At 40.4% G+C, this 576,716-nt stretch overlaps 2 protein-coding genes and 1 non-coding gene across 4 annotated transcripts; 2 read left to right on the top strand and 1 right to left on the bottom strand.

Annotated features, from left to right (window-relative positions):
- The first annotated feature begins 94,849 nt into the window (after nucleotides 1-94,849).
- On the top strand, nucleotides 94,850-235,212 carry LOC126183718 (vacuolar protein sorting-associated protein 41 homolog). The gene is made up of 19 exons (XM_049925905.1): nucleotides 94,850-94,990; nucleotides 106,175-106,318; nucleotides 108,510-108,668; nucleotides 117,134-117,257; nucleotides 130,187-130,385; nucleotides 139,964-140,118; nucleotides 153,864-154,082; nucleotides 168,676-168,781; nucleotides 175,070-175,221; nucleotides 175,312-175,466; nucleotides 178,862-179,040; nucleotides 179,123-179,309; nucleotides 207,518-207,713; nucleotides 207,980-208,120; nucleotides 213,879-214,015; nucleotides 233,258-233,357; nucleotides 233,435-233,479; nucleotides 233,633-233,715; nucleotides 235,082-235,212. The coding sequence occupies exons 1-19, from the start codon at nucleotides 94,979-94,981 to the stop codon at nucleotides 235,157-235,159; spliced, it is 2,571 nt and encodes an 856-aa protein (XP_049781862.1). The 5' UTR covers nucleotides 94,850-94,978; the 3' UTR covers nucleotides 235,160-235,212.
- Nucleotides 235,213-242,189: 6,977 nt separating this feature from the next.
- On the bottom strand, nucleotides 242,190-475,788 carry LOC126183467 (rho GTPase-activating protein 12-like). Of its 2 annotated transcripts, none has more exons than XM_049925476.1 (14): nucleotides 475,293-475,788; nucleotides 472,102-473,768; nucleotides 441,153-441,260; nucleotides 327,206-327,307; nucleotides 310,206-310,372; nucleotides 308,869-308,938; nucleotides 308,632-308,778; nucleotides 299,666-299,878; nucleotides 286,466-286,589; nucleotides 282,089-282,226; nucleotides 277,634-277,806; nucleotides 270,263-270,401; nucleotides 249,589-249,694; nucleotides 242,190-242,700 (listed from the first exon to the last, which is right to left on the bottom strand). In XM_049925476.1, exons 2-14 carry the CDS (start codon nucleotides 473,707-473,709, stop codon nucleotides 242,508-242,510), a joined length of 3,288 nt encoding a protein of 1,095 aa, XP_049781433.1. In that variant the 5' UTR covers nucleotides 473,710-473,768; nucleotides 475,293-475,788; the 3' UTR covers nucleotides 242,190-242,507. The 2 variants fall into 2 exon arrangements, with proteins under 2 accessions (XP_049781433.1, XP_049781435.1); XM_049925478.1 differs by lacking the exon at nucleotides 475,293-475,788 and adding an exon at nucleotides 473,946-474,047.
- Trnat-agu (transfer RNA threonine (anticodon AGU)) lies at nucleotides 263,837-263,909 on the top strand. Its single transcript has one exon. It is a non-coding gene; the product is annotated as a tRNA-Thr (tRNA).
- Nucleotides 475,789-576,716: the final 100,928 nt, after the last annotated feature.

The following is a 576,716-nucleotide window of genomic DNA, read 5'->3' as shown; positions in this document are numbered from 1 at the left end:
GTTATTCCATCTCTCCCAAATGTTGCCTCATCCACAAACAAAGCTGAAGAGACAGATAACAGATTGGCAGTTTGTGCAACAAACCATCGGCAGTTCTCCTGTGGTGGGTATCAGCAGGTGTAAGGCCCTGCACACGTTGAAGATGATATGGATACATGAAATGCTCGTGAGGTATCCTCCAAGCTAAACTTGGCGATGTCCCACATGCCACGCCAGGGTCATTTGTCTTGCACTGGCTCCTGGCTCTTCTTTGACAGCTTGTAGAACATGCTCTTCCTGGTCAGGTGTAGGAGCAACACACGGTGTTCCTCGGTCAGTAGTCTGTCTTGGCAATGCAGTGATACACAGACCATAGCTGTCTTTGTTCTGCTGTCTAATACAGCCATGCAGCTTTGTGTCCATTACCCCTTGTACAGCCGCACATAAAAATCATGTCTACCTGCTCCCGAAATAAATATCCTACCATGTTTGAATGGAGTGCTTTTAGTTAAATGACTGCCTATAGTACATGTACACAGTGGTCACTTTAAAGACAGACGAATGACCAATGCAAACAAGTCCCACTCACAACCTATGTCACCTAGGATACAATGTGTCAAACTGGTGGACAGATAAGTGAAGTTATTAGGTTGCATCTGGCAAGTCAATGTTCATTAATAACTCGAAAACGGAGGATTTTCTGTCATATGTTTACGTAAACTTCTGGAAACGAGTAGTGCATCACATACCTTTTCTATCATATAAATTGAAGCTGGACAGTATGTGAGTAAGATGTGTGTAACAAGAAGAATAATTCCATATCATAAAACTGATGAATAAAGAAAATGCTCTTTCGTTTCATGTACATCTTTTTGTCCTACAGAATTATATTGTGGGCTGGGAGGTGCCAGACTAATATGATATTGGCCTTTGAATTACAAAAGAAATTAATACGAATCACTGCAAAAATAAAGCAAAGAATGTAAAACAAGAAAACTGTTTATTGGTTTTAGCATCCAAACTACTTTTGGTAACTATATGTTACAAACTACAATGTTAGAGGAAAATGACATTAATGTAAAAGATATAAGTGTACCTACTTGAGCCATGAACTAGCCCAGAGGGACCATCCAGTACTGACCAGTCACTAAGTCATTCTCTACAAACTGCATAATGCGATGTGGAGAGGTATCAGGTCAGCACACCAGTCTCTCAGCCATAGTTAGCTCTCCAGAACTTGGAGCTCGAAGGGATGTTAAATCATTATCTTCCTTCCTGTTGTGTTCATAGTTATTAGAGGTGGCATAGATACTGCAGACATTCAATAAATGAGTAAAACATGAACATATTTATTTACACTATATACAAGGTAATTTAAATTACACTCAACTTGAACTCTCTTGCTTCTCTGTTCCACTCTAATACTCATACAGTAAGTGAATTCTCTTTACAATAATGTCGCTCACAAAATAAGAGTTTATATCAATGAATATCAATAGCGTTTGCTAGTTTATAGATGCCAATGTCTCACTGCAAGTCTTCAGAGATCTGGAGCAGAGATCAGTGAGCAGCATCTTAAAAAAGTGAGTCGGAGCAAAGGTGGCATCATATGGTGGCGTCAGTAGCACCACCCATAGGTAGATGGTAAATCCTGGAGAGGGCGAGACATGCAGTGGCATGTTGGCGGTCTGCTTAAACGAATCTTCTTCAATGGAGATATGAGTCGCAAGCTATCTGGAGGCGACAAAGAGACCATCAATACAGCATCCTCCTCCCCAAAATTATTCCCCACCATCGCATAGTGTGGATATAGGTGATGATGTAGGGAAGGCCTGTGCCATGGTGCAACTCATGGAGTTGGATGTAGCATGATGGCAGATGGCACCAACCAACCTGTGTCCTTATATTTACTTTGTGAACCTCTGGGAGGATTTGCCAAAAAACTGAAGGTAGGATGACCATCCATTGGCACACATGGGTGCAGCAGTGGCACTGCTGAGGACGCCAGAAGTTGTAAGGCTGGTGCAAGTTTGATGTCAGTGACTGCTGTCACTGTGAAAGGGATGTGATGGCCTCCATGGCATAGTCGTCTGTTGGTCCATGCATCGAAACGTTGGGCACTGGTAAAGGCTGCTCACTGGAAGTAGTTTGGATTGCAGCCAGTTTTTCTCAAAAATAAAAATCTACAGTAGGATCACAGTGATCACAAAAGTGAAGCTGGGTTTGGTGCTGTCAGTGGGTGCCTGCTACGCCATGAACAATATAATCGTCTGTGCCATGATGCTGGATTCCCAGTTGTGAGGCTGATGATAGACGCCATACTAAACTTTGTCCTTCGTGCGGATAGATGCAGCGAAGGGTTGTGGAAAAGCAGAGTCCGATAGATGCTTAGAAGTAGCACATCATTTTCCCTTGACTGCAAAGCACGAAATTTGTACATTTGTGCCTGGAAAGCGCAATCAAAATAATCAGCTTCACCGTTCAATTAAGCACTGAACGGTGCCATTCCGATACGTAGAAACCTATTTTGTCTGCAAAACTGTTGACATTTCAATGAAGAAAACTGCGGGCAAATGTCCAAAACGGTAGTCTGTGGTGGGCCTTATAAATAAAAGACAGAAGCAACCATTTTGATAGTGCTAGTTACAGTTGTCGAATTCATCCTAATGACAAATGGATACCTACTGTATGCATCGACGCTAATTAGACACTGTGTGTGCCAGAAATGACCAGCAAAATCAATGTGGGTACATTACCAATGACCGTTGGCTCGAGGTCAATTGATATACTCTCGGCAGGGCACTGCCTGGTTGTGTACGCATGCGTTGCTGTAGGCTGTCATCTGTCAATTTACCAATCAAGACCGAGCCGCTTACGGTGTTGAAGCATTATCTGCTTCGTTTAAACAATTCCCCAGTGTTTAGTACGTAAAAGTGTCAAACCATATTGCTGCAAAGATGCGGGAATAATGATTCGTGTTTGTTCGTTAGGAGAGTGCACTAAGTTTCACCATTCTGAAGAGGAAGGCTGTTGCGATGATTGTAGTATTGTCATATTAATTCATCTAAAATTGATTTCGGATTTAGAGGTCAACCCTTTCAAATATAATATTTGAGCTATCATAGTGATTGAGCGTGATCAGTAGCTATCCAATGACAATCAATGTGAAAACTTACAGTGCTTCAAAATCAGGCTGATCGGTTTGAAGACAAGAAGCTATTCATGCATCGAACTTTAGATCATTTCCCATAGCGAATACATATTCCAACTCCTTTCCTCCTAAATTAGCGAACGTTTATGTTAACTGCATATTTGCTTAAGATGTCTGAATTATTTTTTCTCAGACATCTTATTAATGGTGCATCTAGAAAACTGCACTTCGAAAGACCTGATACATGTTATTATGGCTACTGTGGAAAAAAACTTATAAAGTTTAAAAATGCTCACCATCAGGTGTGATGCCCGTTTGTGGTGTACGCCAACTTTGAATACCTCCTTGCTCCGTGACCTTCTATGAAGGGGACCCTACAGCATCATATACTACCTTCACAGAAAAACATGTACCAGATACCGCAGCCTACCAAATTGTTTGTTAATCATTAGAATTCTTATGTCACGGATAATCCTGCGGGTTGGCCTCTGACTGAGCTCGAAAACCTTTCATGGGTTCATGGGAAGTTGATAAGCTTTACAGGGACAACGTTCCCATGACCAAATCGAAGGAAAATGTCGGGCTTCCGTTAGATTGGAAGGCTGAAACTCCTTGTAGGGATCATTGTCATCTTATGGGCAAGTTCCGTGGCACAGTTCACAATACATGCAATCTGAAGTATCAGTGACCAAGGTATATATCCGTTTTCTTCCATAATTCAAGTGGGTACGACGCTCACTTTTCGGCTTGGAGGAAACTCAGGTCAGTGTCCTACCTGAGAGCATCGGGAAATATATTTCACTCTCCAAACGAATGACGCTGGGAACTACTCTGCGCTTCCTTGTCAAGCTATGTTTTATGGAGATACTACTCTAGAGACTCGTTGAAACTATACCTCAGGAGGATATGCATATCACTCGAGCTGCATTTCCCGACGAGGAAAAGTTTCAACTTGTAATTAGGAAGGGGGTTTCCCCATGTGATTATCTGGATAGTTTGGCAAAACTCAACGAAACCATGCTTCCCGACGGAACTGCCTTCTCCAGTAACCTTACAGACAATGCTATAAAGGATGCCGAGTATGAGTATGTTGTGAATTTCTAGCGGGAATTCAACAAAAAAATTGTTCAAATGGCTCAGAGCACTATGGGACTTAACATCTGATGTCATCGGTCCCCTAGAACTTAGAACTACTTAAACCTAACTAACCTAAGGACATCACACACATCCATGTCCGATCAGGATTCGAACCTGCGACCGTAGCGGTCGCGCGATTCCAAACTGAAGCGCCTAGAACCACTCGACCACACCGGCCGGCGGAATTCAACATCTGCACTTTAGGAGAGTACACATGACTTTACATGGTCACATACGTGCACTTGCTTGCGGATGTCTCCGAGAAATTCCGGAGTCTAAGCTTGATCTAAGCTGGATCTAAGCTTGATCTAAGCTGGATCTAAGCTGGATCCCGCCTTTTATTACACGGCACTTGAGTTGTCTTGGGCCGTAATGCTCAAGAAACACAAGAGCTCTAAATATTGACTAATCGCCGGCCAGGTTGGCCGAGCCGTTCTAGGCGCTACAGTCTGGAACCGAGCGACCGCTACGGTCGCAGGTTCGAATCCTGCCTCGGGCATGGATGTTTGTGATGTCCTTAGGTTAGTTAGGTTTAAGTAGTTCTAAGTTCTAGGAGACTGATGACCTCAGAAGTTAAGTCCCATAGTGCTCAGAACCATTTGAACCATTGACCAATCCCGACATGATTCTTTTCATCGAGAGATGGTTCTGTGAGGGACTTTGCCTATTGTCCATAGGTACACCAAGGCAAATAACACATGAATGGGTGACAGGTTCAGCACATCCCCTGATTCGAGTTACATCATGTACCTGGATGTAAATAACTTATACTAGCACGCTGTGCAACAATCGGCACCTATTGTACAGTTTAGTTGGATGCCCAAAGACAAATGCAGGAGAATAGATGGAAAATTAAGGGGGGGGGGGGCGGTATGTTGGCTGATTCTGATGTGGGGTATGTTGTGGAGGCAGAACTCACATGCCTAATTAGTTTCCTTGATGTGCATGCTGATTTACTGCTGAGTCCAGAGCAGCTAGTTCCATGAGGAGGGTGCACCCCAAAACTGATGATGACGCTGGAGAACAAGTGAATATATATTATTGATTATCATAATTTCTAGCAGTGCCTCAGCTTGGGGATGGAGCTGCTTATAACCATATAGGCTATCTCCTTCAAGCAGTCACCCTGGTTGAAGGAGTATATTGATCAGAATACGAGACAGAGAGCTTCCATGACACACGACTCTGAAAATATTTTTATAAATTAATGGATAATTTAATTTCCTGCAAAACAATGGAGAATTTGAGGGAATTGTGGGAAAAAATGAAATGATCGTGTGGTATTGTTGGCTGGGAGGCCCCATCTAGGGAAGTTCGGCCGCTAGGTTGCAAGTCTTACCTCAGGTGACGTCACATTGGGCGACTTGGATGTCAGTGATGACAATGAAATGGTGATGAGGACAACACAACGCCCAGTCAATGAGTGGAGAAAAACTCCAACATGACCGGGAATCGAACTGAGACCCACTGCATGGGAAGCAAGCACATAACTACTAAGCTAAGTAGGCGGCCAACGGTGTAAAAACTTTGAGTAGAATCGAAAAGATGGGCGTTATGGAGTAATAAAATGCATCGCCAGACCAAATTATAAGCAGATCCCATATTCAATGAGACCTTCGTTGCTGTGCAGATGGCAAAGACTACAGCAGAGTTTGCGAAGCCTATTTATGTAGGGCTGTGCATACTGGACCTATCCAAACTCCACATGTACCGCTTTCATTATCAGTTTGCAAAGACTAATTTCGGAAACCCTAAATTACTTTACATGGATACAGATAGCTTCAACTATTGGGTTAAGAACTGTGATCCATATGAAGTAAAAGGTACCATGGTAATGAATTCTACACATCCTCATATACGGCCGATACTCCTTATGGTATTCTTCCACAGAACAAGAAGCTAATCGGCCTTATGAAAGACAAGGCGAATGGCTTGCTGATTGTGGAGCTTGTAGGTCTGCGATCAGAAACGTATACATATTGCATTCACCGCCGAATGCCGGACATTTGCTACACCGGACATTTGCCACACTTGCCCCTTCGCCAGGTAGCTTGAGTAGCGATCCCTCAGGTAAGGGACGCCCTTCTTCGTAATACTACTGTCCGCTTTCAAACCGCCGTCTCCACATCTTACTCGATACAACCAGTACGTAAGGGACCTTCTTCTTCATCTTGGCGAAATACAGAGCTTCTTTTCCAAAATCGAAATATTTATAACTTTTGGGAAACGAAAGCAATACCGACGATAATGTCAGTATGTAATTTGTTCTGCCAAGTATAAAAATATAGATCCCTCTGTCTTTTGCTAGCTTCCTTTCACGCTTACTGATTGCGATAGAAACAGTCCATCGCCACGGGAGCAACAAGAAAGGAACGATGTAACGAGAATGCGAATGTACGCTAATCATTTCTTACTCATCACTGCATTTGTGCCTACTTTAATTACTACAACTGCATACCCAAAAGACAATAAGGAAAGAATAAATGGGTATGTGAATGTTTGAAAATAAGAACGATATACTCCATATTAATTTACTCTCTAAAAACATTATTTAATAAAGTATAGCGGTACAATATTCTAAACATAATTGAAAACACGTTCACTAAATTGAGATAAGAATATCTATGATTGACATGTCATCTAAAGTCGGAGTACAGTTTTAAAATGTTAGAAATAAGGAAATGAAGTAATACAGGATGCTACGCTTGTAACGTACGTTGTTGTTCTACATTGTTTAGCTCTGGTATTTACAGGGTCACAGAGAAAGCATCCTAGGTTCTGGAGGGAAAAGCCGTAATTGTAATTATCTGCACTACAACAGAAGCAAGAAGGACCACTTAAGGAAAAATAATGTAATGTATGTTCAAGCTCACAATCGACACTGAAGCAGATAGTTCCTGCTACTTAGTATGGGCAGAGGTTATATTCGACAACCGGAATAAATTAATAACTGGCTCATTTTACCGACCCCCTGTCTCAGATGAAACACTAAGCTGAACAGTTCAAAGAAAACTTGAGTCTCATCACAAGTAGTTACCCTACTCATACAACTATAGTTGGCAGTGACTTCAATCTACCTTCCGTATGTTGACAAAAATACATTTTCATACCCTATTGTAAATAGGAAACAACTTCCGTTGAGAGGCACCCACATGCCTTGCTCATTCTGTGGCATCAAGCAGTCAGGCCTGCAAGATGAGTGGTCTGCCATGCGAGTGGGCTCATTCTTATTTATCGAGTAGCATGAACTCTAGTACTCACAATTAAGTTACAAGTTATTCTCCTGTTTGAATATTACGCAACGGAAACGCACATCTGACTATTAGTAATTTACACAACACTGACTGTTTACTACGCATTGGCAATACCACATTATCTTTCTTATTCAACGGCTTTTATCAACACGTGGCCATCGCACTGCATATGAATGGCGCACACATTATAAATTCTGGATATCATGACAACATACAATTCGAAGGAAAAGGCCACCAATCTTTTTCTTTTCACTATCTTATTTATTCCGATAAATTTTATAACCTAAACACACAAATTCTATAACCTAAAACAATAACACAAGAGAAATTCCGCCCAGTGGGCATGGCTTTACATTGGTGATTCTCTATCTTATGGTCTCGTAATTATTTAATGCTACACTGCACTTTCTGGATAGGATGGTGGATCTTTTGCTATATCTCACACTTCGACTCTCACAACCATCATCACGAAACTTTCCTCCAGACCGAGCGGTACAAAAGGAACATGCATAACCCACTAACTCTGAAACTACCTTGCTATTCTCCCATGCAAACCACACATACTTAAATTACATGACATACACCACACTGCAACATGGAATACAACACAAGGAATAGTCACAACATTATAATCACATCACTTTCAGCTTTCCCACTTCAATTAGTATTTATCCCAGTTTCACACGACACTGCCCCACTTCGTAATTTTTCTTTCCTACTATGAACTCTGGAGGAGATATGCACGTCTTCCTGTGCAATGCAAGCCAAGTGGCGTTGCTGGATGGACGGCTGACTCACCTTGCTTCTCTCTCAGAGTATTGTAGTTTGAATCAAGCGTCACACGGAAACATAACGCGCAAAGTAATATTAAGAACATATTCATCACACACGTGAGTCCTCAACTGATACCATGGACGAGTACTTCTCTTTATCCTTTGTCTCATACACAGATTGAGACTCACACAGTACTCACCACGTGGAAGTACTCGTCTCTAATTTCAAGTCCTGCACACGCCATTTCTTAAATATTTCCAACTAATAGTACACTTGCTAGTAATTCAGCTTAACTTAAGCACTCGGAAGTATTTCAACTTATTGCAACACGTGGTTTCATTGTGACCGTTGGTCACTTCCGAAGATTGCTACGATCCCTTTAATATTACCTGCCTGACATTTAATTCTCCCCACAAAAGTTCCTGAAATAGAGAAATTATTATTCCAAACTACTCTTAAGTATTTCACATGCATACCATGTCTCCACTCTTTTGTCTTTACGTAGCACACCTAAGACAGGTCTTACCAACACTAGATCCAGCAGCAGAGTGCTGAAACATGGCCGTTCTTCAGGTCCTCTCGCACCTCTGCCGAAATGGGGAAGCACCTTGCTACCATATTGGTCAGCCACATTTCAGACGCTCAAAGCTGCGGTAATTTTCATCTCTTTGGTTTCACCAAAGGTGGCCAAAGGATCGTCTCAAAGATGATCATATATTCACATTCACTATCTGCAGTTAGCAGACGACCATACATTCATTTATTTCACAGATCTCACCAAACTGGATGTAGGGATTTATTTTGTAGGAGTGCACATGTGATTAATTAAATAAATAAATTGTCACTCTTTCCCACACTGGTATCCGGCTTCGCTGTATTAATTGAAATTGAGTTATTATTAGAAAAATATGTTGTTATGACAAGAATAACAAAGAATATTGTACCTATTTTCAATGTCGGGCGGTACTGTACCCTTTCACCACCGGCTGCCCATGCAGAAAAAAATAGCACGGTACTATCCTTGCAATGCGAGGGTGGTTCTGAACATTTTTTTAAGAAAACTGTATTCGAACAAACATAGCAAGTCATCATAATAACGAGGAGGAAACCTAATCCCTGGTGACCTCAAATAGACGACCAAATGCTGTTACTTTACCAAATTATTGACTCAGTTATTGCATTATTGTACTCTCCACAATCCGGAGTAACGTACACATACAAATGTACAACAATCCACATGACAAATAAAACATTACATCATACAAATAAAAAATAATGTTGAGATAAAAATTTGCTTAGTTACTGGGATCTTCATTATTTTATGAGTAACCCAAACTTCACTAATTCTATAACAAATAAAAAAAATACTAATTGTACTCATGAAATTTTAAATAGCTCACCGTCCATACACAGAGCAAGTAATCTGACATTCATAAATTGCGGGGTAAAAACCTTTACACAGCAAAGTCTAAATACAAAACAAAATCAACAAAAGAAAAACATTGCGTACACTAGTTACACGTAGAATGTCAGGCTCCATACCATTACTCTTAAATATACATCAAACCTACAGAGAAATAAAACTGAGGAGAAAAACAATGAAATATACCACAAGTTACATACTGGTTACGTAATATAGTTCATCTAAGACATCTAAGACTCATTAACTATCATCACTTAAGCAATTGCCATCACTACTCGACTGTGAGTTTAACCTCAACCTTGTCCACCAGTACAAATACCTGTTGCTGAGCTAGTCACTCCATCAACTTTGATCAATACACGCAGTAAATAGTTAGCAATAAGTGCTTGAACCCACCAGTAGCTCTCGTATCTTACTCTACTGCTCATTTCTCTGTTGTTACACATTTCGATACCGAGCGAGGTGGCGCAGTGGTTAGCACACTGGACTCGCATTCGGGAGGACGACGGTTCAATCCCGTCTCCAGCCATCCTGATTTAGGTTTTCCGTGATTTCCCTAAATCGTTTCAGGCAAATGCCGGGATGGTTCCTTTGAAAGGGCACGGCCGATTTCCTTCCCAATCCTTCCCTAACCCGAGATTGCGCTCCGTCTCTAATGACCTCGTTGTCGACGGGACGTTAAACACTAACCACCACCACCACCACCACATTTAGACGACAAGAGCTTGCATTTCGACTAGCCTTTGTTACACTTTAATGTGAAATATCACCACTGTGATAATGCAAATAAGTGGCTTCAGTCAACACACCAACAAGATCATTACTGTCCACGACATCAAAATGCATCAGTTAATTCCGATATTTGTTGTGCAATGCAAACTCTTGTCCCCTGTGACAACCTTACTGACCAATGCAACAAAAGCCGCTACGTTAGTATTACGCCACTGGCTAGTAATTAAAGCATCATTGTACCAAATATTCTAATAAACATGCTACGTGAACTTGATAACCCAGAACAAACAAAAAAAAAAAAAAAACCACTAACTATTCTAAACACAAATGTTAATGAAATACAATTACACTTGCTGTCCCTTCAGGAATGAAACATATAAAAAAATTTACACAATTACAGGTACAAATACATTATTCCCTATCTTGCAAGTCACACGGAATCATTTCATTCTGTTATTTTCTTGGGGTCAAAAAGTTGCTGATAGTTTTCCTAGTCTCAGTGTCAAAGCTCTCCCATGGTTACCTGGACGAAAGTCTTTAAGTCACTCAAATCGGCATTTTGAACACATTAAACACAAATGTCATAGTCACTCTCAGAGTACCATCCACACGAATCTGGTCGTCCAGAAATGGCCCTACAACCACTATTACCCACGGTTCTGTCCTTTCAGTTCATGGTGTAATAAAAAGTCGTAAGTTCCAACAAACAGCACTTATTCCCGCACCAATTAAAGAAATGTCTCCTACTACAAATGCAAATGTCAATGTCCCACTTTAGTTTCTTGCACTCAGACAATAATTAGTCACCATACGACAACTGTCCTCTTTAAGTATAACAAGCGTCCCACATGCAATTTACAAAGCACACTTAACAAGTCACTGCCAAACGTTTATGGATCCCACCGTTCAGTGGTCAAGACAAAACATAACAATCGTCCTGTCTGCTAAAGACAAAATATTTTCCACCACTCACAACGTGGAAACACCAGTCCTTCACTTTCCACCTCATGGAGACATACGAGCAGTCATCTTGTTTCACGGCTCCACAGTCCAGTACTAGTTAATAGTTGCTGTTAAAGAATGCCCGCTGGACTCGTCGTTCATTCTGCCATCGCTCCGCCTCCGCGCGAGCCGTTGAGCAGAAAAAACCACCCCCTTTGCCTCCGCGGGATACTGTCTCCAGTCGTAAGGGTGGTGCAACTTATGAATGGCAGCCAGTGGTAGTTTCGTGTCGCCCCAGGCCGTTGACCTGTTGTAGCGGGTGCGTGGAGTGTACCCCGACCGACAGTGGAGTGGGGAGCACAGCGGCTTTGTCACCTGTCCCATGGCGACGTCAGCTTGGCCTCCCACTAGCGGTATGAGCGTGTTCTGCGTAGCACCTCAGCACTATGACACCCAATCAGTCAGAACCTTCCGTATATCTCGCAACATTACAGACAAAAGGATATTTTTACAGTATTTAAATACTCATTGATTACATGTATGATCTATTAGATACATTGGTAATAAAAGAATCTTTGTTCTAAAAAACATAAAATCATACGCCCTAGTTTTCTAGACATACAACATCAACATTTATCCCTTTTCTATATACAGCCCACACTTGTGCTATTGATTGTACCTGTTGTCCCTCATACAAAACATGAAAGTGTCAAAAAAAAAAAAAAAAAAAGGAATGAGAAACAATCTATACAGCTCATAATTACAATATCAAATAGTAGACTACTCTAACATCCTATCACAGTGAAAATAAAAATATTAGAAACTGTTGATTCTAAAACTACAATATACAATGAACCTTTGTGCTTGTGACAGACTGAAATTAGTATCTCTTTACATATTTTACCTTTTATTATATATAACAACATTTCTAGGGCATGTATGTACCATCCACATGGTGTCAGATCCTGACCTGCCATCGAGGTTCATCCAAATCAAACAATAAAGCACAATAATGTTTTAGTTATGGATCGGTAGCATCCCCTTTACAGGAGTGTGCGCATTGATCACACTACTCTACGACTCTCACTCAACTGACACCACATTTTCCTTCTCATTCAATCCATTAATACACCAACAGAATAGGTCTAGAAGTCAGCTAACCTTAACACCACCACATTGACGTCAACATACCATACCTTTGCTCCCTTATACTCAACCTCATAACACGTGGAGTTGTTTCGGAGATAGCATTCCAGTCTCCGATTACGTCCTTTCACTCTGGCACCTCTCTCCATTGGCTTACCTCTGCATTCACTTTACCTATTATTCATCCTGCTAAATATCACTTTAGAATTGCGACATTTCATCTAAGAACAAAAAATACACAAATTATTCATCCTGCAAAATAACTGTACACATTCTTGGTACTGTTTTGATTAGTTATACTGGTACCAGGCTTCAACAACAACAAAAAATATTATTTTTGCCATATTGCAAATGTTATGGTAAGAATTAGATTTACACTTATATTACATCTTACGTCAGTATTCCACAACGTTCACCATCTGGATCCCATACTCCCTTTATGTCCTTTCACGTTGTACAGTTGCCCTCCTCTCTTCATTCGTATTTCGGCTCTCCGTCATTCCATTACTCCATCGTTTCCTGGTCTTCCTTCGTCATTGGCATCAATCTCGATTGCAGCATACACAGACCTCTCTGTAACATACATCTAAGATATCTCCACATTATTAATTCTACTCACCTTTATTTACCACTGTTTCATCACGTCGAATCTCTCTTTATTAATCACACTGCTTCACGTCGCTTCTCTCCTTAAATATCACCTTTATCAACTACTATTTATCACGTCGCTTCTCTCACAATCTACCATCTTTATCCACTCATTACTCATCACGTCGTTTCTGCTTAACCCTAATTCATATGACAAAAAATACGTACATACACCACTCTGTCGACTCCTGTTCATGACTCATTCGACCAGTCTATTCCGTCATACTTCCTGACATCCCGCCTGAAAATTCTTATGTTCGATTTGACCCTGCACAACGTTACACACCACAAATAAATACACTGACTATCTACCATAAGTTGCCTACTTTCGATCTATCCTTAACTTTTCCATAATTTGATGTTAGAAATGTGATGAAGCCCACGAGATTGTTTTCCCTTGATCGTCTCAATCAGTACAGCATTTTCATGGACAATCCGCCTCACTCTGAATGGTACACTATACACCGTAAAGAATTTGCTAGTTGGGAATCTGTGCTTCTTTGATAATCGATGAGTTTTAATTAGAACCTTGTCTCCTACTGCCAATTCGATCTTACGGATCTTTCCTTTCTGTTTCTCCAGCCTATCCTTAGCTGCTTTCTTAATACGCTCTATCGCAACCTTGACCATTTCTGTGTGCCTCTGCTTTCCTGATCGCGGAAAATCTACCAGCTCCCTGACTCGATCTGGTGATGGTTCATTCTTTAGTACCGTAATTGGTGATAAACCAGTTGCTCCATGTGGTAGCTCATTGAGGATGTCCTGAAAATCTTTGAGAAAAATACTCCAACTTCTATGTTGCCTATGGCAATAGATCTTACACAACTTTCCCAGTTCTTTTACCACTCTTTCACTGGGGTTACTTGCAGCATGGTATCGGGATATGAACACCGGTTTTATCCTTCTTCTCTTCAGTGTGGCTACCCATTGTCTGGATCTATATTGTGGTCCATTGTCATCTATGAACTTTTCTACAGTTCCTACTTCTCGCAAAAAGTTTATAACGATCGCTGCTGCTACCGTCCTTCCCGTCGCATGTTTCAATGCGATAAAAGTCACATACTTTGACACCAATTCCACTGCTACTAAAACATTTCTATATCCCTGCACTGACTTAGGTAGCGGGCCAAACAAATCTGTTGCTCCGAATTCCCTCACTCTACCAGGCACTATCGGAAAAAGCGGTGCTTTGCATGAGATAGTTAACGATTTTGCCTTCTGGCACAATTTGCAACTACCAAGCACGTTCTTGATCCTTCTCTCCATACTAATGAAAGAAACTGATTCCCTTAACTTCTTACAGCATTTCCTTGCCCCGTAATGCCCGTAACTTAGGTGCGTGTACCAGATCAGATTGTTGACTATTTCATTTGGTATACACAACACCCAGTCCTGTGTGTTCGGACTTCTACTGTAGAAAAGGACCCCCTTCTGAGTTGTATAATAGCGCGCTATATTGGCACCTAAGTTCGCTCTAACTCTGTCCTTCACCATTCTCCATGACGCGTCTTTATCCTGCTCTTTCGCGATATTTGAGAGTACCATCCCCATGTATTTCTCGAACGGCACGCCCTGCATATACAATATGTCATATCTGTTCTCGTTTACCTCCTCATCAAAGCATTGACCATGACCTACTGGGTTCCTTGACAACGCATCTGCCACTATATTCTGTGGCCCAGGAATATACATGACCGTAAACTGAAACTCCTGTAAATAGAGTGCCCACCTAGCGAGTCGTCTATGGTTAAGTTTGGCCGACATCAGAAACTGTAGTGACTTGTGGTCAGTATAGATTTTAGTGTGCCTCCCATACAAATAGTGCCAGCCGCGGTGGTCTCGCGGTTCTAGGCGCGCAGTCCGGAATCGCGCGACTGCTACGGTCGCAGGTTCGAATCCTGCCTCGGGCATGGATGTGTGTGATGTCCTTAGGTTAGTTAGGTTTAAGTAGTTCTAAGTTCTAGGGGACTGATGACCACAGATGTTAAGTCCCATAGTGCTCAGAGCCATTTGAGCCATACAAATAGTATCTAAACTTACTAAAATCCCATACTACTGCCAAAGCTTCAAGCTTAGTTACCGTGTAATTTCTCTCAGCTTTGCTAAGCACTCGGCTCGCAAATGCAATTGGTTGTTGTATTGAAACTTCCTGGCAGATTAAAACTGTGTGCCCGACCGAGACTCGAATTCGGGACCTTTGCCTTTCGCGGGCAAGTGCTCTACCATCTGAGCTACCGAAGCACGACTCACGCCCGGTCCTCACAGCTTTACTTCTGCCAGTATCGCAGGAGAGCTTCTGTAAAGTTTGGAAGGTAGGAGACGAGATACTGGCAGGAGTAAAGCTGTGAGGACCGGGCGTGAGTCGTGCTTCGGTAGCTCAGATGGTAGAGCACTTGCCCGCGAAAGGCAAAGGTCCCGAGTTCGAGTCTCGGTCGGGCACACAGTTTTAATCTGCCAGGAAGTTTCATATCAGCGCACACTCCACTGCAGAGTGAAAATCTCATTCTGGAAACATCCCCCAGGCTGTGGCTAAGCCATGTCTCCGCAGTATCCTTTCTTTCAGGAGTGCTAGTTCTGCAAGGTTCGCAGGAGAGCTTCTGTAAAGTTTGGAAGGTAGGAGACGAGATACTGGCAGGAGTAAAGCTGTGAGGACCGGGCGTGAGTCGTGCTTCGGTAGCTCAGATGGTAGATCACTTCCCCGCGAAAGGCAAAGGTCCCGAGTTCGAGTCTCGGTCGGGCACACAGTTTTAATCTGCCAGGAAGTTTCATATCAGCGCACACTTCGCTGCAGAGTGAAAATCTCATTCAGATTGTTGTATTACTTCTCCTCCTTGCTCTAGCTCTTGGAACAATGTTACCGCAAGTCCACTACGGGAACTGTCCGTGGCCATACAAAACTCTCCCTAGGTCTGGATGCCCGAGAAGAGGTGCCGATAGCAGTGCCTTCTTTAATGCCTCATACTCTTCCTGCGTGACAGGGTCCCAATTCCATACCGTTTTCTTTCCAGTCAGCTGACATAGTCTGGGTGTCGCTGTGTAACCTCCCCCTCACTTATTGACGTTAATGACAGTGAAAAATTAAACCGCGTGTACCTATTGGAAATTTGGGAAAAGCAATCGTCACCGAGGTTAATTTGTCGGTAAAGATGGAGGAAAGGGTTACATCTAAATGAAAGGAAAAATGCTAATGAAACTGGTGGAAATTAATTTTGAAAAAGGGGTAAAGTTAATAAAGAAAGTAAATGTGCGGCCGTTACGTTAACAATCAACTAGCGGTAATTAGATATTTGAGATTTGGGGGAAATTACGGTCGCCAGTCCTAAGGACAATTACTATAGTAACTGAAAAAGAAAGATTATTACACATATAATTAGCACTAGAAGCGTGGCAACTGAAGGTTGACAAGTGTAGTGTGAAAACTGAAAGTTTGTCAGAAGTAATAAATTTCGCTACACTCTGACTTAATTTAGCAAAAGAATTAATAAAACCGGAAAATCGAAAGTTAATTTAGTGACTGAAGTTAATAGTGAGCTTTCTTTCTGAAGCACATCGAAATTCAGTAAAATGCGGTTAGTCTTGGACTACCTCAACAATCATTTCAAAAGCTACTTGAATCTACGCAATTTAGAAATAAGAGATTTAACTTTGAACTTGAATTAAATGATTCTGAACAATTAACAATAGTAAAATTTAGTACGTACCAAGCTGAGCTGCAGTCACATGTAAGCTAAAATACGGTAACAAAACTCGCACTCTTAATTCGTGCTTGTGTAATCTAAATATTGTAGCCAGCTATGAATACTTTAACTGAACTTTGAAATTAATGCAGTGAAATGCTATAATATTACTTTAATGCTGGCGTTTGAATTTCAACGACACTCGGGTTTATTCTGGAAAAGGAAGGGACCCTGCTTGGTAATGCAATTGGGACAATGAGCAACAAAGGTTCATGCTAAGTAGTTGTAATTTTGTGATGCAACAATTTTAAAAGTTGGAAAAGCTGAGGTCTGCCATACAGTTCTAAAACTTTACGTGCTTCTAGTCTTCCTTGTTGGTTGATTGAAGGTTTGAAGCCGTCGATCGAGGAGGTGGCGACAGTCACTCATTGTCGGCCGTCGTTGTTGCAGAAGCTGGATGTTGGCGCGCCTTCTTCTCGACACGGTCACCAGACGAAACGGGCTCTTGATGTGCGCCAGCTAATGCTTCCCGTCCGCGACACCATGTCAGAAACTATCATCGCAAGTCGAGCGCAATTACATGCTGCCAAACCCCGAAAGCGCGGCAACTCGCGGGAGCTTCACACAACACACCTGCTCCACTCGCTACTCCAGCCAGACTCCCTCTGCCCGCGCTCCACGCGGCAGAGTTAACACTACCAAAGATCCTACACACTTTGATTCTTCACACGACCTATCGATGTAATCGTTCGATGGCAGTTTTCCCTAGGCAAGACCCAGCGTAAAAATACAAATAATATTTACGAAACAAACCAATTATACATCGACATAAATGCATATATATATATATATATATATATATATATATATATATATATATATACAAATAGTAAAACAATTACAATATGTAAAGACACAGAAATGTCATATATTCAGGTAACAAAAATAAGGAAAACAAATTTATAGTACAATTGATGGAAATAGGAGGATATGCATTTCCGGCGTTACATCTGCACCCCCAATCTTAATAAACCTCCTGTAAAAATTGATTAATCCTAAATAACCCCGTAGCTGACGTTTTGTTCTTGGCACCGGAAAATCTCTGTTTGCTTCGAGTTTGTCTGGATTTGGTCTTATTGCCTCTGGTGTTACAATGTGATCTAGAAACTCTATTTCTTTTCGTCCATATTCTGACTTTCCCAAATTCACGGTTACCCCATGTCTCTCCAATGCACCGCGCAATATGCTTAACGTTCTATTGTGGTCGTCCCAGTTTCTTTCTGCTATCAGGACATCATCCACGTACTGTGTTACCTTATCTTTTATTTCATTAGGAATGACAGTATTTAGCGCTCTGATAAATGCTGCAGATGATACATTTAACCCAAATGGTAGTTTCCGGAATTGATACGATTTCCCGTAGCACAAGAAAGCAGTGTATTTTCTACACCCCCTATCTAACTCCACCTGCCAAAAACTCATTCTCAAATCAACTGAGCTGAGAACTCTGATCCCGCGAAACTTTTGTAGCAATTCGTCAAGTGTCAGTGGCCGATCTGTCTCTGGCTCTATTATCTTATTAATCCTTCTTGCGTCCAAAACAAATCTAATCGACCCATCCTTTTTCTCAACACAAACTAAAGGGCTGTTGTACGGACTGGATGCTGGTTCGATAATCCCTTGTTGTAGCATGCTTTCGATCTCAGCTTTTACTCTTTCTTTGTACACAACAGGTATTGGGTACACTTTGGCCCTAAACTGTTTATGAGGCTTGACCTTAAATCTATACACAAAATTTCTTATTGAACCCACAGCATGTTTAAATACCTTTCTATTCTCGTATAAAATTTTCTGCAATTCCCCGTAGACCGTGGTCCCTCGTAAATGCCAGATTTTCTCTCTGATCTCCTCCTCCAAACATTTATGAATTGCCTTCTTCTTTTGTTCGAACCCCGTATTCTGTGCCTGTCTACCGGACTTTACCACCAGACATAATGCTAAGTGTGCGTTATCTTTAGCACATAAGCAATCATCGAATCTTAATGTAATTTCCTCCGAATCTCGTTTCAACTCCATTGAACCATTTCTCATGTTAACGACTGCTTTATGTTGGTTCAAAAAATTAACGCCTAATATCCCTTCAACAGTTAGAGACGACACAATCATGAACACTGTACTAAACCTCTTCGCCTGGCACACAAAGTCTACCTGCGCTTGTAACTTCACCTCAATTCCCTTTCCTGTAACTGCCCCTCTCACTGTTGTCCTTTACCGAGCGAGGTGGCGCAGTGGTTAGACACTGGACTCGCATTCGGGAGGACGACGGTTCAATCCCGCGTCCGGCCATCCTGATTTGGGTTTTCCGTGATTTCCCTATATCGCTCCAGGCAAATGCCGGGATGGTTCCTTTCCAAGGGCACGGCCGACTTCCTTCCCCGTCCTTCCCTAATCCGATGAGACCGATGACCTCGCTGTCTGGTCTCCTTTCCCGAAACAACCAACCAACCAACTGTTGTCCTTTGCAACGGCAACGTTGGCCATGGTTTTGTAAGACTACAACACTTAAACACATCTTCCCTCAAAACACTCATCACACAAGGTACGATTATATTATTTATTTCTACGCTAATTATTGGGTGGACTTCACTCCCCACATCTCCTACCTCCTCTAACAGATTCTCCCTTAGTTTTCCGAAATCGATATACCTAATATTTACATCATTAATAGTCCTGACTTGCACCCATCTATCATGTAGTCACCTTCTTGTCCCTCCGTCATTGTGGCAGTGATTGTCCTGCCGTGAACCCAATGACTGCCTATCCTCTCTTCGCCCATCATTTTCATTTTCCCTTCTTCTTCCATCTCTGTCCCATCTTCTATTTTCCCGGTTTGCCGGTCGATATCCACATGAATTCTGCCCCCTATTTCCTCGCCATCTTCCATTTCCGTCATTCCTCTGATACCATGCTCTCCTGTCAGTCTGATAGTTTCTGCCGTTCCTATCCTCGACTCTGTCTGACCTATGAGTCGTATCTCCGTTCACGATGTTGCTCTCATTACTCAGTTCCTGTAACAAGTGCTGAAATGACGCGGAATCGTCTAAGCCTCTGCCTGCTATCACTATATCTCTGCGCAATCTCACTGGCAACTTCGTTATACAGATCCTAATGAGCTCCCCAGTTTCGAATGGCACATCCAAATACCTATTTCGTCTCAACATTTCCTGATAGCACGCCACTGGATCTCTTATCCCACCTTCGTTACAATTTGGCATCATCAATATGCTTTGCTTAACCTGGTCCTGCCTACTTTTCGACCAGAATTCATTTAAAAACTTGTCACAAAATATCTTGTAGCTACTACAGTCTTTAATAACTTCCTGCATTTTCGCTCTAGCCTCGGCCCTCAAATGGTTACACACAAACTTCATTTTGAGGAGCGGTCCCCACGATGAAGGTAATGAATCTTGAAATTGAGACAGCCACAGGCATGGATGTTGGTAGTTATCTGGATCCGGAAAACAAGTGTACCTTTGTACCGACACGAAGTGCCTCCTACATTCTTCTTCCGCATTTATGTTTTCCGAACTTGGATTATACCCAGTTGGGTTTGCCACCTGTTTTATCCGACACAACCGTTCTGCTAACTCTCTGAGTTCGTCTTCCTCTTTCTGCCTATTTTCGTTTTTTGAATTTATCTCACTCTGCCTCTGCAATCTACCTGGTGGTGTTTCACCTTCGTTACTGCACGCTAATTGCAACTGTGCTAGTTCTTCCCTATGTTTCCTATTTATTTCTAATTGTGCCTCTTTAAACTGTAATAGTGATTGTACCTCCTCCTGGTCAGCATAAACCTCTCGCTGCATACTGTCTGAGCCTGTTTCGCCTCTTATATTGATCTTTTCTACATCTGCGCTAATCGTATTCATTCTGACCACTACCTCCGCAACTTCATCCCTGTGTTTATTTAGCGCCACTTCCTGCCGGGTGACTTGAGCTTCCACACTGTCTAATGCCCCTTGTTTATCTGCAAGTAAGTCCTCCACTATCTCTTTGATTCACTCATCCGGCAACACGTCCCTACGTTCTGTAATATCACTCTCTATTGCACTTATTCGTACCGACAAATTATTGGCTTTTTCTTTCACGGCATCACATACTTGCTTCAACGCATCCAGATTCTTCTCCCCCTCATCTAACCGATTATTAACTGCGGACAGACGCTCATTGATAATTGTGTGTAGCTTCCTCATTGCCTCTTTATTTCCCTTATCCATTGCCTCCAATCTTTCCTTATTTGCTTCAAATCTTTCCTTAGTCTCCCTATCTCTCTCCTTATTATCTCTATCCATCGCTTCCAATCTTTCCTTATTATCTCTATCCATCCTCTGTAAAAACTGCAGTATCAGATTGTCATTTGCTACTTTCGGTGCGCTCACCTCGTTCGCCTGAGAAACCGTAGCTTCGCTAAGGGTTGCTACACTTTCACTGCATACCTGACCTAGTCCCGGCTCGCCCACGTCGTCGGGAAAAGCCCCCTATTGTGGACAAAGCCCGCCGCTTAAAGGATCACCTAGCCGCGGTCCGCTGACCAATTCAGCCCCTTCCGAGTGTTTGCCGTTCTCGCTCATTAACCCAAGGTCGATACCTACTTCCTGCTGCACTGCTACATTCACCGCAGAATCGCTATTCTCCATGGTGACTACACTTTTCAACTGCAACCTAGTTACTATGGACATTACGCAAAAAAAAAAAAAAAAAAAAAATGCAACGATCTTCCAGCCTTGGACGATATAGCAATTAATTACATAAAAAAATAAAAGATCCTCACCAATCCAGAAAGAAATTGGAAAAAAAAATTTTTGCTTCTTAGCGCTATCACAATATATTCCATCAAAAAAAATCTTAACAGCAAACCCTAACAGCAAAATCCTGGCAGGGTCGAAATTATGAGATTCACCCACATGCCTTGCTCATTCTGTGGCATCAAGCAGTCAGGCCTGCAAGATGAGTGGTCTGCCATGCGAGTGGGCTCATTCTTATTTATCGAGTAACATGAACTCTAGTACTCACAATTAAGTTACAAGTTATTCTCCTGTTTGAATATTACGCAACGGAAACGCACATCTGACTATTAGTAATTTACACAACACTGACTGTTTACTACGCATTGGCAATACCACATTATCTTTCTTATTCAACGGCTTTTATCAACACGTGGCCATCGCACTGAATATGAATGGTGCACACATTATAAATTCTGGATATCATGACAACATACAATTCGAAGGAAAAGGCCACCAATCTTTTTCTTTTCACTATCTTATTTATTCCGATAAATTTTATAACCTAAACACACAAATTCTATAACCTACAACAATAACACAAGAGAAATTCCGCCCAGTGGGCATGGCTTTACATTGGTGATTCTCTATCTTATGGTCTCGTAATTATTTAATGCTACACTGCACTTTCTGGATAGGATGGTGGATCTTTTGCTATATCTCACACTTTGACTCTCACAACCATCATCACGAAACTTTCCTCCAGACCGAGCGGTACAAAAGGAACATGCATAACCCACTAACTCTGAAACTACCTTGCTATTCTCCCATGCAAACCACACATACTTAAATTACATGACATACACCACACTGCAACATGGAATACAACACAAGGAATAGTCACAACATTATAATCACATCACTTTCAGCTTTCCCACTTCAATTAGTATTTATCCCAGTTTCACACGACACTGCCCCACTTCGTAATTTTTCTTTCCTACTATGAACTCTGGAGGAGATATGCACGTCTTCCTGTGCAATGCAAGCCAAGTGGCGTTGCTGGATAGACGGCTGACTCACCTTGCTTCTTTCTCAGAGTATTGTAGTTTGAATCAAGCGTCACACAGAAACATAACGCGCAAAGTAATATTAAGAACATATTCATCACACACGCGAGTCCTCAACTGATACCATGGATGAGTACTTCTCTTTATCCTTTGTCTCATACACAGATTGAGACTCACACAGTACTCACCACGTGGAAGTACTCGTCTCTAATTTCAAGTCCTGCACACGCCATTTCTTAAATATTTCCAGACGACCATACATTCATTCATTTCACAGATCTCACCAAACTGGATGTAGGGATTTATTTTGTGGGAGTGCACATGTGATCAAATAAATAAATAGTCATTCTTTCCCACACTGATATCCGGCTTCGCTGTATTAATTGAAATTGAGTTATTATTAGAAAAAATATGTTGTTATGACAAGAATAAAGAAGAATGTTGTACCTATTTTCAATGTCGGGCGGTGCTGAACCCTTTCACCGTAATTTTTCTAATCGCTTTTTTTAAAATTATTTTTAACAATTAGTTGACGAGCCCATTCAGATTGTAAATGGTGACGAAAACACACTTGACCTCTTAGCCACAAATAATCCTGAGCATCACAACGGACACAGGGACTAGTGAACACGCAGTCGTAGCGAGACTCACTTCCGTAACAAAGAAATTCACCAAAACTAAACGCGAAATATTTCTGTTTACAAAAACAGCTAAAAATTCGGTTGATGTCTTTCTAAGAGATAGTCTCCAATCCTTCCAAACTATGTAAATAAAGACCATATGTGGCTTAAGTTGCCGGCTGGTGTGACCGAGCGGTTCTAGGCGCTTCCGTCTATAACCGCACGACCGCTACGGTCACAGGTTCGAATCTTGCCTCGGGCATGGATGTGTGTGATGTCCTTAGGTTAGTTAGGTTTAAGTAGTTCTAAGTTCTAGGGGACTGATGACCTCAGATGTTGAGATAGTGCTCAGAGACATTTTTTTTTTTGCTTAACTTCAAAGAAATAGTATCAACAGCACTCGAAATATTCATACCAAATAAATTAATAAGAGACAGAACTGATACCCCATGATACACAAAACACGATAGCTGCTGCAGGAGCACCGCAAAAGGCACGTATAATTTAGAGAAACGCGAAATCTTCAAGATTGGTGAAGTTTTACTGAGGCTCGAAATTTGGTGCGGATTTCAATGCGAGATGCATTTAATAGTTTCCAAAATGAAACTCGCTCTAGAAATGTGGCGGAAAATCCAAAGAGATTCTGGTCCCATGTTAAGTAAGCCAGCAGAAAGGCTCAGTAAGTACCTTTACTGCGCGACAGCGACGGTAATGTTACTGATGACAGTGCCACTAAAATGGAGTTACTAAACGCAGTTTCCGAAATTCCTTCAGCAAAGAAGACGAAGTAAATATTCCAGAATTCGAAATGAGAACAGCAGATATCCCTGGTGTTGCAAAGCAACTCAAATTACACTGTCAGTGACAGAGGAAATGGTCAAATATCTTTTTAAAAAAGTCTCTAATGTATATGAAAAGTAGGTCTAATACATTTGTTGCTGATGTTCTTTAGTAACAATTAATTTTCAGTAGTAAGCTCCTTGCTTTTACTGGCCTGTTTAAAGATAATCAACAATTTAGTAAGAAATTTTAATTTTAAAAGACTACATCTACAAGTACTTAAGTAGATTTACATTTACTATAAATGTTTGCTGCTAAACTAAAATAAAAAATATCTGAGGTGCCAAAATTGTCAACCTTAGGATCAGATCAGTTTTGGGATGTCAATTTTAGGTGCAATCCAAAGGTTCAGTTCCCATTTTCTTTTACAAAAGCGTATACTATCAGTGTAACAAATCATGATATTTTAGGTGATAGTTGCGACTCTGAAGCTTCAGAAAATAATCTTATAACTCACAATTACTTAATAGTATGGCCATAATATTGGAAGGTAGAAAAAAGTTATCTTAACGTGACAACAATAGGGATACTTCTGTGAGGCTTGAAACACTTTTTAATTTTTACATTAAAGGCTGATTCCCATCACACTTTGCACAGGTTTTGGACCGTCAAAATGATAAATGACCATTTATCATTCTGGAGTGTGTAAAATCAGCTTAAACACGCTGTACTAATGTAGACTCTATTTACAATTACAACTTAATATTAGCTCCGATAATGCTGCTTCATTGTTTTTATGATTTTAACTCAGTAATCTGCGAGGACTCAGTGGCCTTCATAGTTTTTAATACATTATTTTTAACGTAATTTAGTCCAGTTTCTGAATATGCACAATGGCTTTCAAGCAAGGCCTAATGTTGCCAGTCTCTTCATAATTCTTTACGATTCTCTCTGTCCTGTCGTCCAGCTTCAAGTACTTCTTCTTCCTCTTCTTACCTTCAAGATTCATTTCCAATTTCATGTACATGCAGTTTGTGAGCTCTGCTTCCTTTTTCGAGCACTCCACCAAATAGTTGATTCTAGGGTGAGGGTTTCCAACGATACTATTTATTTTGTTGTGCCACCCTTCAACAGCGTTCGTCTTTCGGTGCCTCTTTCCGTAATAGTCCCACATTTCTATTGCTATATCCTCATTCACTAGCCAGTTATCCACAAAGTAGTCAAAAAATTGAGAGAATCTTCCGTTATCAGGAGCTTCTGCATGAATCTCAATGCATCCATTGCTTACGTCCTCCGGTTTTACGAATGCCAGCGCTGCACACAAGCTGACGTGAAGTCTTAAATCCTCGTTCTGGCGGTACTCCTCAGTTAGACCGAGATCTCGAATTCTTCTCCACAAACTCTTCTTCATGCGGAAATAGAATCCATTTATTTCAATTGTGGGAAAAACTTGACGAATGGCTGACATCGCAGTTGCCTCAAAGTCGACCTTTACTTGCTTAGGACACCACTCAGGGCCTACCTGTTTTATCAGACGAAATAGACGAACATATGTGTCTTTCTTCTTATTAGGGAGTAGTGCAAATACAGTAGGAAGAATGTTTGTTCCTTTAATCGGGCCTCCTAAGTCTACGTTTATGGTGTAGATTTGTGCAAACTGCTTGCTGCAGCTCTTAAATGTTCCATCCATAAAAAAATGGGAACATATTTTTAAACTTTCTTTTCCTTTGCTTCCACTAAAAAATCATTATTCTCACCTCTAATCTATCGTCTTCCAGAATAAAACTACTACCATCTCCCATTTTAATAGATCTTCATGAAGATCAATTTCATAAGAGTTCTTAGGCTCTTTTTGGTTCCCCCGCGCTTGACTCCATCGACGACGCATGGTTCTCTTCATAGATTCTGAATAGGCATCGCTGTAACAAAGTCATAAACTTTCATGTGTAGATTTCCCATTTTATCCGCGTATATCTCCGATAACTGTGTAGTTTCTTCTCGAGACCTTCTCTTCGCCCTTTCCACTTGCTTTGTCATTTTCAGAGCCGCATCGTCAGGTGGTCCACAGAGATGTTCTAACAAGTTCAACACTTCTCCGTTCTTCGAAAGCAGCTTTCCCTTGTAATGATCCGCTTTTCGGCGTAAGTACATGCATATAACAACACCTTCTTTAGATTCCCTTTGTAATGAGCAGGAGGCCTGCCCTTGTTCTTTGTAATAACTTCCATACTGATGGTCACGTTAGAAACTTCGAAAGGAAACTGGGCGGGCGGGTGAGGAGGAGGAGGAGACAAGGGACCCAACCCTTCGGAGCAGGTAAAATCGTGGCAAATGTCCGGCGTGGCAAATGTCCGGACACCCGTGCCGCCTATATACCTGATCAGTATCGTGGAAGTAAGGCAGTGTCTCACCTGGCGGGCGGCTCTGGGTCAGTTGAGGGCGGACACAACCCTCGGAATCCCACCAGGACAGAAAAACCCGTTAGCTGCTGGCCAGGAAGACAGCACAGTATCTCTCAGCAGTGACGCAGAAATGGAGATTCCACTGCAGAAGAGGTGCCAGACGACTAAGGCGTACTCTAATAATGGCCACACGAAGCGTTGGAGAGAAGGTCTCTTCAGCCGCACTTATGAAGGACGCAGTTTTCCGTTCCTGCACGAGTTCACATAACTCATTATAGCAGGCCGGACTGCATGCTAAAAGCAGTTCCTTGCTGGGTATTGCTGGACCGCAGTTTGTTGTGATTATCTCCTCTCCTACAGAGAGCAGTTCTCAGCATTCGGTAACATTGATCGATCTGCTATCCTTGTTTCAACCTCCTTCGGATGATTCCATAAGTGCTGGAGTCACTCTAAGAGTAGTATCCTGTATTGCAATTTTTCCGTCTAGATAAGGCCAAGTGTTACTGTCTCCGGACAGTCAACTACCTGTCCTATGGATATGTTCTGAATCTTGCGGTCCCCAGTGACAATCAGAGACTGTACACGTGCTTGCCATCGTATGGCACAGTACCATAAATTAACAATAGGCCGCCCTACCACAATATGAGCTTCTTGTCGACTGACAAGGCAACTACAGAGAGGGAAAGATGACTGAAGATACTTCTGTATGCCATTTCCGCGCTTGATTTCGAGAAATATTAGATTGGTGGCTCACACCACTAGTAGCACTCCTCCCAGCAGGCGCCCTTTTCTCCACGCCAAGAACCACAACCTCGCTCCACAGATGAGTGCGGAAATGTCCGTGTGCTGAGTGAATTATTGTGTGATGTTGAGTGTGAAGGATGTTATGGTCAACTGTTTTTTTTTTTCAGACAACTGCATGAACCCAGTATAATTCGTGCCCCTAGTGAAAACATTCTTTTTTTGCGCCCAAACTTTATTTCAGAAGCTATAAACTGAAATAAAATGTCAACTACATGTATATTGTTTTGTTTTATAGCTTCCAGTTTTTTTATACATGTTCATGTTCAAGATATCATGATTGCCTATCACCATATCAGTTTGGAACAAGTGTTTTTTTGTAATGCACACTATGTTACATGATCTTCGATCACATAGGTACACTTACAAAATTTCTGTCTTTCTTGTGTACATTATATCTCTCTATCTCACTTATGTTGATCCCAGTCAATTGTCACTACATGTACAAATTTCTTGTGCATGTGCCAATATTTACAAAACGCTATACACAATAATATGCCACAGTTACATGAGAGTATTTTTGTTTGTTTTGTCTATGTGAACTGTATATCAGTGGTTACAATTCTGGTTAATGGTGACTGGGTCGTCAGTCAATCAATCACTCTGAAAAATTTTCATTCTTTCTGTTTAGGGAGACAGCGTGAGTGTGGTTAAATGTTTCAGTCATGAAGCATAGAAATATTGTTTGTCTTTTGGCTTCTCGCAGAAGTATGTGTGTGTCTGAGTTGGGCACCAGTCGCTAATTCTTAAATGTTACCTTAATGAGAAGCTTTAAGACCCGTTGATCAACATTTTACTTCAGCTTCAAACTTGGCCTTCTGGCATGTGTTCAACATTTGTACGAATGTGCGATTATGTCCATGAATGACAGTGGGTTTCCTGAGAGTGAGTCTGTGTTGGGTGTGACTTATTCGTCAATGTGAGTAAATGTTGGGAAAGTCATAAGAAAAATTCCCCCATTCTCAAAATCATCAATTTCCATATCAATCTGGCAATTTGTTGTGACATTTTGGAAACTGTTTAGACAGATTCTTTTTGAGTGATTGACACACTACCATTGTCAAGTGAGTCAACCACTACCAAAAATCTAAAGTGACTGGGGGATAATGAGAGTTTCCATGCCCCTTTTTTTGCACGTCACGTCTCATTTTTATCACTTTTATTAATGTTTTATATCATTTCACAGTGGGAGTATTTCTACTGAGAGTATTTCTACTGAGAGCTCATATTATTTTTCACTTGATTGCTATGCATGTTGGGACCTGTACGTGATCATTGAAGTGGCAGGTTTTGTTCACTGTGATAATGTTCATCACCGCCGGCCGGAGTGGCCGAACCGTTCTAGGCGCTACAGTCTGGAGCCGCGCGACCGCTACGGTCGCAGGTTCGAATCCTGCCTCGGGCATGGATGTGTATGATGTTCTTAGGTCAGTTAGGTTTAAGTAGTTCTAAGTTCTAGGGGACTGATGACCCCAGAAGTTAAGTCCCATAGTGCTCAGAGCCATTTTGAACCATGTTCATCACTGCGTGGAAGCCCCTTAACTTGAATAAATATTCTCAAAAGACGGGCGCAAAATAAGTGAATGTGAACGCTCAAGACGATGGGATGCCACTTAAATAAGCTGATAATAAGCATCAGCTGACTAAGTTGCCACGTGGTTTCGTTACTGACAGAAGATCAACACGAAAGCACAATTTACCATATTCAAATTACATGAATTCCGAAAGTAAAGGTCTTTGGAAATTTGATGAATGAACACTTATTTAGTTTACGAACGAGTCAATGCACGAAATACTAAACTCATTGAACTATAGTCGCACGTTGGTACATCTTCTCATGGACAAAGGTTATCTCTCAAAAACTGCATTCTACGCGCAAAATCGAATGTAGACAACCAAAACTATAACTATAATCGTAATATTAATTATTGAACTGCATCTCTAAAAAAACGCTAAATGATGAAAAATCAACTCAATGTCTAACATCAAACCATATCAATTAGATGAGGATGCTATGTTATACTCATTAAGCCCAATCAAAGAGACAGCGAATCTGTCCTCGCCGAGTGACGGGGGTGCCCAGAACCACTACTCGCTGCCAACTGGAGGTCAGGAAGGTTGAAAAGGCTGCCCACTTGTACCATTAACCCCCAGCTACTAGAATACTGCAAGGCTGGTATAGCTCACGTATACAGGTGTTACCCCTCTGATTCCTTGCGGTACTTTCAAAACAGATTGATTTATTCATCCATTCATCCAGAAGGGTTAACAGGAAGGAATGTGGATAAACAAGGTATCATTGCATTAAAAATAAACACATTTTCAGCTTTCTCTTCCTCCAGAGGCTCCTCAAGCGCTAAAAGAGTGAGACTCAGTTTGATTCCGTATTAATGATCTGCTTGGAAGTATATTTATTTATCGTATGGCATACATTATGAGTTTTTAAGTCACTGTAATAGCTACTCATACACAAAAATTACTAAATGTCAACATTTCAGCACAGCTCTCTAGTACGATATAACACAGATGAGAACAGCTACAGACGAATATCAAAGTATTTTATGTAGTTTGTCGCACCACTCGCCACTGTCAGAAAATCTTCTAAAGGACCTTTGTAGGCGGGACATGTTGATACAACATGAGCAATTGTTTGTCGTTCTGCACTACAGTCACAAGATGATGAAGATTTGCCCCACTTGTGGAGAATATCTGTGCATCTGACATGGCCTGTTCGGTTCGGGGTAGTCAGAATTCTATGAGGTTGGTCAAATTTAGGGGGTTTCTCCTCGATACAGGGCACTTTCTGCCAATGTGGAGGACAGTTGTTTTGCCAGCAGAGTTTCCATTCATCATTCGCATTGTATTTACACTACTGGCCATTAAAATTGCTAAACCACGAAGATGACGTGCTACAGACGCGAAATTTAACCGACAGGAAGAAGATGCAAATGATTAGCTTTTCAGAGCATTCACACAAGGCTGGCGCCGGTGACGACACCTACAAAGTGCTGACATGAGGAAAGTTTCCAACCGATTTCTCTTACACAAATAGCAGTTGACCGGCGTTTCCTGGTGAAACGTTGTTGTGATGCCTCGTGTAAGGAGGAGAAATGCGTACCATCACGTTTCCGACTTTGATAAAGGTCGGATTGTAGCCTAACGCGATTGCGGTTTATCGTATCGCGACATTGCTGCTCGCGTTGGTCGAGATCCAATGACTGTTAGCAGAATATGGAATCGGTGGATTCAGGAGGGTAATACGGAACGCCGTGTTGGATCCCAACGGCCTCGTATCACTAGCAGTCGAGATGACAGGCATCTTATCCGCATGGCTGTAACGGATCGTGCAGCCACGTCTCGATCCCTGAGTCAACAGATGGGGACGTTTGCAAGACAACAACCATCTGCACGAAAAGTTCGACGACGTTTGCAGTAGCATGGAGCATCAGCTCGGAGACCATGGCTGCGGTTACCCTTGACGCTGCATCACAGACAGGAGCGCCTGTGATGGTGTACTCAACAACGAACCTGGGTGCACGAATGGCAAAACGTCATTTTTTCGGATGAATCTAGGTTCTGTTTACAGCATCATGATGGTCGCATCCGTGTTTGGCGACATCGCGGTGAATACACATTGGAAGCGTGTATTCGTCATCGCCATACTGGCGTATCACCCGGCGTGATGGTATGGGGTGCCATTGGTTACACGTCTCGGTCACCTCTTGTTCGCACTGACGGCACTTTGAACAGTGGACGTCACATTTCAGATGTGTTACGACCCGTGGCTCTAGCCTTAATTCGATCCCTGCGAAAGCCTACATTTCAGCAGGATAATGCACGACCGCATGTTGCAGGTCCTGTACGGGCCTTTCTGGATACAGAAAATGTTCGACTGCTGCCCTGGCCAGCACATTCTCCAGATCTCTCACCAATTGAAAACGTCTGGTCAATGGTGGCCGAGCAACTGGCTCGTCACAATACGCACGTCACTACTCTTGATGAACTGTGGTATCGTGTTGAAGCTGCATGGGCAGCTGTACCTGTACACGCCACCCAAGCTCTGTTTGACTCAATGCCCAGGTGTATCAGGGCCGTTATTACGGCCAGAAGTGGTTGTTCTGGGTACTGATTTCTCAGGATCTATGCACCCAAATTGCGTGAAAATGTAATCACATGTCAGTTCTAGTATAACATATTTGTCCAATGAATACCCGTTTATCATCTGCAGTTCTTCTTTGTGTGGCAATTTTAATGGCCAGTAGTGTAGTTTCCGTAAGAATCCTGGCTGTGGTAAGAATGGGATGTCTTTCTTTTAATCTATTTTGCCCCACAGGGAATACATCATTCAATGTTGTAACGAAGCATTTTTTTTTTTTTTTGCTTACTTTAGAGTTATTCTTCGTATCGGCTTGGCATTTTCGTGAAAAAATAAGGTGTCTCAAACATGTTTGTCTTTAAATTGTTATCTATAGTTCCTAATACTTTTATATGTTAATACCTGCATAGAACTAAGCTTTTTTTAGCAAAAATTTTTTCATACAGCCTATCACCAAACTAGGTGGTACTACCAACTTAGGTATGACTGATTTGTGTTATCGTTTACTTTAAGGTGGAAACGATGAAAAGTAAGCGTATAAATGCGGTTTTACAGGGCTGTAAAAGAGAATGGGTAGCCTTGGAGCTCTTGAAAAGGTTCCGGACAGAAAATCAAGATGCTGGTGGGGCTGCCCGAAGAAATTAGGTTGCCCATTCACCTTAGCGTCAGAATTAGAACAGAAATTATTGAAGGACATAATTACAATGCAAGAGATGGAATTTGGACTTAACGCCAAAAAAGTGAGAGTGGTCGCATATGAACTGGCAGATGCAACTCATTGTGAGAGCTTCCTTAACAGTGAAAGCAAAATTGCAAGCAAGAAATAGTGGCTATTATAAACATCGATATGGTCTGTCTTTGAGAGTGTCGGAAAATGTGTCTGCATGCCGGACTTCCATGTCTAATCTTATTATGATAGACGATTATTTTGGAAAACTTTCAGATGCCATTAAGAAACTAGGCTTGTGTTATCTAAGTAAGGTGGGAGATCATTTGTGGAATGTTGATGAAACCGGGCTGATGTTTCTCGTCAAGCTCAATAAGGTTGTAACTGAGATTAGAAATAAGTTCTTATATAGAAGAACCTACGCAGAACGGGAGAAACTATGTCTTTGGTGGGCTGTGTTTATGTTAATGTCGGTTAGATACCCCCATTTACAATTTTCAAAGGTTCTCGGTGGAATGAAGATTACGTGAGGGACTGTTCACCGAACACACAGGTTCATCTGTCTGAAAAGGCGTGGATTCATGTTTTTTGAATGGTTTCCATTTTTTCTTTAATCTAACAGAACAAGATACGTGCTATTGCTGATGGATTCACATGCAGTACATATTTTTCTACAAGTCCTTGAGCTTGCTATTCAAAATGATATCTATTTACTTACATTCACTTCTCACACTACACACGTGCTCCAAGCTCTGGAAGTCGGCATTTACAAGGCACTCAAGATTGCTAGGAGAGATGAACTCCATGATTATATGGCAAAAAACCCAACAGAGAAACCAAAGGAAAGAAACTTCCACAGTATCTTCAAGATGCCTTTTGTCTGACAAAAAAATATTTTCAATTCATGTGGAGTAATATCTTTGGATCGGAACGCCATTCTCCGAGAAAAGCTGGCTTCATCCGAGCTCACTGAGCGTCCTGGTCCGCAAGTAGGCCGAGCAGCTCCTGGTGCAAGCAGAACATCAAATGGGGGTTCGCAGGCAGATGCTATCGAAATACCACAAATTCCAGCCACCTTATTGTCTACAGTTGATAGTATCCAAGAACGCCAGCAAGAAATGTACGCAGGAAGATCACAAGAGCAAGGGCTGTTGTCCCAAAGGCCAGGCACGTAACCGGATATGAGCCAAGAACTCTGGCATTGAGCAGTCCACGAACTAGAAAGGGAAAAGGAAGCGTTTGATCCCTTACAAATTCACACTCATTTGAACGTTTTTGAAAAGGAAGCACTGTTTCGGATTCAGCTGTACCTTCTGGGACGAGGAAAACAAAAGGTATAAATGTTAAAAAAAAAAAAAAAAAAAAAAAAACATTTCCGACGATGATGACTGGACTTGTGGCACATGTGGAGGCCCGTATTCAACAGACGAAAGAGAAGAAAATGGGAAGAAATGGATGCAATGCTCATTCTGCCTCACTCCTTACGCGAATCTGTAGTGGGACATACTTACATGCATGGTCTCTGCAGTTTCACCAATGAGGAGATATTGTTTGGAAAGAATTAAGTACTCTTTCAATATGTGCTGTTGAATTAATGGCACTCAGTTCTTTTCTTTAGTTAATGTTCGCTTCCAACTTGAACAATTTACTTGGTATTTGAACTGAAGTTATTTTTAAAAAGATTATTTTTATTATGAAAATCTAATTCTTTATAATATTTTTCTTTTGATTGTGAAATAAAAAATGTTTAAAGATATATAAATAATTTAATCGTATTTTTAATTTTTGTCAATGTATCACCAAATTGAGAATCCATATCACAAAAGTAACTACAGTTAACACCCAGTTGGATACAATTGTAGTGTTATGATTTAAGTATCCTCAACTCAACCAAAATGAAATCTAATGCTATGAAATTGGTATTATTATATCGTACACATGTAAACCTAAGTCGCATAATCATTTTCTGCAGAAATATGTGACTAATCAGCTAATTATTTATAGAATTACTAGCTTTATAACCAAATTAGGTAACTTTATCCTTTGTCACCTCTATATTTCCTGCCACTGAGCTCTGTACTGGAGTCAGTCTAAACCTAACTTACAGTACTTTTCGCCAGTTGCGCTCTAAATTTTTCCGTGTAGTAATGAATCACATGAATCAAAATACGTCGCCGTATTTGTCAGAAATCTCTCACAGCAAATTCACTGCTTCCTATCCATTCAAAAGTTTCTCTTCTCCTGTTAGTGAAGTCACAACACTGATATAACCCTCTCTCACTCTCATCGGATAACAGAAATAGACACATTTAAATCTCCAGCAACGGCATGATATGTTTGAAACCACTACTTCTTATCGCCACAGCATTCACACAACCAAACATATTTTAGATAAAAGGAGCCACAGCAATACAGCACTCACTCCTTAGCGAGACTTCATTTGCTACCTTCTGACATATTAACATCTCATACTCAGTGATGTGCTCCTCAGGTTTTATGGCTGGCTCATCCTGTTCCTCTACATACACGTTAACACATAAACCACGTTTACTTGCCGAAAATTGTTCAAATTTACGTTCTACTCTCAGCTCTGACGTAACAGATACTGTGACGTCGTGAGATACACCTACAGCTTTCTCCGGAACAGCCCTTACCACCTCCGTATTACAAACACTCTTGGTCAAAGTGCCATCTGAGCTATGCTCTTACTTACCAGTCAGCTATTATTCAGCAATACTGAATTCAGCGCTTACCTTATTCGTTTCTGGCATCGTTGTCGTGCTGACGGCTTGATTATGCTCAACCACACATTCCTTTTCATTGTGTAGTGCCTACCCAGACAGTGAATTTCGTACCACGCTATAGCTCTCTAATTCTATACGATTTTTTCTCCTTCTTCCCTTATTTTCTTCAATATTGGCATTCAATTTGCCGTTATGTACTTCAACCTTGCTGCCTAATTCAGTTATCTTGGTGCCCCGTGCCTCGATCATTCCTCTTCACTTAGTTAATATCTGCGATAGATTTTTATATTCACGGAGGCCTAAAACGGATGGAGCCTGTGTTTTTGTTGCAGATACGTTTTGAGTGCATACGGACCCAACGGACTCCGGCATCATATGGTTCACATTCTAGTGGTAACGAATGTCTTTCCGCTTACTGTTTCTCTTAAAACTTTCGCCGTGTCGAGATCAATTTCCTCGCGATAATATTGGAACGCGGACGGCCCACGCTATACCCGTGTGCTCCCTCACACTGTGTTCGCTCTGCTAAAACCGATCGTATCGGTTTCCCCCTTTCCAGCTCGCGGGACTGCGGCCCCTGCCAGCTGCTGCCCGTTCATTGTAGCCTTGTAATCAAAAATTTTCAAACTAAAACTGACACAACCCTCAGATCTTATTCGGCTCTTTTCCACTGACTATAACACAAACATGAAAAGTAAACGTCTATTGATATTGGCAATGAACCTGATTACACTTACTAACTTCAACACAACTAACTCTCAATAGATTATTCAAACAACGCCGCATTCCATTCTTCCATGCATAAATTCAGCGCGTTATAGAGATCACGACCTGCAGAGGTTCACCTCCAACATAAGTACGCCTTTCTTATAATGGTAATCTATTTATTAAATTTAGCCCAGTCTCTCATCTATAAAGAGAAATGGTTGAGGGTTTCCAGGAATGAAGAAAAGGAAGAAAATTTTAATTAGCTCACTAATTATATGTACGTCTTTCTTATAATGGTAATCTATTTATTAAATTTAGCCCAGTATCTCATCTACAAAGAGAAATGGTTGAGGGTTTTGAAAGGTGGCTACACTGAGCCACAGCGCCAGAAATCGCGCCAGAGAGTATTGTTCCGCCGCCTCCACTGGCAGTGATTATTGAGACGTAGCGGCAAGCAGTTCTTACCGAGAAGTTGTGGTGGACACTGCATGTCGTGAAGTCAGAGTGAGATGTGGTAGTGGAGAGTGTTGTTCCATGTTTTATGCAGTGGTTTGATGGGAGAGATAGCAGATGTTGTTCTAATGGAGATATTGTAATGGTCAGAGTGCATTTCGTCAATATATGGAGGTATTTTCTTTTATTCTTTTATTATTTCAGTGACCTGAATAATGTGTCATTACAGGTTCAGTCAACAAGCATCTGGCGTGTGTTCTTGTATTAGAGTGTAATTTTGGTTTTCTTGCACAATTATAGTATTTGTAATTTTCTTTTATCACGTCAGTATAATTGGTATTTAAAAATTCTTGTCTTGTTGAAGAAGAACCGTGCCAGATGTGCGTTGAGTCATACTACCACATACAGAACAGCTACACTTGTGCTTTGTTGGTTTCGTAGGTTTTATGGTTGCTGGGGACTTAATTAATTAATTGTATTAACTGAAATTTTCATTTCATTCTTTGTTGTTGTTCTATGCAGTCAGATTGCGTACTAATACTAGTCAGGGCCAGCCGTTTACGAGACTTGCGTAATCGGACTAACAGCAACTAAAAATATTTGCATTTTAAATAATTAAGCCCCCATGCACGTGGCGACCGCTGCCTCGGATCGTCCCTTGGAATTCTTCTGATTGTAAAAATAGTAGACAGTAGTATTGTTGTAGTAATCTGTAGTTTAGTAATTGTAGTCTATGTTGCATGTGTATATTTGGTAATTGTCATTCTTCTAATGGTATTTTTTTTTCTCAGAATTTGATTTGTTGTCTTGTATACGCGTTTGACAATTTAGTGCAATTATTTCAATTGTTCGATTAATCGTGTTTGAGGGAAACATTTCATGTAAATGGTATTGTTGGAGATAAAGTCATTGTGTGTAATTTTCGTACAGTGACGAATTTTTTATGTTGTGTAAATGATTACGCGGTCGATGAAAAAGGCAAAAATGATGGATAGTGAGAATGACGAAATTGTTAACATGGCGAACTCGCCAACACAGGAGAACAGTGTGATGAATAATGAAGTGGAAAACGATGTAATAAGTCGGGAAAATAGTCCGGAACCATTTCAAAATTTTTCTCAATCAGAAAATTCACAGAATCCGAGATTAACGACAGAAGATTCTGGAATAGTATCGAACACGGATGGCCTTTTGGCTATGCAGAAGGAAGCTGGTTTTGTGGGAAATGTGAGGGGTGAAAAGAATTTTGAAACAGTTACCATGGAGCAGTTGATGAGTGCTATATTAAATGTGGGATCACAGTTACGATCTGAATTAAAAACAGATATAGGAACAATTAAAACTGAGATAGGAACAATTAAAACTGATATGGGAACAATGGAAACACGGTTAGACTCACTGGGATTGCAGTTTAGATCTGAATTAAAAACGCAGATGGGGACAATGGAAACACGGTTAGATTCACGAATAGGGACATGTTTCAAAAATATGAAAGATGAATTAAAGAAAGAAATCAGAGAAGAAGTACAACCGATTTTGAATGCTCACAATAATAGATTAGTTGCAGTAGAGATTAGACAAAGGGAACAGGATAGAGAACAGGAAGAAAGAGATCGCGTGATAGTACAGAAATTTTCAGAGTTAAATTTACAACGTGCAAAAGATAAGGAAGAAATATTTGAGAGACTCGAGGAATCTGTACCAAATGACAGATTAAATAACCTAACACAACAGTATGAACAGTTAACTACTAAATGTGTTAATACTGAAACCCGAGTCGCGACACTTACGGAAGACGTAAATAAACAGAAAGAACAAATAGGTGATTTATCGGAAAGAGTTGAGGAGATTTCAGATAAATTGACAAGTCTTAGTTTAAATGGGGACAGAGATTCAGATGATACAGCACCATTGCCATTTGCAGAAACCGAAGAGTACCAGAACATAAATAAGCATGTTGAAAATCAGGGAAAATTTAATGAACACGTTAAAAGGGAAGTTGAGGCATTACGAAAGCAAGTCAAACAAATCGAAGGCGAAATTGTAGGAAAAGACAGCAAAAGAAATTTGGAATCACAGATAGCAGAGGGGTTTGAAGAAGATAATTTGTTTCATTTACGGGATGCAACAAGAGAGCGCCAGGCGCGCGAACTTGACAATAATCGACATTGGGACTGGGGCAGAAGCGGTAGGTCTTTGTCGCCACGAGGCGAAAACTTTGACTATAAACACTTTTTGACTGTTCGGAAATTTAAGATCTTCCGCAATTCTAAGAATGACATACATCCATGTTCATGGTTAGATCAATTTATGTACGCACTTCCACCAAATTGGCCACTAAGTCACAAACTGGAATTTATGTGTGGGTATTTAGAAAACGAACCGGCGACGCGGATGCGCGCACTCATTAGAGATTGTAATAATCTGAATGATTTTTATCATGCATTTCTATCGGCATATTGGTCCGAGAACACGCAAGACAGAGTCAAACACAGCCTTATTATGCAGCGTAATTTCAAACAGTCTGAGTTCCGCACGCCAGCGGAATATTTTGAAGACATGATTCGAAAGAATCAGTTCCTTTCCAACCCTTATAGCCCGACTGAATTAATTCGCATTTGTTTAACTAAGCTGCCACAATTCATAAGACAAATTGCTTTAGCCGGAAGATGTAAAGGCGACATTGAAACTTTTAAGACTTTGTTGCAAGAACTTGAATATGACAATGACGACGGGACTTCCTGTAATTTTTTCAGTAACAGTGATTACAATAGATTTTCAGAGAAAAGGGATAGTGATCGGAACGGACGTTATAGCGGTAACTTTGAGAATGACAGACGTAACAGACAGGACAATAGATACCAGCCCTATGACAATAACAGACGTTCTAACAGAAATTACACAGACAATTATAACAACGGTAATTCGTACCGGAATGATCAATTATATGGAAACAGTAATCGGTATCACCAAGCCAGAAATTATTCACACAGTAATAAAAATTCTTACTACAGAAATAACCAGGGTAGTAGATACAACAATAATTTCAGAAGTGACAGTCGAAATTACACAAGAAGTAGTTATGCAGACAGACAGGAAAACAGAAATTTTAATAACAGACACAACCAAGAATTTGTATCTAACAGACAGGAGGGACCTAATTGGCATCCTCCACGTGACAGAACTTCAGAGAGACAAGTGCAAATAATAGAAATGGATCCGCGAAATGACGCGAATAATCAAAGACGTGACGCAAACAATCGACAATGACTTGCAGCTTCGGCTTCTGGCAGCAATATAGACGGTTCAGAAAGTAATGACACTACGACTTTACACTATGTACGCCTGGAAGACATGAGAGACATTTTGTTAGACGAAAAGGAAAATAATGTAGACGCATTTTTACATCCTGTTATTGAAGTATGTGTGGGTAAGAATAAGTTCACTGCAGTTTTAGATTCTGGGAGCCCATTGAATGTCATTAGTGAATCAGTTTTTCGTATATGTGAAAGAACTATTGCCTGTCCTGTGTTACCTATTTCTAAAACTACAATTCGAGGAGCGATTTCTGGAAAGGGTGTAGAAGTTAAACAACAGACCAACCTAAATTTCAATTGTCAAGGATACGAATTTTCTGCTAATTTTATTATTGTTCCATTACTCAGTACACAAATTATATTAGGTATGGAGTTTCTTAACGCACATAAGGCAATTTTGAACTTTAAAGAAGGAAGTGTGAATTTGACTGTTGCCGGAATGCCGAAATGTTTGAAATTTTTCGAGTGTTTAACAAGATCTGAGTCAGATACAAAATGTTTAAGGTTTCTTACTTCTGATGTTTTCGTTGAGCATTATGACGACAATGTGTTTATTCATGACAATGACAATAGATACAGAGACGCGATGGATGATATAATTAATAGCGAAGAACTAATTAATGAAAAGGTTAAGAAAGCTGAAGTGCCAGATGACGTTGCAAGAGAAGAGCTGCACCAAATTTTGACTTCACATGCTACAGTGTTTAGTCATCACACGGGAACTATACAAGGCTTACAATATTTATTTAAAGTAAAAGAACACACACCATTTCGCGGGAAAACGTACGCTATTCCTTTGGCTTACAGAGACAAGGTTAAGAATGAACTTCAGTACATGTTAGATCAGGGCATTATTGAGCCTGCAGTCAGTCCTTATACTAACCCATTACACGTTGTTCTTAAAAAGGATGGGTCAATTCGTTTGGTTCTGGATTCCAGACAGATAAATAATATCATCATTCCTGAAACTGACCGTCCACAAAATTTAGATGAACTTCTTCAACATTTTCATGGAATTAAAGTTTTATCCACGATTGATATGCGCGCAAGTTTTTGGCAAATAGAACTCCACCCTGATTGTAGAAAATATACTGCCTTTTTAGCCTTTGGTAACTGTTACCAGTTTCGGAAATTACCGTTTGGACTTACTGTATCTTCAGCAGCATTCATTCGCAGCTTAAATGAAATTTTACCTGTTTATCTTCGTGACAATATTACTTCATATGTTGACGACATTCTTATTGCTAAACATTCTTGGAGTGAGCACAACAAAATTTTGGATTCATTATTACGTGTTTTTGCAAGAGTTGGCATTACAGTGAACTTAGAAAAATCTGAATTTGGTCGTTCTCAGGTGAAATTTCTCGGTCACAGTATTTCTACAGAAGGTATTCTTCCTGATCCAGAAAAATTAGACGGTATTCGTAATTATGCTGTTCCTACCACAAAACGTGATGTTCGTAGTTTCCTTGGTGTCTGTAATTTTCTTAGACGCTTTGTTAGATTGGACAATTTGGCCACACCTCGTTTATGTGAACTATCCGGAAAGAAATCTAATTGGTGTTGGGATGAGGAAGCTCAGTCAGAATTTGAACAACTTCGTGATGCTTTAGTTGCTGCTCCACTTCTTTCACACCCGGATTTATCTAAAGATTTTTGTTTGGCGACGGACTCATCATACAAAGGCCTAGGTGCACATTTATTTCAAGAGATAGAAGAAAATGGCGCTGTAGTACAAAAGACTATTGCATTTGGAAGTCGTGTTCTCTCGAAATCAGAAAAGAATTATTCGATTACGGAACTTGAAGCTTTGGCTGTTGTTTGGGCTTTTACAAAATTTCGCACATTTTTGTTTGGCAGACATACTAAGGTTTACACCGATCATCGAGCTCTGGAGTTTCTTATGTCGACAAAATTAACTCATGGCAGATTGTCACGATGGGCGTTGTACCTACAGGAGTTTGATTTTAGTATTGTTTACATACAGGGTTCTTCAAATATTGTTGCCGATGCTTTATCACGTGCACCTATGGGTTTGAAACAAAGTGCTGAAGAGGACTGCAAGGAAAACAATTATTGTTTGATGTATATTCAAGGTGTTGCGTTTGAGAACTTTATTTCGTCTTCGCTCCAGGACATCGCTAAGGAGCAAAATAAGGATCCAATCTGGAAGGACATTAAGGAGAAGTGGAGGAGAAAGGAAAGCGTAGCGATTAGACAGCATTATTTAGTTCGCAATGACATTCTTTTCAAACGAAAATCGGTCGACAACTCTGTTTGGTTAGTTTGTATTCCTGATGAGTGGGTTAATAAGCTGATTTGGTATACGCATTTCAGTTATGCACACTTTGGTCCCAGAAAATGCTTTCATAAATTACGAGAAAATTGCTACTTCAATAATATGGAAAAACGTATTCGATCTGTTCTTGCCAAATGCAAATTATGTCAAAAGGCTAAGCCGCCGACAGTTTCTCACAGAGCACCGTTGTTTCCTATCATTCCAGCAAAATTAAAGGACATGGCTGCAGTTGATTTGTTCGGTCCAGTGGTTCGATCTACTAATGGTTTTGCGTACATTTTCGTAGCAGTGGAGTTGACATCAAAATATGTGTGTTTTACACCGTTACACAAAGCAACAGCTCGTTCAGTATCTAATGCTTTCATTAACCATTTTCTTAAAGAAGTGGGTCATGTTGATAAGGTTATATCAGATAATGGATCACAGTTTCGTTCTAAAATTTGGCTTCGTATTCTACGGCGTCGTAAAATTAAACCAATTTTCATTTCACTTTTTCACCCTCAATCTAACGCTTCAGAGAGATGGATGAAGGAAATCAATAAATTGTGTCGTCTTTATTGTCATCAGAATCACAGAACTTGGGATCAGTATCTTCATATTTTTCAAAACATTCTGAATGAACTTCGTAACGACTCAACTTCTTTACCACCTATACTGATATTAAAAAACAAAGCACCGACAAATCGCATTTCTGAAATCGTTCCTTTTCCGCCTACACGGAAACTGCGGCATTCTGAAGTTGTCAACCTGGCTCTACAAAATATTGCATCTGCGGCTGCTAGAAGAGAGAAATCAGCTAAGCGTCCTGGTCGTTTAAAAATCTTGTCAGTTGGTCAGAAGGTGTTAATTAAGGCTCATCGTTTGTCTCACAAAGGAAAAGGCTTGTGTCGGAAATTTTTTCTGCTTTACAACGGTCCATATAGAATTCGCAAATTTATTCATGATAACACTGTAGAAGTAGAAACTCTTAAATCACGACGCTCTAAGGGAATACATCATATATCTAACGTTAAAATTTTTGTGGAATGATACACTTTTGAAAAATTTTTGTAGAATGACATACTTTTGAGAAACTAACAGTTGTATGTAAACACACGGAGAGTACAAGGATACCGCGCTGTGTTTTGGCGGCGGCATATACTCAAAGCAACAGTCAAGTCTGCGCGCCGCACAAGGCAGTCGTTGACCGCAAACAATCACTTCCTACGTCACGCGCCTACAGCTGATCGAGCGCTCAGTGCGAATGCACTGACAGCCGTAAATAAATACACAGTCTAATTTCTCCGACTAAATTCAGTATAAAGCTATAGTGACTTGATGAATTCTGTTATTAACATTCAGTATTTTTCAGGATACGGTTCTATAAAATATTTAAGAACTTCAGGTAAATTCTGTGCGTGTCCGACGTTAAGACGACTTGCTATCGAGAAAATTTCAGGAAAAATGTCATTTCGAAGAAGAAAGTAATAAACTAAAAAGGTAATTATTAATTGAGTTTATTTTTCAGGTAACATATTTCCACCTAGGTACGTACTTTAGACGTAATTTGCTGCTCGCGATTACGTGATTCATACTTTGTGCTAATTACATGTTCAATGAAATTACTTGTGAAGCGACGTGCTTGCGTACGTTAACTGATTTTGACAATGATTATTAATGAACTGGATTGTTACTTGTGTATATTATGCATTGCTTGGCTGCGCTGCTTTTTCACTGATGTCATATTTTTAATTATGTGCCTGCTGTGCCTATTTATTTAAATTATAATTGTCACCTGATTAATTGTGCTGATGTGGTTAGGTATGTAAGTTATACTTTGTGATTTATCTGCTTGCGCCTTCATGTTTACTTATTAAGATACGATGCTAATGACCTGTTTAGTATGTAAGATATATGTTTACTGCTATGCGTATGGATTGCACATTTACACATTTCTGCTTGTTGTCATAACTATACTTTAATTTGGTATATAGCAATGCTGATGTACAGTGTACAAACATAGAGTTTAGGTTACACTATGGTACTAGTTACGGATTGTTCGCTTGGCGAAGCCTCGTTATAGAAATTGTGCTGCATCCACTTGTTGACATTCTGTTCACTACTGGTATATTTACTCGCTGTTGCTTGTTTTGCTTACGCTCAGTGCTTTATATTTTTAAGATAAGAAAATGAACTGCTATAATTCGACGAATGACATTAGTACAAGAAACTTCATAGAAGTCACATGAGCTGGAGGTTTTATGAAAGCTGTATAAATGTATGCCAATAGGAAGGAAGCTAACGACATGACATACCAACACAGTTATTACACTGCATTTTTTTGTGAGCAATTGAAATAGGAAGTGACACTTGACACAAGAAATACTCCACATGTTTGCTTCTGTTTGCCATAATTCTTGAAGTGGTGTACACACTGTGAAATATTAGGATCATTCACACTCCGTAATCGTACTTAATTACTGAGAGTTATTCGAACTAAGTCTGTTAGAGGTCATGTATGCATTCTTTGTTTATAATTCATAATGAGTAGAAGATTTTGGTCAGATGGATTACACAGAGGTTGTGTGTTGACAGTGTGTCTTCGGATTGTATGGGATGATGAGGTTTTTGCATTAGGATTTTGTCTGTACTTATTCGAGGAGACTGACGAGAGGAAAGAGTTGTTATGGAAGTGAAATGATACTGGCAATAAGGTTTATATGTATCGACGTATTGAAGAGGTATTATGGAGGTATTGAGATTATATGAAGTTGATTGGACTTATGGTGTATAAGAGGTAAAATAAGTGAGGTGCAAATTTTTTTTTTTTTTGTTGGTCTATATGGAACAAGGAGGATGAAGATAGCAGACTAGAACACTAAAGTGGAAGGAAGATTGTCTACACATACTTTGTTAAATCACTAAGCAGTATGTACTTTTTTTGGAGAGAGGAAGTTGCATATCTTGGCACACTGACAGTTGTTCAGCAACCGTACATTTTGATCTGGCTTGGTAAACATTGGTCTTGACATGATGACTATGACGTTGACTTAACTATTATTGACTGTTATACATTGCTGTCACTACTACTTGATACACATGATGAACATGAAATTTTGACAGAAGTGGATTCACACAGTTAACACTATTCAATTACACAGTAGTACTTAATGTGGATGAAAGATGAGTGAGTGTGTTTTGTGTGTTTTCCTTTCCTAATCCTACCCACCTATCTCCTAAATATTATTTTACTTGTTTGTAGTGGCTTGCACTGACACCCATAAATATTATAGGTTTACTGATGTCTGTGTATTTGTAATAGTAATATGACAATTATCTGATATCATTTGTGTGTTTGTTATGGTTTGTATGTTTAGTGTAAGAGCATTGTAAAAGCATTTGTATGTGCATTCAAACTATTGTTCATGCTTGAACTGTCTGATTAGTGATGGTGATATTATGGACTGTTACTTGTACTTTTTCTACATGATTGGTGCCACTAGGACATGTTTAATTTCTGCTAATGAACTGTGTGATCAGTGATAGTGAATATTATGGACTGCTGTCTGCACCTACTCAACATTGCTGGGTGCCACTGATGGACTGCTTCTACTGAAATGATGTGACCTGTTGGAGTCTGCACCTGTTCCACAATGCTGGGTGCCACTGATGGACTGCTTCTACTGAAATGATGTCACCTGTTGGAGTCTGCACCTACTCCACAATGCTGGGTGCCACAGATGGAGCTACTTCTATGGAAAGGATGTCATCTGTCGGTGTCTGCACCTACTCAACAATGCTGGGTGCCATTGATGAACTGCTTCTACTGAGAAATGTGACTTGTTGCTGTGTGTACCTCTTCAACATTGCTGGGTACCACAAATGGAACTGCTTCTACTGAAATGATGTTACTTCTTGCTGTCTGCACCTACTCAACATTGCTGGGTGCCACTGATGGACTGATTCTACTGAGATGATGTCACCTGTCGGTGTCTGCACCTACTCAACAATGCTGGGTGCCATTGATGAACTGCTTCTACTGAGAAATGTGACTTGTTGCTGTGTGTACCTCTTCAACATTGCTGGGTACCACAAATGGAACTGCTTCTACTGAAATGATGTTACTTCTTGCTGTCTGCACCTACTCAACATTGCTGGGTGCCACTGATGGACTGATTCTACTGAGATGATGTCACCTGTTGCTGTTTGCACCTACTCAACATTGCTGGGTGCCATTGATGAACTGCTTCTACTGAGAAATGTGACTTGTTGCTGTGTGTACCTCTTCAACATTGCTGGGTACCACAAATGGAACTGCTTCTACTGAAATGATGTTACTTCTTGCTGTCTGTACCTCTTCAACATTGCTGGGTACCACAGATGGAACTGCTTCTACTGAAATGATGTTACTTCTTGCTGTCTGCACCTACTCAACATTGCTGGGTGCCACTGATGAACTGCTTCTACTGAAATGATGTCATCTGTTGGAGTCTGCACCTATTCAACATTGCTGGCTGCCATTGATGGACTGCTTCTACTAAAATGATGTCACCTGTTGGAGTCTGCACCTGTTCCACAATGCTGGGTGCCACTGATGGACTGCTTCTACTGAAATGATGTCACCTGATGGTGTCTGCACCTACTCAACATTGCTGGGTGCTACTGCTGGAACTGTCAGCCACTTGTTATGAAAACATTTTATGTGAATATTTGTATAAACTGATTTTTGTGTATTACTGTTTGTGGAAAGTTATAAGACTCTTACCTGCTCATATTCGTCATTGCTGACGCTATCGATTGAATTGTTTAACCACATGATATTTGTGTAAACTATTATGTAAAGTCATATGTATGAAAGAATTTGTATTCCTTACTGTATTTTATATATTAGGCTATTGTAAGGTCAGTGCAAAGCCAAAATTTTATCTAGTTATATGATATTTACGTATTAATATTATCTTTTATTTTTGTCTGTATTTTTTTTTTTACGAATTTGGTGTTATTTTCACCACCAATGCTGGCAAAAATACCATCAAATTCTAGCCCGTGGAGGAGGGGCATATGAAAGGTGGCTACACTGAGCCACAGCGCCAGAAATCGCGCCAGAGTGTATTGTTCCGCCGCCTCCACTGGCAGTGATTATTGAGACGTAGCGGCAAGCAGTTCTTACCGAGAAGTTGTGGTGGACACTGCATGTCGTGAAGTCAGAGTGAGATGTGGTAGTGGAGAGTGTTGTTCCATGTTTTATGCAGTGGTTTGATGGGAGAGATAGCAGATGTTGTTCTAATGGAGACATTGTAATGGTCAGAGTGCATTTCGTCAATATATGGAGGTATTTTCTTTTATTCTTTTATTATTTCAGTGACCTGAATAATGTGTCATTACAGGTTCAGTCAACAAGCATCTGGCGTGTGTTCTTGTATTAGAGTGTAATTTTGGTTTTCTTACACAATTATAGTATTTGTAATTTTCTTTTATCACGTCAGTATAATTGGTATTTAAAAATTCTTGTCTTGTTGAAGAAGAACCGTGCCAGATGTGCGTTGAGTCATACTACCACATACAGAACAGCTACACTTGTGCTTTGTTGGTTTCGTAGGTTTTATAGTTGCTGGGGACTTAATTGATTAATTGTATTAACTGAAATTTTCATTTCATTCTTTGTTGTTGTTCTATGCAGTCAGATTGCGTACTAATACTAGTCAGGGCCAGCCGTTTACGAGACTTGCGTAATCGGACTAACAGCAACTAAAAATATTTGCATTTTAAATAATTAAACCCCCATGCAGTTTCCAGGAATGAAAAAAAGGAAGAAAATTGTAAATAGCTCACTAATTATATTCCGGTCAGCCAGAACTTTATGACCAATACCTAATACCCAGTATCTCCACCTTTGGCAAGGATAACAGGGGTGACACGTCGTGGCAAGGAACAATGAGGCCTTGGTAGGTTTCTGGAGAGAGGTTGCACCACATCTGCGTACGTAAGTCACCTAATTCCCGTGAATTCCGGGCAGAGGACCGATGAGCTCTGACGCCACGTTCCATCACATCCCAGATGTGTTCGATCTGGTTCAGATTTGCTAGTTGGGGGGCCAACACATTGACTGGAACTCGTCACTATGTTCCTCGAACCACTCCATGACACTCCTGGCCTTGAGACATAGCACATTATCTTGCTGGAAAATGCCACTGCCGTTGGGAAACATTATCGTCATGAAGGAGTGTATGTTGTCTGAAAGCTCTATACGATACTCTTTGGCCGTCATGGTGCCTTGAACCAGCTCTAATGGACCCATGCATACCAATGTGAATGCCCCACCTGGGCATAATGGAGCCAACGCCAGCTTTTCTCCATCCCACAGTACAGGTGTCAAGGAGCTGTTCCCCTGAAAGACGGCAGATTCGCGCCCTTCCGTTGGCATGATGAAGAAATTATCGGGTTCATCAGACCATGCAACGCTCTGTCACTGTGACAACGTCCAGTGCCGATAGACACGTGCCCATTTCAGTCGTAGTTGCCAATGTCGTGGTGTTAACATTGGCACATGCGTGGGTCGTCGGCTGCGGAGGCCCATTGTAAGGAGTGTTCGGCGCACTGTGTGTTCAGACACACTTGTACTCTGCCCAGCATTAAAGTTTGATCTTAGTTCCGCCACAGTTCTCCCCCTGTCCTGTTTTACCAGTCGGCCCAGCCTACGACGTCCGACATCTGTAACGAGTGGTGGCCACCCAACCCTACGACTTATGGACGTGGTTTCGCCTTAGTTGCGCCACGTGCTGAAGACACGATAGCGCACCTCGAACACTCAACTCGTACAGGTTCCGAAATGCTCGTGCCGAGCCACGGGGCCATCACAATCTGCCCTCGGTCACACTCGAATAGATTACGCGCCTTGCCCATTCTACAGACGGACAGTACGCCCACTGATGCAACATGCACCGTGCGTGTGTCTGACTAGTAGTGATTCCTTGCTAGGTGACGCTGCTATCGCCTGGATGGGTTTATATCGTTAGTAGGTGATCATAATGTTGTGGCTGATCAGTGTATAGACCTAACCTAGAAAAGCTCAGAGTACCAATTTCAAATAGCACTACATTTCACCTCCGAGATACTCTCGCAATCACTCCAAAAGCGCATTGGATTACTTCTTACACTTCTCTGTTATCCACTTCTTTATTCTTAATATCACATGATTCACACCTCGTGGGGACCATTCAGCCTTTCGAGCTCCACCACCGCAGGGAGATCACCCAGATCAGTTACTAGGATGGCGATATTTACGCCTCACTGAAGGATAGGAGGCTCACTCATTCGTTTCAGCGCTAGACGAAGCTTCTAGTATTTCCGAGTAAGCATTGGAAAGACCTAATACTTTGGTCAGTTATCTTAGCAACGATGACGTCAGATCGTATGTCATCGGGCAACTTTGTAAGAAAAACTGTGGTACGATCTTGTTCACGTTAGGGCTGATCTAAAAATTTATTTCGGTTAACAGTCTCTCGGAAGTACTACATCAAGCTCTGTCTTCTTTGGTAACTAAATCTTCTCATATTTAATATTCCCCACTTCACCTTCTCTTGCGTCAGCTGCGCCCAATACTCGTTCAAAAAGACATCCATAAATTGCTCAAATACTGTACACTCTCTTGTACAATCATACATTTCTGCCATTGCCTCGATACGCATATATCCCAAATCAAATCAGACAAGGAGGGTGGTGACGTCTCTTGGAACTGAATTATCCAGATCTCTGGATGCAAATTTCCTGTGGGATCTCGATACACCGGAAATTTCATCGAGGACACAGATTCTTTGTGGCATTCATCTTCCTTCTTTACCATCACACTCTCTTTAGCGGCAAGTGAAAGAACTGGCCGCATCCCGTTCAGTAAGACTGCACAGACTCTTCCCCTCACGAGGTCAGTATCCTAATTTGATCCACTAATTTATTATTTTTTACCTGCTCTTCTGATAACTGTTCCTCCAATGCTGCTATTCCCTGAGCGAGTTGCTCATTTGGTACGGCTTGCAATTCATTGTAAACTTTTCTCCTTTCTCTGAATTCGGTTTGCATCGTCTCAATGTTTTCCAACCTCATCTGAAGTTCAGCAATCACCGATTTTACTTATTTTATCGTCCTGTTCTGACTTGCTACTACTTCTAGTTACTGATTGGCGAATGGTCCGTACTTTCCCATCTGCCGCGTCAACAACTCATATTTTTTAGCTACTATCTAACTACGTGTTCCTGGAGTCTTTCACGGTGGCATTCTTTAGTAAAATCTTCTCTAAATAGTTTCGCATTCTGCGACTATACACTGACGTCAGATGTTGGCCACACGTAAAAATTTGTGCCGGACCGGGACTTGAACCAGGATTTCTCGCTTATCGCTAGTGATCGCCTTAACCACATTTCTTCGTTCATAATGAAAAGTTTTATGAAATGTAATGAGCTCAGAATCTTAATTCGTGTAGATGGAAACTGTTTCACATTTGCTTTGTTATACAGTATAAAAAGAATGACAGAAAACTCCTTTAATAAATGTAGGAAATAGGTAAACAATAATTCCAAGATGCTCCTTATGTGTGGAAACAAATTAGCGACTACTCATTTTGAAGACACCAGACGCTATGGGCAACATGCCACCGAGCTGCAACACAGAGCCTTCGATGGTCATGAAAACAGAGCTGCGCCTTACAACCTCGCTCACCAGGGAGGTTCCAGTTTCGGGGCGGGTTGAAAACAATGCTCCATAAGCAAGCAAAAGTGGACTAGTATTTGACCTGTCGTCTCATTATATGGTGCCGTGTTAGTAAAATGTCCAAAAACCGGTCACGTTCTTGGTTCCATCACGGAAAAGAGAAAGGGCGAGCATACCCTCTATCCAGGCGATCGCATGCGTCTTTGATGGTGCAAAATATGTCACATTCTGATAGAGAAGCATATTGGGGCCAATCATGTGCGTTGGCATCCGGAGGTAAAAGGCCAGTATCTGCTGGAAAAGGAACCATGCCTCCACCGCCACACCGCAGATGAAACGGTGTTCAACCGTGTAGTCCACATTGCATCTCAGGCAGAGAGGGGTGTCTGCCAAAGCGATGGCGTGGAGTTCGTCGTGTCGGTTATTTCATAAATGGCTCTGAGCACTATGGGACTTAACTGCTGTGATCATCAGTCCCCTAGAACTTAGAACTACTTAAACCTAACCAACCTAAGGACATCACACATATCCATGCCCAAGGCAGGATTCGAACCTGCGACAGTAGCGGTCGCGCGGTTCCAGACTGTAGAACCGCTTGGCCACTCCGGCCGGCGTCGGTTATTTACCAGTAACGATGAAATACCACGTTGTCGTGTACGCTGATATCAGTAATAACGAATGCCATCAAATCGTAAATCTTGTCTGTTTGCTGTTTATACCCAGTTCACCATGGTGGTCTGTGGCATTTCTTCATCTTGTGATGGTTCAGTAACTACGTCGTCTGCCCACGAAACAGGGCAGTCAGATCCGATCATGGCTAATGTAGGGAGAACAGTTGTCATCAGGGTGTTCCTGCTGGAAACTTCGCCATCGGGATCTGCAGGGCATTCCTATGTTCCAGAGTCACTCAGTGGGCACCGTCAACTGCTCGTGAGACCTCTTCCTGGAAATCATCAGGTGGGCGTGCGACGGATTCGTCCTGGAAGCATGATCCCAACTCTGTTGTCGATGTTATCCCCCTTTTCTTGAAACGTTTTGCTGACCTCTGTTGATGAGGATGTAGTTCTGAGCTAGACAATGGGATGCAGTCGCGACATTCAGGAAAGAAGGCGGCTGTAGACTCAATTATGGCATCGAGATCCATGTCACTTTCATATCTGTCAACATCTTCACCCAGCGCTGGGATATACGGGCGAAGGGCTGGTCGCTGTTGTTGACAGTTATCTTTGTCTGGTTTGGTCCCTGCAGATTGTGAAAGATCTTGTGGATGTTGTTGTGCAGACATCTGGAGGGCATTGGCTCCCACTGCCACCACACAGGTGTGGAGAAACGATGTCGGAGCTGGAAGCAGGGAAATGTCGTCAATCTGAGGCTGGCAGTTCTACATTGAAGGCATTCGTTTCACACATCTCTTTCCTTATCACATCCCGGACAGGTCTTTGGCTGCCCATCGTATATGGTTATAGCCTGGAAACTGCCAATGAAGAGGCAGGATAAGACGTGCATCGTCAGCTCAATGTAGACTTGCTGCACGCCAGTTCTTGTCACCCCACTCTGTATTGTTGCCAAATTTATTCAAGATAGCGGATCCTAGACAGGGGCCATAGATATGGCAATGCTGCAATAACGTCATGGCAGGAAGTTCAAATTTTGGAAGGAAAATAGGTCTGTTGGGCCACCTCCACTAACCTAACCTTCTCCCCTTTCCTCCCCCCTCCTATCCCCCATGGGAAGTTCAAATACTGGTGCAAAAAAGGACATTTGAGCCGCCACCACTAACCTAAGAAAATGGCGGGAAAATAGGTCACTTGGGCTACCTCCTCTAATTTAGTCGTCCGACCGCCACCTCTACCTTGGAATTGGTGGGAAAAAGACTCAGCCTGTGCTGGACTGCTGGACAGGAAGGACATAAGTCTTTATTTTGCAGGCAGTCTTTATATAAACAATTTGAGGCAGTAGCTCCATCCAGTGTGTTCACCATTAGGTCAAGAGTCCAACTGACATAGTACACAGTACTGACACCAGAGGGCGCTGTTGTCCCACGGCGGACTGAGGGGAAAATGGCGGGAAAAGAACTCAGCCTGTTCTGGGCTGCTGGGGAGAGGAAGGAGTGTACTTTATTTATTTTGGCACAATTCATTTATGGACGGATTTCACGTAATTTATCTATTACACTGATACAAAACACTCGCCCTGATGCACTTGAGGTTACAGTAAATAGTCTACAGACCTGCAAAATACTCGTAAATCACCGAAATACTGCAGTACACTGATGTATAGAAACGAAAACAACTCGTAAATTGTCAAAATAATGGATGTAAAAGGCTCTACAAACATGCTTATTAACCGTCAACTGTCGAAATTATGCACTGCACAGCCTGCACACCTGTTCACAAAATAATGCAACAGACACGAAAACAACTCGTAAATTGTCTAAAGATAATGCATGTGTAATGCTACGCAAATATGCTCACAACGCTTAAACAGCTGAAAATAATGCAGTGCACAAACACTCATTGCACTTAAAAAACGCTTTCGAACTATCATCAACCATGATTTTAATAACGTATGAAGGGAATTCAATAAGTAATACAACACGTTTTTTCTCGACAGATTTCGGTTGAAAAAATGCGGAATTTGTTGTGGGACTTAGTGATATATTCCTGCTTCATGCCTTACAGTTCCATGAAGTTCCGATATGTAGCGGCGCTGTACATAGACTTCAAAATGGCGTCAGTAGCAGAAGTGTATTGCAAGCAGTGAACTGTCATTGAGTTTCTTTTGGCGGAAAACCAGAGATTCGCAGATATTCTCAGGCGCTTGCTGAATGTCTGTGGAGACCAGGCAGCGAACAAAAGCACAATGAGCCGTTGGGCGAGGCGTTTGTCATCATCACAACAAGGTCGTACAAACTTGTCCGATCTCCCACATGCCGACTGGCCACACACAGCTGTGACTCCTGCAATGTTGGAACGTGCGGACACTCTCACTCAAGGTGATCGACTGGTGTCAATCAAACACGACACAGGGTAACTGGGCGTCTCTGATGGTAGTGCTGACACATTCGCCCACCAGTTGGGATAGTCAAAGATGTGTGTCCGCTGGAGCCGGCCGAAGTGGCCGAGCGGTTCTAGGCGCTTCAGTCTGGAACGGCGAGACCGCTACGGTCGCAGGTTCGAATCCTGTCTCGGGCAGGGATGTGTGTGATGTCTTTAGGTTAGTTAGGTTTAAGTAGTTCTGAGTTCTAGGGGACTGATGATCTCAGAAGTTAAGTCCCATAGTGCTCAGAGCCTTTTTTGTGTCCGCTGGGTTCCTTGCCATCTAACACTACAGAGAACAACAAAGGACCATCTGTGAGGAGTTGCTTGCACATTACGAGGATGATCGTGACAATTTTTTGTGGAACATCGTCACCGACGAGGAAACATGAGTTGATCACTTCGAACCAGAGACAATACGGCAAAGTATGGAGTGGCGCAACACTGCCTCTCCCCTGGAGAAAAAGTCCAAACGGTCGTCCTCAGCCGATAAAGTCATGGCAACGGTCTTCTGGGACTCTGAACAGGTTATTGTGTTTGATGTCTTCCTCATGGTGCAACGATCAACTCGGAAGTGAACTGTACTCCCGGCGGGAAACTGAAGAAACGACTTCAGCGTTTTCAAAATAGCTCTGAGCACTACGGGAAGTAACAACTGAGGTCATCAGTCCCCTAGATTCAGAACTACTTAAACCGAACTAACCTAAGGACATCACACATTCCATGCCCGAGGCCGGATTCGAACCTGCGACCGCAGCAGTAGCGCGGTTCTGGACTGTTGCGTCTACATCCGCTCGGCCACAACGGTCGGCTCAGCGTTTTCATCGCACAAAAATGTAAACGAACTTCTCGTTCTCCATGACAACGCAAGGCCTCACAGGAACTTGTGCGTCCGAGAGGATCTCAGAAAACTTCATTGGACTGCTCTTCCTCATCCACCCTACAGCTAGGATCTCGCACATTCCAAATTTCATATGTTTGGCCCAACAAAGGATGCATTCTGCGGGAAGCTGTGCGTGGATAGTGGGGAGATTACTCATATAGCATATATGTCGACCAGTATAATGGTATCATGCAGGCATATAGATCGCCCCAGTAAGGTGGCGTTAGGCCGTAGCACTGAATGGAGGTTATGTTGAAAAATACGGTTTTATAGCCAAAACAGTGGCGGATGAAGTGGTGCATTGGAATCCTGAATAGAACCAACCTGCCTTCAGAAAAAATTTATACATTATCTAATTGTCAGTTTTATATGTCGTATGCTGCGTTGTTGAGAATCAAGAGACAGCTCATAAAATTAATCAGGAACAATGTTTTGAGGCAAATGAGGCCTACCCCAGCAGAGTGGTGGGCGAAAAAGGCCCTGAGACCGTGCTATTACATTTGAAGATGATCACAAAAAAGGAGCTGACTCACACAACATTAGAGTGGATGCAACAGATACAAATGGTGAAAGGTGGTAATAAGTAAAAAAAAAAAAATAATTCCACTTCATGTACATCTTTATTCACTATTTAAGAATTCTTACTCGTTCACTGCACTGTGCCAAGGTAATAGTGGTGCTCCATAGACCATAGATTGCAGGGGTGACAACAGCTGTCGATATATGCCCAGGCTAATAGACATGCAACTGTTGAGCAACTGATCACCCAGATGAAGCAAGTGGATACCAACAATATCTCCACAACGACTGTTCAGGGAGCTTTGTTGTGTATATGTATCAACAACAAGCTACTGGTTCATGCATCCATACTAACTGCTGTTCTTCATCGACAAAGGCTGAAATTTGTACACCAGTACTTCATCTGGACATCTTCTAAGTGGCGACAGGTGGTCTTTTAATATGAATCACGTTTCATGCTCCCTCGGCGTGAAAGGTCTGAAAGCAAACATGATGCAACAATCTTTGGAAGGGTCCAGGCCGGAAGAGGGAACGTTATCGTCTGTTACTTACCATAACCTGTCTAAAGCACAATACACAGCGTCATACACATTTCGTACATTCGAAACACTTTTGCACTGTTGCACATTTTACAGTTCAATGACAACAGTAAACTCTTTGTTTGATGTTATTCCCACAACAACACATTTTGACCCATGAGCAGTCAAATAAAATATACTCATCAACAAAATCATTGTTTTGAAGACTAACTAGATTTATGGCCTATGGGGCTTATATGCACGTGTAAAAACCGTTACTCTGGTTCTGTCTGCCAACTATGGTAGGGCACATCAGTCTGGAGTGGTGGCTGCCAATTGCCATAGTCTGCATCTGTCTGTTTCCCACCAATTTGTGAAAAAGTAGGACATGAGCTGAAAATAGAGTGTCCCAAGAAATAAGTAACTCATAGACTAAAAATTTAAAGCCAGATGTTTTCTGGGAAATAAGTAGGTCCTGTTTTTTAATAGGGAGGCCATGGCGCCCACCGGTTCTGATGCAGCCAAACACTGACGTAAAAATGGAATTGAAGTAGGTCAGGGGGTGGCTACATCAGAACTGGTGGGCACATACCACTTGTAGTGATGTTGGACTCTGGCATCTGTAATGAAATCGACTTTGTAGCTCATCCCAAAGGTGTGCTACTGGGAGTAGTAAGTGGATACGTTGAACACAGTTGGTATGTTTTTATTGCACATACTTTTTATGAATTAATTAAATTAATTATATCATATGTACACAATATAATTATTATAATTAATTGGTAAAAAGTGTAAGCAATAAAAATATATCAGGTGCACTGAATGTACCCACTTACTACTTATATATCTCTATTCACATCAATTCTGAGCATACTAGACCTAAGTCATGAAATTCATTATCATTTTTAAAGTATTTTCATTCTTAAGAATATCGTCTTCAAAATAATTAAGATCGTTCGAAAGAATATTAACATAAGGAATAAAAAAAATTGAAAATTTGCTAGTCAAAGCACTGTTTTTTTACCAAAAGCCCCTGTTTTATATGGAGAAATCATGGCCAATATTACCCAAGATTTCTTAAAAATTGTCCAGTATATGAGCAGGATTTAAACCATGAAGCGTCACTAGTAAACATTTCATGATTTGAATCCCCTCGCCTTCATGTTTGGTATTCACTCAAGGATAAAAACGTTACTTTAATTTCATTTGTATCTCAAGCAGCACACATTGAAAACGATAATAACTAATTTAAATAGTATAAGTTGAAATTTCAACTGTTAAAGTTGTGCCATTGGAAATATGTGGTACATGTTAACTTTTTAAAATGAATTTTAGCCATATCACTTAAGTAATAGCCATAATTTCTTAGTCAATATTAGCGGTTTAAACTTTGAGTTATAATATAATAGGCAAAATACGCTTAAAAACTTCATATTAAACTTCCCTATGCTGGTGACATCTAGTAATCAGAATCTGAGACTTCCTTGTGTGCCAACACAGTGAATATAACTGCGTGTCAAGCAAGAGCTACTGTGTGAGTGAGATGGTGATAAGGAGGTGGAGCAAAATGGAAGGTGTGGCCAAATCACCCATGCCTAGCTCACACAGCTGAGACGTGAGACATATATGCAGCAGCTGCCACCTGGTCAGTTATATAGATCGATTGTTGTTTATTTCACAGCTAAGTACCAACCGATTTTAAAAATTCAAAATGCTACCATAATTTACATGAAAAGGGCTATCCAGAAAAAAATATAATGAATAAAATGAAATATCATCTACTAATTAATAATGTTCAGTAAGCATTCTGTGTTGAGAATCCCACATCAATCTTTTTTTTGCCAAATATGACTATATAGAGAAGTGTGTCTTTTGGTGTCTTTGCCTTTTACCCTGTAACAATATTTTTTCTGTGTGTCATGTTAATCACATGTATAGGGTAATTTGTCATGAAATTATACGAATCTATAATAACATCTCTTTTCAGTCGAATAACTCATTTAAAATCGAGAAAAGCATCATAAGCTTTCAGATAATTATCTGGTGATGCTAAATTGCATGCTTTTTAAGGAAATATTTCGTTTCTTCTGTATATCAACTATAGATTTTGCAACTTTATGTGATCATATTTCGATGAATCAGACAATTGGTTACTTTTTCGATTAGTTTGAAACACAACAAAAATAAAATAAAGCATAACATACTGTGTTTAGTTGTAGCAATTTGTAAGACATTGCCCAAAATTTTCCTTCTTACTTTAACCAGCAACTTGTACAGTTTGTAGTTCATAGAAAGATATCAGAATTTTAGAATTTTTCAGTATATTTTCTAGTTGCTCAAACTCGAAATTCGGTTCTTATTTAACATTAGGCCTACGAATTTCCATAGATTCTAGCACAATTTTACTTTCTTTTGGAAGTTTATCTTTTATCTTAACTCCAGCATCATTGTAGTAAGCCCAATCAAGAAGAGCATCTCCACCACTGGAACTCAAGTAAAAATTACAGTAAGATCTACTTCGCATTAAATTTCTTTATAGTCCCCAAAGAAACTAAAAAGCATATTCAGTGGATAAAGCACTTCATTTTTTTTACTTTTTAATTTACCATTACTAAGGATATTTCCTTCCACATTTATTTTATCATTAAGAAATGAAGTCAAATACAGCAAAACTGATGATGACATAAAAGGATGCTCTGTTCTAGACATAATATTAATTCCTTCCTTTATGTTTATAAAATGAAATAGCTCCTCTACTTATTTAACAATTAATTTTTTATTAGATTTTCGATCATAAATTGGATGATTTGTGCCATCAGCTCCAATAACACTGAAGCTTATCTACAACTGAGCATGATTTGGATGAAGCCATACATTTCCAGTATCCAATTTAATTCCTGTATCCTTGTCAGTAATATTTAGAGTATTTTTTGATTTCTCATTCACAGGGAATAAGTGGAACTAATAGCTCTCAATCTTGTTGATTTAATTTGGATAAAATTTTTAATGATATTTCTAAAAGAACTGTTTTACAAGCTCCACTGAATTCAATTAAATGATCATTTTCATAACTTATAGTTATTTCTAATTCCTGTATCCTATCAAAAATTGGAATATATACAGGATAATGTGGTTCATGAATTATTTGGCCACAATAATCAGCATTAGCCTTGACTGAAGCAATAATAATAATTTCTCAATGAAAATGACCAATATGTTTTACAAACATTCCATCAGCTAGATTAAAATTTATATTGATTAATTCGAATGGAATAATTTTAGAAAGATCGTTACCAACAGTTTTTTACCAGCTTCAATAGTATGGTTACTAAATCCAAGCACACTACTAATACTATCTTTTATAGCCATATATAATTTAATGTCACTCTCAATAATCATTCTATTTAAAAGTCCATCTGCTTTAATGTGTATATTAGGCTTTTTGAATGAATACATTTTTCCAAGCTTTCCAAACTGTATTGGTCAACAGGAATTTCTATCGTTTCTCCACTAAAATATAATTTTTTTGTATGTTTTTGTATAATGTTTGGAGCTGGTGCAATGTTATTAAAACTTTCTCATACAGGTACAATCTTGTTTGAGAACAGATAACTCAGTTGTACGAGGCTCATGGTCTTGCGGTAGTGTTCTTGCTTCCTGCACATGGGGTCCTGGGTTCGATTCCCGACTGTGTCAGGGATTTTCTCTGCCTCGAGATGACTGGGTGTTGTGTGTCTTTCATCATCATTTCATCCCCATTCACTCGCAAGTCGCCGTAGTGACGTTAAAGAACTTTTGGTGCTGCGGCCAAACCGCCCCACGAGGGGTCTCCCGGCCGCCAATGCCATATGCTCATTATTATTACTATCACTCAGTGGAACTAGGTGAGTCGTTTAATATTAACAAAATTTTATTTAATTAAATGAAAACAGAATATGGACCAAAAGTAGAATTCCAGAGAGAAATCAAAAAATAAACATGGAAAACTTTTACCTGATTCTATTCGATATGATGTAATAAGTTAAAGCGTTTGTGGAAAAACATTAATGATTGACAATTGTATTCTAGCTTCAGGTTGGTTGAATTGGAATCAAATTAATCACTTGTTTGTTTATTCAAAAAGTTTAGATGAACTGGAATACCAAGAATTTATAATAATGTGTAAAAAATTTGAAGATAAAACTAATGAGAAGATTACTGCATGTATTGAAAACGATGATGAAATTATACCACTAGATCAGTGTCAAGATAATTCACATATAGTATCCGATGACTTCTTTCTTGAAAATCAAGGTGTAGTTAAAGAATATTTTACTGGAGGAAGATATAAAGGAATAGATAGTTTTTATTTAGCTCAGACATATTCAAAAATACGAAAACAGTTAGTTAGAGAAAATTAAATTTTTTAAATATCTCCAGACAAGATGATACAAATTTAAATCATATTTACGATGACGTTTTTGGTGGTAATTTATAATTTGATGATTTTAAATAAATGTGTAGTAAATTTTGGAATGATGAGTCTGGATTTTTTGTAATAGGTGTGAGTAGGAAACCTAACGAAGGGAAATACAGATATCGTATAAAAGATTTCCAAACATGTTTCTTTTTCCTTATTAAAAGAGCACTTTAAAAGATCACATTGCATATTGCATGATTTTGGCATTTTACTTGAACATATAAATGAATTCAAAGATACTCTTGACTATACAACAGAATATGAAAAATTAGGGAAGATTAGTCATCTAGTGCTTGTTCATGGTCTGGTAAGGAAGGTTGAGAGATTGTAGGGCACTCTCACTTCTGATATGGTGTTATGCTGCTTAATGTTCCTAGGGAAGACGATCTTTCCTACTTGGTTGCTATACTGGATACTATCTGACTTCATTCATATGATGAAATGGTTGGCAGTAACTAATGCTCTTGCGTGTGTGCTCTAGTGAAGGAATAGTGGTAAGCTTTACCTGCATTCAAAGGAAGAGGGTGCTGAGTTAATTGACTGCAGTAAAAGCATACGGCGGCTGAGGAACGAGGAGAGCGTTTTTTCTGTGGAACCTGGGTGAAAACGTTTGTGGACTGCCAGTCTCTCGGTCTCATTGTGAAGACACACTGGATGACGCCAGTTGGTCGTCGGCTGCGTCCAGGCAGGTTGACTAGAGCCAAGGAGTCGCTGGAGCTATGGGCAGAGCATTGATGACTGGCAATAAACCAGAGGATTGGCCCTTGTTATGTAGGAAGCCAATGAGAGGGCTGTGAGTTTCTGCGAATTTCTGTGGGACAGGTCTGTGACGACCAGGCGTTCAGACTCTGCTCCAAAACATATTTGTGAAGGCACGAGGCCTTTAGCAAGTTTATCACCACTCTTTGGAAACTTCGACATGGACGCAACATGGGAGATAACGATCTCTTTATGGAGGGCTTGGTTCCATCCAGGCCATGCTTTTAGCAAAGACATGGCGTAAACGCATGGGAAAGAGGTCGCGAAGCGGAATCTTTTTTCCTTTTCACCCAATTAACTTTGAAAGTCGCTGGTTGGTCAAATCTGTGTATGCAGAGCAGGGGGCGCTCTCTCAGCTTCCAATTCCGCGCTCCAGCTCGTGATTGGTTTGTGCTAAAGTAGGAGTAGTGAAAGACGTAAATGTGCTATGCTACCGAGCTGGAAAGCAAACCTGAGAGAATGAGGATACACTCGTACTGGCACTTTGATAGTAAATAACAGCAGGTCTTTACCTGAACAATGAGACTTGTGTCCTTTGCTAGTGTGCCACTTAGAGCCTGTGCCAGTCATAATCTGAACTGTCAGAGGTAGTGCTTATTGCATCATGCACACAACAAGTGACGTGTGGTTGTACTTATTTGTTTTGAGTCGGTCGTCTAAGCATTTGACACATTCTGTCACACATAATCATGTCATGGAGTCAAATTGGTTTGGCAGACCAGCAAACGGGTCAATCTGCACACTGGAATTCACCAGGGTTTCAGAGGTTCATAGGTAAGTACCTGCATTCCGAATTGGACAAACATGAGACCGGGCATTTGCATTGTTTCAGGCGAGCACTTTTAATAGTAGATTGTTGCTGTCCATGAGTGCAGTCGCCGAGCGCATCCTGGTGTGCCGCCCTGACCAGCAGAAGGGTAAAGTAATCGCTGCTACGGCGTAGGGCTCCAATATATCCTTCTCAGCACCCTGTTCTTTGGAACCATATTTTTCTTTATGAAATAGCAGAGTACAGATGCTTGATAGTAATATAGTTTTTGGGCCATACCACGGATTCACATCTATGAAGTCAGATAAAGTGATTAGTTCTGGTTAATGTTGTGTGTTGAGCTGGGCTCCAGCTGATCACTTTGTTCACCGTAGACCCCATATTATTGAACACATTTGTCAAATAAAAAAATGTTTGTGTGGCATTTCTTTAGCCATCTTTTCTCATGTGATGTTAAGAATGGATAAATCAATTGTTATTTAGAACACAAGTCCTCCCAGCATTCTGGTTAACATTACCTTTGCCACTTTATTAAAGTCTTGATTGCAATTGAAAGACATAAGCTTGCAACATAATTGTTGGCCATATGTGTTTGGTTGCCTTTTTTTTGGTAAGTCTAGAAGCAGAAGCCACTATCTCATTAGTTTCTATAACCCCACATATAAAAAATTAACAAATGTTTTTTATCCTTAGCAAAAGTTTTCAAAATATGTCTCGGATGTTGTTAAAATGCTAAACCAAGTAGAAAAGACCGGAAAGAATGATTGAAGTTTTGGGAAAAACAACCAAGAACTGAATATGAAAAATACAAAAAAGAACATCAGCCTGTCATTGATGCAGTAGAAAATGTTAGAGGTGGAATCAAAGTTTTTGATGATAACGTACTGAAAGCTATTGAAGGAAAGAGAGAAGTTGAAAAACAAGTGGGTTCATATTGGCAAAGATATTTAGAAGATTTTAGAGACATACCAGGATTTGTAAGTAAAAAGTATGAATGGTCTCATGATCATCCTGCTATGTATGACTAGACATTAAGTGAATTACAAATGCAAGAGGCATTGAAGAAGTATGAAGAAGATATTAAAGACAGAAAAAAAGAAGTCCCAAACTAAAGGTGGAAGTAGAAAAATAATTACAAACTAAAGAATGTTAAAGTGTATTAATTACAGTAAAGAAAAAGTTTTTGAATTGAAACATGTTGGTATATTTAAATACTTCGGTAATTTACCACTAAAATTTGAGAGAGATAAATTAATTATCGGTGGAGAAAAATATGAAGGTTTAGATGTATCAATGAATCTGGTAATTAACAAACAGATTATTTTGGATAATATGGTTGAAAAATATGATGCTGATGATTTATCAAATTATACAGGTATATTATCGAATTTTAGAGCAATTTATTCCGATATTAATTCAAATAAAATAAGTTCAAGAAAGGTAAAAAGTATAAACTTTGATAAAAGAAATTGCTGAAGATTATTTTCCAAAATTAAGACTACCACTTTCAAGTTTAGATTTTTCAGTAGGGAAGAAAGGTAACAGCATAATAAAAACTATACAGAAAAACCAATGGAATATATTTGGATGATTGATGATAGAGCTTTAATCGACAGAGTATCAGTTATTCATAGAGAAGATTTAGCTGGAAATAACAACTGTTATAATGGAAAAGTGAGAATAATACAAATTTTAACAAATAAATTTAACAAGTTTATTATAAATGATTTAAAAGGAATTCTGCCCAAGGGGAGTGGCGGGTTCAGCAGTGTTCACGTCGCACAAGGCACAGGATCAATGTGGAGGCTGGCTGTGTGACATCGCCCACTCTGCCTGTGAGTGGACATGTGGCCTCTCCTTCAGCAAGGTCCGAGCAGGCACATGGGGGGAGGGGTTTATTAGTGATTCGGAGCTCTAATGTTAGGTGGATGGTGGAGCCACTTAGGGAAATAGCGGAAAGGTCGGGGAAGAAGGCCAGTGTTCACTCTGCTTGCCAGGGGGTCTCATCCAAGATGTGGAGGCCGGTGGCGATAGAGAGCACTGGGTGCACCCGACTGTAAATTGATGCTCATGTCGGCACCAATGACTCCTGCTGTATGGATTCAGAGGTCATCCTCAGTTCATACAAACGGTTGGCGGAATTGGTGAACGCGGAAAGCCTCGCTCGTGGGGTGGAATCTGAGCTAACTCTTTGTAGTATCGTTCCCAGAACCGATTGCGGTCCTGTGGCTTGGAGCCGAGTGGAAGGCTTAAACCTGAGGCTCAGACGATTCTGCGGAGATCTGGGGTGCAAATTTCTCGACCTCCGCTATCGGGTGGAGAAATTTAGGGAGCCACTGAATAGGTCAGGCATGCACTACACGCAGGAAGCGGCTACAAGGGTAGCGGAGTACGTGTGGAGTGCACATGGGGTTTTTTTTTAGATTAGAGAACTCCATCTCTAGGCCCGACAAGACGCCTCCTGAGACGTGACAAGGTAGTAGTAGGCAAAACACAACAGGAAATAGCAATATTAATGTGGTAACAGCAAAACTGCAGGAGCGTCTACAGAAAGGTCACAGAACTGCTCTCATTAATAAACGGTCACAATGCCCACATAGTACTAGGGACAGAAAGTTAGCTGAAACCAGATGTAAACAGTAATGAAATTCTAAACTCAGATTGAGACAGGCTGGACAGTTAAGGGGGAGGCGTGTTTGTAGCGATAAAAAGTGCAATAGTATCGAAGGAAATTGACGGAGATCGGAAATGTGAAATAATTTGGGTGAAGGTCACGGTTAAAGCAGGCTCAAACATGGTAACTGGATGTCTCTATAGGCCCCCTGGCTCAGCAGCTGTTGTGGAAGAGCAAGTGAAGGAAAATTTGGAAAATATTTCCAGTAGATTTCCCGACCATGTTCCGAAGTAAGAGTGATTTCAGGTGTGCTGCAGGGGAGTGTCGTAGGACCGTTGCTATTCATAATATACATAAATGACCTTGTGGATAACATCAGAAGTTCACAGAGGCTTTTTGCGGATACTGCTGTAGTATATCAAGAGGTTGTAACAATGGAAAATTGTACTGAAATGCAGGAGGACCTGCAACGAATTGTGCATGGTGGAGGGAATGGCAATTGAATCTCAATGTAGAAAAGTGTAATGTGCTGCGAATACGAAGAAAGAAAGATCCTTTATCATTTAGGTACAATATATCACGTCAGCAACTGCAAGCAGTTAATTCCATAAATTATCTGGGAGTAGGCATTAGGAGTGATTTAAAATGGAATGATCATATAAAGTTGGTCGTCGGTAAAGCAGATGCCAGACTGAGATTCGTTGGAAGAATCCTAAGGAAATGCAATCCAAAAGCAAAGGAAGTAGGTTACAGTACACTCGTTCGCCCACTGCTTGAATACTGCTCACCGGTGTGGGATCCGTATCAGATAGGGTTGATAGAAGAGATAGAGAAGATCCAACGGAAAGCATCACCCTTCGTTACAGGATCATTTAGTAATCGCGAAAGCGTTACGGAGATGACAGATAAACTCCAGTGGAAGACCCTGCAAGAGAGACGCTCAGTAGCTGGGAATGGACTTTTGTTGAAGTTTCGAGAACATGCCTTCACTGAGGAGTCAAGCTGTGTATTGCTCCCTCCTATGTAGATCTCTAGAAGAGACCATGAGGATAAAATCAGAGATATTATAGCACACACAGAGGCATACCGACTATCTTTCTTTCCACGAACAATAAGAGACTGGAATAGAAGGGAGAACTGATAGAGGTACTCAAAGTACCCTCCGCCACATACCGTGAGGTAGCTTGCGGAGTATGGATGTAGATGTAGATTTTTGAATAACTTGCCACATGCATTCTGCCAAAGTGGAAATTATAAAAATATATTAGTTAAGACATTAATTAATAGATTACCTTTTGCAATCAAGATTCAAGGAATTTATTCACCATAGATCATTTTACAATGATATAGACTTAGTCACAGAGGATGTAGTAGTACATACATGATAATAAAAAAAACTAATGTCAGTACATTGAGGTGTATATTGTAAGCATGGCAGTATACCAGTTTACATCAGGATAGTTTCTAGTAGTTAATGTAACAAGCTATACTTTACTATAATACAATATAGTATAGTATAGTATCCCCTGTACATAATGTATTGTGTATTGTATACACTATGTAATTACACATGACTTAACCACAGCACATAATAATATGTTTAACTACAGAAAACTTTTAAATGCTAGTATATTCCTCAGGCATCTAAAAGAATTCCTTAATGTTATAAAATGAACGATCTCACAGCCAGCTGTATCATTTAATTTCAAAAAATTTAATATCCATAGACTGAACATGAACTCTCAGCTTATTGAACGTTTTAAGAGGGTTTACTTCGTGGAAATTTCCTGTTCTTGCTACTCTGTGGCAGCCAAGATGGCGGCAAGTGATGTTGTTCAATCATGTGAAGCGTGCAAAAAAATTAGTAAAACGACAGATATAGTGCTAGTTTGTGGATTATGGTGTAATAAATGCTTTCACAACGAGTGTGTAGGCGTTTAGTAACAGTGCAGCTCGTACATTAGCATGTTCTAAAGATCGAATTAAGTTTCACTGTGTGTCCTGCGAAAAGAGGTTAAGTAGCGAAAATTTACATGAACCTAAAGTGCAGAAACACAAAAGTGATATTGAAGTGAACGGTGACGTAAAATCATTACAATACTTACAAAATATACTCAAGTTGACAAATAAAATATCGGAAGATAACCTATCAAAGAATAAAAAGTTGGATACAATTATCAGTGCTCATTCTAAGATTGAAGAATTGCAGTCTCCAAAATATAACGTAAACATATGTGAAAACCCACTTGTAAATGTTGCTGACTCCTTGGAAAGTGGTTATAGCAAAGTAAGTGAATTTGTGCAGGAAAACATTGGTACTGCAAATGGTAAACAAACGGATTTGGCGGCAGATAAACATAAACAACATGTTGCGGTTAATGTGCTGTGAAACCCGACTCACACATCCAAAACAACTGTCGGTGATCGAGAAAACGGCGTTGATGAATGCTGTAATAATGTAAGTAGTGACAGAAACTGTGCAAATCCCTTTCTTCAACAAGGAAAACAGATCATTCCAGACGAAAAAACTCCAACCGTAAATGGTAATCAAACTATCATTGAATCTAACGAGTGTTTTGATGTAAACAATATATCGGTCAACAAAACAGGATCTGGCGTTAATAAAGATGAAAATAGTCTCTACAACTCTGCAGATTCCTCAGAAAATAAACTCTCACCCAATACAGAGTGGCCTGTAGTAAGTTCTAGGAAAAAAAGTGTTTGCCATAGAGACAAGAAAACCCCAACAACTTCTGCAGAACAACAAATCAATAACACAGTGCTAAATACAGCTATACCATGCAAACTGCCACAGACAGTGACTATCAGATCAACTCCTCCACTCAATGCCATCTCAGTAGTTGGAAATTCAAGTGTTAGTGACAGGAAAAATAAAATAATAGGCACTGGTGGTGACCAAGGAATGCTGTATGGGGAAAAGAGAGCATGGTTTCATTTAGGAAAGGTGAAAAGTGGAACAATAGCAGAAAACGTAATAAACTTTTTGAAGAAAATCCTACCAGGTCATAGCAACTTTCAGGAAGAAAAATTGGAATCTAAGTGTGTAAATAGTAGTTTTCAGATTGGTGTAGACTTTCATCTAAAAGACAAGCTAATGGACACTGCTGTATGGCCCAAAAATGTTGTAATTAAGCATTTTTTATTCTGGAGACCAACCATTATGCCAATAAAATAGATTATGAAGTTAAAAACAAGGATCAAGGATCACTGTACAAGAATGTTGCTAGTACTGAAAACAATACACCTATAATCATTGCAAGTGTAAATGTGCAGTGCATAAGAACCAAAATGGATCTCCTATCATTTATTATACAAGAAATTAAACCAGATGTTTTATGTATTTGTGAACACTGGCTAGCTGAAGCAGAAGGTGATTTCTATAAATCTGTTGAATACTTAGACATGGCCAGTGCTTGGTTTCGAAGAACTGCAACCCATGGTGGGGTCTCTGTGTATGCCAACAGAGATCATAGCATCAACGAAATCGATTTAAGCAGTTTTTGTGTGGATTTTGATCTTGAATTAGCTGCACTGTTATTAACAAATATTGATTTAGTTGTTGTTGCTGTGTACCATTCTCCAGATGGTAACTTTGAGAATTTTATTGGACATATGGAGAACTGTTTGTGTTACCTAACACACCTAAAGTCAAAAATCGCACTGTGTGGAGATTTTAACATACACATAGGTGATGCAGATGCCAGAGAGAGTGTCTTTATGAGATTAATTACCAGTTATGGGTTGTTTATTGCAAATAAGCTCCCAACAAGGGGTGGTGCATGCCTGGACACCATAATCACCAACCTCAACATCTGGGACTATAAACTCATTGTAGATGAACCTATGATAGCAGATCACTGTGCACTAGTAATGGAAACCAGTATGAGGAGCAAACTGCAGATAAGCACATGGCATTCAAACTACACATTCAAAAGAAGATTTGTTAAAGAAGAGAGACTAAATGATCTCAAAGCAGCTCTGTCTTGTGTAAACTGGCAGCAGAAAATTGCAGAGTTAGTAGGCAGTGATTCTTTCTTATGTCTGTTCCAAACCTTAAAAACAATATTTGATGACATGTTTCTGGTAAGACCAGTGAAGAATCCTGTGGACAGATCACAAGGCAGGCAGAAAGTTATCAATGCGAAACAATGGTACACCCCCAAGCTCAATACTTTGAAGTGTATTGTAACAATGTGCAAGGACCGAACGAAATCAGCTTTAGACATTCCAGTTAAAGAATTACATCACCGCAACTACCTGAAAGCCAAAAAAGCTTATAGGAAGGCAGTAGAGGAAGTAAAAAAGAAATATAATGATACATACATTAAAGAGGCCCAAAATCCTTGTACAGCTGCCTGGAATCTTGTAAATGAGAACAGAAAGAAGGCTACCTCCTGCTTAAATTCATGTAGCCCTGATGACTTCAATGAATATTTTGTCAGAATAGTGGAAAAGACAGTGAGTGAAATTCCACACTCTGACCTAGATCCGACTGCAAACATAAGAAATGCAGACAGTTGCAGTATTCAAAAGTGGAAGGAAGTACGCCCTGAAGACATGATAAAAATTGTGAACTCCTACAAACACTCAGAAAGTGTAGGCATCTATGGCATGTCCTGCACACTACTAAAGAAAATTATTGCAGAATTAGCTCAGCCACTAGCCATAGCAATAAACAAATGCCTATCTTCTGGTGTCGTCCCAGACTTCCTTAAACTGGCGTGCACAGTACCAATATACAGGGTGAGTCACCTAACATTACCGCTGGATATATTTCGTAAACCACATCAAATACTGACGAATCGATTTCAGAGAGCGAATGTGAGGAGAGGGGCTAGTGTAATTGGTTAATACAAACCATACAAAAATGCACGGAAGTATGTTTTTTGACACAAACCTACGTTTTTTTAAATGGACCTCCGTTAGTTTTGTTAGCACATCTGAACGTATAAACAAATACGTAATCAGTGCCGTTTGTTGCATTGTAAAATGTTAATTACATCCGGAGATATTGTAACCTAAAGTTGATGCTTGAGTACCAGTCCTCCGCTGTTCGATCGTGTGTATCGGAGAGCACCGAATTACGTAGGGATCCAAAGGGAACGGTGTTGGACCTTAGGTACAGGAGAGACTGGAACAACAAATAACGTCCACATGCTAACACCTTTTTATTGGCCTTTTTCACTGACGCACATGTACATTACCATTAGGGGTGAGGTACACGTACACACGTGGTTTCCGTTTTCAATTACGGAGTGGAATAGAGTGTGTCCCGACATGTCAGGCCAATAGATGTTCAATGTGGTGGCCACCATTTGGTGCACACAGTTGCTATCTCTAGCGTAATGAATGTCATACACGCCGCAGTACATCTGGTGTAATGTCGTCGCAGGTTGCCACAATACGTTGTTTCATATCCTCTGGGGTTGTAGGCACATCACGGTACACATTCTCCTTTAACGTACCCCACAGAAAGAAGTCCAGAGGTGTAAGATCAGGAGAACGGGCTGGCCAATTTATGCGTCCTCCACGTCCTATGAAACGCCCGTCGAACATCCTGTCAAGGGTCAGCCTAGTGTTAATTGCGGAATGTGCAGGTGCACCATCATGCTGATACCACATACGTCGACGCGTTTCCAGTGGGACATTTTCGAGCAACGTTGGCAGATCATTCTGTAGAAACGCGATGTATGTTGCAGCTGTTTTGGCCCCTGCTATGAAGTGAGGACCAATGAGGTGGTCGCCAATGATTCCGCACCATACATTTACAGTCCACAGTCGCTGTCGCTCTACCTGTCTGAGCCAGCGAGGATTGTCCACGGACCAGTAATGCATGTTTCGTAGATTCACTGCCCTGTGGTTTGTGGAACCCGCTTCATCGGTAAACAGGTAGAACTGCAACGCATTCTCTGTTAATGCCCATTGACAGAATTGCACTCGGTGATTAAAGTCATCACCATGTAATTGCTGATGTAGCGACACATGAAACGGGTGAAAGCGGTGACAATGCAGTATGCGCATGACACTACTTTGACTCAGTCCACTGGCTCTCGCAATGTCCCGTGTACTCATGTGTGGGTTCATGGCAACAGCAGCTAACACACCAACTGCACCCGCTTCTCCTGTGACGGGCCTGTTGCGGACCCGTTTGCGTGCTACAACCATACCTGTTGCATACAGTTGGCGGTAGATGTTTTGCAATGAGCGGCACGTTGGATGCTCTCTGTCCGGGTACCGTTCTGCATACACCCTGCAGGTTTCAGCTGCATTTCGTCGACACTCGCCATAGATGAGTATCATCTCCGCCTTTTCAGAGTTCGAATACACCATGGTAACAGTTCCTACAACACTACACTATCACAGACGTCTGGTAACGCGGTGTACTACAGTTGGTCTGCGTGCGGAGACGAATGCAGAATAACAATAGCAGCAAGCGCTACATGTGGACACTGCGACAGCTAAACCAAACCACAACAGTGCACTACAGCCACACTCGTAAACACGGTCGTCATCGTAAACATGTCCCTGCAGATGCTGCTCGTCGACCGTGGCCCATGTTTGTTACAACACGCAACTGAACGTCGGAGGTTTCAAGCGTCAAATTTAGGTTACAATCTCTCCGGATGTAATTAACATTTTACAATGCAACAAACGGCACTGATTACGTATTTGTTTATATGTTCAGATGTGCTAACAATACTAACATGGTTCCATTAAAAGAAACGTAGGTTTGTGTTAAAAAACATACTTCCGTGCATTTTTTTGTGGTTTGTATTAAACAATTACACTAGCCCCTCTCCTCACGTTCGGTCTGTGGAATCGGTTCGTCAGTATTTGACGTGGTTTACGAAATATATCCAGCGGTGACGTTAGGTGACTTACCCTGTATAAGAAGGGGGATCCATGCGAGGTGTCTAGCTTCAGACCAATCTCAGTGATACCAGTACTAGCCAAAGTTACTGAGTCTGTGATGCACTGCCAGGTGCTGAATTACTTTGAGGAAAACAACTTATTCGAAAACACACAGCACGGATTCCGCAAGGGGAGATCAACAATGACAGCCACACTGAACTTATTAAAAACGATTCGACAGAGTTTTGAAGAGAGAGAGAGTGTGGCACCGACACTCTGTGACCTCAGCAAAGCCTTTGACTGCATCTCACACACAACACTAATAGCCAAGTTAAGTTGCTATGGTGTTGGTGGTGTTGTTCTATCAACACTCCAATCTTATTTGGAAAACCGAAAGCAGGTAGTATCAGTGAACGGAGCAAGTTCTCTTGAACAAAAACTGGAACATGGAGTGCCCCAGGGATCAGTCTTAGGACCTCTCCTATTCCTCATATATGTCAATGATATGAGCTATAATAGTCAAATGGTGCAGTTTGCAGATGACACTACCCTTATTGCCAAAGGACATACAGCCGCAGAAGGTCTTGGTGCATCAAATTAGATGTTTGGAGAAATAAAAGAATGGTTTGTAATAAATAAAATGAAGATCAATGAAGGAAAAAACCAACATTTGATATGCAGTCTAACCAACATTGAAGATCAAGAAAACATGGAGACTGTCAGACTACTGGGCTTCAAGGTTGACAACATACTCTCCATGAATGATTATACTGCATATGTATGCACCAAACTTTCTCGTGTGATATACCTCTTGAGGAAGCTGAAAAGGCTAATAACTGACCAGTTTCTCATAATAGTCTACCATGCACTCTTCCACAGCCACATTAGCTATGGACTGTTGTTGTGGGGACACTGCTCAGGCAGCAAAGATGTGTTGCTATTACAAGAAAAAGCCATCAAGATCATATCCTCTAGCAAAAGACTGGACCACTGTAAGCCTATTTTCACCAGGCTAGGCATAATGACTGTTTTTAGCCAGTATGTGTTTTTCTGCCACATTTATATAAAAGAAAATCAAAGGAATTATAGCATAAGACAAGAAATACATAATCATGACACTCGCTGTAAGAGGAACATTGAAGTGCCAAGGTGTCGCCTATCAAGTACACAAGACAGCTTTCCAACAGTTGCCCTAAAAATGTACAATCAACTGCCTCCAGAAGTGAAATCCCTGCAACTTGAATTATTTCGGAAAAAAATTGCTCAGGACCTGAAACAACAACCACTATATTCCTTGGAAGAGTTTTTCAACAGTGGTTCTAGTGAATGGACAAAATAATAAATATTGTTATGTTTTATATATAATTTTGGCTAAATTTAATCTTCTTTTTACGTTCTCATTTTAATTTTGTGTTTTACTTAAAGTACATACTTCGCCAAAATGAAATTTTATATGTGTGATCTACATGGTCTTGTGAACATTTTGCTTTATGGTATTTTCATTTGCTGCTATGAAGTTTTACTTGTCTGTTTAGTTATATTTCTTTTTATCTATGTTCAGTGTGTTTTTGTGCACTGCATAAATATTTTCTTTTATTTGTAATATAAATTTTGTATATGGTGTTGTATAAATGTTAGTTGATAAACATTGTATTTGTGACGCAGTCTGTCCAGCCATGGCTGATAAACGACGAAGATATAGTAATAAAGTAATAAAGGTATGTCTAAATTACCCTTAGCTCTGGTGTTCTGCTCATGTATTTCCCCTCTGGCAACAGAGTCTGAAATATTATTTTTAATATAGAGTACAGACACATAAATGTATAAATTTGTAGTTGTGAGTATTCTGAGTCTGGAAAATAAAGGATGACAGTGCTCTCTGCGACCTCTTTTATATATTATGTGTAAGACTTTTTTTGTATTTTCAAAATGTTCTCGATGTGTGGGGAGTGCATTCATATAATCAGACCATATGAAATACGTGACTGGAATAGCCCAAAGTATGTAACCCTAAGGTACTCCTAGCTCACTACCTCCCTTAGTTTCAAGATAAGGTATGCCACCTGGGATATTTTTTCACATGTGTGATTAAAAAGTTCCTCCCAACGGACTTTTGAGTCAATGTAAATACGTAAGTGTTTTACTGCCATATTGCCTACTTCATATGACATTCCTGTAAAAAGTTGTTGGGTTTTATCAGAATTTCACAGGAACTTATTGACTGCAAAACAGTCTAGGGTCATATCAAGTGTTCCTTTTGTTATGCTATTCAGATCTGGAATGTTCTGATGTGTGGTAAGCAGTGTGTCAGTGTATCTACCTAGCTATAGATTTAGTGATCTAGGAATCAAATTAAATGAAAGATTTGCTAGAGGGGATCATGGAATAAATCCACTAGATGGAGCTTGCATATAGCAAAAAACAGAATTACCAGAAAGACACAAAGCAGATCAAAAAATTCAACCAGTTACAAAAGAAAGAATGCACACTTCAAATTCTTCAATTGGAGAAAAACTAGCAACAACTCCACTTAGAGAAAAAATATATGCATGGACTAAATTAGGCATTGGTTTCGATGTTGATGATAATGAATAGGGCTTATAAAAATATTGAATCTCATAAAAAACTTTATCGATATAAATGAATAACATTACCATGGATTATGCTTTGCTACCTAATGGCAAAATTAACCGAAATTAATTAAAAATTAAACTCAATAATGATTGGTTATATAGTGTGGATAATTTTTTAACTGATGCCCAACAAAGCAAGAGAGAAAAGAAACTGCAGGTTTGCTGTGCAAAAAGTTACCAAATACCTAACAAAAAAGAAAGATGGTTCAGGACTAACCAAACATGACAGAAGATTTATTCCTTTATTATTGGCAACTATTGGTTCATTAGCTGGTGGAAAAGCTGGTACTGCAAAAGCAGTAATGGACAATAAAAAAGATGATACAGAATTAGAAGAATAAAAATGACATAATTCTGCAGTGGAGAAGAAAATTAGTGCTGAACAAAAAATAATCCATATGTATCCTAACGATTTAACTAGTTTTGTTATAGAAAAACTTGCTAAACTATTAAAAATCAAATACTTTGGTGGCGTTTTTATGATTGATGAATCACCTGGATGCAGTCCTAAGACTGCTTCAGCTATCGTTAATCATCCTAGAGAATATGAATCTGGAATAGTTAATTTAGATACATCTCATCATGCTGACTCACACTGGATATGATATTATAGGAATAAAGATAAAAAAATTGTGTTTGATTGATGTGGAGGAAATATTCCTAAGGAAGAGGACCACAAATTCAGCATTTTAAAACAGTAATATGTGGCCATTTGTGTCTATTTGTTTTAAAATTGTTGTCAGATAATTATAAGTTTCATGATATTTTGAATCAAATAAATGGATATTTTTGAACTAAGGTGCAGCCTAAAGGCAACAACAAGATCAATAAGGAAACAAGCATTAAAAATCAAATAATAATTGGAATCAAAAACTGAATATTTTCAGTCAAATATTAATAGTAGAAATAAATTCAAAAGTAAAAAAATTAATTAAACACTTCAGCTACAATCTATGTGATGTTTATAACTGGTTTGAAAAATTAAAATCATTGCTAGATGCAAAAATAGAGATTGTAATTAAGCAATTTCAAAATGAATTAGGTAACGTTTTGAAAGCATCTAAAAGTTACATTGATTTTAAAGGTAGAAGACTGGTAAATATAAAATATCCTATGAATAGTTATAATGGACTTACCAAACAATATTTAGGAAAAGAGTTTGCATTAGCTAAAACAGACTTTGCGTCAGCTATCGCTGACTCCAGTCAGCGACATATTCTATGACTAAACAATCTTGGAACAAAACATGAAGCTGTAAGTATTCTCACACAGCTCAATAACTATGTCAACAGAGAAGTACTAAAAGCTGGATATGTAAATATTCTAACACATCTCAATATAAGAAATAAATATATAATAGTGCTTCAGAAGATTGTCATGAAAGACAAATAACATCAACTCAGCTCTTAATTTTGCTTTAGACAGGTGTGGTTTACTGGAAAGAAAGGTACTTAACAAGTATTAATTTAGATTTAACTGTGGACATTAAGTACACAAGTGTGTATTTCATTATACTATCACACTGAAAAAGCTTTTCATTATGGACAGTGTATAGATTTTGTACTCTTTTTATGACAACAAGCGATTCTGATGATAAAACATACAAAATAAATAATAAAAATCAGTCAGTAATAGTCCTTAAATCGGATTTACTAACTAGAAGATTGTGAATACATCCAGCAATTATATATTTCCATTTACCTCAACCTATACATATAAAATAATTTTACTTGGTGAAATTTAATCTACATAAATGGATAATTATATAAGGTGCTAGAAGTGTAAGAAATTTACAGAAACACATCACCATCAAAGAGTAACAACTAAAAAGGAAGACAAAGAATTGCAGGGATTCACATAGTATTTACAACCAAAAAGAGTAAATTCGTTAAAAACATTGTAGGTGAAGGGGTGAGCTAATCTCTCATGGCCAATATTTCTGAAGAAATTATTAATTACTTACATATACCAATAAAAAAATTGTAAAAGAAGACATGGTATCTCTCTTGGTATAGGTGATTTATGGAAAGCTGAAGTAAAAATAGATTCTGGTAAACTGAAAGGAAATTCAAAAATTAATGAAGGTTATATACATGTAATAAATGTAATCGACTTTTTCAAAATTTACTTGGGTTATTCCAGTTAAAGATGAAACAGGTAAAAATTTAGTTGACGTTTTGAAATAATATTTAAAACAACAACACCAAGGATTTTACATACAGGTAATGGTGAAGATTCTATAATAAAGATTTTGAAGAACTTATGAAAAATTATATTAATCATTATCAACTTATACTGAATTAAAAGCATCTTTTATTGAAAGGTTTAACAGAATGCGTCGTGGAAAAAAAGTGCAAAAATTTAGACTTTGAAGGATATTATAAATGGATTGAACGGGTTGAAAAATTGCTTGATGAATAATGTAATGCAAAACATTTGACAATAAAAGTGAGAGAAACAGAAGTTAAGAAAAAAATTATAAACCAACGATCACTGTACCTAATGATAAACCTAAATATAAAGTTAGCAATAAAGTTAGAATCATTAAAGTTAGAGGAAGTTTTGAAAGATGATACTCAGCCAATTGGTCGACAGATTTTTTTAAAAGATATTCGTTCTAATCCAATCACATATAAATTAAAGGCATTGGATGGAGAAAAAATTACAGGAAATTTTTATGAGTATGAACAATGGATAATAAGACATCCTGAAGTATATCTTGTTGAGAAAGTTTTGAGAAAGAAAAGCAATGAACTATATGTTAAGTGGTTGAGAACTTTTTATTCACATAACAGTTGTGTTAGTAAGGACAATGTTATTTTTAAAGGTTTCTTCACATCTTGTAAATGGTGTTGCTCTGTGTATCCATTATCTAATGATAATAATTTCTATAAAAATTAATATTATAATTCAATTCCACTTTTATTGTATTGTGCAAGTTTATTGAATTAAGATTATATTCTATTCTTCTTACTTCTACACAATTTGGATGTGTATCCACATGTATATATAACTGCATTTGCAGCTTTCTTCTTTGACATCTAATCACAATATAATCATACTAAATTTCATTATCAAATAATATAAGAATAACAAACATGTCTTATCAAATCAGTATTTTCAGTTGGTATTATGACATGTGGTTGCATTTTGATAATTATTTCTACAACCAAGCCGGCCGAAGTGACCGAGCGGTTCTAGGCACTGCAGTCCGGAACCGAGTGACTGCTACGGTCGCAGGTTCGAATCCTGCCTTGGGCATGGATGTGTGTGATGTCCTTAGGTTAGTTAGGCTTATTTAGTTCTAAGTTATAGGCGACTAATGACCACAGAAGTTAAGTCGCATAGTGCTCAGAAGCTTTTGAAAATTTTTTTTCTACAACCAATTTTTTTTTGCCTTTTTAAGTTTTGAATTTCTTCTCTTCTTTTCTTCAGCATACACATAGCCATTTCTTTACAATTCTGTAAAACCTCAATTTGTTCTTGTACATTATCTCTTGTTCATTGTAGTTTGCATACACCACGTTTTCTAATGGATGACAAAAATTGATGTATAATTCACTTACTGAATTTTATGGCCTATTGCCTTTGTGATTAGAAAATTAAAAAATACAATACACCGTAATGGATAAAAATTAATGATTTTTCATTACCTCTTATCCCTGAGGAATCGTTGGGGTTTAAACTTTCCAATGTTTTTTATCGTCTGCATCATCATGTTTCTTACTTGCACAGCCAGTATCTTTATAGTCCAATATATCTGCAATACCATTAGCATTAAATCATGTATTAATTTCTTTATCAGTTATCGCAAACACTTGTTTATTATTGTAAAAAATTCTGCTGTTATTCTGAAATATATTGCTTTTAGATGCTGCAGCATCAGATGTACTTGGAATTGGCTCCATTTAATAGAAAACAGTCTTTATTAGATTTCATTTTTATTAATAAAAGTGTTTGTATATATATATATATATATATATATATATATATATATATATATATATATATATATCATTCAATATAAATGAGAAAATTAAAATTTTAAAACTTTCTGATGGAATGTTATTCCAATGATAATGATGATGTATTTATATTCATAGATCACTTAACTGATGAGGATCTGAATTATTTATACAAACTAAATGGACAGAAATATGTATTGTTCATGAATACTTTAAAACAACACACCAAAAATTTCTACTTCTAACATTCCCATAGTAAAAGTAACATGAGTGTCTTTTGTGGTTACTAAACTTAGATTTTTACAGATTGTCAAACTCTTGACACCTTGGAAACCTTCATAAATATAACATAATCTCTTTTGTATTGTGTTAACTTTTCAGGTAGGAAAGATTTCCTTCCTGGAATGTTATACAGAAAAGCTAAAGTATAGTTATTTAAAGAACATAGCAAAAGATTTTTTTAGTTTTGCAAGGTAGACGAATATAGATCTGGAAAATATAAAGCAAATTAAGGAAATTTCATAAAATCATTAATAATAACGATTTTTAACAATTAATCAGATCCAAGACCTCTTGTAAGTCTTAATAATTACAGCTCATATGAGTACAACACCTCGAAATAATCGGTTTTATATTTTTCTTATAAAAATAAATCTTATAAATGATGAACTAAAAAATAAGTAATATTAACAATCACAACCACAACATTAATAATATTAACAATAATAACGACTGAAGGAACTAAAAGCTATAGAACAATCACTTATTCAAATGACTCAAATGAATATGAATCGTAATTAAGAAATGAAACATATGGAGATACAGTTGTTAATTATATTAACAAGGAAAATGTATTTGCTGATTTCGATTGGACATATGTGTCAAAGAGAGAAGAATTGTCTGAGGATTTTATGAGAGAATTTAAAACTAAAATATATTGGAATAATATATCAAGAAAGGAAAATTAGCAGAAGACTTTGTGAGAGAATTTCAGTATGAAGTAAACTGGTTTATGTACCAGTGTATCAGAGGTTGTCAGAAGATTTTCTAAGAGTATTTCAGAATAAAGACTGAGAAAAATTATACCTGATGAAGACTAATTACACCAGTAGTCAATTTCTCTTGTGTGTAATTATTTAAAATATTGAAATAATTTTACCAACAATTCTTAAAGTTTCTTTCGTTCTTTGGTAGAAATTTACTGAATTAGTAATAATTAATTGAAATCCTCTGTTGCTGACAGTTGTTGTTGATAAACCTCGATGGGGACAGCTGAGTGGGAGAGCTGAAAATGTGTGACCCGACCTGGACTCGAACCCAGGGTCTCCTGCTTACATGGCAGACACTCTATCCATCTGAGCCACTCAGGATGCAGATGAACAGCATGATTGCAGGGACTTATCCCTTGCACGCTTCCCGTGAGATCCACATTCCCAACAGATACCTTTGATGATACCATTTGTTTTTTTGAGAACAGTTGCTATCTTCATATATATAGTTAAAGGCTACCTGTTGCTGTTCATTCTGTATAAGTGTCCAAAACATAGCAGTCGCCTCTTTTGTAGTGTTTCATTTATGTTTTCTATGTTGCAATAAACTTCTTCATTGCTTCTTAATTTCCATAAATCTGTATTTTTTGGTGGCCCAAGTATTTTTCGTATGATCTTTCTTTCTAGGACTTCACGTTTGTGTAATTTGTGGTTCAGTACTAAATATTCACTTACATAAAGACATTCTGGATTTACTACTGTGTTGTAGTGCTGTATCTTCAAATTTTTAGACAGACACCTTTTGTTGTAGACATTCCTAGCTATTCCATAAGCTCTCTCCATTTTATGTACTCTTTCTTCTATAGCGAATTTTTGTAAGCCATTTTCTTGGATAAATTCTAACAAATACACTCCTGGAAATGGAAAAAAGAACACATTGACACCGGTGTGTCAGACCCACCATACTTGCTCCGGACACTGCGAGAGGGCTGTACAAGCAATGATCACACGCACGGCACAGCGGACACACCAGGAACCGCGGTGTTGGCCGTCGAATGGCGCTAGCTGCGCAGCATTTGTGCACCGCCGCCGTCAGTGTCAGCCAGTTTGCCGTGGCATACGGAGCTCCATCGCAGTCTTTAACACTGGTAGCATGCCGCGACAGCGTGGACGTGAACCGTATGTGCAGTTGACGGACTTTGAGCGAGGGCGTATAGTGGGCATGCGGGAGGCCGGGTGGACGTACCGCCGAATTGCTCAACACGTGGGGCGTGAGGTCTCCACAGTACATCGATGTTGTCGCCAGTGGTTGGCGGAAGGAGCACGTGCCCGTCGACCTGGGACCGGACCGCAGAGACGCACGGATGCACGCCAAGACCGTAGGATCCTACGCAGTGCCGTAGGGGACCGCACCGCCACTTCCCAGCAAATTAGGGACACTGTTGCTCCTGGGGTATCGGCGAGGACCATTCGCAACCGTCTCCATGAAGCTGGGCTACGGTCCCGCACACCGTTAGGCCGTCTTCCGCTCACGCCCCAACATCGTGCAGCCCGCCTCCAGTGGTGTCGCGACAGGCGTGAATGGAGGGACGAATGGAGACGTGTCGTCTTCAGCGATGAGAGTGGCTTCTGCCTTGGTGCCAATGATGGTCGTATGCGTGTTTGGCGCCGTGCAGGTGAGCGCCACAATCAGGACTGCATACGACCGAGGCACACAGGGCCAACACCCGGCATCATGGTGTGGGGAGCGATCTCCTACACTGGCCGTACACCACTGGTGATCGTCGAGGGGACACTGAATAGTGCACGGTACATCCAAACCGTCATCGAACCCATCGTTCTACCATTCCTAGACCGGCAAGGGAACTTGCTGTTCCAACAGGACAATGCACGTCCGCATGTATCCCGTGCCACCCAACGTGCTCTAGAAGGTGTAAGTCAACTACCCTGGCCAGCAAGATCTCCGGATCTGTCCCCCATTGAGCATGTTTGGGACTGGATGAAGCGTCGTCTCACGCGGTCTGCACGTCCAGCACGAACGCTGGTCCAACTGAGGCGCCAGGTGGAAATGGCATGGCAAGCCGTTCCACAGGACTACATCCAGCATCTCTACGATCGTCTCCATGGGAGAATAGCAGCCTGCATTGCTGCGAAAGGTGGATATACACTGTACTAGTGCCGACATTGTGCATGCTCTGTTGCCTGTGTCTATGTGCCTGTGGTTCTGTCAGTGTGATCATGTGATGTATCTGACCCCAGGAATGTGTCAATAAAGTTTCCCCTTCCTGGGACAATGAATTCACGGTGTTCTTATTTCAATTTCCAGGAGTGTATTTAAATTTATTTACCCTCTTAATCTGGCCAATATCTGTTGCTAGGGATTCTGGAGCATTTTTTATATTTGTCATAAATTTTGTTTTTTCTACAGATATCCTTAAACCTGTTTTGTTGGCTATTTCTGGTAAGAGGTCAATTTGTATTCCAGCATTTGTTAGGTTTTGAAAAAGAATGGCAAAATCATTCGCAAATGCTAAATGCTTAATCTCAATACCTTTCTTTTTACTTCCCAGTCTGATTGGTGACATCATCTCTTCTTTTAGCTTTTGTTTCCATTCTCTTACTCTTTTCTCTAGTACACAGTTAAAGCGAAGTGGAGACAGGCCATCACCTTGCCTTACACCTGTTTTATGTTCAATGCCTTCGATATTTCACCCTGAAACTATACTTTTGATTTGGTGTCTGTGAGCATTTCACGAATAATTTAGATTTGATGCCAAATTCTCTGATCACTTTATCTAGTGTTTCCCTATCAACTGAGTCAAAAGCCTTTTTAAAATCTATAAATGTTACAACTATATCATTGGAGTTTGTAAGACTGTGATGAATTTTGGACTTTATGTTGAAAATCTGTTCTGAGCAAGTTTTTCCCTTTCTAAATCCAATTTGATACTCTCCCAATTGGCTATCAAGTGTTGCTTCTACCTTGTTTAGTAGTATTGTTGAAAATATTTTATAAGCCACTGACAACAAAGATATGCCTCTGTAGTTATTTCATTTTGCTTATCACCTTTCTTGTGCAAGGGATGGATGAGAGCCACTTTCCAGTCTTCTGATATCTTCTCAGTTTCCTATATTTCTTCAAACATGAGCTGAAGGTTAGTTACAATTTCTGGTTGAGACCATCCAATAAATTCAGCAATAATTGAGTCTTCTCCACTGGCTTTGTTGTTTTTCAGGGTACTTATTGCTTTTTTAATTTCTTCAGCTGTAGGTGGTGGATCTACTTCTGTATTTTCATGGAGATCTGAGAATTCTAGTTCTTCACAGTTCAATAATTTTTCAAAGTACATTCTTAGTATTTCACAATTCTGGCTTTTGCTTATGCCTACTTTACCATTTTCGTTCGTGAAGCAAATACTTGGAGCTTGGTAGCTCTTTAGATGACTTTTATACATCTGGTAGACATTCTGGGAGTTATTTTTTACAAAGTTGTTTTTATGTCAAGAAGTTGTGATTTCTCAAAAGATCTCTTAGCACTCTTTATTATTCTTGTTGTTTCTTTCCTTTGCATTCTTCCCAGAACATTTCCATTTCTCCCACTGCTTTGTTCTTTCTGTAACTGCTTCTTCACGAATTTCATTCCACCAGACTTTCTTCTTCATTTTTGTTGTTTTCCGCTGCCCTGTGTATTTTTTTCTATATTTCTTCCCATTTCAGTGATTTAGTTCCTTTAATTTCTTCCTGAAATTTTTTTGTTACGTCTTTGGTGATGTTGAGCCTGTTTTTATTATATTTAATTAATTTTGGCTGTGTCTTTTGGTTTTTATTGGGGGAAGTTTCAGTTTAATCTTAGCCAGGTAATGATCAGAATGAAATTCCCTGTTTCTTGCTACTTTTATAGTCACGATTTCTTTAAAATTGTATTTACAAATAGCCACGTGATCTAACTGTAACTCCCCCCCCTAGCAGTGTATTAGGGGAGTTCCATGTTTTTGCCTTTTTTGGTGATTTTTTGAAGAATGTTGACATTACCTTCAACTGAAATATTCTACAAAGACTGATTAGTATTACGCCATTCTTGTTTGTTCTTTTAAGAGCTGGATAATATTCAACTATTTTTCGAAACGATTTTTTCCCTCTCTATTTGTGCATTAAAATCCCCCATTGGACAACAACATTTGATTTTGGAATTTTTGATATTTCTTCTTCTAGATGCTCCCAGAATGCTTCTGCTTTACTTGGATTTTTCTTATTGTCATCATTGATTGGAGCATGACAATTAACAAAGTTATATTGTTTATTTTTGCATTTAACTGAACTGGATTTGAGTTCTGTAAATTTATCTACAAATTTTTATGAACATAGAAAGTATTGGCATGCCTTTCATGATTTTTATTGCTGGTTTCCCCTTAAAAATTCTATGGTTTTTTGTTTCTGTAACATTTTTATCCAAAAATCTTGTTTCTTGAACTGCTAAAATTTGTATTTCATTCTTGTCTAAGAGAATTACAAGTTCTTTTTGCTTACCAATTTTTAGTAATGAATTTACATTCAAGGTTGCTGCAAACAATTTCCTTTTGAATTTTAGTTTGGAAGGATACCAAAGGATGCTCCGACTCATCCTTAATGCAGATGTTGGGACTCACCAGAACCCTAGGTCGCGATACATTGCATAAAGCAATGGTGGATTCCTCTTTCAAGTTACCACCTGGGGTAGTGCTTTCTATTCTTCTATTGAAATTATACATTGTACATGGTAGGAAATAAATTCCAAGGTGAGATCGGATTGTTAGTCCGAAATGATTACTTTTTATGGTTTTCTCCATTAGGTTCTTCCATTCTCTCTGCCATTGGGAGTTAGGATTCCTCTTCTACCTTTGAGACCATTGACCAGGCTTCACCTGTAACCCTAGGCAGAGCCCTCACAGGGTGCAACCATCCGGTGCCAGATGCACCCAGGTTCTTTTATGAGGTGTTACCCCTCCGCCTCCTCTTACCTCTTTGCTTGTGAGATGAGGCCCTGGGCTTGGGACTGGCAGTGGTGGAGTTATTTTTGGTTTCATGTTTAGTGAACATCTACAAAGCTCATTAACAAAATTTTAGTATAGAGGCAAAGTAACTAATCATTACCCTTCAAATCTTTATACTGTTTCCTGCATTTTTCTCTGACATGATTTGATATTGTGCTTCTCATATTTGTAAATTCTAAAAGTTCACCCATAGCTTTACACTATGGTTTATTTTTTCATCAATATTCATAAACACTTGCTTATAATTATTTGTAAAACTGTTGTTGACAAGGTCGATAACTAATTCCATTTCGTAAAAATAATATTTATTCGAATTTTACATAATTAAAATATTGGGTTCTCTGATGAATTTTGTTAATTTCTGTACATATTTAGGTAGTGGCTTTTGTTACTCTTGAGCTATTTTAATCAAATCTTATAATATTATAAGTGTATACAAAATTAGGTACTTTAACTATTGTTGCGAAAATAGCAGTTGCAGATTACAGGTGTAAAGCAATAAAGTATCTGACTTATTATGGTTAGATAAGCAGTATGACGCAAAAACTAACTCAAGGAAGTGATGATGTAATTGAGAATGATTAATGTTACTTTATTTAATACAAATTCTTGAGATAAATGGTGCACTGACTGAAGAAACTTTAGGTTTTATGAATAAACTTAAATGTGGTGTAAAAGATACAAACATTGATTATAGAATTAGTATGTATAAATGGAATAAGAAAAATATAAGACGGTAATATAATGATATTACAAGTAACAAAGGCAGAATTTCATTTATGGCAAATGTACCATGACATTTGGGTTTTTTGGGATAACAATAATCCTGAAATTTTAATTATAAATGAAAGACTAATACATAGTTATGAAATATATGGTGACTGTTGTCCAAAAGATCTAGATGGAAATGGTAATATGTTAGATCATGCACTTTTTACAAATGTGAATAACGATCCAGTGGAAATAAACATTGGTGAGGAAGAGTTGTGGTACTTGGAGCGTGATGGGAATACACCAAAACATAAAACAAATCTATTGCTCATGCATCTGGTCTAGATCAGACTGATGTCCTTAATATAATGGTTCCAATTTAGAATTATCTCAAGATGATATCAATGCTATTCAAAGCTCGTATGGTAAAAAAATACTAACAGTGTAGCCATCTACACCAAAAAGAACTTCAGTTGTTTCAACTGAACCACCTGAATCACTATGTAGATTAAGAAGTTTGGTCCCTTCTTATCTATCATTGGGATTTTATATATTTTTATCAGAAAAGTGTGTGGATAGGGAGTGATACAAAATCACAGACACTGAACAGTGTAGTCAACACTTTCTCAGGTAGAACGTTTTTATTCCCTAGTGAATTTTTCTGAGCAGAATTGGATGAATGTAATTTAAAATATAAAATTCATGGAGCTATAAGCAGATGGTTTCCAAGATTGCCTGGAGGAATAAATTTGTCATTCTGGTATATTAATCAATTATAAATTTTTTCAAGGAAGATACTTTTTAGGAACGTAATAAATTCACAAAAAAGATAGAGCAGGTAAAACTGATCTATCATCATTTGGTATTGATTGTAATAAATCATCAGCATTAGTTTCTCAGGTAATAAATAAGTTGAAAGGTACATTGCAAACATTAGGAAATTTTACTTTTCCCTAATAAAATTTTTTCTTTGTAAATAGAGACCACCCAATCTAAACTGTGAAAGTATTTTAAAACTAGGAAGTCCACTGATAAATTTACTTCATAGAAATAAACAAAATATGGTTATAGCACAATGTGTAGGCAATGTATATAAATGAATATCATGTAAGAGTATAGAACAGTAAATGAATTCCTTGTATGTATGGAAAAAATGTTTCCATATTATTATAAAAATCGTTTGCAACAAATTCTAGGAAAAGACCATTCGAAAATATTGTTGTTGATGAAAAACAATGAGCAATAGACTGAGACCAATAAAACACACAAAATGTGTTGATTGTCAAGAGATCAAAAAATAATATGTTTTTATTTAAATCCTATGTATACAGACAAAACATACAAATAGGTGTAAGAAATATATCAAAAACAGGAAATCTGGTTGAGAATTTTTTTTAATCCTTAATAAAAAATTTTATATTATATAAGAGACTAAAATCAAAGAAATAGAGAAACAAGAAAGGAAAATTCTAAGGAAAATTTTTGGCCCGATACAAGAGCAAGGAATCTGGAAGAAGAGACCAACATCAGAATTATATAAATATACAGACAAGATTACGGATACAATAAGGAAAAGAAGAATGCAGTGCTACAGACATATCCACAGGATGAATGAAAACAGAATTTCAAAGCGAATTCTTAAAGTCATCAAAGCAGGCAGGGGAAAAACAAAATTGATGAAAGAAGTTGAAGAGGAACTCAGACAAGCACACATAACAGTAAACGATGCAGTAAATAGTCCTGAATTCAGGAACATCATCAAAAAACATAAATTTGACACCACAACACAGAAGAGACCAGGATGCAAATGGACAGCGGAGCGAAAGAAACAACACAGTGAACACATGAAGAAAATTTGGGCTCAGAAAAAACATAAACAATCATCATAAAGGAATTCAAGTTCAAACGCTCTCTTAAATGGGAATAATCGAAAATAATAATAATAATAATAATAATAGTAATAATAATAATAAGAGACTAAAACTGAACAATTCATGATTGCCTAACTTCATGGTTATTGTTGAAGAAATAATTAAACTAATTACAACACATTAAGTAAAGATGAATTAACTGATTTAATGACATCAAATAATTTAACTATTCCTACAAGGACTCTCAATAATATGCGAGTAGTTGATATGAGAGCGAGAGCTAAAACTCTTGGTAATAGGGGCTACAACAAGTTACAGAAATCAGAAGTAATTAATTCAGTTCTTTTACAAGATTTTCCATTTGATCAAGTATTATTCCTAAAGAATAAAACAAGACCAAAATGTGTGCCTAATATAAATTATGTTTACAGATTTGTCGATGATGGCTTTGAAAAAACTTGGCCACTTAGACAACAACGATTGTAAGACTAGATCAAATTTATTCATTCATTAGGAAACTATTTGAGTAACAAAACGAGAACAAACTGTCTAAAACGATTTGTTTGAGATTAAAGAAATAAAATCTAAGCTGAATGAAAAATTTAAACCTGGTCTGTTGGCTATAATATTCTCTTTAACGATTAGTAAACCCGGTCTGTTAGTGAGAAAACAGATTATATAAAGAAAGCACAATTTTAGAAAAGGAGATAAGTTGAGTATAACAACAGTAAATTCAAAAATGTTATTTTCAATTTCTACAAGATATAAAGCATCAAATAAAACTAAATAATGTTCTAGTTTTGCGCAATATAATAAGAGATATATTTACATTTGATGAGTTTATTGATACAGCAAATACTACAGTTAATATTCAAATGTTAGTAATTAAAGGAGGAAACTAAGGTAATAATATAAAAAATTTAGCCAATGACAAGAGGACTAAAATATGTATAACTATAATTAATGATAATGATAACCTGTATTGTCTTAGAGTAACAATGCTTGCCTTAACATATCACACAGACTGCATCTTAGACAGAGAATTAACTATTGGTAAAATTAAGCAAATCAGAGAAAGAGATAAATACAAATTACAAAAGCTGTTAACCAGGATATAATGTAGTCACTTTCGGTAATACAAAGAAGAAGGATTTCTTCTTGACGATATTAAAAATGTTGAACCACTAATGGCTATTCGAATAAATAGTATATGCACCTATCGTGATCCTGAGAAAGCAATAAAAATATATCTGTATAAAAATTGCAACCATTTAGATGTAATTAATTCCATGTAAGCATTCTGAGGATATTCATATTTCTGTTATAAATGTAGCAAAACGTATGACAACAAAAACAAGCAAAAATGTAAAGTAGAAAGTAAATTATGTATATTATCCAGTGACACAGAACACAATACTGTGGAAAATAAGACATATGGTGAAAACCATACAAGATTCTGTTATAATGAAACATGCCTAAACGATCACCAAGAGGTCTGGGATATAGCTTATAAATGTGAAGAATGTATAAGGAGTTGTTTGAGATCTCAAGTACATAAACGTGGCTTCAAAAAATATAGAAACTGTGATCTAGAAGTAGTAATTAAAAATGAAAAGTGTTCCATGAAATAGAAAATACTAATAGGTAGTGTACATGAAAGAAAAGTCAGTGAAGAATACAAAGTCAAAGGTTGTCTAATATGGAGTAAAATGGTTATGTTGATGGATAATTTAAAAATTATTATATTTTTGAGTGGTCGAAATTGCCATAATATAGTTACAGGAAAACAGTTTAAGTGTTGTAGGAAAAGATTCGCAAAAAGAAATCCTTGTATCTGTACTGAAAAATACACATGGATTCATTATGAAGCTCAAGAAGAAATGGGAATACATATCCCAAATCTCATAATATTTCACAATTTTAAAGGTGATATTGTTTCTAAATTATAAACAAATGACGAATTCTTTAGCTGGATGATACCTAATAAATACAATTATTATACATTTATAACTCATTATACTAAGATTGTTTCACAATTCATTCTGAAGTACTGTAGTACTGTAGTAAGGCCATATACTATCTACACTAGATCTACATTAATGTTACTGGAGATAAAACAATTATGTATGAAAATTATAGATAGCAGCCATTTTATACAATTAAACTAAGTACATTTCCAGAAATATTTCAAAGAATTAAAGAAAAAATAGACAAAGAAATCCACAGACAAAGAACTGAAAATTACATAGGACTGATCCCTGATATCAAATATTATTGTGCTGATAATATGAAACCCAAAGGTAGGGAAATGTTTCCAAAGTGGCACTGTCAAAACGTTAAAGAAAATTATGAGTTCGATATGAACAAAGATTTTAACGAATAATGTAACTCTGATGTATATATACCAGGAAGAGTCTGTTTAGAACTAACAAAGCACTTCCTAGAAATAGCTAACAATGAACCATTCTGTTATTTAACGATTATTGGAGTTTGTATGGCTATATGCAGATCAAAATATTTACTTAATAGAATAGTTACTATAATGGATACAGAACAAAAGGAACATCATAGTAAAAAATCTATAGCTTGGTTATATAGTTTAAACAACAATAATATTCAATATGCTGTTAATAGAGGTAAGGGGCTAAAGTAGATGGCTTTGATAAGGAAACCAATACTGTTTAGCAGTACCATGGTTGATTTTTGCAAAAAATGTTTTAAAACTGAAACGATTAAAAGTAAAAATCGAGAATCAGTGGTTGATTTATATCAAAATACATTAACAAGATGTACAGAAATACGAAATTCAGGATATAATTTAACATAGATGTGGGAATGTAACTGGATTAACTCAGCAGTGTATAAAAAACTTATGACATTAACACAGTTACCTGAAGTTGTCGAACCACTAAATGCAAGAAATACTTTTTATGGTGGTTGTACAAATACAACAAAATTACAAGCTAAAGCAGATGGTGTTAACATAAAAATATAACATATCATATATACTGTATATATATCTATATAGTGTTTAATGTTATTACCAAAAATCTAGACAAGTTCTTGTCCGATTTACGTTAAATTTTTACATGATACTCTAACAAACATTTGAACAAACTTATGCAGTAGGTAGTCTGAGGTGTTCTTGTGCAAAGTGCATTGTTGCCATATGCCTCCTCCCCTATTATTACATCGATGATTTAATGCATTGTTGCCAGATTTCTGACAATGGCCCATTGCCCTGAGTATAAAATGAGGGGAAAGTCAGATTTCGGTGGGAAACTCAAAAATGGGCGTGAAATTAAAAAAATTAGCCTAGTTGTGCTAGAGGGTTTCCACCCACTCCTGAGATGTCACTGTGGAAGTAAGGCTATTGGCCTAAGTACAAATTTGATGGAAATTCAAAAATCCGAGATCGATCATTGTCGTGCTGTTGGAAGTAGGTAGCTTGTGCTATGTATAGAAATCAAGATGGCTGACCTGGAATACTGATGTAGTTCTATAATGTTAGAATCGACGTTTGCTGACCTGGAATACAGGCACAGCTTAAACTGTTGAGAAAATTCCTGTGTTTTCCACCTGAAACAAAGGATATTTGTTTCTGAAACAAAGGATTTGTTCGTCGTCCCTCTCCTGTGTAGTAGTTCTGTGACCTATTTATGTCAAATTTTTACATTATATATATATATATATATATATATATATATAAAACACACAAACTTAAATTTAAATGTGTCTATAGTGGACACAAGTACAACTTTGTGTTATTTTAATCTTGTCTTATATACTTAAGTGACAAGTAATGTATATATGACTGTCGTGTATTTCTTATACATATCCAGTTTTTTCCATTATTGTCACATTATGTATCTCTGCTATAAATAAAGCATATCACATGAATACAAGTTCTTTCTCTTACTTTAATCTTTCCCTTTATACTTTAGTGACAAATAGCATATCATGAATTTCTTATGAAACACCAATGTGTGATTTACTTGAACTGCCTGTCACAGAGCAAATGCCAACTGGGTGAATGGGCTGCTTTTACCAGCTTTGATCTTAGAATATCAATTATCATTTTGTCTCTAGCATTGTGCTGGTAAACATCTCCTCTTACATGAAATTCTCTTACATTCAGTTATCATATAGTGTTGAGACATATATGGACATTGACAAGTAAACACTTACAAGTCATTTCAAGGAAATTCGCTATGCCCTTTCAAAGGAACCATCCAGACATATGCCTTAAGTAATTTAGGGAAGTCACAAAAAACCTAAATCTGAATGGCTGGGCCAGGATTTGAACTGTCATCTGCTCAAATGTGAGTCCAGTGTGCGAACCACTGCTCTGCGTCTACCTGGACAGTGAGCCCTAGCACCAACCTTATAAATTTCTCATATGACTTTCTTTTTGTATTTTCAATGCATCATTTATACAACAAAGAATAACTGGAAATGAGTTAGCAAACATTTATACTGACAAACATAAATATTTACCACCTGCAGACCTTGTTAAATTCATAACTGACAACGATATTAAAAATGTTTAAAACAAAATAACAAAGCTTATCAAATTGATTCTTACATTCCCTATCTTTACGGCTTCTTCTGAAGGAAGTATGAGCACCCTTAGAAGAATTTAAAATGCCTTCACAATTCAATGAAAAATGATAGGTTACGTTCTCTTTGCACAATTTCCATACCAAAAAATCTGCTTAGACAACTTACAACTGATCATCAGTTTAAAGATAATGTGTTTCACAAATTTGTTACCAATAAGAATTGATGCTTGGATCTCTTGTATAGAAACATATAAGGTAATCCTGCCCACAATTAGTACATTAGCTTTTCCATTGAAAACATCATCTACTACAAACCAACACGGATGAAACTGTGTGTTGAGTAATTGTGACAAGTGGCTACTGAAAAGGAATGTGACGAAAAAAGGAGGACATCAGTTGCTGAATTGAATGTCGCACTCAGGAGTCCTGTCAGCACCAAAACCACACTGAGGGAGCTCCACAGCAAGGAATTGTACAAACAATGAGACCAAATTTACTCTTTTTGCTGATGACACTACATTCTGCTTAAAAGTCGAATAATCAGCGAACTAGAAAATAAATGTAATGCTGTGCTTGTAGAGATTAACACTACATACTGAAAAATTTCAATATATGCAATTTAATGCATCTTGACAAAAAATGAATCAATTCACTTGAACTCTGATAACCAAGATATACTGCATTGTGAATCCTCTAATTCCCTCAGCATTCTAATTGATGAGTCTCAAAAAAGACTCAGTGTGCAATTTATGTCCTATGTTTAATTACCTCTGTCGGTCATATGAATACTATCACAGCTGCTAATGCTGGTTATTTTCACTCTATCATGTCACATGGCATAATTTTTTGGGTAATCAACCTTTAGCTTCCTTACCAATTTTCTACATCGTCATTATTGTGCATTTGTTTATGGTATCTCTATAATGATATAAACCTAATTCATTCCACATTCTTGTGATTTATCACAATATGGATCTACAGAATTTCAGATAAATAAATAAATAAAAGTAAAATAAATATGTGAAACCAGAATTTTAAAAAGATTCAGCTAAATCTGCTACACACCTCTGAGACCATATTTTATCTACTTCAGTCCTTATTTCATCAAAGACCAGAACATCATGAACTGAACTGTTCACAATGAGGAAAACATGGGGAAAATATTGTCTCATATCATCAAGCACAAAGACCAATTGAAAACCGTAACCATTAGTTCCAAATACAGCCCATGAGCTACTTTTTCAGCATTTCACCTTGAGCACCATTCATCATAATGAGCACAAAGTCTTCTTTTCTCAGGACTGAATATCATAGGCTGCTTATGTCTCGTGGCTTGTAGAATAACACAGGGAAATCGCCAATGTCGATCTTGTTAACTCACGTATACACAGTGATAGGTATCTCTTCATGTCTTGTGTATTTTTAAGATAAATTATTGTATTCCGTAATGTCACATAAATCTTTTTTATTTGAGGATGAATTAGTCCAAATTTCGAAACAGACAGATGTTATCTTGAATGAGATTTCCCCTCTGCAGTGGAGTGTGTGCTGATACGAAACTTCCTGGCAGATTAAAACTGTGTGCCAGACCGAGACTCGAACGCGTGACCTCTGCCTTTCGGAGGCAAGTGCTCTACCATCTGGGCTACCCAAGCACGACTCACGCCCCATCCTCACAACCTTACTTCTGCCAGTACCTCGTCTCCTACCTTCCAAACTTTACAGAAGCTCTCCTGCGAAGGTAGTAGAAGAGGTACTGGCAGAAGTAAGGTTGTGAGGACGGGGCGTGAGTCATGCTTGGGTAGCTCAGATGGTAGAGCACTTGCCCACGAAAGTTAGAGGTCCCGAGTTCGAGTCTCGGTCTGGCACACAGTTTTAATCTGCCGGGAAGTTTCAGATGTTATCTTATTTTGTCATATATTGTATGGAACTGAATTACATAACCAATGTCAGTTTTATTATTTTTGGCCAGGTGAAATGACTTATAACATTCTGATGACCCATATGAGAAGCCACATATTTGACCTTGTAGCTGCCATTTCCAGTCTTACAAGCGGATGGTCAAAATACGCCATGCCGAAACCTGCCCTCAAATTTTTATACTGGAAGAATAAACAATGTTGAACATTGCCAATTTTGTAGCTGGACAGGCAGATGGATAAATGTAAACACCCTATGGTAGCTGTAGCAGACAACACATAAGACCATGGCAACCACATATCCTTGGTTGATGGCGCATCAGTAAACAGGTAACACAGCATGATCGTCATTTGTAAACCAAATTTCAGTTTCCGTTGACAGCTTCTCTGACACAGTTGTTCACAATTACTCTTCATTTAATGTACATAACAAGTCAATAGTTACCTTTGGTGTATCGCTAAGTGTTAACAATGGATATGAAACTGAATTAATTTTCTGTTGTCTCTTTATAAATTCTTGCTAATAGCATCTGTCTTTGTGTGAGAGTTTGCTCTAATGTGCAATCTAATTTATGTTTTCAACATTGCAAAGATGAAATATGAAGACCTTGGTATGCAGTCGAAATCACCTACTTCCCAGAAGTTCTGCATATGTGTTATTTATTTGTTAATTTCTTGGATGTTCATTTTAATGATGTCGTAATTTCGTTAGAAATTGTGGAAACATTAGAAGAAACAGTAATAACTCTGACGATTCCATGAATTGTGGTTAGAACGACGACTGTTGTAGTAATTAAAGTCCGGAAGAAAAATACAGTATTTTCCTCGACAAAAGAAAACATATACAGCAAAAGAAATGTGCAAAGACGGTTGTGTTTCATAAAATGCGAACGTGAATTGAAAAATCGAAGAAACATCAGCATAAAGTATCAAATATGCACCAAAACAGTACTAGTAAAAGCGTGAAATAAAAACGTTTCGAAAGATTTAGAGCTGCTTATGAGCATCAGTGCAAAGGGAAATCTTCGAGACTGTGCCACCTGAAATTCAAGTGAGATGAAAATTACTGATTTTCAGATTTCTTTGAGCTGGTTAAAGAGATTCAGGAAATTATATGGGAAATTAAGTCACAAAATTATGAAGTTAACATCAAGTATATGTGTAGAGGATATGTCATTAATAGAAAACACCACAGAGAAATTCGTAGCTGACGTGAATACAATGTTTCTTGTTATCCACTAAAATGTTATGCAAAGTCAATCATTCAGGTTTCACACAAGAACTGCGTGGAAATTGCACTTTATCTTTTTGAGCAAAAAGAAAGACAGAGTTTGGAAAACTAATATTAACAAGAGAACTCCGTCAAACCATCAGCTGAATTTTAGATCTGCCAAACGAAGAGGAAGCCCAAGGGGTTCCAGAATCCACAAAACAGCGATGTCTTTTCTGACCCAGGCTTGAGACCTCATATCCAGAGTTAAATGCGCAATTTGTAAAAATTTATTTGTTTGGACCATCAAAGAAAAATGTGGGCTTCATGTCTTCAGTAGTGTATTTTTTCCCTCTGTGCATTTTTTCTTAATTATAATTTATGTGTTTATTGTATTATTGTGAAATAAAAAATTGAATATTTTAAAAGTCCCTTTTTAATTGCGGTACACCAGTACCCCAGTGTAGCAGACCCATCGATACAAATAAGTGCAGCATTCCAGGGTTAATAAAAAATACATTATTCAAAAATTCTCATAGGAAACATGCTACAGGAAGTGTTATAAAATATCTCATGTCAACAAATTAAAGTCCAGATTGATGGAAGTCGTCTGTAGCGTAACATCATGCACTGACTTGATTTTCTTTTCTCTGCTAGTCACTTTTGTCACAATTACATTTGCAATAGTCGATATGTACTGCAAGGTATTCAAAAAATTAACGATTTGAGACATTTTCGGTATGGTTTGAGAGCTTAAAATTCGCGAGTGTATACATTGGACTTCGCGCTACACGGCACTACGTACTCTCGCCACGGCTGCACCTGCTTATTTGTTGACTCGTACGCTAGGCAGGAAGGGCTGTACAAACCGCTATTATAGGGGGTCTTTCGTGAAGTAAAAATTAGCAAATTTAACATAAAAAATTGCGGTCGGTCTTAGTAGCTAAAATTTTTACAGTGAACATAACCTGAACAAAAACGGTATATGTAAAATATTTCCACCCTCATGTGCGGAGTGATGCACTAAGGTTTGTTCGGTGTGCTTGTAACAAAGTTTTTCTTAAATTATTGTTGTAATCAGAGCTTCTTCCGCACTCTTAAACATCAATCATCCACCTACTGAACAAGCGCGTTTTATGTCTGATGTCACATAGAGCTTCGGATCTTCGCTTGAGATATCGGGTCCCGTAGAGCCGTAGTTGCACGTCAGGGGCTAAACGCAAGTGATTCGAAGCTCCTTGGAACAAATAGATACAAATGTCAACATTGTATGAAGAACTTTGGTCAAGTGTAAAGCCCTTCTGCTGTCACTTCATGAAGTGGTGGGGGTTTGTGTTTACTTTGTAGTGGACAGGAGATCTACGACAAAAACAATGGAAGCAGATGTATGTGTTCGTATGAAGAATCAACTTTCACTTTGTAGTACAAAAGATAACACTCACCCTAATTTTGGGTCTTATGTGAACACTGTCATGCTGATCTTTATGCCGTGACGCTCATATGTCAACAGTGTTTGTTTATTGTCATAACCGTCTGTATAAATATTATATTAAGACGTTAATGTATTTTATGGGAGTTGTACCCTATTAGTACCACCATGACTCAGTTTCAGCGTGGAATGTCAACCTTCAGTCTGTAATTAGATACAATGGAAGTGCATATTTCACCAGAATTTCTGTGATTGCAACTAACTCAACTATAAGTAGCATTTTATAACCTTTACCCTATCGTAGCAAAAAGTTCCGTGGTATTGCAGTTGTTAACAGTATTATTTGCTCTGTTACACAGCAGTCGCAAAAACTGAATAGAAGAAGTAATGCAATCGATTAATAATGAATGTTACTCGTGTGCAGTACTGTCATTCGTTATTAAGATTTCGTGTAAATGACATGAAGAAATAGTCAGCAGATAACAGCTTTAAAAGATTTTCGAGTTGCTAGTTATGATAGAATGCTTAGACAAAGAGTTGAAGTAGATACACAGGCAGAAAGAAACAAAATAATCGAGCATAAAAATGTAGATTATACGTATTCCAGATTAAATACCTGAAACAGGAGATTGAGTATTAAAAAATACTTGAGAAACTGTTCACAGAACGCGTACGAATGAAGACAGTTCCTCAAATCTATCTGCAATTATTGTATTTCACAGGAAAACGGGCACACAAGACAAAAAATAAACAACCGTGAACATATCAGACCCATTTCCATAATGTGTGTGAGATTCACAAAAGAGTCAGAAACCACATACAAGAAATTACACTAGATTTCAGTCAGACAAAGAAACGCGCCTATTTTAGAGGTGCATGTAGAACATTGGAACATTTACAAGCTGTGAACGAAATAGTGAAATGGCGAATTGATTTGCAATTGCCACTTTTCACGACAAATCTTTTGACGAATTTGAGTAAAATCCAGAACATCGTGTGAGAAACATCTGGTAGTGTAAATAACAACATATATTCCAGTGCTATAACTGTAATTAAACTTTGTCAGGATAGTGAGCAGTTCCAATGTAAAAGAGAAGTTGATCAGGGATTTCTTATCACCAAAACTAATAACAGCAATATTGGAACTTTTTTCCACCTCCTAAACCTGACTAAATGAAGCAGCTCCTTTATTTTTCAAATGACATGTTTGCTATCAGTTTTGTCTGAATAACAATGAGAGATGGATTTTTAATTTGAGAAGCATTAAGAATGGAGAGGTATGTGTTGAAATTTGCTATGAGATGCAGAAAAACACACAGATAGATCAGTGAATGGACTGGAATGGAAGATGTAATTATGACTGCAACTCAAATTAAAAAGGGTGGACAGCCCATGAAAAAGGTGAGTGGATGATAGGCAGAGTGAGGAATTTATTTCTGGGTTCTGAAGGTATGGAAAGACTAGCAGAGTGACCAAATAGGTGGTGGTTAGGCGACATTAGAAAGCATATGTGAGAAATATGCACAGAGTTTAGACAAAACTATGGGAACACTACGATAAATCCATGCTTGAACAGTAGGTTACACTGTTGCATCTGACCCCGAGGGACAACTGCAATGTCCTTAGTACATGTAACTTCAGTGGTGGTCAGAACAGCAATCGGTGTGGATGTGAGTGTGTTATGTCAGAGCTAAGTGAATTTGAACATGGGAAAATCGTTGGTGCATGTCTTTTAGTAACAAATGTAGCTGAATTGTTTGGTGTTTCAAGAGGCACTGTATTGAAGATTTATACTGCATACAGGGAAAGTGGACAAATATCATCCAGTAAGTAACAATGCAAACCCTGTCAGCACCAAAACAATATGAAGTGAGCTCCTTAAGCAGGGAACTGCAGATCGAGTGGGAATTGCGAAATTACTCATATGTGGTGCAGAAGACCTTAACAGGAAAATGTGGTGGCAAAGCCATAAAACTTGGACTATAGCGGAATGGAAGAAAGTCATTTGATTTTGTGTGTCTTGTTTCATACTATTTCCAACTTCTGGCCCAGTTTATGTCCCAAAAGTGAAACTTTGGAGGGGGGAGGGTAGGTGATTTGAGCAGCAAATTCTTAGGAATCCATATTGATGAGAAGGCTTTACAGAGTGTCGATTCCACCTGTCTGCTTTGCCTCATGACATCATCAATATGGCAGAAATGGCTACTTTCAGTGTACACGAACAAAAATAAAAATGACACAATGATGTCTCACTCCAAAAATAAAATTAAACTAACGGGACAACCGTGGAATTGGGGGCTCAGGGCAGGGGCAAGCTAAATATACAACAATAAAAGAATAAAACACCATCCCAAAACAAAAAATATAAAAAAAATTAATTTACAGTATTCTACAACACCAACAAAACCACAGGAATTGGACATTTCCCTTGATCCATTAGCTCAATCGCAGCCACAGACACCAAAGAAACAACAACTACAACCCCAAAAAGTGGAATTGGGGATTTCCATTGATCTATGTAACTCCACCACAGCTATCGATACCAAAAAACCAACCACCAACAGCTCCAAAAAGTGAAACCACCCACACACACACAGACAGAGAGAGAGAGACAACACTACATATACATACGCTTGGCCCGAGCCACCGAAACTCTAGTCAACCGTCAACCTCATGTTGTTGCCACAAATGTGACACCTAACATGTTTATCAATAAGACCAGATATCCGCAGAAATTGTATGACAGACATCATATAATCACCCATCTCAAAACATAATGATACACTCATGAACTTCACTGTCATATCCATAACTAACAAAAAAGCAGTTAAAAAAATTAGACTTCTTTCTGCACAACAAACACCAAAATAATCGGACCTAACGAGAACACCAAACCACATTTAAAAAAGGATAATGACTCACTGAAAACCCTTCTACAACCCAGATTACCACACCAACTGCCTAAACTCGAAACCGTGTTAGCACGATGACAACCAAAACTCAAATTGAAACCAATAGCACATCCACCACCACCACCACCAAATACAACAACACAACATCTACGAACACAGCCAACTGAAAAACTTCATGCTGTAGTGACACACAGCACACCACCATTACATAACAGGTCAAAGCCAACAGGTGGAATCAGACACTTCCATTGACCCACAATTAAAATTGGAAAAAAACACATTTTGAGACTCCTAAAATGACTTAATACTTCCCCATTTGGACTTCAAATTACTGCAGGCCTTGGGGAGAGAGATACTTTGCACATTTTCATTCAAGAATATATTATGGAATCATGTTCTAGGGCAGCTCATCTTTAAGAAAGAATGTCTTCATTGCTCAAAAACCTGCTGCAAGAATAATATGTCATACTCACACATGACCATATTGTAGACATCTGTTTAAGGTATTGGCCTTTTGACTACTGCTTCGCAGAAATGTGTTCTCTCATGAAGTTTGTTGCAAATAATCCACTGCCATTCACAAGGAGCAATGATGTACATAAATACAACTCTAGAAGAAAAAATAGGTTCATTACTTCACAAGCAGGGTGTCTTTGGCACAAAGAGGTGCACAATGCTGCAACTAACATTTGTGATCACTTAGCCAGTGATATAAAATATCTGATAGACAGAAAAGACAAATTTGAAAAAAACTGAAAAAGTTTCACCTTGACACTCGTATTCCGTTGAAGAATTTTTGTTATTGTAATATATAATAGGTGGTGGGCAGGAATTACAAAGTCACATTCTTTTAACTTATAAATGTTCAGCGTGTGGCCATATTTACAAATTAATTTGTTATGTGGATGTAAAATAACTTGTTCCATATCATGACAATTCATTGTGCAAACGATCCATGGAACATGAAATTAACTTACGCCATGGGCCCCATGGTTATTCTTTAAGGCCAAATTACTGCCAAGGATTATGTCACCATTTAGGCTGATCAGATCTATACAGTACGGTATTTGTTCCCCAATGGTGGTGTGTTCCAAGACGACATGGCCCCTGTTCACAAAGCTTGCTCATCGAGGACTGGCTTTGTGAGCATGAGGATGAACTGTCGCATCTCCCCTAGGCACCTCCATCAACACATGTCAATATTATTGAGCCTTTGTGGTTTACTTTGGACAGAAGGGTGCATGATTGCTATTAACCCCCATCATCTTTACCTGAACTTGCCACTATGGTATAAGATTCCTCTGAAAACCATGCAGGACTTGTATTTATCAATTTCAAGACTACTGGACACTGTTTTGAATGCTATCAGATTTCCTACACTGTATTAGATGTGGTAATGTGTTGCGTTTTTGGATTTTCCATATTTTTTCCCAACCCCTGTACATGTATAGTTGAAGACTATAATGCCTTAAAGTCTAGAGGAGACCTTTATCCAAGCAGTGGATGTCATGGAGATGATGATGATGCAATAGTGTTAAATTCTTGTGAAACTTGGTGTGCCCAAACAAATTAGACTTTTTTTTTTTGGGGGGGGGGGGGAGAGGGGGAGGGGTTGTTGTACTCTAGTTTCTGTTAAGTGTTTACTTTTTGCACAATAGGCTTTATAAAAAGACAGTAGGTCCTACTAACAAATGTTCCCTTCAGTTGAACAGGTGTGGGAAAGAATATGAACCTGCACCTAATGTGGTGTAAGACCATCTTTGGGATGCATAAAAGCTTGAAACTTCCTGGAAATTAATTCATAGCTATCCTTATTGGTGATTAGTTTGGTTTTACACCAATCATTTCAAAGAAATTCCTCCAATTTCTTGTAATGTATAATAGGCCCATAATTATTTTTCTAATAAATACCTCATTATGTTGACAATACATAAAAAAACACACCATTAAGGAATTATTTGAATTTGGCAGAAACCAGTACATATGATGTACGTGTACAGACAAATAAGTGGTTACAATTTCAGAAAAATGGATGATTTATTTAAGAGGAAGAGCTTCACAAACTGAGCAAGTTAATCGTGCCCTTCGTGGCAGGACATTCTGGGGTTAAATTTCAGCGAGATCATGCCTGTCCACACACGACAAGGGTCTCTGTACTTGTCTTCATGCTTGCTGAACCTTACCGTGGCCAGCAATGTTGCCAGATCTCTCCCCAATTTAGAATGTTTAGAGTGTTTTGGGCAGGGCCATACAGCCAGCTAAGGATTTTTGTGATCTCATGCACCAGGTGGACAGAATTTGGCATGATATCCCTCGGGAGACATCCAAGAATTCTGTCAATCAGTGCTAGGCCGAATAACAGCTGCATAAGGGACAGATGTGGAGCAACGCATTATGACTTACTCAGTTTGTGAAGCTCTTTCTGTTTCATAAATCATCCAATTTTTGTGATATTGTAATCATTGGTTTGTCTGTACATGTACATGTACATCACATCTACCAATTTATGGCCCGTTCAAATAATTCCTTTTTGATGCATTTTTCTTTTCCCATTAGAGTGTGTATCCTGCAGTTGTTAAGGCTAGGTTTTCATCCTCAAGCAGATCAAACCCTCTTCCACTCTACCATATCACTAGTCTTCATTTTTCACACTACCATTAGAAACTAAGTTTCATTTGCTATGTATGCCATGGTTGAATTACAATTGCAAAAATGCATACCTTCCCATTAGAGGGACCCATTAGTAAGACAGAGACAGTATGAATGAAGCTAAGCCAACATGTCATTGGGATATCATAATGTCCAAGAAAATTGAAATGTCCACCATGTGCAAACTATGGTCAGTCATGTGATTGCTAAATGCATAGAATCTGCCAGCTCTTGAGATTCACTGTATGTTCTGTAGGGTGTAAGTGATACACATGGAATACAGGTGCATTTGTGGTGAGGAATACAGTAAGTCACAATCTCTTGAGAAACTGCCATGGAAACGTAGGTGGGAGAGAATAGATGGTTCACATGATAACCCTTTTTGTGTATTTTCCATTAATTTCCTGGTCACTGTCGCATGAACTTTTTTGAAGTTATGTAAATCACATTCCTGTTGGATCCCGCCTTTACTGACGGATAGTCTCCTATGATTGTGAATTATGAGAGACTTACTATTTTTATATAATATTGTGATGAGAGTACACCTTGTTTTAAACCACACCATGACTGAAGGCAATAAATAGTTGTTACACAAGATGCTGGCAACGGATTGGCAGTTGACAGAATAAAGGCATAAGTCTTTATATGAAATACTAAAGCTATTCCAGTTCATGGAGTTTGGTACAGACAAGGTGTATTGCCAGTTTAGACCATGGTGCAACTACTCAACAGCTGGCTGGTGTGGCCAAGCGGTTCTAGGCGCTTCAGTCTGGAACTGTGCGACTGCTACGGTCGCAGGTTCGAATCCTGCCTCGGGCATGGATGTGTGTGATGTCCTTAGGTTAATTAGATTTAAGTAGTTCTAAGTTCTAGGGGACTGATGACCTCAGATGTTAAGTCCCATAGTGCTCAGAACCATTGGAACCATTTTTGAACTACTCAACATCAACACATTTTGGAAAACATTATTTAAACTGAGTTGTGTGATCCAAAGCATGCAGTTTCAAAAAGCAATGTTTTGGTTCACAACAATATCAGCCTCATACAGTTGCTGTAATATGAAGATTCATTACACTCTTTGAATGAAAGAACTTTCCTAATTCTTACATTGCCTCAACTAGGCCATGTTCTACAGCATGTGATCAAAAGTATACGGACACATGCATGAAAATGGCTCACAAGTTCCTGGCGACCTCCATTGGTAATGCTGGAATTCAATATGGTATTGGCCCACCCTTAGCCTTGATGACAGCTTCCACTCTCTTAAGCATACGTTCAATCAGGTGTTGGAAGGTTTCTTGGGGAATGGCAGCCCATTTTTCATGGAGTGCTGCACTGAGGAGAGGTATCGATGGCGTTCAGTGAGACCTGACACGAAGTCGGCATTCCAAAACATCCCAAAGGATTCAGGTCAGGACTCCGTGCAGGCTAGTCCATTACAGGGATGTTATTGTCGTGTAACCTCTCCTCCACAGGCTATGCATTATGAACAGGTGCTCGATCATGTTGAAAGATGCAATCGCCATCCCTGAATTGCTCTTCAACAGTGGGAAGCAAGAAGGTGCTTAAAACATCAATGTAGACCTGTTCTGTGATTCTGCCATGCAAAACAACAAGGGGTGCAACCCCCCTCCATGAAAAACACGTCCACACCATAACACCACTGCCTCCGAATTTTACTGTTGGCACTACACACGCTGGCAGATGATGTTCAACAGGCATTCACCATACCCACATCCAGCCATCGAATCGACACATTGTGTATGGTGATTTGTCACTCCACACAACGTTTTCCCACTGTTCAGTCGTCCAATGTTTACGCTCCTTACACCAAGCGAGACGTCGTTTTGCATTTACTGGCATGATGTGTGGCTTATGGTCAGCCACTTGACCATGAAATCCAAGTTTTCTCACCTCTTGCCTAAATTTCATAGTACTTGCAGTGGATCCTGATGCACTTTGGAATTTCTGTGTGATGGTCTGGATAGATGTGTGCCTATTACACATTACACCCTTTTCAACTGTCGGCGGTCTCTGTCAGTCAACAGACAAGGTTGGCCTGTATGCTTTCGTGCTGTTCATGCCCCTTCACGTTTCCACTTCACTATCACATCAGAAACAGTGGACCTAGGGATGTTTAGGAATGTGGAAATCACGCATACAGATGTATGACACAAGTGACACCCAATCACCTGACCATGTTTGAAGCCCGTGAGTTCTGCGGAGTGCCCCATTCTGCTCTCTCATGATGTCTAATGACTACTGAGGTCGCTGATATGGAGTACCTGGCAGTAGGTGGCAGCACAATGCACCTAATATGAAAAATGTATGTTTTTGGGGGGTGTCTGGATACTTTTGATCACATAGTGTATCTTCATCCCCTGTTAACGCTGGAAAAAAATCCTTTCTGGTAATAGATTTCAATTAAACAATGCAATGTTGTGCCTACGGATGAATGGCATTGACACACTGAACGTTCATATGTCAAGAAATGGGCAGTACATGTCACTAACAACACAAAAGCTATAGCAAAACAAAACAAAAAAGCCTTTTTGTGCAAGACTTTTTTTTTACTTTGACATCTTAAAACAAAACTGTCATCTTACAACCTAATGTAGACCTTGGGCAGATCAGTCAGTCAACAATACCCACATTTTAAAGACACATTTAAAAGAATTTCTTTTTAAAAAATTTTTGAAACATTTTAGCTTGTTTCTATTGGAAAATTGATAGTTATAACAGTTGTTAAAACAGTCCCAGCTGCTGAGCATTGGTTATATTCCTCTTAGAGTGGTGCCTGCTCCTCACCAGCTTCAGCAGACTTCCATGGAGTAAGCGACCTGACCAGGATAGTGGCCGAAACCGGTCACCAGTAAATAAACAAACATCTACATGTGGTTAGGTCTGTTTTATTGTAAAAAAAGTAAAAATAAAAAATTACAACAATTTCTTTCTGTCATGGCACATTACAACCACCAAACCACCACCTTCCAATCTAACCTACGTTTTGAGCTACACTACAGTTCAGTCTGTAAAGAAAAGGATAAAGGGGGGGGGGGGGGTAACATCTCTAGAAAAACCGGAATGTAGTCCAGGTCTAGTAAACAAAACAATATAAGTGACCAGCCACAAGAACTAAGTGACATATCGTCAGAAAGGCACACAAACGACATCTACTACTGGAACAAACAAATAGAAACTCTGAAGACACTAGGAGAAATGGTTGGATGGAAGATTAACATTTAGCATTCAGTCAATGCCTAGGAAGTGAGGATGGGTAAAGATATTGTCAATTTTCTTTTTTCAACAAAGCGGGTCGACAGAAGCGTCTGATACCATGCGTCTGCTTTGACCTGTGACGTAAGGGTGTTGTCGTGTCTGACGTCATGACGGTGCAGAGTTTGGTTTGTGAGTGTGGCGTGTTTGTAGAGGTCGTCGTGTTGTGGTTTATTGTGCTCTCTGGTGGTATGTTCAAGGTTTTCGTTTGTGTGGTGTAATGGGCTCAGTTTGCTTTTGCTCATTATCCAGAATTGTTCGAGTGTCGGCTGTGTTTGTAGTGGAATTCTTTTCAGTGAGTTACCGATTTTGTGTGAAGGTTAATTTAGTGTTGTTCGCTGTACATCGTGTGGTAATTTTAGTAAAATTAATCAGTTGTTGTTTTTGTTCAAGAATGGATATGACGGATAAAATTAACAGTGAGCAGGTCAAGGGAAGTGTTCAATCCCAGTGTGTGGCTGTGTATGTTGATATTGGTATCGGGAGATGTTTTTGAGCTATATAGGCCAAGGGAAGTGTTTGATCCTAATTTATGGGATCGGGAGCTGCTGTTGAGCTATATAGGTCAAGGGAAGTGTCCAATTCCAGATGATATTGTGTTTAGTGGTATTTGGGGAGTTTTGTGATCTCGGTTTTTTGCGTCGTTTTGTGTGGTTTTGTATGGGGGTGGGTGTCTAAATTTGTTTATATTTAGTTTGCCCCCACCCAGGAACACCCCATTAAATCTGACTTTGGCACAGAAAGGGGTAAATTATGCTACCACAAAAGTCCTTGGTCACCTACCAAACAGCATCAAAAGCCTGACAGATAGCCAACCCACATTTAAAAATAAATTAAAAGAATTTCTAGATGACAACTCCTTCTACTCATTGGCTGAATTTTTAGATATAAATTGAGGGAGGAGGAAAAAAAACTTAAACATTAGTGTCATGCAATATTTTGTGTAATGTAATATCTTGTACAGACATCTTTTATTAACCTGACACGTTCCACATCATTACGAAGTGTCGTATTCATGAACTATGGAACAAGTATTAATCTAATCTAATCTAATCCAGCGCTTGTCCTGTTAGTGTCATTAGGCTTTTTGTGGAAAGTGTGTGTGTGTTTGTTTTTCAATGTATTTTCGTCCTCATAATGTGTACGTACCAAATTTATATGCGCCATATTGGAATTGTGGTTTATGGTCGTTTCCGCCATATTTGTGACGTCATGGGTCAAAGCAGACAGGCTGGATCGGACACTTCCGTATTTCCCAAAGCAGGTTTGTGTTGCATTAAGTCTGTTTAATGACATAATCAGGTTAATAGAATGCATGAATTGAACTGTCCCCAACAATTAGGCCTCACTGGAAGTCTATATTGGTTGATCACAGTAATATGTACATCTACATGCACAAGCCACCTTACGGTACGTGATGGAGGGTATCCTGTACCATTACTAGTCAGTTCCTCTTCTGTTCCACTCACAGGTAGACAGAGGGAAAAACGATTGTCTATATGACTCTGTATGAGCTCTAATATCTCATATCTTATCTTCATGGTCCTTACGCAAAATTTATGTTGGTGGTGGTAGGATCGTTCTGGGGTCTGCAAGAATGGACAGTATGTTCGAGGGATATTTCTCATTTGGGCCAAAGGGAAATGCTTGTATTCAGGGAAGTATTCACATGGCATGGGTTTGAAACAACTGTTAAAGTTGAATAAATTATTCTCAGCAGCATGCTTCACAAGTGAGTGGTATATTATGTGCTAGATGATTCTTCTTCACGTACTTATATGTTCCGTACCGTTACAGTCTTTCCTAATCTCCTCAACTTCTGTCCCTCCACTCCTCAACCTTCAACTCTTCATTGATCCCAACACCCACCTCAACCAAGATAATTGTTCTTCATAGAGAGAGGGGAAGTAGAGATAGTCTTATGGCTATTTAACAAAGGACTTTCTCTGAAAGATCAGCTACTAATCAGACTATATTCAAATGCCTGTTTTCTGCTCAAGGTCTCCCCTTTTTGGTGAGTATTGATCTGTCCTCATACAGATATTTATTTATATTTCAGCTTGAATTTACCATAAATGAATTTATATATTTGTAGGAATCCAGTAATTACACTGACTTAAATCTTTGTCTGTGCTCACAGATAGAGTGCCAGTCATAAAATCCAGGTATTTGTAATGGCCCAGCAAATGTTTGGTGCGATGACTCAGAAATTTTAATTTTGTATTCCTATTAAATCTTTTGTTTTCATTAGAGTACTTGAAATATAATTCACTTTTTTTAATAGTATACTTGCTTCTTTACAGAATGGCGACATGCCTAGTGATGATGACATGAATAGTTCATCATCAGATGAAATTGAACCAAGACTGAAGTATGTGAGGATGACTAATGATGTACTGAAAATATTAAATAAGGATGCTGCAAGTTGCATGGCTGTTCATCCAAAAGTAAGTCTCTTGCCACATGTGAAGACATTTTTATATTTTGCAAAACTGTAGATCATATCACAAGAGGCTGCCATAGCCTTCTAGTTGTAAAATCGGGGGTGATCAGAGTGGTTGAAAGGAGGAAGGGTAATGTGGGCAATATTAGATTAGGTGATAAAGAGTTGATGGATTAATTAACTCATAGCACTCATTTGTTATAACTACATGTGAGATGTGCTATAATCTTGAATTTATAAAAAAAATGAATTATGAGTACAGATGCATCACTCATATGATATAAGAATCCATATGTAACAAACTTGAAAGAGCATCTGTTGCAGCACACACTTAACTTCAGTTTGTGACAAACATATTCAGCCAACCTAAAAAGCAGCTGTGCCTATATTGTCATTAGCGCAACTTTAACAACTGAGAAAGAGGGAAGTCAGTTGTATACTTTAATGACCAACTTGGTCCTTGATAGATTCACTCATCACTTTCTTATTTATTGTAAATATCCATGTGCTTCTATTACAATAGCGATTTCTTTGTGGTATTAATGTCTCTCCTTTATTGATAGCATTGAAGACTTCTTTATCAGTGCATACAGGAGGTCTGGAAGAAGATAACCTGTTACAGTTAAAAAATCTGTTCCAATGAGCATTAGTGATCATTCTTGTAGTAGACATAGTTTTGTGTTTTAGATTATATTTTACAGTCAGGAAGTCCTTACACTGATGCATCTTTTTTCATTTCTCTTCTTAAAAAAAGAAAATTTTTTCCTGTTGCTGGTATGTGGTTAATGGCAATGTATATAATATTCCACATGGGTGACCCACATAATATCCAAGTCATACTCATTTCAGTACTAATTTTATTAATTATCTCACATCTGACATGAGTGACACTGTCATTTATCATTATTTTCAGTGTGAAAATGTGATTATGTACTGTGTCCATGTTGTGCTCCCCTCTAAGTAAAATAGTACAGTGGTTAGACACTGGCCTCATATTCAAAATGACCAAATTTTCTAATCATTGCCTGAGCATTCCAATTCAGGTTTTCCATAATTTCCCTAAAACACTTCTCATGACTATTGGGATGGTTCCTTCAGAAGACCCATTTTCAATTTTCTTTACTGTCAGTGTGCAACTGAGATTGTGCTCTATCTATAAATATGATGCAGTCAGTAAGAAATTGAAGCTGTTAACCAACCTTTCTTCCTTTTACCCCTAATGGGGAAAAGAGGACAAGGGATCCTGTGAATGTAATGGTCAATCCACTTCATTATTATATCCAATTCACTTAGAAAACGTCACGTTTAGGTTGGTTGGTTGGTTTGTAGATTAAAAGGGACTAAACTGCAAGGTTATCAGTCCCTCACATTTAGGAAGCTGCAAACTATAAAATGTAGATTTGATGCTGGATTAGTGTTGCTGGAAAATCACTGTAGCTGCAAGTCTAGTGCTAATCCAGAACACATTTTGAACTGAGTCAACAATGTTACCCTCACCCTTTATTGTTGTGGAATTGATTACTAAGACCTCTTCGGTGTCATTCATTTCTTGGCTCAATTTAGGCCATTCATTCCTGTTCATAATAGAGGCATTTCAGGCTGATGGATGATTTAATATTGATTTGATGGGTCTCATAAAGCATAAAGTGACTGAAACTAGAAGAAATCCTTGTGTCACTCACAAAATGATCCATTATGCTGAAACTTCCTGACAGGTTAAAACTGTGTGCTGGACTGGGATTCATATCTATACCCTTGCCTTTTGCGGGCAGTACTCTTTGTATCCATACTATTTGATTTGATTTGATTTGATTTGATTTGATTTGAATGTTAGATGTGTCAGTGCTTTTCTCTTGTTTTCAAATTTTCACTGAGACTTGTGTGGTGGACTAGCACCTGGACATGAGATCCTTGAAGATTAAAGCTTTGAATTTAGCAACGAGGTATGCCCAAATAGCTCATTTGGTAAGAGAATTCCTCACAAAAAATTATGCTGTTTTTAACTTCTTTTAACACCATCTCATCTGAGAATCTACTGTAAGGAAGGTCTTTCACTGTCAGTTTAGGTGTATTGATTTACTATTTCAGATTCTGTAAATTTTATTTTATTTTACTCCTTCTGAAAATACTGGGTATTTTAAATCTTTGATTTCAGTTTCAATATTAATTTTTTCAATATTGATTTTTGTTTTCAGTTTGTATGCCTTGGCACCCATTGGGGAACTGTTCATCTTCTGGATCATCAAGGCAACAATATTAAAAGTAAAGCCTTGCGTTCACATACAGTATCAGTGAACCAGATAAGCATTGATCAAAATGGGGATTTTGTTGCAAGCTGTTCAGATGATGGCAGGGTAAGGAAATTTACTTTTCATACTTAAGATATTACTTTGCTGTGTGCAGCTGATTATAACTTCTGCAGGTGTTTGGTTTCATTGTGTTGAATGTGACTACTCCTCTTTACAGTGCACCACATTTCACTATTTTGGACCATGTGTGTGCATGTTTCCTTTCTTAGGTTACATTCTCCAGATTCAAGAACCATACCAAGTTACTAAATTTCTCTCACAGTGTAAAGGACCACAGTGTTGTATGGACTGCTATGATAAAACCACAGATCCAGACTTCCAGTGAGTGAAATCCCTTACTATAGTATCACACTCACTATGATGCAACACACTATTTATTACACAGAACATATGGATACACTTTAATCGCTTGATAGTTCAAAATTAGAGTTCACACTGGGTCATAACATATAGAACACACAAAGCAAATTTGACAAAATTGCAAAATCAGTGTAGTTGAAATTCAGCGAGCATGGTGTAAGAGAGCACAGTATGATTTGAAGTGTGTAGCAGCAGCCTGGCAGCCAAGTTTGATCTCCAGTTTGATGTCAGCAGTGAGGCCCCCGTGACTTGTACCTCTTACTGGTCACCTGAGGAATCATTGAAAGCAGACATCTCAGAGTATCAGCATTGCTGTGGGATGATAGATATAGCTGCTGGAAGCATCTTACTTGACACACAGGGCCGGAAGTATTCTTGTTCGTATCTTGATTGCTTAACCTGAAGGGGGAGGGGGTGTGATGCTGGTGCTGGAGTCAGCCAGAGCTGGTGTTCCTATCTCTAGGTCCATGCTGGAAGTCACTGGTGCTGGAGATTGGAGGTGGGAGAAGGTCCCATTCCATAGGGGACCAACTACAACAGCACTGGACTTTGGAATGTGGGTCTGCCAGGCATCTGAAGTTGTATTGAGCTAGCTTCAGGAGTGGTGGAGGTTGCCTCAAGATTGAAGCTGTTAACCGTGGGTGCAGTTGGTTGGCTTATCATATCTGCATGGCGCCATTGGTGTCCACTGTGGACTGTTGTTGTGCCCAGGCATCTCTGACAACACCAAGTATCCATTCTGGGACTGTCCCGAAGGTGCGATCCCAAACCTCTGTGGCCAGCGTGTAGTGGGAGTAATGGTTGGACTGGTGTGGGGTGTTTTAGGCCTCGGGATATCCGATAGGGTCCAGTGTCAGCACCTATGAAGCATTTATGGCATCCCAGTATCAGTGTGGTCTTTTAGGGGCCAGAAACTGAGTTAGGACTTCGGCCTTAAATGCAGCTGATAGTATGTTTTAATGAATGGTTTGGCTTCACCACTAGAGGCTGGGTGGAACATCACCATTGTCAAATACACTATGCTGTTCCGAGAGCAGAAATCCTGAAACATACTGGGTGAAAATCCATTATCTGAAACAATTGTTTCTGAGGCCCCTTCAATTGTCTACGTTACTGTGGTATTTGACATTTGGACTACAAAAGGAAACTTTGAAAATGAATCTATGATGATGACCACATCTCTCTGAGGATGGACACACTCTCTTGGACACTGTGGCATTGACCATGCATTGAACCATTGTGGGCTACTGGCGGTTGACACGCAAGTCTTGCTATAGTGGGCTGTCCTCGTGATGTCCTGCATGATGCCGACCCAGTAGGCGTGCCACCTCTTGAGCGCCTTCATGTGTGCCACGCCCTAGTGATAAATGTGCAGGAGACTTATGGCACACTGGCACAATTGCAGTAAGATGACCACTTGGCAGTCATCGTCATTATCATCTGATATTAGCCTCAGTACCCTCTGTACTGTCTGGATCCTGTTTCTTAGGACAAAATATGTGTGGCGTTCTATAAGGGAGTGGGGTGGGAGTTGTTGTGGCCAATGTTGGTGAATGTATTTCATGTTAGGTGGGTCTTAGGACTGAATAAGGAAATTAATGGCTGATGGTCTGTTATGAGGAGAAATTGTGTGTAATTTCTTACTGCAATATGATACCCAGTGCTTCTTTCCCATTTTAGAAGCATGTATTATCAGTTTTCTGATGCCCATCATCAATTTTGTGAGAAAGAACAGCTCTGATGTCTTGTTGAAACCTAAGGCATTTTGATGGGTCATGGGTCTCCACTAAAGGAATAGACTTTACATAATGTTTTAACTTAAGAAATACCTCCTGACACTGCTCTGACCATTCATATTTTGCACCTTTATTGTGTAGATTGTTTAGGTCCTGGCAGTCTGTACAGAATTTGGTATAACTCTATCCTCATTCCATTACTGCCTCAACACCTTCTCTCATATCCGCTTCACCTAATCCTAAAGTTCAGCATGCTTCTTTTCCCATCCTAGAAGTCCAGCATAACCTCCAGTTGCTACTCAAATCCCTAGACCCACTGCAGAATCCCCCCTCCCCAATCCATCTCCCTCCTCATCTCAACTACTGCTCACACACCTTGCTTCTACAATCTGGACCGCCACACAGCTGATTATTGTTCTCTCATGGAAAAGTCAACACGTCCAACCCATTGCCTGCAGCCTATTTTCCTGTATCAAGGGCACAAACCAGTTTCAGTGCCTCTCAACCATCCCCTTCATATTACTCCTGGATCCGTGGTTGTGGTTGTTGATAGCACTTCCCTATACACCAATGTCCCCCATGCCCATGGCATTGCCACCATCAAGCATGACCTCTCCCAATGTCCTGCTGACTCCTAACTCATCACTTCTTTCCTTATTCACTAGACCAGCTATATCCCTACTGGTAACAATTTCTTCTTTATTTGTTCGTACAAATCCACAGCACAATATAAGCACCTGCACGGTATTCTCATATGCCAACTAGTTTATGGGCCATTTGGAGTTAACCTTCCTTGCCAACCAAAACTCTAAACCCTTTGCCTGTTGAGTTTCATTGATGATATCTTCTTCCTCTAGGCCCAGGATCAAGACACTGTATCCTTATTCCTCGACTGCCTCAACACCTTGTCCCATATCTGCTTCATTTAATCACCCTGAAGCCTAGCTTGCTGCCTAGTCAAGCCCTCCAGCAGTCAGTAGCTGCCATCTCTTTTTCACTAAAAAAAACCTCCAATACAGTCTCACCTCCCATGGCTAAAGTATGTGCAGTGATGAAGAGTCCCATGCCCAGTATTACCTTCACGGACAGGCATTACTCTCCAAACCTAGTCAACAAACAGATGCCATATCCACATGTGCCTCTAATTGTCCAACCACCCCTCATGAATCAGCTGGAAAGGAACGCACCTATCATTACCCAGTGTCACACTGAATTGGAACAACTTAAAAAACATCCCTTGCTAGTGCTTAAACTAACTTCCATCATGTCCTGAAATTAGGAACATCCCCTCCATCTATCGCAAACTGGTATTTTGCCAGCCACCAAATCTCCAAAATATCTCTCCTGTTTACATTGGCAGTTCAATTTTTGAATCTCGGCATGTTATTCTAATTTACTAGACACAGTTCTTGCATTTTCGTCATTGTCTACAACAGAGTTTCACAGTTTGTGTTGATATTGGTTTTTTAGTTTGTTTGGAAAGCTAGTGGTTGCTCATAGGCAATCGTCTGGTCAGTCAGGGAGCAGCCACTGGCCAAGCAGCAGCAACAAAGAAGTAACTGATTTTGTGACATTTTACGAGTTCCTGACCAGGAGCGAATTATGTAGTTTCATTTGTGTGCTTTAGCAGTGTAGTTTTCGAATTTCTGTGTGTTTATTTAATATTTACTAGACACAGTTCTTGCGTTTTGATTTTTGTCAGAAAGTAACCAATTTTATGACATTTCAATAGTTCCTAACCAGGAGCAAATTATTTAGTCTCAACTGTATGTGTTGGTGGTTTAGTTTTTGAATCTCTAAATGTTAATCTAATTTACTAGACACAGTTCTTGCAGTTTCTTTAGTGCCTACACTAGAGTTGCACAGTGTGTGTCGATATTTGTTTGTTTGTCTGTATAGTGTAGTTTACCACCATCTTTAGTCTGGTTAGGGACAGTGATTGCTGTGTGCAGATGCGAGCGGAGTTGATGATACTTTGCTCTCAGCTCCAGGCTGTGTTGGCTTCAGTTACACAGCTTGAGGCTGCAGTGGATGGGCATCACTGTTACAGATTGGCCACTGGGATACAAACAATGTTAGTATAGATCAGAAATGGCCTGAATTCAAGAAATAGTATCAACAACAGTTGAGAGATTTATACCAAATAAATTAACAAAAGATGGAGCTGATACCCCACGGTAACACCAAACAGGTCAGACACTGTTGCAGAAACAACAAAAAAATCATGCCAAATTCAAATGAATGCAAAATTCTCAAGATTGACAATCTTTTACAGAAGCTCAAAATTTAGTGCAAACTTCAATCTGAGATGCTTGTAATAGTTTTCACAATGAAACTATGTCTTGAAACCTGGCAGAAAATCCAAAGAGATTTTGGTCACATGTACAGTATACTAGCAGCAAGACACAGTCAGTGCCTTTTCTTTGTGATAGCAATGGCAATACTATTGATAACAGTGTTGCTAAAGCAGACTTACTAAAAGCAGCTTTCCAAAATTCCTTCGCCAAAGAAGACAAAGTAAATATTTCAGAATTCATATCAAGAACAGCTGTCAACATGAGTAACTTAAAAGTATACACATCAAAAAAAAAGTTTTACATCACCCCGGTTCCCAGAACTCCTGAAGATAGACATTGGCTGTGGATGTTGTGTCACAGATACAGTCCCTTTGACTGTTCAAAGATGTCATTAAACCCACCCAAAGATGTAAACAACCATGCATGAGCAGCACCTATTAGATGGAGGGGGTTCCAGTGAGGAAGGAGGTGCATGGCTCATGTCGTCTGTACTTCAACCATGCGTAGACAGTCAATACCATGGTTCAATTGTGTCTGATTTGTTACTTTGTGCCAGGAAGTGCTCTCAACAAGGGAAGTGCCCAGGCATCTCGGAGTGAACCAAAGCGATGTTGTTCAGATATGGAGGAGATACAGAGATACAGGAAATGTCAATGACATGCCTTGCTGAGGCTGTCCAAGGGCTACTACTGCAGTGGATGACCGCTACCCACAGATTATGGCTCCGCAGAAGGCTGCATGATGTGCAGGTTCAGCCCCGACATCCATGGTGAGGTCCATCTTTGCAACCACGACACTATGCAGTGTGGTACAGATGGGCCCAACAACATGCCAAATGGACTGGTCAGGATTGACACCACATTCTCTTCATAGATGAGCGTCGCATATGCCTTCAACCAGACAATTGTCGGAGACGTGTTTGGTGGCAACCCAGTCAGTCTGAATACCTTAGACACACTGTCCAGCAAGTGCAGCGAGGTGGAGGTTCTCTGCTGTTTTGGGGTGGCATTATGTGGCACCGACATATACCTCTGGAGGTCATGGAAGGCGCAGTAATGGCTGTGCGATATGTGAATGCCACCCTCCAACTGATAGTGCAACCATATGACAGCATATTGGCGAGGCATTCATCTGCATGGATGACAATTCGTGCCCCCATCATGCACTTCTTGTGAATGACTTCCTTCAGGATAATAGCATGGCTCGACTAGGGTGGGCAGCATGTTCTCCGGACATGAACCCTGTTGAACAAGCCTGGGATGGATTGAAAAGGGCTGTTTATGGATGACGTGACCCACCAACCATTCTGAGGGATCTACATCAAATTGCCATTGAGGAGTGGGACAATCTGGACCAACTGTGCCTTGATGAACTTGTGAATAGTATGCCATGATGCATACAGGCATTCATCAGTGCAAGAGGATATGCTACTGGGTATTAGAGGTACTGGTGTGTACAGCAATCTGAACCACCACCTCTGAAGGTCTCATTGTATGGTGGTACAACATGCAATCTGTGGTTTTCATGAGCAATAAAAATGGCGGAAATGATGGTTATGTTGATCTCTATTCCAATTTTCTGTACAGGTTCTGGAACTCTCGCAACCGAAGTGATGCAAAACTTTTTTTTTTTATGTGTGTAGATATCCTTGGAGTAGTGAAACACCTTAAATGTAGCTCCATACTTAACAATCACATACAACAGCTTGCTTGACAAAAGATCCATACCCAAAGACAAGAAAGTTGCACAGGTCACACCATTATTCAAGAAAAGCAATTGGAGTAATCCACTAAATTACAAGTCCATATAATTAATGTTGATATGCAGCAGGGTTTTGGAGCATATATTGTATTCAAACATTATGAATTATCTGGAAGTGAACCGTCTTTTGACACATAGTCAACACAGATTTAGAAAACATTGTTCTTGTTAAACACCGCTAGCTCTTTACTCACACGAAGTGTTGAGTGCTATTGATATGGAATTTCAAATTGATTCCATATTTTTAGATTCCCAGAAGGCTTTTGACAGCATACCTCACAAGCAGCTTGTAGTCAAATTGCGTGCTTATGGAATATCGTGTCAGTTATGTAACTGCATTCATGACTTCCTGTCAGAGAAGTCACAGTTCATAGTAATTGATAGAAAGTCATAAAATAAAACAGAAATGATTTGTGGAATACCCCAAGGTAGTGTTATATAAGTCCTCTGCTGTTCATTATCTATATAAATGACTTAGGAGACAATCTGAGCTGCCATATTAGGTTGTTAGCAGATGATGCTGTCATTTCTTGTCTAGTAAAGTCATCAGAAGATCAAAACCAATTGCAAAATAATGTAGATAAGATATCTCTATGGTGTGAAAATTGGCAATTGACCCTAAATAATAAAAAGTGTGAGGTTATCCACATGAGTGCTAAAAGTAGTCCGCTAAACTTCATACAATAAGTCAGTCAAATCTGAAGGCTATTAATTCAACTAAATTCCTAGGAATTACAGTTCAGACAACTTGGACAGAACACGTAGAAAATGTTGTGGGGAAAGCAAACCAAAGAATTCATTTTATAGGCGGAACACTTAGAAGATACAACAGATCTACTTAAGAGGCTGTCTACACTATGCTTGCCCATCCTCTTTTGGAGTACTGCTGCATGGTGTGGGATCCTTAGCAGATAGGGTTGACAGAATGCATTGAGAAAGTTCCAAGAAGGGCAGCACGTTTTGGATTATCAAGAAGTAGGGGAGAGAGTGTCACAGACATGATACAGGGTTTGGGGTGGCACTCATTGAAACAAAAACATTTTTCATTGTGACAGGATATTCTCATGAAAGTTCCGTCACCAGCTTTCTCCTGCGAATGCAAAATGTTGACCTACATAGGGAGAAATGATCGTCATAATGAAATAAGAGAAATCAGAGCTCCCATGGGAAGACATAGCTGCCATTTTTTCCACATGCTGTTCGAAAGTGGAATAATAGAGAATTGGTGTGAAGTTGATTTGCTGAACCCTCTTCCAGGCTCTTAAGTGTGATTTTCAGAGTAGTGATGTAGATGTAGATGTAGAGCTTGGTCCATCCCTATGCCACACCTGCACCTAGCCCATTGCCATGTGGTTTATAGGCCTGTGGAAGACATAATATCAAGACCTGTCCTGTGTACCCACACAACACATCATATTCGAGCCCCATAATTGGTGTATACTACTCTATCATAGCCAGGGCCACCTGTAAAGGTAGTTTTGTCACATAAAAACCCTGCTGTAGCTTCTGTACATCCAATATGCGGGCATGACCACCAACTAGCTGTCCACCTGAATGAGTGGCCTCCTCTAAACTTCAAACAGGAGCAAAGTTGAACACCCAGTGGCAGAACATGTTGCTGAGTGCTACATGCTTGATCTCAATAGCCAGTTCACAACTTGTGCTGCCTGAACCTTCTCTCATGGCTGCACAGGCTGCAGCACTAGGACGATATAGTTGGCCAGGACACAGTAACTGTGCCTGTATGGTTTTTTTTCCAGTTAGTATGAAGATGGACACTGTCTGAAAATTCAGCAATGTTTTCAGTCTTCCTTGCATTCCTGCTAACTTGCATGATCCATCAGCTATACAATGAGTCTTTGTTTTCATATATTGTGTTATTTGCATCACATCTAGGCCATTATAGCACCATATTAGTCTGTTGTGTTTATTTACTTTTGTTGTTTTGTTTTGGAATTTGTAAGTACGTATAGACTAGGAGCTGATTTCATAACAATTGAATTGAACAAAAGTAAGGCCTACAAAACTGTTGAATTGTAAGAATTATCATCTAAGAGTATTGAACTCAGCAGAGAAGCATATTTTAACAAAATTTAACTGCAAATAATCTTAAATCCAAAGACAGGTCAAGCAGTTAGTGACTTTGAATTCCAATAGAATGAAAAACACAGGGAGAAATCGTAGAGAGGTAGATCAAGCAAGGTGTTATGTGTGTAACCAATGTGTTCTTTTTAAGTATTTGGCAGGAGTCATTGTGTTAGTATTTATGGGTATTTAAAACTTTCTATTATTTTCTATTTGTGTGTATATTTTGTATGTATCTGTATAATAATTCAGAATTTTGTTATTGGACCAGATTTTTATTAGTGGGCTCTGCTCAAGCGAGCATAATCAAGAGGTAGTGATTGGAAGACTGGTCAGATGTGTAGCAATTGATCCATATTATTCTAAACCAGGCTCAGGACGAAGGTTTATTACTGGTGAGTTGAGCTTTTGCTCTCTTTTTTCCAATTTTGTAAATTTCCTGTTTAGATAGTATTTATGAGATTGCCTTGTATTTGCCTGTGATATAAATTACTAAGCATTTTTACTACTGTACAGTTCAATGTCTTGTTTAGAAATTTTCACTGTAGCCAGCTGGCAAGTGTAGGCTATTACTGTACACATCTAGCAGTTATATTAAAAAATCAGTAAATTAAAAGTGGTGACACAATTGCTCATACAAATATACTGTACCATACAGTTGTTTCTATCTGGACATCACAATACACAATAAAGAGAGGAAGGGAACTTATTTCTCTTTTTAAGAAGTTTAAAAAGTTTCACAGGAAACATAGGCATTCTCCTCAGTGCACCACCTCCCCCAACCCTGCCCCAAGTATGATATTTTGTAATGCACCTGGTGAAAATAAATACTGATTGTGATGCATAAAATTGAAAACTCTGAAAATGACAGTATTGTTGCACTCTTACAAAAGTAAAGCTGAGAATAATGCCAGAAAGGCAGCGAAGTTGCATTACAAACAAAATTGTTTCCAGATGAATTTTCACTCTGCTGGGGAATGTGTGCTGATTTGAAACTTCCTGGCATATGAGGTTCTGGTGGAAGTAAATCTGTTAGTGTGACTTGTGCTTGGATAGCCTAGTCAGTAGAGCACTTGCCCCCAAAAGGCAAAGGACCAAGCCAAGGTTCAAGTTCCAGCCTGGCACACAGTTTTAATCTGCCAGGGAGTTTCAAACAAAACGGTATCTGCCTCCTTTCTGTCTGCATTTATCTACGCATTTACTGTGGTAGCCACTGTCCAGATAATTCATGTTAAGGGGCCTCATTTAGAACCAAGCTGGAAAGGATTCTCAAATTCATTGATAATCCATTGGGTTTCCTGTACAAAAAAAAAAAAAAAAAAAAAAAAAAAAAAAAAAAAAAAAAAAAAAAAAAAAAAAGCAGTTCTTAAAATATACTACTGGTTACAAAACAAGTAACAGGTTCAGAGAACTGTAACAAGCTCAGTGTTTTTATGACTAATAAGAAGTTGCATAAAGTAAGATCAGTTTTAAACAGTAGTAGAGAAAGAGTATGAGAAGCAGATGAATAATATGTAGTGATAGATGAAGAAATGTATAGTTTTCCAAGCACACATGTGCTGCCCCCTATGTTACCTCCCTGATAAGTCTGAGATTCCTGAGTCAGTAGCAGGAAGAGTGAATGATAGTGATTGAATAATAAACTGTAGCCAGTGAAACCAAGTGTCTTCCCTCGACATTTTTCCACCTGATAACAAATATAGGGTAAAGTGCTATTACTTGTCTTCATCTCCAAATGGAACATTATCCTGTGAACCATGAGTGTGTACTCTGGCAGGAAAATCCTTTGTTTTTTTATTTTTATGGTATACACACTTCAGCACATCACTGTGTAGCATGTGCTTTTCTTATTTTGATAAGAATTCAGCAATAAATTTAAGTGTGGACTTGCTCTCTGTTTTTGCTGTTGCTGAAATAAGTGCAAGACTTGTCTGTAAATATTATACTGGTTGAAAAACAGTGCCATACTTGGAGGTCAGCATGTGATTCTTCATCGAGATTTATCTAGCAAAATCACATTGGGTGCATTTTGAAAACGAAAGTGTGAAAACGAAGAGATGTTGAGACCGTCATATCATGCAGTGCTTCGAACCGTACAAAAAAACATGTATCACCCCACACTACTGTACCAGCCATCATAGCTCACTAAGTAGACTGCTGGCACATCAAATGCATGCCCACCATGGAGCTATGGTTTGAATCCTTGTCAGGTTCCTTTCTTATCTTTTAGATGTCCATTCCCTAGTTCTTATCAGTTATAAGCTGGAAATCGTCTTGTCACATGACAATAGTGTATCACATGACAGTGTGATCCATTAAACTGCATGCATGTATCTACTAACCATGCAGTGCACAACCATAACTGGTCCTGTCAAGTACATGTAGAACAGCTTCACAGAGGAGTTCACAAATGATGAATACTTTGATATGCTTTTGGTGCTGGGTGCATCTGATAACCAAGCTGCAGCTGCTGCTCTTGCATATGCTGTACAATATCCTCAAAGGAACCATCCCGATAATAATGTTTTTCTTCACCAGGAGCGACACCTTAGGGAAACCGGTAATAGTTGTCCACAAGTTATGGACAGATGTCATCCAAGGACTAGACATACTCCACAAACAGAGGACATGATTCTTAAAACTATTCACCAGTCATCTCAGCAAAGTACCTGTGATACTGCAAGGCACTTCCAGATACGTCAAAGACTGGTTGTTGAAGTTTCGTATGATGAAGAACTGCATCTGTATCATTATACATTAACTCAACACCAGCAGCCAGAAGACCACATTTGACAACTACAGTTTTGTGAATGGCTTTCGTACCAAGTGGAGGATAATGAACATTTTATAAATAATGTGATAGGGACTGACAAATCTAGCTTCACTCATGAAGGTATTATCAATCACCACAGCATCATTATTGGTTGGAAAACAACCTACATATCATCTGTAAATGCGACTTTCACGCATAGTTTGATGTCAACCTGTGGGCTGGAAACATGGGAGGAGTACTTTTGGGCCCTTACCTATTGCTGGACAAGTTGAATGCACCCCTGTATTGTATGTTTCTTTGTAATACTTTGCCTGATGCATTAGAAAATGTTCCACATGATGTTCAGCAACAGCTATTGTTTCAGCATGATGGTGCACTGCCACACTTTGGAATGAATGTGCATAACTATTTAAATGAAGTGTTTCCAGAGTAATGGATTGGTTGTAAGGGTCCAATGTTCTGGCCGCCACATACTGTGGACCTTAATTCACTGGATTTTTATTTGTGGGGACACTTAAAGGAACAAGTTTATAGTACTCAACCCATGGATGTACATGACCTAATAGCTCATGTGCATGCTGCTTTGGCAATGGTGGTTGCAGGTGTGTTGCATGGTCCAATGAGTGATGAAGTGTTTTCAAATGCGAGGTGGTCACTTTGAACATTTTTTCTAAAGCCAAAATTGCTTGTATGTATACGTACCAGCTCTGTGAAGATAATCCTGGATATCAAACTTATAGAATGGAATTATTGTGTGTAGCATAATATACGAGCTAGTGTAGTGTACCTATTGTGCTTTTCATACCTCATTGAATACATGCAATGTTACTGTATTCACTATTATTTTCTATTGTCTTTATTTGTGTCATGGATGAAATGAAGTGGTAGTTTACAGCTGTAAGATGTTCATGTTATTTCTTTATGTTTAAGTAAATCTAACAGTAAAAGAAAGAAGTCTATAAGATGCCGCATTTTGGAGGTGTAAATTGGATACAATTTGATACTTTAACTGAAAAAAAGAAAAAAAAACTGTTTTGCTTGAACACAACTCAAACATCAGAGAATCTGCATATCGTTCCCCGCAGCATTCCTTCATCTCACTGAGCTAATGGGACAGCTCTGGCACAGCACAGACCTGTTGCTACCTGTTCATGGCCACACTGAATGCAGTTACAGCATTGCCAGAGCCTTGTTTTTTAAGTTGCATTTCTATTAAACCTGTTGGTGGGACTAGGTTTTGCTAAGATACACTTTTGTCTTGAATTTGGATGAGGAATCACTTGCCGAATGCAAAGTGGAGTGTTTCTTTTTTTCCTTCATCCTGTGTATAGTTTGGATTATAGCCTAAACTTAGAGACTGTCATACCATTAAATTAAAACTGACTGGGTCAGTCTCATTTATTTGCTTTCTTTGGAAGTATAGTCTGCTCTTTGTCAACTATTCTCTTTATTTAAGGTGTTAAGAAAAGGCCAACTACATGATTTTGCATCTCTCTAGTTGTGCACTTTCACAGGTGTTATGAGGCTGTGTCACAAGGTGGTGTATATCTTAGATCCCACAGTTCTCTTTTTGTTTAGTTGGCACTAGTGTGATTTATTAGGAAATGCCTGCTGCCCATCTCATCGCCAGTTAATCTTAAAATGGTTAAGAAGTGTCTGGCTTTGTTTTGTAGAAATCATAATAAAAATCCTTATATTTCTTTTGCCATAGAATTATTATTTTTACTCTTAAGAGACACAAAATGCAATGTCATCTAAATGGAATTAAGGACACATGTAAAGTTTTGTATTAATGTAGTATTTAATTACTTATGGATTGTCAACTCCATTCTTCACAGCCATAGAAATAAAAATATTGAAGCAATAATGGCTATGTGGTAAAACAATTTTTTATGTGGTATGGTAGAAGGCATCAATTTTTTATGAAGTTTTACTACATGAGACTGATTTTCATTGCAGACACTAAATAATCTGAGTGACAATATAATCCTTAAAACAGTTTGTTCTGCTGTATGAGAATAAAATAGATTTCTTTAATAGGAGACTGTTGTGACAATCATATTCTAGTTAAAAATTTTAAATATTGCAAAACCTGCAGTATGTATGGAAGTACTATTCCATTCAAACACCGAGTGAGTTGGTCCAGTGCTAAGACACAGAACGCATATTCAGGAGGATGGTGATTCAAATCCCCATCTGGCCATCTGGATTAAGGTTTTCCATAATTTTCTTAAATTGCTTAAGGCAGATGGTGGCATGGTTCCTTTGAAAGAGCATGGGCAGCTTCCTTCCCCATCCTTCTCCAGTCTGAGCTTGTGCTCCATATCTGAAGAGTACCCTCATTTTCCTTCATTCCTTTCTTCCAATACCAATTATCGCACCCACAAATTCTTTTCCACTTCTTAAAACTGTGGAACTGGTTCAAGTGCTGTCTTTATAGACTTTTAACTTTTTATTTACCTATTAATTAAATTTTAGTCAAGACAGTTATGAGAGGTCACGCTGCCAGTCCTGTAAAATTAGACCCATTTGTTGTGTAAATGGCTACTGCATGCATTTAATATATGTCTCATTCTAGTCACAAAACTCGATTAAGAGTGCCAGAAAAATATTGAGTGAGAATTTACCTAAGAACTGTGTTCTACCAAGGAACACAAATTTTTAGTGAATTCTGGCAAGGGAATGCTGTTTATTTCCTTTTATTCTACTATTCTTTGCTGAAAAGCATATGCAATCACTCGATCTTTTATCGTTCATTAATTGGTCCATGCTTTCCAAACCTAATGGAGGCCATTCAGCAAAAGGCAAAGCATTTAGTCAAAAGAAGGAAAACTTGGTAGCTTTCAGAGTTATCCTTTGATGAGCCAGAAACACACACACACACACACACACACACACACACACACACACACACACACACACACACACAGCTTTATTTCCATTGTGCATTGCGGCAACAAAATGGCTCTTTCTGCTCAAACTGAAACTCCCAGTGGAAAGGGTGGACTGTTCCAGGGGTACTAACAAACAGATGACATTGAAAGATCAGGTGCACAGTCCTCCTTAGCAAAAAATCATAGGAATTATTGTAAAGAGAGTAACAAAGCACAAGTGTGTCAAAATTCATTTGTAGTTGTTGAGAGAGACGAGGAGCCCATTGGAAAAAATATCTGCTTTCTACCTTCATAAAGATTTTTGCGAACTTTAATGCACATCATGGCCTTGGGGCTCAAGCAACAGAAAGAGGTCAAACAATACACTTCAACTTAGCCACAAGGTTGTTCTCAAATACTTACGTGGCATTCTGTTCATCTGCACACACAAGTATTGCAGACTGGGAAGTGGAAATTGATCTTTCTTCAAGCTACCACTTCCCTACGTGGATGCATATTCTATGCAGAAGAGACTTTGAAAGGAAGCTGTCAAAAGGATACTCAGCAGAGCAAATTAAATGTTGTATAGCAAATTAGTGATATTTGAACGTAGACATAGCATTCAGGACTGAGTTGATCATATTGCAACTGTGAGCAATCATGTCACAGAGATATCCTTACTATAGACCTCAGACCACAGCTTTATAGCTGAAGCTTTACAGCTCTAATATTACTGGAAGTGGAAAAATTGGCTTTTACGCAGTTTTGTTCTGCTTGTGGGATGATTCTTTTAAACATAGGCCTATACTTGGTTTGCCAAATATTTGGGGAAAAGTTAAACGCCTTGTATTTTGTTAATTTTTTTCTGTGCTATATGAGTGGGCTAATTTAGAATTGATTCTGTAAGGTGAATTTGCTCTGTACGCTGTATCTGTATTTTAAATCAAAGTCTGTATTAACATCTGGGTGTTAAGTGTGAATTTACACTACTGGCCATTAAAATTGCTACACCATGAAGATGACGTGCTACAGACGTGAGATTTAACCAACAGGAGGAAGATGCTGTGATATGCAAATGATTAGCTTTTCAGAGCATTCACACAAGGTTAGCGCTGGTGTCGACACCTACAACGTGCTGACATGAGGAAAGTTTCCAACCGATTTCTCATACACTAACTGCAATTGACCGGTGTTGCCTGGTGAAATGCTGTTGTGATGCCTCGTGTAAGGAGGAGAAATGCGTACCATCACGTTTCTGACTTTGATAAAGGTCGGATTGTAGCCTATCGTGATTGCGATTTATCCAATGACTGTTACCAGAATATGGAATTGGTGGGTTCAGGAGGGTAATACGGAATGCTGTGCTGGATCCCAACGGCCTCGTCTCACTAGCAGTCGAGATGACAGGCATCTTACCCGCATGGCTGTAACAGGTTGTGCAGCCACGTCTCAATCCCTGAGTCAACAGATGGGGATGCAGCAGCATGGACTATCAGCTCGGAGACCATGGCTGCGGTTACCATTGATGCTGCATCACAGACAGGAGCACCTGCAATGGTGTACTCAACGACAAACCTGGGTGCACGAATGGCAAAACGTCATTTTTTCAGATGAATCCAGGTTCTGTTTACAGCATCATGATGGTCGCATCCGTGTTTGGCGACATAGCGGTGAATGCACATTGGAAGCGTGTATTCGTCATCGCCATACTGACGTATCACCCAGCATGATGGTATGGGGTGCCATTGGTTACACGCCTTGGTCACCTCTTGTTCACATTGACGGCACTTTGAACAGTGGACGTTACATTTCAAATGTGTTACGACCCGTGGCTGTACGCTTAATTCGATCCCTGCGAAACCCTACATTTCAGCAGGATAATGCATGACTGCATGTTGCATGTCCTGTACGGGCCTTTCTGGATACAGAAAATGTTTGACTGCTGCCCTGGCCAGCACATTCTACAGACCTCTCACCAATTGAAAACGTCTGGTCAATGGTGGCCGAGCAACTGGCTCGTCACAATACGCCAGTCACTACTCTTGATGAACTGTGGTATCGTGTTGAAGCTGCATGGGCAGCTGTACCTGTACACACCATCCAAGCTGTGTTTGACTCAATGCGCAGGCGTATCTAGGCAGTTATTATGGCCAGAGGGGGTTGTTCTGGGTGGTGATTTCTCAGGATCTATGCACCCAAATTGCATGAAAATGTAATCACATGTCAGTTCTAGTATAATATATTTGTCCAATGAATACCCCTTTATCATCTGCATTTCTTCTTGGTGTAGCAATTTTACTGGCCAGTAGTGTAATTGAAACTGGGGTAGTGAATTTTAATATTATGCACCGCTGAATGTTTTGGTAGGGGTTCTGATAACAGTGATGCGAAATGCCCCACAAACTTCATCACAAATCACCTTCTTCTTCTTTGTCTTAGTCTTCTCTTTCTCCTTTGTCATTGTTGTCCTTAATGAATGTCATACCACTAGAGTTGGTGAGTAGACGGAACATACCCATTCCAGTTTCATGGAGCCTTTATGCAATCTTGGATTTAAATGGTTTGACAGACAATCCCATATAAAAATCATGAAGGAATTTGGCTGGCTACTGGGGTGTTTATGGATCTAGAGATAAATGACAATCCAGTGAATTAATGCCAGGAAAGCATTTGATGAGGCTTCCCTCTAAAACCCAGGGAGTACTCAGCTCCAGATTTGACCCTTTAGACAATCTCATGCCCTTGGGAAAAAAGGGCGGGGGGAGGGGGGCGGGGGGGCTAGTCAAAGCATATGAGAGTCAAAACCCAGAAATGAACTGCCAAAAAAAATCAAATTTTGAGATGAGAAATCCTATAAAAGTACAGTCACTGCTCGTGGCGTATGACTTGGAGGAGGAGGAGGAGGAGGAGGAGGACGACAAGGACAAGGACAAGGACAGTGCTGAACCCATCAACGTGATAGATGACACTGCTTCACTTTATCTTGGTTGACAACACTGGCAAGGTGTTGCAATTCCTGTTAAAAGGCGAGTTGTATAGTAAAAGCCTATGAAATAACATTTTGAAACCAAATTAAACTTTCAGTAACTTGACTAATAATTTTTTCATTGTTTGAAACAGATCACGAGATACAGAGATTTGAATAGTATCATTTTTCAAGACTAACAATTTTTAGATTTTAGAAGCTACTATGGAAAAGCTGGCAGAGAGTTTAAAATATGCCGTTCCAAGCACCAAAGAATGTAAATTAGTTACCTTGAAATTCTGAATTTTTTGTACAGATTTTTATAAAAATTATTGTGATTCTTAATCTAAATAAAAAGTTTTATTGGATGTAACTAATTTTTACAGTTTTTATTGCCGCATCTATGTGAAAGGGCTTGTTTTGGTTCTCAAAATGGGAAGGGATGAGGCTACTGGTCAGCGTTTGGGACAGCAACAAAGTGGAACATACACAGATCCTAGTTGCGGTCACCACAAGAAGAGTTTTCCAATACAGATACCAGTAGTTGCTACTTTCCAACAGTCTCCACCATCTATGATCCTGAAGATGTTAGGTAATTGCCTCAAGGAAATAGTGAGAGATTTTCACTACGTGATTTGATAGCAGATGCAGGAACTACAGGTTTGAGGGCGGGGAGGGGGGGGGGGGAGGCCTGTAATGTTACAGTTCATATGTGATTTCTATTAAGTGCACTATGTTAGCAATTGCTACCTTGTCTTCCACAATTCCAAACAGCTCAAAACATTACCTTTATTCCTTTCCACTCAAAATAAATGCCCTGTGTCACAATTTAAAAGATTTCTTTGGCAGCGATCACTCAGTAAAGCAGACTAGTTCTGCCAGAATTAATAAACAGTAATTTGACAACCAAATGATTTCATTATGTCAAACACATTGTACTTCACTAGAGAGTTCTGTGCCCATTAGCAGTTACAATTCACAGAAATTTTTAAGACATTTAGAACATAGGGAGGTTTCCTTACAGTGGGTATCTGACATCGCAGAGAACCATGTGGCACATCTTCTCCCTTCATTGAAGAAAATGCTCAAAAACGTTTTAAATATGTATGCAAATTACATTATTACAGAAAATAAAACTTTGGATTTATTACTGCACTATTTGAACTGAGTCACAAAACAAGAAGTGATTGTCTGCGGATGGGTCTGCACTTGTTACAGCTTGAAAATTTTAATCTGTCAAAAAGAAAATGTTAGCTTTTTCCTGACTTCAGGAACTACTAATAAACGTGTATGGTTAACAATGCAGAGTTGATCATGGAATCAATTATAATCATTCACCTTTGCTCTAGACATGGTAGTGCCTTCTTTCATCAGTGAAGTGTTCCAATGCTTTAGAGGCTCCAGTCTTCCGACTAGTCTGATGTGGCCTGCCATGAAATCTCTCCTGTGCCAACCTTTTTATCTCAGAGTAGCAATTGCAACGTATGTCCTCAATTATTTGCTGGATGTATTCCAGTCCCTATCTTCCTCTACAGTTTTTGCCTTCAGCAGCTCCCTCTAGTCCCATGGCAGTTTTTCCATTATATCTCAACAGATATCATATCATCCTGTCCCTTCTTATCACCAAGTGAGCTACTGCTCTGGTTCGCACACTGGACTTGCATTTGGGAAGTTGCCGATTCAAACCTGTGTCCAGTCATCCTGATTTAGGTATTCTGTAAGTTCCCTAAATCACTTAAGGCAAATGCCAGGAAGGTTCCTTTGAAATGGTACACCTGAGTTCCTTCTCCATGTTCCCTAATCTGAGCTTGGCTCCCTCTCTAATGACCTCAGTGTCAACAGGATATTAAAAACGAATCTCCTTCTGCTTCTTGTCAGTGTTTTCCATATATTCTTTTCCTTGCCGATTCTGCAAATAATCTCCTCACTCCTTACCATATCAGACACCTAATTTTCAGCATTCTTCTGTAGCACTATATCTCAAATGCTTCAATTCTCTTCTATTCCGGTTTTTCCACAGTCCATGTTTCACTACTGTAGAATGCTGTGCTCCAAACTTTCATTCTCAGAAATTTCTTCAACAAATTAAGGCCCATGTTTGATATTAGTAGACTTCTCTTGGCCAGGAACACCCTTTTTGTCAGTACTAGTCTGCATATTATGCCCTCCTTGCTCCATCCATCATGAGTTATTTTGCTGCTAGGTAACAGAATTCCTTAACTTTGTCTACTTCATGAGCCCCAGTTCTGACGTTAAGTTTCTCACTATTCTCATTTCTGCTACTTCTTATTATTTTTGTCTTCCTTTGATTTACTCTCAATCCATATTCTGTACTTATTAGTCTGTTTGTTCCATTTAACAAATCCGGTAATTTTTATTCACTTGGACTGAGGATAGCAATGCCATCAGCAAATCTTATCAATGATGTCCTTTCACTTTGAATTTTAATCCCAGTCTTGAACCTTTCTCTCCATCACTGCTTCTTTGATGTGTATATTGAACAGTAGCGGCAAAAGACTACATCCGTATCTTACAGCCTTTGCTCTATGTCTTCCAGCCTTATTGTTCCCTCTTGGTTCGTCTACATATTGTGTATTACCCACCTTCCGTACAGCTTATCCCTACTTTTCTCAGAATGTCGAACATCTTACACCATTTTCCATTGTCGAATGCTTTTCCTTGGTTAACAAATCTTATGAACTTATCTTGATTTTTTGTCAGTCTTGCTTCCATTATCTGCAATGTCGGAACTGCCTCTGTGGTGTTTTTAGCTTTGCTAAAGCCAAATTTATCATCATCTAACCAATCCTCAGTTTTCTTTTCCATTCTTCTGTATACTCTTATCAGCAGCTTGTGTGCATGAGCCGTTAAGCTGATTGTGCAATAGTTCTCACAGTTATCTGCCCTTCCTATCTTTGGAATTGTGTGGATGATATTTTTCTGAAAATCTGATGGTATGTTGCCAATCTCATACATTCTACACCAGCCAAAATAGTCATTTCATTAACACTTCCACACTGAACTCGCATTCGGGAGGTCGACGATTCAGTCCCGCGTCCGGCCATCCTGATTTAGGTTTTCCGCAATTTCCCTAAATCACTCCAGGCAAATGCCGGTATGGTTCCTTTGAAAGGGCATGGCCGACTTCCTTCCCCTTTCTTCCCTAATCTGATGAGACTGATGACCTTGCTGTCTGGCCTCCTCACCCAAAAACAACAACATTAACACTTCTCCTAATGATATTAAAAATTTCAGTGGAATGTTATCTATCTGTTCTCCCTTATTTGATCTTAAGTCATCCAAAGCTCATTTAAATTCTGATTCAAATACTGGATCCCCTCTTTCTTCCCTGTCAGCTCCTGTTTGTTCTTCTATCATTTTGACAGACAAGTCCTCCCCTTCATAGATGCCTTCAGTGTATTGTTTAAAACTTCCGCGCTCTCCTCTGTGTTTAACAGTGGAATTCAAATGGGAACTAAAATGAGAATCCCTGGAGGGAAGATAACATTCTATTCGAGAAACACTATTAAAAAATTTAGAGAACCAGCATTTGAAGCTGACTGCCAAACGATTCTACTGCTGCCAACATACATTGCACATAAGGACCATGAAAATAAGATATGAGAAATTAGGGCTCATACAGAGGCATATAGACGGTCATTCTTCCCCCACCCTTTTTGCGAATGCAACAGGAAGAAAATGACTAGTAGTGGCACACGATACCCTCTGCCACACACCGTGCAGTGGCTTGCGGAATATCTTTGTAGATGTGCATGTAGAATTCCCATTGCACTCTTAATGTTACAACTCTTGCTTTTAATTTCACCAAAGGTTGTTTTGACTTTTCTATATGCTGAATCAGTCCTTCCAACAATCATTTATTTTTCAGTTTCTTGATGTTTTTCATGCAGAAATTTCAGCTTGGTTTCCCAGCACTTATTATTTATTTCATTCCTAAGCGACTTATATTTCTGTATTTCCCTGATGATTTCTGTACTTCCTTCTTTTGTCAACCAACTGCATTATTTCTTCTTTCACCAATGGTTACTTTGCAGTTACCTTCTGTGTCCCTATGTTTTTCTTTCTACCTTCTGTTATTGCCCTTTTTAGAGGTGTCCATTCCTTTTAAAGTGAGCTGCCTACTGAGCTATTCATCATCGCAGTATCTGTAGCCACAGAGAACTATAAGTGTATCTCTTCATTCTGTAGTACTTACGTATCCCATTTCTTTGTGCATTGATTCTAACTGACTGCTCTCTTAAACTTCAACCTACACTCCATCATTCCTACCTAAATTGTGATCTGAATCTGTATCTGCTTGTGGGTAGGCCTTACAGTCCAATATTTGGTTTTGGAATCTCTGCCCAAGCACGATGTACTCTAACTGGAATCTTCCTGTACCTCATGGCCTTTTCCAAATATACCCCCTCCTCTTGTAATTCTTGACCGGAGTATTCACTGTTGTTAGCTAAAATTCATTTCGTACTCAACTAGTCTTTGGTAGAGTATTAGTATTTAAGAAGTGTAGGAAGTGCTTGACAAACAACCTCATTTTGTTGTTATGATAGAATTACGACCATTTCAAGTTATGTTATGTGTAATTGAAATTAATTTGAAAAAAAAATAAAAAATATTGGACTATGCTGACAAGCTTTTCTAGTTTCGTATGTAATCTTCACATCTGTCATGTATTAATTATTATTTGCTTTCCAGGTGATGAACGATTAGTATTTCATGAAAAAACATTTCTGTCTCGTATCAGGACAACAGTCTTGTATGAAGCTGAAGGAACAGTGCAAAATATAAAGTGGAATGGCCAGTTTGTTGCCTGGGCTAGTAATATAGGGGTCAGAGTGTATGACATGTATGGACAATGTTCACTTGGCTTGATTAAGTGGACAAGGAACCCAGAGTAAGAATTTTTTTCTGTCTATAATTTTTGTTGTTTCTGTGAGTGTTGTCTTCATAAAGGAGAAATTGTGTGCTAGAAAAAAAAAAACAGATTAACTATTACTATGCTGCATTTTCATTTGCAGCTGAATTCCCCCCCCCCCCCCCTCCCCCCCCTTTTTTAAAAAAAAATCAGGAGTGATTTTTGATACCTGTTGTTATAGTCAACTGTCATACTCTTTCCATAATGATAACAAGTTCCCTTCAGTTACACAAAACCAGAATCAGATTAAGGACTTTTCAAAATAAAGGGCAGAAATTCAGGAAAAATAAGTAAAGATGAGGACATGATAGAATTACCATCAATATAGGCTTAATAATAATAATGTATTTTCACATTATCTGCCATACTAGGGATGTGAAGTTAACAGTGGTATTGCATTTACAATTTGAGTGTAAATATAAACACAAATTTTACATATTTTTGAATTGAAGATGATGGTACAGACTTAGAATCACTGGTACTTGAGTAGTATTCTTAGTAGTGTGTATTTGTTGCAGAAGTTTATTGTACAAGACCATAGAAGCATGTCTAACAGATGTGATTTCTGTCACTTTAATTACTGAAAACATCTTACAGTAGTTTCATTAGAACCTGGAACAGCTAGTGAAAATTCAATCAAGCTTCTAATATGGTTTAGATAAACTCACTCATTGTGAAAAAGACTACAAATTTTCTGCCTTTTTCACTGACACTAACGTTTGATTTCATATTCTAGTCCAACAATTTACCTTCGCAGGTATGTACTTACACAGCAGTACTCATGATAAAGTTCAGCATCATCAACAGTGAAGTTCAAGGCACTAGGATTTACAAAACTGTAGAATTCTTGCACATTAATCCAGCAGATGATTTTATTTAGGATGATTCATTCCATTGGCTGAAGAGGTTCCAGAAATGGTTCCACCATTCATGAATAAATTCAGTTCAGGTATCATAGAAAGCTAGGGTGGTGTCTGTAAACTTAGCAAGTATCTCTAGTCCCTCTGTTTCCAACTCACGTAACTGCTGTTTTACCACAGGTGACAAAAGTCTTTAGGATTTTCTTGCTTTTAATTTGTTGAGTACATTTATTTTGTCTGAAACTTCAATTATAGTTCCATTGCTTAAGTACTGTTGGAGAAAATACTTAACTACCTTGAAAGGAACCAAAAACCAGTGAATGAGAGCGAATGTTTGAAAAAAATCATCAGGACGATAAGACACTTGTCTAGGGACAGCAATCGGTATTTTAACACTTGTAAAATGTCGATGACTCATTCAACAGCTGCTAGAAGAGATAATCATCTAATTTTACTACAATCTAAAAGTTTCTTGTATTCTTCTTCAAGGAACTTGTAGAAAGATTTTTTTGTTCAACACAGACTGCATAAATGTGGAAGGAAATCAGCTTGAAGTCCATGTGGTGGGAAGAATCTCTCATCACTGAAATAAACTGTGCTTCTGTTACCATTTATTCCACAGCAAATGGTGCAATCACATTCATGATAACTGATTTGATTTTCATCTGCAATCGCAAGAACTTGTTGCTGCACAGTGAGTTAATTATGTCAGTGGTACAGTCTGTGGACTTGAAATTGTGGTTGTAGATCACTGTGTTGTGTGCAAATGTGGCTTCTTGCACCAAAAGTTCCTTACCCATGTCTGAAGATGTCTACACCAATACATAGTTATCAGTTCTTGATTTTAAAGAGTTAACCTGAAGTGCAGCTTTATGTTTGTTTGACTTCGTACGAGTTGCTATGTCAGTGCATCCTCCTTGTCCAATGCTGATTTTCACACCGCTGTATACTCAGCATTCTCACCTTGTCTTTTAATGAATGAGAATTCTTGTAGCATCTTACTGTTTGGTTTGCACTTGCATTTTTCTGTCATGAAAAGAGTTTATGAAAGTCACTGCTACAGACACTGGAAATGTTAAACTACTATACGACAGTAAGGCATATTAAAGCTAAAAAATGCGCAGTTGTACACTAGATGATGGTACAGCAAAGTTTGTAAAAGAGCCGATATATTATTATTCACTTGACAAATAATACAGTTTACTTTTTTGTGTGCAAATGAAGTATAACGCCAGTGTCCCAAAACTTCAGGCAAACAAATCATTTTATCAGGTCAGGTCATTTTATCAGTTCTAATGAACTTACGTCTGGAAATGTGTGGTTTCCATGCTAGAGACCATTTATTCAATCATACATTGTTACAGAGACTGCAGTCTAATACATGCTATACCATGCAGCCACAGTTACAGTATGTATTGAAAATGGTTTCCACTTGTCGCAACACAGACATGTAAGTGCCATAGCACCTTTTGTCTCGCATGTTCACATCGACCAGGCTTCATCTGAACAGTGTCAAAGACGGCATGAATGCACAGCTCCAGTGTCTCCACATCTGGAATGGGCTCTGCATATACGGTACTTTTGAGATGGCCCCATAACCAGAAATCACATGGGTTGAGATCTGGTGAACGAGCAGGCCATGCAACAGGACCCCCTCGTCCGATCTATCTACCCAGGAAGACACAGTTGAGATGTTTCCAGACATTAATTGCAAAGTGGGCTGAAGCACCATCATGTAGCAGCCACGTAACCCTTTGAATCATAAATGGTGCTTCTTCCAGCATGGGAGGCAAAGTCACCCACAAGAAATGCTGATAGTTCTGGCATGTTAGGTGACTTGAATGAAAGGTTGGTTCCTTAGGTATGTCTGCCAGTTATCCCAACCCAAACATTCCAGCTGCACCAATGCTGATGACTTGCTGTCACCAACCATGGGGGTTCTGCATACTGTCCCACAGATGACTGTTATAAAGGTTGAAGATACCACTCCATGTAAAAGTGGCCTCATCTGTGAATAGGGTGGCTGACACAAATCCTGGAATCATGGTTGCCTGATGAAAAAAACCGTGACAAAACTGCTCACAATGTTGAGAGTCCATTGCTAGTAACCCCTGCATGTGCTGTAAGTGTTAAGGTAGTAACAATTGTCATGGAGAATGTTCCACACTGTCATCTAGCTTACCCTGTACTGGCAGGCGAAATGCCTGATACTGACACAGCGGTCGCCTTGCACAGTGTTAATCACATTTTCCTCTGAATCTAGTGTCTGGACCTTTCGGGTACACCCTTCATGATTTCCTGTTTCCCAAAATAAAATTGTCTCAGATGAATAGTGAAGCACTCTTGCAAACATTGTATGCTGTGGTTGTTGTTGGCAGGGATAAGTCTCCTGATACAACCTTGCTGCCCGGTGCCCATTGCCATTTGCCTTTCCATAAGTAGACACTGTGTCTGCAAGCTCCCAATTTGAATAGGGAACCAGTATGACAACGGTGTATCACATCCACTACAAGGCGAAACAGCAAGAGAAGTGACTCGGACACTATATTACCAATTACTATGGCAAGAGTGGGTGCTAGGGCATGATGTATGAGGAGCAGTACCATCCTCTATGAGGAAACCAGACATACTGTAACTGTGGCTGGATGGTACAGCTCATTTTAGACCGCAGTCTCTGTAACAAAGTATGATTGAATAAGTGGTGTCTAACATGAAAACCATGCATTTCAGGACATAAGTCAATTAGACCTTTTTTGTTCCATTTTCTCTCACTGATCAATCCCTAGAGTTTGTACATGGTGGAAAACATCACCCTGTACATTACACTACCATACTAAGCTTAACATAAGTTCCATTATGTTAGTGAGGTGGCAGTCTATGGTTCCTGCAGAATGTAATGTCACTAATGTGTTGGAATTAAGGTTACGTTTAGTGTATAATATATTCCACATTATCGCCAAACATCCATCTAAGGCTAAGATAATAAAATGCATATATTATAATGTAATGCTTATTTTATGACTGATATCGACATCGTAAACGCTTAATAACTAAATTTGAGAGCTGCTGATGCAAGTGTGTGCAACATATTCAGCCAACATGAGAATCATTTCCACACTTATGAAAAAGTTCAATCCTTTGTAAACAAGATGGTAGGAGAAATGACAATATTTACACAGCTGTTTTTTTGTTAGCATTATTTTGTAAAATTTATGAGAAATTGATGTAACCTAGAATGGTATCATGTCAAAGCAATGGTAATGTACTTAATAAATTCCAGTAGGAGTAAATTTTGTTTCAAAAACATGTTTTGTGCAGTTAATTCACAGATTTGTCACCTTGTTATTAATGAAAAGAATGCAGAAAGTTGTAGCATATCATTGTACAAATGTAGATTGTGTAAATTTTTCTGCCTGAGGAGAAGTTATTAATGGAATTACAAAAGATTCCTTCTTCAGTCCACTACAGTTTCTCGTATATGTATGTAAATAACTTGCTACTTAATGTGCAACTAACTGAATTGCAATAGATATTCACTGATAGAACAAAATTTAAATAAATTATTGATGTATTTTCTGCAAATACTCTCTCTTAATTTACAAAAACAAGGGAGCAAGGGTGGGGGGGGGGGGGGGGGGAAAATGTGTATAATAGTGTAGATTATCAGTTCTACACTTTGCACTTACACCAGCAATGATAAATTGCGAGTGCATGCTGTAAAATGGGAAAAATATTATATTCTAGAGATTGTTAAACAGTTTAGTTCACCCACTTGCATTTTATGTCATTGCAAGCTACAGAGAGAAACAAGTCATCCAATTATAAATTTCAATATTTGTACATTCAGTAATGTCCTGTGGAAATATATTTTGAATAATCAGTATTTAAGAAATAATGTCATAATACTTGAAACCATATAATAAGAATAATATGCAATGTTAACCTGGCCCCGGGGGCCTAACAACTCTTTTGCGAGGGCACAATTGACAAACATTGGGCTCTGAGCCTTTGCAGCACTATTTCCCATTCCTTAATTGAAACAAAAACAAATGTCTCAACAGTATGCGGGAGGACGACGGTTCAATCCCGCGTCCAGACATCCTGATTTAGGTGTTCCGTGATTTCCCTAAATCGCTCCAGGCAAATGCCGGGATGGTTCCTTTCAAAGGGCACAACCGACTTCCTTCCCCGTCCTACCCTAATCCGATAAGACCGATGACCTCACTGCCTGGTCTCCTTCCCCAAAAACAACCCAACCCAACAGTATGTGTTTACTGTTAGAGATCAGAGACATTTACACAACTAAGAAGGCTTGTCAGAGTAGTCCCACTGGAACCACATTTCTAAAATCAAACCTTGATTATTGTAACAGGATGCCAGAGACAAGTGTCACGCCTTGTCAGTGACAATTTCCGCCCAACAGAAACTGCTACTGTCAGTGAAGAGATGGTCCATCTGAACAAGTTTCTGAGTGAATATTGTGTGAATATTGTGAAGGGAATTGCATGCAGTGACATTTGTAGTCACAAACCTCACTAAAGAATGTTGTTTACAGTGGCACATGATCTGCATTTCTTCAGTGGGCCAAACAACACGGAAACTGGGTGGTAGCTGGCTGGAGGCATTTACTGTGATCCAGTGAGTCATGATTTTGCCTCTTTTCAAACACTGAAAGGCGCTTAGTGCACCAATGATCCAGTGAGTTGTTTAAGCCACAGTGTATGGGGAGTGTAGTTCAGGTTGGAAGTGGTTCTGTGATGTTTGGGGGAGGTTTTTCATACTGTAACTTGGACCCACTCATCAAGGTTACCATGAACATCGCCCAAAATGTTTATTTAAGTACTCTCAGTGACCAAGTGTTGCCCTTTCCTCTATATTTTCATGATTTGTATGTTGTCAATGCTCACATCTTCAAAGTTAAAAACAGCCATGTTCATAGTGCTGCTCACATACATTCCCTCTTCAATGAACATTCAGCAGCATATCACCTCAACTGATACAGTAAGTAACCCAATATTAATGCCATAGAAAATGTCCTGCACTATTTGGAACAGTGGAGAAAACAAAGCAGTCAAGATCCCCACAGTTTGGTAGTTCCAGAAGGTCTAATCATCAATGAATGACTTCAACTAAATGTATCATCCATGAGGAAACTTATGGACACTCTTCCTCACTGAAGTGAGATCATTATCAAGATTAGAATAGGTGTCCTTAGTGAGGACAGGAAATTTTTCTTTCCATATTTTCCAGCAAAAAAAAAAAAAAAAATACATAACACAAATGCACAGAAAATAGGATTCTTAATGCTAATATTTTTTAAATATATGATTTCCAATATAGGTTTTTGCTGATGCTACCAAACAATTTCATAAATGAAAGAAAATAATAATCACACACATTTATGACAAGTAATAATTTGCTACTGCCAGTAAATAAATCTTTGCTGTACATTTTATTATAAGCTTCAAAAGAATTTTTTCGCAACACACAAATACAGTCCACATTTGATGCACATGTCTCTTACCTTGGAATTGCAGCCAGGTTTCCTGCATTTTGAGGCATTCCTGGCCTCAACAAATTATGGTAGTTGGCCAACATTGTAAAACCTAACTTCTGAAATTGGTTGTAACACAGCTTTCCTTGGCTTTTTATTCACATTTTCTACATAATCTGCAGCTTCAGTGTCAGAGGAATTCACTATACAAGGGCGTCCTCCTTTACTAGCTTCTGGCACATCTTAACATAATTGTTGTTTTTACCAGTCAGTCTCATCAAGCTCAGCAGGACAATCTTGTCTAAAACAAGAATTCATCATTTTCCCAATAAGATAAGTTTGCATTGCTGTCATTAAGATGAGCTTCTAATTGCACATCAGGTAATATTTCTTGCATTGCTATAGAGTGTAGAAATAACAGTTATTTCAGTATTCCATTATTGAACACCAAATAGAAATTAGCAGGTATGCATTATGACTTAAGGTCCACATATGAGGACATTCAGAAAATGGGTTATTTCACAGTAACAAACAAAATTCAAATCTGAACTAATTCTCATGCTCTAGAATAGGTTTGTGTTGTCCTCATCATTTCATCATCGTTCATGGAAGTGGCGAGAGTGGACTGAGAAAAGGTTGGGAATTTGTACGGGCACTGATAACTGTGCAGTTGAGTGCCCCACAAACCAAACATCATTATTGTTGTCATCATCATTATTATCATCATCATCATCATCATCATCATCTAGAATAGGTAGCAAATGTTAGGTAAGAAACACAGACTCTCATTTGTCTAATATTTAGGCTTAATAATTATTTTCATACCTTTTCAAATTGTAGAAGTAACCATTTTGTGCATACAACCATCTGTAAACTAACAGATGAATCATTGCTTGGAAGGTGCTCCGTGGTTATAAAACTAAGATCTAGAAGGTCCACACTCGTGGATAATTGGTCTATAAGCAAAAGAATATGTCTACTTATGGTGGGAAAAAATAATGAATGAAGGTCCACATGTGTGGAGCGAGGGAAGAAGGAAGTTCAACATAAATGTTAAGATGGGTTGTGTAAGGACAAGGCTGTACTAGATTGGTAATAGATGTACTAGTGCAGCCATGAAAATGGAAATGTGTAAGTTAAATTTAAAAATACAGGTTGCAGGAGTCTAATAGTACAAAGAGGTAGTGGGTAATTGGTAAAGGAAACAATTAAGTTGGAAATTTTAGGAAGAAAAAGAGCAGGGAGGGCCGTCATGCTGGAAAGCAGCGCAAGTGACACCAATATTCAAGAAAGGAAATAGGAGTAACCCATTGAATTACAGACCCATATCACTGTTTTCAATTTGCAGTAGGATTTTGGAGCATATACTGTACTTGAACATTATGAATCATCTTGAAGAAAATGAATTATTGATACATCACCAACATGGATTCAGAAAATATCACTCTTGTGCAACACAGCTAGCTCTTTATTCCCATGAAGTAATGAGTGCTGTCACCAAGGGATCTCAGATTGATTCCATATTGCTAGATTTCCAGAAGGCTTTTGATACCATTCCTCATAAGCGACTATTAATCAAATTGGGTGCATATGGAATATCGTCTCAGTTGTGTGACTGGATTCATGATTTCTTCTCAGAAAGGTCACAGTTCGTAGTGATAGATGGTAAATCATCGAGTAGAACAGAAGTGATATCTGGCGTCCTGCAAGGTAGTGTCATAGGCCCTCTGCTGTTCCTGATTTACATAAATGATCTAGGTGATAATCTGAGCAGCCCCCTTATATTGTTTGCAGATGATGCTCTAATTTACCGACTAATAAAATCATCAGACAATCAATTCCAGTTAAAAAATGATCTAGAGAGAATTTCTGTATGGTGCAAAAAGTGGCAATTGGCACTAAACAAAGAAAAGTGCGAGGTCATCCACTTGGGTACTAAAAGGAATCCGATAAATTTTGGGTATATGATAAATCGCACAAATTTGACTAAATACGTAGGAATTACAATTACGGGCAACTTAAATTGGAAAGACCACATAGATAATATTGTGGGGAAGGTGAAACAAAGACTGCGCTTTGTTGGCAGAACACTTAGAAGATGCGACAAACCCACTAAAGAGACAGCCTATATTACACTTGTCCATCCTCTGCTGGAATATTCCTGTGCGGTGTTTACCAGATGAGATTGACGGAGGACATCGAAAAAGTGTAAAGAAGGGCAGCTCATTTCGTGTTATCATGCAGTAGGGGTGATAGTGTCACTGGTATGATATGCGGGTTCAGGTGGCAGTCACTGAAACAAAGGCGGTTTTCTTTGCGGCGAGATCTATTTACGAAATTTCAATCACCAACTTTCTCTTCCGAATGCAAAAATGTTTTGTTGACACCCACCTATGTAGGGAGAAATGATCATCACAATAAAATAAGAAAAATCAGAGCTCGAACAGAAAGATGTAGGTGTTCCTTTTTCCCCACATGCCATTGGAGAGTGGAATGGTAGAGAAGTAGTATGAAAATGGTTCAGTGAACCCTCTGCCAGGCCCTTAAGTGTGAATTGCAGAGTAACCATGTAGATGTAGATTTTTTATTATTGTTATTATTATTTTGAAAATTGTTGTTATCATCAATGTTATCACCACCACCACCACCAATTCATCTTCTTCATGACTCTTACATACCCTCTTTCTTCCCAGTTTATATTTATTCCATCCTCCCCAGCATACAATTTTCCTACATGCCATCATCATTTCTAGCTTGCTTTTCATCACATCATTGGGTCATGTGAGGGGCTGCAACTGATATGCAACAGCTATTGAAATGTGTCTGCTTTTCCATTAGTTAGTCTCTCAAGTTTTTCATAAGTAGTGACTTTCATAATATGTGAATGTTAAATGTGTGTTTCCAGTTTTTCTTACCTGTTAGTGCCGGCCGCAGTGGCCGAGCAGTTCTAGGCGCTTCAGTCCGGAACCGCGTGACTGCTACGGTCGCAGGTTCGAATCCTGCCTAAGGCATGGATGTGTGTGATGTCCTTGGGTTAGTTAGGTTTAAGTAGTTCTAAGTTCTAGGGGACTGATGACCTCAGATGTTAAGTCCCATAGTGCTTAGAGCCATTTGAACCATTACCTCTTAGTGGGTTATAGTTAACTGAAAACTTTTATTTGTAATTAAAAACAAAATATTAAAATATTAATTTGTTTCTGTAGAGCACTGCCAGAATGTTATCGCTGTAATCTGTGTTGGAAGACTGCAACTACACTTCTGGTTGGATGGGTTGACACAGTGCGTGTATGTATCATCAGGAAAAGAACTCCTATAGAAATGGTTGCAGGAGACTTTCCAGAGTTTGTTGTTGAACCAGGTGATATGTTCTTTAATATTGTAAATATATAATAATTTCTTGTGGTTTTTACTTACTATTTACAAATTTTGTAAGTCGTATTTCACATTTCCCTCATTGACGTATATCATGCCATAAGCAGTATACCATTGTGTCAGCCACCAGATCATATATTTTCTGTATCCCACAATATTTCCTGAAGGCAACTGTTCCACATCATCAGGTGGTGGCTGTTGAATTTGTAAGCTAGCTCTTTCATAGAGAAATTGTTGTTTCCCACTATCTTATTGATAAGTGAAGTCATCTGTAACTGAATTTATGTCAACATTCCAGACATTTTTACTTTAAGGTGTTTTTATTACATAATTGACTCAGTTGTAAACCATTAATCAAGTTCCCAACAACCACCATGTGTTTACATTTTTGAACTACACCACTTTTGGTTTCTGTACTGTAAGTTGTAGTTTCTAACCTTTGCAACAGGTTGATATATAAACATATTTTCTTAGTGGGCATCTGAGCAATACTGAAAGTTTCTTGAAAGTGTGGAAACACTTAATCATTTTAGTTACAACTTTTTATGATTCTCAGATTGTGATCCTTGAACAATACAAGATGGGTTTTGAATATTAAGTATTATGAGAAAGTACCTATGTTACCATGAAGAGGTAAGTTTCAACCAGATGGGGCACATGTATTTGATCTTTACTGTGATCTAAGAGTTTCCTAAAGGTAGAGTGGTGAAGAATAATAGTTCTGCCTTTTCTTGTAGGTAACTGTAACATGTGCTCTCTTATAATCACTGGAAACGTTCTCTGCTCAAGGGATTGACACTGAATTATTATTAACAATGATGTAAATACACTTAAAAAGTTCTGGATATAGTACCTTTTTGGTACTACAGTTAAAATGCTTCATCAGTGTTCCATCAAATGTAATCATAAGCTGTGAGATCAGTAAATAACATATTTTAAGTAGTGTGTGTAATTTAAGATGTATTCACAATTAATATGCAGCTGATGTCTCAATCCTCCCTCATGCTCTTTGTCTAGCTCCTAAAAAAATGTAGCAATAGAAATCTGTAAATGTGAATGATCTGGAAAGTATACTATCATGTTTCTTGAAGAAGTTGCAAATTTCCAAGCTATTTTATTGTATTATAAGAATAGAGCATGCATCTAAAATTATATATTATTCTTAGAAGGCTCGTGTTTTGAATGGATGAAGGGCAATTCTGTGTCATAAGGAAAGCTACAGAAGCATGTTAAACACAAGCACCAAGTGGTATTTTCAAGGTACTGAAGAACTAAATGTTAGTTGCTGTCCATTATAGTCAGAGACTCAGTGTGGTCCAGACACAACTGACATAAAATTCCGTAATTCTAGAAAGTTGAAAAATACATCATCAAGATGACTGAGAAACATCTAAAAGAATGCCACAAAAACAACACAATGCTCCTTTCTGTGAACTGATGAACTGTGCCTCCTACCAAATTTCATTCGTTTTATGTAAAACTTCTTTTATCTCGCCACAATTTTTTTAGCAATAAGTTGCAGAGTACATTCATATTGCAGACCCTATTCTGTCATATTAGACAAATGAGTTGTTACTTGCTTTTGACATTCTCCTTGGTGAATAGCAATACAGTGAATACAAATTAGAGAGGGAATATTCCTTCTGGTTAGCATTGACTAATGTGTTCCATTCACATTCAGGTAGTTACTATCTTCTTTACACAGCCAGTTTGAACTACCTTCCCTAAATCTAAAGCACATGATCAGGAAATCTAAAGCACATGATCAGGATGGGTATTTGTGTTCACAATACACGTTAATGTTTTATGCTTGTGGGTTTTTTTCCTGTCAATGTGTAATAGGTATATAGAACTCTGTTGGCAAACATCTGGATCCTCATAAAGTAGTTTTGCTGAGAGATCTGGTATAAAAAACCCATGACTTCCAGTGACCTGTCACTGAGAAGTTGCATTTCATTCATTATTTAACTGCATCTTCCTTTGCATCTGTTTATATGAAGTGTGAATTAATGTTTGCAACAAAACGTATCCACCGATTCATGAAACTTGTGTATGCAGATTGAGTTCTATTTTCCTTTCTCCCCTCCCCCCTTTTCTCTGTAAGCAGTCATACAGATTGTTTATTTGCAGTTCATGAATGGTTCTCCAGAATGAAGTGGAAGACAAGCATAGTAAACTTATAAGAAGTCATTCATGTAAGGATGGCAATCTCCTGCTAGTACATTTGCAGCTTTACTTGTGCATATACTCCAAAACGATGAAGTTTCAAATGTATTTGATGACTGTTCTGCCTCCTGTAGATCTGTTTGCAAACTATATCTTATGTGATCAGTGACTGAGCCTTTATAATTCACGGAATCTTTACACATTGGTGCCAGTGGACTGTTAAGGCACAGCTTACAAGGAATGAAGGTACTGAGACAAATAAAAACCCACGTGAATTAGTGTGTCAGAAAGTAGGAAAGAAGAGATAAACCTGGGAACACCAGTTCATAAGATAAACTGTCCTCATTAACACTCTGTTTATGTAACTATCCACAGGTCAATACTGCAATTTGTTTATACTGTGAGTAGTTATCATTTTTCATATTGTTTTTTGTATTCCATTGATTGATCACTATTCATCAGTATTCTGTGGGCAGTCATATGTGATCCTCTGTGACCAAAAAAAATTAGCTTCAACAGTCAATTTTTGCAATGCCCCATTGCTTTTTGCACCTTTCTACACAGCACTTAATAATTTGCACTGTATCCCTAAATGTGCCCCCCCCCCCCCCCCCACCTCCGGGGGCTCGCATCTCTTTTTGGGGGTATCTGCTTGGCCACCATGAGAGGCCATGGTCCTTGCAGCACTGCTTTCCTTCTTATACTGCATGTCTATGCTACTACTATTCTTTTTTCCCCTGTCTTTCCATTAGATGATCTTCTTGTGCCGACCGTTCTTGGATTTAGTTTTTGTAGAATTTTACAACTTTTCATTCTTCATTATATGGTCCCCATTGCTAGGATTGACCTGCTGTTTCATTTACAAATTTTACAGTAGCGCAGATCTTTGCATCCTTCCTTTCTTGCAAAGATATTATGCCGAAAATCCAGTATGGTAGCTATTCTATTGTGGGGGGGATCATGCATGGCGGTAGCCGCTTGAGTGTGCAAGGATTGCACTGTTGGTGCCTGAGCTGGAAACTCCCCCTACATGCCAAGGCGTATGTACCTATCCTGGCTGGGGCACAGGGACTCTGGGCAATGATTTATTGACTACGGCTGGTTGGCACTCATGGAGAGAGCCCTCATTGAGAGTGAGTGGCACCCTGGCAGAAGACAGTCACATGAAGCGAATTCAGCTGTCTTCTGCTGGTGTTCACATAGCCTGAGCAGTCTCTTCTAATCGTACAACACAGAGAGAGATACCCCCAAAATGTATGCTTCCATGGCTACATTGTGGGAGGAACATAAGGCTCAGGGACAAGGGAAAAAATGCTCCCCCCAAAACTTAGTTTGTTCTAGGACCAATAGGAATCATTTTTGACTACAAAGTCACTGTTCTTTGTTGAACACCTTGAGGGCAGGTTTGTGGAATTAACAGTGATTTCAAAAAATGGAAAGTGACTCCATTCTGATTAAAACACCCCTTCTTGCTCAGTCATGGGTGCTGCTCACCTGTGGCAAGCTGGGTGACATTCCAGTAACAATAATTCACCATAACAGTCTCAGTGTGGCACAAGGTATCATCTTACACCATGATCTCCTTTTACAGACCTGTGATAGTTGCATGCCAATTTGGAGTGATGGAGTGTGCATTTTGTCTGTCTTGTCCAGTGGGGACCAAAGAACAATGGAGCCTTCATCTTTGCCTTTGAAAGTGGCTTCTTGCTGAAAAAGCCAAGGTGATGGTGTATTGATGCAATGTGAAGCCATGTGTTCCTCCTCCCATGTTCTATGTGGTGATAAAAATGCACGAGATTCGTGCACATGAACATTCCTTGTGCCCCCCCCCCCTCTCCCCCCCAATCCCGTCTTTGTAAACTGCAGGAAGAACCGTTGTCCCTGTTCACCAGACTGCACAGGCTTCCAAAGAAAATAAAATCAAAGAATAAAAGACTCATGACTGACTACATATTAAGTGGCCAAGAAGGAGTATGATCATTTGCATCCTTTATGTACGTGATGACAGTTGATATGGCTACGCTGACATTGTCCTCTCCAGCAACAGTACCCTCGTTCTTCATGCCTTCTGTGTCAGTTTGTTGGGGCTGCTTGACTACACGTGTTTCCCCAGGGGTTGGGCAGCCGCCTCCAACTGCTTCCCCCATACCCACTTTGGGTGCACTGACTCTCCACTGACCAGGGATATTGATTCCCAACTCCCACTGGAAAAGCATCACCCTCTTCTAGCGTTTCCCACCAGTAAATGGTCCACCAGAATAATCCTCTCCCAGGATTCTGCTAATCTGCAACCTGATTCCAGCTGTTGGCTGAAGGAGTCACAAGTTGCAGATCATAGAGCTTTGCATTTCTGCTCTCTTCCTGAAACTAGGGCAGAAAACCCTTGTGGACATTGAAATTATCCAAGGAGAAGAGGGACAAAAAGAAGACCTCCAATACAAAGGAGGTTCCAGTGGTCCCCATGCTACCAGACCCCATGTGTTTCGATGACTCTGTACGTGAGGCGGAGTTCCTGGTGGTCCCTGTGGCACCTGATTCTCCACAGAAATGTCTCAGGAAACGATGTGTATTGATGCCATATACTCACAACCAATGGAAGCAGGTTACCCTGAGGCATGACCTGTCCCTATAGTCTCTTCATGCCTCCATGGTATACTGGCAGCGAGGTCCTCTAGTGGAACTGTAGTGGTTTATTCCATCATCTGGCTTAGCTACGATATCTCTTATGCATTTCCTCTACTTTCTGTGTTGTTCTATGGGAAACTGGGTTCACAGCATTGCAAACCCCTACCTCCTGTGATTGTAGGGGCTATTTTAAGAATATAACTGACTACGACAGAGTGTTGGGTGGAGTTCACCACCTGTAATGTGTATCTCCCTCCTGATGGTGAAATATCTGAGGCCACATTGTCCACATTCATTTCTAACTTATCCCACATTTCCTTATTCTGGATGACTTCAATGCCCACACCTTACTGTGGGGTGGAACTACGATCACTGCCCACAGTAAAGCTGTCGAAAACTTGCTCACAGAGCTCAATCTTTGCCTCTTGAATACTGGTGTTCCCACACAGTTCGGTGTGGCATATAGGTCTTATTCAGCCATTGATCTTTCCATTTGCAGCCCAGGTCTTCTCCCCTCCTTCCACTGGGGAGTCCATGAGTGTCAGTGATCATTTTATGATCATCTGGACTCTCCCGCAACATCTCTTTGGGCATCCACCCAGACGGGCTCTCAACACAGCCTTCACCTGTGTCATCTCCCTTAGCACCCTGCCATATGGAGGTATTAATGCAGCTCTCAGGACCTTAAATGCAACCATCCTATTGGCAACTGTCTTAATAATCCCCTATCCCTCAGGACCTCCCCATTGGAAGGCAGTACCTTGATGGACCCCCAAAATCACTGTGGCCGAGGATGGCAGATGTGCTTTCCAATGCCATAAGTGACATCCATTGATGGAGCACCTTACTGCCTCTAAACACGTACGTACCTGGACCCACCACCTCATAAACTGACAGAAACTAGAATGCTGGGAATGGTTTGTTGCTATCATTGGACTGTGTATCTCTCCCTCAAATGTTTGGACAAAGCTTCAATGTGTTTATGGATGCCAGTCCCCTACAGGTGTACCTAATGTCTCTGTGAATGGTATTGGCTAAATTGATCCAGACACTGTTGCTAAACATTTTACTTTGTATTATGCTGAAGCCTCTGTGTCTGAGAATTATCAGTCTGCATTTCATATCCTCAAACAGTGGGTGGAGTGAATTCACTTACCTTTCACTACACAGCACCTGGAGACACACAATGCTCCACACAGTGAGTGGGAATTCCTCAGTGTCCTAGTCCTTCACCGTGACACAACCCCAGGCACAGGCGCCAACTCCATGGGGCCTGAGGGGGCCCTAGCCCCCTCAAAAATTCATTTGGGGGGGCTTAGCCCCGCCCCCCCCCCCCCCAATAATTTAAGAAATCACAAAATTATGGTGGAATATTTTATTTCCCTTGTTTGATGATAGTATGATAGTTACCTTTTAAAAGACATTAAGTAATGAGTTAAAACAAATAATTATTATGGTAGTAAGCAGGTTAGCTGAAAACGAGTGGTGTGAATTGTAATAGTGTTACAGTGCTGTGGGCACAGTTAGAATTTGTCCTGGTGCACAAACCTTCGGGTAAAGTCTGGCACCGGCAGGCCAGTGCTGCGGCTGGAGTGACATCAAAAGGACTGGAGCAGAAGCACCTGGAACCCTCAGTTTAGAAATATTAGTACTAGTTCAGTACTGTATTACTATATTACTATAGTACTGTATTAGTTATTTTCAAATACTTAAATATTTTTAGGGTGTAAGACCCAATTGAAACCCGCTATTTACGTACTTTTTGACTGTAAGTATTAGGCATACTGTATTAACTTTATTAACTCTATTAAAGCATTAACTTTGAGATATTGTTTTTATTTAATGAACCCTGAGCCTTATTCAATGTAAGCTTAAATTAGCTGTTTCACTTATTAGTCAAAGTGCTATTACTGTGCGACAACAATATTTCATGTTTTATTCTTTTAATGATAGTTTAGGATTTATTTAAATATAATTTCAGTCTTTTCAGAGCTGTATATTCACTCCTCTGTAACAGTCTACAAGCATGATTATTACTGTAAATTAAATTACCTTTTTACGAAAATCCCATGCGTTTTTATGTTTCGTTTCTTTTTTCAAAGCCAAAAAAAGCTTGTCAAGTTTCCCAGAATGCCGAGTTATCGAGAGTCCAGTTTTCGGGGTTCTAATGTTGAACACATGACTCTAAAATGCTAAAAAAACTTTAAAACTCGCCATTTTTTGTCTAAAATTTAGAAAATTTCCCAGGGCAAGACCCCCAGTGTAGGCCCCCCCCCCCCCAATATTTTTTATAAGTTGGTGCCCCTGGCTCCAAGTACAGACTGCATCCACAGACAAAGGCTCAAACACCTATCGGTAGATAGCTAGTGGCATGTCCTTGCCATTTTCAAGTGGATCTGGAGCAAGGGTGAGTTCCTGTCTCATTGGTGAGGAAGTGTCATTGTCTCAGTACTGAAACCGGGTAATCACCACCTTGAGATGGACAGCTGTCACCCAGTTAGTCTCGCTAATGTTCTCTGCAAGCTGCTCAAACATATGATGAGCTGGCGGCAGTGTTAGTACCTTGAGTCTTGGAGTCTTCTGGCCCTGTCCCGGGGTGGTTTTTGCCAAGGCCATTCTACTGCTTACAGTTTGGTCCACCTGGAGTCTGGGTGTTTTTGCCCAGTACCAACACGTAATTCTTCTTTGACTTACAAAAGGCTTATGACACCACATGACATCACTACATCCTTGTTACCCTATGTGAGTTTGGTCTCCGGTGCCTGCTCCCAACTTCGTCACACCATATATTCTGGGTTCAAGTCGGTGCTTCCCACATATACAATAGAATGGGGTTGCGCAGGGCTCCTTATTGAGTGTGCCCCTTTTTCTAGTTGCTATCAGTGGTCTAGCTGTGGCTGTAGGTTCTACAGTGTCACCCTTCCTGTATGTTGACAATTTTTGCATTTACTATTGCTCCTCAACTGTGGATGTTGATGAACACCATGTTTGTTCTTGCACTAGCAAGACATTATTAATCGACAGTGACCCCGTGAGTAGACTTTGAGCTATCAAGCAGTGCTACCGTTGACATCCATCGATTTTGACTATCGAGGATCTCCTTTGTAATCTGTACCAAGCTGAATGGTCAACCATCTTTGTATGGACTCAGGTCATGTTGGGATCCCAGGGAATGAACGCACTGAACAGTTGGCCAAGTTGGGATCTGAAGATGGGGGTACTGGAACCGGACCTTCAGTCGACAGTACGCCGTCAATTTTTGGAGGCTTGGAACGTGTATTGGCGTGCCCTAGTTTCTCAGAATAAACTGCAAACCATCAAGCGGACCATTGCCAAGTTTCAGTCTTGCCTTTGTGCTCATGGTAGGTTATCTACTGTTCTCTGTTGGCTTCACACTGGTGTTTCGTGGCTGACCCCTCACCACATTCTCCAACATGAAGATCCACAACACTATCAGTGTGGTGCCCATCTGATGGTGGCCCACATCCTACTGAACTGCCCTAATTTGACCACCTTACACCAAAATATTAGCTGACGCATTGCCTCTGGTGCTAGCGAATGATGCCAAAACAGCTGATCTGGTTTCCCATTTTACAAATGAAATTGATTTCTACTCCTCAGTGTGACGTAGGTCACACTAGCCTCGTCAGCTGCTTGAGGGATTGGAAGGGTGTCCCATCACCTGCTCCAACCCAGGGGCCCCATGGCTGCCCTTGCACCTCTGCTGTTCCTGATCTATATAAATGACCTGGGTGACAATCTGAGCAGTTCTCTTAGGTTGTTCACAGATGATGCTGTAATTTACCGTCTAATAAGGTCATCCGAAGACCAGTATCAGTTGCAAAACGATTCAGAAAATATTGCTGTATGGTGTGGCAGGTGGCAGTTGATGCTAAATAACGAAAAGTGTGAGGTGATCCACATGAGTTCCAAAAGAAATCCGTTGGAATTTGATTACTCGATAAATAGTACAATTCTCAAGGCTGTCAATTCAACTAAGTACCTGGGTGTTAAAATTACGAACAACTTCAGTTGGAAAGACCACATAGATAATATTGTGGGGAAGACGAGCCAAAGGTTGCGTTTCATTGCAGGACACTTAGAAGATGCAACAAGTTCACTAAAGAGACAGCTTACACTACACTCGTTCATCCTCTGTTAGAATATTGCTGCGCGGTGTGGGATCCTTACCAGGTGGGATTGACGGAGGACATTGAAAGGGTGCAAAAAAGGGCAGCTCATTTTGTATTATCACGTAATAGAGGAGAGAGTGTGGCAGATATGATACGCGAGTTGGGATGGAAGTCATTAAAGCAAAGACGTTTTTCGTCGCTGTGAGATCTATTTACGAAATTTCAGTCACCAACTTTCTCTTCCGAATGCGAAAATATTTTGTTGAGCCCACCTACATAGGTAGGAATGATCATCAAAATAAAATAAGAGAAATCAGAGCTCGAACGGAAAGGTTTAGGTGTTTGTTTTCCCGCACACTGTTCGAGAGTGGAATGGAAGAGAGATAGTATGATTGTGGTTCGATGAACCCTCTGCCAAGCACTTAAATGTGAATCGCAGAGTAATCATGTAGACGTAGACGTAGATGTAAATGTAGATGTAGATGGTGTGGCTTGGCTCCTGCACTTCCCACCTTTTTAATTCTTCTGATTCATTTACATCTTTTGTTGGTTTAGTGTCTCATCATTGTTGTTCTCTTTCTTGAAATTTATGAACTTGTCCTTGTTGCTAGTTTTCTGTGGTAATGGAGGGTGTGGAAGCACTGGTTGGGTGCAGAAGGTGTGTCTCCTGTTGCATTTCGTGTCCTGTGGACATCCAGCTGCTTTCTGGGCTGGGCAACTCACTCACCTTCATCCTTTTATCCCTCTCTCACTTCTACTTGCTTCTGTCTCTTTGTTTTCTTGATTCTCGGATACAGTCGGTTTCATTGGAATTTGTATTCCATATCCATCCTCTCTGTGGACTATTTCCACCTTGACACACAAAGGATTGAGGGACTGATAACCTCTTAGTTTGGTTCCTGTAACCCCATCAATCCATCTATCTTAATCATGTAAGTCAAATGCACAAGTGGTTCCTCTGACAGGGACATGGCCAGTTTTCTTCCCCAATCCAAGCTTGTGCTCCGTCTCTAATGATCTTGTTGTTAAACTATTATCTTTCGTCTTTCCTTCCAATGATTTGTATCTTTGTATAAGGGAAACTGCGTCAGAAATCCAAGCACCATTGTTTCTGTCCTCTGTGTCAGTTCTTTCATTTGTTTTCCTATTCAGTATAGTCTCTCATTTTTGTCCCTTCATCACTTTTTACGTGTGATTTTGATTTTTCCTCCTCCTCCTCCTCCTCCTCCTCCTCCTCCTCCTCCTCTATGACTCTCTTTCTGAGGACTTGACAGTATTTTCAAAATACATGCAATGTGTCCTGTTTCCATTAAGTATAAAAGGGCATGCCTCTCAGCCAACTGTTTTGCAATATTTTACTGTTTTCATATCTTCTTGCTCTAAATTTGTGGTATACACTTATGTCTTATGATCTTCTCCATTATTTAAGGAGAAGAATTTTTGTGTGTCGGCTTCTTAGCTCTACAACTGCATTTTAATTTTTGTTTTTTCTGTTTTTATTTATTTATTTACTTATTTATGTATTTGTTGCTACTAGTTTTGTGGTCACAGCACTTTTTTCAAGAAAATCTGTTATTGGATCATACAGAATGAAAGAAGAGAACACTTTACATTTGCATTAAAATAAATGAGATCAAGATGCATTTTCACTGAGTTTAGTAAATGGTGGACAGCCATCTGGCATAACCAAGTGCCTGACATTGTACTAACAGATTTTTTCATTTATTTCAGTGCTATGCAATGTTGTTCTGCATAAACATCTCACTCTCTGTGCTGTGTAGACCAGGATGTTACACTTTCTAATGTTTTAACCATACCACTTTCCATACTATCCTGTCTTACATTTGGTATAAAGCTTGAGCAGATGATGTACTTTGTAATTTTTTACATGTGCATCAAATAGATGCCTATGGGGTAAATTCTGCTCTGAAAAATGTAGGTTAATAGTCTATTTCATTTCAGTTGTATTATATTGTAATCATTATTCCTTCTTGGCAGTTTTACTGCCTTCAAGTACAGGGTTATTACAAATGATTGAAGCGATTTCACAGCTCTACAATAACTTTATTATTTGAGATATTTTCGCAATGCTCTGCACACACATACAAAAACTCAAAAAGTTTTTTTAGGCATTCACAAATGTTCGATATGTGCCCCTTTAGTGATTCGGCAGACATCTAGCCGATAATCAAGTTCCTCCCACACTCGGCGCAGCATGTCCCCACCAATCAGTTCGAAAGCATCGTTGATGCGAGCTCGCAGTTCTGGCACGTTTCTTGGTAGAGGAGGTTTAAACACTGAATCTTTCACATAACCCCACAGAAAGAAATCACATGGGGTTAAGTCGGGAGAGCGTGGAGGCCATGACATGAATTGCTGATCATGATCTCCACCACGACCGATCCATCGGTTTTACAATCTCCTGTTTAAGAAATGCCGAACATCATGATGGAAGTGCGGTGGAGCACCATCCTGTTGGAAGATGAAGTCGGCGCTGTCGGTCTCCAGTTGTGGCATGAGCCAATTTTCCAGCATGTCCAGATACACGTGTCGTGTAACGTTTTTTTTGCAGAAGAAAGAGGGGCCGGTGAATTGCAAATTTGCTGCACGAATGCGTGAGGATTCTCTACTGCCCAGATTCGCACATTGTGTCTGTTCACTTCACCATTAAGAAAAAATGTTGCTTCATCACTGAAAACAAGTTTCGCACTGAACGCATCCTCTTCCATGAGCTGTTGCAACCGCGCCGAAAATTCAAAGCGTTTGACTTTGCCATCGGTTGTCAGGGCTTGTAGCAATTGTAAACAGTAAGGCTTCTGCTTTAGCCTTTTCCGTAAGATTTTCCAAACCGTCGACTGTGGTACGTTTAGCTCCCTGCTTGCTTTATTCGTCGACTTCCGCGGGCTACGCGTGAAACTTGCCCGCACGCGTTCAACCGTTTCTTCGCTCACTGCAGGCCGACCTGTTGATTTCCTCTTACAGAGGCATCCAGAAGCTTTAAACTGCACATACCATCGCCGAATGGAGTTAGCAGTTGGTGGATCTTTGTTGAACTTCGTCCTGAAGTGTCGTTGCACTGTTATGACTGACTGATGTGAGTGCATTTCAAGCACGACATACGCTTTCTCGGCTCCTGTCGTCATTTTGTCTCACTGCGCTCTCAAGCGCTTTGGCGGCAGAAACCTGAAGTGCGGCTTCAGCTGAACAAAACTTTATGAGTTTTTCTACGTATCTGTAGTGTGTCGTGACCATATGTCAATGAATGGAGCTACAGTGAATTTATGAAATTGCTTCAATCATTTGTAATAGCCCTGTATGTCATATCTGTTTCATTCCAATGATGAAGTGTATTGCTATTTGCTTAGCAGATAATGTAGCCACCAGTAAGCTACAGCTTCAATGTCTATTCTTTAGAAATGAGTTAATGTGCTAAATATTTGATGTTAAGCATGTGAGTGAGAAAAACTGTAGAAAAGGTTTGAAATTATGCTTAAATTTTGTTGGAAGTCACTAATACTGGATGAATATAGTCTCGGTAACTTTCTCTCCATTTTAAGCAAAAGGAAGTTTTCAGGCATATCAATGTTAATGATGTCGAATCTTCTGAACTATGTGCTGTACAGTGTTATAATTTTGCAGGTGCTTTCAGTGATAGATGTATATATTGTCTGCAAAGTGTGGTGTGAACATTATGTCTGATGCTGAAGTTTTACTGCATAAACAGTGAAAATGTAATAAATGATAAACGTTTTTTCCTTTCATCATTTTGTGAGGGGTGTTGCTGAGAAAAAGTTTCGTAAAGATTTGAAATTGTGTGTAAAGTTTCTTGGAAATCTCCAAGTGCCCTCCTCATTAAATATGCAATGAATAAAAGTCCCATTATTTGTGCCCCATCAGTTATACTGCCTCAAGACAAACACACAGTCTCTAACTGCAATACTTGTCCTATTGTGTAAAACATTTAACATAAGATTATGCCCCTTAATGACTAGGTTATGACAATTGTTTAAAATTTTAAATTCAATCAATAAATAGGCAAAATATTGAAAATCAAATTTTGTTTGCCCCGTGGAAGCTTTTAGATCAGCAGTTTGCAACTGATTTTGTGTTCTGGATTCTGGGATTATCACTTAGTAATTATCTATTACAAAAAGTAAGGATTACTGTCCTATCGAGCATTACATAAATTAGATTATAACAGCAGTATACTGCTAGTAATTCACAAATAATTTGCTAACTCAACTTACCGTATATTTTATCTAAGCTAAGTAGTTTTTACTTCCCCTTTTTTTTTAAATGAGTCTGTTGACTTTAGTCTTATGTTGTATGTTAATAATTTTCGTCTTTTACAGCCAATTGAGAGACTCATTGGATGCATTTGGTTTCAGCTCACACAATTCTCTGCTACATATATTTATTTTTGTACCTGATAATGGATTAACAGCCATAAATCATCTAGTTAAACAATAAATATTTTAGAATATTATGCAAGTGTCACATTTTTGATTCATAATGTAATTTGCCAACATTTGTATCTTTATGCTGAGACTCAATTTTTATTTGTCATTTGTATGCAGGTGTGCTTGATCAAGGAGTTTTGATCCAAAAATTAGTAGCATAGAAACAAAAATAAATAAAAAATAATGTCTAGCTGTGGAAATTCTATTTCCAGACAAACACTCATACATAACTCAAAATTTCCACTCAAGATTGTCAAAATATATTGTACAGTGATACTATTGAGATGGTTTCCTTCTATTCAGTATATACCATCAGTAGTGCTGAATACAACAATTTCTTGTTACAGTGTCAACTTTCACTACAGAATTTTACATATGTGGAATTGGACCATTAAACAGTAATTTGGTGTTACTGGGATATTCAAAAGAGCCAGATTCTAAAGGCAAAGCACAACGGCCACAATTATACGTAGTGGAACCAGGAACTGATGATTATACTGAAATATGTACGGATAGCCTTTCAATGAGGGGTTACCAGGAGTACAAATGTAATGAGTATCATCTGGGTTAGTATTCATATATATTTTCATTAAATGTATGAATAGTTTATAGAATATTGGATTGAACTGTAACAAAAACAAAAATTGCATCTTCATCATTGATTGCAAATGCACAATCTGGTGCCATAATTTAAAGTAAAATATATGACCATGTGCATCGTTAGTGTATGGATAAGAGGAAAAAATGTGACAATGCTACAGGTCTGCTGTAACCTGGTACAAAGTTCATATTTCAAAATTATGCTTTGTACTGAAATAGTGCAACTATGCCCAACTCATTTGTCCCCCCCCGCGGGTCCAGGGGTTAGAATAGGCCCGAAGTGTTCCTGCCTGTCGTAAGAGGTGACTAAAAGGAGTCTCCCTCTTTTTGGCCCTATAAGTTCAGGTCCCATTTTATGGTTTGCCCTGCCACTTTCCAAATTCTACAGAAGTGCGAGCCATATGGGGAAGGACGCCTTACATGGTGCATGAGTTATCCATAGCACTCTTAGATTCGATCTCCTGAACCTCTTGTCATAATGACTTCACATCTCCACCTGCAATTCAACTATTCGGGTGAGGACACTTTCCGGGGTATGTCATCTTCTTCCTGTCCTCTTTCACCCCCATGACAAAACTGGATTTCTCTGCGCCCAATATCCAGCATGGTAAGCAGTCCGTTGTGGTGGGGCCATCATGTACCCATTTGGTGGAAGCCCCCTGACAACACAGGGGTGGCACTGCTGATGCCTGAGCAGTAAACTCCCCACGTATGCCAAGGAGTAGATGCCTGTCTTCCTGGGGCATCACGACTCCCGGCAATGGCCATCATGTCAGGTGGCCTTTGCTGTGGCTGGGTGGTGCCCGTGGGGAGAGCCCCTGATCGAAGTGGGTGGCATCAGGGTGGATAACCCGTGACGAAGTGGAGTAAGTCATCTCTCTCTGGGGACCAAATCGCCCCAGAAGTCTCTAAGAAAAGAAAGGTTGATTTCATTGCTGACAGATATGCCCCTAAATCGTTCCCCTCCCTTGCAACACCTTGGGAGGAACATAAGGCTTCAGAGTGACAGAATTCATATTCGCCCCGTTACTTGGTGTACAGCAGAACTGGTGGGTACTCCTTTCTGGAAACAAAGCCTCTGTATTTTGCTGAGCACATGGAGGATAAGTTCAGGGAACTGACAGCACTGTCCAAAATGCACAATGGGATTGTTTTGATTCGGACGGCATCCCCAACCCGGTCCCAGGCATTACTCGGCTGTGACAGGCTGGGTGATATTCCTGTTTCAGTCACTACCCACAAAAGCCTCAATATGGTCCAGGGAACTATTTTTCATCGCGACCTGCTATTACAGTCTGATGACGAGCTACGTGCGAATTTGGGATAGCAGAGTGTTCATTTCATCCAGTGCATTTATAGGGGACCCAAAGACAATAGGGTTGCTACTGGTGGGCTTCATCTTGGCTTTTGAGGGTGATTCATTACTTGAAAAGGTCAAGGTGATGGTGTACTGATGTGACGTCAAAACCTATGTCCCTCCCCCTATGCGGGGGAAATTTGGACACATGTCCTCCCAGTGCCCTTCCAGCGCCACATGTAGAGACTGCGGACATTTGCTGCATCTGAATACTCCATGTGCACCTGTGTGAACTGTGGACAGCATCACTCCCTCTTCTTGCCAGACTGCCTGGTACTCCAAAAGGAGTGCAAAATTATGAAGTACAAGACCCTGGACAGGCTGTCTTACCACGACGCTAAACTCAAATATGAAAGACTGAACCCTGTTCCCATGCTATCTTCTTATGCTGCCTCCATGACGGCATCGCCATTGATGACGCTGTTACACCCATCATCTAAGGTTACTCCAGTGGGCCCTCAGGGCCGCCCATCTTCCTCCCCCCTCCAGTTGGCTAGGGGCATGTCTTCTTTCGTTGCCCCCAAAGTATCTACTTTGGGAGCAAGGCGTCCCAAACCCAGGGGACATCGGTCCCCTCCCCCAGCCGGAGAAGTAACAGCCCTTGGGACCCTCTCTCCCAAGGTCTCCACTAATGCCACAGCGGACACTCACCAGTGGCTAAAGGAGCCAAAAGCTGTTGGACGAAGAGCTTCGGGTCTTCCTCCATGCCTGAAGCTGCTTCGGAGAAGTCCTCCCAGCAACCCCGTAAAGAGAAGCGAGAGGGTAAGCAAATGAAGAAGAAAAAGAAGAAGAAGAAGAAGAAGAAGACTAAGAAACAGGACCCTCAGGTGGCCCCAACATCACCACTCCCTACCAATCCTGCATCTGTAGATGAGGTGGAAATCTTAGCATCCACTGAGGACCTGGATCTCACTGATGCCTCATCTGCAGTGGGAATCGATATAAATACTCAATTGGTGGCAGCAGGTGACCCTGAGGTGTAACCTACCTCCTGCATGCCTTCCTCTGAGCCTCGTGATAATGTCACCCTCCAGTGGAATTGCTTTTTTTTTTTTTTTTTTTTTTTTTTTTTTTTTTTTTTTTTTTTTTTTTTTTACCACCTGGCTGAGCTACAGCAACTGTTAAGCTTTACACCTGCTTTCTGCATTCCCTCCAGGAAGCCTGATTTCCAGCAATGGAGACCCCTGCCCTCCATGGCTATAGAGGTTATTACAAGAGTCAGGTGCAGTTTGTGTCTACGTCCTGAATGTGTTATGTAGTGAACCCTCACACTCCTCTTGAAGCTGTGGCTGTCAGGATAAGGACGATGCCGGAAATAACTGTCTGCAACATATATCTTCCTCCAGATGGTGCGGTACCCATGAACCTCTTGGCTGCATTGATTCAACAACTCCCTAAACTTTTCCTACTTTTGGGAGATTTTAACACCCATAACCTCTTGTTGGGTAGCACCATGCTTACTGGCCGAGGTAGAGATTTCGAAAATTTACTGTCTCAGCTCAATCTCTGCCTCCTAAATACTGGGGCCCCCACACATTTCAGTGTGGCTCATGGTACTTACTCAATCATTGATGTATCACTTTGCGGCCCAGGACTTCTCCCATTTGTCCACTGGAGAGCCCATGATGACTTGTATGGTAGTGACCACTTCCCCATCTTTCTGTCGCTCCCCCGGCATCATGTCAATGGAAGCCTACCCAGATGGGCTTTAAACAAGGCAGACTGGAAGCTTTCACCTCTGCTGTCACCATTGGATCTCCCCCATATGGTACCATCAGTATGGTGGTTGAGTGGGTCACTAGAATGATTGTTTCTGTTGCAGAAAACATGATCCATTGTTCCTTAGGGTGCCCCCGGCAAAAGACAGTACCTTGGTGGTCGCCGGAAATTGCTGAGGCTATTAAAAAGCATAGGTGGGCTCTACAGCGACATAAGTGGCGCCCTACTCTGGAACACCTAATACCTTTGAAAGGGCTCTGTGCCCATGTTCGCCAGCTTATAAAAAGATGGAAACAGGAGTGTTGGGAGAGGTACGTCCCGACCACTGGGTGCCATACATCACCTTCCCAAGTCTGGACGAAGATCAGATGCATTTTTGGGTACCAGACCCCAATAGGTGTCCCTGGCATTAACTTAAATGGCATAATATCTACCTACACAAATGTGACTGCTGAGCACTATGCTCGAGCCTCCGCGATGGAGAATTATCCCCCAGTCTTTCTCACTATCAAACGATGGATGGAAGGGAAAGCCTTCTCGTTCACTACATGCCACAGTGAACCCTATAATGCCCCATTTACAGATTGGGAGCTCCTCAGCGCACTTGCACATTGCCCTGACACAGCTCCTGGGCCGGACCAAATCCACAGACGAATGATTAAAGATCTCTTGTCCAACTACAAGTGACATCTCATCATCTTCAACTTGATCTCATGCAATGGTGGGAGAGCACCATCATACCAGTGCTCAAGCCCGGTAAAAACCCATATGATGTGGATAGCTATTAGACCCATCAGCCTCACCAACGTTGTTTGTAAGCTGCTAAAACTTATGGTGGGTCGGCAGTTGGGTTAGGTCCTGGAGTCCCATGGCCTACTAGCTGTATGTCAGGGCGGTTTCTGGCAGGATCACTTTGCCACTGATAATCTTGTGTCCCTTGAGTCTGCCATATGAACAACCTTTTCCAGATGCCAACACTTTGTTGCCCTCTGTTTCGATTTACGAAAAGCTTACGACATGACCTGGCGACATTGTATCCTTGCCACATTGTATGAGTGTGGTCTCTGGGGCCCGCTCGCGAATTTTATCAAAATTTCCTGGTGCTCCATACTTTCCGTGTCCAAGTTGGTGCCTCGCATAGCTCCCCCCATATCCAGGAGAATGGGGTCCCACAGGGCTCCGTATTGAGTGTATCTCTATTTTTAGTGGCCATTAACAGTCTAGCAGCAGCTATAGGGTCATCCGTCTCACCTTCTCTGTATACGAACGACTTCTGCATTTCATACTGCTGCTCCAGTACTGGTGTTGCTGAGCGGCACCTACAGGGAGCCATCCACAAGGCGCAGTCATGGGCTCTAGCCCACGACTTCCAGTTTTCAGCCGCGAAATTGTGTGTCATGCACTTCTGTCAGCGTCATACCATTCATCTGGAACCAGAACTTTACCTTAATGACGATCCACTCACTGTAGTGGAGACATATTGATTCTTAGGACTGGTTTTCAATGCCCAATTGACTTGGATTCCTCACCTTTGTCAGCTTAAGGGGAAGTGTTGGCAGCACCTCAATGCCTTCTGCTGCCTGAGCGACACAAACTGGTGTGCAGATCACTCTACACTGCTGCAGCTCTACAGAGCCCCTGTTCAATCCCACCTTGACTATGGGAGTCTGGTTTATGGTTCGGCAGCTACCTCAGCGTTGTGTTTACTCAAACCTGTGCACCACTGTGGCGTTCAACTAGCGACGGGAGCATATAGGACAAGTCTGGTGACCAGCGTACTAATGGAGGCCGGTGTCCCTCCGTTGAAGGTTAGGTGGGTACAACTGCTCACCAGTTACATTGCACACATTCATAGTTCTCCTGAGCATCCAAATTACCGGCTCATTTTCCCAACCATTGCGGTTCATCTCCTGCATCAGTGGCCCAGGTCAGGGCTTATGATTCATTTGTGTCCCATCCCTTCTGTCCAAACTAGAGTCTGTCCCTTTACCCTCTCTGCTCAAGGTCCATTCACATACACCTCCATGGTGTAAACCTAGGCTGAAGCTTCACCTGGACATTTTGCGTGGCCCTAAGGATTCAGTTAACACCGCCACTCTGCGCTGTCACTTCCTCTCGATTCTTGACATTTTACGGATCTCTGAAGTGGTTTACACTGACGGCTCAATGGCTGGTGGTCATGTTGACTTTGCCTACGTCCACAGAGGCCATATTGAACAGCATTCCTTGACCAAAGGCTGCAGTGTATTCACTGCAAAACTGGTGGCCATATCTCGTGTACTTGATTACATCCATTCATGCTCTGGTGAGCCATTTCTTCTCTGTACTGACTCCCTGAGCAGCTTCAAAGCTATCGACCAGTGCTGTCCTCGTCATATTTTGATAGTGTCCACCCAGGAGTCCATATATGCCCTTGGAACAGTCCAGTCATTCAGTGGTGTTTGTCTGGGCCCCAGGTCTCGGAATCCCAGGAAATGAACTTGCCTACAGGCTGGCCAAACAGACTACACGGAAACCGCTTCTGGAGATCGGAATCCCCATCACTGACATGTGTTGATTATAACGCCACCAGGTTTTTCAGCTTTGGGAGATGGAATGGCATAGTCTCAGTACCCACAACAAACTGTGTGTCATTAAGGAGACTACAGATGTGTGGAAGTCTTCCATGCGAGCCTCTCACAGGGACTCTATGGTTCTCTGCTGGCTCTGCATTGGTCATACGTGGCTAACAGATGGTTACCTCCTCCGTCGCGAGGACCCACCTTGGTGTCACTGTGGCTCCCCTACGAAAGTCATACACATCTTGCTGGACTGCCCAATTTTAGCCGATCTGAGGTGGTCTTTTAACCTTCAGGCACCCTACCTTCAGTGTTGGGTGACAGTGGCTCAACAGCAGATTTAGTTTTACGTTTTATTTGTAAGGTTTTTTTTTTTATCATAGCATGTAAGGCTGTGTGTGTGACCTTCTCTCCGGGGCCTCCACCCCCTCCATTTTAACTCTGTCACCCTTTCTTTGCATTTGTTTTTCCTGGTGTTCATCCTTTACCTTCATGTGTTCAGCTTGCCTCGTCTTTTGAGGTGGACATTTTAGTGTGTTGCAGAGTGGCTGGGTCATCCTCTTTTTATTCTTATGATCAGCCAGCCCAGATCTTCTGCTCTATAGTTTTAAACCTTCTTCTACTTTTGCTTGTGGTGTACGTTTTCCCCATTTTTTGTTCATTCCAATTATTTTATTTTTATGTGTTTTTCCGCATTCCTTTTCCACCCTTTTGGCCGGCCGCGGTGGTCTAGCGGTTCTGGCGCTGCAGTCCGGAACCGCGGGACTGCTACGGTCGCAGGTTCGAATCCTGCCTCGGGCATGGGTGTGTGTGATGTCCTTAGGTTAGTTAGGTTTAAGTAGTTCTAAGTTCTAGGGGACTTATGACCTAAGCTGTTGAGTCCCATAGTGCTCAGAGCCATTTGAACCATTTTTCTCCACCCTTTTACTTTCCCAAATGTACTTTGGGTGTTGTTTTAGCCTGTGCCTTGTCTGTGTCAGGAAAAAGGGATTGATGATCTTGTAGTTTGGTCCCTTTATACCTCAAACCAACCAACCAACTCATTTGTAAATAACATAACTTCATTCATATACCTGTATGTTGCAAAGTTCATTTTATTGTAAAGTTGGTAAAGTTTGAAAGGCCCACAAATTTCCAGGACACTAACTGACTTTTGAACTATAATGATAGGGCTGCTCAGGTGCTGGAGAGAATGTACTTCAGAACTCCTACTTTTGCCAAGTGATTACCGTCATCATAACTTACCTCACAGTAGGCATCTGGAGTGCTGTGCATGCTGGATAAACACAAGATAAAGTCAGCACAATAGATATATGCACTCTGAAATTCTTTGTCTCATTTGGCTGCCAAGAACATCTGAACTTTCCGAGAATCCCAGTTTTCTTTTTAATGTTGTTGCACAGTTTTGCCTCCCAAAGTACTAATGTGAGATTTTCTAGCTCATACTCAAAATAATCAGCAGAGAATTCAGTGAATTTATGAAAAGTAAGATGGATAGAAACTGTAAATATTTATTAAATTACTTGTGCAGTATTTTACTATGCAATGGTTCAGTGGTGGGGTCTAAGGAAATTCAAAGGCAATTAATGAAAACTAAATTTTGGTAGCAACTTGAAGGAAAATATTCTGAAATTTTTGAGAGTGAGTCCCCTTGAGCAGTGACTGTGAGAAATTAATGCACAGGGTTTCTTCTTAAATCACTAAGTGTTGTAAAAATTTTTAAAAAATGCATTTTGTTTATTATTTTGTGTGTCATGTACTTGTAGGGCATGCTAAGTTGAGCACTGTAGATTTTTTAAATTTGATTTCACCAAAATCTTTGAAATATTAAAATTTTTATTTATAATTTTGCATAACGTGTAACATTATGGAACTGCAGATATGAGGGCGAAGTTGTATTCCAGTGTACACAAATGGGGGAACAAATTTGAATCTGTAGTGCTGCAGAATAGGGACTGCTACAGTGTTCATGACAGATGATTTTCTTTCTTTCTTTCTTTCTTTCTTTTTTTTTAAGTTACAGAAATGTCATTGTGAAAGGCATGGAATGATACAGCTAATGTGATTGTGAGTTACATCAACATGTAGATTACACAAAACAGCTTGTCACTTCCAGAGTGTCCTTTCACTCTGCAGCAGTATGTATGCCATTTTGGAACTTGCTACCTAATTGACTGATGACCTCAGATGTTAAGTCCCATAGTGATTAGAGTGCCTAATTAAAACTGTGTACTGGACTGCGACTCGAAACCTGAATCTTGACCTTCCCAGGCAGTGTTCTTAGTGACTGAGCTACCCAGGCAAGGCTTGTGACTCACCCTCACGTATTAACTTCCCTCAGTACCTCTTTTAATTTTCAAAGTACCTCTTCTAATTTTCAAACTTTAGAGAAGACCTCTTTCATATAATGATGGACTAGCACTCCTGGAATGAAGGATCTCTTTTTCTCCTCCTCCTCCTCCTCCTCCTTCTCACTTCTCATCCTCCTACTTCTTCCTCCTCCTCCTCCTCTTCTTCTTCTTCTTCTTCTTCTTCTTCCTTCTTTCCTGTTTCTCTACAGGGTAGACATTGTTATATGAGATGTGGTAAAGTTAGTGGTAGTTGGTGGCCTGATGCCCTTCCTGACACTGCCACCCCCCCCCCCCCCCCCCCTCTCCCCACCCATGTGATGGAATTCATTACACCACCTGTCTGCACCTAGAATAAGTTTCATGTTGGAATATGAGTACATTTTTAAAATATTTGTGTATCGTGTATCTGAGGTGGGACATCGGTACGAACCTGGTACTTACCTAGTTGGATGTGGGAAATGGCCTGAAAACCACATGCAGCCTGGCTGGCACACTGGCCCCTGTCGTTAATCAGCCAGGCGAATTTGATCCAGATCTGGCATGTCTCCCTGTGTCCCAGAAGTGGGCATTTTAATGGGCTTGGCTGTCTGAACAGGTAGAATAAACATATTGTGAATAAATGATTTCATTCTGGAAACAGTGCCCTAGACTGTGGCTAAGCCACTTCTCTGTAATATTTCTTCCAGGTGTGCTAGTACAGCAAGGTATGCAGAAGAGCTTCTGTGAAGTTTGGAAGATAAGAGAAAGGTACTGGTGGAGGTAGAGCTGTGAGGGTGGGTCATGAGTCATGTCCAGATGCTCTGTCAGTAAGAAAGGCAAGATTTCAGGTTCTGTCCTGGCTTGACAAATGGTTTTAATCTGCCAGGAATTTTCAGTTTAATGAGAGTGGTCAAACACTTCAAGCTCTTAAGGCTAAAAGTAGATGAAATGTTTTCTTGGAGGAATCACAGTTAGGATTTGAGGAAGTAGAAGTTTTTGTCTTCAGTGTAAGAGTAGTCTTTTTGCACTATTCTAAATGGGTCCATTTCCCACAGACTGGCAGTTCAACTGTGAAAGGGTGAGTGATAAAGCCCAGATATTTAAAATCTGAGCTTAAGGGCTTCCCTGTGTCAATCTCATTTTATTATGCACAGGAATTCCTTCCACTTCAGAATCTTCATTTTATGGTGCTAAATCATTCATGTGTATATTTTCTACATATTTCTTATGAACTTTCTGTAAATTATTTTTAGTACTTGGTCTGTGACTGAATAGATTTGGTTCAAATAATCTCATGGAATGTAATGGGAGAAGGGAAGCTGGAGGAGGGGCAGAAGAGAGATAGAAAAGTGGCAGTCTTTGCAAATGTGAAAAAAGAATGAACATCAATCATGGTGGAAATTAAAGTCAACATTAGCAGATACTAGAAGAGAGTATCGTGAACCAAGTTCCAGACCTGTTTTGGCATTGGCACTGGTAGTGGAAATAAAGACAATGATATTTCTGTTCAGAACAAGATGGCTAAACCTATACTCACAGCAAGTTTGCTTTAAAGAGGCAAACTCAGCCTTATCTTCACACTGAAAAAGAGGAAGAGTAATAAGAACAACCACCTCCTGCCAGAAAGTTAAAGTGTGTTTCCTAGTTTAGCACACTGCAGTCATCAATGAGTTTTCAATGTTTTGCACTACATTTTGAACATGAAAAAAGTTACTGCCCACTGGGCTTCATGACAGCTCACACTCTTCAGAAAGGACATTAGACCAAAATGTTTCACCTGTGTCGGGTCAATACATTTGATTTCTTTAGCCACGTGTTCAATGGACAAGTGCTGAGTGAACTTCTATGATCTCAAGACAAAAGAGCAAACCAAGTAGTAGAAACATGTGGCTTTATTACCACTGAAAAAGGTGAGGATGATGATGGGTGTTTTTAGGACTGTCATGGTGTGATGCTAAAAAATTATGCTTGTAAAGGGCACACTTTCGCAGGAGCATGCTATCAAAATCGAAAAGTGTTACTGGGCACTGTCCAAGAGGGAGATTCTGTTCCATGACAACACCTCAACTCATTATGCACAGGACATATTTACAGTTCCTGCTTTTTGGATTATAAAATTTTGCCTCATCCTCTATATTCTCCTTACATGGTGCCCAGTGAATTCATACCCCTCTTTTTTTAAACCTGAAGAAAACATTCCATGGTTGGCATTTTCAGAATGACAACAAGGTGACTTTTGAGGTGGAATATTTCCTGAAGAGCCAAAATGGAGACATCTACAACCAAGGTCTCCGGCAAATGTGTCACATTAAAAGGTGAATATGTCCAGACTTTGACATAAAACCTGACAAGCTGCAGCAGAAACTTGAGTCTGAGACATTCACTTAAGGTACCAATAAAATTGGCTGCTCCTATGAATTCAAGCCATCTGCACAATCTGGTAATATTTTAGGATGTGGACACTTCTGGAGGAAGTGTTGTTTTCTGCTCAGATCATTATAGGGCTGCATCAGTATAAGTACAGTTTATACTCAAGAGTTTCCTCACCAAACAGTGGCCACCTGCCACCCACTTCTTGACACCAACTGGTGTTTACCAAGGTGATTGCAACAGAGTGCATCTTGGACACATTTCTGCTCTTGTATTGACAAGCATGGAATTGGTTATTATTGTAGTTTGATTTTCTGCATGAAATAACTTCAAAAAAGCAGGTGAACACCCTGCAGTAACACAGCACACATAGATTGCTATGAATGTGTTAACCAAATGTCTTTTTTAACTTGAGGTTGTAGTATTTGCCTTGCAGTTACATATTGGATTTTGCATCTTATGTATGTTGTTTAAGCTTTATCAGATAGTCACAAGTGGGGAAAGGTCTAAAATGCATGTTTACTCTGGGTGTAGTAGAGGGGTGAAAGCTGTGGAGGCAGCTCAAAGCAGAAGAATGCCTTATCAAGTGTTCAGTGCATAAGTTTTTTGCAATTAGGGTATGAGGTACTGAGAGTAGTGAGAAGACTTATGATGGAGAAGTTTTCTTAAGATTTCCTTGTTGACTATCAGTTTGGCTACTTGTAGGTTTGTCACAAAAGAAATAAAAAGATGCCTTCCATTGAGATTGGAACTGAGCACTAATGCAGCCATCATTTTACAGCATGACCTTGTTATCTCAGAGCAGGAAAACAGCTGTGGCAGTTGTCTCTCCCTTATTTTTGCCAGTGTGAGTGATTTACTGACTCATTGTAAAAGACAAGGTTAGTTGCAGCTCTCGTGTGGAATGACATTCCTGTACTCAAAACCAAAAACTGATTGCCCAATGTCACACTTTAAGTGAAAATCACTCAGGTTATTCTATGGAAATGACAAAGAAATATCAAGTGAATTTAACAGGATAATACTGTGCTATGCAGGAAGTAATGCTGCAATCACAGAGTTCCCAAACATATTCCACATTATTGCCAAGTTTCAGGAATACTAACAGCAGGAAGACTATGTTTTCACAGCCATTGTTTGTATTACCGGTAAGTGAGCTGAGAAATGATTACAGTTTGCATCTCAAAGATGCAGAGGTTGGCATGGGCCAGAATACCAAAAGTAGAAGCCAGTGAGTTTTATTCACATTTCTGTAACTAGGTTTAGGGATCAGAATGTAGTTACTAATAGTACTCGGATGTACCAACTGCAAACTAAACATCATAAGTCAATAACTGTCACAGCTATTTTTGTTTTCATGTCTGAAGCATACTGAAACCTGAAAAGCTCATTCATCAGATGTAATTCACTTTTTAGAGCACCTCTACTGATTGTACTATTAACATTATGAGCTGACAACCAGATCATCTCTATCTCATTAATTAAACCTAATTGTAAGGGCCTCAGACTGATGGGCAGTACTCAAGAATCACTTGAACAAAAATTTTGTAGGTTACTCCTTTTGTCTACGAATTACATTTCCTTAGGATTCTTCCAATGAATCCTGCCATCCAATTTTTTAATTTAATTATGCCCTTCTACTTTAGGTCACTCAGGGCACATATCCCTAGATATTTTACGGCTGTTACTGTTCGTAGTAATTGATCTTCTGTCATGTAATTCAACAGTAATGGTTCTTACTGCCAATTTTTGCACATTTTGTTTGTACCCAGTCAACTACTAAGCCTTACATCAACAGTTTATTCTTTTTAGATCTTCCTTCCTTTTTCTAGAAGTTTCCAGCATTGCAACTTTATATCATCACCATGTACAAACACCATCAGAGAGCTTTCGACATTGTCCATCCGATCATTTACATACAGCTGTCCCTACTGATGGGTTTTATACAACCAGCAGTGCCTTCAAAAAACATGCGTTAGACTTTCATGTTCTCTAGCATGCCACATGCAAACTATTAGTCATACAGAAAGATTTAACAGGACCTTTTTGTAGGGAATTTAATGTAGCTAATTTTGTACTGGGATAAATTTTCACTGGAGGCCATGATTTTTGAGTTATCCAATGTACAAAAGTTACCTTCAAAAAGCAGCTCCATCTCCCCACACTCATCCCTTACTAGTCAGGGTTTCTGTTATGTTGTTCATGGTGCTCTGTCCTAACACTGTACAAAAATTTCCTACAGTGCAAACTATTACCAATATTCAACTTTTTTTGGTCTCTATTAATTGGGCTATTACACCACCAGCACAGTCATCTATTTTGTTAACATTATTGATTTAAATGTCCCTATGAGGGTAATAAAAGAAAACTGACTTTGTAAACATCATGCTAAAAATAATTACATTGACAATCCGATCCTAACTTAGCTCTTACAAGCACAGTAGTTTCATAGTCAGAAAACGTGGCAAATACAGCAATGTAATTGTTTATTTTATGCTGCTAAAATCCATAAAATTGTTAGGTAAAATTTACACAAATATCAGTTTTACAATTTGTAACTGCTTGACTAAGCTGGTGGTGTAATAAGGCCAGTCAATGAAGACCAACAAAGGTGGAATGTGCTAAATAATTCTTGCTATCATAAATTTTTGTTCAGTGGTAGGAGGGAGTCCCATGAACAACATACTAGAAATCCTGACCAGTGGGGGCTGAGTGTGGGAGCAAGAGTTGTGTTTTCTACATTTTTCTTGAGTAACATGAAAACTATGGCCTCTAGCAAAAACATATTGAGTACCAACTTTTATTCCATAAGGAACTGTTGTCTGCAGCAAATGTAAACTATAAGAAAGGAGAGGCACACAGCAATCAGTTGCAATACCATTAGTTTTTGTTATTCTTGCAATCTAAAGTTCAGCTGTAAATAGCCATATTCATTGCATTTTGAGTTACAATCCAACAAACGTGTGGCAGTACGTTTAACCACATTCAATTTCCTAGAAAATGGTCCTATTCATTTTTTTCTGTAGGACTAATAGTTTGCGCGTAATGAGCAGGAGAATATGAAAATCTAACTCATGGTATTTGAAGGCACTGCCAGTTGCATAAAACCTATCGATAGGGGCAGCTGAATCACCCTGTTTATTGTGAATGGGAATGGCCTACAATACTTCCTGGTGGTGTGTCCAAATTTGCTTTTGCATCTGATGATTTCACCCTGTTAGTGACAGAGCTGGTCTGGTGTTATGCAAGCTCATATTTTGTTCACTAGATGGCTGTGCAAAATTGTGTAATATGCTTTCTGGAAGTCAAGGAACACGGCATTGCATGGGCACCATTATCCACTGCAAATCCCCATCTTCTCATCATAAATTTGTTTTCCACAATGTACTTGTATTGCTGTGTGTGAAATGCAGAAAATATTGCTTGCATCTTTTACATGAAAGTGTAGTAGTCCTGCCGTGCAGAGTTCATCTGTGTTGACTACACTCTAATGTTGGCATTAAATTGCCAGCCATTGTTCAACAACTGTGATTCAACTAGATATATGATGACCGCAGAGAGAAAAAAAAAGACACATTATTTAATGAGAATTGTGTTCAAAATATTGTCTTGACTCAAGCTTATAATAAAAAAGTTTCAGAAGAAATGAAAATGTGATGAATCCTCCCATCCACTATGCTGAAGGTGGGCATGGTAGTGTTCAATGTCCATTCAGTATCAAGATGATTTGAGATTGACCACAGACTTAGCTCAAAGAAAGGGGGGGAGGGGGGCAGAATCAAGTGTGACCTTTCACATGGAACTATTCTGACATTTGCCTGCAGTAATTAAAAATAAAGTGTGGAAAACCTAAATTAAGTTTAATGGATGGTGATTTGAATCTGCTGATTAACAATATAGTTTATTACGCATGTGGTACCATCATGTGTTGCTGTCATACCTTTGGATTTTTTTCAACTTGTAGGTCTATATCTATTCCCTTTTCATGTAACGTTTTCCTATGCAAAAAATTGGAAGATTCATTTCTGCTCTCTGAGCAGTGTTTCCATGTATTAAAGTTTGATACTGTCATCTGCTCTTTCATGGTATCTGTTTCCCCTCCATTGTTGTTCGCATTTGAAATAGTCTTCTTATTCTTATTTTGCTGTCTTAATTATATAATTAGTATTATTTAATCTTTCTAAGAATACTGATTAACGACAGATAAATATTATTTTCCTTTCAGAATGTCTTATTGAAGAGAATCGCTTCTTTATTGTCAGCCCCAAAGATATTGTTGTGGCAAGCCCTTATGATGCAGATGATCGCATTCAGTGGCTCATTGAACATGGGTATGTTGCTTAGTTTTCCTGTTTGATAATAAAAATGCAATGTATATAACTGAGCGGGTATTTGTTTCATTCATTTTATGTGGCATGGTGCTACTTTGGGTCCTTTAATTATATTATGGATAGAGTGCCATATGAAAAAATGCTTGAGACATTCATGACAGCACTGTAGTGGCTTCTAGCCAGCCTACATTTACTTCTGGAAGAGGTCAAATGCATACAAAAATACACACAAAATATTAGATCACTTTATCAAAACTTGAACAATCTGAAATTCTTAACATGGAGCAATTAATGTACACAGGAGTGACCATATGTTTGTTATTTTCAGTGAATTCAATCACTTGTACAACACAGAATGATAGTCTCTTCTCCATGTACAATTGTCTATAAACTTTGATACTGTTCTGACTTCTAATACAGCATACATTGGTGGATCTGAAGTAAGACATTGCTGTTGTCATAAGCAATGATTGCAGAGTGGCCTGAGTGGCACTGCACTGCAACATAAGTACTCTTCCAACAACAGTGGCGTATGGAACCTCTTGAGACGTTTTCATTCATTGCTTCATCAGGAAGCGACTACCCTTATTTGTGGTTTTGTCATGAGGTACCATCTTTGACATAGGACCTGTAGGACACAGGATCTTGTTATTTGGACAGCACCACATCCATGCCCCACCCCCATCTCCCACCCATAAAACCTCTGGACCGTCGTCATGCAGTGTTGTGTCGTGATTATGGTGGAGGGAGGCCTGAATGCAGATGAAGATGAGAAGACAGGAAGTGTAATTACAGCTGATGGCAGCTGTATTTCCGCACCCCAGTATCCACTTTGTTAGTGTCTGGGATGGTGCCTCTATAGACATTGACTCAGGTTGCAGGACTGTCAGCGAGTCCACGATTTTCAATCTCTGGTCACACTTATGCAGTCCAGAGGAACCTTGAACATTGTAAAACAAACAACCCAAGACTCTTGATGACATGCTCCAACAACTATTTCTTGTGGCTGAAACTTTGTATGACTTGGCAGAATGAGCTCTTTCTGTGACAGTCGCAAATGATGGACTTCCCAAAGAATGGTACAAGGAAAGAAAAATCTTTTATGGCCTCCTCCCATGTGTGAGAGGAGTGGAGTTTCTCCATGTGACTTTTGAACATTCAAATGAACCATTTGCTTCACTGTTAGACTTGACAGTGAAAAGGAGCAGTAGTTGCATGGTGTATGCCATTGGCAGTACAAAGCTGTAGAAAATTGGCTGACATGAATTGTGGTCCATTGTTCAAGACAAGGACCCTCTCATTTCATTGTGGCTTACTACAACTGTGATTTGGCATTTTAAAGCAATAGGCCATTTACTGTAAGTTACCACACTTTGTTTCTTACAGCCAGAGATGGGTAGCTGATGTGCCAATAAGTTTAGTTACTACAACTGTGATTTGGCATTTTAAAGCAATAGGCCATTTACTGTAAGTTACCACACTTTGTTTCTTACAGCCAGAGATGGATAGCTGATGTGCCAATAAGTTTAGTTAAGGTTATGGAGACACCAGTGTCCCTTAGTTACAGACAGCAGGTACATATCCAAGCTTGTTTGAAGCATAGAGTACGTGGTATTGTGGTGTGGGCATTAATGGCAGCTGTGACTACAAAAACACATTGTGAACTACTGCCACCACCACCACCACCACCACCACCGCAACTTACACTTGAATATAATGTTGTGGAAGCATGTCTTTTTTATGCCACATTCTTGGGCAAATGTGATCTTACACTTTAGTTTTGGTGTTATTAACTATGTTCCTAAATGAGTTAGATGCATCTTTTGTGAGGGTGACGCAGGATCTCATGATGGTGATGATGATGATGATGATGATGATGATGTGCTGTATCAATTTTCTGGTATCAGGCTGCAGGGGAGTTCAATGCCCATCGAAGGACATGGACCTAGATGGCCTATAGTGGGCATAGCATTGCCAGTGAATAGTCAGTCAGTTCTGTACTCACATCTGATATTGTCAGTTACTATCATCATCATTGTACTATGGACTATTTGATAATAGCCTTGCTTAGCACTCGGTTCTTCTCTTTGGTCACATTTTGGATTCTCTCTCTCTTTGTTCTTGGCCTGTTGACATCATTGAGGCAAATGTTTTCACTTTGCACTTCATTGTTGTGTAGGCTGCTTTGGGATTGTCCTAGTCTGTGTCTTGTCCACTGTCTGTCAGCTGTGTTTAACTTGGCTATCACTTGGTATCATGTTCTCTTCTGTAGGCAATCCTTCTGCCTTGCAGCTTCACCAATTTCTCTCCTGGGTTCTGACGTGCACTGATACCCAGCCACTTGTGGATATAGCATTGGTGAGGAGGCAGTTGTTCAGTAGCATGGACACTAAATTGATTTGCTTGCTGGAGCAACAACTAATGCAGCAGAAAAAGCTACAGATAGGCTTGATACAAAAGTAGCTTCAGCTTCAGATGGACAAACTCTGAGCATGTGAGACCATTTGCTCCAGTCTTCAGCATCCTGAGCTAATGACACCCCCTTCCATACTCTATCATTTCTGTCTTTCAGTGACACTACAGAGGACTGAGACACATATTTGCATCACCTGAAGCAACATTTCAAGGCATTTCATGTCACAGATGATTCATTGCAGCAGTCGTAATTTCTGTCACGGGATTATCAGATGTGTTTTTTCTGCTTTGAAAATTAGACCTCTGTCTGATCCCGTCATGCTCTCCTTTCAGTAGATATTCATTCTGTTGACTAGTTATTATTTCCATGTGGTTATCATCATGTGGTTGCCTTCAGGTTTTATTTTCATCAGTGCCATAAATGATTTCACTTACACCGGTCAAGGCTGCAAGGCTTCATACACAGACTCCTCGATTCATAATATCACAGTTCAGCTGGCACCCAATCCGGAGAGTAGCACAGTGCAATTGAAACTGGATAACCAGTTGTAGGAGGACATCTTGTGCATCGCACTCCTTGTCAAAATTTTGCAGGCTGCTGACAAACAACTTTTGGTGAGGCCACAAATTGTGGCAGTTAAGGCGCAACCATGAGTTCCACCTCCATGTCACAGGCATTGGATGACACCCAGGTTGCAGCAACATTGTGATTTGTCATTGTCCGACGTTTCTGTGGTATCTGAGCCTCCAGTTGCCCCTTCATTGATGGTTTCAGAGACCACACCCTTCTTGCCTGTAGTGTTTTTCCACCTACTTCCAAGCACACTGTCCAGATCACTGTGGGTCTTGCACACACTGTGGCAAACAGGTGCATCTCCGCTCAGTGTGTCAAAACAGAGCAACTTGCTCTCATACCACCTCATTAGTGACCTGACACCTTACATGCCCTGCATTCAGTAATCACTCCTGGTGACCCCTCCACGTGGAAATTGCTTTTCATGCTTCGCATTTCTCACCAGGAAGTCTGTATCCAGATGGACCCAGGAGCCACCGTATCTTTTATGAATCAAGTGACGTGCAGATCCGGACTTACCTGTGTTGTTCCCATCCTCATGGCATTTGGTAGTCTATGGGGATAGTTCTATTCCTCTCTGTTGGCAGTTCTCAATCACTGCGGCCTACAGGCATGTTACGTGGCTCACAACATTATTTGTCAATGACTACCCATCTGATGTCAACAAATTGCCCTTGATGCCTTTATGTGGCGTGGGTTTTCTACCTCTGATGAAGTCAAGGTCTTATCAACTGCAGTCCCTTTCCAGGGACTGGAAAATCTTTGCACTGTGCTTGCACCTCTATTTCAGCCAGATACCACATTTTGTTTTTTCTGTGCCAGACCAATTCTAGTTACCTTATGTGCTGCTGTAAAGCAGAAACAAGATTGTCTACAGGCTGATCAGGTTATCAACCCAGTGAAATCTAGCACATGGGCCACTCCACTAGTAATCATCAGAAAGTCCAATGGTTCTCACCAATCGTGTGGAGGTACAATCAGTGCCCAGTCACAGGTGGAAACCTATCCTATTTCCTGGCTAGAAGACTTCCTCACCAAACTTCTGGAGGGGAATTCTACTCCAAAATTGACCTCGCTGATACTTACTTTCAATTACCCATAGATGAGGAATCGCAGAACATCATTGTCATTACTAAGCCTTTTGGATTTACAAGTGACTCACATTTGGCATTTCCTCAGTCCCTGCAATTTTCCAAAGGTTTGTGGAACAACTGACACAGCGTATTCTGGCTTGCTTGAATTACTTGGATGACCTCATTGTTATGGGACTCTGCCCCCAGCATAATTTGCAAAACCTTTGTGTGCTTTTCACAATCCTGCAGGATACATGCCTTCATTGTCATTTGGAGGAGTGTAGGCTTTTTTCAGCTGGGCACTGTATTTGGGGCACTGGCTTGTCAAAGAAGGAATCAGGCCCACTGATGGGAATGTTGCCGCAATAGATTCCCTACCTTGCCCATGTTTGTGTTGTCTACATGATTTCATCACCATCCATGCAAGTGGTGAGGCTGGACTGAGCAATGGTTGGGAATTTGTACGGCTGCTGATAACCGCGCAGTTGAGCGCCCCCCCCCCCAATCCAAACATCATCATCACCTACCCTGCCCGATGAACATAACTAAATTATAGGTGTTTCTGGACAGAGTCAAATATTATTCCAAGTTCTTATCCCCCACAGCTCACATTGCACAACCCCTTAATTAGTTGCATAAAGTGGTGTGCCTTACAACTGGACCCCTGCCAGTGACTGGACTTTTACTGGATTGAAAGCCATGCTGAAATCAGTCCCTTGCCTCATACCATTCACTCCTAGTCACCCGGTGGATTTGGCAGCCAATGCATCTGCCTATGGCACCAGGATGGTCTTGTTTCACAGGAATGGGAATGGCTCAGAACAGCCTGTAATGTAAGAGTCAAAGACATTTACCCCAGCACAGCAAAACTATTGCCAGACCAAAAAGAGACATTGGCAATAGTGTTTGCTATTAAAACAAATTCATGTCTACTTTTTTTGGGATGAAGTTCTCTCTAATTATGGATCACGTGCTGTTGGTGGCATTATTCGGGCTGCACTCCAGCCTCCCAGAATGGACACCCCAAACGCCTCCAGTGCTGAAGTTTGTTTCTGAGTAAATACAATTATATCTTCTAGTAAAAGCCCATGGCACAGCATTCCAGTGTTGACACATTGTCGTGTCTATCCACTGGGCCGGACCCTGACTTCGACCAACAGGGAATCCTTTACTTTCACATTGACACCAAGCAGCAACATATGTTGGATGGTTTCCCAGTTATGGTTGCTTGTACTGTTGCCATCACATGCTGGGACCTTGCCTTGTGACTTCTCCCATTTCTCTCCTGGGTTTTGACACGTGCTGATATCCAGCTACTCATGGATAGAGCAGATTTAACTTTGAGATCAATATTGTAAAGGATACTGTCCTACTACACCTAAGTCACTGTCAAGTATACATTGTTTAGATGAAAAAATTTTGAACACTGGTGTCTTGAGAACGTAGACAGTGATCCGACTTTCCCATTGTGCTATCTTAACCATCAAGATTGGGAACTAGATGCACAATTGCATAAAAAATTAAAGACTGCACACTGAATGGTTGCCAGTAATGGAAATATTTCTGGCCTGAAAAACATGATAAAACATTGCAGAAAAGTATTTGAAACTTCCTTCATTTTATCAGAAGCTGGAAACACATGTGTTGTCAACATCACTGTAGTAACCAGTAATGTTAATGCTAATGTAACCATATCTCACTCCAATGTGTACCTCAGTAAATTATTCTGCAGTTTCAGTAGGTTCACAAACTGGCATTACTGTTTATCATATGCAGTTTTTGCAGTTGCAACTGCTGCTGCCATATTTCCATAAATGTTGTATCCATGATGCACTGCTAAATATGGAAGAGTTTGAATCTTTCTTGACATTTTTCTGTCTTTCTGTACGTAATAAAACATGGATTACTGTTAAAATCAATTGTCTCTCTCTTGAGAGAGGAAGAGAGAATTTTATTGGTGAAACAATAGCTCATATTATGATTTAAACCTATGTTTTTTTTCCTTTTTCGTGTAAAATATCTTTCATTCAAAGGCAGCTGCATGTCACATTTATATTTCATGCTATATAAGTTTTCAATTTAGTTAATTCCCAAAGGAATATACAGTAGGCCCTAGGTAATGCTAGTCACTGAATGTGGCAATCCACATGAATTTGTATGTTGTCTCATTTTGAAGTTACACTGTGTTAATTTTTCTCCTGTACCCATGTTGTGGAAAATTTTCAGAAAGTATGAGGCTGCAATGGAGGCGGTTATCCAGTTTGAAGGACGTGATCTCAAAAAGCATGATTTGTTGAATGTTGGGAGAGCATATCTTGATCACCTGCTGTCAGTTCAAAGATATCAAGAAGCAGCAGAGCTTTGTGTTAAAATACTCGGTAAGTCCAGTGTCTGTACTTTGGTAGTGGATGATTTCTGTTCTTAATTAGAATGCAGTTATGTTTTTTTTTTCCATTCCTTTTATTCAGGGAGAGACAAGAGGCTCTGGGAAGAAGAAGTGTTTAAATTTGCTCGGCTGCATCAACTAAGAGCTGTGAGCCCATACTTGCCGAGAGGAGAACCTTCTCTGGACCCTCACATATATGAAATGGTTTTGTACGAGTACTTGAAAATGGACCCAAAGGTAATAGAGCTGTTTTCATTGAGAGAGAGAGAGAGAGAGAGAGAGAGAGAGAGAGAGAGAGAGAGAGTGTGTGTGTGTGTGTGTGTGTGTGTGTGTGGTGGCAATGATGATGATGTTTGGTTTGTGGGGCACTCAACTACGCGGTCATCAGCACCCGTACAAAGGCCCAATTTTTACACAGTCCAACTTTGTACACAATCCAATCTAGTCACTGTCACGAATGATGATGGTGATGATGAAATGATGATTACAGTCCCCGGGCAGAGAAAATCCCCAACCCGGCCGGGAATCAAACCCGGGACCCCGTGATCCAGAGGCAGCAACGCTGGCCACAAGTGTGTGTGTGTGTGTGTGTGTGTGTGTGTGTGTGTGCGCGCACACATGTGAAACTAAGTAGTATCTCAAAAGCAACAGTCAATAAGATGTTACTTTGCACAGTTTTGTGAACACTGCAACACAAAAAAGAACAGCTTAAGTGAATTCACACTAGGAGAATGTGTAGAACAGTGCACCACCAACAAAGGATTAAGATTTCCAAGGAATGAGTTTACTTGCCCAATAGTGCGCTGTTATGTGTGACTGGAAAGATCAATGGTAACAGCAGTTAGTCTGTAGAGGGTCTGCTACTACAGTGTATGTTGGGGGGGGGGGGGGGGGGGGACAATGGCTAGAAAATGGTCATATATAGTGTCAACCAAACTGGATAGAGCACCGAATTACAACTGTCTCATCCAAATGGCAGCAACAGATCATGTAACTTCATAGTTGCTAAAGTAGAGATAGAGGAGGTAACTGTGAATCTTGTAGACTGCCTTGTCTGCTGGGTACGTATGAGGGCACACTGAAAAGTAACACCTTTGAATTTCTTAAGTGAAAGCTCTTAAAACCTTTTTAAATAAAACAAAAATTACTACTATTCTGCTTCTTCATTCTTCATGTCTACTTATTTCTAGCCCTTTATCATTAGAGGGCTCATCATTGTAGCATGTAACATGGCAGTGTGTAATGAAACAACATCAGTGCCTGAGAAACAGTGTGCTGTAATCAAGTTTTGAATTTGAAGGGTTTGTCCACACATGGAACACCCTATCCTTCAGCATGACAGTGTCAGAGCACACATGAGCAGTGCAACATCAGCAACAATCCAGTGCCACGGGTTAACTGTCATCGATCAGCCTCCATAAGGTCACAACGTGGCCCCATCCAATTTTCATTTGTTTCCCAAACTTACAGAACACCTTCGAGGACTGCACTTTGATAGTAATGAAGTGGTGCAAGCAGAGATGAGGTTGTGGCTCTGTCAATTAAGTCAAACATTCTACAGTGACAGTATCAACAAACCAGTCTCTCATTGCAAGAAATGTGTTTGTCACCAGGGTGACTATGTTGAGAAATAAGTATGTAGACATGAAGAATAAAGATGCAGTATGCTAATAACACGTTTTATTTAAAAAGCTTTAAGAGTTTTCACATAAAAAAATTGGAAGCATTACTTTTCAGCATGTCCTCGTGTAATGACTAGCATGATGTGACCGAGGGAGTCAGAGTAGATTAGGATTTTTTGGCTCATCTACATCTAATCTGCAGCAGTGCCTTAAGGATCTTGCATACATATATCTGTGTTTCATAGATGACAAATTTATCCAGTAAGCTGATTCTGAGGTCATGTTTTGGGTAAATTACACAGCAACCAAAGTTGTTGACAGGTACACCACTGTAGTGCCAATATAAAACAATGTAAAATTTTAATTAACAATCTTAATCTGTTGAACTGTCCCATAGGAAGTGAAGGAAATCTAAAATAAATCTTAACCTTTTTGATCTTCAGGATGTCAGTAGCCTACACTCTTACCAAGCAAGATGGCGCAGTGGTTAGCACGATTGCATTTGGGAGGACGATGGTTCAAATATGCGTCTGGTCATCCTGATTTAGGTTTTCTATGATTTCGCTAAATTGCTTCAGGCAAATGCTGGTATGGTTCCTTTGAAAGGGCATAGCTGACTTCCTTCCCTAATCCGATGGGACTGATGATCTCACTGTTTGATCCGCTTCCACAAATCAACCACCCAACCAACCTAAACTCTTAGGATAAAGACTGCAGTCTGGTTTGATGCCAAGGGTCACTAGGTCTACTTTTGCAGAAATCCTGTATTCGTGAGAGCTTAGAGAACTACATGGGATACCAGTGAGTGCTGATTAAACAAGAATCTGTATGTGTGGCTTACCTTGAGGAAATGTCAGTAGATGTGTACTGGGAGCTCACCAGCCTGAGCAAAGAAACTGTCTGATAAGCATGTGCAGACAGCTGAAGCCCTTCATGATGGAAGGCATAGATAATCTTCAAACACTGAAGTATTCTTGCCCCATATTATTGACACCCATTGGCCACCTGTGATAGCATGGAAACTTTCTAGAACTGAAGCAGCCATTCTTTCCTTTGTGAATATTATTTTGTAGCCAAGAGGACATATATGAAACAGTAAAATTTTGGTTGTCTGGAATGTATGTAGTTCAGTGGATTTTTCTCATTGAAGTAAATATCTTAAAAACTTTGGATGTCACCAAAGTTTCAGTATCCCAAAAGTAACATTTGTACTATTGACCAGTTTCACTTCAAAAGTCTCAAGTAATGAAGGAAAACAATAAACTGATCCACCAAGTGTTAAGTGCAAAATTTACACTGCTTAAAAAGCATTCAGTTGGAAGTTTTGTATTGGGAGACACAAAAAGTACTGTAACTTTTGACATGTGTCATGGCAGTCACGGAGCATGGGTGCACTGTATAACCTGGATTTTAAGGTAATGTTCATGGAGCACTGGAATGGATCAGACTGCTCTTTGCTTACAAATATTTTACCAAAACTAATTATACTTTGAAAGTTGTGACTTTCAATATTTCTTTTTTTCCCGCCATAATGTGTGTTGCATAAATTTGTAGAGATGGAATGGCTCTGCAAGAAAAGGTCTATTTACCATACTCCCCATGTTGATTTAAATTGTCATCTGCTCAGGCTGCAGATCTTGCAAAAACAGGAGTTACTGGGCATCAGTGCCTTACATGCAGTGCTCTCTCTTTCTCTCTCTCTCTCTCTCTCTCTCTCTCTCTCTCTCTCTCACACACACACACACACACACACACACACACACACAAAGAGAGATGTCACCTGTCATAATCTCTTCATAGTATTACAGGGCTGTAGGGAATAAAATTTAACTATTTACATAATGATTATATATAAAAAAAGCAGAGTTAATTCTTTTGTCAATGCATGTCATTAATGTGTGTGTCTTAATTGTGATCAATTAATTTTTGCATTTTACTTGACATTTTATGAAGTTATTATGAAATACAGCATATTTCTTTGTAATTAATTAACTGTATTTTATTTTTCAGGGCTTTCTGAAAACAGTGAAGGAATGGTCACCAACACTTTACAATGTTCCTGCTGTTGTGAATGCTGTACTGGAACATCTGCTGGTAAATGATACAGACAAGACACTACTGTTGGAAGCGTTGGCCATCTTATATTCCCATGAGCACAAACACGATAAGGCTCTCGCTATGTACCTTAAGTAAGTTCCTAAACCAAGAAATAATTGTTTCTTTTGGATTCTTTTTCTTTTTCTGTTTAAAAAAAATACCTTTCCATTGTAGGCTGCATCATAAGGATGCCTTCCAGTTGATCCAGGAACACAATCTGTACAGTTCAATCTATGACACAATAGAAGAATTGATGGATCTAGACTCTGAACAGGCTATTAATATGTTTTTGGAGAAAGATAGAGTTCCTGTTGATGTTGTTGTAAAGGCCTTGGAAAACAACCACCATTATCTGTATTTGGTATGTTTATTTCACTGATATACTTTGTTAAGTACTTAAGCTATTTAAGTTGCAATGGAAATTAAAATTCTACTTGTTCTTACCTTTTTTCAATAGTCATTACACTGATCTTGGAGATGTTCCAAAAATCCTATCTGGTGTAGATGTTGCTTTTGTGCTTTACAGCTGTAGTCTTGTCTGATGAATTGATGATGAAATTTTTGTATTGGGCAAGAGTTTCTTGGTGAATATTTTGAGAAATAATGCAACTCACTCTGCAGGGACAGAGATTGTGAGTTGTTTCAAGTGTCTGAGTTTTGGGCATATATCTTCTCACTATACAGCCCTCCCCCCTCTTCCTCCCGCACTCTACACATGCCTACAAATGTGTGAAGGCTGCAGAAGACAATGAACGAGAGAGCACATTCTGAATGAGCTCCGGTATGTGTAAATTTGCCTGGACAGCACTCTCCCCAATAAGGATATGTCCCACGTTTAAGAAGAAAGAAATCTAGAGGTATAGGATACATCACCATGTTAGTCTGCTGTTGACCTCTGTCATTTCTGTGAGGAAATTTGCATGCGGCACAACTGCACTAAGATTGTCAAAACTTTTAACTCCAGACTCTAGTCTTCTATTGATACAGACACTGACCTTCAAGAGAATACATTTTCCTTCATTGCTACTTCAGTGACAGAGCCAGATAAACCCCAGTCTCCTCTAGAATTACAGGGGAAGAAGATGAAATGAGTGTGCTCATCTTCTGTTCCTGAGGCAACTCTACTAGTTTGAGCCCTTCACTGGGTACCAAAACAACAGTAAGAAAGAAAGTAAAAATTTGAGGAAAAAACTTTCATCGGGAGGCTTGAAATATACTGACTCAGCACTATCCAAGTATAAGGAAATAAATACAGACATACCTCTTGTGTGGGCAGTGTATGAATAGCAGCAGAATCTCTCTCTCTCTCTCTCTCTCTCTCTCTCTCTCTCTCTCTCTCTCTGTGCAAGTCCAATTCATGATCAGATGTGTGACAGTGACCATTATCTAGTTATCGTCTCTTCTCCAAACCAGAAACCAGTAGATTCACTTTGCTTTCCTAAGAGCTGATTTTTCAGCTTTTAGCTGCAGGATGATGATGGAAACTTGTACATGCTGCTGAAAAGACGAGTTCTTGTATCTTGTCTCTTTTCCATCAGAAAATTGTACTTTGGTGGTCTGAGGAGAATGCAGCAGCCACCAGAGAGTGCTAACAGCTACTTCAGTTGTATAAAAACCATCCTCCATGACCAGCTTGATCACATTAAAAATATTGTACATGAAGGCATGCTATTTAATAAGAAAGGAGAAAAGGAACCTGGATGTTATCCATGAGAGGACATATCCCATCTTCATAGGTGTGGTGTAACTGTTGTCATTTCTGTGGCCATTATATTTTTGTATCAGTGGTCAGAACTGAATTTAATGGTGGTACTATTGTGAACCCTTTTGGTATTGTCAACACTTTGTGCTGTACTACTTGAGCAAAAACTATCACACTGTATTTGTTTTCCCCATAAACAAGTAGCAGTATGTCAGCCTGTCATTCTGTACACAATGACCAGTGTTCAATAGTAACCCATTTTGTGAATGAGAGCTTCACAGTTAACAAGCATTGTTTCAAGACACACCTCCAGATCCTTACAGAATTCATATTGAGATGATCAAACACCTTAGCATCAAGAGTAAAATATTTTTAACAGTTTCGGGCATGCAGACAAGTGGTCGTTTACTACACACCATGATATTTTGACTGGACACTAGCCAGTCACCTCCAAGTGATCTGTGGAACATTGAAGATGACCTTCCCCATCCCACAGTTTATTAGTGAGCTGTGTTTGTTCTGCAAATGTGTGAGATTGTGGTTACTGGCTGACCACTCTACCTGGCAGGCAGTGCTCTCACTGGTGAAATTACGGAACTCAGCTGTCCTTGTGGCTGTCACTTGCTGTTGTCATTGGCATGCTCTGTCATCTTCATTTGGAGCAAATCACAGAAATGATGGTGTGACACACTTTATGGAGCACTAATCGTGATGATAGGTGAGTTGCCCAATTCCACCAGCAAGGACATAGCCTGCCGAGTAGTGTTATCGGCCTGTCACCACAATCTTATAGCATGCACAGAATACACACAACATGCTAAAAAATTGAGGGGTGAGGATAGTCTTCTTCTGTTTTTGACGATTTTCTTGAAGATGACTGGAAGATGCCCAGTCAAAATATTGTGGAGTGTAGTAAATGACAACTGGCTGCAAGCACAAACCTTTGAATATCCATGTTGCTGGGAACATTTTGAAATTCAAGAGTAAGATTTATATTCTTAGGATTTTCAGTCATGTAGGGCAGAGAGGTGAATTTCCTTTCCACTGGAGAGAAAGTATTGTCATTACACTATTGAAACCTGAGAAGGACCCATGTTTTCATAACTATTATAGATCAATCTGCCTGATGAACTGTGCGACACAGTTGAAAGGATGTTGAACCAATGTCTGCTATGGTGCCTCGAATTCTGTGAATTTCTGTCCCAGTAAAAATGGCCATTTGTGGCTTGTAATCCACTACCTATCATCTGCTGTGCTTGTAATCCACTTCCAGAAAAGCTTTTGTGCACCTTCATCACTTAATTTCTGTTTTCTTTGACTTTCAGAAAGTTTACAACACTGCTTGGCACTACCATTGTTGTGGTAAATGGGGAATTCGGCTTTTATCCAGAACTTCTTGTCTCCTTGACTTGTGTTCAGCAATTAACACATACAAAAGAATAGAATACTCCAGAGATTTGTCCTAAGTGTCACCCTTTTTGCTATTGTGGTCAGGTCCTTTGTTTCACAGTCACTATATGTGAGTGATTTCTATCTACACTGCAGCACTACATCAATGGGTGCTGCTAAACACCAGTTGTAGGAAGCCAATTGCATAGCTAATGCTTGATTTTCAGCCACCCCCTTTCCCCTTCTCTTTATGCCCCTTATTTAGAAACATGTCATGTAATTTCACCATTTCAGGGCAGTACATCCTCACCTTGATGTCTCCATAAATAATGATTTCTTAAATTTGGCTGAGCTATTCCAATTCCTGAGTTGTTTCTTTGGTAACAAACTTATGTGGCTGCTACACATATCCCAGCTGAAAACCAACTATATAACAAAAATATGGACGGTGTCAGACAAGCTCCATGAGTGGGCTTCTAGAAGAGGTTGGCATGCCACTGCCAAGAGTCTGACACTAGTTGTACTTGTGAACTGTGTGGTAATCATCTGTCAAATACCCAGCCACTACCCACTAATCTTGTATAACCTACACTATAGGCTTTTTATGCACTGCTTCAGAGTTGACAGGATAACTGGTGAGTGAGTGGAGGTTTTAAGAAATGCCTTCCAGCTCCTTTTAGTAAACTACATCCAAAGACCTCCTCATTAGGTATAACGGTAAAGTATACTTAGTTTTGAGTTACATCTTAACTTGTTCCATAGACCACAGGAGCATGCAGGTTTTACCATCTTCCTGCAGCTACAACTTTTTGTCCTCCACAAATACCTCGGTGCAGAAATTATACAGGATGATTTCTCCACTGTGTACAACTCTACGGATTGATCGATGAGAGGACACGGAACAAAAAAGGTCCAATTGACTTATGTCCTGAAATGCACGGTTTCCATGTTAGAGACCACTTGTTCAATCATACTTTGTTACAGAGACTGTGGTCTAATATGCACTGTACCATCCAGCCACAGTTACAGTATGTCTGGTTTCCTCCTAGAGGATATTACTGCTCCTCATACGTCATGCCCTAGCACCCGCTCTTGCCATAGTAATTGGTAATGTAGTGTCCGAGTCACTTCTCTTGCTGTTTCGCCTTGTAGTGGATGTGATACACCGTTGTCAGACTGGTTCCCTATTTGAATCGAGAGCTTTTCGACATGGTGTGTACTTACAAAAAGGCAAATGGCAACGGGTGGCGGGCACCTCAGCATTCAGTGTTTGCAACAGTGTTTCACCATTTGTCTGAGACAGGGTCGTTCCAGGAAGCAGAAAATCATGAGTGATGTACCTGAAATGCTCGGACATCAGACGTGGAGGAAAATGTGATTAACACTGTGGAAGGTGACCACCATGTCGGTATCAGGCAGTTGGCCTGACGTTCAGGGTAAGCCAGGCAACTGTGGGGAACATTCTCCATGACAATTGTTACTACCTTTATTACTTGAAGTGTGTGCAGGGATTACTAGCAACAGACTTTCCAAATTGGGAACAGTTTTTTCACTGGTTGCTTCACCAGGCACCCACAATTCTGGGTTTTATGTCATGCATCCTATTTACAGAAGAGCCACCTCACAGATGAGCCACCTCACAGATGAGCCACCTTTACGTGGATTGGTACCTTCAACTTTCATAATGGTTATCTGTGGGATAGTATGCAGAACCCCCATGGTATGGTGACAGCGAATCATCAGCGTCAGTACAGCCGGAATGTGTGGGTCGGCATAACTGGCAACCATATTTAAGGGACCAGTTTTCCTTCCAAGCCATCTAACAGGTCAGAACTATCGGTGTTTCTAGCGGGTGACTTTGCCTCACCTACTGGAAGAAGTCTCATTGATGGCTTGAAGGATGATGTGGCTGCTACATGATGGTGCTCCAGCCCACTATACCATTAACGTCCAGATGCATCTCAGATGTGTCTTCCCTGTTCATTGGATTGGACGAGGGGGTCCAGTTGCGTGGCCTGCTCATTCACTGGATCTCAACCTGTGCAATTTGTGGTTATGGGGCCATCTCAAAAGTATCATTTGTGTGGAGCCTATTCCAGATAAGGGGACACTGAAGCATCATATTCGTGCTGCATTTGACACAGTTTGCATGCTGCCTGGCCAATGTGAACATGTGAGACAGAACGTGCTACAGCGTGTACATGTATGCGTTGAGGCACATGGAAACCATTTTCAACACTTATTGTGACTGTGGCTGCATGGTACAATGCGCATAAGACCACAGTCTCTGTTACAATGTATGATTTAATAAATGGTCTCTAGCATCGAAACCATGCATTTCCTGACATAAGTTCATTAGAACTTTTTTGTTCCATATCCTCTGATAGATCAATCCCAAGAGTTTGTCCACAGTGGAAAAAAAATCACCCTGTATATAGGATGAGCCAGCTAAGAGAAATCACCCAAAATTTATCCAGAATGAGTAAAAATAACAAGGTGTGATTTTCACTAAGTTATAGTGGACAATATATCAAATTTTCAGACATTCACAGGTAATTTTTATTGTTTATAGTTGCCTTATGACACCAACTTTTTTTTTTTAAATAGAACTACATACTTTTTTGTGACCTTGCAAAGAGTTTGAAGAGGAAGTCAATGACATAACATGTGTGGAACTTGTACAGATATAACGAGGTAACAGTACTTAACACCCCTCTCCTACCATCTGAAGAAGAGGCCCCACAAATATCTCCCTTACAGTACCAAGTAAAAGCAAACATGTAACTCAGTTAAGTTTGTATGTTTAGTGTTGTGATTATCATTTCAAGTGCCCAAAATGTTGACCTTGAACACTGATGCATGCTCTACAATGATGTAGGACAGACATTACTGCCTAATGAATTTCACAGTACAGTACAGTACTTGACATCTTTGGCAGTTGTAAGTGTGTCCTTGCAGAACTCTTGTTTCAATTCTCCCCACAGATAAAAGTACAAAGATGTTAGTCCAGTGGTTGTGCAGCCATTTTGTGTTTCCCAAATGACAAATCCAGTAAACACAAAATATTCTGTTAGATCTGTAATAATTTGGGTGGAGTGGGTGGTACATCCATCACACTGGTACCACATGGGGAGGTGTAAAGTGAGAAGTCTTCCAGTAATTTCAGCAGCATATCTGTTAGGAACAGAAGCTACTGGTGGTTGTCAGAGTCTCATTAATAAAATGGTCCAATGAAGCAATTCTTGAAAAGCCGGCACTGCATGTTGACAAACCAAGGTGGTTGTTTATCCACTTCTCTTAGCCAGTGTGGTTTTTGGACTGACCAGTAGTGCATATTGCGAAGATTGATTTGTATATGGTTTGCAGGTGACACTTATCTGTGTACAAAATCTCAAATAGAAATGCTGTTTCACTCTGCAGTTTGTGTAAACATCTTGCAGCACTGTAATTGATATTCAAAGTCATTGCCATGAATATGTTGATGGAGTGAAATGTAAAAATGATGAAATGTGTTGATCATAGTATTCAGAGCATTTTTCAAGCTGCCTCATAGTGATGTGTAGGTTGTATGTTACAGATGCTAAAATGTTATTTGTATTTCTCTCAGCAATTGCTGATCTTTTTCATTGGCATATTTCATTCTCCACACTTCCAGTTTGTTGAAATTTTGTAATATGCATGCAAAGACAGATTGCATTGGCTTAGCACAATAAGGATAGGTTTCAGCATACAACTGCACTGCTGTTGTAATAGTTTGGTGACATTCACCACAAGCAAAAACCATAACTGTTGTAGACATTATGAATCTCTGAATAGCTTCATGAGGAAGTTGGCTGTTTGCTACATCAGCAGAACCCAGACTGAGGAAATTCAAGAGTGCAGTTAAACTGTATCTGCAGTATGTGTTTGCTTGCATTTGGTGCTGTAAGGCAGATGTTTGTGTAACCTATTCACCTGACTGCAGGAATGTTGCTTGTGGTGCTGCATACCTTGTCACTATTTGATCAAGTGCCACAAATCCACTATATTTCTGAAGGCCTCTTTGAAGGCTCATTTCAATGCCACGGAAAAAATATAGTTCTCCTAAAAAGAAGAAAGGTCATAAAATTTGCCATACTGTTGCTGGTCTATAACAACCTCCCCCTTTGCCAGAGTAGCTTATGTTAGTAAATTTCCCCATTGACAGCCTGTATTGGCTCTAGAATGATTCCCTGTTTGTCTCTGCTCTGCTTACATACTTTCCTTACCATGTTATGTTCCCACAGTATCACCAGACTATTTAATATTGTGGTGGAAACTTGTCATAATATTTGGGCTCATCAGTGTATTACAGTATGCAAACTGAAAGCTTGAGACACCAGGCTTACTCACAGTTTTACATTGTGATATGTGGACTTGTTCTACATGTGCTCCTTCAACAACACAAGTTTTATTGAACACAAGTTAAGTACAAATAAATCATAGAAACCAAACACAAACAAAACTTCTAGATGTGAATATCTCTTGACAATTAAAGTGCTGCAGAGATTTACTGAGTAACTCAAACATTTGTGCTGGAGGACACTGAAGCTTGATCAGGCTGGGAAACACTCTAATACAAACCACTGTCTCGGTGCACGCATATGCTGTCAGTGGAGTCACAGTAGGTATGACATGAGGTCGAATGGAGACACCACCACATGAGGAGAATAGACATGACTGTGTGCAAGCCAACAGCTGGAAGTAATTCAGTCCAAATCAATCTCCAGAAAATAGCATCGTATCAGAATGTCATCATAAATAAGTCCACTGTGACAGTCCTTAAATTTGCCACTTTTGTGTACCCAAGTGGTTCCGACAGATGTATCATTCCACTCCTAGCAACCTCATCAGTTGATCTATCAATATATCTGGCTGGATTACAAGATTGTGTGCCCCCCCCCCCCCTGAAGAAGTCAATAGGGCTGGAGCCTTCCTGGCTGGTGCAGGGCAGGAAAAGGTGGGTGCAGTGTAGCCTGCCCCAAAGGTAGGTGCTATGGCTTGTGATGCTGTTGGTGGTAGAAGTGTCACTATCAGCTCAAAAGCTAGAAATGCAGGAGGTGACGGTGGGTTGGACTGGTGGGTAGCTGATGGTTTCTGAGTGGTCTGTGGGTCTGACATCAGACTCAGCACAAATTGGAAGTCGTCCTGTGTGTTTTTCCAGGTACATAGGGGTGATGGATGGTGTATGGAGAACCAGGAATGCCATATGTCTGTGTTCTCGGGTATTGTCTTGGAACTCAACCTTATGTCCACTTTTGTTGTTTCTTGAAGTTGGTGTTGTAGGCTTCTCCCTTTGGTGTGGCAGATCCGGAGGCAGAGCTTGCCTCAGATAGTGCAAATGGAGCTGGTTGCAGTGCCAGCAAATGATGTTCCAAGGTGTGGTGACCACGACCATCTGGCAGCCAATCTGGATCGAAATGGATCTTCTTATCCAGCTAGAAGTATGTCTAAATGTGCACACCCAGACAGGGACACCCACCTTAAAAAGTGTAGCTTCTCCTTCTACTTCTTGTATTGATGGAGGCTGTAACAAATCTACACACATCAAAAAACATTTTACATCACCTCGGTCCCAAGAGTTCCAGAACTTGTACAGAAAATTGGAATAGAGGTCAACATAAACATCATTTCCACCATTTTTATTGCTCATGAAAACCACACAGTGCATGTTGCATGTTGTACCAACATACAGTGAGACCTTCAGAGGTGGTGGTCCAGACTGTTGTGCACACCAGTATGTCTAATACCCAATAGTATGTCCTCTTGCCTTGATTTATGCCTGTATTTGTCATGGCATACTATCCACAAGTTCATCAAGGCACTGTTGGTCCAGATTGTCCCACTCCTCAACGGCGATTTGGTGTAGATCCCTCAGAGTGGTTGGTGGGTCACGTCATCCATAAACAGACCTTTTCAATCTATCCCAGGCGTGTTCAATAGGGCTCATGTCTGGAGAACATGCTGGTCTGGAGAACATGCTGGCCACTCTAGTCGAGCGATGTCATTATCCTGAAGGAAGTCATTCACAAGATGTGCATGATGGGGGCACGAATTGTCGTCCATGAAGACAAATGCCTCATCAACATGCTGCCAATATGGTTGCACTGTTGGTCAGAGGATGGCATTCATGTATCGTACAGCCGTTACAGCACCTTCCATGACCACCAGTGGTGTACGTCGGCCCCACATAATGCCACCCCAAAAAATCAGGGAATCTCCACCTTGCTGCACTTGCTGGACATTGTGTCTAAGATGTTCAGCCTGATCGGGCTTCCTCCAAACACGTCTCTGATGATTGTCTGGTTGAAGGCATATGCGACACTCATCAGTGAAGAGAATGAATCATGAGTGGTCCATTCGGCATGTTGTTGGGCCCATCTGTACTGTGCTGCATGGTGTCATGGTTGCAAAGATGGACCTCACCGTGGATGTTGGGAGTAAAGTTGCGCATCATGCAGCCTATTGTGCACAGTTTTAGTCGTAACACAACGTCCTGTGGCTGCACAAAAAGCATTATTCAGCATGGTGGCACTGCTGTCAGGGTTCCTCTGAGCAATAATCCATAGGTACCAGTCAGCCACTGCAGTAGTAGCCCTTGGGCGGCCTGAGCGAGGCATGTCATCGACAGTTCCTGTCTCTCTGTATCTCCTCCATGTCTGAACAACATCAATTTGGTTCATTCGGAGATGCCTGGACACTTCCCTTGTTGAGAGCTCTTCCTGGCACAAAGTAACAATGCGGACGCGATCGAACTGCGGTATTGACCATCTAGACATGGTTGAACTACAGACGACATGAGCTGTGTACCTCCTTCCTGATGGAATAACTAAATCTGGTCAGCTGTTGGACCCCCTCCTTCTAATAGGTGCTACTCATGCATGGTTGTTTACATCTTTTGGCAGATTTAGTGACATCTCTGAACAGTCAATGTCTAACTCCAAGAGTTTGGGAACCAGGGTGATGCAAAACTTTTTTTTTATGTGTGTAGCAAGTAACAATGAGGATGTAGAAGCAAAAGTTCTGCGGGGTTTAGATGTCGGAACAGTGTTGTCTAGTATGGGGATAAAACTGAGATCAGTGTAGAAACAGTAGGGGTGGATGTCAAGATTTTTCCCATCACTGTCTTAAATGTTCTTACAAGACCATCTTTCATGGCATTAGACACAGGGTGAAACAGACGTGTGGTAACATATGTAATTCCTTTCTGGGTACAAAACTACGGCAAACCCGCAGAAGTAAACAGCAAAACTTTATTTTGATAATGGTACATGGGATTCTTTAAATAGAAAAAAAATTGTTGCAAAGTCCTTAGTGATATTTTCCATCAAGGTCTATTGCATTTTTAGTGCATATGGGTAGTGAAAATATGCATCTATCAAAATCAAACACATGGCCCCATGGAATGGGCCTGTAAAATCTGCATGCACCCTATCTCCCGGATAGTAGACAGCTGATAGATATGGGGCAGTGCTGTTTGCTGTGACTGACATATCTGACATATTTGAACCACTTGTGTGACGTTCTCGCCTACATATGGTCAATACATGTATTGCTGGGTAAGATTCTTCATTCTGGATATGCCCCAGTGGGACTAACATAAGAGCTGAATTATATGGGAGTGCAAAATCTCCAGAATCAATACTCAACACTGGCAGCCATTCTGATTCAACAATAGAAGACCTTTGAAAAAGTGAAGGACATACCATTGTGATAGAAAAGCAATGAAGTTCTGTGTATGCTGCTGAAGGAAGTACATGCGCCCAGCCAGTTTGTATGAACTGGCAAACCTGTCTCAAGAGTAGACTCTTATGTGTGACTGCTGAGACATCTCTCTAAGTGATTGGAAACTCTTCCACTGACTTTTCTGTGACAGTGTGAGAACATTTTTTTTTTCCAGTTTCCTCATCTGGACCTGTAGGGAATCTTTTCAGCACATCGGCATTTGCGTGTTAAGCTGACGTACGATAATAAATGGAATATTGGAAATTTGACGAGAAAAGAGGTCACTGTTCTAACTTCCGAGATATCCATTCAGGCAACTTTGTATTACAGCCAAGATGTATCATATGGACAACAATGGGTTACGATCTATGACTAGATGAAATGTGATGCCATACAGGAAAATGCAGAACTTCTAGATACCAAATATAAGTGCCAGTGCCTCCATCCCCATTAGCAAATAGTTTTCTTATGTTGTGGTAAGCATCTTAGAAGTGAATGCGATAGGCTGTTCCTAACCGCCTGGGTACTTATGCAATATAACGGTCCTGATGCTGTACGGTGACGCATCCATGGCTAACATGAGAGGTAAATGAGGCTGATACAAGGTTAGGTATTGAGTGATTAGAAGCTGTTGCTTCAGCTTAAGAAATGCTTGGTGACAATCCACAGAGCATGGGAAAAGGAAAAGGATTCCTTTTCTTGCTGTTCATTCAACAGATGGGCTATTGTCACAATTTTGGGAATAAATCTGGTATAATACATAACTTTACCCATAAACACCTGCAGATCCTTTATGTGATTTGGTATTCAAATACGGGAAATGGCTGCCACATTTTCTGATACTGATTTAAGTCCTTTCTGGCTAGTATATACTTAATAGAAGTCTAAAAGGAGGAGCATTTTAAAAAGTTACAGTTTAACCCAGCTCTGACGTAAATACTTGCCAGAGATTTGACATATGCTCTTCCAGAGTTTTTCCTGTCACTACCATATCAACATATTGTAGAATAGTTCTAGAAATTTCTGTGAGATCCCTGGTGCTCTGGCAACACTGGAAGGTAACCTGGATACAGGCCATAATGAGTATTTAATACCAGAATGGCTTTAGACACCTCATCCATAAGAAGTTGAAAATGATCTTTCTAAAGATCGATCTTAGAGAAATTCTGATCCCTGCTAGTTTTGAAAATAATTCATCAGGATGTGAAAGGCATTATGGGCCCACAATAAACTGAGCATTTACCATGTTTAAGTCACTACAAAGGCGTAATACACTGTCTGGTTTGTGAACAGTGACTAGAGGTGATGCTATGTGCTGTAAGGGATCCGAGGCAGCACTTATAACTTCTCTTGTTGATTCATTCTACTTTAACTTCATCCCACAAGACTTTTATTTTAATCCTGCTGATTCTTATAATGCAGTGCAGAGAAAAAATTAGAATAATTTCCCAGGCCTAAAGAAAACAGTGGAGCATATTGGAGACACAAATAATCCATGTCTGTGCATGGGATGGCATTATGAACTGATTGGACCAAGCATTCAATAGAAAACCCCAATGCTGTGTATGCAGCAAGCCCGAATGTATTTTCCACTAAGCGTTCTGCCACTAAAGAGAAAGGAAGGGTTCTGGTTACTTGATTATACATTAATTCCAGAACTGTCTGAACTAGTATTGGAATTTTGTGATGAGTACAAGCCTGCAGCTTCGCTGCTGCTGATTTTAAGAGTGGAGACCCCAATCTGAAATACATAGAGTTTTTAATAATGAGATGTTCTCTGGAACAATGACTTAACTGCAGTATATGGAAATAGAGATGTTTTTGTTGTGGTCTTCAGTCCAGAGACTGGTTTGATGCATAGTGTATTCATCTCTTGGTCTCCCTCTATGATTTTTACCCTCCACGCTGCCCTCCAGTACTAAATTGGTGATCCCTTGATGCCTCAGAACATGTTGTACCAACAGATCCCTTTTTCTAGTCAAGTTGTGTCACAAATTCATCTTCTCCCCAATTCTATTCAGTACCTCCTCATTAATTACACAATCTATCCATCTAATCGTCAGCATTCTTCTGTAGCACCACATTTCGAAAGCTTCTATTCTCTTCTTGTCCAAACTATTTATCGTCCATGTTTCACTTCCATACGTGGCCATACTCCATACAAATACTTTCAGAAAACATTTCCAGATACTTACGCAATGTTAATAAATTTGTCTTCTTCAAAAAGGCTTTCCTTGTCATTGCCAGTCTACATTTTATATCCTCCTTACTATGACCATCATCAGTTATTTTGCTTCCCAAATAGCAAAACTCATCTACTGCTTTAAGTGTGTCGTATCCTAATCTAATTCCCTCAGCATCACCTGATTTAATTAGACTAAATTCCATTATACTCATTTTGCTTTTGTTGATGTTCATCTTATATCCTCCTTTCAAGACACTACCCATTCCATTCAACTGCTCTTCCATGTCCTTTGCTGTCTCTGACATAATTTCAATGTAATTGGCAAATCTCAAGGTTTTTATTTCTTCTCCATGGATTTTAATTCCTACTCCAAATTTTTCTTTTTTTTCCTTTACTTCTTGCTTGATATACAGACTAAATAACATTGGGGATAGGCTAAAACCCTGTCTCACTCCCTTCCCAACCACTGCTTCCATTTCATACCCTTCAACTCTTATAACTGCCATCTGGTTTCTGTACAAATTGTAAATAGCCTTTTGCTCCCTGTATTTGATCCCTGCCACCTTCAGAATTTGAAAGAGATTATTCCAATCAACATTGTCAAAAACCTTCTCTAAGTCTACAAATGCTAGAAATGTAGGTTTGCCTTTCCTTAATCTATCTCCGAAGATAAGTCATTGGGTCAGTATTGCCTCACATGTTCCAATATTTATACGGAATCCAAACTGATCTTCCCCGAGGTTGGTTTCTACCAGTTTTTCCATTCGTCTGTAAAGAATTTGTATTAGTATTTTGCAGCCGTGACTTATTAAACTGATAGTCTGTAATTCTCACACCTGTCAACACCTGCTTTCTTTGGGATTGGAATTATTATATTCTTCTTGAAATCTGAGGATATTTCGCCTGTCTCATACATCTTGCTCACCAGATAGTGGAGTTTTGTCAGGGCTGGCTCTCCCAAGGCAATCAGTAGCTCTAATGGAATGTTGTCTACTCCCAGGCCATGTTTCAACTTAGGTCTTTCAGTGCTCTGTCAAATTCTTCACGCAATATCATATCTCCCATTTCATCTTCATCTGCGTCCTCCTCCATTTTCGTAATATCGCCCTCAAGTACATTGCCCTTGTAGAGACCCTCTATATACTCTTTTCACCTTTCTGCTTTCCCTTCTTCGCTTAGAACTGGTTCTCCATCTGAGCTCTTGATATTCACTCAGGTGGTTCTCTTTTCTCCAAAGGTCTCTTCAAATTTTCCTGTAGGCAGTATTTATCTTACCCCTAGTGATATGCCTCTGCATCCTTACATTTGTCCTCTAGCCATCCATCCCTGCCTAGCCATTTTGCACTTCTTGTTGATCTCATTTTTGAGACGTTTGTATTCCTTTTTGCCTGCTTCATTTACTGCATTTTGGTATTTTCTCCTTTCCTCAATTAAATTCAGTATCCCTTCTGTTACCCAAGGATTTATACTAGCCTTCGTCTTTTTACGTACTTGATTCTTTGCTGCCATCACTATTTCATCTCTCAAAGCTACTCATTCTTCTTCTACTGTATTTCTTTCCCCTCTTCCTGTCAGTCATTCCCCAATACTCTCTCTTAAACTCTCTACAACCTCTGGTTCTTTCAGTTTATTCAGATCCCACCTCCTTAAATTCCCATCTTTTCACAGATTCTTCAGTTTTAATCTACAATTCATAACCAATAGATTGTGGTCAGAGTCCACATCTGCCCCTGGAAATGTCTTTCAGTTTAAAACCTGGTTTCTAAATCTCTCTCTTACCATTATACAATCGATCCGAAACCTTCCTGTGTCTCCAGGCCTCTTCCATGTTTACAACTTCTTTCAAGATTTTTAAACCAAGTGTTTGCTATGATTAAATTATGCTCTATGCAAATTTCTACCAGGCGGCTTCCTCTTTCATTCCTTATCCACATTCCATATTCACCTACAACTTTTCCTTCTTTCATTTTCCTACTATCGAATTCCAGTCCCCATGACTATTAAATTTTTGTCTTCCTTCACTATCTGAATACTTTCTTTTATCTCATCATACATTTCTTCAATCTCTTTATCTCTTTGTCATATGCGGAGCTAGATGGCATATAAACTTGTACTACTGTGGTATGCGTGGACTTCATGTCTATCTTGGCTACAATAATGTGTTCACTATGCTGCTCGTAGTAGCTTACTTGTGCTCCTGTTTTTATTCATTACTGAACCTACTCCTGCATTACCCCTATTTGATTTTGTATTTATAACCCTGTATTCACCTGACCAGGAGTCTCTTTCCTCCTGCCACCGAACTTCACTCATTCCAACTATATCTAACTTTAAATTATTCATTTCTCTTTTTAAAATTTCTAACCTACCTACCCAATTAAGGGATCTGACATTCCATGCTCCGATCCGTAGAATGTCGGTTTCCTTTCTCCTGATAACTACATCCTCCTGAGTAGTCCCCGCCTGAAGATCCGAATGGGGGACTATTTTACTTCCAGAATATTTTACCCAAGAGGACACCATCATCAGTTAACCACACAGTAAAGCTGCATACCCTCGGGAAAAAATTACTGCTGTAGTTTCCCCTTGCTTTCAGCTGTTCGCAGTACCAGCACAGCAAGTCCGTTTTAGTTCATGTTACAAGGCCAGATCAGTCAATCATCCAGACTGCTGCCCCTGCAGCTACTGAAAAGGCTGCTGCCCCTCTTCAGGAACCACACGTTTGTCTGGCCTCTCAACAGATACCCCCCCGTTGTGGTTGCACCTACGGTACGGCTATCTGTATCGCTGAGGCGCGCAAGCCTCAGATATTTGATGTCGTTTTGTTATTTCAGAATAAGTGATGCGATATTGTACTTTGTACAACTTATGAGGGTGGTTTGAAAAGTTCTCAGAATGGAATAGAAAAAAAAAATATTACATCAGTGAAACTTTTTTTATTTTTCAGTGTAGTCTCCTAGTAGATAAATGCACTTGGTCCAACAATGTTCCAGTGCCTTGATCCCATCTTGAAAATGAGTTTCCTCCAGGTTGCAAAATAGTTGTCAACTCTGGCTATCAATTCTTTATTTGAAGGGAATCTTTGTCCACCAAGAAAAATTTTCAGTTTTGGGAAGAGATGGAAATCTCATGGAGCCATATCAGGTGAATAAGATGGGTGTGGCAACAATTCACACCTTAGTTCGTTCCCCCTGGGGGTCCATGGGTTACAATAGGCCTGAGGTATTCCTGTCTGTTGTAAGAGGTGAGTAAAAGGAGTCTCACACATTTTGGCTTTTATGTGATGGTCCCCTGTGGGGTTTGACCTCCATTCTTCCAAATTTTTCCAAAGAGTGAGCCGATTCGGGAAGGGTGCCTTACATGGTGCATCATGTCCATCGTGCACTGAGATCTTTAGCCCACTTTATCATCGTGGATTTGCAGTTCCACTCATTCTCCATCTGTCAGGCGAGGACACCTTTCTGGGAGCGTTTTCCTCCATCCGCTGTGCAGTGTTGTGTTCTGCACCAATGATGATCATGGACTTCTTTGCACCTCATATCCATTGTGGTGGGGCCGCCATGTATCCTATTGGTTGTAGCCCCCTGACTACACAGGGATCGCTCTGCTGATGCCTGCACTGTTAACTACCCACTTATGCCAAGGAGTAGATGCTCATCTCCCTGTTGCATCAGGACTCCTGGCAATGGCCATTGTGCCAGGTGGCCTTTGCTGTGGCTGGGTGGCGCCCGTGGGGAGGGCGCCAGGTTCGAGTGAGTGGCATCAGGGTGGATGACACGCCATGAAGTGTACTACGTCATCTCTTGCTGGTGGTCCAACACCAGCAGTTTGTAAGCGGTCGAGGTCTAACTTTAATGCGAAGAAGTATGACCCCAAATCATTCCCCTTCCTGGCCATACAATGGGAGGAACACCAGGCTAAGGGTGGCAGCAAACCTTATTCGCCCCAGTACCTCGTATGTTCAAGAGCTGATGGGGAATCTTTCATGTCAATGAAGGCTCAGTGTATTGTGGAGCATTTAGAGGACAAGTTTGGGGAGGTGGAGGGATTGTCCAAAATGTGATCTGGGTTAGTCTTAATACAAACAGCATCCTCAGCCCAGTCACGGGCATTACTCACCTGTGACAAGCTGGGGAAGTTTCTGTTTCCATCACGCCCCATAAGAGCTTAAATATGGTCCAGGGTATTATATTCCATAGGGACCTTCTTTTGCAGCCTGATGATGAGCTGCACACCAACTTAGAGTGACGAGGTGTTCATTTTGTCCGGTTGGTGCAGCCATCGAGGTCCGAGGGTCAATCAGGTTGTTACCGGTGCCTTCATCTTGGCCTTCGAGGGTGGCACATTACCTGAAAAGGTCAAGGTGATGGTATACTCCTTGAGCAGCTTAGAAGCTATCGACTAGTGCTACCCTTGCCATCCTTTGGTAGCGACCATCCAGGAGTCCATCTATGCCTTGGAATGGTCTAGTTGTTCACTGGTGTTTGTGTGGACGCCAGGCTACATCAGAATCCCAGGCAATGAACTTGCCGACAGACTACACGGAAACTGCTTCTGCAGATCAGCATCCCCATAACTGACCTGCATTCATTTTTACGCCGAAGGTTTTTCGGCTTTGGGAGATGGAATGGCATAATCTCAGTATGCACAACAAACTGTGTGCCATTAAGGAGACTACGAATGTGTGGAAGTCTTCCATGCAGGCCTCTCACAGGAACTCTGTGGTTATCTGCTGGCTGCACATTGGCCATGCTTGGGTGACCCACGGCTATCTCGTATGCCGTGAAAAACCACCTCAGTGTCGGTGTGGTGCCCGGTTGCACTGTCCTACCTTGGCTGCCCTGAGCCATAATCTTCAGGTACCGGACTCGCTACCATTAATTTTAGCAGACAACACCTCATTGGCTGATTTAGTTTTACATTTTATGTGTGAGAGGGGGATTTACCCTTCTATATAATATTTAGCACTTGTCGTTTGTCCCTATGTGTCCTCCACCCTATTGCTATTAGGCTGGAGGTTTTAATGTGTTCCAGAGTGGCTGGCTTATCCTTTTTATTGTTGTAGTCAGCCAGCCATGGTCATCTGCTCTGTTGATTTAGTCCCTTCTACCTGTTTCTTGTGTATTTCTCTAGTTTTCTTGTAATCTTTTGTTCATTGTAGTGTTTGTTGCCCTTCTGTTGTTCTTGTGATGTTTTCCTTTATCCCAGTTTTTTCCTGTGAGTGTTTGTTTGTTTTATTCTTATTATTGTGAAATTGTTTAATAGGAACAAGGGACTGATGACCTAGCTGTTTGGTCCCTTCTCCCCCTCTTGTAAACCAGCCAACCAACCACCTAACCTTAGTTCATGTAATTTTGCCATGGCAATGGCACATGTGGGCAGGTGTGCATCGTGAGTTGCAGCACCCATCTTGCAGATAGTTTTTTCATTTCTAATTCTTCAGTTACCCTCTCAGATGACATCTGGCAAGTGTGAGCAATTTCATGCACTTTCAATCGGTGATCCTCCATGTCCATTTTGTGCACTTTTGCAATGATTTCTGGAGTAGGGACACATTTTGCACAACCACTGCACGGATCATCATCTAAGCTCTCCCAACCAAATTTAAATTCATTTGTCCACTTGGCAACAATTGAATATGAAGGAGCAGAGTCCTCTCTTCCAAGAGCACTGACGTGGCACGTGTTTACAGGCAACAGCCCAATAAATATCATGTGAACAACTCGTTGTGCTAGCGCTGACCTTTCATGCTGATTCCATGGACTTTTCAAACCACCCTCGTACATAGTGATTTTAACTGATAATAGAGTACCACACTTAAGTTGTTCTTCCATAGATCACTGTATAACACAAACAAGACGATGACATTTTCCATATTTGACTATTAACCAGTCATTAAATTTAAAAGTAGCATACTCAGATTGCGAAGCAACAAAATATATTTTTATTCGACAAACATAATTAGTTTTCAAAGTAAAACTACACTGTAAAGTTGTTCCCGAAGGCATTATATATCCCAACGAACATAACACATGATAATAATCTTTAAAAAACTAGTATTAACATAACCATTCACAAAGTAAATGAAATGCATTGATTCAATTACATACATGTATGGGACACAACACTGCCCTCAACAATGATCTGCAACAGTGTTTGCATGGTTACTACCAATTGTGTCTGTTTCGCATCCTGAGCATTGTCTGTTGCAGATGCGTAACTGTTGACAATATTCTTCAGAATTCCTGCATTGTCATCTTGAAGGAACTTGAGTAGTGCGAAATATCTTTCTTCCTTGCATCCGTAATTCCAGGAGAAGACATCTTTGCCATCACTATGTGTGTCTTGCACATTGGCAATGTACATTCTCGTTTCTTTATTTGGTAAGGACTGAATATTCCTGCATAAGTAGACGAGACAGAAAATGTATTTCTGTTGTAATACAAAATGATGTATCTCTGTATTCCAAAGAGTATCTTTCCTTTGGGTTTTGTGACATAGTATGGTGATAAAGCTGATGCCCGGTCCTCAATAATGTCCACTCCTTTCACCACCCCAAAGGGTAATGGATTTTTTCTGCAGCTCTGAAGCACTGAAACATATTGGCACATATTATCAATGTTTTCAATATTCCTTAGTATTTTTCCATATAGGCGTTAGTTACGGTCGCATTGTCTGTATGAGTGCCCCCGAACTGGAAATATGTGTTGTATGGTTACATTGTTTATTCTGAAAGCCAAGTACAAAATCATACCACAATCATAGTTTTATTTTGGCTTCTGCGTGAATCTGATAGAAGTATAATAGTCTTAATATTGTTGGGCCTCTGGAGTTTCCTACTTATGAAGTCAAATAAAAAGGAACAAACAGAATTTGAATCTTGTTTTGCTGAACCTTCAAGAAACCAATAAAATGTACTTGATTGGTCATTGTGACAGTGAACTTTAAATACATAGAGCCACAATAGTCTCTTATAGAATTGCGCAGTAATACTCAGTTTAGGCAGAGGCAGGTTCTGTATGTAATCAAACTCGATTACTTAGCTATCTGTGTTATCGAGTTTGGCTGACCTCAAATACTTGTCCCTGAGTTTATTGCACTCCACAACCTTCAGTTTGTGTTCTTCATGTTTGTCTTTATGAATATTATTTGGACTGACACTCAATATAACTTCACACAACAGGTATTACTCCTTGGTTTTCGAGATGAATATGAACTATTTCCCCTAAAGAACACATGATACGTTTTATACTTCATCTGGAGTACCATATTCATTTTATGGAGAAAAGATCTCTGAATGATGTGAATAATTTTGCAACACTAAGGTCAGGGTTGACAAAATATTTCGTTTCTGACTTGCTTTAACAATAATGTAATGGTTCAGAAGGAAACTGGTCTCAGTGAGAGCAGACCATGTCCTAAATTTCTGTTGCAATTTTATACAGTCTGTTGTTGTTTCCCTATTTTGTCTTCTACTGTAAGAGCAGTAGCATTCAGTGCCTTTAAAATTGTTTTCAAATTACTCTTGGTAACTCCAAGGTACTTTGGAACAGGGATTTATAGACTACTATCTTATTATTGTGCATTTAAGATGGTATATATGGTTGGAGCTACGATTCCGACCAGACCTAGGTGCATTAGATGTTCTAGATTGTGTTTTCTTTTGAGTCAAACTTAACATCATTGTATCTTGTGTGCTCTTGTCACCGAAAGCCCAAAATCATTCATGCATTTGTTACTGATCTGTTGGGCATCTTTTTAGATAGCATCCTTTGTGCAACATTTCTTAGTGACTGCAAATTTCTTGGAACAGACATTCTTACCAGTTTTCATTGAAATATAACACCGTCCTGAATGTCTTTTTCTTCGCAACCTGTTTCTCCACTTTCCTTTCTGAATTGTATGTTTTCTTCCAATTAGGTGGTCACATAATCATACTATGTACTGGATATACTATCACTATCACTTCCCATATTTTGTTTGCAGTCACTATTTACTTCCTATGTGATGTTGGCAAACGTAAGTTTCACAGTACAGATATCCCATCTCTGATAAATACATCTCAGCACAGTGCACACACAGTGATGTTAGGAGCAGCGTGGAAGTTGTCTATTGACTGCAGCAGTTGGTGGAATGACGACTTGGAGCAACACAGCCATCAGATGTTTCTAGAGGGTGTTGCATCTGTTGGAGTGTAATAATAAGTTGTGAACACAAAGACTGGTTCGTACAGATGCAGTTATTGCTGGAAATGAAAAAAATGACTTAATGGATGTTAAGTCACATTTCCAGGGAACCCTTAATTGGAATTGAGGTCATTGTATCAAAATGTGCCACAATTGTCCAGTGATAGCACGGTCAGTTCTGACAAACATCTACTATATGACCTTAGAGAAACACTGTTGGCAGACATCCCTTTAATGCCAGCAACTTTGTCTAGCATATAAAGAACAACAATAATGACAACTGGGCAGTTTATGAAAATTTTGGCAAGACCAAGGTGAAAAACAGTGATGGCACAGAATCTGATGCCCTTGTGGTCAATGGTGGCCACTCCACTTCCACCCGGACTGTATAACATTTTTGCAATTCCATCATCTGTCTGACTAGGTCATGCCACATTTGATGATCGAGATGATGATGCTGATAAATCTTATTTTGTGGAAAGCACAGCCTGAGGTGATTCTGTACTCCCAAAAGCTGTGGCAATATGCAAAAACTTCAGTTAAGAAGGATCTGATAGTCTTAAGGGTTGACCATGAACTTCACTGTCTGGTGCTTATTCTGATCACCGTGTAACAATTTAGTGATTATGCATATTATTTTCCATGTGTACATGTCAACTTGCATTTTCTACTCAGGCCCTACAGATTCACGGTCCAAGATACATCTCTGTCCGAGTTTGCTGTACAGTACAGGGACTTTAAACAAGCAGCCATCACATGCAATTTTGTTGGAAAATGTTCACTTACAAGTGAGTTAACAGTGGTTAGATGCAGACAGTTTTTTTGCACAAGATAACTGAGCTGTGGGTTTGGAAATAATTTAAAAAAAAGTCAGTCTCTCAGGGCTCTTAATGTCACTTGCCTACAAATGAAGTGCTAAATGTTTTTAGTACACTTAAAAGTCATATTGAGCTGGAGAGCAGAGTTTTCTGGAAGCAACTGTAGACATGCTGGGTCTGTAAGCTTCTGTAAGAGCTCATGCTGCTGATTGAAATGTTGTTTCCAGAGCTCAAAAAACAGCTTGTCCATCTTGGTTCTAACACTCAGCAAAGCGGTGTGATAAGTTTATTCTGGAATGGGATGGGTTATAGTTCCAAATAACCTCCACTGTTGAATATCTGCTTCTTCAACACAGCTTTTATTGAACAACAATTAATTACCACTAAATCACAGAAAATAATAGATCTCAACTCTTGTTGAACGAAACAGGAAGAAGACTTATTGACAGTTAAAGTGCTCTGGAGATTTACTGAATTGTGCTCAAACATTATTACTGGAGAATTCTGTAACTTTGTCAGGCTGTGAAGCACTCTAGGACAAACCACTCTCTTGGTGCGCGCATGCGTGCGCGCGCGCACACACACACACACACACACACACACACACACACACACACACACACACACCATTAGTGCACTCACGGTAGGCACAGCAGGTTGTCAAATGGAGAACAACAGAGACCACACCACATTAGGAAAATAGATCTGGAAGCCAAACTTTGATGCCCAAGTATAACAAAGTCCAAATTAATATCTAGAAACTAGGCAAGTATCACAAGGTTGTCATAAATAAGTTCACTGGAGAGCATGTAGTACATATCAGTGAGTTGAGGCTAGTGAGGCTGAGGTGACCCATAGCTGTCCTTAAACCTCCCAGCATTGTTTACCCACATGACCTACCACTGGCAGATATATCACTCCACACCATGCCACATACGTGTAATCATACCAGTTGATCCATCAATATGTCTATCAGTATTACAAGAGCACCCACCTTGGTATGATTGTTGTCCCCTCTGTCTTTGACTCATGTTCTCATCATGCGTGCCATCTTGGCCAACTGTGATGTTTAAGCTGATATCCATCCCTCATAGTTGAATACAACAAAACAGCTGTTGTATGAACCCAGAGATTTCTGAAGGAATTAGGATTTTGTGGTAAGCTATTAACCATGTACTTTGATGACTGGGTGTGGTGGGCATGGAGTGAAAGACTCTCCCTGCAGTATCAGCCAATGAGGTCTCTAGCTGCGAGCTCCCATGTTACCAATATTCCTAATTTTTTTTAATCTGTTTGCCACTTAACCTCTTTTTAGTTCCATTGGATAGTGTTTCTTGGTTTTAGTAGAATAATGTATCACTGATGGACATCTGATTTTTATCTCCACTTTGATATGACAGCATTTTGTTCAGTTCTCCAATTTTGTAGTGTCCACAAACTGATATTTCTTGTACTAAAATGTTGTTGCTGTTGTGGTGTTCAGTCTGAGGTCTGGTTTGATTCAGTTCTTCATAGCAGTTGTCCAGTTCTCATCTTCTCTGCATGACTATTGCAACCTCCATCCACTTGAACCCACCATCCTCGGTCTTCTTCTACAGGCCTGTCTCATATAACTTGCGTACAAAGTGGAATAGTTTTGTCATAGTTGGTCCTCTCAAAGATCATAATAATTCTAAGGAAAAATTATTTACTCCAATTACACTTTCCACACAGGTCAAATTCCTCCCCACTGTATCACATTTTCCATCTCATCATCATCTACTTCCTCTTCCTTCTCATAATACTCTCTTGGAGTTCAATTACTTTGTATGGCATTTCTGTATGTTCCTTCCAACTTACAATCTTCCTTTCTTTGCCTGGTACTGACTTTTCGTCTGAGCTCTTGATATTCATACAGACGCTTCTCTTTCCTGCAAATGTGTGTTTAATCTTCCTATAAAAGATGAGCTCCTTGTCCAGGTCATTAAGGCCAAGGGATGTCTGCCAGCCACCATGTCGTCCTCTGCCTTGCGTCTCATATGGATGCAGTATGGAGGGACATGTGGTTAGCACACTGCTCTCCTGGCTGTTTTGCAGACTTTCCAGACTGTGGAGCCACTAATATTCAGTCAGGTAGCTCCTCAGTTGGCATCATGAGGCTCAGTGCAGCCCGTACCAGTCCTCCCACCAAGGGAAAATCCATAGCAGTACAACGAGTCGAAACCAGACCCTCCACATGGCAGCCATCTACACTGACCATGAGCTATGGAAGTGGACTTAGTTTTCCTGTAGGTGCCATCTTTTTTTTTTTGTAGGCATTTCTATTCCTTTTTGTCTACTTCATTTGTATATTTTCCCAGTCCAGGGATCTGAATGATGGATTATTTTACCTCCGTCAATGAAACATAAAATCTCTTGTGTTATCTAAGGTTTTCTGTTAGGAATTGTCTTTTTGCCTAGTTGTTCCACTGCTGTGTTTACTATTTCATCTCTCAGAGTTATCCATTTGTCCTACCTTGTATTTCTTTCGTATGCTTCTGTCAGTTATTGCCTAATTCTTCCTTTGAAACTCTCTACAATCTCTGTCTGTTTCAATTCACCTAAACTCAGGTTCATTAATTTTCCACTTTTCTTCAGTGTTAATCTGCAATTCATACACAATAGACTATGGTCAGCATGTCCAACACTTGTGGAAATGTTTTGCAGTTTAAGGTCTTGTTTTGAAATCTCTGTCTTGCCATTGTTTAAACTAAAGCAGTGTATCCATAAAACATTTATTCTGCAGGAGAGCTTCTGTAAAGTTTTGAAGTTAGGAGACAGTTACTGGTTGAAGAGAAGCAGTTAGGGGCAGGTCATGAGTTGTACCTGGATTGCTCAGTGAATTAGTACATTCCCCAATGAAAGGCAAGGCATTATGTTTGAGCCCCAGTCCAGCACACAATTTTAGTCTGCCAGACAGTTTCGAAGAGCACGCATTCCAATGCAGAATAAGTCTCCAAGGCTGTGGCTAAGCCATTTCTTTACAGTATCTTTTCTTCTAGGAGTGTTAGTCCCACAAGCTATGCAGGAGAACTTTTTTAAGTTTGGATGTAGGTCAGATGTACTAGTGGAAGTGATCCTGTGAGGGTAGGTCACAATTACTGCTTGGATAACTGTCTGTAAAAGCGCTGTCTTGTGAAAGGCAAGGTTTTGTGTTTGTGCCCCCGTGGGGCACATGGTTTTAATCCCTCTAAGTTTTAACAAATCTAGTGACTTTCTTGTTCTTTATTAGATAAGCAGAGGAACAGTTCTCTTTTACAACTATTTTAATGGTAGGTTATCAGAAATGCAGTGCATCTCACGTGACTGAAATAACGTACAAGTCACTTCCATTTTTAAGATGATCAATATGCAGGATATCTAACTTGAATAACAGACACTAGTTTGGTGTAGGATTTTGATTCACAGCTGGACTAAAGATTTGATTACTTTTCCTGGTCCTAAGTGGTTGAAACAGTTGTCATAGGAAACCTTTCTCTGTGACTTCATTAACAAAATTTAAAAGACAGTGGTGTTGAAATGGATTTTGAAAGCCTTTAGTTTCATAAACAAAATATATGTTTATATGATGCCTGACCAGACTTGTATAGACTGAGAATTGTTGACATGTATAGTTCAATGTGTCATTATAGATGAAGAGTCATTATCAGAAATGAATGTAACTGCAGAAATACCTCAGGGTGTGGATTATTGCTGTTGACTGTAATTATAAGTAAATGATGTAGCTGGTTATGTTAGTCATGGACTATTTTGTTCTCCGAGCTTCAGAGCCATTGCAAGAAATCTTGCAACTGCAACTGGAAACCACATGCTCCTGGCATGTGAAACAATGTACATACAGTATTTCATCTGACATGTTCTACATCCTGGAGGACCACCTCACTATGGATCAATTGGAATGAAAGTAAATCTGATCTAATCTAAAGATTAATTAGGAAACATGTATTGAGACCTGGATCTATACTCTGCAGTACCACACTTACAGAATTCTTGCTTTGACATATGAGGTGGGGGTAAACTGGTCAGTGCTCCGAAGCCTATTATTTACATGCTGCCCTGCGTTCAGCAAGAGACCTGACCATTGGACTGGAAAGTGTGCACAGCTAACAGTCAGTGCACTACATCCAGCTGGTTCCTAACAACTTTTGATGATAAACTTCACACAGACAAAACCATATAACAGCTCAAATCCAATAAATCAAAAGTCCCAAGTAAACACCACGCTTATAAGTTTCCACTATAAGAAATTTAATGTACTGGCCTTTAGTTAAGCATGGCCAAGTCTGTCTCTTTCAATAACCACCACTTCCAGATAGCTAAATGGTCGAATTTTTTGTACAAAACATTTTTCCAACCAATTATGTGCAAATGCACTAAACTAGAATACTGGTCTATAAAACTGGGAATGCACATGTGAACTCATTTAAGCTTTTTATACTGTCATTATAGCTTTATCAATCAACAAAGATCACTCAGTTCTGACTCTCTCAAAAAATTACTGTACTTTCAGCCCACAGGTCTCACAATGTGTCGTATACTGTCAGGAGGGGTGTTGACCAATTCCATGTCACCGGCTCCAAGCCGCTCCATGAAACTGTTTTGACATTCAGGTGTTTCAGCTAGTTAACCTCAGGAGCAGAACGCAGGCATTCCATTGCTAATTTCCTGCTGCCTTAGAAGCACTCCTGTGGAAAGTGATTTTTCCTGAGAGGACTTTTCGCAAGTTTATTTCTGACCAATGCTGGAAAACATGTCTTCTTTGGAAAGCCAGTCTAATATATTCTGACCACAAACCACTTTAAACAGATTACAGAAAGACCAACCTGTTAACTCCAGGTTGAACAAAGCCCGTCTATCAATCTGTCATCCCCAAAAACCAAGAGGACAACCCTGTGATGTGGCTAGGGATGATATGTCACAACACATCTGTATAAAGTCAGCATATAGCAAATTTACGCAGATCAGCTAGAACATTATGACCACTTACATATTATTGATATAAATCTGTCCAGGCAGTAGCAGTGTTACCTGACAAAGAATGAGTGGTAGCCAGACACAGGCATGATTCCTGTCTTATCTGTGAGCATGCTGCCCATGTGAAGAATGGTGAAGGCACACAATCTCTCTGACTTTGACCCAGGGCGGATTTTGCTGGCCCTGAGGCTAGGCATGAGCATTTGGGAAATGGCCCAACTTGTCAGGTGTTTGAGGAGTACTGTGGTGAGTGTCTTCGACATGTGGCAAAACCAAGGTGAAACTATGTCCAGACTGAGTGATATTGGCGGCTACCCTTCATTACAGATGTCAGACGTCTTAGGCTGGGCAGACTGGTAAAACAGGACAGGCAGCAAACTGTAGCAGAACTAACATCAGACTTTAATGCTGGACAGAGTACAAGTGTGTCTGAACTCACAGTGCACTGAACACTCCCAACGATGGGCCTCCACAGCTGACAACCCATGCATGTGCCAATGTTAACACCATGACATCAACAGCTATGACTGAAATGGGCACATGACTATTAGTGCTGGGTGTTGGTGCAGTGACAGAGCATTGCATGGTTTGATGAATCCCAATACCTTCTTCATCATGCCGATGGGAGAGTGCAAATCCATCGTCCTCTAGGGGAACAGCTCCTTGACTCATTTCCTGCAGGATGGAGATCAACTGGCGGTGGCTCCATTTTGCTCTGGGGAACATTCACGTGGTCATCCATAGGTCCAGTGGAGCTTGTGCAAGGCACTTTGGTGACCAAGGGGTATTGTACACTGGTTGAAGACCACATACACCCCTTCAGCATGATCATGTTTCCTGACGGCAGAGTGGTCTGAGGAACACAGTGGCAAGTTCCATGTGATGTGCTGGCTCCCCTACTCACCAGATCTGAACGCAGTTGAACACATCTGGGATGTGACTGAATGTGACATCAGAGCTCGTCACCCCCTCCCTGGAATTTGCGGGAATTAGGTGACTTGTTTGTGCAAATGTGTGCCAACCCCCACTAGCAACCTGCTAAGCCAAGCAAGGTAGTGGATTCCACGCAATGTTGCGTAGCCATTGTTTTCCATGCCAAAGGTGGGTGTCCTGGCTGTTAGGTAGGCAGTGGTAATGTCCTGGCTGATCAGTGTACGAAGGGTTGTGTAATTTGTACACATCTGTTTCATCAAGAAGTGTGTGTTATGTAGATGTTTTGAAGGGGAAAAATTGTTCCTATGTGTGAGAGTACAAGGAGGACAGTATTTATAATGTGAACAACCTTTCAGAATTTTGAGAAACTAATTCACAAAGGAATAAAAGAATTGCCCTTCCATTACCCCTGCAACAGTGCTTCTAAATTGCTGTCTGATTTTAATTTTGGGCATGTGGAAATTGGACTTCATTATTATAAATTGTACCAGATATGGTGATTTTCCATATTTCAAAGAACAATAAAACTATCATTGTAGCAACATTGATTTGGAGATGAGCATAGTTTTATCTTGTGTAAAGAGTTGTTCAAATATCAATAATAAATTATTGTATTTTCAGTATTTAGATGCTCTTGATAAAAGAGATACAAAAGAAGTAAGTCGGAAGTACCATGGCTTGCTTGTCAGATTATATGCAGATTTTGCTAGAGAGAAACTTCTTCCTTTCCTTCGACGTAGTGACCAGTACCCTATCGTGGAATCTCTTCAGGTCTGTGAAGAAAGGTCCTTCTATCCAGAGCTCGTTTTCATCCTGGGTAAATATTTAATTATACCTGTATAATAAACTATTAAATTAGATTGTGCTTTGTGAAGCAAAATGTGATGTAAAAGGGAGGATGGAAGTACACTGTCAGATGACAATCTGTGCATATACTTGATGGTGTCAGTATAAGACATTTTTGACTTCACTCTTTTGTGTAAATAAATCATTTATTTTGAACTTATTATTCTGCAAATAATTTATTTTTTGTTATTCTCATGTTAAAGGTTTAAACACTGTCAATTCTTATTTGTTTTCAAGGACGAATTGGAAGACCTAAACAGGCTCTTAACATAATTATGCAACAGCTGAATGATATAGATCGTGCAATTAATTTCTGTAAAGAACACAATGACAATGAACTATGGGAAGATTTGATCCAGTATTCTCTCGAAAAACCAGGTAATAGCCGCTGGAATCACTGTAAATTTGCATCACCATCATTATTACAACTTACTTATGAGCTCTTTAAAATAAATTAAATGTGTATCTTCTGAAATATCCAAACTTTCCTCTGTTGTCCACCAATAATTTGCAGCATCTAGTCAACTTGTGCTGAATTACAAAATCACCAGCCTTGTATCAAGGAACCTATCATTGTGATATGTCCTACTGCAAAATCTTTCCCATACATCCACTTTCAAGCATTCACCCTAACCTATTAACAAAACCTACTTTTATTAATTTGAAGAGGCCAAGGTTCACAATGAACTGTGGAGCCATAGAAGAAGGAGAAGGAGAAGAAGAAGAAGAAGGAAGTTAATGGCAGACCCTCATACCGTGTTCCTCACAACATATACCGACTGACGTGTTCGCAGCATTGTCTTCTTTGTGGGGACATCTACCATAAAGCAGATAGTGTTTATAAATATACACTTGATAAAATGTTCAATGGAGATTCCAATCTTACTGCAAGTGTGCAATGTGATTCTACAGCTTCTCCTGGCATAATTCATGATGATACAGTTCACAAGTGAATGTTCTTCCCTCCCACCCTCCAACCTGCTACTCTGTCTGCAGTCTGCAGCCAGTGGTGGCGACACTCTCAGCATTTACCCTCCTCCTCTACCCACCGACATGTTGCTCTTTCCTCTTCTTCATGCCCAGGGACACACGCTAACAGCCTCTCTGCTGTAGCCCTGACTGTCCCCGAAGTCAGTTCATTGTGGGATATCTCCTTCCTTTTCTTAATGTGATTAACTACACATTCACAGGCCTTACTAAGGATATAGTCCCTATCATGATTAGGTGTTCCCTTACACAAATTTGGATAGATTCTTTAACGACACAGTCCCAGAAGTTAGACATCTGTGTCAGAACCTTAATGTGCTCATAATCCATTCTGTGTAATTCCTACAGGCAATATTCTGTGACTATTGACATGTTAGGCTGTTGCAGTCTGGTGTGCCATTGGTGTTCTTGACAACAATCTTTGACAGTACGCTCTGTATGACCTATGTGTCATGCCATATTGGCGGGGTATCTGATAGGCCCAAGAAATCCAGTGCCCAAGGTAGTCCATGACATTACCAAGCAGTGCCCATGTTTTAGCTGGTGGGTGGAAGACCATCTGATCTTGGTGTTGTGGAGAATTTTTCCCATCTTTTGAAACAATCCACCACAAAATGAGGTTCGTCTTCTATTTCTGTTGGTTTAATGGCTGGTGTAGGACATAGGGCCCTTCCAATTTGCCACTCTGTGTAGCTACATTACCTGAGGGAGTGTGAGCCCTATGTTCTATTGTTTTGAGGGCTGCATGTGTGTATAGGTCAGTGTGTGTCTCCTTATGGTGTATACTGTGTCCACTCTTATTTTTACTAGGACATTGAGAAAGGGGAGCACTGCATCCACCTCAACTTTCATGGTAAAATTGATGTTCCGGTGTATAGAAATGAGATGTATGAGGAAGCCATTATTCAGCTGGTCTCTTCCATGTGGCTATATGATGAAGGCATTGCCAGCTCAAAAGGTAAATTTCCATTGGGTTAGTTCGACGACTTCCACCTCAAAATGTTTCATGTTCAAATTGTTGACAACTGGTGAAAGGGGACTCACCATGGCCACTCCTTCTGTCTTCTTGTAGTAACCACCTTCAGTCCCATAAGCCATTTTGATGCTGGGCAATCCATTACTGGTTTGAATCCTTAACACACTCCCTAAGATGTGGATGCTACCATGGCATGACAGTGTAAACTACTACCACTAATCCAGAAATCAGAGAAAGGATGAGTGGTCATCTTTCAGTCCCACAAAAGTTTCTTTGGTACCCATTGTGCAATGGAGCATACTCCTTCTCTAAGGGTTGTGCGAGATGTCTTGCTATTTCTGTAAATTTCAGCACAAGTTAAAACGGAGCGCAGCTCATTTACTGTATTAGTATTAGGAAATTCCTGCACAGCTAGTAAGAGCCAAGATCTGTTTGTACACTATCTTGACTGATAATATGGTCTAATTACAAACTTTCTATAGATCAGAATTACATTTCCCCAAATTCAGTGTTATCTGTGGTGCTCATAGCTGACTAAACACTTTCTGTAACCACACTACTTTTTCATTGCTGTCCTTGAAAAACACGATACTATGATCAAAGTACACCATGCACTGCCTGGGTTTCATGCACCCCCTGTAACATGTACTGGAAAGTTACTGGCACATTTATTAAATTCGAGTGAAATTTGATGGTATTGGTAATGGCTGAATTGAATCATAAATGTGGTCTTGGTCGATCCTTTGATCCTACTTTCAACAAATGGTACCTGCTTCGCAGATAGTAGTTGTGAAATATTGGTATTGCCTTAGGTTATACAAAATTTCCTTAATACTTTGCACTAGACCCGTGACTGTGCACTGACATGCCTTATTCCCATGTGTGCTTTTACTTGGGCACAGTTACCATAGACGCCTCACAAGGGCTGGTAATTTATTTTATAATCCCATCACAGAGCTGCTGAGTTGTAAACTCTCCCATTCCTGATTGAAGGTGATGTGGAACTCGATGTTGTTTCTTATACAACAAAAGTTCATTTTCAGTGGAAGTCCTATCCTGTGTTATCAGAGCTGCTGGCAATAGTCCGGGAGGGATAAGCAATTCTGCTTATTCTTCTAAATAATATTCCATTTTCTCCATATCACTTCCCTGTAAATGCAATGCTTTCTCCTTCAATGTGGCTAAATTATATTATGAAAAGAACTGTTGCTACTCATGACATAGCAGATATGCTGAGACACATATAGGCACAACAAAAAGTCTGACACACACACACACACACACACACACACACACACACACACACACACACACACACACACACAAATTCAGACTGGCTTCAGCTGGCTGAGACTGTGGTCATGTGTTGAGAGAGTTGCATTTGTGTGTGTGTGTGTGTGTGTGTGTGTGTGTGTGTGTGTGTGTTTATTTTTGACAAAGGCCTTGTTGGCCAATAGTTTATTGTGTGATAATGTTTTTGTGGTGCCTATCTGTGACTCATCATCTGTGATATATGGTGAGTAGCACATATACTTTTGATAATTTTGTTACATTCCATCATGGATTTTTCATTGTTTGAATGTGGCTAAATTGACGGACTGCCCCAGCTTAGAGTCCTCTATGAGTAACTCTTATCGAAATCATCCCCTTCCAGTGCATCTAAGTGTGCTATCAGTGCACCTTGTGATAGCTCTTCCTCTACTGAATCAATTTACTCATGCCAACAGGCTCCCCTCAACCTCTTGCCCTGAACTCAGTATGCAGTGAACCTGTGCCCCTTCAAACCCCTCTTGATGCTGTGGCTGTCAGGATATGGATGACACAGGAAATAACTGTTTGCAATGTATATCTTCCTCCAGATGGTGCAGTACCGCTGAATGCATTGGCTGCACTGATTCATCAACTCCCTAAACCTTTCCTACTTTTGGGAGATTTTAATGCCCATAACCCCTTGTGGGGTAGCATCGTGCTTACTGGCCAAGGTAGAGTTGTCAAAAATTTACTGTCTCAACTCCACCTGTGCCTCTTAAATACTGGGGCCCCCACACATTTCAGTGTGGCTCATGGTACTTTCTCGGCAATTGATTTATCCCTCTGCAGTCCAGGACTTCTCCCATCTGTCCACTGGAGAGCCCACAATGACTTGTGTGGTAGTGACCACTTTCCCATCTTCCTGTCACTCCCCCAGTGCCTTTCCCCCAGACGTTTACCAAGATGGGCCTTTAACAAGGCAGACTGGGAAGATTTCACCTCTACTGTCACCGTTGAATCTCCCCCACATGGTACCATAGATGTGGTAGTTGAGCAGGTCACTAGAACAATTGTGTCTGCGGCAGAAAACATGATCCCTTGTTCTTTAGGGTGGCCCCGGCAAAAGTCAGTACCTTGTTGGTCACCGGAAATTGCTGAGGCCATTAAAGAGCATCAGCAAGCTCTACAGCGACATAAGTGGCACACTTCCCGAGAGCAGCTAATAGCTTTTAAATGGCTCGGTGCTTGCGTTCGCCAGATTATAAAAAGTTGGAAACAGGAATGTTGGGAGAGGTATGTCTTGAGCATTGGGTGCCATACATCACCTTTCCAAGTCTGGACAAAGATCAGATGTGTTTTTGGGTACTAGACTCGTGCTCTTGAGCACATCCGCTCATGCCATAGCAAGTTGTTTCTTCTCTGTATTGACTCCTTGAGCAGCCTACAAGCTATCAACCAGTACTACCCCTGCCATCCTTTGGTAGTGACCATCCAGGGGTCAATCTATGCCGTGGAATGGTCCAGACGTTCCGTGATGTTTGTGTGGACCCCAGGCCATGTCTTAATCCCAGGAAATGAACTTGCTGACACGCTGGCCAAACAGGCTACACAGAAATTGCTTCTGGAGATCGGCATCCCCATAACTGACCTGCGATCATTCGTACGCCGCAAGGTTTTTCGGCTTAGGGAGATGGCATGGCATAATCTCAGTACGTACAACAAACTACATGCCATTAAGGAGACTATGAATATGTGGAAGTCCTCCATGCGGGCCTCTTGCAGGGACTCTGTGGTTCTCTGCTGGCTCTGCATTGGCCATACATGGCTAACACATGGCTACCTCCTTCGTCGCGAGGACCCACCTCAGTGTCACTGTGGCTCACGTTTGACTGTTGTCCACATCTTGCTGTACTGCCCACTTTTAGCCCCCCCTCTGCAGCAGACTTTTAACCTTCACTGCACCCTACCTTTGGTGTTGGGCGACAATGCCTCAACAGCAGATTTAGTTTTACGTTTTATTCATGAGGTTTTTTTTATCATACCATCTAAGGGTGGACATTTAGCCTTCTCTCTGGGGCCACCACCTTCACTCCGTTTTAACTCTGTCGCACTTTCTTTGCATTTGTTTTTCTTGGTGGTCGTCCTTTCCCTACATGTTTTCACCTCGTCTTGTCTTTTGGGGGTGGACATTTTAATGTGTTGCAGTAGCTGGCTCATCCTCTTTTATTCTTGTGATCAGCCAGCCCAGAACATCTGCTCTATGGTTTTAATACCTTCTTCTACTTTTCCATGAGGTTTATGTTATTCCTGTTTTTTGTTTGTTCCATTCATTTTCTTTTTGGGTGAGGTTCCCCTTTCCTTTCCACCCTTTTGCTTTCTCAAGTGTACTTTGGGTGTTTCTGTACCTTGAGCCTTGCTTGTGTCAGGAAAAAGGGACTGATGACCCTATAGTTTGGTCCCTTTATGCCCCAAACCAACCAACCAACCAAGCTACCTACCTTTTGCACACACAATACAATATGGTGTATGCAACACTGTGCCTTGTCCAGTTCCTCATTCTCCACTTCCATTAGGAATCAAGAACCATATCACTATCTGCCAGTATTCATCACTTAGTCAACACAACAACCAGAAATTGAGAAATCTGTGCTGATACGGAGCTGTACAAGCAGTTATTCTTAAAAGATTATTCACAAACAGAATGAGGGGGACGAATGATAGTCATATTCCACATTATTACTTCATTGACTGCTGCTAAGAATTTTATTTAAGCTTTTGAATATGGTTCACAGGCTCGTCCCTATTTGTATACATTCTGTATAAATTTGTTAAAAGTGGTGTAATTATGGTATAGTATGATATTGTAAAGCACATGGTTAATCTAATTTACATGCTAGTAGTAACAAAGAGGTTTTATTTCAGAATTCATTACATTCCTCCTACAGAAAATTGGAACTTACATTGATCCAAGAAAACTGGTACAGAGAATTAAAACTGGGATGGAAATACCTGGTCTGAAAAACTCTCTTGTTAAAATGATGAAAGACTATAACTTACAGGTACTGTACTATTTATTCACTTGTAATTAGTATGTTGCATTATTTATGCACACCTCAAGCACTGTATGTAACAGTTTGAAATGAAAATGTGCACTGAAATGTTTCTAAAATTATGTGAATGCACGCATTGTATGCCAGCTTCTGTATAGTTTCTACTGCTCAGAAACCGACTGTTAAAATCAGAGTACACCCAATCTCTGTGCAATTTAGACTCCCCGTCAGATTTATTTTCCATTAAAATACTGTTGAGTACAGAAACTACAGTAAAGGTGTAATTATCATAAGGTCATCAAAAAGGAATACGATTTTGATGTCCTCTGCATTTACATGATTTTAGTGTATTTTTGTTTTGTTCTTTACATGTTGACTGCTTCAGGAAATGCGTTAAGCATTTTAATCTTGTCAAACCTGAGTTTCTCTGGGAGTGTACAGTGTTCAGATAACTTACGGGAAATACACCCAGGTGTTGTCTTTGACAACCACCGATGTTTTGACAGGTGCACACCCTGTCATTTAATTTGAAGACACAAATGCAGCAAGGAATCTCTCTCTCTCTCTCTCTCTCTCTCTCTCTCTCTCTCTCTCTCACACACACACACACACACACACACACACACACACACTCTCTCTCTGTAAACACTAGCACCATCACACAACCAAAGAAGACCGAGGTCAAAAGTTATCAATAGTGAAAATTGATAATCAACTGGTGAGGTAGCATTAACTCTGTGCCTCTGTTTTTTGACACGGAATATCATGCAGAGTTTAAGTACAAACCTCCATCTCTAGTTCTAAGGTAACTTCATTATTTAATTTCATCTGCTTGCTTAATAACACTATCCCAATAGCCAGAAGTATATGCCAGAATCTCTTTGTTATATTACACAGGATGACCAGTGCCAAGGTAATGTTCTGCAATAGCAGAACTTCTTGACTGTTGTAATCATGTATGACACGTGCGCCCAGCATACCAGTCATCCAAGTTCTGATGGTCTGATCAATGTATGACAGCCCCCAACTGCAAAAAATACTATAGACACCTGCCTTAAGCAAACTAAGTTAATCTTTTATGGATCCTAAAAGCACCGTAATCTTGGTTGGTGGTCGAAAAATAAATTTCATATCATATTTCCACAAAATGTCACTAATCCTGTTGGAAATGCTTCCTGTGTAAGGCAAACAGGCTGTGGATTTCAGTGCCACCTCCGTATTATCCTCCTCATCTGGCACGTTATTGGTTGATAGTACAATGCATGTCTGATCTCTCTTTTGCTAAAACCATTCTTGCTAAAGGTGACTAACTCTCAGTGTCTGAAATGAATGACCCCCGTGAACCAAGGTTCAAAGTATGCATTCAATGTGAGCCAGATGGTGAGAACTATCAGGCAGATGGTGAGAACTATCAGGCTGTAAATACAAGTTAGTGTGAGTTGGCTTCCTACAAATAACATGTCCTGATGTACCATTACCCTTCCCCCTGATGAACACATCAATGAAGGGAAGGCAGTTATCCTTTTCCACATCCATTGTGAAACGAATGTTCGGGTAGATTGAATTCAGATGTCCTAAACAGTCGTGTAAATTCTCACAACTCTGAGGCCACACAGCAAAAGTATTGTCTACATATTTGAAAAAAACATACAGATTTGAATACCACTGACTCCAAGGCACTTTCCTTGAGGTCTTCCACAAACAAATTGGCAATAATAGGCGTCAACAGGCTTCCCTTTGTAACCTCGTCTGTCAGTTCATAGTACTGTTCATTTAATAAAAAGTAAATGGAAATCAACACACATCAAAATAAATTCATTAATGAACATCAAACCTAACCTCAGTTAACTGTAATGAATCAGACAGAGGAACACGAGTGGAGAGAGAGAGAGAGAGAGAGAGAGAGAGAGAGAGAGAGAATGTGCACAAAAACTTAGTAAGAGAGTCATTCAAACACATTCCCTCTAATTGACATAAGAAATCTGCCAAGTTCTTAATATGATGCTCACACCACCCAGCTAGTGGGTGCTACAGAGTAGCAAGGTGTTTTGCTATATGCTATGTCAGAGCATCAATGTTACTCACAATGAACCTAAGAGGAATCCTTTCCTTGTGGATCTTCAGGATGTAATATAATCTGTGGGGAGGGGGGGGGGGGGGGGCACAACAGTTCATGATACTCTCCTGAGGCAAGGAACTTTTCTTCTGGAGGTTGTTAGTCTTTCTCTCAGCACCGATCCTGCAGTATGTTGAATCAGATCAGATAGTAAACATTGCCTCTTTTGAAAATAACCTCGCTCATACAATTCAACTGCAGCATTGCTCTTGTCCCCAAGTAAAATAACAATGTCCAGGTCTGCTCTAAGTGAATGTAAAGCAGCCATCTAAGCTGCTGTTATACTACTATTGAGTTGACATGTCTCAATCAACACATGACATGCTTCCCTCCTAAACTCATCTGCAGCATCAGGAGGTAGCTTGAAAACAGCCTGTTCAGCAGAATTTATAAATTCAGTTAGTAAACACTTGGGCAGTGATGCAAAATTTAAACCTTTCCCTATCACAGATGAAGCTGCAGCATCAAAAGCTTTCTTTGTGAGATTGGCCCCAGAATGTTGAGGTATAGTACTAGACTCTTAGCCATGGAAACATTCAGACTTTGCCATATGCCACGCAGTTACAGAAAAAATTTCCCTATCAGACTGTGATGAGGAAGTAACATCCAGCCAGTTCTAATAAAAACACAAAATTCTGTAAGTTATCATAAATCAAGCTGAAACATTCCTTGGAGACAAAATCCATCTGTCAACAAGTGTAATGAATCCTTACATAAACAACAGCTAAACCAGCATGTTGCTCGATGTGATTGGAATTAATACGATGCACAACTTTGGCAAACACTGGAACAATATTATGATTTTGAAACCTCACCAAAAATGACAATGCAGATTGCAGTCTCTCTCCACTGCTGTGGAGTTCATCCGACCTCTGCAAGAAATGATACATTTCCTCTCCATAGAGGTTAACATTTTTTATGGTTGTATGACATAACTGAATTGACAACCACAGGTCAGGGGAGAATTATTGGATGGGATGAGAAGGAAAGACTGATCGTTGGGGACTGCACCGCATGAGATTTGAAAACTTGAGAGATTAAAGGTGGGAGACAGGGTGATATGCAAGAAGAGATTACTGCTAAAACATCGTGCACGAGTTAATAAGAGTGAAAAGCTGAGTGTATTGTATGTATCAGTGATGGGACGGGGACAGCAAAAAAATAGATGGGTCAGAAAATGATAGATGTAGAAAACTAAAACAGAATAAAGAAAGGAGTACTTACTGTGAAGACATGCTGAGACCCTGAAATTAATATAAATTTTGGCCAGGTGTGGGTGGCAAGAACCAAGGACATGTTGCAGCGCATTCATCAGAAGTCCACAGGTGGTAACTAATGCTACATGTCCTTGGTTCTCGCCAGGTTTTCAAATCTCATGCAGTACGGTCACCAACAATCAGTCTTTCCTTCTCATCCCATCCAATAATTCTCCCCTGACCTGGAGTTCTGGGTGACTTTTCCAAAATCTAACCCTTTTCCTTCACCCCTCTTCTTTCCCGTTCTGCTGGAAAAATAAGCCACTGGCTCCAAAAGCTTGCATAAGTGTGACCTCCTTTTATGTGCATGTTCAGCCGATACTTGGTGAGTAGATTTTTTATCTATCCAATTACATTATATTGTCAAAAACTGATCATTTTTGTTGTTTATGGTTATGATATTTTAGTAAGTTTTGATGTTGTCTCTCTCTTCACTCATGTTCCTTTGTCTCATTTGTTACAGTTAATTGGGTTTAGGTTTGGTGTTAAATTAATGAATGTATTTTGACATGTGGTGACTTCCACTTACTTTTTATTCAATGACCAGTGCTACAGGCAGACATAGGGGGTTGCGATGGAAAGTCCATTGTCACCTGTTATTGCCAATTTGTTTAGGGAAGACTCTGAGGAATGTGCTTGGAGTCAGCGACACTGAAACGTACATGTTTTTCAAATGTGTAGACAATACTTTCATTGTGTGGTTTCGCTGAATTCAGTACACCTAAATATTCGTTTGATGAAAAAGGTGGAGAATGATGGCTGCCTTCCCTTCCCTTCCCTTCCCTTCCCTTCCCTTCCCTTCCCTTCCCTTCCCTTGGTCTTGATCAGGAGGAAGGTTTATGGTACATTGGGACATGCCATTTATAGGAAGTCAACTCACACTGACTTCTATCTACAGGCCGATAATTGCTACCACCTGGCTCACCATGAAGGGGTACTGTGTATCTTAGTTCACATGGCTGAACCAACTGCGCGCCAGGTGAGTGATGATAATATCGAGGTGGCACTTTCACAGTCTTTTTGCTTTACGCAGGAAGCATTTCCAACAGGACTGGTGACATTTTGTCGAAATATGATATGAAATGTGTTTTTGGACCACCGTCCAAGATTAGGGTCCTTTTAGGATCCATAAAGGATGACCTTGGTTTTAATAAGGCAGGCTTCTATCGTATTCCTAGCAATTGTGGTGTGTTGTATATTGGTCAGACTATCAGGATCGTGGAGAACTGGTGTACTGAGCATAAACTTCACACAGACACACACACACACACACACACACACACACACACACACACACACACAGTTATAATAGTTGAGCAACTCTGCTTTTGCAGAACATTGCTTTTGCACCAGTCATCCTGTGGAATATGGAGTTTCTGGCATGCACTTCCAGCTATTGGGACAATGTTATTAACCATGCAATTGAAATTAAGTTAGGAAGTTAGCTTATAGGTAGAGATGAGGATTTTGCTTAAATTATGCAGGGGATATCTTGTTAAAAAATAGAAAGATAGAATTTAATTTTATTTTTACTAGTAGTTTTCATGAACAGAGTGAGGAATTTCATGAAATGTTTTCACATGGTCTTGTCCTTCTGGCTATTTGTCTTGCTGGTGTAGAGAAGCATTTGTAGATGATGATGACTACAAGAAGAAGATGATGACAACTTATTATTATTGAATGTAAATTATTGATTCCTGGTGTTCATTATCCATTTAGAAAATTCCTGGAAATCTTTTTTTTTTCCCCTGCTTGGTTCTGTTATTGAAGAAGTTGACTGGCTGTAGCAAACCGTTTCTTTAACTGCCTCTCAATGAAGAGCAAAACACAATTTTTTATTTTCATTTTTATTTCCCTGACATGTTTCACTGAAGTTTCAGCATCATCAGTAGGTTTTAAATTATCTGTCTATGAAACAGGAAAAATACTGTAACTCTTCAGGCTTTCCCGGCGATCTAATGACATCTTGGGTTGTCGGGTGTTCTGCCGGATATCAGTGTCGTACTTGCACGATATTTCGGTCACGTAGCTTGAGACCTTCATCAGGTGCGACCTGAGACTGCTCCTCGAGTGGACCTGGTCCAGTATTTATGCCTATGGCCTTCCCCCTCCACCAACGGCTGCAGGCACTTCCTCTGTGGTCCGCGCCCATTCCCTGCGACACGGCCTTCCCCCTCCACTAACGGCTGCAGGCGCTTCCTCTGTGGTCCGCGCCCATTCCCTGCGCAGGGAATGGGCGCGGACCACAGAGGAAGCGCCTGCAGCCGTTGGTGGAGGGGGAAGGCCATAGGCATAAATACTGGACCAGGTCCACTCGAGGAGCAGTCTCAGGTCACACCTGATGAGGTCTCGAGCTACGTGACCAAAATATCGTGCAAGTACGACGCTGATATCCGGCAGAACACCCGACAACCCAAGATGTCAGGAAAAATACTATTTACTGCTTGTACACACATATTTGGAGCAAAAAAAAAACAGACAAAGTTTTGTATATATATCTTGTTTTTGTGGATTTTCTGGGTTTTACAGTTTGTCTTCTACAACCATATAGAACAGTTATTTACTTTGAAAATTTCCAACTGGGCATATTATGGTTATGCTTACCAATAACTAATACTACGTAGCTGTGTGTGTGTGTGTGTGTGTGTGTGTGTGTGTTTTTCTTGTACACACACACACACACACACACACACACACACACACACACACAATCTTCCATATAGTATTATTTAATGGTAACAGGTCCAGTCATAAAATTTCAAAGTAAATAACTGTTCTATATTAAGTTTTATGTGGTTGCAGATGACAAACTGTGAAACAAAATAACTGCATTAAATGATGCAAAACCCTGGGAATCCACAGCATGTGATAATAAGGTATACATGCAAAACTTTGTCCGTCAGATATGTATATACTATTGTAAAAAGTCAAACTTACATGTGTACAAGTAGTAAAGTACATTTTTCTGGTTTTATAGAAAGATGATAAAAAAAAAAAACCACTGATGGTGCTGAAACTTCAACAAAACATGTCTGGGAAATGAAAAGAAACAGGAAAAATTGTGTTTTGTTCATGGTGGACCCTCTCCAAAAACAGCCCTATTTGAAAACGAACATGGACAGAAGAGCTTCAGCCTCAAGATGATTATTTAACAGCTTGATTCATTGCTGCTTGTATAAAGGGTGGTGTTAGGATTATTATTATTTTATATTAATATGCAAAGAATTGTTGATTCATGTAACTACAGAATGACCATGACAGTGTCTTACAATTGACAACAAAGCATTAATAGTAAAGTAATCTGCAGACAAATGATGATGAATCTGAGTTTTAACTTATTGAATGAATAAATTATTTTGAATATATGGCTTTGGCTTGATCGACCTAGATATGTATCCTAAATTCAAGTAAAAAATTTTGCAAAATGTTACATTATCTGATGATGAAGTCTTCTTGGGTTATCAGCCGAGTCAAGGCATCATTCCATGGGAAAGTTTCAACAAGGTTCCTACTTGTCATCTTCAGGTCAAGTGTCAGGTTCATGTCCTGTCTGGTTCTTTATAGCCGCTGAACCACAGGTTCCTCTGCCTCATCTGCATTGGCAGTGCCAGTTGCATGCCTCCGGAAGGGGTGTCGCAAACCATGGTGTTGGTGGGGGGGAATTTACAGCCGGTGTTGAGGGGGAGGGGGGGGGGGGGGCTCCTTGCGTGCTGGCAGGTGTGAGCATCGCATCCTGCCAGGACCTGTCCATTCTGTCTGCTGCCTGCACTGTTTTCACACTGGAGCATTGTTGTGTTTTTGTTATCACAGCATCCTATGTGGTGCTAAGTTGAAAACCACTATCTCCACAGCCTCTTTAAAGATGGAATTCCAGAACCTGTTCACCCTGCACAGCAGCTTTGTTCGAAATCAAACATATGGTTTCCTTGAGACTGCAGATTTTTCCATTTCACCTAGACAAATGCTCCATACATGTTCTGAGCAGCGCTGTAACATACATCACTGTGTCTGACCGATGTACTGTTTTCCACACTCACAGTTGATGCTATAGACTCCAGGTATCTGTATTCCTTGTTTATCCTTCAGTGAGCCCAGCATATTTTTGATTTTGGCTGATGAGCGAAAGATGGTTTTAATGTTGCTCTTTTCTAATATCCTGACTATCTTTGCCATGGGTGGCTCAGCATATGGGAGGAACACCAAGAGCTTAGTATCTTCTTCACGTACGTCTTCTCTCTTCTTCTTGCTCAATTGGAAAGTGTGTCTTATCTGCATCTCAGAAGAGCTGTTTTTGTGAAAGCTTTTTCTCAAGCACTGCAGTTCGGCAGGTAGACTTGCCTTGTCGCATATGTCTCGTGCCCTGGGTACCAAGGTGGTGACATGGATTTGCGTTGTGCTGGATGGTGGGAGCTACTGGTGTTAAGGTATAGTTGGTGTGTGTCTTCTACCTGTAAACATGTAAACAGAATGTCGTATGGTATTATTTTTTGGGGTAATTCTTCTGATTCAAAAAGGGTATTTTTGGCTCAAAAACGGGCTGTTCGAGCTATATGTGGTGTAAGTTCGAGAACCTCTTGTCGCCCCCTATTCAATAGTCTGGGAATTTTGACATTGCCCTCACAGTATATATTTTCTTTAATGTCGTTTGTTGTTAGCAATATTAGCCTATTCCCAAGAGTTAGCAGCTTTCACTCAGTTAATACTAGGCAGAAATCCAATCTGCATGTGGAATGCACTTCCTTGACTCTTGTGCAGAAAGGAGTGCAGTATTCTGCTGCATCCATTTTCAATAAGCTACCACAAGAACTCAAAAATCTTAGCAGTAGCCCAAACACTTTTAAGTCTAAACTGAAGAGTTTCCTCATGGCTCACTCCTTCTATTCTGTCGAGGAGCTCCTGGAAGAGCTAACAAATTAAGCAAATTCCAGTGTTACATTGTTGATTTTCTTTATTTAAATTTACGACTTGTCACCTGAATATGTTTTTTTTATATTTCATTTTATCTGTTTCTAATATCGTGTTATAATTTCATGTATTGACTCGTTCCATGACCATGGAGACTTCTCCTTAATTTGGTCCCACAGAACAATAAATAAATAAAAAACCTAATGTGCCACCAGTCTCCTTATTTATCATGATATTGAGGAAAGGCAAACATTAATTTTCTTCCATCTCCTTAGGTAATTTAATATTGTCATGTATGCCATTGAGGTGGTTAAGAAGTTCTTGTAGATTTTTTTGCCATTCAGCCCAGTCACAAACATGTCATCCACATAGCAGTAGAACACCTTTAGTTTCAGGTGCGCCATTTCAACAGCCATTTCTTTGAAGTGTTCCATGTATAGATTTGTGATACATGGTACCAAGGGGGAACCCAAGGTCACTCCGTCTATCTGTTGGTAGAATTTACCACCACATTGGAAGTATGTGGTAGTGAGTGCATGGGTAACAGTTCCAATGTGTCTTCATTGAGGTGGCCCCTTAGTAATGCCAAGTCCTCGAGAGGTACCCATGTGAAGAGGGTCGTGACATCAAAGCTGGCCAGGATGTCATCTTTGTCCAGACCATCCATCATAGTATCTTCACAAACTCCATTGAGTTTTTGACAGGATGAGGACAATGACCCACGAGACACTTCAGTAGCTGCATGGTGTTTGGCTATTTCCTAAGTTGGTATCCACTATTCAACATAGTGGAACTCTCTTTTTGTGTATCTCCAGAAGTCTGTACAAGTGTGGTGGTATTGGTGCTGTGGGGTACATCCTTCTAACCATACCCTTGTCCATTCCCGATTTCTTTTGCAATGAGATTGTCTTCCTTGTCACCCCTGATGTAGGTTCCTTGTTCACTTGTTTGTAAGCTGGATCTTGTTAGCAGTACCGTCGCATTTCCTTTATCTGCCGTAGGACGACCATATCTTCGTCTTCTCGTAGGTCACATATCGCCCTGCGTTCAGCTGTGGAAATGTTGGTTTTTGGCATTTTTACATTTTCTAAGACCCTGCAAGTCTCCCTTCTGACCTCTTTGGTCGTGTCAGAGAGAAGCCATCCGATGGCCTGCTTGACACTACTGATGACCTCCCGTTTAGGTAGTGTGGCTGGAACTGGTGCAAAATTTAATCCTTTTGACAGCACTGATGTTGTTGCCTCATCCAGTTCCTTTCCACTTAAATTGATAATGGTCCTTGAAATCTTTGTTTCGACATTCTGCACTTGTGCCCCCAGCAGTTGGTGGAACTTGTCTTGTTGTTTCACAGTGGCTTTGTCCGCCCCCGGTACCTGAGTGGTCAGCGTGACAGAATATCATTCCTAAGGGCCCAGGTTCAATTTCCGGCTGGTTTGGAGATTTTCTCTGCTCAGGGACTGGGTGTTGTGTTGTCCTAATCATTATCATTTCATCCCCATCGACGTGCAAGTTGCCGAAGTGGCGTCAAATCGAAAGACTTGCACCTGGCAAAAGATCTACCCGATGGGAGGCCCTAGTCACTCGACATTTACAGTGGCTTTGCGTTTGCAGAGTTCACTGGTTGCGAATGTGTTACCATTGACCCACTCCCATGAGCAAGGTGAGAGTTTGGATGCCAGTTCCAAGTGGCATACAGGTGGAGTGTGACCTGTTTTGTCTAGTTCAAGCCTTGTGATGCATATGCATTCATGCACCAAGGCCGAGCTAGCATGCTGTAAAATGTGTTATGTCTTTGTTGTGGTGGTGGGATGTCACAGATGAGTGAACTGTAGCAGTACTTCCTTGTCCCAACATTGTTGCAGGAAGGCTAGTCTGCTGAGCAGGTTTGCCTTCTTGTTACGAAGCTTCTGCAGCATCTTCAAGCTGTGCTGTATCTCCTCCCCATAGAGGTGTGCTATATGTAAATTGATACTTTCTCAGTGAATCTCAATGATGAAGTCTTCTGGAGATGTCAGTGGACTCAAGGCAGTCCAGCAGCTATAAAGAACCAGACCGGACACGAGCCTGACATTTCACCTGAAGGTGACAAGAAGAAACTTGTTGAAACATTGCCACAAAACAACACCTTGGCTCGGATGATAACCCCAGAAGATTTCATCATTGAGATTCACTGAAAAAGTCTAAATTTGCATTTGCTTCATTATTTGTCTATTACGGTACTCTTGTTTCCATTAAAACATGTAATGGATACATGAATATACATGAATAAAAGTTTTCTTGTTGTAGAATATAAGCAGTTTTTTTTTTTTTTAATGTACAAAGCATGCTTGGTAAAAGGAGTTCATTTATATTGAAATTTCTCTCATGTGATTGTATTCTGTCTTTGGTATTGTTTCCTCCTTTGTCAGATACAATGATTTTTTGTGGGTATTGTGGTTAAATTAATTTCAGTACTACTTCTGGGCACACTTTACTCCAACGTTTTTATTTTCTACATGTTAATGCTGCTTCTCCTTATGTTGTGTCTTTCTTCTTTGTTATCATTTCACTCTTATATATCTGTGTTGTCAAACTGAATTACAAATTAGCAAAACATTTTACAAACTACATTAAATGAGTAGACAAAGTTCACCTCTAATTTCTATGAAATTACTCTCCGAAAAAGGGAGGGGGAAGTCTGCTACCATATGCTTAGTTGATGCTTTGCCTATTTTATAGTTCTTGCAAGTATTTTATAATGCCTCTGTGGTTAGTAGGAGGAGGTTGTGATATGTTTAAAAAACACAGTGATAAAGATGAAACCTTTATTAATGAAGATGGTTTGTAGGAAACAGATGGTGTACCATGAAAACTTATTTGCGTGTGTACTTGTAATACACTTAAACAGCAGCATTCTGAAAGAGAATAGTTTCAGTGGTTATATGAAACATTGCATGTTTCATAGCCATTTCCTCTATCTATGGCATTACCTCTTCCTGACACATTGCCTCTTGCATGTCTTAATGATACATTTTTGTATGTGGTGTTGCGTACGTCTGTTTATTTCCTCTTGACTCATTCCATGCCCACTGATGTTTCTCTAGTACAATGGACTTCAATGAATAAGATTAACTTCCCCTCCTCCCCCTACACAGTGCACTTTTATAACCTGGCATTTTATGAGATTGATTAAAATTGTCCAGTTTTGGAGGTAAATCAGCAGTGTTACTGGAGATTTGTGACTCTTGGGAAATAATTTCATAAACGAGATCACGGGAGAATGCCTTTGCAACAAAGAAGAGACACAGGCTTGTGGTGGCATTATTATACTGTGAAGGACAGTCACCTGGACCTCCCTGCAACCCAGATTTTCGTAGAAACCACCACGAAAGTTGTGGTCTGTGTCAGTATCATTGATTGATAACCACTTACATCCCTTTATGCCTGATGTTATCCACACTGAACATGGGGTCATGCCAGCAGCAGACGTGCTTTACAATCCGATTCCTTCCCTACAGCATACGTATCCATGGTAAATGGTATCCATATCCCTCAAAGCCTGTGCTGATAATCTTTTTCCATGATTTTTCTCTCTTACAACAAAGTCAATGACTTTGTCCAGAAACAGATTTCCCTGACAGTCTTCTCTGACTGGCATTGTTCCTACTTCCAAAAGAGTCAGGAGCACCCTCCTTGTTTTGCAGTAGCACTCAGGCCTTAAATACCTCTATAGATTACTTCACAAGATCTACAACTTTCCCAAGACAGTCCCTGAAATGAGAACACCTCTCCCCAGTACTCTGTTCATGTCACCTACTGTCATCTTCTGTCACCTTCCTAACCTTTGCAACTTCCTTGTCAAACTTATGTGACACTCCCAGACCACAATCTCTACTCCAGCTGTTTCATGCCCCCACCCACTATTCCATACTACAGTCCACCTGCAGGCAGGGCAACATGTGAAACTCCCCAAGTTATTTACCAACTGACTTGTTAACTGCTTGGCACTTGATATTGGGATGGCCACCTCCAGACTGTATGAATAAGCATAGAAGATTTGTGCACATTGGTGATGTCCAGCACCCAGTTGCTCTGCATCTGACCCTTCACCCCGCATTGCTCTCCTTCCCTTTTTTACCATTTTTTGTTTATTATTTTTAATTGAATTAATACTTCCACATTTCATTAGCTGTTACCCTCTTTGTACATCCTTATGTTCTCTGTGCTACTTCTATCATCTCTGCACTGATACTGGCACACTGCTTACTAATGTGGTACCTGTAACCTGTCACTTTCTCTGATGCCTTTGCCTTCATTTTGTTTTCCTTCCTCCTCACCTGCCCCTCCTTTGCTGCCGCCTCCCCCCCCCCCCCCCCCCCGCGTGCACACACACACACACACACACACACACACACACACACACACACACACACAAAATCCTACATGTCCAGACCAATTCCTGTTTCCTCCCTATTTCCAGAGTGATTCTGTCACTCTACAGCAGAATATGTGATGTTATGAGATGTTTTTCTTTAAATAATTCATCCAAGTATCATCTTACAATGATATAGGATTTGTCATCAAAACACAATGAAAATAAATGCCTCAAAAAATACACATACACATAGAAAATATAAGTATGCTTTATGAGGATAGGAGAGATGGTCGGCTGTGCCCTACATAAAGGAACCACTCCCACATTTGTGTGAAATGATTTAGGAAAACCATGGGAAACCTAAAGCAAAATGGAGCTGGATGGAGAAAAAACTCCATCCTCCCAAATGTTGGGTCAGTGTCTTAACAACACCACTACCTCATTCAATTGGTCCCTGTTGTATAATATTCTTTTGTTCATACAGAATTTGGACAAGATAAATTGTAATACACAAATGGTTTTGCAGTGTTTCTTCGCATCTCTGTACACTGTCACTACACACACTATGGACACTCACTGGTGTCTCCAGGTCTACAAACATGCTGCTTGAGCCCCTTGTGCTCCTGTCAGTCTGTCCAGACAACTGACTATAGGACGACAGACATGCTACCAGACCCCATGAACATCCCTGTGGACTCCCTTCAGTCTACCTGGGAAACTAAGCCAGCACCCCATTGTGATGATGAGTGAGGTGTTAAACTCAGGACAATGCCAAGACATTATTGTCATGCACTATAGATTGTGGCACATGATCGTCTAATAAAAGCATTACAGTAGTGTAATGTGACAAGATGTGTACTTATTTCATTACTAACTGCTGCTGTGAGTCTACATAATCTTTGATTGTGTAGTGCATATTACTAATGAAGAACATTTTAGCAGATGTATTTTAGTAATCTTTTTCATCTGCTTGGGTAATTTATTATACAATTTTATTCCCTTACAGAAAGTGCTGTTTTGAGGTTTTTTTTCCATGGTAAATGTAAGTCCAAACTGACTATTGTTCCATGATTATGTATAGAACTGTTAGTGAAATAAGTCATGTTTTCCCTGATGTTTGCAACAGATTGGTAGATGTTCTCACTTGATGCAGTAAGGATACCAAGTTCTTTAAACAGTTCTTTACAATGATCCTGAAAACTACTAGTAGTTGTTGTTCATGTCTCTTTTCTGCCATTTAAAAACTGTGTTCAAGTTTTGTGCCTTCAGTCCTCAGAAAAGAATCCCATAACTAAGAATTGATTGTTCATAAGAATAATGTCACTACAAGACATTAGCCGTTATAAACTGATGCTAAAACCCTAAGAGCAAAAAATGATGATGACATTCTTCTTGCCAACGTATTTGTGTGTTCATTCCATGTTAATTTACAGTTAATATTCATACCTAAAATCTTGCTGTTTGATAAACAATCCATGAAGTTATCACCTATGTCTGATGTACAGAATTGTGTTCACTCTTTATGCTGAAGTGAATGCTGTTTGTTTTCTCTATGTTTAATGTTCATTTATTCCATACTGCCCATTTGTAGACATCCTTGAGAGTTTCATTAGCTTTCTCAAATAGGAGTTCTGGTGGTTTATCAATGACTATGATGTTGCTATAATCAGCATATTTTGTATTGTCTGGAAAGTCAGTATATATAGACACACACACACACACACACACACACACACACACACACACACACACACAGTTGGACCCAATACTCTACCCCGAGGAACACTTGTGTTTATATGGTTCTATCTCACAATTGTTTTACTAAAAAATTATCATCCATAGTTGTGTGAACTAACTCTACCTTCTGCGTCTTGTTTTTTCCAAGTAAAACAGGAACCACTCATTTTTCTTATAAAGTTCCTCAACATGTACTTATGTATGGAAGTCATTCCAACTTCTAATTTTATAATTACGAATTTGGTCGTTTGATACTGAACACTTACTGTACAATGTCAGGTTACACACACACATTCATATATGTAAAAGCCTGGAAGAGTCAGAATTTTTAATTATTCAAAAACTGTTTCCACATGATTCCCTACTGGTAACCCCTTTCATTAATCTTATTGCTTATCTCTGAAATTAAAATAATTATTTTGTGAAACTTGCATTTTCACAGGCTGTGCATATTTATGTAGTTTTGTTTGCTATGCAACAGCATATCCTAAGCATTCTGAAGATGTAACAGTGTGTACCCAACCTTTTGTTCAGTAGTTAAACACATTTTTCTCATTTTAAATGATCACAAACTCCTAAAAATTTCGATTATAATGTTTGTTCAATGCTACAGTCCCCTAATTGTGGGTGTATATTGCTCCTTCCTTTTGCTCTCATCTCACTAAAGCTCACACATCCCATTTTCTTCTCATTTACCACAATGCAATTGTTTCTAAACCATCTTCCTGCTTCTTGTCTTCTCACTGAGACCTTCTCTGTAAATTAGCTTCATTATGTCCTCTTATAAAAATGCTAGTATAATCTGCAAAGAACATCAGCTCTGCTGCTGACAAGTGGTTGGCCAATCATTAATAAAAATCAACAGAAACAGACGACCTGACACAGAGTCTTGAGGTACACCATAACTAATTCTTCTGAATCCTGAAAATTAACTTTCATTTTCATGGCATATTTCTGCCATCTCTTGCCTACTGGGAAGGTACAACTTAAACCAGTTGTAGGCAACTCCATGAATACTGTATTTGTATAATTTGCTAAGCAGAAGATCATGATTGATCACATCCAAGGGCTTAGATACGTATAGAAACAGCCCACAGTTTATTTTATCATGGTCTATAGCATTCACGATGTCCTAATGCTAGACACAACCAATAGTGTGGCCACTAAGAATAAGAGTTTATTGATCCACATTCAGGTAAACGACAAACATAGAAACTGAACAATAAGCATTAGAACAAAGCAGTAGAACATGATCAGCAAACAGGCCCCTGCCTCACTGTCCTTATATAGATCGAGATGACTGGGTGTTTGTGTTGTCCTCATCATTTCATCATCATCCAGGAAAGTGGCGAAATTGGACTGAGCAAAAGATTGGGTAATTGTACGGGCGCTGATAACCACGCAGTTGAGCGCCCCACAAACCAATCATCATCATCATCATCCTTATATAGAGGAGAGCTCCGATAAACGGCATGGCCGGCACTGTGCTGTGCCTTGTGCACAAGTTGCAGATGGTCTCCGGTGGCCAGCCCATGCAGATGCTTGGTGGAGTATTTGAGTGTAGCTCGCCGGTGGCCAGGAATGATGTACAGGGTTATAGCGCCCCTTCCCATTTGGGGAAAGGGTGCCTCCTCTGATGCAGGCATCGGGGTGACTGATGACACATCCATGGGCGGGAGATGGAGATTCCATGGTAGGACTGGTGAGTAGGGGAGGAAGCGGCGTAGCCACAGACGTGCATGGTGGCTGCTCCCACTCCCCCCCTCTCCCTACACACACACACACACACACACACACACACACACACACACACACAGAGTACCATAAGGGAGGACCGATGGTAAGGGTACTGGCAGCATCTCAAAGTCTGTGCCCGTGATGTGGTGGAATTGCACCAATGATGAAAGTACTAGCCACCCAGGAGGGGCACTGGTAACATCTGGGGTGAAGGACCCAACAGCATCGGTCCAGATGGCAGCAGAAGTGCAGGTGGCAGCAAAGCATTATCAGACAGGCTGGCATCATGCATTGTGGCACTGGACTCCGGAAGGGAGGCAGGAGACAATGATATTCGCAATGAGGGCAGGTCTGCCTCTGCAGCAGGGACACCCCACGAGGCCACGACAAGTACTAAGAGAGGAGGTGAAGGTGACGGTGGTGGCAGACGTGCGACCCTTGCCATGGTACAAGGACACAGCTAATCACAGTCATGGAATCCACTTCAGCTGGCGGCCAAACCACCAAGCCCAGGCCGCAGAGCCAGAATTGAGCTATGACAAGGGCCATGCCAACAGGCCGGGGTGGCACGAGCAGTTGCAGGAGGATATATGGCTGGTAACCATGAACCATCTCAGTTGGACTCCAATCCCCCAGTGGCATAAACTTGTAGGAACTTAAGAACTGCATCAAGATGTCACCCGTGGAAGAGTCAGTAACATACTTCTTCATTTGAACCTTGAATGTATGGATGAGTCATTCTCCCATGCCATTAGATTGGGGATGGAAAGGAACAGTCATTATGTGGCAAATGCCTTTATAGGTGCAGAAATTGTGCAAAGGCTGAGACACAAACTGTGGACCATTATCCATCCCAAGTGTATAAGTAATCCTTCAATAGCAAAAATTTTTGAGAGGGCCTGAACTGAAGCCACAGCTGATGTGGAAGGACAGTGGATAACATATGGAAATTTAGAGAAAGCATGAGCAACCAATAGCTAGTAAGAAATGAGGAGAGGTACTGTGAATTCAACATTGACATATTCCCATGGATGCTGCGGTGCAGGCCGTGGAGAGTGTGTCACCCATGGCACCAAATGTAGCACAGCCCTCAGAGAGCAAGCTGCGACAAGATTCACAATGTCACTGTTGCAAGGTTAAATCTTAATTTGCAAACTAGTCATTTACCAGAGCACCTGCCTTTCTCAGTGCTTACATGCATATTTCTTTGCACAATAAATTGCATGGAATTATAGAGTAGCAGAAATTACAATGTACCATAATTTTACTATGCAATAACTGTATCTAATAACTGTATCTACCACCTTAAGAAATCATTCGCGTCGAAGGATAATACCAACACAGCATTATTTAAATGTCGCATAGACTCCCATATGGAGGTCATACTAATAGGAATCCCTGAGGTAGAGAAACAATGGAAAGATTTGAAAACAAATGTTGCCAGGTCTGGATGGAATCCCAATTCAGTTTAAGAGTACTCTACAGCACTGTAGCCTCACTTATTGCATTTATCTCGAATCTCTCATCCAGCAAAATACCAAGCAACAGTAAAAAAGCACAGGTGACTCCTGTGTATAAGAAGAGTAGAAGAACTGACACCCAAAATTACAGACCAATACCCTAAACATTGGTTTGCTGCAGAATTCTTGAACATATTATGAGGGGTTGAATATAATAAATTTCCTTGAGACAGAAGATCTTCTGACCACAAATCTGTGCGGATTTAGAAAGAATCGTTCTTGTCCTTTTCTCACATGATATCCTGTGGACATGAACGAAAGGCAACAGGCAGATTGCATATTCCTATATTTCCAAAAAGCATGTGACATGGTGCTGCTGCACTGCTAACCGTTAATGAAGATATGAGAATACATACTAGGTTCCCACATAGGTAAGTGACTCGAAGACTTTCTTAAGTAATAAAGGCCAGTATGTTGTCCTCAATGGCGAGTATTCGTCAGAGGCAAGGATATTGTCAGGAGTGCCCAGGGAAATGTGATAGACTGCTCTTATGTTACCGGTATGTCTGACCAACATGTATTTTGGAGATGCTTTGTGAACTCAAATAAGAATCTTTGGAATAAAGAAGATTTTCTTTTCACAAAACATGTTGAGAAAATTTAAAGAAATGGCATATGATGCTAGCTGTAGGATGATTCTACTGCCACCAGTGTATGCTCATATGGAGGCTTAAAGACAGTAATTTTTCATTTGTTTCGTTTGCAAGAGGAACACGAAAGCAACTGACTAGCAATGGTACAAGGACACTCCACCATGCACTGTCTATATGCTTCAATAGAGGCCCTGATTTCACTTATCTCTATATACATAAATGATTTGACAGATCAGTTGCGCAAGAATCTGGGCTGTTTGCTGCTGATGCTGTGGTGTGCAGGAAGGAGTCATCATTGAGTGACTGCAGGAAAATGCATGATGACTTAGAGAAAGTTTCTAGGTGTTCACATTTCCACTTACATGAAATTTCGATTCATCACTGAAGGCGACATGATACAGAAAATCTTCATCATCATCCAGCGGTATTTTTTTGTTGTAAAGATGGCTTGTAAACCATGGTCTGTAGAATTTAGAACTTGTAACAGCTTTACAAACAAAACTGTTTGAGTTGCTCTTTCATTTGATGTATTATTTATAATTGTAACATGAATATAATAAATTCTACAAAGCATTAAAACCGATGTACTCGTTTTGAAACACCCTGTATATTGTAAGACAGGATGAAAAAATCTTTCAGCAGAGCAGAGGGCCAGTAGAAATGAAGTAGTCTGTGAGAAAAATAGCACTGTGTGCTGTAAAAAAGGTCAAAAGATTATGTAGACAACTCAGATAATATTGCAAGAAGCAGGAATGTCTTATTTATCAGGGTAGGGGAGATTCTATGATGATTTTGAAATAACCATAAAAAGAAAATATTTGCAAAGAATTTTGTTGATGGTTTTATAATTTTGAATTGAATGTTATAATGATTTTAGTAATTTGTTATGTAATTTTATTGTTCACACCTACAAAAGGTGCCAGATACAAGATCGTTTATTTTATTTTTATATGTTTGGGGAAAAACAGAAATCTGTATTTCAGTAGTATGCTGCGCTAACTTCTAACATTTCCAAAAAATTATCTGTCCATAGGTATCTGTACAGGAGGGATGTAAGAAAATAATAGTTTCAGATTACTTCAGTCTCCACAAGAAACTAGTCAGGAGTCAGGACAAAGGCATCAGTGTAGATGGTAAAGTATTTGCATAATTCTCCTTGAAAGCATGTTAAATTGATCAAGAGTTTCACTGTTTCTTATTTCCTTTACAGATGAACAGGTGTGTGGTGCTTGTCATGGAAAAATTATTGTCAGAGGTAATAGATGCTGTTTTACAACTGACAGTCAGTGTTATCCTTTTTCACTTTGTTGTACATTAATGGTCATTTTTTCAATAGCAGAAATATAAATGAAAACATTCTTTAGCTAAAATTTATTTTCAACATCATTACGCTTTATATTATTTTCAGATATAAGTCATGCAACTAACATCATTGTGTTCTTCTGCAAACATCTTTTCCATGAAGAGTGCTTGCCCACATTAGATTCTGTGGTAAGATTTCAAAATAATCTCAAAATATCATTATCATATAGCAGAAAATATTTTGTTAATTTAGTTCAATATAATTAATTACTCATAATCACATACATACAACCACATGGTCATAGTGTAGTTGCTGAATGCTTATGACATGAATATCTGATGGTATATTGTGCATTACAATTCATATCTGTACAATAGAAATTTTAAAATATTATTTTATAAGCAGAGAGAAAATTATTTATGGCTGGATTCATTGGTCTCTACTTGCAAATAAGAAGACAAGAATCTTTATTAATCAAATATATATGCAGCAAGAACTGGATGCAGTCGTAGTGTCCATGGTTATGATTCTACATAAATCCTTATCCGGCATTCTAAAACTGAAAAGCTACTGCTGTGAACTGTACCAAGGTGGACCACATCACTTACCATGAAAAACAACACCTCTGGAAGTGTGTACTCCATGCCTGGGAAATACTGGTTTTGAATAGCGTCTCTCTTACTAATATGATGACATCATTGCTGAATCAGTTGATCCTACTTTGTCATTAGTTTCAGTGAGTTATAACTACAACAACACAATGAAATGGACATAATATGTTTTGAAGTAACTGCTTATATAATGGTTTATGGATAATAATTTTGGCCTTCCAGATCATCATATAATTATCAACACCACCATTAGTTATAAAATAGATATATACACTTCTTCATGTGCCCTTTGCAATTCTGTCTCTTAAGGAGACAGAGGACTCGGATGCCAGAGTTTTCATTTATGCTCATTACAATGGACTGGATACTCAATCAGAATTCTGTGCATTCAATGATTTATAGGTAAGAAGTCCATCTGTAGAGGAGTTTTTATCAACATACGTGTTGGTGAAAAATTTTCTGTCCATGACTACAAAGCTTGTAAGAAGTAATACAAAGCTTGCAAGAAGTAATTCCTAAATGATTACCTGATAACAGGTTTTATTTTCTCTTAGGGCACATGCAAAATATGAATGGTAATGGCTCAGTTATTCAATGCCATACTACAGATCCAAAACTCTACGTTCAATCCACAGTCATTCCTAGGATTTTTATCTGTCACGTATCACTTATTTCACTTCTGGTGACATTTGTTAACGTGAAAAATGCAGAGTTGCACTGTGATCTACAAGCCACATTACACTGTGGACCAAACCCCCCCCCCCCCCCTCCCCCAAACTGGCTACATAAGGTAAGGTTGAAGGAAGGTAAGGGTATACCACATCCAACAGGACAATGCCTTGTAAAGCACTGCGGGGTTCAAACCAACCTTCTTTCTTGTTTAACGTTAATTGGTTTAGACTAGCTTATTATTGTATGTTATTCATACTGTTTTAATTTTCAGGGAAACTGTGTGATATGCAAATCAATAAAACGACCCGGTAATGCTCACACACCCGTTATGAAACAGCACTTCAAGTGAATGTAATTATAATAAATTAACTAGAAAATAAAATAAGCTTTCATATATGACAAGTTGTGTGTTTTTCTGTTACACCTGTTTGTCAAAAAAGGAATAAAACACCTTGGAGTGTACCATTTGCATTTGAAATGGCACTTTGAAGAAGATCCTAAATCTTGTAATGATACCACAGAATGCAGTGTTTCCTGGACATTGTCATGAATAATGTACACATTTATTTATAAAATAATTCATTGCAAATAATAGTGTATTACTTGATTGACTACTGTCATTGCTGCCCCTACACTAACAATTTGTTACACACCAGAATGTGATCCATAATAAAGTGGATGTCCAGTGCACTGTGAACAAAAGGTAACCAATCAAGTTTTCTTGTAAACCTTTAGTCATGACATACAGGGTAGTCCATTGATAGTGACTGGGCCAAATATCTCGGATATTTGCTACCGTGATCCACCGACAACACCTGACAACATGCATCAGCGCATTGTCAGTGCATGTGCGAACATTACAGTAGATGAACTACTCGCTGTTGAGAGGAATGTCGTTACACGTATTGTGCCAAATGCATTGAGGTTGACGGACATCGTTTTGAGCATTTATTGCATTAATGTGGTATTTACAGGTAATCACACTGTAACAGCATGCATTCTCAGAAATAATAAGTTCACAAAGGTACATGTATCACATTGGAACAACTGAAATAAAATGTTCAAACATACCTACATTCTGTATTTTAATTTAAAAAACCTACCTTTTACCAACTGTTCATCTAAAATTGTGAGCCATATGTTTGTGACTATTACAGCGCCATCTATCACAAAGCAAAAAAAGTGGTCCAACTAAAACATTCATATTTCTTTATGTACTACACGTATATGTAATAAAAAGTGGGGTTCCTATTTTTAAAAAAGCAGTTGATATCTGTTTGACCTATGGCAGCACCATCTAGTGGGCCAACCATAGTGCCATCTCGTTCCCCCCTTCAAGCTAGACAAGTTTCGTTCTTTGTAGTTTTTTCGTTTGATGCTTATTTCGTGAGATATTTGGCCCAGTCACAATCAATGGACCACCCTGTATATTCCTCTGTACTTTATTGACACAGATAATTCTTATTAGAAATGAAATTATACTGTGTAATCTATTATCTAAACAACTCATCCATAATATTTGGATTTATAGTACTCTGCCATTGAAAACTACACATTAATATGCCAATTATCACAATCATATGAATATTATCAGCAAATGTGTTTAGCATGTATTAAGAAACCATGATATACAATATAAGGCAAGTGAAATTATTATATATGAAACAAAATAGCAAACACACAAAGTAATACACACTAGAGACAAGCCTGTGTGTCTTCTGTAATGCAGATTCCACTGATGTTGAGCATGTAAACCCAATACTAATCCACCAATAAATTTAGAAAAAGCACACACTATTGGGCAGCTAATGTCAGCTTCAGTATACATGTACAGTGAAACAATTTTGTAAAGGTGAACTATACGAGTACATTTGATCAGAGAATCAACATGAGTGTTTATTTTATCGTAATTGATTATAGCCACAAGTTTGGTTACCATTAAGCCCTTCATCCTCACCTGCACCATTTAATCTCCTAACTTGATGGAGAGTAAAAGCATATCACCACTGTCCTTCAACTTCAGGAAAACTATTTCTGCCTGGTTCTCTTCTGCAGTCATGGTCCCTTTCTGGAACTTTTCATGTACTTCATCTCACCATAAATCCTGCCAGTCTCATACCAAAAGAGTGTGACCCCAAATGTTTGCGTGGTAGAGTAATTGTGGTGTATGCGTACGTGGAGAAAGTGTTTGCACAGCAATCGCTGACATAGTTTAACCGTGGCAGAATAAAGGGAACCAGCCTGCATTCACTGAGGTAGATCAAAAACTGCCTTAAAAACCATCCACAGGCTGGCCGGCACACCAGACCTCTACACTAATCCGCCAGACAGGTTCCTGCCGGGGACCAGCATGCCTTCCCGCTCGGGAAGCAGCGCATTAGATGGTGTGGCTAGCCGGGCAGGCTCTATGTGTGGTTTGTGGGATTAAAGGGACCAGACTGCTACCGACATCGGTCCAGGCTCTATGTACCTTAGTCATTGTCTTACTGTAGGTCTCTTTCCATTAACATACTCCAGTATTATTTTGGTCAGGAGTCCTTTGTGTCACAGTAGATGGCCAATAACTTGCATTTTTCTTTTAACAACTGATTTCCACAGGCTTTTCTTCTCACTCACTATTTTAAGGACCTCTTACTTTGTAACCGTGCCAGTCCACTTTACTTTGAGCAAGTAACTATAACACCATCTCTTGAAAGAATTTAGTTTCTTCTCTTCCTCAGTTCCACAGGTTTCACAGACACAACTTGCCACACTCCAAACATAGGCTTTGAGAAACTATTTCCTCATTTCAAAGCTGATGATTTTTAAAGTTAAGGTCTTCTTGCTGCAGGCAGTTTTTGCTTGAGCAGTTCAACTTCTGACTTCTGCTTAGCAAACAACTTGTCACTTTTCCTCAATATATATATATATTAGTCAACTGTTACATACCCCGTGTTTATGTGCCACCTGGCAGAGTCATGTATTGCAATAACTATTTAGACTCTGAATGCAAGTTGTCTTCAGTTATAAAATGCCGACTTCTAGCTAACATAAACTTTATTTGTATATACATGTAGTCATACAGTTGCTAATTCAGGTTTCTAATGTTGGCAATAAAGACTTCCTTTCTCTTTTTCCTGGATTTCACCCCACTCTGCACACAGTTTAGATGCTTTGGCACACTATTCTGGTTTTTAGAATTTCGACCTAATATATATATATATGATTATGATAACATATGAGGGTGTGTCAAATGAAAACCTTAAATTTGTAATAACAAATCGAAATTTTGCGCCGTTATCCTGTAAGTTGGTAAGTGTGTTACAAACAGCATGCAGAATGGCCTGTAGGTGGCAGCATAGTGCAGATGCAGTATCGCAGTATCAGTATAAAGATGGCCGCCCCATTTGCGACTTGCACCGGGGAAGAACAGCATTCTTGTTATTCGGTTTTTGTGTAGTGAAGGTGTGAAACCTATTGAAATTCATTGAAGAATGAAGGTTCAGTACGGTGATGCATGTTTGTCACAGCAGCAAGTCTACAACTGGAGTAGGAAGTTCGCAAATGGTGTGACTTCAGTGGAAGGTGCTCCTCGTCCAGGTCAGGCAGAATGAGTTGTGACTCCACAGAACATTGCAGCATGTTTACAAGTTAGTCATGGGTCAGCACACCACATTGTGCATGATGTGCTCCAGTTTTACAAAGTGTCTGCAAGATGGATGCCTCGGCACTTTGAACGAGAAGGGGATGGCTTCCTTGCACGAATAGTTACTGGGGACGAAACCTGGGTTCACTTCCACCAACCGGAAACGAAGAGAGCAAGCAAGGAATGGCGCCATTCCTCATCACCAAAACCACAGAAGTTTCGAAGAGAACCATCAGCAGGGAAGGTTATGCTGACTCCCTTTTGGGACGAAAAAGGCGTCATTTTGGAGCATTACATGCCTGCAATCAAATCAAAGTGATGTGGATTGCTGTCAGCAGGTGTCCTTTTGCAGCATGACAATGCAACGCACCACACTGCCCGTACAACAGTTGCAACAATCACAGACCTGCATTTTGAGTGTCTTCCTCATTTACCATACTCACCAGACCTTGCCCCAAATGATTTCCATATGTTTGGACCACTCAAAGACGCAATGGGAGGAAAGAAGTTCCATTTTGATGAAGAAGTATGCCACGCGGAGCACAAGTGGTTGTGCGGACTACCAAAAGAATTTTTTTCTAAAGGGATTTATGCACTTTGTAAGTGCTGGAGGACTTGCATTGAGTGTGGGGGAGATTATGTTGAAAAGTGATACAGCTTTGTAAAACTTCTGCACAATAAATAGTATTTTAAAAAAATATTTAAGGTTTTCATTTGACTCAACCCTCGTAGTATATTATGTCTCTGACACATTTATTGATCTATTTACACTCTGATTTAAAATGCTGTACTGGTTTCCTGCATGGAGAGAAGTGAGCACAAACCGTGATCTATAACATGGCATTAGATTAATAATTAAATAATTTTAGAATATACTGACACCTGGAAGTACAATTTTAGGCTGTCTGTTGTAAAATATTTGTTTATGTACGCCAAACACCCCCACCACATTCTGAAACTGGTCGTTCATGCACGCTTTAATAAAGTGAATGCTTGTCAGTGACCACTGTGGTGAAAATCTTTAAAATGTCTTTCAACAAATATATGGCTGTGATAGCTCATGCAAAGAAAATGTTCGGCTGTTCCTGTCGTAGTGGATCAATGGTAATATGCCATATCACACATCCAAAGGTCACTGGTTTGATCCTTGGTCACTTCCAGGATTTCCATCTGTCAGTTATCACATCTGGCAATATTTAACACCAGAAGTACTGTACCGGTCAATCTGACCGGTGACCAACATTTAATAAATAGTGTATGTTTTAATTTATGGGACTTATTCTTCATGACTTTTACTGTACCTTGGTGGTTTATAATTTCTGTAAAAGACAAATTCCAATTACAAAACCTGGACAAATTATAAACATTTTTACTTTAATGGACTGCAGCCGGCCATTCTGACCTGAGAGAGAATTTTTATGATTCATGTCTGTAAAGGCACAATGGATTTTTTTCATCCAATTAGCTTGTTTTGTTTCATTGTTGTGATCTTGTTTTCTTATGGCATGTCAGCATTTTTGTAAGAAGATTCTGAAGGAGAAGATATTTTTGAATGTAATGAGTTGGATGACAAAGATTATAAAGATGACATGGAAAATCAGCCCCATGAAAAAGAACAAGGCGAATCATCAAAGTCTGAAGATGAATATTAAGAACCTGTACAACATATGAATAAACCAGTGTTTAAATGTTAGATTCCATTATCACTACAAATCAAATTTCTACTCACACAGCCGGGGCAGGGGGGGGGGGGGGGGGGGGGGGAATCGCATCCATATCAGCATCCGGAAGCTGAAAGTGCAGAGACAGCAGCTGACAGAACAATGTGGACTTTAATTGCACCAGGGCATGCACCTGGAGAGATTAGGGCATCACAACATGTTGGTAAAAACTCCTGGGTCAACGTGTAACGCTAAGACACTTATAGTCGCAGGCAGTTACTTGAGCGCACAGCGGGTGTTGATAAGACAATAATATTCTACAGAACATAAAAAACTTTACAGAATTTAGAGCCCAAGGACTCCTTCAAGATTACACTTGGGTACTTTATATTTATTGCCCAATTAGAAGCTACCATAGCTATAATGTATGCACGGGGACTGTATGGAGGAAAGAATTTGCCCCAAAACTTCTGTGGTCTCAAGTGTGTGGGCCGGCACTTTTTTCCTCGCACTATGGAATACAAGTCATACAGTTTTTAAGATCTGATGACAAGCACTCTCATGCCAAAAAGACTCAAGACAGACAGCTTCACAGCATCTACCCCAGTCTGGAATTCATTTGTAGCTAACTGTATCCAGAACTACAAACCAGGTGCATTTATAACCGTAGATGAGCAGCTCTATACATGCAAAGCTCGGTGCCACTATATGCAATACATGAGTAATAAACCAGAAAAATTTGGTTTGAAGTTCTGGCTTCCAGCAAATGCCGGTAGTAAATAAAGGGTGAATGGATCTCCTTACTTGGATAAACAAAGTGAAAGACCCATTAACATACCTGTTGCTGAGCATGTTATTACATGTCCCATGCAGACTTATACTTCGAAAGAAAGTCATGTAATATGTGACAATTTCTTCACAGCCAAACATCTTGCAGAGCTACTGAAGCAGGAGAACACAGCCATGGTGGATAAACTGAAGAAAACCAGAAGAGAAGTTCCTCCATCAGCGAAATCTACTGCCAGATATTTGTACAGTACTACTCGTATTTTATACAAATCTGGTGTCACAACAATTACTTCCTCTTAAGGGAAGACTGAGAAGACTGTTGTTCTATTGATCACAGTGCACCAGTCAGTTGCAGTAGACGAAAAACACAGAATAAACACCCTGAAACTGTCAACTTCTACAATTCTCTTACTTTGGAGTTGATATTCTGGACCAGATGTCTCGCCTGTACACTGTCAAGTTGGCTGCCGCCGGTGGCCTATGCGTGTGTTTTTCAACATCATAGACCTTGCTGGAATCAATGTTTGGATCCTTTACATAGAGACAATAGGAGAAAAAGTTAGCTGGTGAATGTTCCTTTTCAAATTAGCAGAAGAACTCTCCTCTGTGTATAAATTTGTGTCCATATATCTTTATTTTTGTATCAAATATATGTTTATGACCTGTTTAGGACTTTGACTGAGTACAAGTCATACAGATAAAAAATTTTATTGTATAATTATATGTTTATTTGCATTTGTAAGTTTAAATTGGTTTTATATTTCAATGTGTTCTTTACTTTGATATTTTTTATTTAATTAAATATACTTTCAATAGAAATTTTTAAGCATAATGCACTGTGGATCTATAAGGACATCATACTGAAGTAACTTAAGAATCAAAACTAGAAACAAAGAAGAAAAACTTCAACGGTCGAAATGACCGGTAGCGATCCTCCTAGTATTAACAAGGAAAATGCCGAGTTGCACTGTGGATTGGAGTTCATATTGAACTGTATGTTCCCCTACTCTGGGTAAATCAGTTAAAAGGAGCAGCAGCAGTGACACACCATCTCTAATAGGATCATGCCTAGTAAAGCACCTTCGGGTTATTGACAGTTTTACTTTACCAGTGTCATTCAGGTCTGTCTTACTGGTTTATCATCAGGAAAATAGAAAATGGTGACAATTTCTAATTTCTCCTGGTATCCTTAAATATTTATTTCAGTAACAGTGATTGCACGACATAGGCAAGGAGAAATTAAGGATGGGTCTCTCTTTAATTGATGCTGGGATGGATTTGATCGTTGAAAAAATAAATATAAGTAACAATTTCATATTGTTTTCATTAACAATCATAAATTTACACAATATTCACAAGGTATATACAATAACATCTAATACTGAAGATATAATACTATTTCCAAAATTGCTCTGCATCTGTTTAAGTCTTTGAATCTTATACACTTGGTTCTGTATTTATTTACATTTTTCTACCCACAGATTCAACAAGGTAAAATGGTATCACAATGATAAGGCACAAAATTATATTACAGGGATTTTACAGTCAATGCAAGTGGATAATAATCTCAAAATAGATGTGTAGGGTATTTTTTCCAACTTTATAAATACATTTAACAACATTCAGGCACTTACATTACAACTATCACCAAATATGTTGTGGAATGCTTTCAACAGGAATTCAATCACAACATTTTGCATCATAAAGTCAAATGCAATGTTCTGAGATTCTTCTTCTGGCCACATTAATGATGGTCCAAACACTATAGCTAAGGTGTGAATAGACATCTGATTATCAGCCTTATATTCAGTCACTCTGCAAAAGAACAAATTGAGTTACTTCTGATATAGAGGTTTATTTTCTTCATGTTCTGTACTTACAGTAAGAAACTGGGTCACCACACTAAAATAACTAATTACGTACATTTGGCAACTCAAGAGTATAATATAAACAAAATTAAGTGAGTTGTAGAACTAACTGTAACACTTCCATGTAAAACAAATAATATCAGTAATGAAGTTCCTTCACAGGTGTTCTATACAAGTTAAAACACACACACAGGATGAAGAATTAGTCCTGCACATATTTCCAACAATACATGAATGTTAAAGATAGGCAATCTGGCAACACTGTAGTCACATGTGTGGTAATGACTACTGTCAGCATGTGTGAAGTGTGTGCAATTGGTGCAGTGGATAATGTTCTGGGTTAGCATGCAGGAGGTCAAGGGTTTGATTCTAGGTCAAGATGTATTTGTTTTCATTTGCTAAGTGTAGTCTGCATGATGTGGTATCTAATGTCTTAACTGTCATACAATCATTATAGTGGGTCTTCTGCAAAAGTACTTACATACTACGAACACAAATGGCAGTATAATCGTTTTCACTGGTCTGCTTTTAAAGAAGCCTTCTGCACATTGTGGATGCAAACTGTTTCACACCTGTGCATCATCTTGATTCCAGACCTGTTTTCTGTTTACCCTTCCCCATTGGTCCCATCGATTAATACCAACCACTATTCTTGCCACATTCAGGTCCATCACATTTTGTTACGGCATTATGTCACCAGTAAGGCTAGCAACATGCTTTTCAAACAATTTCCAAATATGTACTATGTAAATGTCAGATACATGTGGCTTAAGAAACTGTGTATGGGCGAAGGCCATATTTGTTATAAATCTAATCGTCGTATTAAGCCTCTGCAGATGGGCATACTGATTGTTGTTCCTCATTTCAAAGTAAGATAAAAACTTATCTGTCAGGATGAATTTTAGTCATAATTCTTCTAATTGTGTTAAGTTTTTCAGCTTTAACTGAATTAATCTTAATGACATGAATTGATACCACTGAAGTTCACTCAGAAATTAATTCCAAATGTAATGAATATGTTGTGACTAACAAAAATCTGTGCCAGACAGACTAGGACCAAGATTGTCACTTATTGCAAGCAACCACCATAATCATTATGATATTTTAGCATGCCTCCGGGCCTGACTCAAGCTTTGGCATTGCTGTTTCTTTTATTACTTCAAACAAAGCATGGAATAGCAACACCAGATATCAGGTGGCATCTTACAATTTTAACTTTTTTTAGATCTTTCCCTCAAACACTAGGTGAAGCCATCTGGAATTTGTTTTCTGTACACCATTCTTCGTATGTATGTAGCATGCAACTGGAGTTGTCTTCTGGTTTGGTTTTTGAATCTCCAGCTACTGCCAGCAGTAAGGTCAGTCCTCTGCACAGGCAACACAGTCTCTGGCTTTTCTCATATATCCTACCTTTACCAGCAGTAGGAGTTATGTCAACAAGCAAAAACATTGGGTCACAAACTGAATCTTGTGGGCATCCTTTACTATCTCAAAGTATTGACTATACCTGTTTTTTCAGTGGAAAAGTTAATACTTCCGACTTCATTCATAACCTATTTCTAATAAAAGGCCTCACATAATTATAGCCACCTTTAATGAACCTATCAAAACAAGCATACAACCAATATTCTGCATATGTGCCAATTTTATAAACACAAATTTCTTTGATCTATCCAGAACACACCTTTGATGATTGATCCTATGGCATCATGTGGCATTCAGTACAGCTCCAACAGCAAACCATATGATTATTGGCAAAAGACTGACAGAAGTTAATGAGTGCTCTATCAATCTCCCCACAACTCTTCATTGTTCTCATAGTGACAGATATATTGCATAAACAATTAAAGCTACATTTGTTTTTTGCTTCCTGAATAATAAAGTTAGAGCTACATCTACACTGGAACTTTACTTAAGGCTAGTTACGAGATGTACACTTCAATGTGGTCATGCTTTGTGCAGAACACTAAATGTAATAACTAAATACAAAAAACCATACCAGTTAACCCAGTGATAATACACTGGACTTGTATTTGGGAGGATGGCAGTTCAAATCCCAGTCCAGTTATCCACATGTAGGTTTAGTTAGTTACATATTTCATATGAGATTATGTTAAAATTATTAAACACATTTTTTTGTCGCAGTCATGAAACTAGACTTAAAAACTAGTTTTTCAGTTTTCAAATAAAAATTCATCAAAGGAATAGGAGGACTGTCCAGAAGAAATGATTTAAGGTTAGATTTGAAACTTGTCAAGTTTCCCTAAATCACTTGAGGTATAGGCCAGGATTATTCCTTCGAGAGGGTGCAGTCCATTTTCTTCTCGAATTTGAACTTGTGCTTTGTCCCCAACAGTCTTGGTCTCAATGGAATATTAAACCTTACATTCCTTTTTTTCTCTGCCTCTCTTGTTTTCTTAATAGACAACAACAACAACAACAAGCAGGAAAATGGATAAAATAAACAAACCACAGATACTAAGTAACACATATCCAAAGTAACAGCGTACAGCGAAGATATAACACCAAGAAAACATTGCAAATCATAGACTATAAGAAAATTATTGTTGTTGTGGTCTTCAGTCCTGAGACTGGTTTGATGCAGCTCTCCATGCTACTCTATCCTGTGCAAGCTGCTTCATCTCCCAGTACGTAATGCAGCCTACATCCTTATGAATCTGCTTAGTGTATTCATCTCTTGGTCTCCCTCTATGTTTTTTACCCTCCACGCTGCACTCCAATACTAAATTGGTGATCCACTGATGCCTCAGGACATGTCCTACCAACCGATCGCTTCTTCTAGTCAAGTTGTGCCACAAACTCCTCTTCTCCCCAATTCTATCCAATACCTCCTCATTAGTTATGTGATCTACCCATCTAATCTTCAACATTCTTCTGTAGCACCACATTTCGAAAGCTTCTATTCTCTTCTTGTCCAAACTATTTATCGTCCATGTTTCACTCCATACAAATACTTTCAGAAACGACTTCCTGACACTTAAATCTATACTCGATGTTAACAATTTTCTCTTCTTCAGAAACGCTTTCCTTGCCACTGCCAGTGTACATTTTATAACGTCTCTACTTCGACCGTCATAAGTTATTTTGCTCCCCAAATAGCAAAACTCCTTTACTACTTTAAGTGTCTCGTTTCCTAATATAATTCCCTCAGCATCACCCGACTTAATTCAACTACATTCCATTATCCTTGTTTTGCTTTTGTTGATGTTCATCTTATATCCTCGATTCAAGACACTGTCCATTCCATTCAACTGCTCTTCCAAGTCCTTTGCTGTCTCTGACAGAATTACAATGTCATCAGTGAACCTTAAAGTTTTTATTTCTTCTCCATGGATTATAATACTTACTTCAAATTTTTCTTTCGTTTCCTTTATTGCTTGCTCTATACACAGATTGAATAACATTGGGGAGAGACTACAACCATGTCTCACTCCCTTCCCAACCACTGCTTCCCTTTCATGCCCCTCGACTCTTAACTGCCATCTGGTTTCTGTACAAATTGTAAATAGCCTTTCGCTCCCTGTATTTTACCCCTGCCACCTTCAGAATTTGAAAGAGTATTCCAGTCAACATTGTCAAAAGCTTTCTCTAATCTACAAATGCTAGAAACTAAGGTTTGCCTTTTCTTAATCTAGCTTCTAAGATAAGCCGTAGGGTCAGTATTGCCTCACGTGTTCCAACATTTCTACGGAATCCAAACTGATCTTCCCCGAGGTTGGCTTCTAGCAGTTTTTCCATTCGTCTGTAAAGAATTGGCGTTACTATTTTGCAGCCGTGACTTATTAAACTGATAGTTCGGTAATTTTCACATCTCTCAACACCTGCTTTCTTTGAATTGGAATTATTAAATTCTTCTTGAAGTGTGAGGGTATTTTGCCTGTCTCATATATTTTGCTCACCAGATGGTAGAGTTTTGTCATGACTGGCTCTCCCAAGGCTGTCCGTAGTTCTAATGGAATGTTGTCTACTCCTGGGGCCTTTTTTCGACTTAGGTCTTCAGTGCTCTGTCAAACTCTTCACACAATATCATATCTCCCATTTCATCTTCATCTACATCCTCTTCCATTTCCATAATATTGCCCTCAAGTACATCACCTTTGTATAGGCCCTCAATATACTCCTTCCACCTTTCTGCTTTCTCTTCTTTGCTTAGAACTGCTTTTCCATCTGAACTCTTGATATTCATACAAGTGGTTCTCTGTTCTCCAAAGGTCTCTCTAATTTTCCTGTAGGCAGTATCTATCTTACCCCTAGTGAGGTAAGCCTTTACATCCTTACATTTGTCCTCTAGCCATCCCTGCTTAGCCATTTTGCACTTCCTGTCGATCTCATTGAGACTTTTGTATTCCTTTTTGCCTGCTTCATTTACTACATTTTTATATTTTCTCCTTTCATCAATTAAATTCAATATTTCTTCTGTTACCCAAGGATTTCTACTAGCCCTCATCTTTTTACCTACTTGATTCTCTGCTGCATTCACCACTTCATCCCTCAAAGCTACCCATTCTTCTTCTACTGTATTTCTTTCCCCCATTCTTGTCAATAGTTCCCTTATGCTCTCCCTGAAACTCTGTACAACCTCTGGTTTAGTCAGTTTATCCAGGTCCCATCTCCTTAAATTGCCACCTTTTTGCAGATTCTTCAGTTTTAATCTACAGTTCATAACCAATAGATTGTGGTCAGAGTCCACATCTGCCCCTGGAAATGTCTTTTAGTTTAAAACCTGGTTCCTAAATCTCTGTCTTACCATTATATAATCTATCTGAAACCTGTCAGTAACAAAATTATTATGTGAAAATTAAAAAATTAAACATAAAAATCTTGACAAAAAGCAAATGAAATTTCAGGTAAAAAACATTATTAGATCCAAACTTAAGAAAATGATCAAAACATAACTCAATTTCCACACATCACTACGAACATACAAAAAACTGACTAATCTATGTCTAAAAGTCAGGTGTAACATTACGCCTACAATAAACATCCAAGTAATGTTTAAATACAAATCCCAACAAAGACAGCATATGGCAGCATCAATATTACGTGTAAGGTAAAAACACCAATTGTGTATAACAACTTTCAAATCGTAGTTACAGTTTACAATATCAAGGCTATCTTCTTTAAATGCATTTACAGAAGACCTGATGACGGCAATATGCTCAAATGAGCTCATCGTGATTTACTCAGTAAACATCATATAGTGAGCAGTGTAACTGGCACATCTTTATCGCAATCATGTCGCTACGAGACACAGTTTGCACTGTGGGCTCCAAAAAAGCTCAACAACATTTGACGTTTGTGGATTCTGCTCTTAGTTGCTACAGGCATATTATTATAAAATACAGCTGAGAACCATGGCCACACAAATACTTTATTTAGGCCAAATGTTGCCCTAGGGCAGGGCTTAACAACTGACCGGTTTTGGGCCCGAGTACTCGCGTCTGCTCAGGCACGTGCTCGCGAGCAGCTGCAACGTCGCGGAGTAGGGAGGGAGGGGAAATGCGCGCGCACGTTTGAATAGGGCCGCAGCATGCCTATTGAATTCGCGCCGACTGTGTAACGTTTAAAGTACTACGATCAGCTCTTAACAGTCACTTCGCTGGTTAAGAATCATGTGAAGTCGCCATTGTGTAACCCCAATCATGCTTTCGCAGTTCAACCCCCATTGGGAGGAATTGTATCTGTTTACTGAAAAAGATGGTGTTGCAAAATGTTTAGTATGTCACAAAACGCTGAATTCTTTTACAAAATTTAATTTGCAGCGACATTATATGTCGTACCACGCGAAAGACTACGGACGTGGAAAATGTGATTGACCAGATCGTGCACAGGTAGTTATTAAACTTAAAAGGAAGCTATCCGAAGAAGATCTGGACAACGAAGAAAAATAAACTGAGGCAGCTCTCAGAGTGGATTACAAAATTGCTTTGCTTTTAGCAAAATCCTTGCGCCCCTTAACTGATGGCGATTTAATAAAAGAATGTTTGGTAGTTGCAGCAGAACATTTGTGTCCATCTCAAGTTGAACAGTTTCGGATTGTGCCATTATCTAACATGACCATTATGCGTCGCATACAGGACATGGCAGGCGACGTCCAGAGCCAGCTTGCAAATATCTGTAAGGATTTTATGGTGTATTCTCTAGCTCTGGACAAAAGTGTTGATATCACTGGAACAGCGCAGCTTTCCATATTTATTAGAGGTGTTAATAGAGATCTTCAGGCGAGGGAGGAGCTCCTCGATGTAGTAGCCATGAAGAACACTAGAACCGGAGGTGATATTTTAAGTAGTGTTGAAGAAAGTGTTGAAAATATAGGATTGTCGTGGAATTCTTTAGTTTCAGTGTCTACAGATGGTAGAGGCATACACTAAGCTAATAAAATTATGTGGCACATGTACATTCTCCTTTATTTGTTTCATTTGTCGCAGTAATAATTCGTGAGTGATATCCCTGCAGGTGGCCGCGGATTTACATCGACTGGCAGCAGCTGTTGTGTACCCCACGTGACTCTCCCCACTCTCCGCTCTGGTCCGGTAGTGGGGGTAGTGTGCTTTCAACTGTAGGTGAAAACAATGGCTATCTATAGAGCTATGAAGAGGTGTTACCAGAGAGTCATTTACAAAATCGCATTGTAGACGCGGGAAGCAGGTGCACCCAGGGTACAGAAACTGTCTGGGATCATCTCACATTGAGTCTACTGCAGGAGCACATATAAGGTTTTGTTTCTAAAAGAAAATTGTCAAAATGAATACCCATGCAATGCCATGTTTGTCAGCTAGTACAATATAAAAGAAGGTTGATTTGCTACACGTACCTCAGTAGATGTTGCAGGAGAAATTTCAAAGTACATCTATTAGGTTTTGGAAGAGATTTCACTATCTCTTGAAAGTCTCTGAGTTTTTCCTCTTCCTGAGACTTCGCTGTAACAGAAAATAACTACTATTAATTATAATGCTGGAAACAAATTCACTATCTTAAAAACACCACATAACAGAAACAATCACAAAAACACCACATAACAGAAACAATCACTTTACTTATTAGAGAGAGGGGGGAGGGAGGAAAGGGGAGGGATTTTACCCAATACACTAGTCACTATAGTGTGCATCATTTACAACGGCGGCTGAGTTTAGGTTCGTTCTGCGCATCTGACATCACAAAACACAGTCAGCCAATGAACAGAGAATGACGTTGCCAGAGCCGACTGCAGTGCAGAGCACGGACGAGTGTCTTCAGTTTTAGAAATGTTCAGTCATAAATAAAGTAATTGAACAAAAGCAATGTCTTGATAGCAGACTTTCTTTTATAGAAAGTTTTGAAAAGCATTCTTTATACCAATTGCTTCATATTGTATTAATTAATTAAACCAAACAAGCAATAAGCCTCCTAATTCAGGCGATAGCAAGGAAAGGTGTTTGTATGGTTCTCACGAACCACTTTTTCACAATAAAGAACGGTGGTAATTGTTTATTTCCTATTGTACTTCGACAAAACGTGAATAATTCATAGTCATACCAACATTGTTTGTCGGTATTTTGCATGCTGTTTTAAAGTCCTCCAGGAGTTCATTTGAATGAGGAGCTGCGTTAGCATAATGGTTAAGGTATTCGGTTGCTACGTGAAAAGTTTTGAGTTCAAACCTTATTCGGTACTTAATATTTTCTTTATTTAAAAACAATATCGAAGTGTCTTACTTTATGAATTTTATTCGTTTGAATGTAATTTTTTGAAATTTCTAGTGCTTTGTCTCTTCATTATAATCATAATAAGTTGCCGGTTTTTCTAATTTTGTCCTCCAATATTTCTTTTCACAGCAATTAAAAACAATGAAAAGACACACATACAATATTCATGTTATCTGTTATGTTTGTATATCTTCTCTTCTGCTGTCGCTGTTTTACTATTCATATTGAGACATATTCTTTGCGACAGTATTAAAAGTATTATTTAGAGCAGAATTTCGGCTTGTACGTTGCCGAGCCACTTGATTGTCTGAAGCAATTCTTTGCTTCGCTGCTTTGCATCATCGTCATATTCAATGTTTTCGTCAACTGATCTATGTTTTGGCAAGTATTTGCTGTCCGTTGTGACAAACACAAACTGTTTGCGCACTGCACCTCACTGACAATATATTTTAGTTTCTATGTTTTATTACGTCCACAATTCAGTTTTGTGTACTTCGCTAATTTTGTTTTAATCAGAACTTTTTGGAAAAAAGCGAAATGACTCTGGTATAAATAAAACTTTTATTACAGTCGCAAAAGACGGAATATTTCTCAATATTGTATACAACACCTATCTGGTACTTAAATTAAATGAGATATTGTTATACAGTAAATTTTATATGAAATTTAGGTATCTTGTCTACATTTCATTCTCAACATTGTGGCAACTAAAATCGACCATACGGAAAGTATACGCTATGGACTTTTACCTCTGCAAACTCTTCAAAATTTTGTGCAATGGTTTACTACATTTAATGCTGCACAATAACTGCGTTGAACATCGAAACAAAATTAAGTCATTTATGGGGGGAAGATATTAGTCAAGAAGATGTGTAAAAATCAAATTTTTGGGCCAATTAGTTTTTGTGAAATCGAATGATAAGTGTGTCAAAGCAGTCGGAACACCATGTGTCAGCACAGGTGAACAGTGCAGTGATGACAAAATCGCACACAGCACGGAACGCGGGGAGCACGTCTCTGTGGCAGCGATAGGGTTAATGCAGCCGTGGTGGCTTTACTTCATAAACTGCGCACTCCCCCCTAAACATAAGTTTGCGAACTATACTATACTGTGGTGCTGCTTCTCTTGGTGCATGCGTCATTTGCAACTGGCAACGCACCAATCTCCCGCGTCTGGGCAGGCACGCGCGACCCGTCACGATATAAGAATTCAACTATAGCAATGTAAAATTGTAAACTTTCGTTTTACTGTGAACTCTCATGTTATAAGCCATATTAATCAACTGAGTAAATGTAAAAATTCAAACCCAGAAAAATTTGACTGACTGACTGATTAAATGATATAAAAATTGGGATGAGCCACCAACCTTAATAACATAATTAGTTAAAATTTAGACCACTGAGATCTGTACACAAACAAACACTGCATATTGGTTGGTCCTTTCACTAAATCATGATACCATGTGTCAATAGTGCAGTGACAACATATAGGGGATGGCACAATGGCCCACAGAATTCTTTGTAAAAGCTTCATGTGCCCTGCACTGCCACCTCGCAAAATGACACAGCCTTCCCCAGCTCTTCCACAGGGAAGCAGAATTGTCTCCTTGCAGGAGCTTTGGAAAATGCTGTGTCTAACATAATTTATTAAACTGACACACACACACACACACACACACACACACACACATTAAATCAGGGGCTCAGATGATTCTGTAATGATCTGGATGTTTGCTATTGGGTGGAGGATTGTATTGTATGTTAACTGGGGGCCTAGAAATGACGGAGAGGCTCCACTCCACCCCGCCGCAGTGGTCCACAACCCCCTAACGACTACCGCAGTCCACTTCACCCCCATGCCTCCCCACACCGAACCACTCTTTCAGGGTCCAGTCCACTTCACCCCCATGCCTCCCCACACCGAACCACACTTTCAGGGTTATTGTGCGCCCCCCCCCCCCCCCCCCCCCCCCCCCGTGAACTAATCACAGTTAAGGCACATGCCAAACTGAGATTCACTGGAAGAATCCTCAGTAGTGCAGTCCACACATATAGGAGGTAACTTATAGAACACTTGTGCAACTAATACTAGAATATTGTTCGCCAGCCTGGCACCTGTACGAGACAGGATTGACAGAGGAAATAAAGAAGATCCACAGAGCAGCAGCATTTTTCATTACAGGATCATTTTGTAAGCATGAAAGCGTCATCCAATTCCAATGGCAGATTCAGCAAGAGAGATGGTGTGTCAGGGTGTATGGTTTTCTATTAAAATTTTGATAGTGTACATTCGTAAAAGAGTCGACCAATATGTTGACAATGCTGAGCATGTAGAGACCGTTGCACTCTAGGGCCATAACAGAACATGGAAATGTCAGTAAGCAAAAGTTCGTAGAAAACTGTGTGTCTATAAAAATATTGATGCACGAAGCATACAACAACTTTCACTTCTTACCAAGAACCAGGAAAATTCTGGGCCTACACAACATCATGTCAAAGGCTTCTATCCAGTCAGTCGCCAACTAATATGGCGCTACAATAGAAGACAGTGAAATGAAAGCTGATGTTTTGAATTTCACATTTAAGAAATTATTCACACAGGGTGATCATTCAGACATACCATCGTTTGACTGTCATACCCACTCCCCATATGGAGGACACAGTAACAGGCATCCCTAGCATAGAGAAGCAACTGAAGTAGTTGAAAACAAATAAGTTGTAGGTTCCAAATGGAATCCCAAATCAGTTTTACAGAGAGTAATCTATGGCACTACTGCTTGCTTAACTTCCATTTATTGTGAACCTCTCACCCAGTACAAAGTCTTAAGCGAAAGTAAAAAAAGTGCCGGTGACTCCCGTATTTAAAAAGGGTAAAAGAACGGACTGTAATATTACAGGCGAGTATCCTTAACCAGGGTATATACACAGATAAGGAAGAAAAAAAAAAGCCCTGATTTTTCCGAGACTTCCCAGTTAAAAATAACTTTTCCCCTGCGTGAAAATACACTTTTTCCATGTTAAGTGACAGTATACCTTCTCTCGGAACTGTAAAAGTTATAAATCCTTTAAATGTCTATGGTTTTATACACTTCTCGGCACTTTAGAAAACAAAACTTGGGGGGTGAGGGGGTGGGGGGAGAGGGATGGGAGGTGGGGGTGGGAGACACGTTTTGGAAAGATCTTCGATGTGTAGCAACATGGACACTGCATATTTTTGTGTTATGAAAGTATGAAAGTATAAATGCCAATTCTACCAAACACCACATGTTACTTTCCAAAGCATTGAAATCAAGATTGCAATGCACTTTTGTAAGCCAGTCACAGCTCACGTCACGTGATCTCGCCACCTGATGACAGAGGATATTCAGAGCATAGTACACGTGATGCAGTCAGCCAATAGCAACATCACTGTTAAGTAGCGCGAACACACAAATAGGAAAAGTTAACGGTTTAAATTAGTATACACAGTGTTGCTACAAGAAAAGCAAAGCTTTCACACATAATATTGGTCTCTAAGATTTGTGGGGACATAGAACCACTGGCTCACCCCCCAATAATATCGTTACCCTACCATAGGAAGAACAACTGCATATTTGCCAAATCAGTTCTCTATAGTATGCGCTCTATGCTACACACATTGTGTATATGCTGTGAGAATAAAAGTATTCATAGTAAGTGACGGGAGTACGAGTGATTATTTATCATCGTAATTACGACGTCTGCTCTCCCCTGCCTATAGATTAATAAGCTGCAAGAGAATCTAAGCTTTCACATATAATGTTGATCTCTTTTGCACGTGTTACACTTCAAGATACATCACATCAATGTACCACTAAAATGTTTAATACCGACATAAATGTCTGATCTTCTGGGCACGAAATTCTTCCAAACGGCTTGTCCTCAAAGAGTTGATTTTTTAAATGAGAGTCAAATGCTCTGTGACTTAAGAAATTCATTGTACATTTTTGCATGTAGTTCACCTTGTGTAAAAGGAAATTTATTTTGAAAGCTTTTTCAAACCACCATTTGCAATATTCTCCCGTGACCTGTTAGAAATAAGTTCATTTCAGCATTTGTCAAAGAGTGCCAGATAACAGGCGTCACCGCGCTTGTGCAGCTACGATGACGTAGGAAGCCCATATGTTCGTACGTGTAAGACATTTAAAGATCTTACATTGTGTCATAAAAGAAGAAAGACACCAGAGGATACACCAAGAGCATCGGATATTCGTGAACCGTATTCAAATGCATAATTTGGCTTATAGTGCACATTCGCATGTCCAGATTGCCAATGAACTAGGCCTCGACCTGGCATTAAACTTTTCAGTGTTAATTTTCTTGAAGTACCAATACTGAATTATCTCACGTTTGGTTCATTATTATGGCATAATGCTATACATGCTAGAAGGTGAAAATGTGCACTTGAAATGCAGCAAACAGTTGAAACTAGCCAATAGTGTGGAATTAAACACTTAATTTCAAATAAATTGACTGTCTCAGCGGAAAGATTAACAACAGTCCAGCTCTCTAGCAAACCAACAAAAATAACTTCATTGTTCTACAAGGAATGCTTGACTGTCAGAAAGTTGGAACACGGTGTAGACATGGACAAGGAAAAAAAATTCCCGTATTTTTCCTGGATCTCCCGGTTGTCCCGAGTCGTATACACCCTGTGGAAATAAAATAAGATCTGAAACTAATAACATTTTAGCCCTCTGCAATTAGGTAAAGGTATTTTAATTCACTTGATAGCTCCTGGCCACACAAATCCGTTTTGTTTTCATTTGACGTGAGAGCACTAAAAAACAGCAAAATCACTCAATGTTGAGGTAAGATGTAAAAAATTTAAAAAGAATCGACATTTCAAAAAATGTTCATTTTGTAGTGCACATCTTTCTGAACAGTCTCATACATAAAAAACACATTTGAGGAAATGTTAAGACATGATATTTGGTCTTTAGCATGCCAAAGTGCGCTGCCACAGCCCTTCACACAACATTCTTCTATCGTACATCACTGTATTTCGCTCTGTGGAATTCAAACGTGTATATTTTGTAATGGATGTCATCAAACTATATTCACGACAGGGAAATAAAATATCCTCCGTGGTGCCTCTCCTGCTACCAGTCGGCCGGTCCCTCTTTCTTTAAAAATAAATAAATAAATGGTTCAAATGGCTCTGAGCACTATGTGACTTAACTTCTGGGGTCATCAGTCGCCTAGAACTTAGAACTAATTGAACCTAACTAACCTAAGGACATCATACACATCCATGCCCGAGGCAGGATTCGAACCTGCGACCATAGCAGTCGCTCAGTTCCAGACTGTAGTGCCTAGAACCACACAGCCACTCCGGCCGGCCTAAATAAATAAATAAAAATAAGAAAGAGCAAATAGTACCCAAGACTGGTGTGATTTCTTGATCTGATTATGTCTATTTTGTCACTGTCTGCTAGATGAAATGAAATAGGCCTGTCCAATATTGCAGCAATTGTAACACACACCAAATAAATGAGAATGTTTTGGCACAAATGGTCATTTCTATAGCACGACATAATGTAATTCATGAAGTACCAATATCAGATGCCTATTAGGCCTACTAATAGCAAAAATTTCATTCATACACTCCAGCTTCTCAAGGATGAGATCAAAAAGTAGTAGTATGAAATTTTTGTGTAAATTTGGAATCGTCATATTCTTCCATAACTTGTGTGATGTCCCCATTTGTTCTCCTTCCTCGTTTCAACAAACAATCTTGTCATCACTAATTTTGTAACTATTCCTGCCAGTGTTAAGACTCATTCTCTGGTTAGATTCACTAATCCTGCCACAATCACCAGTTTAGTTATCCCAGATTTATTCTCTGGTTAGGCGTTATTACATGTCTATATAACGCATTTCCCGCGCTGCTCCCAGAATTGAACTTAAGAGGCTGCTAGCCGGGGGCTGTACACTAGTAAGTGTAGCAATCTGGCCAAAACTTTTCAGTCAAAATTTCATTTTCTTGGGTACACCAAGAAGATAATATGTAATTTTTCTTAACTCTTATTCCGGTTTGTCATTTATTTGCACTCTGGTACTCCAAAACTATGGATTTCACTGGTAATTATAATGAAGCAAATCATTCGAAAACCCAGTCAACCACATAACAAACAGTGATTGGCATTCATCCATTTGGCTTTATTTCGCTCAGTTCGTATAGCTCCATTCCCTTTTGTATGCAGGAAAGTTTATTTTTAGACGCAATCGAGAGTCCTCTGGTAGAGACATCACATACACTATGCATGCATTCAAAACTCAACTTATGCTTCATTCAGAAATCAACTTGGAATGTGTTAAAAAATGTTAAGAAATCTGCAGGGATGTGTTTCAAAATCATATGAATAATTGATAGACCAACGTGTACTGGATGCTAGGCACTTTGTGAAACAGTTTGCCCCTCCACCTGCTACAAAGACCTCTACATCCGGGCCTGCTGCGCATGTGTGAATCTGGCAGCTTGGGTGCAATAGTAAAATTTTTCCGGGTAGCGTCTGGCTGCTTGCTGCTACTGCTTGTACAGCTAACAGCCATACTTCTGTAACCAGAAGCGGGTGAAGGTACTACTCGTATGCGACTCAACTGCACATGTGCATGAGCCTGCTCGCAACTGCTCGAAGGAATTTAATGTAAACAGTTGTGACGTCACGCTCATCGGAGGCAATTTGTTGTTATGAAGCATTGCATAGTTTTCTTAAAGCCTTTGACACATTTTGCTGGTGGCAGACACTTGTATGAGCACTGTGTTTTGCTGTTGTATGTGGTGCATTTCCTTTGCAACTTAGATTTTATTTTCATAATTTATCCCGTTCATATTTTATTGCTGCAGTATTATTCTGCAGTAACGGGATACAGTAATATCCTTTGTTAGAGTAATAGTTCTTACCAGCAAAAATTTAACTGATAACTAAAACAATGGAAAATTCCCAGAATTCTAAAAATTCCCAGGTTTTTCCCAGATCTCCCGGTGGTCCCGGGTCGTATACACCCTGCCTTACCATCTGTTTGTTGCAGAACTCTTGAACATATTTTAAGTTCAAATGTATTAAATTTCCTTGGGTCTGTAAAGCCTCTATCAAACAAATCAGCACAGATCTAGGAAATATTGCCTGTGTGAAACTCAGCTTGCCATTTCCTCACACAATATCCTGTGAGAGGAAGGGCAGAAAGACACGTTCCACATTTCTAGATTTCTGCTTAGTGTTTTACACTGTGCCTCACTGCAAAAAACTGTTAAAGTTCCAATCATACCTAATAAGTTCCCAGGTATGTGAGTGTCTCAGAGGCTTCTTCAGTAATAGAACCCAGGACATTATTCTTGACAGCAGATGTTCATAAGAGACAAGGGTATAACCAGGAGTTCCTCATGGAAGTGTGATAGGACCATGTTTGTTCACTATAAACATAAATGATCTGATAGATAGGGTAAGCAGCAATCTGTGAATGTTTGCTGATGTTGCTGTTATGTACAGGAGTATCATTATTGAGTGATGGCAGAAGAGTACTGGAGGACATACATAGAATTTCTATTTGGTGTGATGAATGGCAACTTGCTCTAAATGTACAAAAATGAAAGTTAATGCAGACGAGTAGAAACATAAGTTAATTCAGATGAGCAGGAATAGGAACTCTGTAATGTTCAAATACAGTAGTAGTGTTGAGCTGCTCGACATGGTCACATTGATTAAATACCTAGGCATATTGTTGCAAAGGACGGCAGTAGGGAAGGCGAAAGATCAACTTTGGTTTACTGGGAGAGTTTTGCGAAAGTGCAGCTCATCTATAAAGGAAACTACATATAGAACACTAATGCAACCCATTCTTGAGCAGTGCTTCACTGTTTGTGATCACCACAATGTCGTATTACAGACATTGAAGCAATTTAGAGGTGTGCAGCTGAAGTTGTTACTGGTAGATTTGATCAACATGTGAATGTTATGGAGATTCCCCATGAACTCAAATGGGAATCCCTGGAGGAAGGACAATGTCCTTTCATGAAACACTATTAAGAAAGTTTAGAGAACTGTCATCTACAACAGGCTGCAGAAGAGGAAAGGGAACGACTGGCAGTGGTACACGGTACCATCCACCACATACCATTTGGTAGTTTGCAGAGAGTGAGTGCAAATGTAGATGCATATGAATATATTGTTCCCTACACACATCACATGAAAAGAAGACCATGGCAGTAAAATTAGAGAGAGTCCAGCTCACACAGAGGGTTACCAAATCTCTCATCCTGCAGACTAGAAGCGACTGGAATAAGAAAGGAGGTAACTGACAATGGGACACACAGTACCCTCTGCCACAGACCGTATGCTGGCTTGCAAAGTTTAGATGTACATGCCGGTATATTGCTTCTCTCCCTTCCTCTCCAATCAATCAAAGGCAAAATAATGAATCACAGATTTACTCAGATGTGTTGTCAGTATTCTACTGAAAGAAAATTAAAAGAAGTACATAAATAAGTAGCCAGGTGGCAGTTGTTAATCAGCAAGGCACTCTGGTTCTACAGCTGTACTAGGATCTAACTTGTCACATGACAGTCATGACCCGATTCTAAATAGTGCACATTGTTCCCTTGCAGTGTGACCACAAAAACTGATCACTAAGAGTAATCACAGAAAATACCTTTGTGGGAAGCCACAAGAATTTGCATTAATGCCATTAAATTTAGTGGCAATAAGAACAAGGAAGGTGTTATAACTCCGATAGAGAAGTCGACGGGAGACGCAAGCAAACACTGACAAGCAGAAGTTAAAAGATAATGGCATGCCAATTACGGGAGCAAGGACACAATGCCAAGTGGAGCAGGAGTCAAGTAAATGCCCAAAAACAAAGTAAAATGCACACAGCAAATATTTCATTGATGTCAGAGGTAAATGTGTTTGATACGGAAATTTCTGTGAAATTACGAACATCACATGGAAACACCATCTTGGCAACAAATTTACAGCTTTTGCACTTAACTGGGCTTCCAGGCTAGCACAGAAACTTGAGAAAAACTGTTCTACCTAAGGGATTTGATTTTAAAATGTGCCAGAATGAGCGAATCATCTCATTTGGATGAGAAAACATACCTTCAAAAAAGCACATTGTTGTTGTGGTTGTTAATATGAAAGCTCGTTTAATGCAGCTCTCTGCATGATTCTACCCTATGCATGCCTCTGCATCTCTGTGTAACTGCTGCAACCTACATCTATTTCAACCTGCTTACTGCAGTCTGACCTTTGTGTCCCTCTACGATTATCACTCCCCCCCCCCCCCCCCCCCCCCAAATGTAAATGTCTCTCCTTTACCAAACTGACAATGCCTCAGGAAGTGTCCTAGCAACTGAACCATTCTTTTAGTCAAGTTATGCAATACATTTCTTTTCTCACCAATTCAATTCAATACCTTATCATTAGTTATTCAATCTACCCATCTAATTTTCAGCATTCTTCGGTGCATCACATTTCTAAAGCCTCTATTCTCTTCTCTTCTCTTCTCTTCTGAACTACCCATTCTCCAAGTTTCACTTCTGTACAAGGCTGCACTCTAAAGACATACCTTCAGAAAAGACTTCGTAACAGTGGCAGACTAATGGGAGGAGGAGAGAGGGCGGAGGGGGGGGGGGGGGGAGGGGGGGGCGGATGCGCCCCAGGCCTCTAACCCTAGGAGGCCTCCAAATCTCGAGGGCCCCCCCAGCACTAGACAATTTTTAGTCAAATCCCAAACAAGGCCAAAGTCTGTTCAGTAATATATATACACGCAGAATAGAAAAATAGGTACCTACTTACCTATGATCACACTGTGGCAATTGTTACTGGGCGTGTACAAAATTTTTATAATCCTGATAAAACACTGCACAGAACTTAAAAACTGTAATGATAACCAGTTGTCTGCTGGATGCAATTATTCTACATGAAATGTTTTTTGATATTGATGTACACAAGTGTAGTATAAGTACAGCTTAAAAATATGTGCATGAGTTTTTGACGAGACCAAGAAATGGAGAAGGATTTTATATTGCCTTTTACATATTACAATATTTTTAAGACCAGAAATACCTTGCGTTCTGCAGTTATGAAGATATTTCGTTGGAAAATTGAGAAATTTTCTTAGAACTGGTGCCTGTGACGGCAAAAGATGATCTAGTATTGAAAACGCATTGTTTAAAACTTGAGGAGTCTGCTGGTGGGACAAAGAGATTACCTTCTTATTCCTCAAAAGGTATACAAAAGAATTTATTTTTAATTTGGGTTAATATGTTAAGGAAAAATTTATTGGAGATATAAAAGAAGACTATATAATACAGAATAATTTTTGACAGCAGTCTACATGAAAGCAGTAGAACAGATCAAATGAGCACAACAATTATAGATGTCCACATGGAAAGTAACATTGTGGGAGTTCGAGATCCATTCTCAATTTCACCCCCCCCCCCCCCCCCCCCCCTATTTTTGGGGGAGTTCATGCATTCTCATGCATTCCCTCTAGCTCCACCTCTTTGGAGCTGTAGAGAAGTTACATTCATTCTTCTCATTTTCTACATGCAGATGGGAATTACTTGTAGAAAAAACAATAACAAGTTTGAAATGATTATCTGATGCTCACTGGAACACTCATTACAATTTAGTTAAAGTCACAAAAGAAAATCTGAAAACAACTGTGAGCACTTTGGAAGATATGCATGACCCATGTCAAGCCTCGACATTGGATCTGCAGCAAGCTTGCTCTTTCCAGCTACATGCAATTTTACCTTTCTGCCTGACATTAACTGTCAGCAGAAGATACTGAAGAAAATAGATTTTGCTCAACAGTATCTACAGGCTCTAAAAATGATTTTGAAAATCATCTTACCACATTAAAATCCTGAATGAATTTTTAGCGATGGAACAAATTACAATTACAGGCAATGCTGTTACTTTGGACACTAAAAAAATGCAACGATGTGGACATTAACATTGATCGGGAAGTGGAGCATAAATAAATCAATGCCAGGTGCACTAGCTCCTGATAATGGATTATCTATTCAAGAAGTTGTTCATTGGTCAATGTTTGTATGTACAGACCGAATTATACAAGAACTAGCAAACCTGGCAACACTTCACTATTGCTCAATATGTATGGAAATTTGATATATATTCTAATCTCCTTCTTCCTCTTCTCTCTGTCCTCCTCCTCCTCCTCCTCCTCCTCCTCCTCCTCCTCCCCCCCCCCCCTGTCTGTCTCCTCACTCTGTCCTCCTCCCCCTCTCTATATCCATGTCTCTAACCCCCTCTCTGAGCTGGAACCTTGTTTATTGTTTTTGCCATCGAACTTCTGATTGTAAATTGAAGTTGTTTAAAGTGAATGGGTAAATCAGTAGGTATTATTGTTATATGGGGTATGAGAGAGCTCTCCTGCTGTTGGATCTGTGAGGACAGTAGCTTTAATGAAAGTATTTCACATAGTTTCATTCAGCAAACGAGTAGGATTACAAAGTTTCAGATGACTCATATTCCATAATAGTATTCTAATCATAAGTCAACAAGCTATAAGTACAACTTTCCTGTTTTTTTTGTTAAATCAGCTGCAAGGAAGGAACCAAAATAGCACAGAGCTGTGTATATAATTTTTTGTTTAAAATTATATATAAGGAGAAAGAACATATATAAGAGAAACAATTTGCCTAATGCCCTGCTATTGCAGTTAAAACTGACTGAAAGAAAGAAAACAGAACCACATATTTTCACAGCAAAGCACAGCACAGCATTTTCTTTCTCGCACTCAGTTTTAACAGAAAACTTTTACAGTGTTGTTTACAACAATATTTAGCCTTCATCTGTCTGAATATTTATTAAAGTATCATATAGGCTATATCTGTTCTAATATTTATTAGAATATCATGAAAACATTTGAAGTAAATCAGCCAAGCCTTTCAGGATATTTGTTTACAATGTTAAACGGCGACTTGCCTTTATGTAGTCGTATGGTAGTCTATGTCCGCCCGAACATTGAGTTATTGCATAAAAATCTGAAGTTAAGTGGTCAAGAGCTTTTCGAATCTTTTGCTAATGACATTAAATGATAACTTGTCTTCATATAGTAGTACAGATTGTCACAATGATACATGGCCATGCGAGAAATCAACTAAATTTTCCAAGCTGTTGAAACAAATTTATGCTTGAAGCTTCCGATGATATGACACTTCGACTGTCACAATTTCATCAGTAAACTGTCAAAGTTTTCATAATAAAGTTCATGAATTTACTGCCCTCCAGGAAAGTTCTCACACTCAAATTATCCTTGTGACTGAGAGCTGGTTGAAACCCGAAGTGGAAAGCTCCGAGACATTTAGCGAGTTGTGGAACATATATCGGAAAGACAGATTAGGTGACGAGAGAACACAGACCTGAAACAGGTTTTGTGGTCACTAAAGAACAGACACATGCGGTGATGCACTTTGAACCAATCAATGAACAGATGTCCATGCTAAGATTAACGGGAAAATTTTCAACATAACAATGATAAATGTACATGCATCCACAGAGGAGGCAGATGAACAACAGAAGGATGAGTTTTATAGCAACGTACAGCAGTTGTATGACCAGGCTCCCAAACATGGTGTTAAGGTAATAATAGTAGACTTGAATGTGAAAATAGGCAAAGAAGAGGCCTATCAGCCAATTATAGGAAGACATTGCCTCCATGAAATATGAAATAACAACAGACTTACGGTTGTAGATTTTGCTGAAAACAAAAACATAATTTACGATAACGTTGGAAGCTGAAGAATTGGTATTCTTGCTTACTAGGCAGATATGCTGACCATTACACCACCACAGCATTATGGTCAACATAGCTGCACGAACTACCCAAGTCAAATACCCTCCCCAACACAAACTCCAATTCACATCTCCCCTTATATTGCCACTATTACCAGGGCTCTCCGACATTAAAATAGCACCCCAGCATTGGACATAATGGGGAAGTGCTGTACTACATGTGATTGAATAGATCTTAAATTAAATTTTCCTCTGAGACATTTAAGAATCTTATTTATCTACGATAACGTTGGAAGCTGAAGAAGTGAATTAAAATTTGTGCTGTGGCTGGGACTCGAACCCGGGTCTTCTTGCTTACTAGGCAGATATGCTGACCATTACACATTCGTGCAGCTATTGCAGCTATGTTGACCATAATGCTGTGGAACAGCACTTCCCCATTACGCCAATGCTGGGGTGCTATTCCAATGTCAGAGAGCCCTGGTGATAGTTACAATATAAGGGGAGATGTGAATTGTGGTTTGTGTTGGGGAGGTATTTGACTTGGGTAGTTCGTGCAGCTATGTTGACCAGCTATGTTGACCATAACACTGTGGTGGTGTAATGGTCAGCATGTCTGCCTAGTAAGCAAGAAGACCCAGGTTTGAGTCCTGGCTGCAGCACAAATTTTAATTCACTTGTTCAGCTTCCAACGTTTTCATAGATAAATTAGAGACTTAAATATACTTGTCATCAGTACATTTCTCACACAAAAAGATACACAAAGGAACATGGGTGTTGCCAGATGGACAAACTAGAATTCAGATAGACCATATACTGGTTGTTGGGAGATGCAAATCGAACATAATGGAAGTTAGGAGCCAGCAAGGCACTGACTGCAATTCAGATCATCATCTAGTGAGAATGAAGTCTTGGCAAAGGATCTCACTATTGAGTAAACAAAAAGGCCACAAACAAAAAAGTTTTGGCATTAAGAAATTGAAGTTTGAAGGAATGCGGAGAGCATATCAGATGAAAATACATGAGGGGGCTAAGGACAATACCAACACTTCAAAATAATATACAGAAATAATGTGGAAACTTCAGACTGCAACTCTCAAAGCAGCTGGAGAGGTTCTGGGATATGTTCGGACTCAAAGGATGGTGGATTGGTTTGATGGTAAAACCATGAACTTCTTCCAAACTCCTATTCATTAGGCACAATATTCTCACAGTTTATACCATGAATATACTAGAAACTATAATGCTAGTGAAAGAAGACACCAAGATCACAACAAGAAACATGGAAATTCACAACTATGAAACAAGGCACAGAAAAGATTTTCATATGGTTAACAGATGATTAACTTTAACAGGGAAGAGCCCCTATGTCCAAGGAGCTATTTATAATAACTTGTTACCAAATGAAGTTCAGATATTGACAGGGGACATTTTTAAAAAGCGAGTCAAGCAGTGACTTATTCAAAAATGCCCTTATAACTTGAATTTATCATGAATTACAATGTAATAAGATGGTGGTGGTGGTTAGTGTTTAACGTCCCGTCGACAACAAGGTCATTAGAGACGGAGTGCAAGCTCGGGTTAGGTAAGGATTGGGAAGGAAATCGGCCGTGCCCTTTCAAAGGAACCATCCCGGCATTTGCCTGAAATGATTTAGGGAAATCACGGAAAACCTAAATCAGGATGGCTGGAGATGGGATTGAACCGTCGTCCTCCCGAATGTGAGTCCAGTGTGCTAACCACTGCGCCACCTCGCTCGGTAATGTAATAAGAAATAATGTAAACTAAAAAAAATGTAATTGTAAAAACGTTATACTTAGTTGAAACTGCACATGCATGTAAAATTACGTGTTATGAGCAATAAATCGAACCGAGTTGATAAAGAATGTATGAGAGGAACTAAAGAGCATAACACAGCACGAATGAAATTATTTCAGAGAAAAACTAGAGCAAATCTGAATGAATATAATGAGAAGCACCATACAGCTAAGAGGATTTGCCAACAGAAGAAAAGAGCACTAGAAAAGAAACGAATTGGAAGAAACTGAACTGATAGGAGAAGAGAAGCTAATATGTGAAATGTACCAAAAGATTAAAGAAGGAAAGGCCGAGTTTCAAGCCAGAACAAATATGTGTAGGAGCAAAGAAGGGAATTTGATATGGAAGAGTAATATAATACTTGACACATGGGCAGAATACTTCCAAGAGTTGCTGAACCAAGTAAGTAGAACGATTATAATGAGAATAACTGGTTGAAATAACTTATTATGAATCAAAGGTCTTAACACTAGAATCCACACTGGAGTAAGTGATACAAGCTATTAAGACCCTAAAAAACAATAAGGCACCTGGAGATCATATCCAGGCAGAACTTCTCAAATATAGTGGGGAAACAATGTCGAAAGCAATACATGAAGTAATACTGAGCATCTGGCAGGAAGAGAGCATGCCAATGGAGTGGGAAACAGCTATAATATACTCCAAACATTAAAAAAAAGATAAATTAAACTGCCAGAACTATCAAGGAACCTGTGGCTATCAAAGTGGCTTTAGAAGAAATAGGTATTTTAAACAAGCCTATGATAGCATCTCAAGAGTGGCATTGTGGAATGTAATGGAAGAGGCTGGAATAGCTAAGAAACTTACTGTGATGACCCCAAGTGAAACCAACTGTAAAGTAAAAATACAAGGCGAAATCTCCAGAGAAATGAAGCGAAGAAGGAGCTAAGACAGGGTAACAATATCTCCTCACAACTATTCAACCTCTGCCTAGAAAAAGTCATAAGTCACATAGAGCTAAACAGAGGAGGAACCATTTTTAATTGTTCACTGCAGTAGCTAGCATACACAGACGATGTGACATTACTCACACAAAACATTACTGTGCTGGCCGATGCCTATCAACAACTGGAGAGAGGTACAAGGGAACTTGGCCTGGTAGTGAAAGTCGAAAAGACCAAATACACTCCTGGAAATTGAAATAAGAACACCGTGAATTCATTGTCCCAGGAAGGGGAAACTTTATTGACACATTCCTGGGGTCAGATACATCACGTGATCACACTGACAGAACCACAGGCACATAGACACAGGCAACAGAGCATGCACAATGTCGGCACTAGTACAGTGTATATCCACCTTTCGCAGCAATGCAGGCTGCTATTCTCCCATGGAGACGATCGTAGAGATGCTGGATGTAGTCCTGTGGAACGGCTTGCCATGCCATTTCCACCTGGCACCTCAGTTGGACCAGCGTTCGTGCTGGACGTGCAGACCGCGTGAGACGACGCTTCATCCAGTCCCAAACATGCTCAATGGGGGACAGATCCGGAGATCTTGCTGGCCAGGGTAGTTGACTTACACCTTCTAGAGCACGTTGAGTGGCACGGGATACATGCGGACGTGCATTGTCCTGTTGGAACAGCAAGTTCCCTTGCCGGTCTAGGAATGGTAGAACGATGGGTTCGATGACGGTTTGGATGTACCGTGCACTATTCAGTGTCCCCTCGACGATCACCAGTGGCGTACGGCCAGTGTAGGAGATCGCTCCCCACACCGTGATGCCGGGTGTTGGCCCTGTGTGCCTCGGTCGTATGCAGTCCTGATTGTGGCGCTCACCTGCACGGCGCCAAACACGCATACGACCATCATTGGCACCAAGGCAGAAGCGACTCTCATCGCTGAAGACGACACGTCTCCATTCGTCCCTCCATTCACGCCTGCCGCGACACCACTGGAGGCGGGCTGCACGATGTTGGGGCGTGAGCGGAAGACGGCCTAACGGTGTGCGGGACCGTAACCCAGCTTCATGGAGACGGTTGCGAATGGTCCTTGCCGATAGCCTAGGAGCAACAGTGTCCCTAATTTGCTGGGAAGTGGCGGTGCGGTCCCCTACGGCACTGCGTAGGATCCTACGGTCTTGGCGTGCATACGTGCGTCGCTGCGGTCCGGTCCCAGGTCGACGGGCACGTGCACCTTCCGCCGACCACTGGCGACAACATCGATGTACTGTGGAGACCTCACGCCCCACGTGTTGAGCAATTCGGCGGTACGTCCACCCGGCCTCCCGCATGCCCACTATACGCCCTCGCTCAAAGTCCGTCAACTGCACATACAGTTCACGTCCACGCTGTCGCGGCATGCTACCAGTGTTAAAGACTGCGATGGAGCTCCGTATGCCACGGCAAACTGGCTGACACTGACGGCGGCGGTGCACAAATGCTGCGCAGCTAACGCCATTCGACGGCCAACACCGCGGTTCCTGGTGTGTCCGCTGTGCCGTGCGTGTGATCATTGCTTGTACAGCCCTCTCGCAGTGTCCGGAGCAAGTATGGTGCGTCTGACACACCGGTGTCAATGTGTTCTTTTTTCCATTTCCAGGAGTGTATATGGCAATGACCAACCAATGAAACCTAACAAATGGTTCAAATGGCTGTGAGCACTATGGGACTTAACTTCTGAGGTCATCAGTCCCCTAGAACTTAGAACTACTTAAACCTAACTAACCTAAGGACATCACACACATCCACGCCCAGGGCAGGATTTGAACCGGCGACCATAGCGGTCGCTCAGTTCCAGACTGTAGCGCCTAGAACAGCTCGTCCGAAACCTAACAAATCTCAGTATAGACGACAAGGATTATGAAAGGTTGAGAGATTTCAAGTATCTTGGATTGACTATCACAAAGAGAAATGACATTGGCAGCAAGGTGGAAGCTAAATAGTAGGACCAAACAGGCACTACTCTGCTGCACTACCCATGCTTATGAGCTCGCTTCTATCACAAAAATCTAAAATTCTCATTTACAGTACAATAAGATGAGTTGATAAATACAGTACTGAAGTGTGGATCATGACTGCAAATGAGGACAAGATCCTTAACATTTGGGAAAGAAAGTTCTGCTTAAACGATATGGCCCAATATACGATTACAAAGGTTGGCGCACCTGTCTGAATGCGGAACTAGAACAACTTTTTGAAGAACCTGACATTGACACCACCATTAAAATAAGGAGACTGCAATGGGCAGGACAAGTGGTTAGAATGGAGGAAGACAGAATATGTAAGAGGAATTTTTATGGCAAGGCTGGAGGCAGACGATGGAAGGGACATCCCAGAAAGAGATGGGTGGATAGAATTGAAGAAGACATGAAAGAGCTAGGTGTCAGAGGATGGAGGCAGAAAGCCATGGGCTGGATAGAATGGCACGATATTGTGATGCAGGCCAAGGACCTTCAAGGGCTGTAGAGCAGAGGGGTGAGCGAGTGAGTAATTTATCTTAACTTTCTAAGGTCTTTGCCTCATTATTTCTGTCAAGTAACCTCTACCTTATCTCTATAGGTCTCCTGAGTTACTCTACTGGGCTCCTGTAGTCCATGCACATGACTTTTTCACAACTGGCTGCCCAAGTTGGCTCCAGTGGCCCAACAAGTGTGGCCTTTGTGGATTCTTGTGGCACACCCAAAGTTCCATCTTTACTCTACCTAATTCTAAATACTGTTCACAGGACTAGTCTTTTAGATAAGGACACAACACCCTGGGGTGGGGGTTGAGGGGGGGGAGGGAGGGCGGGAGAGAGAGAGAGAGAGAGAGAGAGAGAGAGATGTTACACAGCTGACAAATTCGAACATCAGTGCTCCAAATTTACTGTTTTCTTTGTACACAGGTAAACAGCAAGGAAACTGTGTGGCTGGTGACAATTAGCAGATTAACGTCCATGATTTAATTATACCTAAGGAACCAGAAATCACACTACTGATACACCTAAATATAAAGCAAAATAAAACTCAAATAAAACAAACATGTTTAAGATGTGACATAATAAAAATCATTTGAAAATTTTGAATAATTCCTCGATTTCACTAAAATTGTGTAAATAAATATTGTAATCCCTTTAGGAAGTATTTTTTGGTTAAAACATGAAACTATTATTTTTCTGTCACACACTTTCATCTGCCATTAATATAATGGGTAAAATAACAATAAAACAGTTAATGTAAATCTTAACTTGCATTCAAGTATTTTCCCAGTATTATTGTCAAGTCACAAAAACTAAGCTTCACAGTGATTTGTAATAACCATAGCCACAGATATTTATTTTTATATTTACTGTATTTCACATACCCCATTTCAGTAAATTACCTCTTACACTGTGACTGATATCTCCATCATGAACTACAAAGCAGAAGCACTGTAAACATATGAATGCTTATCAAGTTTTCCATCAGTCTGACATATGTCAAGAATTACATATTCACATTATTCTGGAAAGCAGTATTTCACACAATACACAATGTCAAAAAGTAATAACTGACCAGAACATGACACTACTGTGCCGAGTGGAAACATCTGGTCAGACAGTATGTGTTTCAAATTTCTTAATATTTCACAGTTCAAAATTAATTTCTACTTCTCTCTCTATCCAAACTGCAAACAATAAATCTCTGGTCAGTATAATGAGGGTAGACAACACCATAACATATAAGGGAAATATTGGATAGTAAATCATTTTAGGAAGGATTTCTGCTAAGAATATCTCACATACACAAGAAGTTTTATGATTATGAAGTCAGAAACATATGCTATCATAGTCATCTCTAACACGAATATCAGGTACTATTTATCTTTTAAAGAGTTTGAATTTTAATTTTAATGATAGATAATTGTGCAAGTCACAGTTTAGAATGCTATTATTTATTTATTTCATGTTAAAAGCACTGACCAATAACCAATATAAAATGTTACTCCCTATATGCAAGTAAACATTCAGGCAGTATCCTAAAGAGATCAACAGAAGCCCAAAAAATTGTGCCTTCTATGGAATCTACAATAATAATACTGAAACAACATAATGGACATTTGGGGCCAATGGAATAATGTCATGAATGGAAGCAGTTTATGTCCAACATAACATATTTTACACTGCTTGGAGCAAAGTTATGTTTCTTATTTCCTTATTATTGCCAGATATTATGATTATATATTACACTGACGTATAGATGCAAGTAAAAACTTACAACTGGCATCTAGTGCCTTGCTGAACATTTTGCAAGGTATAAGCGGTTCCTTCAGTTCTCGAAAAAAGAGTTTCAGTGCTCCTGTGAGAACATGCACATCTTCCTCTTCCTCCAAAGCTTTGTAGTTATCTTGATTGACCTGTCAAGTAGAACAGATAATGTAAACATTACATCATTAGGTATGAAAACATTCACTCCTTCAGATTCAATCTCCAAATGATAATATAATATACAGAGGAAAGAGTTGCATAACTCAAAACTGAAGACATATGACATAATCTGTTGAAAATTACAAGGCATAGTTGGAGGGGGGTGAGGGGAGTGGTGGGAGGAAAATACATGAACTTCATGCTATTCTGCAAGCAATTATGTCACTATAGTAAATTTACTGTGTAACATTATGTTAGGCGTCAACTTTGTTAGCTGTCACTAGAGGTCTGCATCTGGAATTTACGCTCACTTGATTTTTGCTCGGCCCATGTAGTTTTGCAAAGTGCAACAGATAGCAATACAGCTGCTTTGCATGAAGGGAGTAACTGCACTTAGCTTCTTCACACTCATTTGAGTACTGCATGCTGGAATGGCCTGACCATCTTTTTAGACTGCCATTCAGTTGGCCCTGGAGGATAATGACATTGAATGTGGTCCAAATGACAGTGTGAAATTGAATCTTGATTCGAAAGAACATACTCTGAGTGTGAAAGACAGTGTTCGTACCCATTTGAGACAGATTCTCACTAGTGAAACATGGATGGAAATCACACCAGCTACATCTCTATGGCAGGAACTCTGCCCTCCCGATGTGAAGATCCACCACTACACATCTGAAGGCATTTGTCTATAGAACGAGAAGTAGTATAAGTTCTAAAGCATTGCCAGTTTCAGTGAAAGGTATGGGATCTAAAAGAGAGAATAGAAATGTGTGTCATGGATCTTCCGCCATTTTATTAATATCAGATAAAGTATTTTATGCTTTATGTCAGGAACTTGTATATGTCAGTTCATATTTGGGACTTGTGAACTATCTCCAACATTTTGCTTCATCCTTTGACAGTAGCACGAAGCACTGAAAGGCAAGCCAATGAAATATGGGTAAGTATGATGCCCAGCATTGGCCAGGCCATACACGTAGCAGTAAGGGCATGTACAGTGGATATGTGGATTGATATACATCACAAAAAATGTTGGAAATATGGTATCAGTGAAATGTACTTCTCTCATATGAAAAAAATTGGTGGAATTTATTAAGAACTACAATGAGGACACATAATTAAACTTAACAGTAAATCCCCAGCATATTATGAAGATATCATTTGTCACATACTGAGGCACTAATATATACAAGGCATTGCAAATCTTTCAGCATTATGCATGTACTGCACATTTTGAACACAGCCCTGAGACATATTTTCAATTATGGTTATTTGAAAAATGAAGTTACAGTGCTTTATCAGATGACTTGTGCTGCTAAGGATACAGACAGACTGTTTCAGAAAGCACACTGGTGACACAAATTCAGTACAGATAAGCTTGAAGCAAGAAACAGAGTAGGTGGAACAGCTTGTTTAGAATAGTACAGTCTGTAGTTTGGCAGTTTGATAAAATCTTGGAAATGTTGGTGGAGAAGGACATCTCTGAAAAAAATTACTGGTTACAACAGCAACACTGGAAAAAGAGAGAGAGAGAGAGAGAGAGAGAGAGAGAGAGAGAGAGAGAGAGAGAGCTCCTGACATTTCAGACCAATACAAAAATGCAACAGAAGTGGTCGAAGGCAAGAACTATCCTATAACAGTTTGTATTGTTAGGGAAGTCATTTAACGCAGGGCCTGAAGATACGGATGTACATTTAAATCATTGCAGATCCAGTTTTTCTGTTTAATACATGCTACATCACCAGCAAATGAAAATTGAACCAAAGTGCAGAATACCCATTTCAGTGACACTGGTATGTTGGCAGTACAGTAGAACTGTCATACTATCTTCTTGTATTTGTAAATACTGTAGGTGATGAAAGAGTGCTGTCTCCATCTCACAGATAAGAAAGTCAAAATTTGGAGGTTGCTCTTTCTCACAGACACAATACATTAAATACTGTGTATCAAATCTGTGATGAAATACCAATTCCTGGCAACCTAAAAAAAAAATCTAATATGACAATAATATCTTATGCCCTTTTTTTTATTTAGAGCTGCCAAAAGAGTCAGCTCTGTTCACCAGCCAAAAATATAATAACAATAATAATAATAACAGTGAAATGTAGTCTCTGTTTTTTATAGTGAGCAGACTGTGGCCACATCAGGCTCAATCTATCGATGAACTTGACTCGTATTTAGACCAAATGGATGGCACTGACAAAGATGATCCACTTGAGTGGTGGGAGCATAACAGTAGTCTTTTCCCAATTAAGCTAATTTTGCGAGACGACTGTTTTTGTTTTAACCTCACATGCAGTTAGGAAAGACCTTCAGTCAGCAAGTAACCTTATCTCAGACAAATAAAGCAGAATACATCTGAAACCAGCCAACAATATCGTGAAAATTCTTTGTAATTACAGCACTAACAGAGAAAAATTTGGAGACAATTTTTTCCTCTTACATTTATAATTCATAAGGTGGTAAAAATCATGTATGTGAATTTGAATCACTAAAGCAGATAGTCCTATAAAACACAGTAATGTGATTATTCAGTCTAAGACTGAGGATAACAACAAAAGCTGGTAGTAACTTAGTTTTTTTGTCAAACTGTTTCCAAATTTTTCTTATTGTATAAAGCACATTATTTCCTCTTATGGATCACAGTGATCTTGCGATTAAACATTACCATTCAGGAATATATGTCTAAAATATAACAAAATTTATGTGAGTGTAGTTCCATCAGGTGGTGGAGTAAAGAAGCAACAACAGCTTACAGACACACATGGTGTGCACACCAGAGAGAGCAGCCTCTTCCCTCCCCACAACGCTTCATTTGACCACAAGATGTCCATTCCAAGCATAGACACACACTTATGCAGTGCGTGAGTGTGGTGCACTTGAGCAAGTATGAGCAAGCAAATGTCCAATTTGCAGACCTCTAGTTGCCACACTTAAACAGCCAAAAACCCACTACTAATGTCAATGTTTTTTAAAAAAACCAGGATCTACAATCAGTGAGCTTCTGCAAGCACATTAAGCATCTATCATTCAATAGACATTCTTACAGGCCACGAGGCTATTTTAATAAAGACACTTTTGTAGCAGGATGGTGAATGCTGTCAACTTCAGTTCAGATTTGTCATCTCATTCAATGCCTTCAAAATACCTAAGATTTGGAACCAGGTACACGGTCAAACTAGGAGTTTCTTGCACATCTGCAATAAACTCAGCTGCAGATTCCCTAGCTCATATTCCAGAACAGAATGTCAAACTATGTCCCTGTGTGTGTGTGTGTGGGGGGGGGGGGGGGGGGGGCAACAGCTATTGGATAAAATTATCTCCGTTTTCTTGAACCATTAGGTTTACATGGTACCTCAAACTTGGACACTTTCTCCAACAGCATTGTCAGAAGCTGACTATTACAACTAATGCTGAGCTCATAATTGTAACAGTCAGTTGAATTACATCCTGGTGAAATCTTGCCAGAACCATGGAATATACAGGTACTACCAGAGCTATGTTGATGTCTGAATGTAGGGATGTTAGAAGAGCTCCCAATCTCCTTGGAAAGCAACTAGCTTTGTATATTTATGCACCACGAAGGGCATAGCTGCTGTTCCAATTAAAGTAGTTGCATAATCTGGTGTCAATGGCTACCTTTGTAACACTAAGTTGATGCTTACAAAAATATTTTTGTATCACCAAATATAATTCTATGCTCTGCTAGCATTCCCCCTTTACATGATGTAACCACAATTAACTCAACCAATTGCTAAATATAAAATACCTCCAAAGCATTAGCTAAAAGAGCAACACATCATTAGTTATGATGATTAGCACCTTCCAATGACAAAGGAGGAAGTCCTTAAAAATTTGACATAACATTTCAACCTAACACACAAAAATGTTGAAAGTTTTGTCACAGTGCCTCTTTACAAAAAGCTATGTTACCATATCATAAGACAATACCTAACGAATCTACTAAGTGAGTGAAATTTCAACTCTAATAAAACACAACCTGTGATTTACAAAATGTAAACACGATTACAGATTATATTACCTTATCAGAAACTTTACAAAATTATGAAAACAATGAAACAGGTCACTAATAACTAACAATCTTTTCTGTCATTCTTTTGAAGGGGTTTAACAAAAGCATATTATATTTACATGCAACTGTTGTTGTTTAGCCACTTCATTTCAATATTTGTTGAAGCCCACTATGAGGGGGGGATGTTTCTCAATTCTGTAATCTATTTACAAAATTTAGGTGCAACCCCTTACTTAACCACATAGCCAAATCTCTCTCTTTTCGGTTTAATTTCTTCTGTGATCTCACTGTCTCGGAACATTCTCACTTAAACTTCCACGTGATTTTCTGCACCATAAAAAGATCTCAGTCTCATACAAGCTTTCATACACCTTAGCACTTAGCCCAGATATTATCATATCTTAATAATAATTCCCAAAAACCCCAAGGAGCTGACTATGAAACACTGTGCCAAGTACTCAAGCAGTTTGTGTGAAAGAGGGACAGACAATAAGGGACTGCAAAATGCTTTTAAGCTATAACTTTTCCTGTTACTAGCAACGCAAGAGTGTTTATTTCCTCTACTGTAGCTGATAAGAGCTCGTCTCCCCATGTTTCTCAAGAAGAAAGTAGAACAGCAGAGAGTGCAGCTGGCTTGTCTAGGCTTTCACTTGACATGCTGCAATGAATTCCTATTTCAACTTTACTGCACCATAATTCCTGGAAGATGCCTTGAACCATATGATCTAGGCAGTCTGTGAAAATTTGAAATAATAAATAAAAAAAGGGGGTTAGGAGAAATACTTGGAACTATTTGTAAAGGAAAATAGCCTTGGTTACAAAGTATTTAGTCTAGGAGAGATAGCAGACTACATTAAAACAATGATAAGAATCTGTCCATTTTCTTTCATTTATGCTTTAAATGTAACAACACATATTAATGACATTCTAGACGTCTTGAAAAAGATGAATTTGGTGATATGGCATCTCCCAGAGTTTATAATCACTCTGTTTACATCTGGTTGGTCAAGTAAATGCTCCAATTACGCAGTTCTTGCTGCCGGATTTTTTTCTTCCATAGCCGATTTTTGCTCCCACGTAAATGCAGTCACTTTCGAAATGCACTTGGGTTGTTATGTTCTGTATTATTTTTAAAGATTTTTACCTAATCTGGACAAAGTGAGTCTCTGTGCAGTGAAGGGGAAGTAGAAAAATTAGACTGAGCATGAAGTTGTCTACCTGTGATATTAACTGAAGAGAAGCAGTTATAGTGCTGATTAAATCCAAACTCAGAAAGCTGATTTCCAGGCACATGTGTGTAAAACAATTGATTGGTAAACTGATATTTGACTGGTCTAGTAAAAAACTTCAGGCCGTAACATATAAACATGACAGTGAGATGTGGTTTACAAAGTTCAGTTCTCATCTTCTGGAAGTTACCTATTACATAAACAGAACAGCTGAAAGGCTTTGCTAGTGCAGTGGCAGATTATGTTAAATCAGCTCCAATGGGTGCAACAGACACATTTTTCTTCCATTAGCCTTGCTTGGCATTGTTTACAATGAAGCAGATGTGAAAATAGTTACTACTTTTTATTAATAATAATTTTAAACATTTATTGATCCCTTATGATTAAAATTTTATTTTAGTTTACTTAATTAGCCATTAGTTATTTTGTAGATGTGTGTGACATGTTTTTTTCTGACATGGTGCACATGGTTAAGAATCTCATTGCTATGGGTCTGTGGAACAAACTACAAAAAACATAAATACAGTTTTTTTCTTTAAATCAAAATGCACTGGACTTTTATACACCCCAGTGTCTCTTTTATGCCACCATATAGGAAGTGTGTCATGCCAAGAGTAAGCTCTTCTAAATCTGAAATAATGGAGTAAATGCTTGAAACTTGCACCAAAAATGGCAAACAAAGAAGTGCACGATACTTTTATTTTAATAACACAGCAGCTGCTTCCAATTATGTTGTAGGGCTTTCTCAGTTGGAATGACAAACCAAACAACATTACAGAAACACATCAGAAAATCCTATTACTTAACGGTTTCTGAATATACTGATGTAGACATTTATGGTTAAATCACAGCTAGTCACCAAAAAAGTAAAAACAATAGTCTGTATACAATTTCAAAAACAATTCTATGTTATAAGCTTTCAACTTTCCTACAGATGCCATCATTACTATTGTTGTGCCATCGTGTGATAACTCATGTAAATGAGAAATCCTCACATGTACGTTCTTCAAAATGTTGTCACTGGAATGTAACATCAATGGACTTTGATAACAGTAATGGATTGTCTTCATGCTATGGGCACTGTTAACCTGAAGCATTACACTGCGTGAAAGTCAGTAAAGTACTGCTCTGCATTGAAATTAGAATAAAAGAATTGAAGTTTAAACATTCAACACTGATCTACAATAAATGCATGTTCAAACAAAGATCTATATATATACATTTTTTCTGACAAAAAATTCCACCTTTGCTTTTGAGCAAATGATGAACTCTTAACTACATGGCAGAGTCATGTCCTCTGTAGTGCTTACAACCTTACAATGGGAAATGCATTTACAGTCAGAAATCCATAATCAAGCAACAAACATCACAATAATTCAATATCTTAAAATTTATGTCTAATTTAATGATGACAATGACGACAAAATTGGAGGAATTTGGCCTTATACAGAGGGGTAACAGTAATCCTACTCCCTACATACCACTCACGAATGGAAAAGCAAAGAAGAAACATTATTCTGGTACACTATCCTCCATGACACACTGTAAGCTGGTGTGTGAAGTACATAAGTACGTAGGTTTATAACTACTTTTCTTTTACCTCTGTTTCCCTAGTTATATGGGCTTCAGACAGACTCTGAGCCTCCATGTTCTCACACATCTGCAGCTCCTCGCACGTAATCTTTGTCACTCTCCTGAAGTTTTACTTTCAATAGGGGTGTTCTGTTGTAATTTCTTTCAAGACAGCTCAATTATGAACACGAAACACACCTCCATCAAAAACACGGTACTTGGGAGTTACTAGCTATTTGACAACAGTATTTATTTATCAATTACACACTAACATAAACTCCTTAAAAAAAAGGAAGGGGAGGGGACAGGAATAATTATGCTTCAAAATTAATTTATTTAAAATATAATACTTTATATCAATATAAAAATTTAAGTATTATGTCACCTGAAGCCGTATCTTCTGAACCTGGGATAGATTTCCTGAAGCGCGGTATAAACCTACAGTTTTCATGTTCTCATCCTTGCTTTCTATGACTTCCACACATTTTCGAACAAACAAAGGAATGAACGGTTCTTCATTACAAACATCTGGTAGGTGACAGCCAAATACTGCTTCATCTGCAAAGACATTAATTTCAAAAGTTACAACAATTTTTTATATTTATTTCATTTCATGTTCAAATCTACATCTACAACTATATACATATATATATATACTCCACATGAAAACCTTTCTCTTTAGTCTACTGCAAATGCCAGTTCTCTTAACTTGCACAACAGTGTTTCGTGAAAGTAACATTTTCTTACCCTGTATATTGATCAAGGCTACCAGTAAAAAATCAAGCAGCACATCTCCCAATAGCTTTGACATCTTACTTTACTCTGACCTGGTGGGGATACCAAACAATTTAAGAGTACTCAAGAATGGGTCACCCAAGTGTTCTTACAAGTTCTTTCCTAGAAATCTATGCTACTACTGACTTTATGTACTTGTTCCATTTCAGGTAGTTTTTCAAAATTACACCTAGATATTTGAACATTGCAGGACTATTTTTCCTACTTATCTGCATTAGCTTACATTTTTCTACATTTAGAGCAAACTGTCATTCATCACACCAAATAAATTTGTATCCTATTTCAGTCAACCACAACATTTCCTGCGCAATATAGCATAATCAGCACACAGACACAAATTTCTGCTCACCCTGTCTGTAAGATTGTTTATGTATACAGAGAACAGGAATGGTCCTGTCACATTTTCTTGGGGTGCATCTGATGTAACCTTTGTCTCTGATTAACATTCACTGTCCATAATAAAAATATGCTGGATTCTATTACTTAAAAAGTCTTCAAACCATTCACATATCTGAGTACCTATTCTGTATGCTCAGACCTTTGTTAAGAGTCTGCAGTGTGGCACTGTCTCGAACATTTTACAGAAACTTAGAATATGGAGTCTTCCTGTAGCCCTTCATCCATGGTTTTCAGGATATCATGCAAGAAAAAGGTAAGTGAAGTTTGTATGAGCAGTACTTCACAAATCCTTGTTTGTTTGTGGCCAGAAGCATTGCTCACAAGGTATTTGATTCTATTTTAACTCAAAACACATTCCAGAATTCTGCAGTGAATCTACATTAACAATATTGGTCTGTAATTTTTTTCAGTCCATTCTTTTATTCTTCTTGTAAAATAAAACAAAATAAATGATAATCATTGTGCAGTTTTTTTCTTTCCCCCCTCCCCACAAGGTTATACAGAACCTTCACCACTGTCAGGACTTTCAAAGGAACCATCCTGGCATTTGAATGAAGCATTATAGTGAAATCACAGAAAACCTAGATCAGGATGGCCAGATGCAGGGTTGAACTGACGTCCTCCTGAATGTAAGTCCAGTGTACTAACCACTGCACCACCTTGCCTCGTGTCAGCAGAGTACTACGCAACTCTACTAGAAACTGCTCACCCACTACCACTGAGATGTTGATTTTCTATGAAACTTTTCACAGTCTAAATACATAGATGAACACAGTCATGCACTACTATGCCACAATAAATATTTCCTTAGTAATTTCAGCAGACATTTCTTTTGTGGAGAAGCAGTACTGGTAAAGGTCAAAAAACTGTTTTGCAGTAGCACGCCATATTAAACAGTTCCCTAGTAATAGGAACAGTCTTCTTTCTTTTGTGGAAAAAGTAGTACTATTGATATCGATTTCAGCGTAAACTTACTTATTTAGGGACCTAGAACAAGCAGCAGTGCAGATAATGAGACAAAAGTTAAAATATTTTATTACCTTTATTACCAAGTCTTTTTTTTATATATATAAAAAAATCCTTACAATTTCCTATGCTAAAATGTTAAGCTTATAGGGTTTGATTTCTTTGTTTTACACACAATGGTACTGGGAGACCCACACAAAGTTCTATGGAAGTGAGTGCAACATATATTAAAACTGAAAATGAGGTTTGTACAAAGTAGCAATGATTATTCTGATTACTTTACTGAATGCTGATCTGAAATTCTCGGACACCATTTCAAAACAGTTGAATGTTACCTATGGCTACATCCAATTACTTAACTAAAATACAAGTAATGTTTGAGCATATCATATAGTGAAGTATTGGCTTGTTTCTGGGTGTATCTAATTCAGATGCTGAGGATTTAGATGGCTATGATTCAGAAAGAGATAAAGTGTATGCACCAGACCCATCCAGATCTGGCTGATTAGACACTATAACTATTTTCAGCTCTAAACAAGGAAGACACCACCAACACAGATTTCTAGAGAACAAATTAACAATTAATTGAAATTAAAACACACCAACTACAAAGATGTAAAAGTCCAGAAGAATTTCAACATTTGTGTTTGTTCACAAAATTGCAAAGAAAAACCATCTTTTAAGTTTAGAATATGATGCTGTCATAATTTCTGGCAAGTTAGTGTATTAATGGACAGTGTGTACACATTCTAGCTGGAATAAAGCAAAACCACTCTTTTTTGATGGAACTACATCTTAGTTTTGACATAATTTGCTGAGAAATAATGTGTTGCACCTTAGTAAAATCAAATAAACATGGAGATACTACAATGAAGAAGATGAGATCAGACTGCTTTGCTAATCATAAAGAGGACAAATAAGGTGGTTATAACAATCTTTATTTGAGAGGAGTAGAAATGGTGGAACAGCAAGAATACGCAAGGACCACTCACATTACCCAAGAGAATGTTGTGATACTGAATATCTTCCTCTGGATCTGACATTACAGGATACGAAACGAGCATACAAAAAAATAAGTTACTGTACCAGTACACTTATTACAGGAGAATATTTTTAACACATTAATATGAAATTCAAGGATCTGTGAAAAAGATACATGAATGAAATATGAAATGCGTGCATTGACGATTCACAGTATCATTATGCAAGCAAATAAACAAAACTTGCACATGGAACATAACAGTAAAGCTGACACCTCGGAAAGGCCCAAGACTTGTGAAAGACAATAATAAAGAAAACTAAAGAAGATTCCTGCCTAGCATTTAACTTTGACAGAATCTTAAAGATTGTTTAATAAACAATGAATTTAGTTGGGTAACTGTGGCATCCATGCAGGTGATACTATTAAGTCTGACCAGAAGGCAAAGCTGGTGGAAGAGCTCAAGACATTGGTTCATGTCTTTACTACAACATAGAACATAATGTTACAACTTATATCAATGAACTAGCTCTGATGTCACAGTCCTGGAGGGTAGAATCAGGCATTTACAAGTTTGCACCTTAATCATCCTCTACAGAAAGTCACAGCCCTGAGTGCCACAACAAATATTTTGAGCTTTTAAACTGCAAAATCACTTTGGTACCATTCACTGAATTATAGCATATCCTCCTCAAACAGTGCATACCTGTTTTCAGTTGAACATCTAACAAATAAAGTCAAATGAATAATACTTAATAACAAGTTTTTTGTCATGCCATACCACTTGAAGCATTTAAAGGGATCCATGTGAATTACATCCTGAAATTTTTAAACCACTTAATAGGCAATAAATGTTGACTTCTTAGTAGAAAGCTTCAACAGCATTACGTCATCCAAGGATTACTGAACTGGTTATGAAATTGATGCCAGGTCACAATCTTTGGTGAGGTGCCTAACAACATCAAGTGTAAATGTGGTAAAAATCATCCCATGAAATATTTATGGAAATGTTCAGCATGATCCCCTTCCTCTACAAAACTGTTTCTGGCAATGTAGAACACTCTGTTGCCAATTACGAGTCAAAAGTAGTATAATATAGTTTTGTGTTTTATTGTAATATCTAATTGTGTAAATGGTGTTTCTGCGAGGAGAATTACAACTACAATAAATGGATAATTCTTGTATGGGCATACTTTAGGCACTGGTATACCATGACAGCTCCCTGTTCTCTATACATCTGCATTCCATATACATGTACACATGTAAAAAACCGAAGAGGAAAAAAGGGTTAACACTGCACTTGGACACACATAATGCTCCCCTTTTTCATTTTTAAAAAAGATTCCTGTAGAACTTAATATTCTAATACAGCAGACAAATGATCATAAATAGCTGCACTTGGTATCCTCAATCCACCTATTACTGTAAAATAAGCCTACGATTTAATGCAAGTTATTAGATTGTGAAACAATTCCCTTTTGTGATCGGTCTTCCCCCAACCATGTGTAGAAAAATTCATCAGGTGATAGTTTAGATACTCTTTCATTTCTCTTTTATAAACACCCTAAGTATTGGTTCTACCTATGACAGGGATCTTGACTTCTTTTTACAGGAGTGTGCAATACTGAATTATCATTATCATATTATGTTTTGAAATTTTACTTTACTGATGAGATTGAAGTAAGTTTCTGTAACTCTTACTTTTTAAAATTCCTCTCTGTTCTAAGGCTTCTTTTAGTGGCCTTCGCAGAAAAAAGTTCTTCAGGCGAGTATGTATGCCAATTTGTTGGTCCTCTGGACTCGACGCTAAATCCTCCAAGCTGCCCTCTTTATTTTTATCTGAAGAAATAAAGAATAATTTATTTTCATAAATAATGAGAAACATATAGATATTAATCATTCACCATGCAATGAAAGATAATTGCAAATTTCATTGTATTTTGCATCAGGAGAGTGTGATACAATAACTAATAGTAATTCAAAGTGCATGCTGAAAAGTAATGCCACCAAATTTTTTATTCTGTTCTCAATATTCGTTGAGGTATTGTATGTCATGCACTCTGTTAACTTTCCCACTTCGCTGACACAAGTTGCAACCCTGTGCCACTAGAGGGCTCCGAACTGTAGCATGTAATATGGTGGTGTGTAATGTAACTATATCGGTGTATGTTAAACAGAACACTATAACTGAATTTCACAAATTCAAAGAGTTCATCCACACATGGAGCAGCCTCTCCTTCAGCATGACAATGCCAGACCACATAGAGTGCTGCGACATCTGCAACAATCCAAAGCCTTGGGTCCAAAGTCACTGAGCATCCTCCATACAGTGCCAACTTGGCTCCATCCGATTTTCACCTGTTTCCAAAACTTAGGGAACCCCTTTGGGGACTTCGCTTTGTTTGTGATGAAGTGGTAAAAACAGATGTGAGGTTGTGACTTCCTCAACAAAGTGAAACATTCTTCCATGACAGTACCATCAAACTTGTCTCTTGTTGGGTAAAATGTGTTTCTCACCAGGGTGGCTATGTTGAGAAATAAATATGTAGATACGAACAATAAATATAAAGAGTGTTAATGAAGTTGGCTTTATTTAAAAACCTGTAAGAGTTTTCACATTAAAAAAATCTGGAGGCATTACTTCGCAGTACATCCTTTTAAACAGTAAAAGAAGATTTTAGACAAGTTAAGTGTACTCAAAAGGTGAAAATATTATTGTTCACAGAGCAGAGGATGCTGTAAGAAATGAATGGGTGGTACTGAATTAAAGAGATAGCCAGCTAAGTTTCTGATTACTGTTGCACTAATAAACTGAAGTTCTATTCAGCAATCATGACTATCTTTGGCAAGTGGTGCACAATCTTCTCATGAGCTGTTCACTGAATTTTGAGTAAATATTTTCATTTTTTTTAAAGACAGGGCAACAAATTTCACTCGAAGCATGGCCACTATATTCAATATGTCATTTTCAATAAATATGTGTATGTTTCCAATGAAAACATTACAGAAGCTTCACAGTTAAGAACTGTTATTTGTGATGATTAAAAACAGATCTGTTAGAAACATCTAGATTGTAAAAAAACTATCTTCAACTTAGCCCACCCGGCTAACCACATGGTCTAACGCACTGCTTCCCAAGCGGGAAAGCGTGCCGGTCCCTGGCAAATCTGACCGGCAGATTAGTGTCGAGGTCCGGTGTGCCAGCCAGCCTGTGGATGGCTTTTAAGGAGGTTTTCCATCTATCTCGGCGAATGTAGGATGGTTTTCCTTACACTATGTCAGTGATTCCTGCGCAAACACTGTCTCCACATACGAGTACACCATAATTACTCTACCATGCAAACATTTGGGGTTACACTTGTCTGGTATGAGACGTTTCTGGGGGTGTGGGGGGAGGGGGCTCCACTGGGGGCCGAACTGCACAATAACGCTGGGTTCGATGTGGGGCAGCTGTGGGATGGATCGACTGTTGTGGCCTGTTGTGGGGTTGTGTACCACTGAGGGCTATGGCGGCATGAAGCCTCTCCATCGTTTCTAGGTCCCCGGTTTAATAAACAACACATACAATCCTCAACTTATGAGAAACACAATCACTGGAACTTTCTAAGAGAAGCTGTTTCATCAAATTCTCTTTTGATTTAAATGATGGAGTTTCAAAAACACAGCAAAAATTACTGTGCTATGATTATGCTACTGACTGGAATGAAGTTATACTATCACCTGCGTATGAAATGTTTGGAGAATTACTGTGAGGTCACAAAACATATCCTCACTGTACAATAAAACTGTTGTGCAGTAACTGTGGACCAAAAGATTGTAATCCACTGCTGCCTCCAACAGCCCTATTGTTCTCCACATTCACCACTTACAGTAAATAGAATATGTGTAAACAGAGTATGCATGTACACAACTTTTAAGTTGGAATACAAAAGGTAGGCCTACTCTATGAAGTGACATATACAACCTTATTGTCAAACAAACACTCATCATACCACAGAAATAAATGATGGCAAAATATGAGAAAAGAAAGAGAAAATGTTTTCATAAAATGTGGCAAAATAGGGCATGTGTTCAAAATTACAAGAAAATAACTGCATTTTCAAGTTTTGGACCAAAAAGGGAACTAATTTGCCAATGCCCAGATCATTGTTGGCTGCAACAGTTAAGATTTGTAGCTGGGGGGGGGGGGGGGGGTGTAAGGGATTGACAGATTATCTTCAAATTAAAAGCAAAGCCTGTATTAACACTTCTAAGCTGTTACTTAAATCCATTTTCAGGTTCCCCTATAATCTAAGGCAATAGAGCCATTATATCTGTTACTTCATTTTACCATTGGTAAATGCTCAACAGTCTGAGTTTAGTTTTCACATTATAATTTTAAATAATACAGCATATCACACATTCTTTTCGCAGTAAAAACAACCAACTTCTTTCGATTAATATCCTACAGACTTGTGTATATGATGCTTGTACTAAAATATCAGTCTACTTGCATCAGTAATAAGTAGCAAATACCATTAAAAACAAAAAATTGCAGACTTTATGTGGTAACATTTTTCTGATTCTCAAAAGTGTTCCATGAAACTAAACAAATTGTGTACTCCATTAAGAATTGAATTAAATCTAGCTTTTTGAAGAAAGTATTTGTTCCATTTAAGATCAAACAACAACAACAACAACTGAAAATGCCATATGCTTCATTGCTGTGGCCGATTCAGATTTGATTTCAATCTCATCTATCCACATCTTGACACAGTCATATAGAGGTTCATCACAAACAGTGAAATGAGCATGTGTTAGTATATTTTGCAAGTGTTTCCCTTTTTGACCACTTAATATACTATTTACTCAAGAACTGGTGCTTGTACCACATACAGAACCTTGGGTATTTCTGTAATTTTTCCCCTCATTGAGAAAGGGACTCCAACAGATTTCCACGTTTGAAAATTTCTCATTTAATGTGTATATAAAAAGTTCATTATAAAACAGTTATTGATGATTCTTACCACCACAAACTGCTAAACACTACTGACATTTTGAGTGATTACTGGGATTTTATTATTTGAAGCATTGTCATATGTTAAACTACAGTACGTGCAATTTACAAAGTCTAACATTTTGTCGGTGTCTTCAAATTCTATTTCAGACATATGTACCCTTAGGGTACCATTTAACTTATTAGTAGCATTTTTGTGAGAAATGTAACTCCTCTTAAATGAGACTGTATTTGGTGTATTGAGTTTACGTGAAAGAGAGATGGGAATGGGGATGTGAAAATTACAAGTAATGTCCATAATCTTTGAGCAAATAAGAATAAATGAAACTTCAGAAAAATAATTATAGAAGGTGAAGTGAAATACTGTTAAAGACATTACAGTTCAAGTGAATTTGCATGCACACATGATGGAGAGGGACACACTTAAAAATTAGAGAAAATAGAAATGGAATACATCACAGCAGCCTGGAAGCCAAATACACAACTTCACTGGACTAAGATAATGACACAAATGAACAATTACTAAAAGATAATTCTCTTTTCTGTTGCTCTACTGGAGTCTTACTCCCCACAGAAATTTTAGAGCTCAGATAATTCTTCTTTTTCTTTTCACTTTCACTCTTTGCCTTCCCAATTAATCACTTTCTTTTACCTATTACAGCACCTGAAGTGAGATGAATTACTGAATTATAACAGACATACAGAATTCGTTTTAAACAAGCACCCCCCACCCCCCCTCCACGACACACAGACACACACACACACACACACACACACACAGAAAGAGATAGATAGATAGACAGAGAGGGGGGGGGGGGGGGGGGGGAGACACATATAACAAAGAAAACTCATACTAATACAAAGGTGAAAGCCTTCCAAACGAACAAAGGATGTGTTTCTGGGAAATGTAGTTTTCTCAGGTTCATGATGCAAAGTTTCAGTAATTCAGTAATTTCTATGTCACTGGTTAGTTAAAACACCATTTAAAATGCACTCATGGTTACAGATAGTGATCATGATTTCAAACACATAGTGGAATCAGCATATACACACAGGACAGTACAACATTAATAGAAACATACTTTTCACAGAGCGTGATCTGTCAATCCTTGGAACTTTTCTGTTTTGATTGGGAGAAATGGCTTGATTCAGAAAACTTCCCACATCTTTTGTAGAAGAGGAATTTCTGAGTCCTGACTCCTTTGTCTGAAAACAAAACATTATCAATTTACACATGATGACAGTAACAAATTGCAAATGACAAGGAGTCATCTCTGGTAAGGTCATCTTACAACTTATTCATGACTGATAATGAATCTAAGATTTTCCGCACTAGCCAGAAATGTTTAAAAAAGGCTAATGAAATAGCACAAAACTTGGTAAAAACACATCCCTTTATGAATGTCATTTCCAACTGCAGAATCAGTTGATTACCAATCATTTACAACTGAATGCTTCCATAACTGCAACTGATCAATTACAAACTGGTGTAAATGAACAAACTGGACAAAACTATCTCCCTAATAAGCCTATCCTCTCTCACAGATAATGTTTTTATCTCTCAACCACTGGTCTGCATTCTATTTGACAGTGAGCAGTGTGCAAGGAAGAGGTCTAGATTCTCTGTACTTTGTGCAAAACATTCCTGATCCTTAACAGCGAGTTTGAATTTCCTCATAACTGATATTGAATTTAGTTCAGTGTAACTTAATTCTCTTACTGAGAAACTTATTACAGACCAGAATTAATTTAACAGCAGAGGGTCTGATCCTGATGACAGCTGATGCAGCACTCTGTTGCCCACTGCTGCTTACTGTTGTGTATGAAATAGTACACAATAGTTTCCTATATTTGTGTCTTTGCTAATTCATAGTTTGGAGTGACTCACTTTCAGCATTTGTATGTTCTATCCTTTCCTTTTTCCAAACGCTACACTTCTTTTGATAAAAAAATAGTTGTTGAGAGAGCAAACCAAGATTAAACTTTAACATAAAGTGATTTGTTGCTGACAGGCATACCCAATTACTACTAACACAACAAATTTATGTTTTTCTTCACAACAGAGAAGTAGTTTACATATCCAGAAACTCTCATTTCTTACACCACAGAGTAACTCTTCATAGCTGGAAATCATAACCAAATGTGTATCAGAATTCTAATAAATGTACTTATATTGTTAAACAACAACAGAAGTCTGATAATCTGGCTCAATCAGGACCAGCCCAGTGCCGAAGTCTCGAAAATGCCGGACTATCTTACTACTGATATAGGCTTAGCCATACAGCGAAAACAGCTGTAACACGATGTTTTGCAATAAAATGTGGATTAGCAGAATCATTAAGTTAATTGACTTTAGTTCAAAATTAGGGCAGTACTAAATTTTTATTGAACACATTTTGTTTACTCAAATGTACTGTACAATACTGTAGTTTGACTTTTAAAAAAATCTCTAATACATTTTTCTTTTTGAGATCATTGTTGCTTGGCATAAAGGCTATTTCTAATTATGTGTATATCAACAAGTAAAAGAGGCACTAAAATTAGCATTACACTCAGCAAAAATAATGAATTTATTTAAGGCTTCTGCGCAGCCGATTCCCTCCTTTTCTTCTGTTTCCTAATCCGAGTCTCGCTATCCAAGATAGTGCATAGGTTGGGGGTTTACTACACTTTGGATAGTGTCCTCATCATCAGTTGGTTCCTGCTTGACAGGTTCACTGTTATATATTTGAATCCACTCCGCACGTTACTCTTAAGACACGTTTTCCATAGGATTGTGGTTGGTTACACTGCTTACAACATCCAAAACTTCAGACACTGTTTCAGGATGTTGTTGTTCCTCCTCAACTGCCTGTGATGTTGAATCAAATGTAGGATCCACAGTTGGCCGAACTTTTCTCCTGCACTGCTGTGAAGTGATGTTTTGTACTTTAACCCAAGATAGTGTGACAGCTTAGACAGCATTTTGTACACTACACTTTTTTTGAAAGTCAGTTACATCACACTCAATATTTAACAGGAAGTGAATGAAAGAGCCTCCTATAAAAAAACACACACACTCGGAGTTGATCCAGTGGTTAAATTAGTGACATAACATTAGGTGTGACAAGTGCAGCAAATACGATTCCAGAAAATAAGCCAGCTACTGGTGGATGCACTTTACAGCCAAAAGAAGGGTAGCTCTGCTGTCTTCCGGTAGACCAAGGTTTTTGAAGCTTGCTTTGACTTGTCACACAAAATTATGAAAAAAAAAAAGTTTTGAAAAGAATGGTGGTCATCCACACATTTGATTGAACATCATAATGAACAGACAGGCAAGTTCATAAAGTTCTTAAATGCCTGACATTTCCCAGATTTACCAATTTTTTTAACCCTTCAGCTGCCTTTTCACCTCCCCAGCTATAGTACACGTTGGTGAACACTGCCATAGTAGCACTGTTTCATTTAAATTTTAAATCTGAAAAGCTGTTAAGGTCATTATCTGCAATTATTTCTTCAAACTTATCTTCATATTTTTCTGCTGAGCCCTATTTCCCTGAAAGTGTTTCTCCAGTTCCATCAACTCATCAAATTCCATGCCAAAACTTAGTTTCTGGCCCAACCATCAGAAAAACTGCATGCACGCACCATCAGAAAAACTGCATGCACCTTCTGCAACACCTAAATCTGGTTGAAATTTCTTTGCCTTTTCAATAACCACTGGCCCCTTTACTGGCTTTCCTTCAGAGCATACTGCACTGAGCCATTTGTACAACACACTATCTGTTCAGGTTTTGGGTTTTTTAATGTTTGTCTGGAAGACGAGTTGGTAACAACTGAGATGCAAATTTCATTAGTTCATCTTTCTGTTTTTATGTCATAAAAGGTTGACAAGCCAATATTAATTTCATTTATTGAAATATTTCCACTCTCACCTTTCTGCAGGCATCTGATGATTCTCAGTTTCCAGTTGACTATCAGAGTTACATGTTTACGTTTCTCTCCTGATTCGGAACTTGAAGAAGATTTCAGTTTTGAGAACACTGTCACTGCTTAATGTCAATAAAACTTCCAGACGTCATTTTGACATTTACATTCACTACTGTAATACGGATCCTAGATCACAATATAAAATGGTGGAAACTGCTCACAATCAAAACAATGAACTGAACCTGTGTATGGTGACAGCTGAGACCAGCTGAGTAAAGTCTGAATGCTCCTGACTGATCTTGAACAATGCCAATTGCATCTAACAATAGCAGACTCGTAGCAGACACTTCCGAGTGGTTCTGAACCTGGAATGGTACCAGCTACTGGGCTGCCTAGACTGTTGGATGCCAGAATAATGGAAGTCTACTGTTGTAGCATTGATTTATATAATGATAAGCAGTTAATCCAATCATGATATGAAACGTGTACAAGTATATGTTATTTGACAAACATCTATGGTAACCCACTGAGATATCACACAGACATCGGACACCAGCCGATGTCTCCGATATCAGTCATCATCACATGGCTGGTACATACGACACAAGCTTGGCCGCCAGGGGGAGACATTGCGGCAGAGTAACCATGCGTGAGGTATGCACAAGTGCCTCCCAGCACCACCTGCGGCAAGCCATCTACATATGCAACTGCCGCATGACAACTGCCCTCAGTCTGCTCTCACTCATCGTGCTATGTAGTATGCTAGCTAGAACTTTACCATGCCATAGATTGAATCTGTTGCGAACTATCGTCACGCGAGATAATTAAACACACTTGTTCTGGAAGTGTCATCTGCAGGGTTTTCTTTTCTTTTCGAGTTACAGTATAATTGGAGACGATCACAGCCATTTTTCGTGTTTGTTATGTAACCATTGACTGTGTGCAACAAGCTACTTCACCAGAAGTGTCGATGGAAGTCACTACAGCAATTTCTGCGACAGCAGTTAGAGGGACAGTAATATCTGGAGGCCTTGTTGTCCTAATTGCTGTCCCAGCCATTGGGTGCAAATTCACCATCATTCCCACCTTACGATGAGAAGGCGATAGAGCAGCAAGCATATGAGAAGTGCCTCCGGCAGCACTTCGCCGCATTCCAGGTAATGGCTCTAGCTGTGATAAGATCGCTTTTACTGTAATGGATCTCACCCAATACATACCAGCTTTTGTGTAAATGGAATCGGCACATGTGATGCTTGGCGAAATGTGTGCTTTATTAACTACCTACTTTCACTGACACTGCCATGTCATTGCATTCCATGTGGAATTTTATCAGTTGTCACAAACAGCATAATCAGTCATACTGCGTGTGCAGGGACTCAGTAAACAATGCTGTTTGTGACTCCAGTAACTAAGGAAGTGTATGCAGAGGTGACGATTAGGGATGACATTATTTGGGTGGCTCTTGGTAAGTAGTAGGGCTGTTGATAAAATATCTTCCCCCCCCCCCCCCCCCCAAGCAATATATCGATATCGAAATGTCAGTATTGAGGGTTTTTTTTTTTTTGACAATTTTCAGTAAACATTTGAAATTGTTCTTTTGAAAATGTAGTAAAACATAATTTTACTTTAATTGTGTGAAGGAATCCTACTACTTTTTGAGCTTGCATCACGTCCAGTCTTTCTCTTTGACCATGTGAAGCAAGTTAGGTGGCACAAAGAAGAAGTCTGATAGCATGGGGGGGGGGGGGGGGGATGGAATAATATGATTTCAGATGTTAAGACATACCACATCAGCTGCATTAAAAAACAACAATTTTTAACACAGCTAGTGTGCTATTTCTTCACATCGGCATTCTTCAAAAACAGTTGCTGAAAATTATGAACAAAGTTCTAAATGACAAGACTAGTCTCTGTAGTGGGCTGAGAAATATGAGGGTTGGGTTGTTTGGAGGAAGAGACCAAACTGTGAGGTCATCGGTCTCATCGGATTAAGGAAGGACAGGGAAGGAAGTCGGCCGTGCCCTTTCAAAGGAACCATCCCGGCATTTGCCTGGAACGATTTAGGAAAATCACGAGAAATGTGATGGGAAATGCTGACTTAAATGGCTCATGTTGCTACCGGCAGAAACTGGAACGTTTAACTTCACCATGCAATTTTGGCACTACAACTGCTAGTTCACTGGCATTTACAGAAATGAAAAAACTGAAGTAGACATGAAGTGTTCTGGACAAATCCAATATGTGACGAAACCAAACAATGGACCCATCAGACACCTTTTATTGTGCCACTTAAAAGCAGTTAGTGGTTATCACCAAGCACGAATGTGCTTCATTTTCCTATCATTTCTTGCTCTATGGGAGTTAGGCAGGCGGCTAGCTTGTTGATGTACAGAATATCTAATAATAAATCAATACTTACACATACAGTTCTAAAACCGGCAGTATATTTACAATGTGCAGCCGAGACTTTTATAGGCTGGCACATCGATATTTTTTCCGTTGATATACTTATACTTCTCTTTTTGATATATTGAGGGCTTTTTTAAATTTCAGTAAATCAGATTTCTGATATTTTTAAAAATATCAACAGTTCTAATAAGGAGGTGTGTCAGAAAGTCCTACAACTTGAGGACCCTACTTTGGAGAATGTTTTAAAAATTGCCCAATTCTTAGAAGTTTCCCAAGTCGTAGGCCATTGATTAGAATTCTGGAGCGAGGTGGTTGCCATTGCATCAGACCCAGTAGAGGGAAACTTTGCCGACACAGCAAATGTGGCAACAATACAGCGCTTACACCGCCATGTTCCAGCTCCATCTTGTAAACAAAGAAAGAAGTCTCGGCCTCCCCGTCTAGCACTCATTTCCTTTGTGACTGGACAGGTTTCGAAAACATGACATAGAAGACTGCCTGACAGGTGGGTACAGCGCAAGGCATGCTGGAAGGAAGAGCAGGGCATACTGTGTCTGTCTGCTGCACTCTGGACGAAAACGCTAGTCGCGACAGGACCTAATTGATATTCACTGGAGTCTCAAACCACAGTGGTGTCACCTATGAAACTCTTCATCATGCTCACTTTGTACAATAAACAAGTTCAGCTAAAGAATGACACCGGTACCTCTGTATCCCAGTTAAACACTCTAACATATATGGAGCTGGAAGTGGCACCCCTTCAATCCACAGCTCACTGCTTGGTGACATGTAAGAAATAATACATTCCACTCAAAAGCAAATCACAATCATGGTGACATACAAAATTGTTGTACACCACTTCACCTTCTTTTCTCATCACAGAGATCTGTGTGGCAGCAGCCATGGCCAAGGACACCATCTTACCACAGATATTGCCTATGGCAATACACTCCTGGAAATGGAAAAAAGAACACATTGACACCGGTGTGTCAGACCCACCATACTTGCTCCGGACACTGCGAGAGGGCTGTACAAGCAATGATCACACGCACGGCACAGCGGACACACCAGGAACCGCGGTGTTGGCCGTCGAATGGCGCTAGCTGCGCAGCATTTGTGCACCGCCGCCGTCAGTGTCAGCCAGTTTGCCGTGGCATACGGAGCTTCATCGCAGTCTTTAACACTGGTAGCATGCCGCGACAGCGTGGACGTGAACCGTATGTGCAGTTGACGGACTTTGAGCGAGGGCGTACAGTGGGCACGCGGGAGGCCGGGTGGACGTACCGCCGAACTGCTCAACACGTGGGGCGTGAGGTCTCCACAGTACATCGATGTTGTCGCCGGTGGTCGGCGGAAGGTGCACGTGCCCGTCGACCTGGGACCGGACCACAGCGACGCACGGATGCACGCCAAGACCGTAGGATCCTACGCAGTGCCGTAGGGGACCGCACCGCCACTTGCCAGCAAATTAGGGACACTGTTGCTCCTGGGGTATCGGCGAGGACCATTCGCAACCGTCTCCATGAAGCTGGGCTACGGTCCCGCACACCGTTAGGCCGTCTTCCGCTCACGCCCCAACATCATGCAGCCCGCCTCCAGTGGTGTCGCGACAGGCGTGAATGGAGGGACGAATGGAGACGTGTCGTCTTCAGCGATGAGAGTCGCTTCTGCCTTGGTGCCAATGATGGTCGTATGCGTGTTTGGCGCCGTGCAGGTGAGCGCCACAATCAGGACTGCATACGACCGAGGCACACAGGCCCTACACCCGGCAACAAGGTGTGGGGAGCGATCTCCTACACTGGCCGTACACCACTGGTGATCGTCGAGGGGACACTGAATAGTGCACGGTACATCCAAACCGTCATCGAACCCATCATTCTACCATTCCTAGACCGGCAAGGGAACTTGCTGTTCCAACAGGACAATGCACGTCCGCATGTATCCTGTGCCACCCAACGTGCTCTAGAAGGTGTAAGTCAACTACCCTGGCCAGCAAGATCTCCGGATCTGTCCCCCATTGAGCATGTTTGGGACTGGATGAAGTGTCGTCTCACGCGGTCTGCACGTCCAGCACGAATGCTGGTCCAACTGAGGCGCCAGGTGGAAATGGCATGGCAAGCCATTCCACAGGACTACATCCAGCATCTCTACGATCGTCTCCATGGGAGAATAGCAGCCTGCATTGCTGCGAAAGGTGGATATACACTGTACTAGTGCCGACATTGTGCATGCTCTGTTGCCTGTATCTATGTGCCTGTGGTTCTGTCAGTGTGATCATGTGATGTATCTGACCCCAGGAATGTGTCAATAAAGTTTCCCCTTCCTGGGACAATGAATTCACGGTGTTCTTATTTCAATTTCCAGGAGTGTACATACGACAGTGCTGGCCACAGCACATTACCGGCAGAGCCTCCAACCTCTTGCAACATAACTTCCACCTCTGCCATCAGTTATCCTACTAACCATGAATCTACGGCTTCCCAAGGTGGTCCTGACAGAAACTCTGTGTCCAATAATCTTACAGCTTTTGCACCAAGGTCACAGAGGCAACTTACAAACTAAACTGCTCACCTGGGCACAGACTGGCATGGGGAACGTCTTCTCAACAAGTCATCAGTGCGAATAACAATAAGTGGCTCACCGCCAAACATTCTCAACCTGGCTGACGCCCTCACATCTGCGGAAATGGGTTCATGTCAACTTCATGGGCCCCTTACTGACTACAACACAGCTTATTGTCCTCGATGTGCACTCCGACTTTATGTACATCACCAACTGTTGGTCCACGAGTGTGGAGGCTATGATCAAGCTCTCAGCAGAATTTTCAGTACTCAAGGACCTCCTCTTGCACTGGCATTGGACAATGGACAACAATTTCGTTTCCAGGTTTTCAGCAAGTTCTGCTGCAGAAATGGCATTCAGTACTTGCTCTCTCTGCCTTTCCATCCCCAAGCAAATGGCAAGGCCAAAAGACTCATGTGAACTTTTACAACATAGATGAAGAAATATATGGCCGACACTCCTGTGAGTGAGGCACCAACTTATTTTTTTCTTCCCCCCCCCCCCCTCCCCCCCTCCCCCCCCCATAGGTTGATTCCAATACTGGGGAAAAGTCCAGCAGAGCTCCTCCATGACTACCAATTCTGCACACTCCTCTACTTCATGCTACCACCATCTGTGGGTCTGTCCACAGCATTGTCTCCGTACTTCTGGCTGTGTGGGCACGGGGCACGTTCACTCTAGTCATGGGGGACTGGACGGTGACATGCCATCAAAATCAGTGCCACCTGTGGAAGGGGACCCAGCTGCCACCACCTTGAGCCCTCCAGTAGAAACACATTGTAGCAATGCCAGCTTTCGTTTCTTTTTCACCAGGCTCTCTTCAATCTCCCCTCTTGTTCCCATGAAAGAAGGGATGTGGTAACCCACTGGGCTACCACCTGTTTGCCTATCCTGGTCACACTCCCATATCCCTCTGTTTATAGGCTGCCTGAAAGACCAGATGTCGGAAGAAGACCAGGCTGCGGTACTGGCTCGACCAGTGACATCCCCACCACTGCAGCTCCCTTTCATACCAGGTCCCAACGTCAACATGACAAGTGTCCTCTGCTACAAGTGTTGGAGCCACTAAGACTCTGACTGCACCACTGGGAGGGCAAATTATGGCTGTACACTTCCATCCACACAGACTAGGCGCTAGTAAAAGCAGAGCAGCCATCCAATGCCTCCAAAGACATCGGTCTGGTTCGGAGTGCTACCCAGGTGCCCAGTTGGTTGGGGGTCACTTTGCTGAGAAGCAGTTCACCCCTGCCCCATGAAAGAGGGGGTGCGGTAATCCATCATACACTAGCCAACGTCTCCCACATCGGCCATTACTGCATAACTGGCACATATGATGGCCACCAGCAGAAGACACTTCAGCCAAGCGACCATGCTCAATGGTTGCTCTGAGGCCTCCTAGTGCCACTTGCAACACACTGTCTATGTATGTGATTATCATCCAGTGATCACCCTCAGTCTGCTCTAGCTCACTGTGCTATTTACTACACTACCTATAACTGCACTGTTCCTGTCGTGCCATACAGCCATGTCATACATTGTAGCTGTTGTGCACTATTATACTGCGAGATCATTAAATATACTTGTTCTGGAGGTGTTGTCTCACGGTTATTTCTTTTTTTGTGAATTACAACAGCATTATTATTCTTCCATTTAAGCATTCTATTGTATGTTCTCTTCACTATCTAAGAAAGGTATTCTTACTATAGAAAGTAGTAGTAGTAATAATAGTAGTAGTAGTAGTAGTAGTAGTAGTAGTAGTTGTTGTTGTTGTTGTTGGTGGTGGTGGTGGTGGTGGTGGTGGTAGTGGTACTCAGTCCAAAGACTGGGTTGATGCACTTCTCCCTGCTGGTCTGTTCAGTGCAAGTCTTTTCATTTCTGTATAACTATTGCAGCCTGCATCCATTTGAACCTGCTCACTACAGTCACGCCTTGTCCTCCCTATACAATTTTCAGCCACCACATTTCCCTCCATTACTAAGTTAACTATTCCTTGATGTCTCAGGAAGTGTCCTATCAACCTATTCCTTCTTTTAATCAAATTGTGCCTCCCTCCACACACACCTCTCTGGTGTGGTTGCACCTATGGTAAGGCTATCTGTATCACTGAGGCATACAAGTCAACCAACTGTCACAAGGTCTGTAGTTCATTGGGGGATAGAGTTTTACATTTAAAATATTTCTCTTCTACATTTCTGTTCTATCTACATGAATAATGTTATACACACACACACACACACACACACACACACACACACACACAAAATTTAACATGAAGTAACAACCAAAACAAAGAGAAGGCAAAAGTCAATCTTTCTGTGACTCCCTAGACAGACGTAATTAACAAAATGCACTTAATGGTTCAAAATAGCTAAGCAAATCAGTAAGACACATTACCAATTATTCACCTGAAAACTAGGTCATATTCTGGACTCATATAGAAAGTAGCTGCAATGCTACACCAGCACTGTAAGAGGAAACTAAAGCCAAGCCTTAATCTCTGACCAGACTTAATAGCAGCTTCAACAGGTGACATTAGGATGGGTACATACTTCTTAAAAATGTGTCATGATTGTCAGTTAGTCTTTGTTATACTTTGTGACAGACTGTAGCTGTAATGGGGGTTGGAGGGGGGGTGAGAACGATTACAGAAATGATGAAAAATTATATCATCACCTTTTTTTCCCCAAACACAATGCATAACAAAAGTTGTCCGACTAGAAAAGGTATAGAATAATGCTGGTCGCAGACTAGATTTTGTTTTCTAAGAGGATGAAACTCTTAGAAGAGTCTGAAATGTTTTGATGATAATGAGAAAATTTACAGTAACAGAAGTTTTGTTAGTTTTGAGGTGGAAAGAAGAAAAAATGAATAATAAACAATGAAATATGCGTTTTTTTTATCAAGATAGAAAATTATTGACTCTATCCTATTATAGTAAAGGCAAATATTTTAGTGACATTTAACTTTTAGTAAATCATAAATAATAGCCATTTCCAAACAAAGAAAAGAATCCTGAAGCTTAGTTTAAACACCACAGTGCTTTACTAGGCTTTTTCCAGTTGGAGATGCAATGACCTTTCCTTTTTCTGATCTCAGAACTGACTCACCCAGCCAGTTGTAAGGGGACCTGCAGTTTACCGTAGGCTTATCATGATGCAGCTTGCTGTTTTTCACAGTAAAAAAAATCATTGATAGACCTGAAATAAGCCAGCTCTGTTCTGGTCAAATAAGTGCCTATTTATTTTGCTCCAGCCAGCCTCTGACTTGCTTGTGAGCACCTATGAAAGTACTGGTAGTAACTGGAGAGAGCACACTAGTCAGAAACTCTGACTTACTGGTAACAAGATCTGCTTACCAACTTTAGTATAGAATTGACTATGAAAATGCATCAACAGAACTTTACAAAGACCAAAATACATTGGAAATCCTATTCATTTCGATCTCAGCATCTTCCTAACAATATGCTTCAACTGCCAATTTAGGCTTACCTTCAATTTCCCGACTTACATAAATTGTGTACTCTTTAATAACAAGATACAACAGATGTGGGTGTTTAACAGTCATATACACTGACAGAAAAAAAATCACAACACCGAGGAGTTGTGGAACATAAACGGAAGTTGGTAGGTGTGTTTCTACATCTGAAACATGGTGTCTATTCAAATTTCACACCACTCACCTAGTAGTGGCACTAGTATCGCCACTACTGGTACGCAAATCAAGTTTGTTTTCAATTCATACTGTAATGGTCATAAGCTTTAGTTGCCTCTGAGATTGAATGTGGTGACTTGATGGTGATAGTGATGCCTTTAAGGTGACAAAGATGCCATTATCAACACCCACCGAGTTTGAATGAGGTCTTGTAATAGGGCAATGAGAAGTTGGATCTTCCTTCTGCGATACTGCATAAAGACTGGGTAGGAATGTCGCCACTGTAGATGACTGCTGGCAGCAGTGGTCATGGTGATTTACGACTGCAAGAAGACTGGGATCTGAATGGCCACATGGCACTACTGAGAGAGAAGACCACTATGTTCAGCAGATGGCTCTGGTGTATCATACCGCATCTGCGGCAACAATTTGAGCAACAGTTGGTACCACAGTGACACAACCGACTGTTACAAACTGGTAGCTTCAAGGGCAGTTCCGAGCCAGGCACCCTGTAGAGTGCATTCCACTGACTCCAAATCACCACCATTTGTGATTTCAGTGGTGTCAAGCGAGAGCTCATTGGTGGGCATGGTGGAGCTCTGTTGTGCTTTCTGATGAAAGCTGTTTCTGGCTCCATGCCAATGATGGATGTGTGTTGGTTAGGACAAGGCCAGTTGAGGGCCTGCAACTAACTTGTCTGTGTACTAGATACACTTGACCTACATCTGGAGTTACAGTCTGGGGTGCAATTTTGTATGACAGCAAGGGCACTCTTGTTACCATCTCATGCACCCTGATGGCAAATTTGTATGTCAGTCTGGTGATTCAACTTGCTGTGCTGCCATTCAAGAACAACATTCCAGGGGGTGTTTTCCATCAGTATAATGCTCACCCACACATCGCTGTTGTAACCTAACATGCTTCACAAACTGTCGACATGTTGCCTTGGCCTGTTCAATCACCAATCTGTCTCCAGTAGAGCACATATGGAATATCATTGGACGACAACTAAAGTGTCAACCACAACCAGCATTAATTGTCCACATATTGGCTGATGAAGTGCAACGGGCATGGAACTCCACCCCACAAACTGACATCCAGTACCTGTACAACAAAATGCATGCATCTTTGCATGCTTCAACATTCTGATGGTTACACCAGTAATTAATGTACCAGCATTTCACATTTGCAATGACTTTCTCGCACTTACATTAACCTGTGATCTTCCAATGTGTTTCACTTAAATATGTTACCTAGACAAATGTACTCCTGAAATTTCATTACTCTATATTAATTATTTTTTGTGTTGTGATTTTTTCCATCAGTGTATTCGGCAGAAGAGCATTACCTTATTTTTCAATCATTCAAATGAAGGCTGCCAATTTCTTTTTTTTAATCAACCCATCCCCAGCCAACAACTTAACATGTATTCAATTGCTACAGTATATTCAAATATAACTCTTAAGGTTGTATTACAAATCTAACTTCACTTGCTACCTGAAGCACAGTTGCTTTTAATACTTTGTATCACATGTGAGATTGGAATCATCAAACCAAGAAGCATCATTACTGAGATTAGACTAAGTGCCAGGTTATTTTCCTAATTCATATCGTCCTTCACCATTAATGAACTGTATGTTATCAAATATGATGATTTCATTTAAGTACTTAATAGATATTATGCACAAAAGCATGAAGCATAATTAATGTCACACATGCACATACAATTCTGTGAGAGCAGTAACACTTACTATACTTCTAATAGCATTTCTAACAGCATGGTACCAGTCTGTATACAGTGATTTGTCATCACATTGCAGCAAAACTTTCAGTCCTTGCACAGTGGTAATAGCAAACACATATTTACGACTTGACAATTTTTCAGCTTCTTCCACAAGAGCCCCTTTTAAATCTATGCACAAGTCAGGCGAACTGGAAGCATTTCCTGGAGAAACAGCAAGCTTCTGTGGAGGAGAAAAAAGGTCATTTACATTACAGCCTTATGACTAGTAAAAACAAATATAATAAATGTTATGAAGAGATCTACCGCTCTCAACTAATTTCTTTTTCTCAGATTAATGCATGTTAATATTTGATTAATGTGTGTTAATATTCATATACAGATGTTTCTTTCACAGAAGTTATAAATAAATGAGAAGGTGTGCTGATTGGTGATATCTACTGCATTGCAAATATAACACTATGTGACTACAAACACACAGTCCACTGACAGCCTTATGAACCGTGAAAATCAAATGTGTTCTGCAAATGGGCTACATGGATTTTACAATTTAAAGCTTTAGGCAACACCTGGAAAGTGATAATGAAGTAGATCATCAAAGGACGACCAGCACGTGTTCTGCTTCTTGTTTATCATTACGATACAAAGTATATACTCCTCTCTTAGGGTGACCTACAAATATCTTCCACGAATCTTAATTTTTACGATCATAATGTAGCTGCCTTTCAATATAACAGAAATGTTTAGTAAAACTAATGCCACAACTGGTTTTCCAGAAAACTATTCTGTAATATTAACTGTTAGCACTTCCACATGTCAGCAAATTTCCAAATTATTAAACATTTGGGGCATATGAGAACACACAAACTGCTTACAAAGCAGAGCTCATTACATATATGTTATGTTACCTTATAGTAGGTCTACAATAAATAATCATCATCCATTTCCAGCCTCTTATTGCCCATATTCTGTGTATGCAGCCTTTGTTGAATAATTTTTTTTAAATTCCTTCTAAAACTCTCAGTGAAATTAATTTTAGAGAACATTTCTTTCTCGCAGAACAGCAACTATGTTATTTTGACAGAAATATGAATTAGGCAAACAAGAAAAACATCCTGCGCCATAAGGGTTGAGTGTAAGTGATGAATTGTTTCTCAGTTCCATCATTGCAAATTACAGGGTGACAATTATTGAACTAAATGAAATAAAATCATCATAACTTCGGAATGGTTTGCATTAGCAAGTTTCCAACTGCATAGTTGGCCACAGGGCATGATGGGAATTAGTATGTGCATGCACATGCGCATTGTTGTCGTTGGCCACTTTCATTTGGATGGGTTCATCAATTAGCAAAATTGGCACATTTGGGGGACAGAGAATCTGAATTCTGTGATCGAGAAGTCTCTTCATTCTCAACATGTGACTGTGTGGTGTGCAACGTCCAGTTACGGAACCATCAGTGCAATATTCCTTGATGGAACAGTGACCACTTAATGGTACGTGAAGATTTTGGAATATGATTTCATCCCTATTATCCAAAGTGACCCTGATTTCGACAAGATGTGGTTCATGCAAGACAAAGCTTGACCCCATTGAAGCAGGAGAGTGTTTGATGTCCTGGAGGAGCACTTTGGGGACTGCACTCTGGCTCTGGTGTATCCAGAGGCCACTGGCATGGTCCTCGATTGCCCGCCACATTCTGTGGATTTGAACACATGCAACTCCTTTTTTAGGGCTACATTAAAGACAAGGTGTACAGCAATAACCTCAAAACCATTGCTGAGCTGAAAACAACCACTGAGGAGGTCATCGACAGCACCGATGTTCCAAAACTTCAGCGGGTCATGCAGAATTTCGCTATTTGTCTGCACCACATCATCACCAATGATAGCAGGCATATCGAATACATCATAACCTACATCTGAATATCTGTAGTGACATTTATATGCTGAATAAAGTGTGTGCATGCCATAGTTTATAACTAATTTACATTGTTTTTTTTCATACAGTTCATTAATTGTCACCCTGTAAATGTTCTCCCTAACTGACTAGGTCCCTTATTTACAAGGGAAGATTATATTATTTGGAAATGGCACACTAGTAATACTTTCTCACCCTTAAATCATCTTAAGAAAAAGTTTAACGTTTATATTCACGTGGAATATGCAAGAATAAATGGAAAAATATAACTCATTTTTACTTACAAGAAGGGAGGTGAAAAGAAGCACATTATATATCTACATGATTAACATATTACGATACAGTGTTGAAGCATGTATACAAATCTCACGCTCTTTGACCCATTCCCAACTAAAAATGAATAGCTTTTGAAAATATTATTTATGTAAAAAGGAGCATATACTCTTCATTTATGACTTCCTGCAATTTGTGGATGACGTGTGTGTACAAAACAGCCACTTCCTGGGTGTAATGAAGTCTTACATTACATTAAATGAATTACATTCACCAATCCAAGTAACTGGGGTCTCTGGGATGTCGAATGAAGTCAATCAGAATTAAACTGATAACAAAAGTACGCTCATATAGACCAGAAGGGGTGGGCACAAGAGCTGTCCATTTGGCAACGTGTGGCCATTTCTGTCATCATGAGTGTGTGAGTGCATGCGCTCTGTCTATGTCACAAAGAAAGCTTCCCAGTGACAACAGTTGTCCTGCTCATTGCATATGGGAAACATGGTTCTACTTCAGCCAACAGTTTTGGTCCACTCTATTTCAAAATGTTTGAACACATTCTTAATTTCATGGTCATGAGTAAATCACACACTTAAGGTAATACGCAAAGCACACACACTATTTATTTAACATCTATTAACATATTTCATTTAACCTATTAGAAATAAATGCTTATTTTGCATCAATCAACTTTGTTTCTAATATTTTTCTTAAAATCTCGATGGCTGGAATGACCAGATAATAATATGTGACTGCTTGTGTCACACGAAAATAAGTGAGATTATTATCAATCTTTGATTTCAGTAAAATGTTACTGAAACAACACTTGCACATATGTATTTGGTTCAGAACATACTGCAGACTCTAAGAGCTATTCTAAACAACTGTGGAACTGTTCACCAAGAATATTCCCATCTGATGTAGATGATTTTCAAATTTTCTGCATTGCAAAGCCCCTCCCCTCTCTATACAATTGCACTGAAAGTCACTGAACTCCCACAGAATTTAAGATGTCTTTTTAGTATCCATTGCTGAAGTAGTTGTAAAAATATTGAAGTCAAAGTTAAACTGATTTAGATCTCTATACATTACGAAAGTGCGAAGGTCATCCAGAAAATAAAGACCATTTAGTTACACAAAATGAGAAATACAATATTTAATGGGAAAAAAATTCTGTTAGGTACATAAAGTTCCCTTCACTTCTCTACATAGTAATCACCTACATTTAAACGTGTGGTATCTGGTCATGAACTTCAGAATTCCCATGTTATACTCCTCTGCCGCCAGTTCGTTAAGGCTGTTCTTTTTGTAGATTTTATGCTAAAAGGCACTTAGATCAGTGCAAATCATTATTGCGAGACTAAGAAAACAATGGCGAGCCATCAAAAATATGGGGCAAGGAATGCTTTCTGGATGAATTTGCTGCTTCAGGACAACACCTGTCCTCACGCCGTTGATGCAACTCAGGAATTGCTGGATTAACTCAGAAGGGAAATTTGTGATCATTCACATTCTAGTCAGGACCTTGCTCTTAGCAATTTCCACCTTTTTGCCAAAAATGCAGTGATCACCTGGCTTAATGAAATGGCAGCAGAAGAGTATAGCATGGGAGTTCTGAAGCTCGAGACCACACACCTCCATCTACATGATAACTCCACAATTCACACTCAAGTGCCTGGTAGGTTCTTCAAACCATCTTCAAACTACTTCTCTACCATTTGAAACACTCCCTATTAAACCCACCATTATTGACTAGTGGATTATAGCCTAACAGTTTAAAATAGTTTGACCATGTGCAACTGATATAGGCTGATCGGTTAGTATTTGCATGGGAGTTGTTTTGTGTCAAATCCAACAAAGCTAATTAGGATGTCAGGTAGCAATAATTGGTACATACTTTGTTGTTAATGTTCTATATATTTTGTCTAAACAGCACGAATGAGGCAGTTACTCCCTTTGTCTGACTAACTATTCACAGGTCGCCTATTAATGTCACACGCCAATATTCTTCATGTGGCACTGAATACACAATCCTCACTGCAATTAAAATCGGGGGTGTCCGGGGTGGTTGTTGTGTAATGACAGTGCACAAATGAACACTCAACACACATAAAACAAATCACTCAATTAACACCATTTGCATATTTGCTGGAGGTAAGGCCAACGGCTTTGGGTGAGACACACACAGCCATTAAAACAACTGTAAACGTGGTCAGCGGTCCTGCCAAAATCTGCCCTGCTCGCTTAGCAGCCAACAACTTACTTGCTAAGAGTCTCAACACTGACTACCCTCTGGCACACTGGGCGTTCGAGTATCAATAGTACCTACTGCGATCTGCATAAGGCAAAGACATACTGTTCTCAAGGCATAAGGGGCGGTTGATCCCTTCACATTCCATCACATCGTGTGGTAAAAACCCGAACTTAAATCATTTTGTATAAGCTATGGTTTCTCTTATTTTATTACAATGATCATTTCTCCTTTCTAAGCTGGTGACAATAAAATATTTTCATACATAAAAAGATCTCGCCACAACAAAAGATGTCTTTGTTTTAATGATTGCTACCCCAACTTGCTTATCATATATGTGAAACTCTCCCCCGTAATTCGGGATAATATAGACTGAGCTGTCCTCCTTTGGAGTTTTTTGATGTCCTCCATCAAGCCTCTCAGGTAAGGGTGGATCCCATACCATGCAGCAATGCTCTTAGCAGAGGACAGACAAGTGTAGGGTGTAGGCAGCCTATTTAGTAGACCTGTTGCATCTCCTAATTGTTCTGACAATAAAATGCAGTCTTTGGTTTGCCTTCCCCACAACATTATCTATGTAATCAATCCAATTTAAGGTGTTTTTAATCATAATTCCTAGGTATTTAGTCGAATTGACAGTTTTTAAATTTGTGTGATTTATTGTGTAACCAAAATTTAATTTATTTATTTTCATACTTATGTGGATGACTTCACACTTTTCCTTATTTAGGGACAATTGCCACCTTTCGCACCATACAGATATCATCTCTAAATCATTTTGCAATTCATTTTGAACTTCTAATGATGTTACTGTACGGAAAATGACAGCATCACATCTGAAAACAATCTACGAGGGCTGCTGAAATTGCATCCTAAATGATTTGTATACATCAATAACAGCAGAGGGCCTATAACACTTGTTTGGGGAACATGGTATACCACTTCTCTTTTACTAGATTTTCCATCGACTACTACATACTAAGACCTTTCCAACTGGAAATCATGAATCCAGTTGCACAACTGATGCGGTACTTGATCACATTGCAATTTTGTCAGAAGTCTCTTGCGAGGAATGGTTCAAAACCCTTCTGGAAACCTAAAAATATGGACTCAACTGGAGATTCCATCCTGATAGCACTCATTTCTTCATGAGAATAAAGAGCTAGTTGTATTTCAGAAGAACGTTATTTACTGAATCCGTGCTGACCCTGTGTCAATTACTTTTGACGCAATACATAATGTTTGAACACAGTATATGTTACAAAATCCCACTTTCTTTCTCAAGTATTGATGATCTGTGCAACTTTTCCAGTCTTTTGGTACTGATCTTCCGAGGAGCAAGCAGCTGTATATGATTGTTAAGCATGGGGCTTTGTGCCAGTGTATCCTGGAACAAACCCAACTGGTATACTATCTGGACTGGAAGATTTGCCTTCATTAAATGATTTAAGTTGCTTTGCTACACCTTGACATCTACTGTAAGTTACTCATGTTGGCAGCTGTTCTTGATTCAAATTCAGAATGTTAGCTTTGTCTTCTTCGGTTACTGAATTTCATAAAACTAAGTTTAATAATAATTTTCCGAATCTCCATCCTTCTGACTGAAGGTTTATGGGACTTAAGCCATTCACTTATGTAATAAAATAAAACACCTACAGCCATCCTTTCAATGTTGTTTATTATATGGCAACCAGTTTTGTTGACTCAATACACCAACTTCAGGCCTTAACTGACACTGAGGGGAACTCCAGTTGTACACACAATCCCATTAGTGGCCACAATCTATGAACTGGCTTCTGTAGAATACTGTAACAGTTGGTAGTTGATGGTTGCAGCCACATCATCACTGTTACAGTATTCTACGGAAGCCCCTCAAGCATCAGTTAAGCCCTGAAGATGGTGTACTGAGTTTCCGAAACTGGTTGCCATACAATAAATAACATCAAAAGGATGGCTGTAGGAGTTTCATTTTATTACATAAGTTTAATGACTCCATTTTAGTGATGCTGTCATCGGTAATATGACTGTTGGTATCTCACAGTGATGATACTGATTGTGTCTTGCCACTTGTGTACTTTACATATGATCAGAATTTCTTTGCATTTTCTGTCATATTTCAGGGCAGAGCTTCATAGTCAAAACTAGTAAAAGCATTGAAGTCCGCACTATGTTTCGAGCTTCAGGAAATATCGCCAGTCTTGGAGATTTTGTGTACTTTTAAATTTAGCAAGCTTTTGTGTTGCTTCTGCAATAGTGTTCTGACCTGTTTTGTGTACCGTGGGAGATCAGTACCATCTTTTATTAAATTATATATCCATGAACAGCACCAAGTCTTCATGCGCATTGAAACGATGTTCAAAAACAACAATTTTGCTCTGCTTGATCAGTGTACTTCACAAAAATATAGCACACTGCCATAGTCACAGTCAAGTTGTCCCAGGAAAGATGCAAACTGCTGAAGCTCCAAATGTGTGATATGAATGTACTATTTGTATTTTACAACTGTATATTTGGCTGGCAGATGAATGTGGTGTATGACACAGTGTATTGTTGGTATTTGAAACTTCATAACAATTAATTTCAGTATTTTTCTCTCACCAAATCAACAACATCAGTCTTCTGACCAGCCACTACATGAGCTCCATTCTATTACAATTGATGAATGATTTTCCCAAAAAAGGTCATACTTAAGAATTATGTTTTCTAAACAAGAAATATCTAATTAGCTGTAGTTGTGTCATGATCTTAGGACAAATCAAGGAGTTCTCCATCACACTGAACTCAGTATCAACAACTCTGATTTTTGTCCAACAAGTACGCTGCAAGGAGGAGGTAAAATTGAGGGCAAAACCACATAATGAATTACAATAATAGAAAAGTTTCAAAAAATGACATTCCTAACTACATGAACATTTATTTTGTTCTCTCCCCTCTCTCTGTTCTCTCTCTGTCTTATCTTGGAAAGTTTGGCTTTTTCTTCAGTATTCAAACCGACAGCTAATTTCTCATGAAACAGTTAGAAACTGTCTTTTCACATTATACTGTTCATTCCTATAATTCTATATCATAAAACAAAGAATGAGAGCCACTTTGATTTTCAATAAAAAAATGCACTCTTCTTCCTACTGTGGACTGAAACATAGGGATTCATTAGATTTTCATTTGTTGGCCAATTTCTTCTAACTCATCACATCTTATTACTACACACGAGACCTTGACATACACAATTCTAACGACAAAATGTCAACACGCTGCTTTGCCCCAGATGTGTCGATTTGAAATGAGCTTTTACAAATGGGTAAAAGAAGTGAGCAGGTGACTCCTAGCTGTCAGAATATGTGTGGGGTTGGAGATGTGTAGAGAGCTGTGAGCAGGCACTAACAATGTGGAAACCTGTATTCTCGCACATGCTCAGCCCTGATAAAACTATGTCTGATAATGACTTGGATGAAAAACATTTTCACTGTTAAAATCCAATAGGCTTCCCCAGATCGTAATTACTCAAGGGATGTGCACATGCCATTGGATGTATGTCAGTCAAATTTAACAAAAGTCCTCATAATCGCCACCTATATAAACAACAGGTGTAGATTTTTAATCTGAGTACTTTTGGAAATCTCAGATTAGCAACTCATGATATTCTAAGTAGGAGAGTCACCGCTAGAAGACAATGATGTTCAGAATGACAAGAAAAGCTCCATACCTTTTCAAAATCTAGCCTCTGATATGAGCCCCTTGATGTAGCCTCACCAGCCTACACTTAAGTGTGACTAAGTACAGCTGTATGAGGGGAATTAATACACAAAATAAGCTGCAGGAAGAACGAGTTGCTCCCACTTGCCCATAAAAAGAATGCTCGATCACTGTGGATGTAAGTGAACCTAGCTGTGCCACTAATTAGTTGATACTACTTTATTACATGGGATTTGTACAAAAGTATGTGTTGCTACATTTCTGTAAGGCAGTCCTATAAATACCAGAGGGCCACCAATCGAATATATTGCTTCCCCCTACTTATACCTCCCGAGGAGATCACGAATGTAAAATTAGAGAGATTAGAGCGCGCTCGGAGGCTTTCAGACAGTCGTTCTTCCCGCGAACCATACGCGACTGGAACAGGAAAGGGAGGTAATGACAGTGGCACGTAAAGTGCCCTCCGCCACACACCGTTGGGTGGCTTGCGGAGTATAAATGTAGATGTAGATGTAGAAGATGCTGACTAGCAATTAACAGACAAACAGTCTCCCATGAAAGGTCACATACAAATTTTGGAAATCCTACCATCTAGAAACTTATAAACTATTTGTTTGCCTCCATCTGCAACTGTGTGAAGATTACAGTTCAAACAGGGGTCTGGAAATTCATTTCTGCCTTTCATCATTTAGCAATCGACCAACAATAACCCAGTTCAAGACATCACTCAAATGTAAGCATAAAAAAGATACTGTAACTAAAAATAGTACAAATGCTTAACATAATTTAATATCTCACATGACTCTTTTAAGTATATAAAAAGTAAACACTATACTAACAACAGCATTGTACGCCTTAATGTCCTTGAAGAAGAGAAGATGAAATTTACTGAGGACAACATAAGAGGGGGACCAGTTCTTTCGGACTTTCTTCCCTCCAATTTCCCACATTTTTGTTTTGTTCAATGTTCCTTCCTTCAAAGTATGCTGAAACACACACAAATTTCTTGTAAGTTCTATGATATAGTCTGTTTCGAATTATATTTTTTATATTTAGTGTTCAAATAACCAACTCACAACTACTCCATCCCAAATGGGTAGATAATTTCTCGGGACAGATGATGATTTGGTTGTAGTCTCCCTACTCCTGTAAAATGAAACAAATAAAAAGAAAAAAATCTGCAAATTATAATAAATCATACATACATGATAGTAAATTAAAATTACAGAACAAAGTTACTCTCAGTAGGTTGGGTGTGGGCCTCCACTCCAATGATGATCTGGAAATGTGAAGAGGTGGAAGGAATTTGAAACTTCATGACTGCGGATGCCCCCCCCCCCCCCTCATACACTCCTCTCTCTCTCTCTCTCTCTCTCTCTCTCTCTCTCTCTCTCTCTCTCTCTCTCTCTCTCTCTCTTGCCCTCCTCCCTCCCTCCTCTCTCTTTCTTTTGTTGTTTTGTTTAACAGGAAACACTCTACCGCTTTAAAATCTCTCTATGCAATGTTATCCTCCCAATAAAATTAAGTTCAGGTTGTACTGTCTTAACTGGAAAAAATGTGGCATGTTAAGCTGACAGCAGAAAACTTTTAATTTAAGCAAGTAATAAAACCTTTTAATCTCCTTCATACAAATTTATCTTGCAGGAGAGTGAATTTAGGTCTCCAATACTGTATCATAAATTGTTGGGGTTTGACAATGATTGCTTCATCACAGAAGGAGAAAATATGGAAATAATATGGTGTTTCAACAGTGTCAAAATTTCATCAGTCTACATGGGGCAGTTAATGTTGTTATACCTATAAAGCATTGAGCCGCAGACAAGGATGTGGATGTGTGCATATTATCACATTTGTGCTCAGCTGAAGAAGTGTTTGATACCTCAGCTACAATGATCACCACTTTTTTTACATTCGAAATGCTATCTGCAGTGGATGACTAGTTGTATTCCCCAATATTTCTAATTTTCAATCCCACAGGGGACAAAAATGTCCCTTCATTGTCAGTGTCTTTGAGTGGACCTGAGTCTGTTCAAACCAAAAGTATGTGGTTATCAGATTTGCACAACCATCAAATAATGAAATAGGATGGCTGGATGGTGATTTTTTTATATGAGTTTATGTCCAAACATGAAGGCCTGACAGTAATTCAAGGATAAGCATTGTAATCAAATGACTCTTCTTTAGGTCAGATCGAATGATGATATTCTCAGACTTCTTGTAGCATCAGATTAATGAAAAACTTAATAATAAATTATATCTTCTGTCTTTAAAGCATTTTTGTTTCACTGTTTCAATTTGTCAAGAATAGTCATTTTGGCTACTATGAAAAACAGCAATGCGTTAATAAACAATTATGGTCATCCTAATAATTACATAGAGTAACTTCTGAGATGTTTTAATAACAGTTACTTACTTTGTGTCTGTGAGAAGCATGGAACGTGCCTTGGTCATTCGAAATGTAGGCCTGATTTCATCCTCAATTTGGTGTCGTATCTGAGAATCATCGGAAGATATTATTACAGTTGGTTTCTCTTTTTCCTTTGCAGTTTCCTTAGAGCTTGGCGTGGCTGGTGGTACAACCTGCAAATGAGAATTTTTTATATACAAAAACCATCACTTGCACACAATAATAGAAACGTCAAGTTTCAGTAAGGACGGAAGTCAGCCTCCACCAGTGAATATGCCAATACTGGAACTTCCTGGCAGATTAAAACTGTGTGCTGGACTGAAACTTGAACTTGGGACCTTTGCCTTTCACAACAAGTGCTCTACCAACTGAGCTATCCATGCACAATCTACGACCCAGCTTTACTTCCGCCAATGCCTCATCTCCTATCTTCCAAATTTCTCAGAAGCTCTCCTCCTAAAATTGCAGGAGTCTGAGGACTGGTTAAGAGTCATGCTTGGGCAGTTCAATTGGTAGAGCACTTGTCCACAAAAGGCGAAGGTCCCGAGTATGCATTTCGGTTCAGCACATAGTTTTACTTTGCCAGGGAGTGTGATATCTGTGCACACTCCACTGCAGAGTGAACATTTCATTATGTCAAAACTGAATGCACAGCCACGGTCAATGAAGTACAAAACAGCAAAAGTTAAGCCATGGTATGAGATACGAGCAGGTGGGAGAACATGGAAAATGGAAGACAGCACATCAAGTCTCCAGAAAATTATGCTATTTCTTAGCTGCTCAATCATCAAATTTGTCATCATGGTGTAAACTTGCTGTTTCAGACACATCAGAAGCATGATAGTGACAACCTTTTTAATTTACCATATGTACTCTAGATAATTTTAGTTATTTTCTTTTACATTCACTCGTAGTCTTTAACTGCTCTAAATATAAAATCTCATCAAGCAAAACAATAAATTTGTTGTTAAATTATATTATTTTCCTTTTCATATGTTACAAAAGCATTCAACTCTGTAAACCACGCCCTGATGCTTTTCAAACTCAACAGATATGGAATAAGGGATATTGCTTTGAAATGGTATGAATCATATCTCACAGCAAGGAAACAAAGGGTAATAATCACATCAAATAGAGCGGATTACCTCTCAGAGTGGAAAACTGTGTCACAACACATTTCTCAAGTCTCAATCCTTGGATCAATTTTATTCCTGTTTATGTTAATGACTTGCCTCTCAATATAAATACTCATTTAACCTTCCAGAATGAGATTTTCACTCTGCAGCTGAGTGTGCGCTGATATGAAACTTCCTGGCAGATTAAAACTGTGTGCCGGACTGAGACTCGAACTCGGGACCTTACAGAAGCTCTCCTGCGAACCATGCAGGACTAGCACTCGAAAGTCCTGCATGGTTCGCAGGAGAGCTTCTGTAAACTTTGGAAGGTAGGAGACGAGGTACTGGCAGAAGTAAAGCTGTGAGGACGGGGCATGAGTCGTGCTTGGGTAGCTCAGTTGGTAGAGCGCTTGGCTGCGAAAGGCAAAGGTCCCGAGTTCGAGTCTCGGTCCGGCACACAGTTTTAATCTGCCAGGAAGTTTCATACTCATTTAACCTTGTTTGCAGATTATACTGCTGCCCTAACTCAAAACGAAAATTTTGACAATATACCACAGAGTGACACGAATACATTAAGTAACTTGGAAACATGGTTCAATCTAAATGGCTTATGACTAAACATTTGAAAAACCCACATGGGTTTTGAAAGCAAACAGTAAAAAACTGAAGAAATCTGCATCACTCACAATAATCAAAAAATGGAAGAACCTGACTCAGTAAGATTCCTGGGAATAAACTTAGACAGAACTTTGAGTTGGAATTCTCTAATAGAATATCTAGCAAATAAATTAGACGGCCTTACATTTTCAATGGTAATTTTAGACTGTGCCACTCATATGGGCACCAGGAAAACAGCATACTATAGCTACTTTGAATCTGTTATTACATATGGCATAATTTTTTGGGGAAACTCGGGAAACATTACATGAATTTTAAAGTTGCAAAAAAAGAATCATTCACAACATGTGCACTGCACAGTCAACAGCATCATGTCAACCATTATTTAAAGACGTGAAAATATTAACTGTCCCCTCTTCATACATCTTTGAGGTGGTGCCTTTCCTATGCAGCAGAGCTAATCTATTAAAAAAAATCATTTTGAACATTCATACAACACAAGACATAAAGAAAACTTTAGGCTCACCTCACAGCCCTTAAAACAGTGTGCTCAGACTCCTCAGTATATAGCCATGAAAATTCACAACACAATAAAAGGGTGTGATATAATATGAAGATAAAATATTTAAAAAAGCAAGTTATGTGATTTTCTAATTGAAAGATGCTACTATTCTGTGGAAGATTTCATGAAGGATGAAGTGACGCTTTGAGCTGGATCCCCAAAATGGAATAAAAATTTATGATAGTTATAGTGGATGTAAATATTGTAAGTTTGACAAATTTTAAATAAGTAAATTCTTCACAAAGTATTATTGTAAGTGCGACAAAATTTCAAATAAGCAAACTGTAACCTTGACATGTCTCCCGTACATCAGACATATGTTCTGAAAATGTGTACGATATGAGATGAATAAAACACATTTTACATTTCTAATATTTTTTCCTCCATGGGGTGGCAACTCTGTAGCCTGCTACTGTTGGCTGTGTGTGGCCTTAGTCTTCACCCATCAGAACTGCAAGTGGTGTGCACTTACAATGTTTCAATCAGGAGTCACAGCTTGAAGAGGGAAGTCTTGTGTTTGCTCCTCATCACAACAATGGAATTTTGAAATATTGTGCGATGGTATGCCATCTCTTTCTGTATAAAACTTGGTGAGAATAGCTAGAGAACCAAATCGCCAGGGTTACGTCTTAGACCTCCTGGCAACAAACAGACTTGAACTTATCAAATCAGTTAACACAGAGGAAGGTATCAGTGATCATAAGGCTGTGACAGTATCTATGACGACGGGTTCAACAAGGAATGTTAAGAAAGGTAGGAAGATATATTTGCTCAGCAAGGGTGACAGGATACAAATTTCAGAATATCTCAACAGTCAGCATCAAATATTCGGTGATGAGGACGAAGGTGTGGAGAACAAATGGAAAAAAATTCAAAGGCATCACTCAATATTCCCAAGACAAGCATGTTCTGAGTAAGATTTTAAGGGATGGGAAAGATCCACCATGGTTTAATAGCTGTGTTAGAAAAGCGCTACGAAAAGAGAGCGCATTTCTTTTCAGATTCAAATGAAGTAAAAACCTAACTGACAAACAAAAGCTGAACAAAGCAAAAATGAATGTAAGGAGAGCAATGAGAGAAGCGTTCAATGATTTTGAAAGTAAGATGTTGTCAACCATCCTGAGTAAAAACCCTAAGAGGTTTTGGTCATATGTAAAATCAGTAAGTGGGTCAAAATCATCTATTCATTCTCTCAGTGACCACACTGGCACCGAAACAGAAAATAACAGAGAGAAGGCTGAAATACTGAATTCGGTCTTCCGAAGTTGTTTCACCGCAGAAGACCTTGACACTGTCCCTCCTTTCAATTGTCGTACAAACGTCGAAATCACTGATCACAGAACTGAAAAGCAGCTACAGTTGCTTAGTAATGGAAAGGCGTCAGGACCAGATGAGATACCTATAAGATTCTATAAAGATTATGCGAATGAACTTACTCCCTTTCTAGCAGTAATTTATCATAATCACTTGAGCAACAAAAGGTACCTAACAACTGAAAAAAGGACAGGTCATTTCCATTTTTAAAAAAGGCCGTAAGACAGATCCACACAATTATAGGCCTATATCATTGATGTCAAACTGTTGTAGAATTATGGAACATGTTTTATGCTCAAGAATTATGACGTTTTTGGAAAATGAACATCTCCTCTATAAACACCAACATGGATTCTGCAAACAGATCCTACAAAACTCAGCTCGCTGTTCCTCCACAAGATCCACAGCTCGGTGGACAGTGGAGCTCAGGTTGATGCCATGTTCCTTGATTTCAGTAAGGCATTTGACACTGTCCTGCACTGCCGTTTAATGAAAAAAAAAATATACGAGCTTACGGAATATCGAAGCAGACTTGTGGTTGGATTCAAGACTTTCTTGCAGACAGAACTCAACACGTCACTCTTAACGGAACTAAATTGACAGATGTAAAGGTAATATCCAGAGTATCACAGGGAAGTGTCGTAGGACTGTTTCTGTTTACAATATGTATAAATGATCTAGTAGAAAGCTATTTGCAGATGATGCAGATGTCTATACCAAAGTAGCAACACCAGAAGATAGTGAGAATTTGCAGAATGACCTGCAGAGAATTGACGAATGGTGCAGGCTCCAGCAGTTGACACTGAACGTAAATAAATGTAACATATTGTGCATACATAGGAAAAGAAATCCGCTACTGTATTGCTACACTATTGATGCCAAACAACTGGAGACAGTATCTGCTGTAAAATATCTAGGCATAACTATCCACAGTGATCTTAAGACCACATAAAACAGAAAGTGGGAAAAGTAGACAAGACTTAGATTCATTGGAAGAATCTTAAGGAAATGTAATTCACGCATGAAAGAAGTGCCTTATAACGCACTTGTTTGTCCAATTCTTGAGTATTGTTCATCTATCTGGGATCTCTATCGAGTAGGACTGATAGAGGAGATATAGAAGACCTAACGAACAGCGGTGCATTTCATCATGGGATCATTTAGCTGGCGAGAGAACATTATGGAGATGCTAAACAAACTCCACTGGCAGACATTACAAGAGAGGTATTATGCATCCTGGAGAGATTTACTATTGAAATTTTGCGACGGCACTTTTCAGGAGGAGTCGGACTACATATTACTTCCCCCCCACATACATCTCGCACATTGACCACGAGGAGAAAATTTGAGAAATTAAGAGCCAATGCAGAGGCTTGCTGACAATCATTCTTTCCACACACTATTCACGTGTGGAACAGGGTTGGAGGGATCAGATAGTGGTACTGAAAGTACCCTCCACCGCATACCATTAGGTGGCTTGCAGAATATGGTGCTGATGTGGAGGTGAGGAAGCTGTAGTAACATGAGGGGAAGCTTCAGATGGCTTTTTGGAAATGCGTTCCATCAAGGGCAGAAGTGTTTTGCTTGCACAAAATATTTTCTGAAGCCAGAACTAAGCCAAAAATGAACACTGCGGTTGGAAAACATCAACAGCATGAACACATGGCAGCAACACACCAGTGTGAGTGAACTTGGGCCAGTTGATAGAAGATTAACCATGAAAATGATTGCGAATGAACTGAACATTAATCATGAAACTTGTCATCTGGTATTGACTGAAAATCTGGGAATGAGAAAACTTGGTACCCAAATGGTTCCCAAAAATCTTATACAGCAACAATAAGATCAACGGAGGACTGTGACTGCTGATATACTGGAACACTTAGAACTGAACATGGAATTGCTGAACTGAGTTACCACTGGCCATGAAAACAAAATGGTGTTTTCCACTATGAACCAAACTGAAACATCAAAGTTTGCAACTTGTTTGAAGGAATATCCTAGGCCAAAAAAAGTGGGCATGTCGAAGTCAAAGGTTAAATGAGTGCTTTCGTGTTTGTTCGACTCTATGGGTATTGTGCAGAAAGAGTGGTTACCTCCTGGCCAGACAGTAAAGTAACATTACTACCAAGAAATTCTCAAAAGACTTAAAAAATGGGTCCATCGTGTTCATCCAGATTGCTAAAAACTTGATCCTGCAACACAATAATGCACCCTACAATACTGCGTTGTCTGTTGGACAGTTTTTGACATCAAAGTCTAGTGAAATGTCCCCACAACCTCCTTTTTCACCCAACATGGCCCCATATGATTTTTTTTATTTCCAAAACTATAGTCAGCTATTAAAAGACACCAGTTTGCAACAATACAAGAGATCCAAACAGCTGTACCAAAGGCTTTTGCTGGCATATGAGAAGATAGGTTCCAGAGAGACTACCAACAATAGAAACAGTGATGGACTAAGTGTGCGCAGTGACAATGGAGTTACTCTGAAGGTGGTACCAGTGTAGTTGGTTAAAACTGTAAGTAAAAGTTTTCTTTCTAACCAGTCTCGTTACTTTGTTGTCGCACCATGTACACTTTTTTCCTTGAAGTAATCAATTTTCCAGCATACTTTCAAACTTACTCAGTTGTTATTCTGTTTCATTGAAGCTTGTCTGCATTGGAGGAAAAGAAAGCAAAGTTATCCACAAAATGACGTTGGTTCAGACATGCTCTTTTAATGCATATTCCTCCTTCATTTCCTCAGTTTAAGGATATGACTGCTGAGAATAGTTTTACTGATACGGAATATTTTTGCCTGACTATTCTTTCAATTCTGAATTTCCCACTATCTTGCTTATATGTTCTTCAATGTGCTAAATATAGCTGTTTCTAGGCTACTAACACCAAGTAAAAAGTTCTCTCAAAATCTCTGAATCCCAGATTAAGTAGGTGGTTCATATTTAGTATTACTCCTTGCTATAATTTTGAAGACTTCCAAATGGTCCAGTGCGCTATATCCACTTCTAAGTGAGACAGTTTTACCTGTATTGTAAACAGAAAATTGAAGACAGTTCAAAATATAACATATTCAAAAGTGTGTAAAACATACATGCTGACAACATATGAAAATTAGTCTTTACTCAAGTCTCATGTAAAATTTTTATTTTCGTAAGACTAGTCCAAATTACACAAACCTCAAAATACTTGGCTCAAATTACCAGGGCTCTATTGCGTGTCTAAATAAGTGATCTTCAAAGGCACGCTGACTCCCACACTCCAGCCTCAAGACCAGTGGTAACTCAGTTCAGCAGTTCCGGGTTCAGTTCTACTTGTTCCAGTATGTCAGCAGCCATAGTCCTCCATTGATCTTATTGTTGCTGTATAAGATTTTTGGGAACTATTTTGGCAAAAAGTTTTCTCATTCCCAGATTTTCAGTCAATACCAGGTGACGAGTTTCATGGTTAGTGTTCAGTTCATTTGGAATCAGGATCTGTAGTATGTTGTACTTGGCACTCCCTTCTACCACTGCACAAAAATTTGTGACTGCATGAATTATTTCCCACATTTGACACTGACTGGCCTTATTACTTTTCCAGTATAGTCGAGCACTTGCAAATCGTAAAACTGACATTTGTGTAAATTTTACCTAACAATTTTGTGAATTTTTAACAGCATAAAATGTACATCTACATAGATATTCCCCAAGCCAACATACAGTGTGTGGCGGAGGGTATCCTGTACCACTACTAGTCAATTCCTTTTCTGTTCCACTTATAAATAGAGCGAGGGAAAAAACAACTATCTCTATGCATCTATATCAGCCCTAATTTCTCGTCTCTTATCTTCGCAGTCATTAAGCACAATGTATGTTGGCAGCAGTAGAATCTTTGGCAGACAGAATCAAATGTAAATTCTCTAAATTTTCTCAAAAAGAACGTCGTTTTCCCTCCAGGGATTCTCATATGATTTCCCGAAGCATCTCCATAACATTCACATGTTGCTCAAACCTATGGGCAACAAATCTAGCAGCCCGCAACTGAATTGCTTCGATACTTTCCTTTAATCCAACCTGGTACAGATCACAAACACTTCTCAAGAACAGGTCAAACCAGTGTCCTACATGTGGTCTCCTTTACATGTGAACCATTCTTTCCTAAAATTCTCCCAATAAACCGAAGTTCACCATTCACCTTCTCTACCACAGTTCTCACATGCTCATTCCATTTGAGCATTATGCCTAGATATTAGCTAGCCGCTATTCATCACACCAACTAGAAATTTTGTTTAAGTTGTCTTGTATCTTTCAATAGTCACTCAACTTCGACACATTTCTGTACCACACAGCATCATCAGCAAACAACCACAGTCTAATATATAAGTCGCGACACACTCGCTGATTTTTGTTATACACCGCGACAACAGCGCCCTAAGCAGTGGAGAAGCTACGCTGCTGAATACGGTATTCAGTAAATGTAAACAGTATCGTTTATATTCATTTCTAACATGGTTTTTACGAAAGGCAGCGTGTGTACCACAATCAATTGCAGTAATAATAGGAAGAAGACACCACATTTGTCATTCTTCAGGTTCCCTAAGGACCCTGAGAGGTATGAAACATCACATTAGAGCGCTCTTTACTTACGATTTTTTCTAAACTTTATTGAATTACTGAATTTGTTTTTCTTTTTTAGGAGCAATAAATGGTTAGTAAATAGCAGAAGACAGGACCTGCTGCAAAAAGATGTCCTTTATTTGCACAATAATGTGAAGTTTTGTGAGTTACATTTTGAGTCAAACCAGTTCATGAGTGCGGTAAAGAAGACATTGGTATGGAATGCAGTTCCTACATTATTTGACGTGCAGAATAAGCAACAGCTAGTGATTATGACCCCCCAAGAACCATGTACCTTGCCGTTGGTGGGGAGGCTTGCGTGCCTCAGCGATACAGATAGCTGTACCATAGGTGCAACCACAACGGAGGGGTATCTGTTGAGAGGCCAGACAAAAGAGTGGTTCCTGAAGAGGGGCAGCAGCCTTTTCAGCAGTTGCAGGGGAAACAGTCTGGATTATTGACTGATCTGGCCTTGTAACACTAACCAAAACGGCCTTGTTGTGCTGGTACTGCGAACGGCTGAAAGCAAGGGGAAACTACAGCCGTAATTTTTCCCGAGGGCATGCAGCTTTACTGTATGGTTAAATGATGATGGCGTTCTCTTGGGTAAAATATTCCAGAGATAAAATAGTCCCCCATTTGGATCTCCGGACAGGGACTACTCAGGAGGATGCCGTTATCACGAGAAATAAAACTGGCGTTCTACAGATCGGAGCATGGAATGTCAGATCCCTTAATCGAGCAGGTAGGTTAGAAAATTTAAAAAGGGAAATGGATAGGTTAAAGTTAGATATAGTAGGAATTAGTGAAGTTTTCTGGCAGGAGGAACAAGACTTTTGGTCAGGCGAATACAGGGTTATAAATACAAAATCAAATAGGGGTAATGCAGGAGTCAGTTTAATAATGAATAACAAAATAGGAAGAGGAAGCCGCATGGTAGAATTTTGCACAGAGGACAACTTAATCATAGCTAACACAAGGTTCAAGAATCATAAAAGAAGGTTGTATACATGGAAGAAGCCTGGAGATACTGACAGGTTTCAGATAGATTATATAATGGCAAGACAGAGATTTAGGAACCAGGTTTTAAATTGTAAAACAATTCCAGGGGCAGATGTGTACTCTGACCACAATCTATTGGTTATGAACTGTAGATTAAAACTGAAGAAACTGCAAAAAGGTGGGAATTTGAGGAGATGGGACCTGGATAAACTGACTAAACCAGAGGTTGTACACAGTTCCAGGGTGAGCATAAGGGAACAATTGACAGGAATGGGGGAAAGAAATACAGTACAAGCAGAATGAGTAGCTTTGAGAGATGAAGTAGTGAAGGCAGCAGAGGATCAAGTAGGTAAAACGACGAGAGCTAGTAGAAATCCTTGGATTACAGAAAAAATATTGAATTTAATTGATGAAAGGAGAAAATATAAAAATGCAGTAAATGAAGCAGGCAAAAAGGAATACAAACGTCTCAAAAATGAAATCGACAGGAAGTGCAAAATGGCTAAGCAGGGATGGCTAGAGGACAAATGTAAGGATGTAGAGGCTTATCTCACTAGGGGTAAGATAGATACTGCCTACAGGAAAATTAGAGAGACCTTTGGAGAAAAGAGAACCACATGTATGAATATCAAGAGCTCAGATGGAAACCCAGTTCTAAGCAAAGAAGGGAAAGCAGAAAGGTGGAAGGAGTATATAGATGGTCTATACAAGGGTGATGTACTTGAGGACAATATTATGTAAATGGAAGAGGATGTAGATGAAGATGAAATGGGAGATACAATACTGCGTGAAAAGTTTGACAGAGCACTGAAAGACCTGAGTTGAAACAAGGCCCTGGGAGTAGACAACATTGCATTAGAACTACTGATGGCCTTGGGAGAGCCAGTCCTGACAAAACTCTACCATCTGGTGAGCAAGATGTGCGAGACTGGCGAAACACCCTCAGACTTCAAGAAGAATATAATAATTCCAATCCCAAAGAAAGCAGGTGCTGACAGATGTGAAAATTACCGAACAATCAGTTTAACAAGTCACGGATGCAAAATACTAATGCAAATTCTTTACAGACGAATGGAAAAACTGGTTGAAGCGGACCTCGGGGAAGATCAGTTTGGATTCCGTAGAAATATTGAAACACATGAAGCAATACTGACCCTACGACTTATCTTAGAAGCTAGATTAAGGAAAGGCAAACCTACGTTTCTAGCATTTGTAGACTTAGAGAAAGCTTTGGACAATGTTGATTCGAATACTCTCTTTCAAATTCTGAAGGTGGCAGGGGTAAAATACAGGGAGCGAAAGGTTATTTACAATTTGTACAGAAACCAGATGGCAGTTATAAGAGTCGAGGGACATGAAAGAGAAGCAGTGGTTGGAAAGGGAGTGAGACAGGGTTGAAGCCTCTCCCCAATGTTATTCAATCTGTATATTGAGCAAGCAGTGAAGGAAACAAAAGAAAAATTTGGAGTAGGTGTTAAAATGCATGGAGAAGAAATAAAAACTTTGAGGTTCGCCGATGACATTGTAATTCTGTCAAAGACAGCAAAGGACTTGGAAGAGCAGTTGAACGGAATGGATAGTGTCTTGAAAGGAGGATATAAAATGAACATCAACAAAAGCAAAATGAGGATAATGGACTGTAGTCAAATTAAGTCGGATGATGCCGAGGGAATTAGATTAGGAAATGAGACACTTAAAGAAGTAACGGAGTTTTGCTATTTGGGGAGCAAAATAACTGATGATGGTCGAAGTAGAGAGGATATAAAATGTAGACTGGCAATGGCAAGGAAAGCGTTTCTGAAGAAGAGAAATTTGTTAACATCGAGTATAGATGTACATGCCAGGAAGTCGTTTCTGAAAGTATTTGTATGGAGCGTAGCCATGTATGGAAGTGAAACATGGACGATTATTAGTTTGGACAAGAAGAGAATAGAAGCTTTCGAAATGTGTTGCTACAGAAGAATGCTGAAGATTAGATGGGTAGATCATATAACTAATGAGGAGGTATTGAACAGGATTGGGGAGAAGAGAAGTTTGAGGCACAACTTGACCAGAAGAAGGGATCGGTTGGTAGAACATGTTCTGAGGCATCAAGGGATCACCAATTTAGTATTGGAGGGAAGCGTAGAGGGTAAAAATCGTAGAGGGAGACCAAGAGATGAATACACTAAACAGATTCAGAAGGATGTAGGTTGCAGTAGGTACTGGGAGATAAAGAAGCTTGCACAGGATAGAGCAGCATGGAGAGCTGCATCAAACCAGTCTCAGGACTGAAGACCACAACAACAACAGTGATTATGAAGAGAAAATTGCCATAAAAATGTGAAAGTGTTACTGCAAAAACAATAAAACTGTCTCCTGACACAGAAGAAACAGCTACCGCAAGTGTTCCTACACGAGAGACATATAAAATCACTAACAACAGAGTCTGAAACACAGACATCTTTTGAAGATGAAATGCTTCGATTACGTGAAATTATTTGCTTGTTGGAAAAATCGTGTGAAATGTAAAAATGTGCAAATCATTAGACTTCCTACAAAATTACTACATGACAAGGAAAGTGCCCATCGTAAGAATAAACTGTAACCAAAACGTCACAGGACACAAATACAAAAGGACAAGCTCATTTTAAAAAGTATTGGTTCCAAGTACTTGAAAAAAGATGCTCTCGATTTACTGATGAGCCAAATCAGTATACCATTGAATGGAAAACGTGATCTGAGATGGAAAGATGAAACTAAATTATTTGCACTTCATTTGTTGTATTATAGTATTCAGGCACACAGTTTTTTATCACACTGTTTTAGCCTTCAATCAGTACGTACCTTACAAAGGTATGTGGAAGATATACAATTAAACTGTGGGATAAATAATAATGTATTTCATCTTTTGAAGCAGAAAGTGCAGCAGTTACCAGAAACTGATATAATTGTTAATTTGTCTATGGATGAAATGTCACTAATGGAAAATTTGATATATGACAGCTCTAGGGATTGTGTTATTGGATTTGAAGACAGGGGTTTCATACATACATCTGTGGTTGCCAATACTGCATTAGTTATAATGATTAACGGCATCTTCTCAAATTTTAAACAGTCATTAGTATATTATTTCTCCAAAGGACCAGTAGGAGCCACCCATCTGACACGCATATTTTTTGAAGTTGTCAAAAAACTCACAGAGATTGGTTTGGCTGTAAAAACATGAGTGACTGACCAAGGCTCGAATTTTGTGGAGTGGAGGCACAGACTGGCTATCACACCAGTTAATCCATGCTTAGTACACGAAGCGAGTAAGATCTACTTTTTTTTATGACACCCCACACTTCATAAAAAGCATATGCAATATTTTATTCAGGTATAACATTAACCACACAACAGATGAAGGATGGATTGGCACTGCTTCACGGAAGGACATTTGTCAGTTGTACTCAAGTGATTGGGAAAGGAAGTACAAGTTGCCCCCCCCCCCCCCCCCCCCCCCCCCCAAGATCACTAAAAGAGCTGTCCAAATGCCAGCATTTTCAAAAATGAAGGTAAGAACTGCAGTTCGTGTGTTGAATCATACAGTAGCAGCAGGCATTGAGACACTTGTTACTTGTGGTACCGTATCATCATCTGCTACTGCTACTGCAGATTTTTGCCAAAAAGTAAATGATATTTTTGACATATTTAATGCATGTGGTGTTAAGGGGCCTGTATCCTTAAGGAACAGCATTAAAAGTGCCTCCAGACATTTGGAAATATTAAAGACACTGAAGCCATGAATACAGTCACGGAAATTTGTAGATGTTGATGGGAAAGATTTTTCATCTAGGATTAAGTGTGTTAAAGGACTTATGTGTAACATAAGTGCTTTGAACATGTTTGTTGATGATGTTTTGGATGGAACCAAGTTATATTTATTAACACACAAAATTAATCAAGATCCACTGGAAAACGTTTTCTCAGTGATAAGGCATAAAGGTGGTTTTTGTAGCAACACATCACCACGACAGTTTTGGGCTTCATTCAATAATTGTGCTTTAAGCAAATTAATGAACACACACAGTGTAGCTACCGCCAATTGAGAGGGGATCAACTGGGGTCAGACAATAGTGGATATGAAAGCAGCACCAGCTGAGGGGCATGAAAGAGAAACCGTGCTTGAGAAGGGAGTGAACAGGGTTTTAGCCTATTACCAATGTTTTTCAGTCTGTACCTTGAGCAAGCACAAAAGGAAACTGAAGAAAAAATTTGGAGCAGTAATTAATGTCCGGGAGAAGAAATGAAAACTTTGACATTTACCAATGACATTATACTGGGTGTATATTAAGTACAGTACACTTTCAATTATTTATTGCACAAGAACCAAACATTGTACAGATATCATACATATGTCGAGTATAATGACTTTTCTGGAGACTAGAAATCTACTCTGTAGGAATCAGCATGGGTTTCGAAAAAGACGGTCATGTGAAACCCAGCTTGGGCTATTCGTCCACGAGACTCAGAGGGCCATAGACACGGGTTCACAGGTAGATGCCGTGTTTCTTGACTTCCGCAAGGCGTTCGATACAGTTCCCCACAGTCGTTTAATGAACAAAGTAAGAGCATATGGACTATCAGACCAATTGTGTGATTGGATTGAGGAGTTCCTAGATAACAGGACACAGCATGTCATTCTCAATGGAGAGAAGTCTTTCGAAGTAAGAGTGATTTCAGGTGTGCCGCAGGGGAGTGTCATAGGACCGTTGCGATTCACAATATACATGAATGACCTGGTGGATGACATCGGAAGCTCACTGAGGCTTTTTGCAGATGATGCTGTGGGGTATCGAGAGGTTATAACAATGGAAAATTGTACTGAAATGAAGGAGGATCTGCAGCGATGTTGACGCATGGTGCAGGTAATGGCAATTGAATCTCAATGTAGACAAGTGTAATGTGCTGCAAATACACAGAAAGATAGATCCTTTATCATTTAGCTACAAAATAGCAGGTCAGCAACTGGAAGCAGTTAATTCCATAAATTATCTGGGAGTACGCATTAGGAGTGATTTAAAATGGAATGATCATATAAAGTTGATCGTCGGTAAAGCAGATGCCAGACTGAGATTCATTGGAAGAATCCTAAAGAAATGCAATCCGAAAACAAAGGAAGTAGGTTACAGTACGCTTGTTCGCCCACTGCTTGAATACTGCTCAGCAGTGTGGGATCCGTACCAGATAGGGTTGATAGAAGATATAGAGAAGATCCAACGGAGAGCAGCGCGCTTCGTTACAGGATTATTTAGTAATTGCGAAAGCGTTACGGAGATGATAGATAAACTCCAGTGGAAGACTCTGCAGGAGAGATGCTCAGTAGCTCGGTACGGGCTTTTGTTGAAGTTTCGAGAACATACCTTCACCGAAGAGTCAAGCAGTATATTGCTCCCTCCTACGTATATCTCGCGAAGAGACCATGAGGATAAAATCAGAGAGATTAGAGCCCACACAGAGGCATACCGACAATCCTTCTTTCCATGAACAATACGAGACTGGAATAGAAGGGAGAGCCGATAGAGGTACTCAAGGTACCCTCCGCCACACACCGTCAGGTGGCTTGCGGAGTATGGATGTAGATGTAGATGTCATTTTGAAGAGAAACCCTGAAAGTTTTTTTTCATGTATACCTCCACAGTGTAGTTTGGTAATTTGCCGATAGTCAGCACTAGTCGCAAACCTGGTGAGTTCAGGTGCGGGGCGTACTTTCAACAAATGGCCTCCCCGTTCGCCAGATCTCACTCCGTGTGACTTTCTTCTGTCAGGGCACATGAAAGATCTGGTGTATGTACTGCCTCTGCCACTTGATGTAGCAGAGCTCTGGGAGAGAATACAGGAAGCTACTGCCACAGTCAACGATGCCATGCTGGGACGGTTATGGCAAGAATTCAATTACCATATTACGTCTCCTAGGTCACTCATGGTTCGCATATCGAATGTTTGTAAAAAAAACTTTTAGAGTTTCTCTTTAAAATGCAATATGTATGACATCCTTACAATGTTTAGTTCTTGTGCAATAAATAATTGGACTTTATGTACATCCTGTATTTCTGTCACAGATAGCAAAGGACTCGGAATATCTGTTGAATATAATTGACAATGTCTTGAAAGGAACATAAAACATGATCATCAACAAAAGCAAAAGAAGACTAATTGAATGTAGTCGAATTAAATCAGGCAATGTTAAGGGTATCGGGTTAGGAAGTGAGACAATAAAAGTAGTAGAAGAATTTTGCTATGTGCATAGTAAAATACCTGAAGATGACAGAGAGAATAGAAAATGTAGAATGGCAATGGAAAGAAAAACATTTCTGAAGAAGAGAAATTTGTTAACATCAAATATAGTTTTAAGTGTTAGGAAGTCTTTTCTGAAGGTATACCTCTGGAGTGTAGCTTTGTATGGAAGCGAAATGTGGACAATACATAGTTCAGGCAACAAGACAATAGCAGCTTTTGAAATGTGGCAGTGTAGAAGAAATCTGAAGATTAGATGGGTAGATCAAGTAACCAATGAGGAGGTACTAAATAAAATTTGAGAGGAAAGAATTGTGTTGCATAACTGGACTAAAAGTAGGGATCAGCTGGCAGGACACATTCTGAGACATCAAGGGAACATGAATTTAGTGTTAGAGGAAAGTGTTAAAAATTGTGGAGGGAGACCAAGAAGTAAAAACAGTAAGCAGGTCCAATAGGATGTAGGTTACAGCAACTATTTGGAAATGAAGAGACTTGCTCCGGGTAGAGTAGTGTGGAGAACTGCACCAACAATCTTCAGACTGAAGACGACGACGACGATGATGATGATGACAACAACAACAACAACAACAACAACAACAACAACAAACCGATCAACCTTATTCTTAAATAGGTTATCATATTCTACATTTCTGTCTTAATGCCTGGTTAGTCAGTTTTTTCCCTAGCTTTGTATCTATTTTTAATCTGTATCTTACAAGTCTATAACCACCTGAAATTCTGAAGTGGCTTAACATGTATCTTGTACAACAGTACTGAGCATTCAATTCCTACAGAAATTCTAAATGATGGTAAGCAAATTAAATATCTCCTGTCACTATCAAATGCCCTAAATCCCTATGGGAACCACTGTCTGACAAAACATTCTCATTTGGGCAGCCGATAAAACAATTTTGCAGCCGGATTCAGAAAGAGTCTTTCAAACGTCTTAAGTGAACTACACAGAAGTAGAAGCTATACGAGGTCAAGATAAACTGAAGGGCAGTAGATCCTGCGTGGAAAGCTGTAAGGGGAGAGCTAATGACAGGTCACCAGTTGGCATACGATCAAGAGATGTGCTCAAGTGGCTCAACCTGGGGACCTGCTTTACCCGAGATGGTTAGGATTTCTGTGTTCAAGTCATGATCTAGCACTTTCACAAATGCAGAGTTACTTTCATTATCCAGTTCACATTTAGTCTGCCATCTATATCAGCATACAGTGCAGCACAAATCTAAATATGTGACATGCTTTTAATATTGAATAATGATTTGTAACATGTTAAAAAGTACATCCTTTTTAGTTGAAGACTGAGACTGGAAATGCTTCAATGTGCCACTGCATTTGCTGGTGGAAATGGTGATTGCGGCACCCATGATTGAAATGCATGGTGTTTTGTAATAAAACATTCTGCAGTATCATGAAAAATTCCTCAAACGAATATTAATACATGAAAGGAAAAGTGCCACTTTGAATTCTTACTAAACAAGCATACAATTTGTCATAGATAAGAACAATTAATGAATCAAATACACATACTTCCAACATTGTAGACGGTACTTCTGGCAATCTCCACGATGATTCACTGCTGTTCTCTTGGTAGAAGTACACTCTACCTTCCGCATCATTTGAGGAAAACCACTGAAAGAAAGCAAAAACCATGCCTTTATTCTCGTGTTTTACATTTGCAAGCAAGCATGTCACAACACCTTGTTTGTAGAATTAATTTCTAGAAAAACAAAACTGTTTGTGATCTTGAAGTCTTGTATTGTATTCTCTTATCGACACACACTAATTCATACCAAGTTACTGTTGTTGTTGTTGATTTATTATTATTATTATTATTATTATTATTCTTATTATTATTATTATATTACCACTAGCAGCAGCAGCAGCAGTAGTATTATAATTTGTTACCAATGTTGTCATTGAGGTATCATATCAGTGGCTAATGACAATGCAGTCTTTTACGCCAACCTGTTACTTTCAGTACAAATTAATTGCATAAATAACTACAACAGTAATGATAATAATGAAGACTACTGAGAAAGGATGTTGCAGGGCACTGCACCCTTTCCTGAACATTTGTCAAAGACATGCCTTTCTCTTATTTGCCACAAGAATGCAAATTAGTGACAATAAATTTGTTTGCTATTAATGCAACAATCCATAGTTTATTGAGGCTGTTTATTGCATCATGAATATTCTTAGTGCTTGAAGTGAGATGCTGCATCAAAAAGTTATAGTACATTTAATATCTGAAGTTGCTGAAATTATAAGGTGAGTCGGGAAAGTAAGTATCATTTTGGAGAAAAAAAAACTTATCAAACATTTTTTCAAACAAAAATTCATTTTTGCAAGAAAGAGAATTTCTGAAACTATTTTTCTACACAGTTGCCACCATTTTCAGGCATTTCTCATGGCAGGAAATCAACTTTCTGTGCCCTCTTATGGAAAGATGCAGCCAGTAAAGACAGTCACTGCTAATCATCATTTGTTTCCATAGTCATCACGATGAAAAGGTCTTCCTCCTAAACCATGCTTCAAGTTCAAGAACAAATGCTAGTCAGAAGGTGCAAGACTGAGGCTGTACATTGAGCAATTGAACTACATACAAATTGTTGAATAAGATTTTCAGTGACACCAGCAGAATGGGGATGAGCATTGTCATGAAGCAACACAATACCTTGACTGAGCATTCCACATCTCTTGTTTTCAACTGCACACCAAAGATTTCACAGTAAAATACCAAACTGACGCTTTCACCTCTGGGAAGCAACTCACAACAAGCAGAAAATGACACAAAAAATGGAGTTCAGATGTGGCTATCCTCACTGGCAGTATCTTTCTACATAGACAGTATAGTAAAGCTTGTTTCCCACTATGACAAATGTCTGAACAATGGTGGCAACTATGTAAAAAGGTAGTTTAAGAAATGTTCCTTATACTGAAAAGAAATTTTGGTTTGAAAAAACATTTGTCATGAGAATATCAGGAAAAATAGCTACAGACCACGTCATCACTTCCACCAAACTTCATCATCATAAGAATACATTAATGGACAGATCATTTTCCTAGCTTCCACTGTTAAGTCCACATACATAAGTATTTCACTGCTCCACCATTGAATGCTGGCACTGCCAGCAACTAAGTGATGCCAGGTATCTGTTCATCCTACCAGTCTAATGGTACCTGTGCATCAGCAGAGCAGGACAATTTATGGACTGACTTGTCACTGATCACTGTACATGTGATTCAACCTGGGTTTCTGTGCATAAACTGTCAGAGATGTCTGAAGATCAGTTCGCCATACTGACATCAAATAAAACATGATTTTGAAATATTATGACTATTCATAGAATCTAACCAGACATTTTTTGTAGATCGAAACAGGTTTACAGAATCCTTTCCCCCAAACGTTGACTACCTTTTCCTTCTTCACACAGTATTTCCTTGCTTTTGCCACTTTATATCAAAAAGCCTGGCAATGTTGCTAATGGTAGCGATTTAGCACTGATCATAAACTTAAACAATATTGACAATTTTCGTCCATATGTGAACATTTACTTGTGTTTAGAGCCAGCTGCCAAACATTGGACGCTGCACCATGCACCAAATTTCTTACAAAGCTCCCTGAATTGCACAACAATTCTCACAGAACTGTCTTCACATGGAAGTGCATAGTCTGAGAACAAGTTCTGAAGGCTAATAACCTGATCTTCCAACACATTTGTGATCAACATGAATAGTCATTTTTTAATACTTTCCTCAGTAATTATATATGCTAAATTCATTTACAATGAAGGCAGTAAGTTACGAGCAACATATTATGCTCAAAGACACCAAGTAAATTAGACAATTATAAATAATATTAGTAGTTAAATTTTCCATCTAAATTTTGTAGCATGTAGGGAAGTTGATACTTGCAACATTCCCCATGACTTAGGCAGTGTTCTACATATACATCATTACTCTGCAATTCACACGTAATTAACTGACACAGTTGCAAAGAAACATTTTCAAAATATTTCTCTACCATTCTACATGTGAATACCACATGGGAAAAGTGAACACCTAAATCTTTCTCAGCTAGCTCTGATCTCTCTTATTTTATTATGACGGTAAACAAAACATTTAAATGTTAAGAATAGAAAGCCTGAATGAAATTTTCTGAAAAGATCTCACAGCAATGAAAAATGCCTTTGGTTTAATGATTAACACCCTAACTTGCTTGTCATAACCGTGAAACTCTCCCGTGTCTCATGATAACAGAAAATGAGGCAATCATTTTTAACTTCTTAGTCATTCTCCATTAATCCTACCTGGTAAGGGTCCCATATTGTGCAGTAATACTCCAGAAGGAGATGGATAAGCCTAGAGTAGGCAGTCTCTTTAGTAGATATTTTACACATTCTAAGTTTTCTGCCAAAAAAATGCAATCTTTGGCTCATCTTCTGCGCAACATTTTCTGTGTGATGAATCCAACTTCAGTTGTTCATAGTTGTAATCCATAGGTGTTTAGCTTTACATTTATGTGATTTACCAGAAACTCAATAGAGCCGGCCGGTGTGGCCGAGCGGTTCTAGGCATTTCAGTCGGGGGGGGGGGGGGGGGGGGGGGGGGGGGGGGGGTACGGGGTGGCGACGACAGGAAGGGCATCTGCCCACCCTCTAACACTAAAATCACCAAGTCTCTAGTAACTCAGTCAACCCTGCGATGAAGTGGGACAAAGGCCCAAAGAAAATGATGATGATTATGATGAATAACAGAGAGGGCTAATAGCACTTCCTTGGGGAATCCCAGATACAACTCTGGTTTCACTTTCTATCAATTATTATGGTTGTGACCTTTCTGACAGGGAATCACAAATCCAGTCGCACAGCTCCGACAAATTTGGATCCCATTTGTCTGCACAATATCTGATTTAAGCTCTACATTCTACAGAAGTACATCTACCTAGAGCACTTTGATGATGTTTCAGCAGAAAAATGTGACATTTCTAGCAGAATTCCACCACCGAATTCTATTAATCAGATTGTTTGGAAGCAGGTTAGTAAATGATCTTTCCATTTATCTACAGCTTCCCATGCACCTGAGACACTGAAATCCCTGCAGCAATTCTGTTGGGAGAACAACACATCTGGTACGAACTCCTCCTGTGGTTTCATGAAAAAGCAAAACAATTGCCGCCTGTGAGCTCCAGAATCGAGTAGTCACAAGCAGCTCCAAATCGTAAGATATTTTCGAGCTATAAGGCTTTAAAACTAACAAGCAACCTTGTGAAATCTAGAACTGTGATGTAATCAGAGTCAACAGATGTATAAAAACATGCTGAAGATGTTTCATGGAAATAGAACAGAAGAGAAGTTGGTAAACTGGCTTAAGCTGCAAGGTCAGATTATTCCACCATTCCACCAAACATTGTATTTCCCACTAGATTATGAATGGGCGATTACTAACTGGTGCTACTGAGGAAAATGTTAAGATGTGAGGGGATGGGAGAGAGGGGGGGGGGGGGGGGCAGGGAGAAGAAGCACTTGCCCCGTCCTGGAATCTGGGTACTGAGTTTATTGTCATTACATAATACTCTCATATTTATATCAGCTACTGTAGTGATCAGCAGGTTTAACAATGATGAGCACGATTGAAAATGATGGAACTTTAGCTATCACTATATATCTCAGACTTTTTTGGTGGTCACGCTGTTCATGAGAAATCATGCCAATTCCTAGAAGCAGCGACGATTTTGGCGCTATTCTCCAGTTATGATGGAAGCAAAACATCTCATAAATGTGCCGAAATAGTGTCATCAATCTTCTCTTGGTCACTTTCTCATACAGCTGTTATCTGTGGACGAAGAAGACCCATGATAACATGCTGAATATAGGAGGGCATGCTGCAAAGTAATGCCTCCCAATTTTATATGTGAAAACTCTTAAAGGTTTTTAAATAAAAAGCATAATTAACATTCTACATATTTATTCTTCATGTCTACATATTTGCTGTTCTCTGCCACTGGAAGGCTCCGAAAAGAAGAATGTAACATGGTGGTGTGTTACGTAACTATATCGAAATAGAATGTTGTAATCGAGTGCCAAATTCCAGGAGTTTATCCACATACAGATCACCCTTTCCTTCAGCATGACACAAGCGCTGTGACATTGGATTCACTGTCACCGATCATTCTCCATACTGTCCCGACTTGGCTCCATGCAACTTTCATCTGTTTCCAAAACTTTAAGAACACCTTCGGGGACTTCAACTTGCTAGTGATGAAGCAGTGCAAGCTCAGGTGAGATTGTGGCTCCTGCAACAAGTCAAACATTCTTCAATGCCGGTATCAACAAAACTGGTCTCTCGTTGGGAGAAATGTTTTCGTCACCCGGGTGACTATTTTGGGAAATAAATATGTAGACATGAAGAATAAAGACGTAGAATGTCAATAACGTATGCTTTATTTTAAAATCTTTAAAGAGTTTTCACATAAAAAAATTCGGAGGCGTTACATGGGTATGGCGAATGCCTGGTGAACGTCATCTGTGTGCAGTGCCAACAGTAAAATTCGGAGGTGGTGGTGTTGTTATGTGGTTGTGTTTTTCATGGAGGGGGCTTGGACCCCTTGTTGTTTTGCATAGCACTATCACAGCACAGGCCTACATTGATGTTTTAAACACATTCTTGCTTCCCACTGTTGAGAAGCAATTCGGTGATGGCAACTGCATCTTTCAACACGATCGACCACCTGTTCATAATGCACGGCCTGTGGTGGAGTGGTTATACGACAATAACATCCCTGTAATGGACTGGCCTGCACAGAGTCGAGTCCTGACCTGAATCCTATAGAACACTTTTGGGATGTTTTGGAACACGGACTTCGTGCTAGGCCTCACCGACTGACATCGATACCCCTCCTCAGTGCAGCACTCCATGAAGAATGGGCTGCCATTCCCCAAGAAACCTTCCAGCACTGCATTGAATATATGCCTGTGAGAGTGGAACCTGTCATCAAGACTAAGGCTGGGCCAACACCATACTGAATTCCAGCATTAGCGATGGAGGGCACCACGAACTTTTAACTCATTTTCAGCCAGGTGTCCGGATACTTTTGATCACATAGTGTATATACGCTGCTGGAGAGACTCCTATATAACAGACTGAGCCCAGAAATATTGGAATCAATACCAGGTGAACAAGCAGAATTCCAACCTAATAGAAGGTGCAATGACCAAGTGCTTTCCCTGACAACCTATACAGAGGCAGGCTATCAGAAAAAGCAAAAAACATCAACTGCTTTCACAGATCTGAGCGCAGCCTATGACGCTGTCTGAAGAAAAGGGCTGTTGTAGAAACTAATTCAAATAATTCCACGCAGCTGTACTGTAAGACTGATTGATAACACACGTGTTGGGAGAGCTTTTAAAGTGTTTACTGGAAAAAGAAAGAGCTCCGCGAAAATACTCAACAACGGGCTAATGTAACGTAGCAAATTATTACGAGTTGTTACCCTGCATCAGAAACGTAGCTTGCCGTGGAGCCGGGAAGAGAGGAAATGGTTTTCACGCACGCACACCTGACGCTTCCTATTGGGCCGTGCGAGCGTGCAATGCGTTACGGATAATCTCTATCAATCTGAATAAATACCATTTAAATATAAATCAATCTTTTTCATACTTCGTATACCAAATTCTATGCATAACACAACCATGCTGTTAAAATTTTACATCAATAACTTCCATACTTTCGAAGATATAAATTTTTACCTAAACACGCAATAACCGTGCTGGCATTGTGAAACTGAGTGAGGCTTTTAAGGTATTCATCTCTAGTATCAATTGAAACTACAACTAAGAGGATAGGTTCATACAATCTAATTTCCTGAAGTTTTCTTTAGTTTCATTACATTTCTGACATTATTAAAAGTACTTTGGAAAATTATTAATTCACTGTGTTTTGGTTGTGTGTTTTAGGAGAGACAAGAGAGTGAATGGACGACATACATACAGGAAAATGTGATATTGTACTATAACTATGTAAATGTATGCATGAGAAAGTAGTTGTGTAATAGGGGAATTTGTGTCACATGTCCGATTGAGCTTGATTTTGTAAAGCGCAGCCAAGAAGGGGCGTTGGGTATTAAATTTATTAGCAATTTATTTTGTAAAAAGGAATCGTATTTTGTTTTCATTGAGTTTTATCTAGTTTCGTAATTACGATATCTCTAGTCTAAATTACTTGTGGCTGACATTAGAAATACCGCGAGTGTAGTAGTGCTCTTGATGGTCTGATTGGCTGCTTAACATACGAACCAACAGGAATTCAGCGTTTCCCGCGCGTTTGAGTAGGGCTTTGTGCCTCAGATGTGCGAGTCGAGATAGTCATTTTGGAGCCGTCTTCTAGTAAACACCTATGTTAAATTGCACTGATCAAATTTGTACGAAAATGAAGAAATCTGTGCGTTTGATCGGTTCCTGTGTAGATGAAAAGCAACTACAGTGTTGGGTATTTTGAGAAAGTTTGAGCTTTGTGAGTGATTTATTTTAGGAGATTTCACGTGTGAACCTTTCGAGTCATACATGAACTCCGCGTGGCGTGTTTCGCGCAAATTACGAGAAATTACGGCCAGCATTTCTGTACAGTAACACTAGTGAATGACTTACCAGAAGAATGGAATGTAGGGATAGTGTGTCTGATGCATAAGAATGGAGATCTATTTGAATGCAGCAACTACAGAGGCATAACACTTTTAAATGTTATATATACAGGACTATCAAATATCCTGTTCAGTAATCTTCACCTATAGCAGGAGATGATATTGGAAGCTATAAATGCGGGTTCAGACCAGGAAAGTCAAGTGTTACTGTAAACCAGGTATTTATTCTCCGACAAACAGTACAAAAGACCAATGAATTCAATGTTGGTGTGCACCACCTTTTCATTGACTTTAAATCTGCATATGACACAATAAACGGGGTCAAACTTTATGAGGCAATGTGGGAATTTCGAGTGCCTGGAAAACTGGTGCATTTAATAGAGGTCACCCTAAAGTGTCCCCAGTGTACCGTGCGAGTGCAGTCAAGGCTATCACCTCAGTTTTCCACTCGAACTGGGCTAAGGCAAGGAGATGGGCTTTCCTGCCTACTTTTCAACCTGACGCTTGAAAAAGTGGTACGCGAATCGGGTATTCAGACAAGAGGAACTATCTACTATAAGTTTGTACAATTGCTGGGATATGTAGATGACTTGGATTTAATGAGCGGAACACTTAGAGATCTACAAAGTGCATTTTCAGCTGTAAAACTGAGTGCAGAGAATATGGGCCTGAGAATTAATGAAGGAAAGACGAAGTATATGTATAATGGCACTAACCATCCCTTACAGCCCACAATAACCGTTGGAATAATATTTGAGCGAGTGGAATGTTTAACCTATCTGGACTCAAAGATAGAAGCAAATGGCACCACCTTTACTGAAATTATGGCTCGCATAAGTGCTTCTAACCGATGATACTTTGGAATGCTGCGACGTTTTAATTCCAAGCTTATATCACGAGGGACTAAGTGCCGACTTAACAAAAAGCTGATACGCCCAGTACTTACTTATGGCTCAGAAACATGGACAATTACGAAGCAGGGTGAAAACAAACTGAGATCACATGAAAGAAGTATACTGAGGAGGATTTTTGGACCTGGATATGAAAATGGGACCTGGAGAAGGCGAAGAAATGACGAACTTTATGACTGCTATAAGGAGGATGATGTGGTAAAGTTCATAAAGCTGTGTAGACTGAGATGGGCTGGACATGTAATGCGACTCAATGAGACAGATCCCGCAAAGAAAGCCTGCTGTAGTGAACCTGGAGGAAGACGAGCAAGAGGACGACCTAGGTTGAGATGGAGCGACGAGGTTGGAGAGGACGCTGCCAGAGTCGGTTGCCGTAACTGGAGGTCCCGACGGAGTCCAGAGAGGAATGGCAGAAAATTATTGAGGAGGCCTAGTCCCATCCCGGGATGGAGTGCCAATGGAAGAAGAAGAAGAAGAAGAAGAATGACTACGTATTAACTCGCAAGTAGTCATGGGTCAGTGATTGTTTAGGATGTTTATAATATAAGGTTGGACTAAACATCTTCTGGCTGCTTTTGGATGTGAACTTGTTTCAGAGACAGTAACACTGTATAATTAGTGTAGGGATAGTAAGTAAGGACTTGATAGCTATTTTCTGTGTTCTAAAGGCAATAAATCAGCTTACAGGAAACTTTACACATTTTTCAAACAAGTCATGCAAGAATCCCGAACACCCGAATGTGTAACTAACTGTCAGTTTCTGTGGATGGGCTGGAGTTATGCGGCCTTTGCGTGGTAGGTATTTAGCTGACTTTTCGTCAACGCTGCTTTTATCGGCTAAACCAGTACCTACCATCACAGAGTGAAGGGGCAGGCAACAGACAACCTGAAACCTACCCAGGTATGCGGACTGATTGTTTAAAGGGCAGTGAGAGACTGACTCGACTCGACCCGCTACCACAGGGCTCAACCCTTGCTCTACCTTCTCTAATCTTTACATGTCCGACATTCCAAACACGCAGTCTAGGAAGTTTGGCTACGCAGATGACTGGGCCCTCGCTGCACAACACAGATCATTCACAAATGGTCACTGAAGACATCCTGTGCTCAGATCTGAAATCCCTGAGTGGCTGCTTTCGCAAATGGAGACCGCAACCGAACCCAAACAAGACTGAAGTATCACGCTTACACCTTCGCAACCAGTCAGCAAGAAGATAGTTCAATTTTATCTATGAAGGGAAACGCCTTAACCATAACAATTACCCCAAATATCTAGGAGTTGCACTAGACAGGACGCTCTCTTACAAGGAGCACCTGACAAAGACTGCAGGCAAAATGAGGACAAAATACATCATCATCCATACATTATGAGGCACTACTTGGGGCTCCACAGCAAACACACTCCACACATCAGTAATTGGGCTTGTCTGGTCAGTGGCAGAATACTGCGCTCCAGTATGGATTACTAGCCCGTACACAAACGGGATCGATGTATTAAACGACACCATGCACATCATCAGTGGCACAATAAAATCTACCCCTACAGTATGGCTGATAACACTGAGAAATATACCACCACCAGAGATATGGTGAAAAATACTCTCCTCAGAGAATACAACACACTATTAGTAACCCTCAGCTGCCCATACATAATTATACAGCCGACCTGGAGTGCAGAAGGCTTAAATCGAGAAGACTACCACTACCAACTGCTAGAGAGATGACGACCTCCAACTCTGACATCTACAATCTCTGGAAACAACAATGTTGAGAATACTGCCCACCAAAATGCCAAAGCTTCAAGGAAAATAAGAAACCGCCCGGCTTCAGTCAGTCGCGCAAAGTGCGGACAACTTTGAACCGCATACACATTGGCCACGGAAGACGTGCTGACGCCCTCTGCAAATGGAGAAAGATACAAACTCCAAACAGGGACAGCGGTGCTGAAGGACAAACATTCCAGCACATAGTGGAAGAATGCCCAGTTCGAGCTTACAAGGAAACCTTCATCGACTTCCTTGCTGCAACAGAGGAGGCATCGATTATATTCAATGTCTGGACGAGAATTTGTAATTAAATTGTATATAAAGTGTACAAGAACAGCTATGTATGCCATACGATAAATAAAAAAAATACTAAGTGAACAATTACCAGTCATTTGAGATATAATTGGTGTTTTTAACTTCCTGTCAGAATTAGTATTTGGGGCACGATGCGTTTTCAAACTCATGGAATTAGCTACATAATAACGGCAGTTTTATAGCTTTTCCCCTCTTGGTAAAATTTTTACAACCGCCCATCTAAAGTTTGCACATACGATGCTCGAAAACCCTTTGCTATTACTATTAGACGATCAGATGATATTAGATGCTTTGTTGTTACCATAGTCAATACGTATTAGGCAGTTACCATCTACGTTCGAAATAACGATCTTCAGTGTCGTGAGGGGCGATTTTCCAAATATTTCGCGAGCCGAGATTACACGCAAAGAATTTCAGTGCATAGTAATCCAGTCCCCGAACTCAAAATTAATTTCACTTATTTGGAAGCTTTTCGTCCACGAATGACGACAGCCGTCCTGGTGAACCCTGATATACACCAATCGAAAACTGCCATCTCGAAGATTCACGTAGCTGTAAACAAATCGCTTGGCGTCTAACCAGTCGCTAAATATCCAGAGGTGACAAAGCATTGGCGGCACTGCTGATGAAAGTGATCTGTCCACCCGTGTCAAAGAAAAACTCGGCAGCACTATGCAGAGTTCTCCATCTATCTCTGCAAACCACTGTGAGGTGCATGGCAGAATGTACGTCTCATTAAACCAGTTCTTGGGGTTTCTTCCTGTCCCATTCGCGTATGGGGCGTGGGAAGAATGATTGACAACCGGTTTCGCGGCCTAAAGTCGCATCATCACTTGCAACCTACATGATAAAAAAGCAGAGTAGAGTGTCACCACATTTTGTGGTTGGTGTCGAAAATCTGAGGGAAATGAAATTCCAATTTACAGTCCGTATAAGACATATTTAACGAAGACAAAGAATGAGAGCTTAAGTTAGGCAACTAGAAAAATGTGAGACAACTTTTGTCACGGAAATCTGAAACAAAAGAAAAGAAAAACCACACAAATTACAATAAAAGGCAAAGAAGTGAAAACGATGTATATTTTTTGTAGAGAGAACCAAAAATAAAGCAGATACAATTCATCATGCAAAACACTTACACGGTAAACATTTTGCATTCCCTTGAGAAATGCAGCTCACGTACATGTGTGAATCCACAATAATGCCTACATGTTTCGGAAAAACTCATTTTGCCCTCAGGAACAATACTTTATCTTAATTACCGTATATGGTTCAAATGGCTCTGAGCACTATGGGACTTAACATCTGTGGTCGTCAGTCCCCTAGAACTTAGAACTACTTAAACCTAACTAACCTAAGGACATCACAGACATCCATGCCCGAGGCAGGATTCGAACCTGCGACCGTAGCAGTCGCGCGGTTCCGGACGGAGCGCCTAGAACCGCTAGACCACCGCGGCCGGCAATTACCGTATATGATTTAAAAATACTTCAAGCACAATCATGAAAGTTCCGACTGTAGATTACTTAAAATTTTGTGAAATTATTTTAAACGCGCAAAAGAAACAGTCGTGCTGAATAATGAGACCTCCCGATCGCTCAGAGGTTTAAAATGAAAATCTCGTTTTCGTGTGTGGAATAGACATCATCAGTAAAAGGGGAGCTGTACCGTAGTGTAGAGGAAAGAAGGTGCGAAAGTATTGCCTAGGTGAAGGTATAAATGAATCAGTTACCAAAAATGACCGTGTGTGAAGCAGAAAATGGCAACGTTAGTGTAATTAAAAGTAAACCACAACACACGTACATTTCTGGTGGGGAATGATGATTCTTAATGATCAACCTGTCGGCGGAATATGCATGGAAATAAAGTTCCTTGGAATGCAAGCACGAACATTTCGGTCTATACAACTGGGCAGTCCATGCAAATGTCTTGCTGGGCAACTACAGTTTCCCCCCCCCCCCCCCTCCCTTTTGCGGGGGACACGAATATAGATAGGTATCTCAAGTGACATGAAGAAATCGGCCTGGAAAAATAAGTTAAGGAAACATATTTGAAAGGTAACGCTGGATTATTTCGGTCAAACACGCCCACGAATGAGTTTCGCTTTGGCAATATAAAACTTTACTGTGTCCGAGGGTGAAATAAGCATGCAAGAGGTATTGGTGGAGGGTTTGAGTTTCACGTTAAAACATCGAAGGTAGGTAATGAATCAAACAACAATACAATGTCTGTAAAAAATTATTCCGTTTCGTAAGACAAAATCTCAGTAACCGATGAGCAGAAGGGTCTCTCTCTCTCTCTCTCTCTCTCTCTCTCTCTCTCTCCACACACACACACACACACACACACACACAAGTTATCTTCTGCAGTTCCTGCGAAGCTGAATCTATCTTCGGAGCAATGTAATTATCTCGAGGCTTATCAACTTCTCAAAACATAAACCGCCACATCTGTTGGCAAAAATAAAGACCTCCGCACTGACAGCATTTTAAAAGAGAAGCCGGCCATAGTGGCCGAGCGGTTCTAGGCGCTACAGTCCGGAACCTCGCGACCGCTACGGTCGCAGGTTCGAATCCTCCCTCGGGCATGAATGTGTGTGATGTCTTTAGATAAGTTAGGTTTAAGTGGTTCTAAGTTCTATGGGACTAATGACCTCAGAAGTTAAGTCTCATAGTGTTCAGAGCCATTTGAACCATTTTCAAAAGAGAAATGCGAAGAGTGCAGACGTAAATTTTCAAATTTAAATAAATAAATAAATAAATGCTCGAGAAGCGCATATTACATCCATAACCTAACTGGTGTCGTCAATCTCGTATGGTTAGTATGTCTTTTAAAGTCAGGAACTGCCTAACATTCATTAATCACCACGCGGGGGAAGATCACAGAATGGGAACCAGATATAGTGTAGTCTGGACGCGCGTCGATGCCTAACCTGCACTGTTGAAAGAGACTGGAAACACGTGCCGAATGTGACAACGTGTGGTAAAATGTGTTAAGTGACATAGGCCTTTGCTCAGTCACGGAACTGTTAGCGGAATGGTCTTGATAGAACATGCATCTACGACAGTTCAGAACCATCAAGAAACTCCTACTATATCCACTAATGGCAATTATTTTAAGTTCAGACACGTATCTGTCAGGCTTTTATTCTCTTTGGAACGATTACTCAATTCTACCAAACGATAAGAAAATCAAACATGAAAGTTCCACCTCGTATTATTCGAGGAAAGCGAGGTTTTAGTTCATAGCGGCGGACCGTTTCGGGCTTCGAGAGATACTAAGAGGAATAATTTTTATTCATATGCGTGTGATCTGCCACATCATAGTTTGTGATAAATTTCGTGTATAATTCAGGTAGCATGGTCATCAGCCAATGAACTATTTGCTGGTATAGAACATCGGCTTCGCATGCTATGTACTAGACACTATAAATTCCGCGGCCCGACAAACAGTAGAATATTCTCTCGACGGGAAACTCGTTTTACAAAACAAAGTGACGATACTGTTACAAAAACTATGCTACTCCAGACGGAGGAGCTTACGGGCGCTTAACACCGAGGTTATCAGCGTCTCCAGAAGAGCCTCTGTGATTACGTGTCATGAAGACGACAGTTTGGCACAAGTTTTCGAATTTCTGAAAAGATGTGGGCAATAGTAATACCTTGATTTTATGTGGGTTACTGTACCATCAAAGGTCTGAACAATTTAACCTGAATAACCCTCTCACACTGACGAAGGCGGAGAGGAATTGCCACTGCCCCGCGTTGTTAATAATTCTGGTCTTCACATGACATTTCTGGTACCATTTAACATATCAAGTCTTCCTTGTGCCCCCTGCCCCACCCGCCTTTCCACACTGTGAACTAACATAAGCACCCAAGCACTCGTGTGCCTCAAACTCCCATGCCGGAGAACTGTCACTGGATGACGACAGCACTCGTTCGTATAGCTGCATGTTTTTACTTTTCATCGGACTCCGTACATTCGAAAGTATCTGACCATCTGGAGAAGCCCTACACACCACAAACAAGTATATTGATCCTCAACAATAGGCAATTAATGATGACCTCCTCCTTTCAAAAGGCAAAGCCTTGTTTATCTCTGCCACAACAGCTTCCCCTACTCAGCAGTCCTCTTCATCTCCATATACGAACGTAGCTCACTGATCATTTTTATAATGGGATGTTCTCGGCCGTCTCCTTGTTTTCTTACCTACGATTTTGCCTTCGAAAATGTTTTGTAATAGAGTATCATGTCTGACTAACTGTCTAAAACTTTCAGTAGTTCTTTGTTCTTTCCTATTTCCTGTAGAACCATCTTACTCGCTTTTCTGTCAGTCCAGCTCTATTAATTCTCCTCTAGAGGATAACTAGGTAACAAAATACAATTTCGACTTGGACTTTAACAAAACAGTGTATTTTTTCTTACCGAAAGAACTTAATATCAAGATAAACACTAACAACAAGAAATTTGAAACTTCGTTTTGTAAGAAACAAAAGACACTCCGAGACGGAGCACAAGCCTGGACTGGGAAAGGTTTAGGATGAAAACTAACAAATTCCTTCTTAAACAAACTATTCCGAGATTTCCGTTAAGCTACTTGGGGGGGGGGGGGGGGACGGCAAAGAAAATCGGAATATGAATGGATGGAGCGGAATTTGAACTCAGCTCCTCCTGAATGCGAGTCCAGTGCCTTAACCACGGTTCTCTCTCCCTGTTAGTTTTCAAATACAAATAAAAATCATAAAAAACAGAACAGTTAGTGAAGCTATAAATTTTATCTCTTGTAGGGGAACTAACGGTAGCAATAATTTAACACTTGTACACAAACAGCAACGAGCTCATGTCGAGATGTTGCACGGAGTTTTCTTTATTCAAGGCTGCATCACTGTCCAAAGCGGATCTGCGTCAGTCCCGCAACGGAACTAAGTATCAAACCGTATTGTGAAACAAACCTTCCGCTCCGGAAGGATTCCGTTCCTTTCCAGCAATCTTGCTATCATCTATAGTGTCCAAGAACTTCAAACACGTCACACTGAACATAAAATTTTCGGAGCTACGCTTACAGATTTTCAAATATGTACAAACGCTCAGAACGTTGCTACAAAAAATTACACATTTTCTTATTTTTTTACTAAGTTGAATACTAAGAAGATAAAACAGTTTTTGATGTTGCTGAGCAACTGTTATAAAATAATTTTTAAATGATCACACCGCTATTTGACTGTATTGCTGTTTATTTAATTGCGACCTAGGTTTCGGTCTTTTATAGCCATTTTCAAGTGGCTCCCCACGAAATGCCAGATGTAAAGTCATCATACTGTAAAACGCTCAATAAATAATGGTGGGAACACGTCGTATTTAGTAAAAACAAGTTTACTTGGTATATAAAAGGTGAACACATGTCCTTGAGTCGTAACAATAGTGAAATCAAAGAGTATATGAAGATAGTTTCAGGAATAATACGACGATTATTTTACTACGGCCGTATGCTTGCAGGTAGTTTCGTACAGTAAAGGAAAACGGAAGCCAGGTGGAAAACAACAAACTCCTGACTGATGTGCTAAGTTACCTCTTCGAACAAGAGTTTCCTTCCACTGTGCAAGAAAGTTGACGACTGTGGTGTACCTGTCATCCTGAAATATATTATTAGACTATTTTTTCCAGTCGCGGTCTTCATCCTACTGGCTGCCCGGAAATTTCGCCTAAAACGACATAGCTCGTGGCATTTGGGCTCCCTTTTAGCTTAAAGTTAAGAGTTTTTTTTTGTTTTTTGTTCTCTTAATAGGAATTTTATGAGGTGAAATGCTGAGGTACCACGTAAGAATATGCAACAGCGACAATTATTTGGAATAGGTTGTTAACAGTTACAGCTCTGGCACGATGTTTTGATTTGTTTGATAATGTTTGTGTATTTCAAATCAAAGTGCAGTGTTACGGAATCGCACACCACATTAGTCGTTAACCTGCAATTTGGATACGAAAGGAAACCCAAATATGCGAGTCATGCGATATTATTTCGCCGTCAGAAAATTATACCACACTTCAGAAATCATTGGCAATTCTATGATGTGGAAGGAGCAGGAGGTCCTCTGAATTGCTTACCGAGTTCAATATTTTCTATTTACACAAAATTTGAAAATAATTAACCATATTTACGGTCTTCACACTGAGGTTATCTTTACGTTGTGAAAAGAGGTTTGTTCAGAGGTAGACGTAACTGGTGCCTGTGACTCTGGGTAAATTAATACTTCATATGCATATTCAGAAGTACGATGTAATGTTCCTTCGGGCATGCAATATCTTATTTATCTGCCAACACCGGGCAAGCGACTTTCAATTAAAATGTCTCCCCTGTACGGGAATATACATAATGGATGAAGGAATACAGATTGTAGACACATGGTGACGACATATGGAAGTTTAGGTCTGGCCGTGAAGTGTGCTCGGACAGCCTCATAGTAAGGCGGCTGCTCGCGATAAATCAGGGTCCGAGTCTCGGATCGGCACAAATGTTCATTGTTGTCATTCCATTATACAGCTGATGGTTGTCCATATTCGTAACTGCCAATACATTTCATGTCATGGATAGGATGTTGTATAATATCAGCATAACGCTGAACGACAACTGCAATGGTAATCTAAGCCAACATATCTGAAGAAAACTGAATAGTTTTTCGCTATTATTTACACTATATATTATCGCCTGATTTTGTCTCCTGTGCCGTAGCATTCAAACACTATAATGTCATTAATGAACCGACGCACTTACATTTATCTTGGGCTGTGTAGTAGTAGTAGTAGTAGTAGTAGTAACAGTTTTCACTAACCTATGGTATATATCATATCATTTTCAGTGGTTCTTACAAGACGGACGGACGGACGAACGAACGAACGTCTACAACAGATGCCCAGTTGACTGAGCGGCCATTCTAAAGAAACGTGTAACAGCCTGTCATCGACGTAATTAGATACACTGAGCTGAAGTATGGGGAGCTGCAGGGATCATCCCACCCGGCACCGGCGGGTTCGCCCTTGCGGACCAAATCGGGATGGTCGGACGCGGATTTACAGGTATTCCTCCCAAATATGAGGCCTATCTCTTAACTAGTGCGTCAACACAGTCGGTCCATGTATTCGGTTTCATTCGTTTCCGTTGATCAAACCAGTCTGTCATAATTAGCTTTCACGTAAAAGTGGAACACTGTCGCGTAGAAAATGGAGGTCTAATTCTATTATTGTGTGGGTAGCTGTTAATAGTTCAGTAGAGCCTCTCCGACTTCAGAATTCGTGTTTGATGAAACTGAAAATAGATGGGCCAAGAAAGATAAGCATACACCATAAGGTCGTCTCCGTTACATTTGAAGGTTTGAGAACCGACGCATTTTAGCCGCGGTCAGCTCACAGTGTACCACCGCTTCGACTGCTAAAAATATTAAGCGGTTTCACCTAGATTTTACAGCAGGTAAACAACGCACAGGTGGGATTTATTACGGCGGTACATGCCAAATGGATTGCTACAACGTGAAAGGTGACTCATGATTCCGTATGGCGCAATTACACGGTTCTACTATCCACTGAGAACACACTACTGGCCGGCCGTGGTGGCCGAGCGGTTCTAGGCGCTCCTGTCCGGAACCGCGCTGCTGCTACGGTCGCAGGTTCGAATCCTGCCTCGGGCAGGGATGTGTGTGATGTCTTTAGGTTTAAGTAGTTATCAATCTAGGGAACTGATGACCTCAGATGTTAAGTCCCATAGTGCTCAGAGCCATTTGAGCCAGAACACACTACTCTCATTCGTGATTATAGGGTTATGTACTGCAGGTTGCCCGTGCTATCCTAGTGTAAACATGTCTCCGAGAGTGGTAAGACTAATGGTATAACCTGCAGATGCGAATCTCAAGTTGGTGGTTATGATTTCTAACCAAGATTACCTGACTGACTCCACCGCACGTTGTAGGCATGGATGACTATTTTTATGGGTTCCCTGGTTGACATTAAGGCGTACATATCAGGCATTCCCACCCCCCACCCCCACCGTGTATTTAGTTTCTTTCATTAATATCAGAATTAGCTCGGATATAATGATTGGAAAGGAGTAAACAGATGATCTTGCCTCTTTAGGACACAATTATACTGACGTCCATTTCGACAACTGTAGCTATTCAGCATTTCTACGTGGCGCTTTTAAACCTAATATACACTAATGACTTGGGTCAGTAACGTGGATCGAAGTTCCTTCCTTTACTGATAAGTTAGTTCGACATCGAATTCTCACGAGTACCTATAGCACATGTCATTTTACTAATATGGACGTAGAACAAAACTTAACAGAAAAAGGAGAAGAAAACGAATGTTATTGTCTCGTATTATTACATTGCCTGCTTCTTGTGAGAATTAAATACCACCTATAAGCAGAATAATGCATCATAAATAGGTTGAATACGAATCCCTTAGTCACAAGCAACATAATCCGCCTCACAGCTTCCCCTTCTCCTATGTTCCAAGTTCCTCACAGCTTTCCATAAATACTTCTACGTACTTGCACTCCGTGGAGAAATAAGATCAGCGAGTATGTTTCAGCCACGGCCTAGTATCTGATTCCACAGTGAATCTTTTCGCTTTACCTTTGCACAGTAATGTACGTTGTTGCGAAACTTTTGACAGACTAAAACTGTGTGCTGGACTGGGGTACAAACCAAGAGGCAAGGGCGTAGATTCGGATCCCGCACGGCACAGTCAGCAAGTTTCACAGCAGGGCACACCCCGCTAAATGGCGTAAGAATCGTTCTGGCTTTCAAAGATAACGTTTCAAGTGTTGTGGCTACAGGACGTACCGGTATGTAGTCTTCCGTATTAATAGGAGCTGCAACGTTTCGTGATTTACCTATTTTTAACATACAACAGTAACAGAATTTCCCGTTGGAAATTTTCATGGTGAGAACTTCCATTTGCACATTTCCGTACTGGGTAAAAAAAAAAAAAAAAAGTAGTGGGAATGCAGTATATAAAGTTGGAGGGTTGTCGCCTAACAAAACGACTTCCGAACATAAATAACCGGCAGTTGTCTATCACTTCTTACGTAAGCTATAAATAGGTGTATGATAGATGAGGACAGCGCTCTCTCTCTCTCTCTCTCTCTCTCTCTCTCTCTCTCTGTGTGTGTGTGTGTGTGTGTGTGTGAGTGTGTGTGTGTGCGCGTGCGTAAGGGGCAGACGAAACTCGTCAAGCAAACGAAGTTCGAAAGTTTCACTTTATTTTTTCCCCGTATAAACTTTTCATAGTTATTACATTCAAATTAAGTTATTTGTATCTAAGGGTTTTCTCAAAAGGAATATAAACTGAAAACACTTTGCACGATAGAATAAGGTACAGATCCGGATGGAGAATACCTGCGCTACTGACATGTAGGCGAGGCATTAACGCTTTATATGGAGGCGTGCGCATTCTGACGGCAGCTTCCGGAACTGATGCTTGATCCGCCCCCACTTACGGCACCTAGGCGAGGCGCTAGGGTCCTTATGGGTGAGAAGAAGACTGGCTACGCCGAGCCTCTTCTGCGGTGAGATGCCCCTCGATGCTGTGTCTAGCGCTCTGGTCCTTCCGCAGGCAGCCAAAGACAGTGGCGCGGGAGTAGTTTGAAGCTGTCATAAAGCAAGCACGCGAAGTGGCATAGTTTTGGCTACAGAAATCTTACCGCGATGACAGAGGATCTTGTTACTCATATCGCTATATTCTATTTAATATTCTACTTTAATAAATCTCATCATTGTTTGATTATACATATTATAGTAAATAAGTATAAATTGTAAATAATAATACATTTACGTCGAATTGTACATACAGAAGATGGTGCAAAATTCTTGCAACTGCGTGCTAACAGTGGCCAGCTATAGTTATCCTAGAGGAAGAACTCAATATCAAATCTGCAAAAATACGTATAAATAAATTTCCGTAGCGCAAAATGGCTCTGAGCACTATGGGACTTAACATCTTAGGTCATCAGTCTTCCGTAGCGCACTTGCAGTACAATGATACATCATATGCATCTAGACCTACACAAAAATAAACGGAAACATTACCTGCCCCCTTCCCAATAGTCAATTACTCAATTTCCTTCAATAATCGTGACAAATAGCATTCAGCAGTCACTCGAAGCAGCAGTTCGTCATTTAGGGCTTGATCAGTCGTGCTATAGAGGCGCCCCACCCAATCGTAAAACTGAGCGAAGAACTGAAGTTCTCTTACTGTATATCTACTAATGTACTAAGATATGAATTCCACCAATCATCATCTCTAATTTATATTACAACGGACTATTTCTTACTTGAATATACATAATGCTCATAGTCTTCACCAATGCGAACATCGCTGCTTGATCTGGCCACAGCGTAAGGAAAGAATGATTCGTAATTAAAAACTACTTACAGTCATCACCGTATTTCTCTATCAACTCCTACTGTTGAAGGCAAATTGTACGATATTTTCGTGAACAGTCGCGAGACAGGCTGCTGCAGGACGCCGATGTGTCGTACGACGTTCGACGTCCGGCAAGCGGGCGTCATACCGGAAGCGTTATCCGCATTGAAAGCTAACGTCATTACATGTCGGCGGAGCTACGTCACGGTTTTGTAAACGATTAGGCCAAGTGCGCAGGATGTTCGCCTCATACTGTTCTTCACCTATGATAAGGCACAGTCGAGAAATCTGTTTAGCAGGAAATGACGTCCTTTTGTGATCGAACCCGCCACTTAATGAAGTGCGATACGACAGGGCGGCTGTGTGAGGTACCTGTGATCTGAGGCAAGTGTGGCAGAGCTTGAGCAGAGCGGTGCGGGGCGGCGCGGGCGGAGGGCCACACAGTGGGCAGCAGACGGGGGCGGGTGCGGGCGCGGAGTCGTCGGCGTCGGGCGCGGCGCGCAGCTCCCGCAGCCAGAGCAGCACGTCGGGCGGCGCGCGTGCCCACCACGCGCGCCCGTCCACGTCCACGTCCATCCCACTGACAGAGGCGCGCCCAGCGCAAGCCGCCGCGGCCGCTACCCCCTCCACCGCGCCGCAGCGTCATCTGCGGGACGCTATCACTCTACTCGCACGCTGCTAAACTGCGCACATCGGGTGCGCAGACGCGTGCGCGTGTAGCATTGCTAGGAAGTGCCAGAGTTCTTTCTATCAAAATACTTTCGATTGAGTTGTCTCAACTACTTCTTCAGTCTGAACACCGATTTGATGCAGTTCTCCAACGCTAGTCTAAACACTGCACGTCTTACCATCTCAGCATAACTACTGCAACACATATTGATGTGCCAAAACATCATGACCACCTGCGTAATAGCTTGATTGTCCGTCTTTGGTAAGGAATACATAAGTGATTCTGCGCATCAGTGATCCGACAGTTTGTTGGTGGTTTTGTGGAGGTATGTGGCATTACATGTCCACGCACAGGTCGTGCAATTCGCGTAAATAACGAGCCGCTGATCTGCGTACGCAATGACAGGGCCCCATAGCGACCCAGATGGGTTCCACAGGATTTACATGAGGCGAGTTTGGTTGCCGAGACATTACTATAATGCTCCTGAAGCGACAGTAGCACAGTTCTTGCTCCGAGACACTGACAACTGTACTGCTGAAAGATGACATCACATTAAGCATGAAGGGATGCAGTTGGTTCACAGCTATAAGTGTGTCTTCGATTACTACCACAGATCCCATACCAGCGCAGGAGAGTGTCTCCCATAGCATAATACTGCTCCCACCAGCCTGCAGCCGTGGCGCGCTGGGCGTTTCGAGCCGCCGTCCTCCTCGATAACTGCGTTTGTGGAGACGACCATCGACCTAGTGTAGCAAAAATGTGATTCACCCGAAATCAGACACGTTTCCACTGATCGTTGGTAGAATCCCAATGGTCCCATGCCTACTGCAATCGTAACTGACGATGTCGTTGGGTCAACATTTGAGCGCATAGGGGTGGTCTGCTGCGGAGCTCCACATTCAGCAATATACAATGAACGGTGTCCTCCGAAAGACGTGTGCGTGCACCAGCACTGTGCACTTTAGATAGAGATGCCACAGATCACCATCTATCCTACTTTACAGAGCAGACAAGCTTCCGAACCCCACGTTCTGTGAAGAGTCGTGGACGTGCAACTACTTAGCGCCTGGTGGTGGTTTAACCGTCGTCATACTCTTTCCGTAGATGGTCACAACAGTAGCACGTGAACATTCGACAAGCTTCTCCGTTTTCGGGATACTCGTTCACACGCTCTGCGCAATAATAATCTGTCTTCTGCAAAACTCGCTTATCTCAATGGATTTCCCCATTTGCAGCCCAAATCTTCGCTAGGGTGATCCCCTATCCGTGTCTGCTCCGCTTATATACTTTTGTTACCGCGTCACGAGCCCGCAACGCCACTAGGCGGCACCCAACGTCGCGGTAGGTAGTGGTCATAACCTTTTATCTTATCATTGTATGCAATAAGTTGAACCTGCTTGATCTACCTTTACAATTTTCAACCGCTACACTTTCCCCTATTACCAAATTGACAATTCCACGATGCCTCAGTATGTGTCCTACTACTAACCTGATCTTCACATTTCATCTTCACAAATCTTTTATTGCACCATATTTCAAAGGCTTCTATTCTCTTCTTGTCTGAGGTGTTTATCTTCTGTGTTCCATTTCCATACAAATCTACACTCCATACAAATACTTTCAAAACAGACTTCCTACCATTTAAATTTATATTCGATGTTAACGAATTTCTCTTCTAGAGAAATCATTTTCTTGCCGTTGCCAGTCTGCACTTTGTATCTACGAGGAGCGCTCAATAAGTAACGCAAGTGTCGTAACTGCCGTCTGCTTCACGTCTGCTGTGCAGCGAGCTACCTTAATTTAAGTATTAACTGTATTTTTCTTACTTGTCACTTCTTCTTCCGTGTGTATTTGCTTTTAGGAAGCTTTAATTTTCGAGTGCTAGTAATAGTGTTCCATAGATTTCGTGTTTGTTTTGAATACAGTCAGAGAGAGTCCCTGTAGTCAACCATAGTGCCAGTAGTGCTAGTAGTGCTAGTGTTTGTTTTCAATATAGTCCAGAGACAGGTAGTGCTATTTTCATTGTTTTCTACAAGAAGTGGCTAGCAACCACAGTTTAGTGAATTAAGCAGCCGCCTTTAGTGAATTAGCAGTCTAGTTAAAGGTTGATTAACTCTCTTCAGTAAATTGTTTCCTTAGGATGGATAGGATGTGTGACTGCTGTGTACGGACGCAGGAGGAGCTGGCCACTGTTCGCGAACAGCTGAGCGCGTTGATGGCCGCGGTCAGCCGTCTTCAGGCTGCTGCCTCGGTGTGTAGCGGCAGTGGGGAGTCTGGTGCGTCGCAAGGTACACCCCAGGTGTTACATGCTTCACCCACTGTCCCTGCTGTCGAGACATCTTCGCGGGTACCGGGCGCGGTTGGGCCACCCTCTCCCCAAGGGGAGTGGCGGGTTCAGCGGCATTCGCGGCGCACGAGGCGGAAGGTCAATGTGGAGGCTGGCCGTGTGGCATCGCCCGCTCTGCCTGTGAGGGGACATGTGGCTGCTCCTTCAGCAAGGTCCGAGCAGGCACACGGGGGGAGGGTTTATTAGTTATTGGGAGCTCCAACGTTAGGCGGGTGATGGAGCCCCTTAGGGAAATAGCGAGAAGGTCGGGGAAGAAGGCCAGTGTTCACTCTGTCTGCTTGCCGGGGGGTCTCATCCGAGATGTGGAGGAGGCCCTACCGGTGGCGATAGAGAGCACTGGGTGCACCCGACTGCAAATTGTTGCTCATGTCGGCACCAATGACTCCTGCCGTCTGGGTTCAGAGGTCATCCTCAGTTCGTACAGGCGGTTGGCGGAATTGGTGAAGGCGGAAAGCCTCGCTCGCGGGGTGGAATCAGAGCTAACTATTTGTAGTATCGTTCCCAGAACCGATCGCGGTTCTCTGGTTTGGAGCCGAGTGGAAGGCTTAAACCAGAGGCTCAGACGATTCTGCGGAGATCTGGGGTGCAAATTTCTCGACCTCCGCTATCGGGTGGCGAAATGTAGGGTCCCCCTGAATAGGTCAGGCGTGCACTACACGCCGGAAGCGGCTACAAAGGTAGCGGAGTACGTGTGGAGTGCACATGGGTGTTTTTTAGGTTAGAGAATCCCCTCCCTAGGCCCGACAAGACGCCTCCTGAGACGCTGCAAGATAGGAGTAGGCAAAATGCAACAGGGAATAACAATATTAATGTGCTAATAGTAAACTGCAGGAGCGTCTATAGAAAGGTCTCAGAACTGCTCTCATTAATAAACGATCACAACGCCCATATAGTACTAGGGACAGAAAGTTGGCTGAAACCAGACGTAAACAGTAACGAAATCCTAAACTCAGATTGGAATGTATACCGCAGAGACAGGCTGAACAGTGAAGGGGCGTTCAATGAATTCGAAAGTAAAGTTCTATGTACTGACTTGGCAGAAAATCCTAAGAAATTTTGGTCTTATGTCAAAGCGGTAGGTGGATCAAAACAAAATGTCCAGACACTCTGTGACCAAAATGGTACTGAAACAGAGGATGACAGACTAAAGGCCGAAATACTAAATGTCTTTTTCCAAAGTTGTTTCACAGAGGAAGATTGCACTGTAGTTCCTTCTCTAGATTGTCGCACAGATGACAAAATGGTAGATATCGAAATAGACGACAGAGGGATAGAGAAACAATTAAAATCGCTCAAAAGAGGAAAGGCCTCTAGACCTGATGGGATACCAGTTCAATTTTACACAGAGTACGCGAAGGAACTTGCCCCCCTTCTTGCAGCGGTGTACCGTAGGTCTCTAGAAGAGCGTAGCGTTCCAAAGGATTGGAAAAGGGCACAGGTCATCCCCGTTTTCAAGAAGGGACGTCGAACAGATGTGCAGAACTATAGACCTATATCTCTAACGTCGATCAGATGTAGAATTTTGGAACACGTATTGTGTTCGAGTATAATGACTTTTTTGGAGACTAGAAATCTACTCTGTAGGAATCAGCATGGGTTTCGAAAAAGACGGTCATGTGAAACCCAGCTCGCGCTATTCGTCCACGAGACTCAGAGGGCCATAGACACGGGTTCACAGGTAGATGCCGTGTTTCTTGACTTCCGCAAGGCGTTCGATACAGTTCCCCACAGTCGTTTAATGAACAAAGTAAGAGCATATGGACTATCAGACCAATTGTGTGATTGGATTGAGGAGTTCCTAGATAACAGGACGCAGCATGTTATTCTCAATGGAGAGAAGTCTTTCGAAGTAAGAGTAATTTCAGGTGTGCCGCAGGGGAGTGTCATAGGACCGTTGCTATTCACAATATACATAAATGACCTGGTGGATGACATCGGAAGTTCACTGAGGCTTTTTGCAGATGATGCTGTGGTGTATCGAGAGGTTGTAACAATGGAAAATTGTACTGAAATGCTGGAGGATCTGCAGCGAATTGACGCATGGTGCAGGGAATGGCAACTGAATCTCAATGTAGACAAGTGTAATGTGCTGCGAATACACAGAAAGATAGATCCTTTATCATTTAGCTACAAAATAGCAGGTCAGCAACTGGAAGCAGTTAATACCATAAATTATCTGGGAGTACGCATTAGGAGTGATTTAAAATGGAATGATCATATAATGTTGATTGTCGGTAAAGCAGATGCCAGACTGAGATTCATTGGAAGAATCCTAAGGAAATGCAATCCGAAAACAAAGGAAGTAGGTTACAGTACGCTTGTTCGCCCACTGCTTGAATACTGCTCAGCAGTGTGGGATCCGTACCAGATAGGGTTGATACAAGACATAGAGAAGATCCAACGGAGAGCAGCGCGCTTCGTTACAGGATCATTTAGTAATCGCGAAAGCGTTACGGAGATGATAGATAAACTCCAGGGGAAGACTCTGCAGGAGAGACGTTCAGTAGCTCGGTACGGGCTTTTGTCAAAGTTTCGAGAACATACCTTCACCGAAGAGTCAAGCAGTATATTGCTCCCTCCTACGTATATCTCGCGAAGAGACCATGAGGATAAAATCAGAGAGATTAGAGCCCACACAGAGGCATACCGACAATCCTTCTTTCCACGAACAATACGAGACTGGAATAGAAGGGAGAACCGATAGAGGTACTGAAGGTACCCTCCGCCACACACCGTCAGGTGGCTTGCGGAGTATGGATGTAGATGTAGATGTAGAACACATGTTATTTCTGAAAAGAGGTTGGTTTTATTCAGGCTTCTAACATACCATCCTATTCCCCACTCTTTTAGCTGCAAAACCGTTTTTAAATATAATCTCAGTTCAATGCGACTGCCTTACACCACCTTCCTGGGAGAGCCCGTATGCCCGCATGGTACTACTCTACTGCTCGACGTCGGATCCAACGTCTTGCTGCATCGATAACCTCCCCATCCTGCATCCCGCAGAGTGCATCCTTTATTGGGCCAAACAGATGGAAGTCGGAATATGTGACATCCGGGCTGTTGGGTGGACGAGGAAGAACAGTCCAATGAAGTTTTATGAGCTCCTCTCAGGGGTGCAGACTTGAGTGAGGTCTTGCGTAGTCTTGGTGAAGGAGAAGTTCATTTGCATTCTTGTGGCGACGAACACGCTGAAGTCATTTCTTCAGTTTTCTGAATGTAGCACAATACTCTTCGGGTTAGGTCGTTGCACCATGAGGACAGTCTAGTTACGAACAAACAATTTCGCACAGATGGACCTTCGTTGCTCTTAACGATCTTCTGTTAGGGGACAAGCAACCCAGCGGGCACACACTTCTGAGTAACCCAACTGGTGGACGAGTTATCAGCACTACCAACGGAGACGTCCAGTTTAGAAGCGGGGTATGTGTCGATCACCTGCACCCATTTCAACATTGGAGGAGTCACAGCTGTGTGCGGTCGGTCGGCACTTGGGAGATTGGACAGGTTTGCGCTACCTTGTTGCAATGATGGCAGACGCTTCGCCGAACGACTCGCCGTGCTGTTGTTCACTGCCAGGTCTCCGGACACATTCCGCAAGCGCCTAAGAATATCTGTGATGCTCTGGTTTTCCGCCAAAACAACAGAAATTGAGCGAGAAAAAAAAATTGTGTTCCATTACTAATTGAACGCCCTTCGTACATGTATTCTTTACTCTGAAAACATCCGAAATACAAGGCAGAGAATACTTCCATTATACCATTCATTAGTGCCTTCTTGGGAAAGAATGATTGTTTAAATGCCTCTGCAATGTAAGGTCTGTGGCGCACATCCCCCTCAAACGGGTTCTGGCGTGACTGTAGGTAGAGTCCAGCATCTCGTTTGCCGCGGCACTAGCAGAGGGAGGGTCGCGGACCATTGGCACAGCCGTTTTCAGCCCTCGAGAAATATCCCCGGTACTCAATATGAAAGAAGGCTTAGTGGACCTGGAACCGGCCTAGACGGACAGGAGAGAGGAAAAATTCTCATTTCTGCCCGGGAATGAACTCGGGTCCTACAGGGCCGTAGTGTCCGCTAGACCACCATGGCCTCAAACGCCCCTGTACAGGCTGTAATTAGTCTAGTTTTGTCTTCGCGATGACTATGTGAAAGCCACGTACAGAGTTGTAGTAACTTCCGAGATTCCCTATTCTAAAGCTGGTTCTTCAAAGATGGCAGTGTTTTCACAGGATTAATTGTGAAGCGACTGCCATCAGTGTTATCCTTATTTGCATACTTTCAATATCTCCCGTTTGACGTGTTTCGTACGGATCCCACAAACTTGAGCAGTATCTAGGATGAGTCGCACCAGTGTTTTTTAGCAATCTCCTTAGTACACACTAGGATTCTACCACCTGCTTTACCTGCGACTGAACTATCGTGACAGTTTCTTTTCTAATCCCTACCCAGAGACTTGTAATCATTGTCAGATTTCAACTATGCTCATTGCTATTGTAATCTTGGGATATCATGCTTTTTTCATTCAGCGAAATGCATAAGTTCACATATCAGGCCACTTAAAGCAAACTGCATCACTTTTAAATCTTATCAACATCTGACTGAATATTTGTGCAGGTTTTTTGACATTGTACTTCATTATAGGTAATTGCGAAAAGTCTCCCTACTTGGGCATCGTCACTTACGGTGCTGATTTTAGCGTTTAATATTCTAGCCTAATACCCGCAGCGTCGAATAATTTAATTCATTACCTTTGTTTCACTTTTGTTGATGTTCATCTTATAAAAAATCCCTGTCAAAATTCAGACCCAAAAAGAAATATGGTCTTGGAACACTGAACAATAAAGTCCCTTTTTAAAAACAGGAAAACTAAAATAACTACGAAAAACTTTAGATGAACAAAGAATTTCTCTTTTGACATTACAGGGTACACGGTTCACAGACGACAGTATAATGGAATGTGAGCACTATCGCATCTTTAAAAGAAAAGTGGAAAACAGTCACAAACAAGGTATTCCACATCCAGGAAGTGCATCTGCCGTCAATTGTAAAGTGATGGACTCAGCGACAAATTTTTATTCTCAGAAAGACTGTTCCTTCTAACACTGCTGTGTACACATAAAAACTACACGCTGATTAACTGCCGTGCTCCTACAAATGAAACGAATAAGAAGAACCCACATAATGTGGAATATTTTTGGGAAACCTCAGAAATGAAGTATCCAAAACCCCAACTGAAAATATCAAATTATTGCTAATGAGATCATAAAGCTCAAATTGGGAAAAAGCAAGCCTTTCGCAAAATCGTAGGACACTACCAAGTACACAAAATAACCAACAGAAATTGTGAAAGATCAGTCTGTGCAAACTTTCAATTTAAAACTGACGTCTACATATTTTAAAAAGTTCCCCAGAAAACAAAACAAAACTGGATCTCATCAAATCCACATTTAGGTGAGTTCCAAATTTATCATGTTGCGAATTCAAGTAGAATCGTTAAAGAAATAATGTACATCAAGGAAAAGAAAGGAGCAAATATTGAAACGGACGACTGACGTCAGTTGAATCTACAACGCAACACTAGGAGTCAGATCAATAAAAACTTTAAGATTAATACAGAGAAACTACGAGACAACACGGAAATCTTCCAGAACAAATGAAATAACTTGGAAACTAGTTACTGGAAAAGCATCAATATCAAAATAATAGATACCACCACGGAAACAGCTCCCTTGAAAAAGAACAAGAAACACGGATGTTGGCATCAAGATTGAAGAATAAATGGTATTCTACAAAGAAAGAAGTCGATTATTTGGAATTCATAAACTGAAGAAGGCTAATGGCAAAAAATTTGAGATCCGCTGCGAGAAATTTTTAAAAGTCTCTTCCACATGACATTGAAGAAGACTTCAGAAAGTTAACGACGTATCAACCACCAAGTCTATGTTCTAAAAGAAAAAAAATGGTGAATTGGTAAATATTAATAAAGGAAACTGAATCATTAGCGGAGCACTTTAATAACACCTTAAAAAAATGGTTCAAATGGCTCTGAGCACTATGGGACTCAACATCTTAGGTCATAAGTCCCCTAGAACTTAGAACTACTTAAACCTAACTAACCTAAGGACATCACACACACCCATGCCCGAGGTAGGATTCGAACCTGCGACCGTAGCAGTCCCGCGGTTCCGGACTGCAGCGCCAGAACCGCTAGACCACCGCGGCCGGCAATAACACCTTCCTCAATGGTGAGAAACTAGCGCTACCTTCTGAAAATGTAGAACCTGAAAACGTTTTCCAAATTCAATACCGCCAGATAAAACAAATTCAGAATTAAAGAATTCAAAAAACACGGTTCCTTGACAGGATACAACAACCGTCGCCGAAATGTGGAAAAATGTCAGCTACAACTTGACTGAAAAACTTAAAAACTATTGAAGGAAATTTTAAGAAGACTGTAAATGTGCTCTCACACATCCTTTACACAAGAAAGTAAATAAGGCCGATGTTAACACTTACAGAGGAATCTCTTTAGTGGCTGTGACGTACAAAATCCCATACCTTCTAAATCGTTTGTAAGAGCAATAAACTGTGAGCTCGGCGAATACCAACGGGGATTAACAAAGGGCCGGTCCTGCGTAGAAGATATTATATTGTCTAAGAAGCAAAATTTTGTCGCATCCTTTGTAGACTTCAAGAAAGCTTACGACTCCGTAGAGAAACGCTATTCAGTACACTAGAGGAATTCGGCACACGTAAAATAACTTTGGCAATAATTAAAGAAACATTTACAGAAACAAAGTCCAAAATAAAATTCCGTGGAACGATTGGGAATAAAAACTGATGAAAGGCAAGGTGATGGCCTCTCTCCATAGCTCTTCAGCTGCATTTTGGAAAACGTAACAAGGGCATCGAATATTAGGCTTCAAGCAAACGTCGAAGTCAGTTATCTACCCTTTGCAGATGATCTACCAATATTTTCCGAAAACATCGATACATCAATTGAGCAAACCATCCTGTTGAAAGAGACAGCGGAAAAGATGGGATTAGAAATTTGTTTCTACAGCTGTCCGGGGCGTCTACGGACAAGTCCCCGGCCTGGACTCTCACTGAATGGAGTAGAATTGTTTTTACTTATGAATGCCGCTTCAAATTGAGCCCCGACGGCCCAGCAAAGCTCCGGACAGCAATGGGTGGGATATCAACTTGACTATCGCCCGCCCCACGGCCCGAGAACTGGGAGTGATGGTCTGGGAAGCCATTACATTTCAGAGCAGAAAGCCTTTGGTTGTCATCTGCGGCACTCTAATAACATAGCGGTACGTCAACGATATTCTATGTCTCTTTTTGTTGCCTTCCATGGAAAGCCATCCTGGGCTTTCATTTCAGCAAGACAATGGCCGCCTGTAAACGGCGAAAGTTTGTACTGGTTGTCTACGTGCTTGCCAAACCCCTTGACTAGCAATGTCTCCGGATCTCTCACCAACTGAGAACGTTTGGAGCATTATGGGCAGGACCTTCCAACCAATTGGGATTCTGACGACCTAACGCGCCAATTAAACGGTATTTGGTACGATAACCCTCAGGAGGACATACCACAACTCTATCAATCAATGCCAAGCTGAAAACTGCTTGCACGAGGGCCAGAGGTGGACCGACCGGTTACTGACTTCCTCAATTTGTGAAGCTCTTTCTTTTGATGAAATCATCCAGTTTTTCTCATATTGTAATCATTCGTCTGTCCGTATACGGACATCACATCTACCGATTTCCATCCCATTCGGTTAATTACTTCGTGGTGCGTCGTGTTTTTTCTTTATTTTAATTTTTTTCCGTAAGAGCGCACTACGGGAAATTTTCGGCGGAAAGGAAGTTGGGTCTACGTGGGTGAGAAGCTATGAAAAAAAAAACTGAAAAAATATGTGATGCTCTCAGGAGAAGGAGAATAAAAGTCACAAAAAGGAAATCATTTGAATCAGAGACGTGAAAAAGGATTTAGCCGAACTCAACGTTATGAAAACATAAATTTTGGACAGACGAGCTTTTCGAAACAGGGTTAGGAAATTCGGGGGTTTTCAGGTGAAGAAGCGCATCACTGTATGGACAAATTAAATAAGAAAACAAAGCAGTGGAAGAATGAAGAACTACTGGAAAGACCTAAAATCAGTAAATCATGATGAGGGAATTACTCCACGTGGTCCGTAGATAGCCGAAATCGAAGAAGAAGAAGAAGAAGAAGAAGTGGGTATTATTATGATGGCTTGAACTCTGCGACACTTTCAATGAGCTGTCTGAATGGCTGTGGAGGCGTGGTAGAGTCTCGCGCAATACGGGACCAGACCCTAGAAACCCCTCACCATAAAATCACCTCCTCCGTACTTCAGTGTTGGCATTACACATGAAGGCAGGTAATGTTCCCCGGGTCTTCGTCAAACCCAAACCCTTACGTCGCATTCCACAGGTTATAGCGTGACTGATCACTCTACTCCTCTTCCACCATGCAAAGTCCAGTGGCGTCGCTCTTTACATCATTTCAAGCGTCGCTTTGCACTGGCTGCAGAAATGTGTGGCTTATGAGGAGCTGCTCGACCACCGTACCTCATTCTTTTTTAACTCTCTATACAGAGTCATTGTGTTAGTTGGACTCCTGGTAGCAATTTCACGTGATTTTTTTTACAACCACGCTCCTCGTAGGTCCCTGTCCGTCAGTACATGACGTCTGCCTGGTCTTGGTTTAGCTGTGGTTGTTTCTTCAAGTTCCCACTTTACAATCACATCACCAACAGTCGACTTGGGCAGCGTTAGAAGGGTTGAAAGTCCCTGAAGGTTTTGTTACTCGGGTGGCAACGTTTATTCCACGTTCGAAATCACTGAGCTCTCTTGATCGACCCATTCTGCTGTTACTGCTTATCTACTGACAACACAATATCTCTTGTAACATTTAGTGACCAGTTCTACATTACATAGGGGTGTCCGGATACTTCTGATCATAGTGTACCTCGAACAACCTTTCCTGTAGGGCACGCAATAAAGAAATATTTTAGACCTCTTGGTAACAAGCAGAGAGTTTTCTAACACTTTCACAGTTTCGGTTGCCACGAAGGCAGTGAGTTTACCTACAGACGAAATAACTTTTTACAACTGATACTCAGGCACAATCGAACGTTAAAAAGCAACTGAGAGCGTGTACTTCAAACTTGACAGACCGAGAGAAGTTGTGACCGAAGTTCAATCATCACACATCGTTCTGTCAATGAATTCATATAAAGTAAAACAAACGGGGTCATATACTCACTTTGTCTTAACGGTACCATTTGGAGAACTGTGCGGCAGCAGATGATGTACACTCTCGTTACAAAAGAGAATATTAGGATTTTGACAGAGAAAACCTATTAGCAACTTATGTATCAAAAAGAAGGAACTCCGCGCGAAGTCTACATTTCCCAGATTTCTGAGAAAATTCTTTCAGAAAATTCTACGACGTTTTAGTTTTATGCACTAGTCAGTGTATAGATCCAAAACTTCCTACTTCTTGGTTTCTGCTCTACTAGGTGTAATAAACATGTTTTCTCACTCTGATCGTGTCCTTCCTTTGTTGTGCCGTCACTACCGCACCAGGAGGCGTTTCCGACCATGCATTGCTATGTGATTTCCGTCGTGTAGGTGTACTCTCTCTCTCCTGAAAGTATGTAACCGCTGTGCTGAAGCACCCTGTATATTGTACACGACTGCACACTATGACCGTGTGTATATATTGTATACATTTGTGTGTGTGTGTGGGGGGGGGGGGGTGTCCTTCACCTGATGCTACTACTCCCGACATAATTATCAGAAAGCAAATATTAAAATCTAAAGAAATGTTCAGAAAGAAATGACTGAAATGTGAATGCTGTATAGAGCACGATAATTGTACACGTTGTATTTCCGTTGTTCTAACTTTAGTGTAGTGTACCTGATAGTCATAAGTTGTTATAAAAAATTACTTTGCTCATAAAACCAATGTATATTTGTAAGAAAAAATGGATGTGTAAATACATCAACAAAAAAATTTAAATTATCATGTATAAGAAAAAAATATTTTTGTAAAATAAACAACTGTGTAAAACAAATAGCTATTCAAATATTGTTAATAAAAAAATAACTGTAAATAAATGTATTGCAAAATTGTTAATAATACACCATAGTTAATTTGTTGTATCAAATATTATTTCCAAAACCTACCACTATACAATTACTGTTTATAACAAACATGTACCTCTCCCCATAATGCACAGAACTCTAACGAAAAGGTCTACAAATTTGAATTAACTATAAAGGATGATAAGGGGAAGAGGGGGAGGTCGCATCTTATTGGTCCAGGGTCTCCCGCCAATTCTACGTCACGTGACCGGTATCGAGCTACACAATGACCAAGTTCACTTCTTTAAGCGACGTGGACAGTGCGGAGGGTCCCCCAGATGACTTCAATCAATTGCCGGCCAGTTCTTCGGCGGCGAGAGGAGTGATGGTGGGGGAAGACGACGACGACGAATATAAACTAACTAGTCCAAGTGTGTAACCTGTCACCGGAAGTTCTTATCAGTGACCTTGAGATAAGATCGTTATCTGAGCTAGTACTGTTAGTGACAATCTACTATATAATTCCATGAAACCAGACATTGCACTGGTGATTTTGTGATCTGTGAAGTAGTCGGTGAGAGACAGATATCCAACGATTGAGTGTTATGGTACATTTTATAGTTTAGCCTTTTCAATGAGTCCAATTTTTTTGGTCCTCCTGAGTGGGTTATCTTGCTGCTATGACATTTTCACTTCGCAGAAACATTTGATTCCTCAGAAATTTTTTAGATGGGGGTTCGCATTTGTGGATTTGCCTCATTCTAACACAAAACGTGGCTATGATGTTGACGCTTTGTATCGGTACTTAAATTACCATGGGATGCGTAGTTTGATGCCACAAAATGCGTGTGCAGTGAGATGCTCTGAGGCTTTTCGTAAAAGTGTGCGATGTGATTTCGATTTCACGTATAACACATTTATTTAAACGATTCGTTTTGGTCAAGTAATACAACACGTTTTAGGGACAGCACATACACAAATAAATTCTTCAGTCACATGACAGGATGTAGTCATTTTACTGACAGGAAGGCAGCTTTTGGAAGTATATATACAGGAGGCGCTGCCTTAAAGCCTTTTTATAAAGAGATGTTACACTGAAGAACTTAACGTTAACAATTGTTTTATTAATCTCTCTCTGTTGTTTCAGTTAGAACTGACAACTTATTCAGTCTCTCTTCACTATAGGACATCGTCGCTCCCTCCAGTCAGTGTACACTTTAATCGAATATCATGGTGATGCTCTATCTTTCATTAAAACTTCGTTCTGGAATATCTTCTACCACTATGTGATGCTATCAAACAGAAAGCCAGTATGATTAATGGATACCAATTTCAAAACATGTAAGGCGCTAAAAGTAGTAGTTATGGCCCATCACGGTGTAATTCTTTCACAAACGACTGACGAAGAGCACTGAGTAACTTAATCAAGATTTAAGTGCCATTTGTTCTTCGTTGCCGTAAGTAATGCATACAAACAAATCGTGTGGAGATCAATGCTCTCCGGATAACGAAACTGCCTGATTCTCAGTTCGTTTCGCAGACGCACATTACCTCACATAAAATCCAAAACGTAATACACTGCCGGAAAAAAAAATTAGTAGACCTAGAAAGACAACGTCTTTTTTGATCCAATGACGGCATGTTCCCAATGGGGGATAGTTCATGTACGGATAATGGCTTTCACGTCGTCCGCCAACAGACGTAGTGGTATTGCTACGAGAGCGCCACCTGCGCTTTAACAGGAAATGCTCACAGCCAGAAGGCCCACTGCGGTGCAAATGTGTGAAACAAGCAAGCAACAACGCGACGGAGATGCGCTCGTGCTTCCCACAGCTAAATGAGCCTGTTTGAAGGGGGTGAAATTGTGGCCTTCTGAGTGGTAGTATGATCCTTTCGGAGAACTGCCACCCAAGTTCGACGTGTTGCGTCAGGTGTGCAACAATGCTGGTATCAGTGGTCACGTGAACATTCTTACACCTACGGAAGAGGCTGAGGACGTCCACACAGCACAGACGCCCGCCAGGATCGTCGTACTGTAAGGGCATTAGTGACAGATCATTCAGCTACAACAGCACAGATAAGAGGGCTTGTGAGTCCAGACGCGTCAACACGAACTGTTGCTAATCGGTTATTAGCAGTGGGACTATGGGCACGCACACCTCTAGCCCGTCTTCCACTCACACCACAGCATCGACGTGCACGGCTCGAATGGTGACGTCAGATGATCACTTGGAAGATGGAATGGCACGCTGTGGTATTCAGCTATGAAAGCAGATCCTGCCTGCACGCAAGTGATGATTGTTTGCGCGTACGACGTAGACCTGGTGAGCGCTGTCTCGTCGAGTACATTCGTCAAGATACACTGGCCCCACCCCGGCTTTACTGTCTGGGGCGCGATAAGCTACCAACTTTCGTTCACCTTTAGTGTTTCTGGAGGGGACACTAACCAGTACCTGGTATGCGCAGAATGTTGTTAGACCAGTTCTTTTACCGTTCTTGCAACAGGAAGCTAATATGTTGTTCCAAAATGATAGTGCTCGCCCTCACGAAGCCCGTGAAACTCAAAGAGCTCTGCAAGACATGTAGCAATTTCCCTGGCCCGTACGATCTCTGGGCCTGTCCCCAGTCGAGAGAGTGTCGGATGTACTGGGACGAGTAGTGATTTGTGCAACTCGTCAGCCACCAACACTTATAGAATTACGTGAACAGAGCGAGCAGGTGTAGCACGTTAACATATCCCAGGACAGTATTCGGCATTTGTACGAATGACTGGATGCCAGAGTCAGCGCCTGGATAGCCGCCCATGGAGCGTACACTACGTAATACCATGGATGTTTCAGCATGGGTCTATACCTGGGGTACTTCAGAACCGCTTGTGCTACAGATCTGTAAATTCAATCATTTCATGTTCTTCACATGCACTGTTGCAACAATAAATCTTGAACAATTTGGAAACCTCTTAGGAGTGTACGAATTTTTTTCGGCAATGTGGATTTTCATATTAAACGTTTCGAGGTTTTTTTTTGAAAGTAAGTTTTCACTGAGTTCACTTTTCAGCCACTGTTTTTGATACTCTCTGATAAGTTTCTGTAACTTCGTGCACAAGCTGCCTAATCGATTCACGACATACTATTGTTACAATTACTGCAATGCTCGCCAAAATTTTGATCACTTTTGATACCAATTACAAAAAAGGTCAATTAAATCTGTTCACAAAAGCATATAATCACGTAACAAGAGGATTATGTCTCTAGTTACATACTGTTCTGATCGACTTGTCCAATGTAATAAGCGTTCGCTTGCCGTGGAGTCGACACTTGTTTCTGTGGTCAAACGCCCTTCTCCACAGAACGTCACTTTTATATGAACTCTCACTTTCCCGAACGGTGTCAACCATTTTGTGAAATTCCCGTGTCTCGTCATTAGTACTACATAGGATTCTATGTCACCCGTCCTGTGAATCTCCTTAACTCTCTTCCATGTGTTTTCGTATTTATCTCTTAACTATCTGAAACTGGAAACCATCTGACACTTGGTAATTTGGGTATGGAAGATGAGTTCATGTAATCAAATCAGTGCGACACATCGGTCGTTCATCTCCCAGTCTCGCAATGTAAGGTCTCCTTGCTGTTCTTGTATGACCTCGTTCAAAGAATCCGGTTTGGCTAAACACATTGCACACGAATATGGATGCAGCTCACGCAGAAACTGATGTACAGCGTTTACTTCCAAACCATCTCACAGACATATACGACGCGCGCTGAAAAGCAGTGCCTCTAAATTTTTATGTGCAAACTCTTAAAATTTTTTGCATAAAATAAGCTTTATTACGGCAAAGGTTCCCTCTAAGACCCGCCAGTTCAGCAAAACCGTAGGTGGCACCTGCCCACCTTTAATTGAGAATTTTAAAAACAAACATGTACAGAGACAACCTGTAAGTATTCTGAGGCGGCTACAGGTAGGCAATCCCTTGATACCCCAGCGATTCCAGCTGCCTGCCTGCTGGCGACTCGAGTACTTTATAGGTTTCCTCTGTACACGTTCGTTTTTAAAGTTCTCAATAAAGGTGGGTGGGTCGGTGGGTGTCACAGTGGGTTTTACCGAACTGCAGGGTCTTAGAGGGACTTTTGTGTGTTATTGGGCGTGAGTCAATGTCCCACCCCTCAGTGATCATGCCAAAGGAGGACGCGAGACAGGAGGGATGGAAAAGCGCTAGGACCGTTTGCTCTTCGGATCATGTTCAAATGTTGGATAATTTTTTTGAACGGTCCCTGTACACGAGTTTAAAAACTGCGGTCGCGCTGCACTCCAAAGGGGTGTGATTACGTTTAATGGGGATGTAACTCCACAAGAAAAGGGTTGAAACGTTTGGGGATGTCGTCAGTGTGAAAGGTTGTCAAGAATGTCGTCCTGTTGCTCATCGCACTGCGAACTGTCGTTTTCGACAGCGAAATGTGTGGGAATCAACGCCCCAGGGAAACGGGTGGTTTCACTGACGTCCTTTATGCCAACCCTAGGGCCTTCTCGTGCCCATTCTGAAAGGTGATGTGTCTGGAATATTTTCCTCGGTCACTCATAAGAAAACTGCGTGATTTGAATGGTGGGCGTCGCGGTTCTGACCAATTGCAGAGACTACAAAAGAAGGGGCGAAGTGTAAAATAAGACGTTTTGTGACGACCGTCTCACCGTGCGACATGTCCACGGTGGCGTTGGGCAGAACTGTGATGACATCTGGCGCCAATGTGGTAAAACTAACCCTCCTTACACGTCACATGAACTTCTGAGCTGTGGCCTTTTTTTCCGCACGTGTCGACATCTTGCTGTTTGAAGCGTCGTCAAGTCCGAGGGTGACGTCACAGGGCGTCATGCTTTTGCACTGTTACAGAGGAAGGTTGCAGGCACTTTTAAGTGAAATTTTAAAGTTACGTGTGGCAATGTGAGACAATTAAGGGGTTTCGAAACCGCGATCCTTTAATTCTGTTGCGCAGTGTCCACAAGCCGCCTTGGAGTGCGTGGCGGAAGGTATTTCTGGCACCATTACCATTTACAGTGAATTGGAAGAACAGCTTTCCATAAACTTCCTTATGTGCTCTAATTACTCTGATTTCCTCTTCGTGGTCATTTCTAGGCGTACGTGGGAGGAAGTAACATGTTGCATGACTCTTCTTGAAACGTACGCTCTTGGAATTTCGATAGTAAACTTCTCCGTATTGTATTTGTCACTGGAGTTTGTTGGGCATCTTTGTACACCGCCGATTAAAAGAAATCAACATAAACGACTATGTTCAGTGGCATCTAGTGTAAAATGTGCATAACGAAGGGTTGTAGTTTTAGTTCAAAAAATGGTTCAAATGGCTCTGAGCACTATGGGACTTAACTTCTAAGGTCATCAGTCCCCTAGAACTTAGAACTACTTAAACCTAACTAAGCTAAGGACATCACACACATCCATGCCCGAGGCAGGATTCGAACCTGCGACCGTAACGGTCGTGCGGTTTCAGACTGTAGCGCCTAGAACCGCTCGGCCACTCGGCCGGCTGTAGTTTTAGTGATTCATTCGTCAGTCATCGGCGATCAGATGGCGCTCAGGAGGCCGTGTGTGCACCCGCTGTTCTGACTCTGCAGGAAGTAATAGTGGTGAGTTTAGAAGTGAATAGTGTTTGTAACATACATTTTACAGTACAACTATGCCCCAACGACGAGTACGTATTCCTGCTGAACAGCTTCAGTCACTTTAATGGAATGACACTGTGGGCCTGCAGGAAACTGGATAGACGTGTCGACGGATTGCTGTACATTTTGGACACAGTGTATCGGTGGTATGTCGCTGCTTCCATTAGTGGTCTCCACACCCCTAGATCAGGTTCTGTACGTCCAATTAGTACAAGCGCACGTCAAGATCGACACATTATGCGATCATCGATGGCTGACCAATCATCATCATCCAGGAACGAAATCTGGCAACATGTTGCATCTGTGTGTGACCAGGGGCCATAGGAAACGGTCTCCTTGCAGCAGGACTAAGATCACGTGTGCCCCTGGCGAGATTATCACTGACACCACGACATCACCAAGCAAGGCTACTCCGGTGTCGTGAAAGAGTCGACTGGAGAGTGGAATGGCACTCTGTTGTCGTCAGTCATGAGTGTAGGTTCTGTCTGTATCCGACTGATAGACGTCCAGTCCCGACGTGGCCCCATTCGATTTCATCTGTTTCCGAAACTTAGAGAACACCTTCGAGGACTTCACTTTGATAGTGATGAAGCGTTTGTGGCTCCATCAGCAAAGTCAAATATTCTACACTGATGGTGTCAGTAAAATGATCTTCCTGGGGCAAAATGTCTTCGTCGTCAGAGTGACTTATGTTGAGAAATAAGTAACTAGACACGAAAACTAAATATGCAGAACGTTAGTACCGTTTGTTGCATTTAAAAAGCTTTAACAGTTTTCACATACAAAAATTCGGAGATATTACTGTTCAGCACGCTCACGTACCTACGGATTACAACTACAAGCAACTTAAATTTGGACTATCACATAGAAAATGTTGTGGGAAGACGAACAAAAGACTGCATTTTACTGGCAGAACACTTAAAAAAGATGCAACGAATCTACTAAAGTAACTGACTACCCTACTCCTGTCCTCCTTCAGGAGTATTGCTCTGCAGTGTTGGATCCTTAGAGATAGGAATAACATAGGACATCCAAAAAGTTCAAAATAGAGCAGCTCGTTTTTGTATTATCGCGAAACAGGGGAGAGTGTCTCATGTATATGACATTCGAGTTGGGGTAGCAATCATTAAATCAAACGTGTTTTTCGTTGCGGCCAGATATCTTCATGACATCACGATCACAAACTTTTTTCCTCTGAAAGCGAAAATACTTTCCAATAAAATACGAGAAATTAGAGAGATTCGGGTGTTCGTCTTTTCCACGTGCTAGGATTGATGGGGTTACAGGAACCAAACTACAAGGTCATCAGTACCTCCATCCTATATGCGCCACACTGGGAAGTGTCCTCAGAGAGAGAGGACACAGAAGACAAGTCCTGATGAACCCGACTGTAGCCGAAGCACGAGATAGAAGCAAGTATAGAAGTGAGAGAGAGATACGAGGGTGAAGGTGGGTGAGTTTCTCAGGTAAGAAAGCAGCTGGAGGCCCCTGGGACATGTTATGCAATAGCAGACGTATCCGCTGCATTCGACAGGTGTTTCCTCAAGCTTCGTTACCACAAGAAAACAAGGCGGATAAGTTGATAAAATCTCAGGAAAGAGAACAGCGACGACAGATGTAAAAGAATAAGAAGAATTAAAAAGGTGGGAAGGGCAGAATCCAAGTTAGACCTCCGAGCAAGAGCATCCATACGGCCCCTGGGTCGGAGCAGGCGGCGAGACACCATTCCAATGCATCAAGTGGCCGTGGGGCTAATGTGCCTGCCTCACAGAGATGAATAGAAGCCACTGTCATGGGTAAAACTTAAAACCAGATCAGCAGATTTGGCGTCGTATGCTAGCACCAGAAGCAGAGTCAGCAAGGTTTCGTCGTAAGGTGACCAAATTGGGGCAGTCCAGTGGGATGTGGGCCACCATGAGACAGGCACCACACTGGCAGTCGGGTGGATCTTCATGTTGTAGAATGTTACCATCAGTCAGCCAAGTGTGGTCAATGCAAATCCGACAGACAACGATAAATTCCCTGTGAGAAACACGAAGGGAAGACTGAGACAGGGTCGTCGTCCCCATTACTCCTCGCAGTTTGTTCCGAGAAACCAGTGCACACCAGTTCGTGTTCCAAGCCTCCAACAACTGACGGAATGGAGTTAACCAAAGGTCTGTTTCTGCTACCCCAACCTCCAAAGTCGATAACCTGCTAGCGACTGTGGTCTTAGTTTTGTCCCTCTTCTCTTTGGATGATATTGATGCCTGCGAGGGCTTCTCTGTCATAGTTTCAGGGACAGAGGAGGAATGTCAAGCCCTACGACCAGCAACCTGTGGCTCCTTCGGCCAATGGCTGGTATCCAGTAGCAGATCATCAGAATCCTAGGAAAGAAGCATACCAAATGGTTCAAATGGCTCTGAGCACTATGGGACTTAACAGCTGAGGTCATCAGTCCCCTAGAACTTAGAACTCCTTAAACCTAACTAACCTAAGGACATCACACACATCCATGCCCGAGGCAGGATTCGAACCTGCGACCGTAGCGGTCGCGCGGTTCCAAACTGAAGCGCCTCGAACCGCTCGGCCACGACGGCCGGCGGAAGCATACCGAGGGAGCCCTTATTTGTGAGAGACGTTAAGAGGAGGGTGTTGCTTCTACAGATGGGGGGTTGGGAATAGACGTCCCCGGTGGGTGAGGAGTCAATGCTTCCAAACTGGGTGCCGGGGAAACAGTAGGAAAAGGGCCGCAAAGCACAAGGCGAGGAGGTATAGTTGAGCAGCCCCAAGGGCCCGACATGGAAGGCATGGAGGGCAAGGGTACTGTCACTAAACAACATGACATAGTAACCGTAATTGTCGTATGTACAGGATGCAAATTATATTTCTATTTGGCCACCTAATATGTGAGTCGTTTAAGAGTCGTGAATTTAGTGTTTTCTTTTCTATTTGGAAGACAATCAGTCCAGTGAAGATGGGAAATGGTGCTCCCTGTACCTGACACAGATGGGGAGGAAGGGCACAAGGAGTGTTCATGTGCAATTAATGTCCACAATCCCTATTGATGGGACCTGGATCTATGTATTTGAAGAACCACAAGGGAAAGGGAAATATACAGTTCACAATGCATCGATTTACCATCGCCTTGACCTTTTCAGGCAACAAGCCCAGCAGTATTGTTTTAACTTCTCTTCGAACAGATGACGAGAGACAGCAGTAGCCTATTTTCCGTAAAATGACAGAATAGGTGGTGGCCTATTGGCGCTATGACACTGTCCGTTATCACAGTGGATTTATGGAAACATCGTAAAACCCGCATTATGAGGTCCAGCCGTGTTCCTCCTTGTGATACATTTTCAGTTTGCGAACTGACGTGACTTAAGTGGTATACGCAGCTAGTTTAGTACTACATAAATTTGTGTACTTATGCCCCTCCACACAGCATTAATTACAGACGCATGTCGCAAGAGTCCATTATAGTGTGCAATAGAAATTCAGTACTATGATTCTCGTCCATATTCATACGCCCCCCCCCCTCCCCCGGGGGTATCCTGAGTACGGAGTTTTTATTCGTTACAGAATTCTCACAGTGACAGAAGTAAATGGATACCCGTCATAAAAGAAATGGCAATTTTAGAGTCTTGCTTACAGACCCCCCCCTCCCCCCCAGGGCCGCTGCAGAAATTTCTGTGACACCCACGTTCTCGCCTTGATAAAATTCCTTGTTTAACGTATATAATACTATAATAGTCTCCCATTATTACACTTTGAGGTGCGGAAGATATAGGCCTACCCACAAATCGAATATACGAGCGGTAGTCTTGAAATTTAAATTTTCACCTCGTAAAAATAAAGGTATGTAATTAATTTATTTCTGCACGTGGATACCTGCAGTCCTGATATGCATTCAAATCCCCACGTCACAGTATCGTAGCACGCCGCTAGAGGAGCCAAAACAGTATCTTGTAAAGGTGACAATGTAAAAAAGGACTACCACACTCATCAAGTTTTATTTTGAAAATTATCTTATCGCTGGTCGAACTCTGAAGTTGGTTATCATGTTCCAGAGGATGCGAACCACCTGCTGCTTTTATCCATTCGCAGTGCACCTTAGAGAGAGTGCTTGAAGTCAAACCGCGCTTGATGCAAGATCACAAACTAAACGTCTGCATCTCTTCCTGCAAATCATTTACAGGGATGGAAACGAAAGGAATAAGTGTCCTACATTAGATTGCCGTAGTTCTAATGAGCATATACCTAAAATAATTGATTTCGAACACCTTTAGTCATAAAGGTAGATCCCAGCTATTCGTCCGATGTCACCTTCGCTCACACCGAATGCCTGTGTTCTTTACGATGATCTCTTCTGTCAGAATATGGATGTAGTTTTAGTCTAAGCTATTTTTCAATGCTATATAACATTGGCGCAATCCAGTTTTTTCTTTCACTGGAGATATCCAGAAAGCTACAAATAACGGCGGGCGGGTGGAAGACAATACTAAGTAATGAATTGCAATATCCAATCAGATGTGGTGGGATCGAGCATTATTAACAGCAATTTGTGTAATGTTTTTGTAGAGAATAATTAGTGAAAACGCAATTGACATCGAGCGTGCTGCACTGGAGATTTGTTGGAGCGCAGCTGTTTCAGTGCACTTTTACAGCATTAATTGCGGAAATAATGATAACAACTCACGCGAATTATAAACTGACAGAAAATTTAGAGTGCGGTATTACATATAAATTATTTAAACAACAGAGCTTGTGTGAAATGTCCTGTGCCGTGTGAACGAGCATTGTAGTCCCTACGTAAACAGGGTGTATAGACACGTGTCAGAAACTTTAGGGATTTATTCTTGACATCAAGGCATTACTAAACGTTCACATTAACATGGGTCCGAAAATCCTCCTTGGAGCGGGGTTATTATGAAAGGAATTAGCTGTAGCAACTCCTGGCTAATAATTAACCTCAAATATGCATTTTTACTCACTGTCTTGTTTACAGTTGGTCATAACATTTGTTCCACTTTGTCGATTCTCGTTGGTTCTGTTTTAGAGTTACTTCCATCACAACGATGTAATCAATATCTAAAGTGGCAGATATGCACTACACGTACGGCCTATCAGATGCGAATGTTAATGCAGCATGTCTGCTTTACGCTGAGCGTTACTCTGGGAGGCAGTTACTTTGTGAAGAACGTTTGCACGACTTTACCAACGTTTGCGAAAGACAGGCTCTTTTGAGAAAGAAATGCAGATAGTGGGACACCACGCGATGTACGAAAGCCTGAGGTTGAATAAAGGGTTCTTCGTACTGCGGATGAAACACCATCAGCTGAACAAGGAGAACTGCGAGAAGGGAAGTGTGAGGTCCTTCCTATTTTGGACAGCATTTTAAAAATAAGTTTTCATTTTATTGGGACGCTGCAGCTAGCAAACGTAATTCTCTCCCTTAAGCAGCACTGCAGAATACAACGCCACCGAATGAGAAGCTGTTTCCCACGGAGGCATCGGTAACGAATATACCATGTGGCGCGGTTGTGAGTCAGAGGAGTGAGGAGGTGGAAGCGAGGTATGAGGCACAATCTTGCCCGTTGCCGTTGCCACGCAGGTCGCATGGTTTCCTCTCCAAATGAATTCAGTGAGCTACAAGAACGGCTTTAAACATCAACGAGAGATCTACAGAGAACAGGGTTAACTTAACCTTTTGCAGTCTCGAGTGGAAATGAACGACCAGCTGTACTGTACGTCGCCTATGGCCTAGTGGCTAAACAGATAAACTTTTATGAAGGTTTGGTATCAAGAGGGCATCTTGCAGAAGGCATTAATCACGCGACGATTTGGAACATTCTGCATCCATTGCATGGGTTGTACGGTGGCCAGGTTTGAATAAATGTCTTTTTTTTCCCCCTCTGGGAGATTTAAAATCCTTGGTGTATTCAACTCCCGTACCCAATATCGATGTTCTAAGGGAGGACATCCGAAACGGATTTGACAAATACGAAACACATCAGTTTTCCACAACTAACTGTAAAGTACGAAACAACGCAGGTTCAGGGGATGCATGGAAGCAGAAGGTGGTAACTTACAGCAGTTTTTGTAAACGCAACTGTGTTTATTAAATGCAAAATTTTTGTGCCATGAATAATAAATCATTTCACAACTCCCTAACGAAGGATTTTCGGGTCCAATTTCATATGGATTTCTGTAATTTTTTGATATCAAGAATAAATAAGTTTCTAGCCAACTTTTAAACACATCGACTTTACAAAGTTCGTTACATGTCGTTCCACACTAAGGCTACAGAGCAACAAGAGTGGCACATGTCAAAAGGGAGTACATGTTCTGGGTTTCCTGCAGAGAGATATCTGTTGCGGTACGGATAAAAGGTGCATCACAGTAAGGGAGTGAAACAGTGCGACAACTGGAAACTACTCCAAAGATGAAGTACACGGGACGATACATTCTCGTGGGAGAAACGTCTAAACTATACACATATTCGCTCCGAAATTCTGGCGGTATATAGACAAAATGCAATGTCTCGTCCAGCCCTAGTGAAATGCTGCCAATAATTTGACCACAATCGCACAGACGTGGGTGATGCTGATCTAGAAGGAAGGCCGTCGACATCGACAACAGACGACTATGTCCAAGCTATCTCGGAACTGATTCCCAGCAATAGCAGATTTTCCGACAATGAGTAAGTTAACGCGGCGGTTCTCAAATGGCTCCGTACCCAAGAAGCGGATTTCTATTGTCGAAAAACTGAACTAGTGGCATAAAATTCCGATAGTTGTTTACAGAGACCTGGTAACTATGGTGAAAAACGTCATGTATCTGTGTCACTCTGAAGTGAGTGGAGCATTCAATACAAGTTGCTTGGCCTGCCATAATAATGTATAACTAACTTTCTGAAGTCCTAGGATTCTTAGGGGTGGAGTCATTAGAGACTGGACAAGCTCGGATTGGTGGAGGATGGAAAAAAGAAAATAGGACGTGCCCTTGATAAAGGAAATATCCCCGCATTAGCATTAAACAGTTTAGGAAAACCGTTGAAAATCCAGTTAGATATCCGAACGCGGTAGCAGTCTATTAGTCGCTGAGCGTTGAGTCGTCGTTACGTGAAAGACTAAATGAGTAAGCTGCGGTGACGCATGACGGAGTCATGGCTGCGTGTCTGGAAAGTAATGGTGTTCGAAATTTTCCAGTCAACTCAGCGAATGAGTGTAGTGGAGCAGATGCAGGAATCCTCAATCCCCGATACAGCTAATAGCACGGTCTTAGTGAAGATAGTTCACCATTACCTTCCTCTGAGCAGTTGTTAAGTGTCAAGTGTGTATCGATGTCGTGTGGATGACTGATGGGTGCTTGTACTGTGTAGTGTTGGGTTTGTGTTATTATGAATAAAACGAAAGAAGATGGTGAAATCTGGTGCCGGCTCATGGCTTACTCCTCTCGAATAGCACCAAGCAGGTCGCCGAGCTTAACGTCCTAATCCGACGGACGGATCACCATCAACTGCATCATATCTCATAAGTTCATGAGACACTGCAGAGAGGTCGGAATTTAAGCCAGGAGACTGGCGCGAAGAATGGTTACCAGAGACTTTACGCCACCACTCCTCCTCGGGTTGGCGGTCAAATAGTGGCAGTGAAAACTTTTCATCAGGATTCGAAACGGCTCAATTCCGAGTCGACAGCCGCCGCACAGGTGTGCGTTAATGACCTCGGCAACAGAGGCGGATTAAAAAACATGGCTGGAATTTTATTTCAACAGAACAACACTCATCCAAACAAACGGGTGAAAAGAACGTCCAAAACCGCCTGTTCGTTCACTTCACAAGCTACCTACTGAAAACGTCTGGGATTTTTTCGGTCGCCATTCGCTCGTTCCGGTAGTCCAGTAAACTAATACACTGGAATTAAGGACTCTGGTAGAAGCTCACCGCCGGTCGCTGTGGCCGAGCGGTTGTAGGCGCTTCAGTCCGAAACCGCGCTGCTGTTACGGTCGCAGATTCGAATCCTGCCTCGGGCATGGATGTGTGTGATTTAAGTAGTTCTAAGCCTAGAGGACTGATGACCTCAGATGTTAAGCCCCATAGTGCTTAGAGTCATTTGAACCATTTTCCGAAGTTCGCCGAAATGCCATTTCACGGGGAGGGGAGGGGGGGGGGCAAAAAAGTAATTCGAAGCCACGATGGGTACAGGATCCTATCATATCATGTTGTGAGTTAAACGAATAATGATGTTTTCTCAGTATTCGTCTTAATTTACTGAAATAATCGAAGTCTGGATCTAATAGATCCCGCAGAATTAAACAAAAATGCCTGTTAAGTGGAAAGCTTGGTCAACATAACTTACGTTTCACTGGTTTACAGCGTGAAGCAGGAATGGAAGAGTGAAACAACAAAACTTGCAGACGTCCTGGTGCTCCACATTCATCGGTGCTTTCTTCAACAAAGTAAACATTTTAAGCATTTGCCGGGGGTAAATGTTTCAGCCATAAAGAGAGAGTAAAAACGGAACTTGAGAAGTTTGTTCAGGCCTGAGTGATTATCTACCACGAAGGAGGCAATACACTAACAGCTCGTTTCTGGAAGTCGTAGCATCGAATTGTGGCTATTTTATTGAGTAATTAAGGTTCATTAGCACAGACTTGCTGCTGTCTGAAGTTTGACGTTCCTGGTGGAGCAAGCTGATATTTTGGAGCTGGACCGGTCGTTTACCTGCGGGTTAGACAGTGTGAGCAGCTAGCAGCTGCGAGCGGTCAATTGCCGCAATTGCGCGGGTGACGGCAGTTTCCACATTTAGTGGCAGCGACGCGCCGAGGCAGCCAGGGCAGCGAGGGCGCCCACCAACAACGGCCGCTCTGTTCCCTACACTTGAATGCAGACACTTGTGACGAGACGGTGAATGAAGCCACAGCGGGCTTTGGCCGATAACGACGCCAGTATAAAACACACACACACACACACACACACACACACACACACACACACACACACACACAAGACGCGACAACAGAGTTGCTGGAGTACGGAAGAGCTACTTGACGTGAGTAAGTAGCTCGGCATGTGTTGCATCGCTGTAAACGGCGTGTCTGAGACTAGATGAATGAAATATGGCGCATTGAAATAAATTAATTAACCTAATGTCACCTAGCTTCTGATGTGTGCTTTTTGTTCTTCGTTCTGGATTCATTTTCTGTCAACAGCGAGATCACCCTTGTCTTACCAAATTTTTAATTTGGAAAGAATGGGTAAAAGCAAACGGACCTAATCTTTTTAAAAGAAGCGAGACAGCGGTTTTCTGATCTGACTTAATAGACAATTTTGCACCTTTTTTTTTTGTCATCAGTCTACTGACTGGTTTGATGCGGCCCGCCACGAATTCCTTTCCTGTGCTAACCTCTTTATCTCAGAGTAGCACTTGCAACCTACGTCCTCAATTATTTGCTTGACGTATTCCAATCTCTGTCTTCCTCCACAGTTTTTGCCCTCTACAGCTCCCTCTAGTACCATGGAAGTCATTCCCTCATGTCTTAGCAGATTTCCTATCATCCTGTCCCTTCTCCTTATCAGTGTTTTCCACATATTCCTTTCCTCTCCGATTCTGCGTAGAACCTCCTCATTCCTTACCTTATCAGTCCACCTAATTTTCAACATTCGTCTATAGCACCACATCTCAAATGCTACGATTCTCTTCTGTTCCGGTTTTCCCACAGTCCATGTTTCACTACCATACAATGCTGTACTCCAGACGTACATCCTCAGAAATTTCTTCCTCAAATTAAGGCCTTTTTTGCCATAGCGAGTCTGCTTTTGATGTCCTCCTTGCTCCGTCCGTCATTGGTTATTTTACTGCCTAGGTAGCAGAATTCCTTAACTTCATTGACTTCGTGACCATCAATCCTGATGTTAAGTTTCTCGCTGTTCTCATTTCTACTACTTCTCATTACCTTCGTCTTTCTCCGATTTACTCTCAAACCATACCGTGTACTCATTAGACTGTTCATTCCGTTCAGCAGACCATTTAATTCTTCTTCACTTTCACTCAGGATAGCAATGTCATCAGCGAATCGTATCATTGACAGCCTTTCACCTTTTATTTTAATTCCACTCCTGAACCTTTCTTTTATTCCCATCATTGCTTCCGCGATGTACAGATTGAAGAGTAGGGGCGAAAGGCTACAGCCTTGTCTTACACCCTTCTTAATACGAGCACTTCATTCTTGATCGTCCACTTTTATTATTCCCTCTTGGTTGTTGTACATATTGTGTATGACCCGTCTCTCCCTATAGCTTACCCCTACTTTTTTCAGAATCTCGAACAGCTTGCACCATTTTATATTGTCGAGCGCTTTCTCCAGGTCGACAAATCCTATGAAAGTGTCTTGATTTTTCTTTAGCCTTGCTTCCATTATTAGCCGTAACGTCAGAATTGCCTCTCTCGTCCCTTTACTTTTCCTAAAGCCAAACTGATCGTCACCTAGCGCATTCTCAATTTTCTTTTCTATTCTTCTGTATATTATTCTTGTAAGTAGCTTCGATGCATGAGCTGTTAAGCTGATTGTGCGATAATTCTCGCACTTGTCAGCTCTTGCCGTCTTCGGAATTGTGTGGATGATGCTTTTCCGAAAGTCAGATGGTATATCGCCAGACTCATATATTCTACACACCAACGTGAATAGTCGTTTTGTTGCCACTTCCCCCAATGATTTTAGAAATTCTGATGGAATGTTATCTATCCCTTCTGCCTTATTTGACCGTAAGTCCTCCAAAGCTCTTTTAAATTCCGATTCTAATACTGGGTCCTCTATCTCTTCTAAATCGACTCCTGTTTCTTCTTCTATCACATCAGACAAATCTTCACCCTCATAGAGGCTTTCAATGTATTCTTTCCACCTATCTGCTCTCTCCTCTGCATTTAACAGTGGAATTCCCGTTGCACTCTTAATGTTACCACCGTTGCTTTTAATGTCACCAAAGGTTGTTTTGACTTTCCTGTATGCTGAGTCTGTCCTTCCGACAATCATATCTTTTTCGATGTCTTCACATTTTTCCTGCAGCCATTTCGTCTTAGCTTCCCTGCACTTCCTATTTATTTCATTCCTCAGCGACTTGTATTTCTGTATTCCTGATTTTCCCGGAACATGTTTGTACTTCCTCCTTTCATCAATCAACTGAAGTATTTCTTCTGTTACCCATGGTTTCTTCGCAGCTACCTTCTTTGTACCTATGTTTTCCTTCCCAACTTCTGTGATGGCCCTTTTTAGAGATGTCCATTCCTCTTCAACTGTACTGCCTACTGCGCTATTCCTTATTGCTGTATCTATAGCGTTAGAGAACTTCATACGTATCTCTTCATTCCTTAGTACTTCCCTATCCCACTTCTTTGCGTATTGATTCTTCCTGACTAACGTCTTTAACTTCAGCCTACTCTTCATCACTACTATACTGTGATCTGAGTCTATATCTGCTCCTGGGTACGCCTTACAATCCAGTATCTGATTTCGGAATCTCTGTCTGACCATGATGTAATGTAATTGAAATCTTCCCGTATCTCCCGGCCTTTTCTAATTATACCTCCTCCTCTTGTGATTCTTGAACAGGGTATTCGCTATTACTAGCTGAAACTTGTTACAGAACTCAATTAGTCTTTCTCCTCTTTCATTCTCCTGTAACCTTTTCTTCTACTCCTTCCCCTACAACTGCATTCCAGTCGCCCATGACTATTAGATTTTCGTCCCCCTTTACATACTGCATTATCCTTTCAATATCCTCATAAACTTTCTCTATCTGTTCATCATCAGCTTGCGACGTCGGCATGTATACCTGAACTATCGTTGTCGGTGTTGGTCTGCTGTCGATTCTGATTAGAACAACCCGGTCACTTAACTGTTCACAGTAACACACCCTCTGCCCTACCTTCCTATTCATAACGAATCCTACACCTGTTATACCATTTTCTGCTGCTGTTGATATTATCCGATACTCATCTGACCAGAAATCCTTGTCTTCCTTCCACTTCACTTCACTGACCCCTACTATATCTAGATTGAGCCTTTGCATTTCCCTTTTCCTTTATCCTTTCGTTGATTATTCAATCTTTTTCTCATGGTAACCTCCCCCTTGGCAGTCCCCTCCCGGAGATCCGAATGGGGGACTATTCCGGAATCTTTTGCCAATGGAGAGATCATCATGACACTTCTTCAAATACAGGCCAAATGTCCTGTGGATACACGTTACGTGTCTTTAATGCAGTGGTTTCCATTGCCTTCTGCATCCTCATGTCGTTGATCATTGCTGATTCTTCCGCCTTTAGGGGCAATTTCCCACCCCTAGGACAAGAGAGTGCCCTGAACCTCTATCCGCTCCTCCGTCCTCTTTGACAAGGCCGTTGGCAGAATGAGGCTGACTTCTTACGCCGGAAGTCTTCGGCCGCCAATGCTGATTATTTATCAAAATTTAGGCAGTGGCGGGGATCGCACCCGGGACCGAAGACGTTTTGATTATGAATCAAAGACGCTACCCCTAGACCACGGGTACCTAGGCAATATTTATTTCCCGCAGATCGAGATCCGGGGGTACAACTGCCGCCCAGGACCCCCACATACACCCCCCTCCTTCCTCCACCCCCCCCCCCCCCTCTCTCTCTCTCTCTCTCTCTCTCTCTCTCTCTCTCTCTCTCTCTCTCTCTGTGTGTGTGTGTGTGTGTGTGTGTGTGTGTGTGTGAGAGAGAGAGAGAGAGAGAGAGAGAGAGAGAGAGAGAGAGAGAGAGAGAGAGAGAGAGAGAGAGAGAGAGAGAGAGAGGGGGGGGGGGGCGGGCTATTTCTGATATCCAGTATCACCACACCGTCAGTATCAACGCTGGCTTGGTACGATCTTTTCGACAATGAGGTACAAATCTCACATTGGGGGAACAATGAGGGAGGAAAACGTCTCTCGCGAAGTTTCCTCATGAACCACCTGGCACGTTCACAAATACAATTTAGGGAAACCAGGAAAATTTAAATCTGGGTGGCCTGGTGGAGATTAGAACTCCGTTCTTTGCCAGTGTGGGCCCGCTGTCTCAACTAAACACGTGGCAACTTTCGCTCAGTACTAGAGTACGATTGAGGACGTAGCTGCAAACATGCTCACAAAGACATCACTACAGCCGACAGCTATGTACTGCAATATTAATTCATTTTGTCGACTTCCATGTATAAGGATAAACTAAACAGTCACATTTTTATAAAGTACGTTTTATTATTCAAGCCACGACCGGGTTCGGACACCTATACCCACACGGCACAGTACGCGGTGTTGACATGTCGTCTGTTGGTGAGCTGCACTTTCTTTGTTTACGATGACATTCGACCAGTAAGAACGAAATAAACTCTACAGTGGATCCTAAGGGGAAGAGGAGGAGCAGTGGCTCCCATTACCCCTCTCCCACTCCGCTCCCTATGCCAGAAGCAACCACTACACTAATCACTGATGTAACTTCTTCACGCATCTGCGGCACGTCAGATGTGGGGTGAGACCGAATTATATATACAGGGTGTTACAAAAAGGTACGGCCAAACTTTCAATAAACATTCCTCACACACAAAGAAAGAAAATATGTTATGTGGACATGTGTCCGGAAACGCTTACTTTCCATGGTAGAGCTCATTTTATTACTTCTCTTCAAATCACATTAATCATGGAATGGAAACACACAGCAACAGAACGTACCAGCGTGACTTCAAACACTTTGTTACAGGAAATGTTCAACATGTCCTCCGTTAGCGAGGATACATACACCCACCCTCCGTCGCTTGGAATCCCTGATGCGCTGATGCAGCCCTGGAGAATGGCGTATTGTATCACAGCCGTCCACAATACGAGCACGAAGAGTCTCTACATTTGGTACCGGGGTTACGTAGACAAGAGCTTTCAAATGCCCCCATAAATGAAAGTCGAGAGGGTTGAGGTCAGGAGAGCGTGGAGGCCATGGAATTGGCCCGCCTCTACCAATCCATCGGTCGCCGAATCTGTTGTTGAAAAGCGTACGAACACTTCGACTGAAATGTGCAGGAGCTCCATCGTGCATGAACCACATGTTGTGTCGTACTTGTATCAAGAAGCTCGTTAGCGGAACAAGCGATGTAACTGTGATATTAGTGAGACGCCCACATTGTATTTCTTTCTGTATTTACACAAGGTAGTATTAATAGGACTACGTCTCAAAAAAGCTGGTGTTCATAACCTCGGGTGATGACCGTTTTAATTTACCAAAGCAAAACAAAACGTTTTGCTATACGGATACTGAAGTTAACAGAAAATAGCTCGCAGTGAAAAATCAATGGACACATGAACGGCACCATTTAATACGCCTTAAACAGCTTACTACAAGCAACAGATCAAGAACAAATACCGCTACACTGTCTGACAGAAAAAGTGAAACACCTAGAAAATATGGTCACGTACACACCTTCAGTGGGTAGCCTATGTAAATGACTTTTGCAATTCCCTGTGACAGGCTGAACGGTTATCAGAGTGCATTAGCGTATTTCGTGTTTAGTGTTACTACTAGGTCTGGTAGGGGAACATAATACGCATGAAGAGCGTCAGACGCAGAGTGTTCATTGTGAATGATTCCGTGTAATCGTATGAGACAGCGTTATCAGCGTCTGACACAGTTTGGACGGGGCCTCAATGCGTCTCCATTTGGCCGATTGGTCGCATCGTGCAATATCCAGATTTATGAGGCATTCGGACGTGAAAGTGGTCCGATGTTGGACTGAATGAGAAGGGGCACCGATCGACAGACGTCTGACCACTACAAGGAAGGATCACCGTATTTTTGCACCAAGCACAGCGTAGCCCTTTCATATCTGCGACGCGTAACCGAGAACAAGTAATGGACCCCTGCAACATCCTGTCATCCTGCAGCATTGGTCGGAGACTAGCAACAGCTGGACTATGGAATTACCGTATCATGCGTAAGCTGCCGTTAACATAACATCTCAAACGTCTGCTTTTGCAGAGCTGTCGAGAACGGAAAGCATGGACTGCTGACGAATTGTGCCACAATGTGTTCAACGATGAATCACGGTTCTAAACTACCCCGGATGATCATCGTCGGCGAGTATGAGGGCTAGATGGGGTGAGGTCCCATTATTCCAATGATTTTGGACAGGCATAGTGGTATTACTCCTTGCGTCATGGTGTGGAAAGCCATCGGGTGTGACTCCATGTCACGACTGATACTGATTAAGCGAACTTTCGCAACAGATCGATAACTCACGGACATCCTGCGTCCTCCTGTGCTACCACTCATGCCACAGCGACATTTCTCATCAACAAAGTGCTTGTTCACACATGGCACATATACACTATGTGATCAAAAGTATCCGGACACCTGGCTGAAAATGACTTACAAGTTCGTGGCGCCCTCCATCGGTAATGCTGGAATTCAATATGGTGTTGGCCCACCGTTAGCCTTGATGACAGCTTCCACTCTCGCAGGCATACGCTCAATCATGTGCTGGAATGCTTCTTGGGGAATGGCAGCCCATTCTCCACGGAGTGCTGCACTGAGGAGAGGTACCGATGTCGGTCGGTGACGCCTGGCAAGAAGTCGGCGTTCCAAAACATCCCAAAGGTGTTCTACATGATTCAGGTCAGGACTCTGTGCAGTCCACTCCATTACAGGGAAGTTACTGTCGTGTAACCTCTTCGCCACAGGCCGTGAATTATGAACAGGTGCTCGATCATGTTGAAACATGCAATCACCGTTTCCGAATTGCTCTTCAACAGTGGTAAGCAAGAAGGTGCTTAAAACATCAATGTAGCCCTGTGCTGTGATAGTGTCACGCAAAACAACAAGGGGTGCAAGCCCCCTCCATGAAAAACACGACCGCACCATTCCGCCACCGCCTCCGAATTTTACTGTTGGCACGACACATACTGGCAGATGACGTGCACCGGGCAATCGCCATATCCACACCGTGCCATCGGAACGCTACATTGTGTAGCGTGATTCGTCACTCCACACAACGTTTTTCCACTGTTCAATCGTTCATTGTTTACGCTCCTTACACCAAGCGAGGCGTCGTTTGGCATTTACCGGCGTGTTGTGTGGCTTATGAACAGCCGCTCGACTGTGAAATCCAAGTTTTCTCACCTCCTGCCAAACTATCCTAGTACTTGCACTGGATCCTGATGCAGTTTGGAATTCCTGTGTGATGGTCTGGATATATATCTGCCTATTACACATTACGACCCTCTTCAACTGTCGGCAGTCTCTGTCAGTCAACGAGGTCGGCCTGTACGCTTTTGTGCTGCACGTGTGTCCCTTCACGTTTCCACTTCACTATCATATCAGAAACAGAGGACCTAGGGACGTTTAGGAGTGAGGAAATCTCGCGTACAGACGTATGACACGAGTGACACCCAATCACCTGACCACGTTCGAAGTCCGTGAGTTCCGCGGAGCGACCCATTCTGCTCTCACGATGTCTAGTGACTACTGAGGTTGCTGATATGCTGTACGTAGCCGTGGGTGGCAGCAGAATACACCTAATATGAACAAACTTATGTTTCTGGGGTGTCCGGATACTTTTGACCGCATCGTTTATCTATGAACTGTATGCGTCATGCTGTAGTACTGCCGCGATCAGCAAAATACACAGATATCTCCCGAATAGGCCATACGTGGGACCAGCTCGGACGTCAAGTCCGTACCAATGCCAGTATCCAATGTATCAGTGACCAGTTGCAACAGTTGGCCAGCTTGCCTCAGAGATGATCCAACGGCTTTATGACACCCCCCACCCACCCAACTGAATTAGTGCATGCATCCAGGCCACAGAGGGTGCAACGTCATATTGATATAGTGACTTACACTGCCAACGAATTAGTAAACTTGTCTCGATTTCGTAGTCACTGAAATAACCCTCTCAGCCCGTGAAGTTTCATTTCGTTTCCCCTTCATGGTGCTTCACTTTTTTGTCAGGTAGAGTACAAACCAAAGTAGTGACTGCTTCTTTTTAAAATAAACTTAAATATCGATGGCATCTTTATACGAAACCTGCTTTTGTCATAGATACGTCCTAACTAAAACTGCTTAAAAGCGTAATATGGAAATAACAAATTAAAGTGTAAATAAATATAACAGGCAAACAAAAATTTTCCGTTTGACAGCAATGCTGCGGCGTATATGGAACGTAGAGCGCCTTAGTGTGGAATTTGTGTGTTTCCAACGTGCGTGTGGTAAATGCGAAAACGTGAACTACGGCGACGTTATTACCAAATGCGTCCAGACAGGACCAACATGCTGTTGTTCTTTTCTTCGCTGCCGAAGAACGAACACCGGTAGACATCCATTGGAGGATGTAGAACGTGTATGACGAAGCATGTGTCAAAAACACAGCGCGCTGAGTTCCGTGCTGTTCGCGGTTTGACACAAGACGCCGGTCGATCTGGGTAGCCAGCCTCACTCACATGGGAGACACTTGAGCATCAGCCTTATTGTCCTGATCACTCCCAATGCGATTATCACGCCTTCGGTCCCTTAAAAGATTGCCTTGAAGTGTTGATGATTTCTGTCGGGCGAGGATGGGCAGCAGGCAGTCACAAACTTATTCACACAGCAGGGCACGTTGTTCTACCAAACGGGTACAACCTGGCGCGCCGGTGGGAAGATTGCCTCAATATTTACATCGATTTTGCGTAGTTGAAATATCATTTCTGGACTGAACGGCTTTCGAACGGAAACTTTTTGCCTGTCCCTTATATTGCTGCAGAAGGTTCTTCGCATATCTGAGGGCATCGTAGCGAGGTCGCAGCTTGCTAGCACGTAATTTCTTCGAGTAATGATGGGTATTAACCAACGACCCCTTAACCGGACAACAATTATCAGATAGAAATTCACGGAGGACGATTTTTGTGGACACAGAATGACCGGACATATGTTGGCAATGACGGGCGGAGAGATCTGATTACATACATGTGCGAGTAATTACTGTGCTGGAATCGAGAAGAAAAGCAAATGCGAAGAAATGGCAACTCAGAGGTGGAAATAGACGACATGAGAGTAAAGTCTTGAGAAAAGTAATCGGAAGTGTAGTAAACGCACGAACAACAACAACATGAGAAAGAAAATGAACAGCAGCAACTTACAAGGTACTGGTGTAGACTGATGTTCTCACATCACACCGAATGCTTAATCTGTAATGGCAACGAGGTATTGTACAAAGTGACATTTCATGTACAGATTAAGACTGCTATCGTAACGAAACAACAGGAGGGAACAGAATAGATAAATCTACTACCACGATATTGGACGCTATAGAGATGACAAGGTGGCGAAGGAGATTTGAATTGTCCTAAAAATGTCAGCGGTATCCAATGTGGGAGCGAAGTAGAGGAATGAAAGACGTACGCAGCAGAAAGCGACGTGAGCGACTACACATTTGCACTGCCAGAGCCTATCGAGCGTTGTTCTGAAAAATTTGCATTGACGTCATTAATAAATTCCACGATGCTCTTGTAGCAACTGCTGGCATTAAGACTGACCACAATCTATAGTACTCCGACAAATGACAATGCCTCAACAGTTTCAAGTTTTCGTGGAGTGAAGTAAACTGTAACATAGCATGGGTGTGAAGACTGAATATGATCCACCAATTTGTTCGCAATCTACAGTGAAACTTTGAGATCGTAGCTTTTTAGTGTGAGAGGGTTTAAATGACTCGCTACACATGAAAATGCCAGGAACTTGGATTACAAGGAATTTTTATCGTTTATGTTCTGGCTACCATCGAAACCAGTTCTAGTTCGCGCAGTGTGCGAATCTGCTGGTAGATGACCTGTTTATGCGGCATCGTCTTTTAAGGTAGCGGTTTTACGACGACGTATCGGTCCCTTTTTGTCCCGCACAGTTCAATTTCAGTTTGACTGTGTTAATTACATATTTTGGGACAACCACTTTACACCACACAAGAAATACTCACACTTCTCAGCGACGTATGATCTTTCAGTCAGTTCTACGAAATCATTTGTCATCTGGTAACAGCACGTCTGTAAAGGTGGACCGTGTGTTGAGCCTAATTTATACGCTATCCAGTCACATTAAAGTCACCACCTGTCAAAAGCCTGAAAACCACCTTCTGCAGGACGGACTGCTGCGTGGTATGGACGAAGAGTGTCAGTGAGGTTCTGGAAGGTACCGACAGGGATGGTGAGCCATGCCGACTCCAGTGTCCTGATCAGCTGTGTCAGGTTCCTCGCTTGAAGAGTCCAATGGGGGTGGTCCCACAGATTCTCGATTGGGTTTCAATACGGGGAGTTTTGTGCCCAGGGGGTACGGCAAATTCATCCTGGTGCACTCCGAATGACGCACGAACACTGTGAGCTGTGTGATGGGTTGCATTGTCCTAATGGTTATGCAATCGTGCCAAGGAACAACAAACCGCATGGTCCCCAAGGATAGATGCATACTGGCGTTGATTCAATGTGCCTTACAGAATAACGAAATCACCCATGGAATGCCACTATAACATTCCTCAGACCATAACGTTCCCTCTTCTGGCCTGGAGCCTTTGCTTTCGGACGTTTCACGCCATACACGCCAACGGCCATCTGTCCGATGGAGCATAAAACGTGATTCATCCGGAAAGGCCACCTGTCGCCACTCAGTGGACGTCCAGTTGCGGTACTGGCCTGCCAATTCCAGCCTTCGTCAGCGTGGGTGCGTGAACCAGGCGCCTGCTGCGAAGGCACATACGATGAGGAAACACTGTCGGTAGCCCCTTGGTTCATCTGGGAGGTCAGTTGCTCAACAGTTGATCGTTTATTTGCCCGCACACGTATCTGTAGCCATCGGTCACCCCTCATCTATGGCCCGTGGTGCATCACAGTTTCCTCGGCGCCGGTTTTGGATAGCGCCATTTTTTCATGCACGATATACCGTAGTCGACGGCGGCACGCGAGCAGTTTACAAACTTAGCTGTTTCGGAAATGCTTCCTCCCTTTCGCCCGAAATCCAATGATCATGCGCTTTTGGACGTCAGATAAATAGTCCCGTTTCCGCATTACGACAACTGCACTGTTTTACGCGTGCCCCGTCACGCTTTATATGCCCTCCCCTGCTAGTGCTGCCACCTGCAGTCTGTGACTGGTTACTGCACGCTGATGTCAAACATAGGCGGTGGTCACAATAATGTGACCGGATCGTGTATTACGCACTGCAAAATATGACTGAGCCGTCGGAAACGTGTGTGTGTGTGTGTGTGTGTGTGTGTGTGTGTGTGTGTGTGTGTGTAAAAGGCATTGGAAGAGCAAGATTTCTGACTTCAAAGTAATCTCTTATTTTCCACGCAAAAACATAAATAACTGAATGAAAGTAGGCCTAGGAGTGTCAACTATATTTGCCCGCGTCCGTCATTGAATGGTCAGCATGCCTGACTCTTATGCGGAGGGCCAGGGTGCAATTCTCAGTACCACCAGGGAGTTTTGCTTGGTGGGAGGACTGGAACAAGATCCATTCGCCCTCGTGATGGCACTTGAACTACTTGAATAAAAAGTGGCCCCAAGGTCTGGAAGGCCGACAACGACCGGGAGAGCGGTGTGCTGACCCGATGTCCCTTCACACCGCATCTGAATAACGTCATATGGCAGAGGATGAAACGGCGGTCAGTCGGTACCTCGCGGTCCTCTGGGCTTGATGACCGAGTTCCTTTTTATACTGTGTTAGGGTTGCCTTTCGCTTTGCCGTGGGAGCGGTAGCACGCTTCCGCTACTATGGATAAGATGGCCGCACCTCCCCCCCCCCCCTCCCCCCGCTCACACTCTCTCTCTCTCTCTCTCTCTCTCTCTCTCTCTCTCTCTCTCTCTCATTCAGCGCGTGCAACAGCACCGTCTGATTAATGTCCTGTTCTACTTCCCCTCCTTCAATTTACTTCTTCCAGTTTCATTTTTTTTATCCCTTTGGTTTCTATTATTATATTGAAAATGTTGCAACTACTCTGGATCGTCATTATGGTCAAGAGAGTTATTTCTAAGTTATTACATATCTACATACAAAAGTTCTCTATAAACGGTAGAAACTAGCACCTCAGAGGATTTTTACTTGTTTTGTTTTTTACCATCTACCTACAACGAGCTGCTCTACACCCGTGATGTAATCATGGAAGTCATTTCCGTGGTCTCGCGATGACTGTGACCCCTTACAATTACTGATCAAAATATAGCGAAATTTCTATCTGAAAAGCACTAAAATAAGTGCTTATAAATTAAAAACTTCTGAATTCCGACAGAAATAGCTGCACAATGGATAATACGGGCCAAACTTGAAGATATAGTTAGGAAAAAAGTACCCTTATTAAAAGAGGATGGGTGCAGCAAACAACATATACTAGTTAACTGGTAGAATACTAGGTGCAGCAAACAACATATACTAACTAACTGGTGGAAACTAGGGAAATGCGATCGGTCTACAAGGAGATTGCTTACAAATCACTCGTGCCCCCAATCCTGAAATATTGCTCCAGCGTTTGAGACCAGCACCAAATTGGGCTAACGGGGGATATTGAACATATACAAAGAAGGACAGTACGAATGGTCACAGATCTGATTGACCCGCGGGAGCGTTCACAGACATGACGATGAAACTAAACTGACAGACACTTGAAGACAGATGCAAATTACACCAAGAAAACACACAAACTTCAAGAAACAGCTTTAAATGACGAATCTAGGAATATACGACGACTTCCCACTTATCGCTTCCGTAGCGATCGTGAGGACAAGATTAGATTAATTACAATGCACACAGAGGCATTTAAATAGTCATTCTTCTTGCGCTCCATTAGTGAATGGAACGGTTAAAAGCGATAATACTGATACAATGGGCAATACGCTCACAGTCATGCACCTCTCAATAGTTTGCAGAGTATAGATGAATGCAGATTCAGAAACTGAAGACAGCTTATTCGCATAAGACGAGTGCCCGAATCAAAACCAAATTTTTGCTGTAGTGACGTATGGAACAGTCATTTTATTACAGTGGTAATTTTAGAACATCTCAATACATTGACAGGTAAGTGGGGTCACCCGCTCTCTAAGAATGGAATGAAGAATACGGTTTAAAGTTCTGTATACGATGGGTTTATTAGGAACAGCGCATGAGCTCGGATGAGGCAGTTATGAGGGCGTATACCGGCTGTATCCACATCAGAGAAACCATACAGGCAGTTTTCTCGACGATTTGGCGAATGTACGGAAAAACTAAACCAGAAACTAATAATATAGTGGAGGGAGAGCTCCCTTTTCGCCACTAAAAAATGGATCAACAGGCATGTCACGTGACTTAAATGGGATCAAACAGTTTACTTGTCGTCGACGTGGCAGACGAGCACAAGATGGCGATGACGCGTGACTTCAGCGATTTCATCAAGATCAGGCTGTAAGTGCCCAATGCACGGGGCAGTTCAAATCAAAGGCCGTGGAAACATTTGGCTCTCCCCATAACACAGTGCCAACGGTTTACCGAAATACCACGATTCGGGGAAAGTCACTACCGTCACAGTCAACTACCGAGAGCTACAAAGGATTAACGACAGCGGTCCCCGTCGGGTACCGTGAATTTTAAGAACCGGTAAACGGGACATACCGCTTCAAATCTTCAGAATGTAAAGATTAACATGATTGCCGAAACGGACATACTGGATGCTTACAGAACAGAGCAATGTCGACTTGAGTGACGAGTCGCAGTACAAGTTGGTACACGTCGATGCTGTCGGAAACCATACAAGGTGGTGGTGCTATCAACAGGTCACCATCCAGTCTGCTGGTAGAGGTACTTTTTATTTAACTGGGTATAAAATCAGTATCTTAACTCTGTACACGGGACATCACGGAAAGTCACTTTCAAACATTAAATGGAATAAACACATCAAAAAAAGCTTTGGACCACCTCAGTTCCGAGAGTTCCGGAACCTGCATGGTCTCGTGGTTGCAAAGATAAACCTCGCCTTGGACGTCGGGAGTGAAGTTGCGCGTCATGCAGCCCATTGCGCACAGTTTTAGTCGTAACATGACGTCCTGTGGCTGCACGAAAAGCATTATTCAACATGGTGGCGTTGCTGTCAGGGTTTCTCCAAGCCATAATCCGTAGGCAGTGTTCATCCACTGCAGTAGTAGCCCTTGGGCGTTCTGAGCGAGGCACGTATCGACAGCGCCTGTCTCTCTGTATCTCCTCCATGTCCGAACAAAGTCGCTTTGGTTCACTTCGAGACGCCTGGACACATTCCTTGTTCTGGCACAAAGTAACAATGGGTACGCGATCAAACCGCGGTATTGACCGTCTAAGCATTATTGAACTTCAGACAACACGAGTCGTGTACCTCCTTCCTGGTGGAATGACTGGAACTAAAAAATTTTCAGTTTTTATTTATGAAATAATTGAAGACTGGAGTTTAAAGTCTCGTCGCCATATAAAGGTCATTAGAGACGAAGTAGTCATGAAATGGAGGAAGACGTGTAAAAAACCGATCCGGTAGTAATCCGAAACAGATGAGCAAAATGATTGAAAACCTAAATATGAATGACTTGATGGTATCTTGAGTAATTAAAATCTCCTAAACAACACGTTAATCTGAGAAACGGCAGGGTTGTGTGTTAATTTGTCCCAAAGACGGGTAATTTTTTGGTAGGCTGGTAAACTTAGCTGGCAGAAATCGTGTGAATTTTTCCGACCCCATCTTCTTGCTCTACCTCTCCCTGTCGTCTGAAGCAAAACCAAGACGCGTTATCAAAGTATCCACTGCTCCTGGCATCACACAAACGATTCAGAATCATTCCAAATAACTTCCAATTTCCTGTTCTCAGAATCAGTCAAGTATTTCAGTTTAGCATCAAAAGAGTAGTTAGTCTTATGAAACTCTGGGAAGGTTCAAATGGCTCTGAGCACTATGGGACTTAACATCTGAGGTCATCAGTCCCCTAGAACTTAGAACTACTTAAACCTATCAAACCTAAGGACATCACACACATCCATGCCCGAGGCAGGATTCGAACCTGCGACCGTAGCGGTCGCACGGTTCCAGACTGTAGCGCCTAGAACCGCACGGCCACCCCGGCCGGCACTCTGGGAAGTGCTGAAATGTATTCTATGAAAATATAATATACACAACACTGACCGTGCACGTTTCGAAGTCTTTCTTAGTTAAAATGTCATGTTTAAGAGCTGGAAGGGCAGCAGCACAAGTGCTTTAAGAATATCGCACCCTCTACTATTTACTTTAATTCTAGTGTTTCTCTTACGTCGATGTTAGTTAAAGCTATGACTATTCCCAAAAGAGGAACACACTTAATCAAAAGACTTACGTTTACAGCAATAGACCGCAAGTTTACTCGACTTCTCATGAAGATATAGCCCCAGTTAAGGTTTTTATTTAGCAAGAATTCCGAAACGCTAATTCTGGACTAACGTCACTACAGCTGACATGTTGCTAACAAGCGTATATGCTTCTGACGCAGGATTTCATAATATTTTGATATATATGTATTTTTACTGCCAACAACTTCAGTTTTCTATATTCTTCGCAAATTTAAGTAACTTTTTATAAACCTACTGCTCGCAATATGACCAAGAAATACAAGTGGTTAACGGATAGCTTGAATGCTTGACGATTCGTGTTACGATTAACCGAAAGCAAGGCGGCTTTCCAGATAACCCTATAATGACCACGCTACTTAAGATATTAGGAGCTTGTGTCACAACACTGTTTTGTCGGCTGAGTCAATCGTATCCCAAGCATTCTTTGCGAAGTATTCTTTCTGACTGTTTATAACACTCCCAACGAAAATGTGCGCTGTCGGGATAAAAAAACATATACAAATACAGATTTGGTTCACATGATTTAAACTTAAACGGATGTCTTTCGAATACATCAAGAGCAACAGAGTTCAATGCACAAAGGTTACTGGGTGGACAATGCCTTTCTGCCCTTTAAAGAGCAGTATAGCCAACAACAAATAAAGTGAAATATGCCGACGGATATGACGATGGTCATTTACAACACGCTTTCCACAAATCATTCCTGTCGAGACGCTATTAACTTGTAAATTTTTCTGCGTGTACAATTATTTATACAAATTCACATTTGGTTCACATGATTTAAACCGATAACGGATGGCTTTCGAATACATCAAGAGCCGCACAATTCGATGCACAGAAGTTCGTCCCACTTACACCAATTCCGTTAATGAGCTACGTAAGAGTGTTTATTCCTGAAAAAAACTATTTGAAGAATGAAAGTTATCAAAATAGTAGCACAATCAGTAGCTCTTGCAGATGAAAAAACGAAGGACACTTCTTTAACTGATATCAATTGCTGTGTTGCATCAGTACAACACATCTCATTTTTCTGTACAGTAAGACTTACCTGGGGCTGACTTTCTAGTCGTTTGGAGTACTACTGACCGGTTCTCTATTAAGGTAGTTATTTTGTGGATAACATATAGTAAATGAATTTCAGTGTAGATTACAACGAACTTTATCTACACCGACAATAGTTGTACTCCACTTTAGTCAAATTTTCCGGAGGGCAATACGTAACTAATGGTCATAAATACGTAACTAATCACCATAAAACTCTAATGCTGACGTTGTATATCTCGGTTGCTGTGGCTTCCACTCCGCTAAAAAACAAAAAAAAAAATACATTTGTAACCACTCATGACTTCCCATGACCAATTTTCGTTATCACCTCTTAAACGCTTCCAGCAAACCGTCTCTCAAGTCTGCGCATTGAGGACGTTAAGTGAAAACGGAAATTTACTAACCAATGACTCCTCCGCATATGTACTACGGATCGGAACTTTTTATGTGCTGTCAACGTCGTCCTGCACTCGAGGAACGGCTGGTATCACCCTCTTGCCACACGTTTCAAAACTGAACTACTTTCTCATCCGTAAGTTACCCCCCACCTAACCCACCACCGTTACAGCTAACGCAAAATTAAACACTCTGGTGAGCTTCAATTTAGTAATTACTTAGACAGGATCCTTTGCACTCACAAGAATTAACACTTTTTGTGTTTCCGGTCAAATACTCTGTTCTAGTTAATTATTTTTAGGTTAGTTACTAGCGTCATCTGACGTTCTAGAGGCCGGTACGAGTACACATTTACATGACGATACTTTTCCGACTCCCATAATGCTTGGACAGAACAATACGAACATCCACCATACACACTGATTAAAAAAATTTAAATAACTAACATTACAAACCATTAGTCGCCCCCTAAAAAAAAAGAGCACACTGGTTACTTTGGAGTGCTATAGATGGTTTAGAACTGATACCATGTGATCATGTGCCATCGCCCCCCCCCCCCCCCCCCCCACCAAACGTAAATAATGGCAGTGAAGCGGTTATGTGCCAGTTGGCTGTATGGAATCAGTGCAGTAAGACGGATCAGCATCAAATCGCGACAAAATGGCATAAAAGAAATATCGCATTTGGACGTTCACTTGGCGCCACCGTGAATGAAGTGGCCCAATTTGTTGGCATATCAAAGTGAACTGTCAAACGTGTCTCTAAGGAATGGTATATCACTCGCAGGTACAATATATGATCAAAAGTATCCGGACACCTGGCTGAAAATGACTTACAAGTTCGTGGCGCCCTCCACCGGTAATGCTGGAATTCAATATGGTGTTGGCCCACCCTTAGCCTTGATGACAGCTTCCACTTTCGCAGGCATACACTCAATCAGGTGCTGGAAGGTTTCTTGGGGAATGGCAGCCCATTCTCCACGGAGTGCTGCATGGAGGAGAGGTACCGATGTCGGTCGGTGACGCCTGGCAAGAAGTCGGCGTTCCAAAACATCCCAAAGGTGTTCTACAAGATTCAGGTCAGGACTCTGTACAAGCCAGTCCATTACAGGGATGTTACTGTCGTGTAACCCCTTCGCCACTGGCTGAACATTATGAACAGGTGCTCGATCATGTTGAAACATGCAATCGCTATTTCCGAATTGCTCTTCAACAGTGGGAAGCAAGAAGGTGCTTAAAACATAAATGTAGCCCTGTGCTGTGATAGTGTCACGCAAAACAACAAGGGGTGCAAGCCCCCTCCATGAAAAACACGACCGTACCATAACATCACCGCCACCGAATTTTACTGTTGGCACAACACACGGTGGTGGATGACGTTCACAGGGCATTCGCCCAGCCATCGGATCGCCACATCGTGTACTGTGATTCGTCACTCCACACAACGTTTTTCCACTGTTCAATTGTCCGTTGTTTACGCTCCTTACACCAAGCGAGTCTCGTTTGGCATTTACCAGCGTGATGTGTGGCTTATGAGCAGCGGCTCGACCGTGAAATCCAAGTTTTCTCACCTCCCGCCTAACTGTCATAGTACTTGCAGTGGATCCTGATGCAGTTTGGAATTCCTGTGTGATTGTCTAGACAGATGTCTGCCTATTACACATTACGACCCTCTTCAACTGTCGGCAGTCTCTGTCAGTCAACAGACGAGGTCGGCCTGTACGCTTTTGTGCTGTACGTGTCCCTGCACGTTTCCACTTCATTATCACATCGAAAACAGTGGACCTAGGGATGTTTATAGGAGTGTGGAAATCTCGCGTACAGACGTGTGACACATATGGCACCCAATCACCAGACCACGTTCGAAGTACGTGAGTTTCGCGGCGCGCCCCGTTCTTCTCTCTCACGATGTCTAATGACTACTGAGGTCGCTGATATGGAGTACGTGGCATTAGGTGGGAACACAATGCACCTAATACGAAAATCGTACGTTTTTGGGGGTGTCCGGATACTTTTGATCACAGTATATGTAACATGGCGTAAGAACAGTGGTCGTAAAAAGGTCCTAAACGACTGGGACCGGAGACGAGTGTCATGCCTCGTTAATGACAATTAGTTTAAAACCCGGCGGTAATTGCTGTTATCAGCACCAAGTGAAAGCAGGTCACATCGCTGTAAATAAGAAACTATTTCCATCAACAGTAGCAAGTTGTAGATCCGTAAATGAAAGAAATCGCAGAAGAGTAGTGAGCCTTACGTTCCATTTACACCGTGGCCGTGAGAACGTTGCACCATTTAAAGCAAAGATAGGGAAGGAATCAGACTTAACGTACAATTAGTTAGGTCCCGCACTTACGAATACGAACGTTCTCTCTTAGTCTCTTGACCTCAGCGGAAAGTTTTATATCGGCTACAACTTGGACTACCTAAGTTCTCTGCAGTGACACTTCAAGGCAGAGAACGTGAATATGCAACTGATATAGCCCATTCAACAGAATATGAATACTGTCTCTCGGAACAAATTACAAATGCGACGTCCAATGTTGATACCGCAACCTAAGGTTTAAGAAGTACGGGGGCATCTTAAACATGATTTCAATTTAAAATAAATACCAGAGGAAGAACTCTGTTGTAGAATGTGAGTAGCTGTTGCATTCGAGTTACGAAACAATCCCTGAATTTATATAGACGCTGATACACAATGAAATGCTTTGTTTTTTATTGCGACAATATTTCCGCCTCTGGCTGAATATCAAGACGTAAATAAGAAATACGTTTATTGGAAACTCTTATACAAGAGTACTGTCAGTAGCAACGTACTTCGAGTTCAGAGGCTAGGAAGGAGTCAATGACGCACGCGGATTGCGGCAGATGAATCCCTCAAACTGAGTCTGTATCTCGGCCTGGATGCGCATTGTTACCCGAAGTCCTTAGAATTTTTGAGCATGCCACCCAACTCACTATTAACACCAACCACCTTCGGACTGTCAACAGATTCACCGAAGCAACAACTTGCTTAGTTGGCCCAGCAGTTCTCAGTAAAGCATTACTGGCGCCTCTTCCCGCGACGTAAGGTCATTCTACTAGGCTTGAGTCCCCGCTGCCTTAAAGTAATTGGCCAGCAGAGGCGAGGACGCGCGGGGTGCGCGGCTCGCCCTCGGCCGTTAGCATTCGGCGGGCGCCGCCGCCGCTACGTCACGTCCACGTCCGCCGCGTGCCGGAAGCCACGTCCCGCCCTGCGATCCCGTCTGTCTTCCTCTGCAGAATATGGTTTTGTATCAACTTTCATAACCAACGCCAAGGTGCATTTGTTTCTGAAATACTGTCAATTAGTACAGCATTTCAACAGTACTCGGGTTCCTCGATGAATAGATGCGAAACGTTCACAGGTGTTGCAATAAACTTTGTCTTCTTGCTCTGATGGTCCTTACACGACATCTAACAAGGGGATCTTACGGACTGGCCCTCTTCGATTTTCTTCATACTGCTAGGATCTGAAGGTAAGTGCCCGGCCAACAATTTCCCTAACCTCTGAAACACGCTCGAAAAAAATTGTTCTTTCAAGATTTATGAGCGCAATGGCGTACAAAAAAACGTTTTTTGCCGTTTAACAGACCCGCTCGTAGCTGTGTGCATAGCGTTCTAGTATTGGCACTGGCTGGATTCTCGATATTCTTATGTGTTTTTTTTTACTTTTATTTTAATTCAAAATATATCACATTGAATGTTAACTAACAAATATTAAGTCATAAGTTTTAATAAGAACAACATTTTTTCAGTTTTAATTACTAATCGCATGAAAATTCATTAGTCCTGATAAAATTTGAGAAAAAAGTGAAATTTCTTATTGCAAAATGTAAAAGGTATATCAATACTGTTTTTATATTATTAGGTCTACAACTTTGCTTCCGCCGTTTCCTTCTCGAAGTTCGAGGCTTTTATTGTGAAAAACTTACAAAAAATTTACCATTCAATGTATTGGCCATCGTTGGCCACTACTTTCTCCCATCTTTCGGACAGCATACGAATCCCACGGCGGAAGAAATGGGCGTCTTTTAAGGAGATCCACGAATCGATCCAGTTTTGCAATTGTTCACATGACCGGAAGTGCTGGTCAACCAGGCTGATTGACAAAGATGGTAATGCAGAGGGAGCAATGTCTGGAGAATACGGCGGCTAGGGTATAACTTCCCAGCTCAACGTCTGGAAGTATGCTTTGACCGGTTTCCCGACATGGGGTCGAGCATTGTCATGCTGCAAAATCACTTTCTCATATCTGTTGCTGTACTGTGGCTGCATGTCTTTCACTGCTCGGCTCAATCGCGTCAATTTCTTTCGATGAAGATCTACTGTGTTTGTTTCTGCCGGTTTCAGTAGCTTCGAAAACCTCTTACATCGCCATGCCTGTCTTCGACGTCAAAATCACCGTTCTTGAAGCGTTGAAAGCATACTCTGCACGTTCTTTCACTAACAGGTGCCTCACCACGGGTCTTACCCAGGATTTTATGAGCCTCAGTCGCAAATTACACAGCAGAAAATTAAAACTTCCCCCGCAAATGACGAGAACTGGCCTCGTAAGTTGACATGTTTAATCGGGAATAACTTTATGATGCCATCACAAATCGACCAATATTTTGATGGCGTTATATTTGCAAATTTCTAAGCTTACTGTATGACACGACCTACCACCTGCACCAGCACTTGCCGCTACAGCCATCTACTGCAAAACGGCGGAAGCAAAGATGTAGATCTAATGGGTTTTTATTTATTCGCAGTCTCTAGAAATAAAGATATTTTATTTTCTATTTGATGACCGCATTTTTGTACCAAATTTTAATGTATCATGAATTCTAACACTTTCATGTGAGTGGTAATTAAAAAATACTGTTTTTATAAGAAAATTATACGTCAATATTTGTTAATATTCTAATTTTTTAAAAAAATATTCAATTCCAATAGAAGATTATAAAATGGGTCTAATGAGAATCGAACCAGCGACCTCGTGATTGCCGGCCGCTGTGGCCGAGCGGTTCTAGGCGCTTCAGTCAGGAACCGCGCTGCCGCTACGGTCGCGGGTTCGAATCCTGCCTCGGGCATGGATGTGTGTGATGTCCTTAGGTTAGTTAGGTTTAAGTAGTTCTAAGTCTAGGGGACTGATAACCTCAGATGTTAAGTTCCATAGTGCTTAGAGTCATATGAACCATATAAACCTCGTGATTACAAGATTAGAACGCTACAAAAAGACACACAAGCGACGCTGTTAAACATAAGCTCGATCTCTTAACGGTGCTCGGATCTTCAAATCTTCGAAGTCAATTTTTTGGTGTGTTTTTACAAAGTGTACCGCACTACTTTCGGAAATTTATATTCCGGAACTTATTTTCAAATCCTGTAAATACAAAGGCAATCAAATACATGGGCCGCCTCCTTTTCCACAGGAATCAAGCCCGCATTCACATTAAGCAGTTTCGGGCAACCATGCAAAACTTAGATCACGATGGCCGGCGGGGAATTTGTACCCTGTCCCTCTTGAACGATAATCTAATGAGATGTTAATTGTCCAAACTCGCTTGGTTTATTACCAAATATACTTTGTTCCCAATTTCATGAAGGTAGCTTATACGTCAAGAAACCAGTACTATGTATACCAATAAGCCGACATCCCAGAAAAGTGATTCGTAGTGCCAATTCTCCCCCCCCCCCTCCCACCACCCAGCCACAGACTGCCGCCGTCAACTCCACGGTGGTTCTAATCCATACGTACTATAAAAATGTACGTACATATATATATATGTGTGTATGTATATACGTACGCAAGCAGCACATCTTCTTCTAAGCCACTGGACCAATTTCAACCAAACTTGGTAACATATCACTTACTGTCTGGGAAGAATCGCTGTGGCGCTAAGAACCACCTACCTAACAGACACGTGGGGATGAAATTGATGTGTAGCTCTCGACGCTCAAATACTTAAAATCTATTAATCCAGTAGCAGAGAATGAGAGCACTATATGACTTGCAACAAACTTTACACATAATTTCAAATCTTTAGGAAACTTTTTCACGCTGACAACCCCCACAAAATGATGAAACTAATAAAGTTTCTAGCTTACTAAATTTTCGCTATTCATCTAGTAAAACTGAAGCGTCAGGTATGACGATTTCATTTCTCACTTCTTTACTACTGTTCGACACACTGTACGACACTGTGTTCAGGAGATATGACGTCATGAACATTGAGTTGCGTGAGAACTTAACTTCAGTGCGAAATTCGCTAGAGATAGAGGTGAAATATGTGTACAAATATGTGTGAAATACATTATACATGTGGCATGGGTGTATACAGGCAAAGACATGGATAAAAAAACACCTCCAAAACCCCTGGATCGATTTCAACCAAACTTGGTACACATATAACTTACTGCCTGGAAAGAAAAACTGTGGAGGCAAGAATCAGCAACCTCCTATTGCGGTGAGGGCGATAACGTGGAGTGAGAATGGGCTCGGGAGGAGGGGTGGATGTGGGGAGGGGGGAGGGAAGGAGGAGGGGGAGGGAGGGTGAGGAGGAGGGGAGGGGAGGAGGAGGGTAAGGAGAGGAGGAGGAAGACATGGACACACATGGATGCAGGAGGAGATGGACACATATGGGGGAGGAGGAGATGGACAGAGGGAGGGGGAGAGGGAACTGGACAGAGAAAGGAAAGAGGAGGCTGAGGAGGAGCTAGAGAGCGGGGAGAGGAGGAGAGGAGGAGTAGAGGGAGTGAGCAGGAAATATAGAGTGGCGAGAGGGGGAGAAAGAGGAGATGGACAGAGGGGCATTAGCAGATGGACAGAGAGACGGTGGAGTCTCAGATGGACAGAGACAACGGCAGAAGGATATGGACGGGGGGGAGGGGAAGGACAGAGAGGGGGTGATATACAGGAGACGGGCAGACAGAGGGGGAAGGAGGAGATGGACTAACAGAATTAGAATAAAAAAGAATGGAGTTCAATAAATACTGCAACACTTTTTTTCTGAAAGAGGTTGGATTTATTCAGGATTCCAATACACCATATTATTTCCCACTCCTTTGATTACAAAACCCTAGTTTTCAACATAGTGACCGTTCAACGCGTGTTATCATTCCACAGGTCGATGTCGGAGCCACGTCCTGCTGCATCAATAACCTCCCCATCATCCACGTACTGCTTCCCGCGTAGTGCATATTTCATTGGGCCAAAGAGATGGAAGGCGGAAGGTGCAAGATCCGCACTCCAGAGTGGAGGAGGAAAAACAGTTCAGTTCCATGAAGTTTTGTTGGCTTCTCTTGGGTGCGCAGACTTTATGTGAGGCCTTGCGTTGTCATGAAGAACTAGAAGTTAGTTTGTATTTATGTGGCGATGAGCACGCTGAAATAGCTTTTTCAATTTCCTGACGGGAACACAAAACGGCTCAGAGGTGGTCATTGCACCAAGAGGGAGGTCATCGAACAGAATGTCCTAGATGACCGTCGCCATGACTTTACCGGCTGAGGGTACGGCTTTGAACATTGTCTTCGGAGGAGAGGTGGTGTGGCGCGACTGCATGGATTGCACGACCTTGTTGTTATGATGACAGTCGCCTTTCCGACGACTCACTGAGCTTTTGTTCACTGCTAGGTCTCCGTAGACATTCTGCAAGCTCTTATGGATATCTGTGATGCTCTGGTTTTCAGCCAGAAGAAACTCAATGAAAGCTCTCCTGCTTGGAACGCACCTCCGTTACAGACGTCATTTTTAAGGCTACTTATTGCGTCACCACCTATCGGAACTTCACGAAAATATTGGGTCTAAAGTGGGAACATCCCACGACGTCCCAAACAAATTCCGCAGTTTTTCAACAGAAATTGGCATTACTTGTTGAACGCCTCTCGTACATACCAGGGAAACACCGGGTACTCAGTTTCATTTATATATTGATTATAGTTGCACCGTTAACAAGAGAAAATCACGGAAATATTGCCAGCCATCGACAATCACTGAAAGAACCTGTGGGGTGAGCAGATATGTCGGATTGTAGAAGAGCTTTTGCCATAATCCAAGACTGAAAAGAGATGAAGACTGCACGAGCAAAGTCATGCTATAATATATAGAATGAATGTGTAACACCATTAGGTCACTATTTCTTTTGTTAATGATGACCAGTTTCGATCTGACAAGCATATCATCTTCATGTCTGGTGCTGCAAGGTGCAGTAAGAACTACATAAAATTTGCGTTAAAAACTTTAACGAAAGTTTTGTGTAATACTTACCACTGCTGACAAACTGCACCTTGCAGCACCAGATCTGAAGATGATCTGCTAGATCGAAACATGTAACAATAAATAAAAGAAATAGTGATTCAAACGATGTTTTGCATTCATTATAACTGACATCGCGGCGTCAGCTGTCAAGTATCCGGAATAGTAGTAACGACTATTCGAACAAGAAACAGCATAAAATTATTCTCAAAGACGACGGCACTTGATCTCACATAACACCTGCAGTCAGCTAGTATGAGGTGCAGATGCAATATATGAAGAACAAAGTGGCCAGTGGCATTAACGTTCGTTAATTACGAGTAGTTTCATCTCGTCCCCTTCTCCTGAGTTCTGTAACAGGTGCCAAGTTCAATTTGCTTAGTAATAACACGCAACGCTGTTGAAGTATCTATTCGTGCTCGAAATATAATATTCCTAATATCCCTTATTTTCTTATAGCTGAGTGGTCAGCATGACGGATTGCCGTCCTACGGGCCCAGGTTCGATTCCCGGCTGGGTCGGGGATTTTCTCCGATCAGGGACTGGGTGTTGTGTTGTCTTCATCATTTCATCCCCACCCGGCGCACAGGTCGCCCAATGTGGCGTCGAACGTAACAAGACCTGCACCAAGGCGGCCGGACCTGCCCCGCAAGGGGCCTCCCGGTCAATGACGCCAAACGCTCACTTCATTTCCATGTGACCACTATTTTCTATCAAATGATTATATTGAGCTGATGAGGTCTGATTCTCACACCATTTTATTCGAAAAATGTTTTCGTCAGGTACCTTGCATCCATAATGTCAATTCGGCTATAAGTAAATTTGCGCCCTAGAATTTGTACCTATTTAATTTTTTCCTTAATTTATGCGAAAAACTACAGATGTGAAAAATTGTAGAAATATTACTTACACGGTAAACTGATGCGAAAATTTATATTACGGCCCTCGGTTGTACATATAATTAATTATCTGCTTAGGTAAATAAATTTTATTGATAAAAACGGCAGATAATTACTTTCAACTATTCTAAATATTCATTCACAATATGGGAGAAGCTGTGAAAAAGACGCATCAACTATGACTTTGGAATTTACTCTCACTCTGAACTGAAGGCTTTAATCGCAAATTTGAGTCGTTTCTCTCAAGTAAAAACCAGCTCAGTTGTTATATGCAGAGTTATTATCGCGTACACGATCTTCAATTTTAAATATACATGCCTGATAACAGACAAATGTCTTCGACGGATCGTAGATGTGCACAAACTGACAGCATCCTGTAGTATAATAATTTTAATATTTCGTTGATGTGAACTAGACTGAAATGAGTGGCCAAGTACACAATTTTTGCGGCTGAGATTAAAAATACCAATACAGCCACCTTTACAAACATTTTGAAAAAACAATAGTTGTCACCAGTAAAATAGTTTTGGTATTTCTCTGTTCACTTCGTTCACTCCAGTTACGTTCTACTGCCTGTTCTTCCTGCAAACCGCGAACCAGCTCGTTAACCATTTATTTGGGTATCTAAATGTAAATTGGAATCCGAACCCCGACCTGACTAGTCTAGAGTTTAAAACGATTTTTAATTGCCAGAGACTGTCTCGTGTCGACTAATACTAAATCTGTGTATCAAAATCTTTAAGAAAAACGTAGTTACTTTCATTACAACGTAATTACATGTATTATGAGGTAAGCGTTCTGACAGAAGGACCATTCGCAACAGCGCTTTACTGATGCAGCACGTGTGGCGTAGTTCATTTCTGGCGATACGAGAGCTAGTGGAGCAGCCAGTGGATGGGGTGTTTTCGGTGCGTTATTGGATGCTTCCTGGCTGCCCACAACAGCCAAGGGAACACGACGTCCGCCGTTCGCGCGACACGCTTGTCACACTGCACACAAAAAATCCGCAGTTACAATGCGCGCCAATTTCCTCTTGCTGCCCCTGCAGATGGCAATATTATTGATTCTGTCACCTGACACATTTAATTACGAGATTCACTCTTTTTTCACACGCTGACAGAGGTCAATACAACTGGCGGAAACTAAAGCCATCTTAAATAATTAGTTAAATAAGCTTGTAGTAAAACGATTTGGATTACGTGTAATGTTACATACAGTATTTCATTAAAAAACAGGTCTTCTCATTCGTTGTTTACGTGACTATAACTCGCGTTGCTTCTTTTGCTACAAATCACCAAATTTTGTTTCGAAAACCTTGACTATTTTTTGCAGCAATACCTGTAACTCAGTCTTAGAATCCTACGACTAATCTATTCATAACTATCAGATGACAAAATTGCAACGCAAGAAAATTTAGGGTATTCAACAGTTACATTAAGTTATTGCAGAAATTTCTGGACAATAACATGTATGTAGCTTTGCATCAGTTAACTGGCATTTTCAGGTTCAATCCCGGTGGCCTGCACGAATATTCGGGTCTAACTTTTTTCTTTTTTTTCGTGTGTAGATCTACGAGCCTTGCACCATATAACATACGCTACAAATATCAATAGGGCCACAAATGAAATTTTGATACCTAATTTCGCTGATAACCTACAGAAAAATATATTCCATGCTAGGTGAAATGGTGCACAAAATTTTCCAACAAAAAGGATTTAGTGTCCCAAGAGTGATACTGAAGTTATCTCAAAACTTACTTCAACAGTTTTTAGGGCCTTTATCCCAATGGGGCACCTGACAATCCGACAATCTTCTTACATAGTAACCTTTAACCGGCTTACAATGTGGAGGACGCTCGACTCGGGGAGGCAGCTTGCTCGAATCCTGGTGGTGGAAAACATTTACATCGATAGAAGTTTCCCCCAAGTAAAGATGCTGTGGAGTCACACAGAAAGCAAGGAATATTACAGTTTAACGTCTTATCACCCGACTTAGGGAAATCGTGGGAAACCTAAATCCGCATGATCGGATGGGAATTTGAATCGTACTCCCAAATGAAAGTCCAGTGTGAAACCTCTCGGTCGGCACCGTCCAACTACTTGTCCCAGGGGCGTGCACCTAACGTCCTAATATATATTCCAGACATATGCACAGCGTCTCTTGGAGGGAGGGCATGCGATAATGTAAAACTGTTTATGGTGATCCGTCTATCGGATGCAAACGGGCAAGTCTCCTCCTCTTCCCATGAATTCTGAAATCTCATCTTGTTTCATTTTATTCTTATTCAAAAAACACACACTACACCGCACAGCAAAATAACTTATAACAATGGCAAGACGATACTTACAAAAGGTTCAATGAGCCCCCACCCCCTTCTCCACCTCTTTCTCAGTCCTAAGACCTCTTCCAAGACAATGACGACGGGTTTCTGCATTGTCCTCAGCTACCGAAGACTACGGTGCTGACAAACTGGATTTGAGGACTCCCTAGCCAGTTGACAGAAACTTACTGGTACCCACTTGCAAACATGCTGTCCGCTGGAAAAGGGTAAAAACGAATTTTTCCTAAAGTGACCACATATAAAGGTTCGCAGCGAAATAAATAGGCAGTTGAGCAAATAATAAAACTTACCAATGGCCAGCACACGAGATACATTCTTCAACAGTTTCGAAATGCGTGTCCATGTGCGCCGTAAAGAACAATGCAAACAGACCGAATTACAGGGGGTTTAACTTCAATACTCTCGCCATTAGTGCCAGACCTTTCACCATATACATGAACATATTTGTTGCGGGTATTTTTGCAAAGAAACAGGACGCGTGAATGGTTGCTACTGCAGGTGGTCGACAGCTAAGATTTTTTTCTTGTCTCCCAATTTTTGTGCTGGGTCACTTTCGCTGGCTGCCAGTAATATCGGGACCCCAACAAACAACAGAAAGAGAGTGTATCGTCGTGGAGATGAACTAGATGATATTGGCTGCCAAGTCACTGAACTTACTTCCAAATGGTCTCGAGTCTGAACAGACAGTGTTACTTGGCAGTATGGTACATTCGTCCACAGCAAGATTGCTGCGCTAATTGGTACGTACGTTGCCGATTACGCGAAATGAGAGAACGAACACAAAAAATATCGGCAGTCTGGAAATGTCAGCAAAGACTTTAGTGATGTAAAAATACATGAGTAGCGTGCAACGGGTAATATGACAAAGCAGCAACAGCTGCAGCCGCCGCCGCCGCCACCGCCACCAGACATTCGACACAAGATAAAGACCACCTCAAGATTTTCAAATTATTACGGTCTTCAGCTATAAGCATTCACGTTGTTCCTCCAACTTTCCTAACGTTATCTGCCCACTTTCATTAGGTAGCCGTCTCTGTCTTTTCTAATCTTTTGGAATCTCGCAAATAACTTACCTATTACACCTACAATTCCTGCGCCTGGAATTATGTCTTCCACTAAGTATGTTTTCTGATCTATTTGTTTGTTTTTCTGTTTTCCTAGCTATTCCCAAAAACCATATCTCCATTGCTCACTGAACAACTCTCAGTCCATACCATACTGCCATAAGAAAAAATTTAACACTGACTGCTAATTTTCCCTTTCCCCACACATCTGACGCTTGTTTTGAAAACTCCATTTAATATAACAATCTCACACCAATATTACTCTTCGGTTTATTCCTTTTACTGCCCATGCAGTCGTCTTCATCAGCCATACATACAAAAAGTCACCTGGTTCGCAGATTACACTTTTTTGTAGTGTTACAGTACATATTCGGTCATACTTTTGAACTATGAGTTTTTCTTTAATTATTGAAGTTTGTCTCCATTAGACGCAAGCTGTACAATTTCATCCACAACACGAAGGTGGATTACGTGTGCTCCATTAGCACAAATTAATCTTCCTCTTTTTCAGTTCAGTGACCTGAAAACTTCCTGTGGAACTGCTGATGACAGTTTTTGTGCTGTGGGATCTCCATGCATGACTCTCCTTTCAGTTTTAAGTATCTCAGTAGTATCTTGATGAAGTCTAATGGAATCGGCAGCACTTCACTAAACATATTTTGAATCAGTGCCTTCCTTCTAGACGGCTTGCAGTAAGGAGAGCTTTGAAATCACCTTAAAAGCTTTCTCAAAACATCTGAATGTCAGGCAACGTGGTAACTCCTACTCGTTACTGCATTTATAATTACCTCACGAACTGCAAATTTTTTATTCTGATACACTCATTTATAAAATAAGGTTGTTAATTGATGACAATACACTAACGGAAAAAGATCTCAACACCAAGAAGGAGTTGTACGGCATAAGCGAAAGTTGATAGGTGTGTTTCTACATCTGAAAGATGACGTCTATTCAATTTCGCGCCAGCTGTACAAGAATGGCGCTAATAGCGACACTACGAGAATGCAAATCACGTTTGTTTTAAATATGCTCTGTAACGGTCGTGAGCGCTAGTTACCTTATAGAATGGACGTGGTGAGTTTATGTTAGTCCAGAACGCGACAAAGACGCCGTTAACAACAACTCACCGAGTTAGAACAAGGCTGTGTAATAGGACTACGAGAAGCTGGATGTTCCTTCTGCGATACTGCAGGAATGTAGCCATTGTACATGAGTGTTGGTAGCGGTGGTCACGGGAATCTACGGTCGCAAGAAGACCGGGCTCCACGCGGCCACGTGGCACTACCTAGGGGGAGAGCATCCTGTAGGCGTATGGCTCTGGCGCATCGTACTGCATCTGCCTCAGCAATCTGAGCAGCAGTTGGCACCACAGTGACACAGCCAACAGTTACAAATCGATTACTTCAAGGGCAGCTCCGAACCGCACGCCCTGTAGCGTGCATTCCACTGACCCCAAACCACCGCCATTTCCCGCTTCAGTGGTGTCCAGTGAGAACTCATTGGAGAGCATAGTGGAATTCTGTTGTGTTTTCTGGTGAAATCTGGTTCTGCCTCAGTGGCAGTGATGGCTGTGTGTTGGTTAGGAGGAGGCCAGTTCAGGGCTTGCAACCAACCTGTCTGTGGAGTTATGGTCTCGGGTGAGATTTCGTACGATAGCTGGAGCACTCTCGTGGTTATCCCACGCACCCTGACTGAAAATTGTACGTCGGTCTGGTCATTCGACCTGTTGTTCTGCCATTCATGAACAGTATTCGAGGGGGTGTTTTCCAACAGGATAACGCTCGCCTGCATACCACTGTTGTAACCCAACATGCTCTACAGACTATCGACATGTTGCCTTGGCCTGCTCGATCATCAGATCTGTCTCCAATCGCGCACATATGGAACATCATCGGAGGGTATCTCCAGCGTCACCAACAACAAGCATTAACCATCCCTGTATTGACCGACCAAGTGCAACAGGCATGGAACTCCATCCCACAAACCGACATCCATCACCTGTACAACACAATACATGCAACTTTGCATGTTTTCATTCAACATTCTGGTGGTTACACCGGTTATTAATGTAACAGCATTTCACATTTGCAACAGTTTATCTAGCACTTACATTAGCCTACAAATGTAATCCCAAAATTCCATTACTCTATATTAATTATTTTTTAATGCTGCGATTTTTTTTCCGTCAGTGTATAAGTGAATATCTTGGACATCACATAGACAAGGCTGAGAGATCTATAGTGTCGTTGTCTTAATCTCTCTCTTTTCTCGAAGATTCTGTCATCGTTTTCTTTTAAATGTCGCCTACTCTTTAACAGCTGCCTGTCTTTACAATTAGTCACACCTTTGACCGGATTGTTTTGGAGCACAGTCCGCAGAGTGTAAAAAGTTTGGTATATTACTGAACACAATTCTCATTCCGCAGACATTCTTATTTAAAAAGAGCATACATGAACTGAAACCAAACACACAGAGAATAGGTGGAGTTAGTCGACAATGTACGAGGACGTGCTGAAAAGTAATGCCTCCGAATTTATTTTATTCTCAATACCGGTTGAGGTACTACACATCATGCGTATTAATATGTCGACTTCCCCGCTTCGGTGACGCACGCTGCAACCCTCTGACGCCTAAGGGCTCCAAATTGTAACGTGTGGCAGTGTGTAACGTAAAAGCGACCACCTGTCAAAAGCCTGAATAACCACCTTTGGACCGTTGCGAGACGTGCAGGATGTCAATGATGTTCTGAAAGGTACGAACAGGGATGTGCAGCCATGCCGACTCCAGTGTCGTGGTCAGCTGCAATAGGTTCCTCGCCTGAGGATCCACGACGCCAACAGCCCTATCGAGATGGTCCCACGGATTCTCGATTAGGTATTAAACTGAGGAGTACGATAAACTCATCCTGGTGCTCTTCGAAACACGCATGTACACTGCGAGCTGTGTGGTGACACGATGCATTGTCCTGCTGGTAGATGCCGTCGTGTCAAGGAAAAACAAATTGAATGTAGAGATGGACATGGTCGCCAAGGATTGATGCATACCTGTGTTGATCCAGTGTGACTTCTAGAATGACGAGATCACCCACGGAACGCCACGATAACATTCCTCAGACCATGACATTCCCTCCTCTGGCCTGGACCCTTTGCTTTCAGACGTTTCACATCATACACACCAATGGCCATCTGTCCGATGGAGCATAAAATGTGATTCATCTGCAGAGCCTACCTGTCACCACTCAGTCCAGTTGCGGTACTGGCCTACAAATTCTATCCTTCTCGCTGGTGAACAACAGTCAGCAAGGGTGCATGAAATCTGCTTCGGAGGCCCTTAAGCAGCCAACATTCGCTGAAGAATTGTTGAGGGAACACTGACAGTAGACCCTCGGTTCATCTTGGCGGTCAGTTGTTCAACAGTTGCACGTTTACTGGCCAGTACTCGTTTCAGTAGCCATCGTTCACTCGTGTCATCTATCGGCCGTGGTGCATAAATGTTGCCTTGGCGCCGGTTTTGGATAGCGCCAGTTTTCCATATTGTTTAACAACGGCGGCATGCGAACAGTTTAGAAACTCAGCTGTTTGGGAAATGCTTCTATCATTGGCCTGAAAGCCAACGACAACGACTGCAATGTTTTACGCGTCCCGTCTACACGCTTTAAAATGGTTCAAATGGCTCTGAGCACTATGGGACTTAACATCTGTGGTCATCAGTCCCCTAGAACTTAGAACTACTTCAACCTAGCTAACCTAAGGACATCACACACATCCATGCCCGAGGCAGGATTCGAACCTGCGACCGTAGCTGTCACGCGGTTCCAGACTGAAGCGCCTAGAACCGCACGGCCACACCGGCCGGCTACACGCTTTAGTGCTGCCACCTGACGTCTGAGAGTACTTGCTCCAAGCAGACGTCGAACATAGGTGGTGGTCACAATAATGTGACTGGACTGTGTATACTGGTGCGTGAGAGACCCTCTGAAAACTGAAAGCACGAATTCGAAGAACTCGTCCACACATGGAGCATCCTCTCCTCCAGCATGAGAATGCCAGACCAAACACACGAGTGCTGCGGCATCTGTAACAATCAGACACCTTTAACTACTTCAACTGGACTCCATGAATACATCTACACTGTGAAATTCGCCTGACATTCTATTAGACTATGTATCATGTGTATGTTACCCGTGTGTGAATTGACTGTCACCTAAGCAAGCACAATCAGTGCAGCTTTAATAGGCCTGGCTTGAAAACGAACTCGCCAGCATAATAAAACTCTAACTTAACGGAATTACGGTAATAAAATTATATAATTTTGCACCTACAACTCCCTCAGGCGACCCTCAGCAAGACAATTCCCCACCACATTGCTCCGTAATTGTGTCAGGATGGTTTGCGGGACGCTACACGAACATTCCGGTGCTTGTCTGACATATGAGACATTTTACTTGTGAACAGAACAGTCAGTACTCAGTGGTGCCGGTTGTCTTCCTGTTGACGTCCACTGTTCATGTCTTATTGGTTCTGCGAACTATCAAAACTTGACGACAAAGTAAATATGCCTGGAATAGTAATAGACTACAGTATGACGAAAGGGCGAGCTGACACAGTTCAAATTATCAGTCATGTTCATGTTCAGTAACAGTATTCACAAAAATAAAATTTTTCCCGAAGTATAAGACTGTGTTATGTAAATTATGTCCCGGGGTATGAAATACCTCGCGCACTTGCTCGACTAGAAAATGTGGCGCACCTGCTCAAGGGTTAAACAGTTGTTTATGTTTCGTCAGCACTTAATGTCACACATCATCCTATGTTTAAGGCTAAACTGTACACTGTGTCGTTGGAACAAGTGCGTCTTAATTTACCACCAGAACAGGGAATTGATAGAACCCTACAGACAAGCCACCCCCACACCACCCGAGCTGCAGCTGCAATGGGCTAGCCTCGTTTCCTTGGTGGCCCGTACAGGACCTGCAACATGCGGTCGTGCACTATCCTGTCGAAATGTAGGGTTTAATGGCCAGTAGTGTATGAGATCCTGTGGATAGGATGGGAGCGGACTATTACTCTGTTAAGATGATGTTTCCTCAAATATACAGGGTGTTACAAAAAGGTACGGCCAAACTTTCAGGAAACATTTCTCACACACAAATAAAGAAAAGATGTTATGTGGACATGTGTCCGGAAACACTTAATTTCCATGTTAGAGCTTATTTTAGTTTCGTCAGTATGTACTGTACTTCCTCAATTCACCGCCAGTTGGCCCAATTGAAGGAAGGTAATGTTGACTTCGGTGCTTGTGTTGACATGCGACTCCTTGCTCTACAGTACTAGCATCAAGCACATCAGTACGTAGCATCAACAGGTTAGTGTTCATCACGAACGTGGTTTTGCAGTCAGTGCATGTGTACAAATGCGGATTTGGCAGATGCCCATTTGATGTATGGATTAGCACGGGGCAATAGCCGTAGCGCGGTACGTTTGTATCGAGACAGATTTCCAGAACGAAGGTGTCCCGACAGGAAGACGTTCGAAGCAATTCATCGGCGTCTTAGGGAGCACGGAACATTCCAGCCTATGACTCGTGACTGGGGAAGACCTAGAACGACGACGACACCTGCAATGGACGAGGCAATTCTTCTTGCAGTTGACAATAACCCTAATGTCAGAGTCAGAGAAGTTGCTGCTGTACAAGGTAACGTTGACACGTCACTGTATGGAGAGTGCTACGGGAGAACCAGTTGTTTCCGTACCATGTACAGCGTGTGCAGGCACTATCAGCAGCTGATTGGCCTCCACGGGTACACTTCAGCGAATGGTTCATTCAACAATGTGTCAATCCTAATTTCAGTGCAAATGATCTCTTTACAGATGAGGCTTCATTCCATCGTGATCAAATTGTAAATTTTCACAATCAACATGTGTGGGCTGACGAGAATCCGCACGCAATTGTGCAATCACGTCATCAACACAGATTTTCTGTGAACGTTTGGGCAGGCATTGTTGGCGATGTCTTGATTTGGCCCCATGTTCTTCCACCCACGCTCAATGGAGCACGTTATCATGATTTCATACGGGATACTCTACCTGTGCTGCTAGAACATGTGCCTTTACAAGTACGACACAACATGTGGTTCATGCACGATGGAGTTCCTGCACATTTCAGTCGAAGTGTTCGTATGCTTCTCAACAACAGATTCGGTGGCCGATGGATTGGTATAGGCGGACCAATTCCATGGTCTCCACGCTCTCCTGACCTCAACCCTCTTGACTTTCATTTATGGGGGCATTTGAAAGCTCTTGTCTACGCAACCCCGGTACCAAATGTAGAGACTCTTCGTGCTCGTATTGTGGACGGCTGTGATACAATACGCCATTCTCCAGGGCTGCATCAGCGCATCAGGGATTCCATGCGACGGAGGGTGAATGCATGTATCCTCGCTAACGGAGGACATTTTGAACATTTCCTGTAACAAAGTGTTTGAAGTCACGCTGGTACGTTCTGTTTCTGTGTGTTTCCACTCCATGATTAATGTGATTTGAAGAGAAGTGATAAAATGAGCTCTAACATGGAAAGTAAGCGTTTCCGGACACATGTCCACATAACATATTTTCTTTCTTTGTGTGTGAGGAATGTTTACTGAAAGTTTGGCCGTACCATTTTGTAACATCCTGCATTTGCTGTTGCTGACGACCATTTTATAGGAATGATGTGACCTACCCTAATTTCTGAACCGTGCGGTTTGTACTCTACAGTGGATCACTGTGAAGAGTGTCAATCTTGACGTGAAAATTCGGTATTATTTATGCCAGCCGTCTCCATTTAGACATCTTACGGGGACGTCTGATGAAGTGCGTGCAGCAGAGACAGAATAAAGTATCTGCGGGCTCGGTCTGCAGAGGGTTATGCCGTGTGAGCCGTCAGCGGTCGGCTGGCTGCAGCATGACGCATCGGGTTCCTGGCGGGTTGCACTACTGTCCTCGTACCCGCCTGCAGCAGATCTTTTCTGCACTTGTGAGGCATGAAATACCCGCGCGATTTCCCGATTTTCCTTGCACTCTCGAGGTATAGCGTTCATATTTCTTCCACCATACGGAGGTAGCGACCTGTGCTGAGTCGCTGGCGATGTTACAGTCATCTGGCGGCAGTTGGCGCTGCACTCTCCTGGAGATGGAAGTTTAGTTTTTCGTCTTTGAAATGTGCTGTACTGACAACTACTATTTTAGAAAATATCATACTTTCCTGTTCATGTATTTGCCGCGTTTTCGATGGCTACAATTCGACTTGTGAATACGTATAAGCGTATTTTATTCTCAAATGCTGCTACTACATGCCTGGTACATATATGTTCACCTTTTTGATAGCTCTGTGATGGTTGTTTATGTTACAGCCGATGAAATAGCCACCATCCATTTTTGCACTGTATTTTACAAGTTTCCTTAAAACTTTCTTCTTCTTCTTCTTCTTCTTCTTCTTCTTCTGAGCCACCGCAAAAGTGTCCCCCACAAGTAGGATGAATGGGCAACTCTTTAATTTTTCAGTTTACATGCAGAACGTATGTTTGGGACGCAGATTATTTTAGCATTCCACCGTGGACTTGTCAAACGGTCTGGCGATCAATAACTACGGCACCACGGAGATGAGGCTAGCTCAGTCGCCTACAGCCCGGATGCAGGATGGAATTACACAGTGACATGACTGCCATAAATAGGCCTACAGGTCTCTATGGGCAAGTTATTTCCCTTTGTCCTAGCATCTCGGATTCTGATACCATAGTAGAGATGTGTCAGTCTTTTGACCAGCAGATTGGCCTGGATCTGCACAATCATTCTTTGTCTCTAACATCAAAGAGCCAGGACCAGTATTCCAGGACTTGGATTCCGATGTCATAGAGCTGTCCCAGTATTCCATATCAGCCATATTGCATCTTCAGCTTGGGTTCTGACGGCACAGAGCTTGTGCCAGTGTTCCATGTCTTGGATTCAGACCTCATAGAGGCAGTATTCCAGTTCAGCCACCTTGCATCGCCATCTTAGATTCGTACGTCACAGAGTCTGTACCAGTATTCCAGGTCAGCCTGCATGATAATGCATCACCTAGCCTTTTTTAATTTCCCGGCAATTTATGGGCTCTGAGCACTATGGGACTCAAATGGCTCTGAGCACAATGGGACTTAACTATGGGACTCAACTTCTGAGGTCATTAGTCCCCTAGAACTTAGAACTAGTTAAACCTAACTAACCTAAGGACATCACAAACATCCATGCCCGAGGCAGGATTCGAACCTGCGACCGTAGCGGTCTTGCGGGTCCAGACTGCAGCGCCTTTAACCGCACGGCCACTTCGGCCGGCCCGGCAATTTATACTTGGGACAACAGCCATATGTCCTACGAGTGGGGAAAACACACTTGCGCAATTGGGCTCCTTTTTGAATTTCCCGACAATTTAGAATTTCCCGCCATTTTATGCATAGGGGAATTGGCTTTTATCATACGTCATTCGTTCTACTTAGTGCCAGAACAGTCCTAGAACATCTGCTTACGTTCTTTCCACGTTAAAGGTACATACAGGATAAACCAGAAAAGCATTAAACGTAAGGGTTGAAATACGGTTCTTCTCTTATTATTTGCTGTTAAGGATCTTCAATGAACTGCATTCTTACAGGCCCGAAGTTGACGGACAGAAAAGCCTAACTAAATTTCCCGAAGATCTACATGCTGTGTGCGTACTTATTTACTCGGCGTATTTATTTGTAATAATCCATCATTGGCCCTAATGAGCATCACTATTATTAACGTTAAGGTTTTTGGTCATCCCTAAACTAGCATTACATAATCCATTTTCCTTCATGCGTTTCATTAGAAGGAAAGAGAGTCACACCCCATCAAAATGACATGGCATAGTATGCATAAAGTCGTGTGGGAATACCTGATCTCTAATAACAACGCGATCCGTCTTATTACATGGGGAGAAATAAACAATTATTAATCCGCACCACTTACTAGGTCGCTGACATTTGGGGAAAGAGTAGTCGAGAACGATAACTCACGCCTGCAAGAATTAATTACCTGTAAATCACACATTCGGAAGTATCTCATTAAGCCATTCTCTCTCAGCGCCCCTCCCCCCCCCCCCCCCACACACACACACCACAATGTATCCAAAAAGTATTGACTATAACGCAGTAGAGAGAGAGAGAGAGAGAGAGGAGAGAGAGAGAGAGAGAGAGAGAGAGAGAGAGAGAGAGGGGGGGGGAGAGGGGGGGAGAGAGGGGGGAGAGAGGGGGGGGGGAGAGAGAGAGAGAGAGAGAGAGAGAGAGAGATGAGAGAGAGAGAGAGAGAGAGAGAGAGAGAGAGAGAGAGCTTAGCAGCAGGAGACTCAGTGTTGTCGCTTAGCCACACATCAAAATTCTGTGTTTGGTCACAGTACATGCGAAACTTTTGAATCAATTTCACAAGTTACTACCGTCAAGAAACAAATGGCAAATATTTTTCATCCGAGTGTCTCCGCGGTAATGAATCTAAGATTATACTTCAGCCCTTCAAAAGTCCGGATCTCGAAAGTAATAATAATTGCGCAACCACGTCCAAGCTGAGCTTGGAGCTTCGCTTGGTCATTTATGCTGATTACCATACAAAACCCTTCACAGTTAATCGTTGACACGCTTCCTTCACCAGTGTGCATTTCCTCCCAGCATTCAGAAACGAATAATTCCAGCAGGACATCAATAGTCAACATTATCTTGGAGGATAAACTGTTGACTTTGATGTGTGTTAAGTGAGCTCATTAGAAACTAGTCAGTGATAATTATTTACAGTCCTTCACGTGACATTTCTCTAAAATAGTGAAATTGTTTTGCCCATGGCAAGAAGAGAAAGAAAAACGAGCACTCTTATTGGAAACAAGGCATGCGTTCTACACTGAGCTCAAAGAACACATTTATCTAGCTCCTTGATTTTTCAAATTCTTGCAAGAATTTGTAAACTGAAACAGCATAGCTGCGTTGCACTCATGCATAAATATTTTTAAAAATAAGGGATTTTGGCAAAGTACACCATCACTCAAGTGGTATCTTGTTATCTGGTGGGCAGCTCTTAACCATTTTCGGGCAATATTAAGTTCTGAGGAATTTGAGAATATCCTGAACACATCACATCGAAACGTATTGTTTCACATGCAACGAGCTAATAATTATATGTTGTCCCGTCCAGAATGTTTGGTGAAGACTCTTCTTAAACTGAATCGGTAATGTAGGCTTTCTGCAAGGTTATCTAGCTGCTGCTCTCACACCAACGGCAGCATGCTTTACGCTGAACCGCGTCGCGTAAATCCGACGTCGGAAGTCAGAGTACATACTAGCTTCATAGGAGAAGGGACGATTCGGGGAAAAGGGGAGGGACCGAAATTGGTGAATAGCGACAACAGCAAGCCGGAGGACCCACAAAAACAGCAAACTCGTTTGCCTATATGACAGGTACTCAACGGCATCCAACGAGTCACCGACGAATGCGTTAATATACGAACTCTAAAGTACTGCTGAGGCTTAGACACTGTGTACCTCACTACACAGTCCAGACATATCGTTGGTTTCCATCTCAGTTGTCCCGGCGGCACATCTGGTGTACACAGGTAACGCAGAGGCCTGGAGGTGTTGGTAGGAAGCAGCAGGTCAGGTAGCAGTTAGCGAGAAGCAACGTTAATTTCTCTTAGAGCGTAACTGTAGCGCACCTCAGCTTCAACCAGCGTCGGGAGTTACCATGTGTACTGGCCGGTTTCGAGGCCTACAATAATCTGTATTACCCTTTACGAAACAGGGGAGTAATTAGAGAAAATTAATTGATCCATTAATTTCCTAGAAGGAAGAAACAAGGAACATTAGTGTTTAAAGTCTCGTAGACAGATAAGTCATTAGAGGCGGAGCACTAACACGATTTGTTTCAAGGATGAGGAAGGAAATCTGCCGTGGCCTTTCAAAGGAATCATCCTGGCATTTGCCGGGAGTGATTTTGGGAAATCACGGAAAACGTTAATCTGGATGGCCGGACGCGGATTTGAACCGTTCTCCTCCAAAACGCCAGTCCTACGTGCTAACCACTGCACCATCTTGCTCGCTTTAATTTCCTACAGATATGGAAATAAATTAAGAAAATATATAAAGCAGTGTCTGACATCTCGTATAGCGTACCGCGCAGCGCGCTAGCTTTCAAGACCAGGTGGTGAGCCAGACCGAATCGGATTCGCGCGGCGGATTAACGACCAAAGGCTGGTACAACGGCCAGTCTTAGTTCGGTTTTTAAGCTGTTTCACATGCTCGTTTGGCAAATGCTGGGCTGTGCCGCAACTTCCGCCTCAGAGAATTAGTCCAGTCAACGAATATCAGCGAAAGTCAATTAGGGACAAAAAATCGTATAGTCGCAACTTTTTGGATAGTAATAGGAGGGAGTGTCCCGAACAATACACTAAAAATCCTGACCGGTGGGATGTGAGTTTTGGGGTGGGGATGGGTTTAAAGGTCATTTTTTATGTTTTTCTCGAATAACTTGAAAACCGCGGCCTCTAACGGAAATGTTTTCCACTAATAAAATTAAACTACACTAAATTTTCTGCAAAGAAAGGTCTTTTTGTCTACGACTAATAGTTTCCGTGTTCAGGGGATGAAAAAAATTGCAGATTATTAAAAATACTGTTTTCACGGTATAAAATTAATGTTTATCTTTGAATGAAGTGTATTACGAACAAATATTAAATTACACTAGAGCCGTATTGAGGAATAAACTGTGATCCGGGCGTGGAACAGGGTGGAGAAGGGAGCTGTACGGGGTAGAAGCGTGAGGGTAGGTAGATCGCCGGATTGTGTTTTATGCACTTCCCTCCTTCATAGGTCGGCAAACTGAAGATCGATGAGATTATTCTCCACACTATATACCCCACTACGTCACAAGAAGCAACTATAGGGTGTTTCACAAAGTTATGCGGACCCTCCACAGAGTACCTTATGATAATCACTGCCAACATGCCCAGGAGGTGTTTATTCTCGACAAGGTGCATTAACATTACATGGAAAACAGATGAGTTATAATACTAATGCAGGTAATGCATATGAGCAGAATCTACGTATATTACTGCGTACGATTTTACACTGGTAGGATAAGCCCGCCACAGGGCCCGACAACCAGGAGTGATAGTCTGGAGTGCTATTTCTTTCCATAGACGCACCCATTTGGTTCTCATCCACTGTACCCTTACAGCACAGTTGTACGTCGACGATATTCTACGTCCAGTTTTGTTGCGCTTCATGGCAGGTCATCTTGGACTTACATTTCAGAAAGATGTCTGCCCGCACACTGCCTGACTTAGTGCTTGTTAAACCCTACCTTGGACAGTAAGTCGCCGGATCTCTCCCCAATTGAGAACGTTTGGAGTGTTACAGACTTGGCTGTCCAACCAGCTCGGGATTTTGACGATCTAACGCACAACTGGACAGAATTCGACACGATACCCCTCAGGAGTATATCACCAACTCAATCAATACCAAGCCGAATAATAGCATGCATAAGGGACAGAGGCGAACAACGCTATCAACTTGTCAAATTTGTGACGCTGTTTTTCTTGAATAAATCATCCAATTTTTTCTGAAACTTTAATCACTTGTCTTTCTGTACATGTACATCACATCTACCTATTTTCGTCCCATCCGGCAATTCCTTCGTGGTGCGATGTTTATAGTGTCTCAGACTGTATTTCTGTTTAGCACTAGTGACAGGGTTCAAATTGCAGCGTATTTGAGTTATCGTCATCAAGTATTCAGTGCAGGGGAGAAGATGTGGAGCACGAACGGAAAAAATTCAAAAGCATCGTTCATTATGCCTAAGAGAAGTATGTTCTGTGAAAGATCTTAAGGGATGGGACAGATCAACCGTGGTTTAATAGCCGTGTTAGAAAACTGCTACGCAAACAAAGAGAGCATAAGAGATTCAAGAGTAGTCAAAATCTAACAAACAAACAAAAGCGGAAAGAATCGAAAATGAGCGTAAGGAGAGCAATAAGAGAAGCGTTCAATGACTTCGAAAGTAAAGTTTTGTCAACTGATCTGACTAAAAACCCTAAGATTTTGGCCTTACGTAAAATCAGTAAGTGGTTCGAAATTATTTATTCAGTCACTTCGTGACCATAATGGCACCGAAACAGAAAATAACAGACAAAAGGCCGAAATACTGAATTCGTTCTTTCTAAATTGTTTCACCGCGGAAGATATTAACAACGTTCCTCATTTGAATCCTAGTACGAACTTCGAAATGGCAAACACTGAGATAACTGATCGCCGAATAGAAAAATAGCTGCAATCGTTTTGTAGTGGAAAGCCATCAGTACCAGCAACAAGGGCATCTAGCGACTGAAGAAGAAGCAGCGCGAGTTTTTCACGTTTTCAAGAAGGGTCGTAGGACAGACGCACATAATTATATGCCTATGATGTTGACGTCAATTTGTTGCTGAATTATGGAACATGTTTTCTGTTCATGTATTGTCACGTTTTTGGAGAACGAAAATCTCCTCTACAAAAGTATCAACACGGATTCCACAGAGATCTTGCGAAACTCAATTCGCGATGTTCCTCCATGAGGTACACAGTTCTGTAGACATCGGCGTTCACGCTGATGCCGTGTTTAAAAAAAAAAAAATGGCTCTGAGCACTATGGGACTCAACTGCTGAGGTCATTAGTCCCCTAGAACTTAGAACTAGTTAAACCTAACTAACCTAAGGACATCACAAACAGCCATGCCCGAGGCAGGATTCGAACCTGCGACCGTAGCGGTCTTGCGGTTCTAGACTGCAGCGCCTTTAACCGCACGGCCACTTCGGCCGGCTGATGCCGTGTTCCTCGACTTCAGGAGGACATCTGACACTGTTCTGCATTGCTGCTTAGTAAAAAAAAATACGAGCTTACAGAGTAACGGACCAGATGTGCGACTGGATTCAAGACTTCCTTGCATATAGAACCAACAATTCGCTCTTAACAGAACAAAATCGACAGAATGTAAGGTAATTTCGAGGGTACGCCAAGGAAGCGTGACCGAGCCGGTACTATTTACAGTGTATATAAATGATCTCGTAGAATGCGTTGGACGTTCCATAAGGCGGTTGTCTATAAGAAGCTAGCAATGCCAGAAGACAGTAACGATCTGCAGAAGGACCTACAGAGTATTGATAAGTGGTGCAGCAACTGGCAGTTGACCCAGCACGTAAATATTTGTAACATACTCCGCATACATATGAAAACAAATCCACTAATGCACAACTGCACTTTTGCTGGAAACAGTAACTACCGTAAAATATCTAGAAGTAACTCTCCAGAGCGACCTTACGTGGAATGACAACATAAAACAAACAGTAGGAAAAGCAGATGCGAGACAAAGATTGAGAGGAAGAATCTTAAGAAAATGTAATTCATCGACTAATGAAGTGGCTTACAAGGCACTCGTTCGAGCGATTCTTGGGACCCATATCAGGCAGGACTGATAGAGAAGACATAGAAGATTCGATTAATAGGCGCACGTTTCGTCATGAGATCGTTTGGTCGGCGCAAGAGTGTACATAGATGCTCAACGAACTCCTGTGGCAGACACTAAAAGAGGTGGTGTGCATCATAGAGATGTTTACTATCTTAAATTTCAATACACTACTTTCCGGTAGGAGTCGGACAACATATTACTTCTATTCACATACAGACGTTTTCAAATTATTAGATTAAACGATTATTTTTGATACTCTCTAAGTTTTCTGATGTAAAAATACGAGAGTTCAAATGGCTCTGAGCACTATGGGACTTAACATCTGTGGTCATCAGTCCCCTAGAACTTAGAACTACTTAAACCTAACTAACCTAAGGACATCACACACATCCATGCCCGAGGCAGGATTCGAACCTGCGACCGTAGCAGTCGCGCGGTTCCGGAGTGAGCGCCTAGAACCGCTAGACCACCGCGGCCGGCAAAAATACGAGAGAAAAGTGTAATAACTGATTTGTTTTAACGGTTTGATTGATGCCACGAAAATTCCCTTCAATGCAACTGTCTGTTTACATGCTTTGAAACTGTCTTTACAGTAACGTTTTATGTTTCTGTGATGTACTTCAACTTGTTATTTATTTTATCAACTACTTGCTACATTAATGAGACATTATATAGCTTGTGAACTTGCATGTTTTTAGGGGTATAGGAATAAATCGTGGAGTTTCCAAAGGAAGTGAGATTATGGGGAAGACAAAAGATGTTTCAACTCGGAAAGTTCTGGTTGTGGTAGCACTTCTTGCTGAAAAATTGTTATACACAGCAAGAAATTGCTGACATGATGAGAATATCACAGAAAAATGTCAGCAAAATCAAACTTTCAGTGCATAAAGGTGGTGAATACAAGACAAACAGGAAAGAAAGATGTAGACGTAAAAGAAAAATCAGTCCTAGAACAATGAGAAAACTTACAAACATGTCAACAATAAACCATAAACTTACTTCTACAGACGTGAACCATCAGCTGAAAGGTTTGGGTGTTGAAGTTTCACCTGTGACAGTGAGGAGGAGGCTGTTTGAATATGGTTTAAGGCATGTCAACCAAGGGAAAAACAGAAAATCACACTTGTCACGAAAACCAAACGATTGCAGTGGGATAAACATTTTCAGGAGTGGACAGGTGAGGACTGGACTGTGCCACAAAGCCAAAAGTGTTCCCAAGTACTTGGAAGAAAATCAACTGAAAGTGTAGCCCTGGCCAGGGAAAAGCCCTGATATGAACCCAATTGAAAATGGATGGGCTATTGTGAAACAGAGGAAATTTACAATAACCACCAAACAACATCTCATGGAGAAACTAGAGGAAATCTGGTATCATGACAATGCTATTAAAATGGCATGTGAAAAGCTAATCAAAACTATGCCAAACAGGATGAAAGTGTTGATTAAGAACAAAGGCATGCATGCAAAGTATTGACTGTACTTCTCTGTTTGTCGATGTAGATGTGTAATAAATGCAAAATTTTGGAAAAAATGTCTTTAGTCTAATAATTTGAAAATGTCTGTACGTTTCACGAAATAACCAAAACGAGAAAATTCGTGAAATTAGAGCTACTACAGAGACTTACCGACAATTGCTGTTCCCACGCGTCATTTGTGAATAGAACAGGAAAGAGGGGGGGGGGGGGGGGGGGGCGGGAAATCAGTTAATGGTACCAGAAGTTCCATCCGCAACACGCCGCCAGGTGGCTTACGGACTATTGATGTAGATGTAGAGGCGGAAGGAAATGGTAGCTTTGAGAACTGTCGGCTACCAAAGTTTAGAAATCGATGAAATTGCGTTAACTTCATCAAAGAACGTGCTGTAAACACGACACTGTACACAGTTACATATCTACGAACGGTAGCACGCACAGGCTAAAAGAACGTTAAGGTTTTCGACAGCTGGGACATAAAATGTAACACAGGCAAAATTCAAATATACCTGTACAAACCAACCATAGTGTGATAATGACTGCCTGTACGTGAACTAAGCAATTGACGAAAAATCCGAGGTTGTCAGAAACGAAAGCAACCACCGACAGAGTTTCGAGAAAGTATGAATGAGAGTAAACATATGTTGTGGATATTTAACGCGGAGAGAAATATACAGCAGAAACCGATTATGAAGCAGCAACACGCAGCATGCACAGAAAGATGCGAAACAACGAATGTAGAAGGGCGTGATGGAGAAGTCTCACAGGAACATGGATAGAAATCCTGTGAGAACATACATCATGGACGATGAAACAATCAGTAAAACACCTGAACATACACCTGTGTTCAGAAATACTTTTAAATTCCAAAAGAGCAATAATGAAAGCACAATACATTTAATGTACAGAATCGGATATTAATCACCGTAAAAACTGAGTGTGAAACGGTAAAGAGAGTAGAAAAGAACGGCGCCAACAACGTTCATTCGGCAAGTCAGAATTTATAGGGCAACAGGACAAATAACACTGAATGGATTGCAGCTTTGTTTTCGCATCAGATTTCCGGAACTAATCTCCAATTTTATATCTCTCCCACGATAAAGAGGGCTTACCGCTGTTGCATGTTAACGCAAGAACTCTTGGTCTGCTTTTGGGTCAGTACTTAAACTTGCTATGCAATGTGTTGCAGATATTGAGATAATGGATGCATATTCGGAGAAAGTGGAGTTCAGATCTCAATTATTCAGAAACCAGTAGTCCATAGTAAATCTAAATTCCTTCAGATAAATAGCAAGGCAGTTCCATGAAGAATCCACAACTCTCAGATGACTAATCTTGTCAAGAAAGCTGCATATAACAGGCGTATGTGTAGCTCCGCTGTTGAGCGCGAACGGTTACAGCTTTGACTGTTTACATCTCGCTCCATCACGAGTACACACTGAACGCATATGCTCCAGCCGACTGTTTGCGTATCCCATTTCGCACGAGGCAGAAAGACGCTGGATGTTATGTATCCGCTACGTGACATTTATTTGTGAGCCACTGTTTCAGCAAAGACACACTTTAATGCCATTTTCTCATAGGGGAAAGAAAAGATGACATCGTTCCGACGCGTTTTCTCAAAGAATCACGAAAAACAGACTTTTAGTACTGTGTTGCGTGCAAGGATTTTTGTTGCCAACTCGCAGTTCTCACTATTCCGCACAATACAATATTTATGTCCTTGGAATTTTCCGTTAATCAAAGGTCTTGCTGAGAGCCAAAGCGGAGTGAACCAGTCATCTGTGCACAACTGCTAGCAATTACTGTGTGTTGATAAAAAATACTACGTTCGTTTCTTTAGCCTACCGCGATGATGAATGGTTTGTGGGGCGCTCAACTGCACGGTCATCGGCGCCCAGACAAAGTCACAACTTTTACACAGTCCAACTTCTTTCACAGCCCAATCTAGCCACTGTCACGAATGATAATAATAATGATGATGATAAAATGACGAGAACAGCACAAACACCCAGTCCCCGGGCGGATAAAATCACCAATCCGCCCGGGAATCGAACCCAGAACCCCGTGATCCAGAGGCAGCCACTAGACCAGGAGCTAAGAACTTCGCCTACCGTGACACAAAGGAAGCATACGCACAATGTGTCACCCATTTAGCTCACGTTTCGCACGATTGTAATTTGTACTTATATGTAACAAATGCTGCTTTAGTATACGCTTCTCAAATGCTTTCGAGAAATCGCGCTTGGGTGTTTTACGATCCTTTTAAATGCCAAGCATCGAGCACACGCATTGCGCAACCGCCTAAGGTGGCAGACTAGAAAATTTGTTGGCACTTATCGAGTTTAGGGGGACACCCATGAAATCTTTAATTTTTTATCGATTATCGTCAATTTGACTATGCTGATCACGAGTATGACATTTTTCATCAGTTTTGAAACAGTAAAACAACATATTGTCATTTAATCAAAATGTAACAATACACCAACAAAATAACAAATTTACCATACGAAATTCGGTCAAATCAGGGAAAATTCTAGTCATTACGAGTTGTTAGAACAAACGCACAGAACAAACACCGAACTAACACTTAACTACACTGTTATTTGACTTAGTGTAAACTGAATGAGGCGATTTTATCCGAGTGCTTTGATGTGCTACGATTTAGCTTGAATGATGTTTGCAAATAACATATTTATGGTCCGGTCAAAAAAATGAGAAAAAAAATTTCATTCTCTTGATATATTAAAAAGTTTTTATCGGGGATGAAAATAAATAACATCTTCGAGATCAACATAGTTTAACTGATCAAAAAGTGAGAAAAATATTTTCGATAATTTTGTACCCCTAAACTCGATTAAGTGCCGAAAAGTTCCGGTAGTGCGATCGAGTCACGTCATTTTTTTCCCCACTAATCGTCCACCAGACACTCGTATGTTGCTTTCTCAATATCTGCTGACGGTTCTGGAAACGGCCCCGTTTCAAGAACACAATAAACGCATGTTTGCGATGTACGGGTTCGAGCGTGTGTCCTATGCGGTTAAGAACTGTTGATTAATAACTCGATAACTTCTGGTATCGAAACCAAGCGGTCTGCAACACAGCAGTTAAGTAAGCAGGCTACCCCGGTCCATTCCAACGAATAGGGTACACAACTGCTTTCTACTGATGCTCCAGAACAGTCAAAATGTATTGCATATTATTTGAAGTAGTTAGTTCACTGCGATAAGCTCATGAGTTTATCGATAAATTGGTCATTTCGAGAAGATTCCTTTTTGTAACTCAATTACTCGAATTACCGTTATTTTTATCATTGTTCCTTTGATTCATTGTCGAGACGTAAGTCTTTCGTGTAATTTTAGGAAAAAGATGACGCGACTCGAACATAGTATGAGCAGATTTTTAGTCTTACCCTGTTGCGCTAACAGCGCTGCTCGAAGATGGCGCTCTCTTACGGTATTCAACGGGCTCGTAAGACTTTTCACCTCGATATTTGTAGCAGCTGTTCTCCGTCGAACGACTAGTTAGATACTGCTGTCCACGGTAAAATAGCCTGCGTACAGCTTATTGCAGTACCCCTCCGTTGGTCTGCGCATGAGCGCATGGCTAGCCGAAATAACCGAATACAATACAGTGGCCATATTACAGATGCTGTGGAACAACGAGCATCGGTTCGATGCTACTTGCAGGGTTTCACGCGATATTGTGACTCCTGACTCAATTCCAGAGCTGCAAAAATGGGTGGGGAGAGCAACACACAATCTATTATTTTGGCAGGGTATGAAATAATTGATACAGACAGTAAACCTGGCAAAAACTGCATATATTGTTAATGAATTTCAATTCACAAGTTATAATGTTAAAACCGTACAGAAATCCAAAATGCATGGGAGAAAACAGAGGAGGAATTGCGCCCGGGTTTTGCTACGCACGGATGGTTCGTCTTCATACCGCAAGGTGGTTTGCTGCAGCGACAAGTAGCTCACGTGTCACACGGTTAATGGTCAAAAACGGAGGCTCATCTGAAGTGAAGATGGTCCCACGCCGAGATTTCTCTGTCCTCCTCAAAGTGGCCTCTTGTACCAACATGAAATCTACTGACCTTCCTTCGGTGAGTGGCTTCAAGATAATCTCCTGCACCGGCTTCTCCCAAGTTGCCAACCGAATGGGTGCCATAGGCACGCTCCTCCCACAGGAACGGGACACGAATTTGTTTCCTTTAAGCTTCCTGTTACTGACAATTTCTCTGTCTTTTCCACTGAGTTTGAACTTCACGGCCTCCCTCTCGCTTCCTGTTCCCAGAAACTGTCACAGTGCATAAGTCCTAGCATGCAACCAAAAGCCACACGTCGGCAAATGTGCGCCACGTTGTTCCCCTGCCATTTGCTTTGCTCATGACATCGACACTTTTAAAAGATATATCTGTAAATACCTAAACACATTGTCTCAACATTATACGTTCAGCTTTGTGATGAATCAAAATAATCCACTGCCATTTCCCTCACTCATGCCACAGCCACTTGTAAAATATATATTCGTACATGCGTAACATTAATTCAATATTACACGTCCACCTTGGTGGTACTAAATCAAAATATACATATTACCACAGGTTCTTCATTCTGTATAATTACTACAGTCAACATCGATTTCAGCATGCTTACTGTAGTTAAGCCTTTGTCTCCACCTGCAATATTTACCCCCCTCCCCCCCCCCCCTCCCACACACACACACACACTTCCTACCGTTAAGAAATCGACGCGGCGATTCTTTTGTGCCTCTGGATGTGTCCTACCAGCTGATCGCTTCTTTTAGTCAAGCTGTGCTGTAACTTTCTTTTCTCTTAATTCTATTCAACACTTCCTCTTTTGCTATTCAATCTATACAACTAATCTTCAGTATTCTTGTACAGCACAACATTTCAAAAGCTTCTATTCCCTTATTGTCTGAACTAATAATCATAAAGGAAACTATTATATTCCAGACTAATGTCTTCAGAGACTTATTCGATATTAACAAATTCCTCTTTTCATAAACGCTTTCTTTGCTATGGCCAGTCCGCATTCACTGCTTCAGTCATCACCAGCTACTTTTCTATTCTAACAGCGCACATATTCTAATACTTTTGGCGAATTATTTCTTCATTTCCAATTCGACTGCATGTCATTATCCTCATTTTATTTTTGTTGATGATCATAAAAATCCTATTTCCAAGGCACTATCCATTCAGTTCTTCTCAGTGCTTTGGCTTCACTAACAGAATTACGTCATTGACAAATCCCAAAACTGCTGTTTGTTGTGTCTGAATCTTAATTCTCTTTCCAAATTGCTCTTTGGTCTCCCTCACTGGACCATGCCTCCTACTTCTCAACTACTGCTTCCCTTTTATCTTCTTTGACTCTTGTAACTGTAGTCTGTGTTGTAAGATAATCTTACACTCCCTGTATTTTATCCTTGTTACCTACGAATTTCGGATAACACTGTCCAATGCTTTATCTACGAAGGCAGGCTAAAAAGTAATCCTCCGAATTTTTTACGTGAACTCATGAAGCCTTTTAAATAATCAGACATTATTAACATTCTAAATCTTTATTCTTCATGTCTACATACTTATTTCTCAACATAGTCACCCTGGTGAGAAACACATTTCTCCCAACGAGATACCAGTTTGCTGAGACCATCACTGTAGAATATTTGACTTTGTTGATGGAGCCACAACGTTACCTCTGCTTGCACCGCTTCATCACTATCAAAGTGAAGTCCTCGAAGGTGTTTTTTAAATTTTGGAAACAGATGAAAATCAGATGGTGCCATGTTGGGACTGTATGGAGGGTGATCAATGACAGAACACAAGGCATCTGATTGTTACAGATGTCACAGTGCTCGTAAGTGGTCTGATATCGTCATGCTGAAGGAGAGGGTGCTCCATGTGTGAACGAACTCTTCGAATTCGAAACTCGATTACAGCACACTGTTTGTCATGCAGTGATGTAGTTACAATACACACTTCCATGTTACACACACTACAACTCTGAGCCTTCTAGTGGCAGGGGGGCTGCAAATAGGTAGGCACGAAGAATAAAGATGTACAATGTTAATAAAGTTTGTTTTATTAAAAATAAAAATTTTATTAAATTAAGAGTCCTCAAACAAAAAATTCAGAAGAATTACTTTTCAGCAAGCCCTCAAGCCCTCATAAATCTACAAATGCAATTAATGTAGGTCTGCCAATATTCAACTTCGTCAAGGTCAAGTTCTACCAACATTCTTCTCCAAATAATTCATGTTAATATTTTGTAGCTATGCTTTGCTCAACTGATGAATGAGCAGTAGTCACATTGTTGGCACCTGCTTCCTTTGGAAACAGAACCATTAAACAGAGTATACTTTTCAAACCTCCCACACTTCAAAGGCCCAGGGAAACAACTTCAATAGATAATATGATAATGAAACTGCACCATATGCTAGAGAATCTCAATGAATTTATTTGATAATCCTCAGTACACTTCTACACATGAACCATTTGTAGCACAAAGAATACCGATTCTCTATTAAATTTCTTGCCATGTTCTTTGTAATATGTCCTCTGTCACTGCTGCAATCGCATCAGTTACAAAACGTCTGAACATACGAATACCATCCACTTTTATCACATACACGCAGTTCTTCACAAAGTCCCACAAGAATAATTCCAGCAGAGTAACGTCCGGGGCACATGGTGGCCACTAATGGGTGTTTCCCGCCAAATCCAGTGACTGGGAAATTTCATATGCAGAAACTCCGGAACAGCACTTGACCAACGTGACTGAGCTCCAGCTTGTTGAAATATGTTGGGTTTCAAGTCTTGTCTCTGAGCGTATACAAACTGCTCCCACCAGTCCAGATACACTGGCCCATTCACCATTTTCTGGAAAGGAGAACAGTCCAACAACTGTGTCGTGCATTAGCCCACACCAGATTTACAGTTTAGAGCTATCATGAACACGTTCAACGATATCATGTGGTCATTCTCAATCCCAAATCCAAACATTACGCCAATTAACCATTCCTGATACTCGAAATGTTGCCTCATCTAAGAACATACATATTTCCAGGTAGGTGGTATTCATGTCAATATGCTGTAGAAAATTGATGTCAGCATGGTTTGTAGTTTGGCATCAGATATTGTAAGCATAAAAATGAAGATGCTGGTGTACTATGTGATGCAATGTTGCTCGGGGTACATTGAAATGCCTAGATGCCTTCAGAACTGACTTATGCGGGCTTTTGAGACACACTTATCTGATGTCCTTCACTGTCTCTTCCAAAACACAATGATGTGCACTGCTAAGATGTATCAGAAAACTTGCAGTTACCAGGAACTTATGATACGATTCCTTAATTGTTTTCACATGAGGTGAATCACATCCATACATCATACGATAATTTCTTTCCATAGGAATTGGCGATTTTGTTCCTGCACATAACACTACTACTTACGTGTCCTGCTGTGGACTCGCCATATTCTACATTACATACATGCTCTGCAAGCCACCATTTGGTCTGTGATGGGAAGGTACCCATACCGCCACTGTTCATTTTCTTTCCTGTTCCACTCGCAAAGTAGCATGGGAGAAATGACTATCTATATGCCTCCCTATGAGCCCTAATTTATCTTATCTTTGTCGTACTTATGCGAAATGTATGTCGGAGGCAGTAGAATTGGTCTGCAATCAGCTTCAAAGAGCAGTTCTCTAAATTTTCTCAAAATTGTTCCTTGAAAAGAACAACTTTTTTTCTTCAGGGATTCCCATTTGAGTCCCTGAAGTATCTCCTTAATATTTGTGTTGCATTTGAATCTATCAGTAACATACCTAGCAGCCAGCCTCTGAATTGCTTTGATGTCTTCCTTTAATCACCTGTTGCAGATAATGAACACTCATGCACTATTCAAGAATGGGGAACATTCGAGCAGTATTCAAGACTGGGTCACAGTAGTGTCCTGTACGTGGCCTCTTTGCAGATGAACCACACTTTCCTAAAATTCTCCAAATGAACTGAACTCTACCATTTGCCTTCCCTACTACAATCCTTACATGCTCGTTTCATTTCATATCACTTTGGAATGTTAGTCTACATATTTAATCGATGTGAATGTGTCAAGCATCACACTACCAATGCTGTATTTGATCATTGTGGGTTTGTTTTTTCTATTCATTCACATCAACTTACATTTTTATACATTCAGAACTAACTGCCTTTCATCACACCAACTAGAAATTTTGTCTAAGTTATCTTGTAGTCTCCTACAATTACTCAAAAATGAGACCTTCCCATACCCCATAGCATCGTCAGCATACTGTTGCAGACTGCTGCTCACCCTGTCCACCAGATCATTTGTGTGTACAGAAAAAACAGCAGTCCTGTCACACTTCTCTGGGGCACTCCTGATGATACCATTCTCTCTAATGACCACTCGCCATTGAGCACAACATATTGGTTGCTGTTGCTTAACAAGTCTTCAAGCCACTTATTTATGTGGACACCTATTCCATACACACATACCTTCATTACCAGTCTTCAGTGGAACACCATGTCAAATGCTTTTCGGCAATCTAGGAATATGGAATCTGCCTGTTGCCATTCATCCAGTTTGCAGGCTATATTGTGACAAAGGGACAAGCTCAGTTTCACACAAGCCATGCTTTCTGAAACCGTGCTGATTTGTGGATGGATGCTTTTCCATGTCAAGGAAATTTATTATATGCAAACTGATATAATGTTCAAGAATCCTGCAGCAAACTGATGTTAAGGATACTGGTCTGTAATTTTACAGGTCCATTCTTTTACCCTTCTTATACACAGGAGTCACCTGCACTTTTTTCCAGTTGCTTGAGACTTTGTGCTGGGAGAGAGATTTGGGATAAACACAAACTAAGTAAGGAGCCAATGCCGAAGAGTACTATCTGTACTGCATACAATCATGCTGCACTACGGTGACAGCATTTTGCACATCTGATATGAGAATACAAATTCTTTGAGATGCTCTATTACAGGGGTAGTCAACCTTTACTACCCACCAACCATTTTTGTATCTCTTTTAGTTATGTAGTAAAATTTTCTAACCAGTCATCAGCTCCACATTAATGGAGATTTATAAAATAGGGAAGTAACTTTATATTACACTAAAATTTTATGAAAATGTAATGAAAATATCTTTAACCCTGGCCCAGCCCACTGTGAAAGTTGGAATGCCCACTAGTGGGTGCCAGGGACCAGGTTGACTAACAGTGGTCTAGCACATGGTGCAATTTCATTATCATAAAATTATCTACTGCACTTTTTTCCCTGGGCCTTTGAAATGTCTGAGGTTTGAAAGGAACACCCTGTGTTATTCACAAAGCCTGAGGGTATTTTGCCTGTCTCATACATCTTGCATACCAGGTGGTAAGTTCTGCCCTAGTTGGTCTTCCCAAGGTTCTCAATAATTCTGAGGGGACGTCATCTACTCCAGTTGTCTTGTTAAATTTTTTAACGTATTTATTCCCTTTTTCCCCCTCTTCACATTTAAGTTTCTCCCTTTGTCAATTAAATTCAATATTCCATATGTTATCCAAGAATTTCTACCTATTTGATCTTTTCCACTGATTATTTATCTCTTAAAGCAACCCATTAGTCTTCTATTGTATTTCTTTTGCTGATTACAGTCAATATTTGGGTAACACACTCTTTGAACTATCAATGACCACAGGTTCTTTCATGTTAACCATGTCCCGTCTCCTTATTTTCCTACCGTTCCATAATTTCTTCAGTTTTAATCTTCAATTCATAACCCATAAATTAAGGTCATAGTGTTTTGCAGTTAAAATCTGTTTTTTTTTCTTTTTAAATATCTTTCTTACCATTACATAAATCTATCTGAAACTTTCTCATGTCTCATGGTCTCTTCCTTATACAGAACCTCCTTTCATGATTGTTAAACCAGGCGTTAGAGATTATTAAACTGTGTTTGTGCAGCTTTCACATAAAACTGATTTTGCTTTAGTTACACGACTTTAATTTTTTATTTTTATTTAATTCTTTATTTAATTATTTGTCTTTTTCAGGTATTGCTTACAGTGTGACATTTGTTGTTGCCATTACAAAAATTGGTATGTAAAAACAGATGTGATAATTCTTGTCACTTTTAGGAACAAATGCTGAATATTTTATTCAATGCACAATTATTTCACATTACTGTAACAGCCATGTTTTTGTTGTTTGTTTGTTGGTTTGTTTGTTTGTTTGTTTGGACACTGTTCCTTCTTTCACAGAAAATTCTTTATATACTTATGGCTAAAATTTCAGTAGCCTGAAGACAGCATACAACAAACACCAAATTGGATATAGTGCAGTTCGTACCTGGATATACGAGTAATTAGCATTTCAGCACAACCCCACAAAGTATGTATGATTAACGCCATCTACAATTAATATAAGTAAGGACTATGCCAGTGAGTTTCTGATTCAGAAATCACATTGGAATGTCAATCATACATTGTCAGATGATTGTGTCTGCCTCATGCATGCAAGAGAAATGTCTACCAGCATGTATCTGAATTCAACAGCAGTAGGATTGTGGTCCATAGAGACTGAGGTTTATGAGTATTGCCCCACAAGATTGCTTCTCTTGTTGGTTGGGATCCCACAAATATTGTGTATATATGGAATTAATGAGTTCAGGACATCCATACTCAATGCCATTCATGATCTCAACAATAACCTGCAACTAGTGCCCCATAAGACAGGCACCATTCGCTGCCCTGTGCAGTATCTCACAGCCATGTCACATACCGTGAGTCAGGAATTAAGCTTGCTAGCAGCAAAGAAAATTATTTACATGGACAGTGCAATGCCATCAGAAGCACCATGAACTGCCAGCACAGCAACCATTGTTGTGGCTTCCCTTGACATTGCAGCAGATATAAACTTGCTGACAGAAGTGTATCCAACTCCAACATCACACACGAGTGGCACCATGTGTTCTTTTCAAATGAGTCCTGATTCTGCATATGACATCGCAATGGATGTTCCTGCATGTGGAGATTCCGAAGAGAATGAACATTGCTAGATCACATTCATCACTGCCATATGTCCCCAGCACCTGGTGTGATGGTACAGAGAGACACTGGGTATGCAACATGAATACCTCTGGTTTACACAGTCCTGTTTCTGGCATGTCTGTGGCATTATGGTTCAAATGGTTCAAATGGCTCTGAGCACTATGGGACTCAACATCTTAGGTCATAAGTCCCCTAGAACTTAGAACTACTTAAACCTAACTAACCTAAGGACATCACACACACCCATGCCCGAGGCAGGATTCGAACCTGCGACCGTAGCAGTCCCGCGGTTCCGGACGGCAGCGCCAGAACCACTAGACCACCGCGGCCGGCTGTGGCATTATGATTCAACAAGATGACAGAAGACTGCAACTTGTCCATGTTACTGAAAACATCTGGTCATGGGTTGTTGAGAGACTGGCACATCACCACTTGCCAGCCACTACAATTGATGAACTTTGGCATAAATCTGAAGCAGCAGAGAATGTCATAACTGGACCTATCAGTCAAGCGAAGTTCAATTAGATGCCTAGCTCAGTTAGAACCTTTATTGCCACTTGTGGTGACAGGTCTGCATACTAAATTTCATGACTCGTATATTCCAAATTTACCAAAAAATTATAAATTCGTTCTTCCAACTATACTGCAGACAGAAAATAATGTTTTTGTTATCTGGTACCCTCCCGGGGGTGTTCAAAAATTTGGAAACACCAAAAAAACAGCACATTACCATGCTTAATAGAGTTCGCAACAACTGTTGGCATTGGAAACAACTTCCAGTCATCACGTAACTGATAAATACAGGCCATGTATGGTTTCAAGGGAATCTTATAACACTCTTCGTGCACAATAATGGCAAGTTCAGATAACGAGTATTGAGGTGGATAGTGATCACACACCTTTCTCCCCAAAGCAGACCTCAAAGGCTCGATAATATTGAGATCTGGTGATTGTGGTGGCCAGGGGAGATGCGAAAATTCATCCTCATGCTCACAAAACCAGCCCTGGGCAATGCAAGCTGTGTGAACAGGGACCCTGTATTCTTGGAACACAGCACCACCACAGGGGAACAAACACTGTATCATGGGATGGATCCGATCAGCTAAAATGTTCATGTAACCTTTGGTAATAATGTGACCTAGCAAAGCTAGAAGTTGGAAAAAGTGTAGAACAGGACTCATCTGACCAAATGACTTTCCTACATTGTTCCACAGTTCAGGTTTTATGGCTTTAGCAAAAGGTTTCCAACCAAAAAAATGAATTCAACACCAAATGCACATTGGGGAGGAGAACAGTGTCACAATAATATAGACCGTGAGTGTACTGTGTACAAAGATTTGAAGGTCAGTACAACCACACAATGTTATGCCTCCCCGCACCATAACACCTGGACTTCCAAAATGACCATGTCCATTGGAGCATTGTGTGTTTCCACCTCTCACCATATGAGGGTACATCAAGAAACACTATTCAGTTTTATTCCATTCCCATCCAAGAAGAAAACATGGCCCCACCCCTCACTGGTCCAGTCCCACTGTTCTTGAAACCACCAAAAATAAATAACTGGATTTGTGGATCCTTTTCTACAATCCTGATGGATTCAAATTTTTCCTGACATTTTCCATGACATTTACCACAAGTGGATGGCAGCCTGTGGCTAATAACAGAAGTTCTTCTCACACACAGACCAACAAAGTTGTTAGACACAGATAATGGAATGCTCAGGTTTTGGACAGAAAAACCACACGTTAAAGACAGTCTCAGCAAAGTCAAAACATGGTATGTTTGCAATTTTTTGAGCACAGCTCAAACTATTGTAATAAATGGTAAGAATTTGTAAAAGGTCATCAGCCATGTAGGTTACTGCAATAAATCTGCCTCATGGAGTCCATCCAGTTGGATACTGCATAATGAGAGTTCAAGATTTAAGATTCAATAATGATTTGTATAATGGGCGTTCAAGAAGAAACGAGCCAGAGGCATAATTACAGAAACCAGTACCTTTATGTTAGAAGTATTGACCCTGGCTGTTGGACACTTGTCCCACTGTGACACAAGGTGGTGAATGGCTGTCTCATAAAATTCCCGGGGCTGCGATGTTAACCAGTTCGGCACATACAGCTGGACGTTGCCGTCCCCATGAGTGCAAGAAAGGTTATACTGGCGTTCTTCTTTGACCATGATGACTCCCTTCTGATTCACTTCCTGCAGCACAGGACAACAGTGAATGCCCAACGTTACTCGCAAATCTTGACCCCCTTCACCAAGTGATCAAATCAAAACAACCAGGCTATCTCACCCGTGAGATCACTCTGCTACACGACGATGCAAAGCCTCATACGGCCAACACAATCACGACACTCCTGCAGAAATTCAAATGGGAGGTTCTCGGTCACCCTCCATACTGCCTGGACTCCTCTCCCTGTGGTTACGCCATTTTTGGTCCCCTTAAAAAGGCTCTCAGGGGCAAACGATTCACCTCGGACAATGAAATCCAGCTGTACTTGCAGAACTGGTTATCATTGCAGCCCCAGGAATTTTATGAGACAGCCATTCACTGCCTTGTGTCACAGTGGGACAAGTGTCTTAACAGCCAGGGTCAGTACTTCTAACATACAGGTACTGGTTTCTGTAATTATGCCTCAGGCTCATTTCTTTTTTAATGCTACTTATACATAGAAATCTGAAGAACATGGACACTGGGGACCATCACCAGAACATGCAACAAAATTATTATGGATGTCTAGATACCATGGGACACCATCACGTATCACTGAATTAACACTGCATCATTTCAACAAACCCAACAATGCAGAGCATGTCCATGCCATCTACAGAGGGAGCTATGTTATTTCGTTTAGAACTTTCAATCAACATTCAGCATTTGTGCTCCTTAAAAGAAGAAGCTGTCTGAATCTCGATGGAAAATCTACATTGCTATGACCTACAGATCAATTTCAGCTAACATAGAATTTTCAAGTGAGCCTCTTGCAATGTGTTAATGCATCCGTGCCCGAAACCAACCAACAACAACACAGGTGACCTATACCATGATCAAACAGTACATTTGTACATCTTTATATGTAGACTGAAGTAGAGTATGTAATGCAGAATAATGTCAGAAAAATGCTGTATGCCATTATTTCATTGTAGAAAACTTGGACCACCCCTGGATGTCAAAAACTTGATACCCAAGCACTGGGACCCCAAATTTCAGCAATCGGGAGGACGATGGTTCAATCCCGCATCCGGCCATCCTGATTTAGGCTTTCCGTGATTTCCCTAAATAGCTCCAGGCAAATGCCGGGATGGTTCCTTTGAAAGAGCACGTCCGATTTCCTTTCCCGTCCTTCCCTAATCCGATGAGACCGAGGACCTCGCTGTTTGGTCTCTCCCCCAAACAATCCACTCCAATACCAAATTTCAAACATGAGAATGACACTTGACATCTGAAGATACCCATACTTCACTCACTGAAAAACAAAGCAGGCAGTTTCCAACTTTTATTGGCCAGCATAAGAGCCAAGAATTTGGTATCGCTTAAAGCTGACAACACCATATTTCTCATTACACCAGAAATTAATGTTTCTGAGTTCTAACTATTGTTTTTTAAAGCAAATGGCACTGCCATGTTCAACTAGAAATACAGCAACATCCCCACAAGCTGCAGACATGAGGAAGATCAATATCAAAACATGCATCTCCATTGATAAGCCAGTTCTTAGGACAAGACGTTTGTTTCATCATCACTATGAATCTCATACTTATCACCAATCACCACCAACACCATACACTGTGTCTTTCTACCCCACCAATGATATACACTACCAGTTTTTATTTCTCACTAGCATCACATAAAACTACTGGCATGTCCTGCATTCCAAACAATTTGGCATCACTATTTGTGCCAGCTGCCAGCAGTATTCACTCAGTCTATGCACATTGTTCATAAACTGCACAAGATTAACACTCATGCCATCATGACTCACAACAGCAGTCTATAAGATGTCTGACAAACAGCAAAGTTAAATTTGAAAACAAACTGAAAAGTTTCTCCTTGCCACCAAATTCTATTCTCTAGAAAACTATCCATTTTTATAATGTGTAAAAGGTGACGGGTACGAATTACTAACTAATAACTGTATTTAAAAAAAGGTAAATGGTCAGCATGTAGCCATATTTACACATGAAGGTGTAATAAGAATGTAAAATGACTTGCTCCATAGCATTACAATTTATCACACAAAGGATTCACGAAACATGAAACTGATGTGCATGTGGACATGCAAGTGCACACACCATGCCATGTGCCTGGCTGCCTCTGGGATTGGAATTTTTACTAGGGAATGTTCCTACACCATATTTCTCTTACCTATGGCAAGTTGATTCAGAAGTAGTACTCCCTGATACAATGAAATCTTCTGCATTATCATATTCCTGTACACCTTAAGATCAACTCTGATAACCTTACAGGATTAGCTACAAATGAAGGTAGACAGACTGCAAGAACAACATGTCATCACTACACTCTTGGTCTAAATTTGCAAACCCAATGGATCATAATTAATTTGGTGATTTCTACCCATACTAAACAATAAATCTTAAACAGACACTTACTCAGCTCCCTGTCCAGAGAAATTAATGGCCAAACTATCTAGAGGCCAATATTTCTCAAAAATATAGCATGAGCATAAGGTCTTCCCTTATTACAAACTTTTTTTTCTAAGGAACTGTTTTAGGTACAGCTATGCAGTTCGTTGCAAATGGTAGTTTAAGTTTTTATGGATATACTTCTGCACGTGCTATGATAGCATCTAATTTCTTTTCTTCTTTCTTGTTACAGGCAGTAAAATTTAGGAGTGCTGCTGTCACTATGGCATCCATGCAGGACAAAGTACAACGTGTTTCATGGTTTCATGAAACACAGTTGCCTACTACATATCAGAAGCAGTTCCAAAGTGCCTAAGGTCAAGACCTGCCACATGTGACGGGTGTCAAAGGATAGAATCAGCAGTTTAAAGAGACTAGCAGTACTGGTGACAAGGTAGGAAGCAGCAGACCTGGACTGAGTGACAATACTGCTGACACCGTACATACAGCATTTCAAATACAGTAGTAGGAAATCGATCCTTCACATTTCCAGAGAAACAGGCATACCACAGAACACTGTGGTGAGTATTTTACACAAACAGCTGCATTTCCACGATTACAAAGTGCAGCTCCTGCCAGCTTTGCAGCCATGTGATAGGTCCAGATATGCAGTGTTTGCTAGAAATCTAATGAAATGAACCAGTGAAGAGGATGAGTACCTTAATAAAGTTGCTTTATCTGATGAAGCGACTTTTCACATCTCTGGGAAAGTAAACGGTCATGATGTCCAGATCTGGGAGTCGGAGAACCCACAAACGGCATTATGGTACAGCAGATCAAGGGCAGCCCAAAAGTGAATGTGATGGATGTGGCCTGAAGCACAATACAATTTTTGATCTTTCTTTTTTACTGAGCCTACCATTACAACAGTTTTTCTGGACATGTTGCGACTTTACGTTACACCTCAGTTACAGACCATGGATAATGTTTCAACAAGACAGTGCACCGCCATACTCGACATATTTTGTTTTGAACTTCTTGGACGAAATATTTCTGGACAGGTAGATCAGTAGAGATGGTCTAACATCATGCCACCACGTTCATTAGACAAACCCCTCTTGATTTTTTGTAGAGTTAAGTTAAGGATAATTCAGCTCATCAGTTCCTGATACACGAACTCTTAGGGCACAAACGAGATGCTGAAGAGGTGGTGATGGAAGGAATAGTGGCAAAGACATGGAGAGGAAGTGAGTATTGCCTAGATATTCTATGGGCAACATATGGAATACCTGTAGAAGGGTAGCCATAAAAAAAAACCTTTACGAGTTAAGCTACCATTTGCAACAAACCACATTGTTGTATCTAGAACAATTCCTTAGAAATATTTTTTTGTAATCAGAGAAAGTCATTATGCACACCATGTATCTTGGCAGACACCAACCAACAATTGCCTCTCAATGAAGAAACTTAGAACTTCATGGTATCTTATATGCCTTTTGACCTCTACCATTTTTTTTTTATGTTTTTAAATTTTAATGTGGAGGTAGCTATACATGGCGTCAAAGATGACATCACACTGTAACCATGCTGAGATGGTTTCAAAATGGCCTCCAATGGTGGAAGTTGGTAATCATGATAGACTGCAACTGTGATTGCAATACACAATTACTTATTATCAATACAACTGCTTATTTGATTTGGAATTGCCAGTGCTCCAGAGATATTTTGTCACTATTTGAAGTACTTAATTCACAACATGCTCAGTGTGGTAACTACCCAATGCCATCACGTAACTGTTCATCTCAAGAAAGTCATCTAACACTTGCTTCTATATTACACACACACACACACACACACACACACACACACACACACACACACACACAAAACAATGGTCTGTAAGGCAATCAGAAGTGTTTTTTTTTTTAAAACCCACAGTGGAATACTTAGTTACACACTAAGCAAGAGAGGGTGGTTGAGACCAGCACAATAACATATCACAGAAATAGGAATAAACCACAAGTCCCTAAATATCACAGATTTTCAATCCTTTTCAGGCAACCAAAATTGCATAAATCTTTCACGTTTCACACTTTCTAAGAAATAAAAGTGTAAAATGTCCATGGTTTCAAGAACAACAGGCATTTCTTACCCCAAAAATTATTTAAAATCGGCACATTGTCTAGCCATAGAGCCCAAAACTGTGGAATTCATAGTCTGGGTCACATTTTAATTTATTTGAACAGATAGCAGGTTTTGGCAATACAGCCATCATCAGAGCTTTCAAAAAAACAGAGGGTATGGAGTCATAAATTGTACTGTATAATAGTAATAATAATAACAATAATAATATAAAAAAAGGTTTGACAACAAAAATGAAGACGACCATAAAGAACTGATAGTATATTTATACAAAATATCAACAGCATCACAAATTAATTATTTTCAAAATAAGAGAGAGGCTTTAGACATCATAAGGTCAAAGACCTGCTTATGTGGCACTAAATTCCTTCTGGTAACAGTTCACAAGCTTCTCATCACCCTGTTTGGCACATGCAGAAGTTGGTAAGACAGTCTATGCATGTGCAGCCTATGAAAAGGACCAGTTCTCACAGCTGTGCCACTATTCATTGAGCCTGACCCCGCATCAAAAAACAGGGGAGTGGGTCCATACACATTTCACAGACCTCTTCTTCGGCTCCAAGTGGGTCCTGAAGGCAGATGCCTTGTCCTGTTTTTCATACATGGCCACCAGCATGGCATCCACTACACAGGTAGTGACCATCTACACTCCGGTGACCATTTTCATACTGACAGTGCCTTTATCACCACTGTGTCCAGAAATGGCCCACGATTTACATCAATACAGATTGCATCTTTCTGCTACAGGAACAGAATACAATACCACACGGCTGCATCTATTACCCTTGACTAAACTTATAGGTGACACAGTTCACAAGGATGCTTAAGTCACTAATGAAAAAAGGACTATGGATGACGACAAAGGATGAAGCTTCAGTAATCTTCTTAGCCACCAACAGGTCCATCTCCATCAATGGGTGCAATCTGATTGAGATTTTGCACAGCCACTGCTGTTGCTCCCTGCTGGACCACCTCCATCCCTAATCTACAGTGACACACAACGAAACACCTTTCCTCCTCTCCCCCACCCCCACCCCCAGAGCTGGAGCCTTGCCTGGGTGCAGACATCCAGACCCAAACCCAGATGAACAAGGAGAAAGCATAGTGCACCACTGGAATTTACAGAGCATCCAGCCATCAGAGGTTGCCTTTGTGTCACATCCAGCAGCATGTCAGGATTACAGGTACACACTTGCTGTATCTTCCCATTGCTAGATTTGCCGCAGAATACAAGTATGACTTTGAACTTAGTTACTACTGCCAACCACCAACACCCTCTCTACTACAATGACATATGACAGCTGGTTTGGACCTCAATGGGAACACAGCCATTGCCTTCACTTCAACCCCTGCCTGTAGCTCTGGTGCCCTTCACATTTGTTGCAGGTTACTTTCCCTGCAGGACCCTCTGGTGAGAACCTCAGCAGCAGCAGCAGCAGCAGCTCCTCATCCTCGTTGTCATTGTCATTGACAGTCATGATTTCTGACTATTTCCATCTTTATGGTACAGTAAAAGGAAAATGAAATTGGTACCCCTGTCAAATAGCGATACAGATCTAGCAGCTATTTGCACACAACAACTGAACGTGACCATAACAGCTGCTCTCATCATGTCTTGTGGGTAATGCCTCTACTGGTGATATGCATACAAAGAGGTGGGGAGTACTTTGCAGCTAACAGCCAGTTTTGGGTTTAAAGGAAATGCTACCTACATCTTCTCACTACAGCAATTATCAGATCCTTGTTACGGACTTTTCTTCTTTTGGACAGCTCCTCTACTGTTTACCTGTAATTCTGGTATTGGAACTACTCTAGGCTCATCACCGTTTGTGTCCGTATCCTATCATCCTGAGGTTCTCCTACGCCATTGTAATAACTAATATTGATAAGATCAAAACAATTTGACAGTAATTTCAATGAGTTCACAGAATTACTAAATAATTTTAGCATGTCCTGCTATGACACGAAACAAACATTACCCACATGCCATTATGAATACTGTAGATACTATTTACCATGTGAAGAAAATTGTTTAAAACTCAAAATGCATAGCACAGTATTAATAAAATGAATGTTTACAGATATCAGTTTGCATTTAATACTTTTGTCACAGAGTAACAGTAAGACTAACCAAAAGCAGTCTGCTTTCAAAGAAAAATAGACCTGAAAAACAACTGTGTGCAAACCAAACAGCGCACACACAGGTTTGTGTCTCCCTCCTTCCACCCCCCTCCCCCCCCCCCCCACACACGAACAAATTAGAGAGATTAAGGTGGTCTTCTTGCCTCTTCAGCACATTCTCTACAAACTGAACACAAAAGCTTTGCGGCTTGACTCTAACCAGACATTTTAGAGCAGTTCAACAGACACAAACTTCATAGAATTGCATCACAGTTTAACTAAAAATTAATACAAAATGTGTCTCATAAATCAAAGAGGGAGTTCTTAAGCTATTTGTCATAAATACCTTCTCGCCTGACTTCTCATGGATGTAACAAGGGAGATCCAGCTGCTCATCATAGCTTTCTATCCAGCCATCAGGGAGGGGAATGTTCACCACATCTAATGCACTCTCCTGCAAATAGAGAATACACAGGGTCAGCCATGAACTCAGAATATTTCCAGAGACATGACGGTCCCTATATTTTATTAATAAATTTAAAAGTTACACATTTTAATTATAATACATGACTTCATAGGTTAAAATGGTAATTTTGAGGATCACCAAAATCAGACCTCAATGAAATGTCTAATAACATAAAATTTACATAGCAGAAAGTTTCAGATGTGTGTATTCCTAATAGTACTATAACAATGAACCAATACTTTTCATGAGTATGTGGCTAATATCAGTAGATAGCACTCTGAAATGTACTTACTATTTTACTTTCTTTAAGAAATTGTTCCATTGACTTTTTAGATATTTTTTTATTAGGTTGTTTAGCCTTGCTAGATGAGAGCATTCAAGGGTATCTCTTACACTGGACCTGACAATTTTACTTTTTGCAGCATAAACACACGTTTTTACCATAAAAAAATAAAGGGGTAGGGAGAGGGGGAGATATATATATATATATATAATAGAGGGAAACATTCCACGTGGGAAAAATATATTTAAAAAGAAAGATGATGAGACTTACCCAACAAAAGCGCTGGCAGGTCGATAGACACACAAATAAACACAAACATACACACAAAACTCTAGCTTTCGCAACCAACGGTTGCCTCGTCAGGAAAGAGGGAAGGAGAAGGAAAGACAAAAGGATTGGGTAAACCTGTCCTTTTTTCCCCCTAAGGTAAGTCTTTCCGCTCCCGGGATTGGAATGACTCCTTACCCTCTCCCTTAAAACCCAATCCTTTTGTCTTTCCTTCTCCTTCCCTCTTTCCTGACGAGGCAACCGTTGGTTGCGAAAGCTAGAGTTTTGTGTGTATGTTTGTGTTTATTTGTGTGTCTATCGACCTGCCAGCGCTTTTGTTGGGTAAGTCTCATCATCTTTCTTTTTATATATATATATATATATATATATATATATATATATATATATATATATATATATATATATATATTGCGAAAGCTTGAGTTTTGTGTGTATGTTTGTGTTTATTTGTGTGTCTATCGACCTGCCAGCGCTTTTGTTGGGTAAGTCTCATCATCTTTCTTTTTAAATATATTTTTCCCACGTGGAATGTTTCCCTCTATTATATATATATATATATATATATATATATATATATATATATATGCAGAGAGTTACAGTGTGTATAAGATTTTGGGTACCAATATTGATATTGCAGATTGTGGTTTGAATAGGCTCAATGTAGACAATGGAGAACTATGATTATCAAAGAAATAATACATTAGCTTAATTTTGAAACTGGGTAAACAAGTTGTAAGTTATTTCAAAGTTGAATGCTTGCAACAAAGAACTTATATATATATATATATATATATATATATATTATATATATATATATATATAGCGCTGGCAGGTCGATAGACACACAAATAAACACAAACATACACACAAAACTCAAGCTTTCGCAACAAACTGTTGCCTCATCAGGAAAGAGGGAAGGAGAGGGAAAGACGAAAGGATATGGGTTTTAAGGGAGAGGGTAAGGAGTCATTCCAATCCCGGGAGCGGAAAGACTTACCTTAGGGGGAAAAAAAGACAGGTATACACTCGCACACACACACATATCCATCCATACATACAAGACACAAGCAGACATTTGTAAAGGCAAAGAGTTTGAGCAGAGATGTCAGTCGGGACGGAAGTATAGAGGCAAAGATGATGTTGAAAGACAGGTGAGGTATGAGCGGCGGCAGATTGAAATTAGGAATTAGCGGAGATTGAGGCCTGGCGGATAGCGAGAAGAGAGGATATGCTGAAGGGCAAGTTCCCATCTCCGGAGTTCTGACAGGTTGGTGTTAGTGGGAAGTATCCAGATAACCCGGACGGTGTAACACTGTGCCAAGATGTGCTGGCCGTGCACCAAGGCATGTTTAGCCACAGGGTGATCCTCATTACCAACAAACACTGTCTGCCTGTGTCCATTCATGCGAATGGACAGTTTGTTGCTGGTCATTCCCACATAGAACGCTTCACAGTGTAGGCAGGTCAGTTGGTAAATCACGTGGGTGCTTTCACACGTGGCTCTGCCTTTGATCGTGTACACCTTCCGGGTTACAGGACTGGAATAGGTGGTGGTGGGAGGGTGCATGGGACAGGTTTTACACCGGGGGCGGTTACAGGGGTATTCCAGTCCTGTAACCCGGAAGGTGTACACGATCAAAGGCAGAGCCACGTGTGAAAGCACCCACGTGATTTACCAACTGACCTGCCTACACTGTGAAGCGTTCTATGTGGGAATGACCAGCAACAAACTGTCCATTCGCATGAATGGACACAGGCAGACAGTGTTTGTTGGTAATGAGGATCACCCTGTGGCTAAACATGCCTTGGTGCACGGCCAGCACATCTTGGCACAGTGTTACACCGTCCGGGTTATCTGGATACTTCCCACTAACACCAACCTGTCAGAACTCCGGAGATGGGAACTTGCCCTTCAGCATATCCTCTCTTCTCGCTATCCGCCAGGCCTCAATCTCCGCTAATTCCTAATTTCAATCTGCCGCCGCTCATACCTCACCTGTCTTTCAACATCATCTTTGCCTCTATACTTCCGTCCCGACTGACATCTCTGCTCAAACTCTTTGCCTTTACAAATGTCTGCTTGTGTCTTGTATGTATGGATGGATATGTGTGTGTGTGCGAGTGTACACCTGTCCTTTTTTCCCCCTAAGGTAAGTCTTTCCGCTCCCGGGATTGGAATGACTCCTTACCCTCTCCCTTAAAACCCATATCCTTTCGTCTTTCCCTCTCCTTCCCTCTTTCCTGATGAGGCAACAGTTTGTTGCGAAAGCTTGAGTTTTGTGTGTATGTTTGTGTTTATTTGTGTGTCTATCGACCTGCCAGCGCTTTTGTTGGGTAAGTCTCATCATCTTTCTTTTTAAATATATTTTTCCCACGTGGAATGTTTCCCTCTATTATTTATATATATATATATATATATATATATATATATATATATATATATATATATATATATATATGCAGAGAGTTACAGTGTGTATAAGATTTTGGGTACCAATATTGATATTGCAGATTGTGGTTTGAATAGGCTCAATGTAGACAATGGAGAACTATGATTATCAAAGAAATAATACATTAGCTTAATTTTGAAACTGGGTAAACAAGTTGTAAGTTATTTCAAAGTTGAATGCTTGCAACAAAGAACTTAGAATAAATCTTGTGGTGTAAGGAGGGACTAAAAGTAGTGTACAATGAAAGAATTAGGTATCACAAGCGGTGTTGACCTAAGAAAGATATATCTGAGGGAAGATGTGGGGTGGAGACCTGACTTGAGTTAAGATTATTGTGTTAACCAGGATGTATCTCTGTAGAAATGAGTAGCAGTAGCACACTTGTAATATATCTCACATGTTAATTTGGCATAAGGTTGAAGAACCAGGAACTTTATTTTAAATATCTTTGGGAGGGGAAAAATTCTGCTGTGTTTTTGTAAAATAAAAAGCAACACAAATACCTTCCAGCACACACAGCCTATTTTGCATTTAATTGAAGTGGTCATTCAGTATTGAACAAAACTCCTCTATCTGAGGGCTGAAATGGATTTCTGTGTTATCTATGACTGTACGTGGAACAAGAATATTCACAAAATAAACTGCTTCATCAGCCTCTATTGGTTGGTTGGCTGGCTGTTGGAGTTAAAGGGAATAAACTGCAAGGTCATCAGTACCTTCATCCTATATGTATCGAACCAGGAATAATCCTCAGGAGGAGGATACAAAGCCCAATTGTAAACAAGATACATTAAGACACATAAAATCAAGGAGAAGTAGGATGGGAGTGAGAGCGGGTAAGGTGGATGAGTCACTCAGCCCAGAATGCAGCTGAAGGCCCTGGAGCATGGTAGGCAATGGGAGAGACACCCTCTGCATACCACCAACACCCTCTCACCATCTGTTACCCCAAGTAAACAAGAAGCACAGACAAAATGATAAAATTTGAAGAATGATAAAACATTAAAATGGTAAACATAAAAGAATAAGGAGAATAAAGAGGTGGGTAGGGTAGAGGCTAGGCGAGACTGCCGGGCAAGGGCCGCCGTGGCATGGGTCCCCTCGGCAAGAGCAGGCGAGGTGTGCCCCTCCAACCCCTCAGGTAGTCAATGAGATTAAAGTGCCCCTCCTCACAGCTAGAAGTAGAAACCATCTTCACAGGTGAAATGTAAAACCAGGTCAGTGGCCTTGGTGTCGTCTGCTAGCACTGGAGGTAGCGCGTCAGGAAGGATAAGACATCACTGCAAAGCAGCCAGATCTGGACAGTCTAGTAGGATGTGGGCCACCTTCAGATGGGCACAACATCGGCAATAAGGTGGGTTATCATGTCAGAGACTGTGGCCATGGGTCAGCCAAGTGTGGTCCACACATAGCCAGTGGATTCCCAGCAAGAAGTGAGAGAACACTGCCACGTGGTCATGGTCTCTTTTATAGCCCTTAGTTTGTTTGATAAGTCCAAGGCGGATCATTGTGAGTTCCAGACTGCCAACAATTTATGGCGCAGAGTTGACTGTTCTGGGACACTCATTTACAAAATCGGCATCCTGGTGGCCAACTTTGCCAAGTGCTTGGAATGTTCATTCTCTGCTATCCCAACATGTCCAGGGGTTTAAACAAAGCCCAGAATGCAGCTGAAGACCGTCCAGTTTGATGGAGGCCAGAAAGAAGATCCTGGATAGTCATGACTAATGGGTGACAAAGGTTGAACTAGTCTATAGCCTGAAGGCTGTTCAGTGAGTTGCTGCAGATCACAAGCATCTTTCCAGTGCAAGAACGAGCATAGCTAAGGGTTCATTTGATGGTCACTAATACAGCACTGAAGACACTGAAGACACTGCATCCATTTGGCAGAAAGCGTAGTTCACTGCGCCTTGCATGTGTGTACGCAAAATCGAATCACCCATCAACCAATGAGGTGTCAGTGCATACAAATTCCAAACCCGGAAAAGCCTCAAAGACAGCCAGGAACAGGTGAACATCATAGGCTTAACTGAATATTTTGGTCCAAAGGATACATCGAGACAGATCCGAGATCGGAGTACACAACATGGGGGCATATGCAACTGCTCTCTGACAAGAGGTGACACTGAGAGAAGTTGGAATTCAGAGCAGAGACACTAGTCTAACAGCAACTGTGATCCCAGTTCTGGGTTTCTGTAGTGGGAGGTGGATCTCTCTACTAGGAAAAAGGACAGAGTTGTTTGGATGCTTAGGGGAGCTGTGAACATGTACAGCAAAACAGAGTAGCTGTTGTTGGTGCCTGATGCATACTGGAGGGACCCCAGCCTCTGCAAGTAGGCTGTTCACAGTGCTAGTTCGAAAGGCTTCTGTTGCAAGTCAGACCCACAATGGTGTATGGGTCCAGTCACTGCGATGCTCAGTGTGATGCCAAACCATACATCAAACTTCCATAACCAAGATGGGACAGGATCAGGCTTTGTAAAGCAGCAGAAGAGTAGTGCAGTCTGCACCCCAGCTGGTGTTACTGAGGCAGCGAAGTGTATTAAGTTGTAGCCAGCACCTTCGCTTAAGCTGGCGACGATGGGGAAAATGAGGAAACCACATCAGCTAAGCATTGAAGACCAGTCCCAAAAAACAGTATGTCTCCACCACATTGAGTAATTGGTTGTTGAGGTAGAGTTCTGATAGAGGATGAACAGTACAACGGCAACAGAATAGCATGACGTGAGTCTTGGTGGCTGAAAACTGGAAGCCGTGGGTGAGAGTCCACAACTGCGCCCTTTCAAATGGTGCCCTGCAGTCGGCATCCAGCAACACCCACACTAGAGGAGCAATAATAAAAACAAAAAATTGTTGGTATACAAGGAGGGTGATACTGAAGACTGCACAGCTGCTGCTAGACCACTGATGGCCCATATAAAGAGGAGGATCCTTAATGCAGAGCCCTGCAGGACGCGATTCTCTTGGATATGGGGGGGCACTGTGGAAAGCACCAAATGGAACCCAGAAAGTGTGGTGTGGCAAGAAGTTCTGGACAAAAATCTGACACGGACTCCCGAGACTCTACTCATGTAAGGTAGCAAGGATGTAATGTTACCATGTGATGTCATAAATCTTTTGTAGGTCGAAGAATACAGCGATACGTTGGTAATCTAAGCTGTCCGGATGGCAGACCCCACGCAAATCAAATTATCAGCAGTGGAACAGCCTTGGTAAGAACCACCTTAGGATGGAGCCAGAAGGCCCCGAGACTCGAGGAGCTAATACAGTCACTGGCTCACCAGACATTTGAGCAACTTGCAGAACATTGGTGAGACTAATTCAGCAATATCTCTGCTTCTTACCCAGTTTCAGTACTGGACTGATGGTGCTTTCTTGCCACCGAGATGAACTCACCATAACTCCACATATGGTTGAAGATGGTAAGGAGATGATACTGACAATCGACTGAATTGTGTTTGAGCATTTGGTTGTGGATGTGGCCTGGCCCTGGGGCGGTATCAGGGCAAGGAGTTAGGGCACCAAAGAATTCCCACTCACTGAATGGATCATTACAGGGCTCCAGGTAACATATAGTGAAAGATAAGTGAAAATTGATCCATCTGCTGTTTAAGGCCATGAAAGGCAGGTTGACAGTTCTCAGACACAGAGGCTCAAGCATAATGCAGAGCAAAATGTTTGGCGATGGCATTTGGGTCAGTGAAAACAGCAAGGTACCCCTTCCCAGTGTGAGAAGCTGGACGAGGGTGATGCGTCTCTGGCTGGGGGATGTGCATCAGTGTCCCCGGTGGGTGGGGAGCCATTGCTCCCAAAGTAGATGTGGGGGAAGCAGCAGGAGGAGAGCCCCCAACCATCACGGGGGCACGCATGGTCGAGAGACCCTGAGGGCTCGCTGTAGGATGCATAACGGGGAGAAGTACCATCGGCAGAGAGGGTGACGTAGTCATAGCCATAGCACATATTTTCAAGCGTGCAGGAAATAGATGCTCGTACTTTTTCTTGACCTCTATGTATGTCAGTCTGTCCTGTATTTCTCTCTCTCTCTCTCTCTCTCTCTCTCTCACTCTCACTCTCACTCTCACTCTCACTCTCACTCTCTGTCTCTGAAAGGCAGTGCAGTCTGGTGAGCAGGGAGAATGGTGCTCTCCACAGCTGATGCAGACAGGGGAGAGAACCACAAGGAATGTTCATGTGCAACGGTTGTCTACAATTCCCACAGACTAGGCTGGTGTTGCAATGTGAAGACATGCCCAAATTTCATACATTTGAGGCACCGCATGTGGGTGTGGGGGACATGAGGTGTCACATCACATCGGTATACGACCAGCTTGACTTTTTCAGGCAACAAATCACCCTCAAAGATCAAGATGAAGATCCCAGTACCAACCCATTGTCCTTTGGCCCCCTATGGACATGACGGACAAAGTTGGTTTGTTTGTTTCGTTTTAGGGTTCATAAACAACTGGGGTCATACGTGCCTGAGTCAAAACTATAGAACATGAAGACAGAAATAAGTTTCACAGTGACTATATGTCAATCCCAGTTGACATATGAGAAGACAGCTAAAAACAAGAACATGGAGAAAGGGCTACAAATGACACCATACAGAAACGCGAGGTCCAAAAGTAAAAATTAAATGGTCTTCACCATATTGCTTCAACAGATAAAAAGTAAATTGCGGTCAACAGACCATGCATCATTTGCTAAAATGCCCGATAACTCAGACAGCAAATCCAAGCAGGAACATAAACGGTTAAAAAATGAGCAATCCGTCAGAAAGTGGTGGGCAGTTAAAACTTGAGCACAATGTGTACAAAGTTGTGGGGGAGGGCCACTTATCAAATGACGATGGCTAAAAAGGCAGTGCCCAATTTGCAACCTAGTTCAAATGACCTCCTAGCGGGAGGGCCAAGAGGAGGTTGTCCAAGTTGCTGGGAGATGCTTAATAATCCTGAGCTTATTCTCATGACAGGAGGACCAATGGCAATGCCAAAGGGACACCACCTCCTGACAGACAGAGATCATTGGAGAGAATATAGGAACTAGTGGGCTGAGGTATGAGGACTGTAGCTTTGGCAGCAATGTCAGCAGCCTCGTTTCCTGGCACACTGACATGACCAGGAACCCACATAAACATCACAGTGGCTCCATCAAGAGTGAGAAAGTGACAGTTTTCCTTGACCCATTGCACTACAGGATAAGCTGTGTACAGCACACATAGACTTTGAAAGGCGCTGAGAGCAGAGGACACAACTGAAAAGTCTGTGTCGCCAGATGTACTTGATGGCCTGGTACAGGGTAAAGAGCTCAGCTGTAAACACTGAGCAGTAAACCAGAAGCCGATATCAAAAGACATAGGCACCAATGATGAAGGGACATCCGACACCACGGTCAGTCTGAGAGCCATCAGTGTACACAAAGTAACTATTGTGAAGTTCCATGCGAAGGACATGAAACTAAAGGCGACAGACCGAGGCTGGAGTAGTGTCCTTAGGAAGCGAACAAAAGCCATGGTTAACACAGGCTGCTTCACAAAGCCAAGGAGATGAAGGGTTCACACCCACTGGAAAAGTTGCAGGTAGTGTGAATCTAAGCCGCCAGAGCAAGTGCCAAAAGCAGACTACAGGAGGTAACAGAGAAGAGGGACATATACCCCATACTGGTGATCACAGGAATCATCGAAGAAGGAGGCAGGGGATGGGTGGCCATGCATGGCAGACAAACGGCATGCATACCTGCTGAGGAGAAAGTCATGGCGATAGGACAGTGGTAGTTGAGCAGCTTCAGCATACAGACTCTCAACTGCACTAGCGTAAAAGGCACTAGTAGCCAAACGGATGCCACAATGGTGGATAGTGTTGAGATGGTGTATGAGGAATAGACGAGCACGCACATAAACAAAGCACCCATAGTCTAGTTTCGAAGAGATAAGGGACTGGTACAAATGGAGGAGGGTGGTTTGATCGCCACCCCTTGAAGTACCACTGACGGCACGTAAGACATTGAGGGACCGCATACAGCGGGCTGCCAGGCAAGACAAATGGGAGGACCAAGAGCCACCAGAAATTCATACAGACGGTTTTGTCAGTGGAAAAATGAAAGCCATTGTCGATGCTCCAGGAGTAAAGACGATCACGACATCGCTGAAGACGTCACTTAGTGAGACAGGTCCGGGTTCTGTGGAGAACTGCCACAGATGGCAAAATCATCAACAAAAAGGGAAGCAGAGATGCCCAGCGGGAGACAGGCCATTACAGGGTTAATGGCAATAGAAAGTAGGACAACGCTCAGGACGGAACACTGAGACACACCGGTTTCCTGGGTACAGGCAGAACCCACATGCACCTTGAAAACCAGGTCTTTTAAAAATTCTTGAAGGAAGCCGGCCAGATGGCCACAGAAGCCTACGTGTAAAGAGTACAGAGGATACCGGTTCTCCAGCAGGTGTCGTAGGCCTTCTCCAAATCGAAAAACATGGCTACAGTCTGGGATTTCTGCAGAAAACCATTCATGACATGGATGGACAAAGTAACGAGATGGTCAACTGCAGAACAGCGCACTCGAAATCCACACTGTACAGTCATTAGTAAATTGCGAGACTTGAGCCACCATACCAGCTGGGCATGAATCATATGTTCCATCACCTTGCAAACACAGCTGGTGGGAGAGATGGGGCAGTAGTTACAAGGAAGGCTTTTTTCCTTACCGAGTTTAGGTATGGGTATGGCAGTGGCTTCACGCCAATGTCCAGGAAATGTGCCCTCTGCCCAGACGCACTTGTACGTATTAAGCAGAAAGTGCTTGCCCACAAGAGAAGGTGCTGCATCATCTGAGTATGGACATCGTCTGGCCCTGGGGCGGAGGATCGAGATTAACTGAGAGCATGATCTAGCTCCTTCATAGTAAAGCCGGCATTGTAGCACTCATGATTCTGAGAAGATAAGGGTACCACCCGAGCCTCCTCCACTTGTTTCCAGCGAAGGAAGGCAGGGTGATAGTGGGAGGAGCTCAAAATTTCCGCAAAATGGTGGCCAAGATGTTGGAGATAGCAATAGTGTCCACAATGACATTGTCTGCTACTGTCAGGCCACATATTGGCAAATGGATCTTGGTCCCAGAGAGCCATCGGAGGATGGCTCAAATGACAAAGGAAGGTGTGGAACTGTTAAAAGAACTAGTGAATGAAGTCCAGCTAGCTTTTTTGCTATCCCGAATAATGTGACGACACTTAGCATGCACCTGTTTATAATGAATGCAGTGTGCCATCATAGAATGAAGATTAAAAACATGGAGAGCACATCTCCGCACGCGAACTGTGTCATGGCATGCCTCAGTTCTCCAAGGGACTGGGACATGGGGTGGTAAAGAGGAAGTGCAAGGAATGGAATGTTCTGCAGCAGTAAGGATAACATTTGTGAGATATTCCACCTGTGCATCACAACTGGGGAAATATTGTTCTTCGAAGGTCGCTAGGGAGGGGTAAAGCTGCTAGTCAGCCTTAGCAAGCTGCCATTTGGGTGTGCACCCATATAGGGTAGGACTCAGCAAATGGATAGCACATGGGAAATGGTTGCTCGAGTATGTGTCAGAAAGAATGGACCACTCAAGGCGATGGGAAACCTAGGCAGTGCAGAAGGATAGGTCCAAATGAGAATAAGTGTGCAAGGAGTTGGAAAGAAATGTGGGTGCTCTAGTGTTAAAGCAGAAGAGATTGAGCTGATTAAGAAGATCAGCCAAGAGGGCACCGCTCTGACAGGTTCTGGGAGAACCCCGAAGGGGATGATGCCCATTGAAGTCACCGAAAAGCAGTAATGGGGAAGGTAGCCACCCAATGAGCTGGAGGAAGTCTGTTCTGGTGCTATCATATGACAGAGGGATGTAAATGGTACAGAGTGAAAAAGTCAAGTGAATAAGGAAAAGGCGAGCTGCAACAGTCTGAATATGGGTAGTCAGGGAGATGGGTTGAGATTGAACATCATCCCGTATGAGCAGTATGATGCCTCTGTGAGATGGAATGCCGACCTCATGGGGAAGGTCAAAACGAACTGGGAAGAAATGCGAAAGCTCAGTGCGGTCATGAGGACGCAATTTTGTTTCCTGAAGGCGGAGTACAAGGGGACATAGCAATGCTAAAAGCAGTTGTAAATCCTATTTGTGGGGTCGAAGGCCGCGAACGTTCCATTGGAGGAGAGTCATGATGAGGAAGAAATGAAGGGGTGTCACCTCGGCAGTTGCCGAGTGCCAGCCTGCAAAGATTCTGCTACAGGGCACAGAAATAGGAGGATCCTGGTCCATGAGGTCCGCAGAAGCATTAGCTTGCTTGTGCTGTCAGTCTGTGGAGTCCAATGCAGAAAAACGGCTGATGATGCGCACCGGCGGCACGGAGGGTATCATGTGGCAACACTGTTGATGAAGATCTTCGAGTCGGTGAAGGAGAAGACTGTTTGCCTTCACTGGACTTCTTCGAGCCTTTCAGGTTAGCACAGGAAGGCTCAGGTGTTGTTTTGGCTGGAGGGACGTAGGAAGTCTACACGGGAGTACTCCATCTGTACTTTCCGCCCTACCGATTGTGTAGCTGGTGGCTTCGCTCCTTGACTTGAGAGTTTGATGGCTTACTGCACAGCTGGATGGAGGGATGTCAATGCTACCTTGACACTGGGTAATGTCACAACCTCAGAGCTGAATTTGAGGTCGCATGTCTGCACAGCCATGTCCTTCATGGAGCGAGTGGTAACAAGAACAGAACTTTAAGTGCCACACGGGAGAAAGCAGGATTTGCGACTAGCCAATAACTTGTGAGCAATTGGGTAAGGCACTTTTTCCTTTACTTGGATCTCCTGGACAGTTCACTCATCAAGATATGGGACAATCCCGAGAGGAGGCAGCACGGCCGCCATTGCAGTTGATACAGTGGGGAGGAGGAGGCGGACAATCACCCTCATGTGCATCCCTACCACAGGTTACATATTTTGCTGGGTGTCAACAAGACATTCTAGTGTGGTTGAAATGATGACATTCGTAGTAGCACATCAGGTTCAGAATGTAAAGTCGGACTGTGATAATTTTATAGCCTGCTTTGACCTTGCACGCAAGCACCACTCTATCAAAGGTGAGAAAAAAAGAGTGCAGGTAGGCACTAAGGAGGAATTTACCTTTTTCATCACCTGATGGTCGGCAATGACACCCTGATCAGAGAGTAAGATCGGATTTCGGCCTCAGTCAGACCATTGTACAGCCTAGTGTAAATAACATCATGGGAAGAATTCACAGTTCTATGGTCCTCGACATGAACAGTATAGCTGTGAAGAAGCGAGGTGGCAAGGAGTTGTTGTGCTTGAGAATCAGAAGCAGTCTCCAAAAGCAAAGTGCCACTCCATAAATGAGAACAGTCTGTAAACGAGAGCAGGACTTCACAGGGCTGGCAATGCTTCAACGTCTTTCTGAATAATAAACAGATTAACCGTTGCGAAGGACTGACCATCTTCAATACGTGAGACTACGAGGAACCGTAGTGCAGCTGGAAGGATCTTTCAATTGTTACCCTCAGTCCATTTATGTTTCGTAGACGTTGATTGTGAAGATGACTGGAACATTGCAAGAAAATCCCCCATGATTGCCAATGTCTCTGATGGCAAGTTCCTACCAACTGGGGGCCCCCTTCACAAGGGGGCACACCCGCCTTAGGCAATAGTTCAAACCTCAGATCACACCTCCCGAACACTTGACAAAGGGACCAATCAGCAATTTGGGAAGATAGCAGCACAGGCAATCACCCCTGGGTCTGGTGTGTACCAGGGGGGACGTGTGAACCCTACCTGTCAACCTGGGACTGGAAATTACATGTTACCCAGTCACCTGTTATGCGTCAGACGTATGGGTTGGCCTTTAGGAGCTCACAGAGAGGAAGAAGAAAAAGAGGAACCTCAAACACCGAAGCAGAGGAATGAGAGCAGAAGAGAAACAAAGAAAGGAAAAGGGAATGAAAAACAGTGGTGAGATTGTTCTTATGTCAGCGACAGACAAACAGAACATTCCCAATAAAAACCCAGACATGTTCTCCAAGGGAGAGGAAGAAGAAAAGCAAATGGACAGACATGCAACACAGCTGCTTGAATACTGCTCAGCAGTGTGGGATCCGTACCAGATAGGGTTGATAGAAGATATAGAGAAGATCCAACGGAGAGCAGCACGCTTCGTTACAGAATCATTTAGTAATCGCGAAAGCGTTACGGAGATGATAGATAAACTCCAGTGGAAGACTGCAGGAGAAACACTCAGTAGCTCGGTACGGGCTTTTGTCAAAGTTTCGGCTTTTGTCAAAGTTTCGAGAACATACCTTCACCGAAGAGTCAAGCAGTATATTGCTCCCTCCTACGTATATCTCGCGAAGAGACCATGAGGATAAAATCAGAGAGATTAGAGCCCACACAGAGGCATAGCGACTATCCTTCTTTCCACGAACAATACGAGACTGGAATAGAAGGGAGAACCGATAGAGGTACTCAAGGTACCCTCCGCCACACACCGTCAGGTGGCTTGCGGAGTATGGATGTAGATGTAGATGGGAAAAGATGCAACAGCTGGGGCCTCATGATAGCCAAGCACAAACCCACCAAAGACTGGCAAGCCCCCTGGGGAGGACGGATAGTGTGTACACCCTGTTGCTCCAAGTTGGTGTGTAGCTCATCATCACACTGTAAGAGGTGGAAAATGATGCCTTGAACCTTATCTAGACTGTCATGGAGAGTGGTAGTATCCAGACTGCTATCCAGCTTGTTACAAGCAAGCAATACCCATGACTAGGCAGATAATGCTGTTTTAATCTAAATTGGTGCACTATTCACTTTGGAGATGGCTGTAACTCCCCCAGACTTGTCCTCTATAGCCTCTACAAAGAACATAGGCTTTTTGGCCAAAAAATAATTCACGTCTGTCCCTGTACAAACCAGGTATTGGGGGGTGGAGTATTTATCTGCTTGTTGCTTAGCCGTAAGTTCCTCCCATGTCATAACAATGAAAGGAAACATTTTGTGGCCATATCTCTCTGCACTGAACTAGTTCCTTCCTTCTGAAGAGACTGATGGGGCCGTATGAACACCAGCAGAAGAAAGCTTCATCCACTTCATATGCAAGTCAACTGCCATGGTGCCACCAACTCCAATTGGGGCTCTCCCAATGGGCACTATGCCAGTAATGGCTACCTCACTAGTAACCCATTGCTCAGAGTCCCTGTCCCCCAGTCATGATGTGCACATAATCCTTGGCATACGTGGGTAGGTTTCAGCAAAGGCACCAACAGTGTGATACCCGCATGGTCAGGGCTACCACTGTGCAGATACATGACAATCCCCCAACAATGGGATGGCTGCTGTGCTGAGTTTTGTGTGTATTACCATAATGGAAAGGAACGGTGCTAAGGTGGAAAAGCACAAAGCTGGAACAGACACCATACTGGGCATGTCTCAAAAATTAGGAAAAGTGGTGGAAGCTCGAACCCAACAATGGGAACCATGTATACATTACAGTATTTATTAATTAAAATGTGTAGAGAGTGCCAGACGTGAAATGGAAAACTAAGGCATACTGTCATCCTAAGACATCACTTGTGTGCTGGCTGTCAAAAGCCCATCAATGCAAACGTCAGTATCTGCAGGCCTCGAGCAGTGTTGCCAGGGCGACAGTATACACAAATCAGGTGCCGCACCTGCCCTTTCCAGGAAGACTATGTAACACCAGCGCCCTCTCCAGCACTGGCAAAAGGACGTCAACAACAGTGCTCAGGGGCCAGTTCATCAGCACAGATCATCTAGCTAGAAAGATAACTTACTGTTTAGTTGACAAAAGACTTCATGCAAAGATTGGAAATGCTTTTATGTTCTACATGACTACTTCCAAAAAGATCAGTAAATATGTTTGATTGTAGCATTGTCCTATAGATATTCTACAGTGTACCAGGTCCAAGCAGGGTCTGCAACAGAAAGACCATCTGATGGACAGGCAGAAAGGAACGGGGATAGTGGAGGCATAGGCTTGCAGCACAGAACGAGGAGCTGCGCTGCAATGGCTGGGCCCCATGGTAGCCTAGCATGCACTCACAAAAGAATCGTGAGCCCCCAGAGGGTATCAGCCTCTATCTCCACTGTAATTCTGATGATAGAATGTCTGGAGTTGAAGTGTGTGAGCAGTCATTAAGTTTGCCCCTTCCATGTGACAATCACAAAAGTATCATCCACAAAATAGACGAAGTGAGTGAGTTTCTGTGTGGCTGACTCCAGGGTTCTTCCTTGAAAAGCTCCTTTGCAACCACAGAGGTCTGCTAGTTGTCCTTTGGAGATAGCAGTGGTCTACTGTATTAAATGTTCCTGATGGCTACCCATACTTGTGAAGAGCTAATGGAACAGTTAACAGTCCAGGTCCATTGTTACCCCTCTCGAACCCCTCTTCTTGAAATGTGTGCTCCCCCAATTTGAACTGTAAACTTCTTCCTGGTGAATTCTCTCTTGTACTGACTGCCAGTTGGGTTGGAGTTGGTAGAGTATCTCAGTTGTGCAGACTAAATCAACCCTTGATTAAAAATGCAATTTTTCTCTGAAACTTCTCCATCAACTTCATTAATTCAACTCTGTGGTGGCCCAGGACTGATGGGCAACATTCAAGATTTGATTGAGTAAGTGCTTTATAAGATACCACATCATTAAGAATTTCAACTCCTTATGATTCTTTCAGTCAGTCTCGGCCTGGGGCCTGGAACCTGTCTTGATGTTGAAAGACAGCCAACTGGCTGTAAAACTGCCCACTTTGCTTGTTGTTCACTCATCCTGGAAACATCCTTTCAGGGACCGGAATGGAGTGAGATGGTTAGTGGTAAGACACTACAAGGGGAGTGGACAAAGTTTCAATTACCACATTGAAAAAATAAATTATGTATTTTTTTAAATTTGTTTGCAGATATACAGCTGCAGTCCTGCCACAGAACCATAGCACACTGCTAGAGGAACCACAAGAAAATAGTTCATCCCACTGAGGAAGTGGGGTATTCTAGAGTAATTAGTTTTCTGCAACAATTAATGCTGAATTGGTGGCGGAGTATGGCAACAATGTACCATCATATAACAAAGTAGTTGGATGATGCAGACACTTCCAGTGTGGTCAAATCAAGTCCGAATAGCAGTGAACAATTTGGCAGATCATCTCTCTGTGAAGAATCTCAAAATAATGGAGGCCCTGGTGCTTGAAGATATTTATAGCACAGAAGAAGGAATAGTGAAAAAAGGGAAAATCAGTCACAGATCAGTTTTCAACATCTTTCATAACATTTTTAACGTGAAGAACTGCAACTGCTCACGCCCATCCAAAATGCCCACAGGTGACTTCTTACACTGTGCAATCACCAAGTACATGTGACTTCAAGAAAAAGGAGCAAAGCAAGCATTGGAAACTTGTGGATTCACCACAATCGAAAAAGGCGTACACCAAACCCTCATCAGGTAAGGTGATGCTGAGTGTTTTTTGAGACTGTCGTCAAGTGGTGCTAACATTTAGGTTCCCATAAGGGGCTAACCATAACAGGAGCATACTGCTGAAATCTCCTAATGTAGTTAGGTTGGTTGGTTTGGGGAAGGAGACCAGACAGCGTGGTCATCGGTCTCATCGGATTAGGGAAGGATGGGGAAGGAAGTCGGCCGTGCCCTTTCAGAGGAACCATCCCGGCATTGGCCTGGAGTGATTTAGGGAAATCACGGAAAACCTAAATCGGGATGGCCGGACGCGGGATTGAACCGTCGTCCTCCCGAATGCGAGTCCAGTGTCTAACCACTGCGCCACCTCGCTCGGTTAATGTAGTTATATGTGGCTGTCTAAGGGGGAGCTTTTATCCACAAGAATGCCCCAACTCATTCTGCACAATCACATATGTTGCTTCTATTGCCTAACCCCTCCCCACCCCTCCTTATTCTCCTGACATAGCACTCACTGACTACTACGTCTTTCATTGGTTGAAGAGACCATTGTGTCACAGGGATTTCCAGAATTGCAAATAGATGGTTTCCAGCTGCAACATTTCCTGAACATGCAAAACATGCAGATTTCTAAAACCAAGGTCTCTGCCAACTTTTCCACTGCTTGGAAAAATACACTGCATTGAATGGTGAATATGTAAAAAAGGGTTAACACTATCATCAAGATTCATGGCTGCAGACTCATTTTGTTCAAGGTGATAAAACCTTGAGTATCCCCTGTAGATGTGCATTTAAGTGGAATGCAGTTCAGTTCCTCATCTGACCATCCAAATTCACGAATAGTGCTGAGATTATAAGACTGTCAATAATGTGACCCTTAGGACAAGTAAAAAGCAAGGCACAAATAATTTGTTGTTTTAACAGAACAAACTTGACTCCAATATTTTTCCACTTAAAATAGTGGCTTTGTGGCAGTGAATGTGCCCCACCCATACTAGTACATACCAAGTAGCAGGGAAAGTTTTTCACACCAAGCTGACGAGCCTGGCCCTCCTCCTAGGGTGTAGCCAGTAAAGGGAAGGCCACGTCATAAGAAGCAGTATTCCGTTACTACTTGAAGAGATGGCCATAGGAGAATGGCCAAATTTTTGAAGATTGATATGCTTTATATGCAAAGCATCTGGCTGATACCACCCACTCTGATCAGGAGCTCTCCCCACACAGGCGCCACCCAGATACAGAAAGGGCCGTCTGGCACAGAGGCCATTGCTGGGAATTGCGATGCTCTGGAATGACAAGCAACCACCCCTACACCTACACAGGGAGGCAACAGCTTAGTTATTGGAAGTGTGATTCCTGTGTTGTCAGGGGCTTGTCCAGATAGGTACATAAGAGTCCCACCACATGGACTGGCTATACGTGCTGCTGAGCAAACGAGGTGGAGGGGAACTATGGCAGGAAAGGAAGCGGGGAAGGAAGGGAGGGAGGAGAGAGGAATCCACACGGTACATGCCAGAGAAGGTGTTCTACCCCAAATGGCTCACATTACAGACAGAAAATTTAGAAGTTGAGGTAAAACCCCAAAGTGGGACCAAAAACACCAAAAAGGAGAAAGAGAAAAGGCAAGGGAAACAAAACCACAAGGAATACAGGAAACCAGGTGGACAACCACGTCGGCATAAGTAAGAACACAGAGAGAGGGAGTTGAGAGGGCAGCAAGGAAGGAGTGAGGAAGGGGGGGAGGGGAGGGAGGGGCACGGGGAAGAAAATGCAGCCCGGGAAAGAACAATGGGGTGCAATAGCTTGGCACCCTGTGAGCACCACACACAAACTGACAGAAGAACCACAAACCTCTGGGAAGTGGGGGGAGAGGGGAGTCGGGGCAGGGGCAGGTATTATACACAATAGGCAACTGTCAGCATAGCCTTGTGTGGAAGTCATATTCTCCATCTGATCAGGATAAACACTGCTGCAGAAAGCCTCAAAATACTAATAACAAGCATGAAGAAATGTCCCATATAGATAAGACTATCACGATGTTAGTGAGAAAAACTGTAAAAGTATTTGCAAAAAAGTGCTAGAGTTTTAATGATTATTGCAAAGCTGTGAGAGGCATATCATAATTGGAACCAAGATTGGAAATTGACAGTAGTGACTTCTCCAAGTCAAGTCCAAGTGTTGAAAAACAGGCTCCACGAAATACGTGGCTGTGTACTTGTACTAGAAGACAAGAATCTCACATAAGCCAAAGTAGAAAGAATCTGCACGTAAAATGGTTTCAAGTCACAAATGGGATAAAAGTTCTAGTCTGATCCTTCTAATGGCAAGAAGACTCCACCACATACGTAACTACAGTGAAAACCTGTGGCTTAGCATTTATTTTTCTAAGTTGCACTATAATAGTTGACACCAATCATCCCACAATCAGCTGGAAAAATTACCACTTCACTTCATATGTGGTGGATGAGAGGATACTCCCTGCAACACAGTTATAAAAGCTGTCTCTAAAAATGATCTAACACAAGTGGTTTGGCACCTTACCCATCATGGAAATAGACTTGGTAGTAACAAGCAAACCACACGTCTTTGGGTATGTTCACATGAGAGACTGAAATCAGTGACTATGATTCAGTTTTAACAACAAAGGACTCTCAGGCCCACTAACTGCTGGATAAGTAAGCACAAAACTTCCATGTTCAGTAAAATGGATAAAGAGGTCATCTCATTTCTGAAACACTAGCTAGAAAAACTAGATTCAGTCAGTGAGTACATGGAGAAATTATAGTTCAAGTTCGAATAGACACTCTACAGAGCTCTAGAAAAGTATATATCCAGCAGAATAATTTAATATGGTATACAGATAATGTCAACAAGCTTCTCAAGAAAAAACCAATGACCCTGCCACAGTCAGGGTTCCAATCTGATTGCCAAAGTAACGTGCTGTCGGCCTTGGCTAACACTTACATGGGTTACCATCCGAGGCTGCTGAGTGCTGTTGGCAAGCAGGGTGCACTCAGCCCTTGTGAGGCCAATAACAGACTTACTTGGCTGAGAAGTAACGACACCGGTCACAAAAACTGACAACGGCCCGGAGAGCAGTGTGGTGACCACATGCCCCTCCATATCTGCACCCGGTAACGCCTAAGGGGGTGAGGATGACATGGCAGCCAGTTGGTACTTTTGGGCCTTCAAGGCCTGTTCAGATGGTTGGTTTGTACACTCCTGGAAATTGAAATAAGAACACCGTGAATTCATTGTCCCAGGAAGGGGAAACTTTATTGACACATTCCTGGGGTCAGATACATCACATGATCACACTGACAGAACCACAGGCACATAGACACAGGCAACAGAGCATGCACAATGTCGGCACTAGTACAGTGTATATCCACCTTTCGCAGCAATGCAGGCTGCTATTCTCCCATGGAGACGATCGTAGAGATGCTGGATGTAGTCCTGTGGAACGGCTTGCCATGCCATTTCCACCTGGCGCCTCAGTTGGACCAGCGTTCGTGCTGGACGTGCAGACCGCGTGAGACGACGCTTCATCCAGTCCCAAACATGCTCAATGGGGGACGGATCCGGAGATCTTGCTGGCCAAGGTAGTTGACTTACACCTTCTAGAGCACGTTGGGTGGCACGGGATACATGCGGACGTGCATTGTCCTGTTGGAACAGCAAGTTCCCTTGCCGGTCTAGGAATGGTAGAACGATGGGTTCAATGACGGTTTGGATGTACCGTGCACTATTCAGTGTCCCCTCGACGATCACCAGTGGTGTATGGCCAGTGTAGGAGATCGCTCCCCACACCATGATGCCGGGTGTTGGCCCTGTGTGCCTCGGTCGTATGCAGTCCTGATTGTGGCGCTCACCTGCACGGCGCCAAACACGCATACGACCATCATTGGCACCAAGGCAGAAGTGACTCTCATCGCTGAAGACAACACGTCTCCATTCGTCCCTCCATTCACGCCTGTCGCGACACCACTGGAGGCGGGCTGCACGATGTTGGGGCGTGAGCGGAAGACGGCCTAACGGTGTGCGGGACTGTAGCCCAGCTTCATGGAGACGGTTGCGAATGGTCCTCGCCGATACCCCAGGAGCAACAGTGTCCCTAATTTGCTGGGAAGTGGCGGTGCGGTCCCCTACGGCACTGCGTAGGATCCTACGGTCTTGGCGTGCATCCGTGCGTCGCTGCGGTCCGGTCCCATGTCGACGGGCACGTGCACCTTCCGCCGACCACTGGCGACAACATCGATGTACTGTGGAGACCTCACGCCCCACGTGTTGAGCAATTCGGCGGTACGTCCACCCGGCCACCCGCATGCCCACTATACGCCCTCGCTCAAAGTCCGTCAACTGCACATACGGTTCACGTCCACGCTGTCGCGGCATGCTACCAGTGTTAAAGACTGCGATGGAGCTCCGTATGCCACGGCAAACTGGCTGACACTGACGGCGGCGGTGCACAAATGCTGCGCAGCTAGCGCCATTCGACGGCCTGGTGTGTCCGCTGTGCTGTGCGTGTGATCATTGCTTGTACAGCCCTCTCGCAGTGTCCGGAGCAAGTATGGTGGGTCTGACACACCGGTGTCAATGTGTTCTTTTTTCCATTTCCAGGAGTGTATTTTTGTTTTATTCTTCAGGAAAAGCACCCCACTGCACAATGGGTGAAAAACAAAGCAAAAGTTCACTGACAGAAAAGCAATAACTACAACACACTTAGTTACCAGAAAGTGTAATGTTATGAATAAGTACCGTAAAAACTCCACAAAATTTTTGCCATATGTTATGAATGTCAGTGACACTGAAGTCAGTGTCCAGACACTTGTAGACAAGACAAAAACCAAAACGGAAAATAGCAAAAGCACAAGGAAGAATTTGAATTTTGTCCTCAAACATTCCATCACAAAGGAAGATCGAGGAATGCTATCGTTGATCAATAACTGTACTGGTGCTATGACAAGTGACATAATCAGTGCCACTGGTTTTGAAGAACACCTTATATTGGTAATATATAATGAGGCCTTGGGGGATGACAGTGTCATGTTATATGCGGAATATGCAAGAATTAGCCCTGCTCTCAACAACAATTTACTGCAACTCCTTTAACATGTTGCCAGCCATGTGGCTGCCGGCAGCCACAGCAGAACCGCACACCTTACACCGTGTGGCTGCTGGTGCATACAGCAGTGCCTCAAGTGTAACGCTAGGGGCCTAGTGATATTTGGTTTGTGGGGCGCTCATCAGCACCCATAAAAAGTCCCAATTTTTACACAATCCAATTTTTTACACAGTCCAATAGGCCACTGTCACAAATGATGATGATGGTGATGAAATGATGAGGACAACACAAACACCCAGTCCCCGGGCAGGGGCCTGGTGGTGAAACATTCCTCACTAAGCATGCGGCAGTCAACATGTAAAGTAAAGATATGTTCACTCTGACTGGAAAAGAGCATACATCATAGCCATTCATAAAAAAGGAAATACAACTGATCTATAGAACTACTGTTGTATGTCACATTTACACACCTGATCACTGAAATTTTAACATGGAGGAGGATAGCAAATAACGAAATTTTACTTATTTTTAAGTACACAGTGTAGCAGGAAGGAAACATGATTAAATTTATAGGTGGAACAAAAGGTGAAAAATTTAGCACACAAAGATGTCACCTTGGGCAGTAACAATGTCTCAAACCCAGTTTGGCAGTGTCAAACTAAGCTCAGAGGCAAATACAGGAACACTATTCTATGCTGTTTCAACTCTATACCGATGTTCATCGATCATAGTGGCTGATATATGGTGACCCACTGGTCTCACTGCAACCTATGAGCAAATGTTTTCGATGGGTGAAAGCTCTTAATGTTCCAGACAGGTCACGATAGCACAGGCAACATGCGTCCCTGCATTACCTTGTTGAAAGGCGTCACGCAGATTTCAAATACAGAGTGCAGCCACCAGCCTCAATTCAGAACTGTACAGACTGCTGTCCAAATTATCAGCTATGCGAACCACAAGTGATTGTATTCTGTACCCAGTGCCACCCTATACAACCACACCAGATTGTGAGCCCTTAGGATGATGACAAACAGTCTGGTAATGCTCGTTCTCATCAGACCCTCCATATAAAGTTACATTTATTGTGTGCTGCATACAGAATCAGGACTCTCTTCAAAAGTAACACTGTGTCACACTTGTGTCCTGTGTTGTCATGTGCACACCACTGCCAGTGTGCCTCTCTCGGTGCTTGTCATAGGAAGCCACAACAATGGTCCCCATGCTGACAGTCTGTGGTTCTCCAGACATTGCTCATGAGGATATCTGTCTTGCTGCTGACTTAAGGTGATAGTCCAATGAAGGCCTGCACAGATTTGCTGCTCAGTGTCTCTAATATGCCCAACGACCACGTCACATCACACTTGTCAGTTCTAAGTGCACAGTGAGCACAAAAGGACTAGAACAATAGGGTCTCCCACTAAGCGTGCTCTCATTCAATTTCTTTATGCAGAGTGATGCCACCTGCTTTCACGTGGCCCACATAACGTAACTGTATTGCACGATAGCAACGCTCCACAATGCTCCGCATGTGCTCTCTCTAATTATTACATCTCCAAAAGCTGACAATTTCAGTCCTATCAGTGTGGTTTTCACATGCCTGACTGATGCTCAGCACTTTTGCTATTTGAGAAATAGTGTTCTGTTGTCTCTATATGTTACCAGAGTTAATAACGCTAATGAAGAAATAAAAACAACATTAGAAATACTTTTAAAGGAAAAAGGGATGTTGTCAATAAACAGGATGATTTAATTTGAGGAACTGACCAAATGATACACAATAGTACAGACTTAGTAATTATTTGGTTTTATAAGACCAAGCTGGCATAGTTAGCAAAAAAGGTACATATACATACTACTATTACAAATATTTTATCAATTCAATGTTGGCACTAACTGACTAGTTTGACTAAGTCCTTTCTACCAAATTCTGGAGAAACTGCTGTACTCTCCAGTTTGCAGTTTCACAAAGAGGAATCTTCAGCCAGACAGAAATGGGTTTCAAGAATGTCCTTTTCATAAAACGTGTTGTCAATGAATCATATAAATGGCAAACAACAGTACATCAGAAAGAAAATTTAACGGCAGTCTTTTGGAGAAACGAAACTTTTGAGTCATCAGTCTTCTGACTAGTTTGATGCAGTCCGCCATGAATTCCTCTCCTGTATCAACCTCTTCATCCCAGAGCAGCACCTGCAACCTACGTCCTCAACTACGAGGCGTGTTTTTTAAGAAAGTAACATTTTGAAATTTAAAAAAGACATGCTAAAAAATCTCAATAATTTTATTTTTACGTGAAAGCCTGTACCTTAATCTACGCACTGACGCCATTACAGTCTGATTCTTCCTTGTTTACATTGTGGACTGAGTGTTTAAGATGCCTCTGATAATCGTGAGTCCCGCAGACTGTGAAGTACGGGCTGTTATAAGATTTCATAGTGCTAAAGCCCTAAAAGCGATCGATATTCATCGTGAGATCTGTACAGTTTATGGAGAAAACATTATGAGTGATGGAATGGTAAGAAAGTGTGTGACAGCATTTAAAGATGACAGCACAAATGTGCATGATGAACAACTGAGTGAGCGTCCTTCAGTCGTTAATGAAAGTTTGGTGCAGGAAGTGGACAATAAGGTGAGAGAAAACAGACGCTTTAAGATTTCCTCCTTGCGGGACGACTTTCCTAATGTTTCTCATAGTATTTTGTATGGCATTGTGACCGATCATTTGAATTACCGAAAATTGTGCGCACATTGGGTACCGAAAATGTTGATGGATGTGCACAAAACCAAACTTTAGACAGTGCATTGACTTTCCTTGAGCAGTACCACAACGACAGTGATGATTTCTTAAGCCAAATTGTTACGTGCGATGAAACATGGGTGGCCTACGTCACACCAGAATCAAAGCAACAGTCCATGGAAGTTGAGCAAGGGCATCGTTTTGCTGCAAGACAATGCCCGTCCGCATGTGGCGAATCAGACCAAAGATCTCATCACATTTTTTTGATGGGAAACTCTAGATCATCCTCCGTACAGCCCCGATCTTGCGCCCAGTGACTACAATCTGTTCCTGCACTTGAAGAAACACCTGGGCAGTCAGCGTCTTCAAGACGATGACGAAGTCAAAACAGTGGTGATGCAGTGGTTAACAGGTCAGGTGGCAGTCTTCTATGAGGAGGGTATTAAAAAACTGGTACAACATTATGACAAGTGCCTCAATATTGACCGAAATTATGTAGAAAAGTAGAGTAAGGTACAGGCTTTCCTGTAAAAATAAAATTAATGAGATATCTTAGCATGTCTTTTTTTAATTTCAAAACAGTACTTACTTAAAAAAAAAAAACATGCCTCATATTTGCTGAGTGAATTCCACTGTCTGTCTTCCTCTACAGTTTTTGCCTTCTACAGCTCTGTCTAGTACCATGGAAGATATACTCCGATGTCTTTAACAGATGTCCTATCGTCCTGTCTCTTCTCCTTGTCAGTGTTTTCCACACATTCCTTTCCTCTCCGATTCTGTGCAGAAACTGCTCATTTCTCACCTTATCAGTCTATCTAATACTCAACATTCATTTACAGCACCACATCTCAAACGCTTCAATTCTCTTCTGTTCCGGTTTTCCCACAGTCAATGTTTCATTACCCCACAATGCTGTGCTCGAATCTTACATCCTTAGAAATTTCTTCCTCAAATTAAGGCTCATGTTTGATACTAGCAGACTTCTCTTAGCCAGGAATTCCCTTTTTCCAGTGCTAGTCTGCTTTTGATGTCCTCTTTGCTCCATTCATCATTAGTGATTTTGCTGCCTAGGTAGCAGAATTCTGTAACTTCATTTACTTCATTATCAATCCTGATGTTAAGTTTCTTGCTGTTCTTGTTTCTGCTACTTCTCATTACTTTCGTCTTTCTTCGATTTACTCTCAAACCATATTCTGTACTCATTAGACCGTTCATTCCACTCAGCAGATCATTTTTCTTCACTTCCACTCAGGATAGCAATGTCATCAGTGAATCATACCATTGATATTATGAGTTGCTACAACATTTTGAAGCTGAGGTGGAAGCCTTCTTGTCCTGGACTGTGACATGATGAAACCTTGGTCCACCATTTTGACCAGAATGAGGAGTGGTGCTGACAGGGCATATATATACCCTTTTGTCTCACTGAAGGAAGGCGAATGCATGGGAAGGAGATTACACAGAAAAATAGGATGTGTAGAACATGTGTGTACATCTCATTATGTTCAATAAATAATGATTCATGTAAAACAATGTGGTCCATTATTTTTAGGTGACCCTAATACATAACCTCTATTATAGAGGTTATATATAAAATATATAGAGGTTATATATAAAATTAAACGCAATACGCACCCTTTTCTACATAAGCACCCTTTTCTACTGTAAAATTCTTTTCCCCCAAATGGTCTTAGAAATTCTTTGGAAAGTTAGGATTATATATACTACCATGCAGGTATTGTGACGACTTCTTTGTAAATTGGTAGCCGAGTACTGAAGTCCTTTTTCAAGCATTGTTAATCAGTGGAGGTATTCTTCATGCGTGTATTTGAAATCCACTCCTCACTCTTCATTACCTTCTGTGATGTGTATTATCACTTTATTTATGTACAAAGACGTAACAGTTAACGCCTAGATTTTAGCATGTTTCAAAAACCCTTAAAATTATGTTAATTGCTTTTCTTGTAATGTACACACTTTTTCTTGTTTGAGTGTTAGTTACCTCACACTGTCATTCCACAGTGTACTTATGGTATCAGTGTACAGAAGCTGTTTGCCTGCATATTGCATTGGCTGCTTCATTATGAATAATATGGAGCTGAATTTCCTACAGACAGAATTAATATTCTCTTTCAGCCCATTATCCACAGTAATTTCTAAGAATCTACGTGACTCTACTTTTTCCAATCATTTCATCAACCTCTACAATTGACGACTGTGGAAAGATAACAGCAAATGCAAAAAGGGCAATTTTTCTTGCGTAGTTCTATCTGAACTGATCTGGTGAGATCATGTAATGCTTTCTCTGTATAGAAGCCTTTACGGGTGTCGAAATGAGCTGCTGTTAAAATATTGCCAGAAAGGTGCTACAATATCTAGTCATTAACTTCTCAGAGAAATAATAAAAATGAGAACATGGGAGGAAGGGGTTGGGTCTATAATTAGATGTCACCTGCTGATCTCCTCTTTTATAAATGTGTGTTACTACTGGTTATTTCAGTCTTTCTGGAAACAGGCGTAGACTTGCCAACTATAAGGTAATTCAGTGGAGGTATTATCAACTAAGCACAAAATACTAATGAAATACCATCATAACCACATCCATTTACTGCTTTACAATGACTTGATGATTTCTGCCATCTCTTCAAATAGTTGATTCATCAAATCTGATGTGTGCTGATGAAGCACCCAATGACTATATTCTTAATTCTAATGGACCAGCTTTCAATGGTACATTCCCCCCCTTATGTTTCAGCTACCTTCAGAAGGAATTCATTCAATAATGTGACAATCATTTTAAATTTATCTTCATCCGTCCAACCACTAGTACCATCAAGAAATTAAACATTATTTATCTTATGGAGTCCACCTGTTTCAAACCGAACAATACTTCATACTGCTTTACTTTTTAAAAAATCTGATTTTTGTTTGTGTAGTCGAGGGTTTTCTACATTTACGATACAGAGAAGAATTTTGTAGTATTGCTTGAAGCGTCTCGATTAGAGCTAAAGCATTAAATGAAGCTCTTCTTGAGCCATGATACTTTGATTTCAATTGTTGGCTTCTTGGAAGGGAAAACTACATTCATAGTGCAATCTGAAGTTTTCCCGGCGTATTTCCAATTTGAACAGTTCTCGGGTATCCGACTGGGTAGCGTCGTAATTTCTCCACAATATTTCGGCAGATGTACATGCTGCCATCTTCAGGTGGTTCCTGAAGAATGCTCATCTCCCTGATGACCAACCTACATCTCTCAAACCAATTCCCAAGTAGGATAGATCACCAAATATTGTATCAGACACACTGCTGCATACACAGGTTCCTGATCCAAGAATTCAGGACTCTAATAAACTTCATAATCTTATTGTATATCTAAAAACAAAGATGATGAGACTTACCAAACAAAAGCGCTGGCAGGTCGATAGACACACAAAGAAACACAAACATACACACAAAATTCTAGCTTTCGCAACCAACGGCTGCTTCGTCAGGAAAGAGGGAAGGAGAGGGAAAGACAAAAGGATGTGGGTTTTAAGGGAGAGGGCAAGGAGTCATTCCAATCCCGGGAGCGGAAAGACTTACCTTAGGGGGAAAAAAAGGACTTTCCTGACGAAGCAGCCGTTGGTTGCGAAAGCTAGAATTTTGTGTGTATGTTTGTATTTGTTTGTGTGTCTATCGACCTGCCAGCGTTTTTGTTTGGTAAGTCTCATCATCTTTGTTTTTAAGATATATTTTTCCTACGTGGAATGTTTCCCTCTGTTATATTCATAATCTTATTGCACACACAAAACCTGACATAGTCCTAATTAAGCCAAAATCCTGCAAAAAACATTGTTTTTGTCATATCACAATCCAGCACAACTTCAAGTGATAACTAATAAATTTTTCTGCCATATCCATCTTTTTTTTTAAAAAAAAAAAAAGAACACTACTACATTTTGATCCATAAGAAACACACAACACTAATCATACCTAACACAACCATGAACGAATAAGCCTCTAAAATAATAAAACAACGAAACTCACTGGCGACAAAGCACAATCTTCCAACAACAGCTTCACAGAATGACTGTGGAAATTCTAATAACCAAATTCCACACAACACAAACGTCTTCAAATATGAACATCTACAACAAGAAAACGCCACCAAATACTACAACACACCATCTACAAACATGACCCAACTCAAAAACACTGCACCACAATGACATCTCACAAACACACTCACATCACAACTCAAATTGGATGGGTGGAATCAGACACTTCCCTTGACCTGTGGTTGCCTGGCTGAGTAGCCATGGTCAATTTTTGGAAGTGGATGATAAGACTTCCCACTGGCAAGTCTCAATTAAAACAGTGCACAGATGTCGCAGTGTAGCAGCCTACGTGCTACTTCAATGTCTCCTGAAATACCATACCATTCCTATCTATTTTCTCACCATGGTGGAAAGAAACAACTGTCCTGTATGAGTTTCTTCATTACCCACAAATTACAGAGCACGCAGTCTCACACACATAAAATAACTGTCATGTACGACCAAATTGCACAAAAAGCTTTCCTGGAGTTGTGTGTTGCAGCAAAAAGGTAGACTGATAAATCAAGTACATTTTTACCAATCCAAGGTAAAGCTTGTCAACAAACATGATTGCTTGTAACCACAATTTTAATGGTTTTCCTCGACTTTTCAAACACCTGCAATGCACTAGAGATTGTTGGGAGATCTGGTGTCACGTTTAGCAGAAATGGATAAAGTGTAACTTCGGGCAGTGTTGAAACATGTCACTTCACTTCACTTCATAAAGTAGACAACAGTACAGAAACAAACTGACCTGAAAGAAATTGAAGGATACTTTGCACAAGCACTGAAGACCATTTATAACTGAACCAATTATTTAAATATTAACTGCAGGTTTAGCATATTTGAGAGGAACAATTCTTCTTGAGAATCTCTCCTCAAAGTTCACAGATAGGTACAACATTGTAAGTGATGCATGGCGTGGTTTCTTGATTAATCAGGCCATGGCCACCTTCCTGCCCTAGTCTCACCTAATCGTATCCTAATTTGTACATGTTTATATACATATTTATTAGTTCTGTAATGTATCTGGCATGTCCTATACTGTTGTGCCAAATGGTCATTGGGTTAATAAATAAATAAAAATAAATATGTCATGATACATCAGTACAGAAACTACACCACCATTGCATAAGAGGAAAATCAGCTGACCTTATAGAATCTTTTGTGAAACAGAGAGACCAGTGCACCAAGGTAATATATATAAAATGGATAGTGATATTGTCAATACTGCTTCCGAGTTCCCTGAAGTCAGGGACAGAGTATCTCAGTATACATCACTTGAACCATAAATTTTCATTCTTTACACAAATGACCTAAATATGGTAGGTAAAGGGTGGCAAAATTATGATGTGTGCTGATGACATTTCACTGTGACAGTTAATGAGCTTCAAAAACAACACTGAGCACTTAGAATATAAACAGTGCCAATGTGTTTATAAATGGAATTAAAATGATGTACATGCAGGTGCACACCAACAGAGTAGTCATTGCTGATAGCATTAGACTTAGCCTTGGAAACTTAATCCTACATGAGAAACAGTTACTAATTCCTGGATGTGGCAATGGACAGTTTTAAGACTTGGGAAAAATCACACAGATTAAACCAGTTAAAAATTAACTCAAACATATTTCTTATGAGCAAAACACCTAGTACTGTAAATGAAGACACTTTATTAAACACAAACTTGCCCTGTCAATGGAGGAAGATATAGTGGATTGAATCCAATGTCAAGTGATATCTGTGGTTTCATTGTGTGCTGGAATACCTAATGTTCTGTTGATTACCACTGAAATTTCAACAACAAATGGTAATAATTGGTATAAGAAGCAACTTTTGGTGAAGCAATGCCTGGCTATGAAATGCAGTTACAGTGAGTGAGGTTTATATCTGTCCAAACATGCTGATTTGGTTTTACTGTGGTTTTCCCGGATCACTGAGGTAAATGTAAGGATGGTTTCTTCGAAGAAGCCAGTTCAGACTTGTATTTCAACATCCCTGTAGTGCATGCTCCATCCTCTTACTTTTATGCTGCTACTTTTTTCTTAACTCTTACATGCAACTATACTTTTTGTAGCAAACATCTTATATGTCTCATACTGTTGTTAAAATGGCCTGTGAACAAATAAATAAATAGCATAAAACAGAAACAGCTTCTCACCTCATATACATGTTCATAAAATAGAAGATGCAATAGCACTTCACTACAATGCAGGAATCACTTATGCAAAGTGAGCGCACACAATCCCTGCAATTACTCTATTATTACCGTTCCCATTATCTGCAATCGTTTAAAACACTCCACAAATACTGAAAATGTAGAGTGTCCGCACAGCTGGGAGTAATTTCAAACTTCATTCATCGTTTTAATTTGAGATCGTACTAGTTGGGTGCTGCTAGAAATGCAATATGTATCATTGAATTTCTTAGGTTTCTAGGACAATCTGAACAAAACCAATTATTTTTACTCACAGGTTCAAGTACTGTATCCTCTTCCCTCCAATCTTCAATGGACTCGCAACTGCTTGATATCTTTTGTGACTTTAAAGTTCCACCTGAGGAGTCCACTAACACTTTGGATTGTTCACTATCACTGCTGTCTTTGCTCACACTACGAGACTCTGATGTTAAAATGTCCACTTGCCGCTCACATTCTTGGTGTTCCTCAGTACTCACTTTTTCTTTCACTACTGCTGTATAATTTGCATTCCAATCACATTCACTAACAGGCTGCAAAGAGTTTTCTTCAGCCTTACATTGCCCTGAATTCTGCAAGTCTGGGATTGGTGCACAATTATTGTGGCTTCCTTCACTAACTGAAGATTTTTTCTCAACTACAGAGCATTTCAGATTTCCTGCAGACGAACTAATACCATTATCAACATTTGTCAAAATATCATTAGTCGATTGACCAGCAGCCTCAAGTTTGTCCCATGAAGAAGAAAGTACAGAATTTCCCTCACGTTTTTCTGAAAGCTTCTGCAGCTCTCGTTTTGTTTTAAAACTAGCAGAATATTTCAACTTACTTTTCATTTTACTGAACATGTCAGTATGCACACTGCACTGACCAGGGTCTTTGAAACCTCCCACAATATCTCCAGGGTTGTATGGATGATTTTCGAGTTCTACACAGCTGCCACATAACTTTTCTCCCAAGGACCTAGAACTCTTTGTACTAGATAACAGAGCAACTGCCTGTTTTTCTGGGATCACTGCAATATCCTTGCTATCAGTCTTACAAAGGGCTGCACGTTTCTCAGCATTTTTTGATTTACAACTATCTTCAAATTTTTTAGTGTCACAAATTAGTTTATTTGAGAGTGCTTTTTCAGTAGTTGCCCATAGCAATTCAGCTTGCAATTTTCCACCACCTGTAGCACTGCAAAAGCTCTGAATACTCCCTTTCTTGTTAGGAACTGATAATTGCTCTGAGCAAGAAGCAGCAGGTATGTTTGCTTTATGATCACAACCACTCCCCTTATCTGTGAGAGATAAGGGATCTGAACAGCTATCTAGCTCAGTCTGTAGATTAGGCTGCTCTGAAGTCATTCTTTGAAATGTTTCATTGCTGTATGTAGTGTTATCCACTGAGTGTAATGAAGCAGTGCTTGCCAGCTCTGAAACAAGTTCTTCTGCAGCCCAAAGCCTCCATTTTTCAGAACTGATTCTTTTATTAAGTGATGATAGTTCATTGTGAACTGCTTGTTGTTTGTAGCTCATTGGCTTATCAAATGTTTTTTTAGTGCGTGCCACAGAGACTGTTGCTTCCAACATATCCATGTCATTAAGTACACCAGCATTGTCTGAAACAGTGTGAGGACCAACACCTTTTTTCTTACTTGTACAAACAAGTGACTTACTGCTGTCTTTCTTGTTCTCATCATATTTTATTTCCTCAACATATGAAGCAGGAACAAAAAACGGTCTTTCAGATGAATTTCTTATGACCTGCCACCAATCAGCATTGGTTTTTCTAATCAAAAATAACTTTTCCCCTTCATTAATTGATATTTTTCTACCACCCTTAGTTTCATAATTAAAGCTATATAAGACTCGTAGGTGCACATCCCTGAAATCCATGTTTTCACAAACGCTCTTTGTCCATTGCTCATAGTTACGCAAACTGAAGCGTACACCACCTGTAAAAAATTAAAACAAATTCATTAATGAAGATCCAGGTTAGTTATAGTTAACTTCAGTTGTGGTAACAAGTCAGATAAAAGGACACCGATTTTCTAATGTCACTTCAGCAATAATGGGGTAAGTACCACATTCACAAAAGTAATCTCAACATCACAGGTACTAAGTTTCCTTACACTATTATGCAGCTGATAGATGTTTTAATTATATAATATTCAAGCTCTTCAAAAATTAAGTCACTGCTTGTCACTTATTTGGCGAAATTAAACTATAACTTGGTTTGACAGGTCATATCTGTTTTGTAAAGTATGTTAGTGAAGATTGTCAGTTTTGTTACTTTTTTGTGCCCCACCCCCTTTCCCAAAACTAGTTCTCAAACACATCAGTATTATAATTGCAGTAAATAAAGTTTCTGCTTGGCAGGACACAATGCATGTTACACTACTCTCATCCTAGCACTGCAAAGGAATAAAATATGGACCATTGTCACTGTAGGTAGTGTAAATAATTTCAGGTGTTCCCCCTACCTTTACTATACAAATAGCCATATTTCCATATGGTGTGACAAATGTGTCACCTCAATTGCTTTTCTGAAGTGTCTGTGAGGAATGGTAGTATTGCCTATCTCTTATGTTGATATGTAGCACAGTTCAAAAATAATACGTTTTCCTTGAAAAGTTACTTGCACCTGCTTTCTGGTGATCTTCGTCTATTTAAAGAATGAATATGTATTTCACTCAGTTTTGACGTCAACAGACAAAAATTGTCCACTATATGATGTGTCATTGGCCTAGAATTGGCAGATCCTGGCACTTTACCTATTCCTTGACGTATGTAACTCTGTAGTGTGTTGCCAATTGATGATGTGTGGATGAAATTTAGTTATCAAGCTCAGAAGTGGATATAAGAAAGTACTTAGCCCCAGCAGAACTTTTCACTTTCTCTGGAAAGAGAATATGCAACATAACTGCGGTCAGATCTATCCAAAGAAACGAAGGAAAACTATAACGGCTGTTGTCTGTCTCCGCACCTCAACTCTAATTTTATGCAAGCTCCGGTATACCTGGAAAGAAAGCAAAAACATCATTTGGCAACCCATACATTTTAATCTCCACTCGCCTTCCCCATAATCTCATGAAGTTAGTAATACTCTTGACCACTGATTAATTACTTGCTTTGCAAGTCAATACATGACAAAGTGTAAACACAAATACGGAGTTACGCTTAGATAAAAACAGCAAGTGTTGACACACCACAGTATGCGAGTCACCGGTACCATATCGTGGTTTCAGTCGCGTGTGAACAACATAAAATGAAAATACACTATGAAATACGTAAGTAAACACAAAGCCAATACACGGTTAATTAAAAGCCATTGATATCAAATCGAGGTGATAGTCATCGGTGGCGATACTTTCTAATGCATGTAACTGTTGCCATCTCAAAAACAACATAACTATCGTGAGAAGCTCGTATTTACTTATGTGTTTCGATGCATGTACATGCAGCAAAAATAATCATACCTATTTTTTACAGTGTTATGATGGTGAAACCCATTTTCCACTTCTTTCGAGGCATTTTCACCCTTATTCAGTGTCTCCAAATGTCCGCATCACTACATTTTCAAACGTTTTATATGACATAACCTTTCAGTTCTTCGCACAGTACCGAACAATTCACTTAAAAATTACATAGTTTGTTACTTGTACATTAGCAACTTCGTTTAACAGCTTCACGCCACTTCCCTCAACCACCTGCCACTACACCTGTGAATACTGAGTAGCGAGTGAAATGCAACGACGTTAGTTCATGACGACCCTTGTTGCGTTAATGGCAGGTATTAGCGGTTTCTTCGAGTACTATGAACGCAACAACATGATTGCTATCAAGTTATCCATGTGCAAACATCCCTCAAACCAACGCTGTCATTTACATATAAATAAAACAAGGAACCTAAGAAGCCCAGGTAGAACATGTACAAATCTAGTAGCATAATCATACGGAAGACCTGGGTAAGTTACGTATTTCGTGCGGAATATATCTTATTTGCATGAAGTGATAATTCTGTTATCAGTAAATTTCGATTGTGTCGCTCAGTCATGGAGTGTGGTATCTAAAAGATATTTAGGACACTGAATGGGAACCTAATGTTTGAGCTTCAGTCACACTCACGAAAAAAAAAGAAAAAAATAATTAAAACACATTGCAATGGGAAAAAGAAATCACATTCACAATGGGCTGACAGCAAATGGCGGAAAGGAGTAAATAAAGAATTAAAACACATTACAATGGGAAAAAGAATTCACATTCACAATAGGCTGTCAGCAAATGGCGGAAAGGAGTAAATCTATTTCGTTACCATTTAACAAAGTTAGGAAGTGAAGAGCCCCGCCGAGCTGTAATTGAAAGAATTATGTAACAAAACACAGTAATAGTATTAAAAAGCACATTCAGTTCCTTAGTCATTAATAAATGGTTCTTTCGATTTCATGATTTATTTTGACGTTACAAAGGACATAATATTAGCGTTTACTTGATGAGGCTACTTCGTTGATTCTGACTATACTTTGAAACTGTTGACAAATAAGAGATATTGCGAGCTCTCGACAGCTGCTGCTTCTCTGTACACACTACTAGACGCATGCCATGCTCCACTGAGCTGTCTAGTGGGATAAATTCATGCATACAGATTGGTTCGGAAAATACCCTTATATACGGAACCAAGGGCGGATTAAATGTGGGGCGGGGGCGGAGGAATGGATCGCCCCCCTACCCCACCGACAGTTGAAACTAAATTAAAATCAAATGGTAATTTTTGTAATCTGCACCAAAGTTAAGCAAGGGAATTTAGAGCTTTGGTCGGTGGATTTATTCATTTAATTCAGTATTCCCAAAGCCACCGTACTTTGTGTGCCCGAGAGAATGTACTACCTGTCCAGTGATTAGTGCCCCCTCCTGTTCGAATTGGGGGCGCCAAACATTTACAAGACTTCCCGGACTGTCACAGCAGCACGATCTTCGCGTTTGCCTTAGGGCACTACCTGTTTTGCTCTGCTTCTTGTCACTGAGCGAAGTGGCGCAGTGGTTAACACACTGGACTCGCATTCGGGAGGACGACGGTTCAAACCCACGTCTGGCTATGCTGTTTTAGGTGTTCCGTGATTTACTTAAATCACTTCAGGCAAATGACGGAATGGTTCCTTTGAAAGGGCACAGCCGACATCCTTCCCTAATCGGATTGGACAGATAACCTCGCTGTTTGTTTCCCTTCCCAAAATCAACCAACCAACGTATTGTTGTCATTGCTACTATTGTTAGAATGTTTGCCCAGAATTCAGGAGAATATCCAAACAGTTTGGGCGCCTTCACATGATGCTATCGAGAAGTGCTTCTCTGCAGCGCCCGAGCTATTACAGAGCGCGGCGAGGTACGCCTCCATTGAGAACATACGTTGACGTCTGGTGCCGACTTTTCATAGGTGGCAATCCGAAACTAGGCCTGTCAAATGCGCCACCGAGTGGCGTCATGTGGAGGCCGCTATTGGAAACAATTTTCCGCCAGCGGTAGCTGGGACGTCCGCCTTGACAGTGTGGATTTTATCAGTTTTGTGAGACACGAAACGATTTTAAAAAATAAAATATTTCTTCTCTAAGAAACAGAAGACAACATGTAAATTACTCTTTGCGTATTATGCTGACCAGTGCTTTTTATTCCTGTATTACTTAATTTCGGAATTCATGTTAGTAAAGTAACATTATTTGAGCTCAGCCTGCTGTATGGTCAAGTGAAGAAATGAACAGATGATATATGAAGCATCATTCAAACACCCTGGATCACATTTCAACAAGTTAGCAGGCCTGATGCCGCTCCATCAAGTATGGAAAGCTATTTCAGAGTGAATGTCTTCGTTCCTATACTTCCCACAATAAACGGTGATCTAGAAAACATATTGTTTAAAGATGTTCTCGGTCTCTGTAATGTCAACACACATCCACCAAAAATCTGCTCATCTTCAATAACGTCCTTGGAGTCAATTATTAGCGATACATAAACTCTGGCTACAAAGTAACTGGAGTAGATGAAAGTGACTGCATTTCTAATCTGAAGGCAGAGATCAAGCTGTGCGTGCTAAAGTGAAGGAAAGATGCAAACAAAACACTTCTGCCAGGCTATGCTGTTGAGTGTTTGCAGTTTTGTGCTCTATAAATTTTTCTTCTCTTCCTATATCAACTGCAACAGCAGAAAGATCATTCTCGACGTTCAAACTCATTAAGAATTGACTGAGAAACCGTTGTAGGCAAAACTGCTTTAACAGGTCTTGCTTTGTTGTATGTCCATAAAGATATCATTATTAACAAAGAAAAATTAAGGATAGGTACATTGAGAAGGGTGGAAAGAACAGAAAATATATGTTTTCTTAATTACAGATAATATTTAATATAATGACAGTTGTCCTTCTGTGATGTAAAAGTATTGAGTAGCTAGAATTCACACACTTAGATTACAATTTTGTACAAAAACTCAAAGAAGTGCAAATCAGATGCTAATATGCATGTAGCATGTCAAATATACACTGTATGCACAGAGAACTAAAATGAAATATGTAAACACAATTGTTTTTGTAAAAAGGTCTTCTTTGCCAGATTTTAATCACTCAGTGTATCAAAGAAACACAATACTACATTCAAAACTATGGCTTCATGTATTTGCAACTAAGCTTTGAGCTACTATAACGAAGTAATATCATTTTCACTGTTCACATTGAACTTCTTTGGAGGTATTAGTCTCAAAGACACTGTTTTGATGACAATTAATATGGACACTGCATTTTTATTCACACGGGTGGTAGGGACAGAGCATCGAGTGACATTATACTGAGTGCACTATCCGAAAATTACCTCGAGCAATTAAACAGAGAACCGACTCGTGGAGATAACATCTTGGACCTACTGATAACAAACAGACCCGAACTTTTCGACTCTGTAAGAGCAGAACAGGGAATCAGTGATCATAAGGCCGTTGCAGCATCCCTGAATATGGAAGTTAATAGGAATATAAAAAAAGGGAGGAAGGTTTATCTGTTTAGCAAGAGTAATAGAAGGCAGATTTCAGACTACCTAACAGATCAAAACGAAAATTTCTGTTCAGACACTGACAATGTTGAGTGTTTATGGAAAAAGTTCAAGGCAATCGTAAAATGCGTTTTAGACAGGTACGTGCCGAGCAAAACTGTGAGGGACGGGAAAAACCCACCGTGGTACAACAACAAAGTTAGGAAACTACTGCGAAAGCAAAGAGAGCTTCACTCCAAGTTTAAACGCAGCCAAAACCTCTCAGACAAACAGAAGCTAAACGATGTCAAAGTTAGCGTAAGGAGGGCTATGCGTGAAGCGTTCAGTGAATTCGAAAGTAAAATACTAGGTACCGACTTGACAGAAAATCCTAGGAAGTTCTGGTCTTACGTTAAATCAGTAAGTGGCTCGAAACATCATGTCCAGACACTCCGGGATGATGATGGCATTGAAACAGAGGATGACAAGCGTAAAGCTGAAATACTAAACACCTTTTTCCAAAGCTGTTTCACAGAGGAAGACCGCACTGCAGTTCCTTCTCTAAATCCTCGCACCAACGAAAAAATGGCTGACATTGAAATAAGTGTCCAAGGAATAGAAAAGCAACTGGAATCACTCAACAGAGGAAAGTCCACTGGACCTGACGGGACACCAATTCGATTCTACACAGAGTACGCGAAAGAACTTGCCCCCCTTCTAACAGCCGTGTACCGCAAGTCTCTAGAGGAACGGAAGGTTCCAAATGATTGGAAAAGAGCACAGGTAGTCCCAGTCTTCAAGAAGGGTCGTCGAGCAGATGCGCAAAACTATAGACCTATCTCTCTGACGTCGATCTGTTGTAGAATTTTAGAACATGTCTTTTGCTCGAGTATCATGTCGTTTTTGGAAACTCAGAATCTACTATGTAGGAATCAACATGGATTCCGGAAACAGCGATCGTGTGAAACCCAACTCGCTTTATTTGTTCATGAGACCCAGAAAATATTAGATACAGGCTCCCAGGTAGATGCCATTTTCCTTGACTTCCGGAAGGCGTTCGATACAGTTCCGCACTGTCGCCTGATAAACAAAGTAAGAGCCTACGGAATATCAGACCAGCTGTGTGGCTGGATTGAAGAGTTTTTAGCAAACAGAACACAGCATGTTGTTCTCAATGGAGAGACATCTACAGACGTTAAAGTAACCTCTGGCGTGCCACAGGGGAGTGTTATGGGACCATTGCTTTTCACAATATATATAAATGACCTAGTAGATAGTGTCGGAAGTTCCATGCGGCTTTTCGCGGATGATGCTGTAGTATACAGAGAAGTTGCAGCATTAGAAAATTGTAGCGAAATGCAGGAAGATCTGCAGCGGATAGGCACTTGGTGCAGGGAGTGGCAACTGACCCTTAACATAGACAAATGTAATGTATTGCGAATACATAGAAAGAAGGATCCTTTATTGTATGATTATATGATAGCGGAACAAACACTGGTAGCAGTTACTTCTGTAAAATATCTGGGAGTATGCGTGCGGAACGATTTGAAGTGGAATGATCATATAAAATTAATTGTTGGTAAGGCGGGTACCAGGTTGAGATTCATTGGGAGAGTCCTTAGAAAATGTAGTCCATCAACAAAGGAGGTGGCTTACAAAACACTCGTTCGACCTATACTTGAGTATTGCTCATCAGTGTGGGATCCGTACCAGATCGGGTTGACGGAGGAGATAGAGAAGATCCAAAGAAGAGTGGCGCGTTTCGTCACAGGGTTATTTGGTAACCGTGATAGCGTTACGGAGATGTTTAACAAACTCAAGTGGCAGACTCTGCAAGAGAGGCGCTCTGCATCGCGGTGTAGCTTGCTCGCCAGGTTTCGAGAGGGTGCGTTTCTGGATGAGGTATCGAATATATTGCTTCCCCCTACTTATACCTCCCGAGGAGATCACGAATGTAAAATTAGAGAGATTAGAGCGCGCACAGAGGCTTTCAGACAGTCGTTCTTCCCGCGAACCATACGCGACTGGAACAGGAAAGGGAGATAATGACAGTGGCACGTAAAGTGCCCTCCGCCACACACCGTTTGGTGGCTTGCGGAGTATAAATGTAGATGTAGATGTAGATGTTTGTTTGAAAACGAGTATCATCGTGAATTATATTGAAAATAAAAAGTAGAAAAAATATTTGAGTATCTTTTTAAAACTTTATATTTACTAAACTGGCAAAAATATAGCTGTCAACAAATGAAGACCTATAGTTTTAAGAGTATCTTCTAATTTCAGTTGATTTGCTTTCAGCTCTGTATTACAATAAAGGCTTATGACTTATGAGCTTGTTGCTGTGTGTTAACAACTATAAAAAAGAAATTACTCAGAAAAAGGTTGTGAATGCTACACATGTCAAGAAATTTAAAATTGTTTTGTTTAAAACCAAACAAATTTTAGCAATTGTCTGATATTTTTGTATGTCAAAGCAGCTTAAAGTAGTAGTTTTTGAAGCGCCCCCACCCAGAAAATTTCATTAATCCGTCCGTGTACGTAACTATATAAAGTGAACCAGAACGCCACCGACAAACTTTCAGAGATTGTTGTGGGATACCTTCTGAGTCTTTTGGCATTAAGGGACCCCTTGTCTCCAGCAGCTCATTACAGAATTATTGCATTTCATTTGGTTTCTTGCCCCAATTAGCTTTCCATCAATAGTGCACTGTAAATAGCTCACAGCAATGTAAATGTCGACTGTATGTCCTATGTGTCTCGTATAGAACCAAACGTGTTCCATTCACTTACTTAAGCGACTCCGATCGATACTCGAATGGACCTGGTTGCTAGGATTATCGCAGGCACTAAAGTAGAATGCCAAACTCTTGGGATAGGGTATTTGACTGTTTGCTCGAAATTGTGTTAAATGATTAATTATTTCATTTTATGCTCATAACATGCTTTTTTACTCTTAAATTTCAGTATTCTTTAATAAAAACGTAAATGAAATTCAAATAATTTGATAACCTACTAAAACACTGCATTCAAGTCATGTGATACCTGTGAACTCACTGGCTCGCTTGATGCTCCTACTTTCATAATGCTAATTCACAGTGATGCCTTGTTTTGAAATCTACATTTCGGAAAATGGGTTACAAATGGTGTGTAGCACCATACTACACAAATACATTTATAAAAACTCCTGAAAGGTGTTTTTGACTTTTCCAGAGAATGAAAAGATGCATAAAATGTGGTTGCACTGCACCAGCAAATTACCATCATGTCGACGCACAAGTTCACTAACTTAACTAAAAATTTATTGTACTGTGAAGTTGGCATTAACTTGCCTCCGAGATATGCTCTCCCACTGTTACACCGAAGGATAGCCCATTCAACGAAATTACACAGCGAGTGAAAATTATTTTTTACACACCAGTACCCCAATTACCAGGTAGCTCAGCAGTAGACCATCGAATTTTATAAGATGATGTCCATAGATTGCTGGTTCGAATCTAACCCGAACAAACATTTTAACTTATTTGTAAAACGACTCAGCAGCCCTCTCATATGAAAACTCTCAATTTAACCTCATCGTCATACGCCCCATTGTACTGTGTACATATGGAAATATCTTCACTACTATCAATACTTTCCAAAAAATTGAATTGCTTGTTTGCAAAGTAAATGCACTTATCCTCTTTTGTCCATTTCTCAGATTAAGTCTAATGTGAAGCTATATATAATACACCCCACAATCAAAATAAGTGCTGCTACTATCAGTTCTTTATTGCTAATGTTATTTTCGTATGTCGTGTAAAACTTTTAAAACATGTGACCTCTCTGTCTGCAGTCGATCCACTATCCGTTGCGACACCAAACGACTGTTCTGAGTAATAGCTCTACTTAGTGTCTTCTATGGAGGAAATCAGCACTAAGTTGTGCCAAGAATAATTTTATTGTGCTGTGGGTTGTAGCTCATGACTGACAGTCGACAATCTAGTAGTAATATATGGGTCACATGTAAAAGTTATACATGTAATTCCTTAGTTTTGAGCAAGCTTAATGATGTTGCATGGAGCATGGAAAAGGATGTCCATCATTGCACATATCGCCTAAATGGGATGAGCATAAATGCATCAACTTTTCTGAGGCTTCCACTTCCAGCACTAACAATATTCCTTTCTATTGTTACTTAAATGTTGTAACTGCGTTTTCCATCACTAAATAGCTAAACTTTTGCAGAAAAAGTACGGAAAAACCTCGTAACTTTGCCTAACACTCCCATATCACACATATAGCTTTGGCTAACTCCTAGTCTGTGACGTCAGCAGAGCATCAGCCAATAACAGAGGTTTTTGGTGTCTTGATTAGATCTTGTAATTAATGATTTTTGAACTTTAATTAAATAAAAATATAAGATATTTCGTGAGAATATTGACCACAAATGTAATTTAAATGTTATAATCGATCAGAATAACAACACTCTGAACCTTATTTTTATCACAGGAAAATAACCTATTCTTGAGCGTGTTTAAGACAGTCAATGGTGCGTCACTATATAGTCTACTGTGATCACTGTGGAGGAAATTTCTGAACAGTACCTATAAGGGAACAGTTCTGCATTTGTTATGAGATCTATTGCAGAACAGATTGAACACAGAGTGATGAAAGTGTATGTTTTTTTGTCTAATGGTTGTTGCATTACTCTGTGTTGCATAGTGTTCGTTTTGGTTATTGCATATTACAGGCTTCTTCACTGTTGTGAACAAGGGTGCTTACCATATAAAACTGGACAAATCATAATTACAGTATTATTCTGAAATTAGACACTGCAGACTGTGGATTCCTTATATCAAAATACTCAAAAGGTATCCCAGAACATCTGAAAGTTTGTCAGTGGAGCTATGATACACTGTGTGTAATACTGAAAGATTTTCTGATAACTTCACTCTACTAGGCAAATTGAGACAAAACATCTACTTGCTGCAGCTGCTAGATCATAGATGCCAGCCTCATGGATGCCATCGTATTTTTCACTGGCTCATAGCATCCAAATTGAGGTTACATCTCAAATGAGGTTGCCTTTCATGTTATGGAACTGATAACTTCAATGAAGATGCAGGCCCTGTTGGCTAAAACACATGTCTCCTTTTCTTTGTCGCTTACAAGAATGTACTAGTGATGTAGTAATTGGCCATCAGAGTTCCCAATTGAACCCGCCTGTCCTCATTATGTAGTAGATTTTCGTCGCTAACTTATATGGCATTGCATAGACTATGCTATTCGAATGTGGTAGTATCTGAATATTTATGTTTACAGCCAACAGTAATAACTTCAGTGCAGATGCAGACCTTGTTGACTGAAACAGTAACTCCTTTCCATTGCTGCCTACAATAACACACTAGTGATAGAGTAAATGTCTGTCAGAATTCCTGTGTCTGTCTTCATTATGTAGTAGATTTTTTGTTGCTAAATTACTAGGCGTTGCATGCACTATACTATTGGAATATAGTAGTATTTGAATATTTGTGTTTGCTGCCAAATTTGCCAGAAATACTAAAGAACCATTTAACAGATAAAATGCAGACCTATTTTATATATGCATGAATCAAATGAAATCGTGCACATATATAGGCATTTCAGAATGTGAATAATGTCTCAAAATGAAGGATAAACTCAGCTGTTACCCCAGTTCTCTCAACTGAAGTGTGATGAAAAACGTTATTAGTTAAGAGAAGCTCTTTACTTTTAAATGGAAGTTTGTGTTTTAAAGATGTGGTTTGCACTTCACATAGAAATAACTCATATCAAACAAATGATCAGTGGCGAAGTGTCCATTAAGGCTCTAAGGCTGAGCCTACCCAAAAAAATTCCAAAATAATTCATCCATACTGAATTTAATCTGATCTGATCACATACCCTCATAAATGCTTTCAAATATTTAACGTCTGAACTTCGTATATGCACCTGCCACTATAACACACCACTCCTCTAGCTTTGCAATCAATAGCAGCTCGGAATTCTGCACTTGTTACAAGCTTGCACAATAAGCCCGTTTTTTTTTTCAAGTTTTCTACAGCGTGGATATGGTTTCTAAGAGATGGCGTTTGATTTGTTTCTATTTGTCGCCAGCAGGTGGATACCATGTAAATGGAACGATAAGTAATTTATCAGTTCCCTAACAGACACCGCTACTTCACATCGTCTAGTACGCTAGCAGTAAGACGGGCAGAATGAGAAACTACTAACTCTTACATTAAGTGTTTATTTAAAACACAAAAAACAAGAATTGTGTATTGTGTATTTAAACCGGGAACCTAGAAACGAAGGAGAGGCTTTGTCTCGCCGTAGCCCTCAATGGTTCACAAACCCACAACAGGTCGCAGCAGTCCACCCACCCCACCACCACTCCACACTGAACCCAGGCTTATTGTGTGTTTCGGCTTCCACTGGATTCCCCTCCCGTCCCCCCCTCGCGCTCTGTGATCGTCAGATACCAGACAAGTGTGACCCCAAATGTTTGTGTGGTAGAGTAATGATGGTGTACACGTATATGGAGACAGCGCTTCCACAGCAATCGCCGACATAGTGTAACTGAGGCAGAATAAGGGGAAAAGCCCGCATTCGCCGAGGTAGATGGAAAACCGCCTTAAAAACCATCCACTGGCCAGCTGACACACTGGACCTCAACGTTAATCCATCAGGCGGATATGTGCCGGGGACCAGCCCACCTTCCCACTTGGGAAGCAGTGTGTTAGACCGCTCGGCTAGCTGGGTGGGCTTCTAAAATGTAGTAAGCTGTGGTAGTGATTAACTGATTAGTGAAGTATATTTCGGTGTGCCCTGGCATGTGTGAGGTGTCATCGTCAATTTGTCTTGTTATTGTGTTGTTGAAAGGAAAACTGAAAGTTGTTAACAAAGTTGTTAACATTTAAATCATTAACTCGATATTGCTGACCACCTGAAAATGCCAGGGATGAGTTTATTTAATCACAAGATCCACTGAATTTTTAAACTGAAAACCTGCCATTTCTTTCTCGTCTTTTGTTGGAAGATAAAATCCTAGTGAAACAACGAAAGCCGACGCCAAGTCTGTCTATTAAAAAAATCTTATGGAAAATTTGTACGACATTTGCAAATACAGTGGTACAATCCAAAACCGTGATTAAGTGACAGCGTTGCAAGGGACAAACTTTTTTGTTTTTACTGAGTGCTATTTGGAATGGGCAATGACGGTTTTGAATGGCTTAATTGCGTAGTAGGCGAAGAGAGTCTTCAAAATTTCCTTGCGAAAGCTAAAACGCATGAATGATCCATTTCACATATCACACTAGCTATTAAATACAATCAGCTAGGCACAATAAGAACTGACCATTCCCTTTCAGAAGCAACATGCCTGGAAGTTTTCAAACATAATGAGAAGGTTGATCGAAATGGTATGATCACTCGACTTATTTCGACTATCTGCTTTTTAGCATGGCAAGAGTTAGCTCTTCAAGGTGTCGGTAAATAAAGGAAATTATTTAGAACTTTTGGATTTCTTGGCAGAAGAAGAACCATGCATGAAAGATCGCTTAGCATCCGATGTAGTATTTAAAGGCACTTCCTCTGACATATAGCATGAATTAATAACTTGTATTACGGATGTTTTTAAAGAACAAATGTCAAGTGAAGTTAAAAATAGTCCTTTTATATCAGTACAAGCCGACGAAACAATGGCTACCTTAACTAGAAGTCAAATGAATGTAATTTTTCGTTTCGCAAATAATGGACCAGGAGAAATAGAAGAGAGATTTGTAGGGTTTTATGACATATCTAAAGACCAGAGTGCAAGAGCTAAGCAGTTGGAATAAAACAAATTAGTATTGCAAGCATATGACAGCTGCAGTGCAGTAGCAGAGAAAAATTGTAGTGTCCATTCTGTTGTGAAACAAGCATATCCTCATGCTTCCCTTATCAACTGCTATGCACATCAGTTGAACCTAGTCCTTATCTAGGCTTGCAAAAAATTATGCATTTAAAATTTTTGTGGCGAATCTATCAGGATTTCACACATTTTACAGTCGTTTGAATAAAAGAAGTGAACTTCAGAGGGAAAGGGGATTTAAACTGCCAAGTCCTTATGAAATAAGGTGGAATTTTCATTCATGAGATGTATAAACCATTATTCTTCGCTATGCAGACCTGAGATCAGCATTTAATAATGTGATAAATAATGTAGGGTAGGATGATAATTCTTTACATCAAGCACATACTAGATGATGAAACTTTTCTTTTTCTACTGGAGCTGTACATTTCGATTGTCCAGCAACAAGTACCTTGCTTAACAGCTTGCAAAGTAAAACTGTGGACATAGAAACGCCGTAAGCTCAAAACTGAAAACTGCATTAAGGCTGCTGAAACACTAAGATGTGAGGAAACTATTCTGAAATGCAAAATGAGAGCTAAGAGCTGAGCCTTACAAATTCAGCAGTAATATCTGAAATTAATTTTAATGAAAGAGAAGCAAGAATTCAGAAATTGAGAAATAACTTACATGTTAGTAGTAAACATGGAAACTAGATTCCAGAACTTTCATGAAATAAATTTTACAGCACTTGAAAATGAGAAAACGCTCTTAGGTTATAGAAGACCAATAATTTTCCTATACATGAAGTTGAAAAACTACTTAACGTATATCCTTTCATTAACAGTGCAAAACTGAAGTGAGAACTTACATGAATTTACATAAGGGAGGATAAGCGTCTACAGCCTCCTGGCCTCCTCAAATCTGTTATTAACAATGGATTAAAAAGCGCATTCTTGAATGTGTGACATTACTGTCGTTGGTTCTTGCAAGTGCAGCAAGTTCCGTGTCTTGAAAAGAAGCAAGAGTACATTAAAACGCGTTAAAACCTACCTTCGCAACACAATCACAAATGATGGTCTGTGAAACTTGGCGATTTTGGCTATAGAGAAGGGAACTGAGAAATCTTCAACCAATTGGTACGAGTTCATATCTTGTGTTATCGATGTTTACACCGAGAAAAGGGACAGGAGGATAGAACTAATTTATAAAAAAGATGTAATGGTGCATTAATATATGTTACGTTTTTATTAAGGTGTAGCACTTTAATATTTTATGCATTTATTTATTATAATTTCTCTAGTAATGTCAATCTTAGTAGAAAGATGTAACTAAGTTAATTCTGCAGTGTCTCTATTTAACAAGTTGTTGTTGCGAGAGTTTTTCTTTTATTGAAATTCGTAATTCTCAGCGTACCCTGCAAAAAATACCACACTACGTCACTGCAAATGATGGATAACTCTAAATCTCATTTGAGCAAAAGACAGAAGTAAGACACAAAGGAATTACAGACATGATGTTTGTATCTGATTTTGCAGACACAACCGAAAGAACAGACACTCACACAGCACACACACACACACACACACACACACACACACTCAAATATATATATATATATATATATATATATATATATATTAAAAAGATACCTAGAAAACCTTTGATAACTCAGTGGATTTAAGGATGCAGTGAACACTGAAGAAAGGATCATACAATATCTAAAAGAAGTAAGGAACCCTTTTTAGCTCTACACTACAAAAACTACTCCAGTAAAGGAAGAAAGACAGCTAGGGAATACAGGAGTTTCATTTATGTCAAAAAATTAATCATTGAACTGCTACAGTTAAAACTTTATGATCCATAGTAACGTCTTAAAGGGAACTAAATCACAGAACAAGAAAGTACAACCAACATTCTGAATGAGATCATGGATACTAGATTTTGAATAACGATTTCTTATATTTGGTACACCGAATATTGTGAAACTGTCAAAGAGTAACTGCACAGTTGTGTATTGAAGTAGCAGTTTGCCTCACGCACTATTCTTTCTGAAACCAATGAAATCATCAATTCATTTCAAATAAAACTTCAAATGTTCTTGACGATATTGCCAATATAGTAGTCATCAAATACTTATACGAATGAGTTGTATCGTAACTGAACTATATAGTATACATAGAGCCCCAGTTTTCCAGACATACTGAAATAACATGTATTAAATAGCTTTCTGAGTAAAATGACAGGACATATGTTAATAATGACCAAACTACGTTACCACTGAGATCATTTGCGAAATTATTTGACATCATGAAATACTCTTTAAAATGGCCCTTCTTTGATGGAAATGGTTACTTTATAAACTGAAGTGGGATATCAGAATAGTTTCTCAACTGAAAGACGTATTTACACTGTCTCTGATCAAATGCTTTATAGATTAAATAGCAAAATAACACTAATTGTTATTTATTTCGATGCACCAACAATATTATTTTTATTGGATAAGTCACTCTATTTTGCTACAGCATGGTACTTTTCTTGATTTAACATGACTGGAAGTGAATGCTAATTTTTATTATCTTAAAAGATACCAAAGATTATGAAACACAAGTGAGTTTTCTCAAAGGACAGAAATCGTCAGTTGTGTTCCATATGGTTTAATATTAGGTTCACTATTGCTTCTCACACATATGAATGGATTTTCTACACTCCTGGAAATTGAAATAAGAACACCGTGAATTCATTGTCCCAGGAAGGGGAAACTTTATTGACACATTCCTGGGGTCAGATACATCACATGATCACACTGACAGAACCACAGGCACATAGACACAGGCAACAGAGCATGCACAATGTCGGCACTAGTACAGTGTATATCCACCTTTCGCAGCAATGCAGGCTGCTATTCTCCCATGGAGACGATCGTAGAGATGCTGGATGTAGTCCTGTGGAACGGCTTGCCATGCCATTTCCACCTGGCGCCTCAGTTGGACCAGCGTTCGTGCTGGACGTGCAGACCGCGTGAGACGACGCTTCATCCAGTCCCAAACATGCTCAATGGGGGACAGATCCGGAGATCTTGCTGGCCAGGGTAGTTGACTTACACCTTCTAGAGCACGTTGGGTGGCACGGGATACATGCGGACGTGCATTGTCCTGTTGGAACAGCAAGTTCCCTTGCCGGTCTAGGAATGGTAGAACGATGAGTTCAATGACGGTTTGGATGTACCGTGCACTATTCAGTGTCCCCTCGACGATCACCAGTGGTGTACGGCCAGTGTAGGAGATCGCTCCCCACACCATGATGCTGGGTGTTGGCCCTGTGTGCCTCGGTCGTATGCAGTCCTGATTGTGGCGCTCACCTGCACGGCGCCAAACACGCATACGACCATCATTGGCACCAAGGCAGAAGCGACTCTCATCGCTGAAGGCGACACGTCTCCATTCGTCCCTCCATTCACGCCTGTCGCGACACCACTGGAGGCGGGCTGCACGATGTTGGGGCGTGAGCGGAAGACGGCCTAACGGTGTGCGGGACCGTAGCCCAGCTTCATGGAGACGGTTGCGAATGGTCCTCGCCGATACCCCAGGAGCAACAGTGTCCCTAATTTGCTGGGAAGTGGCGGTGCGGTCCCCTACAGCACTGCGTAGGATCCTACGGTCTTGGCGTGCATCCGTGCATCGCTGCGGTCCGGTCCCAGGTCGACGGGCACGTGCACCTTCCGCCGACCACTGGCGACAACATCGATGTACTGTGGAGACCTCACGCCCCACGTGTTGAGCAATTCGGCGGTATGTCCACCCGGCCTTCCGCATGCCCACTATACGCCCTCGCTCAAAGTCCGTCAACTGCACATACGGTTCACGTCCACGCTGTCGCGGCATGCTACCAGTGTTAAAGACTGCGATGGAGCTCCGTATGCCACGGCAAACTGGCTGACACTGACGGCGGCGGTGCACAAATGCTGCGCAGCTAGCGCCATTCGACGGCCAAAACCGCGGTTCCTGGTGTGTCCGCTGTGCCGTGTGTGTGATCATTGCTTGTACAGCCCTCTCGCAGTGTCCGGAGCAAGTTTGGTGGGTCTGACACACCGGTGTCAATGCGTTCTTTTTTCCATTTCCAGGAGTGTATTAATGTAAAAGATGCAGAGGTACTCTTTTTTACTGGCTGCACAGTCTTCATAGACATATGATGATGGACGAAATGAGAAAAAGTGGTTGGTGTAGAATTATTCACTGGTTATTTACAAAGTTCTAATATAGTAATTTAGAGAAAGCACAATGTATTATTTCTGTGCATGAGGGGCCACATCTCCCATGAGGAATTAATATGTAATCAATAGGTAGTAAATTGGGCCAAATATTTTAAGTTTCTGGGGCTCTTGTTGTTGTTGTTGTGGTCTTCAGTCTGGAGACTTGTTTGATGCAGCTCTCCATGCTACTCTATCCTGTGCAAGCTTCTTCATCTCCCAGTACCTATTGCGGCCTACATCCTTCTGAATCTGCTTAGTGTATTCATCTCTTGGTCTCCCTCTACGATTTTTACCCTCCACGCTGCCCTCCAATACTAAATTGGTGATCCCTTGATGTCTCAGAACATGTCCTACCAACCGATCCCTTCGACTAGTCAAGTTGTGCCACAACCTCCTCTTCTCCCCAATTCTATTCAATACCTCCTCATTAGTTATGTGATCTACCCATCTAATCTTCAGCATTCTTCTGTAGCACCACATTTCGAAAGCTTCTATTCTCTTCTTGTCCAAATTATTTATCGTCCATGTTTCACTTCCATACATGGCTACACTCCGTACAAATACTTTCAGAAACGACTTCCTGACATTTAAATCTGTACTCGATGTTAACAAATTTTTCTTCTCCAGAAACGCTTTCCTTGCCATTGCCAGTCTGCATTTTATATCTTCTCTACTTCGACCATCATCAGTTATTTTGCTCCCCAAATAGCAAAACTCCTTTACTACTTAAAGTGTCTCATTTCCTAATCTAATTCCCTCAGCATCACCTGACTTAATTCGACTACATTCCATTGGTGGTTTTGGGGAAGGAGACCAGACAGCGAGGTCATCAGTCTCATCGGATTAGGGAAGGAAGGGGAATGAAGTCGGCCGTGCCCTTTGAAAGGAACCATCCCGGCATTTGCCTGGAGCGATTTAGGGAAATCACGGAAAACCTAAATCAGGATGGCCGGACGCGGGATTGAACCGTCGTCCTCCCGAATGCGAGTCCAGTGTTTAACCACTGCACCACCTCGCTCGGTCTACATTCCATTATCCTCGTTTTGCTTTTGTTGATGTTCATCTTATACCCTCCTTTCAAGTCACTGTCCATTCCGTTCAACTGCTCTTCCAAGTCCTTTGCTGTCTCTGACAGAATTACAATGTCATCGGCAAACCTCAAAGTTTTTATTTCTTCTCCATGGATTTTAATACCTACTCCGAACTTTTCTTTTGTTTCCTTTATTGCTTGCTCAATATACAGATTGAATAACATCGGGGATAGGCTACAACCCTGTCTCACTTCCTTCCCAACCACTGCTTCCCTTTCATATCCCTCGACTCTTATAACTGCCATCTAGTTTCTGTACAAATTGTAAATAGCCTTTCGCTCCCTGTATTTTACTCCTGCCACCTTCAGAATTTGAAAGAGCGTATTCCAATCAACATTGTAAAAAGCTCTCTCTAAGTCTACAAATGCTAGAAACATATGTTTGCCTTTCCTTAATCTTTCTTCTAAGATAAGTTGTAGGGTCAGTATTGCCTCACATGTTCCAACATTTCTACAGAATCCAAACTGATCTTCCCCGAGGTCAGCTTCTATCAGTTTTTCCATTCGTCTGTAAAGAATTCGTGTTAGTATTTTGCAGCTGTGACTTATTAAACTGATAGTTCGGTAATTTTCACATCTGTCAACACCTGCTTTCTTTGGGATTGGAATTATTATATTCTTCTTGAAGTCTGAGGGTATTTCGCCTGTCTCGTACATCTTGCTCACCTGATGGTAGAGTTTTGTCAGGACTGGCTCTCCCAAGGCTGTCAGTAGTTCTAATGGAATGTTGTCTACTCCCGGGGCGTTCTTTCGACTCAGGTCTTTCAGTGCTCTGTCAAACTCTTCACGCAGTGTCGTATCTCCCATTTCATTTTCATCTACATCCTCTTCCATTTCCATAAATTGTCCTCAAGTACATCGCCCTTGTATAGACCCTCTATATACTCCTTCCACCTTTCTGCTTTCCCTTCTTTGCTTATAACTGGGTTTCCATCTGAGCTCTTGATATTCATACAAGTGGTTCTCTTTTCTCCAAAGGTCTCTTTAATTTTCCTGTAGGCAGTATCTATCTTACCTCTAGTGAAATAAGCCTCTACATCTTTACATTTGTCCTCTAGCCATCTGGGGCTCTTATAGGTTAATATTTAGAATGAAATTCTAAATCTTAAACAGCTATATAAGTTCTGTAATATTAAGTGTACATTCGAGAGGAAATTCAGAAATATAGAGTCCAGATGTTTCTATTTAATGCTGTTGAACAGGATAATAGTTTGAGATAAGTGAAATTGTAGGAAGATTGTTTTTATTGAACAAAACTGACTCATCAGAGCAACATGAGGTACGTACTTATAACAATTTTGCATACCTCTCTCGTATACTGTGCACCTGTGTGTGAGTGAGTGTGTGTGTATGTGTGTGTGTGGGGGGGGGAGAGGGGAGGGAGATGGCGAGAAAAAAAGGATTGGGAGGTGACTCATTCATCACTACATAGTCCCGTGGTTTAAATTTATTCATGTACATAAATGTAAATGCCAGCATGCATTATCTCTCAAACATATTATCAACTTTTGTTTAACATCACTCGTGTCACCTACTAGATAGAAGTATGTTGAGGAATACACTTTTCTCCCGAAATCTTGATGGTATATTGACCACAATGCTAAGTGAAAGTGCAAAGGTCCAGAGGCATAGCTAATGATTAGAACATGATAACCTTATCAATCAATCAGGAGTTTCCAGCGGCTATAAGAGAGAATATTGCACGAAGTTCTAAAAGCGACTGCAAGAGTTACATAGGTGATATATAAAATGAAGCAGATGTTTGACGATAGACTGTTCAACGAAATAAGGCAGGGTTTGACCAAATGGGCAGGTAAAGTATACAGATGTTCAGAAAAAACTAATAATTGTACAACACAGATACATGAAATTACTGACTAAAGAGAAAGCTTGAACTGCACCAGTCCAACAGTGTATTTACAATTGGGATCTTTCCTTCCCACAGTTTGGGGCTGTGGCTGAGCCATGTCTCCATAATATCCTTTCTTCCAGGAGTGCTAGTTCTGCAAGGTTCACAGGAGAGCTTCTGTGAAGTTTGGAAGGTAGGAGACGAGGTACTGGCGGAATTAAAGCTGTAAGGACGGGGCGCGAGTCGTACTTGGGTAGCTCAGTTGGTAGAGCCCTTCCCCACAAAAGCAAAGGTCCCGAGTTCGAGTCTCGGTCCGGCACACAGTTTTAATCTGCCAGGAAGTTTTATTATGTTTTTGTCAGTTTGTTATGGCTGAACGAGTTTACAAAGTATTGCAAACTGTTCTAGGTGCAACAAGCTGACAATAAATAAATACAAAACTTTAGTTCTAAATTTATATAATCTCAAAAGAAAAAGTGTAGAGGATATAAAAATCCAAATCTCAGTTACAGTATTGTAAGTGTGGTCACTACAACATTTCCAGGGGCCTGGCTCCCTAACAACCTTAGATGGGAAACATGCATTGTTGAAAGATTAAGTACCATGAGCTATTTAATGAGGGTACTTGGAAACTGTTACTATAATGAATGGCTGAAGACTGTGTTCTGTCGCTAATGTACAATCTGCCTTAAAGTATGGGATAACTTTCTGGGCCAACTCATGATCCTACCTAAAAGTCTCCTTGATCCAAAAAATAACAGTAAGAGTCATGGCATGAATGCAATCCCTGCAGACCTCTCTTTAAAAGAATTGATTTCTTCATCTTCCATGAATTTAACTTCTTGAAAGTGCAGTGTTTATTAAGAAATAAATAACAGTATACCCTCTTGAGATCTTAAGCTTTCTTGGAGAATCAGCTGTTTGCGTTACTCTAAGGTGTCCAGCCAGGTGTAGTCTTTTATCTAACACAATATTTCGACCGCTTACCTTGCCATCATCTTCTGGCGATACCAGTAGAATGAGTGTCTTGCATCTCAGTCATTTACTTTATTTTATAAAAGCAAATGGTTCAAATGGCTCTGAGCACTATGGGACTTAACATCTGAGGTCATCAGTCCCCTAGAACTTAGAACTACTTAAGCCTAACTAACCTATGGACATCACACACATCCATGCCCGAGGCTGTATTCGAACCTGCGACCGTAGCGGTCGCGCGGTTCCAGACTGAAGCGCCTAGAACCACTCGGCCACATTGGCCGGCTATAAAAGCACCATAGGGATTTGTCTCTCAGACATCTAGCTTGGCTTAATGCTGAAGATGGCGGTTTTTTATTGATCCTGAGTGATTGTATATGTGAATGACTTTCGATTGTAATCTGTTATAATGTAAATTGTGTGGTGTGTGTGGAGACAGATCTTTTACCTGAAACAATGAGCGTCTTCACTACATCGCCCCTCCTTTATACTCTTATCGCTTCTCACCCTTCTATCACTACCCGACCACACGCTGTGTCATGTGAAGTGGTAGGGGAATATGATCGCCGGATGACTGGTGTGAACTCTGGTCCATCAGTGCTCCTGCCGCCCCGCGGAATACGCTCTCAGCCGACGTTGTGACTTGAGTTGCCTGAACACTTGGTCTCACACTACTGCGAGTGAAGCTACCGTATCTATCGATCAGGTCGTTGGCCACTCGTATTTCAACAACCTCCACTAGAATACAGCCCTAAAACGACAACGTTTGTCTTAGCACTACCATTTGTTCTTATTTCATTGAGTCCCCTGTAGCTATACAATGTATCGCAATCGCAGATTTTGTTTGTTACTTGAGTACGGTGTTTGTCTTCTGTGCTCCTGTCACCTTTCTTCGATTGTCCGCACTGCCTGCCCATTGTATGTCTTACCGCATTTGCATGGAATACGGTAAACACCCGATTTTCGGAGTGTCACGTTATCCCTCACTGCACCTAATAGTGTCTGAGTTTTCGGAGGTAGACCGAAAACACACTTAATGTTATGTCGAGGCGAGATTCTGACGATTTTGTTCGATACTTTGCCTGTATATGGCATACACGCCATTGTCTTGTCCTCTTCAACGTGTTCCATTTGCGTCGGATTTGTCTTCTGCCTTATCTGCTCTTCTTGAATACGTCCTCACAGTGTTTACTCCTCCTTGACCGACTTTCTTCGTCAGATATGGCATGGGCGCTGTGGACCATTTGTATGTAGATATCCTCATGCTGTGAAGGATGATGGCATCTGAAAATTTGGAGATACAAATCAGTGTGGGTGGCTTTCCTGTATACAGGTGTCTCATTGCGCCATTCACTTTGCACTTGACTAGGACGTCAGAGAAGCAGAGTTTACCGTTCTCTTCCACCTCAACAAGAAATCTGATGCTAAGGTGCAGAGAGTTCAGATGTCGAATAAACTCCTGAAGCCTTCACACGGAACTGTGCTTGTACAATGCAATGCAAATAATGCACATTGGGTAATTATACAATATACGAATAGAATACGAAATTAGAAGACAACAATATAAGTATTTTTGTCATAATGCTACTAACTGGTGGCAGACAAACAAGAATTTAATGTGTTGTATGTGTGAAGAATTATGCGGCAAGTACCAGTTTCGATAAAATCCTTGTATATGTGTGGACACACAATGGTTTAAAATACGCCAATGTCGCTTTGGTGAATGCCATTTGTAACGGTGCCCGAAACTCTGAAACGTCATGTATCCAAAAGTAAGACACATTTAGCAAAGAAAATCGCTATCTTAGTTTTAGTAATGAGAGATATAACTTACAGCCATGATAATAATTTGAACTGTGGAGTTTTAAGTTTTACGAGCTGAATTCTTCATTTGAATGAGCAGATTGCACCACCACCTCATATATACATTGGAAAGATCACTCTTCGGTCTTACGTATAAACATATTAGTGGCAATGAAAATAATGGGGTAGTCTGAGGTAGCAAAAAGCTGTTGAGATTTGGAGTCCCAGCCACTCAGTAAGGTACGTAATTTCATAGCCTTAAGATCGAATATGCCTCCATAACAGTATATTCTTATGCTGTGGTACTCCAGAAGATATACCTGCACATTGATATTTCCCATGTTTGTATGTTTTGCAAAGATTTTCAGATGGCCATCAGATACTGTTCTTCAAGTTGAATTCCCAATAGCCACTGAAATATCTCTTTTCAGTTAAAAGTGATGCTGCAGAACAAATGGCTACAATTTTCATAGAATTCAACATAGACCCCACAATTTCATGGGTTAAGCACTTTTCTTTTGTAATGGTTTTAATTCCAAACTGTTAAATCTCTCATCTGCAATTTGGCTACTTGGTTAGTGACATCACGATTACATCTACATCTACATCCATACTCCGCAAGTCACCTGACGGTGTGTGGCGGAGGGTACCCTCAGTACCTCTATCGGTTCTCCCTTCTATTCCAGTCTCGTATTGTTCGTGGAAAGAAGGATTGTCGGTATGCCTCTGTGTGGGCTCTAATCTCTCTTACTGATCTGCCGATTTTTTTTTTTACAGAATGCTACTATGAAGTCTTTTCAAATAGCTCTATGTAAGTATCTTACCACTTTTTCTACTCAACCCTGTAATACAGTTCGTAACAAAGACACATTTCATGCAAAGTATAGAGTTTTCAATAAATATTTTCATACATATTTCCGTAATAGTGAAGGACCAGTTTCATTAAATTTGCGGTCACTGTGTAAGATTGTATGGTTTGACAATATGATAGGAACATACTGGTTTAAATACCTCATTGAGAAACTTGTTTTCTGATTATTGTAACGTATAGATGCTGTTTTCCATTTACTCATCATACTACAACACCTCTAATTGTGTTCTGAACCATCAGTACATCTTTATACACTCGGTACTATAGGTATCTGCAAGGAACACTGACATAGTGATGATGTGTTGTCATATCAGAGCTTACAGATTGCAGACACAGACATATTTTCTGTGTCTCCTTAGTTGGCGTATTAGTAACAACCAGTGCTCCATTCTTTAAAAAAAATGTGCTGGCACTCACAGAGAAGCTGTTATTCCTGCAACTTCCACAATTTTAACATATCCTCCCATGTACACCCACAACATCTAGACAGCTTCTTGTTTTAGATACCAACTGCAGAATGATGATCTTGGAGTATCCATGAATCTACATATTTGTTAGGTTTGAACTGAGGACGTCCTACCATGCTGATGAACAGCACTGCAGAATATGTCTGTACAAACGTAGATGACATAGATGAAGTAATCACAAAATTCATTTGAGAGAAAATCCCTTTCACCATTCACTCTACGATAATGCAATTGTGCCCAAAGTGTGCTTCAGAGAAAGTAATACATCTGGGCATTTATTTTCTTGAAGGTAATCACGGGAATCACGAATCACTTCTCTTTCGTTTAAGCGAAATGCACGGGCTACCTTCCTAATTTCGGCTTCACGAAATGTCAGATGATTCCCAGGATTTTCTGACGAATACTTAGAATCTAAAATCTTGGCGCATTCGGGAAAATCAGCATGAAGCACTTGAAGCAGACACTTTCCAACAGCTTCTTTCCGACTTCTATAAAAATCAGATGAAATAACTGGAGGACTGTTTCTTTCATTTTTGTGGAATTCAGTCCTTTTGAACTTCATGGCTCCTTACTTCTAAGATATACACTGTAATATGAACCAGGATTTTCAGTTCTTTGTGTTAAAAAATTGAACTGTTTTTATTATCCTCCATCATACTTTGTACAAATCAATATTTCTCTTGTACATATATAATTAGTTCGTTAAGTTCTTCAAGAACATCACGCTTCAGGTCGAAATCAATAAGAAAGTCCCACGACGCTATTTTTCACAAAAGACCCTATGAAGACAGCGATCTGTTTTGCTTCTTTTACTTCCTTCATTTACCTCCTGAACTGATGGACGAGGGCTTCAGACTTGTGCCACATCATCAAGTTATTTTAAATTTATTTCCCCATCGAAGTTGGTAAGTGAGCAAAAAACATATCATGTCACTTCATTATTATGAGACAAAGTTTTTCAGAAAACTTTTAAAATTTTTTATTTTTTCCTTCAGATGTTATTTTTTGGCATGTTTTGCGCCTCACATTCTCCTTGTGATCCTGTACAATTTTCTTAGTGACATTAACAGTTGTTTCTGGGATTCTACAAAATGATGATTTCACCATTGGCCTGCTTCAGCAAAATTTTAATTTACACCCATTTATCGATGGCTAGACTTCTGACATCACGACACAGTTCACATCTCAACATTTTATTCATGACATACAGCCACTCCTTTCTGTTGCAAAAGTCATTTTTCTGCAAGTGTCTGTCATAATCAGAATCTTTCTTGTCTTAACCAGGAACACATTCGAGAATTTCTGCTTTTTCGGCATTTCTTGTTTTTACTAATCAGCATGAATAAACTACTTGTTTTATTCATCTTGAATAATGATTGCATGATTTAAGTTAGGCTGAATCAAAACAAACATGATCAGCGAACTGCTTGTAATAGTGAAACCACCACAGAACAAGGAGCGCTGATACAGAAAGTGAACTGAGCGGAACTTTGTGTTTCCGATACCAACTTAAGAAACAAAAAAATGTGGTGCCGGCTTGTAAGGAACAAATCGAAATTTCATCCACAAACAAATTGCCAACTATCGGGTCATTTATAATAGTTTTTCTCTAGATAAATCGAAGTCTTTTTAAAATGTAAGAAAAAAGTCGAGAGTACTTTTTCCTGGTTGCATACTGCCAGAAAAAAAAGCGCTGGTGAAAATGAACAATCTCTGCAGTCTGGTAAAAATCTGCCCAAGCTAAGCAAGATGATGGTGCGTGCAAGAAAATGTGCAGACTTACAACCTGATGTGTGGAATATAGCCACAAAGATAAACAAGTTCTATAACATAGCTGGAATCGCCCCATAGACAATTCCACTAAGACAGCCAGACATCACAGTTCTGCACCTCTCCTAATGTTTGCAAGACAAGTGAATCAGCATGTTTCAGGTTTCTTGTCCTCTGTATTTATAACATTCGTCAACGTTTCTCGAAAGTTATTGTTGCAAATTATAGTAGATATCGTATTATTGTGTTCTTATTTACAATGCCATTTAAGTGACCTACTTCTAGTGACTTCATCATCAACAAGAGTAAACTTTCGAACCCCATCTTAATTAACTTTGAAAGAAATACAATCTCACTGAAAAATAATTCCTTCATTCTCATCTTGGAAAATTGGGTTTTCTACCAGTAATCCCCTTCGTACATGCACGATATTTCGATCGATTAATTCGCAATCTTCATGAACTGCTCCCTGAGGCTGAGTTATGCAATCGAAATAGCGTGCACATACAATGCGGATTACTGGCATAAAACCCTATTTTCCACGATGACAACGCCTCGATGGGAAATCCTGTGGACCTACATAGTTGCTTCTTTATTCATAAAAGAGCATATGATCTGATACGAAATTTTGTACACAGTATTGAGCATAGTATCACAGCACTCTGTTGAAGCATGCTGCTGAAGTGTAGCATTTGGATGATTACGTAAATGTGTGATGCCCATCAAATGTACTCTGATGGGAAAATACTGCATCCAAGGCAGATCACAAGCCAGGACACTTGTTCAAACTGTGGATAATAGCCAGTTAAGCTCCTTTCTTGGAATAGCGTGCGAAACGCGTTGTACCAACCCAGACTTTCGCCCAATCTGGGTGTAAACTCGGGATAACATTCAAGGCCAGGTTTAAGTTTGTCTGGAGAATAAGTTTTGATGATGAGAAGAATAGTTATAGAATCAGACAGGGATGACGAGATTTTGACATAATTTTTTGTTGAAATGAAAAGGATACGACGATTCCAAATTTATGTCTAGATTCCATCCCTCGTAGGAAAATGTACTTCATCTTTAAGATGTCGTAAATTAGAAACTGCAGCATATAACTTTCAGATGAGACTATTTCTGTGCTTCCTAACATGTTCTATTTATTTGCCGTATTGTTCATTTGATATCAGTACTTTTTAAATGATATACTGTCCTGTTATTTATATAAACCAGGTACATAAAATGATAATTTGGGCCAAAATAGACTCGTTTATCTGGCGTATGTTACAACTGCTACACTGTTAGGAAGAACTACTTCATTTTACGTAGCAGACAGTGACAAACTAGACGTAATCAAATCGAAAAACCACACTATTCGTGGCACTATTTGTATTAACACCTGTTTGAGCATTAGACAACAATATTGTGATTTTTCATGTATCAAAAAGTTTAATAGAACACTAATGTTCTGAGTTCAGTCAGCCACATTACTTCTACAGCAGAAAATGTTGTTCACTTTTATCTCTTATTCAGACAACAACTTCCTGTTTTTTAGTGAAAATATTGGGAGCACAGGCCCATTAATGCTTCAGAGCAGCTAAATTGTCTCCCACCTAGCATTATTCTCATACACATGTAAACTACCTGTGCTTTATAATACAGTAACAGTGACAGGAAAGTCAGTACTTAAAAAGGGAAAAGATGATGCTTCCTTGGGAAAGAATGTAGATGTTGTGTTCTCCATTAATGCTTCAGAGCAGCTAAATTGTCTCCCACCTAGCATTATTCTCATACACATGTAAACTACCTGTGCTTTATAATACAGTAACAGTGACAGGAAAGTCAGTACTTAAAAAGGGAAAAGATGATGCTTCCTTGGGAAAGAATGTAGATGTTGTGTTCTCAGTTATTAATATTATCCACATAAGCATACCCATATTTATCATAAAATAGTTGTTACCTGGGTGTTACAAGAGTATTGGTACTTGTCATTCAGCTCACAGGAATCTTTCGTTACTGAATCTACATACTCACAACGTAAGGAAGGAGTGGTGGGTAAGCTATGTTTTTAAATATCTCTTGAATTGGCACACATATTACCTCATATAACTCTCCTCTTTCTTTCAAGAAATGACTCTGTTCCACCAATGAACCAGCTATTGCTGACTGTCAGATACTTTGCCACTGGTGATTCCTTTCTGTCCATTGTAGACTTCATTGGTAATGACAAGGGGACAGCTAGGAGCATTATTAAAAATATGTGTATGAAGTGAATAACAAGCACAAGAGGCAGTTGTAATTATTTCAGTTCTCTGTTGTAATTAAATTAAAATAATATAAACAAATGTGTATGGATTAATATATTTTTAATGTACACTGATTAATGTATTTATATTCTAAAATAATTTGTTTTAATTTTTCTGTTCTAAAGCTCAGTTTGAGCTTCATGCAGTTTTTTTTAACAGATACAGTACTTCTTCGTTCCTCTGGTGCTTGTCATACTACTTTTGAAGTAGCACAATCTGTAACTCTTCTAATTGTTTGACATTTTAGAACAGATATTTTTATTCTGAAAACAAAATTGACAATTTTAAGATCAGATGATTGTAGAAAACAATGAAGAACACAGTGAGGGTATCTTGTCTAAAGTTACTTCTCCCTCCATACTTGACTACATATAGCTGCTAGAGCTGATAGCAAAAGCAAAAATAATGAATGAAATAGTTACTGTTGCTCAAACATTTAGGTGAAATACAATAACAACTTCTCCAGTCTGGATATGTGCCATAGGTACATTTCTACTCCAGCAATGTAGAGAACGCCGGCCGAAGTGGCCGTGCGGTTAAAGGCGCTGCAGTCTGGAACCGCAAGACCGCTACGGTCGCAGGTTCGAATCCTGCCTCGGGCATGGATGTTTGTGATGTCCTTAGGTTAGTTAGGTTTAACTAGTTCTAAGTTCTAGGGGACTAATAACCTCAGCAGTTGAGTCCCATAGTGCTCAGAGCCATTTGAACCAATGTAGAGAACATTATGGTTGTTCATTGTAAATTTTTACATTTTATTCTCCATGCCCCACTATAATTATTAATAATCATCACATTATAGAAATGGGATTTGTACAGGGTGGTCCATTGGTAGTGACTGGGCCAAATATCTCACGAAATAAGTATCAAACGAAAAAACTACAAAGAACGAAACTCGTCTAGCTTAAAGGGGGAAACCAGATGGCACTATGGTTGGCCAGCTAGAAGGCGCTGCCATAGGTCAAACGGATATTAACTGCGTTTTTTCAAATAGGAACCCCCATTTTTATTACATATTCGTGTTGTACGCAAAGAAATATGAATGTTTTAGTTGGACCACTTTTTTCGCTTTGTGATAGATGGCGCTGTAATAGTCACAAACGTATAAGTACGTGGTATCACGTAACATTCCGCCAGTTCGGACTGTATTTGCTTCGTGATACATTACCCGTGTTAAAATGGACCGTTTACCAAATGCAGAAAATGTCGATATCGTGTTGACGTATGGCTATTGTGATCAAAATGCGCAACGGGCGTGTGCTATATCGCGTTGACGTATGGCTATTGTGATCAAAATGCGCAACGGGCGTGTGCTATGTATGCTGCTCGGTATCCTGGACGACATCATCCAAGTGTCCGGACCGTTCGCCGGATAGTTAGGTTATTTAAGGAAACAGGAAGTGTTCAACATGGCCCGCACGTTCACCGAATCTGACGTCCCCGGATTTCTTTCAGTGGGGAAAGTTGAAGGATACTTGCAACAAATGATGATGCCCAAGTAGGAGTTTTAGCTGCTGTCGCGGCTAATCCGCACATCAGTAGCAGACAAACTGCGTGAGAATCGGGAATCTCAAAAACGTCGGTGCTGAGAATACTACATCAACATCGATTGCAACCGTACCATATTTCTATGCACCAGGAATTTCTCTGCGACGACTTTGAACGTCGTGTACAGTTCTGCCACTGGGCACAAGAGAAATCACAGGACGATGACAGATTTTCTGCACGCGTTCTATTTAGCGACGAAGCGTCATTCACCAACAGCGGTAACGTAAACCGGCATAATATGCACTATTGGGCAACATAAAATCCACGACAAGTGGAACATCAGCGACCTTGGCGGGTTAGTGTATGGTGCTGCATTATGGGAGGAAGGATAATTGGCCCCCATTTTATCGATGGCAATCTGAATGGTGCAATGTATGCTGATTTCCTACGTAATGTTCTACCGATGTTACTGCAAGGTGTTTCACTGCATGACAGAATGGCGATGTACGTATTTTCGACATGATGGATGTCTGGCACATAGCTCGCGTGAGGTTGAAGCGGTATTGAATAGCATATTTCATGACAGGTGGATTGGTCTCCCAAGAACCATACCATGACCCGCACGTTCACCGCGTCTGACGTCCCCGAATTTCTACCTGTGGGGAAAGTTGAAGGATATTTGCTATCGTGATCCACGGACAACGCCTGACAACATGCGTCAGCGCATTGTTAATGCATGTGCGAACATTACAGAAGGCGAACTACTCGCTGTTGGGAGGAATGTCGTTACTCGTATTGCCAAATGCAGTGAGGTTGACGGACATAATTTTCAGCTTTTACCGCATTAATGTGGTATTTACAGGTATTCACGCTGTAACAGCATGCGTTCTTAGAAATGGTAAGTTCACAAAGGTACATGTATCGCATTGGAGCAACCGAAGTAAAATGTTCAAACGTACCTACATTCTGTATTTTAATTTAAAAAACCTACCTGTTGCCAACTGTTCGTCTAAAATTGTGAGCCATATGTTTGTGACTATCACAAAGCGAAAAAATTGGTCCAACTAAAATATTCATATTTCTTTACATACTACATGACTACACGAATATGTAAATGGGGGTTCCTGTTTAAAAAAACGCAGTTGATATCAGTCTGACCTATGGCAGCGCCATCTAGCGGGCCAACCATAGCGCCATCTGGTATCCTCCTTCAAGCTAGACAAGTTTCGTTCTTTGTAGTTTTCTCGTTTGACGCTTATTTCGTGAGATATTTGGCCTGGTCACGATCAATGGACCACCCTGTATATGCTCATGAACTGCAAACATGGATGCACAGATAATGTTCAATAGTTCAGTAAAGGTACTTCTGAAGAACACCCATTGCTGTTGTAAGGAATTAATCATTCTAAGACATGAATATAAGAGCAGGCTAGATAGTGAATAACATGTCTCACAACTGTCAGTCAAATCAAACTCCATGATGTCTGTGTTGTCACAGTTTGTTGGAGACCCTAAAGAGGCCAACTATTTCCGAAATTAAACTGCATTTCACAGTTGCTACTATATTAGGCATCTACTTACAATTGATCATCTATCATACAGCTAGATTTGATGAAACATTATCTTGCCTAGAAATGCTGTAGGTGAATTGTACTGACTGTGGCGTCCTTCCGTTCACAACTTTATCAAATCATGGATTTTATTGTACAGAACTTGGAATTTATGTTCTGTGTATAGTCTACAACCAGCCTGTAACATCTGATACCTTTTCTGGACGAAATATTTACGTGTTTCTTTCCTTTAAAAACTCGTACTTCTTTACGAAGAAATTTGGAAACACTGTTCATGTGCGTACAACAAATACCTGATCCTTCAACTACTTTCAGCACAGATTGTTATGCTGTACACAAAAGAACTTTACGAGCTTAGTTAAATGTCCGACACTAATATTGTCATTGCATGAAATCGCATCAGTTGTCGTGTTTTCTAATACTCTCTGGTATCAATTTACTGCATCAACCAGCCTCAGAGTATCCTCATGCAAATTGTTCTGTGATCTGGAATACGTATCGCTCACTTTCAACATGCCTGTTGTTCTGAGTAAGACGTTATTTCTGCAGACAACGACTAAACAAATATGAAATGATGTTCAGTAAAATACCAATCTTGCTCTATTTTTGTCGCCAACTCGATTGGATGGGATCACCATTTCAGGGATAACTAACCAGGGAAATGAGGGTATAAAATGGCGTCGTACAACATACACATCAGGTTATAGCGTGATTAGCCTATTTCTTGGTTAGCTTTTCCTGCGTGTATCCCAAGACTGTGTATTGGAACTGTTAACTCAGTACACACTGCATAGAGGCAGCGACAATATGGTTACTGCAATTCGTAATCAACATTAAATATTACAAATGCACTGGGAGCATGAACTAGCTGTGCTTACAGTAAAGAATATACGAAACAAGGGCAAACTGGCAGGAAAGTAATAAAAATGGATAGAAGATTCAGAGTGAGTCGAGGCAAGAATCTTGAAACCATCTGGAGTGGATAGCAGACAGTGATGCCATTCTAGAGAACACTGGGGTGAGCTTTAACTAGGTTGTCACTTCAGCAAACATTTGGTTGGTTTACAGGATGTAGATACCTGAAATTCTGAAACAATTCTGAGTGTAGATCATCAGTCCGCATAAATGAATGTTAACACTTTCCTCTATGTATACATTCAGTAACAACCTGATGACTTTGTAACATAGAGGATTTTGAGGTACCTAGGAATGTCAGAGGTATTCCTAAGTGAAACGTTCTGTAGAAAACTACAGTTATGTCTCTGAGAAAAAAGATACATGATGACAAGGCAATGTGAGGCACAAAGCATGCCAAAAAGTAACATATGAAGGAAAAAATATAAACATTGGTGAAAGTTTTCTTAAATACTTTGTCTTTTTACAGAAAATAATTTTTGTAACCACTTATAAGCTTGTGAAGAAAAAACACCCATTTAACAATTTTGAAGACAAAATAAATTTAAAGTAACTTAATGGTGAGCACACAAGGTCAGATATATTATTTAGGAGACCTAAATCAGATTTAAGTAACTGGAAATTGTGCTGGCTAGAACAATACATTGACTATTTAATCACATACAGACATGAAATTTTTGGACATTGTGGTATAATAAAATGTATACAAAAGATACAAAAATACCTGTGTTTTTATAACATTAGGAGAAGAGAAAAAAGAAACATAGCACCCTTGATATATGCCAAAGAGGCAAAGTTAGCAATCACACTAATAGAGGGTTAAAATATGTAGGGGAATCACTATTGTTTTGTGCTTATGCAATTTGGCGAATAGCACCTCTTCCTAAATCACTCTTTCTATTTTCAACTGCCCTGTCCTTAGTTGGTTAATTGGTTAGATAGTTTCATGTTCCATGGATCATTTTGCATGATGAATCTTTATCATGTGGAACAAGTCATTTTGCATTCACACTGTAAAATTAATTTTTACATGTGGTTACATGTTGAATATTTCCCAGGAACATTTTTTAAAGTAAAAAGATGTTCAGATGTCAGTAGTAATTCCTTCCCATCACATTTTACACATTACAATATTAGGAATTGTTCTACAGAATATGACTTGTCAGGGAGAAACGTTCTCAGTTTGTTTTCAGATTTTATGTTAGTGTCAGTCAGACATTTTATATTGCTGGGTAAAGACATCCTTAATATGGAGTAATGAATGTCAGTTTTCCTTCTGATATTATAATTATGTACATCATTTTTCCTTTTGAACTGTAGTGTGTTACTTAGAACAAACTTCATGTGGGAATAAATATGCTATGAAGCTGTAGTCAGAATGTTCAACTTCTACACAGGTGGCTACAAGATGATCATGAGTAAGCACCACATATTATTCTTGCAACACATTTTTGAGCAACAAGAACTTTCTTTGTTAAAGATGAGTTACCCAAGAACAGTATTCGATGTGAGATTATTGAATGAAAGCATGCAAAATATGTCAGCTTACTGATTTGTCTGTCCTCAAGATTTGCAATAATTCTAAGTGCAAATATGGCTGAGCTATGTTGTTTCAGGAGTTTCAAAATGTTATTTTTCCAGTTTAAATTATTATCGATATTGACACTTAAGAATTTTGAAGTTTCCATCCTATTTATTATTTGCTCTCCATGAGCTACACTTATCATTGGTGTAGTAGCCCTAGATTTACAGAAGTGAATATAATATGCTTTTTAATATTGATGGCGAGACCACTTGCAGAAAATCAGTCAATGATATATTTAAGAACTTCATTTACCATTTCTTCTGTTTCTGTATATATGTTTGGATTGATACAACATTAATGTCATCTGAAAAATAACTAATTCTGCTTGTTGTACATTAGAGAGAAGATCATTTACATATTTAAGGAACAATATGGACCTGGGTTTGAGACTTGTGGACCCCATACGTGATTTCTCCCCAGTCAGAATTAAGTCCCTGGACTATATTGGTTGAATTACAAAATACAATTTTCTGCATTCTTTTCGTTGGATATGCCATTATCCATTTGTTGACTATACCATCATTCCAATAAAAATTCAGTTTATCTAGGAGAATATCATGATTCACATTGTCAAATGTCTTAGACAGACCACAGAAAATACCAACCAGTGCTGTTTTATTATTTAACACTTGTAAAATTTGATGAGTGAACATGTAAATGCCATTCTCAGTAGAGCAGCTCTTTTGAGACAGAACCTGATTTCCTGAGGATATTATCGTTGCTGAGGTGAGATACTATTTTAGAATATGTCATTTTCTCAAACATTTTGAAAACTAATGTCAGTAGTGAAACAGGTCGGTAGTTATTCATATCTCTCTTGTCATCATTGTTAAGGAAGGGTTTAACAATGGCATATTTTAGTCTCTCTGAAAAAATGCCTTGAGTTAGTGTTGCATTACATATTTCAGATAATACTGGGCTCATTGTGTAGGAACCAATCTTTTGAACACTATTGGAAAAATCCATCAAATCCAGATAAGCTTTTATATTTTGTGAGAAAGTATAATTTTCCTAATTTCAGAGGGAGAAGTTGGTGATAGATCTATAGCACTGATTTTTATGAGAGTTACTTTATCAAAATACTGCTGTGATTTTCCTTTTGGACTGTTTGTCTATGATTTCACTATATTTAAGAAATGATTATTAAATATACTTGTTAATTGTGATTCTTAATTTATAGCCCTTCCATTCAGCTCAATAATGATGTCCTATGATGTGTCTTATGTTTCACTATATTCCACACAGCTTTAAGTCTGTTGCTGGAACTACAGATTTCTGCCATTATGCACATGTTCCATAATTTTTAATAACATAATATTATTCTGAGTAGTTCTTGTTGTGTGCACCTACTGCAGGATCTCTACATGCTCTTGCCAACAGATGCAATCCATTTTCCTTTCACAAGATGCTTTAATCCCTCTAGTGATCCCTGGTTTTTTATATGGCTCTTTAATGTCCTTTCTGATTACCTTATGTGGAAAACTATTTTCAAATAAGCATATCATTGTATAGATTAAAGTTTATGTTATCGTTTGGTTCATTATAAATTTCATCTCAGGTCATCTTTTGTAAACTATTCTTAAAACAATTTGTCCTGAAGTCACTAATTTCCGCCAATTGTACCAACAGGCATTGCACTCATGAAATTTAATTTCAGTCAGTAATAGCCTGCTCAGCCATTTACATAATGATCTTAGAAAAATTTAGAACATACATATATTAGTTCACAAACAAACCGTTACTGCTAGGAAAAGATTCAACACCTAACATAATGAAAAAGTATTATTGTAGAAAAGAAACGTTTTATGATTCCATTCCAAGTGAAAATAAGGACATTATTGACACTACCATTAACAGTGTTCAGTGTACCCATGTTTAACTGAAAGAAATCGGGTGCTAGGCACAATGGAAATAAGAGACACAGAAAATAAAGAGAAATCGCTAGTGCATTTTACGTTTTTATGGAACTACACTGTGCCATTTGTCAAGGCACAATTGAGTCAAGGGAACTTCTGTCCCTATAACTTATTATACAGCTTTTTCCTAGTGTTTCGTAATCTGTGTATGTAAATCTCCTTTGGCACATGCTTCACGTGTTGTGCCTTCCATTTTATTGATCTCATTATTTTAATGCAGTTTTAAGTATTTATTGGAACTTTAAAATCTACAACTTTGAATTTAAATATCAAATAATTATTTAAAATGCAGATTTTCGTTCTTGAAATTCTAGATAGAGCGATGTCCTTAATCGAATACTGATAGACATACTAAGTAAACTTTTCTGTTCTTCCTGGTAAGATCATCTATACCCTCATAGTCCCTAGGAAACGTTTTGTATATTTTATGTAATGTCGTCAGCCAGTCGTTTGCCCTAAGAAACAAAAATGTGACACGCTTTGACTTTTAAATCACTGATCAAGATTAAAACCATGGGAGAACCCATAATGCTAGTGGCAATCTAGGGAAATGAAAAAACGTTTCTCAGGCAAAAAAATGAAGTCAGGTCCCATGATGGGTACCAAATTAGTTGTCTCCTAATTCACAATTCTGCATATGAACTCTCGTCTTATACAGACAGTTAACAGATTTCAGCAGAAATACAATGTTTTTCTTACAAAAGAACATTCATATGAAAAAGAGTCAATTTAACTGTCAGATTAATTAACAACATTTTTAGAACTATGATACAAGTGCTGTCCAAAATGTGCTTGAGGCTTAACTAAATGAAGAACATTCTTAACATATACACAAAGAATTCATTCATAATCAAAAATTTGAGAAAGTGTTACTTGTAACAAAGTAGACTCATTTTTATTTGATGTGTACTCTTTTGTATTTGAAAGTGTTTTTACCTTGCGATTATCTCCTAGTACATGATTAGAGGGTCATATAACTTCATATGTAATATTAATGAAAAATTTAAAAAATTTATTAATGTTAGATAATCAAAACTTTGATTACAATGTCATTTTATAATTTTTTCACTTGATACTATCAATCAAGACTTGGAGGAAGATTCTATTTGCTTAAAAGTTTTCTTAAGGTTTTCATGCAACAAGTGGTATTTCACTATCAAATATTTCCATTTCCATCGTGTTGTCATGACAAAAGAACCTTGTGTGCTGTAACACTATACAGAAAGTTAAAAAAATCATTAACATTTCTTATAGGGCAACTAATTTTCAAGTACACTTTATAAAGTCACGCAATCTCATACAAATGCTTTGTCTGTAATTGTGTGAAGAAGATATTGTAATAAGTCAAGACTGGATGGAATTTCTCTCAACTACAGAAACTTATGATGCCTTAGCTCTCATATGACACTTTGCCACATATTAGTTTTTCATTTATATATCTATAATTATACATACTACAATATTATTCATCCTCATTACGGTCAGGGGAAGGCAATGCCAAACCACCTCCACTAGGACCTTGCCTAGTACAGCGGTGCAGGTCTCCCGCATCGTCCCCTACACTCTGTCAAGGAGTATGGGACCTTATCATCATCACAATATTATACTATGAAAATTAGTTTTCCAATAAATAACAATAAAAGCATAAAAATAACACATTATCACCTGGTCTTATCTATCAAAGTGTTTCAAATTTATTCAAGACAAATGTCATTATTTATATTTCATTGATTTAAGATCGATATCTGGCTAAGGTATGAATGTAACATAGAGAACCTAACTTTAGAAATATTGATACTATTTTTGAAATATTGTTATTACCCTTTTTATGCCAAATGCTTCACTTGCACTGCGACTGTAATGACAAATAGTTCGTGAAAGTCTTCTAGTTGTGGGTATGAAAAGAATGTACAATTCACAGCACATTTGTTCTGTACTAATTTGTAATTCAATGTGAAAATTGACAGTGTTTGTCATCCTGTGGTAATTAATACTGACTGGAAATAAAACATCAAAATTTGGAAACAAATTACTCCATTTCACCCATGTGACTTCCACAACCCATGATCTAATAAATGGTATTAAGGCTATATAGTTATCACTGATGCTGTTTGCTGACACCATTTGCAAGTTAAGTAATAATTACTAATACCTGTAAAGATATAGTTACCTGAACTAAACCATCAGTTGCAACCAGTGTTAACTCATCATTTTGTTTGACAAAAGTGACAGTGAAGTATCATCTGTATAGATTGCCAACTGTGAATTAAGAGATGGCTCTGTATCATTTATGCACACAATGAAGAGGAAAGGTCCAAATCTTACTCCCGGGGTACACCTTTTGTGACTGTTTGATATCTAGACTGGAAATTTATGACGTGATCATTGATTTTGTAGGTCAGCTTTGGCCACTGATTACTGTTACCTAGGTGAATTTGCATGGTTGTGACTGTTATACTGTATGCCTCAAGTTTACTTAAGAGTAGCTTATGGTTTACTAAATCAAAAGATTTAGTGAGGTAAGAAATATGCCTGCTGTTTGCGTACCTTGATCAGTGATACCATACACATCATGAAGAAATCCTGTTATTGCTGCGACAGTGCTATGGTCCTTACAGAAGCTATGCTGTCAATACTTACTTTTCAAGAAATAGTCACTCAGTTGCGTCACCAATACAACCTTTGTGATAACTGAAGTTTCTTTCTTAGTGTATAAGTCAATGTCAGTGATACAGCTTATAGGCAATTGTGCACAATCACACAAATTTTGATTAAGACACAATTTTCAGGACAGCAGTAAAACTGTTGTCTTTATAGTTTACAAAACTTTGTGCTATCATGATCTATTTAAAAGAAAAAAAACACAATAGCAAACATGATTTGATAATTCTCTGTGTAGACTGCCCTCTGAGGTCACTTGTATGAACTCATTGAAAGTAGTAGTATCAAAGATGGATGTATTGGTTACCATAGCGATGGCTTGCCAATATCGATAGTTACGCTGGAACGAGGCCTACCACAGACACTGTGGCAGAGAATGGCATGCTGAGGAGGGGGCGGCTCTCTGATGGCTTGGAAGTCAGTCACTGTGTTTCAGTTTTGATAGACTGTACCAGTGAAGAAACTGACTGCCACAATTCGGCGTCCAGTGGTCAGAAAAACCAACTGAAGAGATCACTTGCAAGGACTGTACACTTCTGTCCAAAAGCCTGGCTATAAAATTTTGAAAAGTGCTGGCTTCAAAATCTGTAAATACTACACACATCAAAAATTTTTGCATCACCTCAGTTCCGAGAGTCCCGGAACCTGTACAGAAAATTGGAATAGCGATCAACATAAACATCATTTCCGGCCTTTTTCTTACTCGTGAAAACCACACATTCCATGTTGTACCACCATGCAGCGAGGTCTTCAGATGTGGTGCTCCAGATTGCTGTACACACTGGTACCTCTAATAGCCGGTAGCACGTCGTTTTGTATTGCTGCATGCCTCTATTCGTTGTGGCATACTATCCACAAGTTCATCAAGGCACTGTTGGTCCAGATTGTCCCACTCCCAAATGGCGATTTGGTGTAGATCTCTCAGAGTGGTTGGTGGGTCACGTCATCCAGAAACAGCCCTTTTCAATCTATCCCAGGTATGTTCGATAGGGTTCATGTTGGAGAACATGCTGGCCATTCTAGTCGAGCGATGTCGTTATCTGAGGGAAGTCATCCACAAGATGTGCACGATGAGGGGCGTGAATTGTCGTCCATGAAGACGATTGCCTCGCCAATATGCTGCCGATATGGTTGCACTATCGGTCTGAGGATGGCATTCATGTATCATACAGACATTACAGCACCCTCCATGACCACCAGTGGCGTACGTCAGCCCCTCATAATGGCACCCAAAAACAGCAGGGAACCTCCCCCTTGCTGGACTCTCTGGACAGTGTGTCTAAGGCGTTCTGCCTGACCGGGTTACCTCCAAACACGTCTCTGATGATTGTCTGGTTGAAGGCATATGCGGCACTCATTGGTGAAGAGAATGTGACGCCAATCCTGAGCAGTCCACTCGGCATGTTATTGGGCCCGTCTGTACTGTGTTGCATGGTGTCGTGGTTGCAAAGATGAACCTCGCCGTGGATGTCGGGAGTGGAGTTGCGCATCATGCAGCCTATTGCGCACAGTTTGAGTCGTAACACGACGTCCTGTGGCTGCACAAAAAGCATTATTCAACATGGTGGCTTTGCTGTCAGGGTTCCTCCAAGTCATAATCCGTAGGTAGCGGTCATCCACTGCAGTAGTAGCCCTTGGGCGGCCTGAGTGAGGCATGTCATCGACAGTTCCTGTCTCTCTGAATCTCCTCCATGTCCAAACAACATCGATTTGGTTCACTGCGAGATCCCTGGACAGTTCCCTTGTTGAGAGCCCTCCCTGGCACAAAATAACAATGCGGACGCTATCGAACTGCGGTATTGACTGTCTAGGCATGGTTGAACTACAAACAACACGAGCTGTGTACCTCCTTCCTGGTGGAATGACAGGAACTCATCGGCTGTTGGGCCCCCTCTGTGTTGGCGCTGTTCATGCAGGTTTGTTTACATCTTTGGGCGGGTTTTGTGACATCTCTGAACAGTCAAAGGGACTGTGTCTGTGATACAATATCCACAGTCAACGTCTATCTTCAGTAGTCCTGGGAACTTTTTTTGATGTGTGTATTTAGAATTACATGAAGTGTTTCCTTTAATATAACAGTACAATGGCTTTATCAATAAATTCTGTATAGGAGAACATGAAAGTAAGATCCTCCAAAAAAATATAAAATCGTCGCTATGTTTACTGGAGACAGAAGATGGTATAATGAAGGAAACCCGTTTAATACGTTTAAAAGACACATTTGTTACACCAGTAGGATATTTTGTGTGACGTCACGTGTGCTAGACTGCTGTTGAAATTGCCTGTCAATATTTTATATCGTTTTAGTCTTCAGTTACTTACTTTAAAGTTTATTTGTGTTAATATTTGCTGTAAAAGTAACTTATTAGTTTGTTTTCATTAATCTCAGTATTCCTTTCTGTGTTATTGACTCGAATGGTCTGTTATTCATGAGTGTGCTTACGTCGTTCATTTAAGTCTCACACCTCAGTACTTAGTAGTGTCTTCATTTCGTGGCGTGCGGTTGGAGCTGTAGCAGTTCTAAAGCTAAGTACTGTCGGAGTTTTGTACACTGTATTCGAATATTAAATTTAGTAGTTTTCAATCGTTGATCCAAATATTAGCAGTACGTTTATATTTCTTGGCGTGCAGCTGCAATTGTAGCGGTTCTTAAGTTCTGACAAAGTTGTTTGTGCTCTGTTATATAGTTATTAAATTTAATAGTTTTCAACGGTGTCTCGTGCTCTTTTTGGTGAAACAACTATTCAATACTCTTTTAGAAACGATCGCTCGTTGTGTTTTTTAGAAATTTCTATGCGTTGAAGTCGTTTGGTAACTTATGTTCGATAGTTTTCAGCTGACGTTTCTTATTGTTTCTGGTGAAATATTTCGGTAAAATTTTGATTCACTGTTTTAACTTCGTTGAGTGTTCCAGTGGCTGCTTGAATTTTTGTTTTTAGCTAATAAATTTTGTAAAGTTTTATTGGTTTGGTATTAGGTGTGGTTTAGTAGCATTAATAAAAGTTGGTGGTTTCTTACTAGAGAGAGAATTTCGAGACCACAATTGTTAGTTCTGTAAAGAGTTCTACTAGTGTAATTGAACTTAGGTAACATAGACGTTTAGTTTTTTTTAGTAACTGCAAAATTTTACCATGAGTGAGAAGTGTGGGCTTTGTTGTAGGTTTGTGAGTAGTGGGTTATGGTGTGGGATTTGTTCAAAGTATTTTCACTGGGGGGGGGGTGTATTGAGGAAGCCAGTGTTCGTTCTAGCGAGATCCTCTCCTTGGAAAGCAGAATCTGTAGTTGATATAAGTTGATAGAGGAACAGGACCGTGAGATCTGTGCCCTTGGGTGCAGTTTCAATACGCAGAGGAGGAACTAGATAGGTTGAGGAGGGTGAAGGGTGTTAGCGAATGGGAGCTGGCAGTTGGCAAGAAGGCAGCTAGGGGGAGGAGGTATTCAGATAGTTGTACTTTGTGTATATGCAATAGATTTAACCAACTGTCAGCGATGAGTGGAGAGGAGCCTCTTGTAGCTGTAGGTGTAGGAAGCATGCAGCAGTCCTCATCAGTTAGAAGGCCTAAGTCAGCTGCAAATTCTAACAGAAAGAAGAAGGTTCTGCGTCTGGTAGTTCACATGGTAGAAGTGTGGGCCAGCACTTGCAGGAAGTGTTGGGGAGTGAGTACCAGATCACTGTCATTGTGAAGCCTAGTGCAATGTTTAGTCCCCCTTAAACATCCCAACAACCACCACCACCTAGTGCAAGGTTGGCTCAGGTGACTGTCAGCATAGGGGAGCTATGTAGGAATTTTACAAAAGAGGATCAGGTAGTGATAGTGGATCGAGCAGGGAATAGTCTTGATAGGGACAGGGATTATGATGTAGGTGGTGACCTGGTAAAGACAGCTACTTAAACCAGTGACACTAATATGCACTCTGTGCAACTCTTTCAGCGTCATTATTGGCCCCATCTTAATGTGGCTGTTAGGCGCCTTAATATTGAGCTGGAGAATGCACTGATGGCAGCGAGCATGGGTCACATTGCAGTGGTGCCAGTTGAATCTATTAGTAGGTCGCGTTTCACTAGGCATGCCCTACACCTCATTAGGTATGGACAGGGGAGGCTGGCAAAGCTTGTAGGTGACAGTGTAGTGGGTGTTGATGGGATCACTCGTGGAAAAATACCTGTAGTAAGCTGCACCTTTTTTAGATTGAAGTCAGCTGATAGGTATGCCTGCTGAAAGGAAGTCCCTCTAACTAAGAAATCACCTTCAGAGGACGTCAGGTTTCAAAGTGGAGAAGGAATTGGCATATTTCATCAAAATATAAGAGGTATTAGAGATAAGGTTAGTGAACTGCTTGTAGATGTTGACTTGGACATTATTGGTATATCGGAGCACCACTTAAATAATTTCACAATTCAGAGGCTTCCTTTACCAGGATGCAGATTAGCTGGCTATCTTTCAAGGAGTTCCTTTCGGAGTGGGGGGGAGTGCCTATGTACATAAAAACAATATTCCATTTGAGTCCATAGACATATCATGGCACTTCACTGAACAGATATTTGAATGTTGTGCAGGGGCAGCTGAAGTTAATGAAACAAAACTGCTAATTGTTCTTCTTTATAGGTCCCCTAACTCTGACTTCAGAGCATTTCTGCTTAAGCTAGAGAGGGTTTCTTGGTTCACTTTATAGAAAGTAACAAAAATTACTTACGTGTGGTGACTTCAATATTAATTTTGTATATGAATGTGCAAGAAAAATGATGTTGGTACATCTCCTAAGCTCATATGATCTGACGCAGACTGTTTTTTCCAACTAAGATGAAAGGAAAAAGTAGTACACCCATAAACAATATTTTTATTCATTCTTCATTACCAAATGGGCAGTCTGTTAGTAAAAGGGTGAATGGCCTTTCAAACCATGATGCACAAATTTTGACACTAAAAGGCTTTTATACTCAAACAAATGTCATATATAATTACAAACTATGTAGGAAAGCCTATCCAACAGCAATAGAGTGTTTTTAAACCTAATTATGGGCCAAGAGTGGCCAGATGTTTATAGTGCTGATAACATAGATGACAAATACAATGCTTTACTTAACACATTTCTCATTCTGTTTGAGAGTTACTTTCTATTAGAATGTTCTAAACAGAGTACTAGCAGTAAAAGGCTGCCTGGTTGGCTGACTAGTGGGATAAGGACATCATGCAGAATGAAGTGGGAATTATATCAAAATGTTAGAGGTAGTGACAATCATGCTTCAGTGGCCCATTACAAACAGTATTGTAAGGTGCTTCAAATGTTATTAGGAAGGAATAGAGTATGTGGTACACAAATAGAATACCTAATTCACAGGATAAAATTAAAACCATACTGTCAGCTGTGAAGGAAGTGTCTGGTCAGCAGCACAAGGTCAACAATATAAAGTAAGTTCTACATCTACATCTACATTTATACTCCGCAAGCCTCCCAACGGTGTTTGGCGGAGGGCACTTAACGTGCCACTGTCATTACCTATCTTTCCTGTTCCAGTCGCGTATGGTTTGCGGGAAGAACGACTGCTGGAAAGCCTCAGTGCGCGCTCCAGTCGCTCTAATTTTACATTCGTGATCTCCTCGGGAGGTATAAGTAGGGGGAAGCAATATATTCGATACCTCGTCCAGAAACGCACCCTCTCGAAACCTGGACAGCAAGCTACACCGCGATGCAGAGCGCCTCTTTGCAGAGAGATGGAAATAGACGAAAATTTATGTTATTAATTAACTAATTAACTTATACACACAGTTCATAGTAAAAATACCAAACATTATTCTGCAGCTGGCACCACCCCAGCTGAGACTCTGCACGGGTGGGTCTGCTAGAACAGTATCACCCGACATAGTTCACTGTGTGTCCACAATTAGCAATGTCCCACACCTAACACAGGATGCAACTTTGAAACCACACTGGATACTGCCGCTGCCACAGCCCACTGCCTGACAATGCTTGTGGCATCACTGATGGGAGGGAGAGGAGACACCTGCAGGAATCCAACACACGAAATAGTCTAAGTGTGCTGTGTATGCATGCATGTGTTTGGGGGGGAGGGAGGAGGAGGTGAGAGTAGAGAAAGTGAGTTTCTAACAGAGCAAAATCGACTCTCTACCGTCACATCAATCCATGTACACACATGTCTTTCAGCATGTTCTTTGGCACTTAGTATTGGCATTTAGAGGAATGAGTATAGGTTTTTGGGTTGGAACCCTGTAGCAGAGTCGGATAGTATAAAAATTATCAAGCCACACCTGCTTATGTATAGGAGCATGTACACAGTTGTAAATTCACATGTGGGATATTGAAAAAATTGGAACACGTGGAAAAGTATAAAAAAACGAGGAAAATGTGGAAAAACCGTAAAAAAGACACAAATTGTCATACTTTTAAAATATATTTAAGTGGGTTATAAAAGTTGTATCATATTCATAATGACTTTGTTGTTGGTGGTTTCAATTTTGATTATTCCAAAGAAATATGTAGTAAAAGTTTGAATGTTGATAAAGCTGGATTTTTTTACAGTAGATATGAAAAATCTAATGATGGAAAATCAACATTATATATATGTGTATATAATGTTTAAAATAGATGAAAATTTATATTATTAATTAACTAATTAACTTATACACATAGTGATTTGCTACTCTTGATTTTCTAACAACGTAAAACCAGTGTCAGACACATTAAAAATAAACATTGTGTTAAAAGTAAATGTTAACTATGTAAAATGTAAACGTTAAACAATTCATGATTTTAAGCATAAGTCTAAAAAATTAAATTACTTAGGTTTTTGTCCTAATTAGATATTGGCAAAATATGATTCAGATGTTGTTGAACAACCTAAAAAAAAATATAAAAAAGTCCAAAAAGTAACAAGTTTTTTGAATACTGGAAAAACAACATAATACTCAATCTGAAAAATACACACTACTGGCCATTAAAATTGCTACACCAAGAAGAAATGCAGATGATAAACGGGTATTCATTGGACAAATATATTATACTAAAACTGACATGTGATTACATTTTCACGCAATTCAGTACCCAGAAATCAGTACCCAGAACAACCACCTCTGGCCGCAATAACGGCCTTGCTACACCTGGGCATTGAGTCAAACAGAGCTTGGATGGCGTGTACAGGTACAGCTGCCCATGCAGCTTCAACATGATACCACAGTTCATCAAGAGCAGTGACTGGCGTATTGTGACAAGCCAGTTGCTTGGCCACCATTGACCAGACATTTTCAATTGGTGAGAGATCTAGAGAATGTGCTGGCCAGGGCAGCAGTCGAACATTTTCTGTATCCAGAAAGGCCTATACAGGACCTGCAACATGCGGTCATGCATTATCCTGCTGAAATGTAGGGTTTCGCAGGGATCGAATGAAGGGTAGAGCCATGGGTCGTAACACATCTGAAATGTAACTTCCACTGTTCAAAGTGCCGTCAATGCGAACAGGAGGTGACCGAGACATGTAACCAATGGCACCCCATACCATCACGCCGGGCGATACGGCAGTATGGCGATGACGAATACACACTTCCAATGTGCGTTCACGCGATGTCGCCAAACACGGATGCGACCATCATGATGCTGTAAACAGAACCTGGATTCATCCGAAAAAAATGACGTTTTGCAATTCGTCCACCCAGGTTCGTCGTTGAGTAGACCATTGCAGGCGATCCTGTCTGTGATGCAGCGTCAAGGGTAACCGCAGCCATGGTCTCCGAGCTGATAGTCCATGCTGCCGCAAACGTCGTCGAACTGTTCGTGCAGATGGTTGTTGTCTTGCAAACATCCCCATCTGTTAACTCAGGGATCGAGACGTGGCTACACGATACGTTACAGCCATGCGGATAAGATGCCTGTCATCTCGACTGCTAGTGATACGAGGCCGTTGGGATCCAGCACGGCATTCCGTATTACCCTCCAGAACCCACCGATTCCGTATTCTGCTAACAGTCATTGGTTCTCGACCAACGCGAGCACCAGTGTCGCGATACGATAAACCGCAAGCGCGATAGGCTACAATCCGACCTTTATCAACGTCGGAAACGTGATGGTACACATTTCTGCTCCTTAGACGAGCCATCACAACAACGTTTCACCAGGCAACACCGGTCAACTGCTGTTTGTGTATGAGAAATCGGTTGGAAACTTTCGTCATGTCAGCACGTTGTAGGTGTCGCCACCGGCGCCAACCTTGTGTGAATGCTCTGAAAAGCTAATCATTTGCATATCACAGCATCCTCTTCCTGTCGGTTAAATTTCGCGTCTGTAGTACATCATCTTCGTGGTGTAGCAATTTTAATGACCAGTAGTGTAAAAAGAATCAACCATCATGGAGGTATGTTCCATCTTTACAACTAAGTGAAAGGCAGTTTGTTTTTGCTATACACATTTTGCTTCTTTTATTTATGAAAGATCTACTGTTGCCTGTGGTACATGTTTGTTTTTATACATATAATAAACACATTATGTAGCAGTTACAAGTATGCTACTATGATAAGTTTTCTGATTTCTTTCTCTTGTGCTTCAGATCAGAAACAAGTTTTATGGGGTTAAATTATCATTTGATGTTACTTACGATTTCCAGTGTTGCAGGTCCATGTGTGTAGTCCTGTAGATGTGTTCATTCAGTCCCCATACTCCATCTGGTCAATTTCTGGCGTTTTTTCATCCACATTTATTTCAACACTTCACTTGCACTTCTCATTGTGAGATCACCATGTGTGTGTTTACAATGTGTTATGTTGAGAGAGAGAGAGAGAGAGAGAGGAGAAAAATTCATTAATTATTTATCCTGGTTACATTTCACTTTTCTGTTTTTTTATTGTTTTAGTGGCTAACATGATCAGTAAGTAAACGCTTATGTTCATCTGATCATTAATTACTATCCTTTTCTTTGCAAGGGCGCTTTGTATAAGAAAGTTTTCCTGTAATGTCAGAAGTTTTTTATTGAAATTGTTCACTCGAATAATATTCAAGTCTTGTCCATGCTGGCTGGTACCTGTCCATGTTTATCAGGTGTTGAGCAAAGGTAGAATGGCTATTACCGTACTTCCAGCTTCTTATATGTTGTTTATATCTAGTTTTCAAATTCCTTCCTGTCTTTCCTGGATACAGTGATTCAAATTCTTGGTATTCTAACTGGTATATACCTGCTCCCTGGCATTTATTTAGTTTGCATACTGTTGTTTATAAATGTGACTGGAATGTGTTTCTTGTTCTGTAAGTAATGTGTAATCGCTGTTTCTTTGGTGTATTTGCTATTCTGTGTCTTGATTTGTGTTTGTATGTTAAAGTGAACCATTTGTTTCTGTTAGTCATATCATGAGTGTTACTGTTTCGTGTTTCTGTGTGTGCTATAGTGTCTGTGGTGTTTGTGGTCTGGTTTTCGTTTTCGTTCGTTGTATATAGATTTTTTTGTTGTATTTGTACTATGTGTGCCATTACAATTATTGAGGCTATGAGTTGTATATTTGTAATTCTTATTCACAGTTTACTTTGCTGAGTGGGATATTATTTAGTCTGTGTAACATATGTCATATGGTCTGAAACGTTACAATAAATAATTTCGGTGCCAGATGCAATATCATGACCACTGTAGAAAACAGTGGCTATGTTAAGGTTGGTCTTGCTTTGGCACATTTTGGCATCTTTACTTTTTAGTGTTGAAGTTTGGCTAGATGGGACTATGTCAATTCATTATTTAATAGTAACCATTTATGTGAAGAAACTGGTGTACATTATTATAATCATAGTCCTGTTGCCCTTTTTACTGTAGAGAAGGTGAAGGAGATTAACTATATTAATTCCTGGCTGGCTTTCACTGTGTCAAAGTGGCTACTTGTATGATACACAAAAATTAAGAGAATAATTCTCATGTTTTCCAAGAACTTGCAGTCTTTAACTTTCCAATTTCTTGGTCAAAACATAAAGAGAATAATTGTTTTCTACAGGTCAGCTCATAAGAGATGCCCTCTGCCTCCTGCATACCAATCTAAAGCGAGACTGGTATTTTATTTTCCTGTATCGTAAAACTAACCGTAATCATGAAATGTGGCACTAGGAAATAACCTATTGACACCCCTCTCGCTAATGTAAGTCTCTTTTGTGTGTTGTGACTAACCATTCCATCGAAAATCATTCTCATATTGCGGAAATATCTGACTTCCAAAATTATTCACAATTTCTCTATTCCCATCAGTAACTGCTAGTCACGCAAATGGAGATTTTAAGCAGCATGTAAAAAATTACATATTCATCATATTTATATATACAAAACAAGAATGCTATTGTTACATAAATATTTGTCTGTTTCATGCCATATACATCTGAGCTCATGATGCTGAGCAACCTACAGTAATAAGGAAATGTTTTCCAAAATTCGACTAACTAAAACCAGAACTGAAAAATATGAAAAAAACCATTTCTGATATATTTTCCCGATTGCAGCAAAACAGCATGTCGGGTAAAGAACAACAGTACTCATTTGTAGCGCTTGTTAAAGTTAACTGTGGAAGTACAACTGATTTTTACGGGCACCACTGTATGCTATGAATAGAATTTGGTTTCTTTTTTAGTAGTTTCAAAATTTGTTATTTTTGTGGTAATTTGTCATTCTATATATGTTTCACAAGATGGCGAAAACATTCTTGCATTGTGTAAACATGTTTCACAATACACAAATGTTTTGCAAAGAAATATTTTTTAGTGGCAGAAGTAAGTTACAGCTAAGCTGTGAACGGTTTATATAGTGCACACAAAACAAGAAAGAGGAGGTTACTTCATTTAACAAATTCATACGTATTGTTATGGTTAAAATGAAGTTTGAAACAAAACCGATGGAAATTTCAGAGGAAGAGAACACTTAAGATACTACACCTCAGGCTAATGTTGAAAATGTTCAGGGTAAAGGTAGTCCCGTCATCATTCATCCAAGTGAGCAATAGTAGTTCCAAAGTAGCAAATCCCACACTTGACCACTTTGTACAACTATATCAAAGTATAGAAGCCTTACCTTATCAAAAACTCCATGAAAACAGTCAAAAACTTGGCAAAAGCTTTGACGAAAACAAGAAGAAACTTGATAAAAGATTCAATGAAAACAACACTTCAACAATATTAGAGGCTTTGACTAAAGATATTAGCAGTCTGACTCAGATGTAGAATACTTTGAAAACAGATTTTGCGATTCACGTCACTGAAGTAATATGTAGCGACTTAGAATGAGTAACTAATGACATCTCACCACTGAGAACTACAATAAAACGCATGCCAGAAGAGCTTAAAAATTGACAAATGATATTTATACAATGCGCTTAGAACACAACACTACAGCCCAAAGTTCAACATGCAGTAAGACAAGTAGCTGACATAGCAACAAAACATGAAACATAAGATGATAATTTTTTATGAGAGGAAGAAACTTTAATTGTTAACAGGTTAGAGACAGAGTTACAAGAGACTGTGAAGCAAATGATAACCAATGTGTACGCAAAGCAACGAAAGTCCAGCATTAAAGATACAAACTGAGTTAGGTCAGTTACACAGATCTCTCTGTGGAAGGATCATGTGCAAACATAAATAGGAACGCAATAGGGTATTTGAGTATTGTCTGGAAATCGTCTTGAAGGGTTAATTATGTCATTTTATGCTCAGAACATGCTTTTTTCCTCATGAATTTCGATATTTTTAAAAACAAATGTAAATAAAAATTTAAAATAATTTTAAAGCGAGCTGAAACGCCTCATTTGAGTCTTGTGATGCCTGTGACGTCACTGTCTATTATGCTGCTACTACTGTCGTAAAATTAATTCACAGTGAACCTTGCTTTGGTATTTAAGTTTCCAAAATGGGTTACAAATAGTGTGTAGTACCATACTATACAAATAACGTATAAAAACTAGTGAAAAATTGTTTTCGAGTGTCCCAAAGATCGAGAAGATAAGTTAAATGTGTTATAACTCGCTTGTAGACATCCAAATGTGTTAGTGGTGACTGTGTGTGTTTCTTTTCTGTAAGGATCATTTTAATGTAAGTAAACTAGCTTAGCTATATAAAGAAGTTTGTGATTTTAGCATAATAGGTAGCATGCTGGATTGTTAAAGTACTGGCCTGAAGTTCGACTCTCATTCATAGATTTTTTCCCTTCTTCCTGTTCTTAAGTTTAACTTACTCATAGCACAGTTGTGTAAGAGCTTCAAATTGTATATCATATTACATTTTAATACATATTTTCGTTTAAGAGCTTCATTTTACACCTAATCGATTTTAGATGAATCAAAAGCATGGTGTTAAGAAACTGTATTTAATGGTTGATATAACTCTTTTTGTGAAGGGTGTGAGAAGCCATTTAACAGTTTGCGACCACAGTATTCTTCCCAAACAAGTCGCTGAAGACAATAGTTTGTTACTTCCAGCTGGCTCCATTGAGCCTGTTGTAAAGCTGTGTACGATTTGACCAAAAGAAAAAGTTGAATAGTACTTGAAACGTACAAGGGAATGTAATAAGACCAGGTCATAACAATAAAACGAAAGTTGGTTCCACTTAAGAGCTTTTGAATCATAGTGTTTCAGCAGCAGTTAAGTATGCAGTAGTACAGCAGATACTTTAAGGTTCTACTGCAGTAAATTTTATAGACATAATTTTCCTATGCTTTAAAATAATGACCTACAGGAACAAAAATATGCAGTGTGTAAAGTTGTCGTAGGTAAGCACGATAATGCTGAGCAGTTCCCGAAGAGTGTTAGTAAGCTATCTGAAAACATGAAAATTGGAAAAAGGGGTACCAGAGAAACAACAGTAGTTCTGACAACAACCTCATCAATTACTGTTTTAAAAGAGTTCTGTGACTTATTGCTCTGTCAGTACTTCCATCCCAGCCGTCATGCAATGCAGCTTTCACATTTTTTACTTCGACAACATAAAAATTTGGGTCGTTTCTAAAGAACACACGAATTTCCTGAAGGTTTACACTATCGTTCCTTCACAGCTTCGTTTGTATTGTTACTTAAGAGCTGCAAATGCGTTTTCCGTCTCTAAATAACTGAACTGTTTGCAGAAAAAGTACTACAAACCACTCCTATAACACACAAGTATAGCTGTGTCCTAATTCTGACATGTGATGTCACCACAGTTGTTGATCACGTGGAAAAAGCTTGAAATTTTGTAATTTTTAAACTTTAATTACATAAAAACAACATATTTTTTGAGAGTATTGACAGAAAATAATATTTGAAAGTTATAATCATTGAGAATAACAACAGTCCGCACTAAACTAACATAAGAAAATAGCTTATTGGAGACATTAGAAGAAGAATGGAAAAACATTAAGGAATGATAGTAGCTGTAAAGGAATGAGTAACGATGGATTTCATAGTCCAGCTTCTCATGCAAATACAAGTGTAAAAGAAACAGAAGCAGGGACAACATAGTACCACAAAACGCTGTTACACGAAATGTGTGGGCAGACACCACACTTTCAACAGGTATACTAGAAGAAAGTCTTCTAAAACTCGACTATTCCAGGTGTTCAACCCGGGCAAAGAAATCTGTTCATCCAGTTATTTTCGTAAAAGCCTCTAGAAGCGTGTTACCCACAGATTTGTCTGAACCATCAAAGATGCAGTATGTACGAGGGTTGCAACTTAAATAAATAGTGGCAACTATTTATTCACAACCGATACAAAAGAGTTACATGTTTTCACCTGTTAGTGTCCTTCAAAGCAGTCACCAGCGATGTGTAGAACCCATTGTCAGCGACGTGGAAGGCGTAGCATACCATTAGCAGAGCCTGTTCTGTTGATAGTGCGAATGGAGTGGTCTAAAGTTATGGTGATTTTCTTCTACGACTGTAATGGTGTTGTCCTAAAGCATTATGTTCCCACACGGCAGACCGTTAATGTACAGTTTAACTGTTCGCTTTTGAAGCATCACCTGCGACCAGCTTTGCGAAAGAAGCGACGACACTTCCTGCGCTACCCACCCATAATTTTACACGACAATGCGTGGGCGCATACAGCGCAAGCTGTGGCTGCTCTGTTAGGTCGATTGCACTAGGAAGTACTGTACCATCCACCATACTGGACGTAAGTCCTTGTGACTTTGATTTGATTCCGAAGATGAAGCAACCACTTCGTGGCATTCGTTTCAGTACTGTTCCAGAGATTCGACAGGTATCATCAACAGAAGAGGCCCTGCTAACGGTGTACTACTACGTCTTCCACATCACTGGCAACGGGTTCTACAAAACACTGGTAACTACTTTGAAGGACAGTAACAGGTGCAAACATATAACTCCATTGTATCGGTTGTGAGTAAATAGTTGCCACTATTTAACTTAAAACCCTCGCATTAGGTTTTATACAAGGTGAGGCCGCGCCTTGGGCATCCGAGACGGCAGAGCGATGTCACATAGTAGTACAATTTCGAAACGCATTTCTTGCGAAATATTGGTCTCTATGTCTGCAGGAAAGAATAAGAATGCGTGTGTGAATTCGTAAGGGACCAAACTGCTGAGGTCATCGGTCCCTAGACTACTACTTAAGCTAACTTATGCTAAGAACAACACACACACACCCATGCCCGAAGGAGGACTCAAACCTCCGGCGGGATGGGCTGCGCAGCCCGTGACATGGCGCCTCAAATCGCACGGCCACTCCGCGCCGCAAAGATTAAGAAAGCAAGCATTTAGTCCAGAGCCAGACAACATCTGGCAGAGATCATTAAGAAAATATTTCGAGTAGTACATAAACGTCTCGCCTCTAGGATGAACCCATGGCTGTTAGTGATGATCTACACGTTTTGAAAGGAAAATTTTCATTTCAGATTAGAGAAAAACCGGTACACGTCCCAGAAAATAATCTATAATACTTTTGGTCGTTCCTCGAATCTGTTGGCCTTATAATCTAAGATATGAACTCTAGTAATAACAACCATAATGAGTTTGGTAATGGTGGGGGCGGATGACAGGCTACGTCCACCCTGCTGCCACATAATGGCAACAATCATGGGCATCCTGCATTTATTGACATACAAGAGACTCCACCGATGTCAATGCCTGACAGGGATGGCGTCAGTTCTCCGAATCATAAATGGTGATGCAGGGATGATGATGAGCATCACCCTGGATATTTGAACGAAGGTAACAGGAACTGGAATGATAACAATGGAAGTCAGTGGAGACCACCACCAAATAGTCACCCACAGTACAGTATGGACAGGAATTTTAGAATCCTCAGTGACGATACCGCCAGGGAAGTCAGCCACAATTTAATCAGGTGAGAAACATCTAGTAGCAATTGAATCTGGCTCCGAATCCGAATGGGGAGCCACAATAGGTAAATACACATCCAGAAGTGAATATAATCGAGACCACTGATAATGCACATTCGGAGGCTACAGATACATCAAACTAAGCGTGTTTTAGTAGATCGTTAACAACACACCATGGTAATACACAATATACTCCATCAGATCTAATAAAAGAAAATAAGGAAAAGAACAAGTGGGTTACACTGATTCCAGATGCACCTAGGGAGGAAGTACCCATTGAAGCAAAGGTAAGACTAGTATTAACATCTTTAAGAGAAAGTGCCAAAATGCGAAAGATTCATTATGACCAGCAGCTGCATAGGGTTAACCAAGTCTCTGTTGGGGAAGTGTACTGCTAAAGACCCACTATAAAATATTATTGTTACAAAAGAAAAATAAGAGATGGTAATTGATATATACCAGTACTTTTTGCATTGTGCTACTACTGCATGACGGAAACTATTTACTTGCATACCCACAGAGCAGGAAGATAAAAGGTATGTACCCACATCGTGAACTGAAGGAGAACTTCCAGCAGGAAAACATAAAGAAAACTAACAGCAGAGATGGTGCTTGTGTAGGTAATACTAAGACCCAACAATAGTAAGACGAAAGTAAGGCTACAGATTGGAGCACAGTATTAAAGAAAAAATCACACAACACAAATATACTGATGCTATTCTTTTACACAGTACTTAACCAAAGCAAAAAAATTGTACATTTACATGGCAAATGACGCTGGATTCTAAAAAGAAAACTGGGTAGGATTTATTTTTGACTAATATATAAGAAGGGAGGAAATGTAATTTTCAGGCAAGATAGTATATTGATCACTGTAGATTAGGTTAAGTAATGGAGGAATCTGGAGTCTATGGGCATGGACCTTGCAAAGTATTTTACTACAGGTTGATCAAGATGGGTGGACAAAAGATGGGAGAAAAAAATTACCTCCTTAAAGGAATGGAATAGAGGAATGGGTACAAGTTGATATTTCTTTGTCTTTACATAAATATGCATAATACATGTGACTTCCCATGCTAATATTACTGTTGACGCTCGAAAGGGCTGAGTGTTTGGAACATATTGAAAAGTACAAACGCAATTAAGCATGATAGTTTAATTTTACATTTATTTTTAAGAGAAAAATAGAGTGCTTAGGTTTAAATTTTGTAACTGGAAGGAAAAATCACTCCTAACCTACAGAAGAGTGGAAATACAAACCACTTGAGAAGGACCAGCAATGAACTTTCTTTTGTAGCGACGGGCAGGACGCAGCTTATATACATTTCTAGGTATGATCTATGCAGCAGGCTGCAGAAGGTGAGTTGTCATAAAGGTACGTAAAAGACACAAAGAAGTCAACATGAACCACAAACATACTTGATACAGCCAGATCAGTGGATATAGTGAACCTGGAAGGGAATAACAAACGGTATACACTTACACTTAAAGAGGTCATTAACTAGGAAGGGATAAGGAAAGAAGAGTTGAACAATCTGCTCTATTCTAGATTTGTCTGTTTATTATTAGTGTTTGTATTAAGATTTGGAATCATCAGTTGGTAAGTACTGTGAAACTGCGCTCTGGGTCTTGTGGAAACGAAATTCTCACCACTCTCCACAATAAACTTACGATAAAAACAATAACTCACATCTCAAGTTTGAGAAAGTTTCTGAGCGCTTGACGCTGCTCCGAAATTTGGATGCAAAAGTAACCAAACAATTAGGTAAATTGCATTGACAATTAGAAAAATGAATTCTGTAACTTTAAAGGCATGTTTTCCAGACAACCCTCATATACACACAATTTACATTTTGATATGCTGGAAGCACAAGGCAATCTCATGTAATCCGTTTCTGCTTACGCCCTGAATAATAGTGAGAGGGAGCAACACCTCAAATAATTGTACAGTAAAAAAGTAAATGGTAAATAAATTTGGTTTGTTGCTGCTGATGTTCTCAAACAAGTAAGGGTTCTACACATGAGCGAGGGCAGTGTGTCAGAAGATTGTTATAAAGTTAAATTAAAAAAAGAGTATAAGCTGAGTGACTACATTTGAGTAGCGCAAATAGAGTGAAAACTGTGATTTATGGAAGTTTGTGTCCCATTGTGGAGGAAAAGTTGTTGCAGACTTGCAAGGGTGGATGGTAAAAGTATCTAAAGGCAGCATTGTGCAGGCAAATAAACATTAAGCTGTGATACTTACCACGATCTAGTAGTAAGAAAATGACTTGACTTCTTGAAGAACCCTGCTACTCTTGTATGAGTGTCATGGAGCCCGGTGCATATTGACCAGTTGCCACATTGTGGTATCGTACTGACTGTTGCATATACACTCATTTACGTGCCAGCATTCCTGCCACCCAATGGATGTGAGGACAATGTGAATTTTAAAATAGGAAGTGCACTACATAAAGACACTTACACAAGTGCATATTGACTGGATTTGTGGAGAAAGGAATGCATGTATCCTCACTAAAAGAAGAAACTCGGGACACCCCAGACCTCAAAAGAATGGGGTAACATGGAGCGCCTCCAGTACCAAAATATTACATTTTGATGACCTCTTCATAGATGGAAGAAAGGCCAGTCCAATTACCCAACCTATTACTGACCCATCCTACGACTGTAACATCCAATAAGTCACCCAAAGAGAATATATACCTATGTGAGGAATCTTGTAGTTCTTTCCTTCTCTCTGTTTCAGGCGCAACAAACTGTAACTCTTTTACTAAAAACACTTATTTTATTGTATTTTTGAAATATGAATGTGTAAAATATGTATAAAGAGACAAATAGCCATGTGCGAAGCGAACATGATAAGATAGAAGTTATGCGATTGTTTGTGTGTAAAGAGAATGTTGTGAGGGTTACGATAGTTGAAAGAACAGAACGAAAGATCATTTCATATTACGGTAAAAACTGCAAAAGAACCATATACGAAGCCTCTGAACTTCAAAACAACATGGACAATAATGAATATTAAGATTTTAAAATACCTACGAACACACTGGCAGAAGTGAAAGACAGCATGTAACAAACATTGTGCTCAGTCATGCAAGTGTGAACTGCACAGACCTCGCCCAAGGGGGTGGTGAAACGTTAAATAAACAATTTCGGTGTCAAATGGAATATTATGATCTGCAGAAAAGCAGTGGCTATGTTAAGGTTGATTTCCTTTGCCACATTCTGGTATCTTTACTTTTTAGTGCTGAATAGAGTTTGGTCAGAAAGGAGTATTCCAGTTCATTATTTAATAACAAACATTCAAGTGAAGAAATTCGTGTATATAATTATTTTTATACTTTTACTGTAGAGAAAGCGAAGGAGGTTAGCGATGCTTCGAGGCTGTAAAAGGAGGTAAGTAAAAACAGACTAATTCGTGGCTGGCTTGAAATGTTTCAGAATGGCTGCTTGTGTTGTATATAAAAATTAAGAGAGTAATTCTCACCCATTTCAAGAGCTTGCAATCTTTAGCTTTCCAATGTCATGGCCAAAACATAAAGGGAATAATAGTTTTCTCGAGATCAGGTCATTAGGGAAGCTCTGTGCCTCCCGCATACCGATCTAACGCGAGACGGTACTTTTTTTTTCTAGATCGTAAAACTAATGATACTCATGAAATGTAACATTAGAAAATAGCTCACATATACGTCTTTCGTTAATGCAAATCCATTTTGTGAGCTGTGAGTAACGATTCCGTCAAGAATCAGCCTGATATTGCGGACATATCTGCTTTTCAAAATTACACTTTCAATTATTTATTGCACAAGAACAAAACACTGTACAGATATCATACATATATGTCATTTTGAAGAGAAACGCTGAAAGTTTATTTCATGTATACCGCCACAGAGTAGTTTAGTAATTTGCCGATAGTCAGCTCTAGTCGCAAACATGTCGAGTTCAGGTGTGGAGTGAGCTTGCTGTGTGTTGGAGTTCGACAAAAACATGTGTGCTACAGCTGCTCAACAGATGTTTAGAACTAATTATGGTATGAAGCCACCAACAAGGAAGGCCATTTAACATTGTCATAACAAATTCGTTATGACGGTTTGCTTGTGGTCGGAAAAGAGATACGGACGTTCCAGTGTGAGTGAAGTGAATGTGGAGCGCATACAAGAGACATTCATAAGGAGTCCACAGAAATCGGTGCGTCGTGCATCCTGTGAACTCGAAATGGCTCCAGTGACAGTGTGGAAAGTCTTGTGACAGAAGCTGTCTATGGAACCATTCAAACTGGAGCTAGTGCAGAAGCTCAATGGCGACGACAAAGACAAGCGTTTTGAGTTTTGTTCGCAGTTGCAACAATTGAATGAGGATGTGGACGGCATTGTTGATCGCTTAATTTTTAGCGACGAAGCCCCTTTTCACGCTAATGGGAAAGTGAACACGCATAATTGTCGAATCTGTTGCACAAAGCATCCACACGAATGAACTGAATATGAGCGTGATTCCGCAAAGGTACATGTTTTTTGTGCCTTGTCACGTCCAAAACTGTATGGGCCATTCTTCTTCACCGAGAGTACTGTCACTGGATATTCCTACTTGGACATGTTGCAGCAATGGTTCATGCCTCAAATGCAATCGGACTCTCCATTCATCTTTCAGTAGGATGGGGCTCCACCCCATTTTGATTGTGAAGATCGTGGGTACCTAAACACAGAGCTGCTGCATTGTTGGATCGGGCATGCTACAGAGGGGGACAGCTGTTTCTTGAAATGGCCTCCATGATCACCAGATCTTACTCTGTGTGACTTATTTCTGTGGGGACACATTAAATATCTGGTGTATGTACCACCTCTATCACGTGATGTAGCCGAAATCTGGGAGAGAAAATGGGAATCACAGTCACAGTCGATGATGCCATGCTGGGGTGGGTATGGCAAGAATTCGATTACAGTATTGACATCTGCCAGGTTACTCATGGTTCGCATATAAACAGTTTGTAAAAAAAAACTTTCAGAGTTTCTTTTCAAAATGCAATATGTATGACATCTGTACAATGTTTAGTTATTGTGCAATAAACAATTGAAAGTGTTCCTGGACTTAATGTACACACTGTATTAAATTATTTTTCTGTCAATAAGCAGTCAACGATTTTTCTATCCCTCTCAGTAACCACAAGTCCCACGGATGGAGATTTTGTAAGTAGCTACTTTTTTTATTTTTGGGTGGTTAGATGTATCATATATGATTTATCTGTGGCCATTGGCGTTCTTAAGATGGCAAATTTGTGCTAATTGCTGTTTCTCTTTATTGTTGTATCCAAGAAATGTATTTGCTTTTGTGTTTCTTTTTCCATGGTGAACTGAATGTTTTTAAGTATACTGTTTACGTCTGTATGAAGTTTTATCTGTTTTTTCATCTACGATACAGATTATGTCATCCCCATATATCTCCTAGTAAACAATTTCGTATCCTTTCATTGTGATGGCTGTATCAAAGACTGCGTTTTCTATGAGGTCTATGGATATGTTTTACCACTGTTCCTGATACTGGGTATCCCATTGGAAAGCCATGTTTTTGTAAGTAAAATTCCATTTCAAATGGTAAGTAATTTTGGATGTGGTTGCTTTAAGAGTTCTAGTTACATTATTAATATTGCGCACAGGTAGCTTGTTGTATGTCAGCTGGTTTCCTTCTATTAGTTTTATTGTGTCTGCAATAGGTATCATGTTGTACATGTTCTCTATGTCAAAATATCGACCTGTTATTAATGCAATACAAAAAGTAAAGCAAGGAATTGAAGGTTTATGTGGTGATGTCTTGTGTGAGCTAGTTATGAAAAGAGGCAAACTGAAAAACAAATGATTTCATATTATTAACATTACCTTTAAGATAAATTTAATGATATACCATCAACTGACTATACATTAAGCGAATCTGATGTACAGGATATATTGAATAAGTACTAAGGAAAGAAAAAATTAAATAACAATGAAAATAGTGCTAAAGAATTAAATGATAAAGAGGATAATGTTCAAAAAATTAAATAATAAACAGCATAATGTTAAAAAACAAGTATAATGTGAACAATAAAGAAGATAAACATTTTGGATTAAGACCTGTTAATATGTTGAAATATGTTGGAAATTTACCTGGTGAATTCAAAGGAGGTAAATTAAGTATCAGTGGAATAAAATATAAAACTACAAACAGCTTAATGAATATGACGTCTAAAAGCATATTACATCAGATGATTTGAATGAAAAATTTGATTCAACTGTTTTATCAGATTATGCAAGTATATTATTAGCTTCAGGAGCATTATATTCTGATAAAAACCCTAGTAAAATTAATTCAACTGAAGATGTTTAATACAGCAAGAGTGAAGAGTGCATTAGAGGCTGCCACATTTCTCGCTATCAGACATCTTGATAGATGGTTCACAAACAATAGATTTCAGGTGACCCCTGACTAAAAAAATCAAAGTTCATCAAGGCCGGGAAACGTGTAGGCTATGCCACCAACCGACCGCGCCCTAATCGTTTCTCACCAATTGTGCCAGCCAAATGATTTCACTGTGAATGAGCACATATATACTAGATTTAACAAAAAAGTGATTGACATGAAAAGATAGATTCTGCAGAAAATGATAAAATATGTGATGGATTAATAAAAAATGTACAGAAAGCAAGTTGAATATGTTTGTAAGAACGATGTTAGAGATTTAATTGATAGATTAACAATAATTCATGGTGAAGAAGTAGCTGTAAAAAAACCACAATGAAAAAGCTGGAATAACACAAAGGTTAACAAACAATGTTAGTGATTTCATTATCAGTAATCCTAAAGAAATATCATATTTGATTTGATTTTGATTTATGTACTACATGCATTTTGGGAAAATGAAAAATATGAAAAATCACATTAACTGATAAATTACCAAGACAAATACTTTAACAAAGTTATAATTATTGTAGTGCAGGGAGAAAAATTGGATGACAGATTAAAAAACGGTGATATATTTATAAAACAATGAAATGAAGCATGTAAACAACATGGTATTCCATATAGAGACCACAATGTTCTACAAATAAGATGTACAGATGAAAACAAAATCAAGAATGGAAAAGCAAAGAATGAATGCTAAAATTTCATCATTTGGTGAAAAATTAGGTTCAACTATAGTTAAAAGTATCATGTTTTAAAGTGAAAATTAGGATTTGGTACAGGCATGACTGCTTCAACTGCCACTCATTCAAATGTTGGTAAAATGATTAGGATGGATTAACTTTTTCCAAAGGAATGAATGCCTTTACTATTGATTACAATATGCTAAAATGTGTTTAAAAAACTAAACCAAATGAAATTAAAAATTAATTCAATAATAAACAATTATGTGGTATTGACAAATTTTTGAATCATACACAAACATGAAAAAGAGATAAATATGTTGGAAACTTACTAATGTCATTGTGTATACCTGTTAAGAAAAATTATTGAATATACATGGTGTTACAAAAAGGTACGGCCAAACTTTCAGGAAACATTCCTCGCACACAAAGAAAGAAAATATGTTATGTGGACATGTGTCCAGAAACGCTTACTTTCCATGTTAGAGCTCATTTTATTACTTCTCTTCAAATCACATTAATCATGGAATGGAAACACACAGCAACAGAACGTACCAGTGTGACTTCAAACACTTTGTTACAGGAAATGTTCAAAATGTCCTCCGTTAGCGAGGATACATGCATCCACCCTCCATCGCATGGAATCCCTGATGCGCTGATGCAGCCCTGGAGAATGGCATGTTGTACCACAGCCGACCATAATACAAACATGAAGAGTCTTGACATTTGGTACCGGGGTTGCGTAGACAAGAGCTTCCAAATGCCCCCATAAATAAAAGTCAAGAGGCTTGAGGTCAGGAGTGCGTGGAGGCCATGGAACTGGTCCACCTCTACCAATCCATCAGTCACCGAATCTGTTGTTGAGAACTGTACGAACACTTTGACTGAAATGTGCAGGAACTCCATCGTGCATGAACCACATGTTGTGTCGTACTTGTAAAGGCACATGTTCTAGCAGCACAGGTAGAGTATCCCGTATGAAATCATGATAATGTGCTCCATTGAGCATAGGTGGAAGAACAAACTAAAATGAGCTCTAACATGGAATTTAAGCGTTTCCGGACACATGTCCATATAATATCTTTTCTTTATTTGTGTGTGAGGAATGTTTCCTGAAAGTTTGATCGTACCTTTTTGTAACAACCTGTATAATGAGAAAAAAAGAGAGTTTAAGTTGAACAAAACATGACAGTGTTTTTTAATAGTTTTACTAGTGGCATTAGGTGAAATCAATTCATTAGCATATGGTGTTGCATCTGTTGCAAAATCAGTTATTAATAAAAAATATTAGGAATTAGACAGTCAAAATAATAAGAGAGTATTAGAATTCATTCGTTACAGTTTAAATAACAATTCAAAAAATTAGAAAAATATAAATACTTTTACATACAAAAGATAAAATTTTAATGAAACAGATAACAATCATTTATACAAATACATGAAGTAATTTGGATGCTGAAAGAAATCGTTAAACAACTGAACATCAAACAATTTCACTGTTTTTTCGTTCAGTGAATTACCTAAATAAATTTGAATATGGGATGGTAAATTTGGAAATTTCTGATATTTTTGGTGGACACTGGAGTTTTTATGATAGGAACATCTGTGTAAAACAGTATTTGATTCATTTGTGGGTGATGTACCAAATTATCTCTTTGGAAAAAGAAATATTGAAAGAATACAAAATTTTCATGAAGTAGTATGTGGTCATTTGTGTATATTTATGCATAATCTTTTGTCAGGAAATTATTAATTCAATAATATTTTAAGTCTAATGTGTGGATACTTTTGGAAATAGGGTAAGCATACAAAAGATTAGATTAGAAAATATAAAAAAGTAGAGAAAAAACTTAAAATATTCAATCCAAAGTTAATAAACAAGATTTAGAAAAACTAAAACCAACACTGAAGCCATTAGAATCAAAAACTGAAAATTCTCAAACATAAATGAATAAAGAATGAAACACAAAAATTAATAAAGAAGAATGGGAAATTTTAGAATCAAAAATTGCCAGTCAAAGATAATAAAGAAATAGAAACTATAATTAAATAATTAAAAAAAGAGTTAAGTAATGTATTCAAAACACTTTAATTCTCTATTGGCTTTAAAGACTGAAGATTGGAAGTTGTAAATTACCCATCTGAAAAAAATGTAGTTAACAGAAAATATTTAGATAACAAATTAAGTATTGATTTAAATGAGAAAAAGTAAAACCAATTTATAATCATAAGAAAAAAGGAAAAATTAAAAATATAAGCTTAAAAAATTGAAACTTTTTAATCAAAAGCTAATACAGAATGTCTTCATTTATTGAATAAAAAATTGTAATAACAAAAAATATCTTAATATTAATGATAAAATATTAGTAGAGATTATAGGACAAATCAGTGCTTACGATGTCCTTACAAAACAGCATTTAGAAAAAGAATTAACAAATGTTTAAAAAAAGCTGAAAACAAAAATATTCTAACACAATTCAATAAAGGGAAACAATATCTGATAGTGCTATAAACGATTATCATAGAAAGATAAATATAATGAATTTAATTCTTAATTATGCTTTAGCTGAGCTTAGTCGATAAAAAAGTGAGGAATGTGATAAACAAATAGTAGAACTTCAAATTGCAACCTTAAATGAAGCAAATTGTATAATGTTGAATATGTGTTTATCCTTAAAAAGTTGTTGTACTTGGCAAAAAATTCAGATAAAGTTTAATCATTTAACAAATTTTTATTTTCTTAAGTGTATATGCAAATCTTTAGCTAATAAACAATGTTAACCAATCATCCAAAATAGTTTGTAAATTAAATTTTCTAACTGTAAAATTATATGAGCCCATTAAAGCTGTTCACTTAGATCTAACAATAATTATAATTGGTAAAATTGAAATTTGTTACTATACAATGTTTTAATGGTTAAACATATTTGCTAGTTAAAAACAAGAAAAAATTCTGAAACGTATCATCAATACAGAATAACAATTAAATATGGAAAATCATGGATAAAAGGTTTATATCCAATTAGTAAGTCTGAAAAACGTAAGTTTGAAGTAAAAATTCTTAATGTTTCTGAAGAAACTATTAACAGTTGCATACAGAAATGAGAAAAATTTGAAAAGAAGATATGTTATTTGGAATGATACAGGTGATTTATGGCAATATAGAATATAAATATTTATCACTTTGTAATGACATGTTTTCGATAATAGGTTGAGCTATCCCAACTAAATATAGAACAGGTAAGAGGTTCCAGACGCTCTTGAAAAAAATTGTTTTTTTTAGATATCTTAAACATTTACAAATTGATAATGATAAAGAATGTTATAAAAAGATAGTCAAAAATTGAAGAAATGTATAATATTAATCATTACTTAATTTTTACTGAATTGAAATGGTTGTTGATGAAAGATTTAATAGAAAACTAAATGAAAAGGCGCAAAAACTGTAGTTCAGAGTATTAGAACAGATAAATTTGGCATGAAAATCATTTTATGAATACATTTAACATTTAATACGAAACAGAAAGAAGTAAATAAATTTAATTTAAAACAAACTGAATACTAACAGATGATAATAAAACAAGACTAAAATAGGACATAATCTGGCGAGGAATGACTGTTAGATACATGCATCGTCCATGTAGTATCAGTGAGGATGTCGTCAGTGTGTAGAATGGGGAAGATGCTCGATTTATCTAAGTCGGACCAAGGGCAATGTGAAATGGCCCAGAGGCTCAGCACTAGTGTTTCGGAAACTGCACAACTTATCAAGTGTTCGAGGATTGCTGTGGTGAGTGTCTTCAACACATGGAAACATTAATGTGATGCCACATCCAGACGTTGTAGGGTTGGAGGCCACCCCTCCTTAGAACTGTTGGACATCGTAGGCTGGGCACACTGGTAAAACAGGACAAACGGACTTTAAAGCTGGGCAGAGCACAAGTGTGTCTGAACACACAATAGACCAAACACTCCAAACGATGGGCCGCCGCAGCCGACAACTCATGTATTTACCAATTTTATCATTATGGCATCGGCAACTATGACTGAAATGAGTACATGATCATAGATACTGGACATCAGTGCTGTGGCAGAGTGTACAGAAGTGGCATTTTTTTCAGCAAGATAATGCACCAAGTCACAATTCCAGGAGTATGATGGTGTGGTTCAAGGAACACAGTGGGGAGTTCCAGTTGATGTGCTGGCCCCTAAACATGCCAGATTGGAACCAAATCGAGCACATCTGGGATGCGATTCAATGTGGTGTCAGAGCTCATCTCCCCGTCACCAGAATTTAGGGGAATTAGGTGACTTGTGCGTTAGATGTGGTGCCAACTCTTTCCAGTGACTTACGAAGGCCTCATAGCTTCGATGACATGACGCATTGCTACTGTTATCTTAGTCAAAGTTGGACATGCCAGCTGTTAGGTAGATAATGTTCTGGCTGATCAGTGTAGATGATTCAGTTTGATGTGTATTTGTTATATCAATAATCATTCTTTTTGTGTGTAATGATGTAAAATATGAAAATAACTTGGCATCAAACAGCATTTTAATTTTTTTCATTATTTGGAATCAATTTATTTAATTAGAAAATATATAATTCTTAACACTTGTAAATAATTTAGATTTCCATTTTTGATATTAATTTTGTAATCATCTTTGTTTTGTCATGACATAATATTTTAATTGACAATTACCTTCAAATAGTTTTAAAAAAAGTTAAGATAATCATAATTTCTGAGTAATTATTTGGTGTAAAATATGAGGTAATAATCCATTTAAGTTTTCATTGACTGATTTATTTAAATATTTTATACGTTCATTATTAATTTTATAATACCTTTTAATTTATTAATTTATGCCATTGTATAATTTATTTATTATTGATATTTCTCACATACGATAATCATTATCATTTATCTCACGTTTATAAAGAGCTATTTGTTTTCTAAATTTATATTTATCATGATTGGTAATTGTTGGTAAAACTCCTTCATCAAACCTAATCTTGAAAATTTTCAGCTAATATAATTTTTTTACTTCATGATTAATGAATATAAACCTAGTTCATAAATATAATTAATGCATGAATGTATGAATAGCTGTCTTTATTTTTCGAAACTTTTTCCAAATTTTTCTAACATGGTATAAGGTTGCATCTTTTGTATTTTTAATTCTAAAATTTCAGGTACGTTTTTGAACTTAAAAAATAAATACTTATTTTCATCCATAATCATTAGTATTTTTAACACTGCATTTAAGTGTTTTGTTGATGCCAATTATAGACATGTGATGTTTAAAGCTTTCCCGGCATACTGATTGTTCCATAAAAACACGGGAGAACTGCCGGATATCAGTAACTTCCTGCCACGATATTTCGGCGCAGAGTCTTCTGGCCATCTTGAGGTGAATGCCACTGTAGTAGTACTGGCGAGTACGCGCTGAGCTCCGCTATTTAAAGCCTTCTGAGGTGTGGAACTGGAACACCTGCAAAAAGTATTTTTGAAGAATGGCTTTTCACAGCAAGGAAGAGGAAGAGGCCTTCAGGTCGACTGTTTATCTACCATTTATTGGGAATATTTCTTCACAGATAGGCAGAATATAGAGAAAGTATCAAGTGACAGTCATCTATCGCCCTCCTTCCAAAATTTCATCACTGGTGGGATCCATTAAAGACGACCTGGGCCTGCGTAAACCAGGTGTTTACAAAATTCCGTGTGAATGCGGCAAATCATATATAGGGTAAACAACACGAACTGTGCAGGAACGCATTGTGGAACACCAACGGCATACTCGCCTTCTCCAACCCACCAAGTCCGCAATCGCCGAACATTGTATTTCCACAGACCATTCCATGAATTACAACGAAACAAAGTTTTGGCCCATACGTCAAACATTTGGAGCTCGATTATCAATGAATCTGTGGAAATAAGATTGTCTGACAACGAGACTCTCATCAATCGAGATAGCGGTTATCAGCTGAACTCTGCTTGGAATCCTGTTATAGAGAAACTTCGTAGTCGACGTAGTTATCTGCATAAAGATGGAAATCGACCTGACACTGATACGCCAGGCTTTCGCAGTGGAGGGCGCGAGGCGCAGCTCACGGAGCCGTTATGAACGCGCACGCTGAGCAGCGCATGCGCAATGTCACCTCAGAAGGCTTTAAATAGCGAAGCTCAGCGCGTACTCGCCAGTACTACTACAGTGGCATTCACCTGAAGATGGCCAGAAGACTCTGCGCCGAAATATCGTGGCAGGAAGTTACTGATATCCGGCAGTTCTCCCGTGTTTTTATGGAACAATTATAGACATGTTCCATTATAACAAATATATTTAAATTATGGAAGATATTTTCTATTTCATATTTTAATCTTTTTTATTAGACTTTTGCTGTCTAAATGGAAAGGATTGAATCTGAAAAGTGTAAAAAAGTAATAAATTGAGAAATGAATTAATATTTCTTGCTTTGAGGAATACACAAATGGTGGTTATTTAGCATCATGTAAAAAATGTATAAATGGTTACCATAAAAACTATATAGGGTGTTACAAAAAGGTACAGCCAAACTTTCAGGAAACATTCCTCACACACAAAGAAAGAAAATATGTTATGTACACATGTGTCCAGAAATGATTACTTGCCATGTTAGAGCTCATTTTATTACTTCTCTTCAAATCACATTAACCATTGAATGGAAACACACAGCAACAGAACGTACCAGCGTGACTTCAAACACTTTGTTACAGGAAATGTTCAAAATGTCCTCCGTTAGCGAGGATATATGAATCCACTCTCCGTCGTATGGAATCCCTGATGTGCTGATGCAGCCCTGGAGAATGGCGTATTGTATCACAGCCGTCCACAATACGAGCACAAAGAGTGTCTACATTTGGTACCGGGTTGCGTAGACAAGAGCTTTCAAATGCCCCCATAAATGAAAGTCAAGAGGGTTGAGGTCAGGAGAGCGTGGAGGCCATGGAATTGGTCCGCCTATACCAATCCATCGGTCACCGAATCTGTTGTTGAGAAGCGTACGAACACTTTGACTGAAATGTGCAGGAGCTCCATCGTCCATGAACCACATGTTGTGTCGTACTTGTAAAGGTACATGTTCTAGCAGCACAGGTAGAGTATCCCGTATGAAATCATGGTACTGTGCTCCATTGAGCGCAGGTGGAAGAACATGGGGCCCAATCAAGACATCACCAACAATGCCTGCCCAAACGTTCACAGAAAATCTGTGTTCATGACGTGATTGCACAATTGCGTGCGGATTCTCTTCAGCCCACACATGTTGATTGTGAAAATTTACAATTTGATCACCATGGAATGAAGCCTCATCCGTAAAGAGAACATTTGCACTGAAATGAGGATTACCACATTGTTGGATGAACCATTCGCAGAAGTGTACCTGTGCAGGCCAATCAGCTGCTGATAGTGCCTGCACACGCTGTACATGGTACGGAAACAACTGGTTCTCCCGTAGCACTCTCCATACAGTGACGTGGTCAACGTTACCTTGTACAGAAGTAACTTCTCTGACGCAGACATTAGGGTTATCGTCAACTGCACGAAGAATTGCCTCGTCCATTGCAGGTGTCCTCGTCGTTCTAGGTCTTCCCCAGTCGCGAGTCATAGGCTGGAATGTTCCGTGCTCCCTAAGACGCCGATGAATTGCTTCGAACGTCTTCCTGTCAGGACACCTTCGATCTGGAAATCTGTCTCGATACAAACGTACCAGGGCACGGCTATTGCCCTGTGCTAATCCATACATCAAATGGGCATCTGCCAACTCCGCATTTGTAAACATTGCACTGACTGCAAAACCACGTTCGTGATGAGCACTAACCTGTTGATGCTACGTACTGATCTGCTTGATGCTAGTACTGTAGACCAATGAGTCGCATGCGCCGGCCGTTGTGGCCTAGCGGTTCTAGGTGCATCAGTCTGGAACTGCGCGACCACTACGGTCGCAGGTTCGAATCCTGCCTCGGGTATGGATGTGTGTGAAGGTTAGTTAGGTTTCAGTAGTTCTAAGTTCTAGGGGACTGATGACCTCAGATATTAAGTCTCATAGTGCTCAGAGCTATTTGAACCATTTTTGAGTCTCATGTCAACACAAGCACCGAAGTCATCATTACCTTCCTTCAGTTGGTCCAACTGGCGGTGAATCGAGGAAGTACAGTATATGCTGACGAAACTAAAATGAGTTCTAACATGGAAATTAAGCGTTTCTGGACAAATGCTGACATAACATCTTTTATTTATTTGTGTGTGAGGAATGTTTCCTGAAAGTTTGGCCATACCTTTTTGTAACACCCTGTATAACAATAATCGAATTCTTTGTGTAAGTGGGAAATAAGTTTCAAAACGCTACCATGATGACCATTTAAAAAGAATTATTCATGAATGAAACTTCTAAAATAATATTATAGATGAAAAGTGTGAACAAACTGAGTGTGATTGCACGTCTTCTAAAAGATGTATTTATTATGATAAATTTGAGGATTTTGATTGTTTTCATTCAAATTCATTGTGTAAAGAAAACCTTGCAGTAAATGGAGACATGTATTTATGAAAATAGTACAAAAAAGACATCCTAAAAATTACAGCCATTTTTTAAAACGTTTGCCAGCTAATTACATAAAATCTATTAACTAATTGCTTTATAATGTCCAGATGTTAATATATGAATATTATTTTGCAAAGCCTATCTCTTATTATCATGAGGACATAGTAGTTATTTTTTGGCCGCAACTGAATAAATTTCATGTTTAATGCTTTGTATTAAATTCACCGACTCACATTTTTCAATAACATTTCAATCATTTTCAATAACATTTCAATCTTCATAATCTTTTAAACATATTTTTGTTTTTACAGCACATTTCTTAATTTTAGTTTTTTTCTGAAAATCACCACTTTTATAAGCATAGTTTTTTTATCTCAAATCACGATGTTCTTTTATTATTATGCCATTACATCCATATTTGATTTTACCTAAACCTTTCTTATTTCATTGTCGAATACTTGAAATATTATCTTATAGATAACCAGATCAGATTTACCAATTTTCTTCATATCTTCATAAAATCTTCTGTTTTTATGTTTTTTATGTAAGTATCGGTGTCCTAATAACAAAATTTTATATATTCACCATAATTTGGTTTCATAATATGTAATTAAAATCATACACCAATTCTTTAGACATTTGGAGTGTGCTCATACCTACTGTGAATTTAGTTTTACTCATATGAACTGGAACAAAATTTCCATCGTTGTTCCTTTAACATTTGGTTGCTACAAGCTTTTCACATTTCCTTCTATTTGAATCTAATACCATATCAACATTATTTCTAATATTTCCCATTGATTTTCCAAGTACTGAACTATACATTAATTTTTTTTATCTTTTTCAATATTATTTGTTTCTTAAAGTTTGCATTTCAGCATTCAAATCTATAAATTTTTTCAACCAATATAGTTTTTTACAGTTTGGAACGGTATGTATTTTTGTTACCTTCATTCCTAGAGATAAATTTAATATTTCTATGGTGAACTACACACTTATGTATGTCATTCAATGTAGTTAATAAATTTTTCTTTAGTTCCATGTGCAGTATTTTATCTTGGAGTTTATGGTAAATCTTTTAGTATATAATGCAGCTTTTTGGATATTCTAAATCACTTTCATGTATATACCCATATTCTCATTTATTTGAGATTTCACTTAATTTTCTAGAATAAAAGCAATTTGCATTTACCCATTCTATCTCATTATATGTAAAATAGTGAATTGTGGCACATCTATATAAATTAATTGTATCTACATATTTATTTCCATCAAAAGCCATTAAAATATATTTGTTTTTACATAGATTTTATAGTATTGTGCATTGCCATCTCTTACACCTTTTTCTATCAATAATACATCAAAATCACATAAGGCTCAACAAGCTTTTTGTACCAAATTTACTAAATGTTATGGATAAATTTTCTAATGATTGTCATTTGATTTTTTTCCAAATTTGATAAAACGTGCCAAGATTTAAAGCTATACCTTTAAATCTATCGATAAATCTCAATTTCAGATTTTCTGTTTTTTTCTTTTTCATCGTAACGAAGTTCTTTCATTAGCAAATGTGAATCACAGCTGGATATATTATGTAACTAAATACAAACAAATCTTGGATTTTTCAAATTACAATTATTACTTAATAGACATATGCGCTCTGAACAAGCAAAGTTTGGAATAGTATCGTAAAATGTATTCTACGATACATCATTGACCTAGGCACTTCATGTATTATCCAGTTAGAGTGAATATATTGGACGAAATTTACTTCTGGCATGTCTTGTGGCCATTTCATAGTGATGTAAACATACTGCTGCTGCTGTGGCACACTGTATACAGTCCAGTATCAGTAACAGCTTCATTCAGTTTGTGGTCAGCACTGTAGTAACATGCCATGTAGAGTCATACAACACTTTAGTAGAGTCAGGATAGTGGCTTTACTTTCACGTGGTCATAGCAAGATTTTGCCGATCAGTTACATGTCACTCAAGGTGCCATGTCTAAGACGCTGAGAACATACAGGGAGAAAGGAAATGTGAATGATAGACGCCACAGTCGCTGTTCTCATATGACAACACCAATGCAATGTAGTTTCCTCCAAATGTCAGCTCGAGATGCCCAACCACTGCCAAAAATATTGGGAATGACTTCTCCCAGGCAACAGGGATTCGTATCTCAGACAAAACAGTGAGTAGAGGATTGCGTCACGGTGGTCTTCTTTCCAGAAGACCAATGAGAAATTTTACACTGAACCAGTGGAACCACTGCAATAGCACATCACCATTGCACCATTGCAGAATGGAGTAATGTCATATTTTCTGACGAGATGAGAATTGGTTTGCGATCAGATGCTAGACATGTAAGGGTTGGAGAAGCGCCAGACGACAGCAGGAACGCTGATACATTCTGGAAGCCTATCCATTTGCATATGGCAGCGTAATGTTCTGGGCAGCAATAATATTTGGACGGTGGACCATTCTCATTCCTATCTACAGCAATTTTACTGCTCCCCAATACCTCCAAAAGGTCCTACAACAATCTTAAGGGCGTGAAGTGGGTGAAAACTTTCTTGTGGTCCATGACAGCACAAGACTCCACCGTACTTTAGTAGTGCCTTGGTATGTTCAGTGATGCAACATCAACTGAATGCATTGGCCAGCACAGTCACCAAACATGAATACAATTGACCATACATGGAACCTGTTGAAAGTGCCCATTGCACAGCATTCGAAAGCACCTGAAAATCTTCATGACCTCACTGAAGCTGCTATCGAGGTATAGGACCTCATACACCAAGGTGAACAGAGTGGAAGAACTTATACATTTGTGAGGAGGACATACTCATTACTAAAGACTGATAATCATCATCATGAGATTAAGATTTTCACTGTTTTTGTTTTCGAAAAGTACACTTAGCAGAGAGCCTGCTTTATTTTGTAAGGATGTTATTACTTTTTTCACAATGAGCTATGTTTATTTTTTATAAGTTGTTGTACAAACCTTAATGGACACAAAGCAGTGTTTACCCGGTAAACGCCTGCGGAATACCGACGCACGTGATAACTCTGTCCTTCCAAGGCAAATGCCTGTCTGAGAACCGACTGCGCAAGGGGCTCTAAGCTGCTGTCTGTGCTGGATAGAAAGGATCTCAAGACAAGAAATTATATTATATAGCACAGGATATACCGTTTATTTATAAAATTCAACTTGTAGGAGGGGATCTCACTTTTATTTGTTGCGAAAAGCTCATCCAGCAGCTACATGTCCTAATTACGTAATTACACTGCGGCAGATTGCAGGTGTCGTCTTGTTGGAAAATTTTCTTATGTGCACTCGCCTTCAGACCTTGCAAGTCTCTAGTGGTGATCCTGTCTCCACAGACGAACTGTTTGTCATCAGCATGGAACACGTGCGTCGGTATTCCGCAGGCGTTTACCGGGTAAACACTGCTTTGTTTGCGTTCGGTCCGACCGCAACTGACGATGCGTGCGCGCCCGGCATTGGCACGTTACAGAATGAGAAGTACAGAAAGAGCACGTGTTTCGGCGCGAATTTCTCGGATGTATTTGTTCGAGGATTAGCGTGACATCCAGCAAGTAAGTAGGTGCCCTAATGTTGCTGACAATCGGGCGCATAGGTACCCCCTCTTTGTGGACCTTAGGGAGTCCTGGCAAAATATCTGGCTGAATTACTTAGCCCCTATGTAGGTAAATGCCCTCACCAAATCCGTAATTCCGTGGATTTCGTGAAACGTCTCGACAACTTCAGACTGAAAGACACTGATATCCTAGTGAGCTTCGACGTGGTTTCACTATTCACCAGGGTACCTCTACGAGAGTCAGTCGAGCTTATTGGACAGAAATTAGACGAGAAGACCACCGAACACTTTGGGCTTGTCTTGACCTCAACGTATTTTCTCTTTAATGGGGAATACTATGAATAAACAGATGGAGTCGCAATGGGCAGCCCACTCTCGCTGGTGCTCGAGAATTTGTACATGGAGTACTTCGAGGAGGAAGCCTTGGCGTCATTCAATTGGAAACCTACTTGTTTCTTCCGTTATGTCGATGACACGTTCGTCATCTGGCCCCATGGTAGGGACAAGCTCCTGGATGTCCTTACACACCTAAACTCCATACATCCAAACATCAAATTCACTATGGAGACCGAAGCAGAAGGAAGATTTCCATTCCTGGACGTCATGGTCAAGATATGAGCTGATGGTACCCTGAGCCACGGTGTGTACTGGAAGAAAATGCACACTGACCTGTATCTGCATGCTGACAGCTGCCACCACCCTTCTCAGAGGAATGGAGTACTAAAAACACTAAAGTGCGCGTCATTTATGTTGGCGGCCGAGTTTAGGTTCGTTCTTCGCATCTGACGTCACAAAACAGGGTCAGCCAATGAACAGAGAACGACGTTGCCACATCTCGACTGCAGTGCAGAGCATGGACGAGTGTCTTCAGTTTTAGAAACGTTCAGTCATAAATAAAGTAATAGAACAAAAGCAATGTCATGATAGCAGACATTCTTTTATAGAAAGTTTGGAAAAAGCATTCTTTATACCAATTGCTTCATATTCTATTAATTAATTAAACCAAACAAGCAATAAGACTCCTAATTCAGGCGATAGGAAGGAAAGGTGTTTGTATCACTCTCACGAACCGCTTTTTCGCAATAAAGAACAGCGGTAATTGTTTATTTCCTATTGTACTTCGACGAAAAGTGAGTAATTCATAGTCATACCAACAGTGTTTGTCAGTATTTTGCATGACATGTTATAGTCCTCATATGATTAGGTAGTCAGACGAGGTGCGTTAGCGTAATGCTTAAGGTGTTGGGCTGCTATGCAAAAGGTTATGAGTTCAAACCTTGTGCGGTGCTTTCATTATTTAAAAACAATATCGAAGTGCCTTACTTCATGAATTATATTCGTTTGAATGCAATTTTTTGAAATTTCTAGTGCTTTGCCTCTTCATTAACCCTTTCGCTGCTGCAGACACGTGCTCGCCGCATTCCGCGCGGTGAGCGATTTTGTCATCACTGCACTGCTCGCCTGTGCAGACACATGGTGTTCCCACTGCTTTTACACACTTATCATTCGATTTCACAAAAACTATTTGGCCCAAAAATTTGATTTTTACAAGTCTTCTTGACTGATACCTTCCCCCCCTAAATGACTTAATTTTGTTTCGATGTTCAACGCAGTTATTATGCAGCATTAAATGTAGTAAACCACTGAACGAAATTTTGAAGAGTTTGCAGAGGTAGAAGTCCATAGCGTATACTTTCCGTATGGTCGATTTTAGTTGCCACAATGTTGAGAATGAAATGTGGACAAGATACCTAAATTTCATATAAAATTTACTGTATAACAATATCTCATTTAATTTAAGTACGACATAGGTGTCGTATGTAATATTGAGAAATATTCTGTCTTTCACAGGGAGCACGTCTTTGTAGCAGTGAAAGGGTTAATGCGGCCGTGGTGGCTTTACTTCATGAACTGCGCACTGCCCCCTAAACTTAAGCTTGCGAACTATGCTATACTATGGCGCTGCTTCTATTGGCGCGTGCGTCGTGTGCAACTGGCAACGCAGCAATCTCCCACGTTTGGGCGGGCATGCGCGAGCCGCCAAGATAAAAGAATTTAACTATAGTACACAGGGCGCACAGCATCTCAGACGCAGAGAATCTGCCGTAGGAATTGGAACACCTCAAAACCGTGTTCCGAAAAAACGGGTACTCGGAATGGCAGATTAGACGCTCTCTCTGTCCCACCACCACAGCACAACCTGTGGAGACGGATGAAATCACGGAAGAAGATGTAGCCACTGTCTTTATTCCGTACAATGGCGCACTATCGGGGAAAATCGGCCGTATATTAAAGAAACACCGAGTTAAAACCGTCTTTTGCCCGCCCAATAAAACACGGGCATTACTGGAAAGTGTGAAAGATGATCTCAGTTTGAGGAAGGCCGGCATATACCAAATTCCCTGTGAGTGCGGGAAGACTTATATCGGACAAATAGTACGCAGCATCGAAGATCGTTGCTGAGAACATCAAAGGCACACTCGACTGAAATATCCAAAAAATGCGGCGGTAGTAGAGCACTGTTTGTCCGAGAAACACGAGATGGATTATGAGCGTACCAAGGTCCTGGCTCAGACCTCTAAACATTGGGACAGCGTTATAAAGAAGGCTATCGAAATTCGCACCAGGGAAGATCTTATCAACCGAGATTGCGGCTACAATCTCAGCAAGGCTTAGGACCCGGTATTGAATATAATTAAGAAGACACTCAGGAAGAAGTACGAACTGGCGACCAGGGCGGACGTAGAAGCACATCGACGCTACGACACGTCTTCGCGACCGCCGGAGCGCGGGCGCGGACGGCGGAGAGAGTGGCCCGCCGGGGGAGGAGATTTAAATCGGCCGCCCGCCCTCAGGACCTTAAATCGTCAGCGCACCTGACGATGGCGACATGTCTGATCGCCGAAATATTGTGCCCGTTGGACACTATGAACCGGCAGTATACCCGTGGACTGTTCGAGCAATAATAATGTCTGTTCTGTAGCCATTGAAGATGCTATTACTTTTTTAATGACCTATTTCTTTAGTTCATGGTTTCTATGATGATGAGCGTGGACAGATAATATTTAAAGATATGGCGTACACAGAATATGCAGAAGAATAATAGAGACATTCTAAGCAAACACTGCATCACCGAGGTCTTTCAAGTATGTGAAGTGTGGTAAGACATGGAAGAGTGCAAAGTGGGTAACACATTTCTGACATGAAAATCGCTGGGATTATCCTGGCATACCCTATAAAGATACGGTGACGGCGCTTAAATTATTCGATCACACGTATATCATCTTCGTGAAGGGGAAGGAGAAGATCTCAAGGATGCGTCGAATCTTTAAGTTTACTGCTATTAATGACCTGGAATTCTATGGGTGTGCTTCTCTCCATCGACTCAAGAAGAATGAGATGTGTGAAAATAGTGTTGGTATGTCTGCTTATGAAAATGTAAAATCACTTTGAGAAATAATGAATTTTTACCTCATAACCTCCGTGTTCTTTTTTTTTTTTTCAACCCTGTTCCCGCTTTGACAGCGTATGGTTTTAAACACATGCTATGTCTTTGGTTTTCTTCAAGCACAGGAGATATAATTTTATAAATGTCTGCTATATATCTTTCATTGTATACATAATGTGTTGCAACCAATGAGTCTGAGGCTGTTGTAGATGATTTAGAGGAACCTAAATCGTTACTTCTTCACTAAGAATTTTGTATTGTTGCAGTATATGTCGTGTACAGGTAGTTTCTTTCTAAAAAATTTCGTCCTGTACGTAATATGTTGTCGCTGGAGTTGCTGTAGATGATTTCGAGGATCAAAAACGATAAAACGTTGTTCTTTTCTTTGCACCAGGAATTTCGTATAGTACTGTGTATAGGTAATTAAACTACATTGTATACGTAATATGATATATATTCTTTGTTGTTGTAGATGATTTCCTGACATACGAAGAAGGGGGACAGGGAGGGTATGTGCTAGAGATATCCGGGAACCAGCTGAGATCTCATGTAAGTTTATATTCTGAAAAAATATATTTTTTTGTTTCCTGTAGTTTCTGAGTGTATATGGTTTTATTTGAGATCATTATGTCGCAGGCGATATAGGGGAAATGAATCGATGCATCTTCCTAAATTCAGGCGGGGGTGAAATGCCAGAGTGGGTGGAGGAAATGGAGAGAGACTTTCGTCGTCGTGAGGAGATAAAGGAGAGGTCAAGAGACCAGACCGAAACAGGTAAAATATTTGCTCACTCTGCTTGCAAATAATCAGTACCCTTTCTTTCCATGGAGCGGTAGCGACAGCTGGCGATGTCTAGAACGCTGTATTTAATTTTGTTTTTCATTATTCTACAGCGGTCGAGTCAGGGGAACGATTCCTGCAATATCCCGTGGCTCAGTCCAGTGCGGCGTGCTTCGCCGGCGAGAGCGCCGCTGGTCGCCTCGTGGGAAGCGGCCGCTGCTGCCCCGCTCCCGCCACAGCCGCCGCTGCTACCGCCCCCGACCCTGCCCCGGATGCGGCCGCCACAGCATCGCTCTGGATTCCATGGTCCGCCCTCCCTCAGGCTAGTGGGTCAGGGCGACAGCAGTCAGGCTGCTCGCATAGGTCCTTTTCTGCAGCGTCTCCTCCTCCTCCTCTGCCGGCATGTCCTCGCCGATTACGTGAGGTACAGCACATACCCCTGTCCGCCCCGCCAACTCCATCGGCTAGTTGTAGTTATAGTATTATTAGTAATAGAGAAGATCCTATGGTTAGTGGCAGTTCCCCCTCCCGTCCTTTTAGTGAAGGACATGTTGTTATCAATAGAGAGACATCTACAGACGTTAAAGTAACCTCTGGCGTGCCACAGGGGAGTGTTATGGGAACATTGCTTTTCACAGTATATATAAATGACCTAGTAGATAGTGTCGGAAGTTCCATGCGGCTTTTCGCGGATGATGCTGCAGTATACAGAGAAGTTGCAGCATTAGAAAATTGTAGCGAAATGCAGGAAGATCTGCAGCGGATAGGCACTTGGTGCAGGGAGTGGCAACTGACCATTAACATAGGCAAATGTTATGTATTGCGAATACATAGAAAGAAGGATCCCTTATTGTATGATTATATGATAGCGGGACAAACACTGGTAGCAGTTACTTCTGTAAAATATCTGGGAGTATGCGTGCGAAACGATTTGAAGTGGAATGATCATATAAAATTAATTGTTGGTAAGGCGGGTACCAGGTTGAGATTCATTGGGAGAGTCCTTAGAAAATGTGGTCCATCAAAAAAGGAGGTGGCTTACAAAACACTCGTTCCACCTATACTTGAGTATTGCTCATCAGTGTGGGATCCATACCAGATCGGGCTGACGGAGGAGATAGAGAAGATCCAAAGAAGAGCGGCACGTTTCGTCTCAGGGTTATTTGGTAACCGTGATAGCGTTACGGAGATGTTTAGCAAACTCAAGTGGCAGACTCTGCAAGAGAGGCGCTCTGCATCGCAGTGCAGCTTGCTCGCCAGGTTTCGAGAGGGTGCGTTTTTAGATGAGGTATCGAATATATTGCGTCCCCCTACTTATACCTCCCGAGGAGATCACGAATGTAAAATTAGAGAGATTAGAGCGCGCACGGAGGCTTTCAGACAGTCGTTCTTCCCACGAACCATACGCGACTGGAACAGGAGAGGGAGGTAATGACAGTGACACGTAAAGTGCCCTCCGCCTCACACCGTTGGGTGGCTTGCGGGGTATAAATGTAGATGTAGATGTAGACATCAGGTCAGTGACACCATACCATAGTTAAAGTACTCAGTGATTGCAGACGCCTTTGAGGGGCAGATCTCGTTTACGAGGATCGAGAAACCGGCAGGAGGGTACGGGGACCCTGTTGGTTTTCTAAGGGCGTGCCTTCCTGTTGTGGAAACGGAGCTCCTCAAGGTAATCAATGATCGCGGTATTCCGCCATTAACCCGTTAGTGACCAAATTATTTCTGGAAGTTGTAGACTTTTTATGAACACTTTATTGGGCTAAGAAACCGTTCATAAAATCATAGTTTAAATCATGAAAGTGAGAGTTTAGCCTACGAGCATAAAAAAATTAGTGGGAACTATTGTTCCCACCGAACTCTGGAGTAACTTCACTTGCTAATTTTAAAAAATGTATTTCCTTTATTTTTTAGTACAAAAACATGTTAAACATTACATTTATATTTATATTAGTTCGTACTGTCCTTTGAGTTCACTAAGGTGATGTACTGTGGAACTTAGAGAACCATGGTGCAACACTCAAAGGTACACGACAGTTGCTACACATTATTTTTTATCTCTTTTATTTGTTCTTGGTGCTACATTGGCGGCATCTTCTGTTTGTTGTACGTTTTGTAGGGGTCAGATGGTTCAAATGGTTCTGAGCACTATGGGACGTAACTTCTGAGGTCATCAGTCCCCTAGAACTTAGAACTACTTAAACCTAACTTACCTAAGGACATCACACACAGCCATGCCCGAGGTAGGATTCGAACCTGCGACCGTAGCGGTCGCGCGGTTCCAGACTGTAGCGCTTAGAACCGCTCGGCAACTCCGGCCGGCCTTTTGTAGGAAAATGAGTTCCTACTTTCTCCAGACAAATTTCATCTGGTACTCCTGACACACCTCTTTTTGGTGTTTGAAAATGAACAGGCCTTCCTCTTCTCTTACGACTTAAGAAGCCAGAGATAAGCTGCCTTGCCAAGTGCAATCTAAATGTTAGCTGGTCTGCTTCTGTCTTCTGTAGCTTCCACATAATGTAGGAATTGACAACTGTCAAATCTACAAGAAAAAAAAAGAACAGTTTGTGCCACCACTTCCATGAACGATGGCCTACAGCATACCGTCCACTCCTCCCATTATTTTATTATATTCTGCCACAGTCAATGGGCAGAATACTTCACTTCTGCTTCCACTAACTTACCTTGTAATATTTATATAATTTTCAGTCAAATCCAGCAAATATACATGAATACTATCTCCCTCATAAATATAAAAGTAGATAAATACAACACAAGTCACTTCACACGCAAAGGGAAAGCACACTATCCAAAAAACGCGGTCGCGGTCGAAACAGTGGCTCGTTTTCACGGGGGAACTGCGCTTCTGCATTGATTGACTCACAAGGTAGAAATACAATAGCTTTCGCCTAACCGTTGACAATCTACACATAGTTAGCACACTCTAACAGAGATGGTAGCACAAGTTAGAAGTGGGAACACCTATTGCCACTGAACTTACAGTGAAAACAAATAAGTGGGAGCTATAGTTCCCACTGGTCACTAAAGGGTAATGCAGTGCGGTGCTTTGCATCGAATTATCGCACCTCCCCAAAGTTGAGTCTCGTGTTGAACAGACAACGCTTCAACCGTTCATTACCTTTTGGGGGGGGGGGGGGGGATGGCGTGATAACGCGGACCACGTCAATCGCCAAGTTGTTTCGTAAATCCACCTTGAGTGTTATACTGGTTTTCTTTTCCACGATGGAAGTTAGAGCGCTGCATTCTCCAACAACCTTACAGGCGATGCTATAACAGATGCAGAGTATGAGCATGCTGTGAATGTCTGGCAAGAATTCAACATCTGCACTTTAGGAGACTACACATGGCGTTACATGGACACAGACATGCGCTTGCTTGCGGACGTTTTTGAAAAGTTCGAGAGTCTAAGTGTGGCCACATATTCTCTGGATCCCACCTTTTATTTCACAGCACCTGGGTTGTCTTGGGACACAATTCTCAAGAAAACGAAGTGCAGAGTTGAATTATTGGCCGATGCTGACATGCTTCTTTTCTTTAAGTGCGGGATCTGTGGGGGACTTTGCCAATGTGTCCATAAGTACGCGAAGGCTAATAACCCCCAGATGGGTGACAGGTTCAACGCTTCCCGTGATTCGAGTTACATAATGTACCTAGATGTAAATAACTTAAACGGGCACGCCATGCAGCAATCACTGCCGATTGGTGAGTTTCGATGTGTGCCTGAAGATGAATGCAAGGGATAGGTGGAAAAGTCATGGGGAGTATGGCAGCTGATTCTGATGTAGTGTATGTGGTGGAGACAGAACTCACATACCCTATTAGTTCGCATGATCCACACGCCGATTTGCCGCTGTGTCCCGAGCAACTAGTTCTGTGAGGAAGCTCCATACCAAAACTGATGACAATACTGGGGGATAAGCGGAAATACATTATTTCCCCCAGCAGTGTGCCATCTTGGGTATGGATCTGGTTAGAATCACCCAGGCTGTCTGCTTCAAGCAGTCCTCCTGGTTGAAGGAGTGTATTGATTTGAACATGAGACAGAGAGCTACCGTGACGTGTGACTCTGAGAAAGATTTTTATAAATTAACGAGTAATTCCATTTTCGGTAAAACAGTGGAGAATTTGGGGGAACGAGGTCAAATTTTTATTAGAACCGAATAGAACAGGCGTTATGGCGTAAGAAAATGCATTGCCAGACCAAATATTAAGCAGGTCACCATTTTCAATAAGAACTTTGTTGCTGTGGAGATCGCCCAGACTGCAGTAGAGTTTACGAAACCTATTTACGAGGGGATGTGCGTATTAGACCTATCCAAACTCCACATGTACCGCTTTCATTATGAGTTTGTGAAAATTCATTTCGCAGATCCTAAATTACTTTATATGGATACAGATAGCTTCTTCTATTTGGTGAAGAACTATGATCCATATGAAGTAATGAGGTGCTACGTAATGAATTCGACACGTCCTCATATATGGCTGATAATCCTTATGGTATTATTCCACAGAACAAGAAGGTTATCAGTCTTATGAAGGGCAAGGTGAATGGATTGCTGATTGCGGAGTTCATAGGTCTATGCTCAAAAATGTATGTGTATCACTCTGCTACCCAGAGGCAGGCTAAGGGTGCGCATCAAGAGCCCTCTCTATCGAAGACTATTTGCGGTGCCTGTGTAGTAGTGTTTGCGGTGCTGCACCGCAGCCACCATATATGACACGGCACACCAGTATTCAATCGAGAGGACGCAAGGTGTACATTGTGCTGCAGTCTAAAATCGGTCTGTCACCTCATGACGATAAAAGGGTCATTTATGATGACAGGGTTTAAACTCTCCCATACTCACACTACTCACTTGTAGCGAGAGAAGAGGTGGGGGATTCTGATCGAATGAGAGTGAGAGAGAATGAGACAGAGAGAGAGAGAGAGAGAGAGAGAGAGAGAGAGTCTGCAGAGTACTAGTATGACCCTTTTATCATAGTGTAAGTAATTTTGTGTGTATGTGTGTGTGTGTGTGTGTGTGTGTGTGTGTGTGTGTTTGTGTGTGTGTCATGTAAATATTTTTGTGTACTATGTACATGCATATATACATACATAGAGAAAATCTGTGGAAAACAAAGAATAAAAAGAAAAAGAACAATATATATATATATATATATATATATATATATATATATATATATATATACCAAGTGAGCACAGTCCATCAGAATTATTGTAAAAGCTATGCTACTGGGGCTGTGGAATTTAGTTGTAGTAAAGAAAGTATCTCCACATTAGTTTTTAGCGCAGATTGATATAAAAAAATCATACCAGTGTTACTGTTGTAGTGTGTAAGTTAAAAGTATTTCGGCATTGGAATAGCAGAGTCAATTTATACCTCCAGAATACCATACTGTACCTCAAGAACTACATTGTACCTCAAGAATTATGTTGTATCTCAAAAACTATATTGTATATGTGTGAACTGAATAAAAACAAAGAAAAAGAAGTAGTCACCATTCGTCTTTGTTGTTGTTATTTACAAAAAATCCTATCCCCTATTGCATTATGTATGTATATGTATATAAAGGCTGTTCATGTCTCAAGTGACATTAGTTTCGCTGATGATGAGTGCTATTAAGGAGGTGAAGTTTAAGATGGAAGAAAACAAAATATATAGAATGGCTGCATGGAATTACGCCTATTGCGCAGCACGAATTGGGTTATGCGAGCAGGAGGAATGTCACCGTGTTCGCTTCCAAAGATATATAGCAGATATGTCTAAAATTATATCTCCTGTGCTTGAAGAAAACCACAGACATAGCATGTGGTTAAAACTGTACACTGTCAAAGTGGGAACATTGTTTAAAATCTCGTTGCGATGCGTCTGCCTTGATGGGAAGGTAACCACATGCGTGCGGCCTACGTGTCTCTCGTGTCCCATTAGGATCGCTAGGAACAATGCACCCTGATCTATTCTGGGAAGTATTGGAACAGATTTCTATAGCGCTGGTCCCACACCTCTATGTTATCACGCCAGCAACGTTGCCTAGGTGAACACGTGTTTTGACAGAAATTTCTCAGGTGACAAGCATGAAAGTGATGCACCCACCTCATAGTTGTGGTACCCGAATGGACACCTGTGCATAGCTCGGCAGCTGACGGGCGTGTCGTCACTTTGCGGGGCACCAGTGCACCCCGAATACTAGGGCGCGTGCGGAGTCGGCGGCGACGGCGTCGGCGGCGGGTGTCGGTTGACTGAATGTGTTTTTTACTAGCGATCTTTTGTTTAAACTATATTCCATGGATTTCACCGATAAATAGGATGCTGCGAATTAAAAAAAAAATCCCCATGCATGTAGAGAATATCGCTGTAATTAATTTGCATAAATTTTTTATATCATCGTGGTGTTATCGGTACACAGTTAAGGGGAGGGTGTGCGTGAGTGGGTGACATGGAGCAGAACAGCAGGTTAAGTGCAGAACGGTAGGTTAATTTGCATAATTCTTATGTAAAACGCAGTACAATAGTTTAATGGGGGTGAGGGTGGGTGACAAAGAAGAGTGCGCCAAAAATGACGTTCAAAAGCATGTGAAATTCGAAAAGTGTACCAGAAAATGGTGGGAGGACACTACTAATTACTTAATTTGGTATCAGAGGCGGTACAATAGTATAAGGAAATGAGGGTGACATGGAAAACCACTTAACAGAACAACAGGTTAAGTGCCGACAAAGGACCGAACATTAGGTTAAGACACCCAGAGTACAGTGCCAAACATTAGGTCAAGCAACATGTTTTCCCCATGTAATTACTTCTCACAAGACCTACATCTTTCCAAACAGCAGAGAATGATGAGCAAGAGAAATCCAACGCCCACAAACTGAATCTTTTATAAACAAACAATATACCCTTGAATTTCCTGTTACGAGATCCTTCCTCTCCACCAAGGAGCCACCAATTTTCATATACTCTATACACAGCCTCAAACCCCATAACTTCTTTAAATAAACAATATTCCATACATTGCCTAATTGTTTAAACAATAATCTATACACAGCAATCGATTTCTGGACAAATTATTTAACTAAATAAATAAATTATATTCTATACACTGCCATAAATAACTAAAAATATTCTATACATTGTGTAAAGTGTTTAAACAATATTCCATACACTACAATCGAATTCGCTCCAAATGACCGATTGACTGAGTGTTCTCCCCGCCAATTTTTGGGAGGGGGTGGGGGGTTACCAGAGGGGGAGAGGTTAATTAATTGATCAATTTAATTAAGTAGTCAATCAAATTGATAAGAGTGAGAGGGGCTATTCCAATAACTCAGACCTAAAAGTGTACCAGTAGCACAGAGGGGAAAGGTTTCCTGAGTTGTGGGAGGGGGGTGGTGGGAGGGGGAGGGTGTGGGGGAACAATACGTTAAGGACCTGTCAATAAAAAGGGAGGATCCTTTTAGCAGAACAATAAGTTAAGGACCTGTAAGTCATAGGAGAACAACAGGTTAAGTACCTGTCAATCAAAGAAGAACAATAGGCTTCCCCCAAGTGCATTTCTGCCCCTGATGTAGGCAACCAGAACAAGCAAAATGGGCTAATGTCCTTGTTGCTCCACTACTTGTCTTTCCATATGAGCTCTGATTTCCCCTATTTTATCATCTTGATCGCTTCTCCCTATGTAGGTCAGTGTCAACAAAATGTTTTTTGCATTTGGAGCAGAAAGTTGGTGATCTGAATTTCTTGAGAAGACTCCGCTGCAACGAAAAACGCCTTTATTTTAATGATGTCCAGCCCATATCCTCTATCATTTCAGTGACACTCCGTCCCCTGTTTAGCGATAATACTCCGTCAATCCTATCTGGTAAGGATTCCACACTACGCAGTAGTGTTCTAAAAGAGGAGGGACAAGTGTAGTGTAGGCAGTGTCATCAGTAGATCTGTTAATAAAACACAGTCTTTGGTTAGCCTTCCCCACAAAAATTTCTATGTGTCTCTTCCAATTTAAGTTGTTTGTAATTGTTATTCCTAGGTATTTATTTGAATTTACGGCATTTAGATTTGACTGATTTATCATTTAACTGAAGTTTACCGGATTCCTTTTAGCACTCATGTGGATGACCTCACACTTTCGCTACTTTGGGTCAATTGCCAATTTTCACACCATACAGATATCTTTTCTAAATAGTTTTGCAGTTTGTTTGGATCTTCTGATGACTTCATTAGTCGATAAACGGCAGCGCCATCTGCAAAAAACCTAAGATGGTTGCTCAAATTGTCTCCCAAATCGTTTATATTCATAAGGAACAGTAAAGGGCCTATAACACTACCTTGGGGAACGCCAGAAATCACTTCAGTTTTACTCAATGACGTTCCATCAGTTACTACAAACTGTGACCTTTCTGACAGGAAACACGAATCTAATCACATAACTGAAACGATACTCTGTAAGCATGCAATTTCACTACTAGCCGCTTGTGTGGTACAGTGTCAAAAGCCTTCCGGAAATCCAGGAATACGGAATCAATCTGTAATCCCTTGTCAATAATACTCAACAATTCATTTGAGTAAGAGCTGGTTGTGTTTCACATGATCGATGTTTTCTAAATCCATGTTGACTGTGTGTCAATAGACCGTTTTCTTCGAGATAATTCATAATGTTCGAACACAATATATGTCCCAAATTCCTGTTGCATATCGATGTTAATGATATGGAACTGTAATTTAGTGGATTACTCCTAATGCCTTTCTTGAATATTGGTGTGACCTGTTCAACTTTCCAGTCTTTGAGTATGGATCTTCGGTAGAGCTAATGGTTGTATATGATTGTTAAGAATGAGCTATTGCATCAGTATACTCTGAAACGAACCTAATTGGTATACAGTTTGGACCCGAAGACTTACTTTTATTAAGTGATTAAAATTGTTTCACTATTCTGAGGATAGCTAGTTCTACATTACTCATGTTGGCAGCTGTTCTTGATTCGAATTTTGAAATATTTACTTTGTCTTCTTTTGTGAAGGCCTTTTGGAAGGCTGTGTTTAGTAACTCTGCTTTGGCAGCACTGTCTTCGATAGTATCTCCATTGCTATCGTGCAGAGAAGCCATTGATTGTCTCTTGCCGCTAGCGTACTTCACAGACGACCAAAATTCCTTTGGATTTTCTGCCAGGTTTCCAGACAAAGCTTCGTCATGGAAACTATTATAAGAATCTCGCACTGAAGTCCGCGCTAAATTTCGAGCTTCTGTAAAATATCGCCAATCTTCGGGATTTTGCGTCTGTTTAAATTCGTCATGTTTGTTTTGTTGTTTCTGTAACAGTTTTCTGACCTGTTTCGTGTACCAAGGAGGATCAGCTCCATCATTTCTGAATGTATATGGTATAAATCTCTCCACTGTTGATGATGCTATTCTTTGAATTCAAGCCACAGTTGGTCTACACTTGTATTGCTAATTTGGAAGGAGTGGAGATTGTGTCTCAAGAAGGCATCATCTGAATTTTTATCTGTTTTTTCCGTAGGTATATTATTTGTTTATTTTTGGAGGATTTGGGGGCTACAATATTCAATCTCGATATGACAACCCTGTGTTCACTAATCCCCGTATCCGTTTTGATGTTAGTTATTAACTCCAGATTATTTGTTGCTAAGAGGTAAAGTGTGTTTTCACAACTCTTAATTATTCGCGTGGGCTCATGAACTAACTGCTCGAAATAATTTTCAGACTTTTTGTTTTGTGGTATTATTCCAAAAGGATTATCGGCCACTTATTCAGGTGTGTCGAATGCTTCATGATTCTACCTAATTATTTCATGTCGATTGGAGCCTTGCACCAAGTGTAGATGAAACAATCTATATCCATATAAAGTAACTTGCAATCAGCGAATTTTGACTTCACAAACTCGTAGTGAAAGCGGCACATGTGGAGTTTGGAGAGGTCGAGAAAACTCATATCGGTACAGACAGGCTTTGTGAAGTGGACTGAAACCTTAGCCACAGCCATAATGACTTCTCCTTCACTATAGATGGTGACCCATTTGAAATTTGGTCTCGCGAAATAATCTCTTGCGCCATAACGCCCATCCCATCGCTAAGATAAGTGAATTTCGTGGTATTCTGTAACATTTCCAAAGTTTTTTTACTGATTAACTTGTCAACATATTTTTCAAAGTCACTCGTCGCGAGAACCATCGGTCCGGTGCTAACATCAGTGTACTCCTTCAACCAGCAACGCTGCATGAAGGAGATACCGCAGGCGCTACTAAGAAGTTCCATCCTCAACCTGAGACATTTTTGGAGGTTTCTGTAGTACAAAATATAGCGCTATTTGTTCCTCAGAGTTACCAATAGTTTTAGGATGGAACCATTTTGTGGTACTAGACTGTGCACATCATGCAAATGAGTGGTATGTCCCAGTTCTACCTCCAGATGATATCCCTCACCAGCATCCTCATCCACATCATGGATCTCCTTACTCTATCTGGCGATTTCTTTCTCAGATAACCATCGCAACCCTCCAAATGGTAGACTTTGTTCCATGGCATACACATAAAGGTTGTTTATCTTCAGGTTAAGGATGCAGCTTAAATCGTCAGATGGCTTGTATTTCCTCTCACTAACTAGCAGTTTACTCACCTTAGCATACCTGAACATGCACTGGCAAAGTCCACCAAGAATTCCATGTTCGAAGGAGAGTGGCGTGTAAAAATCAGTCAACAGTTCGATGCTGACGTGTGTTCTTCTTAACATTGCATCCCACGAAAGCGCTGGAGCGGTGAAACGGAAGGCAGGATCCAAAGTGTATATACCCAGGCATATACTCCAGAACTTCTCGACAATATGTATGAGCAGGCGTACATCAGTGTTCATGTATAATCTAGCATACTCATCTGAATCAGGGATGTCGAACTCGTGCAAAATCTGTATAATGTGCTCATACCCCACATCTGTTACGGCAGTGTCTGTTAGTTCGCTGGAGAATGCAGTTATGGCAGACATTGTGGTTTATGGAATCTCCCTCTAATCCAGGTTTTCATGTGGAAAGACTCCCTTCTTCATCACAGTATGAAACCTTGTATCATCAGGATATCCATCTCTGGTGACATGCGTATATTCCTGATGCATGGTCTCAACAAGTTTCTGAAGAGATGTGTGCATGAAGTGAAGCAAATCCAGTAATTGGAGCATTATTCTTGGCGTGATCCTCTTGGAGGAAGAAATGAATTTTTCAGTCGTGCCATGGTCGGCACTGACCTTTACACACTTCCACCTAAAAACATCCAAGTGTTGAATGAGAAAGTGGGCATCATACCCGCTGAAACTGTGAAAGAAGACCGATATATGCTATGACAATTGGAACTTAAAGTTGCATGCATTGTGAGCTGTGCCATGGGACTTCCCTGATAGATGACAATAGTCACTATGGGGAGTTTACACATATCTATCGAATGACAGCTCACAAATATGACAACTAACTGCCTACTCTCATAATGCATCATTCTCCTGCAAGTTGGTCATAAGGACATTGTCACGATAAATCCCACTAACCTCCTGTACACGTTTTTTAAGCTCAGAGAGCAACTATCAAGCAGGATTATCCCCAATTTAATGATTCGAATTTGTTGTGATACAGTCATATGAGCATACAAATTTACATGATGCGACATATGGTATGCGTCATTTTGTGAGGGTTATGTGAGAGGTGGAGGGGTCACCTTCACAGTGTGCCACATGAGCTAAGAGGCACTCAGAGTCAGCATATACAGTGAAGGAGTATCATTCGTAGCAGTGAACATTCTCAAACTCTAAGTACCTATTATCATTGATACGCATTTCCACACATACCGGTTCCTCACTCAAGATATCAGTGAGGTGCCTTTCAAGATACTCTCACAGTATAAATGAATTGAGACATCAATGGCAAGAACAGTGCGCTCGTTTTCTTCTACGCAACTGGGAGGAACGTAGGTGGGAAATTCTTTTGATCCACAGGCAGAGTTGCTTGTCACACTTGGAGAATAGCAACAAATCAACATGTTTGGCACACTGTCCCATTAATTTACAAAATTAGAGGGGCTCAATTACTTTATGCTGTACATCATTATTCTGCACAGTGTGCTCATGGTCATCACCTTGTGACCTCTCATCATCGAGGGTATAAACATGAATCGAATTATAAGGGCTTTGCCTCTCGAGTGCTGGCTGGTGTGGCCGAGCGGTTCTAGGCGCTTCAATCTGGAACTGCGTGACCGCTACGGTCGCAGGTTCGAATCCTGCCTCGGGCATTGATGTGTGTGATGTCCTTAGGTTAGTTAGGTTTAAGTAGTTCTAAGTTCTAGGGGACTGATGACCATAGATGTTGTCCCATAGTGCTCAGAGCCATTTGAACCATTTTCTTTTGCCTATCGAGTTTTGGAGCGTAATGAGATACCTTGGAAATTATAATGCTCACGAACATTAAATGTTTCGTATTTTCTAGTACACTGAACATCTTTTGTGTAATTATTATTGCTAACCAGAAGCGACCATGCAAAACAGTATACATGCCTCTCATGTACATTCCTCATTTTAAAACATGCCTGCTTAGCGGCGACATCTTTCAGAAGAGGGATAAAAGCAGACTCCTCTTACATGTATCATAGACATATCGTGGTGGGGTACACGGCTGAGTAATTTACCTGACCCTTTTCCCTGCAAGCTGTATAAATATGAAAAAATAAATAAAAGAAATGAACTGTATGACAGTCTTGACGAAAGTTCCATAGCACACTACGACTGAATAGCTCTGCGATATGACACTGGTTCTCCCCCAAATTTGGGCAATGCTCGCCAGCATCACTGCTCTCCTTTGGGTGATGCGTGAGTTCACAGTATAATGCAGTGTTATACTTACTGGGAAGATAATACGGGCTGTTGACGTCTTTCTGGGAGAGTCCTTCCCAAAATGCCTTGACAAGCAGTGAAAAAAGTGGCATGATCTCAGTAACGGACATTTGAGTTTTCAGTGTGGGCTTGTGAGATCCTGTAACTAAACTAAAAGAGCCAGCCACAGAGAAGTCCTATGCGGCTGCAGGGCTTACTTGATGATATTTAACAGATCGGCCAGGAGCACTGCTGCTGCCAGGCCCAGAGTAATGTCGGAGCAATGTCTGATGCCATTTAAGGTGCACAGTGATTGCGAGACAATCCAATAATTGGCTGCATCGAAACATGAGCTGGAGTCACCAGCCTGTACCACAATGATGATTATGATAATGATGGATGCAGTAGTGTTGGTGTTTGCGTGTGTGGAAAATGCATTGTCAACAAACTGAGCTGCGACTACGAATGCATATTTATCGGGTCAGCTGCTTCTGCAGGTGCAAGTCCGCCAGACATACTGTCCTTCATGTAACCTGCGGAGACAGAAGGAGGAAAAATATTAAGTGTAATTTGTAATTTTTTTTAAAAAAGAGATTGGTATGCAGGCATCTATAGTAGCTTACTTCTAAATTAGCGACCAACAAGATCCTTGTTACATCGCTATTTACAGCAATATCTTAAGTCATGCCAATCCACCACAATTTTTATCAGCGATTGTGTCTGGAAATGAAGGTCTTTGTCGATTGTGAAATGGATCAGGACGTGGCTACAATGGCAAATGAGCAGTTGTCATCAGTCCACATGACAGTAACAATTACGAAATACTCTGTGGTGGTGTTTGAAGTGATGGCAAATACATCATAGACAAACTGTGCTGCAGAGACGAATACGTCATATATCAGGTCGTGGAGTAGCTGTTGTAGCAGATGTATCACCAAGTCGACATACATCCACCACGTCGCGAACAGAAGAATAAGAAGAAGAATTAATCACCAGAATACAGCTGTAATGAGGACATAAAACATAAAACAAACTAAAAAATAATTTTAAATACATACTTGTACAATCACTGGAGTTAAATCAGGGACACGCAGTCATTTCATTGTGGCATTTCATCTGTGATGATTCTATCAGTGCTACTGGTGTTGCTGCTAAGAAGTCACAGACTGGAATAACTTCTCACCCTGAATCGACTGGAATTTATAACAAAAAACCACATTAATTGGTTTATTTAAAATAATGGGAGACAAGTATTCATATGTCTAGTCTCGTGGGTTTAGGCACAATCACTTCTGTAACTGACTATCTAGGTCCCCAATATCTCCCACCGCTTCTGCCAGTGTTCTTAAATACACAATTATATTTCAGTGTATGTGAACACTTGTCCAGCACATGGGAACCGTCTCTGCTTTCCAAACAGTAAGCAGAATTTACTGACACTGTGGGACTTCCTGCACACTGTGAGTGGCATTTCCATTCCCCTACCACCATATGAAACACCAATATGTTATCCTGCAGAGGCTGCCTACGAGCCTGCTGCCATTATCTGACGATAGAGGAGTGTGGTTGAATGAAGCTATTACCAGCTTCTGACACACGTATTTAAAAATATGATAAAAACCTGAATGTTTTTACCAATAACACTCTATGAGGAGGGTTTATAGGTCATTCTGAGGTATTTAATATCAGCATGAGTTTAAATAAACGATTTCCACGTTAAATAATTAAAATTATTGATAGCTGGATAATATTTTTCATTAGATCCTCTCATATCAAATACACATTAGTTGATTATGCATATCAGTAGCAGAAACACATGTGTAGAGACTCCAGATCACAGCACATCTTCCCTTATCGCCTAAGTGTGGATGTAATTATGCTATTTGTGTGTGTTTGTATTTGTTTGTATGTGTGTGTGTGTGTGTGTGTGTGTGTGTGTGTGTGTGTGTGTGTTTTTGTATGTATTTTTTGTGTGGGTACTGTGATGCAGATACCTGGTGGACCAGGGGTAGCAAGAATTTGTTTCTTCTGGTATACAGACATAGTGTTTCTCTAAATGCATACTGATGGAGTAAAATCATTTTAATGCCATCGAGATACACTTTAGTAAACAGCGTGTGAGATAATGCATCTCAAAAATCAAGAATAAACTTCAAAAAACCAGCAAATTTCAAGCAAAACCAACCAAAAACAAGGATTTTTCCAAATAAGTACTTTCAAGCATTTCCATGTTTTTACATCTCATTATCCAAATACTACCAATGTTTCATCTAAAAATGTGGGAAATTTACCTCAAAAACTATACTCCAAATGATGAATATCATGACATTTAGAAGTATATTATGGATTCACATCATGAATTCAATATCACAAATTCATAACATATACTGGTTTCCATAACCTGACTTTCATTATCATTATACTTTTTCATTCCTTCATATATCAATTTCTTTCCTTAAAAATGTGAAATCAAATACATATATTAATCGCAATTTTTTGTTTGGTAAAATAATCTTAAGCCCACTAATAAACTCCAAATAAATTTTTTCTCCATAATTTGTAATCAGGTAACCAAAACATGTAATATTGTATAACATATTTGTACCAAAATTATCAATTTTTAAAATGTTTTTTTCAGGTTTTTTTCAGTAGAATTCCATTTATACAGAAAAATGATAGTTTTCTATTTATCAAAGTTCATTTATATGTAGTTTTTTAAATTTTATTTTTTATCATAAATACATTTATACACTCCTGGAAATTGAAATAAGAACACCGTAAATTTATTGTCCCAGGAAGGGGAAACTTTATTGACACATTCCTGGGGTCAGATACATCACATGATCACACTGACAGAACCACAGGCACATAGACACAGGCAACAGAGCATGCACAATGTCGGCACTAGTACAGTGTATATCCACCTTTCGCAGCAATGCAGGCTGCTATTCTCCCATGGAGACGATCGTAGAGATGCTGGATGTAGTCCTGTGGAACGGCTTGCCATGCCAATTCCACCTGGCACCTCAGTTGGACCAGCGTTTGTGCTGGACGTGCAGACCGCGTGAGACGACGCTTCATCCAGTCCCAAACATGCTCAATGCGGGACAGATCCGGAGATCTTGCTGGCCAGGGTAGTTGACTTACACCTTCTAGAGCACGTTGGGTGGCACGGGATACATGCGGACGTGCATTGTCCTGTTGGAACAGCAAGTTCCCTTGCTGGTCTAGGAATGGTAGAACGATGGGTTCGATGACGGTTGTTTTTATACCCTGTACATAGGGTGTTTGGAAATTCTCGTTACAAACTTCTAGGACTTATAGAGAGGAGTGAGTAGATAATATTTTGAACACTAGCCCATGTCTAGAAGCGTACCATTTCTGTGCTACAACCATTTAAAAACATGTTGCTAACACGACCACTTTTGCCAAATAACTGATCAGGCGTGTCCTAGTACATCACTTGTTTTACAATTCCACTCATTAGTAGCCAAATAAATTGTTCATGTATTGTTTGCCTGCTGGTGGTGAAGGTACCCTTTCTCGAAGCAGTTGCATAACTGTGGTGAAAAGAGTATGTGATGGAGTCAGACGTTGTGCATTATGATCTCGATAAGGCGACGAGGAGCTCTTCGCCATTCAGAAAGATCATGTCGATGTATTCTACAAATGTGTACGCAACCATGGTGCTGTGACACTCACAGACACATGAATAAGGCTCGAGCGCGGTCAGAGACGTCAAATGACATCAGCCGATCATACATAACCACTTAACCACCCCTGTTGCATACCTAAATACATGTTTTCAAATAGATGTAGCACAGAAATGGTACATTTCCGTACATGAGTTCCTATTCCAAATATTATGTACTGACACCGCTCTACTAGTCCTAGAATTTTGTAATGGGAATTTCCCAACACCCTTTACAGAGTGTCGCTCCTAACAAGGAAAGTCTCTCAGTTCGTACAAGAATTCGGTGTTCCATTTGCATTTAGAAGCTTTAGTACCACTGTGATTAGGATAATGAAAGTATTCGATAAAATGGAGCAGACAGCTGTTTACGAATAATAGAATGCATTTTCATTACGATAATTCTATTTCCTAATTTAGTGTTGGAGTCACTGCAGAGAGTCCTTATAGTCTGTTATCCTTCTTGCTTATATGTTAACTCGGATGCCACAAAATTTAATATGTTCCAAACATTAATGGTTTCGTTCACTTTTGCTGTAGATGTATGACAATACTGTAAAATGTATATCAAACATGTCAACTAGTTATTGAGATAACTGTTTCATTGGCATATTAATCCACCCTGCTCCACCAAGACTGCAAGCTCTTGTGTACAAACCCACAGCAACACAATCACATACCGCCGCAGGCGTGGTTATAAATGTGAGATGGGTTTAAATACATACTCCTGTTCGAGCCGATGGACGTTCCTTACAACAGTCGTCAGGCGCATTTTCTCAGGTGTTTCTTCAGATATTGGCATTTCCGTTTTTGCATTGTGAAGCTGGAGCCAGTCCAAACAAATAATGCACATCATGTGTTTCATGCGACGCCCAATGCTGATGGAAAGCGTCAGTTAGTTTCCTGTTAAAAACAAAATGATTTTTAAAGCCATATTTTACGTGACCGTTCGATAGAGTGGTCCCAGACCGGTCTAGTGTGGTTTTCTTGTATCGATTTGTATTAACATCTACACTACAACTCGAAGAATAACCAGTACTCCAGAGCACTAGCCTTCCCCACGCTGACTGCTACCACTAAGCATGCAGTGCTATTGAGTCGCCGCTGGACTGTTGTAGATTCTTCGTGTTTTACTGTCCCTATATATATATATGTGTGTGTGTGTGTGTGTGTGTGTGTGTGTGTGTGTGTGCAGGATAGTTCGAAATAGTCTGAAAAGCTTGTAAGTATGTCGCAGGGTAGGTAATTCTGAGAAATAATTGTTAAGGAAAAAATCTGTACATGTACAATTTCTGAGTTAATTAGCATTGAAGTTAGAAAGTCAGGCCATTGCGTGCGCAATTTCTACTGGCCTGTGACAAATGATGATGCCAAACATGTTCTTCATTTGGTTTCCTAAAACTGAACAAGAGAGCAGTACAAAAATTGAAAATGGAACTTTAGTAAGGATTGCACCCGAGCCAGTCTCATGTGCTTATCATCCATGCAATAAGAACAACTGAGACTAACTGTACCTGGCGGGAGTAGCATAAATCGATAGGTTCTATCTCACTTTCGTGAGCTAGCTCACTTATTCATTTCACTCACTCATTCACTAACTAGCCGGCCATTGTGGACGAGCGGTTCTAGGCACTTCACTCTGGAACCACTATGGTCACAGGTTCGAATCCTGCCTCAGGCATGGATGTGTGTGATGTTATTAAGTTAGTTAGGTTTAAGTAGTTCTAAGTTCTAGGACACTGATGAACTAAGATGTTAAGTCCCATAGTGCTTAGAGCCATTTGAACCATTCACTAACTACAAAAAACTTACCTATAGACTACCGAATTATGCTAGTATAGTTCAATTTTTCAGGTCTAACTCACTTATTTTCATTAAAATGTATATTTTGTAATAAACTACTTAGAAAATTAACAAAAATGAATGTTTCCCGTTGGCATGTTCTCTTATTTCCCACATGGTGAACATAAGAAAATAAATTTAATATTTTTTATAAAAGGTGCAAGTAAGAAAAAAAATTAATTCATTCTCACAAATAATAATTAATATTAAAATGTCACTGGCTCACTAGTTCAGTGTATTTTATAATCAAAAGTGAACATAGTATAACATTAATTCAGTATGAATAACTGCAAAACAATCACATATTGTCCTTAACACATCTTGTTTTCTTTTCAGACTATGTACACAGCACTACATGAAGACTAAATTTTGAATTAACGTAACCACTTCATTTATTCAGGCTGTTATTAAGTTCATAGGTGAGAGTGTTGACTTTTAGACAAATGGCTAGCTCTCTTGACACATTTTCATTTTAATGACCTCCGGTAATGCACACTCCCTTTGTTCAATGCTTATGTGTAATTTGGATGATGCAGGTGCGTTCGAAAATCGTATATATACTCTTCTTTCAACAGACGATGTTCATTCAGATTAATGCACTTATAGCAGTTTATTTTGGATGAAAATAAATTAGTGTCTTCATGTTTTTGTATTTTATTTGTTGGGCTGAAATGTAAATAACATGTAATGATAATAACAATACTCAAGATAAGATTAGAAGAAAATTCAAATTTAAATTCTAGAATGTTCCCCTGTTAATTTAAATGGATCAAACGTCAGTGCCATCCATTGACAGATTTTGTAACTGATGTACAGCTTGACACATGTAAAATAAATTAACTGTAGAGTTTGATGTATATAGTATGCAACACTTGTACAGTTAACACATTTAAAATGTGCCTAGTATATTGGTTTTATTTTTCGAGATAATTCAATTCTGATTGTGTTTGTGGATAAGATCATTGCTCCCAAAAACGACTAACCACAATACACAGATATGACTTATGTTGTATAATGCACAGGGCAAGGAGCAAAATCTTTTTCGTTAGTTTCTCATCCAAATATTAACCGATTTTAAAAATTCAGACTGCTGACATAATGTTCATATCAAGAGCTATCTGCAGAAAATATAATAAAAAATATATATACTCTTCTAATCGACCTGCTAATACTTTCAGGTTTTATTTATTCCATCTTTTTAAAAATATTTCAGAAATTTATATAAGAATGAAGTTAACACTTCTACAATGTTTTATAATTTTTCATTTATTTATATAATTAAACATTTTCAGTAGGTGTTATGTGTTGTGCATTGTAAGTTAAATTTTTCTCAGCATACATTGTTATATATGCAAAAGTTGATCAATGTTTTGTAGGCGGTTTCTGTGAAGTTACAATGTTCTTTCTATGAGTCATATTAATGACATAGATATGATAATCTGGAATGAAATTATATGGACTAATACCTACAACTGCTTTCAGTAACGTAAGTCGTTTAAAATCGAGAAATACATCGTATCCTTCAAGAAAATTACTTCCAGGATTAATATTTCACATCTCGTATAAGAAAATTTCGTTTCTTCCATTTTTTATGTATATATTATGAAAATTAACTTGGTCGAATGATGAAGAGTGAAGTAACTAATTATTTTATGATCTGTCTGAAATGTAAGATATACAGAAAGTGGAATATGAAATTCTGAGAGTTACAGTAATTTGTGATTTCAAAATTTTCCTTACCATTCAGTCCTGCAACTTCTAAAGTTTGTAGTGCATAAAAGGTTATCAGAATTTTTGGAGTTTTCACTATATTTTCTCGTTGTACTAGCTTGTAATTTGATACATATTTAACAATTAGTAAATGAATTTCCATCGATTCTACTACAATTTTTCCTTTCGTAGGAAGTGTATCTTTAATTTCAACTCCAGCGTTATTATAAACAGGCTATCTAAGAATAGCACGTCCAGCACTCGAATTCCTAGTATAAATTACAGTTTAATCACCTTCCCACATAATTTCTTTATAATCTTTAAAAATACACTGAGTATTACTAATCGATAAAGCACTTCATCTTTCTTGCTGTATATTTTTCCATTATTAAGTGTATGACCTACCTTACTTATTCCTTGCAGAACTAGCACTCCTAGAAGAAAGGATATTGCGGAGACATGGCTTAGCCACAGCCTGGGGGATCTTTCTAGTTCTGCAAGGTTCGCAGGAGAGCTTCTGTGAAGTTTGGAAGGTAGGAGACGAGGTACTGGCGGAATTAAAGCTGTGAGGATGGGGCGTGAGTCGTGCTTAGGTAGCTCAGTTGGTAGAGCATTTATCCACGAAAGGCAAAGGTCCCGAGTACGAGTCTCGGTCCGACACAGCGTTTTAATCTGCCAAGAAGTTTCACATCAGCGCACACTTCGCTGTAGAGTGAAAATTTCATTCCAGAAACATCCCCCAGGCTGTGGCTAAGCCATGTCCCTGCAATATCCTTTCTTCCAGGAGTGCTAGTTCTGAAAGGTTCGCAGGGGAGCTTCTGTGAAGTTTGGAAGGTAGGAGACGAGGTACTGGCGGAATTAAAGCTGTGAGGACGGGGCGATAGTCGTGCTTGGGTAGCTCAGTTGGTAGAGCACTTGCTCGCGAAAGGCAAAGGCCCCGAGTTCGAGTCTCGGTCCGGCACACCGTTTTCATCTGCCAGGAAGTTTCATATCAGCGCACACTCTGCTGGAGAGTGAAAATTTCATTCAAGTGATGTGAAGCTTAGAAAGAGCTTCAATTGGTTCAAAAGGAAGAATGTATGTACCTGATGCTTTATTAGGAGGAAAACTAGCAGCAACAGCAGTTAGAGGAATAATGCGTGGTAAACAGAAATTAGGTATGGGTATGGAATTAGATATTAATGGATGGGAACTGTAAGTCATAAAATATTAATCCTTATAAATTTTTTTACCCATATAAATGAATAACTTGATTATACATTGCTACCAAGTGGTAAAACTAAAGCTAAAATAATTAAAGTTAAAGCCAATATTGTATCAGATAGTATTGATCAATTTTTAACTGATGCACAAAAGAGGCAAAAGATAAAGTAACAACAGCTGAAGATGATAATTTATTCAAAACATTAAGAACACCCATTGTGGAAAAAAGCCTTGATAATCTGTTGAAAAAGAAAGAAGGTTCAGGATTAATAGAACATGAAGGTGGATTTCTTCCATTACTATTAGCTGCATTAACATATCTGGCAACTACTGATTCACTCGCTGGTGGGACAGCTGCTGTGGCAAATGCTGCAATAAACACTAGAAAGGGTGATAAAGATTTAGAAGAACAAAAAAGATGTAATTTAGAAACTGAACAGAAAGGAGGATGAGTATTCTAACGCCTTAAAACATTTTGATCCAAAAAAATTGCTAAACAATGAAAAATTATACAGGGTGTTACAAAAAGATACGGCCAAACTTTCAGGAAACATTCCTCACACACAAATAAAGAAAAGATGTTATGTGGACATGTGTCCGGAAACGCTTAATTTCCATGTTAGAGCTCATTTTAGTTCCGTCAGTATGTACTGTACTACTAGATTCACCGCCAGTTGGCCCAATTGAAGGAAGGTAATGTTGACTTCGGTGCTTGTGTTGACATGCGACTCATTGCTCTACAGTACTAGCATCAAGCACATCAGTACATAGCATCAACAAGTTAGTGTTCATCACAAACGTGGTTTTGCAGTCAGTGCAATGTTTAGAAATGCGGAGTTAGCAGATGCCCATTTGATGTATGGATTAGTACGGGGCAATAGCCGTAGCACGGTACGTTTGTATCGAGACAGATTTCCAGAACGAAGGTGTCTCGACAGGAAGACGTTCGAAGCAATTGATCGGCGTCTTAGGGAGCACGGAACATTCCAGCCTATGACTCGCGACTGTGGAAGACCTAGAACGACGAGGATACCTGCAATGGACGAGGCAATTCTTCGTGCAGTTGACGATAACCCTAATGTCAGCGTCAGAGAAGTTGCTGCTGTAGAAGGTAACGTTGACCACGTCACTGTATGGAGAGTGCTATGGGAGAACCAGTTGTTTCCGTACCATGTACAGCGTGTGCAGGCACTATCAACAGCTGATTGGCCTTCACGGGTACACTTCTGCGAATGGTTCATCCAACAATGTGTCAATCCTCATTTCAGTGCAAATGTTCTCTTTACGGATGAGGCTTCATTCCAACGTGATCAAATCGTAAATTTTCACAATCAACATGTGTGGGCTGACGAGAATCCGCACGCAATTGTGCAATCACGTCATCAACACAGATTTTCTGTGAAAGTTTGGACAGGCATTGTTGGTGATGTCTTGATTGGGCCCCATGTTCTTCCACCTACGGTCATTGGAGCTGGTTGTCGTGATTTCATACTGGATACTCTACCTGTGCTGCTAGAACATGTGCCTTTACAAGTACGACACAACATGTGGTTCATGCACGATGGAGCTCCTGCACATTTCAGTCGAAGTGTTCGTACAATTCTCAACAACAGATTCGGTGACCGATGGATTGGTAGAGGCGGACCAATCCCATGGCATGCACGCTTTGCTGTCCTCAACCCCCTTGACTTTCATTTATGGGGGCATTTGAAAGCTCTTGTCTACGCAACCCCGGTACCAAATGTAGAGCCTCTTCGTGCTCATATTGTGGACGGCTGTGATACAATACGCCAGTCTCCAGGGCTGCATCAGCACATCAGGGATTCCATGCGACAGAGGGTGGATACGTGTATCCTCGCTAACGGAGGACATTTTGAACATTTCCTGTAACAAAGTGTTTTAAGTCATGCTGGTATGTTCTGTTTCTGTGTGTTTCCATTCCATGATTAATGTGATTTGAAGAGAAGTAATAAAATGAGCTCTAACATGGAAAGTTAGCGTTTCCAGACACATGTCCAAATAACATATTTTCTTTCTTTGTGTGTGAGGAATGTTTCCTGAAAGTTTGGCCGTACCTTTTTTGTAACACCCTACCTAATGAACCAAAATCAATTGAATTTGCGATACTTAATTTTGTTACATGTGGTCATGTCGATACTCAATGGGTTTGTTGTTATAAATCGAAAAAGTTATATTTTTTTACTCATTTGGAGGAAATTTACCTAAACAACTAATTAACTATTTGGGAAAACAATGACCTATATTACAATATTGAGAGAATATAAAACTTCGATGAAGCAATTTGTAGTCATTTCTGACTGTTTGTTTTAAAACTGTGTTCAGATAAATATAAATGTAATGATATTTTGAATCAAATAAATGGATATTTTTGGATATAACTTAAATTTAATAGATTATACTCAGTCTGATGACATTCAGTCATTACAACCAAAAAAATTAAAAGAGTATTAACTTTAAAAATAAATATGTTAACCAACCATATTAATAACGAGTTAGGTACCGTTTTTAAAACAGTTACAGAAATAAAATCATCACCATATCCAAAAATAAATGGCATAACCGAGAAAATTCGTTGTGAACTGAAATAATTTTTGATGTCATAGCTCACGTCATCTTGGAAGGCAGCCCTATTTTCTGCTGTTCCTTGCATCCCCCACTATTAACTGCAAGTAGCCAATAAGATTCATTTTCTTTCTGAGCGACTAGCTGCGAGTTACAAACTGGACTGATGGAATCTCTGCCCCACATACGTACTGCGCTGTTACCGTATTTTGCAACAATGCAGTTTCATTCACAGAGAGACCGAATTATTCATTCAGATGTCGACGTTAGCTGTGAATGTGTATCTGCATACGTTTTAGTGCGATTTCCAAATGAAAAAGTCATGTGATGGCAAAAAAAGTGGAGTTCCTCACAGGCAACTTTAATCAAAATGCGTGCCTATGGAGTACCGTATTAGTCATGCAGCTGGTTTTGTGATTTCCTGTCAGACAGATCAATGTATGTATTAATCGATGGAAAATCATGGAGTAAAACAGTAGTGACAGAAGTGATTCTGGCGTTTGCAAGGAAGTGTTATAGGCGGTCGTCTGTTCCTGATCTAATAAACGATTTAGGAAACAATCTGAACAGTCCTTTTAGACTGTTTGCAGATGATGCTGTGATTTACCGTCTTATAAAGTCATCAGAGATTAGAACAAATTAGAAAACGACTTAGACAATATATCTGTATGGTGAGAAAAGTGGCAATTGTCTTCAGTTGCCTGCATGATTACTGAAAGGAATCTGCTAAATTCGGTTTACAGAATAAAACACAAGATTGTAAAGGCTGTAAATTCTACTAAACACCTAGTGGGTTTTCAATTACGAATAACTTAAAATGAAACTTTCACACGGATAGCGCGGTGGATAGAAAACCAAAGATTGCGATTTGTGGGGAGAACACTTAGAAAATGTAATAGGGCCTATAAAGAGACTAATTACATTATGCTTCTCTGCCTTCTTCTGGAGTACTGCTGTCAAGTGTGGGATCCAAACCAGATAGAATTGATCGAAAATGTTAAAAGAAAGGCAACTCGTTTTGTATTTTCGTGAAAGAGGGGAGAGAGTGCCACAGATGTGATATGCGAATTGGGGTAGCAATCACCAAAGCAATGGCGTTTTTCGTTGTGGCAGAATTTTCTCATGAAATTTCACTCACCATCTTTCTCATCTGTGCGTGAAAATACTTTGTTGGCGTCCACTACATAGGGAGAAATGTTGGTCATAATAAAAAAAGAGAAATTAGAGTTCGCAAGGAAAGATAACAGTGTTCATGTTTCTTGCGCGCTGTTAGAGAGGGAAAATGTAGAGAAACAGCTTGAAGATGGTTCATTGAACGCTCTGCCAGGAACTTAATTTTGAACTGCAGGGTAATCATGTAGATGTAGATGCTTCACAAGCAGTTGCGGAAGTTTATGTCCTGCATTTATAACTTCTTCAAATTTGAATCTCAATTTGAAACTTGAATTTTTGACATTTTCAAGACTCAAGAACGAACTGCAGTAGCATGTGTTGGCAAGAGAACTGTACAGTGAATGGTAAACAAAACTTTCAGAGCTGTACAGAGAACAGCATACAAAAGTGTCAGACCTGTAGAAAACTCAGGAAATTTTGTTTACGTGTCGCCTAAAAATCATCGAAATCGCAATAGACCTATAACACAAGTAGATTGTTTTAACAACGATGCTTCAAAGCGCTCCATGTTTGAAATGTATATAAGAAGGGAATACCCAATATCACAAAACCTTGTTACAGTTATGCCTGACCAAATTGGTTTCAATGGTAGCACTACATCAATGTAAAGAATTTTAAAATACATTGCTTTTAAACATGGTGAGAAGAGAGTCTTTAATTGAAAGAAGGG

This window comes from Schistocerca cancellata, chromosome 4, assembly GCF_023864275.1.
Source record: "Schistocerca cancellata isolate TAMUIC-IGC-003103 chromosome 4, iqSchCanc2.1, whole genome shotgun sequence".
NCBI lineage: Eukaryota > Metazoa > Arthropoda > Insecta > Orthoptera > Acrididae > Schistocerca > Schistocerca cancellata.
The sequence above is the reverse complement of the archived record's forward strand: the minus strand, read 5'-3'. Positions and strand labels throughout refer to the sequence as shown.

Excerpts from the sequence above, each read along its gene's own strand:
- LOC126183718 (XM_049925905.1), top strand. Across the intron at positions 214,016-233,257 it reads TGAAAGACTATAACTTACAG|GTATCTGTACAGGAGGGATG; the intron begins GTACTGTACTAT and ends ATCTGTCCATAG. Across the intron at positions 233,358-233,434 it reads CAAAGGCATCAGTGTAGATG|ATGAACAGGTGTGTGGTGCT; the intron begins GTAAAGTATTTG and ends TTTCCTTTACAG.
- LOC126183467 (XM_049925476.1), bottom strand. The coding sequence starts at position 473,709 with ATGGATTTCAGGGATGTGCACCTACGAGTCTTATATAGCTTTAATTAT. Across the intron at positions 286,590-299,665 it reads GAAATGCTATTAGAAGTATA|ACAAAGGAGTCAGGACTCAG; the intron begins GTAAGTGTTACT and ends TTTTGTTTTCAG. Across the intron at positions 270,402-277,633 it reads TTCAGAAGATACGGCTTCAG|GTCAATCAAGATAACTACAA; the intron begins GTGACATAATAC and ends TCTACTTGACAG.